This window comes from Eulemur rufifrons, chromosome 2, assembly GCF_041146395.1.
Source record: "Eulemur rufifrons isolate Redbay chromosome 2, OSU_ERuf_1, whole genome shotgun sequence".
In the NCBI taxonomy this organism is placed as follows: Eukaryota; Metazoa; Chordata; class Mammalia; order Primates; family Lemuridae; genus Eulemur; species Eulemur rufifrons.
Genome location: NC_090984.1, coordinates 20,260,259 through 20,763,714, shown reverse-complemented (window position 1 = coordinate 20,763,714; position 503,456 = coordinate 20,260,259). Strand labels below are relative to the sequence as shown.

The 503,456-nt window shown below is 38.1% G+C and overlaps 3 protein-coding genes and 1 pseudogene across 5 annotated transcripts; 2 read left to right on the top strand and 2 right to left on the bottom strand.

Moving 5' to 3' along the window:
* Nucleotides 1-23,703: 23,703 nt before the first annotated feature.
* On the bottom strand, nt 23,704-38,229 carry RCN2 (reticulocalbin 2). 2 transcript variants are annotated; one of them, XM_069457059.1, is made up of 7 exons: nt 37,860-38,229; nt 37,376-37,481; nt 34,718-34,914; nt 29,296-29,409; nt 25,883-25,979; nt 24,835-24,977; nt 23,704-24,313 (listed from the first exon to the last, which is right to left on the bottom strand). In XM_069457059.1, exons 1-7 carry the CDS (start codon nt 38,001-38,003, stop codon nt 24,161-24,163), a joined length of 954 nt encoding a protein of 317 aa, XP_069313160.1. In that variant the 5' UTR covers nt 38,004-38,229; the 3' UTR covers nt 23,704-24,160. The 2 variants fall into 2 exon arrangements, with proteins under 2 accessions (XP_069313160.1, XP_069313169.1); XM_069457068.1 differs by having other exon boundaries at nt 29,296-29,397.
* Nucleotides 38,230-65,298: 27,069 nt separating this feature from the next.
* Nucleotides 65,299-480,583, top strand: SCAPER (S-phase cyclin A associated protein in the ER). 2 transcript variants are annotated; one of them, XM_069481584.1, is made up of 32 exons: nt 65,299-65,340; nt 76,198-76,264; nt 89,445-89,562; nt 92,701-92,771; nt 103,261-103,458; nt 128,713-128,813; nt 133,270-133,380; nt 137,810-137,970; nt 157,109-157,371; nt 160,925-161,137; nt 165,450-165,620; nt 166,447-166,522; nt 166,717-166,834; nt 167,099-167,210; nt 177,505-177,645; nt 188,007-188,162; nt 193,292-193,434; nt 202,549-202,630; nt 204,460-204,612; nt 205,176-205,283; nt 231,564-231,700; nt 248,375-248,440; nt 269,520-269,646; nt 337,866-337,981; nt 366,833-366,956; nt 409,159-409,391; nt 427,621-427,776; nt 445,014-445,251; nt 450,508-450,657; nt 474,422-474,613; nt 477,219-477,270; nt 479,699-480,583. In XM_069481584.1, the coding sequence occupies exons 2-32, from the start codon at nt 76,259-76,261 to the stop codon at nt 479,800-479,802; spliced, it is 4,197 nt and encodes a 1,398-aa protein (XP_069337685.1). In that variant the 5' UTR covers nt 65,299-65,340; nt 76,198-76,258; the 3' UTR covers nt 479,803-480,583. The 2 variants fall into 2 exon arrangements, with proteins under 2 accessions (XP_069337685.1, XP_069337676.1); XM_069481575.1 differs by having other exon boundaries at nt 65,306-65,340; nt 160,925-161,155; nt 479,699-480,059.
* On the top strand, nt 131,186-131,418 carry LOC138374318 (cyclin-dependent kinases regulatory subunit 2 pseudogene; annotated as a pseudogene).
* A 5,552-nt stretch (nt 480,584-486,135) lies between the features above and the next one.
* ISL2 (ISL LIM homeobox 2) lies at nt 486,136-490,923 on the bottom strand. Its single transcript, XM_069457035.1, has 6 exons — nt 490,866-490,923; nt 489,870-490,059; nt 489,335-489,597; nt 487,378-487,661; nt 486,648-486,815; nt 486,136-486,252 (listed from the first exon to the last, which is right to left on the bottom strand). The coding sequence occupies exons 1-6, from the start codon at nt 490,921-490,923 to the stop codon at nt 486,136-486,138; spliced, it is 1,080 nt and encodes a 359-aa protein (XP_069313136.1).
* Nucleotides 490,924-503,456: the final 12,533 nt, after the last annotated feature.

Sequence of the window (503,456 nt, the reverse complement as noted above, 5' to 3'; positions counted from 1 at the left end):
TGAGTTGAAGTTATCCTCCTGCCTTGGCCTCCCAGAGCGCTAGGATTACAGGCATGAGCCACTGCACCAGGCCAAGAACGATTTTCTAGTCTTCGTTCAGGCACAGTGTAAGCGGAAGCCCTATGACTCTCCTTGCCCCTGCCCTGGGGCTCCCTACCTGGTACTTCCCCCTCTGTACTCCCCCCACCTCTGCTCCCTCTGCCATCCCCTGTGCATTCTGCTCTGGCTGTGGTCACTCTGTCTCAGCAAGGCCCTTCCCTCTGAATTTTGTTCCAGTAATCCTGCAGAAAAGGCTTCTCATCGTTCCAAGAGACTTAACCAAACCAGCATTGGTCTCCCGTTTCCGGCAGAGAAACTATCTGGGTAGATATTTAAGCTTACTCTGAGGGCCAGATGGGAGGTCATTCATCTCTGCAGGACATTGCCAGGCCAGAGGGTCCCTGTGATGGAAGGACACCCGAGGACTTCTGCAGGCGAGTACACCAGTGCCCAGCATGGTGAGGCTCTTGTCCAGGGTCCCGCAGTGAGCTAGTCACAGAACCAGGTGCTGGGCGGCCAGTCAGAGTCCCCTGGCACCCACCGCTGCCCTCAGGCCAGCAGCTGGCCACTGGTCGCTGGATTCACCCTGTGTCCTGGCACTGAACCAACCCTTCCCTTTGGATCTCATCCCCTGGCCTTGACCTCTCCTGTGCCCACCCCCTCCCCATCAGCCTTCTCTTGTCCCTCTCCTTCCAAGTCCCCTTCTTTTTTCCTCTTCCAGCGGCCTGGCAATCTCTTCCCCACTCCGTTCTGCCCACACAGCCCTTTGTTTGCCACCTCTGGCCCCGGGCCTTGGTCTTGGCTTTGGCCTTCTGCCCCACTGTCTGCAGGGCTCCTGGCTGGGTCTGCGTAGGGACACACGTGCCTGGGTTGGTGCCGATTGCTGAGGCCTCACCCTGCTGAATGGGAGAAAAATACTTGCAAACTATTCACCTGACAGGCATTAATATCCAGAATATACAAGGAACTCAAACAACAGCAAAAAACCCCCACAAATAATCTGATTTTAAAATATGCAAATGAGCTGAATAGACATCTCTCAAAAGAAGATGTACAAATGGCCAACAGGTATATGAAAAAATGCCCAACATCACTGATCATCAGGAAAATGCAAACCAAAACCATAATGAAATACCGTCCCACCCATTAGAACGGCTGCTATCAAAAAGACAAAAATAACAAATGCTGGTAAGGATGGGGAGGGAGGGAGCCCTTGTGTGCTGTTGGTGGGAATGTAAATTAGTACAGCCATTAAGGAAAACAGTATAGAGCTTCCTCAAAAAACTAGAAATGGAATTACCATGTGATTCAACAATCCCACGGCTGGGGATAGATTTAAAAGAAACGAAATCAGTATGTCAAAGAGACATCCGCACTCTTGTGTTTACTGCAAACTATCACAATAGCCGAGACACAGAATCAACCCAAGCGTCCATCAGCAGATGAGTAGGCAAGGAAAATGTGGTGCACACACAATGGAACACGATTCAGCCATAAGAAGGAATGAAATCCCGTCATTTGCAACATTGAGCCCGGAGGACGTAACGTTAGGTGAAATAAGCCAGGCACAGAAAGACAAATGCCGCATGTTCTCACTCACGTGGGAACTGAAACAGTTGCTCTCAGAGAGGGAGAGTAGCGGTTACTAGGGGTGGGGAAGGGGTGAGGGAGAGTGAGAGGTTAGTTAATAAATATGAAATTACAACTAGGCAGGGGGAATACATTCTAGCATTCTACAACACTGTAGGGTGATTATCATTAACACCAATTTATTGCATATTTTCAAATAGCTAGAAGAGCAGCGTTTGAATGTTCCAGACACAAAGAAATGATAAATGTTAGAGGTGATGGGTACGCTGATGACCCTGACTTGATCAGTATACCTTGTGTACATGTATCAAAATATCACCTGTGTGTATATATATGTACAATTATTATGTGTTAATTAAAAATAATAATAAAAGCAAAACCCCGCAGGTTATAAAATCATACGTACAGGTAGGTCTCAACCACGAAAACATGCTCTGCCATTTAATAAGCGAGGAGCTGTGAGTCTTCAGCAGCTCCGCTTCCTGCACACAACTGCAAGGGCCACTTGCACCCCAGTAGTGTCTCTCTGCTCCCTCTCCCCACTGGACTGTGAGCATTTAGGTGGGGGCCACGGGGTCTCAGTTCTCTTGGTGGAGCCGCACCCAAGACAGACTGTGGCCCTGAGTGGTTGCTCAATCCACATCTGTGGAAGGAAGGAGAAAAACAAAAGGAATGAACCGGAAGGTTGGGACCAGGCCCCCAACCACTCTCTTCCTTGGAATCAGAGCCGCCCACATCCTGCCCCAGGCCCAAAGCCAACTCCGTTCTCTCCACCCCCCCCTCCCCAGGAGTCTCTGAAAAGCCTTTGGGAGCTTTGTCACCTGAGCAGTTCAGGATGTCTCGGAGTACCCAGGGACATGGGGCTGGTGCCTTCACAGCCATTCAGGAAGGAACAGGCTCTTTACACACATCATTTCCTCTAATCCTCACGGCAGTAAAATATTAGAATTGTAATTCCCCATTAACGTCTGCAGAAACTAAGCCTTGGGGGCTGTAATTTGCTCGAGCTCTTACGGCTAGTAAGTGGCAGAGCTGGAATTCAAACCTCCCTGTCTGCAAAATCCATACTCTTGTCTTAGAGACTAGACTGCAGCAGTGACCTCGGCAAGTCCCTTCTCCTGTGTGAGCCTTGGTTTCCTCTCTGGGTGGGGAGGCTGCTGGTCCTTTGAGGGCTCAGCTATGCATCTCCACCCAGTCCGCAACGATGAAACATCCCAACGCATGCCGCCCCCTGCCTCCCAGAGTCACAGTAGGCAGCCTGGAACCACGGGGAACGTAGGACTGCAAGCTGGCCACGTGAGGCCATGTCCACTCAACCCCTTGCAGGTGGCCACAGGCTGCAGAAGAGCTCCTGCCCTCCTTGACGCTGGCAGAAAGCTCAGGGCATAAGAGCACCTCACCCCCACCTCCATAGTCATGTGTACGTGGGATTACTCAGCCATTGCCCCCACGCCCCACCTCAACCCCCTGGGCTGGTATCTGAGGGTCACGTAGGAGCCTCACGCTGGCTGTGCTCAGCTCTTACGGCTAAGAGGCTCCAAGAAACACAATATCTCCCCCTGCCCGCAACACACAGCTGCCCGCAGGGAAAGCCACCACAACAGTAGCCCACACCCGCGTAGTCCCCCAACTTAGCCCAGCAAGGTAGGCAGGACAAAGATGGTAGCCCTGTTTTATGGGTGGGGATCCTGAGGCCCAGAGCAAGACAGTAACTTTCCACAGACTACCCAGAGGTTAAGTGGCCGAACTGGGACTAAGTTCCAGCCCTCCGAGCCAGTATTACCAGTTTCCTCCCAGAGACCGTGTTTGTCCCAGTCATGTGACACATTCATTGGCCCCTGCCCCAGGCAGGGCATCACGGGGCCTGGGAATGAGCACGACGCAGCCGCTGCCCTTGAAGGGCTACAGTTCAGAGGGGCAGGGGAAGAAGGATAAGGTCTCGAGCAGGAGTTAATACACGAGGGTGACCGAGATCGCAATACAAATGGACGGGCTGCCAGAGCCCGGGCAGGGCCAGAGGAGCTTCCTGGGAATGGCGGACACAGAGTGAGCTGCCCGTAGGACCCGCTGGATGCAAGGCTGAGGGAGGGAGCTGTTTTATTAATCAGATGGAGAGGGGAGGGCAGGGGTGGCCGAGAGACAGCCTGAGCAGAGGCGTGGCGGAGGGACGAGTGCCACAGCTTGACACACATGCGGGATGCACGTCTGAGAGAAAGGAGAAATAAAGCTGACAAAGTTGAGTGGGCCACATTTTTGAACCGCTTTAAATGCCAGGCCGAGAAGTTTCAAAGATCCTCTGTAGAATGAACGTTGCCATTATAAAACGCGGTTTAGCACCATGGATTTGGCAGCAAAACAGTGCACAGTCAGGGAAGGGACGGCAGCCCTGGTGGGCAGGTGGGCGGGGTAAGACCGGAGGCAGGGAGGAGGCAAGGACGAGGACGCTGGGTCAGGCTAGGACGATGAGAAGGGAAGGACTAACGGAGGGGAGGGGTGAGGGCCGCCTCCTGACACTGCTTCCCTCTGCTCCCACAGCCAGTCGGGGCTTCCTGCTGGCCAGCCTCAGCCTCACCCCCACCCCAGGGGGCAGAGTCCTGACTCGAGGAGGAAGGATAAGAAGGTTCCAGTAGCAGGTCTCACAAGCTCTGGCTGGCAGTCGCCTTCCTCTCTGGATGAAGCACATTAACGCGGTTATGTGCCTGGCGTGGCACCTGGCACACAGGAGCACTCAGTCCTTAGAGCCTGGCCTATACTTTGGGATCCCATAATTGCCACTTCCTCTGGATGTGGGACTTTGTCCTGCCACCGGCCTTCCAGAGCTAGAGTTGGGACCCGGACCCCAGGCCAAGCTACTTATAGCCCTGATGCCAGGAGCCACCTGGCCGTCCAAGTGGGCCTACACCTGCCCCCACTCCCCATGTTGGCCCTGCCTGCTGGACCGCACCACCCCTGGGCTGGGACTCCAGCCTCACCAAAGGATGGGGTAGTAGAAAGAGGGAGGGAGACAGGAAGCCATATGAACTTGGGTGTGACCTCAGCTCTGTCTCTGCCCAGCTGTGTGTTCTTGGTAAGTTATTTAACCTCTCTGAACCTCATGTTCCTCATTTGTAGGAAGGGGCCAGCCCACCAAGGAATGCCTCCGCTCCCTGCTAGAGGGGAAAGGAGGCAGGAAATAGAACTTCAGGACCGGGCAGGGAAGGGGGAGAGCTCAGTCTTTCTTGTCCTGCATTTGGAAGGACCTAGATGAATAGGAAGAACTTCTGAAGCTAGGGCAGAAGGATGGTGTTATTGGAGCAAGGCGGGAGAGAGCCCAGCCCTACCCCAAAGGAGTTGTCCAGGTTTGGGTTCTGCCTGAGCCAATTTCCCTTAATTCTTCCTCAAGCTTTTTTATCTGAGTCCTGACCATCCCCACCAGCCCGCAGAGCTGTCGCCTGGGAGCTGCCCCTGGTTCTGGCTCAGATCCTTAGATGTTGGGGGAACAGTGCCCCCTGGAGGCCAGCGAAGGGGGGCGGCACAAATCAGCAAGAATCCCACCTCTCAGGGCTTGAGGAGCCTGAATCAACTTGGGCACTTCCGAATTTTATTTAGTGCAAGAAGCCCGAGCTTCCTATGGGGGCTTCTGTCCATGTTAGTGAAGCTGCTCCTCACAGACCCTCCCCAGGTGCAGGTGTAGGTGCAGGTGCAGAGATCAAGGAGGCGCCGCCTGATCCCAGGGTGTCCGTGCTCTAGTCTTCTGCGTGCCCTGCCCTGCCCTGCCCTGCCCTGCTCTGCCCTGCTGCCCCAGCCCTCCTCCCCCTCGGGATAAGAGGGGGCTGCCCCTACCCTGAGTGTGCAGAAGAGGCAAGCTTAGTCTTCAGGGTATTCAAGCAAGTCCTTTGGAGATGTTGGGCCTCTTCACTGGCCCCAGGATGACCTTTCCCACAGCAGAGCAGTGGGGACCGGCCGCTCTTCAACTCTAAACTTCCTACCCCAAATCCTGCCGTTCTGAGAGCTGAGCCTGGAGCTTCGGGGAGGATGGGAGGCGTTACTGCTCTTCAAACTTCCGGAATGTCTCTTTCAGGCACAGGAAAGAGATTTTGGCATCTGCTGTGCTAGCAGGTTTCCAGACTAAAACCTCCATATCGGCCTTGTGACTCAGAGATTCTGTTCTGTGCCTACGATGGGGCAGCGAGAGGCCGCCCTGAGAGCCCATGGGCTGGGGAGCAGGTGAGCGACATGGCCAGTGCGTGCACACCCACGCAGCAACATGGTGCATCTTGAAGTCCAAGTGCTTAGTGCAAAAAGTAGGAAACCAGATGAGATGTTATAACATAATACCATTTCTGTACCTTAAAAATACATGCATAGATGTGTGCTTATTTTTAGCATTGTTATTGCCCCTGGTGTTAATAAAATGAACACACGACTCCCAGGCACCTGTATGTAAGACTTAAAATACTTCGCTTACATTTAGGATACTAGGGGAACATATTTTTATCTAAAATCTGGACATTAACTTCATAGACCAGCATGATTACATAACATCTCTCCTATGTTAAGTACTTTTTAATTTGCAACTTTGGCATATTCACATAGTTGGAAGGTATTTCGGTGGCATTTTCAATAATTCAGTACTCTTTTTCAAATGTACTTGAACGTTTTATAAATTGACCCAGGAATTGTATACGTAAGTAGGAATGAACATATATGCTAGTCACAGTGTATTTTGCCCCCAAATTATTTTGTATCTTCACATTTCCTTGGCCTTGAGTTTGGAATAACAAGCTCATTCTAAGCAGAGAGGAGATTGGTGAAGGAGGAGAATTTTGAAGACAGTTTTGAGAAATGCTGATGTTTCTCCTCCTTTCCAAACTCTGGGGGAGGGAGGGGAAACCTTAACCACATCACACCTAAACCAATTAACAATACTTTTAATATCATCAGATACTCAGCCACTGTTTAAATTTCCAGTTGTCTTTTATATGTCATAACATTTTTTATTTTTATTTTTTTGATTGTTCGACGTGAGTAAGTTCCATAGGTTGTGATTGGTGGTATGTCTCTTAGGTTTCTTTTAACTATCTGTTTCCTTTACATCTCTCTTTTCTTCCTTTGCAATTTATTTGCTTAAGAAACTAGATCATTTATCCTGTAGAGGTTCCCACTTCAGTAAGTGCAGAGGTTACTGATTCCATTCCCATGGTACCCTTTAATATTTTCCTTCTGTCCCCGGTATTTCCTGTAAATTGTCATCTGAATCTAGAAATAGGTTGAATTTTTTGGCAAGAATACTTCATAAGAGGTCTGTGGTTTACCCTTCTGTTGCTTGTCTGTTTATAAATATAAGCAGAAACATTTATATGTTTATATATTTTTATGCCTTCCTTCCTTAGATAAATATTACACACACGTTCCTTTTTCTTACTTAATAATATATCATCTATAGAGATATTCCTCATTCCTTTTTGCAGCTGCCTAGTACTTCTTTGCATGTGGTACCATAGTTTATTTGACTATGGTACGACTACTGATAGACATTTGGGTTGTTCCCCATTACAAATAGTCCTGCAATGAATTGCCTTTTGTATTCTGGTCTGAGTTTATTTGGATGCAAATCCTAGACATTGTCATCATTTCACAGAGGAGTCTTTCTACAGTACTGTTGTGGTCACGACTCTCCCTCCTTAAAACCCATCAGTGGCTCCTGATCACTGGTCGGATAAAGTCCAAACTCCTTAGCTCAGTGGACAGTTTCCCACCAGACCCTGCCCTGCCCATGCATCGGTGCACCTCTTGTGCCCCTCCGCACCCAGGAGGACAGCACCACACCTCCCTGACTCTGTGCCTCCGGTACAATGCTCCACTCTCTGCGGGGAAGGCTTTGCGTCCTTCTTTTCTTGACTATGCTACCCATGTAGCAGCCTGTTTAAACCAATCGTTGTCAACTCATGGATGCCTGAACTGTGGGTTTTTTACATCCATTTTGACCTCAACCGATGCACCTCCAGAACTGGGGCTGACTTAATATCCCCAATGCCAGCATGCCAGAGGGAGCGCAGAAGCTCTTTGTGCTCAGCAAATGTTTGTTGAATGAATAATTGTCTTTCCTTTTAAATAAACAAAAACAGCTTCAGGTTACAGCCATGCCTCTTGCCAACCAGAGAAGCAGCTGCACTGTAATGAAATCTCCTTGGTGTTATTCTTTGTGTTATCCTTCCAAAGGGAAAACATTTCCTCCAGTTAGATGTTTATGAGAGAGATGAGAGCTATCATCACTATGGGGAAAAAAAAAAAAAAGACTATATAATCCAGAAACTCAAGTAGTCCAAGAATTTTGTGATGAAAACTCTGGTTCTATTGGAAAAAAACAGACTCAGCCCCACCAAGTGCTGGGCAGAGAAGGGAGGGCTGTAGCTGGCAGCCCTCCGCGGCGGGTCTGTGGGCCTTCTCACATTTGGACCTTTTAGAGTTGCGGAGGGCCCCTTGTTCACTTCTGAGACCCCACCAGGGCAGACTCAGGCAGGCTTCTAGGCTACCCTCAAGATGGGTTTCCCACAGCATGGCCAAACCAATCCTACCATGCCCGCCTATTGGCTCAGGCTTTGGGGCCTGCCTGCCTTTTGCCCTGTCTGCCCCAAAGGTGGCGAAAGGCTGGCACATCCTGCCTAGGTCAGCTCAGATCTGCTGTCTGCTGCCACTGTGCTCCTTGACTTCCGCATGGAAAGCCCTCAGTGTGCGCAGTCCCTGGAGAGGGGCATGCGAGGCGTGTGGCTGCAGCAGGTCACACACTTGGGTTTTTCCCATCCCCTTAAACATGGCCCCTTAAAGCATGAGACCACATCCAAGAAAGCTCGTGAGCAGCTCAGAGGAAGTCTGGGGAGGAGAGAGAGTAGAAGTTCTGGTTTGAAAAGTTGTCAAAGAACCACAGACTCAGGGAAGCTCATGTTGGGAAGGACTTCAGTACTCACCCAGGATATTCCAAAGGGGTGTCCTGGGGATAAGGGAGAGGCCATATGGGTGTGCTCCAAGATCCCTATCCCAGGGATATCTAAAAGGTCCAGACCTGTTAGAACCGGTTCCCCTCAGCCCCAGGAACAGAGAGACAGAGTCACCGAGGCTGCAAAAAGGCAAAGGAGTTTATTGACTAACTCGAGCTAGGGTCCAAGTCCCAGAGCACCAACGCAGTGGCCTCTTCACGAACTAGGACCCCGCCCTGGGGTAAAGGTTAAGCTTTTATACTTTTCTGTATGCTAGTTTTCACACGACACGTTAGTCTGCACACGACATACTGGTCTGCACACGGCATACTGGTCTGCACTCCATCCTCCTTTAGTTTATTTGTTCTTTTAGAAGTGGCTGATCGCGTTGGCTCCTGATTGGTTGACTCTAAGCTTCGGGCTTTTCGCACTGGCGCCAGTTGTAGTTAATGTCATTTAGGGGAAGAGGAGGGTCTCCGACGGGGAAGGGGGGCTGTTGTTGCATACCTTCTAGTTTTTGGTTACAAGTGATACTGGGAACACACGCCCTGCACAAGCCGTTCATGCACTGATCATGTCTTGCCCTTCTTATCTACTTGGTTGGAGGGCCCCTGGACTCTCCAGCCCTTTATCAGGAAGTAACTTGTGGTTACCTCCCTGGGGCCTTATTTTCCTTAACTTTAGTGAAGCCTGCCATGGCTCCATTTAAGCTAAGCACCAAGCCAGCAAGCCATATATACAGAAGCAGAACTAGGCTGTTAGCTTCTCACATCCAGGAAGCCTAGCCTATCATGGAGTTACCCTTGCTCTTATACCTGTTTTTCATTCTGATTAACTATATTTATCAAACAACTAAAAGCAAGCACAGTCACAGAAGCAAATAGCATCAGTTAGAATCAAAGAGAGCATACATTTTCCTACTATCAATTCCTGTTCTTCAGACCCACTTTGATTATTTTATAAATTAAGGTACTGTAGTATATTATCTCGCTTGAAGAAAGAGTTCTGCTTAGGTCGGGCGCAGTGGCTCATACCTGTAATCCTAGCACTCTGGGAGGCCGAAGAGGGAGGATCGCTTGAGCTCAGGAGTTTGAGACCAGCCTGAGCAAGAGTGAGACCCTGTCTCTACTAAAAGCAGAAGAAATTAGCCAGGCATGGTGGCGAGCACCTGTAGTCCCAGCTACTCGGGAGGCTGAGGCAGGAGGATCGCTTGAACCCAGGAGTTTGAGGTTGCTGTGAGCTGGGCTGACACCATGGCACTGTAGCCCAGGCAACAGAGCTCTCAAAAAAAAAAAAAAAAAAAAAAAAGTTCTGCTTAAACAATTTTTTTTGAAGACTGCAAAATATTGACCGTAGTACAGTTTCGTGCCTGATACAAGAATTGCCTTTACTATGGCTTCTCTGTCACATGGCCATCCAAACTTACATACTTCCAGTGCCAGGAGGCTCCCTATCACCCTCGAGAGGCCGTCCCATTGTTGGGCAGCTCTGCTTATCAAAAGGATCCCCCAAATGCCTCTTCCGGGTTCTCTGCCTTGGTCTGGCCCTGGTCCTCTTCGCCACGACAGGGCTGCAGCCAACAGAGACAGCCTCATCCTTCCCACCCCACCCCTTCCTCACGCTAAATGTCTTCAGGACCTTGGTCTGCTCCTTTGATGTTTAACAGACTGTTACCTGCCCTGAAGGGATTCTCTCGACAGAAGTAAAAATGTTGTAGGGCTGTCATCTCAGTTTGCTCTGCTGCTGCTTCAAAATGGCAGTTGTTTTCTCTCTATGGTAAAATTTACAGTAAATGGGGTTTCCCTCCCCCCACCCCAGTTGTGAGTTCTTACCGTTTTTTAAAGGTGTGAAGATTCAGGGCAGGCCCAGCAGGTTTGAGATTTCTCGCCGGCTCCTGCGGCTGGCTCTCCTCCACCCTCCCCTGCTGTCTCCGAGCTGTTGCTGACGGGTCACAGCTGCCTTCCAAGGAAGGAATAAAGACTAAATCCAGCTGATGGAAACAGACATTAAAATAGATGGTTCTGACCGTGTGTGCGAATCACCTGGACTTGTTAAAAACACAGATTTCGGGGCTCACTCTGGAGTTTCTGATTCAGGGGTCTGGGCTGGGGCCTGAGGATTTGCATTTCTACTCCAGTCCCCAGAGATGCTGATGCTGATGCTGCTGGTCTTGGGACCACACTTTGAGAACCACTGGACTGAATGACCATGGAGAAACACCCCCCAGAAAGCAAGGCCTCCCAGAGCGGAAGTGTTTCTAAGTGCTGGGGCTGCCACGCCACTGCTGGCTAAGCTGCTTCTCCCCACAAATGCAGGCTCACGGGGCTGGAAGCCCAGGGCATGACACGTAACAGCCCTGCCCTGCTAACATTTGATGTCAAAGAGCGAAGGCAGCTCTGGGTCTCCTCTGGACCCAATTTTGGCCACTAAGAAAGAATTGACAAGAAAACAGCCATTTCATCTCGGAGGTGGCAGCATTTAAAACACACGTGTGCTAAGTGTCTGCAGACGTGAGCTGGGGACCTTAAAACGGCAAATTTCAAAATCCTGAGAACCATTGTTCCCGGGAGATGCGGCTTCCAGTGGATGAGAACTAGTCTAAAGGAACAACACCCACCGGTTCTGGAGCTCCAGGGAGGGAGAGGAGCCAGAGCTGGGCTGCCCGGGCAAAGAGGTGTTAGAATGTGGGGAGTTTTGTTGGTTTAGAAATATTTACCACCACCTGAGCATCAAAGACTGACAGCACACTGTGAAATTTCCTGGACCAAGAGGGAAGGCAATTCAGCTGAAGGGGCGGAGCTGTCAATTGGTGGCCAATATATGTAGAAAAGGAGCCTTCATCTCTGGCGTCTTAACTCCAGCCGCCCGAGTTCCTCTCGCTTGGCAGGTTATCAAAGGCTTGCTCTTTTGTTGCTTAGAAAGTCTCTTTACTGAGATCTTGAAATGCCAACATTTTCAAACTATTATCAGCTCCTATCAGAAATGAGAAGGGCTTTGATCAGAATGTGTGTATTTTCTGTTTTAACCTTTAAGGGAAACTGAGACAGGACCTACTGATGTTCCATGAGAACTCTTCTAATGACAGTGGGTTCCAGAGCCCTCCTGCACGTTGCATTTTGGCCGTGCTTGCTTCATCTCTCTCTTATTACCTAGCAAGGAAAGAATTTCCTTCTGTTTTGTTTTTCTAGTTGAAACATTCTCCCAGAAGAAAAACAGTCTGCTTCTCCCTTGAATAATAAGCCGAAAGAGCCTGTTGATAAAAATTAAAGTTTACTTAGAAATTAATGGTTAGGTAAGAATCAACATAATTCATATTAATCATATTTCTGCTAGCTGATAGAGCAGAAAAAGTAGATTGGCTTCCTGAGCTTGCTTTGAAGGAGCCGATGTGGGGTTTGCTTTTTAATGATCCATGGCAGACTAGTCCTGTTGGTGATTCTGCCACCAGAACGTCTCCACCATCTGTTCCCACCCAAGTGCCCTCCCGAAGGCTCACCGTTCCCTTCCGGATGAGCCTACACCCTCCTGACTGATCTCCCTGCCTCCCCTCTCCCTTCTGATCTTGCTAATAATCCGTTTCACACACTTCTCAAAACCCAGACCTGCACAGCGGCTCCTCTCCCGTAGGCCACAGGATCGAGTCCACGCTCCTCCTCAGGGGGGCGCCGCAGAGCCTCCCTTCCCCGTCTGACCTGCCTTTCCCGCTTCGCCTCACCGGGCTCAGGGTTCAGCCCTCTCCTGTCTCCTGGCCTCAGGCAGGCAGCCAGGAGCCCATTAGATCATTAGGTTGTTCTCTCAGCACACCTGTAAGCCCCTATTCTGGCCCTGGGTGACAGTTTTAAAAACAACAATAATGGAGCCAGTCATTCCCTTGTAGTCCCAGCCACTCAGGAGGCTGAGGTGGGAGGGTCGCCTAAGGCCAGGAGTTTGAGGCCAGCCTGGGCAACCTAGCTAGATAGACCTTTCTCTAAAAACAAACAAACAAACAATAACAACAGCTGACTTTAACAAGGACTTTGTGTGCCAGGCACTGTTCTTCAGATAAGAATTGTCTAATCCACACAATGGCCCTATTAGGTAAATGACTCCCTTCAACAATAACAGACTGGGAAGCTGAGCAGCTTGCCCAAGGTCGGGCCTCACAGTTTTGGAGAGAGATAGAAGATGGAGCGAGTGAGTGTTGGGATAGACGTGTGGAACTGCAGGGGGAGGCCAGGAGGCTTCACCCGTTCACTCATTCATCCAGCCATTCATTCAACAGGTGTTTTGGGAGCACTTGTTATGTTCCAGTCACTGTTCCAGGTGCCTGGAAAACATGAAAGGAGAAAACAAAGAACTCTGCCCTCTTGGATCTTCTACATCCAAGTGGAGGGAAACATAAGTAAATGAAATAGTGTGTTTGAAGGTGATATGTACAATATGAAGGTGATATGTACAATATGGGAGGTCAGAATGTAGGTGGTGGGTTGCAGTGTTTCATAGGGTGGGCCAGGGCAGCTACATGAAGACGGCAACCCGTTACCAAGGGCTGCAGGATGTGCAGGAGTTACCCCATGGCTAGCTGAGGAAGAGCATCCTCGGGAGAGGGAACAGCTGGTGCAAAAGTCCTGAGGCAGGAGCGTGCCTGGTGTGTTTGAGGAACTATACCAGTGTCCAGTGTAGAGGGAAAGGAGTAAAGAAGGGGAAATGGTAGGAGACGACCCCGTAGGACCTTGTAGCTGTTATAAGGACTTTGGCTTTTACTCTGAGTGAAAGGGGGAGCAGGGAGGACACTCTATCCTCTAGTGCCCTGTAGAGAATGGATAATGGAGCAGGAGGTGGAGTGTGGGGGAGAGGCCATCGCATTAATGTGGGCAACAGATGACCCAGGCAGGACTGCACAGGTGGTGAAAGTGGCTGGGTGGAAACAAAATAAGAGAAGAGTCAGGGATTCCAGGTTTCTGGTGGGGAGAGTGAGGACGGCTTCCCTGGGACAACTTGGAGGTGTACGGGGCTTTTCCCTGCCTCCTTTACTGGTAGTTGTATGCAGGTCTGTGCTTCTGATTTGATTTTGTATCCTGGTGCAGGGCCAGGCACAGCGCCAGGGTGCCCTAGTCACAGAGTCACCGATAGGCAATGCGGCTGCCCTGTCATAATGTTGCACCCATGCAGAGCTCGGTAAATGATGCTGGAAGGAAGGAAGGACAGAGGGAAGGAAGGAGGGGAGAAGGGCAGGCAGTCGGGCATTTCTTTGGGTGACCATAGATTCATTTGAAATCACACAACCCACACTGGAAATTATTCGTTTAAGTTCGCTCAATACTAGCATTACGCTTTTTAAAATAACATCTACATTTTAAAATTCCTACGGACTTCTTTTTGTCTTTGAAAGTTAAATTGTTAAATCCATCATCTCCATTTACAAATTCCTCTCATAAAAAGGCAGTGTTCCTTCCTGTCTGTTTAAATCATATTCCATGCTGAAGTGGGTTATGTAACTTAGGAATGGAAACAATGTCGTGCCTTACTTTTAGTTTGGCCCCCGGGAGGATGGGGCATGGGGTGCCCTTACGAGAAACTTACTGGGGTGGAGGTGGAAGTAGAGAATCAATAAAGTCACAACCATAAAGCAATGTATTAACGTATTCTTAATTCACTGGGAAACTTAAAATTCTTTTCAATAAATTTATCAAATATAAAATATGCTCCAATTCCAACTGGTTGCTAGTGGAAAGCGGGCAAGGACAAAATGTCAGAGCTGGAAGGAAATTAGGATCCGCTAGTTTGATCTCTTCCTTAACAGACTCAGGGAAGGTGAGAGAGCTGCCTGGGATCGTCCAGCGATGGGAGGGCCCAAGGCGGTGGTCAGAACTTCCGACATCAGACATCAGCCTAGTGCTTTTCCCAGATGCTGTTCTGCAGCTTCCCGTGAGAGCAGACACAGAAAACAAGGTTACGGGCTCTCAAAACCAGGCTTTTAAAACAACTCAGAGCAACTAGACCAATGGTTCTAAAGAGGGACATTTAGGCAATGTCTGGAGACATTTTCGTCACAACTTGAGGGGGAAGATCTACTGGCATCTCATGCGCAGAGGCCAGGAATGCTGCTAAGCATCCAACTATGCACGAGAGAGCCCCACCCACAAGTAATTATTCAGCCCCAAATAATTCTGAGGGGGATATAAAGACGTTAATAACACAGTCCCTGCCTCTGGGAGCTCACAGTATGCATGAGAAACAAACCAAGAAAAACTATCATTTATTGTGGTGAGCTAGGCAACAAGTGCAGAGTAAGAGTAGGAGGTGCAGTGGGAACGAGGGATGACAGATGACAGCTGTGAGACGTGAGGGGACTCCTGTGGTCATTGCCAAAGCCAGGCCTGCTGGCGGACCCTGCTTCATTCATTTTGCGTTTTACTTCTAGGACCAGAAAAAGAATTATTTTTTCAGTCTGCTAGAACTGGATTAGGCTCTTAAGATATGTTATCCTTCTCCCAAAACTATAATTGTACATGATTTAATAATATTAAATATGGTGTATGTGTATTGGTCAGTCCAGACTGTTTTACTGTTTCTTAACATTATACAAGATATTCTGTGTAACTGATGCATTAAGAACTAATTGTCCCCAACAGCGATTAGGTTAAACCCATCTTTCCCACTGGGAGGTGGGTTCCTTAAGGATATCTTGGTCAGATTCCTTAATCTGCCTGTCATTTTTGTGGCTACAGCTCCCTTACTTTATTGACTAGGGCAGCGGTCACCAACATTTTTGGCACCAGGGACCAGTTTCATGGAAGACGATTTTTCCAGGGACCGCAGGGTGGGAGGGATGGTTTCAGGATGATTCAAGCACTTTACATTTATTGTGCAGTCACATCTCTGCTAATGATAATCTGTATCTGCAGCCGCTCCCCAGCACTAGCATCACTGCCTCAGCTCCACCTCAGATCATCAGGCATTAGATCCTCATAAGGAGTGTGCAACCTAGATCCCTCACATGTGCAGTTCACAGTAGGGTTCGTTCTCCTATGAGAGGCTAATGCTGCCGCTGATTTTACAAGATGTGGAGATCAGGCTGTGATGCCAACGATGGGGAGCGGCTGTAAATACAGATGAAGCTTCGCTGGCCCATCTGCTGTTCACCTCCTGCTGTGTGGCCCGGTTCCTAACAGGTCATGGACTGGTACCAGTCTGTGGCCCGAGGTGGGGAGGGTTGAGGACAGCAGAATTAAGGCATAGTATTTAAGACACAGTCTTTTTATTTTTAACTAATCTCTATTCAAAACCTATTTCCCTTCCTTCCTAGAGGCACTGGTGGTTCTAGGCAGTGATTTTTAATCCCAAATAGATCCAATGCTTCCTTGTTATAAAAATTATGTTGTAACATTGGCTCTACTATCCTGGAATGGAATTCATAGGTAGTGTAACTTACCTACATATAAAATTTTTAACAGGTCAACATATACTGATTGCCTCCCTTCCCCCATCTATTCCCTACCCTCCTATGGCCTGGCCTGCTCTGGACCCAGAGAGGCTTACTGCACAGGTGGCACCACCTGGCCTCCCTGGCTCTCTGGCTGACTATTGCATTTAGGCCAGTGGGACACACTGATGGGAGATGCAACAGCAGGAGGAAAGAGATGAGGGTGCCCCTGCCCCACTGAGATACCTACTGTACTGGCATATCTCTATGGTCACAGCACAAGGGGGCGGGGCCGGGCCTCACCAACACCATACCTGTCCCAGGCCTCTTCAGGTCAAGGGGCAATACAGCCTTTCTGCTGTTGTTTGGCCCAAGGTGTGTCACCAGCCCCACTGGGTTCCCTTAAACCTGCCCTCACTTCTGCACATAGAGCACCACTTGTTTCCTGGGGGGGTCTTGACTGATACACAGTATAATGCTCCAACTGGAATAGGAAGGATAAATAAAAGGAAAGTAATTTTTATTAAAGGAGTATTATTTCAGTATATAAACACTTGGGCATGACTATACCAGAAGACATATTGAAGTACTGTAGTCAGATGTTTGCACCGTGAATGCCCGGAACAAGCGCAGAAGGCCGAGACAACATCATTTGTGACCTGGTTTTCTGAATGGTGAACAACTCTTGGAAAAGCTCTAAATAAAATAAAGCATCCTTTTCCTTTATTTTACATAGTACCTGAATTTCTAGAAATGCTGTGTACATTAAAACTATATAAAAATAGTTTAAAATAGAGTTTGATTCTAGGCTCAGATGATCATAAGCAGGTGTTTCATCTACATGAATGTCCACTCGGAGCATTCTAAAACCATTCAGGACAAAGGACAATTATTTTTTGTGCCGAATTGTCTCATAAATTGCAGCATGCCTTGGATCCCTGATCCTGCTCTTTAAATGCTCTCAAAATGTCCCCAGAGAGCTGCCACTGAGTGCTGACTTTCAGAGGCTTGCAGTGGGGGTGGGGTAGTTATGTAATCTTCTGGTCATAGACGGGGAAGTGATGGGGCAGGGTGGTGACCTGGTGACCATTTTTTGTGAGGATGCACTCGTCTCTCAGGCGGTTGTCATTATTATTGACTCACACTGACCATTTAGTGAGGCTTTCTGTGGAGCAGCTCTCAGCGGGGAGGTCATATGAGTTATGTTTTCCTTTTTAAAATGGGCTTATTATAATTCACATACCATGAAATTCACCCATTTAAAGTGTACAGTTCAATAGTTTTTAGTATAGTTGAAGAGTTGTGCAACTATCACCACGATCTAATTTTAGAACATTTTCATCACCCTAAAAGGAAATCAGGTACTTACTAGCCAACGCTATCCCTACCCCTAACCCCAGACCTAGGGAAAAACTAATCTACTTTCTGTCTCTACATTTCACATGAATGTAATTATACAAAATATAGTCTTTTGTGACTGGCTGCTTTCACTTAGCATGATGTTTTTAAGATTCATTCATGTTGTATCACGTATCAGTCTTCATTCCTTTTTTATGGCCAAGTACCATTTCATTGTATGGATATATGCCATATTTTATTTTATCCATTTATCATTTGATGAACATTTAGTCTGGTTCCAATTTTTGTGGCTATTACAGATAGTGTTGCTATGAATATCCTTGAACAAGTTTTTGTGTGGATATGTTTTCATTTCACCTGGGTACACACCTGGGAGTGGAATTGCTTGGTCATGTGTAACTCCATGCTTAACCTTTTGAGGAACCACCAGAATGTGTTTTCCAAACTGGCTGTCCTGTTTTATATTCCCACCATCCATGTTTGAGGGTTCCAGTTTCTCCATATCCTCTCCAACATTTGTTATTGTCTGCCTTTTGATTATACATACACTTAATGGGGCTGATCTGGTATTTCATTGTGGTTTTGATTTGTGTTTCCCTAATGAGCATCTTTTCATGTGTTTATTGGCCTTTTGTACATCATCTCAGATAAATGTCTATTCAGATAATTTACTCATATTTTAATTGGGTGATTTGTTGTTTTGCTTTTTAATTATTGAGCTGTAAGAATACTTTATATAGTCTAGATACATCAATATAAATAACCTATAAGGTATATGGTTTGCAAATATTTTCTCTCATTCTGTGGGTTGTCTTTTCACTTTCTTGATTGTGTCTTTGATGCACAGAAGTTTTTAATTTTGACGAAGTCTAGTCTATGTATTTTTTTGTTTTGTCACTTATGCTTTTGGTGTCCTATCTAAGAAGGCTTTGCCAAACCCAAGGTCACAAAGGTTTGCTCCAGTATTTTCTTCTATGAGTTTTGTAGTTTTAGGTCTCACATTTTGGCCTACGATCCCTTTTGAGTAAATGTTTGTATACAGTTTGAAGAAGTGGTCCAACTTTATGCTTTTACATGTAGCTATCCAGTTGTCTCAGCACTATTTGTTGAAGAGACTAACCTTTCCCCATTGAATTGTCTTGATACCCTTGTCTATAAATGTGACAATTTATTTCTGGACTCTCAATTCTGTTCCATTGATCTATATGCCTATTCTTATGCCAGTACCACATTGTCTTGACTACTGTACTGATATACGTTCCTAAATGGTCTTTACAAGGGCCTCTCCCACGTCATACTTCCCCTGCTGTGGGGGACCCAGCTCCTGCTCAACCTGTCCAGGACTGATAAAACCCACAGGGCTTAACACAGAGGCAAGCTGGAAGTCACACTATATAGGGACACTTCCACAACCTTGGACACGTCCAACTCCCATGAAAACAACTCACTAAGAGGCAGTCAAAATTTGTAAACTACATGAGGGAGAGTCAGTGGACTAACAAATGGCACCACTGCTAGAATTAACAGAATAATCTCAAAGACACTTTAAAATAAATATATTTAAATACCCAAAGAGATAAAGAATATACAAACCACAAGGCAAGAACAGGCTAAGAGATATCAAAAAATACAGTCACTGAAATAAACTAATGTCATGTCAGCTTTCTCTCATCTTGTATCATTTCCACCAATAGTGTAATTCATTCGAGATCTAATGTGTCCTAATCACATATGGGGCACTGGAGATACAATGGTGAAGAAGAAATAGCTGTAGCCCTCAAGGAACTTATATTTATTTTTTTCTTATTTTAATGTAGGACAATACTGATTTCTAGATGAACTTCTTTTTCTTTTTGCCACATGAAATTTTATAAATAAATTAGATGTTTCTCAGATCTTTAAATTTAGCAGAAGGTAGCAAACATCAAAGCAAATCATTCTTCTCTCTTTCCTTCTCTAAGCTCACAGTAATTGCTGTTTTGCTTTGGTGAGTTGTTTGGGAGTTTAGGAAAGTTTTGCTTAGTTGTTGGGGATTATAAAGTGGAAGGGCTGAAGGAGCAGGGACTGAAGACTAATTGCTATATGACAGTAAGGTAAAATAACTGTAAATAGCTTAGTCATACCTCTGCCTCAGCCTAGCCTAGCTTCCCTTCCCTACCACCATGAAGGCAGTCCATAATTAACTTTAATCAAGTTTTTTTTATTACAGAGTACGCGTACAAAATAAATTACTTGGATGATATCATTTGTTGTAGATGGAACTACAAAGCATTAATTCAGACAGGCCAGCAGCTGGCACAGAAAGATCTTAGTTTATGCTTTTAGTGTATCATTGTAATGGGGTGGTCTCTTTACTTTTGTTACCAACCATGGCTAATGGTACAATCATGAAGCAAAGTAGCCATGCCTTCCACTCACTGGAACCTGGTGTCAGAAGAGAAGAAAAATATCTCTATGGAACAGAAAACCAAAAAAAAATTTATTTTTTAAAATTTGTAGTTGCCCAAATAGTCTTAGTTCAATTTCTTTTCTAAAAAATTATTATTATTATTTTTAGTGATGGGGTCCCATTATGTTGCCCAGGCTGGTCTTGAACTCCTGGGCTCAGGGGATCCTCCTGCCTCAGCCTCCCGAATAGCTGGGACTACTGGTGTATACCCCCCAAATGTTTTTTTTTTTTTTTTTTTTTTTAAAGTAAAAACCATGATTAAGCTATGGTATTTTAAAAAATCCCTTAAGTTATTTAAAAATAGTTTTATAAACTCAAATGGTATCCTTTTTACAGTTCATGAACTGTCTAGTTAATTTGAAATAAAGATAGGGCAAACTCTAGGTATCTTATGGTCTTTGTTTTCTCTGTGCTTGTATTGAGTCTTTTTTCCCCCCAAATAAAAGAAACATTTTAGCAGCTGCACTGGAGACCCTTAGGTAGTTGAGCTACTGATTATAAAAAACTTTATATTAATAACAGCCAGGAAATCTGGCCAAATATTTGGCAAAAATTCAATGTGAAAATGAGGCAAATGAGTTGTTATACTTCTTCAAAAACTTTGACTCTAAGTGGCTTTCCTAAACTATTTTCCAAAGTCAAAAAGATCTCATAAGCTTAGGTAGAAATATTTCACTTAAAAGGAGATATTGTAATACAAAAACCTTTGAGAAACAATAGCATAAATTTATACTCACATTTAAAATTGCAAAGAAATGATATTCTGGAAAATGCAAAACTACAGAAAAAGAATCATTAGGGAAATGCAAACCAAAGCCACAATAAAATACCATCTCACACCCATTAGGATGGCTACTACTAAAAAACTAGAAAATAGGACCAGACACTGTGCCATATGCCTGTAATCCCAGTATTTTGGGAGACCAAGGTGGGAGGATCATTTGAGTGCAGGAGAGTTCAAGGCCAGCCTAGGCAAAATAGCAAGCCCACTCCATCTCCACATACACTCACACAAATTAGCCAGGAGTGAGGGCACATACCTCTAGTCCCAGGTACTCAGTAGGCTGAGGCAGGAGGATCCCTTGAGCCCAGGAGTTCAAGGCTGCAATAAGCCATGATCATGCCACTGCACTCCAGCCTGGGTGACAGAACAAGACTCTATCTCTAAAAAAATAAATAAATAAAAATAAATTTAAGTCCCCTCTTCTGAAAATAACAAGTGTTGGTGAGAATGTGGAGAAACTGGAACTCTTGCACATTATTGGTGGAAATGTAAAATGGTATAGCCACTGTGGAAAACACTAAAGGGTTCTTCAAAATATTACCATATGTCCAGCAATTCCACGTCTATGTACGTACCTGAAAGAATTGAAAGCAGGATCTCAAGAAGGTATTTGTACACCCATGTGCATAGCAGCACTATTCACAATAATAGCAGCAACCCGACTGTCCATCAATGGATGAATGGATAAGCAAAATGTGATAATACATACAATGAAATATTATTCAGCATTAAAAAAGAAGAAAATTCTGCAATGTGTTACAACATGGGTGAACCTTGAGGACACTACGCTAAGTGAAGTAAACCAGTCACAAAAAGACGAATGCTTTATGATTCTACTTAGATGAAGTACTTAGAGTGGTCAAATTCACAGGGATAGAAACTAGAATGGTGGTTGCTAGGTGCTGCAGGGAAGAGGGAATGGGACTTACTGTTTAATGGATATACTTTCAGTTTTACAAAATGAAAGAGTTTATGGAGATAGATGGTGGTGATGGTTGCACATTAAAACTGTATTTAATACCACTGAATTGTACAATTAAAAAACGGTCAATATGATAAATTTTATGTGTATCTTACCATAATAAAACATTACAACACCCAATCAGAACCACGTATGAGCTGATTTGTGCAAATTCCATCAACTTTCCATTTTGAAGTTGTACCTGAAGTCAAATAATGGAAGTGATTAAGTCCTTCAGGCAAGATCAGCCAATAATTCATAAAGCTTCAAACTATTTTGATTCTTCTGCTCAAGAATAAAGTCAAACTATCCTAATTCAATTAACATGAAAATAAAAACTGTATTTTTAAAGAGGCTTATTTAAAATGAAGATACAAATAAAAGCCTTAAAAATAAAGTTTTCTGTTTTGACAGAAGATATGGAAGATATGGAATCTCTGTTGAAGCAGATGATTCTTTTTCTCTGCAAGTTTGTAAAAAGCCAATTACTTAATGCTAAATCTTCAGTGAGAAGAGGCTGGGCTCTGCTGTAGTTAAAAACAAAAAAAGTACATCCGAATCTCAGTGGTTTAACACAATAAAAATTTACTTTTTGATCATATAAAGTCCACTGTGGATCCAGCTGACCCCTATGTTGTAACTCAGCAATCAAGGCCACTTTGATATTGTAGCTCCACCATTTCAGCGGAGGCCACCTCTACAATGACGTGGCAGAGGAAAAGGGTTTGTCACTGACCTAGTCTGGAGTTGACACACACTACTTCCACTCTTGTTTAGCTGGTCAGAACTAGCCACTGTTAACCTACAAGAAGGATGGGAGGTGCAGTTTTCCTTATGCTAGAAAAGAAAGTAGTACAGATATTGGTAAACGCTAATAACGTCACCAAAATTTTTGTGTCTGCATATCAAGGCTGAATGTAGAATGCTAACTTTTAAATCACAGCAGAATTTCTGGTAAGAATTGAAATAAAATCTGTAACTGATGATCTAACAATTCTAGCATAGATTTTGGAGAATCCAGTGAGAAAAAACAAATAGTTAACATGCTCATTAAACTGGTTATTCCAAATATACCAACTTCAGTGACGCTGACAAGTGACAGATGAGCAATAACACTTTAAGTCTTAAACTGCTGTAGCCAATGAAAACCATGTACTTTAGATGCCACAGTAAGCAAGCTCTCATTAAAGGTGTGAAAGTCTGCAATTTGCAATCACACCTCACACATCAGCAGAGATGGAGCAGTAGAAATGTAGGTGCAGGCAATTCTATCAGTAAAGAGCTTCAGGGCTTCTCAAATACTGCTAGGTATTTGTTTAGCCCCTCGTATGCTGTGTGTGCTATATGTGAGACAACTTTAGTCTGGATAATGATTAACAGAATGCACAGCTGACCCACAAATAGAAGTAGTTAGAAAACAAAAAGCAAGAAAAACTATATGTGGGTCATAACTAAAAAAAAATTAATTCCTTACCTCACTTTTCCCTACCCCAACCCCACCAAAGGTGATTAGTTGATCTCCATTGAATGAGGTTAAAACTGCCCATTTAGGTATGGAGAAATGCTTATCAAGTATGATTTTCAGTATAATTGATATTGATCTCTACTGCTGATAACTAACCAGCTCTAATGGTAATTCCAAACTGCATAACTCTTAAGATTATTTCTAGCCCCAAACAGCAAAACCACATTTGCTACAAGAGCAATTAAAATGTGTCAGGTGTACATTCAATTATAACATGATTTTTATTTTTATTTTTTTAAAAAAAGCAAAATAAGAATATGCAGCAAGAATAATTTAACAGTCTTGAGAACATTCACTACCCAAATAAACAAGTGGATGAGGCAAGATAATGTACAATACAACAAAATGTGCTAAATCCAAGGTTTATCTGGAGCATTAAAGAAAGGCAAACATATAAAAAGATAGGACATTTCATTTTTAATTAGTCAAAAATGAAAAGGGTTCTGGACAATGTCAAATTCCACTCACCATAATGCTATTACATTATGCTATACATTAAATATAATTACTATCTATACATATGCAAAAATATAAAGTTCTATTTCATACAATAAAACCTTTTATAGAAACCATTTTAAAATTAAGCAGAACTTCTCAGCATTAATATGTGAGATATAAGTTCTTCTAAAGTTTCCTTTAAAGGTTTTCAAAGAAAATGCTAAACCTAAAATCACTGTTCTTTCTGTCAGTTCCCAAATTAAATCTACTTAGAACAAAGACAAAAATTGATAGCTCAGTCACATACTACTTAAATAATATTATTCAGGCATCTCTAAAATCCTCCATTTTTTCAAGTGTGGAAATAGAACTCAAATATTTCACAATACAGTACTAAACAGATGGAGTATTTATAAAAGATTCTGTTGTCACATGGCACAATATTAACGTTTTATTTCTTCAATACGTTTTGAAATAAATATCATGTTTTTGTTGTTTTTCTTCTAAAAGGCCAAAATTATAATCTACATTAAGATAATTCTGACTGTGGTAAGACTTAAGAGTGTAAAATACAACATCAATATTTTATCACAAAAGTAAAGCTGGTAACAAATTATAAAAGGGTCCAGTACTCTACTCAGACATACTCAGGGATTAAAGCTCATCATGATAGAAATAGTCATCATGGAGCTGTCTGCCATAATCTGTGGCTTCACTGGTAAGAAACAAGTCCTGGTTTTCCAGAATCTCTTCTTCAGAGAGCTTTTTGTCACCATCCAAATCCATTTCATCAATTAGATGAAGAGCCTTTAAAACAAAATAAAAAGGTGTCAAGTGTAATAAGCATTTTCAGCAAGACATTCACAATTTAATGTGATTTGACTTGTCAAAACCATCCAGGTGTGCAAGTACTATCATTGTCTAAGTATCTAAAAATATTACACATTGTTACTGGTTCTGTCTACTGCTCTTCTCATTAGCTCCTTTCTTAATTTCTACAGGGTTCTGCCTCCTCTTCGATCAAATCCATTCCAGGATATATTAAGGTAAAGCAAAATTATTATAACCCACTTGGAGCTCCTATAGGTAAATACAAATTATTATTCTATTCACTGTACTATCAAATTAATACACGATACAATCTTAATCTCCTGATCTCCCTGACAACTAAAACAGTTCATAAATTCAAAACATAGCAGTGCATCAGTACTAAATAACTCCATTATTTCTTTCTGTGGCTTAAGATTTTGAACTTCTTTTCCTATCAACAGCACCAAATTTCAGGGGGGGAAGGGATTGGGAAGAAATAGCCATTCTATAACACTCACCTCTTCCTGTGCAATACCCTGATTATTGGGTACTACCCAAGATAACAGCTCTTGGGGATCAAGCCTGCCATCGTTATCTTTGTCATAATCATTCACGAATCTGTCTTTCTCAACAAGTATCCATTCTGGATCTTCATTTGCAGCTTAATATAAAAAAACACAAATATACATACACAAGAATATCATATGTATCCAATAAGAAGTTTGGTATATCCCTAGAATAAAGGAAGTGAATTTAAAGTTTACTACAAAAAGGAAGCCCAGTGAAACAGAATTACTTAACTGAAAAATCCTGAAAATAAGTACAAATATATGGTAATTTTCAAAAGTGACACTTAAGTCTAAACAACTCATAGTTTTAAAATCATTGCATATTATCACAAACTAGTAATTTTGTTAACTGCTGCTACTTGTTCTGATATCTAGTTTTCCCAAATGTGAGTTGGGTAACATTTTTATGTACATCATGTGACTACAAAAATCGTCCTACATGTTCTCACAAAGTAAACTGATGTGTAATTTTAAAGTGATATTCACAATATGTAAAACTGGTGACCCATTTTAAAATGGCCTTGTTTTAAGCAACAACAATTAAAAAAAAAAAAAAAACTAGCTGCTTATAGAAAGGCAAACTCCTAATTTCAAATAATGTTTCATCTTCTACAGTTTACACCAGTATAGTATTTTGTGTTCCTTTCTCTTTTACAATCTATATGTGAAGGTACAGAATTCTGTTTAAAAATATCAACCATTACCTCCTTCCTCATTTGAATTGATAATTATATTACATTTGTTTGAAAATGAGAAAAAATGTTTGAATCTAGACATGAAAGTGTAAGTAAACAAGACAGTATTCTCAGGTAAGCTACAAATCTATTTGTTGAACTCGTATTACGTTTAACTTAGCAGAACAAGGAGAAATCTCGCACAATTCCTCTTGCTACATTTTCCTGTCAATGAGAGCTCTCAGTGAGCAAGGCTGTCTTTCAATTTCTTTCTTCTTTAATTCCATTTTTTTCCTCTTTCCACATTCCCCCAGGTGACTTACTTGGATCCCGCCTGTAATCACCAAGAAATTCTTCCAAACTAACAAATCCATCACCATTTTTGTCATGTTCTTCTAAAGCCTCTTGAATGACAAATTCCTATTGCATGTTCATTAAAAAAAAAAAAAAAAAATTAGTCACAAAATTTGGAATCCCACCACCATCTGATTCAACCTTACTACAGAACTTTTTTAGGAATAATCATTTCAGTTGTCCATACTTTCAGGACAATCTTTCTAAACACTGGAATTTAGAAGGAAGAATAAAACTCCAAGAATTATACTACGTAGCTTTAAATTCAACATCCTTAAGCTTCTGATTTGTGAAGAACTCCACTTTCACTCTCCTAAACCACCTCGGCATCAAACTCATGCTCCTATTTTCTGCACATACCCCTCCTTCTTAAGAATGACATGTCTTACTACAACTCCATTTGCCCTCCAATCCATTAACAACCCTAAAAGAACACTTACCTTAGGTCACTTTGCACAGAACTGTTGCCCTGTCTCCAGATCTGCAATGTGACAACCCTCCAAAAGACCTCAACCTCCTTTGCTTCCCCTTCTACCAAACCTACCCCATCCATCCCAAACTGCCCCCAAATCTGTTCCTCACTCTTATCAAGGCTTCTTACCAAACAACCAGTCCTTTTCCCTGACCACAAGAGTAGACGCTTTCTAGCTTGATGACCTGTTGGGCTGCTTCAGTACTCCCTCACTACCTTCTTATCTCCTCTTGTGCCTTTTTCTTATGTCAATCCCCATCCTGTATATCAGACCCACATCACTTTCTCCTTCTTTCTTCCAGAACCATAAAGTCTAAAAAGGAAGACACAAAAATATAAACTTCATACTTATAAATTAATTTTTGCCATTTCAGTAGGCCCTCACTGCAGCTTAGAAGTCTGCCTCTGCCTCAGTTTCCTTAACATGCTCTCTACAGCTGTTTTTTGAAATCTCCGCCTCTACTTTCTTGGAACCTCACTGCAACCCTCCCCAACAGACTCTTGCAAAGACCCTCCTATTTTTCCAAACATAATACAAGTCTTCTGAAATGCCTCCTTGTTTACCAGCATTGCATCCTCCACTCTTAGTTGCCTCTGTGTTTAAGCCTATTCCTCTCACCCTTCTCTTCAACCTCAGGAGTTAAAGCTATCTTTCCTCTAGAGCAAAGCCCTTAGCTGTCTTCCTCCATCCCAAACTGTACCACTTTCCCAGTGCTTTCTTTCACTCTTAGCTCCTGCCTCTGTCTGGCCTTCAATCTCTTCCCCTTCAGCTCCTTCTTCTACTGCCTTTAAGCATATTCCAGTCCCCAGGACTTTGGGGCACTCTTTAACTACAATCCTGGTTCTTTTCTTCTTCCCTGACTCCCATAGGTTACACCTACTATTCTAATTTCCTCACTACCCACTGCCTCTCTCACAAGACCTTTCAATTCAGATTCTAGCATCACAATGTAATGAAAATATATTCTCAAAAGTCTCTGATTCTAGACAAATCCAGGGGCTTTATCTATACTGGTATGAAATAGCACTTAAATACAAGTTTTTTTTTTTTTTTTTTTAATACAGAGCTAACGTCTCTTCCGATTTTTTTTCTATTTTCTTTTCAAGTTGGTTTTTAAATCCAATATTACAGATCTTATATACAGAAATTGGGATCCTAGCCTAGGGATCCAAAGATTAGTTTTAGAGGGAGTATCTGGGAATTCTCTAGATTTATAATTCAATATTTTATGTGTAATTTTTCTGGGAAAGAGTCCATAGTTTCTACCATGCTCTTAAGGGAGTCTGTGATCCAGTGAAAGTTAAGAACCAGGGATCAAAATTATTCCTCCATTCAAATAATCCTCTTGGGAAACAATAGACTTATTTCAATAATGCTTCCATGATTAAATGAATTTTCAGAACTACATAAGTGAAAATATCAAGTTAAATTCTGACTTTTAATGCACAGTAGAATCACTAAGATGATCTTGTACTCTTGCCTTTTCCTATAACAAATATATCCTTCAAAGGGAAAAAGGTACACAAAAACAATTAAGGTAAATAGGACTTAAGGAAGCAGCTCTGAATGAAACACCACTTTATGGTCACACATCTTACAGGCTGCCATCAACTTGAACACAGCACACAAAGCACAATCAAGTAGAGCCATCCTGACATACCCCATTCTGTCAAAGGCACTACCTTCATCATTGTTACACAAGCTCAAAACCTCAGGGTCATCTCCGACCCCTCTCTTCCCTTCCCTTAATACTTCTTTAGTAAGTCAACATTCCTGTTTATGCTTTCTTCAAAATGTTGCTCAAATCTGTTTCATTTCATTGCCATTTTGTACTCCAGGGCCATATCACATGATGCCTAAATTATTTCATTGCTTTTTCTGGTCATTCCCTTCTTTGGTGTTCAAGTATTCCCTATTCTCCAGAGAATCTAGATCTAGCATACTCTGCCTGCCATCCTAGGGCTCAATTAGCTTGTCCCAACTTAATTTTGGCACGAAATCATGCCCAGCACTGTTCTTAAACTAGGCCATGTATTTTGTGCCAAGTGAGAAATAAGAAGCTTCACAATGGCAAGAGAATGGCAGCATCTTGCCACTGAGCTATGGAGAAAAATGTTTCTGCAGCCTTGTTATTCAAGGCAGCACGTCCCAACCATGACCCAATAAACAAAGAGCTACATCTTCCCTTCCTAAAATACCCAGGGAACCAAGCCACACAGCTGGAGCCTGAGGCCATGCAACAGATCTCCATAGAAATGTTTCGTCTCTCTTTTGCTGTTACATTAATCTTTACTCCCCAGTGTGACTGTTGCTGCACTGAAGAAGATTGCCAAATCATAGTAGGGACTCAGTCAATGTTGAGTTAAACTTAGAATTCAACAAAAGTTTTGAAGAGTTTGTATGTCTTTTAAGTACTAAAGGGTAAGAGGACTCATGTCTAAACTTGCAAAAACTTCAGTTATTAGCAGCTGCATACCCCCACCACCCTATGAAGAGTGATCCAAACATGATGTGTTTTTCCACACCAAAAGCTTTCATAAGCGATACCATAAATTAAACAGAAGTTCTAGTGTTACTAACATTGAAAAACTGGAGAAAGTCTGAAAGTTACAAAAGGATAAGGCAGTAAAGGTAATGCGGTTATGAGGAAATAGCCAGAGGAAGTCGTTCATATATAGTACAGAAATGAAAAAACTCAGTCCTTCACCTTTTCCTTCCCAATAAACAACCTTGCCACCACCAGAAACCCTCCTGGCCACTCCTAATCTTAAGTGAGGATTATTTTGGATCCTTTTGAATCTTCCTGTCTCTCAAAATTCTGGTTGTTATGTAATTCATTTTAATGACTTAGTAAACAGATTTTGAAGGTTTAGTTACTCAATAATTCTCTTTAAGATTTTCTTCCTTACCGTCATATAATAAACTTCTTCAGGATGCTCAAAAGCAATAAATTCTTCAAGATTTAAAGCAGGATCTGCATCTTGGTTAGCTTTTTCAAATCGCTTCTTGTCCTTTAAATGAAGCTTTGAAAATTAAAAAATTTTGAACATGTTCAAAGGTATCATTATTGCCATAATATCACTTAAAACACTGAAAAATACAAACTGTGAATTTTGAAGTACATTCTCATACGTTATCTCATTTATCTTCAAATTATCCCTTTGAAGGTAGGTTGAGCAAATAATAACAAATGTTATTTTTGTTACTATTTGAGGAGTACAGAGACACAAGCTCTAGAGTCATACAGACCCAGATCTGAATTCCAGCAATGCCACTTACTAGCTGTGGTACTCAGGGAAAACTGCTTAACCTCTCTGTTTTCCTCATTTATAAAACTGGGATAAAAAAACTTCTATTAAAGCAATTGGGATGACAATCCCTATCCCACAATTAGTAAACATTAAGTATTTAATAAGTGATATATATTACCACTATTAAGAAAAACTGAGATTAAATGATTTGATAAAAAGTCAGAAATATAGCTTAAAAAAAAAATACTGAATTCGGGTCCTCCCTGTTCTTTCTACAGTACTATTCAGTCTTCCTTAATAATTAATCTCAATACTTTTCTGAATGACCAAAAAGCAATAAATTCAGACCATGTCTTAAACCTTGACAGGGCTTTTAATATTTGTTGCCGAGGCCAGCACAGTGTCTTATGCCTGTAATACAAGCACTTTGGGAGGCTGAGGCTTGAGCCCAGGAGTTTGAGGTTGCGGTGAGCTATGACGACACCCTGCACTCTAGGCTGGGCAACAGAGTGAGCTTTTGTCTTAAAAAAAAGAAATGTTTCTGGTCTTCTAAATGACTTTTCAAAAGTACATTGTTATGTTTCAGAAAAATAGTCCTCTTATGTTGAGAAAGAATCTCATACTATTAGTATATGTATCTAATAATTGGAAGCCTATTCTGAGTAGGCTCTTTATAGTGCTAATTCTGTATGTTCAGACATATACCCACATCAAAAGTTTAAATGGATCCCATTATAAGGCCAAATAAATACACACCCTTTTCTACTTTCTCTCTCATCATCTTCTCCTTTTTTTAAGTATGCTCAAGTAGTAAAATGATTCAGGAGCTATTAGGGACAAGGCTGCTTTTGATAAAATTTTCAAAGGTAATTCTGTAACCAAGATCCTTGGAAGCCAATAGAGCTATATTGCTAGTCCTGCATAATTTCTATTTTTGAGAGTTTCTGGGAATAGCTTTCCTCTCTATAAACTGATGTATATTAAATTGCACATTTTTTTAAAAGCACAATTTAAAATATTTTAGAAGCTTTTAATTTATGTGTTTCAATGTTGAATAGAAATGCTCTTTTCAGTTTCTTAGAATGATAGAGAGTAGGTAACAGTCATTTACCTAAACACTAGTTGTTTTACAATTATTGATTTACAGTGGAGAAGCTCATCTCTTCCCCCAAAGAATTTGTCTTATAAACATCTAGACTTCACAAGCCAGTTATACTCACCCAATCATGACAGAAGTGAAAAAATAATAACTTATTTCCAAATAGCTGCTTTTAACTTAATGTTTCATAATTCTAAGTAACTAGACCACATAATTTGCATTTTATGTTCAGGTTTAACCTGGGGGGAAAGCAGACAAGAATTTGAGGTACTTTGTTGAGTCAATCAAGTTCTTTTTGAATGAACCACTGTTCTAAGTACCAAGTGCTTAGATTTCCTTATGAAAGAACCCTTCAATTTAGAGCAAAAAGGTCCATGTTTCAACAGAGGGAGCTAAATTTGGCCAAATTTGCCTAAGGAAAGAAAGGATCTCTTTCAACAAGCTGAGATTTCTTTAAAAAAAAAGTTTTTTTTCTGGTTCACAATTTCATAGTTATTTGAAGAACACAATTTAATAGTAGCTCATATTAAATTAAAAAAAGCCAAAAACAGAAGACTGTTTTTTCAAAGTAGCAAATTCCTAAAAACTAACAAAAAGATGGTCAGTTTCATAAAGCCTCAACACTCTTTGTTTCCTTCTGTATAAAAACCTTATATTCTAATCAAGGGTAGAAAGTGTTACGCATAGTAATGAAAAGAAACCACCATAATCATTTTTATATTGTAACAGAAACTTATGAGGAACAAAACTGCCATCTTTTGGTAGACTAACGATTTTACATGAGGAAATACATAATCTGTGATACTAGAACAAAAATCTAGGTCTCAAAAATTCCGATGCGCCACATGCAAGGTTATATATCTTACATAAATAAATACTGCTTATACATGTACATTCAGCAGCTGACTTCTGAAGTTAAGAGCACTTGACCTTTTGCCAGATAGGTCCCCAAACTTTAATTATCCTGCTTAAAGGTGCTGACTATAATTGTTCATCATATCATAAAGAAATACTTTTTCAGGGATTTCAAAGTCTGAAAGGGTCAGGTTGTTTCTATTCTCTACAAGGAAACTTATTAAATATAAGATAAAATTCAGTTATCAGGTTGACTTCTGTTCTTTAACAGACCTCCATATGAAAAATTTAACTTTATTCAGACATCATTACTTTTATGATTATTTTATTTATGGTATACTGTTTGGTCTGTAACTTTGAGACTGATTCATTCCTCTCCATTATTTTTTATTTTTTTTAAATTTTCATTTTTAATTATTTTGGATACACAATAGTTGTACATATTTTGGGCATACATGTTATATTTTGGTACAAGCATACAATATTTAATGACTGAATCAGGGTAACTGGGGTATCCATAACCTGAAGCATTTATCATTTCTTTGTGTTAGAACACTCCTATTACAACTACTCTTTATTTTTTATTTTGAAGAACAATGTACATTGTTTCTGGATTCATCTTTACATTCCATATCAATTTTTAGGAGATTATTTTATTTTCTTTAGAGGTAAGGTATCACTATGTTGCCCAGGCTGGCCTTGAACTCCTGGGCTTCGGGATCCTCCCATCTCAGCCTCCTGAGCAGCTGGGACTACAGGCCCATGCAGAAAGTTACTTTATCAAATTCTAAAAAAGTATGATTAGAACTTCACGAAGATAGAGACATATTCCTAGATGGTCAAAGAATAACCAAGACTCCCATTGAAAAATGTTCATTTTAGGGATCCATCAATTCCTTTAGGTTATTAAGATTCATCTAACTCATTCTTTTAAAAGTAGAGTCTGATAATCAACAAGTACTAACCAGAGAACATAGCATTAAAACCAGACACCTTTTAAAAGAATTATTCATAGTTAATATTAATGAATCATGTATCTCTTCAAAGTGAAGATTTTCTTCTCAACACCATCATCTATTATATCACCGCCTCCCAAGAATACAGACTTCTTATTTTTTGATGGGATAGTAGTTAAATCTTTTGGGTGATGGAAAAAAAATAAAAAACTTACTGAGAATCTAATTCTAGTAAGTGTTTAAATGCATTTCATTTCTCTGTTGCTCCCTGGTAGGGAAGTCGTATCATACCATGGTTTGGTTTAAGACAAGAACTCCAGTGATGCTTTTAAAGTAAGTTCATTCCTATAGTAAATTGTTTAAAATTACCTTCAAAATACAAAAGTATTTGAAATAGCAACTTCTCAAGCTTATAGTCATTTGTGTTGATATACTTTCAGTTTAACAGACTTCACAGAAATCTTGAAAAGTTCCTACTAATTCCTAAATAAAAATTGTCTTCCTCAGCTCTGCTTAATTAAGAAGCATTTATTTCAACAAATTAAACCATGGGAAACAATAAATAAAACTCACAGTGATACTAAATCTTCAAAAATGAGTTATTTTAAATAGTGTGGCCACTATGGAAAACAGTACTGTGGTTTCCCAAAAAATTAAAAATAGAATTATCATATGATCCAGCAATCCCACTTCTGGGTATATAACCAAAAGAACTGAAAGCAGGATCGCAAAGAGATTTGCACACCATGTTCATAACAGCATTGTTCACAATAGCCGAAAGGCTGAAGCAACCCAGTATCCATCAACAGAAGAATGGATAAACAAAATTTGGTATAAACAGGTTGAGTATACCTTATCCTAAATGCTTGGGAGCAGAGTGATTTAGACTTCAGGTTTTTTTGAATTTTGGAATATTTGCATTATAACTACTGCCTGAGTATCACTAATCCAAAAACCAAAATCCAAAATGCTCCAATGAGCACTTGCTTTGAGTGTCGTGTCAGTGCTCACGAAGTTTTGGATTTTGGTACATTTTAGACTACGGATTTTTGGATTGTATGTACTCAACCTGTACATATAATAGAATATTATTCAGCCTTGAAAAGATAGGAAATTCTGATACATGCTACAACATGGACAAACCTAAGGACACTATATTAAGCAAAATAAGCCAGTCACAAAAAAACAAATGCTGTATGATTCTACTTAGATAAGGTACCTAGAGTAGTAGAATTCATAGAGAATTCAGAAAGAAAAGCGGTTGCCTGGAGCTGGTGGGAGGAGGGGATGGGAGTTATTGTTTAAGAAGTATGGATTTTCAGTTTTGCAAGATGAAAAGAGCTTGGGAGGTGGAATGCACAACAATGTGAATGTACTTAAAAATACTGAACCGTATATTTTAATATAGTTAAAATGGTAAATCTGTTATACAGTCCTCCCTCAATATCTATGAGGACTGGTTTCAAGACTTTCTATGGACAGTAAGATCCAAGGATGCTCAAGTCCCTGATATAAAATGGCATAGTAAACCCACACACACCCTCCCACATACCTTAAATCATCTCTAGATTACTTATAATACCAATTACAATTTAAATCCTAAGTAATTATTTGTTATACTATACTGTTTAAGGAATAATGAAAAAAGAATGTACATACTGAGTACAGATGCAATTTTTTTCTAAATATTTTTGATCTGTGTTGGTTGAACACACAGATTTGGAGCCCATAGATACAGAGGGCTGACTGTATGTATTTTACCACTATTAACATTTTTTTAAAGTGAGTTATATAAAAGTTATATATTTAAAAATGGGAATGGACCACTATAGACTTTTTTGTAAATATGACATAAAACTGTTCAATGACATTAAAAATAAATTATTGAGATACATATTCAAAATACACAAAAAAGCAACTCTGAAAATAAGGACAAATAAATCATGCAGCTGAGAAAAACAGATGCAAGTGTAATTTAGGCAATCCAGAATAAGAGTCCTAAATCTGGCTAGAAAGGAAACTATCAAAATGACCACTGAAGTGGAACAGGTGATTGTCTAGAAAACAAGGCAATCCAGTCTATGACCTCAGGCCCTCTTGTGCTCATTTATGCAGGAGGGTAAAGTGAACTGATATGATCAAAAGGAACAGCTTGTGCACCTGTACTCACCTGCCTAAATGACTCCTCTTCTGCATCATCCAGAGCAGTGTTCTCATCAAAGTCAATCACATGATCATACATCTGAATATTGTATTCATCCCATGTCACACTACCATCATTGTTTTTATCATATTCAACAAACTGTTGTTTCGCTTCTTGCATAGCATAATGCTTAAAAGACATCTGAATCCATGAACTGAGTTCACCTATGAGAATTTCCCAGAACAAAATGAATGTGACAGTAATTCTTACTTGTGAAAGAGTGAAGATTTCTAAACCTTTTCTCAAAGAAGACAAAATCTTCAGTGTTTGCAAATACTGAGTGAGAATTGGCCTAGTAGTATCAATAGAAATAGGGGTAGGAGGTGGGGAGAGCTGTTTGGAGTCTAAGAATATTATAACATGTGATCTAAATAGAATGTGAGTTCCATTAAGTACAGAGAGTTTGGGTCTGTTTTGGTCACTGATGTACACCAAATGCCTACAAAGTGCCTGGCTCCATAAGTATTTGTTGAATGAATTACCAATTGGCCAAAATAACACTTTACTTTTTTAACATTATCCAAAACATTGCAGATAACTTTGGCTAACTACTACAGATCTCTCAGGACACACAAATATTTGAATAACTACTACCTATTTATTTTAAGATATATTAGAAAAAATAATGTTTTTCATTTATGAAGGTAATAGAAAATTTTCCTTTAAAATAGATTTTATGTGAGTTGAATCAAAACTATATTAAGGAAATAACAGATGGTAAGTAGATACGGTCTAAATTGTGAAAAGGTATTCAAGCTACTGAAGTTTGAGAACTTATAGTATATTTCCTTTAAAGATGTCATAAAACATCTGGAGAAAACTTTAACAAAGTTAGGAGTAGCAATTTATGCCTTTCTTATAATAGCTGTCTGCCTAAACTTGATTCATGAAGACATGGGGAAAAAGTTTCTAAATCTCAAATGTCCACTTTGGGATCAACTTTATACTCTTGGTTTAAAGATAATATACCATTTGGTTTAAAGAGTGGTACTCCTCTATTGATTTAGGAGCAATCAGGTGAATAAAAAAGCAAAAACAGGGCAGAATAATAACTATCATGGCAACCATGTATTGATCAATTCCTACATCATCAGGTCCTCCAAATACATTGTCTCTAATTTTCAAAACAAGGCAATTATAATCATCACTATTTTACACTTGAGGAATTTAAAGTTCAGAAAGGTCCAAGGCTTCACAGCTAATAAGTAGAGTCCAGATTCAAACACATTAGGCTTCAAAGCCTAAACTCCTACTGAATTTTGCTATCTCTTAAGAAACTCTCAGCCCAGTCCTCGCCCTCAAAGTGCAAATTACCAAAATTCTCTTACGGGTCCTCAAGGAGAATGAGGGCTTCTTTAAGAACCACATGTCTTTCTTCTGGTTTATTTAAAGAGATCATTGTGGCATAGTAGAAAACAAAATGGAACAGGGATTGGAAATGGGGGTTCACACTTCAGCTTTCCCATCAGGGAGTACTTTACCATCTCAAGCTTTTTTCTCATCTGTAAAACAAAGATTTGGACTGATTTCTTCCTAACTTTAAATTTTTTAAAAAGCTTACTATTAACTTTTTTTTCCAACTTGTCTAGGCCCTGACAAACAGGTACTAGATAGTCTTCCAAATCAACTTGTTCTGTATGTATCCTAATGTAACCAAAAATGGACCTATTCTTATGTTGGATAACTGGATTCCAAAGGTATTGTTGTCATTATTGTTTCAGTAGAAGAAAAAAACTTTTAACATTCCTGAGGGCACCAATGTGAACACTTCATTGATAGCACATTTTAAACTTACCAGTTTGCAATTCTCTCCAACAACATCATTCCTTGGATGCTGAGCAGCATTTAAATGAGAGTTATAGCAAAATAGCTAACTTATAGTCACAGTAATAACCTTCTGAATTCTTTTTGAAGATCAACTTGGAATGTTGACAGGGTTCATCACTTGAATTAAACAATGGGGAGAGACAGTTGCACAGCAATTTATTTAGAACATTCTTTTAATAGCCTGTGCATTTCATTTCTGACTGGAGAACCTACCTAAAACCACTCACATGTTTTTTAAACTTAAAGATATTAAAAACTAAATTAAAAGCAGGATTCTAGTCCTGGTTTTGCCACTTACTTGTAAAAGACACTTACCCCTGTGGGCTTCATTTCTTCATCTCTACAAAGAAGTGGGCAAGATTATTCTAAGGCTCCAAGCAGCTCTAACATTTTATTATAATGTTATAATAAATATATTCGACATGCAACAGGTCTTTTTCTACTAGCTTATAAAAAGAAGCAAATTCTTCAAATTCTAATGAAGCAGAAATCAAAAGAGCAATAAATCATTTAATGCCTTAAGGTTTGGGGACATATTTCTCTAAAATGAATCATATTGTTGACATTGACAAAAGTCACATGAGGAAGAGGGTATGACTGCACATACCCTACAGGGTCAAAGATGTTTATATATAACTGGAGAAAGCACTAAGTTGTACTTGGTATTCCACGTCTAAAGATTTCCAGGTATAAAATCTACTCTCCATGTCCTTTTTTCCCCTCACAGTAGTTACTAACTTGTTGGAACACTCCTACAAAAGGATTTCTCCATTGTTAGTTGTGTAGGACAGTCCTTACTTTCAGTGAGAAAGCCATCTGAGTCCAAGTCAATTTTCTTTATGATCGACCGCAGTCTTTTTTCCTGTTCTTCGTGGCTGAGTTTAACATATTCATCAACTTCTTCCTTCGTGGGGGGAAACGAAACACAGGAGTCAAGCATTACTATCAGTGGGACAAAATGGTGGAGAAAAATAGGCTACTAGAAGCCTCCTTTGCCGAGAGGTTTTGGGGGGACCCACACCTGCTATCCAGGCCCTACACCCCCTCAAAGATCCCGCCCAGTGTCGGGAGAGTAGAAGGGATCCAGCTTTCGGCTGCGCTATATCCTCAGGCTTTATAGGCCCCGGGGTGCCCCAGAGAGCGAGCGCTGTCCCGCCTGGCCCCCATTGTCAGGCAGCCCCGGCCAGGCCTCGATCGGCCGCCCCGCTTTGTCCCGGGACAAAGCCCACGGCGTCAGCGGTGCGAGGCCAGGCCCTCCCAGCCCCCAGCCTGGCCGCCTCACCTGGACGCCTAGCAGCGTGTCGCGGTCGTAGTCGCTGCGGTGCTCGCCCTGCGGGTAGTGCAGCTCCTCGGCCTTGCCGGCGCCGGCCGCCGCGGCGCACAGCAGTAGCAGCCCCAGCGCCGCGGGCCCCGGGCCTAGCCGCATCGCTCCGGCCAGCAGAGGACACCGAGAGACGAGAGCAGGGAGGCGGCCGGGGGCCCAGGCCGGTTGTGGCGCTTCGAGGGCGACTACACAGAGGCGGCGCGGCGTACGTGAGGTGGGGTAGACGGAACGCCGAGAGGACGGCGGAAGGGGCAGCGGAGGGGGCGGTGGACTGGGAAACAGCGGCCACAGCGGCTGCGACTCCTGCTGCTGCAGCCCCAAACCTCACAGCCAGAAACCCGGACCACTGCGGTGCGGAGGCGCGCCGGGCCTAAGTATATATGGCCGCGGCAGAGGGGGCGGAGCGCCATGTCACGCCGCTGATTGGACAGCGCGGCGCTGGGGGCGGGCCGCCTTGATGTGGCGGTCCGCAGCAGGCCCCAGAGCTCCGGGAGGCAGGCTGGGGCCAAGGAGAGGGGGGGAGCCGCGGAGAGGGGCGGGGCCGCGGGGAGGGGCGGGGCCTCGGTGAGGGGCGGGGCCGCGGAGAGGGGAGGGCACCCCTCGCGCATTCACCCTGCCGAAGCCCGCACCCTTCGAAAAACACACTTCCATCTCATCCCCGGCCTGCCTCTTCCTGTCAGCCTTGTACCTACCAGAAACTTCCTCACCACTCACAGAGTCCCTCCTGGCTTCCATCAATGAGAGAGGCTGGAAATTTCGGTGAAAACAATACAATATCTAGAAAAATCTTTGCCTGAGAAACCGACCAACAGTATATACTTCCCAGTCTTCAGTGTATCTGTACTTAGTTATTTTTCCAGAGTAGGACGTTCAAACCCAGGAAGGACAGTCAGATGTTTGTATCTGATGCTCAATTTCGCAATTTACAAGTGATGTGACTTTAGCCAAGTTTCTCAGCCCCTTAAAACTTGTTGGCTCATTTATAAAATGGGCATAGTAATGAGACCACCTTAAAGCGTTGTTATGAGGATTAAATTAAATAATGTAATGCGTTTAGAGCAGTAGCTGGCACATGTGGTGAAGTGTTCAATAAATGCAAGCGTTCACCCAGGCAGGTAGAAAAGCAAAAGATGATTGCGCAGAAGGAATAGCTAGCAAGTACCTAGCGAAAACTTTATGGGTAAAATGCATGTACACGTGACTTCTGTGCCATGTCTATTCTCAGGTCTGTGTAATGTCTCCACCTCATCCTGAGCACATTAAACCCTAAGAAAATTGTAGGCTGCCGCTTGAACCCTTTTCTTTATTAATTGCTCTACTTAGGATCAGGGCTTTCACACAGAAGAAAAGGCTTTCTGGGTCCTCTTTAACTTTTCACATTCTCTATTTGGACTGGGAGCAAGAATCTTATTCCAAACTGAAAAACTGAGTGGGCACATGTTGCACAAATTTTCTGGGTCAGGTTGGAATTTTATTGTTTGGTCAGGGACCATTAAAAGGCTTACAGAACAAAGAATAAATTCAATCTTTTTTTTTTTTTTTTTTTTTTTTGCGAGGGCACGGGAGACAGAGTCTTGCTGTGTCGCCCTGGCTAGAGCGCAGTGGCATCATCATAGCTCACTGCAGCCTCAAACTCCTGGGCTAAGCAAGCTTCCTTCTTCAGCCTCCCGAGTAGCTGGCTGCATGCCACCACATCCAACTAATATTTTCTATTTTTAGTAGAGACAGTCTGGCTCTTGCTCAGGCTGATCTCGAACTCTTGACCTCAAATGATTCTCCTGCCTCGGCCTCCCATAATGCTAGGATTACAGGCATGAGCCACCATGCCCAGCCTCAATCTTTCTAATGTTATAAAGATTAATGAAGAACAAAGTTTTAAATTTCAGAGTGTAAATATAGTCAATAATTTAGAGTTGATTTCATTAAAACAAAGAAACTGAAAAGGAAGGAAAACACTTCATCACTGGATTGTTTTAATTTTAACTTCAGTTCTGGGTTTTGAGGTATTCTAAGGAAAAATAAAAAGAGATAAATGCCTCCATTTAATGTAATGAACTCAGCTTTGTACCTGTTGTTCCCCAATAAGTAAAAGGTAAACTTTGACTAGCTTCTGCTATGACTCCAATTAAAAGGGTAGGATGCAAGGTAGTATGGAAGTTCTAAACTCAGGGGCTCCGTAGATGGAGGTTTTGGGACAGAGGGAATCTAATGGTATCTAAAGAAGCAATGGAGTAAACAGCATAAATGTCTGAGCATCAGAAGGCCTGAGTTCTGTCTTCCTTGGGTCCCTAAACAGGCTATTTTCCCTTTATTTCATCTGAGGAAAAGGATTGGGTAACCTCTAGGGAATCTTAATTTGAGATGTTTGGGCTCCTAAGTGGGTCCCTGCATGGGTTTCAGAGGTGTGTTAAGCCAAAATGCTTGGGCATATGTACATTTCTCGGGAGGAGGTCTATAGCTTTGCTTTCATCAGAGTTTCAAAAGGATCCATGTGGCAGAAGAAGTTAAGAGCCTCTGAAGAAGTCTCTAAGCAACTTTTCATCTCTTAAAATCCACAATTTTATTAGTTAGAATTATTTGGAAGCAGATTACAGTAAAGACCTATGCTCAAGAGAGGCATGACTGATCCAGTGTCATTACTTGTAATTAATCCATTGTACTCGGGGGAAAAATAAGTATATAAAATAAGTAGCCTGTCAAAAAAAGCGTTATGAGAATCCAGGGCCCGCTTGGTGGCTATCGCCTGTAATCCTAGCACTCAGGGCGGCCGAGGTGGGAGGATTGCTTGAGGTCAGGAGTTTGAGACCAGCCTCAGCAAGAGTGAGACCCCCATCTCTACTAAAAATAGAAAGAAATTAGCCGGGCAACTAAAATAGAAAAAATTAGCTGGGCATGGAGTTGCACACCTGTAGTCCCAGCTCCTCGGGGGGGCTGAGGCAGGAAGATCACTTGATCCCAGGAGTTTGAGGTTGCTGTGAGCTAGGCTGACGCCACTGCACTCCAGCCTGGGCAACAGAGCGAGACTCTGTCTCAAAAAAAAAAAAAAAAAAAAAAAAGAACAACCTAGAGATTAATTTTCTTGATCTACAAAAGCCAACTGCATGTAGCAAATTTGGTTTTATTTACATTTTTATTGAGGTATAATTTACATACAGTAAAGTGCACAAATGTTAAATGTACAGTTCAATGATTTTTCTTAGAATTGTTTGTCAGTATTACTACAAGGCTGTGGGAGCCTTGAGATCAGGAACTGTGTGATTACTTCTAGTGCCCCTATTAATACAAGGAATTTAATGAATTTTTGTGGAATGAATGAATTCAGCTATACTGGCATTCTTCTAGAAGTATGTTTTATAGGTAGTAGAGTTAACTGTGAAACTATTCAAAGAAGGAATCTGTAGAGTTCTTACTTTTTGAGTTCGATAAGATGCGTGTGAACAGTTGCTTAAAGAACAAAGCAATACCCACTTAACACATGGTGTGGACACTTGGGTTACAGGCTGATTTCCACCGGAATGAATAAGATTTGGCACAATAAACAACTTAAGTGGAAAAGCCAACAAACTCAATGAGTTTGCAGCTTTGCTCAGATGAAAAACACAAGACAAAGGAATAGACTATACAGCAGTGAATGGGAGAACAACTTAGACTGAATGATCATGCAATTAGGGGGATTTTGTTGGTTGTTTAATCTTTTGTCAGTCTTTTGAGGGGAGAAGGAAATGTGAGAATTTCAGAGTTATGGTGGAGTCTTAGAGGATGACAGAAAATATGTAGGGGGGTGGGTATATCACAATGCCTAGAAAATGTTTTTATTTCTAAGGAGTATCCAAAAGTAAGTAGTCATAAAATCTTAATAACTTATTAGAAGTACTTCCAGGAAATTCAATGTAACTATTTGTCACTGAATGAGATTTCCCTAAATTAAAGATGAATCTGTCCCAGTGATCAAATGTAATGATAGCTCTATCCTCAAATAGAAGCCATCCTCTACTTCCGGCAATTCACATTTATGGCCCTTGGCCAGTTACGCTGGTTCATCTCTTGCCCTAAAGGCAGCCCAAGTGGACAGACAGTCAGAGTGCCTTCCCTGACTTGTTCCCTATACCCATAGGGTTACCATACATCCTAGTTGACCTGGCATGATTATTAATCATGCTCCTTTCACACTTGAAAGTATCCCAGAATGGGGTGATAAATTATATGGTCACCTTATCTTTGAGCCCCACATTCAAACTGTCTAGCCCCCTCTCTGTACCCTTCCCCACGTCCCAGGCTTTATTATGCCTCAGAACCCTTTCCCACACTCTTTTCACCAGGTTTTCAACAATAGGTCCTTGAAGTCTTAGTCAAACACAATAGCAGTAAAAATAAAGAACACTAAGAAAGAGGGGTGATACTTAGCTAAAAGAAGGCAATCAAAGAAGGATCAAAAAGAGGAGAGAGACTGTGGCTTATGCAAGAGTTTCTCATGAGTGATGATGAAATCGATTTACTTTGACATTACTAAACCAACTCTGAAGACAGTTTCATGAAAGGAAATACAAAATTGACGCAAGCAGAGCAACTTTGAAAGACAGCACTCCTTGAAGTTATAAGTTCTGGGGTGTTTGTAGGGAAAAAGAAAACAACAACAAAAAACCTCAGTCATTGCTTTATAGTCACACCATGCATTGCATGTTCAACAATCCAACTGACAAAGAGAAAATGCAGTTGCTCTGATGGCAACTCCATCACAAGATGGTGTTCAGGGACCTGTGAATGATTTGGGTTTTTTTTTTTTTTTTGGATTCAAGATCAAACTCAGTTCTGTGAGTTTTTGAGGTTGGTTTCTGTTTAAAATAAACAAATAAAAAGGTTTGTACTGCATTGTAGTGCAGAAACAAGGAGTTACACAAGTTACATTTACTTGTTTATTTTAGGAAAATCAGTATATACAAACAAGCAAAAAGGAAAAAAAATCACAAACGTCATTCTCATATATAGCTACTATTAACATTGGTGTTGTACACTCCAGAGTTTTTCTATGTACAGTATATATACTTTTAAAGGTAGGGTCTTAGTCTATTTGTGCTGCTATAACAAAATACCTGAGACTGGGTCATTTATAAAGATCAGAAATGTATTTTTTACAGCTCTGGAGGCTAGGCAGTCCAAGATCAAAGCATGGGTTGGATTGGTGTCTGGTGAGGGCTGCTTTCTGCTTCCATGACAGCACCTTGTTGCTGCATCCTCTGGAAGGGAGGAACACTGTGTCCTCACACTACAGAAGGGATGGAAGCCCTTCTATAAGGGCATCTCATCCCATTCAGGATAGCAGAGCCCTCATAACTCATTCACCTCTTAAAGGCCGCACCTCTTAATACTGGTGCATTAGAGATTGTTTCAGCATGAATTTTTTTTCAGTGTCCCATTTTTATTGTTTTGCAGCAGAATGCCCAAGATAGAACATAATTGCAAACATTCAGCTATGCAAAAAAGGAGCTAACGCTTAAGTACAATGGGAGACATGATTCTTTTGTTTTAAATACTTAAACACAACGCGGGTCCTACGAGTATCTGGATTTTGGATCTGAGTGGCCCACATGATGTCATGAGTCCCTCTCCCCTGTAATCAGTATACGGAATCAGCTGCCAATGGTCATTGCAATCACAATGAGCCCCTTTTCTAGAGCCTTCCACAGCCCTCTACAGATAGGATCTGGCCAGGACAGTTGATTGGAATTTCTCCACGGTGGATGCTCTGTGACAGTTAAGTATTCTACATGACTCTGCTGGTCCCACTCTCCTGTCAGGGGACAGATGCATTTAGACCATTTTCTTTAGCTGGTGGTACAGGACCAGCACGAAGGGCCTCCTCCATCCCCCTGAGGACGTTGGAACATGTGCCCTTGCAGAAGGCTTTGTCTTTGTCTTTGAAGATCTTCCTCCAACAATCGAGGGTGCCCTTGTACATGATGTCAGCTCCTTGCGTCCTGAATGCATCATCATCTGCTGCCCCACAATGTGGAAGGGGGAGGAACCCACGCCAGCCACAGCCATCACGGACTGGGCTATCACCCAGCTCCCCACCGTGTGGGTGTTCTTGGGGCCAGGGAGCATGCCTTTAGCTGCGTTGTACACGCCAAAGTGGGTTGCCGGCGATGATAATGCCCTGCGCCCAGACGTCGAAGCCCTGATACAGGTCCTGAGTCCCACTGAACTTGGTGATCTTCACCAGGGAGTCTCCCACACAGCCCATGGAACTCTCACTCCTTGGCCGACTTCCCAACGTCGACGACCGAGTGGGTTCTGGCGAAATCCAGCGGGTGCAGGAAGCAGAAGGAGGTGGCCCCAGCTGCCACTCCGGAGGCCAGGTTGCCTGCAAAATACCTCCAGAATTGTGTGCTTGTCCACCCCACCTGCCCCGCTCCCCCAAGACCGGCTTGTATTTATCCATGAAGGCGAAGATGAGGGCTTGAGTGGAGAAGTAGCGGACGACGTTGGCTAAATTGTCCCTCCAGGAGGATAACACGCCCTGCTCCTTGGGGATGCGCACGATGCAGCCCCGGATGCCTTGTACTGCTTGTGGGCAATGATCTGCTTGCTAGAAAGTTGTACCTGTGGCAGCAGGTTGACCCGCTAGATCCGGGCCACGGCCTCTTTGGAGACTGCCGCAGCGATGTCTCCAGCCAGGAAGTCTTTGGCCGGAGGAGATGGCCTGTTCTTTCCTGGTGGCGGAGAGGGGGCGTGGAGAGCGGAGGAGTGGCACCGCTGGCTCAGCCCAGCAGCCAGGATCCAAAGGCTGAACAGGAATTTTGGAGACGAAAACATTCGAGCCATAGCAGGCAGATATGCCTTATGTGGAAACGGTATACAAAGGAAGCTACTACTATAAATGAAATAGCAAAAATAAATAAACAAATAAATAAATAAAATTTAAAAAAGCAGAGAAACATAGTTCAGAATGACTGAGAAGGCCTGGGAATCCCCTAAAAATCCTCAGCAAATATCCACATTCCATCTCAGGAGTTTTTCTGTATCAATTCACTTTTGCCTGGTATGCTTTTCCTCCCTGGTTGCATGTCCCTACCTCCCACCCTAAATACTGCTTCGTTTGGATTCATGTGACCTCTGGGAAAAATATAGTCTATTTTGGAATTGAGTATAACAAGCTAAACCTTTGAGACCTCTCCAAAATATAACTCTTGGTCTCTGCTCTTAAATTCTACTCATTCCCAAAGTGAGAGGTATCCCACATGCTCCGGCTGAAGAAACTCCCACCTGGCCCTTACTTAATAGTGGAATTAGAACGCAAGTGTATAGAGCTGGCATGGAAAAACACATTATTGTGTCTATATTTGTTTTACTTCCCTTCTTTGAAAGAGTTCCCACTCATGTGCAACGGGGAAAAAAATCTGTATTCTGAAGTTGTTGTTTGCAATTTTCTATATATGTCAATTAGTAACATTTGTTAATTGTGTAGTGCAGATCTTTTATATCTATACTGATATTTTGTCTACTTGTTATTATCAGTTACGTAGACATATGTTTCATAATCTCTCACTGTGGTTGTTTATTTCTCTACAAGTTTTGTCAATTTTTGTCATATATTTTGAGACTGTTATTCAGGACATACAACTTTATGATTGCTATATCTTCCTAGTAGGCTGAGGTTTTATCATTTTAAAGTATTTTCTTTATCTGTAACAGAGCTTTATGTCATAAAACCTACCTTGTCTGATGTTATTATTACCCACAAGATATTATTTTCATACAACCAATATTAATTTAGAATTTCTGACATATTTACCCTTTTTATTGCTTTTCATTTTTACCTGCATGTCTGTGTTTCCATCTGGAATCTTTTTCTCTGCCTAAAGAAATCCCTTTAGTATTTCCTTTAGAGTGGGTCTGTTGCAGATTAATTGTCTCCATTTTTTTTGTGTGAAGTGTCTTTGTATCAACTTTATATGGAAGTATATTTACACTGGGTATCAACTTGTAGGTTGGCAGTTATTTGCTTTCAATGCTTTCTTAACCTGAAAACAAATATCCACAAGACCATTATACCTAAACGTAAAATATTAAAAGCTTCCCCATTAGGACTACTAAAGAGACAAGGGTGCTCACTATTTCTACTTCTATTCAATATTGTATTAAAGGCACAATTCTTGCTGGTGCAAGAAGGCAATAAGGGGAAATAAAAGTTGTAAGTATTGGAAAGGAAGAAAACTGTTAGTATTTGCAAATGCCATTATTTTGTATGCAGAAAATCCAAAGAAATCTATAGATAATCTATTATAATTAAATAAGTAAAATAGTCTTTCCAGTAAATGTTACTGGGTCAGTTAGATAACCATATGCACAAGGAATAACTGATACCTACTTCACACAAATAAATTCCAGGTGGGTTGTAAATGTTAGAATAATAAAACATTATCAGAGAACAGAAGTCAACATAGAAAAACATCTTTATGGCCTTTCATCTTTATGAAACAAGACACAAAGCACTAACATAAAGAAAAAGATTCACAAACTAAAAATATTAAAGTGAGGAATGTTTAGCCAGGCGTGGTATAGTCCCAGATACTTGGGAGGCTGAGGCAGGAAGATCTCTTAAGCCCAGGGATTAGAGGCTGTAGTGTGCTATGATCTTGCCTATGAATAGCCATTGCACCCAGCCTGGGCAACATAGTAAGACTCCATCTGTTAAAAAAAATTAAGAATGTCTATGTCAAAACACACTATTAAGAGTGCAAAAAGGTGGCCAAGGAGTAGGAGAACATATTTGCAATATATATGATTGACAAAAGAGTCAGAATATATGTTGAACTCCCACAAATCAATAAGAAAAGAAAAACATCCTTCAGGAAAAGAGGACACTCATATGTCCAATAAGCATATGAAAAGGTCTTCAGCCTCAGTCAAAAGGAAAATGCAAATTAAAGGTAAAATGATATAATACTACATACTCACCAGAATGGCTAACCTTTAAAAAACCAAACTATTAAATGAATTAGAGCAACAAGAACTCTCATACATGCTTATGAAGAGGAGCAGAAATTAGTGTCACCTTTAAAGATTTAAAGGACACAGGGGTCATTGTCCCTATTACCCACACTCTTCACTTACTATTTTGGCTCCTATTAAAGTCCACTGGATCTACAATAATCAAGACAACATGACACTGGGATAAGAACAGATATACAGATCAATTGACTAGAATAGAGAGTCCAGAAATAAGTCATACATCTATGGTCAATTGATTTTTTGACAAGGGTGCCGAGACCACTTACTGGGGAAAGGATAGTCTTTTCAACAAACAGTGCTGGCACAGGTACATAGGCACATGAATGAATCCACCTAAAAGAATGAATTTTGGCCGGGCGCGGTGGCTCACGCCTGTAATCCTAGCACTCTGGGAGGCCGAGGCGGGTGGATTGCTCAAGGTCAGGAGTTCGAGACCAGCCTGAGCGAGACCCCGTCTCTACTAAAAATAGAAAGACGTTATATGAACAACTAAAAATCTATATAGAAAAAAATTAGCCGGGCATAGTGGCGCATGCCTGTAGTCCCAGCTACTCGGGAGGCTGAGGCAGTAGTTTCGCTTAAGCCGAGGAGTCTGAGGTTGCTGTGAGCTAAGCTGACGCCACGGCACTCACTCTAGCCTGGGCAACAAAGTGAGACTCTGTCTCAACAAAAAAAAAAAAAAAATAAAAAAAAAAATAAAAGAATGAATTTGGATCCTTAGCTCATACCATATACAAAAATTAACTCAAAATGAATCAAATATCTAAATGTAAGAGCTAAATCTATAAGACTCTAAAAAAAAAAAAAAAAAACCACAGGTGAAATCTTTGTGACCTTGGATTAGGCAACAGTTACTTAGATATGGCACCCAAAAGAAAGAACTCCTACAACTCGACGACAAAGAAATCCAAACAACCCAATTCAAAAATGAACAGAGGACTCAAGTAGACATTTCTCCAAAGAAGACATACAAATGGCCAATAAGCATGTGAAAAGATGCTCAACATCATTACTAATCATTAGCGAAATTCAAACCAAACCACAACATGATACAAGTTCACACTCAGTGGGATGGTTATTATCACAAAAATAGAAAATAACAAGTGTTGGTAAGGATGTGGACAAATTGGAACCCTTTTGCATTGCTGGTGGGAATGTAAAATATTGCCACCACTATGGAAAATAGTTTGGTGGTTCCTAAAAAAAGTTAAACATGGAGTTGCCATAATATGATCCAGCAATTCCACTTCTATGCCCAAAAGAATTAAAATCAGGGCGCTAAACAAATACTTGTACACAAATGTTCACAGCAGCATTATTCATAATAGCCCAAAGTGGAAACAATCCAAATGTCCATCAACAGATGAATATATAAATAAAATGTGGTATATACATAAAATGGAATATTATTCAGCCTTGAAAAGAAATAAAAATCTGATACATGCTACAACATGGATGATTTTTTTTATTTCAGAATATTATAGGAGTAAAAATATTTTGGTTACATATAATGCCTTTGCTTCACCTAAGCCAGGGCTACAAGCTTGCCCTTCCCCCATATAGTGCGCTCCGCATCCATTAGTTGTGAGTTTACCCACCCCCACCAACCCCTCCCACCTGAGCGGCACCCAGTGAATATTACTTCCACATGAGCACCTTAGTGTGAATCAGTTAGTAACAATTTGATGGCGAGTACACGTGGTGCATATTTTTCCATCCTTGTGATACCTCACTTTGAAGGATGGGTTCAAGCTCTATCCATGATAATATAAGAGGGCTAGTTCACCATTGTTTTTTGTAGCTGAGTAGTATTCCATGGTATACATATACCACATTTTATTAATCCACTCATGTATTCATGAGTACTTGGGTTGTTTCCATATGTTTGCAATTGTGAATTGTACTGCCATAAACATTGGAGTTCAGATATCTTTATTACAGAATGTCTTTTTTTCCTTTGGGTAGATGCCTAGCAGTGGGATTGCTGGATCAAATGGTATGTCTATTTTTAGCTCTTTGAGGTCTCTCCAAATTACTTTCCCCAGGGGTTGTACTAACTTGCAGTCCCACCAGCAAGCAGTGTGAGAGTGTTGCTGTCTCTCCATATCCATGCCAGCATTTGTTGTTTTGGGACTTTTTGATAAGGGCCATTCTCACTGGAGTTGGGTGATATCTCATTGTGGTTTTGATTTGTATTTCCCTAATTTTTAGAGATTGTTGAGCACTTTTTTATACATTTGCTGGCCATTATTCTGTCTTCGTTTGAAACATTTCAGTTCCTATCTTTTGCCCACTTTTTGATGGGGTTGTTTGATTTTTTTCTTGTTAATTTTCTTATAAAGTTCTACATAGATCCTTGTTATCAGCCCTTTATCGGATGTATAGCAAGCAAATATTTTCTCTCAGTCTGTAGGTTGTCTATTTGCTCTAATGATAGTTTCCTTGGCTGTGCAGAAGCTTTTTAATTTGATCAGGTCCCATTTATTTATTTTTCTTGCTCTGATTGCTTTGGGGGTCTTCTTCATAAATTCTTTGCCTAGGCTGATGTCCCAACATTTTCTTCTAGAATTCTAAGGTTTCACACCTTTGGTTTAAGTCTGTTATCCATCAGGGGTTGATTTTTGTGAGAGGTGAGAGGTGGGGATCCAGTTTCAGTCTTCTGCTGTGCTTATACAGTTTTCCCAGCACCATTTATTGAATAGAAATTCTTTTCCCCAATCTATATTTTTGTGTGCTTTTTCAGAGATTACATGACAATATGAAGATGGTTTTATATCTGAGTTCTCAGTCCTGTTCCAAAGGTCTATGTCTCTGTTCTTGTGCCAGTACCATGCTGTTTTGGTTACTATAGCCTTGTAGTAAAGCTTGAAGTCTGGTAGACTGATGCTTCTCAATTTGTTCTTTTTGCTTAAGATTGCTTTTGCTATACAAGGTCTTCTCCAGTTCCATATGAAGTGTAGAATTATTTTTTTCTAGATCTGTAAAGAATGAGGATGGTATTTTAATAGGGATTGCATTAATTTTGTAGATCACTTTAGGTAGTATGGGCACTTTAACAATATTGATTCTGCCAACCCATGAGCACGTAGGGGGTTCCCTCTGTTTATATCTTCTACAATTTCTCTTTTTAGTGTTTCATAGTTCCCTCTATATAGGTCTCCAACCTCTTTCATTAAATATATTCCTAAATATTTAATTTTCTTTGATGCTATTGTGAAAGGTGTTGTGTCTTTGATTTGATTTTCAACTTAACTGTTATTGGTATATATGAATGCCACTGATCTGTGTACATTGATTTTGTATCCTGAGACTTTACTGAATTCATTTATTAATTTCAGGGTCTCTTGGTTGAATCCTTGGGATTTTCTAGATATAATATCATATCATCAGCAAAGAGTGAGAATTTGACCTCTTCTGCCCCCATTTGGACACCCTTAATTCCCCTTCTTGTCTGATTGCTCTGACAAGGACTTCCAGCACTATGTTGAATAGAAATGGAGATAGTGGGTGACCTGGTCTGGTTCCAGTTCTAAGTGGGAATGCTTTCAATTTTTCCCTGTTCAGTATGATATTGGCTGTGGGTTTATCATGTATGGCTTTAATAATTTTAAGGTATGTCCCCTCTATGCCTATTTCATCAAGAATTTTTCTCATAAAAGTGTGCTGATTTTGTCAAATGCTTTTTCTGCATTTATTGAGAGAATCACATGGTCTTTGTTCTTGCTTTTATTTATGTGGTGAATTGCATTTATAGATTTGCGTATGTTGAACCATCCTTGCATCTCTGGGATGAAGCCCACCTGGTCATGATGAATTATTTTTTTGATGTGCTATTGGATTTGGTTTGCTAAGATTTTGTTAAGGATTTTTGCATCTATATTCATAAGGGATATTGGTCTGTAGTTTTCTTTTTTTGTTGTGTCCTTTCCTGGCTTTGGTATCAAGGTAATATTGGCTTTGTAGAATGAGTTGGGGAGGATACCATCCTTCTCAATGTTGTGGAATAATTTCTGCAGTATAGGTATAAGTTCTTCTTTGGAAGTTTGGTAAAATTCAGGTGTGAATCCATCTGGTCTGGGACTTGTTTTTGTTGGAAGATTTTAATTTCTGCTTCAATTTCTGCACTTGATATTGGTCTGTTCAGGAATTCTATTTCTTCCTGATTGAGCCTAAGGAGGTTGTGTGTTTCTAACAATTTGTCCATTTCTTCCATGTTTTGTAGTTTGGGGGCATATAGATTTTTATAGTATTCAAAGATAATTTTTTCTTTTTTTTTTTTTTTGAGACAGAGTCTCACTCTGTTGCCCAGGCTAGAGTGAGTGCCATGGCATCAGCCTAGCTCACAGCAACCTCAAACTCCTGGGCTTAAGCAATCCTTCTGCCTCAGCCTCCCAAGTAGCTGGGACTACAGGCATGCGCCACCATGCCCGGCTAATTTTTTTTCTATATAAATTTTTAGCTGTCCAAATCATTTCTTTCTATTTTTAGTAGAGATGGGATCTCACTCTTGCTCAGGCTGGCCTCGAACTCCTGACCTTGAGGGATCCACCCACCTCAGCCCCCCAGAGTGCTAGGATTACAGGCGTGAGCCACCACGCCTAGCCCAAAGATAATGTTTTGTATTTCCATGGTGTCTGTAGTGACCTCTCCTTTTTCATTTCTAATTGAGCTTATTAGTGTCCTCTCCTTTCTAGCTTTTGCCAATCTAGCAAGAAGGCTGCCAGTTTTGTTTATCTTTTTGAAAAACCAACTTTTGGTTTTATTATTCTTCTGTACAGTTCTTTTATTTTCAACTTCATTTAGTTGTGCTCTGATCTTAGTTATTTCTTTTCTTCTGCTTGGTTTAGGATTGATTTGCTCTTCCTTTTCCAGTTCCTTGAGATGGTTTATTAGTTTGCTGATTTGTGAATTTTCTGTCTTTTGGATGTGAGCATGTAATGCTGTTAGTTTTTCTCTCAGGAATGCTTTTGCTGTATCCCACAGAATTTTGATAACTTGTGTCCAATTATCATTTAGTTCAAAGAATCTTATGATTTCCATCTGGATCTCTTCCTTTACCCAATAGTCATTCAGCAATAGATTGATTAATTTCCATGACTTTGTGGTGAGTGTTTCTGTTGGAATTGATCTCTAATTCTATACCATTGTGGTCTGAGAAGTACATGGTATAATTTCTATTTTTTAAAATTTGGTGGCATCTGATTTGTGGCCTAGGATGTGATTGATTTTAGAGAATGTTCCATGAGCTAATGGGAAGAATGTATGTTCAGCTTTATTTGGGTGGAATGTTCTGTAGATGTCTGTTAGACCCATTTGTTCTAGAGCTCTGTTTAAGTCTATTGTTTCTTTGCTTATTTTCTGCTTGGAGGATCTGTCCAGTTCAGTCAGTGGAATATTGAAATCCCCAGCTACTATGGCATTACTGTTTATCATGCTATTTAGATCAAATAGGATTTGCTTTATATATCTAGGCACTCCTGTGAAGGGTGCATAAATATTAATAATTGTTAAGTCTTGTTGTATTTCTCCCTCCACCATTATATAGTGACCATCTTTGTCTTTCTTTACTTTTGCTGTTTTAAAGATTATGTTATCTGGTATAAGAATAGCTACCCCAGCTTTCTTTTGGTTTCCATTTGCCTGGAAGTTTATTTTCCAACCCTTCACCTTGAGTCTGAAAGCATCTTTGTGGGTTAGCTGCATTTCCTGGAGACAGAAGATACTTGGCTTGTGTTTTTTTTTATCCACTCAGCAGTCTATGTCCCTTCAGTGGGCAATTCAAACCATTCACATTTATTGAGAGAACTGACATTTGGGGTAAATTTCTGTTCATACTGTTGAATATATTCTTATTGTTTAGTTTTACCTCTTGAGCCGTTGTGGAATCAAGGTTCTGGACTTTAACGCTTGAGTGATTTTACTTTGGTGGGTGTTTATTGTGCTGTTCAGTGTATAATGCAGGTCTGAGTACTTCCTGCAGCCATGTCTGGTCTCCACAAATTCCATCAATGATTGTTTGTCTGGGAAAGTCTTTATTTCTCCCTCATAAATGAAGCTTAGTTTCACCAAGTAAAGAATTCTAGGTTGGCCATTATTCTGTTTTAGAAGATTGAGGATGGGTCCCCAGATCCTTCTGGTTTGTAAGGTTTCAGTTTAGAAGTCTGCAGTTATTCTGATAGGTTTTCCTTTGTAGATTATCTGCTGTTTTCATCTCAGTGTGTGAACAATTGCCTCTTTTGTGTTTACTTTGGCCAGCCTAATAACTATGTGACGTGGTGATTGCCTTTTCACATTGAGTCTCCCAGGAGTTCTGTGTGCTTCTTGTACCTGGCTATCCAGATTTCTGGCCAGGCCAGGTAAGTTTTCCTACATTATTCCAAGAAATAGATTTTCCAGGCCTTGTGTATTTTCTTCTTCTCTCTCCGGAATGCCTATAATTCTTATGTTTGGTTTATTTACATAATCCCACATTTCTTGTATGTTTTGTTCATGTATCTTGCTTCTGTGTTCTTTTTCTTCATCTGATTTGTTTAGCACATAGGCATTATCTTCAAGCTCTGAGATTCTTTCCTCTGTGTGATCCACCCTATTCTCAAGGCTTTCCACTGTGTTTTGTAGTTCCTTGAATGCCTCTTTCATTTTCAGTATTTTTGTTTGGTTCTTTCATAAAACTTCAATTTATTTAGAGAATTTTTCATTCATTTCCTGTATTGTTCTTGTGGCTTCTTTGTGTTGGGTTTCTATTTTCTCTTCAATTCCACTGAGTTTTCTTACAATCCATATTCAGAATTCTTGCTCTGTCATTTTCATAATTTTGTTTAAGTTGGTATCTGCTGCTTAGGATCTAGTGATTTCTTTTGCGGGCTTACTTTTCTATCTGATCTTTCATGTTTCTTGCATTCTTTTACTGATTCTTTCTCATCAGGCTAGTTGGTCGAGAACTGGGGGTGCTAGGACCGGATGGCCCTATCTCGAAGTCCCCAGGGCTCATTCCTTGACAGTGCTGGAGAGAGACATGCTGGTCCAGTATTGCCTTAGGGGTATTTAGCAAGTTCGGTTACCTCTGACCTGGCGGCTTCACTTCTTGCCAAGGGAGTTTGGTCCACTGCACTCTAATAGCTTGAGATGGAAGGCACCGTGTTAAGCTATGGGGTTACCCTGTCTGTCATTGATTATAGTTCACAGGGAGGAGCCAGTTATCAAGGTAATCTGATGTCTCCGTGGTAGGCTCTAGTATCTGGATGGGGTATACAAATGCCTTGATCTTTGGAAGGGGCCTTGCCACTCCCAAGGGTTACTTCAACCCTGTTCCCCATTAAGGTGGGGATAAGGGGAATATAGATCATAGCTGCTGCCTGCAAGCCTAGGCATATGTGCTTCTATGGTTGCTTGATCTGCCCTTATGGAGAGCTGCTAATATATTGCTCAGAGCTCTTTCATCACACTTGGAGGGCTGCTCCTGATGGGTGGGGTCAATTGGTGCAATTGTTGAGGTCTCTGGCCAGATTTTTCCTTCCCTGTCCACAATCCCCAATGCTGGCAGTTGCTTAGACCCAGAGAGCAAGCCCTGGAGTTATGTTCTTATTAGATATTAGATGACCTAAGCTGGTCCAGCGGCCTAATCAACAGGCCACTGGCTATTTTTCAGCACCAAAGACCTGCAGATTCATGCCAGCCACACAGATAAATTGGCTTTTCTTGTTTCTCCCCACCTCCAAGGGCGGAGCCCACCGCACCCTGTGTGAAAGTCCCTGGACTGGGGAGGGGTGTTGTCCCAAACCACTGCACACTGCAGGGTCTCCAGGCTGGGAACCCCAAAATGGCAGCTGCCTGCACCTGGAGAACTAGCGTAGGGGGTGACCACTCAGGAGTTGGCAGATGCTGCTGTGAGGACCTGAATCAGCAGGCTGCCAGATGTCACCTCTGTGTCACAGTCCCGCAGTCTCACTTCTGCCTAGCAGAGGGTCCTGCTCTTTCTGTCCTGCCCTGAGCAGGCCATATCATCAGCGGTTTCCAGGAGCAGAGCCCCCTTTTCGGCATTTCACCTCCTGTACTCTGGTCCCGCTGACCACCAGAGGCGAGGTGCCTGTCTCCAAACTCCCTCCCAGGAAATAACCACTCAGACCAGTCCCTCCCCCGCCCAGTGCGGTCCCAGCACAGAGCACCAGAGAGTTCAAATGTTCAAAATGTTTCCCGCTATTGTCTCCTCTCCATAGAGTCTGTCGTCCAGTGCCACGACTTTGCACCCACTTCAGGTGCGCCCCTGTCTGAGTGGGTGTGGAGGTCTGCGGGAGAGCCGGGCATCCTCCTGTGGGTCAGATAGCACTAAGCTGGTTAGCAGGTAGGGCCCGGCCCTCTCACGGTCCATTCCCTATCTTATATCTCTCACTCTCCAGTCTTTGCAAAGGTACCTCCCTTTCACCTTTTTTTTTTTTTTTTTTCCTGCGCTGCGTCTCTCATGCTGTTTCTCTGCAGATTCACAACACTGTTCTTGGCGGGGAGTGAGCCACTCGTGTGTAGCTGTCCGAGTTCTTCACCTCCTTCTCTGGGAGCAGTAAGCCGGGAGGCCACCACTAATTGGCCATTTTCCCTCCTTGATGTCATGTTTTTTGAAGACATTACACCAAGTAAAATAAGTCAGACACAAAAAGACAAACATTGTATGGGTCCACTTATATGAAGTACCTAGAATAGTCAAATTGATAGAAAGAGAAAGTAAAAATAAAGAATATATGTAGAATAGGGCTGGGGGAGGGAAGTGGGTAGTTATTGTTTAATGGCTACAGAGTTTCTGTGTGGAATGATGAAAAGTTTTGGAAATGGATAGTGGTGATGTAGCATAACAACATGGATGTGCTTAATGATACCAAATTGCACAATTAAAAATAGTTAAAATGGTAAATTTTATGTTATATATATTTTACCACAATAATAAAAACAAATCAAATTTTTGTTAAATTTAAAAATGGTGAATTTTATGGTCTGCAAACTATATCTCACCAAAAAAAATTTTTTTTGAGGCTGGGTCTTGCTTTGTTGCCGGGCTAGAATAAAGTACAGATCATAGCTCACTACAACCTCAAACTCCTGGGTTCAAGCAATCCTCTCACCTTCGCCTTCCGAACTGCTAGGATTAGAGGTATGAGCCACTGTGCCTGGCCAAAAATAATTTTTTTTACACTCAATGGATCATAGTGGATGACAGTGGACTCCTGCAAACTTAATGAAGTAGTAGTCCCAATTGTAGATAATGTGCTAGATCTGCTATATTTGCTAGAACAAATGAATATGGCTGCTGGTATATGATATGAAGATATTGATTTGGTGAGTTCATTATTTTAACCACCCATCAGGAATTAGAACCAGAAGCAGTTTGCTTTCACATAGAAGGGACAACAGTACACACTCACAGTCTTGCTCCAATCCAGAGAGACCCAAGTCATACAGACATTCCATGGACCATCATGTCAAACTACTATATTGATGAGATAGTGTTAACCACACTTGATGATAAGAAATGGCATCTACTTTGGATATCTTGGTAGGACAATGCAGTCCAGAGTGTGGAAGATAAATCCTACAAAAATACAGGAGCCATGAAGTTTTGAGGAGTGTAGTGGCTTTGGGCGTGTCAGGCAGTCCATCCTAGGTAAAAGATAGGTAAAAGATAAGTTATTGTATCTTGTACCATCTACCACTAAGAAAGATACTCAGATAAAGAAAGAATAAACACAAACACAATTCTTGGTAGGCCTTTTCAGGTTTTGGAGGCAGCATATTCTACACTTGGGAATACTGCTCCAACACATTTATCAGAAGATGCAGAAAGCTGTTAGTTTTGAGTGGGGTCTAAAACCAGAAAGGGTTCTATAGCAGATTCGCCCGTGGTACAAACAGTCCTGCAATTAGGAACATATGTCCTGGAAGATCCTACAGTATTAGAGTTATTTATAATAGAAAAAATGCCATCTGGAATATCTGGCAAGTCCCAGTAGGAGAGTCACAGCACACACCACTTGGGTTGTACAGCAAGGTCGTGAGGTCTGTAGCAGAGAACTCTATACCATTTGAAAAGCATCTCCTGACATGCTATTTTGCCTTGGTAGAGAATTTTGTGAGGATGGGTTTCTACCCTTTATCTTTAAACCAAGTCATTGTATGGTGCTGTGTTTCCATGAATTGGAATTGGTGGGTATATGCTTTCCTTTCTCATCCTCCCAAAGGACAATTATAAAGCTTGTTTCACACTGTTTTTCAGAGGGTTCTCGGTGAGATTGAGCTTCAGTTGCACACAGTGGTCACCTGCTCATCATGACACACTTTATTGGCTCTTCTCCCTTCTCTGACTCACTTTCCTCTTTTCTCACTTGTGCTTACTGGGATCACCTCTCAGATAAGCTATCTGCACCCAAGACCTTGTCTTAGGACAAGAACACAAACTAAGACAGGAACAGAGAGACCTGTAAACCAGAAGAGTCTAAGGTTGTGGAGAAAGGAAACTCAATTTTGTCAGTGGGTCATTAGGTGTAACAGTTTCCAGAACCTGGTTATTTTGGCTGTAGGAGAAACAGCACCATCTGTTGGTCACTGGTTCAAAGCACACACTCCATCCTATAGGACAGCACTTGATCTCACAGGGCGTTTGTTGTCTCACAGGTGGTGCTTTAATTATGGCTTCTGTAGGCCACTCCGCCAATCTACCAGGCCACCTGTTCTCAGATGGTGGGCTATGTGATACGTTTAGTGAATTCCAAAGCATGTTCCCACCATTTCTCTTGCTTTCAAATGAGATCTTTGGCGACAAGAAACCTTGTATGCAATATCATGATAATGAATCAGCATCATGACATTCCATAAGTCCACAGATGTTGATGCTGGCAGAACCATTTTGGATAGGGAAAGGGGAAAAAAGTGTCTATTCTAGTGAATACAAATCTCTGCTCCTCCATGATGGAAGAGATCCAACATAGACAACATATCCCCAGAGTTCCAAGGAGTGGTCCCATATTAGGGGCTCAGTGTTGGCCTCTGTTGTTGGCAGGCTGGGCTTTCTACCTTGGAGAAGGAAGTCCATGTTGTTGGTCCTGTGGATAGCCTTGTCCCTGTTGCCATGGCTGGCAATACATGGGCTCACCGGACAAGGACTGTCCTTGCTGAATAAAGAAGCTGATCAGGATCCACAGAGTGGACACTGTCTACTCTGACTCATCTTTTCCACCTAACTATTCAGAGCTTCCTACTCAGAGATACCCTTTGGCAAGCATTCACATGGATCACAAAAACCCTCATACTATTCATCAGTTTTGAGAAGTCCATCCATATACTTATTCCTCAGATTTCCTCATTACCAATATTTTAATATTATTCTTTCCAAGTCTCTGAGCAATAGGTAAAACCATTAGCCACTGCCCATGAGCCACAGTAGATCTGTACCTCAGGCAATATCTCCCTGTATATTGTATGCTCAGAGTTTTCCCCACTGGGAGGATTGCCTTTCACCATGTTCCTTTGGAGCCACTTCTAAACAGAACGGTAATATTGCAGCAGTTCAATTCCAGCCTATGCCAACATATTGTGCAGACCCATCTTTTGTTGCTGTTTTTTTTTTTTTTTTTTTTTTTTTTTTGAGACAGCATCTCGCTCTGTTGCCCAGACTAGGGTGCATTGGCATCATCATAGCTCACTGCAACCTCAAACTCCTGGGCTGAAGCAATCCTTCTACCTCAGCCTCCTGAGTAGATGGGACTACAGGTGTGCGTCACTGTGCCTCCCTAATTTTTCTATTTTTTGTAGAGATGGGGTCTCGCTCTTGCTCAGGCTGGTCTAGAACTCCCGGCCTCAAAAGATTCTCCTGCCTTGGCCTCCCAAAGTGCTAAGATTACAGGTGTGAGCCACTGGGCCTGGCTGAGACCCATCCTTAAACCAGGCATAAGTTTTTTTTCCTGTAACAACTGTGTTACAGGGAATTCCTTATGCGGCCCTAGATTCTGAGCCACCTGCCTATGGAACTTACTTGTGTCCTCTTGACCTGTTCAAGCCTGACCTTTTTATCATGGCAGTTCACGATGGGCAGGTCGGATCATATCAATCTTGATGTTGTCAAGATCCAGCCTCTACTAGAATCCAGTGCTCTTTCAGCAGAAGAGAGCATGGCACTGTGCCAAAACCCTGGGATTTTTGTGCTTTAGATCTCTGCTGGGGTTTGCCAAAGGATCCATACAGCATCCTTACTTGCCACAGAGACTTAGGATCGTCTGAATTTTTAGGCTTCAGTGACAAGAGAGCTTGCACAGCATCCTGGACCTGCTGCAGAGCCTTCTCATTTTCTGGGAACATAGGCTTCTCAGCAAATTGGTCAGAGAAATATACCCAAGTGGGTGGGTGTATGTATATATGTGCCTCTTCTTAGTGTTAGGATGTACAAGGTGCAGAAACTTGCCTTTCACTATAAGTTATAGCAGGAATTCTCTACCTCAATCTTGATATTATGGGCTTGATAATTCTTGGTTGTGGGGAGCTGTCCTGTGCATTGTAGGATGTCTATCCTAGCGTCCTTGGCGTCTGCCTGTTAGATGCCAGTACCCACTAACTTGCTCGCCCCCAGGTGTGATGACCAAAAATGTTTCTAGAGACTGCCTGCCAAATGTCCCCTAAAGGACAAAATCACCTTTGAGTCTGAACCACTGCTATCCAGGGGTATGTCAACATTCCTCTCACTGAATTTTTTTGTCTCTGGCAGGTGTGTGCCTTACTTAAGGTATCTAGAATATTTGCTACTTCCTGTTCACCAAACCAATCAGCATGATATTATCAATGTAGTAGATCAGAGTGATGTTCTATGGGATGTCCAGATGATCAAGGTCTCTGTGGACCTAACAATGACAGAGTTTGAGAGTAGACATGGCCCTGAAATAAGACTGCTAAGGTGTATTGCTGTTCCTGACAAGTAAAAATTTGCTGCTTCTGATTTTCCTTGCTAATTGATATGAGGCGAAAATGATTTTCTAGATCAATAGCTGCATACTAGATGGAAGGACTATGCTGATTTGCTGCAGCAAAGATACCATATCCGGATCAGAAACTGCAAGTGGATCAGAAACTGCATATCTATCTAGTTTTGCCACTGGCCAAACACAGGAATTAGCAGAAGTACATCTATCAAATCTTTGAGGGTAGCGCTAATTAATCTCTGCCATTCCCACAGGCATATGGTATTGTTTTTAGCTTACGATTTTTTTTTTTTTTTTTTGAGACTCACTCTGTTCCCCAGGCTAGAGTGCTGTGGCATCATCATAGCTCACAGCAACCTCAAACTCCTGGGCTCAAGTGATCCTCCCGCCTTCTAAGTAGCTGGGACTAGAGGTGTGTGTCACCACACCCAGCTAATTTTTCTATTTTTAGTAGAGATGGGGTCTTGCTCTTGCTTAGGCTGATCTGGAACTCCTGAGCTCAAGCAATCCTCCCACCTTGGCCTCCCATAGTGGTAGAATTACAGGCGTGAGCCACTATACCCGGTCTGGCTTATGATTTTGTTACAGAAGGGAAGTTCCAGGAGCTTCTACTTGTCTCTACCTATCATAAGAGTCCTCTCTCCATGGGTCAGGGAGCTAGTGCAGGGATTTTACCAGCTGACAAACACAGTCAGTAGGTGAGCATGTCTAGTCCAAATATGTATTTTAGGGCCTGGGGAAATAAACTCAGAATGGGTCTATAGCACCCATTGAGCATTTTGTGTGATGGACTTGGATGCAAATTTCATTTATTACCTGACCACCCAAAGCACTAGATCTACCCAGGGGTTCCCAAGGATTAGCATTAATTCAGAGCAGTGTGTAATAATCCCCTTAAAAATCTAAATGTCCTTTTCTTTTTTTTTTTTTTTTTTTTTGAGACAGAGTCTCACTCTGTTGCCCGGGCTAGAGTGAGTGCCATGGCGTCAGTCTAGCTCACAGCAACCTCAAACTCCTGGGCTTAAGCGATCCTACTGCCTCAGCCTCCCGAGTAGCTGGGACTACAGGCATGCGCCACCATGCCCGGCTAATTTTTTGTATATATGTATTTTAGTTGTCCATATAATTTCTTTCTATTTTTAGTAGAGACGGGGTCTCACTCTTGCTCAGGCTGGTCTCGAACTCCTGACCTCGAGCGATCCACCCGCCTCGGCCTCCCAGAGTGCTAAATGTCCTTTTCCTCAGTCACACTTATCCTGCTAATAGCCACAGTTCCTTTAGGGAAAGGCTTGGAGTATACAATTGTGACAATGTTTCAGTGTCCTTCCTCAAGAGGACTCAACTTCTGCTTCAATCTCTGGACCCTGGGTATGTGAAGCAATTTAAGTCTGGGAACTAAATGAGAGTCTATGACTTCCTTTTGTGCTGCACATCTATTTCATTCCTAGGGACCCTATTATCAATCATTTAGCACTCCCACAGATCCCTGAGGGTCAAGACATTCTGAGTGCCTGCTGCCCATTATGGTAATTGTGCCCCTTTGTTAGTTGAGTGAGTTCTTTTTTTTTGCTTTCAAAGCAGTCTAACGATAAAAGTCTGTACAAAGTGCTTTGGAAGCCCATTGCGGGGAGCAGCCAAGCCAGCTGCTGAAGTTCAGGAAGGAGTATCTGAGGCAGGTTCTAGAGGTGAGTGGGAATTTTCCAGGTAGTGAAAAGGAGTAGACGCATTCTGGAGGGACTCATGTGTCAGCAGCCAAGAAGTGGGTAAAGACAAGGCAGCTGAAGGACAGAGGACAGTTACATAGGACTGTCTACCTCATACATTTGCTGTGAGGTTAGATGACAAAAGAAACATTATAGCTGGTGTAATCTGAGCTCTCTCCATATGCTAAGCTGTTCTAAGTGCTTTCTACAAATTGATTCATTTAATATTCACAAAAACCTTGAAGGTATATTTCATTGCTCCATTTTACAGATGACGAATATGGAGTTTAGAGGGGTTTAGTAATTTGCTCAATGTCACACATTATATGTTATCTAACTCCAAAGTCAGAGTCTTAAACTGCTGTGGAATACCACTATTCTATACTTCTATGCATGTAATTTGTTTACATGCATTTACTATAATTCATGCAAAGTACTTTAGCACAATTTCTGCCACATACTAAATGCTCAATAACATTTAACTACTATCCTTTATTATAACATAATTACTCAAAGAAGGGCTCTGGAGTGAAATAGACCTAGGTTCAAATTCTGGCTCTACCTCTTGCTAACTCCAAGAAAAATAAATCTAGGGCCTTTGTTGATTTGTAAAATGGGATCATGAGATTTATTATCTAATTCTCAGGGTTGTTGCCAGACAAAATGAGATTGTGTGTGTGTGTGTGTGTGTGTGTGTCTAGAGAGAGAGAAAGAGAGGAAGAAGTGAATTCCAGGACCTGAATATATTTTATTTTGTCTGGAGCACAGGGTGGTTGAGGGAATGGTCTAGAAATGAGGCTGTATTGGTCAACAAACCTTAACTTTAGGGCCTTGTAGGCCATATCAAGGAAACTGGAGGAATGGTGGCGCCAGTCCAATAGCACATAGGACAGGTGTGTCCTGTAGGACAGGCTAGGTTATGCTGCAGTAACAAATGTCCGCAAGCATTGGAGTGGCTTACCAAAACAGCTTCTCTCCGAAACAAATTGCTTGTGGCAGACAGAAAAGAGAAATGTTGAACCCACAAGCTGACTCTTAAAGCTTCTGCTTGGAATTGACATTCCTGCTTATGTTTTATTGGCCAAAGCAAGTCACATGGTCAAGTCTGCCATCAATGGGGCCAAGCAAAGGTACATCATGGAGGGGCACCAGAATATTTGGCAGATCAATAAGATGAACAGATTCTGTGGCAAAATAAAATGAGTGGTAACTCGACTAAAAAATGGGGAAACGATTTGAATAGACATTTCTCCAAGACAATACAACAATAGCCAATAAACACATGAAAATTCACTATCAGGGAAGTGCAAATCAAAACTACAATAAGATACCACTTCATACCCGGTAAGATAATAAGTAATAAAAAAGGCAGAGAATAACAAATGTTGAGTGTGGAAAAACTGGGACCTCATATACTGCTGGTGGGAATGTATAATGGTGCAGCTGGTTTGGTAAATCACCTGACAGTTTCTGAAAAAGTTAAACATAAGTTACCATCTAGCCCAGCAATTCCACTTCCAGATATATACCCAACAGAAATGAAAACATATGTCCCCACAAAAACTTATAAGCAGCATTATTCATAATAGTCAAAAAGTGTAAATAACCTAAATGTGTTTCAATAGATAAACGAATAAATAAAACGTGGTATATGGTCCATACAATGGAATATTATTCAGCTATAAAAAGGAATGAAATATAAATATGTGCTACAATGTACCTTGAAAATATGAAAGTGAAAAAAGCCAGTTACGAAATACTACATTTCATGATTCCCTTTATATGACTTGTCCAGAATAGGCAAATCTATGCATACGGAAAGTAGATTAGTGGTTTCCTGTGGTTGTGGGGGTTGAGGAAAAATGGGAGAATAACTGTAAATGAGTACACAGGATTTCTTTTTGTGGTGATGAAAATATTTTAAAATTGATTGTAGTGGTGGTTGCACAACTCTGTGAATATACTAAAAATCATTGTTTTGTATGCTTTAAGTGGGTGAATTGTATGGTATGTAAATTGTATCTTAATAAAACTGTTATACATGTATATAAGAAACATGAGTGGTTTTTATTTATGTCATTGATTTTGAGAGATTCCAGTGGAGATGACCAAGAGCATAACAATGTTATTAAGAGCATATCAAGAGCATAACAATGTTAAGTTATATAAAAGGCAGCAATCACATACGGAGAGTATGTCCAGTGGAAAAGGAAAAAGAGTGAGGGCTTTCACCTATCTCTGAGGGATACTAGCATTTAAGGGATGGAAGAAATAAGGGGAGATGTCAAAAGAGATGGAGAGGGAATGGTTAGAGATGGAGAAGTGAGATCAAGAGAGGAAAAATGGAAGGCAAGGAAAGAGTTTCCAGAAGGAAAGAGTGCCATGCAGAGATATTGAGTTATGTCATGATGATAATGCCCACAGGATCTGCAGTAGGGAAACCTCTACTGATTTTGGAAAGAATGGCTTCCATGGGATGGTAGGCCTGAAACCAGAGTGCAGTAAGTCCAGACAAGAGTAATAGTTGGGGAATTGGAGGCACCCTTCTTTAGATAATTGGAGAAATGTAGCTGTGAGGGGCAGGTCTGCAAGGAGGAGAAAGAAAGCAGAGGTTCAAGTGGAGTCTGGTGGGTTGGGTGGGTGATTTTAAGATGGGAGAGACCTGAGGTTGCTTTTATGCTTATGGGAATGAAAGGAAGAGGAGATAATTGATAAGACTAAGGCCTTGACCACCTTTCATGAAACTGTAGTATGGTCCCTACTCCATGCCCTTTATCCTGTTCATTTTGTTTTACTGTAGTGTTTATCAGCTTATCATATAATTTACTTATTAGGTTTACTATTTATTGTCTGTCTCCACCTTGCTCCAAGAAGGCAGAGACTTTTGTTTATTTTGTTCATTTACTAACTCCAAGCATCTACAATAGCATCTGACATATGGCAGGTGCTCAATAAGAATCTGTGGAATAAATGAATGAAAGAGCTAATTTTCTCAGAAGGCAAGAGGGGAGAGGAGCCAGAACACAGCCAACAATATGGTCCCTACCTTCACAGCGCTTATGTCCAACTGTGGGGCAGGCTCCATTGGATTCCATGACTTCCTGCTACTGCGGGTAACGAGGGAGAGGAAGGGTAAAGAGTCTGCTTTCCAGCGGAATGAAAAATGATGGGGAATATTTGATAATTATGGCCTGCGTCGAGTCTGTTTTGTTCAGAACTGCGACCTAAATATCGATAAAGCGTTTGGTTGGTCACGCGTTTACGCTGTTTCTGAAGTATTTTAAACATTATTAGATCTTTGCACCTCCTCCCTGGAAGCCCGGCACACTTGAGGGGCGCGATAGGCTCTGCCGGCGGCTCAGCGCGCTTTCTCGCGGGCCTCGGGTCCTCAATCTGTGCGGCGACTGTGATGATAAGCAGGCAAGGGGAAGAGACTGATTCCAAGAGCGGGGCCTGTTGTGGCCAGAAGCGGCAGTGCCAGCGCTGCCCAGAGAACGAACAGCTTCGGGGATACAGCGCGCCCACAAACGGAACCAAACTCGCGCCCTTACCTCCCGCCTCAGCAGCCCAACAGCGCCAGCCCGGCTGCGCCTGCGCGCGAGCAGCCTGCGCCGGGAGCCGGGACCCGGGAGCGCTGCGGCCGCCGCGGCCGCCGGTAGGAGTCACGTGGCGAGCCGGACACCGCCCCGCCCCTCCGAGGCCGCCCCGCCCCGCCCCGCCCCGCGTCCTGGCGGGACGCTCTGAGCCGCGCCGAACTGCGCAGGGCGGCTGGGGGTGAGTGTCCGCGAGGGGCGCGCATTGCGCACACCCGGGCGGGTTCGGGCCGGGGCGCGGGCCGCCTAAGTGTGTTGCGGGGGCCAAGGGGACAAAATGGCGGCGAAGTACGCCCTTTCACCTCCTTTCCCTCACCTGGGAGTGCGGGCGGAGTGGGCAGGGATCGTTGCTGGGGGAGGGGAGCCGCGATCGCTCGGGAGGGCCCTGGGGTCGGTTGAGGAGGTCTTCAGGGTGGAGGCGAGAAGGCTCCGGGCCTGTCCTGGAGGCCGGCTGCCTGCCCTTCGGTCTCAGCTGGGGTGTGAGGGACGTGGGACACGGCGTGTGGGTGTGGGGGCCCCCCGGCCGCGCGTGACGAGGCTTCTGGAATGTCAGCACTGCAAGGGACCTCCAGAGGAGCCTCCCTCCCTTCCTTTCATTTGACAGGTGATCGCCATCGCCATCTCTCACTCTCAGCTGGGTTCACCGTGCTTTCCCTGCAGGCGAATCTGGTCTTATCTCTGCCTGGGAATCTGGGCGGGAATGGTCTCCATCTAACAAATGCATACGCTGAGGCCTGGAGGGGCCAAGGGTTTAACCAAGACCTTACACCTGGGAGTAGTCGGGTCCAGCGTCCTGCTTCTGTTAGTGCTCTTTTCTCAGCAGCTGCTTCACGCCTTTCCGTCATACTGTTTTCCAGTCCGTTCCAGCCTGGAACCAGGCTAGAGTCACAGGCTCCAGTGAGTGACAGGATTGTTAGAGAGCAGGCAGAAAATTGGTCCTCCAAGCGCACCTGCTGCTGTCGAGGGGCTCTCGGTGAGATGGGGCCGCCTGCCCCAAGAGCAGGTTCCTGGTGCTGGTGGACTGGGTTTCTCATTCTATTTGTGCCAGGTTATTTTCCATGAAAATAGCTATTCACTATAGTCAACTTACTGAATAAATGCTAATTCCTTATGTGTATTGCAGTTTGTTTTAGTTAAAGATTGATTTCATCAACATGAACTTTTCATCCTCATAAACAATCTGAGGTAGATGGAGGAGAGATGGGACAGGCGTTATGCTCATTCTATGAATGAGGAAACTGAGGCTCACAAAGGTTATTACTTGTTCTAGATCACCAGCTGATGAGCGGTAGATCTGGGATTAAGCTGCCTGACCACTGACCTACTCTGGCCTATATTGGTGCTCTGTCCGTTGTATTTTTTTGACTTTTCTTCAAAACTCATTGGGTGCAGATTGATTTATGGCACATACGGAAATGATTTGAATAATATCCACTAAGGAATTAATATTTTTAATTAAAGAGTCAATTTTTAACATGATTTGCAAAGTTGTCTTTGTGGGAGGAAGTATGATCTGATGGCTTTGAAGGCAGACTGATCAAAGTTTGAATCCCAGCTCCACCACTTGTCCTTTCGCCAGTTAATTTTTCTGAGCCTTCATTTTCTTATCTATATAAAGGAGTAATTTCCATTTCATAAATGTACTGATAGCGATAAATGAGGTATCTGTAAGCATTTAGAACCGTTCCTGACCCATGGTAAGCCCTCAACAAATGTTTGCTCCTTTCCTTCTTTCTCCCCACTCCCTTGAGCTTCATTTTAAAAATTCTGTATATGTCTTAGTACACTTGGGCTTCTATAACAAAATACCTTAGACTGGGTGGCTTATAAACAACAGAAATTTATTTCTCACAGTTCTGGTGGGTGAGAAGTCCAAGATCAGCATGTCAGCAGAATCAGTGTTTAGTGATGGCTTGCTTTCTGGTTAACATATGGCACCTTGTAGCTGTGTCCTCACATGGTGGAAAGGGTGAGGGGGGTCTCTCTCTGGCCTCTTTTATAAAGGCATTAATCCCATTCATGAGGGCCTTGCCCTTATAATCTGATATCTCCCAAAGGCCCCACCTCCTAATACTATCACCTTGAGAGCTAGGATTTCGACATATGAATTTTGGGGAACACAAACATTCAGATCATAGTACTATGGTTACCCCCCTGGTCATTCGGGTAAACAATCACGGAAGCATAATCAATGTTACTATACCAGTGTGTTTATAAATGAATAATTTTGGTGACGAGGGTCCAAAGGATATATTGTTTTAAAGACAGACAAATGTTTGTTCTTTACAGGTATTTAACACATTGACTACCACACTAGAAAAAAAAGTTTTCCCGGGTGCCGTGATGTTTTATTAAAACTAAATGATCCTTCCTAATTTGTTATTTTTTATTATTTTCTGTGCCTGAGTTATATGCAACGCAATCCATGTTTTTAGAATTAAATTGTCAATATTAATTGTAACAATGAGAACGTCAAGTAAGATTTTCACAAACCAATTGCTGGATTTTGCTTTACGAGGCCCCGGGGTCAAAACTAGCCTGAGTTAAATACAACTCACATGGCAGTCAGTGTGTTAAGAACCACTAAAAGGTTGATTTGCTATCAAAACTTAATGCCTTCATTTACCTACAGGAATGTTCTAAAGATAAATAAGATGAAGAGACTTGAGATTCTGTCTTTTCTTTCCCCTTCACATCAACCACAACCCAACCTAGTTTATTTATTTATTTTTTTAGAGACTCCAATTTTTGTTTAAAAACTAGTAGGTAAATCAAATTTCAAAATGTGGAAAAGATAATTACTAAGCATCAACATTTTCCCCTTTTTCCATGTTTATGGAATCTTCTTAGATTTAACGTGTCAATGTATACTGCGCAAAGGGATGAATCATCATTTGTCTAAACTTGTCATGACATTCCTATTATTTCCAGGTTTTTATCTCTAAGTGTCCTTGTAGATCTGGTGTCCATGGTTCTAAGTATGGCCAAAGGAACGAGGTTTTTTTTGACAATATTTTGCTTTATGGATAAAAGGACCAAGATTTTTGTAACCGAAAAATGGCCTTTTGTCCCTGTTTCTTTCTTCTGCTAGGAATATTGGTCAAGGTCCTGGTGGTTGGATTTAATGCAGCCTATTTGTGAGTTTAAGCCTCAGGTTTAAGCCTGAAGCCTTAAGTTTAAAGTATGAGAATGAAAAGGTAATATGTTGAAGATGGTGGGGTAGTAAAATTTACAGATTCTGGGCCCCTAATAACACTGTTTAGCCACTGCATGAAACCTGGAAATACCTACTTCCAGCCTCCTGTTCTATGAAATAATTAAATGGCTTTATTGTCAAGTCATCCCTAGTTAGGTTTTTATGACTTGAAACTGATTGATGCAAATGAGGAGATGTCCAGATAGTCAAACTAGGGTTTATGAGGGACTGAATGTTCTAAGCAGAATTGTCTGTTTATGCCAGGATATAAAGGTATATGACAGGGTGTATTAAGGAATGCGCTTGTGATATGGTGTTGATGATGATAGTAATGACTAGCATATGAGTTCTTGCATTTTTACGGTGCACAACTATCTGTGCATTGTAAAAGATTACTGTGGTGAAAGTAGCTTTGGAATAGGGGAAGTGCATCTATTAACAGAAGTACAGAGACTAGTCAGTGGGCAAATGCAGCAGCAATTCAATTGTATTAGCAGAATATTGTCCTCATTGCATGTGTAGTTTGAGTACAGATTCCAAACTTGTCCCCGAGTTTCTTCTAGTATGATCAAAAGTTTGTTTTTTCTTTGCTCTGAATAAAGCTGAGGGGTGGGCTGGGCGCGGTGGCTCACGTCTGTAATCCTAGCACTCTGGGAGGCCGAGGTGGGTGGATCGCTCGAGGTCAGGAGTTCGAGACCAGCCTGAGCAACAGCGAGACCCTGTCTCTACTAAAAATAGAAAGAAATTATCTGGCCAACTAAAAAATATATATAGAAAAAATTAGCCGGGCATGGTGGCGCATGCCTGTAGTCCCAGCTACTGGGGAGGCTGAGGCAGTAGGATCGCTTGAGCCCAGGAGTTTGAGGTTGCTGTGAGCTGGGCTGACGCCACGGCACTCACTCTAGCCCGGGCAACAGAGTGAGACTGTGTCTCAAAAAACAAAAACAAAAACAAAAACAAACAAACAAACAAACAAACAAACCGAAGGGTGGATTCTCTATAGAGAACAAAAAAATAGATACATTACGGCATTAACAGAAGTGTTGAATGCAAGTGGGCATAATGAAATGCATAGGTGATATTTGATATATAAATATTTGTTTCATACATGAGCAGAATTTATTTATAAAATATTAATTGGGTTGGTGATGAAGATGATATAGGAAAGGGAATAATGAAATAAGTTTCCCAGATTTGTGATTTAAGTACTTGCATGGATAATGGTAAGATTGGTTAAAGCAGGTATATGAGAAGGAGAATAGGCTTACCTTTTTGTGTGATCCTACACATTTTGGTTATCTAATTCCCATAATATTTGTCAGTAGTTACCCCATATTGATTACTTGGCAGTTTATACTAAAAGATCTCTTTGGTTATTAGGTATTAAATTATCTGTTCATCTATGAAATTGGTAAGTTCTGCTAAAAATTGACCCCCCCCCAAAAAAACCAAAAACCAAAAACAAAACAGTCCAAAGCTTGGTTCAATAAGTAAAAATTTCACCCTATTTTTACCATCTATAAATCAAAACTCTATAAAAATTAGATTACTTACAAAAGGAAAAAACTGTCTAAGGACAGAACTCTTCCATGTTTTTTTACGAGTGTTAATAAACTATACTTATTAGTATAGAGATCATTTGTGTGACTCATTTTTTAAAATTGTTTACATGCATGCAACAGAGTTGACTAAATTCACGTCCACACTATTGCCTATAAATTGGCCAGAACTTGGATATAGTACTTTTTTTTAATTTCAAAATATTACGAGGGTACAAATGTTTTTGGTTACATGGGTCACTTTTGTAACTCTTGAATCAGGGCTATAAGTGTGCCCATTACCCACATAGTGTTCATCGTAACTGTCCAACCTAGGTTTAAAAGAGAAACAAAAATTCTTTGGGAAGCTCATGTGAACATTCTTTAAACACTTAGAAAGCTGTAGTGAGAAGTTTAACAGAATTCTCTGTAATGATGCAATCTGATATCCATTGTGGAGTTGGTATTTCTGAAATTGTAGAAGTGAAAACTGCAAATGGCTTGTATAACAAAAATTAAATCATTAATAAAATTTTGTTAGCAGTTTTCTGCTGGAGGGTAACCTTTTGCACAAACATGTTTGGCTTTCACTGATTGGCTGTGGGTCTTGTGGGATACAAACAGTGAAAAGATCTGTAGTCCAGTGGTGAAGCCAGCCTTAAAAAATTATTAGGAGGAATTGATTTATGGAAAGACTTTTTCTCATGTGACATGAAACACTAAAGATTTAATAAGGTTTTGCTAAAATAATTACTACTTTTTAAAAAATTTTGTTTTGTTTTATTTTAGAGACAGGATCTTGCTCTGTTGCCCAGGCTGGAGTGCAGTGCTGCAATCATAGCTTCCCGTAATCTCATACTCTTGGGCTCAAGCCATCCTCCCACCTCAGCCTCCCTACTTTTTATTGATAACTTCTTAAAGTAGTAAGTTCATCATATGTTGTTTTAAAAACATGCGAAAGTAGAGAGAATAGTATAGTAAACTGCTATGTACCAATCTATTTTAACAGTGACCTGTACATGGACAGTCTTATCCCATAAAAGCTATCCCCCAACCAAATTGTTTTGAAGCAAATTTCAGACATCACTGTGTGTTAGGCCTGCTTTTGATATAGCATTGGAAAAGAGATAGTTTTGATATTTTCAACAGGGCATGCCACAGTCATTGTAGAAAATAAATCCCTCTTGGTTGATGTATTCATGGCAGTATATACAGAAGTAATCAGAATTGAAAACCTCATTAAACAACCTGGGATTATAAAATGTCTATGTTGCTCTTCAAAATACTTGATTTTACCATAATATACTTATTTTCTACGTAGCAAAGATGTGAAAAATTACTGATAATTTTTGAGTATGCCTACAACATTGTTTTAGTACCAGACTCAGGCAAATGTTCAGATTTTCTTAAACTTCAGAAAAGGCAAAAATCATGGGTGATAGATTTTGTGAACATTGGAGAGAGACTGTGATTGCAAACATCAAGTTTTCTACAACTTACTGGTAAATATGTGGTCAATTCATAGATGTACTGTCCTGGCTACAGCTAGGTAGGCTTGTGTATTTTAGAGTAGTGCCACTAGCAGGCTTCTCGCTACTTTGAGTCTGTAATTTACTCCTTGCCCTTTTACAACCTGTGTACCCAAGCTCAGATAAAGAGAGGTATACCTTTCCTGGCACTTGAGCCAGTCTTCATGTTTCCATCTCTAGGACTCTCAGGTGTCTTCACAGATGTTCTGGGACTGCAGGGCAGAATAAGACAAGTAAGACTCCAGTTCATTACAGACAGCAGCTTATTTAGACACGTGGGGCTCAGTCAGTCCTAGTGTTCATTCTCTGCTTGGTTTTTTTTTTTTTTTTTTTTGTGCTCCATTTTCTGCTTGGCCATTGTTTTTCTGCAGCCCAGAGTTTCTCAAATTTCCTTTATTTGAGTACCACTGTCAATATTTTACCATATCCATATTTATTTTATATTAACTGATTTTACATTTGTGATAGTGTTATAAATTTTATTTGAGTAAAAATGTTCTGTTTAAAAAAGTTATATAAATAATAGTATGTGTTATGGCAAATATCCTGAAAGTAGTAACTGAATGATTGAAATTTTGGAAATTCTGGGTTAGGACATAGCTTGCTTTCTTCTTTTAACAGCTTTACTGAGGTATATTTTACATACCATTAAATCCACTCATTTAAAATGTACACTTCAGTGGTTTTTAATGTATTTATGGAGTTGTGCATCCATTACCACAATCAATTCTAGCACATTTTCAATACCTCAGTATGAAACCCCATAACTGTTAGCAGTCATTTCCCATTCTGGCCTCCCAGATGCAGTCCCATTCATCTGTTTTTGCTTTTGTTGCCTGTGCTTTTGGGGTCATAGACAAAAAACATTGCCCAGACCAATGTGAAGAAGCTTTTCCCCTATATTTTCTTGTAGCAGTCTTACAGTTTCAGGTCTGATGTTTAAGTCTTTACTCCATTTTGAGTTCATTCTTGTATATGGTGTGAGATAAGGGTCCAATTTCATTCTTCTGCATATGGATATCCAGTTTTCCCAGCACCATTTATTGAAGAGACTGTTTTTCCCCTATTATGTGTTCTTGGCAGCTTTGTTGTAGATGAGTTGACTGTAAGTGCATGTATTTATTTCTGGGCTTTCTGTTCTATTGGTCTCTTTGTTTTAATGCCAGTGCGATATTGTTTTGATTACCATAACTTTGTAGTATATCTTGAAATCAGGTAGTGTGCTGCCTCCCGTTTTGTGCTTTTTGGTTAAGGTTCTTTGGCTATTCTGGGTCTTTTGTGCCTCCATACAAATTTTAGGTTTGTTTTTTCTTTTTCTGTGAAAAACATTGTTGGAATTTTGATAGGGATTACATTGACTCTGTAGATCTCTTTGGGCAGTATGGATAGTTTAACAGTGTAAATTCTTCCAGTCTGTGAACATGGAATATCTTCCCATTTATTTGTGTTGTCTTCAGTTTCTTTCATCAATGTTTTATAGTTTTCAGTGTGCAGATCTTTCACCTCCTTGATTAGATTTTTTCCGAAGTACTTTATTGTTTTTGATGCTATTGAAAATAGGATTGTTTTCTTGATTTCTTTTTCAGATAACTTGTTAGTATATAGATATGCTACTGGTTTTTGTATGTTGATTTTTGTATCCTGCAACTTTACTGAATTTATTTATTAGTTCTAAAAGTTTTTTGGTAGTGTTTACTGCATATGAGATCACATCGTCTGCAGAGACAATTTTACTTCTTTTTCTGTATAATTTTGATGCTTTTTATTTTGTTTTCTTGACTATTTGCTCTTGCTAGGACTTCCAATATCATAGTGAATAGAATTGATGAGAGTGGGCTTCTTTGCCTTGTTCCTAATCTTAGAAGAATGGCTTTAGCTTTTCACTGTTGAGTATGATGTTACCTGTGGGCTTGTTACATATGACCTTTATTATACAGAGGTATGTTCCTTATATACCTAATTTGTTTAGAGTTTTTATCATGAAGGACGTTGAATTTTGTTAGATGCCTTTTTTGTATCTATTGAGATGATATGATTTTATACTTTATTCTGTTAATGTGGTGTATCACATTTTATTGACTTGCATATGTTGAACATTCTTGCATCCCAGGGATAATTCCTACTTGATCATAGTATATGATCCTTTTAATATGCCATTGAATTTGGTTTGCTAGTATTTTGTTGAGGATTTTTTTTAGTCTATGTTCATCAGGGATTTTGGCCTGTAACTTTCTTTTCTTGTAGTGTCCTTGTCTGACTTTGGTATTAGGGCAATGCTGGCTTTGTAGAATGAGTTTGGAAAGATTCCCTCCTCTTCAATTTTTGGGAAGAGTTTGGGAAGGATTGGCATTAATTCTTCTTTAAATGTTTGGTAGAATTCACTAGTGAAGCCATAGTGTTTTGAGCTCTTTGTTGAGAGTTTTTTGATTACTAATTCAGTCATCTTGCTTTTTCTTGATCTGATCATATTTCCTATTTCTTTATGATTCAGTGTTGGTAGGTTGTATGTTTCTAGGAATTTATCGGTTTTTTCCTAAGTTATTTAATTTGTTAGCATATAATTGTTCATATTAGTCTTTTATGATTGTATTTCTGTGGCATCACTTGTAATGTTTCCTTTTTCATTTATAATTTTGTTTATTAGAGTCATCTCTTTTTTCTTAGTCTAGCTACAGGTTATTCAGTTTGAAATTATTTTTTTGAAAAACTAACTCTTAGATTCATTGATCTTTGCTGTTTTTTTTCCTAGTCTCCATTTCATTGATTTCTGCTCTATTCTTTATAATTTCCTTCCTTCTGCTGACTTTGGGTTTAGTTTGTTTTTTTCTTGTTCCTTGAGGTGTAAAGTTAGGTTGTTTATTCAAAGTCTTTTTCCTCTTTTCTTTCTTTCATACTTTTTTCTTCTTTTTTTAAGTGATGAGGTCTTGCTACATTGCCTAGGCTGGAGTGCAGTGGCTATACACAGGTGCGATTATAACACACTTCAACCTTGAACTCCTGGGCTCCTGCCTCAGCCTTCCTGATAGCTAGAACTACAGGAACATGGCACTACACCGGGCTGAGGTTTTTCTTCTTTCTTAATGTAGGCTTTTATCACTATAAACTTCCCTCTTAGAACTGCATTTGCTGTATCTTATAAGTTTTGCTATGTTGTGTTTCCATTTTCATTTGTCTCAAGATACTTTTTGGTTTCTGTTTTGATTTTTTCTTTGGCCCAGAGTGTGTTGTTTAATTTCCATACATTTGTGAATTTTCCAGTTTTATTCCTGTTATTGATACCTAATTTCATACCATTATGGTCAGAAAAGATACTTGATATCATTTAAATTTTCTTGAATTTAAGGCTTGTTTTGTGGCCTACTATATGATCTATCCTAGAGAATGTTCTATGTGTGTTTGAAAATAATGTATATTCTACTGCTGTTGGATGCAATGTTCTGCATGTTTTTTAGGTCCATTTGGTCTATAGTAATGTTCAAGTCCACTATTTCCTTGTTGATTTTCTGTGTGGATAATCTATCCCTTGTTGAAAGTTGGGTATTGAAATCTCCTACAATTGTATTGCTGTCTATTTTTCCCTTCATTGCCGTTAATATTCTGTATATTTAGGTGTGTCACTATTAGGTGTATTTGTATTTACAATTGTTATATCCTCTTGATGTATTGCCCCTTTATCATTATATAATGACCTTCTTTGTTGTGATAGTTGTTATTTATTTTTTTAAAGAGATAGGTCTTGTTATGTTGGCCTCAAACTCCTGGGCTCAAAGGATCCCGTCTCCTCAACCTCCTTAGTAGCTATGACTATGAGCACATTTCACCATGCCTGGCTTGTTGTGACAGTTTTTGACTTAAAGTCTACTTTGTCTGATAACAGTATAGCCATACACAGTTTTGCCTACTATGAATAATGCTGCTGTGAACATTTATGTATGCGTTTTTGTATGGACATATGTTTAGATTTGAGGTGCTACATTTTAAAGGAATAAATTTACTTGACTAAGGATAAATGACCAAAGTTCTTGTCCCTGAAGGAGATTTGGTTACCGTTGCTGCTTTCTTTTCTATGTTTGTTGCCTCTTCTTACAGGATTAGGTCACTTTTTTTCTAGCAATTTCCCTGTCCCTTTGTGTTTATCTAGTTTCTCTGCTTTGGATTTCTTTGAGTAGAAGTTTGGCCACATTAAATAGGTTCCCCAAAATATAGGATCAGTTTTATGTAGAGCCTTATGTAATTGGTAATTAAGATATTATGATAAAAATCTCAGTTTATGAAAATTCTTAAGTTACACAGTGTTTTCCATACTGAGTTGGGACTCACTAGTGAGTCAATTCAGTGAAAACAACATTTAAAAATGAAATAGAAGAGAGAAGGAAATATTAGAGTATATCTCACACAATAGGGATAAATACTACTTTATGAAACTTTTGTTTCAGTTAAATATGTGTGTGAACTGGTTTAAGATAAAAAATGTGTGTATGTGTGTGTTTATGGAGTGTATTAAAAAAAGTTTGAAGCCTCTGGATTAGGATATCCTAGACGTTTCATGTAATTAACACTGTTTCTCTTCCATTTTATTTTTTGAAGGGCATTGAGGTATTATTCAGCATGGAGTATTTAAATCAAACTGTATCATATACAGACAGGCAACATATAAAAGCAAATTTTGTTGTTGTTTAATGTAAACATGTGGGGATGAGATTTGTATCTTTTTATGAAGAAATATGATTTTCTGATAATGTTATGATTAAGAGTATATATATTTTTTATTATAGGAGTCACACCCCATGGAATTATGTGGTAAATGATCTTCTTGGCACAGAAGAGAATTAAAGAATGATGGTAAGTGATCAAGCTACCTTAAAGGTAAACTTTAGGTTTTTGGCCTCCCTCTTTTCTTCTTTCCTTCTATTTTTCATTAATTTAGAGATAGGGTCTTTCTCTGTTGCCTAGGCTGGAGTACAGTGGCGCCATCATAGCTCACTGTAACCTCCAACTTGTGGGCTCAAGTAATCCTCCCACCTCAGCCTCCCTAGTAGCTGGGACTATAGGCGTGTGCCACCATTCCTGGCTAATTTTTTAAAATTTTTATTAAGAGACAGAGTTTTACTCTGTTACCCAGGCTGGAATGCAGTGGTGCACTGCAACCTTGACCTCTTGGGCTCAAGCAGTCTTCTTGCCTCAGCCTCCGAAGTAGCTGGGACTATGGGCCTGTGCCACCATGCCCGGCTAATTAAAAAAAGTTTTTTGTAGAGATAGGGTCTTGCTATGTTGCCCAGGTCTTGAACTCCCGTCCTTAACCTATCCTCCTGCTTTGGCCTCTCAAAATGCTTGGGTTATAGGCGTGAGCCACTGTGCCTGGCCTTCGTTTATTTTTGAATATAATATTTGTTTCATATGAGATACTCTATGGAGCACATTGTTGTAAAGCCCAGTAATAAAAAGAACAGCTATTCACCCTTAGAGCCCAGGAATCCTTCCTGCTTCCCATGTTTCCCCTTAATACTTAACGGTACCTAGAACTGGAATACAAATGGAAGCCAGAGTTTTAAATGTCGTAATATTAAATGGTTATGAAATAGTCTCTGCCAACAGCCTGACTTGCTTTCCTTCTTAGGACCTGGACAGCTTTTAAAGGAGTCATGGTCTTTCTGAGCCATGCAAGGTGGAAGTTGGGCTGGGGTAGTTCCTGAATCTGGGATGGGGAGTGATGTAGTGAAAATCCCTAGAGAGCCAGGACAAACAGGTTCCTGTTTCCCACACTTTACTCTTCTAACTCAAGATTTTCAGGCAATTCTAAGTATCTTCTTAAACTGTTCAAACTGAAGAGGGAATGTAGTTATATGGGAAACCCAATCTGCCTAGACACATCCTTTGGGATATTTGGAGTGGCCAATCTTAAAAAAAGTAGATATTCTTCCTTTGGTTCTCCCAGCACAGAGGCTGTGATTTGTCCCCTTCCTTTGCCTCCCCTCATTGTGAGCTTGGGGGAACATAGTTCAGTTTGTGAGTCTCTCTGCCCTAATTCTTGTTCACTCAATTAGTTACTGATTATCTTTGGGTTTTGGTGTTTTTGCTAGGTACCATCCTTCTGAAGTGTGGGGCTTAGGAAAGAGCTCCCTCTTCTGGGTGTAAGGGCAGGAGAACATCTATCTATGTGTTCTTTTCTTATCTCATCCCTCCCCACTTTATACTCCCCTCAGTTCTAAGGTTTTAATTTTTCATGTCTGTCATTTAGGGTCATTTGGCTTTTGCCTGCTATATTCTGAGCATTTCCTACAATGGGGGGGGGGGCGGATCTTTTGGTTGTAAACTCTGCTTTGTTTGTCAGAAAATGTCTTTTTTTTTTTTTTCTACACTAATTTTGAAAGATGGTTTTGCTGGGCATAGAAGTCTAGCTTGACAGATTTTCTTTTTCCCTCTCAGTATCTTTAAAAAAATTATTCCACTGTCTTTAGCTTCTTTTTGATTATTGGATATATCTTTTTCTAAAATTTAATTTTATCCTAATATTATATACAACATTTACATGGTTCAGAATTCAAACTACAGAGCAGTATTCATTTAGAGAAATTTAACTTTCTTCTTTCGTACTAGAAAATTTCCTTTAGGATTTCTTTTAGTGCAATTGATTTGGTAACAAATTTTCCTAGAGTTTGTGTGTCTGAGAATATTTTTATTTTGCCTTCATTTTTGTAGGATATTTTGCCAGGTAAATAATCTAGGTTTGCAGGCAGTCATTTTCTTTCAATATTTAAAGATATTCCACTATTTATTGGTGTTTATCGTTTCTGTTGAAAAATCAGCTGAGAGTTTTATTGTCACTCCTTTAAAGGTAATGAGTTTCTATCCCTTCTGTACGTTCTTAAGATTTTTTTCTTTGTTTCAGGTTTTCATCAGTTTTTCTATGATGTGCTTAAGTGTGGTTTTCTTTGTATTTATCCTGCTTGGGGGTTTGTAGGGCTTCTGGGAGAATTTCGCTAATATCTTTAGTCAGTTTTAAAGCCATTTCCTTTCAAATATTTTTTCTGTTTCTCTGTTCTTTTCTTCAAGGTTGCCAATTATGCTTTTTTGGACTTTTTCACTGTGTCCCATATGTGTCTTGTTTTCTATTTTGTGTATTTCTTATTTTCCTCTGTACTTTCATGCAGATATTTTCTGCTGTTATATTTTCCAGTTCACTAATCCTTTCTTCTTCTGTGTCTAATATTTATTGAGCTCATAACTTCAGTAATATTTTATCTCTTGTAGAATATCCATAAGAATAAGAATCTCATTTTTTGTTTTTGCCTTTTATTTTTAATTTTTAAAATATGAATTTTTAATGAAAAAATGCATTTTATAGCTTTTAAGGCTAATATCTCCTTGGATTTGGTGATTAATCACTAATCCCCATCTCCATCCTATATTCCCCCATCCCCCAGGTAACTATGTTGTCAGTGTTTGTTTTGGTTGTCTTTATTTTTTATTTGTTTTTAAATGAATATTTTCACATATTTCTATGTGGCAGTTATTTACTTTTAGCACTTTGAAGATATTATTTTATTGAGTTCTTACATTGATTATTTCTGATAGGAAATCACTTGTCAGTTTTATTGTTACTGCTGTGAAGGTACTTGGGACTACTTGTAAGGTTTTGTTTTTTGGTTATCAGTAGTTTTTACCCTAACATGTCTAATATTTGTCTTTTTATTTTACCTTCTTTAAAATTTTTTTTCTAAAAAATTTAAAATTTTGAAAAATGTAAAAATTTTATTCATAGTGCCTCTTGATTCTGTGGTATAATCTCCTTTTGTTAGCTTTGGAACGTTTTTAGCCTTTATATGCTCTACTCTCATTTTTGTTTTTCTTTTCATCAGGCTTCAGTTTTTGCTCCTGTGTTTGACCTTTTATTTCTTATACCTTTTGTATTCTTTTCTATTTTTTATTTTCTGTTTTCATTCTGGATATTTTAATCTAATCTAATTTGCCGATTTCTTATTAAACTCATTCATTGAGTTCTTTTTAACATTTATTAAGCTTTTCTTTTCTTTTTTTTTTTTTTGAGACAGAGTCTCGCTTTGTTGCCCGGGCTAGAGTGAGTGCCGTGGCGTCAGCCTAGCTCACAGCAACCTCAAACTCCTGGGCTTAAGCAATCCTCCTGCCTCAGCCTCCCGAGTAGCTGGGACTACAGGCATGCGCCACCATGCCCAGCTAATTTTTTTCTATATATATTTTAGTTGGCCCAGTTTTTTTATTTTTTATTTTCCAATTTTATGATTTCTATTTGATTCTTTTTAGCTTTCTAGTTCTGCAGAAAATTTTAATCTTTTCATTTTCTAGGTCATATTAGAGTTACCTTAAAATCTTTGATAATTCTATTATTTTGATCATGTGTGAGTGTAGACCTATTTTCTATAATTTTTCTTGGTTTTTAGTCATTTGGCTTGTTTTCTAGTAAGCCTGGTAATTTTTGATTGGGTGTAGGACCTTATATGCGAATGATAATTGAACAGATAATTTTATGCCTAAAATGATAATATCTTCCCTAGAAGATTTACCTTTGTTTCTGGCAGGTGGCTAGGGGTACCAGCAGTTGCAGTTTATTCTAATCCAATCAGGGACTGAGAGAATTCAAAATTGGCTCCATTGTTTGTTAGGGCTCATCTGTTTCTGGTTCACCCTGACTCCTGGGATGATGCTTTTCTGGGTCCTAACCTAAAGCCTGGGGTGCCCTTGGACAAATTTTGTCTCCATACTTTTTTGTCTGTCAAATTTTACTCAGCTTCTCTGCCTTGGGTACCTCTCTTGGAATTTTCAGGTGTCTTTCAGGGAAAAGCAGCCCTGATTGTTGGAGTCACCTCTCTAGGTTTTTATTTTTCCCCAGTGTTGGCCTTGTAATTGGTTACTTCTTCCAATTTTTTCTGGTGCTCCTAAAATATTAAAAACAAATTTTTGTTCAGCTTTTAAAATTTTTCTCAGTTGAATGGTTGGTCTGAATTACCTAGTCCTTCATAATCAGAAGGGGAACCAACAGATTAGAAGTGTATTTCCTGTTCACTTAATAGTACAGTGCAGGTATTCAGCATGTGACCTTCTGCTTTGTGATTCTGGGAACAAATCTACTTCCATCTTTTGATTTCATCAATCTATAGAGAGTCTTGTGCTTGCTGGATCCTCTGCATCTGGCCAGCAAGTGGGGGAAATGGAAGAGAGAAAGCATAGATGATGATACAGGAGACTTTAAAAATTTTTTTTAAATAAGCCCATTTTCCCCTGTAACTTAGTCACATGGCCATCTACCTGCAAGAAGACTGGGAAGTGTTGTCTAGCTTTGTGACAGGAGAAAAAGTGGTTTTGGTGTACATATGGTAGTCTTTGTCACAGAGCCTGTTCTAGTAATTTAGACTTCAGATGATGATGGCTCAGACTAGGGTGGTGGTAGTGAATTTATGTTTTTGGGGTATATTTAGGAGATAGAATTGGTAAAATGCAATGTATTATTTAGAGTGTAGGCTTGTTAGCTATAATAGAGACTCTAAAACAGAGTAGTTCATATAAGATAGAAGTTAATTTTTTTCCCTTTATAATAGTTTAGCCAGCCTTAGTTCATCTATGGTTTTAAGGTGTAAAATATCAGTAAGAACTGACAAGGTTATCATAAATTACTGAACAGGATTCCAGCTCATCATTCTGTAATGTTAGAGAAATTGTACCAGTTACATGATTTCTCAGGTAAGTTTCATGGTTTATAAAAAAATATGCAAATGTTACCATTTTAGAATTTTAATGTATTTACTGATTGGTAATCTTGTCTTCATACTTCCCAAAATATGAAGGGCTTTAGTAGTGGAAATTTAAGAGGAAGGTTCTTTATTGAATTATCCAGAAAGCTGAAAAAACATTCATTTTTTTTTTTTTTTTTTTGAGACAGAGTCTCACTCTGTTGCCCAGGCTAGAGTGAGTGCCATGGCGTCAGCCTAGCTCACAGCAACCTCAAACTCCTGGGCTCAAGCAATCCTCCTGTCTCAGCCTCCCGAGTAGCTGGGACTACAGGCATGCACCACCATGCCCGGCTAATTTTTTCTATATATATTTTTAGCTGTCCATATAATTTCTTTTCTATTTTTAGTAGAGATGGGGTCTCGCTCTTGCTCAGGCTGGTCTCGAACTCCTGAGCTCAAACGATCCGCCCACCTCGGCCTCCCAGAGAGCTAGGATTACAGGTGTGAGCCACCGCGCCCGGCCTTGAAAAAACATTTAAAAAAAGATATGGGAATTTCATTTTATGGGCAAGCAGTAGTACTATATGAATGGATTTTGAAGAACTTGTGTAAAGGAGAAAGTTTTATGGAGGCACAAACAAAAATTTAATAAATAATACTTATAACCATTTCAAGCTTCTGGGAAAAGTTGTTAAAAAAGAAGTTATTTAGATTTTTTTTTTTTTAACCTAAGAGAGAGAACTTTCTTTTCCTAATCTGAGAGCAAGTCTTAAAATACCTAGCCTCTTTGGTGAACATTCTGAACATTTGCTTTCTTAGATTATATATCGTAAGATTTGAACATAAAAAAACTTTCACTCAGACTGACCTTTATGCTTTGAATTGAAACATGAAGTATTTGAGCAAGCCTCTGTAAAATCTCCATACAGCACTAGATGGCACACTGTGACTTTGGATGTAAATACACATATTTTGTTGAAGACTCCTATAAGAAAAGAATTTATGTAAAGATAGTATTTGAAAAAGATATCTAAAATGTTATGAAGTATCTCAGAATCATATATTGCATTTTGAACCCTGATACTTAGATTAAAATACTTAAAGCTATTTTTTTAAGTTATTACTGACATTTTTGTAAGAATTAGATTACTAAAAATGATTAGAACTTATGGGTTTTTACTGAAAGGAGTCCATTCAGCTTATATTACAGAAAGCATCTGTGCTTTAAAACGAAAAATGTTTTTCAGTCAAATGTTGTAGTACTATGAGTAGTTATAATGTTTTTGCATATAAAGTATTAGAACTAAGAATAAAAACAAAAGTCTTGAGCTGGTGGCTTTTTCTTTGAATATGTGTCTATGTATGTTTACCAAGTACAAAAGAACTAACTTGATAAAATTTATGGTAGAACTGAAATGTTTATAGAAATAAAGAATATTGGATTTGAATTTATCTAGCATTACTACAATTTTGCTATCTTGCGACTATCCATTTTAGTTCTTGGAAACTCATTACTTTATGAAGACTCTGGATTTTCTATGATTGCATAAGGGAATTATCTCAAATAGAGCTGAAAGTAGGCTATCTATTTAAACGTGTTCATTTAGTCTGGGAGAAATAGTGACACTCTTGGTTGAAACAATGCTTAGGTAACCTAAATGGTAGATGTCAGTGTAAGTTAGAATTGACTAATACTGATTGGGAGATGTGCTTAAGCTAAAGGAAGAGGTTTTATGGTGTTATATTAATTAGAAAGTATTGGAATGAATAGAGAAGAGATGATTCAAGAATTTTGCAAATTTAGAGGGCACCGATTGGAGCTAGGATGGTGGTCACAGACTAATGAGTTTCAGTGAAAGCTTAATTAGTCAGGTAAGTAGATGCCACGTGGATATCCCAGGTTAAAGTCAGAGGAATGAAGAAATATAAGTACAGGTGTTTATGTTAAAGTTAGAAGTTCCTGAACAGACCAATATCAAGTACTGAAATTGAAACAGCAATAAAAAACCTTCCTAAAAAGAAAAGTCCTGGACCAGATGGTTTCACATTTTTCTGAATTTTACCAGACCTACAAAGAAGAACTGGTGCCTATCCTGCAGAAATTATTCCACAGCATTGAGAAGAAGGAATCCTCCCCAACACATTTTATGAAGCCAACATCTGAAGCCAAAACCTGGAAAGGATGCAACAAAAAAAGAAAACTACAGACCAATATCCCTTATAAATATAGATGGAAAAATTCTCAACAAAATCCTAGCAAACCAAAATCAGGTGCTTATCAAAAAAATAATCCATCACGACCAAGTGGGCTTCATCCCAGAGATACAGGGATGGTTCAACACACGCAATTTTGTAAATGTAATTCACCACATAAATAGAAGCCAAAACAAAGATCATATGATCCTCTCAATAGATGCCGAAAAAGCATTTGACAAAATTCAGTACCCTTTTATGATAAGAACGCTTAACAAAATAGACATAGACAGGCCACATCTAAAAATGGTACAAGCCATATATGACAAACTGACAGCCAACATCATACTGAAGGGGGTAAAATTGAAAGCATTCCCACTTAGAACTGGAACCAGACAAGGTTGCCCTTTATCACCACTTCTATTCAACATAGTGCTGGAAGTCCTAGCCAGAGCAATCAGACAAGAGAAGCAAATCAAGGGCATCCAAATGGGGACAAAAGAGGTCAAACTATCGCTCGTTCCTGATGATATGATCTTATATCTAGAAAACCCCAAAGAGTCTGCCATGAGACTATTGGAATTGATAAACAAATTCAGCAAAGTCTCAGGTTACAAAATCAATGTGCAGAAATTAGTAGCATTCCTATACGCCAACAACAGTCAAACCGAGAACCAAATCAAAGTCTCAATACCCTTCACAATAGCAACAAAGAAAATAAAATACCTAGGATTATATTTAACTAAGGAGGTAAAAGACCTCTACAGGGAGAACTCCAAAACACTGAGGAAGGAAATAACAGAGGACATAGACAGGTGGAAAACCATACCATGCTCATGGGTCAGCAGAATCAACATTGTTGTTTTTTTTTTTTTTTAAACAGAGTTTCACTTCTTGCCTGGGCTAGAGTGCCGTGGCATCAGCTTCTCATGTTTGAGCTCACAGCAACCTCAAACTCCTGGGCTCAAGCGATCCTCCTGCCTAGCCTCCCAAGTAGCTGGGACTACAGGCACGCGCCACAATGCCTGTAATTTTTTCTATTTTTTTAAGTTGTTTGGCTAATTTCTTTCTCTTTTTAGTAGAGACAGAATCTCGCTCTTGCTCAGGCTGGTCTTGAACTCCTGAGCTCAAGCAATCCTCTCACCTTGGCCTCCCAGAGTGCTAGGATTACAGGCATAAAAGCAACCGTGCTCGGCCAACATTGTTAAAATGTCTATGCTACCCAAAGTGATCTACAGATTCAATGCAATCCCTATTAAAATACCAACATCATTTTTCACAGATCTAGAAAAATAATTCTATGCTTCGTGTGGAACCAGAGAAGACCCTGTATAGCAAAAGCAATCTTAAGCAAAAAGAACAAATTGAGAGGCATCAATTTACCAGACTTCAAGCTATACTACAAGGCTATAGTAACTAAAACAGCATGGTACTGGTACAAGAACAGAGACGTACACCAATGGAATGGAACTGAGAACCCAGATATAAAACCATCCTCATATTGCCATGTGATCTTTGACAAAGCAGACAAAAACATACACTGGGGAAAAGAATCCTTCAATAAATGGTGCTGGGAAAACTAGATAGCCACATGTAGAAGACTGAAACAGGATCCACACCTTTCACCTCTCACAAAAATCAACTTATGGTGGATAACAGATTTAAACCCAAGGTGTGAAACTATAAGAACTCTAGAAGAAAATGTTAGAAAAACTCTTACAGACATTGGCCTAGGCAAAGAATTTATGAAGAAGACCCCAAAGGCAATCATAGCAACAATAAAAATAAATAAATGGGACCTGATCAAATTAAAAAGTTTCTGCACAGCCAAGGAAACTATCATAAGAGCAAACAGACAACCTACAGAATGGGAGAAAATGTTTGCATGTTACACATCCGATAAAGGGCTGATAACTAGAATCTATTTAGAACTCAGGAAAATCAGCAAGAAAAAATCAAACAGCCCTATCAAAAAGTGGGCAAAGGACATGAACAGAAACTTTTCAAAAGAAGATAGACTAACGGCTAACAAACATGAAAAAATGCTCAACATCTCTGATCATCAGGGAAATGCAAATCAAAACCACAATGAGATATCACTTATCTCCAGTGAGAATGGCCTTTATCAAAAAGTCCCAAAATAATAAATGTTGGCTTGGATTCAGAGAGATAGGAACACTCCTACACTGCTGGTGGGACTGCAAACTAGTACAACCCCCATGGAAAGCAATATGGAGATACCTCAAAGAACTACAGGTAGAACTACCATTTGATCCAGCAGTCCCATTACTGGGCATCTACCCAAAAGAACAAAAGACATTCTGTAAAAAAGACATTTGCACTCAAATGTTTATAGCAGCACAATTCACAATTGCAAAGATGTAGAAACAACCCAAGTGTCCATCAGTACATGAGTGAATTAATAAAATGTGATATATGTATACCATGAAGTACTACTCAGCCATAAAAAACAATGGTGATATAGCACCTCTTGTATTATCCTGGATAGAGCTGGAACCCATTCTAGTAAGTGAAGTATCCCAAGATCAGAAATACAAGCACCACATGTACTCACCATCAAATTGGTATTAACTGATCAACACTTAAGTGTATATATAGTAATAACGTTCATTGGGTGTCAGGCAGATGGGAGGGGGGAGGAAGGGAATGGGTATATTCACACCTAATGGGTGAGTGTGCACCGTCTGGGGGATGGACACGCTTGAAGTTCTGACTCAGGTCGGGCAAGGGCAATATATGTAACCTAAACATTTGTACTCCTATGATATGCTGAAATAAAAAAAAAATTTTTTAAAAGGTAAAAACCAGAAAAAAAAAAATAAGATAAAACAAGCGGCTTAAGTCGCAAAAAAAAAAAAAAAAAAAGTTAAGTTCTGGAGACAAAATAGTGGGTTAGCCTCTCAATACAGAGTATTAGAGTAGGAGAGAGCAGTCTTTGTTTTCGTAGTAGTTTTGATTGGTTGGTTAGTTCATTCATTTGTGTATGGAAACCTAATTCCTGTCACTCATGGATTTAGCACCTATGATTATTCTCACTTTTCCAGCATGACACAATTTCTTTCTCTACTGTATCATTCTGATCAGCATGAAAATATGATATACTGTCACTCATCTTAAAAATCCCTTCTGTTCATTTCTTTCTTTCTTCTCCTTTATGACAAAACTCAAAATAAGTTTTTTTTTTAATACTCACTATCTCCGTTTTCTTAGCATTTTCTTTTGAACCCTTTTTGGTCAGGATTTTGACCCTACTATTCAACTGAATAGGCAATAAGTTATTGATTTATTAGAGTTTATGATTATTAGACTTCACCACTTCTTGGACAATGCAAGGCTGGCAGTCTTATTGCTGCTCCTTTAAAGGTAATGATTTTTTTTCCTTCTGTATGCTCTTAAGATTTTTCTCCTTGTTTCTGATTATCATCAGTATTTCTGTGACGTGCTTAGTTCTAGTTTTCTTTGTATTTATCCTGTTTGGAGTTTGGAGAGCTTCTGGGAAAACTGGACTTGTATCTTTTATCAACTTTATTTTATACTGCTAAAGGCATTAGTGGGGCAGTTGGTGAAATTTTGCTGTAATTTAGATAATAATTCTGTACCAGTGATAATTTCCTGCTTTTGATAGTTATAGTATAGTTATATAGGAGAGTATCTTTGCTTATAGAAAACACACGTTGAAGTATTTACTGGCAAGAGGTATCATAACTGCAGTTTATTCTCAGATGTTTCAGGAAGAAAACGTGAGTGTATTTTAGGTATTCTTTGTGCTAATTTGTATCTTTTCTGTAATTTGAATTTATTTCTAAATAAAAAGTAATATATATTTATTTACCTCATAATTAGCTTCTTACCACACAGCCACCCCTATTTGTGTACATATTGACTGTGGATGCTTCACATAAAATGGCAGAATTGAGTAGTTGTCACAGAGACTGTATGGCTTGCAAAACCTAAAATAAAAAATATTATCTGGTCCTTTGTAGAAAAAGTTTGGTGACCCCTGCTCTAGAGTGTACTGTAGTGACTTTTCCCTTCCCCTGTAGTCATACTACTCAAGTTCCTTCATTTGAGAATAATGTGTTGCTTTTTATTCACATATTCCCCAAATAAACAAGCAATTAAAATCAACCAGTAGGTGGAGAGAACCCAAAACAGAAAGCAGTAATTACATATTCCAGGGTGAGGATGAGAACTAATTTAATGCTTTTCACAAACAGTACTTAGTGTAAGGCTAAAGACAAGAATTGCAGAGAAATGCTGTAATCTAGTAAGTAAATGTGTTTCTCACAGGGATATGGCTTAGCAATTTCTAAACCACTTTATGTATGCATAAGAATTTAACAAATAAGTAAACATATTGTAGGTAATGAGAGCTGGGTTTCTTACTGTTGGAGAAAGAAGCTTCAAATAAGGAAAGTGGAAGGCTAACATGAACCCCGTGGTGTATGATTGAAATCAGAGGTATCAGTATAAACTCGTGTTTTTTTAATATCTCTATACAAATAGATCCAGATGTGTGTATTGTGGATTAAAGTGCATACATAGAGTTCCTATGATCTCATTCTGTGAGTTGATTGGGTAGTTCTTGTGATGTGGTATCGGCTGGGGTGCTGCTGTAGTAGCAGTTATCTGGGGGCTCAGCTGGGCTGGACTGTCCAAAATGGCTCGCGTACACAGTGGGCAGAGGATGCTGTCTGTCCTGTGGGGCTGTCAGTCAGAATGCTGCCTATGTGTGGTCTCTCTGCTTGTGGCTTGGGCTTCTCATGACATGACAGTCGGATTTTAAGAGTGACTGTCCCAGGAAACCCAGGTGGAAGCTGCAAATCTTCTTGTGACTGAGTCTCAAAAGTTGTGCTGTGTTCCTTCCACCTCATTTTATTGGTCAAAAAGCAAGTCACAGAGCCAAATTCAAGGGGAATGGATTAAACAAGGGCATGAACGCCAGCAGGTGTGGTTTACTGAGGGAGAAGACGAACATCTTTGGAGACTAGCTGTCATACTGGTTAATAAATGTATTATTTTTTGCTCTTAGATGTTTGGTTCATTTGTTTAGATTATCTCTTTGAGGATAAGTACAATACCTTATATTTCTTTATGTTCTCCTCAGTGTGTTACACAGTGCTTTACACATACTGTTTAATAAATTACCTAGTAAATGTATTGTTGCCTTAGGAATCCAGGAATGCTAAAAGCCTAGGCTGGCAAGAACTAGAAGAGGGCATGAAAGCACCCAATGATTGGACTTGGATTTTGGGCTGGGCCTAGTGGTGAACTTGTTTCAGAAAGTGGCATATTGCCCACATGGAGTTAAGGGTTAAGTAAGGAAGCTGCATCCTCATGCTCACATGGGTGCTTTAGGACCCTTTTCTTCTCGTGGATAGTTGGCTTATAAAAACAGGCTATTTTCATATAGCATTATTAGTGGGGAAGCAATTTCCTTTATTTTACTGGACTTGGCTTGCAACTGACCCAGGGTCTTTGTGGGGCTGACCCTGTTTAGTCTAGTGTTATTTCCAACACTAGCTTGGTGGGGTTAGAGTAGGCAAAAAATTACACACATTGTATGTAGTAATTTGAGTTTTAAAATTTGCAGTTTAAATGTCTGTTATAGGAATTGTTATCTAAATCCCAATAACTTGGAGGTAAAATTGTGCAACTAATGAAGAGAAGATTTACTTGAGTGCTATCTTTAGGGAATGAAAATAGGATTTTCCAAAACATTTTATGCTACAGAGAACTTTCAGTGGAAATATATAGCATGTCTGTAAAAAATAACCTGTTTTACACTTGGACCTGTTGATAACGTAAGGAAGGGGTGGAGCTGATAGATATTTGTACTCTTTAGGATACTTTTTCAAACCTTACATTGTATTTATTCTTAAAATAATTTGTTTATTGTTAAAGTTGTAAAATTCATTCTTTTTAGACTTAAAAAAGACTTACGGCTTTCTTTTCTCTGTTTAATCATCTTTTAAATCCCAAATTAGTTTTAAGTGTTTCCTTTCTGAGAAAATGTGAGAAATAATGACTTTGTCAAATATATTCTATATGTTAACTAATCAAATATCTAATAATCTAATAAATATTCTCTTTTCCATACATAGGCTTCATTCCAGCGCTCCAATAGTCATGACAAAGTAAGGAGAATAGTTGCAGAGGAAGGTCGTACGGCAAGAAACCTGATAGCTTGGAGTGTTCCACTAGAAAGCAAAGATGATGATGGTATGTATTAAAAAAGTTAGTTTAATATTCCTGTTGTAAATTAGAAAGATATATTTAGTCCTAAATATTAATAGTAGATAGACTGAAAACTGTTTACAATTAGAAGTCTTGGACAAATTAGTATATATTAAATAAATAATTTTTATTCCTTTGTTTATACACAAATGGTTCTATAAAAGTTAGTTTTGCTATTTCAGATAGTAATGAAATTGGGTTTGCTATGTTATTATGACTGGCACATTAGTTTTTTTTAAGTTATAAGAGATTTAGATAGTTTCTTTTAATTCTTGTAAAAATAAAAAAAATAGGTTTTAAAAATTCATGCTATTTGCTATGATTAGGTATAATTAAATGTAATGTTTTAGAAAATAAAAGGTACTTCTTTAGTTCTCGTTATTATTATTTGAACTAGGAAAAAAATATCTTCTCTCTTAAGTCCTCTTCCTTTAATGACTAAGGGCAGTATGAGGCCATTGTTTCTGGGGATATAGAAGATTGGATGGGGATATAGAAGACTGGATATGGATACACAAAACAGGAGGTTGGAGTGTGCTAACTTAGACCTCACTTTGAAATTTTCTGAGACCTTGTGCAGTATTCCTCACAATTGGGTTTGTCCGATATCTTTTTACGGTTAGATTCAAGTATGTATTTTTGGTAGGAATTCTATAGAAATGAGGTTGTGTCCTTTTCAGTGTATCACAGGCAGCTGATGATATCTATTTATCTCATTATTAGCAATGTTAACTTTAATCATTTGGTTAAGGTGGTGTCTGCCAAGTTTCTCTACTGTAAAGTAACTAATGTTTTTCTCTGTAATATGAGTAATTTGTGTTAAGATAGTTTGAGGCTATATAGATATTGTTTCTGTTGAAACAGTACACCCACAACTTTTAGCTTCCATTGATAATTCATGGCTTATTATTACTCTAGTAGTTGCAAAATGGTGATTTGCTAACTCCATCATTCCTTCCACATTTATTAATTGGCCTTAAAATATAGTAAAGAGCCTTCTCTTCTCCCCTTTACTTTTATGTATGTATATGTATATTTATAAATATAAATTTATGTGGACTCATGGCTTCTTATGGTATTTGAGGGATTATAATCCACTACTCTATTTTTATGCTTAAATTGTTTTAGATTTGTCTAAATGGGAGACCTTTTCTTTAAGTTGGCTCCTATTTCCTTTGGACATGTTCTTATCATTCTTTGAGAATATCCTCATACAACAAGATGTTTCAAGCTAAACAAGAATTCACTAATTTTTTTTTATTTATTTTATTTTTACATTTAATTTTATTTAAAATTTTGTTTTTTAATCTTTATTTTATATTTTTTACAATTAGATCTCTGATCCATTTGTAATTCATTCTTACATATAGTGTGCAGCATGGATCTAATTTTATCTTTTTCCTTACAGCTAGCAGTTGTCCCAGCATCACTACTGTAAAGTCCATCTTTGCCTCAGTTATTTGAGATTCCACCTTTTCTGTAGATTGAATTTCCATATGGGCTTATATTCTATTCCACTAGCCTGTTTATCTAATTCATGTGTGAGTACCACACTATTTTAATTTTAGAGACATTTTAGCATTTTAAAATATCTGCTTGAACGAATCCTCCCCTGTAGCTTTTTTTCTTAGTCTTTGTAGCTATTTTTAAAGAGGAGTTATTTTGAATCACAAAATCTGTCAAATAGAGGGAGAAATTGAATTTATCTTTTGAAATTCAGCTGCTTACTATTTATTTCTTTGATAGAAATACATATCAACATTCTTTACTACAAAAGTAAAAACATAAAAATGTTTTATGGTTACCGTGAATTATAAATATTTTTATACAAAATTTTATTTTCCCATTTTCCATGGGTTATTCACAACACAAAATAGTCCAAAGATGTTTTTATTAACATGACTTCTATTCAAAAAACATAAAAGGAAAGAACACACAATAAATCACACATCTATACATAAGCTGATTTTTCATAGAAGTATATAAATAATTGACCAGAACAATTTTAAAGCTTTATATGTGCTTATTGCAAAATAATAAAACTATAAGCACAGAGAATTAGAACTTTCTGAATATCTATAATAATGATGACAAAAGAAGAAAGTTAACATTTATGAGTTTTGATAAGGATTATTTTATACTCTTAAAATTTTGCCACTTGTGTGTTTATTTTTTTAACAGCAGCTTGTTCTTGTTTTATGACTACAATATATACTGAAATGTTTCTGAGGATAATAATTCCATTTTAAAAAAGTTCTCTTCTTTGTGTTATTTCTGTTTCTAAGCTGGTTTTTCTGCTGGATATTCAAAAAAATCTGCTGGTACCATCGTTCCATATAATAAAAGGGTGAATGAAGGGCTATGTAGGTTATTGTAGAGTTCTCTGCCTTTGTCCCTGGTAGAGCAGTGAGGGAATCCCACTTATGTCAGATAAGTTGTTAGTAGGTACGTATGTGTTATGGCTCACTTCACTTATGCTGCTTCAGGGGACCTAGTCCTAAAATTATTTTGTAGAAAGGAAAATTATTCTTTTATACAATATAGAATTCTTGTTTTGAATTATTGTCAAGAATAGTATTTATAAAACAGTGGTTAGTCTGTCTTATAAAAAGGAACAAGTGAGTAAAATCTATCTGACTGCAAAAATATGAAGAACTGAAAACTTCCCTTTTCAAAATGAAACTCTATATTTCATAAATCAGATAAACTAATTAAAGTTTTATATGGTAAAAAATAGTCTTATTTTTATTGTTGAAATGAAATTCAAATTCAGAGAAGTTTTTCCAGACTTGTATATAAGTTGAGGAGTACCAGTAACTGGACCTTGTTTTTAAATTGTTGGAGTATCTGACTTCTTTAAGAAGTTGATTTAATCCTGTTCTGAGACAGCCATTCAGTAAAAGCAGTGTCTGAGACTTTGGAAATTTGATTTTTTTTACATGGGTTCATATTGACCGTGAATAGACTGTACTGTTCTGTGTTCTCTGGAAAGAGGTTATGTGTTAGTATGCCTGAATGATTTGTATAGTTCAGTTTTATATTATCTAATTGCCTATAGTTCTATTTTATATTATCTGTCATTCTGTATATGTACCTATTTATTTATTTTTTGTTGTCTTGAAGGAAAACCGAAATGTCAAACTGGTGGAAAATCTAAAAGGACAGTTCAAGGCACTCATAAAACTACTAAACAGGTACAGCATATATAACTTTTTAGTTATTTACTTTCAGTTCCTGAATATATTATAAATTATGAAAGTCTAATTTTTCAGTTTTTTAACATTGTATATTTTATCTAAATGTAAAAATTTAATGTAACATTTTATATTTAACACATTTGTATATAGTAATCACTGTGTGCCTGGCTTGTACTGAATACTTCACAAATATTAATTTATTTGGTTCTCATAACAAACCTTTGATATAGGCATCGTGAGTATTCTCACTTACAAAAATGAAATTTTATTACAAAAAGAAGCTGAGGCAGAGAGAAGTTACATAACTTACCAGTAAGTGACACAGCCAGGATTTGAACCCAGGCTGTCAGTTTCTACAGTTTATGCTCTTAACCCCTCTACTACATATTTTTGTAAGTTTCTTTATGATTTTCTTCCTTGGTGTTAATGAGGCCTTTAGTTTGTAGGATAGTAAAGGTATATTGACTCTAAAAAAATTTCAAATTGCTCTCCTAAATTTTGGAGAACACAAGCCTACCTTATTATTATTATTATTTTTATTTTTTTAAATTAATTTTTAAAAACTTTTGTAAAGACAGAGTCTCACTGTGTTGCCGAGGCTAGTTTTGGACTCCTGGCCTCCCAAAGTGCTGGGATTATAGGCATCAGCCACTGTGCCCAGCTCACCTTATTTTTTGAAAGTGTTTAGCATAATTATAGTTAGCTTTTTAACCTATAGTTATTTTCTCCGAATTTTTCACGTTATTTTAGTTTGATATTGTTAAATATACTAGTATGTGCTATGTAAGCCAAAATCTTCATATGAGAAAAACATGGACTTCTAATGAAGATACCATTGTGAGTTCACAAAAAATCCTCCCTCCCCAAACACAGAGGCATCAATAATGAAATATTTTTTTGTAAAACAAAAAATATAAAGGATATTTTCAAAATTAAACATCTGTGGATCAGAAAGAAAGAAAACTATACATTGACAGGTAAGTGGAATTGGGGACATGAACTAAATAGGCAGAAGCATCTAGAAGGTCAGTTCATAAGGGAGGCTGAAACGCCCTGTTTGTGGTGGTGAAACAGATCCAGACTTTCGGTGTGAAACCTGCAGGGATCTGCACTAGGAGACAATAAAAGCTGCAGCCTGCATGGGTTTGTGGCCCATGATAGCTGACATCAGAAGGCAGTTGAGACAGCCACTCAGGAGTGGCCCTCTGGTTCAGGACTAGATCTGCATATTCTTTTTTTTCTTTTTTTGCTTTTATTATTATTTTTAATTGGCACATAATAATTGGATATATTTATGGGATATAGTGTGATGTTTTGATATGTGTACACAATGTGTACTGATCTCAGGGTAATTAACATGTGCATCACTTTACTTCAGACATTGATTACTTTTTTGTGTTGGGAACATTCAAAATCTGCTCTTCTAGCTATTTGAAAATAGAGTAAATTGTTAATTATAGTCCTCCAACAGTGCTTAGAACACTAAAATTTATTATTCCTGTCTAGCTGTAATTTTGTATCTATTAAGCAACCTCTCTCATTATCCCCCTCCCTTCTACCCTCCAGTGTCTCTAGTAACCACTATTCTACTCTCTACTTCTATGAGATCAACTTTTTTAGCTTCCATATGTGAGTGAAAACATGCAGTATTTATCTTTCTGTGCCTGGCTTCTCTTAGCATAATGTCCTCCAGGCTCATCCATGTTGTTGCAAATGATGGGATTTCATTCTTTTTTATGGCTGAATAGTATTCTGTTGAGTATATGTATACCATATTTTCTTTATCCATTCTTCTGTTGATGGACACTTATGTGAATTCTACATCTTGGCTATTATGAATAGTGCTGAAATAAACATGTAAGTGTGGATCTGTCTCCAATATGCTGATTTCCTTTCCTGCGGATAAATAACCAGCAGTGCGATTGCTGGATCAAATGATAGCTCTTTTTTAGTTTTTTGAGGGGCCTCCATATTGTTTTTCATGATGGCTATACTAATTTACATTCCCACCAACAGTGTATGAGGGTTCCCCTTTCTCTACATCCTCTTCAGCATTCGTTATTGCCTGTCTTTTGGATAAAAGCCTTTTTAACTGGGGTGAGATGATACCTCATTGTAGTTTTGATTTCCATTTTCCTGATGATTAGTGATGCTGAGCATTTGTTCATATACTTGTTGGCCATTTGCATGTCTTCTTTTGAGAGATACCTATTCAGCTTATTTGCCCATTTTTAAATCAGGTTATTTGTTTTTTTGCTGTTGAGTTACATATATATTCTGGATATTAATGCCTTGTTGGATGAATAGTTGGCAAATATTTTCTCCTGTTCTGTTGGTTGTCTCTTCACTCTGTTGATTGTTTCCTTTGTTGTGTGTTTTTGAGGTCCTATCTATAAAACTTTTGCTCAGACCAATGTCCTGAAGGGTTTCTCTTATGTTTTCTTCTAGTAGTTTCCTAGTTTCAGGTCTTACATTTAATTCTTTAATCCAGTTTCGAATGATTTCTGTATATGCTGAAAATAGGGGACTTAGTTTCATTCTTTTCCATGTGACTATCTGGTTTTCCCAACACCATTTATTGAAGAGACTGTTCTTACCCCTATGGATGTTCTTGGTGCCTTTGTCGAAATCAGTTGGCTGTAAATACGTGGATTTATTTCTGGGTTGTTCATTCTGTTCCATTGGTCTATGTGTCTGGTTGGTTGGTTGGTTTTTTTTTTTTTTTTTTTACCAGTACCATGCTGTGTTGGTAACTATATATACTTTGTAGTATATTTTGAAGTCAGATAGTGTGATGCCTTCAGCTTTGTTCTTTTTGCTCAGAATTGTTTTTGCTATTCTGGCTTTTTTGTGGTTCCATATGAATTTTGGGATTGTTTTTAATATTCCTGTGATGAATGTCATTGTTATTTTGATAGAGTTTGCATTGACTTTGTAGATCACTTTTGGTAGTATGGTCATTTTCACAATATTAATTCTTCCAATCTATGAATGTGGGATGTCTTTCTATTTGTTTGTGTTCTCTTCAATTTCTTTCATTAGTGTTTTGTGGTTTTCTTTGTAGAGGTCTTTTGCCTTCTTGATAAATTTATTCTTAGGCTTTTTTTTTTTTTTTTTGGTAGTTAATGTAAATAGGATTGTTTTCTTGATTTTTTTTCAGCCAGTTTCTTATTGTGTATAGAATTACTACTGATTTTTGTTTGGTGATTTTGTATCCTGCAACTTCACTGAATTGGTTTATCAGTTCTAAGGGTTTTTTGGTAGAGCTTTTAGTGCTATGTATATATAAGATCATGACATCTGCTAATGGGGACAGTATGACCTCCTCCTTTCTAATTTGGATGCCCTTTATTTTTTTTCTGTTACCTAATTGCTCTGGCTAGGACTTCCAGTACTATACTGAATAAGAGTGGTGAGAGTGGGCATCCTTGTCTTGTTCTAGTTCTTAGAGGAAAAGCATTAAGCTTGTCCCTGTTCAGTATGATGTTAACTGTGGGTTTGTCATATATAGTCTTTATTGTGTTGAGGTACATTCCTTCTATACTTAATTTATTGAGAGTTTTACCATGAAAGGATGTTGAATTTCATCAAATACTTTTTCTGTGTCTGTTGACATGATCATGTGGTTTTTGTGCTTCATTCTGTTGATGTGATGTATCATGTTTATTGATTTGTGTATGTTAAAACTTTCTTACATAGCTGGGATAAATCCTACTTCATCATGGTGAGTGATCTTTTTAATGTGCTGTTAGATTTGGTTTGTTAGTATTTATTTTGTTGAGGATTTTTGCCTCTATGTTCATCAGGGATGTTGGCCTATGTTTTCGTTTTCTTTTTTTGTTGTATCCTTGTCTGGTATTTACAATTATTATAGCCTTCTTACTGAATTTATCCCTTTATCATTATCTTTGTTTCTTTTTATAGTTTTTTACTTAAAGTCTTTTTTATTTCATATAAGTATAGCTGTTCTTGCTGGCTTTTCGTTTCCATTTGTGTGGGAGTTCTTTTTCCATCTTTTCACTTTTAGTCTATGTTTGTCTTTACAAGTGAAGTGAGTTTCTTGTAGGCAGTATAAAATTGGGTCTTGTGTTTTTATCAGTTTAGCCAGCCTATATCTTTCAGTTGGGGAATTTAATCCATTGACACTCAAGGTTATTATTGATAGGTGAAGATTATCGAAGAGTGAGAGCTTTATGGCCCGCAAAAAAGACCTCAGGAAGTGGGACCATAGTGGGCTAGATGAAGGTAACCATAGAACTAGTAAACATGGCACAAGCTATGGAAAATAAAACTGAAAACTAAAATACAAGAAACTCAAACTCAAAATAAGTTTGCAAAGTAAAATATTAAAGTACATGAGGAAAATGATGTTTTAAAATAATAGACCACATATTCCACAAATGAGAGAATTTACTTCTGAGGTAAGGAAAAAAAAATAAGGCATTTTTCTAAAAAGGACTTTCAAATAAATGAATTTAAATTCCCTAAAGGAAAGAATAGCTATAAAGCAAAAAGGAGAAATTATGAAATAAAATAGGCAAATATTAATTTTGGACATTTATAGATAAAAATGAACCAATTAGAAATCTTAGAAATGAATATGTTGTCAAAGAAATTTTGAAAACCTGCAATTAATGCAATAAATGATATATTGGACAAAGAGATTAGCGAAATCAGGAATTCGTAAGTCAAAGATAATACTGAGGATGATTTAGAACATAGCTCAGGGAACTAACAAAATGAAAAATATGAAAGAGAATTTAAGAGTGAGAACTTCTCATATATATCTTCTAAGACTTCTGAAATTAGAGAATAAATACTGCTCGTGTTGAAAATTTTCCTCACTTTCTGAGTACTCGAGCTTCAGAGCATAAACTGTGGAGCTGAGCAGGAAAGATATAAATAGATTCATACCTAGATACATTCTAGAGACCTGCAAAATGTCAAGGTTAAGAAAAAAACATTTAAAATTATCAGGAATTAAAACAAAGAATGACAGCTTTAATATCAGCTTTAGTATCAACAAAAGAATGATGGAGCAATATCTTCAAAGTTATGAGGCAAAATAACTTTTAACCTAAAATTCTATTCCCAGCCAAATGATCATTCAAGTGCAAGAGTGAAATAAAGCCATTTTTTAGATACACAAAGATTAAATGTTTGCCGTCTACAGACCCTTACTGAAAGAACTATTAAAGATGTACTTCAGCAAGAAGAAAAGGAAACCTGGAATAAGCTTAATAAAAAGATATCTGTAAAATATGTTAATAAACCTCATGAACCATTGATGGATTTTAAAAAGACAAATTTAGAAAGGTGGTATTACAATTTTAGATAATACTACCGTGGAAGATGGATTGCAGGGAGTGCTGTAGACTGAATGTTTATGTTTCCTCAAAACTCATGTTGAAATTCTAACCTCCAATGTGATGGTATTAGAGGGTAGAGCCTTTGGGAGGCAGAGGCCTCATGAATGTAATTAGTGTCCTTATAAAAGAGACCAGGGAGAGCTCCCTTGTTCTTTTGTCATGTGAGAACACAGTGAGAAGCTGGTCATCTATGAACCAGGAAGTGGGTCCTTAACCAGAAAGAATGAATCTACCAGTGCCTTGACGTTGGACCTCCCAGCCTCCAGATTTCTATTGTGTATAAGCCACCCAATTTATGGTATTTTGTTATAGCAGTCTGAACAGACTAAGACAGGAAGGTAGGAGGGGAGTTGGAATGATAAAATCCTTATCTTATTTGGGAAGAAGTCTTTGTTACAAAAATATGAATGTAAATATATAAAAGTTTAAGGCTAGTCACCAAAAGAATAAAAATACCAGCCATAATTTCCAAGCAATCAGAAGAAAAGAGAAAGAATGAACAACAAAAACTTTGAATTAAATTAAAGAGAAGGAAAATAGAAGCCAGAAAAATGCTAAGTAAAAAACCCAAAAGATTGTGATAGATGTAAGTATATCAGCAAACGTAATACATATAAACTGATTAGAGTTTTTGTTACCTCAGAAAGAGTGGACACCAAAAGAAATCCTCATTTTTGTACTGAAGATAATTTCAAATACCTACAAAATGTAGGGAGAGAGCTGCTTAATCTGAGGTTGGAGGTGGGGGTCTGTGAACATCAACAAAATACATGTTCAATCTTATGTGCATGTGCATTTTTCTGGGGATAAGTGCCATAGATTTCTTCAGATTCTCAGGAGAGTCAGCAAGCCCCTCATAGAGGGATGAGGCAGAAATCTCAATTTCTTCCTCTCTTCTTTCCCTTTCCTTCCCTTTCTTTTTTTTTCTTTCTGTCCTTTCTAAAAGTAATTGATTAAAGCACTATTATTTCATGGAATTCAGTTGCGTCTTACTTTTCCCGTAAGTTTAGATTGCTTTACCTTCTATTAAGTGTGTTGGGAAACATTTAGGCACAGTAAGTCATAGCAGTGGGATAAGAATCCTGGCTTTGTCACTTAACTAGTGTGAAACCTTGGAGTCTTAATTTAGTTAAACCTCAGTTTCCCCCTCTGTAAAATTGATATAGTAGTACATATGATATAAAATTGCTTCAAAGATTAAATGAAGTGTAAGTGTATGTGAAGTACTTGGTGTGGTGATTAGCACATACAGGTATGTCATGAATGTTAGATGCTGCTGCTGCTGCTGCAGTTAATATTATTGCTGCTATTATGTTTTTATCAGTAGTAGGTAGAGCCCTGTACTTTGGAACTCCCTACTGGTTTATCAGCCTCTACGATTTGATGTGCCTCTTCTATCTTCCTTCACAAATTTGGCAATTATTGCCATTAGTTTATTCACAGTTTTTCTACAAGCATATTTCTTCTCCTTGTTGTCTTTCCCACGATAATCGTACCTAACATTATTTGGGCACTTGTGTGCTAGAAGCCATGCCAAATGCTTTATGAACATTGGAGCAGAAATTGAAAGACAAGAGTTCTAGTTTCAGTTCTGTCATTCAGTCTTTTGACTTCGTTAAGAAATTCATCTTTCTGAGCCTCAGTTTTGTCATCTACAAAACAGGAATAGTAGTATTTTTCCTATCTTCACAAGTTGTTGTGATGATTAAATGATATTGTTTTCAAAAGCCCTTTATAAAATATAAGTAAGCATGCAAATATAAAGTATTACTTTTTGTCAAATGTCAATTTTTTTTTTTTTTGAGACAGGGTTTTGCTCTATTGCCTGGGCTAGAGTACAGTGGTACTATCATAGCTCACTGCAACCTCAAACTCCTGGGCGCAAGCAATCTACCAGCCTCAACCTCCTATAGGCATGGGTGAATACACCCAGCTAATTTTTCTATTTTTTGTAGAGACGGGGTCTTGCTATGTTGCACAGGCTGGTCTTGAACTCCTGGCCTCAAGAGATCCTCCCACCTTGGCTTCCCAAAGTGCTAGCATTACAGGCGTGAGCCACTGCACCCAGCCTAAATGTCATATTTGCATAGCACATTGCTTTTTGGATGGAATTACTTAGCTGTAGCTTCTACCCTTCTGGAATCTTTGTAAATAAAAGCCTCAGATAGTGTTACCAAATGCTCAGCGATTGTCCACGAAGCCAAATCAGAAGAACGAGGACAAGTGTCTTTGGGGAGTAGGAAAGAGATTTATTACCTTTGCTGGCAAAGGGAGGAAAAAGACAGACTATTGTTTCAGAATCCAAATTTTTCCTAAACATAGGCAGAAATACAGAGCTTTAAAAGGGAGACTTCTCAGCTTCAGGCAGTTACTTGGTTAACTATTCTAATTGTCCTATCTGTGCCAAAGACAAAGCCTGTGAACTCCTCCAGCCGCTCACCTGGGAGGCTGGTGCCACCTGGGATAAGGACAAAAGGCCTTCTCCCTGCTCTTCCCTACCACTGGCCTGAGGCAGGGATGCAGATTTCACTTCTCCAAAGAGACAGAAAATATTTTTGCTTTTTTTTTTTTTTTTTTTTTCCCAGGCCATTCCCTCTGTTACATATTCCTCACTCTCAATATTTCCCTTCCATATCTGTGGGAAGAGGGGCGACTACTCTGTTACAATAGAGCAATTATAACTAACGGAAACATCTTAACCCTAAAGCAGTATTGCCCAGTCTACATTATAAGAAAGGATGATAAAGTATTTGAATCCTATACACATTTTATTGATACATAACAGGGTAAATCCATAAATAGGTGAAGGTGAGTGACAGTATTTTTAAGAATTCCACAAGATTAGAGTCTGGATTTAGGGGAAGCTACTAGTCCTTTGCTTATCAATGTAGAAAAATTTTTTGAAGGGGGTATAATTAAGGAAATTTCACAAGTTAATTTTAACTTTGGATAGTGTATAGAAAGAGAAAAGAGGTGGTCTGGAACATCTGATAAAGAGCTGTCAGCACTGGGTCTTGGCCAGCAGTGTAATGAGAAGCCAGAGCACCTGGAAGATGGTCTCTTGTGGCTATATGACCTTGAACAAATCACATAGCCTCTGAACCTCAGTTTTCTACTTTGTAAAGTGGAGCTGTTAATACATGCTTTAAAAGTGTGTGAAGGGAGTCAGGAGATGATGTGAAGTTGACCTGTGATGTACAGTTGTTCCTTATTATCTCTGGGGAACTGGTTCCAGGATCTTTCATGGATAACAACGTCCTTGTATACTCTAGTCTCTTATGTAAAATGGTGTAGTATTAGTACATAGTATTGTTAGTACATAATATAGTATTATTGGTATTACCCTTCCATATACTCATCTCTAGATTACTTATAATACCTAACACAATGTAAATGCTATGTAAGTACTTGTTATACTGTGTTAGGGAATAATGGCAGGAAAAAAAAAGTTTACATGTTTGGTACAGATGCTTTTTTCCCCCTGAATATTTTTGAGAATCCATGGATTGAGAACCCATGGATAGGGAGGCCACCTGTATAAACTGTTAATTATTATTATTTTTTCTTTTTAAATAGCTTTATTGTGTTGTAATTCACATTCCATACAAAATATCCACTCATTGTAAACTGTTAATTATTACTGTCATAGAGTAATAGAAATAATAGTAGATAGAGTAATAGAAGAAAGCTTTGCTCTGGGGCAGATGCTAGTTGAATGGGAATTTCAGTTTGGGTTAGCCCGAGGATGGAATATTTCCATAGCAGTTAAATCATTTACCATTTAGGGCTGGAAAGAACTTGGAGAGCAATTGAGACAGGTTTTGTGGTGGATTGTTGGAAATTACTTTAAAGTTTATTGCTTGAATGTTGGCAAAGAGATGGCTTTTTCCCATCTTCATTGAGATTTGGGCCTAGACAAGTGCTGTCAGAGAAAATATTTGTTATTTTTTATTTGTTAATTCTGGATGATAATCTGGGTGAGGGGATATCAAGAGAGGATGAGCAGCTTCATCTAGACCTCTTGAGAGAAAGAGAGAAACTGTGTGTGTGTGTGTGTGTGTGTGTGTGGTTTGTTTGCTTGCTTTTTGGTAGTGATGGTGCTATATAAAGCAAAGATTGGCTATAAAAGATTTATGAAATGTAGGAATCACTGTTATATTGAAGGCAATGCCTAAAACAAAACAGTGAGGGTATTAGCCACTATTTCAGATGTTCTTCACTTTGGGGCTCTTCTATTAAAAAGGAAAAACAAATAACAATGAAGAAAAAGAAACAAATAAGTATGGGATTCTTTGTTGCTCTAGCTGTAGGAGTAGGCAATTTTTTTTTTTTTAAAGTTTAAGTAGCTGTGTAGTGATAAGTATTAATAATTCCTTTGTATTTCTAGTGAGAAGCTTCAGGTTGTGTTTTAACTTTAGGTCTTAATATTAGTAAACTGTATGCTCATGTTTTTGGAGGAATGATTCTGTGGTGCAGTCTGTAAAACTATAGATTATAATTATTCAGTTCGTACTTTCAAAGTCTACATGAGCAACTGAAGAAAGAATGGATCATGTGAACACTAAAATTACTTTATTTGGTGAGTCTGCTGTGGCTGTAGCTGGTGCTTGGTTTTCTTCTTTCAGTTTTCTAGTAAATTATTTCCTATTTTTATGTTAAATTTTAATTTTAGTGGAAAAATAGTTTAAGATAAAATTAAGTAACTGAGCATAGGTATAGTATATGGCATTTCTAAATAAAAAGAATATATGCAAGCAATTTTAAAATGTTGAAATAGCTATTTATTATTTGTGAATATATATAAATGTGCCATACATGTGTTCTAGTAAATCAGGAATAACTTTAGTGCTCCTTTTTGCTAATGGTCTATTCACTGTTAAAATTATCCTAATCTTCAATAAATCATGTCTGAAATAAAAATTGACTTTATGAATCTGCCTCTTGTTTAAGGTGAGAAACTTGTTTTGATGAACTCAAGTGTGATATAAGTGGAAAAGAAGAATGTCTTATTTTTAAGTATAATATATATCTATTGAAAAATGTACTTTATACAAAAATCCAATCCACGGAAGCCTTTTTTATTTATTTATTGTTCATGTTCCATTTTATTTCTCCAGAGCACTGCAGTAGACTGCAAAATAACATCATCTACAACTGGAGATAAACACTTTGATAAAAGTCCCACTAAAACAAGGCACCCTCGGAAGATTGATCTAAGAGCTCGATACTGGGCGTTTCTTTTTGACAATCTTCGCCGGGCAGTAGATGAAATCTATGTAACTTGTGAATCAGATCAGAGTGTGGTGGAATGTAAGGTAAGGTTTGCTTTGAGGCTTTGTAATCCATTTGAAGTTAGACTCTCTAATTTTTGCTACATCTGACTTCACCTTTACCTCACTTTGTCTAGTTTTAATAAATTCTATATGCTTTTCATTTCATTACCTCTTGTGAGAAATTATTTTTTTGATCTGTATACTAAAATCAGCATTATGCTTTGGATTTTCTTGATTTTGAAGAGTGGTTTTTTTTTGCATTATCTAATTATGTTTTATATTCTTTGAAAGACTTGGTGGAAAGCTGTCTTGATACATAGTCCTGGGCAAGGCATCAAAGGGTTGCCTACACAGATACAGACACACACACGATTATTTTAAAAATCTTTATCATCTGCATCCTCTGTTGGTACTGTAGGTGGCACTAGTGATATGTGCACATTCTTTGGTTTCATGTTTAATGTCTTTAATTGGACATTGCTCACTTTCCGTTGAGATACTTATCACTCTCCTAATTCACTTTGGTCAGGGAAAAGTGAGATCGATGGCTACCCGTAAACAATCCGGGGTGGGATGGGGATGTCATTGTAAGGTGTGTTTTCTAATTTTAGATAACCTTGTGTATGTAATAGGATATTAAACAGACACATAGTGTAGGTTGTCTCTAAAAATTCACTGAAAAGCCTGGCCTTTTAGTAAATACAAACTAGGTACTATTTACTTTTTATTGAATAAAATTATTTTGAGACAAACCAGAATGGTGCATCGTCATAGAAATATTAAAGAGGTAACCTCTGTTTTTATGGGGAACGTGGTTGAAAACCATGGAATTCATTATTTAGCCTTTGAAATATATGAAGGGTCAAAGAAAAGTTACATGTTGAGACAGCAGCTGTGTTTCCTCTTAAATTGGAAACAGCCAAAATACGTTTTAGACTAGTTTAAAAAATAAGATTTATCAAAAGCAGTTTTCAAGATGAACAGTAGTTGAAACTATCCAAACGTGTGGTTGTTACAATTAATATTGTTACTATCAGCACATAAAAGCTTTTTATGGTTTAAGAAAAATATTTCAAAGTAAAATCATATCCTTTGAGTCTAATGAGTCAGTCCGTTGTGGTAGAAAACACTACTAGACTTAGTTTTGGGTTATGTAGTTTATTCTGAGCATGTAGGCCTAGATAACCTCTAGACTAGCCCTAGAGATCAATCACATCAGCAGATTCTTTGGTTTTGTGATTAAAAATAACAAAAGGCTGATTGAAGAAATCAAATTTGTTTGTAAAATGTGTACTTCTTTAAGCAGTGAGATTGCTCAATTACAGTCTCATCTTTTTCTGATGAGTGGAAACTCTTTAACACCTGTTTCTGATACCAAGGTGTTTGAGGAAGCTAGAATCAGCAGTAAGAAAGTATGGCTTTTATTTCTGGTTCTGTCACTCATTCATCCAAAGCTTTGTGAAAGCTTAATAGCAATAGAAATTTGTTGTTTGAGTTGTAGATTAAAAGGATGGAGAAGGTTTTGACAAAGTGAGAGGAATAGAGATGTATTCTCCTTTCTTTATATTGTGCCAAGATGCTCAAAGGCTTATGCTGAGAAATAAAATGCGGGAGTTTAAGAGGTATTAATATTTTCAGGATAGGTACAGTGACTCATGCCTGTAATCCTAGAACTGTGGGAGTCCAGTGCAGAAAGATTGCTTGAGGCCAGGAGTTCAAGACCAGCCTGGGCAACATAGTGAGACCTCATCTCTACAAAACAAATTTAAAAAAAAATTAGCTGGGTGTGGTGGTTCACACCTGTAGTCCTAGCTACTCAAGAGGCTGAGGCAGGAGGATCCCATGAGCCTAGGAGTTCAAGGCTGCAATGAGCTGTGACTATGCCACCGTACTCCATCCAGCCTGGGTGACAGAGTGAGACCCCATCTCAAAAAAAATTATTTTCATACTCCACTCCTCATAATTTCCCATCCAGGACTTGCAGGTGGGATGTAAAAAGATACAGTTTAATATTTGGTCTGAACACATGTTGTATATGTAATAACTAGTGTTCCTTTTTGTTTTTGTTTTGCTTTATTTGCATTGTCAAGGCACTGCCACCCACTTCTCTCATTCTCCACTGCTGCCATCCTAGTCCAAGCTGCCATTATATTATAAAATGCTTGGATTACAACTGAAGCCTTCTAACAGGACTCCCTACATCCTTCCAATCCATTCTCCAAACTACAGACAGAATGACATTTTAAAAATCACAAATATGACTCTCACATTCCTTTGATTATAGGTCTTCAAAAGCTTTCCTTTACTCTGAGTATCAAAATCCTTAACATGATCCTCAGATCTTGAGTGGCTTGATCCATGCATAACTTATTTCACACCATTTTTCTCTCCCCCCTCGCCTCATTTAAATCCACTTTCTTTCAGTTATTCAAAGTACCATGTGCTGGCATGTTTCCAGTCTTTTCCATGTTTTAATTTTTCTGCCCATAACACTCTTCTCTCTTTCTTCTTGCTCAAGATCTCCTCACCTCCGTCATTCCTTTTACCTAACTCCTATTCATAATTTAGATTTCAGCTTAAGGGTCACTTTCTTGGGGGGAGCCTAACTGATGTTTCAGACTATAATATGCTCTCATAATATATACTTCTCCTTAGAAACACTTAGCACAGTTGAAAATAAATAACTGTATATTTAGTTGTTTAAAAACTATCTCCTTTACTAGATGCTGAGCTCCATCAGGACAGAAATCCCATTGTCTTATTTACCCCTCCATATTCGGAGCTTACTGTTGGAAATGGAACATAGTAAAAGCTCAGTAACTACATGTTGAAAGGCTGTGTGAATCCATGGGACTGCATACACAGTTGCAGTGACACCAGTCTTTGCAATTATGTGATTCCCCTCTCCTCCTAGTGATCCTTAGCAGCCAGTCACATGTTAAAAATGTAGAAAGATTGTGGGTGGATGGATTAATCTTGGGTTGGTATTCTTCAGGCAGATGCATTGGAATTTCAGTGGAATGAAGGAGTTGAAGACGGTAAGAGAGTAGTAGTTGAAATAATGGACAATGGAACCTAGGCTGATGGGGAAGAAAAGGACTATAGGAGAAGCCTGTGTTTAAAAATATTCCTTGGAGGCCGGGCGCGGTGGCTCACGCCTGTAATCCTAGCACTCTGGGAGGCCGAGGCAGGTGGATCGCTCGAGGTCAGGAGTTCAAGACCAGCCTGAGCAAGAGTGAGACCCCGTCTCTACTAAAAATAGAAAAATTATATGGACAACTAAAATATATATATATACAAAAAATTAGCCGGGCATGGTGGCGCATGCCTGTAGTCCCAGCTACTCGGGAGGCTGAGGCAGTAGGATCGCTTGAGCCCAGGAGTTTGAGGTTGCTGTGAGCTAGACTGACGCCACGGCACTCACTCTAGCCCGGGCAACAGAGTGAGACTCTGTCTCAAAAAAAATAAAAAATAAAAAAAAAAAATAAAAATATTCCTTGGATATGGAGGGAGTAGGTAAGGTGCATTCTCTGTAGATGGAAAATGGTAGGTTTATATTTATCTTTTTAAAGTTGTTATTTAGATCCTCCAAATACTTACTAGTTTTCTTATCTCCTCGATACGTCAGATACTGAGGTATTTTAAAGTCTCCCATAATGCTGGTTTCTTCAGCATCTCTTTGAATTTCTAAGCATTTTTTGTCTTGTACATTTTGCTGCCTTGTTATTAGTTGTATAAAGGATCATATGAATTATATTTTCATTGTGAGTTTAACATTTTCTCAGTATAAAAATGACCATTTTGGCCTTTAATTCTTTTCATTGTGAATTCTATTTTGTCTGATATTAATGTTATAATCTCTTGTTTTTTGGTTTGATTTGGCTGTTAATACCCTTATCCCAGGTGTTGAAATCTGTTCTAGAGAACATGAGATTCAGTTCAGGCATAGTAGGCTAAGAGTTCACCTATGCATTTATGGGAGTAGATTTCTGTTACCTCACCACTGACTTACATAAACAGCTAAATTTTCTTCTGTCTATATCTACATAATCTGGTCTTTCTAGCCTTATTTTAGCTGTGTTTCATGCATCGTAGCTTGTGTCATGCTTACAGTAACATTTTGCTGTTTCATTAAAGAATTAATTTCTCCCATGTATGTAACATTTCCTAAAACATTCTTTTATAAGTGTTTAAGTAGTAGAGATAGATGAGTTGCCATTTTTCAGCCTATTTAACATGACACTTAACTGATGATCTTCGGATTGACAAATCTTTATTCTATATACCTGATTTTCATATACAGCATCATGGATATGATAGGGTGTAGATTTTTTTCTTTTGAAACACTTGAAAACTTAAGACTACCATTTCTATGTTATAACTACTGTGGGGTTAGTCAAACTTATCTGGTTGTCTTAGTTTTCTGTTGCTTATAATAGAACACTTGAAACTGGGTGATTTATAAAGAAAAGGAATTTATTTCTTACAGCAATGGAAGCTTAGAAGTCCAAGGTTGAAGGGCCGTATCTGGTTTGGGCCTTCTTGCCGGATAGGACTCTGTGGAGTCCCGAGGCAGCGTGGGGCATCACATGGCAAGGGGGCTGAGCATGCTAGCTCAGATCTCTCTTCCCCTTCTTATACAGTCACCAAACCCACCCCCATGGTAATCCATTAATCAAATAACAAACCCATTAACCCATGAATGGATCAATCACTTCTTAAAGGCCCCACCTCTCAATATTGCCAAATTGGGGATTAAATTTCAACATGAATTTTGGAGAGGACAAATATTCAAATCATAGCTCTAGGCTAAGTTCCTAGTTATGATAGCCTAATTCCTAGGAGTAGCCATCATACCATTTTGTGGTATACTTTCGCTTTTAAACTATTTCTTCCTGATTTCTTTTTTTTTTTTTTTTTTACAGAATCAAAGAGCTTCCTGATTTCTTTATTTCTGTTGATGAAGCCACCATTTTCCTTGTCACCTGTGTTCACTTCTTTGTTGACTGCAAAGTTCTGTTCATTCATTTTTTGCATTGTTTTTTCCAATCACAAACCCCTTCCCTCTCTCCTACTGTGTATACATTGCCTTTTGTGTATTTTTTGTAGTTATAATCTGCTTTATTGTTTCACATGGGTCAAGACTTGCTTTGTGTATCGCCACTTATGCATCATGTCATTATTGTTGAAGCCTTCCATCCCATTCTAACCACACATTATTGAACCATGCTTTAGTGTTGCTCGTTTTGTTCATTTTCAAACAAAGCTGAGATGAAAACACTTTCATGCTCACACTGTAACAATTCTTGATGATATATCATGAAAGATACACAGAATAAAGGGCAGTGATTTGTTGTGCTAAGGTTTCTGACACTTAGGCCAAGTGTCTCCAGTGAGTGACCAGGCAGAGCTGAGGACACTGGGCATCTGTGAATTTCCCCCAAAGTGGGTCAGGAGGGGCCTTGGCTGAAGGGAGACTCCAGATGTCTCAGGGAAGGGAGGCTCTGCCTTTTTAAGACCCTTTTACTCTCTGGTGAACTATCTTCTTGTCCTTTTGGTATGTTCCCCTCTAGTTTTTTTCCTTTTTATGGTCCTTCTTAAATGACAGTCTTGCTAAAGTAAGTTCTAAGCGTAATACTCTCCTGCTGTAAAACTATTAGTGGTTCTATCTCCATAGCCTTCTGAGTCAAGAATACTCATCATTTTGACTCTTAAACCTCCTACTATATAGTCTTAGTTGACTTTTCTGTGCTTGGTATAAGCTGCCTGTGTACTCATTACAGAAGAGTTTGGGAAAGCCAAGTCCTCAGAACCCAAACCCCAGTTCTAGTACTGCCTAGTTATTTGGGAGGCTTTGGGATTCCAACTGGAGACTTATTTATTAAAAAATGACTTAGTATCTCTCATTTGGGTACTGGGATAAGGCAACAGTATGAAATAACCTCTGCTCTGAGACTTTGTTGGACTCAATCTCAGTGGCAGCCATCTGTAGCTTTCAGACAAAGAGAGGAAATGGAAAGAGAGGAAGTGGTATGTTGGGAGGTGGATGTTTGTTGAAGTCAATTTTGTGTAAGAATAGTAGCTAGAGGGTGAAATTCAGTGCCACCCTCTTTCTTTTTTTTTAAATTGATTGGGTGCATAATTGTATTTTGGCTATACCTTTCTACCCATTTCATTCTTAGACCTGAGTTTTGGATGAAATCTAGAAAGATATATGTTAATTTGGATGTTATTGTCCTAAGGATTTGAATATCTTCATATTGGGATTAGATAACTGTGGATCAGAGGAACCTGTCATTTCAGTTTCCTGAAAACTCTCTTTTGATTTGAATTTCCTGTTATGGGAACAACTATTGTTTGGGATTTCTAACAAATATGGTTTTTAGGCATGGCCATGTTATAACACCTGTTTCTGGAGTGTAGGTGTTTTGTCCTATTGATGGGATATGTATTTAAGGCTTCTAAGAGGCTTCTGACAAGAAAATATGGGAAAAAATAGATACTAGGATTGAAAAAAGAATTTAAATAGTATCCTTTTTACACAGCCTCTAGATTAGAATTTTTAATCTGGGGTTTTGTAGCCTTGTGTATGAATAATCTGATGATACTGCAAAAAAAATTATTTTGTTCATGTATATTATTTTGAGTGGAGGTTCTATAACTTTCATCACATTCTTAAAGATGATTGTGACCTGAAAAAGATAAAATCACAGATCCTACTTTAACCTCTATTCCACTTAAACCCTGCTGTCTTAACGTGGATGAGAAAGGATCATGGAAGCATGATGATACAGAGTTGGAAATTTAACCTCCTCCCTGAAGAGTTAGAAGGGCCATCCCAGAAAAGACTTAGTCCACCAGTCTCCTGTCAAGGTGATGAGGCCCATTAGAAATGCCTCCCTCTGCTTTTGTCTCTGTTGTTTTTTTACCAGGCTTCACTCAATGGTGCCAGTAATCTGGTCACAATTCTTGATTGTGGAAAGGTGTCAGACCTCCAGATCCGTGTTGTGTTTCTAACCATGCTTATGGCTTCAGCCTGTCTGGAGACTGCCTCATCTTGAATCCTGTTCACCTGATACAACTCCCTCCATGAACTCTCTCAAGGCTTTGCCTGATCCCTGTTGCCAGCTGTTCTGTGTCTTCCAGCAGCAGGCCTCAGCTCCTATTAGCCTGCTCGGTTACAGCTCAGACTCAAGCCGCTTATTGAGGTGACTCCTGCCACAATTGAAGTAGGCACCTTTTTTATCTTTCTGTGTTTCCCATAAAACATTAACTATATTACATAAAGTAGGGTAACCAAATAAAACAAAGCAAAAAGATTAAAAAAGTACATATTGAATTCATAACGTTTACTGAGTGACAAATTTTGATATTTGGGTGAAAACTATGTAAAAGGGATTTATAAGTGCCCTGGGAGCAAATCAAGGAGTTTGAGCTGATATTCTTGGGGAACAGAGAGAGGTAGAAATCTTAGGAAGTGGATTTTCAAAAAGGATTGCATCCCAGGAATGCCCTTGGGACATTCATTGCCCAGTGTTCTTAGGCAAGAGGCCTTTTACTTTCTGCTTTAGGAGAGGATGAGACAATTTAGGTGAGCTCCAGCTACAGTGTCATGTAGTTGTACTGCATTCCTCCTGCCTCAGCTCACTATTTTCTTTAGTATTTAATAGAGACCTAGTCATTTAAGTGATGCTTTGCAAAGATAAACCATGAAGATGTCCTGCCACTGAGATTGGATTACAAAGTGCATTGGTAATAATGATAATATCAGAAATAATAATTTCCTCTTACTGCTCATTTGTGCAGTCCTCTCATTATATACACTAATGTCTCAGGCAAACATTCTTTTAAGCTATTCTTTCAGTTTAGTTGGAATGCTGTAATTACTGATTATGGCATTGAGGTCTTTATATTGGTTTGTCAGTAATTGATAAGTGATAGTGCAGATATGACCTAAGAAGCATAATTTACTTATTAGATATCCTACAATAAAATAATAATTAAATAGGTGAATTGAACAACTTGAGGAATTTAAAGATATAATAGTTCCTAGTCATGTACAAGTAAGATAATTTTTACAGTAATATATTTGTTTGCAGATTCATGTTATCTTCTGCAGTATTCTTCCTTGAAGAGTATTTGCATAGAAATTTAGTCAATTTGTTTATTGTATAGACCTGTTTAGTGGTTTGTGTTTTCAATAAAATTGGAAGCATCTTTAGTGAAGACCATGTCATTTGCTTTTTTTGTTTCTGCCACGCTTGTGCATACATGTTATAAAAACATAATAAATGGATCTTAAAGCCTAGTTTGTGGTACTGTAGTAAAAATTTAAGAACCCCCCCAAATATATGATAGCATTGCTAGAATCTTTCCTTGGTAATTAGTTTATTTTTACTGTATCATTTTTATCATTATTTAGCTCTAGCTGCAATGATTTTTTTATTAGTGGTGTTTTTGTTTTAAAATTATTTGCCTTAGATGGGACCTTTTTGATAGTTACAGGATTAAAAAAACTTTAAAAACTTATACTTAAATATTCTAATAGCCACACTAGTGTTGACCCCACAATGCAGCTCTGTTTCACTATAGAGTAAAATTTTGTGTAGGATTTATCATGAAATTATTTAAGGAAGTTGAGTCTTTGAAATATCAAAAGGACCCTGAGAGATAGAGAAGTTCCCATAAAAGGTACAATTCTTGTTTCCTGTTTATAATTAAAGAGTATTTTTTTTAAAGCTTCTCATTAAAAAACTAGGTAGATAGAAGTAAACGAATTATAATTTAGCTTTGTCAGAAAGAAGAATGAAAAACATGCGTGTGATTGGCAATAGAAACAAAATGAAGCAGAATGTGAAATAGAATCATAAATCATGAGATCTGAATGTGATCTTTAGAAATCATAGAATTCAGCCCTCTTATTTTACTGATGGGAAACTGTAAAACTAAGTGACGTGCTTGAAATTACATGATGAATTAGCATCAGAGTTAAGGACTAGAACTCAAATGCATTTATCTTTTATTCAACAACATTTATTAAATGTATATTACAACAGGCACTGTTTTGGGTGCTGTTTATGAACCTGAGAAAGGTATTAAGTATAACAAAAATGCTTTAGATCAAACATGCCATGTTGATTTAAATGCCAAAGTTTTTAAAATTTATTATTATTTTTTTAATTTAAAGGTTTTCTTTTAGGAGAGAACAACCATACTACTCCTTCTGTGGATTTCATCTTGGATTATTTACACTGTTTACTGAGAGAGTATATTAATTTAAAAAATTATTTTTTACTATTAATTTGAAATGATAGAAATTTACCAGATGATTGACTGCAACATAGAAAACATCTTGGTGCCCAGACCACTAGGTGTAGTAGCAAAGATTATCATTCTATTATATTGTTATTCTGGGTTATTGAAGGGATTTGAGATTTGATTGCTGTGGAGAAAAGATAGTCAATTTATGTCTTTGGAGTAAATTTTGCTCCTCCATGCATGGTGCCTCAATGAAGGTAACGATTTTAAGAAAAACATGGTTGTTTTTGGACCAATAACTTAGAAAGTGAGATGTGCTATTACAAATATATATGGTTTGAAGGAGAAAGGACTTTAATTTGTATAGCATTTGTGAGCTTTGAATATGCGTTGACATTAGTCATTTCACTTAATAATGCTCATAGGAAGAGAGGTGACTTCTGGCTGTAGGATTGTAGAAGTTATGCATATGGTATTTGTGCTTGGCCCTTGAAGGGGTGAGTAGGAAATCTCAGGGAACTATTCTCTGTTGGGACTGTTACAGTTATTCCCGTTCCTCTAAGCTAGTTGTGTGATTTTGGAAAAAATCACCAAACCTTATTCAATCTTATGTTTATAAATGAAGAGGTTGGACTAGATGAGGGCTGAGGACCTTTCAGCCTGAATATAAGCATATAATTTGCTACTGGGAGAATATTCCAGGCAAAAGAATGCCTAAGCAGTTGCTTGGAGGTAACCATGCCAGGGAATTTGAATTTGAGTATGTTGATTTTGAGCCTTATAACTTAGCATCTTTGTCTACTTATTCTTTCTTAGTGGCAGTATGTATCTTATTTTTCTTAGTATAAAATATTGTAAGAGAAAAGCATCTAGCTAAGTCAATTTGTGAATGAGTTGAGGTAAAAATTAGTTAGCAATTACAATAAAATATTTGTTTGACTACCAAGGAAACTGCAAATTTTATTTACCCACAGAAATTCTGGTAAGAATTAAATTATAAAAGAGAATGGCCTTTTTTTTTTTTTTTTTTTTTTCTTAGCAGATTTTCATTTGTAGATTTTTGGTTGGTGAATATATTATAAATATTTTTCCCAGGTAGATTATATTGAAAATTTAGAAGAGATGTTTAAAAGAAATGAGTGATTGAGGATTCAAGGTGATTGTGCATGATATTATTAGTTGGACAGTTTTGAAAATGGTTTACTTGATATTTTGCTTTCAGATGGTTGCCCTGTTGAACTATTTATTCAGTAGGAGCTTTTAAAAAAAACAGATAAGGTGTTGAAAAATAGTGATTTTTAAAACTTATTTGCATTGTGGTAAAGCTCATTTTTTCGTAAAGGTTCCCTTTTGTCACTGCTGTCTTGTGTGATGCATGTTTCTATCCCTACATTACGACAGGAGTACTCCACTGTGCACATGAATTGGAGGGTGTTATTGATGTCCTGGGCCCCAGGGCCTGTGCACTAGTATTGTGTGTCAGGAGGACAAAGGGATGGCGCCAACCTTCCTGCTCTGTGCGCCAGTAACTAGAATTAATTACAAACCAATCGAATCTGTTGCAGCCAATTGGTAAACTAATTGGTAATTTTAGCTGTACGTCTATATGGAGTTATCTCGATGCCTATAACATTACTTTCAGAGCCACTTTTGTTCTGTTTCATCCTGCTTGACAAAATGGCCTTCATAGCTTTAGGGAGAAAGATGTGCATCAGTGACTATGAGGTTGCTCCAGCTACTTGTCTTGTTTGTATTCCCTTGTTCGTAAAACATGACTCAGATTACGGCTGCATGGTACCACTCTGATCATTTTTGTTAACGTTGAGCTAAACATTCTATAAAATAGGCTGTTTAAGCCACCAATTGTACTTTCTCTTTGCCAACTACTATCAGAAATATAGCTGCTTATATTCTTGCTCTTTAGAGGTTTTTTTTTTTAGTGAAAATAGAAATCAATAGAAAACTTCTAAAATAAGTTATTTCGAATTAAATCTTTGTGCCCTAATATAGGTGATTTAAGTCAAATTAATTTAATTAAAGAATTTAAGTTATATTAGTAGAATTGAGAGAAGAAAGCCAACTAAATTTTTTGATTTGTCCTTTTCTTGATTGTAGAAGACTTTTATTACCAGTGATTTGGCACTAAGGATTACCTTTGAAAGGAAATAAACAATACTTCTTTGTTCAAAAGACTCTTTTAAAGTAGAATATAACTTTTATGACTAAAATAAGCACAGTACTATATTTCATTTGTGAATAATTTGGCATCCATTTATTATTAGTCTTGGGTCTGATTTCCAAAGAGTATCTGTATCTTTAAAGACACTTAGAAGTGAAAAGTGTTTTTGAGTGAGGTTGATACTACAAAGTTGATCTAAGACTTAGCTTTGGAAAAGTAATATATTTATAGTACAAATGATCATTTTTATAGTGGTTAGCATTTTCTTATGGTCATTTTCTCAGAGTATTAGAACATCTTTATAGTAAGGTGAGACCGCTATGTCTTTATGGTGAGGTGAGAATGGCATGAGACTGACTAACTTTAAAGTGTATAAAGTGAATACACTTTAAAGTTCTTTGTCTTATGCATTTAAATGACACCTTTGGCTGATGTACCAATACATGCACACACAGTCACACTTTATCAATTTCTTCTTCCTGAAAAATGGAGTAGATCTCAATGGCCTGTGCTTTTTTACACTCTTTTCTTACATAAAATTTAAATTTCCCTTTAGAAACATACCTAGTTAGTGCCATACAGTTATCTTTGCTAGATGTGTAGAATGAACTGTTACAATAATATAATTTCGGATTATCTAAAGAAAAAAATTAGAATGCAGTAATGGTAATCATCATGAATGTGTACAGTGGGCACAGATGGTACGTTTGTCCTAATAAGCTCATTTGAAAATGACTCTCTGTCAAATCCAGTCAATTTAAAGTTTATCTTTGGAAGTTTAGTGTCAGTGGAAATGTTGCATTTGATAACAGAGGCAAATAACCCATCATGTTACCGAAAAGTGATTTTAAATCATGCAGAGTTGCCCTTGACATATTTAGCTTTGTATCAGCTGCATAAGAAATGTTGGTGACTTTTAAAGCATTAACTTTTCCAAACATGTTTTTTTTTTTTTAAATGACTTTATTTTTTTTAGAGCAGTTTTAGATCCACAGCAAAATTGAGAGGAAAGTAGAGACTTCCCGTGTATTCCCTACCACCACACATGTGTAGACTCCTGCATTATCAATATCCACTAGCAGAGTGGTACAGTTGTTACAGTTGATGAATCTACATTGATACATCATTATCACCCAAAGTCCATAGTTTACATTTGGACTCTTGTTCCGTCTTAGCCTTATATATCCTATGATTTTGGACAAACGTATAATGGTATGTATCTACCATTATAATATCATACAGAGTATTTTTACTGCAATAAAAATCCTGTGTTCAACCTGTTCATCCCTACCCAGTCCCCCACCCTCAAACCCTGGCAACCACCGATCTTTTGATTCTGTCCATAGTTTTGCCTTTTCCAGAATGTCATATAGTTGGAATCATACAGTATGTAGCCTGTTCAGATTGCCTTCTTTCACTTAGTAATATGCTTTTAAAGTTCCTCCTTGTCTTTTCAGGACTTGATAGCTCAGTCCTTTTTAGCAGTGAATGATATGCCATTATCTGGATGTACCAGAACTTGTTTATCCATTCATCTACTGAAGAACATCTTAGTGGCTTCTAGGTTTTGGTAATTATGAATAAAGCTGCTTTACACATCTGTATGTAGGTTTTTGTGTGGATCTAAGTTTTTATTTTCTTTGAGTAAATACCTAGGAGTATAGTTACTGGATCATATGGCAAGAGTATGTTTAATTTTGTAGGAAACTACTAGACTGTCTTCTAAAGTGGCTGTACCATTGTGTATCTCATCAGCAATAAATGAGTGTTCCTGTTGCTCTACATCCTCATTAGCATTTGTTATTGTCAGTTTTCTGGATTTTGGTCATTCTAATAGTTAAGTGTGTAATGGTATATCATTGTTTTAATTTGCATTTTTGATGACTTACATGGAGCATCTTTTCATATGCTTGTTTGCCATCTGTATATCTTCTTTGGTGAAGTATCTGTAAAGACTTCGGCCCATTTTTTAATTGGGTTGTTCTTTTTCTTGTTGAATTTTAGGAATTTTTTGGGCCGGGCGCGGTGGCTCATGCCTGTAATCCTAGCACTCTGGGAGGCCAAGGCGGGCAGATTGTTTGAGCTCAGGAGTTCGAGACCAGCCTGAGCAAGAGCGAGACCCCATCTCTACTAAAAATAGAAAGAAATTATATGGACAGCTAAAAATATGTATAGAAAAATTAGCCGGGCATGGTGGTGCATGCCTGTAGTCTCAGCTACTCGAGTGGCTGAGGCAGAAGGATCACTTGAGCCCAGGAGTTTGAGGTTGCTGTGAGCTAGGCTGGCGCCATGGCACTCTAGCCTGGGCAACAGAGTGAGACTGTCTCAAAAAAAAAAAAAAAAAAAATTTTTTTGTATATTTTGGATAACAGTCTCTCATATGTCTTTTGCAGATGTTTTCTCCCAGTTTGTGGGTTGTCCTTTCATTGTCTTGATATTGTCTTTTGCAGAGCAGAAGTTTTTAATTTTAACGAAGTCCAGCTTATCAGTTTTTTCTTTCATGGATCATGCCTTTGGTGCTGTATCTAACAAGTCATTGCTGTACCCAACCAAGGTCATCTAGGTTTTTTCCTATGGGTTATCTTTTAGGAGTTTTATAATTTTGCATTTTAAATTAGGACTATGATCCATTTTGAGTTAATTTTGTGAAGGCTGTAACGTGTGTGTCTAGATTTTTTTTTTTTGCATGTGGATGTGCAGGTGTTCCAGCAACATTTGTTGAAAAGACTGTTTTTGCTCCATTGTATGCCTTTGCTCCTTTGTCAAAGATCAGTTGACTATAGTTACGTGGGTCTATTTCTGGATTCTCTATTGTTCCATTGATCCATTTGTCTCTTCTTTCCCTAGTACCACTTGTCTTGATTACTATAGCATGGTATATCTTGAAGTTGGGTACTGTCAGTCCACCAGCTTTGTTCCTATCTTCAATATTGTATTGGCTGTTCTGGGTCTTTTGCTTCTGCATATAAACTTTAGAATCAATTTGTTGATAGCCACAAATTAACTTTCTGAGATTTTGATTGAGATTCTATTGAATCTATATATCAAGTTGGGAAGAACTGACATCTTGACAATATTGAGTCTTCATATCCATGAACAAGAACTATTTCTCCACTTACATAGTTCTTTGATTTCTTTCATCAGAGTTTTGTAGTCTTCTTCATATAGGTCTTATACATATTTTGTTAGATTCATACCTAAGTACTTTTTATTTTGGGGTGTTAATGTAAATGGTATTATTTGCTTCTTTATGTATGTATCTATTATATATGTTAAAGATATACAACATATATACATACATGTAGTGAAATGATTACTACAGTCAAGCAAATGAATGTGTCTATCACCTCACCGTTAACTTTTTGTGTGTGTATGGTAAGAGTACCAAACTCTACTCTCTTAGCTAATTTTTAGTATATAATGTATTATTATTAACTATAGTATTCAGGCTGTACATTAGATCTCTAGACTTTCCCCGCTGTATACTTTTGTCTGCTTTATCGGTGATCAGTTGGTTGTATTAATAGGTATTTGGCTTTATTTCTGGGTTCTCTATTCTGTTCCATTGGTCTATGTGTCTACTTTCATTAACGTACCATGCTATTGTGGCTACTATTGCCATGTAGTATAATTGGAAGTTGGGTAATGTAATGCTTCCAGATTTGTTCTTTTTGCTTAGGATTGCTTTGGCTAGTCTGGTTCTTATTTGGTGTTGTATAAATTTTAGAGTTGTTTTTTCTAATCCTATGAAAAATGACAATGGTATTTTGATAGGAATTGCATTGAATCTATAGATTATTTGGGCATTGTGGGCATTTGGATAATATTGGTTCTTCCAGTGCATGCACAATGGAATGCATTTCCATTTGTTTGTGTCATCTGTGATTTCTTTCATCAGTGTTTTGTAGTTTTCCTTGTAAAGGTCTTTCACCAAAGGAATATAATTGGTTAAATATACTTGGTTAAGTATATTCCTAGGTAGTTTATTTTCTTTACAGATATTTTAAATGGTATTGAGTTCTTGATGTGACTCTCAGCTTGACTGTTATTAGTATATAGACATGCTTTTGAGTTGTGTACACTTATTTATTTTTTTTTTTTTACTGGAGACTTTACAGAATTTATTAATTCTAGGTGTCTTTTGGAGGAATCTTTAGTGTTTTCCAGATATAAGATCATATCATCAACAAACAGTAGTTCAACTTCCTTTTTTTCTGATTTGGATGCCCTTTATTTCTTTCTCTTGCCTAATTGCTATGGCTAGGACTTCCAGCACTATGTTGAATAGAAATGGTGATGGAGGGCATCCTTGTCTTTGTTTCAGTTCTTAAGGAGAATGCTTTCAACTTTTCCCCATTCAGTATGATGTTGGGTGTAGGTTTGTCATATATGGCTTTTATTATTTTGGGATATTTTCCTTCTATGCCCACTTTGTTGAGGATTTTTATCCTGAAGGGTGCTGGATTTTATCAAATGCTTTTTCTGCGTCTATTGAGATGATCATCTGGGTTTTGTTTTTAATTCTCTTTATGTGGTGAATCACACTTATTGACTTGTGTATATGGAAATGAGGTGAAACTCACTTGATCATGGTGAATTATTTTTTTTATCTGCTAATGGATTCGACTTGCTAGCATTTTGTTGAGGATTTTTGCATCTATGTTCACGAGGGGTATTGATCTATAGTTTTCTTTTTTTGTTGTGTAATTTTCTGGCTTTGGTTTCAGGGTGATACTGGCTTTGTAGAATGAGTTAGGGAGGATTCCTTCCTTCTCTGTGTTATGGAATAGTTTCAGTAGGATAGGTACCAGTTCGTCTATGGAAGCCTGGTAGAATTTGGCTGTGAATCTGTTTGGCCTGGGCATTTTTTGGGGGGTGAGGGAAGTTTTTTTTATTACTGATTCAATCTTGCTAGTCATTATTGTTCTGTTCAGAATTTCTATTTCTTCCTGAGTCAAGCTTGGGAGGTTGGTGTTTTCAAAAATGTATCTATTTCCTCTAGATTTTCTAGTTTGTGTGCATAGAGATGTTCATGCACATACAAGTAGTCTCATATGATCTTTTGTATTTTGTGGTATCAGGTGTCATGCCATCTTTTTCATTCCTGATTGAGCTTAATTGAATTCTCTCTCTTCTTGGTTAATCTAGCCAGTGGTCTGTCAATTTTGTTTATCTTTTCAAAGAACCAACTTTTTGTTTTGTTGTTCCTTTATTTTTTTCAATTTTGGTTAGTTCTGCTCTGATCTTTATTATTTCTTATCTTTTTCTAGCTTTGGGTTTGGTTTATTCTTGTTTTTCTAGTTCCTTGAGGTGTGATATTAGGTTGTTAATTTGTGATCTTTCCTGTCTTTTTAATGTAGGCATTTAGTACTATGAACTCCCTCTTCGCACTATTTTGCTGTATCCCAGAGATTTTGGTAGCTTGTGTAGCCATTATCATTCAATTCAAAAATTTTTAATTTCCATCTTGATTTCATTGTTGACCCAAAGATCATTCAACAGCAGGTTGTTTACCTTCTATGTATTTGTTTAGTTTTGATAGTTCCTCTTGGAATTGATTTCTAGTTTTATTTCACGGGGGGGGCCAAGAAGACACATAGTATGATTTTGATTTTTTAAAAATTTGCTGATACTTGTTTTGTGGCCTGACATATGTTCTATCTTGGGAAATGTTCCCTGTGCTGATATCAATGTATATTCTGCAGTTTGGGAGTAGAATGTTCTATAAATGTCTGTTAGGTCCATTTGTTCTAGAGTTCCATTTAAGTCCAATGTTTCTTTGTTGATTTTTCTGACTCAATGATCTGTCTAGTTTCGTTAGTGGAGTGTTGAAGTCCCCCACTATTATTACTTTGCTGTTTATTTCTAAGGTCTAGTAGGATTTGTTTTATAAATCTGGGCACTCTGGTATTAGGTTTATTAGGTAACAAATATATTAGGTAATATTTTTAGGATTACTGTATTTTCTTGTTGAACTGATTTCTTTATCATTATTTAATGAATATCTTTGACTTTGGTTTTACTGTTGTTGATTTAACGTTTATTTTATCTGGTATGAGAATAGCTACTCCTGCTTGCTTTTGGTTTTCATTTTTGTGGAACATTTTTTTCCACCCCTTTACCTTAAGTCTGTGTGACTCTTTATGAGTTAAATGTGTTTCTTGGAGTTTTCAGATATTTGGCTTGTGTTTTTTTTTTTTTTTTTATCCATTCCATCAATCTGTATCTTTTATGTGAGGCATTTAGACCATTTACATTCAGTGTTAATATTGATGAGTGAGATATTGTCCCAGTTGTCGTTGATTGTTACCTAGTTGCTTTGTATTCTTCCCTGTGTTACACTTTATAAGAGCTGTGAGTTTTTACTTTACGGTGTTTTTATACTAATGAATATAGACTGTTCTTTTTGGTATTTAGAACACCTTTAAGCATTTCTTATTGGGCTGGCCTAGTGGTGACAAATTCCCTTAGTGTTTGCTTGTCTGAGGAGACTTTATTTCGCCTTCATTTATGAAACTTAGTTTTGCAGGATACAAAATTCTTGGCTGACAGTTTTTCTGTTTAAGAAGACTAAAGATGGGACCTCAATCTCTTCTGGCTTTTGAGGTTTCTGTTTAGAGAAATCTGCTGTTAGTCTGATGGGTTTAACTTTGTAAATTACTTGATGCTTTTGTTTCACTACTTGTAGGATTTTCTCCTTCATTTTGGCTTCAGCCAGCCTGATGAGTGTGTGCTTCAGTGATGTCCTGTTTGCAATGAATCTTCCAAGAGTTTGTTGACTTTCTTGTATCTGAATGTCTAAATCTCTAGCAAGACCAGGGAAGTTCTCCTTCATTATTCTGTGAAATAGGTTTTCCATGCTTTTTGCTTTTTCTTTTTCTCTCTTAGGGATACATGCAATTCTTATGTTTTGATGCTTTACATAATCCCATATTTCTTAGAGATTTTGTTCTTTTCTTTTGATTCTTTTTTTTTTTTTTGCTTTCATTTTGACTGACTGGGTTAATTTGAAAGCCTTGTCTTTAAGCTCTGAAATTCATTTGTTTGGTTCAGTTTCTTGTTAAGACTTTCCACTGTATTTTGAAATTCCCTAAATGACTCTTTCATTTCTAGAAGTTCTGTTATTTTTTAAAATTATCTTATTATTGATTTTTTCATTCATGTTCTGAATTATTCTTTTGGTTTCTTCATGTTGGCTTTTAACTTTCTCATCAGTCTCATATAGCTTACTTGTGATCCATATTTTGAATTCCATATCTGACATTTCAAAAATTTCCTTTTGGTTGGAGTCCATTGCTGGAGAGTTAGTATGATCCTTTGAGGGTGTTGAGAGAGCCTGTTTTTCAGATTACCAGAGTTCTTATGCTGGTTCCTTCTCATCTGGAACCTCTTCCCTCAGCTCAAAACAAATAGTTTTACGATTCAACTGTTCTTCTCGGCTGGGACCTCTGCTGCTCAGTGTAGAGAGGGAGAGGTACACTGCCTTTTAGCTCTGTGCAGGTAGGTAACCACTGTGGTATTGCTGGCAGTTTGGGTCAGTTGGACCTCAGACCCCTGGGAGAGTGTTTAAGTGCCAGCAGTTGTGGACTAGGTTAGGTAAGCCCTATATTCTAGGTTCCTGGATGATGTGTTTGAGTCTTGGGGTGACCAGGTTGACACCTTGCTCTCAAGCCTCCCTGAGTTCAGGCCCTGGCTGTGATAATGAGGGGTAGGGTGATCTGCTCCAGAAGAATGCTCAGCCAAGAGAACAGCGGATGTACTGTGAGCCTGCAGCAGGAAGGGCGGGCCCCTCTTGACAGGATAACAGAGGTAAGTAGCTATGGGATGCACATGTTGCTTACACTTCCCTCTCTTGGCAATGACAGTGGTCTGTGTCCTTCGCAGGCACAAAAGCACCCAGATTCCCAGCTCCAAGCTGACCCAGCTGCAGCAGAGGTAGTGGGGGCAGCTCAGTCCGCTGTGTGCAGGGCCATCAGACTGGCTGTGGGCTGTGGGCTGTGGCTGAAATGCTTCTGCAAGGGAGGTGTGGTTGTGCCAGGGGCTTGTTTCCAGGAATGGTAGGCTCCTCTGAGAAGAGACAGGCAGCTTGGTGAGAGGACTGGTAGCCCCACCCTACCTCAGGGGCAGCAGTAGCTTAAGCTGTTAGGGAACATGAAAGCACTTGCTGTGGCTTTTTAGAGGGGATGGGAGTTTTTAGAGGGATGAGAGTGCTCCCCAAGCTCTGTGGAATCCTAAGTGTGGTAGGTGCTCTGTCAGAGGTGGGGCAGCTGCTCCCAAGTGCCCTGGCTTAATCTTTCCCTGTGGAACCCTCACCAGTCCCAAGAGGAAACAGCCACAGCTGCCTTGGCAGCAGTCAATGGAGGAGGGGAGGAGGGGGAGAAGGCCAGGAATGTTGGGGACCAGGTGCCCTGTTCCCCTTTGGCCTAAGGGGCTCTCTGACATGCTATACTCTACTCTCTGCTAGAAGCAGCCCACCCCGAATGCCCAAGCTCTGGGAGACCCACATTTCTCCCGGGACCTACCAGTACCCCAAGGATGCTGTGGTCTGAGTAACTGCTAGGGAGCATCGGTTGTGGATCTAGCGATGTAGAGACCCATGGGCTGCCTGACTGTGAAGGGAGGGAAATGAGCTGCACCCTCTTTGCAGAACTGGGCACAATGAGCAGAGTACTATTGGGGGAGTATCACTCCCTGCAAGCCGAGAACTGGTTGTCCCACAGGTCACCCGCACCAAAATCTCATGCTTGAGAGCAGAGGTGGCTACATCTGCAGCATTGTGTGGTTGAAGGAGGGAAAGTTCCTATCTCCATGTCCCTTCCTGGGCTGTCCAGCTTTAAATTCCCAAAATGGTGCCTTAGGCCTGTGACGAGAGATGGTAGAGTCTCTTCCAGGAAAACAGTGTGGGCAAGATGCTGGGTAGAGTGCCACCTGCTTACGTTTTAGTCTCACAGTGACTTGTAGCAGGGCAGTGGGAATTGTCCTAGGAGTAGCTAGGAGAGCTTAGACTCCCCTCCCCCTCCTCAGCTGGGTGGGTCTGCAGCTACATCAAGCCCAAACTCAGCCTGAGGTTGGGGCGCCTCCCAGAGTCAAACACAAAATGGTGCCTTGGACCTGTGACCAGAAAGGCTGGGGACACCCACCAAAGCAGGCAGCATGGGCGAGAAACTGTTGAAAATGCTGTCTGCAAACATCTGTCTCACCTGTAGTCTACAGCCAGACAGTGGAGACCTTCCCATGGGTACATGGGAGCACCTGGGCTCCTTTATCTCTCCTTGGAACTGTGCAGTGGTTGCAGGTATGCCCATATTTCCCTGGTATCTAGGCTCTCAGGATGGCACCAGGCTGAAGCTGCTCTAGGTTTGGATGACTGTGGCATTCCATGTGAGTTCCCTTTCTGGAACAATGTCTCTGTGCAGTCTCCAAGCAGCTCCTTATGTTAGCCCCATGACCTGCATGGGTCAGTTCTCTTGTAGTCAAGGTTGTTAAAGTTCATCTTGGAGAGTAGAGCCTGGGGCTTCTCTCTTACTGTTTCCCCAAGTCCAGGAGCTTCTCCTGGCTATCAGCTCGCTCCCGGCTGGGCAAGTTGCCCTGATCCCTCTCCTTACTCACTTTTGGTGCCTTCTGTCACTTCCCTGCTGAATCCTCATGTTCTCTCCTAGATGATCATTTCAAAATGTGAGAGTCTGCTTACTATTCTGGTTCCTCTCTGTGGACCAGGAACACACTACCTGTGTCTAGTTGGCCATCTTCCACAAGTTCTTGAACGTAGAAAAAGAGAGAATTTTTTCCAACTTACCTTATTAGCCAGTGTAACCTTGATAACCAAAGTGTTTATGAGAAAGGAAAATATAGATCAGTTAGGAGTACAGATGCCAAAGTCCTAAACCAAGTATTAATATGTTGAATCTAGTGATTAAAAAATAGGACAGTTCATCACAATTAAGTTCATTTCAGTACTACAGTGTTAGTTTAACATTTGAATATCAGATTAATGTTGTTACCAAATTAGTTGAATAACGATGAAAAATCATATGAGTCTCAATATCTCTAGGAGAAATATGTTATGAAATTCAACAGCCAGGCATGATAAAACTTTAGTAAACTGGGAATAAAAGGGAACTTTCTTTTCAGTATACGTATTCTTTCAGAAAACTTAGAGTAAGCATCATACTTAATGATGAAATGTTGAGAGCTTTATTTCTGAAAGTTAGGAAGAGACAGGAAAGCCTATTTATTATTCGTATTCAACATTGTACTTAGTATCTTAGCCAGCATAGAACAAGAACGATACATCAAAAGTGTAAAGATTAGAAAGGCAGAAACATATATGTCATTATTCACAGATAGTGTATGTGTATATATTTTAAAAATCCAGAAGAATCTAAAGAGAAATTATTAGAAGCATTGAGTTAAAGTTTCTGCATCCAAGTTCAAAGTACAAAAATTACAGTAACAAAAAATGAAAAGACATTTTATAACTAGTATTTATTCTCACTATTAAATATAATAAAAGATGTGAAGACCTCTATGCAGAAAACTGTAGTACACTATTGAGAGATATTGAACAAGATATAAATATATGGAGGTATGTATCTCTTCATGGACCAAAAGAATAAATACTATAAAGATGTCAGTTTTCAGGCCGGGCGCGGTGGCTCACGCCTGTAATCCTAGCACTCTGGGAGGCCGAGGCGGGTGGATCGCTCGAGGTCAGGAGTTCGAGACCAGCCTGAGCAAGAGTGAGACCCCGTCTCTACTAAAAATAGAAAGAAATTATATGGACAACTAAAATATATATATATACAAAAAATTAGCCGGGCATGGTGGCGCATGCCTGTAGTCCCAGCTACTCGGGAGGCTGAGGCAGTAGGATCGCTTGAGCCCAGGAGTTTGAGGTTGCTGTGAGCTAGACTGACGCCACGGCACTCACTCTAGCCCGGGCAACAGAGTGAGACTCTGTCTCAAAAAAAAAAAAAAAAAAAAAAAAAAGATGTCAGTTTTCTTCCAGTTACTCTGTAGAAACAATGCAATTGCAATACAAATTTCAACTTTTTCTTGGGAAATGACAAGCTGATTCTAACATTTATAGGGAGATGCAAATGGGCTGGGATTAGCTAGATAACCTTGAGGTCAAAGATATAGTTGGACAATTTACTTCAGTGGGTTTTAAGGTTTATTTTAAAGCTATAGCATGTAAAATAGTTTGGTATTGGTACAAGAATAGGTAAACAGATAAATGTAACATAGGAGAGACTCTAGAAACAGACTCGTGCTTATAGATATTTGTTTTATGGCAAAAAGTGACACTGCAGAGTAGTGGGAAAAGATTTAAGTTTTCAATAACTTGTGCTGGGACAATTGGATATCTGTATCCAAGGGAGAAAAACTTTTTTTTTTTTTGAGACAGAGTCTTTCTCTGTCACCTGGGCTGGAGTACCCTGGCATTAGCCCAGCTCACAGCAACCTCAAAGTCCTGGGTTCAAGCGATCCTCCTGCCTCGGCCTCCTGAGTAGCTGGGACTATAGGCACATGCCACCACACCCAGCTAATTTTTTCGAATTTTACTTATTTAAAAATTTTTTTTTTTAAATTTCAGCATGTTACGGGGGTACAAATGTTTAGGTTACGTATATTGCCCTTGCCCCACCCAAGTCAGAGCTTCAAGCCTGTCCATCCCCCAAATGGTATGCACCACACCCATTAGGTGTGTATATACCCATCCCCTTCTCCCCCCTCCCATCTGCCCGATACCAGATGAATGTTATTACTATATATGCACTTAAGTGTTGATCAGTTAATACCAATTTGATGGTGAGTATATGTGGTGCTTCTTTTTCTATTCTTGGGATACTTCACTTAGTAGGATGACAAACCTACAGTGAACATCATACTGAATGGGGAAAACCTGAAAGCATTCCCACTTAGAACTGGAACCAGACAAGGTTGCCCTTTATCACCACTTCTATTCAACATAGTGCTGGAAGTCCTAGCCAGAGCAATCAGACAACTCTCCCTCCTGCCACTATTCATCATCTCTAAACTACCCTGCTACAACTCAACAAATTCAGCAAAGTCTGAGGTTACAAAATCAATGTACAGAAATTAGTAGCATTCCTATACACCAACAGTCAAACTGAGAACCAAATCAGCTTTTTCTATTTTTAGTAGAGACGCGGGTCTCACTCTTGCTCAGGCTGGTCTCGAATTCCTGACCTCAAGTGATCCTCCCACCTCAGCCTCCTAGAGTGCTAGGATTACAAGTGTGAGCCACTGCGACCAGCCCAAGGGAAAAAAACTTGATCCCTGTTTTACATCATACTCAGAAATCAATTCCATGAAGATTATAGTTCTAAATGAAAAAGCTATAATGATAAAGTTCTAAAAGATAATGTTAGAGAATATCTTCCTAACATGTGGTAGGGAAAGATTGTTTAAAAATGACACAAATAGCATGAGCCTTAAGGTAAAAGAGTCATTATTTAGACTACATTAAAATTAGAAATTTCTGTTCCTCAAAAGATTCCATTCCATTAGGAGAGTCAAAAGACAAATATGTATGTGTAATACATACAACCAACAAAAGGTCTATATCTAAAAGATATAAAGAACGCCTACATATCAATAAGATAAGGTCAGTTGACTCTATAGAAAAATAGACAAGAGTCTTGGACAAGAGTCTTGGACAAGAGTCTTGGACAAGAGTCTTGAACAAGCACTTCACAAAAAGAGGATATCCAAATGGCCACTCAGCTTATGAAATGGTGCTCAAAATCATTAGTAATCAGAGAGGTACACATTAAAACCATAATGAAGTAGGATTACACACCCACTAACAAGAATGACTCAGGTTAAAAACAAACAAAACCCTGAAAATGGATAGTACCAAGAACAGGCAAGGATGTGGGGCAATGAGAACTCACATATACTGCTGGTGGGAGTGGCAACCACTTTGGAAAACAGTTTGACCTTCTGTACTGAAATGGAACATACTCTTACCCTGTGACTCAGCAGTTTCCCTCATGGGCTTATACTCACCAGAAATTCATACATAGGAGCAGAAGACATATGTATGGATAATAAATAGTATATAGGCTATACTTTCCAAAAGTTGGAAATCACGCAAATGTTCATCAACAGCAGATTGAATAAGTAAATATTAAAATGCACAAATACAAATATCAATCAGTAAAATTGTTAAACAGTAGATTGGAAGAATCAATCAGCAATAGAATACAATTCAGCATTGACCTTAGATAATGACAAGAAATGATTACAGATATATTCTTCAATATTGATAAACCTAGTAAACAGAGGTAAAAAAGAAGCCACAAAATAGTAGATACTGTATGACTTCATTTATATGCATTTCAAAATCTGGCAAAATTAAACAATTAGAAGGCAAGGCAGTATTTGGGATGGGGTAGTGACTGGTTGTGGATGCCAAGGAACTTGTAGACTGGCATTGTTATATTTTTTATCATAGGTAGTGGTCACATGGGTCTTTGCTTTGCAATAACTTATCTGTAGATTTAAGTTTTATGCACTTTTTTTTGTATATTAAACTTCACAATAAAAAAGGGTGAAAGGATGGCTATGAGGAAGTCCTGAGAAGGAATATCAATACCATTTCTTGGTCTTTAGACTCTTAGCTTTACATATTTCTTCTTATCTTACCAAACATTGAAAATGAAAAAAAAAACCTTAAACAACAAAAACTAGATCAGTAGGTTATGCAGCTTCTTCAGTAAGGAGTATAATGTAAAAATTATTAATTCATAAGTCCTTCATTCTAATGCAGGTTTTTCTGGAAACTTTATATTCTCAGAATGTAATGTAATTTTTTTGTTTGTTTAAATTAGGAAGTGCTAATGATGCTGGATAATTACGTGAGAGATTTCAAAGCACTGATTGACTGGATTCAGCTTCAAGAAAAGCTAGAGAAGGCAGATGCTCAAAGCAGGTAATGAACTCTGGTGTTAATATTTATAGCAGCCAGCAGTAATAATCATTGACATTGATAATGGACTTAACCTCAGATTGACTTGAAATTTGTAAAAATCTAAATATTGGGTGCTGCATTTCTCATTTAGTTTAATAACAAATATTTATTGGGTATTTATCAGTGAGTATTATTTCGTGTTATCACTTTATTCAGTACAGAAATTTAATTGCTGAATATGACACATTTACTACTCTCATGGAATTTGTATTCTAAGGATGTATTAAAATAAAACTTACTGGTACAAAAAACTAATGGTTGTTAAGAGAAGAGCATCTCTTTTAGAGGATAGATCAGGAAAGAGTTCATCGAGGATGCAGAAGTTGTTTTTAAAGGATGTGAGGGATGTTACCAAGTGGTTAGCCTTTCGGATGGGGGAATAAATTACACAGCTATGAAAACGTAAGGCATGTGTGAAGTGAAAGTAATGTAGAGAAAGGTATAGTATTTTTTCTTAATGTAATAGGCAATGAGGAAAGTTGACGATTTTTGATTAGGAGAATAATAAGAGATCAGGGTTCCTGTAGAAAGAGTCATGTGGAAGCAGCACACAATATCTGACTGCTATGTGCCAGGCTCTGTTGTGGTGAGGAGGACAACACAGTCCCTGTCCTTACGAAGTGCACAGTGCATGCTGTGGTTGGAATGTGTCTCTCCAAAATTCCTATGTTAAACTTAATAACCAATGTGATAGTATTAAGAGGTGAGGCCTTCAGGAGGTGATAAAGTTGTGAGGGTGGAACCCTTATGATGGGATTAGTGACCTTATAAAAAGAGATGGGAGCTGTTTTCCTTTTCCACCATGTGAGGATGCAGCTAGAAGGTGCTGTCCGTGAGGAATGGGGCCTTCAGTAGACATTGAATCTGCTGGTGCTTTGATGTTGATCTTCTCAGCCTTCAGAGCTGTAAGAAATAAATTTGTCACTTACAAATTACCAGGTTGAAGGTATCTTGTTACAGCAACCTGAATGTACTAAGTGCATTTCTAGCAGGAAAAATGGATATTAAATAAGTGTAAGCGTGCAAAATGTCACTAAGAAGAAATACTGTTTACTCTGGGAATATAAGAAAAAGCACCATCAACCAGTTGCTAAGTCAAGGAAAGCGTCCCTGAAGAAGTGACATTGAAATTGAGATAGAATTGGCAAGTAGGAGTTAGCTAGCCAAAGAGAAAAGAGCAATTCTAAAAAGAGATAACAGTTTGATGTCCTGGAGGTAGAAGAGAACACAAGGTAGTCAAGGAATTTAGAGTTTAGCAGGACAGGAGTGAAAAGAACAAGGGAAAGAGAAGCATGAGATGAGCCTAGCGAGGGTAGACTAGGAACACGTTACATAGAGCTCTGTAGACATGATAAAGAATTTAGAGTTTATTTTGAGCCGATAAAGTATTTTAAAGTAAGGAAGTGACGTATCAGATTTGTGTTTTTAAAAGGTCATTTTGGTTGCAGTGTGGGAAGGTTGAGTTGCAGCAGGGTAGTTTAGAGATGATGAATAGTGGCAGTAGGGAGAGTTGAGAAATATTCCAGAGATAGATAATCGGTTGGACTTAGTATTACTTTGGTCATGTACAAAGGCAAAAGAAGTTTGTTGCTTAGTTTAGTTTAGACTCATAAGTAATACCTGAACCCTTGTGAACTGCGTCAGGTCACATAGAGCTACAAAGATGCATTTTTTACCCAGAAAGAACAGGCCTATGCTGCCTCTTTTCCTTGGATTTAACCTTGGTTCAATCTTAGTGGGTGAAACTATCCAGTAGAGAAGGCATCTTTTGTTTAATACTAATGTGTCAGCCCTGTGGGGGAACAGAGGGTGAAGAAAATGCAAGAGACAAATCCAGGAGGGCTCCATTCCTAGGAAACCAAATCTAGGGAAACTATTATGATATGTTGACCTTTTTAACATTTTTGTTTCTCACAATGAAAATTTTGATTTAATTTTTTTTTTTTTTTTGGTGCCTGCATCATCCACAGTCCCTGGGTGAGTCAGGTCTAAATATCTTTGTGCCAAGCAATTTCACTCCTACCTCTTGGTAATAGGTGACTGGATCTGTGGGTGCTTTCTTTCATTGGGTTGAACTAAGCTAAGAGCTCATCATGCTGGTTTGGAACTTGTGGCCATGTTGCCCTTGTGAAGATAAGTAGAGGAAAACAGGTTGAAAAAAAAAAAAAAGAATATATTTACAGAGAGAAACAGAGATGAGGGAAATCATGTGGTCTTTGAGAGCTTAACGGTGTTGCTTTAGTCGAGTCGTTTCCTTGGCCGGATATGGACGTGCTGTTCGTTGTGCCCTCTCTTTGAGCTCTTGTTTTCCTGCTCTGCTGCGCGCCAGCAGGATGGCCCACCAGCAGATCTACTACTCGGACAAGTACTGGACGAGTACTAACAGTACCGGCATGTCATGTTACCCAGAGAACTTTCCAAACAAGTACCCAAAACTCATCTGATGTCTGAAGAGGAGTGGAGGAGACTCGGTGTCCAACAGAGTCTAGGCTGGGTTCATTACATGATTCATGAACCAGAACTGCATATTCTTCTCTTTAGACAAACTCTTCTAAAAGATCAATAAAAATGAAGTATTCCTGGGATAGTCAATTAAATCTTTTTCAAATTTAATGTATATGTATACATAAGGTAGTATTCAGTGAATACTTGAAAAATGTACAAATCATTCATCCATATGTGTGCATGAGCTGTATTCTTCACAGCAACAGAGCTCAGTTAAATGCAACTGCAAGCAGGTTATTGTAGGGTGTTTAACATAAAATTTCTTCCAGTCAGTTTTTCTCTTAATATATGTGCCTGTTTGACTTTACCTGTTACTTTTGTGAAATAAAGTTTGCATGTTGCATTAAAAAAAAAGTGGTGTTGCTTTAAAGCCTATACCAGGTCTGATCTTCAAGAGCCTTGATTCTAGTCTCCTAGTCTCCCCTCAACCCTTTGGATGTCCTTGACTTTGCACAGTTTATATCCTTACAATAAATCTTTATTTTCTTTTTCTTTTCATTTTTTATTTAACTTGACTGAGTTTCTGTTTCTTATATCCCAAAAGGGTATATAATGTAAACACCAATGGATAAAAAAGGTAACTAGATTTTTTTTTCATGCTTGCAAAAACCAGTCTGTGAGTGGTTGGTGGCTGCGTTGAGGATTGTATTAAGAAAGATTCAGAGGCCAAATCCAAGCTTAACAGAGTAGTTACCATCCTTGTCCTGGCACCCTGGTTCAAAAAGATACTTGAGGAATCTCTTTTTACTTTAACCGATTATTAGCATTTCTCCTCTTTGCCTCATGAGGCAGCTCCCAGATATGGAAAGCAACCTTCAATGTTCTGAGATGGTATTATCTATCTTACATTCTTCAAATCATGCATCAAAATTCATTTCAACTAGACTTGATTTAAATGTAAAACTGAAATTGTACATTTTATAGAAAAAAATATATATTTATATTGCAGATAAGGACTCTGTAAGACAAAGAAAAATACCACAAAGGAAAAATATTGATATTCTTGGTTTAGTAGAAAGAAAATAAGCCTTTCTGTATAAAAAATAAAAGTTAAATTAAAAGCAAAATAGTTGCATCACCAGTGCCAATGGATTTATATCCATAATAGTACTAAAAATAGTGGTATTAATAGTAAACTATTGCAAATGAATCAGAAACTGATGCAAATTCTAGTGGAAAAAAATGGGCCAAAGATAACAACATGCAAATCCCAAAGGAAGAAATTCAAATGGCTGATAAAAAAAAGTTCAGTCTCACTGGTAATGATAATAAACATATATAATTTTAAAAACAAAGATGATGAAATACCATTTTGCCAATGAAAATTTTAAGAGAAGATACCAGCTGTTGGCAAAGTTGAAGAGAAATGGGAGAATAAGATGCAGGAAAACCCAGGGGAGTGATGGGGCCCTGTCAGCTGATTGGCTGTGGGGCCAGTTGAGAAGGAATAGAAGTTATATTGCTTAGCTTTCCTGGCAAAGATCAATGAAATCTTTACATATCTTCTCTTACAGGTGATTAAGTGTTAGAGGAAGGCAACTTGATGTTTTCCCATGTATTGTTTCACAAACTTTTCTAGAACATTAGACACAGGAGCTTGAATTAGTATTAATGTTTTTTAGCTGGGCACGTGTAGGCTTGTAAATCATAAGCAGTTTATCTCATGTCTCTGTCACCCCATACCCTTCTGAGATAAGTAGAGTTCTGTTGCTGTATTGCTTTGTGTAGAAAACCCTTGGCCGTGCTTCATCTGTGAGTTCTCACTGGTAGGACGGTAACTTTTTGGTAAGCAATGCGGTGGGAAGAAGTTGTCACCTGATTACGTTTTCACCCTCTAACAACCAAGACAAAATATTAGTTCCTCCCTTCCCTTCTCTGTTAGTTTAATTCGGTATATGTCTTGAATTGACAGACCAACATCATTGGCATGGGAAGTAAAGAAGATGTCTCCAGGACGTCATGTGATTCCAAGTCCATCAACAGATAGAGTAACATCAAATGCTCGACGAAGCTTAAATTTTGGGTGAGATGAACTCAAAAAAGCCTACTAAGGCTTGCATTACAGTACATTGTTTTCTGTGGGTAATATAGTAGTATAAAACTGATATTCCACTATAAAAATATACATGTATATTTTTGTATGTTAAGCCACATACTGTGCACAGGTAGCAACCCCTGGGAGGGGAGCAGTGTGCATTGTTTAGCAATCTCAGGGGAGGACTCTAAACACTTTGCCAATGTCTGCTAAGGTTCCTAGATCTTGTGAAAGGTTTTGCGTAAACCCAGTTCCCAGAGCCTGAGTCTGATGAGACATACTCTGACTTGTACAACAAGCCACGTAAAGCAGTGTTATTGCTGCTCACAAATAGGCAGCAAGAATCAATAGAAGCCTAGAATCCATGGTAGACTTCTCCCCCAAGATTCAGGAAAGCTAATCAGGTGAATAGAGTCTTGTTTTTTTGTGCCCCACTTCTCAAGGTAGCTGAAAGACCCCCGAAACACTCTGCTCTGGGTTTTATATGCTAGATGTCATTTAGATTTCTGAGTTCAGGTGTTACAGGACATTCTGTTCTAGGGGTATGAGGACAAAGCCCAGGCTATTCTGGACAGTTCCTTCTTATCTTAAGATGTAGCATTCTTGGTATATTCTGCCTGACAGTTACAAGCTAGAGGGGGAAGAGATGGGTTGTGTAGTTACATTTTCTAGTTCTTTGCTGGTGCTGTTTATTTTTTCATGGGGATTCAAGTTACTGTCTACAGTCCTCTCATTTCAGCCTGAAGGACTCCCTTTAGAATTTCTTGTTAGGCAGGTCTGCTAGTGACAGATTTTCTCAGTTTTTGTTTATCTGGAAAATTTTAATTTATTCTTTATTTAAATTATTTTCTTTCATCACTTTGAATATGTTACTTCACTATCTTCTCGCTTCTGTGGTTTCTGATGAGAAATCAGATGTTACTGAGGATCCTTGGATGTGATTCCTCACTTTTCCATTGATGGTTTCAAGATTCTCTGTGTTTGGCTTTCAATTGTTTGACTATGATGTATCTAGGTGTGAATGTGAATATATCTTACTTGGAGTTCGTTGAGTCTCTTAGAACTGTAGATTAGTATTTTCCATCAAATTTGGAAAGTTTTTGCCCGTTATTTCTTTGAATATTCTTTATGCCCTTTCTCTTCTCTTCTCTGAAAATCCTACTATACATATGTTGGTACTCTTGATGGTGCCCCACAGGTTTTTTTCTGTTCATTTTTCTTCATTCTGTTTTCTTTTTTTTTGAGACAGAGTCTCACTCTGTTGCCCAGGCTAGAGTGCTGTGGCGTCAGCCCGGCTCACAGCAACCTCAAACTCCTGGGTTCAAGCAATCCTTCTGCCTCAGCCTCCCGAGTAGCTGGGACTACAGGCATGTGCCACCATGCCCGGCTAATTTTTTTCTATATATATTTTTAGCTGTCCACATAATTTCTTTCTATTTTTAGTAGAGACAGGGTCTTGCTCTTGCTCAGGCTGGTCTCGAACTCCTGACTTCCAGTGATCCTCCCGCCTCGGCCTCCCAGAGTGCTAGGATTACAGGTGTGAGCCACTGTGCCAGACCCATTCTTTTTTCTTTCTCTTCTACAGACCAGATGATCTCAATTGACCTTTCTTTAAGTTTACTGATACTTTATTCTGCTACCTCAAATCTGTTGATTAGCACTATTGGTGATTTTTTTATTTCAGTTATTGTACTTTTCAACTCCAGAACGTCTATGTGGTTCTTTAAATTTACTTTCTCTTTATTGCTGTTCTGTATTTGGTGAAACTTTGTTCTCATACTTTTTTTTTTTGTTGTTCTTTTGACATGGTTTCCTTTTCTTTGATGTTCTTTAAAGTCATTATAATAGCTGATTTAAAGTCTTTGTCTAGTAAATCCCATGTCAGGCTTCTTGTTACTGCTCTTTTTCTGGTAAATGAGCTATACTTTCCTATTTATTTTTACATCTTGTGATTTTTTTGTTGTTGAAAAGTACACATTTTAAATAACAAAATATGACAACTCTGGAGATGAGATGGCTACTCTCTCCAGGATTGTTATTGTGACTGTTTCTTGTTGTTACTTTAGTTTAATGGCTTCTTGAACTATTTTTGTGAAGTCTGTATTTTGTCCTATGTAGCTACTAAATTCTATGCATAATCATCAACCTCAACTAATGATTTGACAGAGGTTTCTTTAAATGCCTTGAGCCAATAAATCTCTTAATTCTTGCCTAGTTCTATGTGGCTGGTTGGGGCATACTTTCAATGCTCTGGTGGTTTAGAACTCTGCCTCTGTTTGCACTTCTGCTTTCTCAGAGCCTCAAGGCCAGTCAGAGGTGAGAGATTAGGGTCTTCTCAGGTCTTTCCTGGATATGTACATAACTTGCAGATGTATGTGTCCTTCATGATTTCCAGGAATATGTTGGAGCTTTTCAAAATTCCCCGTGGACATCTCATTCTCCAACTTTTTAAGTTTTGTGGTCAGCCCTTTGCTTCAGATGTTATTGCCACCTCTGATAATTGTAATATTAAGGGGAAAAATGATCACATTTGTTTTCCACAAACATCCCTGGGGAAATTTGTTCTTATGATAAAATTTGGACTCTAATTCTTGAGTTAGACTTAACATTTGATATGTAAAGGAAAGGTTGTTAAAGAGGTCGCTTGGTCAATTTTCTTTCTTCTGTTAAAACCTGACCTTTCTTGACTGATTCTCATTCCCTTTTCCCCATGTCAGAGTTAACAGCTTTCACCTCTTGTTACTCCTAAACCTTGGATGTAGTTTTATTATTACATTTGCAATGTTTTTTTTTTTTTTTTTAATGTCCATTTTCTTGCACTTATACTAGGACCTTCTTTGAGGCAAGATCTTTGCCATATCTTTGTATTCTGAGTGGCTGGCACTTCATAAAAGCTTATTAAGTATTTATTCAATAGAATCAAGCTTTTGCTTTCAAGTTCATTTATGTAGTTATTAGTAGTATTGCCTTTGGTTAAGGTTGATACGCTTTCAGACCATATAATAATTGTACCACAGTGGATTGATAAAAAGATATATATGCAAAGACAAATATATATATATTCAAGCACCATTTTAAGGGAACTTGCTCTGTAATGCATTCCATTGGTCTGTGGTTCAGAATAGTGTATAGAGCATGGTTTATTTTAACGCTGGAAGCCTTAAATGTATGTGTACTGAAAGTTCTCATACTGATCTCCATGTAACCATCTTATTAGGTTAATTGACAATCTTCATTATCATTGTAAAACACACTGTTTCTTTCAGCTTGCTGAACAGTTGTGGATCTTAAGCTACTTTTAGTACATCTATTCAGTTATGCTGTTGCTGGTTGAGTTACATGTTTACTCCCAGTGTGTTGTTAGTCTTCAAACTTGGCTTATGCAAGTTGTTTTCATTATTTTAACTCACAATTTAAATGTTAAGTTAAACCAGTGAAATATTAATGCAAAAAGGGTCATCATTCCTATGAAAACTTAAATTTTGGGGAAACTTTGATAAATATGAACTGTTAAAGTTGCTGTCCAATGAGTGGATAGGATAACTATGAAAGTTTGGGGAAAATATTATTAAAATTGAGGAGAATTGTGCATTAAATTGTTTTGTAGGTGTCACTGAATTTGCATCGCACTTTAAAGGAACCAAAATTAGATATTGTCAATGAGGCATCATACTTGTGGTTCATGTAAGCCATGTGTACAGGCCAGTCAAGGAGGCTCATGCCTATAACCCCAGCAGTTTGGGAGGCTGAGATGGGAGGATTGCTTGAAGCTGAATTCGACACCAGTGTGGTCAATAGCAAGACCTTGTCTCTACAGAAAAATTAGCCAGGTGTGCTGGCATGCCGATTTATTCCCATCTACTCGGGAGGCTGAGGCAGGAAGATTGCTTGAGCCCAAGAGTTTGAGGTTGCAGTGAGCTGTGATGATATCACTGCATTCTAGCTCGGGTAACAGAGTAAGGCCCTGTCTCAAAAAAAAAAAAAAAGAAATATGCACAAAGAAAAAAAAGCCTGTTTTAATAGTACCTATATCAAGATTGACAAATTAATGCACATTTATTAAACACATGAGGGAAGCTAAAAACTTTATGGTACCTATGCATAATTTTTTAAAGGATTCCCAATTTAAGTGAATTTTTCTTTTAAACAATTAACAAGAGTGCCTGTATTATCCTTATTCATTTTCTTTATTCCCATACATGTTTGTTATAGTATTAATGTATAAAATTAATGAAGTATTAGATCAAGATAAATTTATGAATATAGTTGCCTTTAAATTGCCATGACAGTGTATTATTCTGTATATGTGGATACATACACACAATTAATTTAAAATTTACATATTTAACATATTTAGTATATTGAAAATTATTACTTTCATGTTTAATTTATTTAACGTACTTGGCTTTCTTCATAGGGGTTCACCTGGCACAGTGGCAACTCCTCACCTGGCTCCCACAGGTGTCAGTTGGGCTGACAAGGTGAAGGCTCATCATACAGGCTCTACTGCTTCTTCAGATGGAGCACCTGCCCAGTCTTGCCCACCGATGATAGTGCAGAAGCCTTCGCGCAGAAATGGCAAGTGACTTTGAATTAGCCTTTTTGTGTTGCAGATGAGTGGATATATAGAGATATTTATTTATTTATTTTTTAAAAATTGGTCCTAATCGAGTTATATAGTCATTATTTTGTGCCATCTTTGTGATATTAATTTACCATGGTTAAAACTATAAAATAATCTTAAAGGCTGAGTATAATTACTTTTCAGCACAGAATGATAGCTTATGGAGATCATTATAGTTTCAGATTTGCCCTTCGTAAACTTTAAGAAGAATGTCTTTTGTCAATTAGTTGATAAGATTCCTTAGAATTCTTTTGACTTAAAGTAGAAAAAAATAGGCTAGTCCATTCTCTAGGCAGAATACACTTTTAAGTAGCATGTTACTACTTTAGCTATTTAATATTTGATTATTATTTTGATACTGCAAAATAATCTGTGTTTACCTTTGCTAACACATCCATTTTCTATACTATCAGAATGATTAAGGAAAACAAATAAATAGAAGGGATATTATTTTGAGGACCTGCCTTGAAGAATTTATCCCATAAGAATTTCGTTCATAAAATCTTTTTATACATCTATAGAGGCTGAGATTTTAGAATGGTAATAAATAATATAGCGTTTACGTTATGCATTTAGGAAAACTTCAGAAACTGCTTTCTGTTCTTCAGTGGATGATCCCATTGGAGCTTTTTGGTTCAGAAAGAAGCATTTTATTGTACATAACAAAGATATTGCTATCTTTGCATTATGGATGTGTTTTATTTTGTTTTTCTATTTTTGTGTCAGTAAGTTGAGTTTGCTTACTTCAGATAACATTCCTTACTTTTCCCCCTGTTTTCTTCATACACACTGAGCAGCAGAAACTTGACAGTAGGCAAGAGTTTTTCTCCTAGGAAAATGTAGGAAAATATGGAATCATAAAGCTTAGTTTCTGTATTTTGAAAAAATCTGAGAGAAATGTGTTGTAAAATCAAAATTGTAAAATAAAGGAATCATAGTATTAGCACATATCCTTATTTTGTTTAAAGCATTACTCTCAAGTTATTCATGAAAAACCCATTTAGTTGAGATGAAATGATAGATCTTGATTATAACAATGGTTAAAGAAACACTTATTAATGTATTGGGAAATTTTGTTTTGGACCACTCTGGTCTTCAGTTTTAAGGTTTCAGTACATGGGTATGCACAGTGAATTGTGGTGTTCTTTGGAAAAAATAAACTGTTTTTCCTTTGCTCTCACATCACAACAGTTAACACAAATTTTTGTGACATCTGGTCACCAAGAAGTGTATGGGAATTTCTCCCTACCAACAACCAGTCAGTCAATTCTGCAGCAGACATCAGCTTGTTGTCCTCTAATTCAATTCAATTCTGGCAGTATTGACCTAGAGACAGCATCAAATCCCACAGGTTGAGGGCTCAGTCCCGCAAGAATGCCTCCCACTTCTGATGCCAGTTGCAAACCCCAGATTGTTTTACCTGTCTGACTGACCAGCTATAAATCAGGGTTCCCATCACTCCCTCCTTGAGGTTCATTAATTTGCTGGAGTGGCTCACAGCACTTAGGGGGATACATTTACCAGTTTATAAAGGATACTGCAAAGCTACAGATGCAGATAGGCATAGGGCAAGGCATGTGGGAAGGGTGCAGAGAGCTTCCATGCCCTCTCCAGACATGCTACCCTCCAGGAACCTCCAAGTGTTCAGCTATCTGGAAGCTCCCTGATTCTTGCCTTTTTGGGTGGGTTTTTATAGAAGCTTCACTACCTAGACATGATTGATTAAACTATTGAAGATCAACCTAACTTTTGGCCCCTCCCCACCCTTTGCTCCATGTAGGTGGGGATGGGATGGGGCTGAAAGTCCCAACCTTCTAATACTTCCTTGGTCTTTCCAGTGACCAGGCATCATCCTGAAGCTACCTTAGGGCGCCAGCCACAGTAAACTTATTAGTATACAGAAAAATACTTATCATTTTAGAGATTTCAAGGGTTTTAGGAGTTGTATGCCAGGAAACTGGGATATTTCACAGTATCAAAGTTTGTAATTATGTATTATAAAAAATATTTGTAGTTAAAGCTGACAGAATGACCATATGCCTTTAATGTGCTCTTCACCAAACCCTGCTAAAAATGGTATAAAAGAGTTCAAAAGTTGGACTTAAGGAAAAAGAGGAGAAAAGATGATATGAACAAATTTTGAAGTTGGAAAGGAGAATGATCAATGATAACTGAAAAAATTTGAGTAAGCTGGCTGAATCCTAAGCTAAAAAGAGGGGACAAAACTGAAAAGCAATCCAGTTTGTTTCATGAAACTCCTATAAAGTTCAAAAATTGATGGGAGCAGGTATCTCTGGAAGTGAGCACAAAGGTAGGGGTGGTACTTTAAGAAGAATTCAGTCTCCTGAATCCTCCCATCTCCCTCTTCCTCAGCTCTGAACAGTAGTATGGCTGTATCTCCCTCAATACAGGAGAATATTAGAGGTTTATTCTCTAGAGAAGGTTAAAAAAAAATGGCATCCAAGCTGAGGTCTGCCAGCCACATTGAAAGATGGGAGTAGTGTATTGAAAACATGGGATTAAGTAAAATAATCTATAATGTTGAGGTCATCCACCTCCAGCCTTTTCTCCTACTGAGCTTCCGGGTTTCCAGTTCAAGAAAATCCATACTCAAGGAACACGTTCAGAGCTGATGTAGATCATGAGGTACTGGTCTTCAAGGCTAATACAATTAGTCATTGGCAGTCTTAGGAGACTTTGGCATTTTGAAGCCAGATTGTGGACCCTGGTAGATTTTCTGCAAAGTTGGGTACCAAGAAATTTCTCCCATCCCAGTGCTTGCATGCCACTGCCATTGTCAAGTAGTGGAGTCTATTACTCTCCCTTTCAGTGTCTGGTTGGTCCTATGACTTCATATTATCTGTTGAATATGACAAGAGTGATGTTCTATAATTTTCCAGCTGAGGCCTTAAGAAGGCTTGCAGCTTCCATTTTCTCCTTGTTAGAAGCCCCATGGCATTTAAAAAAGCCTAGGATAGACCACTGAGTAATGAGAGACCATGTGAAGAGAAAGAGGCCATAAGAAGGAGAGGCTAGGTATCTCAGCCAAAAGCCAGTACCAAGCCTTCAGTTATGTGATGAAGTCATCATGGATACTCTTTGACTTCAGTTGAACTATTCTAGCTGACACTGTGGAGAAGAGATGAGCCACTCCACTGAGCACTGCTCAGATTTCTAACTCGAAGTGTGTGGACATAAAATGGTTACTGTTTTAAGTTGCTAAGTTTTGGACCCAATATTTGGATAACATAAATTAAAGAATGAGATATAAAACAATGGCTCATGCCTGTAATCCCAGCACTCTGGGAAGCTGCAGTGGGAGGATTGTATAAAGCCAGCAGTTCGAGACCGGTGTGGACAACATAGTGAGTCTGTCCCTATAAAAAAAAAAGGTATGGTGGTGTGCACCTGTAGTTCTAACTACATGGGAGGCTGAGGCAGGAGTATCGCTTGAGCCCAGGAGTTCAAAGTTACAGTGCACTATGATTGTGCCACTGTACTGTAGCCTGGGTGACAGAGTGAGACCCTGTCCCTAAACAGAAAACAGGAAAAAAAAAAAAAAAAAGGGAAATCATGAAAGAGATAACTAATTAAAGGAAACTTCTTATAACCGAAGGACATAAGCTTCTAGACCAAATGGACCTATCAAGCGCCCAATACCAATGGATGAAAATAGAGTGACACTAAAATATGTTGGGAAATTTCTGAATACTATAGAAGATGAGATACTTTAAATTATTAGAGAGAATTTTTGTATACAAATGACGAAGAATCAGAATGGCACCTGATTTTGTAAAAATACCACTAAGAGCCATAAGAAAATTGTGCAGTCTCCAAAATTCCGAAGGGAAATAATTTCTAGTCTAAAATTCTGTGTCCAACCAAATTATCATTAAAAGTGAAAGTAGATTAAAGATACTTTCAAATATGCAAGGTCTCAAAAATTTTTACCTCTCATAGACCCGATCATTATTGGTGAGAACCATCACAGAAGAGAAGAAAAGGTAAAAACTCTGTGATGGTGATCCCAGGATGATAGCTGTGACAGGTCTAGAAAACAACCAGTATAGTGTTTTCTTGTTTTTGTTTTTTTGAGGCAGGGTCTTGCTCTGATGCCCAGGCTGGAGTGCAGTGGTGTGATTGTAGCTCACTATAACCTCCCAACTCCTAGGCTCAAGCAATCTTCCTACCTCAGCCTTCTGAGTAGGTGGGACTACAGGTGCAGTGCCACACTCAGTCCAGATTTTTGATGATCACAGTGCTCTGGAACAGAAGAATCCAGGAAGATGAATGAATTTCTTAAAACATGTATTGCACATATTAAGAGATTTAAATTTTAGAAGAGTTGGGGGTTGAATTAATTCTGAAGATAGTAGAAAACACTGAAGCTAAATTACAGAGAGAAAAGAGGAAGGTGCAGAGAAGAATATAGGAGGCACTCTTGTAAATGGAGTTGATGGAAGAGTGGAATGAATGGTGCAAAAGCAAAATTGGATGTGATGATCACTGAGAATTTCCTCAAACTATTGAAAATCATCAAGTCTTAGATTCAAGATGCACTCTAAACCCCAAGAAGGAAAAATACAAAACAAATCTCATCTAGATAAAATATAATAAAACTACTGAAGATTAAAGAAAGAAAATCTTTACCAGTAGTTAGAGAGGAAAAAAAAGATGCCATTTTCAAAGGAGCAAGAGCAACCTGATAGCTGACTTCACAAAAGAAACTATGGGAGCCAGTTGTTAGTGGAATGACATCTTTAAGGTGCTAAAAGAAAGGAACTGACAAGCTGGACTTCAATATCCAACAAAAATATGCTTAAAAATGAAGGTGAATTAAAGATAGTTCCAGAGAAATAAAAATTGAGAAAATTTGTAGTCAGTATACCTGCACTGAAGGAAGTACTACAGAGAGTTTTTCAGGTGGAAGGAAAATGATCCCAAATGGAAACCCAAAAATGTACGAAGGAATGAAGAACACCAGAAGGAGAAACACTTGGGTAACATTAAATGCATATTGACTGTGTGAAACAGTGTCTGCTGGCTCTTGAAATATTTGTATATTGAAAATTTATGACAATAATAGAAAAGATAGGAGAGGAATAAATGGAATTTATGTTTTCTAGGGTCCTATTGTCTGGGAGTTTACAAAAGTATTAGTTTGTATTTGATTGTATTAAATCAAGGATGCATGTTGTAAACTCTTAGGAAACCACTAAGAAGAGCAAAAGTATGTGGAACTAGTAACTTCACAGAGGGGAAAATAGAATAATAAAATTATTTGATTAATCCAAAAGAAGACAAGAAAGGACAAAAGAGAAACATAAAACAGATGAGACAAATGAAAAATAAATTATAAGATGGAAGAAGTAAATCCAAATGTATCAATCCCTATATTATATGTAAATTATCTAAATATTCAATATAAAGTCAAAGATTATAAGACTGCATTAAAAGCAGAGCCCAACTATATTTGCATATAAGAGATACACTTTCAATATGAAGACATAGAAAAGTCAAAAAGATGGGAAAAGATATTCTATGTATACCCACCCTATTCAAGTCAATGCTGGGAGACTGGATACAGTGGCTCACTCCTGTAATCCCAGAACTTTGGAAGGCTGAGGCAGGAGGATCACTTGAGGCCAAGAGTTGAAGATGGCTAGGACTAGCCTGGGTAACATGGTGAGTCTCGATCTTTACGAAAAAATAATGAAAAAATTAGCTGAGCATGGTAGCATGCACCTGTACAGGTGCTTGGAAGGCTGAGGAGGAGGATCACATGAGCCAAGGAGTTCAGGGTTACAGTGAGCTATGCTTGGGCCACTGCACTCCAGCTTGGGTGACAGAGCGAGACCTTGTCTCTTAAAAAAAAAAATCAAAACTGAGTGTGCTTTAATATTAGACAAAATAGACAAAGTAAACGAGAAACATTTTAAAAGAAGATATTTCTTAATGATTAAAGGTTCAATCAATGGGAAAAAATTTATAAAATATCAGTTCAATAGAAAGATATAATAATTCTAAATTTATGTGTATCTAACATAACTTCAAAATATATAAAGCTAAAATTTATAGAACAGAAGGGAAATACTGAGACATCTATACTCATACTGGGAAACTTTAACATAATTGTCTCAACAAATGACAGTACAAGTAGATAAAATTCTGTAAAAATGTAGAATATTTGAACAATCTTATCAATGAACTTGACATAATTGACATGTCTAACAAATAATGCATATTCTTTTTTATTTTTCTTTTAATGCTTTGATCTGGATATTTTTACTAATATGTATTCTGGTCTACTAATCCTCTGTTTTGTATGTCTAATCTGCTATTAAGGAAGTCTATTAAATTTATAATTTCCATTATTTATCATTTCTGGAATGTCCATTTGATCATTAAAATATAGCTTCCAATATCTGCTGGTAATCTCTATCTTTCCATATTTATCATAGCTATTTTAAAACATCTATGCCTGATAAATAAAGTATCTGAAATACCTGTGGGTTTACTTTAAAAACATTTTTGAGAGGTTTTCAGTTATTTGACCTTGTTTTTTATTTTTAGCATGCCTCACAATCTAACACTGTGGGTTAAAGATTATAAATCTCCTTCTAAGGGGACTGTTTTTTCTGTCTGGCAAGATGATAGAGAACAAACAGATCATCCTAATCTTCTCAAGGTTTGGTCTGAGATTTTATTAAGGTTGGTGTGTTTTATTTTGTCCTTGTTCCTTCCAAGGTCTCAAATGAAAAGCTGGGGTATTTGCCAAGGCCACTACATTCCTGAATTTTAACTTTTGTTTCCTCAGCACTGTACAGTTGCTGCAGTATCTGTTTAGCTCATTAGCTTTCCAACTGCTCCTTTTTACTAGTTTTCTTGGAGTCCTGCCCTGTATATGCAAAGCTTAGCAGTTGTCAGACTTCTTAAGGATAGATTGAATGCAGATTTTTTGGCTCACTTCCGTGCAGTCCCTTCCCATCCCCATCCAAGATTTTTGTTCCTGAACTCCCAGTTGCTTTAGATTCCCTGAACTCCTATACCTGTTTCAGCTTTTTGGGAGTCCTGGTTTCTGCTAGGACTAACTTACCTTGCACTCTGAATTCCACATATCTTCAGGGAATATGCTAGGGGGAATTGGATCTAAAGTTGTTCCCTTTCTCAGGAATTGTAGTTCCTCAAAACTTGACCATGTTGGTTGTTTTCCAATGCTGTTAAACAGTTCATTTATATATTTTGTCTAGTTTTATAGTTATTTTTGGCAGGAAGAGTGCCTATTTTGATACAAGCTACTTTGTCATGGCTGGAACAGTAAGTCCAAAGACATATTTAAGCTCATATGGACAACATTTACCAAAATTGAAACATGCTGGGCCATTAGATGTGTCTCAGAAAATTTCAGGTGATTAAAATGATTCTCTCTGTCACTGATCACAGTGGGATTAAGTTAGAAATCAATTATAAAGATATAGCTATATAATTCCCAAATTTTTGGAATTTTGGAAAATACTTCTGAATAACCCATGGAATCAGAGAAGACATCATGATGAAAATTAGAAAACTTGAATGAAAATGAATATCGTGAGATTAAGGTAAAGCTGTGCTTTGAGGAAAATTTCTAGCTTCAATTGTACATATTAGAAAAGAAAAGCCACTCTGTGTACAACTTACCAAGTTAGAAAAGAAGAGCAAGGTAAACCCAGGGAACATAGAAGGAAATAAAATATATAGTTGAGAACAGAGAAAATTAACAGAGCCAAAAAGTGGTTGTTCAAATAGATTAATAAAATGAGCAGACCTCTAGTTATAAAGTAATGATCAAGTACAAGAAGACACAAGTTGTAATACCAGGAATTAAATTGAAGATGTTGCTAGAGATCTCACAGATATTAAAAAGATAAGATTTTATAAGCAATATTATACACTAAATTTAGAAACAGAAGAAATTGACAAATTTCTTGAAAAACACAACTTAAGATTTGCATTGCAAGAATTAGAAAAACTTGAAGGAAGTTATGTAAGTATTTTTTTAAATGTGAATTTGTAATTAAAAATCTTTTTACAAAGAAAATTCTAGGTCAAGAATTCACCTATGAGCTCTTCCAAACATTTAAGATAAAAAAAAAAAAAATCTTAAAGAAACTCTTCCTGAGGACAAAAATCATCTTGTTGTATGATGCTAACATAACCTTAGTTTCAAAACTTTACAAGAAAATTACAGTAAAACAATATTATCTCTCGAGAATTAATGAAAATATAAGTGGATTAAATAGTGATAAAAATGATAATATTTTACAGTCAGGTTGGGATTATTCTAGGTGCTCTTCAATTATTGGTTGTACTACCTTGAATTTAAAGCAAAGGTATTAATGGCATTTGTAAAGTTTAAAAAAAGTACAAGTGTAAAAACTATGAAGTGAAATATAATTTCAGTTTTGTACACTTCTAACGTTATTCTAAGTATGTAGAAGTTCTCCAATGGTTTAATTGCTTGATTTGCTGTTCTTAAACATTCTTTATTATGGGAATAATTTTTCAATATAGTTTTTACTGAAGGTTTATTAAAAATGTAATTTGTATTATATATAACTAATTTCTCAGTGTCTGAGAGACCTAATTATAGTTTCTATTTTGATACACTCCTCTTTTGACTTGCTTCAGACATTATTTCAGTTTTTAAAATTATAAGATAATGTTTGTGTTGTCCCTTTTATTGGTTAATGGATTAGGTCCAAGTTTTAAGCAGTATTTCTTTTCATAAGGAAATTTTCAAAGAGGTGTGTTTTTCTTTCCTTTCAAAAGTAAAGTGATCAATCATAGTGGTCCTAAGGGTGAGCCAGGTAAATTAACTGGAAACTAAAATCTTTTGTTAAACTTTCTTAATTTTATAATTTAGTTTTTTTCTCTTGGTATGTGTGATTTTTATAAGATTCATCTCATGATTTCTCTTTAAATTTGCATTATATATTTAAAGGATGAAGAAGAAATGTATAATATTATGAACTAAGTTTTAATAAAGTTAAACATGGATGAAAATTGAACACATACAGGATAATACATGACTTAAGGCATTTTTATTTTATTGAGTATCATAATGGTATTGTTATATATTTTTTTAATTTCTATCAAGTTACATACTGAATATTTACTGGAGAAATAGGTTTAGGATTTTCTTTAAATTATTTCATAAAAAACAATGGGAAGGGGAAATTGATGAAAAAAGAGTGACAGAAGCCAGGTGTGGTGGCTGTCCATGTAGTCCCAGCTATTTAGGAGGCTGAGGCTGGAGGTTTGCTTGAACCTAGGAGTTTTAGTCCAGCCTGGGCAATACAGCAAGACCCTGTCTCTGGTTAAAAAAAAAAATGGCGGAATCTTGATTATTATTGAAGCTGGATGATTGGAACATGTGATTTATTATACTGTTTCTCTGTGTTTTGTATTTGAGAACTTTCATAATAAAAAGTTTTTAAAAACTACAGATTTAAGCATACTTTTCTTAGAGATTTCAAAGTCCAGACCCATGAAGTAAAGGATTACAGTTTCTGTCTAATAATCTTTAAGATAAATACAATATACAGTCTATGAATATACAGTATTATATTTTAAAAAATAGGAAAATGGGGTAGTATGTCAGTTACAGGAATAAGCATTTTGTATTTTTTTCCTTGAAGTAAAATTTTCAATCTTTAGTGAGTCATGTGGTGGTATGACACACTAGTCTAAGACACACAGAAAGTATTTACCTTTCATAGTAACATAGATTTTCAGTTTCACAAAAATAAACTTCAGAAATTGGCTTATTTTTTTCCTGTTAATTTTCTATACCAGCTTTATTGAGCTACAATTCACATAACATAAAATCCACCCATTTAAAGTATACAATTCATTGGTTTTTACTATATTCACAGGTGTGTATAACCATCACCACAATTTTAGAGCAATTTTTTAATGTCAAAAAGAAATTTTTTATCCTTTTACCTATTACCCTTTTAACCCAGCATCCTCCACACACCTTACTGACATGTGGTGTTATCACAATATTTTAGCCATTTTGATAAATGCATTATTGTTTTAATTTGCATTTCCCTAATGGCTAATAATGTTGAACATTATGGGCTTATTTGCAATTTGTATATCCTCTTCAGTGAAATGTTTTCTGCTTGGATTTTTTGTAATATTACTGTTGAGTTTTGAGAGTTCTCTGTATATTCTAAACTAGTCCTTTTGCTGGATGCTTTCTACCAGTCTGCTGTTTTTCTTTTTCTTCACAGGGTCTTTTGCTCAGCAAAAGTTTGCAATTTTAATGAAGTACAATTGATTAGATCTTTTTTCTTTTATGGATCAGGCTTTGTTTCCAACTCATTCCTAGCCATAGGTTCTGAGGGGTTTTCTCCAGTGTTTCCTAAAAGTTTTATCACTTTACATTTTACAACTAAATCTGTGATCCATTTTGAGTTAATTTTTGTATACAGTGTGAGTTTTAGGTCAAGGTTTATTTTTTTGCCTATGGATGTCCACTTGGTCTACCACCATTTGTTGAAAATTCTTGAAATCGAAACAGCAATAAAAAACCTTCCCAAAAAGAAAAGCCCTGGTCCAGATGGGTTCACACCTGAATTTTACCATACATACAAAGAAGAACTGGTGCCCATCCTACATAAACTATTCTCCAATATTGAGAAGGATGGAGTTCTCCCCAACACGTTCTACCAAGCCAATATAACATTAATACCAAAACCTGGAAAGGACACAACAAAAATAGAGAACTACAGACCAATTTCCCTCATGAATATAGATGCAAAAATTTTCAATAAAATACTAGCAAATCGAATCCAAGTACTTATCAAAAAAGTAATCCACCACGACCAAGTGGGCTTCATCCCCGAGATGCAGGGGTGGTTCAACATACGTAAATCTATAAATGTAATTCACCACATAAACAGAAGCAAAAACAAAAACCATATGATACTCTCATTAGATGCAGAAAAAGCATTTGACAAAATTCAACACCCTTTTATGATAAAAACGCTTAACAAAATAGGCATTGATGGAACATACCTAAAAATGATACAAGCCATATATGACAAACCCACAGCCAACATCATACTGAATGGGGAAAAACTGAAAGCACTCCCACTTAGAACTGGAACCAGACAGGGCTGCCCATTGTCTCCATTACTTTTCAACATAGTATTGGAAGTCCTTGCGAGAGCTATCAGGCAAGAGAGCAGAATCAAGGGAGTCCAAATAGGGAAGGAAGAGATCAAACTCTCACTTTTTGCTGATGATATGATGTTATATCTGGAAAACCCCCAGGATTCAACCAAGAGACTCCTGGAATTGATTAACGAATACAGCAAAGTCTCAGGCTACAAAATTAATATACACAAATCAGAGGCATTTATATATGCCAATAACAGGCAATCGGAAAACCAAATTAAAGACTCAATACCCTTCAAAATAGCAACAAAGAAAATAAAATATCTAGGTATATATCTAACTAAAGAGGTAAAGGACCTCTATAAGGAAAACTATGAAACACTGAGAAAAGAAATAGCAGAACTTGCAAATAGATGGAAAAATATACCATGCTCGTGGATCGGAAGAATCAACATTGTTAAAATGTCTATACTACCCAAAGTGATCTACAGATTCAATGCAATCCCTATTAAATTACCAACATCATTCTTTACAGACATAGAGAAAATAATTATACACTTTGTATGGAATCAAAGAAGACCCCGTATAGCAAAAGCAATTTTAAGCAACAAAAACAAAATGGGAGGTATTAATTTGCCAGACCTCAAACTATACTACAAGGCCGTGGTTCTTAAAACAGCCTGGTATTGGCACAAGTGCAGGGACACAGACCAGTGGAACACAACAGAAAATCCAAATATAGAACCATCCTCATATAGTCACCTAATTTTCGACAAAGCGGGAAAGAATATACTCTGGGGACAAGAATCCCTATTCAACAAATGGTGCTGGGAGAATTGGTTAGCCACTTGTAGAAGACTGAAACAGGACCCACAGCTTTCACCTCTCACAAAAATCAAATCACGGTGGATAACAGACTTAAACCTTAGGCGTGATACAATCAGAATTCTAGAAGAAAATGTAGGAAAGACTCTTACAGACATTGGCCTAGGCAAAGAATTTATGAAGAAGACCCCCAAGGCAATCACAGCAGCAACAAAAATTAATGAATGGGACATGATTAAATTAAAAAGCTTCTGCACAGCCAAAGAAACAGTCCAGAGAATAAACAGACCACCTACAGAATGGGAAAAAATTTTTGCATACTACACATCAGATAAAGGACTGATAACAAGAATCTATTTAGAACTCAGGAAAATCAGCAAGAAAAAATCAAGCAACCCTATCAAAAAGTGGGCAAAGGACATGAATAGAAATTTTTCAAAAGAAGATATAAAAATGGCTAACAAACATATGAAAAAGTGTTCAACATCTCTAATCATCAGGGAAATGCAAATCAAAACCACAATGAGATATCACTTAACCCCAGTGAGAATGGCCTTTATCAAAAAAACCCAAAACAACACATGTTGGCGTGGGTGTGGAGAGACAGGAACACTAATACACTGCTGGTGGGACTGCAAACTAGTGCAACCTCTGTGGAAAGCATTATGGAGGTATCTTAAACAGATTCAAGTAGACCTGCCATTTGACCCAGCAATCCCATTACTGGGCATATACCCAAAGGAAAAAAGGTCATTCTGTAACAAAGGCACGTGTACCCAAATGTTTATAGCAGCACAATTCACAATAGCAAAGATGTGGAAACAACCCAAATGCCCATCAATACATGATTGGATTAGTAAACTGTGGTATATGTATACCATGGAATACTACTCAGCTATAAGGAATGATGAAGATACAACATCTCTATGGTTCTCCTGCAGAGAGTTGGAACCCATTATATTAAGTGAAGTATCCCAAGAATGGAAAAACAAGCATCACATGTACTCACCAGAAAATTGGTTTCCTTGATCATCACCTAAATACAAACTTGGGAACGACACCAATTGGACATCAGACTGAGGTGGGGGGTGGGGGAGGGGATGGGGGTATGCCTACACAATGAGTGCATTGCGCACCGTTTGGGGAGTGGTAACACTTGAAGGTGCTGACTCGGGAAAGGGGGGGTGGGGGAAAAAAATATGAAACTATTGTTTTTAACTTGCACTGTTCACTTAATAATTTATCATGAATATTTCCCATATTATTTCATATCATTGTACAAGAAATAATGTATACATTATGAGGACATACTGTATCTAACAAGATATACTGTTAGACTCTTTGATTCTGTAAAATAAAAAAAAAAAAAAAAAAAAAGAAAATTCTTTTCTTTCTCTATTGAATTGCTTTTGTAATTTTGTAAAAATTCAGCTGGTCATACATATAAGGGTATATTTCTGGGTTCTGTATTCTATTTCATTGACTATATATCCCATCAATTCTACAGTGTCTTGATTACTCTGACTGTGGTAAGCCTTAACATTGGGTAGAGTGATTGCTTTCACTTTATTTTTCTTTTTCAAAATTGTTTTAGCTGTTTTAGGTCCTGTGTTTCTGTATAAATTTTGGAATAAGCTTATCCACATCAAAAAATGTTGCTTGGATTTTTATAGAGCATATACCAGATTTGGCATCTTTATGCTGAATCTTCCGATTTATGAACATGGTATATCTCTCCATTTGTTTAGGTCTTCTTCTATTTCTTTCATCAGCCTTTTGTAATTTTCAGGTTACACATTCTACATGTTTTTGTTAGACTTGTATCTATTTCATTTTCTTTGATGCAATTGTAAGTTGTTTTTGGTTTTAGTTTCCACGTGTTTATTTTTAGTATATAGAAATGTGGTGGACTTTTTGAGGGTTGGTCTTGTATTCTGCAACTTTACTGAACTAATACAATAATTCTTGGAATTTTAATGTATATTGCTTGCGATTTTCTAATAGGTAAGCATGTCGTCTGAAAATAGGGAAAATTTTATTTCTGCCTTTCCTATCTGTTTGTCTTTTTTCTTTTCTTTTTTTTTCCCCCCTACACTCTTTCTAGAACTTTCAGTAGTGTATTGAATAAGCATGGTGAGAGGGGAGATACCCTTGCCTTGTTCCAGATCTAGGGGAAAGCATTCAGGCTTGCACTATTAAGTATGATGTTAGCTGTAGATGTTTTGTGGATGTCTTTACAAAATTGGGTAAGTTCCCTCTCTTTTATAGTTTAGTGAGAGTTTTTATTGTGAGTGGATGTTGGATTTTGTGAAATACTCTTTCTATATCAATTGATAAGATCATATGAGTTTTCTTGTTTAGGCTGTTGACAGTGGTGGATTACATTGATTGATTTTTGAATGGTAAACTGGGCTTGCATAACTGAAATAAATTTCCCTTGGTCATAGTTTATAATTACTTTTTTTCATTGCTATATTTGATATGCTAATATTTTGTTGAAGATTTTTGCCTTTAAGTTCATGAGAGATTTTGATATTTAGTTTTATTTTTTATACTGTATTTGTGTGATTTAAAATTTAATTTTTATTTCACCCCTATATCTTAATGCACAGCAATGTGATTTTTGTTTTTTTTAATCAGGATGATACTAGCTTAGGATAACTTGGGATGTGTAACTTCCTTTTCTGTTTTCTGGAAGAGTGTTCATGAAATTGGCATTAATCCTTTTTTTTTTTTTTTTTTTTTTGAGATAGGGTCTTATTCTGTTTCCTGGGCAGAGTGCAGTGGCATTGTAGCTCACTGCAACCTCAAACTCCTGGCTTCAAGTGATCTTCTTGCATCAGCTCCCGAGTAGCTGGGATTACAGTTTTTTCTGTTTTTTCTTGTAAAGATGGTGTCTTGCTCTTGCTCAGGCTAGACTCCTGGCCTCAAATAGTCCTCTCACCTTGGCCTCCCGAAGTGCTAGGATTATAGGCATGAGCCACCATCCCTGCCCCTGGTATTAATCCTTTTAAAAATATTTAGTAGAATTGGCCAGAGAAACCATCTGGACTTAGAGAGCTCTCTTTGGGAAGCTTTTAATTTTTATATACAGTTTCTTTACCAGTTACAGGGCTATTCAGATTGTCTTTTTCATCTTGGTTGAGTTTTGGTAGCTTGTGCTTTTTGTAGAATTGATCCATTTATTACATGTTGAATTTACTTGCATAAAGCTATTTGAAGTATTCCTTTCTCATACTTTTTATGGCTTCATGATCTGCAGTGATGTTCCTGTTTTATTCCTGTTGTGATTTGTGCCTTTTCTCTTTTTATCTTTGCCAGTCTTGGGAAACTTTTGAGAACTATAGTTAATTACACAGATGGTCCCAACTTAGTGATTTTTCAACTTAATGATGGTGGGAAAATGATATGCATACAATAGAAAATGTACTTTGAGTACCCATATGACCGTACCCATATAATTGGAAGTGTTTTTCACTGTCAGCACAGTATTCAATAAATTACATGAGATATTCAGTACTTTGTTATAAAATAGGCTTTGTTGTATTAGGTAATTTGTCCAACTGTAAGCTAATGTAAGTATTCTGAGCACATTTAAGGTAGGCTAGAGTAAGCTGTGATGTTTGGTAGGTTAGATTTTTAAATACATTTTTGATTTACAATGTTTTCAACTTAAAATGAATTTATTGGGATGTAACCTGATTGTAAGTTGAGGAGCATTTGTATTTACCTCTGTTTTTACCCATTCTGGTATTCTTTCCTTTTTGACATTTCAAACCTCCTTCTTGTATTATTTCATTTTTCTTTTAGGAACTTCTTTAGCCTTTTTTTTTTTTTTTTGAGACAGAGTCTCACTCTGTTGCCCGGGCTAGAGTGAGTGCCGTGGCATCAGCCTAGCTCACAGCAACCTCAAACTCCTGGGCTCAAGTGATCCTACTGCCTCAGCCTCCTGAGTAGCTGGGACTACAGGCACGTGCCACCATGCCCGGCTAATTTTTTCTATATATATTTTTAGTTGGCCAGATAATTTCTTTCTATTTTTAGTAGAGACGGGGTCTCGCTCTTGCTCAGGCTGGTCTTGAACTCCTGACCTCCAGCTCTCCACCCGCCTCGGCCTCCCAGAGTGCTAGGATTACAGGCGTGAGCCACCGCGCCCGGCCTTTAGCCATTTTTTGAGGGTAGTTTTGCTACTGATATATTCTGTTAGTTTTCCTTTATCTGAGAATGCTTTTATTTCCCTTTCATTCTGAATGGTATTTGCACTGGATAAAAAATTCACGATTGATGGTTCTTTCAGTCCTTTATAAATATGCCACTTCCTCTTGGCCTTTATTGTTTCAGATGGAAAATCTGCTGTGATTAGAATTGATGTTTTTTTGGCTGCGTGTGGTGGCTCACACCTGAAATCCTAGCACGTTGCGGGGTCGAGGTGGGAGGATTGCTTGAGGCCAGGAGTTTGATTCGAGAACAGCCTGAGTAAGAGCAAAACCCTGTCTGTACAAAAAAAAAAAAAGAAAAGAAAAATTAGCTGGGCATGGTGGTGCACGCGTGTAGTCTCAGCTACTTGGGAGGATGAGGCAGGAGAATCAGTTGAACCCAGGAATTTGAGGTTGTAGTGAGCTATGATGACACCCACTGCTCTCTAGCCTAGATGACAGAGGGAGACCCTGCCCGCCCCCCCGTCCCCCCCCAAAAAGGATTGATGTTTCTCTATAGGTAATAAGTCTTTTTTCTCCAACTAATTTCAAGATTTTTTTTGTGTTTAGTTTTAAGAGGTTTAATAATGATTTTTTTTCTTTGTCTTTAGTTTTGAGAGACTTAATTATGATATGTCTTAACATGCACTTTTTTTGGTTTATCCTATTTAGAATTCACTTAGTTTCATGAATCTAGTTTTCTCTCTTTCACTAAATTTGGGAAGTTTTCAGCCATTAATTTTTCAAATACATTTTCAGTCCTCTGCTCTCCTGGAGGTCTGGTGACACAAATGTTAGCTCTTTTATTATTGTCTCACTGGTCCCTGAGACTGTTCTTAATCTGCATGACACCTTTCTAGCGGAAGTGCCAAACCAACTTGCCATCACCTCCCTGGCTCGTATTGGTGTGTATGCACAGCCGCCTGCGTGGCCTCAGTAACTAAGAGGGGGAGAAGTGGAAGAACTAACTCATGTCACCTTGCTGCTATAGGTTGGGGTGGGATCTTAGCTGACATCTGGGGTAAGGAAAAGAGGGATCCCAGTGTCATAATACCTGCCTCCTGCTATTTTTTTTGCCCCATTGATGCTAGTTGTGGCAGAAGCTCAGCTTTCTACAGGACCCTGCTGACGTTGAGTGTAAGTGAGAGCAGAATGCTGACTAGTTCTATCTCACACTGTGCTGTTGATGCCTAAGGTGAGAGGAGGCTCTGCTTAGGATTGATCCCTGCTGACGCTACTTTAGTAGGGGAATCAGAGTACCACGTGTTTCTGCAAACTGAGAGATAGAAGTTAAGCTCCCAGTTCACTCCTACTGAAACTGTGGGGAACAGGGGTTCCACTGGTGTTTGGCTGGAGTACAGTGGTTATTGCCTAAAAGATTTTCTGTTTTGGGCCACCCTTTTCTCTGTCCATTGGCATGGCAAACAGGCTTTTCTTGGTGCTTATTTTGTCTATGCCTGTTGATGTTTCTGGGTTGGCGGCTTTTACAGCATTCTGATTGGAATATATAGGAGGCAATAAAGAAACCCAGGGAATTCACCACTGTGCTACTTTTCAGTCCCAAGGCACTCTGTCATCTTTTTTCCGTCTCTCAAAATGTTCCCATGTTTGTTTGATGTGTTTTGTCCAGGGTTTTTAGTTGTAAGAAGGAAGAGCTGGAGATGAAAGTGGGGTTACTTCATCTTGGCCAGAACTGGAAGTCTTTGTATTAGTTTTCACTACAGTTAGCCAATAAAGTTTTCAAACGGAGGCTATAAACACCACTATACACACATATACCTCATGTTGTGACATTTTGAAATGTTTTCCAAGAGGATTCTTATTTAATTTAGGGTACTTTGCTGTGTGACTTTGGACATAGGCCCTCAGTTTCCATGTATACGTGGTGAAATATTGGATTAGATCCTGTAGAGTTCCTTCAATTAATTCTATTAATTCTATAATGTTATGATCATTGAAATAATTTATTTAAGTCAAGATATGTTATTAATTCTGGGATAGAGGAAAGAGTATGGACTTTGGAGGTAGGTCTATGTTTGGATTCTGAAAGATGGAGAGATAGTTTTTACGCAGCAGTTAGGAGTGTAGGCACCGGAACCAATGTGCCTGGACTTGCATCTTGGCTTTATCTTTACTAGGTGTGTGATATTAAGGCAAATTACTTAACTTCTCTTTGTTTCAATTTAGTTATTTATAAAATGGAGACAGTAGTACTGATCTTCTGGGTTGTCGTGAAAATTGAAAGAGTTATTATACATAAGGAGCTTAGAACCATGTTTGCACATAGTATGCTATTTAAATGTTAATATTACTGACTGTATAGCCTTAAGTCAGTCTTAATCTGAATTTCAGTTTTGTCATTTGTAAAATAGCCATAATTCTACATACATGTATTTTTTTTTTTTTTTTTTTTTGAGACAGAGTCTCACTCTGTTGCCCAGGCTAGAGTGAGTGCCGTGGCGTCAGCCTAGCTCACAGCAACCTCAAACTCCTGAGCTCAAGCGATCCTCCTGTCTCAGCCTCCCGAGTAGCTGGGACTACAGGCATGCGCCACCATGTCCGGCTAATTTTTTCTATATATATTTTTAGCTGTCCATATAATTTCTTTCTATTTTTAGTAGAGGTGGGGTCTCGCTCTTGCTCAGGCTGGTCTCGAACTCCTGAGCTCAAACGATCCGCCCACCTCGGCCTCCCAGAGTGCTAGGATTACAGGCGTGAGCCACCGCGCCCGGCCATGTATTTTAAGTATATATAAAAATACATCTTGCATAATACCTAATGTTATGTGTTTATATTTGTTACATTTAATAGGAATTAAATTGGAAAATGTTTTTATTATATAGGTTTGCAAATATTTTTATCATCTAATGAAATCTTGATTTATTTTCTTTCTATAATTGCATAGAATGGAAAGATGCTGAAGGATGGGAGACTGTTCAGAGAGGAAGGCCTGTTCGTTCTAGATCAACAGCAGTGACACCAAAAATTTCATTAGCAACAGAAGCCTTAAGGTCAAAGGATGACAGCGATAAGGAAAATGTATGTCTTTTACCTGATGACAGCATACAGAAAGGTGAATTTGTTGGAGATGGACCATCTAATACTATAGAATCTCGTCCCAAAGACTCATTACACTCCTGTGACCATCCTCTTACTGAAAGAACCCAGGTAGTACATTCTGAAAATCCTTTCACTGCCTTTTTAAAGGGATGTGTATATGTTGGAATGTCTTATTTTTCTATTTCATTTTAAACTTTTTACTGTGAAAAATTAAGATTTGTCACATTTTTTCTTTTCTCTTGCTACATGTCACACGCACATGTTACGTGCTAACCATTTGAGAGTAATATGGAAACATCATAACCACTAGAGCATGTATCAAGAACAAAGAAATTCTTTTCCCAACCACCTTATAATTATAAAATTTGGGGAATTTGATATTTATATAATATTATTTCATTTATTTATATTCAAAATTTTCTAGTTTTTCCATTAATTTCTTCATAGGATTTTTTCTCTTGATACAGGATCCAATCCAGAATTACACAGTAAATTTCGTTTTGTTTCTTTAATATCTTTCACTGGAGACAGTTCCTCAGCCTATCTTTGTCTTCCATGACATCAATAGTTTTGAAGAATACATTGCAGGATTTTTTTGATACATTGTCCTTTATTCATAATTCAGTTTAACTTATGGATTTTTGACAAGACTAAAGTGATTGTCTTTAGTCTTAGTGTCTTAGTGTCGCTTCTAGAGGCATATGATATCAATTTGCCCAGATTTATTGTTAACCTTGATTATTTGGTTTAAGTGGGTGTCTTCCTGCTTCATTTGGAGTATTATTATAATAAAAATGGCAATGAAATTTTGAAATGTTCTACTTTTACTTCCTATAAACTGAGTATAGAGTATTTGCTGGTAGTTCATATAATTATTTAAAGTTAATGTTCCCAATATTTCTTCTGTTAGTGTAGTTGAAGTTTATTTTGCTTATTTGGTGAACTAATATATCCTTTTAGATATTCATTCATATAAAGGTTCATGTTTAGTTAGTATAATTTTATGTAACATGACTAATGAATTATAGGAGATATTTTGATACAGTACAGGTGCTAAATAAATCAATTATAAAATAATTGCAATATTTTCTGTCTAGAATAATATCTCCTTTTTAAAAGTCTCTTTTTTTACCTGTAGGATTTTTTCCCCTACTTGAAATGCTCCACAATTTCCTTGTCTTCCTTCTTAATTGTTGATAATGGCTCTAAATCCTACATTGTTTCTGATGTTCTATAACTCTTTAATATGTATTTTATGCCCATGTGAGATTGGAAGCTCCTTGTGGGAAGTATTTTGTGTTGCTTTTTAATTTCCCACAATATGGAACAGATTTCTAGGCACATAGGAAGTAATTACTAATAGTATTACTAATGTATTTCTTGGATGTAACTTTAAGAAACTCTTTAATGTAGGTAAGCTACATTAAAGATACTTAGTGAAGAAATAACTTTTTATATCACTTAAACATCTAGCATTTTTGCTAATGTGTTTTAGCTAAAAAATATAACTTAATATGAAAATTGTGCTGGTTTTGTGTAGTGAATAAATTTATATGATATTAGGATTTCAGCAATAAACCATGCATATACCTTTTTAATAATTATACTATTGCTAAACTGTTTCAGTATAAAAGTTCACTGCAGATGGTATCCAAGCTGATGATATTATAATATTTGTTTTCTCCACTGTCATTCTAAAAATGAATTAGCATATTTATATCTTTTCTCAACATTACTTTATAGTTTAGCTTTGATTTTGTTATATAAATGATACTGAGTTTTTAATAAACAAGGTTGACTATATCATACACATCAGTAATGCTAATATAAATATTGCCAAGAAGATTATAAACCATGGTGACTGACATATAAATAATGTTGATAGCAATGTAAATAATGTGATACAATTTAAATAATGCTTATGGTAAAATCAACACTTTGGGACACTTTTAAGTTTTGACCAATGGTAGAATTTTTAAAGTAGTTTATAAGACTTGGCCAAGTTTAATATTTGTGTAAATAATTAATCAAACTGGGGTTTTATGGCCACTGCAATGTTTATTTAAGAAGGGATGTGAGTTTTAAATTCACAATCTTAGATTTTAGTTTTTTGACTTGAAGTATAATTGGAAAATGCAGCACCATTCTTTCTCTACTCTGTTAGTGAAAATAAAGGCTTGGTTCTATTTACTAAATTAGAACATTTAAAAAAAAATGAATATGTGTTTAGCCTAAGCCAATGTTTGTTTGTTTATCTATCTATCTATTTATTTATTTATTTTTATTCAGGACATCATGGGTGTACAAACATTTTGTACATGTAATGCATTTGCTCCACCCAAGCCCGGGCTATAAGTGTGTCCCTCCCCCATACAGTGTATTCTGCTTCCATTAGTTGTGGGTTTATAGTCCCCCCCATTCTGTCCAGCCGGCACCCAGTGAGTATTACTACCATGTGAACACCTTAATGTTGGTCAGTACCAATTTGAGGGTGAGTACATGTGGGGCATGTTTTTCTATCCTTGTGATACCTCACTTCGAAGGATGGGCTCAATCTCTACCCAGGATAACATAAGAGACGCTAGATCACCATTGGTTTTTGTAGTTGAGTAGTATTCCATGGTATACATATACCACATTTTATTAATTCACTCACACATTGATGGGCACTTGGGTTGTTTCCACACCTTTGCAATTGTGAATTGCACTGCTATAAACATTCGAGTGCAGATGTCTTTATTATAGAATGTCTTTTTTTCCTTTAGATAGATGCCTAGTAATGGGATTGCTGGATCAAATGGTATTTCTATTTTTAGCTCATTGAGGTATCTCCAGATTACTTTCCACAGAGGTTGTACTAGTTTGCAGTCCCACCCGCAGTGTAAGAGTGTTCCTGTCTCCACATCCACACGAACATTTGTTTGTTTTTTTAGAATGTTTTCACATTTCTCTTGGTTATGTGTTCCCTGTTTCTCAAAGGGGATAGGGAGAATATCTAAATCTAAAGTATAGCTGTCACATAATGAGACACTGTATGCTATAGATCTGCACACTTAGATTATGTTTTTCTCTTTTAGATCTGAGCATTGATATCATATACCATATTAATCTTTATTAAAGATACTTTGAGATCATGTTAATATTATCTGAAGAAAACAACTTTTATATTTTTGAGGAAAATGCCCTCAAAATATATTTTGGTAAAAAATGATTTGAGGATGTTTTTGAAAATGCCGAATATCCTCATTTGATATTAGATAGTCTTTGCAAAAGATCATGTGAAATACCTTTAGTTACATGAGTCTAATACAAAGTATCATATTTGTGACTAGATTTCTTTTGTGAGGAGTATAAAATACTCATCAGGAATTGGCCTACTGAAAGAAAATATAACTACAATATATATTGCTTAATTTTTTAGAATACTTCAGGCAATTCCCAGTACATAGTAAGTAAGCATGCAAATAAAATTTGTGCTGCTTAATGGTTTCTTTCCTTTTGTTACCCTCGAAACATACAAAAAAGATGAGTGAAGTATCTGTCATCCAGTTAAGTACTGCTTCACTGTTGGTAGTTTAATCAGAATCAGCTCTTCTAGAGTGGAATAGTTGGTGTGTGTTTTTTATTATCTCTGATTGATTCTATAAATATGTTTTGTTAGTTTGCAGTGAGTACATTGGATGATGTCAAGAATTCTGGCAGTAGTCAAGGCAATTCTGTGCGAACTTCTGAAGTACTTGCTCTTCACATTGATACAGAGTGTGTTTCAATTACTCAGCAAGCTGTCACACCTCCTATGCAAATAAATGAAGACACATTTCCAGTAGAGAAAGCAAGGATAGAAAATGAAATGGACCCTTCAGATATTTCAAATGTGAGTGCTGCTAACTTGGTAAGAACAACTTATCAGAATTCTGAGTAAATATATTTAAGAAGCATGAACCCCAGTAATAATAACTTGTATTATTTATTACTTTTTACTTTACAAAGCATTTTATGTATGTTATTTTATTTTAACAGTTTATTCTTATGGCAATCTTTTGAAATAGTTAAGATTCTTCTTGTTTTATAGAAGAAGAAAGTGAGACTGTGAGAGTTAAAAACTTGTTCACAGTCATTCAGTTTGTATGTGATTTGATCGAATGCTCTTTAGTTCAGCATTAAGAATCTAAACTAATGCAACATCTAGTAGGGATGGGAAATAGTGTCTGCTAGATTTAGTTTTAAAAACTCTGTTAACAGAGTACTCTGGATAGCTACTGTCATTTGCTTGAAGTTAGTCTCTAAGATGAGATTAATTTACCATACCTATTCAAGAATCTCTTAAGAATGAATTACTTTGTGATTATTTATAGGTTTATGTTTTTGGATGACTACTTGTTTCTGCCCATCTCTTCCTATTGCTCATTTTAGTATTAAGATACTTGACCTGGGGATAATCCAGAATAGATCATGCTAACTTTGTTTAAAAAGTAACTTTGGAAAGAAATAGGCACATATTAAAAGTTGAGAAAAATTATTTACATTTTGTTTTTTAAAATGCCATTGTATACTATAATTTTTTCTACAACATAATGCCTTATGCTGAAAGATGCTGTCAGTAGATGATATTAGGCAAAATTATACATCTCACAGAGATAGTAACAATAGATAATAGATGAAATTTGATGTGGATTGTTTAAGGGAAAATACAGGTTATAGTAATTAGGAAAACAAATACTTAGATTCCTTTACTAAGGTAGGACAATTTGTTCTTCATCTTGTGTCTTTAATGATGAAAATTTTTAAAGCTTGAACATAATTATGGTCAAATAAATAATGAGTTTAATGTCTGGGATAGAAGTTGGTCATTTTTATATTTTTTGTTTTCATAGCTACATATATTAAATTGTTTATTTTGCAATTTGATTCCTCTAAAAAAAGAGGAAAATGGTCCCATAGTTAAATAAGCATGAGGCAATTACTTAAAAATTCTTGCTTCATTTTCATTTTGATCACATATATAATAAGCTTGTAGAATCATTAAATCTTTTGGTTATTTTGAAGGTCAGATTTATGTAATCAAAAGAGAATAAATTCTGCTGCAGATATGAGTATTAGTGTATTTGTGGAATTTTAACTAAACCAAGATTAAAAAAAATTTTTTTTTGGTTTGTTTTAGCAGAGACACTTATAGGTTGCTCTAGATAAGTACCTTATTGTTTAGCTTCCAAGTGGAGAATTATAGAGAATTCCTATAGTGATAAGAGAACTGTTATTTTATTTTTCATTACAGTGTTATCACATAGCTGCTTAAAGTTCAAAACTATTATCTGCACTTATTTAATAGAAACTTTGGCAAAAAATGACTGTCAGAACTTTTTGAGGTCAACTTTTGCCAACATTAGAAAAATATGTTATAAAACCCAGCTTCCATTGAACTAATATTTTAGGCTTACTAACATTTTCAATTTTTAGTGAAAAATTTGGAAATGTTCAAAATGATGTATGCAGTTATTTATTTGCATTTCACTGTGTGAAATAGCAAAACTTTTATAAGGTTGATTGAATCACTGTTTCATCTATGAAGCTCTACTATTGGGTTAGAATCTTTTCAGGTCTTCAGATAGTAGTAGAAATGTTACATTCTGGAGAAGATAAAATTGAGAGAGGAAGTAGAGAAGGTGTGCATGAGAGCTTACTTTCTTCTGTGAACTTAAACATATTAAACTTTAATATTTAGATTTTATTAATAATTATTGTTATACTGTTTTGTGGTACATTAATAACAGTTAATTTCTATAGTGTTTTTGGATTTATAGAGAAGAGCTTATGATACACAGAAATAGTCTCTCCTTTAAACTTCTTCACCCCATTCTGTTCCCCAGGGACAACCATTGTGTGTTGTGGGATAGAGGGTATGTTTGCAGAGGGAAAGCTTTGCAGAAATGCCAATGCTCAGGCTCTACTCCAGAGCACTTATCTAAAGTGGGGCTCAAGTATTTATAGTTTTTAGTACCTTTTTGAAGTTATAGTTGGTTTTCAGTAAACATTACATATTTAAAGTGTACAAATTGATAAATTTTGACCTGTGTTTACATTTATGAAACCATCATTATAATCAAGATAATAAACATATTGATTGCCCCCAAAAGATTTCCTCTTACCCTTTTTAATCCCTCCTTCCTGCCCTTCCCTGTACTCACTTCTCAGGTAAACACTGTTCTGCTTTATTTCACTGTATATTAGTTCGCATTTTCAGAATTTTATATAAATTGAATTGTGTAATCTTTGCTTGGCTTCTTTCACTCAGCATACTTATTTTGAGATTCCTCCATGTTGATGTTAATAGTTCGTTCTTTTCACTGTCTTTAGTATTCTGTTGTATGCATGTAACACAATATGTTTATTCATTTAATTGCCTACAGACATTTGAGTTGCTTCTAGTTTTTTTGCTATGAATAAAAGTGCCATGAATATTTGTGTACACATATTTGTGTGAACATGTTTTCATTTCTGGATCTATTTCGTTTTTAAAAAAATAATTTCATTTAGATATAATTTGCATATAATACAATTCATCCATTTAAAGTTTACTAGTAAATGCTTTTTAGTTCAGAGAGTTGTGCAACCATCAGCATAATCAGTTTTAGAACACTTTCATTACTCCAAAGAGAAACCCAGTGCCCGTTAGTAGTCACTCCCTTTCACCCACCCCCACCCTTCCAGCTCTAGACGATCACTAATCTGCTTTCTGTTTGTATAGTTTTGCCTATTTTGGACATTTCATAGAAATGGAATAAAATATGTGGTCATTTGTGACTGGCTTCTTTCACTTAGTGTGTTTTAAGGTTTATCCAGGTTTTAGCTTGTTGTACTTCAATCCTTTTTGTGGCCATGTAGTATTCCACCCTATAGATCTATCATGTTCTATTTATCCAATCATCAGTTGATGGACATTTAGGTTGTTCCCACTGTTTGGCTGTTATGAATAATGCTGCTTTAAATATTTGCGTACAAGTTTTTGTATGGACACATGTTTTTCGTTCTCTTGAATATATATCTAGGAGTGGAATTGCTAGGTCATGTAAACTCTATGTTTTACCTTTTGAGGAACTGTCAGACTGTTTTCCAAAGTGCTCACACCATTTTACATTCTCATTGTGTTTATTTTCTTTTGCAATTCTATCAGTTTTTGCTTCATATCTTTTGAAGCTTTGTTAGGTCCATAAATGTTTAGGATTGCTTTGTGTTCTTAATGAATTGACCCTTTTACTATTATGAAATGACCTGCTTTATATCTGGTGATATTTTTTGCTCTGAAATTTGTGTCTCATGTTAACACTTCAACTTTCTTTTGATAAACGTAAATCTTTTACTTGTAATCTGTTTGTATTCTTATATTTACATTAGATTTCTCATGAGCATCATGTGGTCGGTCATGTTTTTGATCCAATTTGATAATCTCTGCCAATTAATTGGGTGTTTAGACTATTTACATGTAATGTGATTATTGATATGGTTTGTTTAAATCTACCATCTTACTATATGTTTTCTCTTTCAACTATGTGCTCTTCATTCCCTCTTTTGTTATTTATAATTTCATTCTATCTCTTTTTTTGTCTCATTAACCATAACTCTTTGTTATTTCATTGTTTAATTTGGGATTTATAGTATACATATTTAGCTTCTCATGGGGGTTTATTAATGATTCTCATGCATATTTTTTGTATTACTTCTAATGCATATTAAGTTAGGTACATATATGTTCAGAAAATGTCACCATTACAGCATATATTCTTTCCATCTTCCCATTATAGAATACTATTTTTGTTTGATATTTAGTGAACATATTTGCTCTGTAATGTCTTGGATTTTGGCACTCAAATGAAATTCATACTTTATCATTAATAATACCTGTTATTTATATAACTTCGCAGTTTCTCATACACAGCAGTCTGGTAAAGAAGGTAAGTCATGGATTATTGTTCCATTTTATGGACTACCAAATAGGTTCTTGGTTTTAAGAAATTTCTAAATCACACAGCTAGTAAGTGGTTGTGCCTTTATTGGACCCCAGGTTTTATGATTCTAGATCAATGCTATTTTAAGTGTACCATTGAGTTCATGTTTAGAGCATAAGAAATGATTATTTAACTTTCTAGTCCAGTGATGATTTTTCTTATTATTTGTTTTTAACTTTATAGTCCATGGCAGAAGTTCTTGCTAAAAAAGAAGAGCTAGCAGATCGTCTAGAAAAGGCCAATGAAGAAGCCATTGCCAGTGCTATTGCTGAAGAAGAACAGTTAACTAGAGAAATTGAAGCTGAAGAAAACAATGATATTAACATTGAAACTGACAACGACAGTGATTTTTCTGTGAGCCTTTAGAATTTTTGACATAATTGTTTAAAAATTTTATTTAGAAATGAAATTATTAGGGCCAGAAAGACTTAGAATCCCATTTAGTCCTATTTGAAATTATTTATTTAAAAACCATTCTCTATGATTATTATTATTATTTTCAGAGTGATTTAGACTTACACGATAAACAATACCAAATCTTTGTTTTTAGCACTTTGCTATTACTAAGTATTTTCATATATGATGCAATTGACAAGTTGGGAGTTGTTATTGTCATTTTACCAGTCAAGAAATTGAGTCTCACAGAAAGTAAGAGCTCAACATTACTCAGATTATAATTTGTAGAGACTAAAGAAGAATCTAAGGTATTTTACTTTTTGTATTTCACTAACAAAAAGAAAATGATACACTTCTTTCTGTTACTGTGTGCTTAGGATACATATGTTCATCATGGGAATTTGTTAAAGAATAAAAGTAACTGTAAATGTTTTACATATTGTTCTATTAAACTTTAATGCCCCCAAAATAATGTTGATCTCTTTAATATGTGCTTTGTATGTGTTAATGTTTATGTAGTAATAGTATAAGTCCAGTATATTTCTTTTTATGTTTGCTCCATTTGTTTTAACTATTAATGGCTAGTAGGCTATTAATATGCATAGGCTGTGATATTTTAACTTCGTAATTTTGTGATTATACAAGATATGTAGCTTTTTTCTGGTTTCCAACTGTTGATTAAATGATATTTATTAACAGGTATGAAAATTTCATGTATAGTTCATTTTTAAGGTTATAATTGTATTCAGAGATTTAGTTTTCCATTTCCCTTATTACATTTTAGGCCAGCATGGGCAGTGGGAGTGTATCTTTCTGTGGTATGTCTATGGACTGGAACGATGTCCTTGCAGATTATGAAGGTATTGTGTGTGTGTGTATGTATTTGGCATGTGGGTACAATGGGATAAAATACATTATCTTGTTTCATAGAGTTTCTGGTGTAAAATAAATAATTTGTAGTGAGAATGCTGTTGCCTTTTACAAGTTTGTTCTTAAATGGTTTTATATATCTATGTGGTTAAACAATAACAGTGGTTTTCTTTTATTTGAATAGCTCGTGAATCTTGGCGCCAAAATACATCCTGGGGAGATATTGTGGAAGAAGAACCTGCTAGACCTCCAGGGCATGGAATTCACATGCACGAAAAACTTTCTTCACCATCTCGTAAAAGGTCTGGCCTTTGAAAATTAATTTGAAATGTTTTACAGGAGGGAAACCAGCCATTCTTGACTATTAAGTAGAATTGTTACGTGACCTGTTTAGGCACATTACTTCAGGACAGTTTCAGATTCACTGAAAAGTGACAATGCTTTCCTGAAATGTGAGGCCAAAATTAGTTTTGTATGTTTTAAGAATTTTGAAATCTAAAGAAAACTGTTTTTGGCCTAATCATGTAAACATTTTGTGTCTCTTGTTGATTTGTTTATATTAACAGAACAATTGCAGAATCTAAGAAGAAACATGAAGAAAAACAAATGAAAGCACAGCAGCTAAGGGAAAAGTTACGTGAAGAGAAAACATTAAAGCTTCAGAAATTATTAGAAAGGGTGAGTTTTTCTTTCTTTTTTTTTTTTTTTTTAATTATGATAGTCTTCAATTGTAGGCTTATTTTCAAGTAGACTTTTTCGTCTGGTCTGAGAGAAGCTAAAACAACATAAAATTAAATTTGCTAGGAAATAAGACATTTCTATCTATTGAATTGCAGAATTAACTGTAAAAAAATAATCTTTCCTGCCCAAATTATCTAGTAAATTGATATTTTACAGGGTTGGCATGAATTATTGAAGCTGTACTTTGTGTTTTGCCATTTTTGTCGGAGGATTTCCTTTGGGAGGCTTGTCTAAAGTGTAGAATGAAATGGTAGGATGGTTTTGAGCTTAAGATTATCAGGTTTGTGGTATGTGTCTGCCTGTGGCCAACTCTGGTCCTTGGTGTCAGTTCTGGTTTTTAATACAGTACGTGTGCCTGTGGCCAGTGTGTGTCTCTGGCAGGGGTGCAAGCTACTGCTCTGGCCCATAGTTGTTGTTAATACATGTCCACATACTGCCAGCCCAATGGTAATGTGAGCACAAAGCTACAATTTGTGCTAGCCTCTGTTGCCACATGCGTGCCCGCAGCCAAACTTCACCTAGCCCCTGCTACCACATGCCTCAGCTCCCTCCTATCCAAGTGTGCTCACTCTTCAACAGAGAGGCACTGCCGAGGATCCTAGCAGGCTTCACAGCCATTGCAGAAACCAGGCAGCTTTTGTAGGCAAGGACCACACAGTTACTGATTTTGTCAATCCCAGCTCTCTGAGTTGCCATGCCACTGCACACCTTCAGACTTGAAACTGTCACACTTCCCTGCACTTGGCACTGTGTGTGCCACTAGGCCTAGTGCAACAATATACTGTTTCTGCATTCCCCCCAAGTTGGTGCCCCCATCCAAGTGACTGCTTTTCCTTACTGAAGCCAGTCTGTACAAAGTGACTCCTTCCTCAAATATGTAGACAGCAATGCAAAGATACAAGAAACAAGAAAAATCAGGAAAATGCAAAACCACCTAGGTAACAAAATATATTTCCAGTAAGCAACCCAAACAAATGGAGATCCATGCATTGCTTGAGAACTATTCAAAACAACCTGTTCAATAGAAGGTCAGTGAGGTATGAGAGAACACAGATAAGATAATTTAGCAAAATCAAGAAAACAGTATAATAACCAAATGTGACGTTCAAGAAAGAGAAGCCATAGAAAAGAAGAAAACAAATTCTAAAGCTGAAGAATACAATAAATAAACTAAAAAATGTAATAGCTTTCAACGGCAGACTCAGTCAAGCAAAAGAAAGAATCAGAGAATCCAAAGACAGATTGAAAGGGGCTTAAAGCTTTTTTAAAGAAATAATAACCAAAAACTTCTCAAATCTGGAGAGGGAAATAGATATCCAGACCCAACCTCATAGAACTCCAAAAAATAGGTTGAAGATAAAGAAGTCTACGTGAAGGCTGGGCACGGTGGCTCACACCTGTGTTCCTAGCACTTTGGGAAGCCAAGGCAGGAGGATTGCTTGAGGTCAGGAATTCAAGACCAGCCTGAGCAAGAGCGAGACCCCCATCTCTAAAAAAAATAGAAAAATTAGCTGTGCATTGTGGCACATGCCTGTAGTCCCAGATACTCCGGAAGCTGAGGCAGAAGGATTGCTTGAGCCCATGAGTTTGAGGTTGCAGTGAGCTGTGATGACGCCACTGCACTTCAGCCTGGGCACCAGAGCAAGACCCTGCCTCAAAAAAAAAAAAAAAAAAAAATCTAGACTGGTTGTTCTCTAAACTTAGTCACAGATAACATCCTGGGATCACCAGGGATGGAAAAAAGGTATTCTAAGCAAGTAGAAACCAAAAGTGAGCAGAAGTAGCTATTCTCACATCAGGTAGAATATACTTTAAATCAACAATGGTAAAAAAATACAAAGATGGTCATTATATAATGATAAAGGGAGCAATTCAGCAAGAAGATGTAACAATCCTAAATTTATATGCATCTAACAAATAGCTCCCAGATTCACAAAACACATTCTACTAGTTCTAAACAAAGAAATACTAGCCGGGGACTTCAGTACTCCACTGACAGAACTGGACAGATCATTGAGGTAGAACATATGAAAAAAGGCGCAGCACCAACCAGTAATTATTAGGGAAATGCAAATTAAAACCACAATGAGATACCACCTTACTCCTGTCAGAATGGCCATTATTAAAAAGTCAAAAAACAATAGATGTTGGTGTGGGTGCAATGAAAAGGGAATGCTTACCCACTGTTGGTGGGAATGTAAACTAGTAAAACTACTGTGGATAACAGTATGGAGATTCCTGAAAGAACTAAGAGTAGACCCACCATTTGATCCAGCAGTCCCACTACTGAGTGTCTACCCAAGGGAAAAGAAGTCATTATACCAAAAAGGTACCTGCACCTGAATGTTTGTTGCAGCACAATTCACAATTTGAAAGATATGGAAACAACCTAAGGTGCCCATCAACTGATGAGTAGATAAGGAAAATGTGAGATATCTGTGTGTGTATGTACACACACACCATGGAGTACTACTCAGCCACAAAAAAGAATGAAATAATGTCTTTTGTGGTAACTTGAATGGAACTGGAGACTATTATCCTAAGTGAAGTATTTCAGGAATGGAAAAACAAATACCGCTTGTTCTCACTTATAAGTGGGAGCTAAATGAGGGATATATATGGTCATAAAGAGATGTAATGGACATTGGAAACTAAGAATGGGGGAGGATGTGAGGGCAGGAGGGATAAAAATCTGCCTATCAGGTACAATATACACTATTTGGTGATGAGTACACTGAAAGCCCTGACTTTAGCATATTACAATTCATTTATGTAACAAAAAACACTTGTACTCCCTATATTTTTTGAAATTAAAAAAATAGATGATCCTAACCACAAAGGCAAAATCTATTGTAGATACACAAAAGGTAAAAGGAAAGAAGTCAGATCAAACCATTACCAATAAAAAAATCAGTCAAATAACAAAAGAAGATAGTAGTAAAGGAATAGAGGAACAAAAATCTATCAAAACAGAAAATACATAACAAAATGACAATAGTAAGTCCTTTACCTATCAATAATTACTTTAAGTGTAAATGTATTAAACTCTATGCCCAATAAAAAGACATAGAGTGGCCAAATTAATAAAAGGAACTATATGCCGCCATTTGCTGTCTGTAAGAGACTTATGTAGGCTAAATGTGAAGGAATGGAAAAAGATATTCCATGGAAATTGTAACCAAAAGAAAGCAGAGGTGGCTATACTCTTATCAGACAAAATAGATTTTAAGTCCAAAACTGTCCCTAGAGAGAAAGAAGGTCATTAAATAATGATAAAAGTGTCAATTCAATAGCAAGATATAACAATTGTAAATATATTTGCATCTCTCAGTAGAGCACCTAAATATATAAAACAAATACTGGCAGATCTGAAGGGAGTAATTGATAGCAATACAATAACTGTAGGAGACTTCAGTATCCCACTTTCAATAATGGAGAGAACATCTAGGTAGAAAATCAATAAGGAAACAATCGACTTGAACAACCAGCATCCATCCTGAAGATATCCAGGAAACCATGAAAAAGCCTCATTAGAATAGTAGATACTCCTCTCACCCAGAAAATTATAAGGAATTTAGTAGCTCTTTGTCAGACACTCTTATCAATCAAGAAATTACAAAGATCTTAGAAGCTCTGTGTCAGAAACTGGAGTTAAAGACCAAATATTAAACAAAAGATTCTCATAGTGCTTCTATCTAAAGAGTTTTAAGAGCTCTATCAGAAGCCAGGGGAAGAGACCCATACACACACATACACACACACACACACACATATGTAAGTATATATATATATTCCTTATTATTTCATAAAATGAAGTGGTTGAGTTGATCATCTTTTCCATCTGGCTGTTAGTTTGTATCCTTTAAAATTTCTTTTGTAATAAATCAGCAATAGTAAGTAAAGTGTTTCCTTGAGTTCTGTTGGCCACTCTAACAAATTAAGCAAATTTGAGGAGGGAGTTGTGGGACCTCCTAGTTTATAGCCAGTTTGTCATAAGTACAGGTCAGAACCTGGGACTTGTGATTGGTATCTGAACTGCGGGGGCAGTCTTTTGAGACTGAGCCCTTAACCTGCAAGACCAGGTAGATAATGTCAGAATTGAATTATAGAACAGCCAGCTGGTGTCAGAGAAATGGTCAGTGTGGGAAAAACCTCACACACATTTTGGTTATCAGAATTGTTACTGTGTTGTGTGTAAGAGTAGAAAAAATAATGGGTTTTTAAAAAAAAATCTCTTACAACTTCCAAACTGGTATTATGAGGCCAGCATCACCCTGATTCCTAATCCAGACAAAGGCAACACAAGAAAAGAAAACTACAGCCAGTATTCCTGATGAATATAATTGTAAAAGTATTTACTAGAATACTAGCAAACCAAACTCAACAATGCATCAACAGGATCATACACCATGATCAAGTGGAATTTATCCCTGAAATCCAATTATGATTAAACATATGAAAAATCAATAAATATGATATATCACATTAATATAATGAAAGACAAAAACCACATGATTATCTCAATAGAGGCAGAAAAACACTTGACAAAGTTTAACATTGTTTCATGAAAAAAAAAACACCCTAAACATAGTAAGTATAGAAGGAACTTCTTTAAACACAATAAAGGGCATTGCTATGGTTTTAATGTTTGTCTCTTCCAAAACACATTTTGAAATTTAATTTCTGGTGGGACCTTTAAGAGGTAATTACGCCATGAGGGGCTCTGCCCTCATGAATAGATTAATACCATTATTATGGGAGTGAGTTCCTTATAAAAGTATGAGTTCAGCTCCCTTTTACATCCCCTGCCCTCCCTTTTTTTCCTCTCTTACCCTATCACTATTGCCTATGGGATGGTACGGCAAGATGCTGACATCTAGGTATTGATTGGACTTTCAGTCTCCAGAACTATTATAAATAAATTAATTTTCTTTATTACCAAGTGTCCAGTATTTTGTTACAGCAACACAAACCAGACTAAGACAGCCCTATATGAAAAACTCACAGCTAATTTCATAATTAATAGGCAAAAACTACAAGTTTTTCCTCTAAGGTTTGGTAAAAGGCAAAGATACCCACTTTCATCACTTCTTTCCAACACAATACTAGAAGGACAAGCAAAAGCAGTCAGGTAAGGCCGGGCGCGGTGGCTCACGCCTGTAATCCTATCACTCTGGGAGGCCGAGGCAGGTGGATCACTCGAGGTCAGGAGTTCAAGACCAGCCTCAGCAAGAGTGAGACCTTGTCTCTACTAAAAATAGAAAGAAATTATCTGGCTAACTAAAATATATATATATAGAAAAAATTAGCCGGGCATGGTAGCACATGCCTGTAGTCCCAGCTACTCGGGAGGCTGAGGCAGTAGGATCGCTTAAGCCCAGGAGTTTGAGGTTGCTGTGAGCTAGGCCGACGCCACGGCACTCACTCTAGCCTGGGCAAGAGAGCGAGACTCTGTCTCAAAAAAAAAGAAAAAAAAAAAAAAAAGCACTCAGGTAAGAAGAAGAAATAAAATGCGTTTAAATCGTAAGGGAAGAATTAAAATTATCTCTGTTTGCAAATAACATGATCATATATGTAAAAAAAAACCTTAAAGACTCTATAGAAAGAACTGTTGGAAAGATATATAAATTTAGTAAAGTTTCAAGATACAAAATCAACATGCAGAAATGAGGGGGTTTCTATACACTAACTGTGAACTATCTGAAAGGGAAGTTAAGAAAATTTTATTTATATGAGCACGAAAAAAATTAAATAGGAATTAACTAGAGAGGTGAAATACTTGTACACTGAAAATTATAAAATATTGATGAAAGAAAATAAAAAGGACAAGTAAATGGAAAGACATCCCATGTTTATGGACTGGAATGTTCATGGATTAACAATATTGTTACAATGTCCATACTACCCTAAGTGATCTACAGATTCACTTAGTACAGTCCCTATCAAAATACCAATGGCTTTTTTTTTACAGAAATAGAAAAACAATCCTAAAATTCATGGAAGACCCTGAAGAGCCCAAGTAATCTTGAACAAGAAGAACAAAGGGTAGAGGCACCACACTTTCTAACTTCAAATTTTATTACAAAGGTATGGTAATCAAAACAGTCTGGCACTGGCACAAAAACATACACACAGACCAATGAAACTTAACAGAGAACCCAGAAATAAATCTATGGAATTTATGGGCAACTGATTTTGACAAGACTGCCAAGAACATACAATGGGAAAAGCATGGCCTTTTAAACAAATGCTATTGGGAAAGTGGGATATGCGCATGCAAAAGAATTAAATTGGACCCCTATCTCATATCATACACAAAAGTCAACTCAAAGTGGGTTAAGGATTTAACCATAAGACCTGAAACCATAAAACTTTTAGGACAATACATAGGGAAAACCCTTTTTGACATTGGCCTTGGTGATAGTTTTTTACATATAACAACAAAAGCACAGGCAAAAATAAACAAACAGGACTATATCAAATTAAAAACCTTCTGCCACAGCAAATGAAAAAAATCAACAGCATGGAAAGACCGCTATGGAATGGGAAAAGTATTTGTAAAACATCTATCAGATAAGGTGTTAATATAAAAAATATTTAAAGAACTCAGCTCAGGAGCAAGAAAACAACTTGATTCAAAAATGGGCAAAGGACCTAAGGAGACGCTTATCAAAAGGAGAAATTCAAATGGCTAATAGGCATATGGAAAGAGGCTCAGCATTTGTAATCATCAGGAAAATGCAAAACAAAAGTGCGGTGAAATAGTACCTCATACCTGTTAGGATAGCTATTATCAAAATGACAAAAGGCAAGTGTTGGGGAGGATGTGAAGAAAAGGGAATCCTTGTATGCTGCTGGTGGGAATTTAAATTAGTACAACTGTTATGGTAAGAAATATGGAGTTTCCTCAAGCAATTTAAATAGAATCTACATATGATCCAGCAACCCAAAGAAATTGAAATCAGGGTTATGTAGAGATATCTGTACTTCCACTGTAGCATCACTCACAATAATCAAAATATGGAAACAATTTAACACATTGACTGCCACACTAGGAAAAAAAAAAGTTTTCCTTGGGGCCATGGTGTTTTATGATGAAAATAGAATAAACACTTTGAAAACAAAATTATCCTTTATAATTTAATGAAAAATGTTATTTTTTATTGTTTTTTTATGTGTGAGTTATATGCAACTTGAAAAATAGTTCACAAGACATGTAAGTTACATATGTTTCAAGAGGTCCCGGGCTCAAAACTAATGTGAGTTAAATACAGCTCACATGACAGTTCATGTGTTAAGAGTCCGCTGATGGACAAATGGATAAAGAAAATGTGATATAAATGTGAATGTGTATTTATATATACATATATATAATGAAATGTTATCCAGCCTTAAAAAGAATGAAATTCTGCCATGTGGGACAACATGGGTAGAGCTAAAGAATATTAAGCTAAGAGAAATAATCAAGACACCCAGAGAGAAATACAAACTACATGGTCCCACTTATATGCGGAATCTAAAATAATCAGATTCACAGAAGCAGAGAGTAGAATAATGGATGCCAGGGACTAGGAGAGAAGGAGGTGGAGTGATATTGGTCACAGGGTAAAAAGTTTGAGTTATGCATGGTGAATAATTTCTGTTGATTGAATATACAGCATCATGACTATAGTTAACAAAAAACAAAAAAACCCCAAAACACCATAGGTAAAGTTGGGTATATTCTTTAAATTTGAAGGTCTTTTTCACTAGAAAATCTATTAACGTAATGGGATATAAACTGATTAAAAAAGAAAAAAACATTATTTTAAACAAAATTTTAGTATTTTTAACAATGAAAAAAGATTATCAGGTTTGAATAAGGGGGGTTCTAATTATATTTACAGAAGAGAGTCTTTGTGTATTTAGAGCAGTGTAACTATTGATCAGTGTGGTAGTTCACATCCTGATTTTATCATATAACAAGCTATGATATGCTGGGTAAGTTATGTAACAGTATTACATTTCAGTTTCTTTATCTGAAAAATGGCAATTATAATTATTAACCTATTGTTATGCATAAATAAGGCAGGTATATAAAACAGTAGCATAGTGCTAAGATGGATGTTGCTCAATATATGGTCACTTATGTTACTTTCACACGGCAGTCATAGGTGAGTACTATGTTAGTTATCTATGCGGCATTACAAATGACTTCAAAACTTAAGCTTAAAAGAGCAAACACCAGCTCACAATTTCTGTGGGAAAGGAAATGAAGAGTGGCTTCCCTAGTGATTCTGGGTCTCTGATGAAGTTTTAGTCAAGCTATCAGTCTGGGTAATAGTCATCTGGGGCTGGAGGGTCCACTTCCAAACTCCCTTGTGCAGTTATTTGCAGGCCTCAGTTCCTCTTTGGCTGTTGGCTAGAAACCTCAGTTCCTTGCCAAGTGTGCCCTTCTACAACTCAAGTGTCTTCATGACATGGCCAGTGGTTTCCCCATAGAAAATAATCAGAGAGAGGGAGTGAGAGAGAGAGAGTGAATAAGAGAGTTGACAAAATGGAAGCTACACTGTCTTTTACATTATCTCTTTTGTGGTATTCTTTTGATCACAATCCTGACACTATGGGAGGACATTACACAAGGACCTGAACACCAGGTGGCTTAGATCATTGGGCACCATCTCTGCGGCGGCATACTGCAAGCATCTAACACAATGTGACAAAAGATGTGGACTTTTTTGTTAACTTCTGGTACTAGAAAGGAACATGAATATGCATAGGTTAAGCATATTACTTACATTACTTTTAATGTGTGGTTTAAGTTTGGGAGAGATAGTTGGGCCAAGTAATCTGAATATTTGTGAAAATGAGTTAGGTAGCACAAAATTCTCTTTAGTAAAATAGGAAAGTTCACTGGAACTGGAAGAAATTCTATGATTTTTTCATATTACCTGAATCTCAAGAATTTGTTATTTAGAATGAATAGATTAGATATGAAGAGCAATCTGTATGTTGTGGGGTTCTACAAGAGTTAATGTGTTTAATTTTTAGCTTAAGAGAAATGCTCTAATGCAACCACATTTCTTACTGTGTTTTTTAATACAAATAAAATTACATAATATATTTTCTTATTATATAATATGATCTCCAAGTATTTATGCAAATAAATCATAGATTTTGAAAGTATACAAGACTTTAGATGTTCTCTGGTTATATTTCTCATCAATGTAGGTATCCCTTCAATTAATTTTAATGGTAAAATTCCACTTTCCATTGTTTGTTGGGTAATTACTTGCATATACGACCTCATCTGATCACCACAGTAACTCTGTGAGGTACATAGGGCAGGTTTTGATTCCCATTTTACAGATGTGGAGACAATTTAGGAGAGACAGAGTGTTGTTTTCAGTGTCACACAACCAATAATTTGCAGATCTTAGGCTTTAAGGACCTGTCCTCTGGCTGCTAATGCAGTGCTGTTTCTGCATTATCCTTTTTTTCAATGGTTCAGCACATAATTTTTTAGATAAAATTCAACTTAATGGTTTTTTTCTATTCATGTTGATCCAACTTCTGATTTTCTATAATTTATTTTCATTGGTGCTGAGTCTTATTTCCTGGAGCACAGAACAAGTCTTTTACTTTTTCTGTTTGCTATTGTTTTAATGATTTAAAGGCAGTTATTATTTCTATCTATATTCTGTAGGCGATACCCTCTCTGTAACTTCAGAGAATGTTTCTTGTGCAAATAATGTGATTTTTTCATTTTCCAGTTTCTAGAATAAAATTACTTGTTCTTCTTGAATGTGGGTAATATTATAGAGACATTAAGGTTTATAAGGATAAGAAATATACACTATGTTCATTTTAAGTGTACTCACAGTGCAGTACAGTGATGATAAATATTTCTATAGAGCCATGTCTAATCTATTCTAAGAGTTTTACATGGATTAACTCAATCTTCAAAATAATTCTATGAGTTAGATACTATTCTTATTATTCACTGTTTATAGATAGGGAAACGGAGACATAAGCTTAAAAAGTTGTCTAGATTACACAGCTAGTAAGTGGCTAATGTAGAATATGAATTCAGGTAGTCTGGTTTTATAGTTCATGTCCTTAATCATTCGTCATGCTCCTGTAGATCTTTCCAGGCTTAGACTTTATATTTCATAAGCCATTTACTTATTTGTACTTCTGTTAAATGATTATGTTTGTTGAAATTAATGATGTGATAACTCACTGTGCATAGGAGAAGGATGTCCGGAAGTGGAAGGAAGAATTACTAGATCAACGACGTAGGATGATGGAAGAGAAATTACTTCATGCTGAATTTAAACGAGAGGTGCAATTACAAGCAATTGTGAAAAAAGCACAAGAGGAAGAAGCTAAGGTATATTATAGGTGCTTTAAACATTGAATTAATTACCTATGTACTTTTTTAAATTGTTACATAATAGTAATAGAGGGTAATGTTTATCAAGTTCCAGAATAACAGCATTTTACAGGCTCATTTAAAACTTACCAGGTGCAATATTTTACTTTATTTCAATAACAATCCTGAGCCATACATTATTTCTTTTACAACTCTATTGAAGTATAATTGATGGAGAATAAGCAGCACATATGTAAACTATTCAATTTGATGAGTTTTGACGTGTGTATATATATTCCTGAAACTATTAGTACAATGAACATAATAAACAATTCCTCTTTGTAACTCATTTCTTCTTCCAGGTCTGTTACCATGCAATTGCCGATCTGCTTTGTATCACTGTAGATGTTTGCATTTTCTAGAACTTTATATGCATGGAATCATACTGTATATACTCTTTCCTCTGGCTTCTTTCACTCTGCATAATTATTTTGGATTTCATTTATCCTGTTGTGTGTATCAGTAATTCCCCCCTTTTCATTGCTGAGAGGTATATCATTGTATGGAAATACTGTATTTTGTTAATTTAGTCACTTGTTGATGGACATTTGTTTTCTTTCCAGTTTTTGTGTGTTATAGCTTCTATGGCAATTCGTGTATTTAATACAAGTCTTTGTTCCTTCCTTTTTCTTCTGTAAATACGTAGGAGTGGAGTGGCAGAGTCTTATGATAGTTCATGTTTAAATTTTAGAAAAACAGTTTTTCAAACTGGTTAAAGTATTTTACGTAACCCCCAGGAGTGAATGAGAGTTCTAGTTATGTCATATTCTGACCAACACCTGACACAGTTGGACATTTAAATTTTAGTCATTTCATTTTAGTATATGCATAGTGTCTCATGGTTTTTTCCCAATTTTTTTATTGTGGGAAAAATACATATAACATAAAGTTTACCATCTGAACCATTAGTAAGTATACAGTTCATGGTATTAAATGCATTCATAATGTTATGCAGCCATCACCATCTATATCCATAACTCTTTTCATCTTATAAAACTGAAAGTCTATACCTATTAAGTAATAACTCCACATTTCCCCTCTCCACCCAGCCTTGGCAACTACCATTCTACTTTGTAGTTCTATGATTTTGACTACTCTAAGTACCTCATGTAAGTGGAATCGTGGTATTTGTCTTTCTGTGACTGGCTTACTTCACTTAGCATAATGTCTTCAAGGACCTCAATGTTGTAGCATATGTCAGAATTTCCTTCCTTTTGCAGGTGGACTAATCTTCCATTGTATCTGTGTACCACATTTTGCTTATCCATTCATTCATCAGGGGACACTTGAGTTGCTACCACATTTTAGTTGTTGTGAACAATGCTGCAGTAAACATGGGTGCACAAATATCCTTTCAAGTCCCTGCTTTTAATTCTTTTGGATATATACTCAGAAGTGGAATGGCTGGATCAAGTGGTAATTCTATTTCTAATTTTTTGAGGAATGATTATGCTGTTTTCCTCAGCAGCTGCATGATTTTTCATTCCCGCCAACAATGCACAAGGTTTTCAATGACTCCATATCCAACTCTTGTTGTTTTCTGGGTTTCTTTGATAGTAGCCATCCTAATGTGCTACTAATGTGTAGTTTTGATTTGCATTTCTCTATCAATTTGTAATGTTGAGCATTTTCGTGTGCTTATTGGTCATTTGTGTATCTTCTTTGGAGCAATGTCTATTCAAGTCCTTTGCCCATTTTTGAATTGGGCTTTTTGGTTTTTGTTGTTGAGTTTTAGGAGTTTTCTATATATTCTGTATATCAATGTCTTGTCAAATGTATGATTTACAAATATTTTGTCCCATTTTGTGAATTGCCTTTTTACTTTGTTGATAGTATCTTTGGATGCGCAAAATGTTCAAATTTTCATGAAGTCCAGTTAGTCTATTTTTTCTTTTGTTGCCAGTACCTTTGTTGTCATATCCAAGAAATCATTGCAAAATCCAGTGTTATGACACTTTCCTCCTATGTTTTCTTCTAAGAGTTTATAGCTTTTTAGCTCTTGCATGTGGGTCTTTGATTCAGTTTGAGTCAATTTTTGTATAGGGTGTTAGGTAAGTGTTCTGCTTCATTCTTTTGCGTGTAGCTATTGAATTTTTCCATTACCATTTTTTGAAAAGACTGTCCTTTCCCCATTGAATGGTCTTGGCACTCTTGTTGAAAATCATTTGACCATATCTATGAGGGTTTATTTCTAGGCGCTATATTCTATTCCATTGGTCTCTGTCTCTGTTTTTATGTTAGTACTATACAGTTTTGATTACTATAGTTTTATAGTAAGTTTTCGAAATCAGGAAGTGTGGGTCTTCCAACTTTGTTGTTGTTTTTCAAAATTGATTTGGTTATTCAGGGTCTCTTGAGATTCCATGTGAATTTTAGGATGGGTTTTTCTATTTCTGCAAAATCTTCCTTGGGATTTTGATAGGTACTGCATTGAATCTGTAGGTCAATTTGTATGTTATTGATGTTTTAACAATATTAGGTCTTCCAATCTGTGACCATGGGGTAATTTTTCATTTATTTATGTCTTCTTTAATTTTTTCAAAAATATTTTGTAGCTTATTTGTGTGTATGTCTAAGGACTGAAATGATATCTTTGCTGATTATGAAGGTATTGTATGTGTGTGTGTGCGTGTATTTGGCACACAAAAACAAAAAAATTGCATTAACTCTGATTATCACAGGCTTTTCCTCTATTAATAATTTGGGGTTTTACCATGTTTATTCCATTCCATGCATTTTCTAATTTAATTAATTATGTGATGGTGTTACTCTTTTTTGTTTTTTTTTAGATAAGTTTTCGCTCTGTTACCCAGGCTGGAGTGCAGTAGCACCATCATAGTTCACTGCAACCTTAAATTCCTGGGCTCAAGTGATCCTCCTGCCTCAGCCTCTCAAGTAGCTGGGACTATAGGTGCACACCACTGTACTCAGCTAAGTTTTTTATTTTTAGTAGAGACGGGGTGTTGCTCTTGCTCAGGCTGGTTTCGAACTCCTGAGCTCAAGTGATCCTCCCACCTCAGCCTCCCAGAGTTCTAGGATTACAGGCGTGAGCCACCACACCAGGCTGATAGTGTTACTTTTGTCCTGTTTGTTTCTTTAGGACTCTAATAACCCTTTATTTTATCATTACAATAGCTCTCCTTTATTCACAATTTCACTTTTTGAGGTTTCAGTTACGGTCAACCACAGTCTGAAAATATTAATAAATGGAAAAATCCAGAAACAAACTATTCATAAATTTTAAATTGCACACTGTTCTGAGTAGTGTGATGAATTCTCATGCAGTCCCATCCAGGATGTGAATCATTCTTTCCTTTGTCCAGCATATCCAGGCTGTATGCACTACCTACCTGTTAGTTGGTTAAGTAACTCTTTTGGTTATCAGATTGACATTTGTATCACAGTGCTTGTGTTCAAGTAACCCTTATTTTACTTAATAATGGCCTCAAAGCAGAAGAAGAGTGATGCTAACAATTTGGAAATGCCAAAGAGAAGCTACAGCGTGCCTCCTTTAAGGGGAAAGGTGAAAGTTCTTGACTTAATAAGGAACAAAAAGAAATTTTATGTTGAGTTTTCTAAGATCTATAGTAAGAATGAGTCTTCTATCTGTGAAATTGTGCAGAAGGAAAAAGAAATTTGTGCAATATATGTATAGTCATCTGCCAGTTATCTGTGGAGGATTGGTTCCAGGACCCTCTGCAGATAACCAAGATCCACGGATACTCAAGTCCCTTATATAAAATGATATGATATCTGCATATAACCCATGCACATCCTCCTGTACACTTTAAATCATCTCTAGGTTACTTATAGTACTTAATATAATGTAAATGCTTTGCCATAGTTATTGTACTGTATTGTTTAGGGAATAATTACAAGAAAAAAGATCTGTACAGGTAGACCTCATTTTATTGCGCTCCACTTTATTTTGCCTCACAGATAGTGTGTTTTTTATAAATGAAAGGTTTGTAGCAACCCTGTGTTGAGCAAGTTTATTGGCACCATTTTTCCAACTCTGTGTGCTCACCTCATGTCTCCGTGTTACGTTTTTGTTATTCTCATAATATTTCAAATGTTTAAATCGTATCTATTATGGTGATCTGTGATCAGTAATCTTTGATGTTGCTAATAATATTTAATTGTTTTGAGGCACTACAAACCATGCTCATATAAGACAATGAACTTAATAAATGTTTTGTGTATTCTGACTGCTCCACTGACCCAGCCATTACCCTGTCTCCTTCTCCCCAGGCCTCCTTATTCCCTGAGACACGACAATATTGAAATTAGGCCAGTTAATAATGCTACAGAGGCCTCTAAATGTTGACGTGAAAGAATCGGACACATCTCTCACTTTAAATCAAAAGCTAGAAATGGTAAGCTTAGTGAGGACGGCATGTTGGAAGCCAAGATAGCCTGAAAGCCAAGTTGTAAAGGCAAAGGAAAAGTTCTTGAAGAAGATTAAAAGTGCTACTGCAGTGAATACACAAATGATAAGAAAGCAGAACAGCCTTATTGCTTATATGAACAAAGTTTTGGTAGTCTAGATAGAAGATCACACCACCCATAACATTCCCTTGAGCCAAAGCCTAATTCAGAGCAAGACACTAACTCTCTTCAATTCTATGAAGGCTGAGAGAGGTAAGGAAGCTGCAGAAGAAAAGTTGGAACCTAGCAGAGTTTGGTTCATGTGATTTAATAAAAGAAGCTATATCTCTCTATAACATAAATGTGCAAGGTGAGGCAAGTGCTGTTTTAGAAGCTGCAGCAAGTTACCTAGAAGATCTAGCTAAGATAATTGATGAAGGTGACCATACTAAACAACAGATTTTCAATTTAGATGAAACAGCCTTCTATTGGAAGAAGATGCCATCTAAAAATTTTCTAGCTAGATAGGAGAAGTCATTGCCTGGCTTCAAAGCTTCAAAGGACAGGCTGACTCTCTTGTTAGGAGATAATGCAACTAGTGACTTTAGGTTGAAGCCAATGCTCATTTATTTTTCTGAAAGTCCTAGGACCCTTAAGAATAATGCTAAATCTACTCTGTCCTCTATAAATGGATCGACAAAGCCTGGACGACAGCATATCTGTTTACAGCATGGTTTACTGAATGTTTTGAGCCTGCTGTTGAGACCTACTGCTCAATAAAAAGCACTGCTTTCAAAATGTTTGAGAACTGACAATGCACCTGGTCACCCAAGAGCTCTGATGGAGATATACAAGGAAATTAATGTTCTTTTCATGCCTGCTAACACAACATTAATTCTGTAGCCCATGGATCAAGGAGTAATTTCAACTTTCGAGTCTTATTTATTTTAGAAATACATTTCATAGATAGTGATTCTTCTGATTGGTCTGGGCAAAGTAAGTTGAAAACCTTCTGGGAAGGATTCACCATTCTAGATGCCATTAAGGACATTTGTAATTCATGGGAGGAGGTTAAAATAGCAATGTTAACAGAAGTTTGGAAGAAGTTGATTTCAGCCCTCACTGATGAATTTGAGGGGTTCAAGTGTTCAGTTGAAGATGTAACTGCAGATATAGTGGAAATAGCAAGAGAATTACAATTAGAAGTGGAGCCTGAAGATGTGACTGAATTGCTGTAATCTCATGACTAAACATTAATGGATGAGAAGTTGCTTCTTACAAATGAGCAAAGAAAGTGGTTTATTTTTTTTAATTTTTATTTTTTTAATTTCAGTGTATTACGGGAGTACAAATGCTTTGGTTACATAAATTATCTTTGCACTACCTGAATCAGAGCTACAAGTGTGACCATCCCCCAGACAGCACGCACCGCATCCATTAGATGTGGATTTACCCATCCCCTCCTCCCCTGCAATACCTGCCCAACACCCTATGAATGCTACTTCCCATATGTGCACGTTAGTCTTGATCAATTAGTAGCAATTTAATGGTAAGTACATGTGATATTTGTTTTTCCATTCTTGTGATACTTCACTTAGAAGAATGGGCTCCAGCTCCATCCAGGATAATACAAAAAGATACTTCATCATTTTCTTTTAAGGGCTGAGTAGTACTCCGTGGTTTATATGTACCATATTTTATTAAGCCACTCATGTATTGATGGACACTTGGGTTGTTTCCACACATTTGCAATTGTGCATTGTGCTGCTATAAACATTTGAGTACAGATGTCTTTTTTATAGGCCCTTTTTTTTTCTTTGAGTAGATACCCAGTAGTGGGATTACTGGATCAAATGGTAGTTCTACTTTTAGTTCTTTGAGGTATCTCCATACCACTTTCCATAAAGGTTGTACTAGTTTGCAGTACCACAAATAGTATATGAGTGTTCCTATCTCTCTGCATCCACACCAGCATTTGTTGTTTTGGGACTTTTTGATAAAAGCTGTTCTCACTGGAGTAAGTGATATCTCATTGTGGTTTTGATTTGCATTTCCCTGATAATTAGGGATGTTAAGCATTTTTTCGTGTTTATTGGCCATTAGTCTATCTTCTTTGGATGTCAAACTGTCACTCTTTTCTGATGACATGATCTTATATCTAGAAAACCCCAAAGATTCTGCCAACAGACTACTGGAATTGATAGATAAGTTCAGCAAAGTCTCAGGTTGCAAAATCAATGTTCATAAATCAGTAGCATTCATACACGCCAACAATAGTCAAACTGAGAACCAAATCAAAGACTCAATACCTTTCATAATAGCAACAAGGAAAATAAAATACCTAGGAATATATTTAACTAAGGAGGATAAAAGCTTCTACAGGAAGAACTATGAAACACTGAGGAAGGAAATAGCAGAGGACGTAAACAGATGGAAAATCATACTATGCTCATGGATCGGCAGAATCAGCATTGTTAAAATGTCTATACTACCCAAAGTGATCTACAGATTCAATGCAGTCCCTATTAAAATACTAATATTATTTTTCTCAGATCTAGAAAAAATTATTCTACGCTTCATATGGAATCAGAGAAGACCCTGTATAGCTAAAGCAACCTTAAGCAAAAAGAACAATTTGGGAGATGTCAATTTACCAGACTTCAAGCTATACTACAAGGCTATAGTAACTAAAACAGCATGGTACTGGCACTAGAACAGAGACATAGACCAATGGAACAGAACTGAGAACTCAGATATAAAACCATCCTAATATAGCCATGTGATCTTTGACAAAGCAGACAAAAGTATATGCTGGGGAAAAGAATCCTTATTCAATAAATGGTGCTGGGAAAACTGGATAGCCACATGTAGAAGACTGAAACTAGATTCCCACCTCTCACCTCTCACACAAATCAACTCACGATGGATAACAGACTTAAACCTAAGGCATGAAACCATAAGAATTCTAGAAGAAAACGTTGGAAAAACTCTTACAGACATCGGCCTAGGCAAAGAATTTATGAAGAAAACCCCAAAAGCAATCACAGCAACAACAAAAATAAATAAATGGGACCTGATCAAATTAAAAAGCTTCTGTATAGCCAAAGAAACTATCACGACAGGAAACAGACAGCCTACAGAATGGGAGAAAATATTTGCATCCTACACATCCAATAAAGGGCTGATAACTAGAATCTATATAGAACTCAGGAAAATCAACAAGAAAAAACCAAACAATCCCATTAAAAAGTGGGTAAAGGACATGAACAGAAACTTTTCAAAAGAAAGTGATTTCTTGAGAGAGAATCTGTTCTTGGTGAAGATGCTGTTAACATTTTTGAAATGACAATAAGGATTTAGAATATTGCATAAATTTAGTCCATAAAACATCAGCGTGATTTGAGAGGATTGACTCCAGTTTTGAAAGAAGTTCTACTGTGGTTAAAATACTATCAAACAGCATTGCATGCTGTATGCCTCCTTTCGTGAAAGAGTCAATTGATGCAGCAAACTTCGTTGTAGTCTTATTTTAAGAAATGACCACAGCCACCCTAAGCTTCAGCAACCATCACTTGATTAGTCAGCAGGCACATCATCAAGGCAAGACCCTCCATCAGCAAAATCATTAAGACTCACTGAAGGCTCAGATTTTTGTTAGCATTTTTTAGCAATAAAGTAATTTCTATTAAGGTATGCACATTTTTTAGATATAACACTGTTGCATACTTAATAGACTACAGTATAATTAATGTAAACGTAACTTATTTTTTACCATTTTGTAATTTTTTTTTAATTTCAGCGTATTATGGGGGTACAAATGTTTAGGTTACATGTATTGCCCTTGCCCTCCCCCACCCAAGTCAGAGCTTCAAGCGTGTCCATCCCCCAGACAGTGCGCATCACACTCATTATGTATGTATACACCCATCCCCTGCTGCCCCTTCCCATCTGCCCGACGCCTGATGAATGTTATTCCTGTATGTGCGCTTAGGTGTTGATCAGTTAAAACCAATTTGATGGTGAGTACATGTGATGCTTATTTTTCCATTCTTGGGATACTTCACTTAGTAGAATGGGTTCCAGCTCTATCCAGGATAGTACAAGAGGTGCTGTATCACCATTGTTTCTTGTAGCTGAATAGTACTCTGTGGTATACATGTACCACATTTTATTAATCCACTCATGTATTGGTGGAAACTTGGGTTGTTTCCACATGTTTGCAGTTGTGAATTGTGCTGCTATAAACATTTGAGTGCAAATGTCTTTTTTATAGAATATCTTTTATTTTTTGGGTAGATGCCCAGTAATGGGATTGCTGGATCAAATGGTAGATCTACTTGTATCTCTTTAAAGTATCTCCATATTGCTTTCCACAGAAGTTGCACTAGTTTGCAGTCCCACCAGCAGTGTATGAGTGTTCCTATCTCTCTACATCCATGCCAACATTTATTGTTTTGGGTGAACATAACTTTTATACGCATTGGAAAACCTAAAACTTTGTGTGATTCATTTAATTGCTGTATTTGCTTTACTACGGTGGTCTGGAACTGACTTCATAATATCTTTGACCTGCACGTGTTAAGTACAGACAAAACCACCCATTTTTTAAAAAATTATTTTTGATCCATGGCTGCTTGAATCCATGGGTAAAGAACTCAGGGATATGTAGGATTGACTGTTTAGATTTCAGTACTATGTATGATTTCAGGCATCCATTATGGGCCTTAGAACGTATCCCCTGTGGATAAGGGGGTACTGAATGTTGTCTTACCATCTTTCCTTTGCTCCTTTAAATTCATGTTATTGTTAAATTCGTCAGTGTTATTAAGTTTGCCTAGGGAATTTTCTGCCGTTTCTTAGGTTATGTTTTCTGCCAGATTGGCTTCTTTTTTGTTTGTTTTTTTGCCAAACATTTGCTTTAATCGCTTTTATAACTTATCCCACAGATTGGCTTTTTAAATAAATCTAACTTTTGCATACTCTTTCTAAATTTTATTTTATTTTATTTAGTTTTCTTAATGCATTAGGTCCCATTGGTTTTCTTTCATTTTGATTATGCTTAACATAGGGGTCCTGATACATAGTCTGAATAAATTTTCCTTGAAAATACTTGTTTTTCTTGTACTTTCATTTCAGTATAGTCTGAAAGACAGTTATATGATTAATCTATATATTGAGAGAGTTTAGTTAGAATTATTTTCAAACTTTTTCGTCTGAGATTTATAAAAGATTTTGAGATGGGTTTTATTCCATTCATCACAGATTCCTGGAGTCTCTGCTTCTGTCCAAGGGAGTCAGCTCTAGTGTTAATTTCCCTATTTCACTCTGCCATTTTCACTGTAGCATACTCTCCTTCTGGCTTTCATGAATGAGAGATTTGATCCAAACTGATTTTTTGACCTTCATCTTTAGCTATACTTTACTCATTGTACTCTCTAGCTAAACTTGGCTGTTAAGAACCAATACATGTGAAGTGGAGAATGCAGTGTAGAGTTCAGTACCTTGTTCCTAATTGTCACTCATTCGGTATGTTAAAGAAAAATGAATTGTTTACTTTCAGTTTTGTCCTCTCAAACTCATTAGAATAACATGAACATCCCTTTTTAAATATTTGTGTAATTTGTATAGTTGTAAATTACAGCGGTATTAAGTAGAACTTTATAAGATGATCTCTATAAGAATCTTAAATTGTTTCTTAAAAATACATTTAATGTCAGACCTCTAAATCGCTTCTTACAACGGCCTCTGGATTTGTTATATGTACTGGATTATTATCCAATTTGCAGTAAGTATTGAAAGAAAAGACCCATAAGTCATTCATTTTTTTTTTGTTCTGTGCCATACCGCTGATTTATGTTTTTATATAATGACTATTGGTAAATTTCTTATTTTTGTGATGTGCCCCAGAATTAACTTGACTTGAACCTGAGTTTCTTTGTTTTTTATTAAAGGTAAATGAAATTGCCTTTATTAATACCCTTGAAGCCCAGAATAAACGCCATGATGTTTTATCAAAATTGAAGGAGTATGAACAGAGGCTTAATGAATTACAGGAAGAGCGTCAGAGAAGACAGGAAGAAAAGCAAGCACGTGATGAAGCTGTGCAGGTAGGATTTTATTCAGTAAGCATTTATTGAGCACCTATCATAGTTTAGGCTCTGATCTAGATGCTGAGGACTTAAAAGGGAGTAAAACCTAGTCTTTGTTTCTGAAGGTACATGGTTTAATATAGCAGTCTTTGGAAACATCAGGTCTGATTGCCAAAAGATAGTGTGTACTCCTTTAAGGTAATCAGTTCTTTTGTCAGTAGAGTGCAGTTATAGAAATAGAATCTCTAGCCTTACCCAGGTGAATGATTAAACTGCTCTGGACAGATTATTATTTATTCTTTTCTAATTGGATTGTGCAAGAATATGCTTCTCTCCTTGCAATAAAAAAACTTGTTTTTTGAATCAGTATGTACAGCCTTAAAGAACTGGGCAATCTTTATGCTTATGATAAGGAGTACCTGTAATTTTTGGAGCAGTATCATCAGATACCTTAGGTATTTGGATTTTTAACCTCTGCAGCAAACCCTAAGTTAGCTAGCATTTTCAGGATGGAGAGAAGGGTTAAGGCATAAACTGTACTACTGTTTAAATCCATTTTAGATCTCCCTTAGTAAAATGCCTGACTTGACCTTTTGGTTTAGAGAATAAATTTTGCAGTATTCAAAATAAATGCATACATACTATGTTTATTATGACTAATATTTATTCTTTCATTCAATGATCATTTTACTCAGTTAGTACAAGTTGTATGCTGTGCAAGGCTCAAGGCTATGAAAAATATTCAATGGGGAGACGTATCTGCACATGAACAAATCTTATCCCATTAGGATAAATGCTACAGTAAAGCCACTTTTCAGTAGCACAAAAGAGAACACTTTCCTTAACACAGAGAGTGCAGAGGACATGAGGAAGTCAGGAAACGTTTCCTAGAGGAGATGATACTTTAAGTTTTAAAAAATGAAAGAGATGCAAATGATAATGTGGGAGGGCATTTCATGCAGAAGGAGTTATAAGGGAGCATTGCATGTAGAGTTAGGGAGCAGATCATGAAAAGCTTTGTTGTGTTAAAAATTAGGGATGTTATTAGTATTTCATGATTCTTTATGTCACTAGTGTTAGTAAATTAAAATATCAATACAGTTTTAAGTTTATTGATTACTTTTTGCTATTTGTGGGCGTTAGAAAGCATTCCCATTTTTATCCCTGATCTCCATTTGATTTGAGTCCAATGTATTATTTTAATGAGTGCTAATCTAATTTATATTTAAAAATACAGAATGCTCCTATTAGAGAAACTATAGCTTTCCCTCTCCAAGGAGCCCAAGATTTTTATTTTTATCATTTATAAGTTAATTCTTTATTAACTTATATGCTTTAAATGAGTAAATGATATGATATTTGAATTTTTAATTTGAATCTTCAGTATTATTTCTGTTTGTTTCTATACATCAGGGCCATTTTATAAAAATAATTATAGTTTTACATTATGTGTTACTTTTCAGCCATCATTAGGCATTAATAATTTGGAGATAAATAAGACATGAGCCTTGCCTTTACAGTAAATAAAAATTAAAGTTTAATATGAAAGAATGTAATTAAAGTATGTACAAATTGCAACAGTACCACAGAGGAGGGAATAATTAGCTCTATTGTTTGGAGGAGAATTTCAGGGAAAATTCTCTGGAAAAGGTGACTTCTTAGCTGGGACTTGGGGAGAAATATATAAGTAGTATTGTATTTTTTTTTTTTTTTTTTTTTTTTTTGAGACAGAGTCTCACTCTGTTGCCCAGGCTAGAGTGAGTGCCGTGGCTTCAGCCTAGCTCACAGCAACCTCAAACTCCTGAGCTCAAGTGATCCTCCTGTCTCAGCCTCCTGAGTAGCTGGGACTACAGGCATGCGCCACCATGCCCGGCTAATTTTTTCTATATATATTTTTAGCTGTCCATATAATTTCTTTCTATTTTTAGTAGAGGTGGGGTCTCGCTCTTGCTCAGGCTGGTCTCGAACTCCTGAGCTCAAACGATCCGCCCACCTCGGCCTCCCAGAGAGCTAGGATTACAGGCGTGAGCCACCGCGCCCGGCCAGTATTGTATATTTTTAAGTGGACATCTTTGATTCCTTCTTTGCAATTAGCAGATTTGAGTATTTGAAATATAGTAGTTATCTTTAGTTTAAAAATGATGACTCTCTGCAGTTTGGAACATTCATTAAAACTTAAAGAAAAGCTGAAAGTAGTAAGGAATTTCTCATACTAATCAGGACTTTAAAAATTGTTTTGGCCCTTCAAAATTATTTTCCTTTTCAAAAATGTAGAAATATCTTATGGATTTAATTTTCAATGAAAAATTTTGAACATTATCTACTTATAGTTCAATTGAGATATATTGCCATTGTTAGAAAAATCTACTGGTAGTACATCTCTAATATATATAATTAAAAATTTTTAAATATGTGTGGTCATTATTAGATGTATAAGTCATGGAAACCAAGCATTCTATAAATACAAGAACAATAGTAAGATCCTAACCTAATACAGAATTTCAAAGACCCTCCATCTACTTTAATTTTTTACTTGAGACATTCCTGTAAACTGTTTTTTGGGTTTTTTTTGGTTTTTCTGGTTGTTTTTTTGAGACAAAGTCTCACTCTGTCACCCGGACTAGAGTACAGTGGCATCATTATAGCTCACTGCAACCTCAAACTCCTGGACTCAAGTGATCCTCCTGCCTCAGCCTCCCGAGTAGCTGGGACTACAGGCGCACCATGATGCCTGGCTAATTTTTCTTTTCTTTTTTTTTTTTAAGTAGAGATAGGATCTCACTCTTGCTCAGGTTGATCTCGAACTCCTGAGCTCAAGCGATCCTCCCACCTCAGCCTCCCAGAGTTCTAGGATTACAGGCATGAGCCGCTGAACTGGCCCATTCCTATAAACTGTTAAAGGGAGTTATGATCCTTATTCCTTTTAGGTAAAATAATGAGTACTGCTGTTGTATATCTCAGTTTGCCATTATTGTTGTGTATAGTCATGATTGGTTAATTTTAAGCTCAATTTTTAAAGATAATTCTTTTTTGTTCTTCTGCCCCAATCATTTGAATTGTGTGTGTCAAGAGAAGGTTGCAGAATCCTTTCTTAGGCTGCCATAAATACATCCCTGGTTTTGGGAAACAGAGGTTCTTCTGAAGGTTTAAGATTTAGTTATAGTTGTAATTACTTTGATGTATATTTTTATTCTTTACTTATAGGCATATAGATTTATAATACATGTTATTTTGCAAAGTCATACTTCACTTATTAAAGATATTTAGGAAACTCCATCCTCTGCAAGGTGATTTGTGGGACGCAAAGTTTCCTTTTTTTTGTTTAGGGAACTTGAAGTTTAGATCAGGAAATGCTAGCTGAATTAAATATGTTACTCATTAGCTGTATGATTACTAATTTTCTAGTTATTAAAAGCAGAAATTAAGAGGTTGGGTAATTGTTGAAGTCCATCTCTCTATTAGTGCAGTGTTGGACTAGGTCTTATATTCATGAAAACAAGTGCAAGTTGATGTTATGTTTATGAGTCAACAGTTTGGCTGTATTGCATATACATAAAGTAATTTTTATATAATATTAGCATATGTCCTTTATAAGATCAATTTATAATTTTTAGAATATGTTCTCAAACTTTTGTTTTTATAAAATATGAAATGACAAATTCTGTTTTAATTCTTTATATTTAATGCCTAAGCCTTTTACATTTCATTGTGAAACATGTTTTCAGACATAATACAGATTCTTTTTAACTTTAAGTAAATTTGAGTATAAGAGAAAATATTTTTGTTCATATTTTCTTTAATGGAGAAAATTTTCTATACCAGATTTGATTATTTTCAATCTTAAAAGTTTTTGAGATCTTCTATAGCTAAGCACGTTTCCACATACTATTCTTGATTAGTAATGAGAAATAGCTACAACCAGTTCATGAATAGTATGCTAGACATTAAAAGAATATATTTAAAACTTAACTGTATGACTCCAGCAGTCTGTGCTCTCTCAGATATGCCCTCCTGAAATCTGTGTATTCCCTCCAATTCCCAGTCTACCCTCCTCCTTCTCCATCCACACCCCCTTAGACCCCATGGAAAAAAGAAAAAAGGAGGGATCCTTTTGGCTTACTACTTTTAAAAGGTTTTCTTTCTCTGGGGTAGATAGAACTTGTTGTGGAGATGAAGTTACCATTGCGAGCTCAGTTAACTATTAGAAATGTTCAAATCTCTCTTCAGTGTTCTTGGAACAGAAACTGCTTTGTCAATTTTTTTCTGCTGTCTCTTATTGAGCCGTTACTTTGGCTAAACACTATACTGAGTGCTTATCTATATTACTAATTTAGATCTCACAGTACACTGAGACTCTTTAAGGTGAAGCAGCTTGCCCAAGGCTGTATAGATCAGCATATTCCATTAATCATGGGAGGGGCCAGGGAGAGGTTTTGGGAGCTACCTGGGGAATGGGGATGTATTGAAAGACATGTATCGATTACATGATGAACATGTTAGTAACATGGTGAAAATTAGCAGAGTACTGCTACTAACAAATATCATAGGACACTATATTTCATGTTGTAGTTTACCCTATTTTAATATCTTCTGGCTTAATGGTGATGACGATGATAACTCATATTGAGAATTTTCTATATGCCAGGCCCTGTGGTAAGTGCTTTCTGTATATTATCTAATCTGTTCTTTAAAACATCCTAAGAAATACATACTATTATCTTCCAGAAAACTAAGGCACAAAGAATGTAACTAACTAGACCAGGGTCACCTAGCTAGTAAATAATGGGGCCAGGAAACAAAACTCTGCTGTATTGTATTACCTGTTTCTCCTTCCCACAAGCATTCTTTGTTTGAATCTATTATGAAAGCTTAGTTCAGAAATAAATCTTAACTATGTTTTTTTTCCATCATGTTTAGGTGTTTCTGTGACCAAAAGGCTTTAGAAGTGATTAATCAGGAAATACATATTAAGTTCCCACAGAAGTATAACTTAGTGTTTGCTTAAAATTCTAAGCAGCAGTTTACCTAGAGTTAGGCTAGGTATCTACTTGGCTTAAATATATAAGTTTGTGTCAAAGCTTTGTCACCTTTAATCATTTTTATTTTATGCATAATTCTAATATTTTAAAAAATATTTCTAACATTAGGAGCGCAAAAGAGCTCTTGAGGCAGAACGGCAGGCCCGTGTAGAAGAATTGTTGATGAAGAGAAAAGAACAAGAAGCCCGAATTGAACAACAGAGGCAAGAAAAGGAAAAAGCCCGGGAGGATGCAGCCCGGGAAAGAGCTAGGTACCTCATTCGCTATCTTGGTTTTGATCCTGATGAACATTTTGCGCTGAGTGAATATTCAAGTCAGGTCTTAAGGTCATTCATTTACTGTCATGTAGATTTTTTTTAGAAATAGTCACAAGTAATGTTGTACTAAATTTTGATTTTCAGGAATTGTTGACATTGTACTCAAAATGGAAATATTTTGAAATTTTCTATTAGATGAGAAACTTGATATTTCAAGATTTCCTGGTTGAAAAAATAGAATTCCTTTTTTTTTTTTTTTTTTTAAGATGGAGTCTTGTTATGTTGCTCAGGTTAGTCTCAAACTCCTGGGCTTAAGAGATCCTCCTGTCTCAGCCTCCCAAGTAGGTGGGACTACAGGTGTGCACCACCACATCTGGCTCAAAGAAATAGAATTTGGTTCTGCCTAGCTTAAGCAATAGGGAAGTTTGGGGAAGATATTGGGGGCATAAGTGATAGGAGCTTAGAGGGATCAGACTTGGAAGTGGCCAGCCATCAAAGGCTAGGTCATGAGAGCCGCAGCAGTGGTTTTTTGATGGAAATAGTCTGGTCAGAATATTACCACTCTGATTATGATGATGACTTTTAGCTATCCCTACAGTTTTAATCACTTGTTTTAGATTCAAAGACACAGGAAAAAAACATCCTCTGCCTCAATTATCAAAGCTTTATAGTAATTGTTGTTGTCTGATACTGTCACTCACCTTATTTTTTTTTATTAGGACTGTCTTGGCCCTTTTTCACATCTATTTTAGTTTTAGGATCAGCTTGCTCCATTCTACATTAAAAAAGAAACTGTAAATTTTTTTATTGGAATTTCATTGAATCTATAAATTCAGATGGGGAGTTTGAATTTTTTTATATTGAATAGTCCCATTTGTGAGCATGCTGCTAAATGTTTTTCTTCACATAAGGTGTATAACTTTTTTCCATAAAAGGTTTTTGAATGCATTTCTTTTTACTGTGGTAACGTATGTGTATTACAAACTTGACCATTTTAATCATTTTTAAGTTTACAGTTCAGTGGCATTAAGCGCATTAATTTCTGTGCAATCATCACCCTATAAAGAAGGGAATTAAGGGTGTCCGAATGGGGGCAGAAGAGGTCAAACGCTCACTCTTTGCTGATGATATGCTATTATACCTAGAAAATCCCAAGGATTCAGCCAAGAGATTCCTGGAATTGATAAACGAATTCAGTAAAGTCTCAGGATACAAAATTAATGCATACAAATCAGTGGCATTCATATACGCCAATAACAAGTCAAGCTGAAAATCAATCAAAGATGCAACACCTTTCACAATGGCATCAAAGCAAATTAAATATTTAGGAATATATTTAGTGAAGGAGGTGAGAGAAATTTATAGGGAGAACTACGAAACACTGAGAAAAGAAATTGTAGATGATGTGCACAGATGGAAATCCCTACCATGCTCATGGATTGGTAGAATCAATATTGTTAAAATGTCCATTCTACCTAAAGTTATCTACAGAATTAATGCAGTCCCTATCAAAATTCTACCGTCATTCTTTACAGATTTAGAAAAAAGAATTCTACACTTTGTCTGGAACCAGAGAAGATGTCATATAGCCAAAGCAATCTTAAGCAAAAAGAAAAAAACTGGGAGGCATCAGTCTACCAGACTTCAGTCTTTACTACAAGGCTATAGTAAACAAAACAGTATTTTATTTTTTTGATGTTACTGTAAATGGAATTCTTTTCTTGAATTTTTTCAGTTAGATCATTATTTGTATATACAAATGTTGCTGAGTTTTATGTGTTGATTTTGTGTCCTGCAACTTTACTGAATTTATTAGTTCCAACAGTTTTTTTTCTTTTTTCTTTTTAATTATTATGGGTACATAATAATTGTATATCTTTATAGGCTACAAGTGATGTTTTGATACAGGCATAGAATGTGATTTAATCAAATCAGAGTGATTGGGGTATCCATCACCCCAGGCATTTGTTGTTTTTTTGTGTTAGGAACATTCCATTTCTACTCTTAGTTATTTTAAAGTACACCTTTAGTGTACTTTAAAGTACAACTTACTATAGATTATAATCACTTTGTTGTGCTATCAAATATTGTTCATTCTATCTAACTATCTAACTACATTTTTACACCCATTAACCACCCCCACTTTTTCCCCTGCTCCCCTTGCCAGTGTCTGGTAACCATAATTCTATTCTCTGTCTCCATGAGATCAATTGTTTTTAATATTTAGCTCCCACATAAGAATGAGAGCATGTGATATTTGTCTTTCTGTGCTTGGCTTATTTCTTTCACTTCACCTAATGTTCTCCAGTTCCATCCACATTGTTGCAAATGGCCAGACTTCATTCTTTCTTGTGGCTATGTAATAATCCATCATGTATATGTACCACAATTTCTTTATCCATTCATCTGTTGATGGACACTTAAGTTGATTCCAAATCTTGGCTATTGTGAATAGTGTTGCAATAAGTATGGTAGTGCAGGTATCTTTTTCATATACTGATTTCCTCTCCTTTGGATATATAACCAGCAGTGGGATTGCTGGGTCATATGGTAGTTCTATTTTTAGTTTTTTGAGGAACCTCCATACTGTTTTCCATAGTGGTTGTGCTAATTTACATTCTAATGAACAGTGTATGAGGGTTCCCCTTTCTCTACACCCTCGCCAGCAGTCATTATTGCCTTTTTAATAAAAGCCATTTTAACTAGGGTAAGATGATAGCTCATTGTAGTTTTGATTTGCATTTCCCTGATGACTAATGATGTTGAGCATTTTTTCATATGCCTGCTGGCCATTTGTATGTCTTCTTTTGTAAAATGTCTATTCAGATCCTTTGTGCATTTTTTAAATCAGCTTATTTGAATTTTTCCTATTGAGTTGTTGGAGTTCCTTATAAATTCTAGTTATTAATCCCTTGTCAGATGGGTAGTTTGAAAATATTTTCTCCCATTATGTGAGTTGTCTCTTCCTTTTGTTGACTGTTTCCTTTGCTGTGAAGAAGCTTTGTAGCTTGATGTGATTCTATTTGTGCAATTTTGCTTTGGTTGCTTGTGCTGTAAGGGTATTACTCAAGAAATCATTGCTCAGATCAATGTCCTGAAGCGTTTCTTCAATGTTTTGTTTTAGTAATTTCATAATTTCAGGTCTTAGATTTAAGTCTTTAATCCATTTTGGTTTGATTTTTGTATATGGCAAGAGATAAGGGTCAGCTTTCATTTCAGGTATGATTGGTGTTAGTTCTTCTTAGAATGCTTGGTAGAATTCAGCAGTAAAACCATTGGGTCCTAGACCTTTCCTTGATGGGAGACTTTTTTTTACTGCTTCTGTCTCATTACTTGTTATTGGTTTATTCAGGTTTTGGATTTCTTCCTAGTTCAATCTTGGTAGGTTGTATGTGTCTAGGAATTTATACCATGAGGCTTGCAAAAAACATTTTATTAGGTCATTAAATATGAAACATCTGATTTCGAATCAAAACTGTAGTTTATTATATCTCAAACAAGAAGGAGTACAATTAATCAAAATATGTGCCTAAACTATTGACACAATTTTGCCATCTTAACGATAGCTTGTTTATGCCAGCAGCAAAGAAGCCTGGAGTGTGAGTGGTAATGAAATCATGAAAGGCGTTTTCCACACCTTGTTGAGAATTGAATATTTTTCCTTGCAAGAAGTGTTCCAAAGCCTAGGAGAAGTGGTAGTCAGTTGGTGCAAGGTGGACTTGGTGGTGAAAAGGGTGGACGACAGAGAGTTTCCAAGTCCAGCTTCTGTAGTTTCAGCAGCATTGTTTGTGCAACATGTGGTCAAGCATTGTCTTGCAAGAGAATTAGCCCATCTCTGTTGACCAGTCTTGGCTGCTTAATCACAAGCATCCTCATCATTTCGTCCAGTTGATTGCAGTAGACATCTACTGTAATTGATTGACCAGGTTTCATGAAGCTGTAGATAGTATCAGCGCTGGACCACCAAACAGACACCATTAGCTTTTTTTGATGAATATTTGGTTTTGGAGTGTGTTTTGGCACTTTATCTTTATCTACCCATTGTGCTGAATGCTTGTGATTGTCAAAAAGAATCCATTTTTCATCACACGTAACAATACGGTGTAGAAATGGTTCACCTTTCTGTCGTGACAATGAAGAAAGGCAAGCTTTAAGACGATTTCTCTTGTGATGCTCGTTTAATTCATGCGATACCCATCTATCCAGCGTCTTTACCTTGCAGATTTGTTTCAAATGGTCCAATATTGTTGGAATAGTAATATCAAACCTTGCTGCCAATTCATGCATAGGTTGAGATGGATTCGCTTCTACTACAGCCTTTTAGCTCGTCATTATCCACGTTGGTCTCAGGTTACCAACGTGGCTCATTTTCAAGATTCAAATCACCAGAATGGAACTTATCACACCATTTATGTACTGTGTGTTGATGCTAGCCATGTCCCTCCCAAACACTTTGCTGATATTTTGAGCTGTCTGTGCTGCATTTTCAAGCATGTGATTTTTAATCTATGGCTTATCTTTTCTTTTTTAAATAATTTCTTTGAAGAACAAAAGTTTAAAATTTTGAAGTTCAGTATATCAAATTTTTATTTTCTGTATATTGCATTTTATGTCATATTGAAGAAATCTTTGTTTAACCCAAAATCACAAAGAGTTTCTCCTATGTTTTCTTCAAGAAATATGTTAGTTTGAGCACTTACATTTAGGTGTGTGATTCCTTTTAACTTTTGTACATTGTATGAGACAAAGATCTGAATTTATTTGCTTACATATAGATAGCCAATTATCATAGCACTATTTGCTGAAAAGTCTGTCCTTTTGCCATTTAATTGCTTTGCCAGCTGTTAAAGATCAACTGACCATAGAATCTAGACTCTGTTCTTTATATTGATATCTATATGTCTGTTCTTGTGTCAGTACCACACAGTTTTAATTATTGTAGCTTTATAAGCATATTTTGAAGTCAGTGTAAGTTCTCCAACTTTGTTGATCTTTTTCAAAATTGTGTTTCCATATAAATTTTAGGGTCAGCTTGCCAGTTTCTGCAAGAAGGCCTGCAGGGATTTTAATAGGAATTGCTTTTAATCTATAGATCAGTCTAGGGAGAATTGCCATCTTTACAATATTGTGTATTATAATCCATTAATAAGATGTTTCTCTCTGTTTGTTTAGATCTCCTTTTATTTCTGACATTTTGTAGTTTTTTCAAATATAGGTCTTACACTTCTTTTCTTAAATTTATTCCTAAGTATTTTTTTGAAGCTATTGTGAATGGAATTGTTTTCTTTGTTTCATTTTAGGATTTTTCTTGGCAGTATATAGAAATATAGTAGATTATTTTATATATTTCATTTTACAATCTTGACTTAAGATGGGTTTATATCCCAATATGCTCATCGTAAAGTCAAAAAATTGTAAGTTGTAAGGGATCATCTATATTAGTTTGGTAGGGTTTTTCTTGGTTGGGGGGTGCTCCTTAGTATCTTTTACATAAAGGCTCATGGCATCTTTGAATTAAATTTAATTCTTACTTTTTGATGTGGATACCATTATTTTTTTTTTCTTGTCCTATTGCACTGTCTAGATCCATATTCATCTTGTTTTTTGTTGTTGTTGTTGTTGTTGTTGTGTTCCAGCTGTAGGTAGGATCAGCCAGTTTTTTTAAGGAGTTCTGGTTCTTTGTATTGGAAAGGGATTGTCATTGTTGTTGTTTTAACTGTTTCTGTTTCTCTGTTGAGGTTCCCTGTTTGAGTCATCGTCATAATATTTTTCTTTTCTAATTATTTTGGCGTACTTTCTTTTAATTCTCTAAACATATTTATAATGGCTGTTCAGCCATGTAGTAATCTTTGTGTGTTAAATTCAATATATGGTTTCATTCAGAGATAGTTTCAATTGATTGCTTTTTTCCCTAAGCATGGCTATACTTCTTTGTATGTCTCATCATTTTTTATTGACAGATGGACATTTTAGATTATATATTTTAGCAATTCTGCAGTTTTTCATTAAGAAAATCCTTCTAAATTTGTTGTTTGTCTTTGGTTGATTTTCAGAGTCTTGAAATACTTGTTTTTAACAATTTTGTCCTGTTTTATATTTCCTTTTTTGGAAGAGGATTCACTGATGTCTCTTCTACTCCATAGCTAAAAGCCCTACCCCTACTGTTTTCCTCAAATTAAAAACATTCTTATCAAAACAAAATTTGTGTAATTTACAAAGCCAAATAGTATGTTACTGTTATAATAAAGAATAGCATTCCCTGGCCCCATATTTCTCTACCTTCCGTTACTATTTTCGTGGGGCAAACTACTTCAGCTTTATTAAGCTAAAGACATCTGTCTTTAAGCTGTCTGATATTCACTTCCATGTTTCTGAATAATATACATATATTATATCTCTTGAATTTTCAGTTCTAGAAATTATGTGTTTCCTACAAAGAAAGATGAGGTTTTATTAATAGTATTACCTCTCATATCCCTACTTTATACTCAAGTTCCCCTTCCCCCATCTTCGATTTGGTTAAATCGTTATTCTGTCACTCTCTGTTACTTACACCTGAGCTGCTTAATATACGATAATCTGATTACATTTCCCTTTGTTGTTTAGCTTTCTGTTGTCTCTGAGTTAATAATTGCCTTGTGTTTTAATTTGATTGGTTTCCTATGCAGCAGTCACCGAATCCTTCTCAATCACTGAAAGAGAACTAAAAATTCTGAACATTTTAAAACATCATTCTGTCAATTTAATTTTCTTCTTGGAGACATCCCTTTGAATTCTCCTGTCCTTTGGCTTCAGTCTGGGTTGATTAATCTTTAGGTGTGTTGCAGAGCTGTTATCCTAGAACTTCTTTTCACCTCTCTTCTGTGTTGAAGTGTTTGTTCTGGTTTTACATTTCTTCCTTTTTCTGAATAAATTCTTAGTTTGCTAGAACATATTCTTGAGTAGCTTGCAGAGAAACCATTCATGAGAGCTAATTTTTTTTTTTTTTGATATAGTGTAAATGATCTGAAAACGGTTTATTCTGCCTCCCAGTTGATCAGGAATGGAATACTAGATTGAAAATCATTTCCCTCATAATTTTGAAGACATTCTTTGTCTTCTAGCTCTTAGTGTTGCTACTGAGAAGTCCATTTTCCTAATTTTTGTTTCTTTATGTATGACTTGTTTTTAATCCTCAGAAACCTCTATACCAGGTGATTTGGAATTTCAATTTCAAGATGATGTACTTTATGTTTATGTTCATTGTGACAGTGTGCTCTTTCAGTCTGGAAACTCATGCGCCTTGGTGTTGAGAAGTATTTTTAATTTTTTAAATATTTGATTTCCTCCACCCTATTTTTCTCTTTTTTTTTCTGAAATCCCTTATTAGCAGATTTTGTACTTTCTGAATTTAATCTTTTAATTTCCTTATCCTTTCACCTCTGTTTTCCACTTTCATGAATTTTTATTCTACTTGCTAGAAGACTTTTTTATTTTTATTATTTAATATTTTTAATGATTTTAAAATTTTTTGTCTTTACATATATTTATAAATGCTTCTTTCTGTGATTATTCCTTTCTTAAAAATAGCATTCTGTTCTTGTTTCATGGGTACAACATATTCTCTTATTCACTTGAAGATGTTAATTATAGTTTCTTTTGCTTCTTTTTTTTTTTTCTTTCTTTCTGTGTTTTTTTTTTTTTTGGTTGTTTGTTTTTGAGACAAGGCCTCACTCTGTCACCCAGACTGTAGTGCAGTAATGCTAGCATAGCTCACTGCAACCTCAACCTCCTGGGCTCAAGTGATCCTCCCACCTCAGCCTGGAGTAGCCGGGAATACAGATGTGTGCCACCATACCCAGCTAATTTTTTATTATTTTTTGTAGAGATGGAGTCTTGCTTTGTTGCCCGGGCTGGTCTAGAACTCTTGGCCTCAAGCCATCCTCCCGCCTTGGCCTCCCAAAGTGCTGGGATTACAGGCATGAGCCATGGTGCCCAGACTGTTTTTCTCTTTTCTTTTGCATCACTTTCATGTGTTGGTTTTGGTCTCTGTCTTCACATTAGAAATTTTTTAAAAATATCTGATAATCATTGGCTCTATATTCAATTTAAGAATGAGGCACTCAGAAGCCGTTTGAGAGCTCTAACTTTGTTAGGAGGACTTTCTGAATAATGAGACTAACTCTCAGGTGATCTATAGGGAACTGGCTATTTATTTGGAGGACCACCCCCCCCACCCCCCCACCCCCCCACCCCCCCACCCCCCCACCCCCCGGTCAGCTCCCCGCCCCCGAACTTTCTTTCTGTTGGCCTTTTTCTTGGACTGCTCCAAGAGAGGAATTTTCTTTGGGGGTCCTGGGGGAAGTGATGTATAAACCTGGCCATTTATGTCTCACTATTTCAATATGTAGATTTTCACCTAAACTTCCTATTTTCTGTATATTATCTCACCTCTGATTTGCCTTCTATATTGAATGCAGGGTTGTTCTATTCAGCCCCCCCAGAGAGTAATTTCCCAGCCGTCTGCCAGAGTGGGGAGGTGATTTGGAGACTTGCTAGTCTTTAAAGGCTTTACCAATCTGCTTGTTTTCATCCCCAACCTTTATCCCTTCCTTCATAAGTGAATAGTTTCTCCAGTTTCTGAGCTTTTATGGAATTTTACTAGTAGAATTACCTTGCTTATTAGTTTCTCCCTGAAAGCTTAGATTTCAGCTTTCTCAGGATAGCTTTTCAGTTTCTGAAATTTTGGTGTCCATCTTTTGTGATTATTTCCTCTCCTATTCTCTTTGCCTTTGTGAGTTTGTGCCTTTTCTATTCCTTTCTTGTAGTTTTAGTGGGTTTTTGTAGGGGAACAGAGATAAATGTATGTTTTCAACATATCATATTTAAATGACAATCTCAGAGCTAATATTTAGACCCATTTCATAGCTAATAATTTCTATCGCTTCCCAAACATTTAATGAGCAATATATTTGGAACTTAGTAGATCCTCAGAAAATAAAAATTTTTAAAATATTAGTAGTAGCCCTTTAGAATACATGAGCCTGTGTGTTCTGATTGTTGTTTTAAACTTCATAAGATGTTTTACTTCAGGAAGTTGAGTTTATAATTTTTCCTGTCTTCTCACAGAGACAGGGAAGAACGATTGGCAGCACTCACAGCTGCTCAGCAAGAAGCCATGGAAGAGCTACAGAAAAAAATCCAGCTCAAGGTAGGGATATTATACATTTTTAATTTGACATTTTAGGGTTTACAATGGTGTGTGAGATGAAAATTTTATCTGTAGAACAAAAAATTAATCTGTGTTCTTAATCTTTGGACAACAAGGCTTATATGATTTGGTTTATGATCATTTCTAACTCAACATCTGGAAACCAAATTTACTTTGATAAGGTAGATAGAGCCATTGAGGAAAAAAATTAAAGGAAGTTTAATGTTTCCTATTTTTATTAAGCAGTTCATTAATGACTTAAAGTCATTACTGCTTGGGTTCTGATATTTACAGGTTTTAATCATTTAGAAGTAAACTAAAAGATGTTTCTTCTTTTTCTCACTTGATTTAAATGCTTATCAGTTGCATAATTATAGCTTGGGAGATATGATAAACTGACTTTTTCTTTTTCTTTCTTTTTTTTTTTTTTGAGACAGAGTCTCACTTTGTTGCCCGGGCTAGAATGAGTTCCATGGCATCAGCCCAGCTCACAGCAACCTCAAACTCCTGGGCTTAAGCGATCCTCCTGCCTCAGCCTCCCAAGTAGCTGGGACTACAGGCATGCGCCACCATGCCCGGCTAATTTTTTCTATATATATTTTTAGTTGGCCAGATAATTTCTTTCTGTTTTTAGTAGAGACGGGGTCTCGCTCTTGCTCAGGCTCGTCTCGAACTCCTGACCTCAAGCGATCCACCCACCTCGGCCTCCCAGAGGGCTAGGATTACAGGCGTGAGCCACCATGCCCGGCCAATAAACTGACTTTTTCTAGAAAATTTTTACTATTACAACATATAGGCAGTCCCTAGCAATATGAATATTTCTCATTATATCACAGTTATTTACATGCTGGCTCCTCGTAGGGATAGTGTACCCTCTAGGTAGAGAACCATATTTTACTATTTTTGTAGTCCTAAAAATGTGCCATTGATGTAAATTTAATGCATCAAAATATTTATATAGCTTTGTGGTAGGCAAGGGGATACAGAGATGGGTAAGACATGATTCCAGTTTTCAAGAAACTCATAATCTAGTGTGAGATTGAGATCCTAAGCAGAGAATTTCCATATTACACAGAGGTATACATGGAGTGCTACGTATGGAAGCACAGAGGAGGACACTTAGTCTAACACGAGGGTGTTAGAGGTCAGGGAATTAGTTTTTGAGAACAGTTCCTGAACTGGATCTTGAAAGAAGGATGAGTTGGTTGGGTAGGAGAATGCATAGGTGGGTGGGATGCCACTCCAGCACAAAGGTCTAAAATAGTTTTTCTTTTCCCTTTCTGGGATAGTCACTAGAGTTGTAGAAATGGAGTGGGGGTAGGTATTATTAATAGAAGTCTGTGTCATGATGAACCTTGTCTGCTATGTGGATAAATGTGGGCTTTACCTGTGGCTTAACGTTTTGCTCAGTGTGTTCAAGGAAGTGCTTCTCGAAAGTGTGTTGTGGGCAAATAATTTGTAAAACGCTGCTTATCATAAGCTAGGTTTATTGAGTTGTAGAGCACAGTGACATACTAGCGGCTATATAAAGTTCTATGCTAAAAATCTGTTTGGCTTTAACTTACTATTTTCCAAATTTATTTGTCTATGGAACCTCTTCCACAAAACACTTATTAATATCCCATGGAGTACACTTTAGGAAACATTACTTTGCATGTGGGAGATATTAAAGGGCTTTATGTAAACCCTTTGTCTTCAGTGTGCAAGTTAATATGGAAATAAGACGTTCCCCTATTATTTTAAAAGTTTTAATGGAAATATTAATTTTCCAAGTTCTCAGTATACTTTGAATAATTTTTGAAATTCCTGCTCTTCGACTTCATCTACAGCATGATGAAAGCATTCGAAGGCACATGGAACAGATTGAACAAAGAAAAGAAAAAGCTGCTGAGTTAAGTAGTGGGCGACATGCAAATACTGATTATGCCCCCAAACTGACCCCGTATGAAAGAAAGAAGCAGTGTTCCCTCTGTAATGTCCTGGTAAGTTGTCATTATCAATATTGTGATGATATATTATAACTTATTACTAAAGTTTATGAAACCATGGAAATTTATTCTTCTTGCCTTTTAAAACTCATGCTAAGGCATCTGCTAAGTGCCATGGATTTCTTTTTGCCACAAATGATTTTGAATGAAAAGTAAGTAATAAAAATGATATTAGCATTTAGGAATAGTAGTGCCAAGTGCTAAAGAATGCAGTTGCTACTAAAATGAATGTTTACCTGCTTAATGATAGCCCAAGTCAATATTTTTGGGTATTAGAACTTTAAAAAGGAAAGCAACATTTTCAGTGCTGAGATTTGAACCTTCAAACTCAAGGAAATAATTTTCTTTTAGGCTGCCTGTGATGAATGGCATGCTTTTTTTGACCACGTGTCTTCTAAAGGAGTCTCAGAATTGTTTTCTAAGGAAAATATTTTAAAGACTAATATGTAAACACTAGAGTGATCTAAATTTGCATGTGGTATATAGGATTGAATGTGTAGTATTTAAAATTAGATATAACGTTAGTTAATTACATCGCTTTGATTTTATGCGTTTAGATCTCTTCAGAGGTATATCTTTTTAGCCACATTAAAGGGAAAAAACACCAGCAAGCTGTGAGAGAAAATAGCAGCATCCAAGGGCGAGAACTTTCAGATGAAGAAGTGGTAAGCTTTACTTTTGTTCATTTACAGTTATTTATGGAGTACCTAGTATATGCTCTTTTATTATAAAGAACTCTGTTTTTATATATTATTTCTATGATTATTTAAGACTATATTTAGCACTTAATAACTACTACAATATAGTGTACAAATATTATTTTAGTATACATATTAACTTAAGAAATATAGAAAGAAGAATTTAATGCTGTTATTTATATAATTTCTGTGTAATAAAAGGTTATGGAAAATTGATATTTTAATAATACAGGAAAAGGAATTACACAGTGATATACCAGATTTCTTGGTAAATAGTCAACAATATAAATTTTATATAATAGGATAATTTTAGATCAGTAAACCATTTAGAAATTTTGGGAAAGGAAACCTTATTCACCTATAATTATTGTTTACATGGAATTTAGATTTGTTTAAATATGTTTATAAGATTTTTTTATGTAACTGTTGTTGAGACTTGGATGACATAGCTAGATAATCTATGAATATGTTGGTCCTATTTATAATAGAAAATTTCTAAAGCTACACAAGAAAGGGAAATTCATATTTGTCAATCATCCCTTAAGATGCTCAGGCAAGATTATTATGGGTTCTTTGATGGCAGTACCTGTGTATAGGTGCATGTGTATGTGTAACTTTTTTTTTGAAGTATGGTATACATTAGTACACAAATCTCAGATATATAGCTAATAAATTTTTACATATGTATACACTGATATAAAACCACCTAGATCATGATATAGATCATTTCTTATATCCCAAAGGCTCCACTTATGCCCCTTCCCATTCATGTCCCCAATAGGTAACTACTCTCTGACTTTTCACACCATCTCTTAGTCTTGCCTGTTCTTGAACCTCATATAAATGGTGCTATACAACATGTGTTCTTTCGTGTCTGATGTCTTTCATTCATGTTCAAGTCTGTGAGATTGATCCCTATTGTTTATGTGGAGCTGTAGTTAATTATTTTTCTTAGCTTTTTGTCAATGTCCTCCAGGCAAAGACTATGAGGAACACGTCTATTGTTGAATAAAATTGGGTTTATTGACTTGTTAAGAGAAAATACACACCATGGGGAATTGTGGAGATTTTCAATAAGATAGTATTTGAAAGGACTTACAGAATTTGGTTTGTGCTAGGTGATTTGGGGAAAGGTTCAAGAAGATGAGGCTTTGCTCTGGATTGGATGCCATTAGGAAACAGGTGTAATTTTGTAGTTGGGTTCTTAATCAATTTTATCTAGGCAGAAGGAATGAATATGCTGTTTTCACTGGGTTTCTGGATATGACCAATGCTTGAGGGGAAATTGTGCACCGTTACTTGGGCTCACTTCTCTGTGATTTCTCCCTTTGAGGAATTTTGCCCCTAAAGTTCTAACCACTTTGACAATTCTTAACTTCAAATTCTGTTTCCTCGGCTCACTAAGACTGCCACTTTCAGCTTGCACTATCCTCCCATGCCAGAAATTGGCATAAACCTATAAGGAAGAACCCAGAGTGAATGTGGAGCTCACTTCATGTACTTCCCTTCTTTTAGGGATCATAGTCTTTTAAGTCTTGGCTGTGTTGGCCCTTCTTTAATCCCTTCATATAGTTACTTTGTGTATTTTGTGCAGCTTTTGGAGTTGGAAGATTAGTCCAGTACAAGTTCGTTCAATGTACCTGGAATTGAAAGTCTCCATTGTTTGATTTCTGTACATTCATGTTTGATATAATACTTGACACATGTTGAGGTTTTAATAAATGCCCATTGAGTTGAGTTGAATTGAACTGAAAGGTTATACAGAATGGCTTAAAGGTATCCTTGGAGTCGGCCTCTAAATTGTTTCTTTGTAATATTCGGTACTTTTAATACAAGTGAAATGGAACATGGAACTAATTATTTAGTTTGCCTCAAATAATTTTTTGCCTTTTACTCAAATTGTATGAATATTTTAAGAGAGAGTGGTATAGGACTTTTTTTTTACTTGAATCTTTCTTGATGTACCTACCCCCATATTGTACTTCAGTTTGCTGTTTAGAACTAGAATCACATGTAGGTGTGCTCTACTTTGAAAAAAAATCCTAAATTACCTCAATTAATTATAATGTAATAATTGCCATTATAAAGGAAATTCTTCGGTTTATAAAAATAATTGTAATTAAGTTCTCTTAATAAAAGAACTAAATATATTATTTACTTTACAAAAACATTATTTGAAAATTTTCTGGAGTATGCTATTATGTAAACTGAAATATAAATTTATTTCAATGAGAAATGGTGAGAAATAAATGATATTGGATCCATGCACTTTGGAAGAAAACTGCAATATTATCTAATTTTTGTAGCTATCATAGCACTCTGATGTTTAGCCATTGTGGTTTGAGATATGACTGATGTGTTCATTTTGTATACTGTTTCAGTTCGAATGAATTAAATTTTCTTAAAGTTCTTACTTAATTCATGTAGTTATTCTTGGTTATTGCCCCTTTTTCCTGAAAACAAGTGTGCAATATAGCATATGAATTATGTGATATAGAAAGGCAATTTTCTATTACTCACATGGAAGTTTCATTTTTAATCAATGAAGGTATCTGTGGTAAACATACTTGTTCTACTTAAAGTTATTACTTGTCAACTGTGATGTCTTTATATTATGTACACCTTGTCTGTGACCCTTCTTCTTTGACATATAAGATTTTATTTATATCACCTCTGACCTAATAAAATTGTACCTTTGACCTTATGAACTTCACATCTCAGATAACTTACTCTTGATCTTTGACGTATTTTGTTTTAAGCCTTTTCAACATAATAGGTAGCTGCTGAGTGAGAAAGCTTTATTGTTTTGTGTTTTTATTGTGATTTGACTGGGGAATTTTTCTATTGTTCCTTGGGACTTCACAAAAAGAATAATGTTTGAAGTGTATTGTTTGACTTTTTATCCTCATTCATCATCTTAGAATTCAAATGATCAAAGTATGTGAGTTTTAAAGGTCAAAAAATGGGTACTAGTTTTAAATACATTCTAAAATTTAAATTTTTACATGCATTGCTAGAGAAATAATAAAGTATTAGTTTTAATACTTATTTTCTTTGTGGTCCTATTTTCACACTAAAGAAGTTGATAGCATTTTTTGTGAAAGTTGCATGAAAATACTTAAATCCTATATGAAGAATGAAGTTAAAAAGTTGTGTTTTTGTTCAATTTTGAATACATATATTTGTTTGTGAGACTCCTTGATTTTACAAATATGTAAATTATACAAGCTTTGTTACCTTGCGTATTTAAATATAGAGAAAATAATAGTTAATTTTGATTTGATTCCTAAAAGTTATAAACGGGATCTTCATGAAGGATCTTAAATTAACTATAATTTATTGAATGGTTACAACCAAGTGTGATTTTATAAATAACAAATTAGTATTTTTCCATGGAAAAAATATACTAACTAGGTCACTGAAGAAATAAAGAGAAATTTTGAATTAACAAAAACATAAAAACATCACTGTATTCAATGAAATGTACGCTGACCTCTTTGACCAGGGTGTGCATGGCTTTGAGGTGGAAGAAGTGGCAAGACACTTCCCAGAATTGATGACAGTCTGAGATATAACAGATAATTCCTTATAGACTCGTTTATTTCCTTACCTTGTTTACTTTTGTAGAAGCAGAAGTATTTATTCTCTTTTCATGATCACATTAGAAACATCTTGTTTGCCTTTCAACAGAAAATGAAGTCAAATGAACAAAGTAGAAGTCATTTAGAATAAATCCTCAGTTTTCTTTTCCTCCTAATACCTCAATAGGGTTAGTAAGTTTAAGTCAATTTGAGAAATTATTTTAAAACATCTTAGACTTTTCAGATGTAGCTTCCATTGACTTCATTTTCTCTTTAATGATATGGGAAAATTTTTATAGATGTTTGTGTGTGAAAATGTATATGTATTCAGTATATAATGCACATACATATATAGCTGATTATTAACATTTTAATTCCTTGAGTAAACTTACATTGTAACTAGAATGTGCAGAGAGTATGTAGCTCTGTATCTATGGCTGTTTTAGTTGTCTTCATTAGTTCAACGAAAAATTTTTCAACTTCTGCTTATTGGTTCAAGGAAAAATTTTCAACCAGTTTTTTTTTTTTAAACCTTAGTTAGATCCAATGTTTTAAACAGTTTCTTTAATTAGTACTCAGCCTCTTTTGAATAAAAGTGCTTGGTCTCTGCTATGGACTGAATGTTTATGTCCTCCCAAAATTCGTATGTTGAAACCCTAATTCCAAATGTGATGGTATTCGGAGATGGGCACTTTGGGAGGTAAGTAGGTCATTAGGGTGGAACCCTCATGGTTGGATTAGTGCTCTTATAATGAGATGCCAGAGAGCCTGGTCATCCTCTCTCTTTCCCTGCCCTGTGAGGATATAGCAAGAAGACATCCAGGAAGAGAGCCCTTATCAGAACCCAACCATACTGGCATCCTGATCTCAGACTGCCCAGTCTCCAGAATTGAGAAATAAATGTTTGTTGTTTAAGCCACCCAGTCTATGGTATTCTGTTACAGCAGCCTGAGCTGACTAAGATAGCCCTGTCCCTTGCTTATGTCCTTAAGGTGGCATGTGTGTGTAACAGAGGATGAATATGGCTTATGTGACCCCACCCTGAGAGGAAAAGTTGATATCTTACTACATAATGTCTTTTGTCTTTCCTGATTTCCACTTTTCCCCCCCCATATTTGGAAGGATGGAGTGATTAAAAGTGTGGATGGTGGGACCAGGTGAATAGAACTAAATCTTTATGTTTCATGGTGTGAAGCCAACAGATAATCCTAAAACTAAAACATGAAAAAATAGTCATAAAAATATATATTAAGGAACATAGACAAAAAAGAGAAAATAACCAGCTAAAATTGTTGCCTCTGAATTGGAGAAAAAAGTGAAGAGAGCAGTAGGAAACTATTTTTTAAAAATTCTTGACTGTTTAAATTATTTCAAAAGTAATTTTGATAAAAGCAAAAACATTTTTAAAAAATAAAGAAAGTAATAGAGCAATGGAGATTGTGTCTATGTTGCTCAGGAGTCTTCTTCTTCCTGTCCATTTTTTAAACATCTAGGTTAAAATTAAATAAATAAATGCATCTATAGCATAAAAGGTCATCATGGCAAAGTTGGATAGTTTGGCCAATTGTACCCTTAATTCACTATTCCTTTAAATTGTTGCAGTGTCATTTGATTCTGTGATAAGAGACCAAATACTGGATTCTATTTAGGGCCACTTTGTTGAGATTTGTTCAGGTAGGTGCATATATTCTTAAATTCAAGTTTACTTCTCAGAGTTTTAGAATCGACCCAAAACAGAATTAAGAGATGGATAAGTTGACTCTTAACAGATTTTCAGCTGTGTTAATCAGGCTGTAAAATTTGTAGTTTTGAGTGAGCTTAGATTTACAACAGTAGCTACTTCAGTAACTTGACATATTACACTGAATGAAAGCAAGACTGTTTGTTTTGCCCTGTTTTTTTTCTAATTTGCAGTTTTAATTTAATCAGTTTATGGATTTTTATAGATGTCTTTTATCAAATTAAGGAAGTTCTCTTTTATCCCTAATTTTAGGAGATCTTAAAAAATAAGTTAATTTTTATTGAATTTTTTCCTGCATTTTAGGATTGCTTTTTTTCCCCTTTAATTGCTTTAATTAAAGCAAAAGGTTTTTGGGCAGAATTTAATCACAAAAAGGTTGCTTTTTTCTTTTAATTTGTTTATGTGATATATGACATTAATAGCTTTCCTGATATTAAACTTATTTGGTCATAATTTTAAAAATACATGAATTTGTTTTGTAAATTTCTTATTTAGGATTTTCCCTTCTCAAGATTATATTAGCTTCATATATAAACTGACTAGTTTTTTCTATATTTTTTCTTCCTGGGAACATGTTGTATAAAATAGAAATTATCTCTTCCTTGAGGGTTTTGTTTAATTTGTGTATAAAATTGTATGTTCTTGGTACATGTTTTATGGGAAAAATTTTTTTATTTTATTCGTGGTCAAATACTCATAACTTAAAATTTGCCATCTTAACCATTTTTCCAGCTTTATTGAGATATAATTGACAAATAATTGTATATTTTCAGGATGTACAACATGATGATTTGCTATATGTATGTATACATTGTGTAGTGATTACCACGATCAGTTGTGTTTTTATACAGTAATAATGAACTGCCCAAAAAAGAAATTAAAAAAACAATCTTATTTACAATAGTTTCAAAAAGAATAGACTACTTAGGAATCAGTTTAACCAAGGAAGTGAAAGATCTTTTCACTGAAAACTGTAAGACACTGATGAAAGAAATTGAAGAAGATACAAATAAATGGAAAAATATTCTATATTCATAGATTTGGAAGAATTAATATTGTTGAAGAGTCCATAATACCCAAAGCAATCTACAGATTCAGTGAAATCTCTATCAAAAATGTAATGATATTTTTCACAGAAATAGGAAAAACAATCCTAAAATTTGTGTGGAACTACAAAAGACCCAAAAAAGCCAGAGAAGTCTTGAGAAAGAAGAACAAAGCTAGAGACATCACACTTCCTCATTTCAAACAATAATACAAAGCTATAGTTACCATATTAACCATTTTTATTTTTAAAGTATACAGTTCAGTGGCATTAAGTTCATTCATACTGTTGTGTTGCCATCACCACCATCCATCCACAGAACTCTTTTCATCTTGCACAGCTGAAACTCTGTACCCATTAAACAATAAGTTCCCATTCCTTCCTTCCTCCAGCCCCTGGCAACCACTATTGTAATTTCTGTCTCTATCAAAATCACTCATATAAGTAGAATTATACAGTATTTTTCCTTTTGTGACTGGCTTATTTTATTCAACATGATGCCTCAAGATTCATGTTTTATATGTCAGAATTTCCTTCCATTTTAGGGCTGAATAATATTCCATTGTATTCAGTTGTATTCCATTGTATATACCATATTTTGTTTAAGTGTTCATCTGTCCTTGGATACTTGGGTTGCTTTCACCTTTTGATTACCGGAAATAATGCTGTATGGACAGAAGTATACAAATATTTGAGTGCTTGTTTTCAATTCTTTTGGGTAGATCAGAAGTGGATTTCTGGATCAAATGGTGATTCTATCTTTAATTTTTTGAGGAATGCCATACTATTTTCCACAGCAGCTGCACCATTTTACATTTCTACCAATAGTGCACAAGGGCTCCCTTTTCTCCACATCCTTGCTAACACTTGTTATTTTCTGTTTTTAATAGTAGCTGTCTAAATAGGTTGGGCATATTATAAATTATAATTTATTTCTTTTTGTGTATTTAGATTTTCTATGATTAACTACATTTGTTTTGATAAATTTTCATTTTCTAGGAAATTGTTTTCTTAAGTTTCAAAAGTCTTGGCAAAACAGTTTTCAGACTATTCTTTTAGATTTTTAAAGCAATCTCAATTTAACTGATAATGGTGTCTCCTTTTTCATTTCTAACATTATTTATTCATTTTTTTCTTATTATCAGCAGCTTGTATTTCTAAAAATTTGATTTTTTGTATTGTTGACCCTATTTATTATTGCTTCCTTGTTTTCTGTTTCATTAATGTCAGTTGTTTGTTTCATTATTTCCTTTTTACCTGGTTCTTGGAGTTTATTTTGATATTCTTTTTCTAGCTCCTTAAGGTGAATACTTGGCTTACTAGTTTTCAGTAACTTAATGTAAGTACTTAAAATGTTAATTTCTAAGATACTGTTTGATATAAAGTATTTTCATTATTCATTTTTAAATACTTTCTAATTTCTTTCATAATTTTTTTGACACATGGGTTGTTTAGAAGGCTGGTTTAAAATTTCCAAACATAGGAGTTTTATGTATTGATTTCCAACTTAATTGCAATAAGATCAGAGAATGTGGTCTTTGCAGTCTCACATAACACATGGTGAGGTTTCATAAATGTTCTGTTTCCCCAAAGAGAAAGTATATTCTCCAGTTATTCATTCTATCAAGCATATTAATTATACTATTGCAATATTCTATATCCATGCTGATTTTTGCTGATTCTTTCAATTACTGATTGAGGGGGTTAAAATTTTCCCAGCTTGATGATAAATTTATCTCTTCTTGTAGCTCTGTCAATGTTTGCTTTATTTTTTTGAGGCTGTGTTACTAACAGCATATAACTTTAGAATTGTATATCTTCCTGATGAATTCAGCTATTTACGATGTGAAGTAACTCTTTTTAGCATGAGTAATGTACTAGGTAAATAGTTTTCCATTTTTTGTGAATCTATGTAGTTTTAAAATTATCTATCTAGTGAAAATTAAAACTGTCTAGTTTTCAAATTAAAACTAATCACTTTCAAGTTTTAAAATTAAGCTCATGATAGATTAACAAACTGAATTGGGACATTCTATCTAACTTTGAAAGTTTTCTTAAAGTCTATTTTGTTTGATAGTAATATAGATATACTAGGTTTTGTTTGTTTAGTATCTTTGTGCTATATATCTTTCCTACATTTAAAAGTTTTGATAAAATTCATTATATTACAGAAGAGTGTGTAGGATGTACATATACCATTTGTAGAATAACAATAAAATGAATGTCTTTGTACCCACCATTCAGGCTAGTGAGAATCTCCTAGGGGAGAATTCTGTTTTTGTTTGTCTGAAAATGTGCTTTTATTTGGGAAAAAATATTTTCACTGGGTATAGAACTGTAGCTTGACAATTATTTTCTCCAAGAATTGATAGAGTAATTAGTCACTGTACTTGCTTCCATTCGTAATAGGGTAAGGTCATTCCTCTATATTTTGTTTTCACAATTGCCTTGGCTGTTCTTCTACATTTCAGTTTTTATGTAATTTTTGTGACAAACTTGTTAAGCTAAAAAAATTCATGTTTGGATTTTGATAGAGATTGCTTTAAAATTATAGATTAAATTGGCAAGAGTAGACATCTTTTATTTTATTTCATTTATTTTATTCAGGATATTATGGGGGTACAAACATTTTAGTTACATGTAATGCTGTTTCCCCTGCCCAAGCCAAGGCTACAAGCATGTACCTCCCTCACACAGTGCGTTCCACTTCCATTAGTTATGGGTTTACCCCCGCCCCCGCACCCCACCTAGACTGGAACCCAGTGAGTATTACTATCATGTGAACACCTTAGTGTTGGTCAGTTAGTACCAATTTGAGGATGAGTACATGTCGTGCATGTTTTTCCATCCTTGTGATACCTCATTTTGAAGGATGGGCTCAGACTTGTAGAGCTAGATCACCATTGTTTTTTGTAGTTGAGTAGTATTCCATGGTATACATATACCACATTTTATTAATCCACTGAGGTATTGATGGGCAGGTTGTTTCCACATCTTTGCAGTTGTGAATTGTGCTGCCATAAACATTTGAGTGCAGATGTCTTTATTATAGAATGCCTTTTCTTCCTTTGGATAGATGCCTAGTAGTGGGATTGCTGAATCAAATGGTTTTTCTATTTTTAGCTCTTTGAGGTATCTCCAAATTACTTTCTCCAGGGGTTGTACTAATTTGCAGTCCCACCAGCAGTGTAAGAGTGTTCCTGTCTCTCCACACCCACACCAGCATTTGTTATTTTGGGACTTTTTGATAAAGGCCATTCTCAGTGGAGTTAGGTGATACCTCATTGTGGTTTTGATTTGCATTTCCCTAATGATTAGAGATGTTGAGCACATTTTTTATATGTTTGCTGGCTGTTATTCTGTCTTCTTTTGAAAAGTTTCTGTTCCTGTCCTTTGCCCATTTATTGATGGGGTTATTTGATTTTTTCTTATCGATTTTCCTAAGTTCTATATAGATTCTTGTTATCAGCCCTTTATCAGATGTGTAGAAAGCAAATATTTTTTCCCATTCTGTAGGTTGTCTATTCGCTCTAAATATAGTTTCCTTGGCTGTGCATAAGCTTTTTAATTTGATCAGGTCCCTTTTTTTTTTTTTTTTGTTGCTGCTGTGATTGCTTTGGGGGTCTTCTTCATAAATTCTTTGCCTAGGCTGATGTCTAAAAGAGTCTCCCCAACATTTTCTTCAAGAATTCTTAAGGTTTTACACCTTAGGTTTAAGTCTGTTATCCATTGTGATTTATTGCTGAATGACTACTGGGTCAAAGAAGAGATCCAGATGGAAATAAAAAAATTCTTTGAATTAAATGATAATAGGGACACAAGTTATCAAAATCCATGGGATACAGCAAAAGCATTTCTGAGAGGAAAACTAATAGCATTAAATGCTCACATCCAAAAGACAGAAAGCTCACAAATTAACAAACTCACAAACCATTTCAAGGAATTGGAAAAGGAAGACCAAATTAATTCTAAACCTAGCAGAAGAAAGGAAATAACTAAGATCATATGAGAACTAAATGAAATTCAGAATAAAATAACTACACAGAAGATCAATAAAACCAAAAGCTGGTTTTTTGAATAGACAAACAAAATTGATAGCCCTCTTGCTAGATTGACAAGAACTAGAAAGGAAAGTACTTTAATAAACTCAGTCAGAAATGAAAAAGGAGAGATCACTACAGATATCACAGAAATACAAAACGTTATCTTTGAATACTATAAAAATCTGTATACCCCAAATCTACAAAATGTGGAGGAAATGGACAAAAACTTGGAAACACACAGCCTCCCTAAGCTCAATCAAGAAGAAATAGAATTCTTGAACAGGCCAATATCAAGTGCAGAAATTGGAGCAGCAATGAAAAAATCTTCCCCAAAAAAAAAAAAAAAAAAAAAAGTCCTGGACCAGATGGGTTCACACCTGAATTTTACCAAACCTGCAAAGAAGAACTCATACTTATACTGCAGAAATTATTCCACAACATTGAGAAGGATGGTATCCTCCTCAACTCATTCTACAAAGCCAGTATCACCTTGATACCAAAGCCAGGAAAGGATGCAACAAAAAAAGAAAACTACAGACCAATATCCCTCGTGAATATAGATGCAAAAATCCTCAACAAAATCTTAGCAAACCGAATCCAACAGCACATCAAATAAATAATTCATCATGACCAGGTGGGCTTCATCCCAGAGATGCAAGGCTGGTTCAACATACACAAATTTATAACTGCAATTCACCACATAAATAAAAGCAAGAACAAAGACCATACGATTCTCTCAATAGATGCAGAAAAAAACATTGGATAAAAGCCAGCACGCTTTTATGATGAATATGCTGTATTATTCCATTTTATTTAGGTCTTTAAGAATATTTGTTAATAAGTAAGGTTTTATAATTTCCCCTAGTGGTATTTTTATCTACTTTCTGATTTGCTGCTGTTCTATTGAAATGCAAGTGATTTCGCACATGAGGCTCATATTCAGGCATCTTGCTAAACTTATCATTTCTAATAACTTGTCTATAAATTATTTTCAGGAGTTTCTATGTAAATAATCATGTTACCTGCGAATAATAAAGTTGTATTGCCTCCTTCTGTTACTTATACCTCAAATTTCTTTTTCTTTTCTTACCACACTAGGTCACATCTGCAGTACAATGTTGAATACATATAGTGATAGTGAGCACTTTGTCTCTTTTTTTATTTTAAAGGGTATGATTCTAATGTTTTCTGATTTAAAATGATATTTATAATGGAAAAATAAGCACCATATGTACTCACCATCACATTGGTTTCACTGATCATCACCTAAGAGCACATTTAGGAATAACATTGATCAGGTGTCGGGCAGATGTGGGGGGGGGAGGGGATGTGGGGGGGAGGGGATGGGTGTATACATACATAATGAGTGTGATGCGCACTGTCTAGGGGATGGACACGTTTGAAGCTCTGACTCGGGGGTGGGGGGGCAAGGGCAATATACGTAACCTAAACTTTTGTACGCCCACAATATGCTGAAATAAGAATAAAAAATAAAATAAAATAAAATAAAATGATATTTATTCTAGATGGTTAATAAATAGTCTTTTCTGGTTAATGAAGTTCTTTCTATTTCTAATTTGGCAAGTATGTTTGTTATTTATGTTATTTTAATATTTTAGTATAGTGAATTATATTTATTTATTTTCTAATATTGAATATTTATTTTCTAATATTGGCAAGCTGGAGTAACCCTTATTTGTTAGTAGCATATTGTCATTTTTTTACACTGTTTACTAATATTTTGTTCACTATTGTCACATCTAAATTCATGAATGACATGGTTTTATGATTTTCCTTTTTTGTATTATCTTTGCCTGGTTTTGATATCAGAATTATGCTTATACAGTATGTTAGGGACTTTTTTTTCTTATAGTTTTTGGAATATTTCTACAACACTAGGATTGTGTTTTCTTTGAAATTTTGGAAGAACTTGCTTATAAAACTTATCTGGCCTTGATCTTTTCTCTCTGGGAAGGTTTTTAAACAACACATCAGTTTCATTACGAATTACTAGACTGTTAACATGTTTTATTTCTCCTTGAGTCTCTTCTGCTTAGAGTTTTCTAGAAATTTATTTTTTGACTATTTTCAAATCAGTTTCATATATCATTGATAGTATTTTTGTGTCTTTTAATTCTCTGCTTCATTCGTAGCTAAGCTATACCTCTCTTTTAGTCATAATATTACTTGTGATCTCTTTATTTTTATCCTCCCTATGATTTTAGATGGGTCTCTTATAGACTGCTTGTGGCTGGATTTTGTTCGTTTAAACTACTAGTCTTACAGCATCTTTCAGTTGATTTTTTTTGCATAGACAGTATTTTATAGTATTGTAATATATTACACATTGTTGTTATTTTTTTTTACAGTGTGTGTCTTACTGTAAAAAACTTGAAAATTGGATAACTTCTTTCATTTCTGTGGTTAGTAGTAGCTTTTTTGGAAATTTGTTATTTTTTATGAACTTTGAGGTATGACTGTCATGAATTTATTGCACTTATTTTTAAGTATATAATTTAATAAAATTTTGGATACACACATGAAACTATCACCATGATCAAGATAGTGAACATATCCATTCCTCAAAAGTTTCCTCATCTACTGCATCCTTGCAGATTTTCCGTCTTCTTGTTCTATCAATTTTTGAGAGAGGGATATTGAAATCTCTGATTGTAATAGTAGATTTTTCTGTTTCTTTTGGCAATTTTATTATATTTTTCTTTGTATAGCTTAAAGCTATGTTATTAGATATGTAAATGCTAAGGATTATTATGTTCTCTTGATTAATCTCTTTATTATTATGAAATGACCTTTGTCCCTTGTCATATTCTTTGCTGTGAAATCTACGTTTTCTTATTTTAATATAGCCCTCTCTAGCTTTCTTTTCTTTAGTGTTAGGTTGGCATATCTTTTTCTGTCTTTTTACTTTTAACCTGTGTATTATATTTTTGCATGTATTCTTTTCTTAAACATTTATTAGTTAGTAGATTTACAGAGACTGCGTACTCTAGTGCTGTTGAGTCATATGTGAAACTGCTGACTCCTGCAATCCCTTGTCACCCATGGCTGTGGAAGCCACTCAAAACTAAGGATTTCTGGCTTTGAGCATTATCTTCCCTTTGATCTTGGATTGAAACAGTGATGTTATTTGTGATGTATGGTATTATTGTTACTCTATTATTGAAATGATTTCTAAGGATGAAGACTGATAGTAATCCAAGTTGCTGTATTTGAAATCTGAGAATTCTGAGAAAACACCTTTCATTACAAGGCTTGGTTCAATACAACTGAACAATTCCTTGTTGCAGAATTGAGCTCAGACCTTTCTCTGTCTTCGCAGCATGATAAATTAATAAGCTTGTTGAACTCTAGACTTTTCTTTGAGTCATCTGTTAAACCTCAGATTAGATCAGAAAAGAACATCAGAATCTACAAAAGAAGGCTTTGCCTCATTCATCATCTCCACCTACCAGAAAACTGATGGAGTATTTGTAATTGTCACTGAGTGGCAGGGGGACAGATGGTAGACTATCATCCTTATCAGAAGATGGCTTTTTTCTCTGTTACATGGTGTCTGTTTCACAGTATTTCATTAGCTTCATTTTTCTCATCTGTCACTTCAAACAATATAATACATAGATTGCAATTGATAAAAAACATAAGTGTATCCTACATCTGTAGAAAGGGACCTTAGCAGAGTTGAATCTTTTGGATAATTAAAATGGCCTATCTAGTTTCAGAAGTTGTCATTGCCATATATGTTTAATTTATCAAAATGTTGCTGTCATAAAGGCCATCATTTTAATACAGGGCATTGCATTTCAGATTTCCTCAAATTTACTGTAGGACAAAATTTTAAGCTTTCTTTTAATATAATGGAAGTCTCAACCTCTTTAATTTTTTAAGCATTTCTTGAGCACTTGTTTGTATACTCTGCCAGACATCAGGGAAGCATAGGTAAATGATGTCCTGTGAGCTTACCTTTGATAAATTTCACAGCTTCTTGAATCTTTAAATACTCTCATTTTAATATGAATTAACTAATTTTTCTACATGGTGTTTTCATTTTTGAAAAGTGTTTGGATAATATTTATAAATACTTTTTGATATAGCTAATGCCATCTAGGAAATCAGTAATTATAAATTAGCTTTGAAGAGTTCCTCTGAACTCTCTCTGGAGGATAATCTGCTGGAATAGCTTTATTGAAGAGTGATATCTATCAAAAGAATAGTTTACTACAGATTCTTTTGGTCTTATTCTGAGTAAAACTCTGATACCCAGAAAATCGTTGCTTTTTAACTTAGGGAGTTAGCATAAGCTTTTGACATATAGTAGGTGTTGAATTAAATGTTAGTGAATTGAGCGAAAATGCTTACTTACTATTTTCATTGTGATGTATCTATTAGTTTGCTATTCAAAATATATGGTAAGTGCTGTCTAAAAATGCCATGTTGTTTTTACGTAAGTATTCCTTCATTTCTCCTTTCTTTCATCTGCTTCCATCTTGTTCTCCTAGTTTTTCTTCTTCCTCTCCTTTCCTTCCCAGGCATCTTCATCTCTTTCCTGCTCTCTCACATCTTCCTCACCTCTCACTTTTGTCACCCTTATCATGATCCAGAGAAACTGAAACATGAGTTCCACCCCTCAGTCCTCTACTCCTCTACCGCTTCCCAGTTTTGGTAGAAGGCAGCAAGGAAGTATTATTTATAAAATGGCTCCATTTTATCTTACTTGTTGTGCCAGGCAGGCTTAAAAGAATGGAATACCTAATAATATTTTTAAGAATTTAAGGAAAAAAATTGATTCTTCAGTAAACTAAAATCATTGAATTTTAGATTCTACAGTCAACTGAGAAAGTACAGAATGAGATTGAGAGAAAAATGATTTTCCAAACAAAATGTGAAAATCCTTACATTAATTTCTTATATATTTAGATTTATAACTTGTTGTCTACCCTGGTCTTGAAAATAAACTTTTAACTTGAGAGAAATAAGCCTCTGAAGCAAGACATTGGATTTCTAGGAAAAAAAAAAAAAAAACACTTTTGATTTTCAAATAAAATAAAAATACATTTATGTTATTGTAATGATACTTTTGTCCCCTTTTTCAAAACAGATACTTAAATCCTTTTGATCTAGGAAGAATAACATCCTTGAAAATTCTAAGTTCTATATTATAGTATTTTAAAGTATTGGAAGCAGATATTTGCTTCATACCACATTTTATGAAATATATTTATTCTGAGGCAATACTTAAGAGAACTCTAAAATTGGCAGTTTAATAAAATCCTATATTGTATCATTTATATTTTTTTGCTTATCCTATTTTTAGAACTTTTACATTCTTTCCCAAAGATCATGAACCTATCTATAGTTCAATTTTTTTATGTCTCTTTTTAAAAATAAGGAAATATGGGAACCTTTAGAAGGAATCTGATAGAATATCAAGGTCATAAACTTCAGTATGAATTATTTCATTTAATATAATAAATTATGTTAGAAAGGCCAGAGTTTGGTTTAGTATGCCATAAAAGGTAATTAAAAGATTAAGAAGGGTATAAACTTTGATGAGATCATGTCTGCATAGCTATTAGTTTCCTTATATACATTATTGGTATTTCATATTATAGCATGTTGTTTAAATAAGAATTCAGAGTTGTGACTTAAAACCTAGATTTAAATTTTATTGTATGTGTATGGAATTAGCCCTCCTTAATTAGCTTTTAGGCTTGTTACATTGATTTTTAGAATATTCGAGAAAGGGGGCTTTAGAATTAATTGTCCAATCCCTTTATTTTGCTAGTTAGGAAACTAAGGCCCAGAGAAGTCACTCAGTCATGAGTTGTAGACTTTATTGTGTATGGATCTTGGGACTCACAGTTCAGTGCTGTTTCTGCCGCATCAACCTTCTTTTCTTATACCTAAAGGAAAAGCAGTGTATCCCGTTACTGCTTACTTAGAATTAATGTTATCAAATGTGGCCAACTAAGATTGACTAATGAGTTTGTTAGTAGGACAGTAGGACTTGCACTGTGCTTCAGTGAGGCTAGAAATTGTATTTTAAAAATTATATTAGGAAGGAAGGAGGTCCAAGGACCTTTTGGAATGATTTTTGGTCCTGATTGATTCACAGTTTGAAAATAAGTAAATGACAGGTACTGTGTCTCAAAGAGTTTAACTTTGCTTTTACTTGTGCCTGTGGCGTAATAATTAGAATTGTGAGTAGGTACAAAAAGATGAGGATATTTTTACTCAGTGATGCTCATTTTACAGAACAAATAATCCTGCAGCAACTATAATCTTATGCACATTGACCCTCTTTTCTTTAAAGAGCTTGCTTTTCCTTGCATTTCCTTACTAGCATTAATTTTACAATAATTAAAATACATATTAATATATATTCATTGTAGAAAATTTCAGAAACAGAAAAACAAAGTACTGCCTACTGTTAACATTTTGATCTAATTGTTTTCACTCTATATACAAATATATAAATCTTACATACTTATATATAAACTGCATTGCATAGATTAAATCCTGAATTTTTAATTTAACATAGAATGAAAATATTAATATAATTAATATTTAAAATTAATCAAATCTGTGTAGTATCATCTTGATGCATGTGTCATAATATGTAATATGTAATCAATTCCCCACTGCTGATATTTTGTTGTAAATCTCACTGCAGTGAATATCTTTATAGAGAAATCTTTTTATACCTCTCTATTTCCTTATGGTAATTTTACAGATGTAAAATTATTTAAAGTACCTTTTTTACTGAGAATTTATTAAATATTAAGTAGAATGGGATATTAGACTAATTGATTGTTTAGCAAGGTAGACTGTTATGGAATGTGACTATTTAGAACAGAGACAGGGATATCAGTATCCAAAGAGCCCATCTTTTTGATGGCTAGAACCATAGATGACTTGAAGCAAGAGGAGGTAAGATTGCTGTGTTTTTCTGATCCTAATAGTATAGGGTGGGAAAGGGGTTGGGGGTATTAAGAAATGATCCCATCAAGGATCCAAACCCAAAGGTTGGGTTCTAGGATTCAGGACAGAGCTCAGATCATAGCAAGAATCTAGAACAGTGAGTAGGGAGGAAAAAATCATTAAGAAACCCAATTTTATTAAATGGACTACCTACCCCTGAGGACTGATTAGAGTGAAGAGTGCTGCATGCCTGGGTACATGGGTGCCCAAGCATTGGTTAAGTATACTGAATTCTGGACCTAGAGCAACAAGAGCAATTTCAGAATCTACCAGATAGTGGATGGTTGTGTACTGCTGGTGTACTTCCTATCATGACAAATTTAGCTGTGGAATGAGGTGAAGGGCATTAGAATTTTCATCTCAGACTAGTTCCAGAAAGCAGAGCCTCTCTCTTTTTTGTCAGCAGTGTTACTTAGAAGGTTCAGGTTATGCATCACTCTGCAATTGCCAGTTAACTTTTGCCCTGTTGCGTAGCCTCAGACATAAGAGAACCAGGCATGGAAGGTGACTGGATCAAATACATCACTACTTCTTTCAGTTAAGTACCTCATTATTATTTTTACTTTTCTACAGAGGATTGTTTTCTTCTATCCTGATAAGTTTCAAACTTCATACATGCTTTCACCACCAGAATGGTGTACAAATGTGCTAATTTCATTTTAAGTTCAGTTCTTAGATGCTTGAAAAATAGAAATATTATAATTTGCTTCTTTTGGCAAACCAGACATGGAATTTTTAGATTCATGTGTACATATTACTTTTCCTTACAAAATGACTATTTTTCAAACTGGCTATTAAGGTGAATTAAAAGGATACATAATAGTAGACAGAATAGTACGATGAAACTTTATGTACTCATCACCCAAGCCTACAATGACAAAATCCTGCCTCATTGACATTCCATCCACTCTCTGTAAATACTATTTTGAAGTTAATTCCTGATATTTCATGATGGCTATTTTCATAGAGATTTTCTTTCTGCTTATGAAAGTGATACATGCTTATTATAAAGGAGGAAATTTAAAACCTGTCATAATCATCTAGTGAAAAATCTTAATATTTTGCCTTAGTTTCTTATAGTTACTCCTTCCATACAAATATATACACAAAGATATATTTATTATATATATAAAATTTGCATAATTGCATTAATTAGGGAAAAGACTAAGCTGCTATAATAAAGGGACCAAAAAATACAGTGGTTTTAAAAACATGGAAGTTTATTTCTTATAGTACAGTTCTGAGGTAAACAGCCCAGAATATCAAGGTGGCTTTCTCATGTGGTTTTTCAGCAACCCATCTTCCGTATTTCTCATCCCCTCAAGTATGCCCTCCCCTTCAAGATCAGAGCTGTGTTACCAGCTCTTTTGTGTTCCAGTTTGTAGAAGGGGAAGAGAGTGAATGGACCTTAAAACACTTAAAACACAATGAGCATGCATTGATTTTCCATTGATGAACACTCACTCACATGGCCACCTCTGGCTACAAGGAGGACTGGGAAATTCAGTCCCTAGTGGAGGAATTACTGACTTGCTGAAGCTCTTTCACTGTGGAGTCTGGCGCAGTGCAGTGTGTCTCTGTCCTCTCTTTTTCCTCCCTATGGACAGGTGAATCCAGGGGCTTGATCAGACTCAGGTTTGATCCATTTGGTAAAACTATAATTGACATTGAGTTCTTTCATCAGCATGAACATGACTGATTGTCTTTCTTTTTGTGGTATTGATATATCAGCTATTAATGCTCAGTGCCTAAATCCATTAATTTGTAGATAAGGGGATATTTCAATTCTACATTTCATTTTCATTTACTATTTAGAATACATTTATAAAGAGTTGGTTTCCTCATCTACTGTTTGGTTACTGAGTATGGTTTGTATAGGAAAGGCAGAATATATTTTTTATTATTTACCAGTTTTCAAGATGATGACTTGGTTTCCTATTATCCTTCAAAGGTGTCTGATTAGTTGAGGTATATATATATATGTATATATATAATTTGTATATATAAATTATGAACTAATGGATTTAAACACTTTTAATAGGTTTTAATCATATGCATTGTTCCTTTTTGAAGCTCAAATTATGCCATCTTTTGATCAGTGGGAGTCTTTTAAACTTTGTTTCCAAGTTCTTTGATGTGAGTCTAGTCAAATTTGATAGTTTCCAACCTACTCAGTATGGAAAGATGTTAGACTTATGATCAGCCATTTTGGTAAGAAGCCCTGGTTGCTTTCACCAATAAATGAGATTTCAAGACCATAATCAGGAAAGCTTATTGCTACTGGATTGTTCATTGTGAATGGAACTAGGAAATTAAGAAAGGAAATGTATATATCTATGTATGTGTATATACACACATTCAGATATACCCATATATGTGTTTGTATACATTTATTTTTTAAAATTTATTTTAAAATAATTGCCTTTTAAATTTTTATAATTTAAATTCCGGACTATGGGGGTTTTACTGAATCTCTTCTGTATTGCATATTATATCTCTTTTCTTCCCTACCAACCATTCAGGTTCTCAAGGACACCGGAGATGACAGAATTATAGCTACCTAATATAGTAACTATATAATAGTTTGCATAGGAAAGGCAAGATACATTTTTTATTTTGAAACCTCATTTACTTTATTCCACATAACACACACAACAGTCTTAGAATAACACTACTATTATTACCATCACCAGTATAATTAGTGAGAACAGTTTAACAATTTTTTCTTGTTTTCCCCTTCTCCTCATCTTTTTAAAATAGTAATACTGTGAAAAATCTTAGATACAGGTATTATATGCTATATTCTTTAGCTTTGTATCTCCAATTTAGTCTTAGTGATTTGTGTTGTTCTCTCATGCCTTATACCATTTTCTTTATGTATTTTAGCTTATTTTGAAATAGAAGGTTACATTTTGATCTGTGCATACTTTTTGGTGCTTTTTTTGTTTGTAGCATTGCTATTCTATTTATTCTTTTCTTTTAAAAACTGGCATTTGACCTTGATACTTGTCTGTTTATTTCTTACACGGAATTAGTCTTACAAAACTTTTAGAAAGAGATGGTACATAAGTATCACTAGTACTCATGTCCGTGCCTCTCTAGTCATTTTGGTTTTCTGAAGCATGTTCTTTAGTAGATTCCTCAGGAAGGGCTTATGAGAATAATATTCTCTGAGAATTTATGTTAATAAAGTTTATTTGTGCTCTTTGTACTTGAAAGTTAATTTTACTACATAGAAAATCCTTAGCTCATATTTCTTTCTTTGAAAATACTGAATACATTACTACATCTTCTTCTGGCATAAAATGTTGCTATCAGAAAGGTTGATGATGATCTGATTTTTTCCTTGTAAGTCACTTGCTTTTTTCCCCCAAATGACCAAAGAATTTTTCTTTTTTCACGAAAGTCCAGAAATTTTAATAGGATATGTCTTAGTAATAGCTACTATGGGTTAGTGTTTTCAGGCATATGTTGTACTGTTTCAGTATTATATTCTTTTCATGAAAGTTTTCTTGAATTAAAGCTTTTAATATTTGGTCTGTTCTCTTTGGTTTTCTTTTTCTGGGATTCCTATTATCTGTTTATTGCATCTTTGCCTATCTTCAGCATTTCCACTTATATCATTTGTGTTGCTTTTATTTGTAAATTTTCTCCTTTTCATTCACATTTTATTTATTTGAGGCATTATTTGTTGTATTTATTTACTCTTACATGTATTCTATTTTGTTTTTATTTCCTAAATGATTTTTTTTTCATTTGTAATGTTCCTTGCGTTTTATGACATAATTTTTTAGTTTTTAAGATTGTGATTTGTATTGTTCTCTCATGCTTTATACCATTTTCTTTATGTATTTTGGCTTATTTTGTAATGGAAAGTTACATTTTGATCTATGCATACTTTTTTGGTGCCTTTTTTGTTTGTAGGGTTATTCTTTTAAAAACTGGCATTTGACCTTGATATTTTTCTGTTTTTTCACATGGAATTAGTCTTATGAAACTTTTAGAAAGAGATGTGATTTAGAGTAGTTATTCTAACTCCATAGAGATCCCCGTTATATTTTTTTGTGAAAAATATAGTGGATTTCTGAAATTTTCTGGTTGTGTTTCCCTGTTCTTTTATGTAGACATTTTTTCCGTTTGTCTCTGTTTTCCCTAGTTTGCATGATTTAAATTCCTGTTCCAGTAGTTTCTTCTGTGAGGAAGAAAACTGTGAGCAGTTTCCCTGTCCTGAAAGGAAGCCCTGGTGACTCGGTTTCCAGAGTTTTCTGGACTGCCCTCCATTAGCCTGTTTAGGCCTTAATGAAGGCACCATTCACTCACCTGCTATTGAAGTGGTCAGAACTGCTCTTGTTTTTAGATAGTGTTCTCAAATTGGCCTGTTGAACTCTCCAGTGAATAACTGTTCCTTTTTTAGGTTTCTTTTGGTCTTATATTCATTATTTACCCTGTTGTTTCCCTCTGCTTTCTCCTGCAAAGACACTGATCTACTGGTAGTTTGTCCACACTCACTGGTATTTGGGGATTATAAGAATATCTTGTCACCTAGTTTTGTTGTAAATATTTTTCATAGGTTTTGTTTTCCTATCTTAATTGCTCTTTATGTTTTTATATGGGGATTTAGAGAGAGACTAAAACTCTGCTACCACCGTCTCCTCAGAATCCTCTTTTGTAAGGATTTTAATGACTAATACTTCCTCATAGAAATATAACATAATTTACTCAACTACTCCTTCAATGTTGAAAACCTTTGGTTTTATACGCTTTCCATCTTTAGAAACCATGTCAAAACCTTCTTCCTATATAAAGCCTTTACACTTTTAATGGAAGTGTGACTGTTAATTATCCTGTCACACCCATCAACATATCTCTTTTGTCATCACAAGGTGATCTCTGTCTTAGAAAAAGCAAAAGCATAATATAAACCATTAGAAGCAAATATATAAAAACTTGAAATGTGTTTATAGAAAGCTGGACAAAAGATACATTCTGAGTCACATAAAACAAAATATAAACAGATGGCCAAATATACTGATATTAGTTTTTCAGTTAACAAATTGACAGATTTACAAACAAAACAGAAATACTAGGTATTGCAGACCACTTCTGGGGACATAAATTAATTCCCATTCTGGTGGTTCAATTTGGGAATATTTATCAAAAGCCTTAAAATATGTATAATCTGTGACCCAGGCTTTGCATTTCTATGATTTGATCATAAGGGAATAATTGACTTTGTGTTTAAAATTTTAACTATAGGAGTATTTGTTGCACTATTATTTATTATATTGAAAAAATTAAAAATTATTCAGATGTTTAATAATAACGCATTAGTAAAACTAAGTGTATTCATGAAATAGAATACCTTACATCCACTACATTATGTTATAGAATGTTATTTAATGGCAAGAATATATATTTATAATAGTAAATTAAAAAACAGGTTATAAAATATTGTAAATGCTGTAATTCATTTTAATAAAACTATATATGCAAAGGAAAAATGTCTAGAAGAGTGTACACCAAAATATTAGTAATTTTTTTCTAGGCGTTAGAGTTATAGGAGATTTTAGTCTTAATTTTATCTATATTTTCTATAATTAACGTGTACTGATTTTGTAATTAAGAAAAAAGTTACTATCAAGTCAAACAAAAATATATTATTTGTTTTTAGTTTTGAGATATTTAAAAAGTTAACATTAATGTAAGTGCACAAGTCTACTCTCCACCCCTCCTCTTGTATAGTATACAGCCAGCCTCGCTTATCAAAGAAAATAAGAGCTTCTACTTGTGAGAGATGAGAAGATATTTTTTTCCTTTGACTGTGGGTTTTTTTTCCCCCCTTTGGTAGGCTGATGATTTGAAAAGTGAGCACAATTCTATAGCCTAAACCCATTTCTAGTCATATCTCTAAGGTAGTAGTCAAGAGTGTAGACTCTCTAATTATACTGTCTGGGTTTAAATTTGGGCTCTGTCACTTTACTATCTGCAAAGGCACTCAGTCTTGATTTTAACCTTCTAACTTTGGACAAGTTATTTGACTCCATTTCATTTTTCTCATAGTTAAGATGTGGATAATAAAAATACATACCTTCTAAGTATGTTCTAAGTATAGTTCTGAGGACAAAATAAGTGGTTTTATATAAAGTACTTAGCTCATTGTATGTTGCATAATAAGCCCTCATAAATACTATTATTAGCTACTATTACATCACCTCATTTTCATTCATTCATCTAACACACGCTTATCAAGTGCTTGTCATATAGCACGCGCAGTTCTAGACACAGAAACACCAGTGGAAAAAAACAAAGTCATTACCCTTGTGAGACTTATATTCTGGTGAAGGAAGTTGCAAATGAATATATGATGTTAGACAAGTCCTGTGAATAAAAATGAACAATGAGATAGCAAATAATAGAGAGTGTTTTTTAAGGTAGAGGTTCATTTTGTCTGAAATCTTGCAAATATATGGGAAAATATTCTTGCCTAGGGGAGCAACATATATAGAGTTCTCAGGCAGTTTTTCTGATGAATGTGAGGAACAACAAGCGGACCACTGTGGTGTACTTTTAGTTAAGAAAAGGGAGAGTAGCAGTAAATGAGGTCAGAGAGATCAATGATGTAGGGCTTTGCAGGCCATGGCAAGGTAAGGCCTTTGGATTTTACCCTAACTGTGATGAGAAGGGCAAGTTTTGATAAGAGGAGTGATATCATTTGATTTATGTTTTGAAAAATAACTAGCTGTTTTTATAGAGAAATGACCTAGGGGTCAAATTAGAAACTGGAAGACCAATGGAGGGGCTGTTGCAGTAATAGAAATGAGAGCTGATAGTGACTTAGATAGACCAGGTGATGATGGTAGGGAGAAGTGGTTGAGTTTGGGATGAATTTGGGATAAATTTGAAAAGAGAACTAATAGAATTTTTGATGTATTGGATGTAAGCAATTATGCAAATGATGGTACTATTTACTGTAACAGAGAACAATCTGGGAAGAGCAACTTTATGCATATTGAGAGCAAAGAATTTTGTTATGGACATGTTATTTTGGAAATGCTAATTGTGGAAATGCTCTACCTAAGTGGAGATTTTGAGGAGACATTTTTATGTAGATGAGTGGAGGTCAAGCCTATAGATAAAAATTTGAGAATCGTCTGTGTAAAAATAATATTTTAAGTTACTGCATATTAATGAGAGAGTTTGGCTAGAGTGGAGGAAAGTCCCGAGGATAGCTCTGGGGTGCTCCAACATTTGGAGGTCAAGAAGAGGAAAAGGATCCAGCAAATAAGACTTAGAAGGAGCAGGCAGTGGGTTAGGAAAACAATGTGATGTCTGGAAGCCTAGTGAAGAAACAGTCTCAGGGAGGAGGAATCGTGATCTATAGGACTAAGGTTGCAAGAAACAGATAAAAACTGAGAGTTGGCCACTGGTGTTGGTGACCTTGACAAGGACAGTTTTTATAGTGGTAAGGGTGTTCTGGGAAAAAACTGGGCTAGAATGAGTTCAAGAGAGAATGAAAGTTAAGGAAGTAGAGACAGAGAAGATATATTTTCTTTCAATAAATTTTGGTACAGAAGGGTAGTAGCTGGAGGGGGACAAACAAGGATTCTTTTGAGATGGTTTAAGTAGAAAGGAGTTAAGTGATTTAAGTAGAAAGGGAAAAATTGATAATGCAGAAAAGAGAAGAAATAACTATATAAATGGGAGAGAAGAAAGGGGATCCAGTGTACATTTGGAGGACTTGGCCCTATGTATAAATATGAGTGTTCATATATTACAACAGGAGGGAAGAAAGTATATGGGCACAGTGCAGATTGGTTGGTAAACTTGGCTGTGGGAGTGTGTGGAAATTCTCTTCTGAATAATGCTGTTTTCCTCAGTGAAATACAAACATAGTCATGAACTGAGAGATGGGGGTAGGGGAAGAAGGGGTGTTGGAGATTTTAGGAGATGGTCTAAAATAATTTCTAGGAAGGTGAATATGTGGATTAACTACTACAGAGTCGCTTGACTACCTGGCAATAATAGAGCCCACTTGAGGTGTGATGTCGTAAATTTAAAGCGGGAGTAGGCAACATGGTTTGTAATTATAGCCACATTAATCTCCTCCAGATACAAGTACAGAATAGGAAGAGAGTTGGATTTAGGATTGGAATTGTGCCATGCAACTATGAAGGAACAGAGGGGCAAGGGAGATGGGTGCATGCAACAGAGTGATTATAGTGATGGGTCATAAAATCTAAGATGGATAATATATGTGCTCCAGCCAAACCAAACCTCTGTTGCTAGTACCTACATTCCATTTTATTAGCTCTGGGATGTGTTTTCTGAGATAACCTTCTTTTTCTTTCCTGTACCCCTACCCTACTCACAACCCAAACACACACACACTATACCCAGTATCCCTATGTTCAAATTCTGTCTATCCTTCAAGGGATAGCAGACATGGTACTTCCTTCTTGAAGTCTTCCCTCCTCACCCACAGTGAACAGTGATCTTGTTTTCCCTTTTGAGCTCCTGTAGCACTCTAAATTTCTCACTTGCTAATTATTTGGTATTATAGTTTTGTGTATGTATTTTACCGGGGATTATGTCCTTGTATCCATAGCATTTAGCACAATTGATGTGCAGCAAAAGGAAGTCAGTGATGTGATGTGAATGAAAATTTCCAAGTAAAACAACTACTCCACAACATTTTCCAAAGCAGTTGTGGAAACCAGTGCTTCATAGAAATTACTTTTAGTTTCATCATCTTTTATACTCACTGCAGTCTGTAGCAAACCTACATTATTTTTAAATCATCATATTTATTTATTATTATTTTATTTATTTATCTTGCAGGAGCATCTTTCCTTGAAGAAGTATATTATTGATATTGTGGTTGAAAGTGCAGCTCTACCAGAGCCTTCAAAAGATGGAGAAGAGCGGCAAAAAAATAAAAAAAAAGCCAAAAAGATAAAAGCTCGGATGAACTCCAGGTACCTCCAATATCCTTAAAAACAAAACAAAAGAAAAACTCTTATTGATATATCTTTTCATGTAAATCCAAGGAAGACCAAAAAAAAAAAAAAAAAAAGTTCAAAGTTGTTTGCTACAAGAAAGCCCTGGAAATAACACTGATGAGCCTAATTTATAGCCACTTTCCTTGATTGAGAAAGAAAACTGCATATCGATCTAAAGCCCTTGCTTTCACCTGTTAAGAGCTCTTCTTATAATTGGATGCCAAAGCCCTGCCAAACTTGTGCCTCCTCCAGCATACAATAGTATGTTTAAGTATGTGTAAACCAAGCCTATTTTTCTTTCCAAGTATTGATTTTTAAATGAAGTATCAAAGAAAATCAATAGCAATCAACAAATAGAAATCTACTGGCTGTAGTGTCAAATCCCATGACTAGGTTTAATCAATTTGGTTGCCTGTCACAATAAGAAAAAGTTCAAGAAATATCTTAAAATGGAAAGTGAGTTGTCAGACCTGTAGTTTATCATCAGCCTCCACAGTGTCATCTGAAGATCAGACAGCTGTGTAGTACATCATTACCTCACAAGTTTTGAGTGTCATCTAATGACTGATGAGTCTTGTTCGAGGGCACAAAGATAGTTCTTCCTTAGTAAATAATCCTTTGCCGTTTGAGGGAAACTATTCTGAATGTGTTCTTATACTTTTATTCTCAAATGTCTCAAAGATGGAGAAGCTTGATCCATGGGATTATAGAAATACAGGACTGGAATAATGTGAATGGCGCATAGTTTCTGTGTTCAGATTGTGATCAATCTAGGTGTCGATTTCATCTTATAGAATCACGGATAACTTCAGAGTGCTTATGTAAGCAGAAAATAGAAAGACTTTTTTGATTTTAGTTTTTGAAGTCAGTCCAAGTTTCTAAGAATAGTTTCACAATATACTTGAGGACATTACTGACCTTCATTTCTAGTTTATCCTAAGGACTTGCTGACCTCCTGACACTTAAATGCTTTAGAGCCTTTTCTTTGGACCTCCTCTTCTTTACATATGCCATTCCCTTGGTGAGTTCACCCAGTCCTGTGGTTATAAATACCTCTACTTGCCAATGACTACCAATTTTTTTTTCTACAATTTTACTCTAACTTATTATGTCCTAAAGAAACCTGATTTCTCCTCTCCCCCCTAAAAACCTACCTCATCTCATAGTCTTCTCTGTATCAGGAAATGGATACTCTATTCTAGTTGCTCAGGCCAAAACTCTTGAAGTCATCCTTGACCTCTTTTTTTCTCCTATACCTCACATCCAATCTAATTGCAAAAGTGAGCTTTGCTTTAAAATATATTCATAATTTGACTGTCACTAACTTCACTGTGTTCCTTGCTCCTGGTCCAAGCTTCTATAATTTCTCACCTGGATTGTCATAGTAGCCCTCTGACTAGTCCCCTGTCTATTCTAGACAGTCCAGCCAGAGTGAGTCTTGTTAAAATGCAAGTCAGAGCATGGTACTTCTCTTCTCAAAACCTTAAGGCTTTTACAATAGGAAGGTTTCTCTTCCTAGAAGGTTCTTCTCCCATATATCCATATAGCTGGCCTCCTCATCTCCTTTAGGTCTGTAATCAAATATCACTTTTTCAACAAAGTCTCGAGAGCTTCATTTTTTTTTATATAAATAATACTTGTTTATTAAAGAAAATCTTAAAAGTACAAGTAACCATAGGAAAAAATACCTATAATTCTGCTACTAATATTTTGGCACATCTATATATCTGCTTTTATGCATATATGACTATATCTATTGGGCTTTTTTATTGTATGATTTATTAAAGTGAAATGTGAAGATACTAAGTGTATAGTCTGTTGAATTTTGACAAATCTAGATACTCATGTAATCTACACCCCATCAAAATTTACAATATTTCCATTGCCCCACAAAATTGTTTGTGCCTCTTTACAGTCAGTATCCAACCACTAATCTGCTTTCTGTCATTATAGATTACTTTTTTCTGTTCTAGAAATGTATACAAATGAAATCACTGCCCTTTGCGGCTAGCTTTTGCCAAGTGTACTGTTTTTGAGATTTATCTGTGTTGTGTGTGTGTAATTTGTTCCCTTTTTATTGCTGAACATATCTATTGTGTGGATATACCACAATTTTTTGTCAAATCATATGTTGATAGACATTGAAGTTTCCAGTTTGAGACGTTTATTAAAAAAACCTCCTATCAAGCCTTTTGGTGAACTTGTTTTCATTTCTCTTAGGTAAATACCTAGAAGTGGAATTGCCAAACTGTTTTCCATAGTGGTTGTACCATTTTATACTCCCATCAGCAATCTGTGAGAATTCCAGTTGCTCCACAATCTTGCCAATACTTGGTATTGTTACTTTTTTAGCCTAGTTCTAGTAGGAATGAAGTAGTATCTCATTATGGTTCTAACTTGCATTTCCCTTATGACTAATGTTATATATTGAGCATCTTTTCATGTGCTTTTAAACCATTCAGTATCTTCCTTTATAAAGTGTCTCTTGAAGGTTTTTTGCCCATTTAAAAAATTGGGTTGTCATTTTATTTTTGAGTTGTTTACATATCCTGACTATAAATTCTTTGTTAGATATGTGTATTGAGAATTTTTTCCTCTCAGTCTGGAGCTTACTTATACATTTTCTTAATGATAACTTTTGATAAGAAAAAGTTTTTAATTTTCATGATTTCTATTTTATCAATATTTTCTTTTTATGTCTAGTGTTCTCTGGATTATAGCTAAGAGATCTTTGCCTGTCCAGAGGTCAAAAGATACCCTCTCTCAGGCTGGATGTGGTGGCTCACGCCTGTAATCCCAGCACTTTGGGAGGCCAAGGTGGGAGGATCCCTTGAGGCCAAGAGTTTGAGACCAGCCTGGGCAACATAGCAGGACCCTGTCTCTACAAAAAAATTAAAAAATTAGCCAGGTGTGGTGGTACATGCCGGTAGTCCCAGTTCCTTGGGAGGCTGAGGCAGGAGGATTACTTGAGCCCAGGAGTTGGAGGTTATAGTGAGCTGTGATTGGGCTACTGTACTACAGCCTGGATGAGAGTGTCTCTTTAAAAAAACAAAACAAACAACAACAACAAAAAAACGAAGATACCTCTCATATTTTTTTCTAGAAGCTTTGTAATTTTAGCTTTTGCATTCAGGCTTATGAGCCATCTTAACTAAATAAAAGGATATGATATAAAGTATAGATCCAGGTTTATTTTTTTTTCATAGAGATATCCTGTTGTTGCAGCACTATTTGTTGAAAAGGTTGTCGTTTTTCATTATACTATTAAATATTTTAGTGCCTGGGTAAAAAAAAAAAAAAAAACTACCCTATGTGCATGTGTCTTCCCTGGACTGTATTCTATTCTATTGATCTCCAATTTTCTGTTTTGAAACCTGGATTTAAAAAATGTAAATCAGTCTTATTAGGGTGAATATATTTCCAGACTCTCAGTTCAGTTCTATTCCATTGTAAATTTATCTTCATACTCTCTTGATTACCTTGGCTTTATAGAAAGTCTTGAAATAAAGTTGTAGAAGTCCTCCAACTTTGTTTTTCTATTTCGAGAATGTTTTGGTTATCTAAGGACTTTTGCATTTTCACATAAATATTAGGATCAGTTTTTAATTTCTAAAATAAAAAAGTATTTTGGTTAGCATTATGTTGAATCTATAGATCAGCCTGGAAGGAACTGACATCCTGATAGTATTGGGTGTTCCAATCCATAAATTATGATATATCTCTGCATTTTTTAGAACTTCTTTATAAAATTTCTCTCGGTAATGTTTTGTGACTTTCAGTGTATAAGTTTTACAAATGGAGTGATTTTCATTTTTTATATGTTTCTTGCTAGTATGTTCTTGCTAGTATATTCAGAAATAATGACAAGGAAAAACAAGTATGTGTATGTGCAATACGGACACAACCATCCATTTTTCCCCCAGATATTTTTGATCCTTGGTTGGTTGATTCCACAGATGTGGACCCATGGATACAGTGGGCCGACTGTATGGAGTACCTAAAACTACTGCTAAAAATTCACACTGTACATAGAGAAAAAGACTAAAAGAAAACACAGAAGCATGGTTGTATGTGTGGTGGTGGTATGTTTGGCAATGGAAATAGGAAAACTTTTTTCTTCTGTTTACATATTTGCATATTTTGCTTAATGGAGCTGTGTTACTTCTGTAACAAAAAAATAAAGCGGAGCAGACAAGGAGTGGTGGCTCACATCTATATCCTAGTACTTTTCACACAGGAAAGTGACTCCCCATGCTGGGAGCCACTTGAAGTCCAAGTGGGTTCTTGTCTTTGTGTAAGAAAGAATTCAGGAGCAAGCCAACAGTATTAAGTGAAAGCGAGATTTATTTAGAAACTATGAGAAGTCTGCTCCACAGACAGAACAGAGGCAAGTTCTCCCTGCAGAAGAGAATGGTTCCTGTTGCCTTTCTGTTTAAGCTAAGGCTTAACTAACAAGGGAAGGAATATTCACGGAAAAGGTATTGTTTTCTTGCAATCAAGGTGACACCCTCTATTCCTCCACCACCTTGGTTCTAACTGGTTGGACCTTGCCCTGCCTCCATCCTGTTCTGATCTGGGCAATTCCAAACTTTGTTTTGAGATTTCCTGACTCAGGTATTGCTGCAGCAATGCCCAATGCAATGCCCAAGGCATCACCTGCAGTAATGCCATACACAAAGCAGTACCTGTCAGTTCCCTGTATCACTTTGGGAGGTGGAGACAGGAGGATCACTTGAGGCCAGGAGTTGAGCAACAGCGATACCCTGTTTCTACAAAAAGTAGAAAAATTAGCCAGGCGTGGTGGCATGGGCCTATAGTCCCAGCTATCCTGGAAGCTGAGGCAGGAGGATCAGTTGAGCCCTGGAGTTTGAAGTTGTGGTGAGCTGTGATGACACCACTGCACTCTAGCCAGGGCAACAGGTAAGACCCAGTCTAAAAAGTAAATATAGTAAATAAATTAAGTAACGTGGAACAAGGCATTTATAAAAATTTTAAAGTAAGAATGTCCTCAGATGCCAGTAAATAGTTCAGGTTTTACACTGGGGACTATGAAGAATCACTGAAATTTTGGGGGACAGGAAATGATAGGCTCTGAAAACAGTAAAGCGATTCTCAAAGACTTTTTTTGTTTTTATAGTCATAAAAATTACTGAGGATTCCAAAGTGTACTATATCTACAAAAGCGTGTTCTCAGACTTTTTGGTTTTTACACTTGTAAAAATTACTGAGGACTCAAAATTGCCTTTGTTGTCTGGATATGTTTACTAATATTTATCATGTTAGAAATGAGAAATTCTTTTGAAAATATATTAAATTGTTTAGAAATAATAAAACCATTGCTTATTCACATGAAGAACATATTTTTATAAAAAATAACTTGAAAATAAAAAGCATTAGTGAGTAGTCACATTTTTTACATGTTTGCAAATTTCTTTAATTTCTGGCTTAATAAAGCTGATTTTTCACATCAGCTTCTGTATTCAGTCTATTTTGAAACTACATATCATGTGGTCTCAACTCCACTGTGTGCTTATAAGTGAATGGGAATGAAAAGGTTTTGTTCTTGTATACCTTTGAAAGACTCTCCAGTCTCCAGGGCCAGATCATATTCTAAAGACTGATGGCTTAGTACGTAAGAAAAAAACTCAAAGAATAACTATTATTATATTGCTGTATTAATATGAATGAAATCATGAAACATTACAGTGATTTTCAAACTGTAGTCCTTAGAACACCTGTGTCAAAATCACCTGGGATCCTTTTTACAATGTAGGTTGCTGGGCTTCAGCCTGTTGATTCTGATTCACTTGGTTTTAGGTGAGGAAGCTACAGTACCTAACAACTTGATATACCCACAAATTTATAGGAATTTAGAATCATGGAATCTTAGAGCTAGAAAAGGCATAAGAATTTAGCTAGTTTTTATTTCCTCATCTTACAAATGAGGAAAACATGGGCTAATGAAGGACAATAACTTTCTAAAAGGCCCACACTTTAAAAAACTTCCTCACAACGAAATAATTGGACAGTAGTTCAGTAGTGATCAAAATTAAAGGCTGACACGTTTGGCACAGGCAGGTGTTACAGCAGATGGGCTGGAGAAACCAATCTGAAATAGATTGTGTGAGTGTCCTGATGTGAGATGGGAGACAAGGAGAAACTGATGGTGACCCTGACGCTAGAGCATGTATGTAGCTTATCTGCTGATGTCCTTGACTAAAATAGGGGGCACAGACAGAGAAGATGTAGCTGAGGCTACGGTGAATCACTTTGAGTTCTCCAAGGGATATTCCAGAGGACCTTACAGATAGTGTGTCCATTTGTAAACCTGTTCAGTGTCTACTTACCTTTTTTAATGGAAATTTAATTTGTTCCTAACATCGAAAGAAATAATTTCCTTCTAACCTTGCCATTTGAGTACGTGTTGGTATTAAGCAAGCTCTTCTGCCCCCTGGCGGCAGTGTCCTCACTGGTGAAAATTCCTCAAAAAAATTTTTAGGAAAGAAAAAAATTAAAAATGTGTCAAAACTGGAGTCTGCAAATCCAAACTTACATAATGTAGATGATAATGTCAAAGAATGTAAAGTTCAATAAGTAGAACAGGGTTAAATTATAGAGAGCTTTGAATGCTAGTTAGCTAGTTACCAGATGACTTGGAAAAGAATCACTATAGATAACCATGGGAATAACATCAGGAAATTGATGATTTGGGAAGATTTATCATCTGTGCTTTGCTGGTAAGATTAGAAGGTTAAGGATGTGGGTGAATAGGAGGTTGTTCTAATTCAGGCATAAAGTGATGAAAGCTTACATTGTAATGTACTGTAGGAAGAATAATGAGGAAAGAAAGTAATCAAGATACATTTTAACGTAGTATTAATAGTTTTGATATATTGATTATTTGAAAAAATAAAATGAAGGATCAAAAGTAATTTTATAATGTTAGTCTAAAGTACTGTTGACGAATATAGTGGAGTGGATATAGAATGGTAAAAGAAAGTTTGGTTTAAAGATATGGGGAAAAAGGTGGGGTTTGAAATTTCAAAGTGAAGCACTTGAAGAGTTTGAAATTTGGACTGAAAGCTATAATTACGTATTTAGGATTCATTATTGTAATATTAAAATTGCAACAGTGAGGATAGATAACAATTATTAAATGCAAATCAAAGAAGCAGAAGACTTGGAAAAGGAAATGATAGCTCTAAAATATAGTGGAAGAAAGGTCAAAGCAAATGAATACAGAGGACAAAACCATTGTGTTTGGCACTGATGGAGATTATCAGTGACTTTCAAGACAGCATTTTTCATGGAGTAGCATGATTATGTAATAAGCATGTTTCTATACCTGTTCCTCCTTTGCAGCCTTTCTGTCTCTTTAATATACTTCATTGTGTTTGTACTTGATATTCCCTCTACCTAATCTGAGCTTCCCCCAGATTTCCCCAGGACCTGACCTTTACTTCATTCAGGAGTCTGCCAGAAGGCTTGCTTGCTTCTCAGGGACCTTCCTTCATTACAATCTCTGAACTCTCCCATTACAGATAATATGAAACATGCAGATTTGGCATTTTCCTTAAAGCTTTAAGTTTAATGGAACTCAGGATTTACTTTTGAAAAGGAGAGGGGGGAAAAAAAGCTGATTATTAGCTCAGGCCTTGAGATCTTGCAAGGAAAATGGCAAATCTTCATGTTTCAGTTGTACTTTTAACTTTCTACTAGTTTTAAATTGCTGAATAATCCTTCCCATTTGTCAAATATTATCTGTAATGAAGCTACCTTGAAGTGTGTAGAAAAAGCAGTATCAGTAAGCTTTTAAAATAATCATTATTAAAAGTCAAAAATGTAAAGTGTAGGAAATTTAGGGCACATTAGAAGATAGATACTTTGTGAAAAAATGTGAATAATCAAGGTATTGAGTATAATTCTCTTTGCATGATTGCTTATACATTTATGTGTGAATACAGATTGCATTTGGGTCTTTATAAGATTTCAGCGGTGGTTGGGTTTGTTTTTTTTTTTTGGTTCTTCTATGGATAACATATGTTCCTACCATTTTCTCATTGATTCCTTTTCATAATTCTGGGAAGTTAATATCATCCTGCTTATTTTAGAATAACCTAAGGCTTCATAGCTATTCATAAAGTCAAATTCAAGTCTCTCTGTCTCTAATGTCTATGTTCAATGAGACCATCTTATTCAGACAAAGTAATTTAAAAAGTAATGATGATGATCAACTCAGAAAAGGCTGTCCATTTCCCTTTCTTTCTTACCTGACTCTCTAGTTTTATCATGCTGTATCGTTGTCTTGTTCCAGTTGTTACGGAAAAGCAAATGTTGTTTTGCTGGGAGATAATTACTTCCACTCCCAAAGCCTTCTTTCCCTGTTTCTGCTGGGTGACAAAGTAGCCAAGTTCCTGTTATGTTGATAGAGTGTTTAGTTAAGCAAGAATTTGAAAGGAAAATGTATCTTTAGATAATGTGGGTTTAGGTTTGACTCCAGTCTGTTAAAAGTAGAATTCCAGTATGTGATCAGTCTCTGTTAGCATATAAAATGTTTCTCTCTGGCAGAAGACACCTGTTTTTCTTCCTATTTGCTGTTTCTTTCTGTTTTCAAAAACAAGACAAGTATTTTCTATTAGACTCTAGATCTAAATAGACTGAGGTTTAATCCATCTTTGTCATGTAACCTTGAGCAAGCTTCTTAACCTATCAGTGCCTGTTTCCTCATCTGTAAAATGATTACCTAACTCACAGGTTTATTATGAGGATTAACTCAATTAATTCATGTAAAGGGCTCATCACTCAGTAAATGTTGTGTAAGAATTTAGAACTGCAGTAGGAATAGTTTTAAAGGATATAGCCAAATACATAAATGTCCCTATTTTAAAAATATACCAATAACTTACATTTTGTCATTCTTAACATAGTTCATATCCTTGAAGACAATCCCATTTTGTGTTTATTAGAACATAAGATTGGTTGACTATCTGAAAATAAATCAGGATAATTCACCACATTAATAGAATAAGAATAAAAATCCTAAATCAGAAAAAGCAATACATCTGTTCAAGAGAAAAACTCAGCAGAATAAGATTTTTGAGGGAAACTTCCTGAATCTGATAAAAAGTATCAACTAAAGCCTTAGAGACCACATCATGCTTAGTGATGAACTATTGAAAACATTCCTTTTTAAGATAAGACAAAGGTCTATCTTCCTCTTCTATGTTGTGTTAAACTGGATATTGTCACCAATTCAGTAAAGTTAGGGGGAGTATAAGGATAAGAAAGGGATAAAAACTGTTATTATTTATGGTTCTTATGATTGTGAACTCTTAGTTGAGAGCAACTTACTTAAAAATAAAAGCATAGAACATTTGGTCAATAAATGAAATTATAGAAAATGAAAAAGGAGACCTTAACAAAAATTGTAAAATGGTAAGCAACAAAAGAACAAAGATAAGCTGGATTAAATCAAAATTAAAATTGTTGTGCTGCAAAAGATACCATCAAGAAACTGAAAAGATAACCTACAGAATAGGAGAAGCTGTTTGTAAATGATATTGCTGATAAAAAAAACTTATATCTAGAATATATAAAGAATTCTTACAGCTCAAAAAGAAAAAGACAACTCAATAATAAATGAGCAAAGGATCTAAATAGACATTTCTCCAAAGAAGATATATAAATGGGCAATATGTTCATAAAAAGTTGCTCAACATAATTAGTCATCAGGGAAATTCAAGTCAAATCCATAATGAGACTTTGCTGTATTCGTTAATCAATTCCAGGAGTCTCTTGGTTGAATCCTGGGGGTTTTCCAGATATAACATCATATCATCAGCAAAAAGTGAGAGTTTGATCTCTTCCTTCCCTATTTGGACTCCCTTGATTTTGCTCTCTTGCCTGATAGCTCTCGCAAGGACTTCCAATACTATGTTGAAAAGTAATGGAGACAATGGGCAGCCCTGTCTGGTTCCAGTTCTAAGTGGGAGTGCTTTCAGTTTTTCCCCATTCAGTATGATGTTGGCTGTGGGTTTGTCATATATGGCTTGTATCATTTTTAGGTAGGTTCCATCAATGCCTATTTTGTTAAGCGTTTTTATCATAAAAGGGTGTTGAATTTTGTCAAATGCTTTTTCTGCATCTAATGAGAGTATCATATGATTTTTGTTTTTGCTTCTATTTATGTGGTGAATTACATTTATAGATTTACGTATGTTGAACCACCCCTGCATCTCGGGGATGAAGCCCACTTGGTCGTGGTGGATTACTTTTTTGATAAGTACTTGGATTCGATTTGCTAGTATTTTATTGAAAATTTTTGCATCTATATTCATGAGGGAAATTGGTCTGTAGTTCTCTATTTTTGTTGAGTCCTTTCCAGGCTTTGGTATTAATGTTATATTGGCTTGGTAGAACGTGTTGGGGAGAACTCCATCCTTCTCAATATTGGAGAATAGTTTATGTAGGATGGGCACCAGTTCTTCTTTGTATGTATGGTTAAATTCAGGTGTGAACCCATCTGGACCAGGGCTTTTCTTTTTGGGAAGGTTTTTTATTGCTGTTTCGATTTCAGTTCTTGATATTGGTCTGTTCAGGTACTCTATTTCTTCCTGGTTGAGCCTGGGACTCTACACCAACTAAGATGACTATATTTAAAATGACAGGAAGAAGAAACATATGAAGAAATTGGAATCTTAATATGTTGATAGTAGAAATGTAAAATGGTGCATCTGCTTGGAAAGCAGTATGGTAGTTCCCCAAAAAGTTAAACATAGAATTACCGTATGAACTACTAATTCCACTCACAGATATATACCCTAGAGAATTAAAAGCATCATTCAAATGATGTATAAGGTTGTACTTTGTAATAATAAACACTAAAGGGTGACAGAGCTATATGGGAACAAAGTTTTTATATACTACTGAAACTAAGTTGGTATTAATTCTAACTGAATTGTTAGGATGTTAATTATAATCTCCAGGACAACTGCTAAGAAAATAACTGAAATATCTGTACTAGAAGAAATAAGAAGGGAATGAACATGGTTCACTAGAAAATATCTATTTAATACAAAAGAAAGGAATAATGGAGGAATTGAGGGACAAAAGTGTTATATAGAAAAAAATAGCAAAATGGCAGAAGTAAATTCTTCTTTATCAATAATTATATTAAAATATGCCAGTAAAATGCATGTATTTCCAAAATAAATTTTAAAAATATATCATCTATCTATATGATGTCTACCAGAGACTCACTTCAGATATAAAGACTTAAAGATGTTTAATGTGAAAGGATGGAAACAGATATTCCATGCAAAGAGTACCCCTGAAAAAAGTAACATGGGCGTAGTGGCTATATAGTAATATCACACAACACAGACATTAAGATAAAAATTGTTACAATATACAAAGAAAGACATTAGGTTATGATAAAAAGGTGAATCCATTAAGAAGAAATAACAGTTATGAACATGTATGTTCCTAACAGGACCCCCAAAATATATGAAGCAAAAACTGACAGAATTAAAGGGAGAAACAGACATCTCAACAGTAATAGTTGGAGACATCAATACCCCATTTTTAATTGTGGAATAGGACAACTAGATTGAAGATTAAGAAAATAAATGATTTGAACAACACCATAAGCCAACTGTGTTTAACAGATATACATACAATAGTCTACCCCCAAAGTAGCAAAATACACATTCTTGTCAACTGCACATTGAATATTCTCCAGTGTAGACTTTTTTTTTTTTTTGAGACAGAGTCTCACTTTGTTTCCTGGGCTAGAGTGCCGTGGTGTGGTGTCAGCCTAGCTCATAGCAACCTCAAACTCCTGGACTCAAGCAATCCTTCTGCCTCAGCCTCCCGAGTAGCTAGGACTACAGGCATGCACCACCATGCCCAGCTAATTTTTTTCTATATATTTTTAGTTGTCCAGCTAATTTCTTTCTATTTTTAGTAGAGACGGGGTCTCACTCTTGCTCAGGCTGGTCTCAAACTCCTGAGCTCAAACGATCCACCCACCTTGGCCTCCGGCTTTATGCTAAATGAATTAATACAGACATAATACAGAATGTGTGATTCTAGTCATTTAATATTCTAGAAAGTGATAGTGGTAGAAAGCAGATGGATGGTTGCTAGGAGCAAGAGGGTGGGAGAAGAGATTGACTACCAAGAGACATAAGAGAACTATGTGAAGTGGTGGAAATATCTCATATCATGATTGTGGCTTTGATCATATTAGGGTATATAGTTGTGAAAAGTCATTAAATTATAGACTTAAAATTGAAATTTTTTATTATATGGAAATTATACCTCAATAAAGCTGACCAAAAAGTAGGAACCCATTATAAAGACAAAAAAAATTATAAGTCTTTGGAATCAAGGGTGACAAAAAAAAATTTGGAAATAAGAGTTTTTTGGGAATAAATCAAAATGGAAACTAAGGATTATTTGAAATTTGTGACAGCATGGAACTTATAGGATGTGGCCAAAGCTTTGCTCAGAATGAAATTTTAGCTTTAAATGATTTTGTAACCAATTGAACTTGAGCTACTCAAGGAGCTAGAACAACATTCAGATCACTTCCATGGAAAATAAGATAAATGTATTTACTTATTTAACAAATACACATATGGCATTTACAATGTATTGTTATCTTTAAAAAGATAAAAACAAATTAAATAGAGATCTAATTCTATGAGAAGATTGGTAAAATAGCCAATGAAAAGGATAACAAAAAATAAATGGAGCAAACAAATATCCTGCATTATGACTGAGAAGTATGACCAAGATGAGATGGAGATTAAAAATGGGGGATGCAGTGGACAACACTATACTAATAAAATTTAAAATCTTACCAAAGTGGATAATTATCTATAAAACAAATCATCAAGTTTTTGATTATGATAGAATATCTGGAAGGATTCTTTCAGCCTTATATCTCACTAATCCTATATTTTAATCTTTTGCACCAGCCAAGTAGGTCTATGCAATGTTGCCTAAGCATAACTTGTATTTTTCCTCATGTTTAGCATTGAAGAAGTGGTTTTATCCCAGGGATGCAAGGATGGTTCAACATATACAAATCATTAAACGTGTTATATCACGTCAGCACAATGAAGGACAAAACCCATGTGATCATCTCAATAGACACAGAAGAAGCATTTGATAAAATTCAACATCCCTTCATGATAAAAACACTCAAGAAAGTAGGCATTGAAGGAACATACCTCAACATAATAAAGGCCAAATATAACCAAAAAACCCCTAAAGACTATACCAAAAAAATGCTTGTATCTGATAAGGAATTCAGTAAAGTTGCTGGATACAAAAACAACATACAAAAAATCAGCAGCGGTTCTATACACCTACAGTGAACTAGTTGAGAAGGAAATCAAGAAGGCAATACCATTTATAAAAGCTACAAAAAGATACATACCTAGGAATAAATTTATCCCGGGTGAAAGACCTATACAATGAAAACACAAAACACAGATGAAAGAAATTGAAGTATACACAAACAAATGGAAAGACATCTCATGTTCATTGATCAGAAGAATTAATATCATCAAGATGACCATTCTCACCAAAGCAATCAACAGAGCCAATGCAATCCGTATCAAAATACCAATATCATCTTTCACAGAAATAGAACAATCCCAAAATTTATATGGAACCATAAAAATAAAGAGCCAGAATAGCAAGAGCAATCCTGTATGAAAAGAACAAAGCAGGAGATATCACACTACCTGACTTCAAAATATTTTACAAGGCTATAGTAACCCAAACAGCATGGTATTAGTATTATATAAAAATAGGCACATAGACCAATGGCATAGAAATAAATCCACATATTTCTGATTTTCAACAAAGGTACCAACACACAGAGGGGAAAGGGCACCCTCTTCAATAAATGGTGCTGAAAGAATTGGATCTCTTTATGTGAAGAATAAAACTGGACTGTCTCTCACTATATACAAAAATAAAGTCAAGATGGATTGAAGACCTAAATATGAGACCTGAAATTTTAAAACTACTAGAAGCAAATGGAGAAACACTATGGGACATTGTTCTAGGAAAAGATTTTAGGGCTAAGGCCTCAAAAGCACAGACCACAAAAACAAACAAACAGACAAATGAGACTGTATTAAACTAAGACACTTCTGCATTGCAAAGGAAGCAGTCAACAGAGGGAAAAGACAACCTGTTGAGTGGGAAAAAATATTTGTGAGCTATTCATCTGACAAGGAACTAATATCCAGAATATACAATGAACTCAACAGTAAAAAAACAAATAATTCCATTGAAAAGTGGGAAATAGGCATGAATAGAGATTTCTCAAAAGAAGACATACAAATGGCCAACAGGTATATGAAAAAATGCTTAACATCATTAATCATCAGGGAAATGCACGTCAAAACCACAATGAGATATCATCTTGTCTCAGAATGACTATTATTAAAAAGATGAAAAAGTAACAGATACTGGCAAGGATGTGGAGAAAAGGGAACTCTTGAACTCTTTTGATGGGAATATAAGTTGGTACAGCCACTATGGAAAACAGTCTGGAGATTTTTCCAAAAAGTACAAATAGAACTACCATATGATCCAGCAATGCCACTACTGGTTATCTAGCCATAGGGAAAAAAAATTAGCATATCAAAGGGGTACGTGCACTCATGTGTTTATTGCAATACTATTCACAATAGCCAAGATATGGAATCAGTCTAAGAGTCCATCAGTGGAGGAATGGATAAAGAAAATGTGGTATATATACATAATGGAATACTATTTAGCCATAAAAAATGAATTCCTTTAATTTCCAGCAACATGGATGGAACTGGATATCGTTATGCTAAGTGAAGTAAGCCAGGCACAGAAAAACAAATGTCACATGTTCTCCCTTATATGTGGGAGCTAAAAAAGTTTATGTCATGAAGTTAGAGAATAGAATGATAGATATTGGAAGCTGGGAATGGTGGGAGGGGACAGATGGAGGTTGATTTATAGGTATAAATGTATAGTTGATAGAGTACATTAAGTTCTAGTGCTCTATAGCAGAGTAGGATGACTATAGTTCACAACAACGTATTGCATATCAAAATAGCTAGAAGAGAGGACTTGAGATGTTCCCAATACATTGAAATGATAACTACTGAAGGTGATGGATCTCCAAAATACTCTGACTTAACCATTGCAGTCTATGCATGTAACAAAATATTACATGCACCCCATAAATATATATAAGTATTTGTATCAATAGAAAAAACTTTTACAAAAAGTGAATTATGACAAGACTCATGTTAGAAAAAAGTGGTTAATTACTACTGCAGGAAAAGTTAGAATTTTTTGGATGATAAATTTCTAGTTATGTGTGCCTGAATGAGAGAATGGATTCAGTCTCTCCTACCTGTGTATGTTTTAATGTAACAGGCATCTTCCTAAGCCTCAACGTCGTCTTTGAAAAATGAGGATGATACCACATAGAGGGTTTTAGGTACATGTGAGATAACGGAATATGTGTCACCTGGTACAATGCTTGGAACATATTCAGTTCTGCATAAATGGTTACTTTTCCTACCTTTCAGATGAGATTACAATTACTTGCAACTACCAGGTAGTTATTTCTCCATTTTGATATACCTTAATGTTTTAGCTGATAGCAATGAACATACTGAGGTTGAAACAATACATAATTTCATGCTTTATTCTATTTTTGATATTTCTTTGTTCCTAAGCATAACCTTTGGTAGTTTACTTTTTCCTCATTAGGTCTGTTATAATTTGCATCTTTCATGGTTTTTATGAAGCAGTGTTTATTTTTCACCTATCATTGCTGTCTAGATTGATACATGTTGTGGCTAATTTTTTCATAGGTGACTGGACTAATTCTTTGAGACTAGAACCCTTTAGATGAGCAATTAATATTTAAATTAGCATTTTCCTCTTTTATTCCTCCAAGAAGGAAAATGGACAAATTAAGTTAATATTAATGGATTACTGTAGCGAGAGCTATCTTAGATTGGTGACCTGCTGATGACTATCACCTACTAGTTTAAGCAAATTAAAACCTAGTTACACAGTGGCAGAGACAATGTTAGCTTGGATTTTTCTGGACCTTTGGTATTTAATTACTATAAACAACAAAAACAAATCAAATTTTTGAGAGTCTTGTCATGGTATTTCCACTGTCTTTTAAATTATTTCTAAAATTAAATGACAGTTCTCTTTCTTGTATTATTCTTTACCTTTATTTATTTTTGCATTATATACCTCTTGAGGTACGTAGGTAGTCAGCCACCTCAACTACCTTTAGAAATTTAGTAGCCTTATGATTTTTACATTTCTGAAAAATATCAACAATTCTGAACATGTCTCTAAATGCAGAAGTATTTTTATGAATCTGCTCTACATGTTGTGATGAAATATGTATTTTCCAGCCTTTCATAGTAGCATTTATAGTAATTTTAAAGAAGCAATTTCAGAAATCAAAATGTTAAAATTAATACAATAATGTTCCTGATTTGTCACTTTAACAGCATGATTTTATCCTGGGACAGGAAAAATACAACCAAGGTTTGTGGCTTTTTTTATAAAAATTAGTGGCAAAATAACTAACTGTGATAAAATTTTTCTCTTCAGGGCTAAGGAGTATGAGAGTTTAACAGAAACCAAAAATTCTGGCTGTGATTCACCTTATAAAGCAAAGTGAGTATTTTATCCCACATGTTAATTTACCTTTTCTTTGGTTTCTGTCTGTAATAAAAGTGTATCTGAACCATCATATTATGTCTATGATCAGGGACTTTGTTTCCTATCCCTAGAACATCATTCTCTTAACATAGTTTTATCCAGCTGCAAGTGATTTTGCCAGTTTGGCCATGTCTGGACAGAGTTCTCATAAGCAAAACTTGGGGAGAAGATGCTACTTGCAGCAAGTGGGTACAGGCCAGGGATTCTGCTAAACATTCTTCAGTGTACAAGACGGCCTCCTACAGCAAAGAATCATTTCATCCAAAATGTTAATAGTGCCATGGTTGAGAAACCCTGTTCTAACAGATCAGGTTCTGGCAATCAAGGCTTTGCTGGTGCTTGTTCTAAGGAGCTCTCTTTAAGAGAGAGCCAATCCTTAAAGAGAATTAGAATTCTTTAATGATGATTGTGATGAGATTTTCAATGAGATTGAAGATTTTAGATGAGAATTTAGACTCCACCACTGGGGTATAATGTAATTAAATAATAGTTAGATAAACAAAAACATCATTTTGCTTCTCTCAAGAATACTGGCAGTAGAGGTACAGTGAGAAAAGTATGTCCATACACTATGGGAGTACAGATTAGAGTAGTCTTGTTGAAAGGTAGTGTGCATTAGCATTTTAGGAAGTCCATTTCCTACTTAAGGCTGCTCAGTGAAATAATGCAAAATGTGCCCAAATATTTATACCCAGAGATGAATGTCTCACTTTATTTTTAATAGCAAAAATGCCAAAAAACAACTTAAATGCTCCAAATTAAGGAATATCTGTAACCAGTTATTTATGTGGATATGCTACAGAATGTTAATACAGGCATTATTTACATTTACAGTGGAAATATTCTTACCTGTCATAAATAACATATCCATCAGATAACTACTTTTATTTATTATTGTTCTGAAAATATTAGCCATTGCAATTAAAAAGAAATATAAAAAATTAAAGAAATAAGAAAATTATCAAGATTATGATGATACTATATATCACAAAGCCCAAGATAATCAAGTGAAAAACTAGTAAAAAACAAGAGAAATCGATTCAGTAGGATGGCTGGTTACCAAATTAATATGATAATATTAGTAATAGGTAACATTTACTGAGCCATTACCTTAGGCCAGACTCTACGGGTGCTGTCTCATTCCTCACAACTCTGTGAGGTTAATTAGAGAAACTAAGCTCTACAGAGAGTCACTTGCCTGAAATTATACAATAGAATATCCAGGATACAAAAATTAATGGCTTTTCTTTGTGATAACCAGTTAGAAAATAGAAATATTACTTACAATAGCAATAAAGAAGTAAAATATTTAAGAATAAACTCAAGAAGAAATGTAAAGGATCTATAAAAAAGTCAAAATGCTAATAAGGGATATAAAAGAAGACTTGTATAAAGGGATGGATAAATCATACTCTTGGATAGAAGATACAGGATAGGAAATTCTTTATAGATATTCCTATAAATTTAATCCCTCTAAAAGAGCAAACTTTCTTTCATAGAGCTAAAATCATTCTAAAGAACATACAGAAAAGAAATCTGAGAATTTCTAGGAAAAATTTTTGAAAGAAGGAAAATGAAGGAGGATTGAGCTAACATATTTAATAAAATTTTAAAGGTACCCTGGCACACAAATAAAAATACAAATGGTTGGAAGAGATTTTTTAAAAACAGTCTAGCAATAAATCTAAATACTTGAGGAAATTTAGTGTATGACTGTGGTACAGTGTTTGCAAAGATGGCTAGAAGAAGTTGAGCCTTTCCTGGAGGCATACCTCTTGGCAGCATAACTTTGCCACTTTGCCTATCAAGGGATGGACTCTATTTCCCTTCTTACTGAAACTGTTCTGGCCCTGTGACTTGTTTTGACCCATAGAAAGCCATAGATGTGATATGTGACTTCCAAGCCTTAGCCTCACAGGTCTTACAGTTTCTTTTCTCACTTTCACTTTCTGAATCCTCTCTGACTGCCATGTAAGGAAGCCAGGGTCAGCCCTCTTGCAGGTGAGAGATCGCATGAAGGGACAGGCTCAGTTGTCCTGGTTATCACTTCTGAGCACCCCAGGCAAGAGGCCATCCAAGACTAGTCAGCACCTAGCCGATCTGTCAAGTGACTGCACCCACCACATAGGTTATCTTAGGTGAGAACGGAATTACCTAGCTGACTTCAGATCAAACTACAGGGAGCAAATAGATAGAGGTTGTCTGAAGACACTAAGTTTTGAGGTAGTTTGTTTCACAGCAACAGATTACTGATATAATGACAAAGGTGAAATTCAAATCATTAGGGAAAGGTTAGATTAGCCAACAAATGTTAATTATCCTCTTTTCACTCCTTACTCTGAAATAAATTGATACTGAATCAAGGATATAAAGCTAAAGTCATGAAATTTTAATAGCACTAGAAGAAAACACAGAAGAAATGTCAAAGTCTCTTCTAAATAAAACTTCTCCACATAGGAGTTAGAGAAGAAAAGATTGATGAATTTGACTATATAGGTATAAAAACTTTATGCTTGGGCACAATATCATAAGGAAAAAAGAGTGGAAATATTTACAAAAAATGATAAAGAGCTAACATTTTATATAAACACATCTTATAAATTAAATTGAAAATGAGCAAATTAACAATCAGTAGGAAAAAATATTGGATGTGATCAGATAATAAAAGAAAAATTAAAAGTGCCCAATTTCTTGTTTCATTCTTGAAATTCAAAACTACATAATTGAATTTTTAAAAATTATGTTTACAGAGACTTCTCAATGCTGTGAGGGAATGTTTATGATTATTGAAAAATTATTAATGCTCATACAGTAAGAGTTTTATACATTAAAATAAAAGCCCCGAAGGGTAATAGTGACAACCTAATTTCAAATCTGCATACATCTTCTTACAGACTATATTTATCGACAAGGAAAGCAAATTAAATCATCAATAGCTCTATACTATATTAGGGTACACAGATGCTATCAACTTCAGTTTAATTTTTTTTTCTAATTTTTAAAAATTATGGTAAAATACACATCACATAAAATTTACCATCTTACCCATTATCAATACAGTTCAGTGATATTAAGTACACTCATATTGTTGTGCAGCTATTGACATCAGCCATCTCTAGAATTCTTCATCTTGCAAAACTGAAACTATACCCATTAAACAATAATTACCCATTCTTCCTCTCCCTGGCGATAGGTAACAACCATTCTACTTTCTATTATTATGATTTTGACTATTCTAGATAACTCATATAAATATAATCACAGAGTATTTGTCTATTTATGATTGGTTTATTTCACTTGCAAGATGTACTCAAGTTTTATCCATGCAGCATGTGTCAGAATTTCCTTCCTTTTTAAGGCTTAATAATATTTATTTTACGTGTGTGTGTTTATATATATATGTAATATTTTGCTTGGACATTTGGATTGCTTCTACATTTTAGCGGTTGTGAATAATGCTGCTGTGAACATGTGTGTACAAATATCTCTTTGAGGCCCTGCTTTTTAATTTTTTCAGTAAATACCCAGCAGTGGAATTGCTGGATCACATGCCAAATTTAGTAACTGTACTTTTTACATTCTCATTAACTGTGCACAAGAGTTCCAGTTTCTCCACATCCTTACCATCACTAGTTTTCTTTTGCTTTTTTGATAGTAGCCATCCAAATGAGTATAAAGTGATGTCTCATTTTATTTTTGATTTACATTTCCATAATTATTAGTGATGGTGAGCATCTGTCTTTTTCATGAGACTTTTGGACGTTTCTATATGTTCTTTGGAGAAACGTCTATTTAAGTCCTTTGCCAATTTTTGAGTGGTTTTTTTTTTTTTATTGTTAAATTAGGAATTTTCTGTATATACTTTCTATATTAACCCTTTATCAGATATATTATTTGGAAACATTTTCTCCCATTCCATGGGTTGCCTTTTTACTTTGTTCAAAGTGTCTGGTGGTGTACAAAATTTTTAAATGTTTATGGAGTCCAATTTGTGTATTTTTTCTTTTGTTGCCCGTGCCTTCAGTGTCATATCCAAGAAATCATTGTCAAATCCATTCTTATGAAGCTTTTGCCTTATGTTTTCATTTGAGTTTTGTAGCTTTAGGTCTTACATTTAAGTCTTTGATCGATTTTGAGTTAATTTTTTTATATGGTATTAAGTAAGGGTCCAACTGCATTCTTCTGTGTGTGGATAATCCATTTTCCCATCACCATTTGTTGAAAAGACTACCCTTTCTCCGTTTAGTGGTCTTGGCAGTCTTCTAGAAAGTCATTTGACCATATATGCAAGGTTTTATTTCTGGGTACTGTATTCTGTTTCATAGGTCTATATATGTCTGTCTTTATGCCAGTCCCATACTGTTTTATGGTAGCTTTATAGTAAGTTTTGAAATCAGGAAGTGTGAGTCCCCAAGCTTTGTTCTTTTTCAAGATTGTTTTGACTATTCAGTGAACCCTTGAGATTCCATATGAACTTTTGGATGGATTTTTTTTTTTTTCCTGCAGAAAACATCATTGGAATGTTTATAGGGATTGTATTGAATGTATAGATCACTTTGGGTAGCATGGACATTTTAACAATATTAAGTCTTCAATCCATGAACATAGGGTGTGTTTCCATTTATTTATGTCTTTTTTAATTTCTTTCAGCAATTTTTTTAGTTTTCATTGTAAGTCTGTCACTTCCTTGATTAAGTTAAAGTATTTTATTCCTTTTGATGCTATTGTTAATAGAGTTGTTTTCTTAATTTCCTTTTCAGATTGTTCATTGTTAGTGTATATAAATGCAGCTGATTTTGTGCATTGACTCTGTATCCTGCTACTTTGCTGAGTTTGTTCTTTAGTTATCACAGTTTTTTTCTGTGTGGAATCTTTAGCATTTTCTACATATAAGATTATATTATCTGTGAACAGAGATAATGTTACTTCTTCCTTTCAAATTTAGATGCTTTTAATTTTTTTTCTTGCCTAATTGCTCTGGCTAGTATTTCTATTACTATGTTGAATAGAAGTGGTGAAAGCAGGTATCATTGCCTTGTTCCGATCTTAGAGGAAAAGCTTTCAGTCACCACTGAGTATGATATTCATTGTGAGTTTTTCGTACATGGCTTTCATTATGTTGAGGTAGTTTCTTTCTGTTCTTACTTTGTGGAGTGTTTTTTATCATGAAATGGTGTTGAATTTTGTTAAATGCTTTTTCTGCATCAATTGATACAATCCTGAGAGGTTTTTTTTCCTTAATTCTGTTAGTGTGATGATGTATTACATTCATTGAGTTTCATATATTTGAACCATCCTTACATTCCAGAAATAAATCCCACTTGGTCATGGTATATAATCCTTTTAATACGTTGTTGTGTTCTGTCAGTATTTTGTTGAGGACTTCCACATCAGTATTCATAAGAGATATTGGTCTGTAGATTTCTTGAAATTTTGAATAGCTTTGATAATGCTGGTCTCATAAAATAAGTTAGGAAGTGTTCCCTTCTCTTTGATTTTTTAGAAAAGTTAGGTAATGATTGGTATTAGGTTTCCTTTAAATGTTTCATAGAATTTACCAGTGAAACCATCAGAGTCCAGGGCTTTTTTTGATGAGAGATCTTGATTACTAATTTTATCTACTTAGTTGTTGTAGGTCTATTAGATTTTCTATTTCCTCATGATTAGGTTTTGGCATATTTTATGTTTCTGGAAAGTAGTCCATTATGTGTAGGTTATCTGATTTGTTGGCATACAGTTACTCATAGTGCTCTCTTTGAATCCTTTTTATTTATGTAGACTCAGTAGTAATGTCCCCACTTTCATTTTCAATTTTAGCAATTAGGATTTTTTCATAATCAATCTAGCTAAAGGTTTGTCAGCTTTGTTTATCTTTTAGAAGAACCATGTGTTGGTTTCATTGATTTTTCTCTAGTAATTTTTTATTTTATGTTTCATTTATCTCTGCTCTAATTTTTATTTTTCCTTCAGAAGGAAATAATAAAGCTTTGAGTTTAGCTCTAGCTTTAGATTATTATTCTTTTTCTACTTCCTTAAGTTGTAAAGTTAGGTTGTTGATGTCAGATATTTCTTATTCTTTAATGTATTTATCAATGTCCTCCTCAGCTCAGCTTTTATGGTATCTTGTAAGATTTGATATGTTGTGTTTCTATTTTCATTTGTCCCTAAGTGTATTTTCTAATTTTCTTTGAGATTTCTTCCATGATCCATTGGTTGTTTCAAAATGTGTTAATTTCCACAAATTTGTGAATTTTCCAGGGTTTTTTTTTTCTTTTTTTCTTTTTTTAAATAAGCATTGTATTTATGTCACATCTGCAATCCGAACATTAATATTATTATAAACACTCCTCTCTGGGTATGTTTCATAAATGTTAGTAGTGAACAATAATGAAAAGGAGAGAAAGCATATAAGTTAAGGGATGTGTGAGAAAACAGTTGTAGAGACATGTACCACATGAGACTGAGAACCACACTTTAATAACCTGGTCTAAACTGTAAAGTTTAGTGTGAAATAAGTGCTTTGGATTGACGTTTGCTGACTAATAATGTCAAGGTCACAGTAGTATTTCACAACAATCAAGGCAGCAATTTTTTCCCTCTTTTGGCAGCCTAAGGATGCAACAACCAGGTCCAAATGTTAGCAAATCTTTCACTTTAATAAATAGTCAAAGCAGGACTGGCTTGTTGGTGAGAGACCTTGACCTCCTCAGGATAGTCCAGGACATTCACCTGGGAACCTCTTGCTGACTCCGAGATAGGCTGTTGCTGTTCTTCAATTAGACAAACTGTCAACTCGTCCCAGATTACCCCAGGAGGCTGCCTTTCATATGCCCAAGCAAGATAATCTGTTATAATATCATTAAAATATAGCTAGATTGATTGAAATAGGCTCTGGAGAAAAATAATAGTCCTTTTTTTAATTTCAGCATATTACAAGGATACAAATGTTTACTTTACATATATTGCCTTTGCCCCACCCAAGTCAAAGCCTCAAGCAAGTCCATTCCCCGGATGGTGTGCACCACACCCATAGATGTTAATATACCCATCCCCTCATCCCCCTCCCACCTGCCTGACACCCAGTGAATGTTACTACTCTGTGTGCACATAAGGTGTTGATCAGTTAGTACCAATTTGATGTTGAGTACATGTGGTGCTTGTTTTTCCATTCTTGTGATACTTCACTTAGCAGAATGGGCTTCAGCTCTATCCAGGATAATACTAGAGGTTCTAGATCACCATTGTTTTTTGTGGCTGAATAGAATTCCCTGGTATCCATAATACCACAATTTATTATATCCACTCATGTATTGATGGGTGCTTGGGTTGTTTCCACATCTTTGCAAGTGTGAATCATGCTGCTACAAACATTCTAGTGCAGATGTCTTTTTTATAGAATGTCTTTTGTTCTTTTGGGTAAATGCCCAGTAATGGGATTGCTGGATCAAATGGTAGTTTTACTTATAGCTCTTTGAGGTATCTCCATATTACTTTCCACAGAGGTTGTACTAGTTTGTAGTTCCACCAGCAATGTATGAGTGTTCGTATGTCTCAGCATCCATGCCAACATTTATTGTTTTGGGACTTTTGGATAAAAGCCATTCTTACTGCAGTTAAGTGATATCTCATTGTGGTTTTGATTTGCATTTCCCTGATGATTAGAGATGTTGAGCGTTTTTTCATATGTTTGTTGGACATTAGTCTATCTTCTTTTGAAAAGTTTCTGTTCATGTCTTTGCCCACTTTTTAATAGGGTTGTTTGATTTTTTTTCTTGCTGATTTTCCTGAGTTCTGTATAGATTAGTTATGAGCCCTTTATAGAATGTGTAACATGGGAATATTTTCTCCCATTCTGTAGGTTGTCTGTTTGCTCTCATAATAGTTTCCTTAGCTGTACAGAGCTTTTTAATTTGATCAGGTCCCATTTATTTATTTTTGTTGTTGCTGTGATTGCCTTTGGGATCTTCATCATAAATTATTTGCCTAGGCCAATGTCTATAAGAGGTTTTCCAATATTTTCTTCTAGAATTCCATAGTTTCACACCTTAGGTTTAAGTTTAAGTCTTTTATCCACCGTGAGTTCATTTTTGTGAGAGGGGAAAGGTGCTGATCCTGTTTTAGCCGTCTGCATATGGCTATCCAGTTTTCCCAGCACCATTTATTGAATAAGGATTCTTTCCCCCAGTGTATGTTTTTGTCTGCTTTGTCAAAGATTAGATGGCTATATGAAGATGGTTTTATATCTGGGTTCTCAGTTCTGTCCCATGGCTCTATGTGTCTGTTCTTGTGCCAGTACCATGCTGTTTTAGTTACTATAGCCTTGTAGGATAGCTTGAAGTCTGGTAAATTGATGCCTCCCAGTTTGTTCTTTTTGCTTAAGATTGCTTTTGCTATATGTAGTCTTTTCTGGTTCTGTCTGAAGCATAGAATTATTTTTTCTAGATCTGAGAAAAATGATGTTGCCATTTTAATAGGGATTACATTGACTCTGTAGATCACTTGGGGTAGTATAGACATTTTAACAATGTTGATTCTGCCGACTCATGAGCATGGTATGATTTTCCACTTGTTTATGTCCTCTGCTATTTTCTTCCTCAGTGTTTCGGAGTGCTCCCCGTAGAGGTCTTTTACCTCTTTAGTTAAATATGTTCCTAGATATTTTATTTTCTTTGTTGCTATCGTGAAGGGTATTGAGTCTTTGATTTGTTTCTCAGTTGGACTGTTGTCAGTGCATAGGAATGCTAGTGATTTCTGTCCATTGATTTTGTAACCTGAGACTTTGCTGAATTTTTTTATCAGTTCCAGTAATCTCATGGCAGAATCTTTGGGGTTTTCTAGATATAGAGCATATCATCAGCAAAGAGCGATAGTTTGACCTCTTCTGCCCCTATTTTGATGCCCTTAGTTTCCTTCTTGTGTCTGATTGCTCTGGCTAGGATTTCCAGAACTATGTTAAATAGAAGCAGTGATAGAGGGCGACCTTGTCTGGCTCCAGTTGTAAGCAGGAATGCTTTCAATTTTTCCCTGTTCAGTATGATGTTGTTGGCTGTGGGTTTGTTATATATGGCTTTTATCATTTTTCTATCTATGCCTATTTTGTTAACCATTCTTATCATAAAAGAGTGATGAATTTGGCAAATGATTTGTCTGCATTTATTGAGAGGTTCATGTGGTCTTTTTTCTTGCTTCTATTTATGTGGTGAATTATATTTGCAGGATTGTGTATGTTGAACCATCCCTGCATCTCTGGCATGAAGCCCACTTAGTCGTGATGGATTATTTTTTTGATAAGAACCTGAATTTGGTTTGCTAGGATTTTATTGAGAATTTTTCTATCTATATTCATAAGGGATATTGGTCTGTAGTTTTCTTTTTTTGTTGATTCCTTTCCTGGTTTTGGTATCAGGGTGATGTTGGCTTTATAAAATGTGTTGGGGAGGATTCCTTCCTTCTCAGTATTCAGGATAGGCACAAGTTCTTCTTTGTAGGTTTGCTAAAATTTGGGTGTGAAACCATCTGGTCCAGGATTTTTCTTTTTAGGAAAGGTTTTTATTCCTGCTTCAATTTTGGTACTTGATATTGGTCTGTTCAGAAATTCTATTTCTTTCTGATTGAGCCTAAGGAGGCTGCGTGTTTCTAAGAATTTGATCATTTCCTCCACATTTTCAAGTTTATGTGCATATAGGTTTTTATAGTGTTCACACATGATGTTTTGTATTTGCATGGTATCAGTTGTAATTTCTCCTTTTTCATTCCCAATTGAGTTTATTAGAGTCCTTTCTTTTCTGCTTCTCATTTTTCTAGCAAGAGGCATTTCAATTTTGTTTAGTTTTTCAAAGAACCAAGTTTTTGTTTTATTAATGTTCCGTATAGTTTTTTCTTATCGATTTCATTTAGTTCTGCTCTGATCTTTGTTATTTCTTTTCTTCTGCTGGGTTTGGGGTTGGTTTGTTCATCTCAAAAGATGATTCATTAGCTTGTTTATTTGTGAATGTTCCGTCTTTTGGATGTAGGCATTTATGGTTATAAATTTTCCTCTCAGGACTGCTTTAGCTCTGTCCCACAGATTTCGATAACTTGTGTCTCCTTTATCATTTTGTTCAAAGAATCTTTTGATTTTTGTCTGAATTTTCTCCTTCACACAATAATCATTTAGCAGAAGGTTGTTTAGTTTCCATCACTTTGTATAGAGATGAGAGTTTCTGTTGGAGTTGATTTCGAATTTTATTCCACTGTGGTCTGAGAAGATGCATGGTATAATTTCTATTTTTTGAAATTTGTTGAGACATGCTTTGTGGCCTAGCATATGGCCTAGGATATGGTCAATCTTAGAGAATGTCCCATGAGCTGATGAGAAAAACATATATTCAGTCGTTTCTGGGTAGCATGTTCTATAAATGTCAGGCCCATTTATTATAGAGTTCTATATAAGTCCATTGTTTCTTTGTTTATTTTCTGTTTGGGGGATCTGTCCTGTTCTGTCAGAGGGGAGTTGAAGTCCCTGGCTATTACGGTATTGCTGTTTATCATTTTGTTTAAATCAAGTTAGGTTTTGCTTTATGAATCTGGGTGCGCCTGAGTTAGGTGCACAAATATTTAGAATTTTTATGTCTTCTTGTTGAATTGTACCCTTCACGATTATATAGCGATCATCTTTGTCTTTCATTACTTCTGTTGATTTTAAGACTAAGTTATCTGAAATCAGAACTGCTACACCAGCTTTCTTTTGGCTTCTGTTTGCATGAAATATTATTTTCTGTCCCTTCACCTTGAGTCTAAATGGGTTAGATGTGTTAGACCTTGTGGGTTAGATATGTTTCCTGAACACAGGAGATACTTGGCTTGTGTATATTTATCCATTCAGCCAGCCTAGGTCTCTTTAGTGTTTAGTTCAAGCCATTCACATTTATTGAAAGAATTGATAAGTGAGGCAGATTTCTGTTCATCCTGTTGAGTCGAACTTTGTTGCTTTGTTTTCTCCCTTGAGCCATTGTGGTATCTGCCCTTTGACCTTTAGCTTTTGGATGATTTTACACTGATGAGTATTTATTGTGCTGATCCATGTGTAACACTATTCTGAGTACTTCCTGGAGGGCAGGTTTTATCTTAATGAATTCCCTAAGTCTTTGCTTATCTGAGAAGGTCTTTATTTCTCTTTCATATGTGAAACTTAGTTTTGCAAGGTATAAGATTCTAGGCTGGGCATTATTCTGTTTGAGAAGAGTGAGAATGGGGCTCCAGTCTCTTCTAACTTGTAAGGTCTCAGTTGAGAAGTCTGCAGTTAGTCTGATAGGTTTTCCTTTGTAGGTTACCTGCTGTCTTCACCTTATAGCTCATAGGAGGGCCTCTTTCATGTTCATTTTGGCCAGGCTGATGACTATGTGTTGTGGTGTCTTCCTGTTTGCAGTGAATCTCCCAGGAGTCCTTTCAGCTTCTTGTACCTGGATATCTAGATTTTTAGCAAGGCCAGGGAAATTTTCCTCCATTATATCCTCAAATAGTTTATCCTACCCTTGTGTATTTTCTTCTTCACCCTCAGGGATGCCCAGGGTTTTTTTTTTGTTGTTTTTTTTTTTTTTTCTGTTAACTGATTTTTAACTTCATCCTGTTGTGTCAGAGAAGACATTTGTGTGGTATCTATTGTCTTAAATCTATTAAGACTTAATTTATAACCTAATATATGGTCTGTCCTGGAAAATGTCCCATGTGTACTTGAGAAGAATATATATTCCGTTATCATCAGGGTAGAATGTCCTGTATACGTCTGTTGGAGTTAGTTGGATTACTGTGTTGTTCAAGTACTTTATTACCTTACTTATCATCTGTCTGGTTGTTCTACCCATTATTGAGAGTGGAGTATTGAAGTCTCCAATTATTATTTAGAAATTTTTTGCTTCATATCTTTTGATGGTCTGTCACTTGACATGTAAATGTTTATAATTATTATATCATCTTATTGTATTGAACTTTTTATTAATATATAATGTCCTTTGCCTCTTCTAAATTTTTTTATTTTAAGTCTATTATGTCTGATATTAGTATGCCAATTCCTCCTCTCTTTTGGTTACTATTTGCATGGAACATCCTCTTCCATCTTTCACCTTCAGTATGTTTGTGTCTTCCAATCTAAAGTGAGTCTCTTTGAACAGCATATAGTTGGATCATGATTTTATATCCATTCTGCCAATCTCTATCTTTTGATCAGAACATTTAATCCATTTATGTTTAGCTAATTACTAAGCCAGGCGTGGTGACTTGCGCCTGTAATCTTAGCAACGTGGGAGGCTGAGACGGGAGGATTGCTTGAGGCCAGGAGTTTGAGACCAGCTTAGGCAAACATGGCAAGACCTTGTTTCTAAAAAAATGAAAAAAAAGAAAATAGCTGGTAGCTGGGCATGGTGGCTCATGCATGTGCCTGTAGTCCCAGCTACTCAGGAATCTGAGGTAGGAGCATCCCTTTAGCCCAGGAGTCTGAGGCTGCAGTGAGCTATGATCGTGTCACTGCACTCCAGCCTAGGTGACAGAGTGAGACCCTGTCTCAAAAAAAAAACAACAAAAAACCAACTCTCTGCTGTTTACAAAAACCCACTTTAAACATAAAGACACATACAGATTAAAAGTAAAGAGAGAAAGATAAGTCATGCTAATACTAATCAAAAGAAAGCAAGAGTTGCTATAATAATTTCAGACACAGCATACTTCAGACCAAGGAAAGTTATCAGGGATAAAGCGGGGTATTACATAATGATAAAGGGGTCAATTCTTCAGGAAGGAATAGCAATCCTTAACACGAATGCATCTAACAACCAATTGTCAAAATATGTGAGGCAAAAATTGATAGAAATACAATGAAAAATAGATGAATCCACTATTACAGTTGGAGACTTGAACATCCCTTTATCAGAAATGGGTAGATTTACTAGGCAGAGAATCAGTAAGGACATAGTTGAACGCAACAACACCATCAATCAACTGGATGTAATTGACATCTGTAGACTACTTTATCCAACAGCGGCAGATTGCACATTTTTCTCAAGTTTACATGGAATAGTCTCCAATCGCATTCTAGACTGTCTCAAATTTAAAAGGGTATAAATCACACAATGTCTATTCTTGAACCACAGTGGAATTATACTAGAAATAAGTAACAGAAAGATAGTGAAAAATCCCTAAATACTTGGAAATTAAATAACACACTTCTAAATAACACATGGCTCAAAGACAAATCTGAAGAGAAATTTTAAAATATTTTAAATTAAATGAAAATTAAAATACTGTTTATCAAAATTTGTGGGATGCAGTGAAACACTTGCCTAGAGGAAAATTGATACCATTGAATGTGTATATTAGAAAACAAAAATATTTCAAATCAATAATCTAAGCTTCCATCTTAGGAAACTAGAAAAAGAAGAGCAAATTAAATCCACAGTAAGCAGAATAAAAGAAATAACTAAACATTAGAGTACAATTAATGATACTGCAAATAGGAAATCAGTATAGAAAATCAACAAAACCAAAATCTGACACTTTGAAAAGATCGATAAACCTCTAGCTCATTTAAGATGAAATAAAAGAAGACAAAAATTACTAATATCAGAAAGAAAAGAGAGGACAACACTACAGATCCCATGGATATTAAAGGGATAATAAAGCAGTATTATGAATGACTCTTTGCCCACAAATTTTATAACCTGCATCAGTGGTCTCCAACCTTTTTGGCACTAGGGACTAGTTTCATAGAAGACAGTTTTTCCACAAACTGGGGATGGGTGATGGGGGTAGCGGGGGTGATGTGGGTGTGGTGCAGAGCTCAGGCAGTGATACGCGGCCCATTTCCTAACAGGCCACCAACCGGTAATGGGCTGCAGCCTGGGGGTTGGGGACCGCAGGTAGATGAATCAATTCCTTGAAGGACACAATCTGCCAAAACTCATGTGAGAATAAAATAGACAATCTGAATAGGACTATCTCTATTAAAGAAATTTCATCAACAATTAATAACTTTCCAAAACAGAAAGTATCAGGCCCACATCTGTTTGTTCACTGGTTATTTCTACCACATATTTAGGGACGAGATAGTATCAGTTTTCTATAATCTCTTTTAGAAGATAGAAGCAGAGGGAATATTGCCTAACTGATTCTATGTGGCCAGCATTACCCAAATTCCAAAACAAGACAGAGACATTAGAAGAAAATTATAGACCGATATCTTTAATGAACATAGATGCAAAAATCCCCAACAATATACTGTGTTAGAAACTGAATCCAACAGTATATAAAAAGAATTATACACCATGATCATGTGGGAATTATGCCAGGTCCGCAAGGCTGGTTCAACATTCTGAAATCAGTTAATGTAATGTATCACATAACTAAGCTAAAGAAGAAAATCACATGATCATATTAGTAGATGGAGAAAAAGTATTTGACAGCGTCCATCACTCATTCTTTATAGAACACCATTATTCTTGTTTAGAATATTTTCTACTGTTCTGACTCTGTTCCCTTTTCTAAAAAAAGTTTAATTTTTAGTCAGTATTGTTTATATCTTCATACAGATATTGTATTTTATTTTCTTTAATTCTTAATGCATTTTTCTTTAGTTTTTGTTACAGTATTGGAAATTTTTTCCATTTTTTTGTTTTTTGAATAAGCTTTTCAGAGATTGTTTTTATTGGTTCTTTCCAAAACTTGCTTTAAAGTCTATTGATTAGATCTCTTTTTTTTTCTATTTTATTAATTTTCACTTTGACTTCATTAATTTTTCCATTCCTCTTATATATTTTCATGTAGAGTATTTTGTTTTCATGTATCTCTGCATAATTGATTCCAATTTTATTTTTAACCCAAGAATTATTTAGAAATATTTTTACAAATACTTTCCAAGTCCATTTTTTCTTTTAGTTTTGATCAAATTTATTATATATTGTTCAGTGATTTCTGACTTTGGAAATTTGGTTTTCTTGCTTGCTTAATACAATTAGTATTGTTACTATTTCTTGTTTTTTGAAAAGCATATTATTATCTGTTTGGTACAAAGTGGTGTGTGATATAATCATAATGATGGGATATCTCTCTTTTTTTTTTTTTTTGAGACAGAGTCTCACTCTGTTGCCCAGGCTAGAGTGAGTGCCGTGGCATCAGCCTAGCTCACAGCAACCTCAAACTCCTGAGCTCAAGCGATCCTTCTGCCTCTGCCTCCCGAGTAGCTGGGACTACAGGCATGCACCACCATGCCCGGCTAATTTTTTCTATATATATTTTTAGCTGTCCATATAATTTCTTTCTATTTTTAGTAGAGATGGGGTCTCGCTCTTGCTCAGGCTGGTCTCGAACTCCTGAGCTCAAACGATCCGCCCACCTCGGCCTCCCAGAGTGCTAGGATTACAGGCGTGAGCCACCGCGCCCGGCCGGGATATCTCTTTATATTTTTCCAGCATTTTATTATGAAACATTTCAAAAATTCAAAAAAGTTTGAAAGAATTTTACAGTGGAAACGTATATACCCACTATATATATTCTGTAATTGACTATTTACTATACTTAGTTTATGATATTTATCCATCTTTACATCCCTTTATCCATTATCAATCCATCAGATTTTTGTCACATCAAATAAATTGCATACATCATTGTACTCCCCGTCCGGTACCTCAGTGTACATGCTATTAACCTGAGTTCATTATTTGGTTACCATTGTTTTGTTTTGAGGTAAAATTTAAGTGCAATAATATGCACAGATCTTAAGGGTACCAGTTTATGAATTTTGACAAATGAATACACTTGAGTAACCCAAACCCCTCTCAAAGTTCAGAAGATTATCATCACCCCAGAGAGTTCTTGTATGTCTTTCCCTGTCAGTTTCCTCACTCCCCCGCAAAAGGCACCCACTATTGTTCTTCTTTCACTGTAGCTTAGAATCACCCATTGTGGAGCTTTAGATAATAAATGTAATAAAATAGTATGTACGCTGTTATATAAGCCTTCTTTCATTCAACATGTTTTTGTGATTCATCCATGTTGTGCTCGTTCCTTTTTATTGCTGAGCAGTGTTCCCTTGAGTGAATGTAGCCTCCATTTGTTTATCCCTTCTCCTACTGATGGACACTTAGGCTGTTTGCAGTTTTCGGAAATAAATTTCAAATATAAGTTTTCATTTCTCTTGGGTAAATACCTGGGTCTGGATGTGCAGGTTCCTATGATAGGTGCATGTTTAGGTTCACGAGAAACCACAGGACCTTTTTATCAAAATACTATTACCATTTTACATTCCTACCAATAATACACGAGAGTTCCCAAGTTGCTTCACATCCTTGATAATATTTGATGTTGTCAGTCTTTTTAATTTTAGACATCGAGGTAGGTGTGTAGTGATATTTTGTGACTTTATTTAGAATTTCCGTGATGACTAATGATATCGAGTGTTGTTTCATGTACTTATAGGCCATTCATATATCTTCCTATGGCAAATGTCTTTTCAGATATTTTGCCATTTTTAGTGAATTGATTGTGTTGTTATTATTGAAGTGCAGATCTCTATATACTTGGGAGTTGTTTTTATTTTTTATTTGAAAAGCAACCTTCTATGGAAGGGGATCTGGGCAGGGTCTGTCAGAGCCCACGTGAAGGGGGAACCTAGCAAAGGATGTCAAAACTGAAGTAGGGTGAGGAATGTGAAAGAGTCCATAAAGGAGAGCCAGAGTCTGAGCAGGGAGATAACAGTATACATACAGAAACAAAGATGGGTGATATCTTATGGAGGGAGATTGGTCAAATAAGTAAATATATTAAGGGGCATGAAAGGCAGGTTGCTCACTGCTGCTGAAGAGTGTTAAAAATACAGCCAGGGAGAGTAGGAGAACCCTGTGGTGATGAATTGGAAATATTAGAGTTAACATGTATTTTCCAATATGTATAGATAAATATAGACGTGTGTGTGTATGTATATGCACACATTCCCGAGCCCTTTCCACTGAGAGTGAGGGCCTCGGAGCAGGACACCTGGTAACATCAAGTGCATCTGGCATGCCCATCTAAGTTCAGGGATGGAGTCATTTCCTAAAAGGGAAAGCTGGGGTCTTTTTCCACAAGAAGGGATACTAGCAGGCAAAAACAAAAGGTATCTGCTATAGGAGACGATATATGTATATTGATTTTTTTTTTAATCTTATAGAGGGAACATCAAAAAGTTCTATTTGATTTCTTAAGAATTTATATTTAGAAATATAGGCTTAAGCATATTATTTAAAAACAGAAAGGGAACCCCTAGCCCTAAATTTAGACTAGGTATCTTCCAAATAGGGAAGATGAAAGAAAAGAAAAAAGTTAATGTATTTATATTTTTCTATCTGTCACAGTAAAGAACAATATTAGTTACTAAAGTAGACCCAATCTCCTTTCTTAAACTTTTACAAAACTTCCAAATGATCCTAGTGGACCCCCCACCAAGTAATCTTGACTATGATAAACGTTATGGCTCCTTGGAGAGACACTTTTGCATTTCACATTTACCAGTGACAAACTTGAGCTTAGACTTGTTGGAATGTGTTCAAGTTTTAAAATGAAAATATCTAATCTTACAGCATTCTCCACAAAGCCATTTACCTGACAGATAACTTTTCATGTTCTAGGTTAGGAGTTACGAAGCCTCCACTTTTTCTCTTCATGCTAGAAAAATTATCTGCCAGAAGTAACCAAATTAACAATTTTTTATATAGTTTCAAATAGCTGGAAGGAGGATGTTGAATGTTCCCAACACAAAGAAATGACAAATGTTTGAGATGATGGCTATGCCATATTACTCTAATTTTATCACTGTACATTATATGTATTGAAGCATCACTGTGTACCCCATAAATATGTACAATTGTATGTCTATTTTTTAAATGTTAAATTTTTTTTAAAAAACTGCACTTGGTAGGCAGTTCAAATATAGCTTTCAGAGCTTGACTTCTGTGACATTCTATAATTATTTACAGTGTAAATCAAAAGCTGGTACTTCTTTTCTTGAGAGGGACTGTATTATTTGTGGTACTTCTGTGGAGGCAGGGAATGAGGTGGAGGTGTAGCTCATGTTACCAAAGCATCCCTTCCTTGATTTGGCATTCTTCCTTGGAAGGGTGGGTTCATATGAATCCCAGATTCGATTTACCTCAGGGTGAAATACAAGCCTCTTGTATTGTGTGATTAAAATGGTCCTTGTGCTTCCCTAAGTACTCCTGGTTTTCAGTGGAATGTGAACATTCTTGGTAAGAATACTGCTAGATTCATATGCATCCATTGCTATGGCTGGATATTTAGTTACATGGTGTGCAGACTTTGGCCAAGAGCTGAAGTGGCTACTTAATCTATCATAATGAAGTTCACTGCCAATATGTTTCTGCATGATAAGGTCAGTAACTTTAATCAGATGGGACTCTAGCCCATATTTGATTAGAAGGGAAAAGAAATATGTTGCTATAATATTATTCTGTTTTTATATTTTTTATATGCCCTTTTTCCTTTTGTTAGATTAAGACCTTCTGTCAATGCATGGTAATAATAGTTGACTATTTATCAAATGTCTAGTGCATGGTGTAAGATATATTACTTTACTTATTTCTAATCTTAAAAAGCTCTGAAAGGAAAAAGAAATATATCATCCCATCTTTTAAGATAAAGAAACTGAGATTCAGAGAAGTTAAATAACCTACCCAGGATTTATACACATTGTATGTGTTAGAGCCAGAATTCAAGCATAGGTACTTCTGGTTTTAGAGTTCCTATTTGTTCTTTGACTTATCAAAGTCAACTTCATATAAATAGCTTAGCCTTACAATAGAGTTCACTAGTACCTTTTGAGCTGCATCTGCTGTTCTATTCTTTGAGAAATTTTTAATAAATTTTTAGATGAAATTGTATGCTAGAAAATTATTCATTTGTGAATAAAATTTCCTTATTTAAATTGACTTGTATGAAGACTAAAGTATGAGATTTGAAGATCAAAGGCTTAGATTTTGATCTTCAAATCTTGGTTTTTTCATTTTTCAAATAGGGATAATACTAAGAGATTATGTTCTTAAGAGGATTAAATATGATAATGTACATGAAAGTATTTTGTAACCTACAAGGTTATAGATATTGTTAATGTAAAGAAGAAATTTCTTCTGTAGACCGTTTGTTCATTAAATATCTATGGAGTGCACGTCTGTATAAATGGCATGTTAGGTGGTAAGGATAAAGCAGTACATGGGTAGACAAGGGCCCTCTCTCAGGAAATTAATACTCTGCTTCTGCACTGTCCAGTACGATAGCTTGTAGCCACCTGTGACCATTGAAATTTAAATTATTGAAATTAAATACAATTTAAAATTCAGTTCCTCAGTCAGTGTGATTATATTTTAAGTGCTCAGTAGCCACATGTGGCCAGCAGCTACCATGTTGTACAGTGTAAATATAGAACACTTCCATCATTGCAGAAAGTTCTGTTATAAAGCTCTGCGTGGGAGAAGCACACATTAAACAACTAGTTAGTTTAGTATTTGATTCACTTGTGGTGAGTACTTTGATGGAATAGTCAGTCAAATTAGAGAAAGTAATGTTTATGCTAAGAACTAAGGGATAAATAAGAATATTCTAGGTAATGCGGGAGTGTGGGAAGGAAGGAATGAAGAATATTTGCAAAGATACTGATGCAGGAAGGAGAGAGGGACTGAGATCTGGAAAGGCCTCGTGTATACAGAGCCTGTGTGGCCAGATCAGCTGTACTTGGGAGGAATGGTCCTTCCTCGATTGTAATAAGAGAAACAAAGGAGAGGATGGGTGAACTGCAGGTAGGCTTGTAGATTTTGTGGCAGAAAGTGTAGGTTTTTTTGTTCCAGTAGCTTCCATGTTCTCCATGAAGTATAAGATCTTCCTATGAAAGCAAGAGAGAAAAAGGAAAGGGTGGAATTTTGAAGAGAGTGGGGAATATATGAAGGAAGTCTTTATGGAGAGTGAGAGAACGAACAGACTAGATAGATTTAGTAAGATTTTGAATCAGTAGTCATACAGTCTTTTGCTTGGTATGACTTTTTCTTGGGTTCAGGAATGGAAAAGCTTGGCAGTTGTTTTCATTAATCTGGCTAAATAAATTAATGAATGCAAGGTACTGAGAATGGTATCTCACTCATAATAAGAGCTAAACAAACATTATTACCACTGCTGGAGTTTGTCTAATAGGAATAACACACAGAAAACAACAGACAAAGAATGTATTATAGGATGTTTGCAAGAAAATGACTATACTGATGTCCTGTGGAATCTAATATAGATAAAAATGGAAATAAGACAACAGGTGGATATTATATAGGGGGAAAATGGAGAGATCTGGTGAGTAACTATAGGTGTATGCTCATGCAAATAAGTGGAAAGGAAAGAAGGATTGCTCAGAAAGTGAGGTGCATGAAACTGAAGTAATGGCTGCATAGAAGTGTTACACACAGTCCTCTAACTGAAGAACCTTACAGTCTAGGCAATATATGCCATTTCTTGGTGGAAAGCAAATAAGTGCTCTATTGTCTAGTGACATCGGCACTGGAAGGCAATCCCCAGACTGCCTGTAAACTAGAACACAGGGAGTTCAACATTCTGAGAGTTTACAATGCTTGTAATATCCAAGCCTACCTTGAAGATTTAAATCAAAATGTGAGAACCTGTTCAGATTCTTGTACTCGTTTTCTCTGCCATCATCCTCTCACCTCCCTATCTCCAATTCTTTTCTAATTTAAGGGTCACACAGAAACTGATGGTATCAGTTGCTCTGGCAAATCCTGTGGATGGGTCATGCTGTCCCCTAGTTCTATTTTGTGCCATGAGGAGTAGATTGGTGGTAGTGAACATGACGTATAATACTACTAGCCTTGGGAGTTGTCTGTTTTTAATCTCTCCTCAGGTGCTCTATGAAGCATCTTCATATACTATACTGAAAGTAACTTGTGTTTCAGAATGTTTAGGAAAATGAAATATTATAGTCTAACTCATTAATGTCATTCTGTCCTTTCATTTCAAACTAAAGGCTTCAGCGATTAACCAAAGATCTTCTAAAACAACTACAAGTACAAGACAGTGGCTCATGGGCAAACAATAAGGTTTCTGCTTTAGATCGGACTCTAGGTGAGATCGCTAGAATATTGGAAAAAGAGGTATGTAATTAATCTCTGACTTTTGAACCTTAATCTTTGTGGCCCTTTCTCACTATGACAAAAGTAGGACTATAAGCCAGAATTTCAGTATATGCTTTTCTTTGTTTTCAAAAGCCAGTCAACAATGGATGGATGTTTTTTACTTTTGTTCCTTTGTTTTCAGTTGTTTAATAAAAACTGTTTTCAGTTTTTTTAATTAAAGTCCTCTTTAGGTCATGGTTTTCTCAGTCATGTTTTCCCCCACACAAACAAAATGAAATTCTTTAATCAGGAATCACAATAATAAAGATATATGATTTTATGGCAGAATATTTAAAACTTTCAATTAAATAGCTTATAAATCACAACCAGATTTCTACAAAACACCGATTTCCCTGTCCAAGGGATTTGGCAGTTTTCTTTAATGACTTAGGGCCATTAAATGTCTCAATTACAGTTAAAAAATCTTAATGATTTTAAAAGTATTTATTATTCACAATAGAAAAATCTTACTTGAACAGAGAAGAAATAAAACTCTGTAAAATCAACTATTAACATTTTATTGTATTTTCTTCTAATCCTTTTACTGTACATTTTTTGTATTATTTTTTCTGGCTAATTTTACCATAAATATTTCTCATGTCTTTAAAAATTCTTTGGAACTGAATAAACATATCATAATTTACATAATTTATAACAATTCAGTAGTTTCTAATTTTCTATATAAGGTAATGGCCATTTTGTTTATTAGCTGCATTTTTTGTTTTTTGTTTTCTGGGTTTAAAATTTATTATGTAAAAATATTTGATTTATTCAAAAGAATATGGTAATAAAAATAGTATAAATACAATGAACAGCTGTGAACTCACCACCCAATAAGAGTTAGACTGTTACCAGTGCATTTATGGTTCCCAGGGTGATCCTTTCTTGCCCCATCCCTGCCCCCTCTGAGGTGAATGCATTGCAGAATTAAAGGTATATCATTTCTTTGTTTTTTAAAAAAGGCTTTATTGCTTTATCACATAAATGTATTGTTAAATAGTTATTTAGTTTTGCTTATTTTTGACCTTTATAAAATATTATATCATAGACTTCTATTTTTTTAGTCAAAATTATGGTTATGAATTTTATTTAACCTTATAGAGCTATTTTTCATTCCTTTTCTCTATTGTATAGTTAGTACTAAACATATTACACTTTTTTTATCCATTTCCCAACAATGGACTTTTCAGGGTATGTGTGGGGGGGGGCGGTGTGAGAGAGACAGAATGAGAATGTGTGAGCATATCCACAAACTTTCTTGTATCACAGTAAATGAACAAGAATTTCTTTAAAGCAGGGAGTCTCAGACTTTAGTTTGTGTCAGAGTCGCCTAAACACAGATTGCTGGGCCCCACCCTGGATTTCTGATTAGGTTTAGGGTGGGTCCCAAGAATTTTTATTTTCAACAAGTTCCCAAGTGATGCTCTTTCTGCTGGTCCAAGGACCGTATTTTGAAAATCACTGCTGTAGTCTAGGACATGTGCCTCGGGCATGGAATGGCTAGGTTCTCGGGCAGATGAATGGCCAGCTTTACAAGGTAGTGCTTGGCTGCATTTTGGCATCAGACAGTACAGTCCTCTGTAGGAATCAAGAGCAGCATATGCAGTGTGTCACCGTGGCAGAGTTCTAAGGAGTCAGTCAGTTCTCCTCTATAACACATTCCTTTCAGGGTGTCAGAGATTTAGAAACTTGTAGTTTTCAGACATTTGTCAGATGGAGTATTTAGAGGTTTGACGTGCCTTGGGAAAAATCTCTAATCTTTATCAAAATTAGTATATGCTGATTATTTTTATAAAGTATAGAGGGCACTTATACTTTGAATTAAAAGGCAATTGCTTAAGGATACCACTACGCACACCTTATGTCATTAGTACTGTTTTAGATTGAAATAATCACAGAATTTTTCAGGAAAAAGTAGAATGATCTATATAAGAAGGGTATTCAGTATGAAAATCTAAGTTAAGTTATTTCATTCACAAAGGGACAATTTACTGGACTACCACTGATTCCTTATAATTTCAGGGAGAAAAATGTTGTCTGGCTCCCAGTCTAAATGGTCTGTGTCAGGAACCTTGCTATAAAGCTGTCCTCAGAGTATACACTGCAGGACCACCTAAGAGTTTAAACTTACCTACAATAAGATCTTTTTTGCCACTTTTATAACTAAAATCCTTTTTACCTAGCCAAAACACACTCATTTTATGAAGACTTCTGTAGAGTCATACTGACATTTCAGTGTAATTCAGCTGATGATATTTATGATTTTAGTCTAGGAATTACAAATAACCATTGCTTTTTGTTTGGAAAACTGCCTGGAGTAACAAAATCATTAGAGCCAAAGCCAAGTACCCAGTGAAGGATTTGAAGACAGCCTAGAAGTGACAAGGGTGGGACCAGTGGAACTTGGGCAAGCACTCACGGGGGAATGGTGACAGATGAGTCTTGAGGTCTTTATTAACATAATTTAGACCTCAAAACACTGATACTTTTTCTTATTGCTTTGACACAATTTTTCCTTAGATAATTTTTCTAAAGTTCTGAGAACTACTTTAGAGCTAACAGGTTAAACTTACGCTGTACAGAAATGCTCTTGTAATGGAGAGATCAGGAAACTGAGGAGACCTGGGTTTTGTACTTACCGTGTGTCTCGGGTACCTTCCGGCTTTTTAGGTTCTCTTATTCCATTCAGAATAAAAAGTTTGTAAGCTTTGTTGCATATGTTATGCTTTTTAAAATCTTTAGCCACTTCTATTTACAGATGTATCTTGACCTAGAGTACTTGCACCAACTCTCCCAACAAAAACATCTGAAAATGCTGGGGGTGGGGTGAGGAAAGCAATTTTCTTAAAAGCATCCAAGAGCTAAGAAGAAATTAAACAATTACCAGGCCAAAGGAAGAAAAGCCAGAATTTAGGAAGTTGTACTTATAACTGAATTTTCCCAAAAGTATTTGCCAGACTGGCAAATGTGGGTTACGATTTGCAAGGTTCGTGGGGTAAAGGGACAAAAGTAAAATCCTAAGGGATGCCTAGAGTATGAGGTCTAATAGGAGATTTTCCTGATTTCCCTTCCGTAAAGATAAGACCACAACATCCTATTCCCTCACATAACCATGAACCCTCTCATCCCACCCCCAGAATTATGACGAAAGAATCTTGGCACGGTGAAATCCAGCCCTGGCATAGATTTACAGCTCAAATTCACATCATCTGTATTATTTCAAATGATGAATTGAGTTTAAAGTGGTCTCAGGTTGATTAGTGGTGTCCTTAGGAACCTGGCATAAGGGAATGCAAATACTCATTGGAAAAAACCACCTTCATCCTAAGGCCTCAGATAATTTCTGTTAAATAATTTCACAAGGACATGTAGCCATAGTCAAAAAAAAAAAAAAAAAAAAAAGCACAAAAGTAAATAAGTCATGGTGAATAAGAACAAGCAGAAACTAAAACTGCAAGGCTTTGTAATTACTAGTCACAGATTATAAAGCTATGCTTGCTTTCTTTAAAAGTAAAAGGCAAGCTTGAAAATATCTACAGGAATGGACTTAGGAGTAGAGATGAGGAGGTACCTCAGAACTGTCCTCCCACTGTTGACAATAAAACTTGAAACATAAAACTGGAACTGAATTATTAGCAACGTAGTGAATAATTACTGAGCCAAGATCTAGGAATTTGACATTTTGGTCTGAGTACCATGGGTGATCCAAAAGAGGTAGATGACAAGCTAAGTAGTACTTTTGACATTGTTGGAGAACTGGTGAGCAAAAATATTTGCCTCTAGGACTATCAACCACAGGGGCTATGGCAAAAGAAACTCGTATTTTGGTTTGAAATCTTAAAGGACTGTACAAGGAGAGAGGGTGACAGGAAGTACACCAGTCATTGCACAGATAGCAACTCAGGGTCAAATCATCCGGGTAACTGGGAAAATCTAAGTCACTGTAAAAAGATTAAAATGTTCTTGAATTGCTAGTACTCTAGGTGCCTAACAAAAGCAAATAGAAAGTTTACTCTGGAGAAAGACAATAGCAACCGAAGTCTCAAAGTATTTCAACAAAATGATTTTCAAATGCAATGTTTGCCACAGTAAGGTAATTAGGCATACAAAGGGGCAAGACTACATGAGTAAAAACAGACCTACAGAGGCTCCAGAACTACGCTTCCCACGTTCAAGGGTATAAGTATTATTTTTTAAAAGGCATGTAGCACATTTGAGAGAAAATAAAAATTTGAGAACTGAATATTTTAATAATCAAAATTAAGAAAACTATAGATGAGGAAACAGCAGAATAAACCAGCTAAAGAGAGAATCACCAGAGAGACACACAGGACATTAGAAACCAAGAAGGGGGAAAGGTGGAAGGGGACGCATGGAATAAAAACTTACCTGTTGGGTACAATGAATACTATTCTGGCGACAGACATGCCAAAAGCCCTGAGTTAAGCATTATACAAGGTATCCATGTAACAAAAACTTTTGTACCCCATTAATATTTTGGAAAGAAAAAAAGAGAATCAGTGTACTGAAAGATACATCATAAGAAAGAATCCAGATGGAGCATGGAGAGAAAAGGATATGGAAAATACAGAAAAGAATGTAAAAGATATATAGCATGTAGTGAAAATGTCTAACTTATGTATAATTAGAGAGCCCAGAGGAGAGAAGAGAATGGGACAGAAATGGTATTTGAAGTGATTATCACGTAGAAGTTTTCAAAACTTATAAATCAGTCTACAAATTTAAGAAATCCAATGAAGCTCAAGCAGAGTAAATAAAAAGAAATATACATCTACAGACATCATAGTGGAACTAAAGAAAATCAAATTATAAGTCAATCTCATTTATGAACTTGGATTCAGAATCCCTAAACAAAATTTTAGCAAACAAAATCCTGCAATATGTAATAAGATTAATATCTTGACAAAGTTGGACTTATCCAAGATATTCAAATTTGGTTTAAAATTAAAGAGTCATGTCTGTCATATCTGAATAAAAGAAAAAATGTGATCATCTAAAAGGTACAGCAAAAGCATTTGGTAAGTTTAGCATTAATTAATGATAAAGATTCATTGTAAACCAGGAATAGAATGAAATTTCCTTCATCTGACAAATTGAATCTACAAAAAAGAAAAAGTATTGCAAAATCATACTTACTGGTGAAATATTGAAAACTTTCCTTTTGGAATTGGGAACAAAAGGAGAATGCCTGTTGTCACAACTTCTGCTTAAAATTGAGATTCTAACGAGTGGTAAAAAATAAATAAAAGCAATAAGATTTTGAGAGAAAAAGTGAAACAGTCATTATTAGCAAATGATTTAAATTAATGTAGAAAATCCAAAATAATTTACCAATAAATATTAGAACTAATAAGTAAGTTTAACAAGGCTACTTGATAAAAGGACACCATATGAAAATCAATTATATTTATAATAGCAAAATATTAAATATCTAGGAATAAATCTATCATGTTTATGGACTGGATAACTCACTATAGTATATTTTTCTTTTCTCTCCAAACTTATTTGTAGATTCAGTGAAATCCCAATTAAAATTCTAACACTGTATTTTGTGGAAGTTGAAGTTTCTAAAATTAAAATATGGAATTTCATGGAATTTCAAAGAATAATGGCTAAAACACTGTAGAAAAAGAGTAATATGGGAGGATTTGCTCTACCAGGTATCAAAACTTTTAAGAAAGCTATAGTAATTAAGATAATGTGCAGTTGGAACAAAGATGGAGAAAGAAAATAATGGAACATAACTGAATCTATAAACAGCCCCATTCATCTATATCTGTAACTATATCTATCTCTATGTCTAGATAAAGGCTTGATCCATGACATATGAGGCACTTATTTATGCATATGTGAGAAAAAGAGGTACCACAAAACATTATGGGAAAGTATATTCTATTTAGCAAATGATGCTGTAATTATTGAATATCCTTGTTTTTAAAAAATGAAACTTGACCTCTATTTCACATCATAAAAAATTAATTTTGGGTGAGACTAAATATAAAAAGAAAAACCAAACTTTTAAGAGATAATATAGACTATTCTCTTCTTGACCCTGGGGTTTTACCTGAACGAGAAAAGGACATAAAAGACATTAGCAATAAAGGGAAAGCTGATAAATTTGGCTACATTAAAAATAAGAACTTTTGTTCATCAGAAGAACTTAGAGTAAACAGACAAGCAACAGAAGGGGAGAATATTTTTATATGTATAATCAACAAAGAAGTGGCATCCAGAGTATGTAAGAAATTTCTTCAAATTAGTGAGGGAAAAACACAAACTCAGTAGCAAAATGGTCAAGAGAATAGGCCTTCCAAAAAAGAAATCCAAATAGCTAATAAATAAATGTGAAGGTATTTAATAATACCTCTTTAATAATCGGGATAATTCAACCTCTTTAATAATCAGGATAATTCAGATTAAAAACTTGTGACACATCTGGGAACGATACCAATCGGATATCAGACTGAGGTGGGGGATAGGGGGAGGGGATGGGTGTATGCCTACATGATGAGTGCGTTGCGCACCATCTGGGGAATGGGCACGCTTGACGGTGCTGACTCGGGGAGGCGGGGTGCGAGGAGGGGATGGGTGTATACCTACATGATGAGTGCAATGCGCACTGTCTGGGGAATGGACGCGCCTGGAGCTCTGACTTGGGGGGATAGGCGGTACATGGGCAACGTATGTAACCTGAACTTTTGTACCCCCCATAATAAGCTGAAATAAAAGAAAAAAGAAAGGGGAAAAATGCCAAAAAAAACAAAAAAAACAAAAAAACTTGTGACAGTGTGATTCAGCTATCAAAATGACAAAAATTAAAAAGACTGAAAACAGCAAATATTGGCAAAGATCTAGAGCCATAGGAATGCCCATATACTGTGATAACATGAGTTGGTTCTACCACATAGAAAACTGCTATTATCAACTAAAGTTGCAGACATGCATATCATGTTTCACTTCTAGGTATATACCCTATAGAAAACAATGCATATATGCACCAAGAGACATGCATACAGATGTTCAGTAGCAACATTTGTATACATTTATAATCACCAAATATGGAAAATAGCCCAAATATCCATCAACAGCTGGATATACAAATTGTGGTATCCTCATATAACGGAATATTATTTAACAGTGAAAATGAATGAACCACAGCTGTGGGTAACAACATGGATGCATCTCACAAACAGTGCCTAGTGAGAGAAACAAATCACCAAAAATACACATATACTATTACAATTCCACTTATATAAAGTTCAAGAAAAGAAAAAAGTACCTATGTTATTTTGAAATGTAAACATAGGTGGTAAAAATAAAGAAAATCAAGAAAATTTTTCTCTCAAAAATTAGGGTAGCGATTACTCAGAGAGGAGGGTGGGATGGGTGATCAGGAAGAGTCACCTAGCTGGCTTCTTGACTGCTTCTACTCTTTTTCTTGACTGGATAGTGGTTACACAATATTCAAATTATTCTTTAAATTGTACCTACACATTTTCCAATTTTTCTGAATGTTCTGTATATTTATGTTTCATAATAAAATTACTTTTAAAAAATCAAGGTAAAATAAATTTTTCCAAGCAAAAGATCCTGTTGTTGCAGAAATGTTTAATTATTTCAAATCAGAGCTTCTAATACATTCTTGGATGTGCAAAGGCATTTTCCTTATTCTGACCATTGTATTAAATTTGGTCCAAGTGAGCGCGTGATTTGTATTTGCATTGACTTTTCTCATTACCCTGTGATGATGAACATTACATTTAAGTTTGGATAGTAACGGCATCCCAGAAGCTTTCTGTGGTTTATCAGTAACATGAGACATTTGTATGCTGTTACTATAAGTAAACAGTTTAAGCAGATGGATTGGACATGGAGTTTGTCCAGTTGCCTTTCCTGTCTTTATAGAATCCTGCCAAATTTAAATAGAGATTCAGCTGTGACTTTCTTGAACCTGAATAAGCAAACCACATTGCTGGCAGCATTTGTGATTTGAGCTGAATTGAGAGTTGTCAGATTACAGTTTACTTTGTAATACCTATAGCAAACCCTGCCATGCTTTGATGTTTTCAAAATTCATCTTGTAAAATTCCACCAACACGTACCTACGGAAGATAGAAAGATAGAAACTCCTTCCAGCCTTTTTTCCTCTTTTTTCCAACTGTTGTAGCTATTTAACACATACCTAGGCTGAGAGAGAATAAATCACTAATCTTTAATACCTTTTTCAACCTAATTTTATTCAGAAAGTTGTGTTCAGGTCCCGCTAGACACTGCTTATCCTCCAAACCCCATGGTTTTATTTTTGTTTGGTTTTGCTTCCCTTATTTTCAGCTGGAATTCTTCAGCTGAGAGGAACTGGAAAGCATTCAATACTAGGAATCTCTTCTTTTGATCCCCTCGCTATGTTCTCAACATATATGGTTGTTTCCTTATAGCAGCTGATAAATAACCTAATATAGCTTGTATGAAACACCTATGCTTTGTCAGAGGGGGACAAGTATATCATTTAGCCCAAAGTAAAATAAAAATGTTTCTCAGACCTTCAGCTAGCTTGCCTTAGGAGACTAGTATAAGGAAAAATGGAATTAATTGTTATTTCAAGAATCTGACAGCGATTTAATTTATATATGGTTTGTTTTTTTTTTAAAAGAAACAATGAAAAGAAGGGAAGTGATGGGGGGGGACGAAAATTTGCTAAATAGTTTTCCAAAGAAATTGTAGTAATTTGCATTCCTGTCAACAGTATATATAAAGCTCCTGTTGCTTCCTTCCTTTCCAGAACATGATATTATGAGACTTTTTAGTTTTTGCTAATCTTGTGGGTATATAGTGATATCTTGCTGTAGTTTTAATGTGCATTTCTCTATTAGCAGATAGATTTGGGCATCTTTTCATATTTACTGCCCATTTGAATTTCTTCTTTTATGACATGCCTGTTCAAATCTTTTGCACAGTTTTCTACTGATTTGTAGGAATTCTTTTTATGTTCTGGATACCAGTTCTAGATTGTTCAGATGTATTAAAAATATCTACTCCTTGGCCAGGCACAATGGCTCACACCTGTAATCCTAGCACTTTGAGAGTCCTAGGCGGGAGGATCCCTTGAGGCCAGGAGTTCGAGACCAGCCTGGGCAGTGTAGCAAGACCCTATCTCTACAAAAAATAGAAAAATTAACTGGGTGTGGTGACATGCACCTGTAGTCCCAGCTAGTTGGGAGGCTGAGGCAGGAGGATGGCTTGAGCCCAGGAGTTTGAGGTTGCAGTGAGCTATGATGATGCCACTGCACTCTAGCCCGAGCAACTGAGCAAGACCTTGTCTCAAAAAAAAAAAAAAAAAAAAAATCTCCTATTTTTCAGCTTTTTACTCTCTGGTTCTTTTAATGAACAGAAGTTCTTAATTTTAGCATGTCATATTTATCAATCTTGTCCTTTATGGTTAATAGTTTTTGTTTTTCTTTTAAAATATTGTACCTCCTCAAAGTCAAAAAGATATTTCCTTATATTCTTCAGGTTTTATGGTTTTTCTTTACTTTTAGTCTGTTGTCCATCTGGAATTAATTTTTCTTTTTAATGTGAGGCAGAGATTTCATTTCTTTTTTTCCCCATCTAGAGGCTTAATTTTTTTTGAACACCATTTGTTGAAAAGACCAGTTTTCCTCACTGTTTTCCAGTGTCTCCTCTATCATAAATCAAAGGTTTGTAAAACATAGGTTTGTCCTAGTTTCTCTTTTCTTTCCATTTGTACTGTTTTCATTTCCTTTAGCCTATACTTACACCCTTATTTTCTAAGTGTTACAACTTTATACTAAGTCCTAACCACCTCTAGTTTATTCTCTCCAGTTGTCCCTAATATACTCTTAAAACAATCCATTTAATTCTTTTTAACTCTTAATTTTCCATGTCTAGAAAGGCTGTTTGTTCTTTTTTCAGTCTGCTATAGCAGCAGTCCCCAACCTTTTGGGCACCAGGGACCGGTTTAATGGAAGACAATTTTTCCACAGACAGGGTTGGGGGGATGGTTTTGGGATGATTCAAGCACATTACATTTATTGTGCAATCAAATCTCTGCTAATGATAATCTGTATTTGCAGCCACTCCCCAGTGCTAGCATCACCACCTCAGCTCCACCTCAGATCATCAGGCATTAGATTCTCATAAGGAGCGCGCAACCTAGATTCCTCGCATGTGCGGTTTACAGTAGGATTCATGCTCCTGTGAGAATCTAATGTTACTGTTGATCTGACAGGCAACAGAGCTCAGGCGATGATGCCAGTGATAGGGAGCGGCTGTAAATACAGATGAAGCTTCACTTGTCCGCTGCTCACCTCCTGCTGTGTGGCCTGGTTCCTAATAGGCCAGGAACCAGTACTGGTCTGCGGCCTGGGGATTGGAGACTGCATTGCTATAGCTTGTTTTATAATTTCTTGTTCTTTACAGATATTTTCAAGCTTATCTTTTATTTATTTGTACTCAGAAAATACAATTATTTTGTCTGTGTTTGGTAATTCCAGTATCACATGTCTTTGAGTATGTGTTTACGCTGTCTTTTATTTTTATAAGTTCTCTCTTATGGTATCTTGTTTTCTTTTTAACCTGTTGTGTTAGTCCGTTTAGTGCTACTATAAAGAAATGCCCGAGGCTGGGTAATTTATATAAAGGAAAGAGATTTGTTTGGCTCACAGTTCTGCAGGCTGTTCAAGAAGTGTTGGCCAGCATCTGCTTCTGGTGAGGGTTTCAGGGAGCTTCCAGTCAAGGTGGAAGGCAAAGGGGGAGCAGATATGGTACACAGGGAGAGGGGGAGCAAAGAGAGAAAGAGGAACTGGTGCCAGGCTCCTTTAAACAACCAGCTCTCACATGAACTAATAAAGCAAGAACTCACTCTTTATCACAGGAGGGCACCAAGCCATTCACGAGGTATCTGCCCCCATGACCCAAACACCTCCCACCAGGCCCCACATTCAACACCGGGGATCAAATTTCAGTATGTGATTTGGGGGGGCCAAACAGCCAAACCATATCACTTGTTAATTTTTTTTACTTCATGCTGATTATTGTTATTTATTGAGATACTGTATCTATACTCATAAGGGGTACTGGTCTTTAATTTTCTTGTCTGACTTTAGTATCAGGATAATGCTGGCCTTGTAAAATGAGTTAGGAAGTATTCCCTCTTCTTCTATTTTTTGGAAGAGTTTGAGAAGGTTTTGTGTTTATTATTCTTTAAATATTTAGTAGAATTCACCTGTGAAAACCATCTAGTCCTGGAATTTTATTTGCTGGGAGGTTTTTGATTACTGATTCAATCTCTTGTTATAAATCTATTCAGGTTTTCTATTTCTTCTTAAGTCAATTTTAGTAGCTTGCATGTTTCTAGGAATTTGTTCATTTCATCTAGTTTGTTTAATTTGAATTTCTGTAAGATTAGTAGGACTATCTCTACTTTCATTTCTGATATTAGTAATTTTAATCCTCTCTTTTTTCCTTAGTCATTCTACCTAAAGCTTTGTTAATTGTTAATTTTGTTGATCCTTGAAAGAACTAACTTTTTGTTTCATTGATTTTCTGTATTGTTTTCTATTCTCTATTTTGTCTATCTTTAGTACTATTTCCTTCTTTTGCTAGCTTTAGGTTTAGTTTGCTCTTCTTTTTCTAATTCCTTAAGGTGTAAAATTAAGTTACTGATTTGAGGTCTTTCCTCTTTTTAATGCAGGTGTTTATAGGCATAAATTTCCCTCTGAGCACTGCTTTTGCTGCATCCCATAAGTTTTGTTATATTGTGCTTTCATTTTCTTTAATTTCATTTTCTTCAATTTCTTTAATTTTCCTTTTGATTTCTTTGACCCATGGGTTGTTTAAGAGTGTGTTGTTTTACTTCCATGTATTTGTGAATTTTCCAGATTTCCTTGTGTTATTAATTTCTAATTTTATTCAATGTGGTCAAAGAAGATACTTTGTATGATTTTAGTCTTTTAAAAATTTAGTGAGAATTGTTTTGTGATTACTGTGTTTGAACAATTTTTAGGAATAATTTGAGACTTAATATGATTTTGCCTTCTTTTGGAAATATTTTCTTTCACTTTTGGTAGGTACTAAGACTGCTACTATTTCTGGAACCATCTTAATCCAAGTTCAAGGCCTAGGATTCCCTAGAACTCAGGTGTTCTGAATACAGGCTGCAAGTATGTAGACTGGCTCACTTACTTCCATTTCAGGCTTATCATGAGTGTGAAACTTTCGGAGTCTTGGTGGGAGTGGTTTACCTTGAATCATTTTTGTAAATGTTTCTCATGGCTCAGCAAAAGCAGCTTTAAAGGCTGTGTGTCTGTCTCTGGTTTTTCACTTTCTCCTGGATTTTTGACTTGCAATTCTTCTCTATCTAATAGCTTTAATTCTTTTAAGGAATATTAGAAAGATATTTTATTCAGCTTTTTTATTATAGTTGTTTTCAGCAGGAAGCTTATGTGGATTTCCTTATTTGTCATTTTTGAATGAGAAAGTCCTACTAGTGTCATTTTAAATTATGTTTTCAAAATAAAATACATAACAAGATGAAAGAATATTAGTCTGTAACATCACAGTTTTAGGAAATGGCTGTTCCTATTAAGTTAGCCATTAGTGTAACTGAGAATCAACCTGTTTCATATGAAGCCATGTTGCTAGTCTTAGAAAACAGCGTATATCATACTTATAAAGTATCACACATATAGAGGATTTAGTTGAAAAGAGAATGCAGTCTGTCTTTACCAACTCACCCTGGTGGGCCCTCATTCAGAAAAGAATCCTCATTGACTAGAACTGTAGACCATTAAACTAGAGTTGACTTAGTAACTAAATTTCAGCCACACTCATTTTTTGTTTGTGGTTATTTATTTATTTCTTCCTAGAAGCAGAGAGATTATGGCATGCTTAGATAATCTAGACATGATATATGAAAATCATGTTCACTACTCATCTAGCTAGGTGAATGCCTATACACTGTGATTAACCGGCTTTCCCTAAGACAGTGCTAAGGGAGGTTACTCAAAGCTATTTGATAAAATAACACACACACTTCACTCAAGTATCAGTTTTTTAAAACATTTCAAGGAAACCAAATTAAAGAATTTTTTATACTCCTAATTTTTTGTCCATACTTGTGCAAAAAATTTTTTAAATATCTATTGAAGAAAGGTAATTTATAAAATACTTTGTGGTAAAATAATTTTTGAAGATTTTTCACAAGGCATCAATTATTACATTAGGCAAGTAGTGTCATGAAAATGATTGAGAGCCAGAAGTAGGACAATGAATTATTTAATTTTAATTTTAAATAAACAAATACTACTATATAAGAGACATTTTCAGCCCCACGTGTGACATTAAGTGGTTCCATTTCTCAGTAAGGAGATGTGCTTATTGAAGTTTCTGTCCATAGCAGTCTGACAATATTCCATCATACTACCTCTCTGGCTGTATTCTGCTCTTGGACTCACCTTAGTGATTAATTGCCTCGTGCAATGAGTAAACACTTACTGTTTTTAACCACATTTATATAAGTCTGGGTTCTCGGAAATAGTGACACTAAAAAACGAGAAATTGCCTGTATGGAACTTGATGCTAGCTATCTTCAGTTCAGCTGAGCTCTTTTAAATTAGTAGACTCCATGGCAAATACTTCATATATTAACTAAAGCAAGTAGAAAACTCTTTCCTCCTCAACAATATATTTTACAAAACATTATTTTCTGGTTAAAATAGACATAGATCATATGGAAAAGGATGCAAATGTTTTGTATTTTTAAAATAAGATACTCACCAAACATTAAAGATATTTCTTTGTGTTGCTAGGTGTATAATCCCACCCCCTTCAATCTCTGGAAATTCAGTTTTCTTTGGCATTACATATTTTTAAAAGGACAGTTGGAGAAACTGTAGCTTAGAATAAATTAAATCATCTAGCTTGTCTTCTATTCTACTACCAGGAACTAGGAAGAAACAGGATTGTTGAAAATTGTGATGTGGGTTGGATTTGGACCATCATTGAGAAGGTAGTTAAGAAAGCAGATAAGAACAATGTTGAAAGCATGGATCTAGAACTGCTATTTCATTATTGTGTGACCCTGGACAAGTTAATGAATCTCTCTGGGCTTCAATTTCCTTATCAGTAAAATGTAAGATGTTGATACAATACATCCCAAAGACTTCTGTGACTATTAAATTAAATATTACACGTTAAACTCCTAGTAAACAATAGCCAGCCAGCAGATGTTGAAACAATATAATGCTGCTGTTAAAAGCACAGGTTTTGTAGTTACGGGTCAGAATTCAAATTCTAAATCAGCCATGCAGTAGCTCTGTTGAGTTCAGCCAGGTTAGTAACCTTTGTAAGTTTCAGTTTTCTCCTTTGAGAAAAAGGATAGTATTACATATATAACTCATTGAATTGTTATAATTAATTAAAAGTTAGTAACAACATGATGAAGTAGTATTATCACAGGAATGAAAAGATGATAAAATATCTAAAAATAAATTAATATAAATTATTTTTAAAAATTTAGGGAGAAAACTATATGATCAAATCTATATGAAGCAGAAAAGGCATAAATTATAATACTCATTCCTAATTTTTAACAATTTTGAAGATTTAATTTTAAGAAGAATCTAGTAAAGGGTAGTCACCAAAAACGTTATATTTAATAATGAAACATTGATGCACATCCTAGAGGTCCTGGCCAGCTCAATATAACAAGAAAAAGAATTGTCTGGCATGTACCAGGGCAGCTGTGGTGTTGTATTTTCCTCTAATTTGGTCTTGCAGTCTCTCTGGAGAGTGTAAATTCTAGCCCCGCCCTGACAGGACTTCAGGAGGGGTGATCAGGAATGTTTGTAGTGTATCTTTCACAGCATACTTCTAAAACCTAGTGGTAAGCCTAATGTCTAAGTGTTCAACCCATGACCAGATGTCCCTTTCACAGGAAACTTGTTTATACTGGCAGATGCTCTTGTGGCACTTGTCTAACCTGTGTCTAGCTTATTCCTTCCAAGATAACCACACCATAGGCGTGCCCTGCCCAGGAGACTTAGGTTTGGGTGTGTCAGTCAGGTGGGATGTAGAGGAGGCAACACAACAAAACGCATGAAATAATAGAAGCAGTATATTACTTACAGATCCCAGAGAAAAGAGAGCAGCACACCTCACCAGGCCAATGTGAAAAGGTGGAGCCATCCATGACATGCTCAACTAGAAGTTGGGGGGCTGGGGGAGAGAGAGAAGGACCTGTGGGCCAAAGCCATTTTTGTTTGTTTTGTTTTGTTTTATTTTGTTTTTGAGACAGTCTCGCTCTGTTGTCCAGGCTAGAGTGCAGTGGCATCAGCCTAGCTCACAGGAACTGCAGACTCCTGCCTCAGCCTCCGAAGTAGCTGGGACTACAGGCACGTGCCTCTGTGCCCAGCTGTTTTTCTATTTTTAGTAGAGATGGGGTCTCGCTCTCGCTCAGGCTGGTCTCAAACTCCTGAGCTCAAGTGATCCGCCTGCCTTGGCCTCCCAGAGTGCTAGGATAATAGGTGTGGGCCACTGTGTCTAGACTAGGGCCAAAGCCTTTACTGGGTCCAGGGCGTTACCCAAGCAGGTATCCCACAGGGAGTACTTATTGGTGGGTTTGCAACAAGCAGGTACAAGTTCCTTGGAGTCATGCTGTGACTGAGGGATGGTCACTGTGGCATATCTGTGCAGTCCATGAAGGATGTGGGGGTCAGTGAGGTGAATCAAGTAGGTTATCTAGCTGTCCTATAGGAAAGTGGTCACCAGAAGGCAGTTGTATAAGGCAGATATCGTGATCAATCACATTAACAACCTGGGAAGAGATGGACAGCTAGAAACTGAGTCAACAGTGACTAAGGCCTGCTTCTGGTATCAGAAAGTTAAACCTATATTCAGAATGGATGCTGAGGCAACATAAAATTATAGAAAGTCACTATATATATGTGAATCATTTAAAGCCAGTGCTTCATCCTGATTGGTTGTTAATCTGTTAGGTATGTTTGCTAAGTATTTTTGAACAACATGCTTGAATAAAAGATAAGAAAGAAAGTTGATTATATTTGCTGATAATGTGCTTGTCTATATGGAAAATTCAAGACAATCCACAAACTCTTAAAACCAAAAAGAGAACAAAGCTAAATTCCTAGTTAACAGGATCCATTTATTGAAATAAATTGTGTTTGTTCCAAGACACCAGTGGCCAATGATTAGAAATGTACAAAAGAAAAAATTTAATGTCATTCTTTTTTTAAGGTTTTAGTCTATTTTTAATTGACATATATAATACTTGTTCATATTTATGGGGTACATTGTGATGTTTTGATACATGTATATGTTGTACAGCAATCAAATCAGGGTATTTAGCATGTCTGTCATCTCCAATATTTGCCATTTCTTTGTGAGAAGAACATTCCTCTCTTCTAGTAATTTTGAAATATAGAATATTGTAAACTTATAGTCACCCTACTGTGCAATAAAACACCAGAACTTATTCCTTCTACCTAACTGTAATTTTGTACCCATTGTCCAATCTCTCCTTATCTCCCCAGCCCTCCCTAGCTTTTGATTAACCACTATTCTACTCTGTACATCTGTGAAATCATCTTTTTTAGTTTCCACAAATGAGTGAGATCATGTGATATTTGTCTTTCTATGCCTAGCTTATTTCACTTAACGTAATGTTTGCCAGGTTTATCCATTTTGTTACAAATGACAGGATTTCATTCTTTTTTATGGCTGAATAGCATTCTATTGTGTATGGAATATACCTCATTTTCTTTATCCCTCCATCTGTTGATGGATACTTAGGTTGATTCCATATTTTGGCTATTGTGAATACTGCTGCAGTTACCACGGGAGTGCAGGTATCTCTTCAACATACTGATTTCATTTCCTTTGGATAAATACCCAGTAGTGGAATTCCTGGATCATATGGAATTATATTTTAATTTTTGAGGAATCTTCATACTGATTTCCATCAAGTCGGTACTAATTTACATTCCCACCAACAGTGTATAAGAGTTCCCATGTCTCTCCATCTGTGCCACCATTTGTTATTTTTTGTCTTTTTGGTAATAGCCATTCTAATTGGAGCAAGGCAGTATCTCATTGTAGTTTTGATTTGCATTTCCCGGATCATTAGTGATGTTGAGCATTTGTATGTCATCTTTTAAGAAATTCAGATATTTTCCCATTTTTAAATCAGATTGTTTGGGTTTTTTGCTGTTGAGTTCCTTATATATTCTGGATATTAGCACCTTGTCAGATGCATAGTTTGTAAATGTTTTCTTTTGTTGTGTAGGTCGTCACTTCACTCTCTTGTTTTTTTTTTTTTGTTGTTGTTGTTGTTGTTGTGTAGAAGCTTTTTAGTTTTATGTAATACCATTTGTCTATTTTTTTCTTTTGTTACCTGTGTTTTTGAGTTCTTATCCAAAAAAAATTCTTGTTTAGATCAATATCATGAAGTGTTTCCCCCATGCTTTCTTCTAGAAATTTTGTAGTTTCAAGTCTTACATTCAAGTCTTTAATCCATTTTGAGTTCATTTTTTTGTATGTGATGTGAGATAGGGATCGAGTTTCTTTAATGTCATTCTTAATAGCAACAACAGCTATTACATGTCTAGGAATGAATGTTTTTAAAAAATAAACATTACTTTTATGAATACAATTATAAAAATTTATTGAAAGGAAAAACAAATGGAGGTACATGGTGTTCATGATTGGATAGACTCAGTACCATAAAGATGTCAAATCTTCACAAATTAAACCATAAGTAAAATTCAACCAAAACTGCAATAGCCTTTTTCATGGACTCTTACAAAAAAGATCCTAAAAGTTTAGAAAAACGAATGTCTGAAATGACCAAACCAATTTTAAAGAAGAAGAAATGAGCAAGACATTTTTTAAAAAGCTATAGTAATTAAAAGTGTTAGTACAAAATAGACAAATAGATCAGTAGAAAATATTAGCTCAGAAAGAGTTTTACACACACACACATACACATATATATAACGTATACATGTCCACATACCTACATATAGAGACAGGAGACATAAGTTGTATATTAATATTTAATAGTGGAGAAAGGATGGATTCTTCCGCAAATGGAAGTGGGACAATTATTTATCCATATCAATTAATCAGTGAGTGGATATATGAGTAGACTAAGTAAATAAGTGAGTGAGTGAATAAATAGCCACACCATACACAAAAGTTAATTCCAGATTAAAGACTCATATGTGAAAAAGCAGAACTTTTAAAACTTAGAGGAAATATAGTATATCTTTATGACATCAGGTAGAAAAGAATTTAAGGTTCCAGGAGACAGCAGATACTTGGCTTATATTTTTTTATCCATTCAACCACCCTATGTCTCTTCAGTGGGCAGTACAAGCCCTTCACATTTATTGTAAGAATTGATAAGTGGGGTGGATTTCTTTTTTTTTTTTCTTTTTTTAAATTTCAGCATATTTTGGGGATACAAATGTTTAGGTTCCATATATTGCCTTTGCCCCACCTGAATCAGAGTTTCAAGCATGTCCATCTCCCACACGGTGCACACTGCACCCATTACATGTGTATATAACCATTCCCTCCTCCCCCCTCCCACCTGCCTGACACACAATGAATGTTACTACTGTATGTGCACTTAAGTGTTGATCAGTTAATACCAATTTGATGGTGAGTACATGTGGTGCTTATTTTTCCATTCTTGGGATACTTCACTTATTAGAATGGGCTCCAGCTCTATCCAGGATAATACAAGAGGTGCTAGATCATGACTGTTTTTTGTAGTTGAGTAGTACTCCATGGTATACATATACCACATTTTATTAATGCACTCATGTATTGATGGGCACTTGGATTGTTTCCACATCTTTGCAATTGTGAATTGTGCTGCTATGAACATTCTAGTGCAGATGTCTTTTTTATAGAATGTGTTTTGTTCCTTTGAGCAGATGCCCAGTAATGGGATTGCTGGATCAAATGGTAGTTCTACTTGTAGCTCTTTGAGGTATCTCCATATTACTTTCCACAGAGGTTGTACACATCCGATAAAGGGCTGATAACTAGAATCTATATAGAACTCAGGAAAATCAGCAAGAAAAAATCAAACAACCCTATCAAAAAGTGGGCAAAGGACATGAACAGAAACTTTTCAGAAGAAGATAGACTAATGGCCAACAAACATATGAAAAAATGCTCAACATCTCTAATCATCAGGGAAATGCAAATCAAAACCACAGTGAGATATCACTTACCTCCAGTGAGAATGGCCTTTATCAAAAAGTCCCAAAACAATAAATGTTGGCATGCATGGGGAGAGATAGCAGCACTCATACGCTGCTGGTAGGACTGCAAACTAGTGGGGTGGATTTCTGTTTATCCTGTTGAGTAGAACTTTGTTGCTTTGTTTTATCTCTTGATCCATTGTGGTATCTGTGCTTTGACCTTTAGCTTTTAGTTGATTGTACTTAAAACTTACGTGTTTTTCTGTATGTACACTTAAAACATTTACTTTAAAAACCAGTAGACACAACTGTGAACAAAAAGATCAAATTGCAGAAGTCTATATAGAGTGTGCTGCCATTTTTGTAACATTTTAAAATACCAAAAGAAATGCTATACTACTTGGCGGGGGAGAGTGTGTGTGTTTTAGGTAAAAGTATTAAAACATAACAGATAAAAATACCAATTCAGGATAGTTACTACTCTGAGAAGGATAGGAGATTGGAATGGGTGGGAGGGTTAACCCTATTTATTTTGTTTTGTTTCTCTTTTAAAACAAATATAGCACGGTTGAAACAGTAACATTTGTTAAATGTAGACAGTAAGTACATAGATTTTGGTTATATTATTCTCTACGTTTTTGTGTGTATTTGAAATATTTCAAAATTAATATTTTTAATTTAAAAATGAATGGCAGTTAGTAACATGAACTATCTTGGTCTTTCTTATATTTTCATTATTTGTGCTTTACAGTCCTATTAGCCTGGAGTGGCAGTAGATCTTGGTGTGGAGATTTTCCTGGAAAGAGTCCTAAACCTGCACTCTACCATTTAGGGACTTATTTTGGAAATTTACTCTAGGCCTAGTTTAGTCCTACTACCAAGGTGTAGCCCTTTTTGGATTTCTTTTGTGTGTACTGAATGTTGAGCTAGGAATATACCCTGGCTGGTCAGGACTCCAGTTTCTCCCTGGCTTGTTTGAGCTCAAGGAATTTGTTGTTTTGCCTCATCTTGTGGAGTTTCATCCACTCATGCATGGCTTAGTATTCAGCAGTAGAGTTAACAGGAACCCATGCAAATTTCTGAAGCTAATTTCTCTATATTGCTCCTTCCTTTTTGGTATTCTGTCCCCCATATTCCATCCAACTCCACCTTCCTGGACTCTTATTTCTGTCTCCTCAATTTAGTGACACCATCATGCTTTGCTTAGCATCTGTTTCCCTTCACCATAGTCTGCAAAGAGCCAAGGTGATTACGGGGCTCACATCATTTATTTCCCTTCTCCTAGACATCATAGTCCTGAGGTACCTATTGTCTTACTGTTTGCAAATAGTTGTTTCATAGACTTTATTTGGTGTTCTCATTTACATCAGGAGGCTTAGCCTGGTCCCAGTTACTCTATCAATGGCCAGAAGCAAAATTGATGATGTCTTTTTTCTCCTTAAAGAAAAATGTCTGTTTTCTAACCCCGAATAATATAGAACCATTGAAGATATCTTTATAAGGCATCTTAGTAGTAATGAGCCCCATATTGTCCCCAAATATCATTCTTTTCTTAAAAAAAAAAATCAAGGTTATTGGAAAAATAGCTGCATTTCTAGCACAAAACATTCAAGATGAGTCTGAGATATTTTCTTGTGTTAGTAAGAAATCTGTCAAATGCTGAGTTCTTATCAAAAGAATATAAGATCTACCCTAAAGGAGTTGCCATTGCCCACAATGACCATTAGAGCATCAAAAAGAATAATGACTGTAGTTGTATATCAAACACATTAGATACATAAAAATCCATGAATTCTGTAAGAGACTTAGACATTGGCCTAGGCAAAGAATTTATGAAGAAGACCCCCAAGGCAATCACAGCAGCAACAAAAATAAATGAATGGGACATGATTAAATTAAAAAGCTTCTGCACAGCCAAAGAAACAGTCAAGAGAATAAACAGACCACCTACAGAATGGAAAAAAATTTTTGCATACTACACATCAGATAAAGGACTGATAACAAGAATCTATTTAGAATTCAGGAAAATCAGCAAGAAAAAATCAAGCAACCCTATCAAAAAGTGGGCAAATGACATGAATAGAAACTTCTCGAAAGAAGATATAAGAATGGCTAACAAACATATGAAAAAATGCTCAACATCCCTAATCATCAGAGAAATGCAAATCAAAACCACAATGAGATATCACTTAACTCCAATGAGAATGGCCTTTATCAAAAAAACCCAAAACAACACATGTTGGCGTGGGTGTGGAGAGACAGGAACACTAATACACTGCTGGTGGGACTGCAAACTAGTGCAACCCCTGTGGAAAGCATTATGGAGGTATCTTAAACAGATTCAAGTAGACCTGCCATTTGACCCAGCAATCCCATTACTGGGCATATACCCAAAGGAAAAAAGGTCATTCTTTAACAAAGACACATGTACCCGAATGTTTATAGCAGCACAATTCACAATAGCAAAGATGTGGAAACAACCCAAATGCCCATCAATACATGATTGGATTAGTAAGCTGTGGTATATGTATACCATGGAATATTACTCAGCTATAAGGAATGATGAAGATATGACATCTCTATGGTTCTCCTGGAGAGAGTTGGAACCCATTATATTAAGTGAAGTATCCCAAGAATGGAAAAACAAGCATCACATGTACTCACCAGAAAATTGGTTTCCCTGATCATCACCTAAATACAAATCTGGGAAGGACACCAATTGGATATCAGACTGAGGTGGGGGGTGGGGGAGGGGATGGAGGTATGCCTACACAATGAGTGCATTGCGCACCGTTTGGGGAGTGGTAACACTTGAAGGTGCTGACTCGGGAAGGGGGGGTGGGGAAGGGAGGGATATATACCTCATGATGGGTGCAATGCGCATGACCTGGGGAACAGACACGCCTGGAGCTCTGACTTGGGGGGAAAGGCGGTACAGGAGCAACATATGTAACCTGCAATTCTGTATCCCCCATAACAAGATAAAATAAAAAAAATAATAATAAAATAAATAAATAAATAAATAAATCCATGAATTCATAATGATAATGTAAGAGGAACATCTCATTGGACGTTTTTGAGGGTTAGTAGGTCACTGACTCGTTATTCTGAAAATTGATAAATTGAGGGAAGAAACCAAATATTTATCCTGCCTTTTCTTCCTCTCTTCTCCTCTCTTCTCTCTTTTCCTCTCTTCTCCTCTCTTCTCTTCTCTTCCTTGTTTCTTCCTTTCCTTTCTCTCTTTCTCTCTCTCTCTCTTTTTTTCTTTCTTTCTTTCCTTCCTTCCTTCTTTTTTTTTTTTTTTTTTTGAGACAGGGTCTCACTGTCGCCCTGGCTACAGTGCAGTGGTGTGATCACAGCTTACTGCAACTTCCAACTCCTGGGCTCAAGTGATCTTTCAGCTTTAGCTTCAGCTTCCTAAGTGGCTAGGACTGCAGGTGCATGCCACCCTGCCTGGCTAATTTTTTTTTTTTTTTTTTTAGTAGCGTCAAGGTGTCATTATGTCACCCAGGCTGGTCTCAAGCAGTTCTCTTACCTCAGGCTTCCCAAAGTGCTAGGATTATAGGCATGGGCCACTGTGCCCAGCCTATCCTGCCTCTTTAATATAAGTAGTATCTCAGGGTAGCCAAGAAATTGATATTAATAAATTCAGAAAGAATGATAAAGATAGAAACTCATTATTTTGTAAATCTCCCTAACCTCCCCATCCTGGGCAACCACTAATCTACTTTCTGTCTACATATATATTTGCCTATTCTGGACATTTCATATAATTGGAATCATTCATTATGTCGTTTTTTGTGACTGGCTTCTTTTACTTAGCATAAATTTCAACGTTCATCTATATTGTAGCATGTATCAGTACTCTGTTCCCTTTTTATTGCCAAATAATAGTCCATGGTATGTTGTAATATTGTGAAATATGTATTTGGTCTTTGACTCCCTCCCATTTCCTGGCATGCAATTCCTAAAATCCTTAGCAACTCCAAAGTGTTGTCTTTTTATATGCTAATGGTCGACTGATGGCTGGCCCCTGGGTAGCTTCAAGATGGGGCTGGTCATAGGAAAGACTAGTACATGGTTAGAGGGCTGGGAAGGGAGAAGGGCTGAGAGTTAAGTTGATCACTAGTGGCCAGTGGTGTAATCAATCATGCCTATGTAATGAAGCCTCCATAAAACCCAAAAGGACAGGACATGGAGAGCTGATGGATAACGCAGTACATGGAGGTTCCTGGAGGCTGAGGCACCCAGCAAGGGCATGGAAGTTCTGCGCCCCTTGTCCCCTACCTCATCCTATGTATCTCTTCGTCTGTATGCTATGTAATAGCCTTTATAATAAACTGGTAAACCTAAGTTCCTAAGTGTTTCCCTGCGTTCTGTGAGCTGCTTCTAGCAAATAGATCCCAAAGAAAGCATCATGGGAACTCCAACTTGAAGCCTGTTACTCAGAAGTTCTAGAGGCCTGGACTTGAGACTGTCGGGAAGGAAGGGACTCAGTCTTGTGGGACTGAGCCCTCAACCTATGGGATCTGTCGCCATCTACAAGTAGAGAGTGTCGGAATTGAATTAGAGCAACCCAGCCGGTGTCTGCTGCAAAATTGCTTGCTTGTTGATGGGGGGAAAGCCCCACACATTTGGTCACAGAAGTCTTCTATGTTGTCTGTTGTTGTGGTATGATAGCAAAGGGAAAACAATTTGACTTTTTCCAAACATATGTATACAGTAGTATTCCATTGTATATCACATTTAGTTGACGAGACATTTGAGTTGTTTCCACTTTTTGTCTTGTTATTAATGTTGCTATAAACATTCATGTACATGTTTTTGTGTGGCCATACCTCTTGTTCAGGGTACATGTCTAAAAGTGAAATTGCTGAGTTGTATGGTAATTCTACATTTAGAATTTGTTTTCAAGAAACGGGCAAACTTTTCCAAACTGGCTGTATCATTTTATGTTCCCATTAGCAATGTATGAAGATTCCAAATTCTCTACATTCTTGTTATCGTCTGTCTTTTTAAATGTAGCTATCCTAGTAGGTGTGAATTGGTATCTCATTGTGGCTTTGATTTCCATTTCCCTAATGACTAATAATATTGAGCATCTTTTCATGTGCATTTTAGCCATTTATCTATCATCTTTGGAGAAACCTCTATTCAAATCTTTTACCTATTTTTAAACTAGGTTTCTTTAAAAACGGAGTTGTAAGTGTCCTTTATATGTTCTAGATGTATAAATCCCTGATAGGGGATTTATATGATCTGCAAATATTTTCTGCCATTCTCTGGTTTGCCTTTTCAGTTTCTTGATGGTATTTTTGAAGCATATAAGTTCTAATTTTGATAAAATTCAATTTATCTGTTTTTTCTTTGATTGTTTATGGTTTTCTTTCATTGCTAAGAATTCATTGCCTAAGCCAAGGTCATGAGATGTAAGTCATAGCATTCATGGCATTAGGGAATTCTCTACCTTCTGAGTACAAGCTTTCCCAAGGTATAATCCAAGAAAACTATTTTTCAGCCTTTCTTGCAGCTGTGGCACAGGTATATGACCTAGGTTCTTCCAGTTAGAACCATCCTTGCCAGATTTTGTATCAGAGTCTAGGAAAGTAAGGAAGGAAGACACTACAAAGAATCCATTCCATTAAGGGTAGCAGATATATCTAGTTTCTAGATTTCAGTATTGGCAGGAATTAGAGGTAACATGCAGTTCCTTCTATCCACAGTGTAAACTACAGTGCTCTGCCCAGCAGTTGCAACCACCATGTGCACACTGAAAATCTCCCTCCGAATGTCAATCATTCATTCCTGAAATGAATCCGTTCTATGTGAGAATGCTAATGGGAGCCTACTTCCTATTATTTTAAATGAGAAAAAAATGCATTACATGTCAACCCTAAACTCCCAACCAATTTCTTAAACTGTACTAAAACACAGTAAAATGTATATATAAGTAACAGATATGCATATGAGGATGTAAAATGCTTAAAACATCAAAATAACTAGTAAGGTGGTTAATATTTTGCTTTCTATGCAATAACATATTGTATATCCCATTTGTTGACATTTCGTGCATTTTTCAAAATGTTTGCATGTGATTCTGACATTCTACAAATTATTTTTGAAATGTAACTTAACATACATACATATTATCATATTTAAAATGTACTGAGTTGGGGTATATATGAGTATATATGTGTGTATATATGTACATATATTTTTTGTATACTTATCAACTGAAAAATTTTGTATTGAGAGATAAGTGTGTTCTCTGAAGTTTGGATATTAAAAACCAACAGGCATTCTACCAGGAAAATGTTAACCATGAAAACATTCTGCCAGATGTATGCCTGTGTTACTTGAGCACCTGTAACATGCCCGGCACCATACACAGGGTGCACATGTCTATAAGCCCGTATTTTAAATAAAACATGGTGTGCTTCATAACCATGTCCTAGGTACACCATGACTTTTATAAAGAGTAAAAGAAACAAACTTCTTCCTTTTTCTTTAACCAGCTAAGCTCTACCTATACCTCTGTCTTTAAGAATGTTGTAAAATCATCTATCCCAGAACCCATCTGGGAGTTCTGGATTCTAATCCTAGCCCTGTTCAGCTATAACCCTAGGCAAGTCACTTCCCTTCCTTATCAATAAGAAGTAGATTGAATTAGAAGATATTCTAGGGCTCTGTCCAATTCTGAAATTATTTGCTGTGCTTTAAAATGTAATCATATAAGCAGAAAATATTCAAAGCATTTCCCTTCTAGAATGTGCAGGTTTTTCCTAAATAGTAACTCTCAGGAAAACCCAGGTATTCCCCCTCATTCAGAAATTATATCCTAATCTTACTGGTTAGGAGGGCAGTGATCAAAATTGTTTTCAAATCAATTTATTTTGTTAATTTAAAAGATGTTAACAGCAGTGTTAAGGAAAGCATGTGAACCACAAAATTGATTATTAACTTTTTATCGTACATGTTTCTAGGTGAATGTCTATAATAGGAAAAGGGCAATAGGAAGATAAATTTGGCAGTGTTAATAGGCAAGCCCTCACTGGAGTATTTTTTTCTTTTTCTAGGCATTACTCTGCCACCAGTGAAGTCTCATTATTTCTAAGTGTCCTAATCAATAAGGTCATGAAAGATTGATTTCAGGAGCTGTCACTGTGTTTATGACAAGAAGCATATAGAGTCATTTATAGAAGTGGGCAGTAATTCTCCTTGTTAACTAGCAAGTCAAGGAATCAGTAAGCACATCTTACATGTCTTTAGGTGGTGAGGAGAATCTTGATGGTGTTCATCACTGACAGAGTAGAAGACTAATATTGTTAATTGAATTTCTCTAAAGAGAATAAAAAAATACCATAGTGTGGGGGGAAGGGTAGAAGGAGTAAATCCATACAAGTCTCCAATACATATGAGTTGGTTGCATTGATTTTTCCTCTGCTAATTCCCTGGGATGGATACCGAATTGTCCTCAGAAAATATAAGGTTGATTACAGCAGCTTCTTTCCACTTAAGACTTTTAAAATTGCAACTACAACTATTTTAAGATGTGTGTATATTTCAATATGCATAATTTAAAAGTAAAACATTTTACTTTTATTCTTTTAATGTGTGTTGTACAATATCTAACATGCAAACATTTCCTCATTATTACTCACAAATGTGATGTTAAGGACCACATAATATTCTTTCATATAAGGGTACTATAATTTATTTGGCTAATCCTCTGTTTTGGGAATACTTAGGTTTACAAGGCCTTTTTAAAAGAAAAATAATCTTTATTACCATAATACATGCTCATTATAAAAAAAATTAAGCAATACAGAAGTATATAAATAGAATAAATGAAAATCCTCTCATTTTCCTCTCCTAACCCCTCTTCTCAGACATAACAACTGTTTTGCAGCATATTCTTCTAGATTTTCTTCTATGCATATTTCTGTACATACACATACACACTCATATAATAATTTTTCTCATTAAAAAATCAAAATATAAATATATATATAGTTCTTTTTATTAAGCAGCATATTATAAACATTATTTCATGTCAACACATGAAGCTTTACCCAATTATTTTTTAATTTGCTGGATTTATTTTTTAATGTTTAAAAATTGCTATACATGGTTAAAAAAAATTAAACCATCCAAAAGGAATGCAACGAAGAAATTCCTTTTACTTTACCCTGGGAATTATTTCTAAAGACTGCATGGCACTCCAAGGAACAGTTATATCAATAACTTATTTAACCATTTCTGTATTGATGGACATTTGTTTGAATTGTTTTAGAGATTTTGCTTTTTCAAACAATGTTTTAATGGGCATCCCTGTACGTATAACATTATGGACTTGGGCTTATTTTCCAGGATAGATTTACTAGATGTGACATTAAAATTTTGATTTAAAAAAAAAAAAGCCAGATTATCCTTCTGAAATGTTAAAAAGAAATAACCTTCTTAGCCAATATAATTGGGATCAGTAGATGATTGGGTAAGCCCAAAAGTCAAGCCCTCCTAAGACTCTATGACTACTGAGACCAGAACTCAGGTCTCTTGACTCCTCCATTATACTTGTCTTGAGATGATTCATAAACTGATGGTCCCTCTGTAAGCAACTGATCTATTCTTAACAAGACCCCTGCGTCCCATGCAGGCTCTGCAGAGCCTAGAGCCTGAATGAAAAGTAGATCTCGGTAATGAAATCTTGGTGCCTTTCTACAGCCCAGCAATACTTGTAGATTAGGGACTAGTCCAGGTAAAATAAGTTTTCCTTAACTGTTTGTGGAATATGTGAATGAACTGTGCTGATTCTTTAAATCTGTAAAGGCCTTAACGGTATAGGTTAACATTGGAATTTCCTATACTCTTAGCAGAGGATGATCATATGGTCATGTCATGGGCATCATAAACTAATCAGTCTATAATCATAAATGTTAAATTCATTTCTGTAGACCCACGGAGTGTGTCTGACTCCAGCGTGTTTTCATGCACCAAGTTAAGACCTATGTTTTTCTTGACATTGAGCTATACATTTTGTTATAGGTAGTATCCAAATGTAGATCAGGAAGACAGAGACACATACCAAGTTTCACGGCCATAGTTTCTGAAAAATGTTTTATTTGATAACCTTATAATTACGAGTTAGCTTGAATTCTCACATACCCCCATTCCCAAGATGATGTTTTTGATATTGCAGTTCCAGAGGAAGAAAAGCTATTCTTGATTTTACCTTATGTTCCTAATCTTTTTCTAAAGGAAAAATATTAGTATTAATAAATGGCAAGGTTGATTGAATGAAACTGTGATTTACAAATCTTACTGGGTACTTGTGTGGGTATTTCTGCAGGACATATTTCTAGAAGTGGAATTATACCAAAACATATTGCAGTACTCCAGCCTTTTGTGAGAGACTCTTATTCTTTCCTTGTCTTTGGAGATCTCCAGGTTAGGGTAAAACCCTAATGTATATACAGTGCTGTTCAGCTGAGCAGAGAAAGAGAGGGCTGTAGTCCCCTCTCTGCTGGGAATCCTAGCCAAGCCACGAAAAGGAAGACTTCAGGAAAAGGGGGGCTTATAGCAGTGATAATGGTGAGCTTGGAGTACTCATGGTAGATCTCCATTTTTCTGATTGGAAGCCTCTATAGCAAAATAAACAATTGGAAATTCCATTATTAAAAGACCAGCATGTGTCATCCTCTGGAAGCCTTCCCTAATAGGCCGTCCCTTCTGTGCCTGTACATTCACACACACCCTATCTGTCATCACTCCGGGGAAGCTGCCCTTCCTTTGCAATCCTATCCATTCGTGTTTACTACCTTTCTCTCAGCACTTACCATTAGTGTATTGTAGTAGTTCTCAACTCTGTGCTTCAGAATTACTTTGGAATTTTTTTTTTTTTTTTTTTTTTTTGAAACAGTGTCTCGCTTTGTTGCCCTGGGTAGAGTGCAGTGGCATCATAGCTCACTGCAACCTCATAATCCGAGGCTCAAGTAATCCTCTTGCCTCAGCCTCCCAAGTAGCTGGGACTACAGACACATACCATGATGCCCAGCTAATTTTTCTATTTTTAGTAGAGATGGGATCTTGCTCTTTCTCAGGCTGGTCTCAAACTCCTGTGCTCAAGCAATGCTCCTACCTCAGCCACTCAGAGGGCTAGGATTACAGGCATGAGCCACTGCACCCAGTCCTACTTTGGAATTTTTAAACAGTAAATACAGATCACTGAGTGATTCTCTCCTTTTTCGTTGTATTGGAATTTTTTTAATCATAAAATTAAAAAGAAAAAGATGCTTTGGGGCCTCCACAGACCAACTAAATAAAAATCTGCACCAGTAATTCTGAGATGAGATTCATCTCAGGATTGAGAATCATTGCTATACCAGAAGAGTTACTTTGCTTGTTTGTCTTCTTATAGGATTGTTGCGTCCTTGAGGATCCTTCTGTCTCTTTGTCCCTAGAACCTAGTCCAGTGCCTGACACATTACTAGGTACTCAATAAAAACTTGTAACCAAACCACAAAATTAATGCATGGATGATATTATTCATCAAACTATGAAAAGATTAAGGAGAAGAAAAAACTAATGGCGTTTGTGTATATAAAAGTTTTTGTAAAAAGACCTGATACGCTGTTTCAATTTCTTTGAGGATAGAGTGAGAAATAGGCCAAAATGTACAACTTCATAGACTGTACATTAGAAAAACTTTCTTGCCAATAATATTATTAAGCTATATCAATAGAGAGATGATTTATGAAAGGTATGAACTTGCCTTTATGTCATGAATAGTATAAGGATTTGTTTCCTATACATTGGGGATTTAAGCCAAATCACTTTATAATGTGCATTTCTACAGTTTGAAGCCAGGACACACTTGAAGGAAGAAAGTACAATAATATGGTCCCAGGGTGAACCAAACTGGGAAACAAAGTACTTACCTGAGACTATTCTAGCATAACCTAGGTCTTAAATGGAAAAATGGGGCTAAGCATCTTGACCAATACAAAGAGCAAAGGAAAGGAAGTAACAGAAGAAAAAGCTACAAGGCTGTACCTGGAAAGAACAGAAGCAGATGGAAACTGGCATGCAGATTTGGTCTCTTACTTTTAATAGATTTGTTACCATGTCTTTAAGTGACTTCCATTCCATTTTTAAACACTTTTTATATGTTTAGAAATAAAAAATTTAATATATTTCTTCTTCATGTTAAAAGTCATCATTAAGCTGTAAATATATGTCACTCAGGAATAAAGATGTAGAAATTGTAAACATTTATAGACTAACATAAAAATTCAGCCAGCAGTATTCTAACCTTATAATTTATAAATTTAATTTAACCTTATGATTTATAATTATAAAATAATAGAATTTGGTAGTACCATCTTAAATTAAAAGATAAATTCTTCAAAAGAATTGTTCATCTCATTGGACTTGCATAACTTTGCAGGAAAACTATGCAAAGGACTAATAGCAGTTATCTATCATAGAATTGAGGAAATGAAAGAATTTCATTAAATTTTATAGAAAGTGAGTTACAAATTTTATTCCATGCTTTTTCACTTAAAATCATTGAAAAATCAGAAATCAAGGTTAACAGATTTTTTAATTCTGCTCTAACTTTAAACTATCCTTAAAGAAAAACATTTACCCCTTTTCTACTGGCTTTAAACCTTTTGTCTCTCATATTACTTATTCTTGCCTCAACTAAGTTGCAGCAATATCTTTGGTGCGTATTTTTTTAAGACTGATGACAACACTTATGACCTCCCAAAGCTGCTCCCTTGGTGACCACTAATGGTTTATCTAGTGTCAAACAAGATCTTTGTTTTCTTGATTTTAGATAAATTTGCAGCCCACTGCTTCACCAGTCATGATGTCAGTTGTTTACATTTCAGCAAAATGTTTGTCGTAACTTTCAAATACAGGGGAACTGTAGACAGACGGTGTTTATCATGTTGTAGAGACTGTCAGAAATGGTTGGCCTCAACATAACTGAGTCAAGCCCAGTGTTTACATTCTAATCTGCAAACTGTCAGGCCTGCTCAGCTATAGTGACCAATTGCAGCATGAGAAGATAGATGAATAGCACAGAATTTTTATATTAGTTGCTATATATTGCTCTGAATTAGTCTTTTCCCAAAAAAAAATGTATTTTACAGTGATGATGGCTCAAGGAGAAGAAGCCATTCCAGTAGTAGAAGTGGTAATATTACTGTTTTGGTTAATAACCCTCTTCCAAAAGTGAAATGTAAAAACTCTCATGTTTTTTGTGGTGATATTCTTTCCTACCATCTTCTAACAAAGTTAGATCTGAAAAATGTGCTGACAGCTTGCCAGAGGAGGAGTTCTTACAGAGGAGGAGGGGCTCTTTGCTCGCACAGTGATCATGTCAGCTGCTACAGCAAGTTAAAGACTGTTTCTCAATCTCAGGCATTTACTCAATTATTTATTGAGCAGGGATGAGAAAAATATTTAAACAAATTTGATAATACTTACGGTATGTCCATAGATCATATATATGTACACTCATGCATTGCTTAATAATGGAAATATGTCCTGAGAAATGTGTCCTTAGGCTATTTCGTCCTTGTGTAAACATCAGTGTGAATTTACATAGACCTAGATAGTATAACCTACTACACGCCTAGGCTATATGGTATAGCCTGTTGTTCTTAGGCTATAAACTTGTAAGTCCTGTTACTATACTGAATACTATAGGTAACTGTAACACAATGGTAAGTATTTGTGTATCTAAACATATCTAAACATTGTAAAGGTCTATGGTAAAAATACAGTATCATAATCTTATGGGATCACCATTGTTTATGCAGTCAGTTATAGGCTGAAATGTCATTATGCAGCACATGACTGTATATAAATATTGATATATAATTTTTATTAATTTTTTATTTTTTTGAGACAGTCTCATTGTGTCACCTTGGCTAGAATGCTGTGGTGTCAGCTTATCTCACAGCAACCTCAAACTCCTGGGCACAAGCAATCCTCTTGCCTCAGCCTCCTGAGTAGCTGGGACTACAGGTGTGCACTACCACACCTGGCTAATTTTTACTAGTTTTTAGTAGAGACAGGGTCTCACTGTTGCTCAGGCTGGTCTCAAACTCCTGAGCTCGAGGAATCTTCCTGCCTTAGCCTCCCAGAATGCTAGGACTACAGGCGTGAGCCACCGTGCCTGGACAATATAATTGAATTTTTAACAGCACACTTTCTTTCTTACTGCCTGTGTGCCCTTTCCTCCTCTGAAACACCCACTCCCCAAAGCCAGCCCCTACTTATTCTTCAAAACCAATCTCAGTAATCTCTATCTTTAGGAACCCTTCCCCAAATTCACCATTTGATTTAACATTCTTGCCCAGCTATGTCATAACTGTATAATGTAATTTGTCATTTCTACTGCATAATGTAATTACTGATTTTCTTGTTTGTTTCACCTACTAAACTGTAAGTTTTTACAAGGTAAGGACTGTTTTATTTAACCTTGTCTCACTAGTGCCAAACAAAGTGTTTTGTATACAGTAGGGCTAACTAAATGAATAATTTAGGACATCATTCTCCTGCTGTAGAACCCTAGCATTTATGGCCCACCCTTCCTTGTTCTTTCATTTCCCACCTCCCCAAAGGCATCAGCACTTGCTGATCAAAGCAGCAGCGTCTGCATTGTGCCTATACTGTCCATCCTTTTTATATTTCTTTGTGATGTTGCTTCTATAATAGGCCCCCATTTTCTCTACTTATCTGTATATGCTCTTTTCAAGACCATATTCAAGATGCATTTTCTTCAGAAAAATCTATGATTAATTTAATCCTTAATGGTATAGAGACTGTGGTAAGTGGTATAGGTCCTCAGAATACTTTATGAAGAAATGAAGGAGTGATAGAGAAATTGACAATTGAAAAGTCAGTATTAGCCTATAGACTTGAAAGAGAAAAACTATGGTAATAGAGGAAAGTAAATGATGGAAAAATAATCTTAACAGAGCTTGAATATTAGTCATATATTTGATCTTACTGTCCATATAGTCATCTCTGTGATGAGGGAGAGTATGGCCACAGAAGTGATGAGCCTCAGCTTCCTGTCCCAGACGTCCCATCACCCAGATGTGTACCCTGGGAAGTGACAAAGCTGTTCAGCCTCACTTTCATTACCTCTGAAGCAGTAGTTCTCAGGGTTCTTCAGCACTCTAATCTGGGACTCCTACAGATAGGTGAGAGTAGCAAAACTGATTTATTGGTGGAACTATCTGGGAGGCTGATTTAAATTTAATTAGTGTGGTTTTTTTTTTTGTGGTGGTCTCTGGAATCACACTGTGGAAGTGCCTTCCTTGCTGAAAGAGTTGTACAGTCATGGCAGATGGGGAGTTTTAAGTTATTATTTTACTAAAGATGAGAAAGAGGCATTGAGGATTTCAAGCAGTGCTTACATCATTGGAGCAGAATTTAATGGTTTTTTTTCTCCCTTTGATTACCTCAAAGCACAATTATAGAAAAGTAGACTATGGGTTAAAAAGTTTTCATCAATTAGAGTTAGAAGTTGGTAGAATCACAGAGTAGATGCTCTAATTCTCCCACCCCATAGTATTAATAATACTAATGCTTATGTTTGCAGAATTTATCATAGTTTCCAAAGAATCTTTTTTACCCCATTTCTCATATGAGCAGATCCTCTTAGAGAAGTTAGATGAAGCTCATGGGCCAGTAAGAGTTGGGATGAGGACAAGGAAACCAACAGTACCTGTTGTGGGTGGGAGAGACCTTATATTCTGATCTATTCCATCAATGAGAAAACATGTATTGTTGGTGGGGGAGGAATTTGATGATCTGCGCTTCTTTGCCATGCCCTGATACCAAAGGGACAAGGAATCTGCTGAGTGAAAGAGCATGGGCACAACTCAGTCATTCAACTTATTAGCTTTACTATATACTGGTATATAGACCACTAGCTCTACCGTGGGATCCTGAAGGCTACCTTTACTCAGAGCCAGAAGACACTGGGAAATAAATGAAAACATCTCTGAGCAATTTCATTAATTAGGTGCAGGCTAATAATCATAGAGTACCATTCTAAGTTTTTAAGATGATATTAACACATTTAATCTTCACACCGTCCATGTTGCTTTTATTATCCTCATTTTGCAAATGAGGAAACTGAGGTACTTGTCCAAGGTCCCACAGCAAATTAGTGGTGAACTATGATTTGAAAACAGACAGCTTGTCACCAGAGTCCATAGATGATTACTATGATGTACTGACTAAAGCAAGTTGGTATTTTATCTTGCTGCCTCTTGCTTGAGCATGCATCTGGATGTGACTGTCTCCAGTTTCCTCATCAGAGAGTGCTGGGACTGTCTTCCCACATTCTCATAAGCCACAATTGTAAGAGTCATGTTTCAGTCTCAGATATTGAGTGTTATTGCAGCCTAGTAAGGAAAACAAGCATCTTTTCCCAAGTGGTTTGATCTTACAGTTTCCTCTACCAACTTCAGTAGATTTTTCTAGCAGGTTTTATTCCAAGATCTATATTCCCTCAACTTTTGCTAATATATTCATGAGAAGTATTCTTGGAGGTTAATGTATTTATAATTAATTTTTTATTCTGAGATTTACAAACAATTCAATTAAATAATTCCTTTTATCTATATAGTCCGAAAATGATTTTTAATCTCTTGTGGTTTGGATTAAAAATACACATGTACACTTAACTTTAAAGTTCTTTGACTATAAGAAATATGTCTTCTGTATTTTTTTCCCATCTCTATATACCTCCCTTCCTCTGTCACTCCCTTTCTTCCCTCCTCTGCTCTTTTTCCTTCCCCAGCACTGTAAATTGTTCTGTGGTACTATATATAATTAACATATGATGGTGGTGATTTCCAGAGACGGAACCCATTTACAGGAAACAGGTGCTCTCTAATTTCCCTGGTGCGAACTTAGAAACCATGTGCAGGTACACACTCATCAAATTCAGTTGTCTGTGAAAACCATAGGAAGTGTAAGATCCTCCTAAGTATCACCACATAGGGATTCATACATTTGCCATAGTGCCTTTGAACAGATATTCAGGACAATAGAAGGCAATACATGATGCCTTTAAATTTTTCTGATTCTCAGATCACATTTAGATAATTTGAGCTTGAAAAGTTCATAACATGAGTTAAAAGGTAACAATGCCTACTGCTCTTTCAAAAGTATGCAATGACCAAAAAGTAAATTGGAATGCCTGAGCGCAGGATTTGTTTGCTCATTGAAACCCAAGGAATCACATGGTCATTAAAACATAAAGATAAGTTATAGCATGTAGATAATTTAGTTGATGGATGAAGACTTTATTGTGATGTATCCTGCCTGTTACTTTGGAAGGATATTTCATCTCTCCACTAAGAGGCCTAACAATCTTTATTATGCAACATGTTCTTATTAGAACATGTTCCTGCATTCCTGAAAACCGTATTCAAAACAGATCCTAAGGAAGTAGATCATTCTTTCAGCAATATGAACGAATTTCTAAACTATGTGTCAGACCCTACTCATAAGACACTTCAGTCTAATAGCTGAATTTAGACAAGAGGCAGTTAAAACACAATATAATAAACTGTGTAATAACAGGTCATCTTCTATTCTTGCTACTTTCAGTCTGCTCTCTGTATAACACCCAAGTGATCCATAGTCACATTATTTCACTTCCCCACTGACAACTCTCCAATGGCTCCTTAATATATTTGGAGTAAAAGCTGAAGTACTTAACCATGGTCTAGAATGCTCAAGATTTGTACTACTCTTTACATCTCTGACTTCATCTCTCACTACTTTTTTTCCTCATTCTCTCTGCTCCAGCCTCATGGGCCTTGTTATTCCTCAAATATGTCAGCACTCTTCTACCTTAGAACTTTGCCCTTACTCATCTCTCTGCCTGAAAACTGTTCCTCCAATAGCTGCATGGCTTATTCCTTACTTCCTTTAGGTCTTTACTCAAATGTCATCTTCCCAGGAGGCCTTCTCTTATTACCCTATTTAAAATTACAACTCTTTCTGCCTCCGCAGCCAAAAGACCCTCTTCTCTATTTTATTTTTCTCTGTAGTCTTTATCACCATCTAACAACACACTCATTTATATTGTTAATGACTTTCTACCCCAACTAGAATGTAACTTTCACAGAAGTAGGGACTTTTGTCTGTGCTTAGTAAGTATTTGTTGAATCAATGAATGAATGAAAGTTAAATGCAAGGTGCTATGAGAGCACCTAATCCAGTAATGAATATCAAAGAACACTTTTGAGTTACAGTGAAGCTAAAATTTGGCCAATACAAGTAAGAAGTTTTTAGCAGAGTGTTTCAGGCAGAGAGAACAGCACTTGCAAAGCCCCAGAGAAGCACAGAAGAAAAGTGTGATACTTTAGTTGTTCGTAATGGCTGGAGCATAGCAAGTATGGGGAGTGGGAAGCAGTGAGACTGGAGAGATAACCAGGGACCTGAGAATGAAGGGTCAGATAAAGACAGTGGAAATCCAGTGAAAGATTTCAAGGAAGAAATGAAGTGATAAGTTTGCATTTTGGAAAGATCTTTCAGGCTGCACTGTGGTGAGCAAACTGGAGGGCAACCCTACAGCAGAAAGGCTGTAAGGAGCTATCTTGAATATTTAAGCAAAATGTTGGCAGCCTGAAGCAAGATGACAGTGGTAGGGATGAGAAATATATGCGTTTGAAAAGTATTTAGGGGATAGAATCAATTTTGGCTATGAGGAGTACAGGGAAAGGAAGATGCTAAACATGAAGTACGGATGGTGGTGCCATTCAGGATCAGGTTTCTAAGACAGAAAAATAACAAATTCTGCTTTAGACATGTTGATGTGCTTGTGGAACTTGCAAATGGTGCTGAGATACTGAGTAGAAAGTTATCTATAAAAGTGTGGGGTTTAGGAGAGGAGCTTGGGCTGGAGATATAGATTTGGGATCATCAGCTTATTAATAAAGGAAACAGCAGAAATGGATGATAATCTGTAGAGTGAAGAAGATAAGAAAAAGGAGCAAAAACCTGAAAAATATTATTATTTAAGTCAGAGATTGGCAAACTATGGCTCGTGCGTACTAAAATGGTGCTAAATGCCCCATACACAGACATGTTCACAGCCTAACGTCAGAGCTTGGGTATTTTCCACTCATGAAAGGAAGTTGAACAAAAACTGCTGCTCTTTACAACAGCTGATAGGAAGCTTCAAGCCTAAGGAAGAAAAGAGCGCATAGCTTCACAACCAAGAATTGAACCAAGCCACCTGCTGGCTCAGTAACTAAATGTGCACTATCTCCAGCACCACTGCTGGAATTCCATCCCCTGAATTGCCATTTATGTGACTTGGAGCCCTGGCTGTCCAGGGAAGGCAACTATGAAGCTATTGGTGAGTACAGGAAGAGAGAATACATTAATAACAAAAAACCTCTCAGTCAAAATGTGCCCACAAACCAAAATTATAAACATGAAGAAATCAAATGTTAAGAAAGATAGCCGTGAAATTATTTTCAGAACTGGAATAAGAATTTAATACAGATGGAATTAATTTTAAAGAACTATCTGAAAAAAATGTGTAAAGAAATATGTTTAATATGCTCAGACAAATGAAAGCATCCATTTAAAAACAATAGGAAAGTATGAAAAATAGGCAGAAATGAAATCATTGGTAATATGAAAAAGAACTTAAATATAGGAAATAAAAATATAGTTTTTGAAATTAAAAATAAACTCAACAGGATAAAATCTAGACTGGAAGTAGACAGAATTGATAGCTTGGGCAATAGTAGTAAGGAATACATCTAAAATATAGGAGAAGAACACATAAAAAGTATGAAAGAGTAGTTAAGAGTACTGGAGTGTAGACTTTGGGGCTCCATAGATATTAATGTTTATTTGGAGTTCCAGAAAGAGAGAATGGGGAGAAAAGTGGAGTTAGCAATATTCAACATGTAACACCTGAGAATTTCCAAGAATTGAAGAAAGACACGAATTCACATGATAGTGAAACTGCAGAAAATCAAAGATAAGAAGAAAATATTTCAAACTACAAGAGACACATTATCTGAAAAATACAGTTAGACCAATAGCAAACTTCTCAGCAATAAGAAGTACCAAAAAACAGTAGAGCAATAGATTCAACATGCATAACTATCATCTAGAACTTTATGCCCAGTAAAACATACTTGAAGAATGAAGACAAACCCTGTCTCTACAAAAAATTAGCTGAGTGTAGTGGCACACACCTATAGTCCCAGCTACTCAGGAGGCTGAGGCAGGAGGATCGCTTGAGCCCAGGAGTTTGAGGCTGCACTGAGCTATGATGATGCAAACCATACTCCAGCCTGGGCAATGGAGCGAGACCCTATCTAAAGAAAAAAAAAAGTAGAGTTGATGGTAAATGAAGACATTCAAAGACAAAGAAATCGAAGTACCACAGGCCCTCACTAAAAAAGCAATTAAAAGACAAACTTAAGCAAGAAAAAAATGCATTCAGAGGGAAGGCATGAAATATGTAAAAATGGTAAGCCTAGAAGTTATAAAAATATATCATTGTATTTAATTAACCCTTGACAATGTTTAAAAAGAACTACTTTCTTATTTTAAAAAAAATGGAAGAAAAATTAACCCTTTAGTCCACAATAAGCTAGAAGGATGGTATGTAACTGAGAGTTAAAGTATGCTAACGGCCTTATGATAGACATGGTAAGATAAGAGTTTTGGAGAGTGAAGATTTTTAATAGGTTACTGTTCCTATGAATCAAAATTTCTACACAGGAATAATTTCATAATTATAAATTTATATTTAGACTAAGGATTCAAAATCACATAAATCATAGATGAGGCCAATGATATCATAAAGGCAAAGACAAAATCACTTGGTCTACTCTTAAAAACTATTAACAGTAAAATTCTAATAGTGGCTAATTAAAATAGGCACCTAGACAAAGAATGCCTATATTTTTTAAGTATACATGTAGAAAATCTAACTTTAACAAAAAATAAATTATACCTAACAGTCATATATTAGCTTAGTCAATATGATCAGTAATTTTGTTTAGTTTCTCACAGTTTAAAGGGCGTATGATGGGTTATTTGAACGGTCCAAGTTACTTAGGTTTTACTTCTATGTAAACTTATATTTAGTTAGCATTGATATTTATTCCTGAGATCTTTCAAAATCAGCTTGCAATTCTTGTTTAATTTCATAGACAATTATGTATTAGTAAGTCTTTACGTGAATGGTTAAAAAAAACCTCCAGAAATTGTAACAGCTGTCTTAAATATCCCAAAAAGCACAGAATGAACTTTTCTAAGGAGAATTTGGGACTGCCCTTATTTTCTATTTTTGAGTACCATAAAAACACAGAGGCAAAAGTAACTATGCAGTAAGATGTAAATAATAAGTGAATAATATTTTTAAATAGTCACTTGATATATGTTGATCTTGTTTCTAGTGAAATCATCCATAAATGCCTAGTAATACAAATGAAACTGTCTTCCCAGGACTAATGATCTTACTATTCCATGAACTCTAAAACACTTTGTACCTCTCTTCAGAAAAGTATGAAATTTTACCTTAGCTTATAGGCATTTATCCCTTTTATCTCCTCTTACAGACACTGGTCTTCTCAATGTCTTGTACTACGGTTCTCTGTCCTCCACAGAGTAGACTAGCACCATCTGTACACAACAGACAAATGTTACATGAATGGCTGACACATATATCTGAGTTGTTTTCACTATGACAGCAAAGCATTTTATAGTATGTTACTGCATGTTTTGCAAAGCTATGAAACATTTACAAATTTGCTGGTAAAGTAAGTAAAGTATTTGAGTAATTGGGCCATTAAGACAAGGAAGATTTGTGTGAAGCTGATTGTATTGATGTTTTGAAGGAACTTCAAACCATAGTTTAACATGAAAGAGTCTTAATTTAGTACTGACAGTCATTTCAGTCTTACGAGAGTCAGGAATTGATGGCTTATGTGAGGAAGCTAAGATGGGAAAGATTAAGTGAATTCACCGAGGTTACATACAACAATTGGGATTTTTGATAGTTGATTTATGCACCTTTTTTTTTTTTTACTAAGACACTGAACTGGAAAGTATCTCATCCTCTCTAGCATACATGACAACATGCTGCAATAGTTATTTTTCAAATATAAAACATATATTTTCTTTAAAAAAATACACAGTAATTACTCCTCTTCCGTGCTCTCAGAGCACTCTGATTGTACTTCTTTTACAGAATCTACCATGGAATTATGTTTAGTTGTTTAACTGTTTTCCTGATACAGATTTACCTCAATATCTGGCATTGAGTGGATGCCCAAAAATGTTTGTCAAACAAATGAATGATTCCTTGAATGTAGTGTAGTGGCCTTTTGAATTCCGGTCCTTAAGGCTGTCTATATTATCACATTTTCCTGAAATACATAGATTCTGAATCTCTTTGTTGATTATTAGTTGTTTCTATCAAATTTTCATAAAGGACAATCATTAGCTGACCTGAGATCCAGTAGCTCAGTACTTCTACGGCCACGATATTGGAAATGTATTGGCTGTTCTGAGAAAGAAAAACATGTCCATCCATTTCCAAACCTAGAATCAGGGACTTCTGTCTGATTCCAGGTTTTCCTCATTTTGTGCAAATATATATTTCTGATCTATTACTTAAGACTTTATAACTTCAGTTAGGTTAACTGAGTGTGAATCCTTTTGTAAAGTGGAAAATATTTTTATAAAATAGTATTCTTCTAATTTGAATTTTAAGTATCATGTTTACTCAAAGCAGTGTGCCACTTTTATTAAAGACATTGATACTGCATGAGATTTAAGGTAGCCAATCTTTTGGAGTTGTGGGAGGAATATGTAGGAAACCAGTATTTCAATAAGTTGTGTTTTTTAATTATACCATTTTGTAAACATTTTTAACAGCTTTATTTAAATGTAATTTTACACCATACAACTCACCCATTTAAAGTGTACAATTCAGTGGCTTTTTAGTACATTCACAGAGTTGTGCAACCATCACTGCAATCAATTTTAGAACATTTCGTTACCCCAAAAAGAAATTTCACACCCCTTAGTTGTCATTCCCCTTTTACTCCCGTCCCCACAGCATTTTGTTAACATTTATACTTATGGTTGAAATACTTACTTCCTAACCTGTCTTAGTATAAAAATCTTAAGTTTCCATTGTGCGCATGCATATGTGTGTGTTTTAACCATCTGTTTCTCTGTATAGTGCATATTTTGACATCTTGCTACAAGCTATATGTGCAGACAAGCTCCAGAATTAGTCATTTGAACATTATCATTTTACTCTTTTTTTTTTTTTTTTTTTTTTTTGAGATAGAGTAGAGACGTTGTGTCACCCTGGATAGAGTGCAATGGCATCATCCTAGCTCACTACAACCTCAAACTCCTGGGCTTAAGCAATCCTCCTGCCTCAGCCTCCCACGTAGCTGGGACTACAGGCACATGCCATGACGCCTGGCTCATTTTTCTATTTTTAGTAGAGACGAGGTCTCACTCTTGCTCAGGATGGTCTAGAGCTCCTAAGCTGAAGCAATCCTCCCACCACAGCCTCCCCGAGTGCAAGGATTACAGGCGTGAGCCACCATGCCAGGCCTTACTCTTTTTTTTTTTCTCAAAACTTAAAAATTAGTGTATTGCTTGAAGAGGAACCATTGCTTTATTGGAAATCTTGTAACTGACTTGCTACCAGTTAATCAGTTATCATACAGTGATTAATGAGGTATCTCTCCACCAAATTCAAATTGGAATAAATCATACTGGGTGAATCTCTCTTTCTCTTGTGATTTGGATTAGGTATACTCAATTCTTCTTAATATCAATTGTTCTTTTTCATAAATTTTAAAAAAATTTTTTAAATTTCAGCATATTACAGGGGTACAAATGTTTAGGTTACAAATATTGCCTTTGCCTCACTTGAGTCAGAGCTTCAAGCATGTCCATTCCCTACACTGTGCACATTGCACCCATTAGGTGTATATATACACATCTCCTCTTCCCCCCTCCCATCTGCCCGACACCCGATGAGTGTTATTACTATATGTGAACTTAAGTGTTGATTACTTAATACCAGTTAATACCAGCTTGATGGTGATCAGTTAATATCAGTTAATACCAATTTGATGGTGAGTACATGTGGTGCTTGTTTTCCATTCTTATGATACTTCACTTAGTAGAATAGGTTTCAGCTCTATCCAGGATAATAGAAGAGGTGCTTTATCACCATTGTTTTTGTGGCTGAGTAGAACTCCATGGTATACATATACCACATTTTGTTAATCCACTCATGTATTGATGGGCACTTGGGTTGTTTCCACATCTTTGCAATTGTGAATCATGCTGCTATAAACATTCTAGTGCAGATGTCTTTTTTATAGAATGCCTTTTGTTCTTTTGGGTAGATGCCCAGTAATGGGATTGCTGTATCAAATGGTAGTTTTACTTGTAGTTCTTTGAGATATCTCCATATTACTTTCCACAGAGGTTGTACTAGTTTGCAGTCCCACTAGCAGTGTTTGGTTGTTCCTAACTCTCTACATCCATGCCAACATTTATTGTTTTGGAACTTTTGGATAAAGGCCATTCTCACTGGAGATAAGCGATATCTCATTGTGGTTTTGACTTGCATTTCCCTGATAATTAGAGATGTTGAGCATTTTTTCATATGTTTGTTGGCCATTATTCTATCTTCTTTTGAAGTTTCTGTTCATGTCCTTTGCCCACTTTTTGATAGGGTTGTTTGATTTTTTTATTGCTGATTTTCCTGAGTTCTAAATAGATTCTGGTTATCAGCCCTTTATCGGATGTGTAACATGGGAATATTTTCTCCCATTCTGTAGGTTGTCTGTTTGCTCTCATGATAGTTTCCTTTGGCTGTGCAGAGCTTTTTAATTTGATCAGGTCCCATTTATTTATTTTTGTTGTTGCTGTGATTGCCTTTGGCGTCTTCTTCATAAATTATTTGCCTAGGCCAATGTCTATAAGAGGTTTTCCTTTTCTTCTAGAATTCTAATAGTTTCACGCCTTAGGTTTAAGTCTATTATCCACCATGAGTTCATTTTTGTGAGAGGGGAAAGGTGCAGATCCTGTTTCAGTCTTTTACATGTGGCTATCCAGTTTTCTCCCAGCACCATTTATTGAATAAGGATTCTTTCCCCCAGTGTATGTTTTTGTCTGCTTTGTCAAAGATGTAGATGGCCATATGAGGATGGTTTTATATCTGGATTCTCAGTCTGTTCCATTGGTCTATGTCTCTGCTCTTATGCCAGTACCATGCTGTTTTAGTTACTATAGTCTTGTAGTATAGCTTAAAATCTGGTAAATTGATGCCTCTCAATTTGTTCTTTTTGCTTAAGATTGCTTTTGCTATACAGGGTCTTCTCTGGTTCCATACGAAGCATAGAGTTATTTTTTCTAGATCTGTGAAAAATGATATTGGTATTTTCATAGGGATTGCATTGAATCTTTAGATCACTTTGGTTAGTATAGACATTTTAACAATGTTTCTGGCAACCCTTGAGCATGGTATGGTTTTCCACCTGTTTACATCCTCTGTTGTTTCCTTCCTTAGTGTTTCATAGTTCTGCCTGCAAAGGTCTTTTACCTCCTTAGTTAAATATATTCCTAGATATTTATTTTCTTTGTTGCTATTGTGAAGGGTATTGAGTCTTTGATTTAGTTCTCAGTTTGACTGTTGTTGGTGTATAGGAATGCTGCTGATTTCTGTTCATTGCTTTTATAACCTGAGACTTTGCTGAATTTGTTTTTCAATTCCAGTAGTCTCATGGTAGAATCTTTGGGATTTTTTAGATATAAGATCATATCATCAGCAACGAGCCATAGTTTGACCTCTTCTGCACCCACCCGCCAGCCCTCCCAGGTGCTGCTTCCCTGGTGACTATAGGAGAGTTGGGAAAATCCCAAGGTGGAGAGACATCAATCCAGGATGATTTGAGACCAGCACTCGTCTCCCTGGCAGGATCAGGGATTGATCTCCAGGGCCCAGGGGACAGGCCTGCAGACCAGATCCATGCACCTAGGTCTGGAATGCATTGCCCCGGGGCACAGAAGGTATATTTGTGACAGAGCCTACTGAGGTATGTGTGCTTTTGGAGGCAGATCAGCATGCTTGAGGGGCAGCCATCCTCCCAGGGGAGGGCCATGTGCCCAGCTGAGGGTGCGATCCTAGGTAGGGAGCCTCCCAGCCTGCATCACAGCCAGAGGAGATCCACTGGCTTGCGGTCCTGCCTGCCGGCAGAGGCTGGGGAGAAACTGCGGAATAGGGGAGGGTGGAAAGGAGAGACTTGCTCCAGACTGCAGATCTCAGACAGCCTCACCCCCGCACACAGACTTTTCGGATGAGTGGGACCACTTCAGCCCCTCCCTGGCAGCTTTGCCCAGAAGCAGAGAGCAGACCTTTGACACCTGCTAACAGCATTTGTGAAGCTTGAGGGAAGGCTCACCCAACCCAGCTCCACCCAGACTCACTCCCCGGGTTCCCCCACTGAGGTGGAGAATAAGGACACACCTGGAAGTCCCAGGGCCCCACCTACCACCTGAGGTACTATAGTGCCTCTCCAGAGGAACAAGAGCTGGCTACAGGACCCCAAAACAGCACTGCAGCCTGTTCCTCCCAGCAAGTGCCACCTACTGACAGGGAGGTTATTCTGCACACCCTTTTACTACATCTTACCCATACATTTAGATAGTTATAAGAAAAGTAAAGTTAGTCACAGTGCATTTGGGATTTTTTAGAATAGAAAACCCCATGTAAATGACAAGTAATCTAATAAATGGATTCTGTTTTGATGAATAGAAATGTTAAATAAATCACTTGTCAGAAACACATTATATGATTTTTTGTGTGTATAATTTACACTAAATTCTTTTTGGCACAAAGCATTCTCTGAATTAAATTCTTTGCACACAAGTAATAAAATGTATAATGTACTTGTGAATAATGCAATAACAGCCTTATAGTCAAGATAAATGATACACAAATTGGTAACCTAGTGTCTAGGGACACAGTGCAGTTAGACTACTGAGTCCATTTTATAGAAGATTTTATAGGCTTGTTTACTACTTTCACGTCAAGTGTCATAGAAACAAATTTAGATTTGTTATCTAATTCAAATGGGGACTTAGATAAATCTGTGATGAGTCTATACAGCTTCTCTGAGATAGTCTTTGTATACCCTTTGTGTAACCTCTGTATATCCCTGCATACACTTTGGGTAACATGTATCATTTATGTGTTTTTGTGATACCTAATTGTAACATCCAGGGCAAATGGATTACCGAACTACAGCTATGAAGGGCTGATTCTTCTTACCGCTTTAATTTATTAACTAATGAAAATTACTTTTTATGATTTGATTAACTTAAAGAAATAAGTTTTAGTTTAGAGGTCTTTTCTGATAAAGCATTCAAATTAAAGAATTCAGTAGTATTTTATTATGTTGCTTTCACTGAGTTTATAATCGTTACATATTCATAAATAGAAGCTAATTATACCAGACCAGAATGCTAGATGGTAGACTCCATGACGGTATGGACATGTCTGTTTTATCTGTCCCCAGCACCTAACATGAGAACATAATGGTCACTTGATAAACGCTTGTTGAGTGAACGGATGAAAATGTTAAGCAACAGTGGGAAGTAAGACAGCAGGTACTAAAGTAGGGACTCGGGGGATAATTAGTGTCCTAGACAGCGTTCAGTCAGGAAAATGGTAACTATTCTAGGTGTTTCAAAAAGATGGGTATTTAAAATAGGGATTTCATTACAAAAATTATTGGATGGACTGGAGGAGCATAAAGAAGAGGTGATTGTACCTAGAGATTACTAACTGTGGGCAGCTGTTCCCACCCACCACCACCACCACCACTCCACCAGAGCTGGAGGAGTAAAAATGAAAATGTGGTATTATCTAAAGCCTGTCAATCCACACAGAGACACTGACAATGCTGGAACTCTACTGCCTTTTAAAAAATAATATTTCTGGGTAGTTATAATGCATGCATTGTATATATGTTATACCTTGCAACTTTAAATTCTGGTATCATGTTTATTGGGCAGAACAATCTGTATAGAATATGGTTCTCCTAAGTAACATGTGCATTTTGGCATTTAATGTATTTAGAGTCTGTAACTGTCTGATTCCTTTGTAGACTGAAAGATATTTAATTAGTAAAAAGATCATTTATTAATTCAATATATTTTTAATTAACAGCCTACTTAGTGGCAGACATTATGTTAGATATTAGGATTGTGAGGATGAATAAGGAACGGTTTCTTCCCTCACATTTGTGGAAGGAAATCTAATCAGCCAAAACAAATCAAATTTTATGGGGAAAATATAAATTTAATTTTTTTAAGTGCAACTTATAATAGATAAGTAAATTTACCTGATTTTCACTCAGGTCTTCATATAAATATATTCTAATTATATGGTATCTAAGTTTGTATAGGAATTTTTAACTTAACAGCTTTGACTCTCCAGTTTACCTTGAAATAGCCCTAGTTCTTTCTATCAAGTTGTATTATTCTTTACAAAAAAAAAAAAAAGCAGAGGGGAGCAACACAACTGTGTATCTGCTGCAGTCTACTTACTGTTACACAGTGCCACTCACAGGCCATCTGAAACTTCTTAGCTATATTTCTTGGCAGATTAAAGATGACTGGTCAGAAGAAGATTTCCTTAATTAGTTAATAAAATGCACATTCTGAGAAAGGACATAGTCATCTCTGCGGGTAGGTAGTAGTTTATAGAGCTTAAATATGTGCTGCCTCTGAGTTTATGGATGCTCTGTAGCATTTGGAAAACATGAACATGTAGCCATCCAACGGTCATTATTAAATTCCAGCCTCCTCTTTGAACTGTTTCAGGTACTTGGTACAGTTCATAGTGGCCTATGATGTAGCCCCTGCTGCAGTGTTAATAGAAGAAATACCAAATCAATATCTACAAAACCCTTACAGAGCAATGGCACCTATAGGGTGATGTCACAGAAGTCCTTGTAAGTTCAAATTAAGGAGAAATTAAAGTACGCTTTTTGTTTGGAGTACATGGCAACCAATATATGACATCCATTGAAAGGAAAGTTACCCTTCCTACAGAAAAACAGTATATCTTCTGTTTCTTCCTTCCTCCACTTCATATTTTACTCCTTTATCTTTTTCATGGAATCAATATTACTGAACAGTGACAGCTAATTAATGACAAATACAGTATAATCTGTCCAAATTTTAGTCCTAGGTAGAAATATCCTGTAGTCACTGTTCTACTTACCAAGGTCATACATTAAGATTAAAATGTTTTAAAAGTGTTTTTAATTTGGCATTGTAAACAGGAGGATTTAGAGCTCTCTCTTTTCTGCCCTGCTGGAGCCCTGGGTACTATGACTGCCATATACTCATTAGCACTTAGACATTACCTTGAAAATTATTAAAATCTTTTTATGCCCATTTACCAAACTGAACTCTAAGGTCTTTCTTTTCTTTCTTTGTATGTGTGTGTGTGTGTGTGTGTGTGTGTGTGTGTGTGTGGTTAATTGTTAATTAATATTTTGATGATGATACTTACTTTTTCTAGAAGTTTTATTATTTTTTTCTTATCTTGGTTGAGTTTTCTTTTTTTTCTAAGCACTTTCAAGGAGGAGATTTTGAACCTATACAAGACTAGTTTGTATCCTTTAAACCTTACACATAAAAGATGGTAAATCAACTCTTCTTTCTCCCTTGCTCCCATCAGTAGCCAATCCTGTTTCTTTTACTTGTAAATACAGCCTTCCTCTCTACGCTCACTTGAGTCATTTGATGCTTAACAGTGGGGATACAGTCTGAGAAATGCATCCTCAGACAATTTTCTGTGGGAGCATCACAGCATGTACTTACACAAACCTAGATGGTATGGCCTACTCTTAGTACACATTAGACTTTATGGGATGGCCTATTGCTCCTAGGTTACAAACCTAAATAGGATGTTACTGTACCGAATACTGCAGGCAATTGTAACACAATGGTAAGTATTTGTGTATCTAAACCTAGAAAAGTTATAATTAAAAAATACAGTACAAAGATAAAAAATGGTACACATTTATAGAGCACTTAACCAAGAATGTAGCTTGCAGGACCGGAAGTTGCTTTGGGTGGGTCAGTGAGTAAGTAAGGAGTGCATGTGAAGGCCTAGGACATTATTGTACACTACTGTAGACTTTATAAACACTGTACTTTTAGGCTACACTAAATTTACTTGAATTTTTTTGCTTTCTTCAATAATAAATTAACTTACTGTAACTTTTTTACCTTATAAACTTTTTTTTTTTTTTTTTTTTTTTTTTTGTTGAGACAGAGTCTCACTTTGTTGCCCAGGCTAGAGTGAGTGCCGTGGCGTCAGCTTAGCTCACAGCAACCTCAGACTCCTGAGCTCAAGCGATCCTCCTGTCTCAGCCTCCCGAGTAGCTGGGACTACAGGCATGCACCACCATGCCCGGCTAATTTTTTCTATATAGATTTTTAGGTGTCCATATAATGTCTTTCTATTTTTAGTAGAGACGGGGTCTCGCTCAGGCTGGTCTCGAACTCCTGACCTTGAGCAATCCACCCGCCTCGGCCTCCCAGAGTGCTAGGATTACAGGCGTGAGCCACCGCGCCCGGCCCCTTATAAACTTTTTAACTTTTTTTTTAACTTTTTGAGTCTATTGTAATAACAATTAGCTTAAAACACAAACACACTGTACAGCTGTACAAAAATGTTTTATTTCTTTATATCCTTCTTCTCCAAGCTTTTTTCTATTTAAAAAATTTTTATTTTTTATTTTTTGAACTTTTTTGTTAAAAATGAGGACATAAACACACACATTAGCCTAGGCCTACACAAGGTCAGGATCATTAATATCACTGTCTTCCATCTCCACATCTAGTCCCACGGGAAGGTCTTTAAGGGCAGTGATACAGGGAGCTGTCATCTCCTATGATAACATTGCTTTCTTTTGCAAAACCTTCCGAAGGATCTGTCTGAAGCTATTTTACAGTTAACTTTTATTTTTAATAAGTAGGAGTACACTCTAAAGTAATGATAAAAAGTATGGTATAGTAAATCCATAAACTAGTAACATAGTCATTTATTATCATTATTGAGTGTTATGTACTATACATAATTGTATGTGCAATACTTTTATATGACTGGCAGGGCAGCATGTTTGTTTACAGCAGCATCGCCACAAATACATGAGTAATGCATTACTCCATGACATTGTGATGGGTACAGCATCACTAGGAGGTAGGAATTTTTCAGTTCCAGTACAATTTTATGGGACTGTCAGTTCCATTTTATCACTGTCATGTATATGGTGTGTCACTGACCGAATGTCATTGTATAGTACATGACTATACTTGAATTGTCACTGCTGGTGTTGAGCCCCTAACCATTTCTCCACTGTAATACAATAACCACCTGTTTGGATTCTTTGTTTTCGTTCTTTACCCTCTGCAGTCTCTCTTCCATATAGCTTCCAGAACTTATTTTCAAAAACAAAAATCTAGGTTTGTCAATCCCTGTTTTAAAACCTTTTGCCAGGTATGGTGGTATGCACAGGTAGTCCTAGCTACTCAGGAGGCTGAGGCAGGAGGATGGCTTGAGGCCAGGAGTTCGAGGCTGCAGTGAGCTAGGATTGTGCCACAGCACTCCAGCATGACAGATAGAGCAAGACCCTGTCTCTTAAAAACAACAATAGCAGGAACAACAAAAAACCTTTTGATGGCTCTCTGTCATTTTATAATTAGATTCAAACTCTATCTTTGCATACAAGGTCCCCTGCAAAATCTGTTCTCTACCTGTCCCTCTAGCATCATCTCTCAGCATTCCCCACTCACATGTCACACTGTAACCATTTTCAATGTCTTATAGCCTCTTGAATGGGCCCTGCACCCTCTTTATCTGTGTTCCATACTCCTCGACCCCTAGAAACCTAGCTCTCTCCCATCTAATCTGTTTTCCTTCTCCTGCTCTCCCCCCACCAGCACACATACATCTTTACCACATAAACAAAGACTTTTACTTGGATGGTTTCTTGTCTTTTGAGGCTCAACTTTTGTGGCCCCTGCTCCAGGAAGTGTTCCCTGTCATTCCTCAGATCTTCACTCAGCCATTTTAGGGACCTCCTATATAAGCCTAAGGTATACCCTATATCTCCATCACACATAGGACTTATTACATTATGTTGCACTGATCAGGTTTCAAATCTTTCTTTCTCAGTAGAATGTGAGGTCCTTGAGGGCAAGTGCTGGTCCTGTGTGTTTCTGTTTTTCTACCATTTAACAAGCACCAGACACATAGTTGGCAGGCAATAAATATTTGTTAAAATCAACTGAATGGGTTTTTTGGCTTGTCTCATAGTCCATTCCCTGCCTTACGGCAAGCAAATGCCTACACACTCAAAACAAATGCTTGTCTGGGCCAAATAGCTTACTTTACATGAGTGGCCAGCTTGGCAGATTTGGCGATACCAGAAAGAAAGAGTTGGTTCTGGGGATTACATCACAAAGTTAGGCTATTCAGAGGGAGAGGTTGCTGTTGTGCTGAAGTGTTATGATATTAACGGTGACTCACTGTTTCATTGTGTTTGCTTTCACTTACATTTCCCAAGTTTATGGTGCTTATATCAAGGACCAGAGGAACTGGAAAGTAGAAGATTTTTCATCTCAAAAAAGCCTGTAATTTATATCATTTATTTCTTGAATACAGAATCCAAAGTAGTAGATTTTAGTTATGGTGGGTATTTTTACTGTCCTTAGATTTGATCTTCTAAAGCACCAACTACTTATTCGTTATATAATCTAGGTACTAGATAGATTGTTTGCTGAATTGATGTAATAACAAGCCTGGTCATATATGAACCCGAGACAATGAGTTAGAAAATACACTACAAAAATCTAATAAGACTACAGATCATATGCATTTGCCAAACTACCCCAAATGGACACTTTAATATATTCTATGGCATATTTTTGTCTCATATAGTAGTATTTAACTTTCATAAGGGAATTAGATCATTTTCAAGTTCCTTTTTAGTCTAAAATTCTTAGATTCTATAATTCTTTTCTGTCTTTTACCATTTATTCTTAGCTACTTGAAAAATAGCCCTTTTCAAAGCTTCAGTAGCCTTTCTCTTAGGAATAATATAGAGCCATACCAATCTAGAAGTTTTTAGTTTATTATGTCCATAGTGTTATCATCTATCTAGGAAAACTTCCCAACACTGACTATTTATATAGTAACATTCACCTTACAGACATTTTCGTTCAATTAAACAATTTTATTTTTCAGTGCATACTATGCAGATGGGCAATACAGTATTGTGTTTAGAAGCTCAGCTTCTAGAGTCAGACATTTCTGGGTTTGACTCTCAGATCAGCACTTACTATTTTATATAATCATAAGCAAGTTATTTACCTTCTCTGAGCTTTAGTTTCCCCTGTAAATGGGAATAGTAATTGTATCAACCTCACACATTTGTGGTATTTTATTAATATAAGATAGTTCTTGCAAAGCAGCACTTAGGAGTGTATCTGGGAGGAGGTTCTGTGTGTGTGCCTGTGTCTGTGTGTCTGTGAGCTCAACAAGAGTTGGTGATTTTTTTATGTGCCAAGCACATGGACAACAGCGGTGAATAAGACAGCTATAAGCTCTGCCCTTCTAGACAATTAAGCAATTACAATAAAAAGTGATGATTATTATGATTGAGGAAATAGTTATTTATTCATGAATGTATTAATAGTAGGAAGACTGAACACAGTGTAGAGGTCAGAGAAGGCCCCTTTGAGGAAGTAACATGAAGCTGAGACTGATAGGATAAGTAGGTAGACTCTTAGCTAAAACATAGGTGTTTATGAGAGAAATCATACTGTAGCACCATTTTGAGAGATCACGAAGATCCCAGATATGTCCCTCAAGAACATTAAGAGTCTATACTGTTATGGGTTTCACTTAGCATTGAAGAAAATAAAAGTGAAATGTGAAGCTTAGAAAAAGAAAGAACCCTCTGAGGTAGGAACTAATATTTATTTGATGACAGTAGATTAGGCACATGCTTAGCTGGAGAAGTGGGGGTGAGTGGGTGGGTACATGAAGAAGATGACGATCACTGACATTTATGCAGATTATTTGGTCTTCTAAACAACCACTTGAGATGGGAATTATGAGCCCTGTTTTATGAATAAGAACACTGAGGCATTAAGAGGTTAAGTAACTTTCCTAGTGTTACGTGGCTATTAAGTAGAAGAGTTAAGATCCAAACTCCGGCAGAATTATTCCACAAGCCATGCTCTTGGCCTCTGTGCTAACACCCTCTGAACAATGAGTCAGACACAGTCCACGCCCATAAAGAGCTCAAAGTCCAGAGGAGGGTAATTGTCCTGGAGTACGACTGCTGGGGCAGGGCTTACTTTGCAGTCCCTCATTTCACAAAGTTAGCAACCCTAACTGGTCTTTTTACCTGATTCCCCACATACAGTATATAATTTCTGCCTATCTTCTCAGATCCCTACCCCCCTCTGTCCCTGCTAAAAAAGGCCTCCTGGTATTGTGTGCCATTATGTTTACAAATGAATATTTTCAGAGGCACAGGTCTTTTTTAAGGATCTTTACATTTCTTTTCCATATAACTTCATTTCCCCATATTATGAGGATATGAACTTGCATGCTGACTTAAAGCTAGGATCTATTTTAGACTCCACATTAAAAGCTTTGTGTAAATATAAATTGATTATCAAATTTTCCCTCAAATGAACTTAAGAATGTTCCTTGCAAAGGGAAAGGGATTTATATAGCCTTTTAATAAAGAAATAAGATTCTGTAATGGCCTGGTGTTCTCCAGGCTTAATGACTTGAGTTTTGTTTACCTTAAATAAGCAGAATTTTAAACATTTTAGTTCACCTTTAGAAAGGTCTTATTGTCACTAACTAAAAGTAGTAGCATAGAGTAGCTCTCATGTTAGAATTCAGTGGGACAGCATTAATGCTTCAGTAAACATTTGATCACGTTTGCCCTAGCAAAATCAAAAAGAAAAGCCAGATAGTCTGAAAAAGCCCTTCACAGTTTTCTTCACGTAAGAAGGTATTGTTTGCAACATAATAGTGGAGAACAGAAGCTCAGCATTATTAAACAGTTTTAATCCATGACCAAAATATAGGGTAACGTAGGTACTCTGAAGTCCCCAAAATCTGAAGGGCTGCGCATTTTTGCCTTCTTTCTTGCCACATTTTGTATCAGATAGTCTCATAGTAACATATTTTGCAATGTTTTTGCCTCCGATGTTTCTCCCGTATACCTTTCAAATGCTAGAGAACAGCAGGGCCTACACCAGAGAGCAGGCTACAGATAATCCATCTGAGAAAAGTCTGGCATCGCCCATCACTAACCATTTCCCTCTCTTCATTTCCTCTAGACTAAATTAAGCAGACCCAGTGCTTGCTAGCAGGATCATTTCTAAAATCAGCTGTGCTTGACTTTCCTTGTGCCTCATCAAACGGCTTTTAACCCAGCTGCTTCTTGAAAAAAAAAAAAAAATCTTGCAATAAATATCATAGGCACAAATGGAGAAGGCTTACACTAAAGACTGTGAAGTAGTATCTGTGCTGAAGTTGAAAGCAGAGCCTATGGAGGTGAGCTCCAGTTCTCTGACATCCAAGAAGGAAAGGGTTTTGAAAGATGCCCTAGGTGAGAAAGCACTGAAGGCCTATTGGGGCTGGAGCTGCAGGGAGCCTGTCCTAGGCCACCTGGAGTCTCTTCTAACACTGCTTACCTAAGGCCTGCTTCCCTCCTGCTGTGTGCACATTTCTTTCCATTTCCTGAAAGTCTCAAGGACTGCACCACCAGTTAAAAGAACAACTTATGTTTCAGTCCCTTAGAATCTAGTTAGCTCTTTCATTTCCTTTTTTATTTACTTGTGATGGGCAAACTTACATTCCTTTTCATTCTCTGAGTCTGGATTATTTCAAGAATTTTTTTTTTCTTTTAGCTACTAGTGAATGCTAACATAAGAGAGCTCAGGATCCCTCCTCTAATGCTAAAAATAACCTTACTTTGTCTTCAGAATAGTATTGAGCTAAATGCAACATGGTATTCTAGATTCAATCCTATAATAGTAAAAGGTCATAAATGGAAAAACTGGGAAGATCCAAATAAAGACTGTATGCTAGCTAAGAGTGTAGTACTAATGTAATTTCTTAGTTTTGATGAAGTACCATGTTTATGTATGATGTTAACATGAAGGAAAGTTGGATAAAGGCATATAGGAACTCTCAATTATCCTTGAAACTCTTCTATAAATCCAAAACTATTTCAAAATAAAAAGTTAAAAAAATTTTTCTAATAGTATTGATTCTAAGATTTTACAAATTTGGGATATTTAGTATAAGTGTACTGAAAGCCAAACACATACTATGGCTATACACTAGGTTTTCCTACCACATTCTTGGTGTAAACCCATCACGCACTCAGAAGTCAGATAAACCCAGACTCAGTCCCCAGATCTGCCACCTCTAGCTGTGTAAACTTGAACAAGTAACTGATTGCTCCAAGACTGGTTCTTATCTGTATAATGGGGATGATGAGTCCTACTTCATAGGAGTCTTGGGAAGATTTGGATAAGAGAATAGCCCAGGGCCTGCCACGTGGTAAGCCCTCCAAATGTCGCTCTCAATAGCCCTCCAGGATGGTACTTTGAGAAAAGCAAAATTTGGGTTCCTATTCCCTCCTTAAGTTTGCTTTCACTCCTTAAAATTGCTTCCCCCCTCCCCCTAAGGGTATAGAAAGGTCACTACTTTCCTTGAGAGCAGGGCAAAAAAAACAGATTCCAAAATGAGTAGGGAAGGATATAAGTAAAGATGGTTGGCCTTCCCATCTCTGGCCTGTCCTTCCCGGGCTTGTCCCCTTCAGACAGGCCTAAGACCATGGCCTGCCTTTCCTGTCAGCGCAAACAAGTACCAGTCGCCTCTTCACAGTTCCTAGCTTGCTTATACGCTTGCCTTGACTTTCCTGAGCAGATGGGTAATTCTAAGCCTTTTCCTTCTCATTGTGGATTGATGAGCTTTCTCTCCTCTTAAGGAAATTTCTATTGTCAGAGCCACAGAAATTAAACTGTGCCTTTAGTCTTTGATTCAGCAAGTATTTACTAAATACCTACTATTTGCTTGACCCAATATAAACATAATCCCAGCTGTTAGAGAACTCACAGTCTAGTTTGCAATAAAGTAAATAGATACTGTAATCAGTATGATCTACATTACAATTAAATAAATAGAAAAATTAGTAAAGAAGGATAAGTGTTATGATGGAGTGAAATCAGAGTACCATAGGAACATTCCTCTCCTTTCTTTGCGCTCTCAGAGAAGAGCCTCTGAGCTCTAAGGTCCTGCCTCCTGGGAGCTGCTAGGCCCAGAAGTTTGTCCATGTTACTGGCTCTTGTCCATATAACCCTCCTGCCCAAAGTAAACTCTCTTTGGTCTCATAATCCCAAATTTCATTTGCCTTCAAAATTTAAAACATCCAGGACACTTGAGGTGCAGGGACAAGGAAAGAAGGAAACCGCTGTGGTAAGACTCCTCCGGTCCTGCTATAAACCAGCAGGTAGACCTGGAAGTTGGGAGAGGTGGGAGTGAAGGAGTTGCACACGGAACCTCACATATACATCCTTGACTTGGGTCCTCTGTCTTTTAATTTGAGAGCATGATAGCTCAGAAAACTGCATTGACACCAGTTGTGCCCTAAAGAACTAGTGAAGGGAATCATTTCTCCTATGCGCATGTAGCTCTTAATACATCCCCTCCTCATAACGTTTGTCTCACTGCATTGCATTTATCTATTTTTAAGTCTGTCTCTCACTAGACTATGAATGCTGAGCCTGGGCCAGTGCCTGTTACTTGGCAGCTTTTGAGAGCTTGAGAATAAAGAAGATCAAAATAACTTTACTGTGAGTTGTGTTAGATTGTAGCAATGAATTCTACACACTAATCTTTGGGCATCTATCTCATAACAGCTTAAAAAGAAAGAAAAAAACACTCAGGTTTTACATGTACCCGAATGTTTATAGCAGCACAATTCACAATAGCAAAGATGTGGAAACAACCCAAATGCCCATCAATACATGATTGGATTAGTAAGCTGTGGTATATGTATACCATGGAATATTACTCAGCTATAAGGAATGATGAAGATATGACATCTCTATGGTTCTCCTGGAGAGAGTTGGAACCCATTATATTAAGTGAAGTATCCCAAGAATGGAAAAACAAGCATCACATGTACTCACCAGAAAATTGGTTTCCCTGATCATCACCTAAATACAAATCTGGGAAGGACACCAATCGGATATCAGACTGAGGTGGGGGGTGGGGGAGGGGATGGGTGTATGCCTACACAATGAGTGCATTGCGCACCGTTTGGGGAGTGGTAACACTTGAAGGTGCTGACTCGGGAAGGGGGGGGGTGGGGAAGGGAGGGACATATACCTACATGATGGGTGCAATACGCACGACCTGGGGAACAGACACGCCTGGAGCTCTGACTTGGGGGGAAAGGCGGTACAGGAGCAACGTATGTAACCTGCAATTCTGTATCCCCCATAACAAGATGAAATAAAAAAAAAAAAAAGAAATTAAAAAAAAAAAAACACTCAGGTCTTGAGTCCTGCTTCTACCCTTCAGTTGCTGTACCACCTCTCGCTCACCCTGCTCCCTCCTCCCTTCATCCAATGGGTCAGAAATGGCACAGTTCAGCTCCCTCTGGGAGAGCCTTCCAAAGGGTCCGAGTTCTAATTAGCATCACAAAGGAATTGTTCCTCTGATCTTGAGAAAGCTTTTCCAGCCTCAGCCCCACTTACTGTATTACCTAAGCTTTCAAACTATCGCTTATGATTTCACTCTTTTTGGCACCATAGTCCCATAAGTTTATAATTTTGCTTTTGTGATGTCCTTGACCCCAGAACCTGAGTCCTGACAGTGTTAGTGCCTACAGCTTAGAGCTGAGCATAGATATTTATATAGATATGGGAATATGGAGAAACTAGCAGTTAGGAAGCTTATAAAGGAACAAACATAGAACAAGGTATATAGCAGCTCATTATACTTGCTGCTTTTAAACTAACATTAATAAGTGATGATAGTAGAAGAGTGGAAATGATGGCCTTTAAGTGTTAGGAAAGTTTTGCATATGGGGAAAAAACAACCATAAAAAATTTCACTCCAGGATCTTCTCATTTCTATAAATTGGGCTACTAAGTTCTAAATTTATAGACTTGCCAAAACTACTTGTATTATCTCTAAACATGTCTTAAGGTGCCACAGATGCTCAGAACAAATCTAGCCTATATTGCTAATGAACATGCAAATAGTTTTCCCCATCTGCCACCTCTGTCTAAAAGGCCAGGAAGGCTTCCTCCCTGATCACAAAGAACACAATTACTGTCTACAGAGAAGTCAAGTACAAAGGCCACCAGCCTTTGCAGGCCACCAGAGATTAACAGCTGCTGCTTCTTTGATTGGGAGAGGTAATAACAGTTACTTTAGTTAATAATTGGATGGATTCCCTGACCATGTGATTCAGGATTGAGGCTGTCATTTTTTGCTGACCTTTAACTAAGCTGGGTTATTAGAATGGAGCCAATAATCCTATTAGTCAGTTGTCAGTCTCGCAGTGGGAGAGAGCAGGGAAGGCAGAGCCATTAAGGTGTTTTGCTAGGTATATAAGGAAAGCCACACATTTCATCTTTAGAGATATTTTTTTTCTTTATCAAATCAGAATTATAAAGCTGTTTATGAAAGCTTTTTCCAGTTTTACATATCTGAAATCAGAGTATTTGGGAAAAGAGTAAAAGAGCTAAGGAAAGTTACCTAACTGATCTTTCTAGAATGAGATAGTTTCAGTCACTGAAAAAACTTTGCTTGGTACCTACAGTGTATGCACCCTGGCTTAACCCTGGTTAGGAACACGGAGAAAGGAACGTTTAAGTTTTACAATCTAGTACGTGGACACAAATAACTTTAGGTAAAGTAGAAAGTGATAAGGGCCACAAATGAAAGAAAGCTTTGACTTTAGTTGAGGGGATCAGAAAGGCTTAATGGAAGAAGCAACATTTGATCTTGGTCTTAAAGGATTGAGAGAGAGCATTTGAACATTATGAATTGAGAAGGTGGAAGTTTGGATGGAGAGAATAATTATGGTTAAGCATTTTTAGTGTACTTGCTTTTTCTGGATGCTGAGAGAGGTAGGGACAAGTATAAGATGGTGTATTTGAAGAGCAGCCAGTGTGTGTGTGTCTGAACAGTCACAATTTATTTTCTAACAGAGACAACATCAGCAGATACAACTACAGGGTTTCTCCCTAGATCATACATTCACAAGAATTATTGCCTGAACAGTGAGAAAGCCACTGGTGTGTTCTGTGTAACAATATCCCCTTCACAGTGTAAACAGATCTATTACTGCGTTCACTTACAGTTCCAGAGGGAAAGGCAGACCTTTGCAAAAAAAAACTTTGGGTAACAGTCTTGATCTACATTTCAATAAAAGCCTTTCACATAGAGCAGAAAGAGTTCTATACCCAGAAGTTAGGGTCTTGCTTTCTGTGTCCTTGTTAAACCATTAAGGTTCTAAGGTTGAAAGAATTTTGTAATTCTACAACCTTAGTTTTTTGGGTTTTAAAAAAAAGTACATTCAAAAAACAAAACAAAGAAAATGATGGGTATAGGGTTGGAGTGGCATATAAAACAGGTCCCTAAGTGGATGGCAGACCTTGAATATTTGCCCACAAACAGTTACCATGAAAATGTACAGTAGTTGTTTCCCCAATTAGTCTAAGTAGTTGTCTTTTCCACTGTGGTTCAATAAGTTCCAACTGTTCCACCTTGAAATAGGTGACAGTCTTTGGAAATAATCATTTCAGGTTGTACAAATTTTCTGTGTATAAAATGTTTCATAAGTAATAAAGTTACTTTCAAGACCCGCTTCTTTTCAGAATTAAAAAAAAAATCCTAGTACGTATTTGTTTTGGCATAATTTTTTTATTTTTTGCAAAGCAGCATAGCAATGATTGTGATTGTATGACTGCTTAAGGCTGACGTTCTAACCATAAATATAATTTGTATATCAGTAAGAAAAAAGAAAACAGGAGGAGGAAATGTGTTCTTAAAGGGGGAAAAAACTACCACAGATTTTAGATGTTTCACTTTGTCTCCATTTCTCCTTCCACGCAAGTTCCCCTTTAGCTTAGTCACATAGTAAACCTCTAGGTATAGGACAGAAAGATTTTCATCAAAATGGAGATCTGATTGCTCCTTGGCAAGCCAAAATCAGTCCACATATGGGTTTGGTTCTACCCAAACAGTGTTTTAACATACTTTATATTTAGAAATTCAATTTCATATATAAGAAATCTAGATAACCGCTCTCTTAAAAAAAAAAAAATCAAATGATCTGGCTGTATCTGGCCAATATTCTGGCCTAAAGCAACCAAGGTAGGGCTTATACTCTCCAACTGTCTTTGCCCTACTGTTCACGTGTGCACTTATGTGAACACCTACTATGTGCCAGGCATTGTTCCAGGTGCTAGAGTTAAAATTTTTTTAATTTTTTTATTTGTGTAAATATATGGGGTAAGAGTGTAATTTTGCTACATACGCATATTGTGTAGTGGTAAAGTCAGGGCTTTTAGTGTATCCATCACCTGAATAAGATATATTTTACCCATTAAGTAATTTCTCATCATCCAGCCCCCCAACCCATCCACCCTTCAAAGTCTCCATTGTCTATCATTCTACACTCTATGTCCACGTGTACACAATATTTAACTCCCACTTATAAGCAAGAACATGCGATATTTGTCTTTCTGTGTCTGAATTGTTTCACTTAAGGTAATAGCATCCAGTTACATTATTTTCTGGCGGCAAGAGACATGACTCCATTCTTTTTTATGGCTGAATAGTATTCCATTGTGTATATACAGCACATGTTGTTTATTCAGTCACCCATGGATGAACACTTACATTGATTCCATATCTTTGCTATTGTGAATAGTGCTGCAGTAAACATATGAGTACAGATACCTTTTGATATAATGATTTGTTTCCTTTGGGTAGATACCCAGTAATGGGATTGCTGGATCAAATAGTAGTTCAGTTTATAGTTCTTTGAGAAATACCCATATGGTTTTCCGTAGCAGTTGTACTAATTTACATTCCCACCAACAGTGCATAAGTGGTCCTTTTTCTCCATGTCCTCATCGGCATCTGTTATTTTTTGTCTTTTTAGTAATAGCCATTCTGACTGGTATAAGGTGATATCTCATTGTAGTTTCAATTTGCATTTCTTTGATGATTAATGATGTTGAGCGTTTTTTCATATGCTTGTTGGCCATTTGTATTTCTTCTTTTGAAAAATGTCTGTTCATGTCCTTTGCTTACTTTTTAATGTAGCATCTAGTCTTGTGGCATCAAGGCATCCAGAAATGGAAAGAGAGCAGAGTAGGGGAGGTGCCAGATGATTGGCACAGGAAGTTACTGTGGTAGGAATAGAGAAGAACATGGGATGGGAAGGCTTCTGCTTCCTTTAAGTCTACCTGGATTGTTGTGTGAAAATTATTTCCTTTTTTTGATTTGCATATACAGTGTTTAATGCCAGATGCTTAAGAAGGGTTTTTTTTTTCCCCTTAATTTTAACATTTGGATGGTTCATCATTGAGCCAGCTTGATTTTTCCTTCACCATGAGAAGAAGTCGTCTAATATCTAACAGGATTGTTGCATCCATCTTTATGTGTAGAGAGGGGGGAAGCTGTTCCTCTGTGCTGTCAGGGAATAGGATCTAGTGAGCCATGTTCCTCCTTGTGGTACTCACGTGCCTCTGTCTTGTATTAATCTTTGTCATGTCTCACAGGACAATTTTGCTGCCTGAAATCCTTTCATTTGTTCATGCTTTTGTTTATTCGCTCATTCCTCAGATATTTACCATTCCTATTCTGTTCCAGGAGTGGGGCTGCAAAGATATTGCTCTTGAGGAGCATACAGATAAGAGAGAAGGTAGGGCAGAGATGATGGGATGAGTAGCAGTTGCTACATGACATGGAAGAAGTTAGGAGGATACTGAGCAGTATTTCCATCTGGTCATGTCTATAGAGGAGAGTCTGGAGGTGGCTTGTTGCATTTCTAATCCAGAAGCACATGCAACCGGAACCTTCCTTAATTTCAGGGGGAGATGTGTGAGACTTTTTTATTTCACAGTTGGCTTTGCTTTATTTTTCTCAAAAGCTATAAATGATAAATTAAAACTTTAAAACTTCAATTTTCAATAGTACATTAGAAAAAATTAGTTTTGAATGACCTTTATCTTCTGGAAATTGGCTTATTTTGTCCTGTTTAATGTCTATTAGAGCCTTTGTCTTCAGTTTTTCAAGAGGTCACATCCATGTAGTTGGCACTGCATAAAAGGCTTTGAGGATTTTTTCCAAAGACATAAATGTATACATTAAAATGGTCTGCTTTTACTCAGTCCTTTTCCCCTCCACTTCTGCAGTGTTGACCCAGTTCCCTCCCATCGTGAAAAGGTCTACAGGAACAGCAGTGGTGCTGCTCTGTTTCCCTGTGGACAGGTTGATCAATTGTTGCATCTCCTTGGCTTGAGGTATTAATATGAAATGTCCAACTTCAAATCAAAAGTGTAGTTTATTATATCTTTTTAAAAAAGCAGTACAATTAAGCACAGTATGCGCCTAAACTATTAACACAGTTTTGCCATCTTAATGGTAGCTTGTTTCTACCAGTAGCAAAGAAGCCTGGAGAGGGAGTGGCGATGAAATCACAAAAGGCGTTTTCAACAGCTTGTTGAGAATTAATATTTCTCCTTGCAAGAAGTGGTCCAAAGCCTAGAAGAAGTGGTAGTCAGTCGGTGCAAGGTCTGGTGAATATGGTGGATGACAGTTTCCAAGTCCACCTTCTATAGTTTGAGCAGTGTTGTTTGTGCAACATGTTGTGGAGTGTTGTCTTGCAAGAGGATTGGCCTGTCTCTATTGACCAGTCTTGGCTGCTTAATCGCAAACATCCTCATCATTTCATCTGATTGGTTGCAGTAGACGGATGTCTACTAGGTTTCATGAAACTGTAGTGGGTAGAGAAGACCAGTGCTGGACCACCAGACACCATTAGATTTTTTGATGAATATTCTGTTTTATACTGTGTTTCAGCACTTCATCTTTATCTAACCATTGTGCCAAATGCTTGCAATTGTCAAAAAGAATCCATTTTTCATCACACAAAACATTACAGTGTAGAAATGGTTTGTGCCATTATGTCGTGACAGCAGAGAAAGGCAAGCTTCAAGATGATTTCTCTCCTAGCACTTGTTTAATTCATGCAGTACCCATCTGTCCAGCTTCTTTACCTTGCCAATTTGATTCAAATGGTCCAATATTGTTGGAATAGTAATGTCAAACCTTGCCACTAATTCATGCCTAGGTTGAGATGGATTCGTTTCCACTACAGCTTTCAGCTCATCATTATCCTACTTGGTCTCAGGTCGCCCACGTGGCTCATTTTCAAGATTAAAATCACCTGGAACTGTCGACATACTGTGTGTTCATTAGCCACATTCTTCCCAAACATTTAGTTGATTTTTGGAGCTGTCTGCACTGCATTGGTTCCACAACAGAACTCATATTTAAAAATAACATGAATTTTTGACTTATCCATGGTTTCACAAGAATTGCTCTAAAAAAAGATGTGAAACAATTGCAAAGATGTGGAAACAACCCAAGTGCCCATCAATACATGAGTGGATTAATAAAATGTGGTATGTGGATACCATGGAGTATTACTCAGCTATAAGAAATAATGGGGATATAGAATCTCTTATGTTCTCCCGGATAGAGTTGGAACCTATTCTAATAAGTGACATATCCCAAGAATGGAAAAATAAGCACCACATGTACTCACCATCAAATTGGTTTCACTGATCATCACCTAAGAGCACATTCAGGAATAATATTAATCGGGTGTTGGGCAGAATGGGGGGGTAGGGGATGAGGGTATACATACATAATGAGTGCGATGCGCACCATCTAGGGGATGGAGTACTCGTTTGAAGCTCTGACTCGGGGAGTGGGGGGGCAAAGTCAATATACGTAACCTAAACTTTTGTACCTGCACAATATGCTGAAAGAATAATAATAATAATAAAAAAGGAAAAGAAAAACATTTTGAAGACATATTAAAAAAAAGATGTGAAAGATAATCACAAACCACAATGTGCATTTGTAAGACTGAGGATATGCCTTCACAATAAAAATAAAACAAGAAGTGTCAACGTGAAATGTCAGAGATATCAACTGTCAAACTTAGTACTTAAGGAAATTGGACATTTCATATTTAATGACCTAAATATTCTATAACTTGTTTTTGAATTGAGAGATGTCAATACGTAAAGGCTTTACAGTAATATGGAATAGAAGAGGAGAGTTTAGTTCCTCATTTGGTGGTTGTGAAGGAAGTTCAAGATGGACATGTCCTTCAGTCTTGAAAAACTGAATCTCATTCTTTGGTCATGAAGCTCAATTTCAGTGAAGAACTATCCTGTGAGGCAAACACAATAACAAGAATGGAGGATTTCATCCTTGGATCATGCCAGAGAAATTATTGGCTATTCGCATTTTCACAGTTAAAACCACGTAAAAGTATCGTCGTTAGTCTTCCTTCTCAAACTGTCATTGAGCAACTATTGACTGAGCACAAGCACTTTCTGAGTGCAGTCCTTTGTGCTAAGTGTTGGATGAGGTGATGATGAAGCACACATGGTCTCAGATGTCAGCAAGCTCAGAGTTTAGTGGGGATACAAAGATGAAAATCTAGAGGATCATCTCTTCTGGAAAGAAACAGTATATGCAAAAACACAGAGACATGAAAAAATAGGGATCATATAGGAATTTGGTTGAGCGAAAGAGGAGCATATGAGAGGGAGAAGAAGCTATTAAAGGGAGATCAGATTCTGAAGAATTGTTCTAAGGTAGCAGTCCCCAACCTTTTTTGGCACCAGGGACTGGTTTCATGGAAGACATTTTTCCATGGGGTCGGGGGACGTGGGGATCTGCAGCCTCGTCCCTAACAAGGTAGACTGGCCCACGGGGTGGGGACCACAGTTCTAAAGTGTTTGGATCTCATTCTGTAGACAGTGAGGAAGCAGTCATTGGAGTGTTTTAAACAAAGATTGGCGTGATCATATTTACTCTTTAGAATATTTCCTCATTGCATATGTAAGCATCCAGGGCAGGACTACTCAAATGGAATCCACCGGCCAGCGCTAGGCCACTGTTACCAGAACATAATGAGATAAATACACAAATCAAGAGTAAGTTTTAGCAAATTGGCAGAGTAATTTTATGTCTGTTACATGTAATATTTTAAAATGTGGGCTCCAATTTAGCACATCTTTTATTTTCCATTTGTTCAGTACTTCATTTATATGGTATTTCATAAATGTATCAGTCTATAATGGAGTAAAAGTTTTAAAAACAAAAAATTGGCTTTTACCTGGAGAGTTTGGGGAGCAATGCTCTAGATAACATACTGGTTGGGGTAAACCGGAACCCAGAGATACGAATTAGGAGGTTGCTGTAATACCTCAAGTAAGAAAGCATGAGCACTTGAACTGACATGGTAACAGTAGACATGGATAGAAGAGGCAAGAGTCCAGAGCTATAACAGAAGTAGAATTATCAGAACTTGGAGACTAAATCAACATGAAAACTTAGGAAAAGGGAGGAGTCTAGAAGAACAAATGTTCTTTTGAGACTCTATTAAAAGTTGGACCCTTACCTTATGCATTACTATGAGCTTCTCCATCCCTGTTTCACAGAGATGTTTCATTTATTTTTTAATGTGGTTATACATTTTTAATATTTTTAAATATTTTATCCTTAATTGCTGTTTTGCATATAAGAGGAAAGGAGAGGTATAATATGTTTTTTTCCCCATCCTGATCCAGATTCCCTCCATTGTTTTCCCTGAGCTTCAGATGTTTCCATGGTTCCCCAGGCCTGGCATTGGTAAAACTACTGGTGGGATAACCAGTCACTACCAAATTAAATGCAGAAAATGTTCATACATACTGTGTGATCTCATTTATATGAAATTCTACAATACACAAAACTAACTACGGTACTATAAATCAAATCAATGGTTGCTTCAGGGAGGAGGGATTGACTGCAAAAGGATCATGAGGAAATTTCCTGGGGTGATGGAAATAGTTGAGCCTAGACAAGCATTTGTCAAATTTAATTGAACAACGTACTTAAGATCTGAGTCTTTCACCCAACTGTAACTTTACCTCAATAAAAAAAAAAATTTTGTTAATTAGAAATAGCCAATAAACATAAGATGTTTAACTTCCCTTGTCATTAGGAAATGGCAAATAAAAACCTCAATATGCCAGTACACACCCATTCGAATGACTAAAGTGAAAACCAAGTTTTGGTGAGAATGTAAAATAACTGAAATTAGCACTGTACTGCAATGTGTACACAGATTGTTCCAAATATTTTAGAAAGCTGCTTGGCCAGAGCTGCTGAAACTGAACCTATGCACACTCTGTGACCCCGCAGTTCCACTCCTAAGCATGTGCCCAACACGACTGCATAGCACACCTGCCATGTATCTACAAAAATGTTTAAAGCAGTGTTGTCCAGAGTTTCAAAGCGGAAACAACCCAAATGTCAATCAGCAGTGAAACATTTAAATAAATGAATGTAGAGGATCAGATATAGGAATAATACGCAGCAAGGAAAATGAATGAAATACTGCTACGGGCAGCAAAACATGGTGAATTTAGAAATAAACATTTGAGCAAGAGAAGGTAGATACAATGGGATATATAAAATGATTCTATTTTCATAGGTTTGAAAAGAAGGCCAAATGAATTAATGATTCTAAAAGTCAAGATAGCCTTTACATTTTGAGAAGAGGGAGAGGTAGTGAGTAGGATGGGCACCAGGGATACTATGACGTACTATAAAGCTTTATTTTTTAATTTTGGAGTTGTTGCAAAATGTGTTCAATTTGCTAGAACTCATCTAGCTATACAATTATGATTAATATAATTTTCTCTGTGTATACTATATCAGAGGTTATTATTATTTTCTAATTATATTGACATCCTAGCATAAGAAGAAGGAATGGTAACAGCATTACATTTTTAAATAAATTACTGAGCACTTGGGTTTTGCAATTTTCTGATTGTTTTATTGCAAAGAAACATTTTTCCATTAACAGAATTATTTTAATCTTGAGTATGATTTCTTGTCTAGCTTTCACAATGAACTTATTATAGTCACAAAGTATATTTTATTGTGTACAAAAGAGGGAACAATTGAATAAGATATGCACATGATAATACTGCCAAACTCCAGACATGTATTGGAGCCAATAATTGATAATTGCTCAGAACATTAGAAGAATCAGACAGATATGTTTGAGAGAGTCTGTGTATACTCACATCTTAACCCCCTACCCCAAGGGGGGAAAAAAACTCCTTCATATTTCAAAGAAGTTTCAAGGCTCGGTGAACTGTAGGATGCTAGCAGAAATGTAAAGTAGTGTTGTAATGGAGGGGGTGTGTTACTTTGCTTGAGGCTGCCATAACAAAGTACAGCAGACTGGATTATTTAAACAACAGAATTGTAGTTTCCCACAGTTTTAGAAGCTAGAACTCCAAGATCAAGCTGTCAGCAGGTTTGGTTTTTCCTCAGGCCTCTCTCCGTGGCTCATAGATGGCCTCCTCTCACCGGCCCTCTCATGGCTTCTTTACTGTGCAGGCATGTGCCTGGTGTCTCTTTCTCCTCTTATGAGATACCCCCAGCCATACTAGACTAAGACCCTACCCTAACAGCCTCGCTTCACTGTAACTTAACCACCTCTTTAAAGGTTTCATCTCTAAATACAGCTACATTCTGAGGTACTGGGGGTTGGGACTTTCACATATGAACTTTGGTAAAACACAATTCAGGCCATAATAGGTTGTTTTCCTATTTTTCATATATTTAATACAGTGATTCTGCCTATGTGTAAAAACTAAGATAATGTACCATAGAATCACTCTTCCTCTGCCCATGCAGAGGAGTGCAGAGAACTTGGAGAAGTACCTTCACACAAGAATTGTATACAATTCAGAAATTGTATAGAAATAATCATAGGTTTAGTTCTAAAATGGTTACTTAATATTCTCACAAAAATACCTGAAGTGTTTTTAAAAAAGATACAGTTAAAGTGGTTATCTTATATTGCTAAAGTAAAACATTCTAGTAGAAGACATCTTTGTGAAAGTCAATTTATCTTATTAGGTGGTAATTAAGATTACAAAATGATGTGGTTTTTATAAGTATTGCTAACATTTTCTATATATAATGGTTTTTCCCTTTGCCTGAAGTGCCTCTTCCTTTCCCCCTTTCTCTTGCCTGTCTGAAAACCTCAGCTTTCTCAGAGAAGCATATCCTGACCTTTTGCCAATATATATTAATATTTAATAGTTGGTTCCCCCATTCTCATAGAGAACCTTTTCTTTATCTTCAAGGTATTTGTCATAATTAAAATCATCTTATTTATAATTATCTGATTACTGTTGGTCCCATGCACTAAATTTTAAGCTTCATGGGGGAGAGCAACTATGTCTTTCATGTTCACCCTGTTGACTTACATTTCCTAGCACTAAGTATTCGACAAATATTTATAGAATAATTGGACCAACACAATGTTTCAGTCTGTAACTAAATATTTCATTGGGTTATAATTTTATGTCTGGGAAACTGGGCTAACTTCTGTTTGTATTTCTGCCTAGAATGTAGCAGATCAGATTGCATTTCAAGTTGCTGGTGGATTAACAGCCCTTGAACACATCCTTCAAGTAATGGTCCCAGCCACGAATGTGAACACAGTTTCACGGATTCCTCCTAAGTGAGTATAGTTTCTTAATCTGTCTTTTACGTTTCATTTGTGGGTCATTTCTGCCCTATGGTTTCCATATGGGGGACCACAAGAAAATTGTATGTGTGTTCAGGCTTGAATAGCAAAAGCTTACACTCCCCATTAGGGAGAAAAACAGAGGTGCTCAACGTCACTTACAAAACTCAAATTGAGCCTAAAAAGCCTTAAAAAGGAAATCTCTTTGGTCTACGACCTGCTGTAATCCTAAATCAAGAAGAATTGATGAACTTCTGGGCAGTTCTAACTGCTTCCAAAAATTGAATGGAAATAAATTGTAGTAACAGAAAGCCAACACTTTGTGTTGCATGTAAAAAAGAGGTGAGTAAGTACGTTAACAAAGGCCTGAGCTGTGAAATTTGAAGAAGTCTCTAACATACAGGAAGAGCAGTCAGAAGCCAAGACTGCCATAGTCTGGAGTCCCAGCCAAATTGCTGGGAACCAAATTGCACTTTAGTCTCTAACTATAAATTACTCTTTGTCACAAGGGTCTTGTGAAGCGTTAGACCCAATATCTGCTTCCCTAGTCTCTTAAGTCACCCTTTAGTCCCTGGCCACCTGGCATATAGCAATAGACAGTGTTATTTAGGAAGTGTTGTGTTCCTAGGTTGTAACATGCACAATTTCTGGATGTTTTGTGGAGACTTTTATTTATAGACTTTAAATGAGAAGTTTTAATAAAAGTTAATTTATACCACTGAGAAAACTTTTTAATATTTAGCCCAGTAAAAGTGAATGCTTCATTTGTCCATTGGATACAACAGGAAAAAAATTTCAAGAATATGTTATCTTTTTCCCAAAGAGACATTGTGTTAAAATAGAAATAGCATTGGCTTTGGAGTCTGACAAACCTGGGTTCCAGTTTTACCTCTGCCAGTTACTGGCTGGGAGAATTTGGGCAAATGCCTTAATCTCATTGCATCTCTTTCCTCGTTTGGAAGAATACAAATAATCATATTCACATCACAGTACTACTGTGGGTATCAGTTGAAATAATGTGTGTGAGAGCTCTTTGGAAACTGTAGGGTTTTATAAATGTTTAAGTGGAAGTTTTTAAGTAGTAGTCTTGCCTGGTTTAAGACAGTGTTGTCTACTTGACATGAGATATTTCTAAGTACAAAGTTTTTGACACTTAAGGTAATTTGGGTTCCTTTGCTCTACTGACAAAGTAGAGATTAATGAAGGAAGGCATAGATATTCTTTACGTCACAGTATCTTCCTGTGCAGCAGAAAGCTCCACATTAGGCTGGGTGCAGTGGCTCAATGCCTTTAATCCTAGCACTCTGGGAGGCTGAGGTGGGAGGATCACTTGAGCTCAGGAGTTCAAGACCAGCCTGAGCAAGAGTGAGACCCCATCTCTACTAAAAACAGAAAAATTAGCCAGGTGTGGTGGTGTACATCTACTTTGGAGGCTGAGGCAGGAGGATCCCTTGAGCCCAGGAGTTTGAGGTTGCCGTGAGCTATGATGACGCTACCGCACTCTAGCCCCAGTGACAGAGTGAGACCTGTCTCAAAAAAAGAAAACAAAGAAAAAGAAAGCTGCACATTGGGCAGTTATAACATGCATAGAGGTTTTTCTAACCCAGAAGAGTTGGCATTCTTTAGCAAAATGGACTTCATTTTCAGGGTGTTACTAGGTATGTTGTCATCACTCATTGTGTGTTGATTGGCAGAGAGGGAAGAAGGAAGGAATGAAACACATAATAAATATTTGAGATAAGAAAGGAAATGGTATTTGGTTCTTTGGGGTGGTGCTTTGATAACTTTTAAAAATTCATATTGTTATCTTAAATGCACCTAGAATTTTTGTACTGTTTCTTTTTTGGCTGTTTATTTGTTTGTTTTCTGGTAGGCTTCGACATGCATGACATGAGTTCTCTGACTGGTAACCTAGATTAAATGCATGTTTTCCAAAAGCTATTTTTGTCATTGTGGCAAACACCATGTTGTTCTTATGCTTATCTGTGCATCTCCTTTAGGAAAGGGAAGAGGTTTCCACAGTTCCTAAAAAGACCTAAGCAGGAATTAGCACACTCCCTTTGGAAAGGAGCACTGGAATCCTGAGAGTCCCCCAGTGCCCCTCATCTGGTCAGCACCAACTAACCATGGGGCCAGGACTGAGAGTTTATTCCTTCATCTCACCTTAGGCTGAACCTTCATCTCACCTTAGGTACTGCTTGCTCAATGAGGCCAGCACCCAGGGCTGTGGGTATCTAGCATTGACTCTAAGATTCCTGTTTTTTGAGCATAGCCTCAAGATCATAACTGTACTTTCTAAGCCAGCCTCACTTCTCAGCACTAACGGATTAAAGCAGTGAGAGTGTTATGCTGTTTATTCAGAGATGGGCAAGAGGAATTTCGTGACTATTTCAGATTTAGATGTAGAATCAGAGCATAGTATCACTGTTGGGCATGAATCAGTGACTTAATTCAAAAAATACTCTTTCTCATTTTCCTTCCAACACAAATTCCCTGGCCTTGGGCTCTCCATAGTCCCGGGGCATTCCCTTTGCTCTTAACCTGTCCAGATCCTCCCTTTCCATCCCTAATGAGTTCTCATCCCTCAACTTCACAAACCTTCTGTATCTTAGCTCATGCTGTTTCCTACCTCTTGTGGCATTTCATAGTTCTTACCTAGAAAGGCTGTTTAAAATATCCTATTTAGGCCGGGCGCGGTGGCTTACACCTGTAATCCTAGCACTCTGGGAGGCCGAGGCGGGTGGATCACCCAAGGTCAGGAGTTCGAGACCAGCCTGAGTAAGAGTGAGACCCCGTCTCTACTAAAAATAGAAAGAAATTAGCTAGACAACTAAAATTATATAGAAAAAAATTAGCCGGGCATGGTGGCACATGCCTGTAGTCCCAGCTACACAGGAGGCTGAGGCAGAAGAATTGCTTGAGCCCAGGAGTTTGAGGTTGCTGTGAGCTAGGCAGATGCCTCGGCACTCTAGCCCAGGCAACAAAGTGAGACTCTGTCAAAAAAAAAAAAAAAAAAAAAAATCCCATTTAATTTTTCTGAGTGATAAACAGCAAAGGATTTGAGAAGTTGAAGCCACTGTCTAATAACAGTTGCTGTGTTGAAACTTGGAATCCTATGATGTGTCACTGCCTCTGCAGCCCTCAGCTCTATGTGAGTAGATAAACCAGCCCCTGCTCCCCTTTTTCTCACCATCCTGCCCTTACCTCTTTTCACTCCATTTATTACCTCAGTACTTGTATGTCTTGCTTTGTCATATAATTATTGCTAGGTAACTTCCTTTAATGAATATTTGCTTCTAGCAGCTTTTTTTAAAAAGTGAAATTGAGAATTGTGCCTGTTTCTGGAAATGGAACTTTTTGAAACCTTTCCAAATCTTCAGTGAGTTGTATTGCTTTTGTCAGAACCAGGAAAAGCCCATAAAAGTGCTTTAATCCTTTTCAAGTTATCATTGAGAGGGCTTAGTCAGGATATGGTGTTCCAAAATCTACCATCTTAACAAATTTGTTCCAATAAAATTGTTTTCTGTGCCAAGAAAGATCACCCTGAAAGAAGGTAATGCGCATTTTATGTTGTATCTACTTTTAGCAAGACCCACGTTATTCTGCCTCCAAACTTTTAATTGCAGAAAATGAGTACAAAAGAATGAATGACATATTGTAGCCTTTTTAAAATTTGAGCTAATAATAGTTTATCATAGCTTTTAATATTTGAAAATAAATGGAAGCTTGTCATTTTCTTTGGGCATAAAGAATGCCCCAAGCTATGTAAATAAGATGGACCTGCTATGACTAAAAGCTGTGGCCAAAACTTTGTGTTGTGTTTTTATAGTGTATTTACATAGTAGCAATGATAATAAAAGTGAGAGGTGTACTCACTGGCTCACCACATCTCCGAGCCCTTTCCAGGCAGCAGTAGATGTTCATAATTCACAAGGAAGCCAGCAAACCTCTTGAGCCACCAAAAAGGGCCACTGGGCCGAGTCTTCCCCAGGTTGCCTTTTACTTCCTTGGCATTCCTAATTCCTGAGAGATACTCAAGGACAATAAAGGGGCCAGATAGTAAACTCCCTAATCTACTTTAGATTGTTCTACTGGGGAACTAACCAGGTGCCTATTTCTTCTCTGTCAGCCTTGCTTATCCTTCATTGTCCCTGTAGACACAGTTTTTTATATAGAAGTAGACTCATTAACATGAAGCAAAGCAGACAGCATGGTATAGTGGAAACTGTATCAGCTCTAGAGTCAGATCCAGGCTTAAATCTATGCTTTTCACTTATTAGCTATATGACTTGGGCCAAATTACATGTTAAATGGTAAGACTAATACCTACCTTACAGAACTGTTAGGAGGATTTAAAGTGCATGTGTTTACGTGCCTACACAAAGAAAGCACTTAATTATTATCAATGGGGTTTTTTTGTGATTATTGTTTTGATTCCATATCATAGTGCTTAATTACTGAGTTTTAAATCCCTACATCTTCGTTACTTTGGCTTCTAAGAACCTATAATCTATTATTTACATGGACATTTGTTTTTTCATCCTAAATTCAAACTTCATCCTGGTAAATTTTAGCCCCATCTATCAAGATTCTTTTTGGATCCTGATTTGACCTGTAATTTAGTTTCATTTTCTTTAACTTAGTGCCAACCCTAAAGTTGATCTGTAGAACATATGTGTCTTCATCTAGACATTGAAAAATATCAAACAGGTTAGAGAATAGTTTGGTTTAGCACTTTATTATGCATTATCTTGCCAAGCACTCCATGTGTTGTACTATCATCTCCCCAACTAGATTGTAATTCCTTGGGATCAAAGACATAGTAAATACATTATTTGTAAATCATATGACATAGTCAATATTGTTTGAAAACACGAATGAATTCTTTCTCCGAGGGATTAAAGTAAAGCAGTGAAAGAGCACACTGCAGCAAATACTTGACCCTGTGGACTTACGGTATGATTAGTCCTTAACCAAATACAGCCCTTCACTCTGTTGATATGATGTATCACATTTATTGATTTGCATATATTGAGCCATCCTTGCATCCCTGGGATGAATCTCACTTGATCATGATAAATGATCTTTTTAATGTGTTGTTGAACTCTGTTTGCTGTTAATAGTATTTTGTTGAGGATTTTTGCATCTGTATTCATCAGAGATATTGGCCTGTAGTTTTATTTTTTTTGTTGTGTCTTTGATTTTGGTATTAGGATAAAAATGACCTCATAGAATGAATTTGGAAGTATTCCCTCCTCCTCTATTCTTTGGAATAGTTTGAGTAGGATTGGTTTAAGTCATTCTTTAAGTGTTTGGTATAATTCAGCAGTGAAGCCATGAGGTCCTGGGCCTTTCTTTGGTGGGAGACATTTTATTGCTGCTTATGTTTTGTTGCTTGTTATTGGTCTATTCAGGTTTTGGATATCTTCGTGGTTTAATCTTGTCAGGTTGGATTTATTTAGGAATTTTTCCATTTCTTCTAGGTTTTCCAATTTATTGAGATATAGTTGCTCATAATGGTCTCTAATGATCCTTTGAATTTCTGTATTATCAGTTATAATTTCTCCTTTTTCATCTTTGATTTCATTTATTTGGTACTTCTCTCTTTTTTTCTTGGTCTGGCTAAAAGTTTGTCAATTTTTTTTTTTAAGCCAACTTTTCACGTCATTGATCTTTTGTATTTTTATGTAGTCTCAATATCCTTTATTTCTGCCCTGATCTTTATTATTTCTTTTTTGGCGCTAATTTTGGGTTTGGTTTGTTCTTGCAATTTCTATTTCTTTAAGATGCACTGTTAGGTTGTTTATTTGAAGTTTTTCTACTTTTTTGATATAGGTGTTTATTGCTACAAACTTCCTTCTGAGTATTGCTTTTGTTATATCCCGTAGGTTTTCATATGTTGTGTTTCCATTTTAATTCGTTTCAAGAAATTCTTTCATTTCCTTCTTAATTTCTTCATTGACCCAGTAGTCATTCAGGAACATACTGTTTAATTTTCATATGTTTGTATAGTTTCCAAAGTTCTTATTATTGATTTCTAGTTTTATTCCATGTGGTCAGAAAAGATACTTGATATGATTTCCATTTTTGGAACTTTCTGAGACTTGTTCCATATCCTAACTAGAACTGTATTCTTGGTTGTTGTCCTTATCACGGTTTTAGAATTAGAGCACACTAGTAGGTATGAGATTGCCCCCATTTTAATCTGTGAGGAAAAATAGGTCTGCCCTATTGCTATGGCTTTAATAAAGTATACCTATTTATTCATATCAAACAAATCAGTAAAGTTACTTTTTTACAGTTTTTATAGTATATGCATTTACCTGCCTATAGTAAATTTGTCCTACTCATGTAAAGCAATAGTGATTGAATATAATAATAAACTAAATTTAGAATGATGTGAAATGGAGCTTTTCTCACTAGGGATATCATTTACGACAAGATATCACAAATTTATTTTTTATTTACTTGATCCTTTGAGTTGGTAAGGAGGCAGAAACTAATGTTTATTGTGTCCTCAGTGCCAAGAACAGTGCTAGATGCTCTGAGCATTATTACCTTATTTATTTCTCACAATCACCGTCAACCATATATGTGGCCCACTGCAAGCTGAGTGTTGGGAGCAATCACATTTGGGTATGACTACAACCTGAGAGGGCTGATATCCCTTTTGAAAGAATGAATGTTCAGAATTTCTCTCTTGTGATTATTGAAATTTTGTTCCCAAAGGCTTCTGTTTCCTTTTCTTGGTCTTGTGCAGAGGCTGACGTAGTTCATCTTATAATAGAAAAGAGATATCCCCTTGTGTTCCAGAAATAGATAAATAATCTGGAGCTTCCGGTCCTGATGCCTAGGGAAACTGTTTTCTAGCATTTCCCTAACTGGGATCAGTTGTGGGCATGGGATTGGGATTGTCACACTTAGGAACCATTTGAAATAGATCCTGTCCTCGGGGAATTTACAGTCATGGAAAATGGGATGTATTAAATTATAAGTATTATTGGTAGTAGCCTACTATATTACCTTTGTGGAACAGTCACCCTGGTAGTATACACAAGACTTTTCATAAAAAGGAATGTTTTATTACACATCAGATGTCTATAAACTTAGTTTCCTGAGATGCCTGGTCTCAAGCGCTTGCTGCTTAATTCTCTTGACTCACTTGGCTGTTCTCTTTGGGGTTCATCTACTATTAAGTCTTTGCCTTTATCTTCAATTTGCAACACAATCCAGGCTCTCATAGTATTCACTATGAGCTTCCTTTCCTGTTATCTTTTCTTCTCTCTTCTTGGCTTGCCATAATCACCTCAGCTCACTTCCTATTTGTTGTGTCCTTTTTTTCCAGTTATTATAAATACTCCTTGTTCTAAGCTTTGCATCCATGCCTAATCAGCTTCTTTCAATGGCCACAGCTGATTAAACTCTAAAGAGAGGATGTTTGACTCAAGTTCAACCAATCTATAAAAATAGCCAGCAATATAGGATTTATAATCTAGTAGAAAAAGTTAACCTGGGCCAATCGAATTTCTCTCTCAGGAATTTGCAGTTGGGAAATTGCAAAACTTCAAGTCTTTTTTCCTGAGATATTTGAATTTGAAAAATCATGCACAGTCACTTCTGGGATGGCCGTTACAGGGCTCTGTGCACTCCAAGTTTAACAGGACTAAGGAAGGCCATCTGGGGAGGAGTGGGGGGAAGAGCCGACCAGAACTGCTTCATGGGAGAGAAAGGGGCTGGAAATGAAAGTGGGTCTAGTCGACAGAGCCGGTATTGTTCCTGTCCTCCTGAGGTATGGTTATTCATTTTCTCCTGGATTCATGTGAAAGTTCCCAATAGCTTTACAATAAATGACTCTTTTTACTTGAAATATTTTGAGTGAATTTCTGTTCCTTCCAACCAAATGAGGCTGATACTTTTAAATACAAATAATAAAGATTCTTTTAACATTAGATTGTGTTGAAAATAGTTGACTGTGCTATAGAGCCTTCCTGCTGACCTCATAGTTTTTTCAAAATTCTTTTATATCAAGAAAGAATGAATGAATGCCCACCATTTAAAGTAGGAATGAAGAAAGGAAGTATGCTCTATGAGTTCTCTAGGGTATAGTTCTTTATACACATTAAATGCTTGTTCCTACAAGCTGGAACTGGCTGAATTTTTTTTTTCTACTAACCTCAGTTTAGAGACTCTATATAAGAAAATGAAGTATATTAAACTTGCTGCCCCTAGATCCTAAAGTAAACATGCTTAAAAGTAACGTATCTAGAGTGAAGAACTTATCTTTGGAATCAAAGATAAGAAAATATATTTAGTTCTTTAAGAAAAATGTGTAAGTTCTATGATAACAAATAACAGCACTACTCATATTGCTTACAGCTCTCAAATGTACTACTTTATTGGGGGCCTTTGAGTCTCAGATTGGTTACCTCATCATTAACTTTATAATTAGGATTTCTCTTGAAACCCAGGAGCATTGTCTTGTATTAGGTCATTAAGTACAAAATGTCCGATTCCCTTAAGTGCTAAGTTTGACAGTTGGTATCTCTGACATTTCCACTTTGACACTTCTTGTTTTATTTTTATTGTGAAGGTACATCCTCAGTCTTTCAAATGCATGGTTTTTGACTTGCGATTATCTTTCAAAATTTTTTTAGAGCAACCTTTGTGAAAACATGGATAAGTCAAAAATTTGTGTTATTTTTGAATATGAGTTCCATGATGGAACCAATGCTGCTCAGGCAGCTCAAAATATCAGTGAAGTGTTTGGGAAGGATGTGGCTAATGAACACATAGTTAAGTCAAAGGTTCCAGAAGTTCTGATGATTTTAATCTTGAAAATGAGCCATGTGGGGAACCTGAGACCAAGGTGGATAATGATGAGCTGAAAGCTGTAGTGGAAACAAGTGCATCTCAGCCTGTGCGTGAATTAGCAGCAAGGTTTGATGTTACTATTATGACAGTATTGGACTATTTGAAACAAATCAGGAAGGTAAAGAAGCTGGATAGAAGGGTTCATGAGAAGAAAAATTATCTCGAAGCTTGCCTTTCTTTGCTGTCATGACATAAAGGCATACCATTTCTACACTATATTTTTATGTGTGACAAAAAATGGATTCTTTCTGACAATCACAAGTGTTCAGCACATTAGTTGGATAAAGACAAAGTGCTGAAACACAGTCTAAGACCAAATATTCATCAAAAAAAGCTAATGGTGTCTGTTTGGTGGTCCAGCACTGGTATTCTCCACTACAGCTTCATGAAACTTGGTCAGTCAATGACAGTGGATGTCAACTGCAACCAACTGGATGAAATGATGAGGATGCTTGTGATTAAGCAGCAAGATTAGTCAATAGAGACAGGTCAATCCTCTTGCAAGACCACATGTTGTAAAAAACAACTCTGCTCAAACTACAGAGGCTGGCCTTGTAAACTCCCTGTCATCCATGGTATTCACTAGACCTTGCTCCAGCTAACTAGCATTTCTTGCAGGCTTTGGACCACTTCTTGCAAGGAAAATTATTCAGTTCTCAACAGGCTGTGGAAAACATGTGATTTCATCGCCACTTACTCTCCAGGCTTCTTCGCTGCTCATGTAAACAAGCTACCGTTAAGATGGCAAAACTGTGTTGATAGTTTAGGCTCATACTTTGATTAATTATACTGCTTCTTGTTTGAGATATAATAAACTAAACTTTTGATTCAAAATTGAACATTTCATATTTAATGATCTAATATTTACAACCAACTGAAACGTGTATTTCTTCAGACTCTGGTCTCTCAGACTTGAGCATAATGGACCATAGTGTAACTTCTTAATAAAAAAATATTTGTTCATGAGGAACTTAATCTTTTCACCAATTATTTTTCTGAAATTAGAAGCCATTTGCCTATTTTGAAGGTGAGGTTAAGATGTTTAGGAGATGAGATTTTAAGAGCAGTATCCACATATACTTCTCTTTCTCCTTCCTTCTCTCCTTCTCTTCCTCTCTCGCCCTTCCTTCCTCTTTTGTCCTTCCTCCCCCAATCCTGGCTGCATGTTGCAGCTCAGAACTTTAACCCTACAGCTATAAGATAAAGCTTTCCGTTGCTTAAGCATTATATAAGGTATCCATGTAACAAAAACATTTATACTCCCTTAATATTTTGAAATAGAAAATAATAAATTTTAAAAATTTTAAAAGACAAAACTTTTATTATATTACGCTTTTATTATTAGATTTAACAGTGCAGTTTCAACTGCTAGAAGAAAAAGACAAATGGTCATTTGTAAAAGACAAATAATCCTTGATTAGTGAAGTCATTTTGTAGCACTTAAAAGAATGAAGAAATCATTGGTTTATATCATTTCCAAGCAAGCTTTTTTGAAATTGCAGTTTTGTTCCTCTCAGGGAAACCAAGAAGTATGTCCATATTATCCATCTACAAAGCATGACATACTCTCAAGTACCAGATGCACGTTTTCAGAGCATCGCATCATCTCTTATTCTTCTCTCTCGCTGGTGAGAAACGCAAAACTTAATTCCAAATCAAGTTGGTGTTTTACCTGTGGTGCCAATACTGCTACTAAAGAGTGAACTTATGCTTGTTAAGGAAAAACTGCACTGGTAGATGTTGAGTTCATACTTTCTGATAAAAGCAACAGCATTGAGACTTTTTTAATTTACAGTTTAATTTACTCAGTTTACATTAAGGCTTTTGATTTCCATGTAGAGCTATCAAGTATATTACATTTATTTAACAATCATAGTTTTTGGCATTTCACCACATTATCACATTTATATAAATGAAGAAACTAAGATTTAAAGGTATGAAATGATTTGCCCTCCTCATCAGTTTATCTGAGCTAAAACTGAGCATCCTATTCTGGTGTTCTTCCTTCTGCACCTTATTGCCCACATGGTATCATCAAACAGAGGTATTATCAATCTCCAAGTATTTGTTGAATTTCTTCTGTGCTGAGATATGTATGATTTTTGTCTTCAGAGAGCTTACATCACAGTTGGGAAGATAAGATCAATCAATAAGGTATTTTATGCTACACAACAAAACAAAATTAAATTATTTAAGCCATAAGCAGAAAGTACTATTTAGTTCAAAGTTTGATCCTTGACTGGATTTCTTACAAAGTTGATATTTACAGGATGATGATGGCTATACTTTTGTTTCTGATTTGTGAACATAAAACTTTAACTAATTTAATAAAAGTAAAATATCATTTCATTGATATAAAAAAATACTGTCATCATTCCTGTGAGTTGCTGGGGTTTCTTGTTGTTTTGTTTTTACATTTTGGTGGAGGAGATATTATTTGGTTGATTGGTTTGGGGTTTTTGATTTAGGGTTTTTTGTACTGGTTTATTGGTGTAGGTATAGGAAATGATCTGTGGAATCATTTTTCCCACCTAGCAGGCTAGGGACCAAAGAGGAACTGACCAAAGAGGAACAGAAATTGGGAAAGATGAACCAAAAATCACTTGTAGCTATTTGTATGTATGAGACAAAATTTTCAGGAAAGATCCAGCAATGAAGTCTAAAAAAGAAATGCAACATTTCTGTGTACTCACCCTTTTCAAAACTCAAATCAGGCAGCAAATATGGAGTAAACTTATCATAGGATTTCCTTCCCATAAGTAACAGATAAAGATACGGAATTGGAACCCATGTACCACTTCATGTGTTCACCACATCATAGGCCCTCAGTAAAAACTAATCAAATATTATTTGTCTCTGGGGTGAAATTTAGAATACAATTCATTATTAATAAATAATTTCTTCTTTCTAGTCAGGATTATTTTGATATAATTTTAAATATCTATTTTTAGATCAAGGTTTACTGAAAAGTGAATAACTTTCCCCAGGAGACGATAAAAGTAAAAAAATCATTTTGCAAGCTAATTAACCATAGTGATTGATAAATATTCTTCTCCATTTGACATATTGAGGCATTTTGTTTATGTCTCAAAGGCTTTACAGAGATGGTTACAGTTGACAGCTGTTGTACCACTAATAAGATTAAAGTAAAGAAATTAGTTGTGTCAACGTTAATCTGCTGTTTAACACTGCAAACCACCTGGGGTCTTCTCCAGAGCCAACATGTTTAATTGTGAATTTAAAATTACATAACCAGATCCTACTTAAGAACATATCTAAAGACTTGCTAATCATAGCTGTCTTGTTATTAACAAATTTATGTTAACAGTAAAAATAATGCTATAGCACTAGAGTTTAAAATTAATGTACTAATTTGATTCTCACCCTGCATTTTTCAATGTATTGTTGTAATCTTTGAAACACAACACTTTTTCAGTTGGAGGTTAATTTGAGGAAATTCAGAAAGTCTAATTAGGTTGGTGCTTAAAATATATATGGTTTCCCATCTAAAATTAGAGTATGTCTCTGTGCAGCAATTAAATTGCCTATTCTATTTGTACCCAATTCACCAGTGAAACAAAAAGCCTTTAAATAACACGATTCAAGATTTCTTACTCCTTACTCTGAGACATCATTATAATTCAGAAAATAGTTTAATTTTAAAATTAATTTAGGTTTTATTAAAATGTTACATTTTATGATATGATATGCAATGTAATAATCATTTGTGATTGTTATATTGAGTTTTGATCCAAACTCAAATGTAGGATGCATATATTTAACATCCCCACAGTGAAGATTGTTTGGTCTGAAAGCATTGTTAGCATCCCTAAAACGCCCTGTCTTAAGCTGCTTTGCTATTCCAGTATGTTGACTCACCCCCTGTCCCCACCCACTCTAAGTGTTCTAGCATCAGAAAAGACAAAGTGGGGAGACAGGGAAAGCAGTGTGGGTTTATGCTTGTCATCACAGTGCCAGTGCGAGAAATATTTCTCCTTCATCCACAACTCACACTCTGATCTAAATTGTCTACTGCAAAAAAATAACCCTCTCAAATTGTGTCTGTGGTGACAACAGTGTCAAAACTGAAAAATCTCTTCATTTTTAAAGAGATTTTAAAACTTTCTTTAAATTTTAAAATTTTCTGCATCATTATTCTGTCCCCAAGTTTCTTGCTGAGAAGACTTTTTCTTATTAATCAAGACTTGTTTATCTAATTGTACTATTTTAATATCTTTTAATTTTATCAATAAAACAGTAACATTAAAAATACTTCCATATATGCAAGACCACCTATAAGACTTCTTACAGATGCATTTTTCATGTCAAATACTATTTTTCTCTACTTCTATTTAATGTATTTTGTTCTTGTCAGTATGATACATTTATATATTTTTTTTAATTTAGTTTTAAATTTTAGAATATTAAGGAGGTACAAACATTTTGGTTACATATATTGCTTTTGTTGCTTTTGTACCACCAGAGTCAGAGCTATAAGCATGGCCATCCCCCTAGACAGTGCTCACTGCACCCATTAGGTGTGAATTTACCCATCGACTCCTCCCCACCCCACCCAATATCCAATGAATGTTATTTCCATATGTGCACATGTGTTTATCAGTTAGTACTCACCACATGAGTACATGTGATGCTTGTTTTTCTGTTCTTGTGATGGTTCACCTTGACGAATGGGCTCCAGCTCCATCCAGGATGATACGAGAGGTATTAATTTACCATTGTTTTTTATGGGAGACTAGTACTCCATGGTATGCACATACCACATTTTATTAATCCACTCATGTATTGATGGGCACTTGGGTTATTTCCACATCTTTGCAATTGTGAATTGTGTTGCTATAAATATTCGAGTGCACATGTCTTCATTATAGAATGTCTTTTTTGGCTTTGGGTAAATAACCAGTAGTGGTATTGCTGGATCAAATGGTAGTTCTACTTTTAGTTCTTTGAGGTATCTTCATATTACTTTCCATAGAGGTTGTACTAATTTGCAGTCCCACCAGCAGTGTATGAGTGTTCCTATCTCTCTGCATCCACACCAACATTTGTTGTTTTGGGACTTTTTGATAAAAGCCAGTCTCACTGGAGTTAAGTGATATTTCATTGTGGTTTTGATTTGCATTTCCCTGATGATTAGAGATGGTGAGCATTTTTTCATGTTTCTTGGCCATTATTCTGTCTTCTTTTGAAAAGTTTCTCTTCATATCCTTTTCCCACTTTTTAATGGGGTGTTTTGATTTTTTTGTGTTGATTTTCCTAATTTCTATATAGATCCTAGTTATCAGCCCTTTATCAGATGTGTAGCATGCAAATATTTTCTCCCATTCTATAGGTTGTCTGTTTGCTCCAATGATAGTTTCCTTGGCTGTGCAGAAGCTTTTTAATTTGATCAGGTCCCATTTATTTATTTTTCTTGTTGCTATGATTGCCTTTGGGGTCTTCTTCATAAATTATTTGTCTAGGCCGATATCTATAAGAGTTTTCCCAACGTTTTCTTCTAGAATTCTTATGGTTTCATGTCTTAGGTTTAAATCTGTTATCTACCATGAGTTGATTTTTGTGAGAGGTGAGATGTGCAGATCGTGTTTCAGTCTTCTACGTGTGGCTATCCAGTTTTCCCAGCACCATTTATTGCATAGGGTTTCTTTTTCCCAGTGTATGTTTTTGTCTGCTTTGATAAAGATCAGATGACAGTGTGAGGATGGTCTTATATCTGGGTTCTCAGTCCTGTGCCATTGGTGTATGTCTCTGTTCTTGTGCCGGTAACGTGCTGTTTTGGTTACTATAGCCTTGTAGTATAGCTTAAAGTCTGGTAGACTGATGCCTCCCAATTTGTTCTCTTTGCCTAAGATTGCTTTAGTAATCTCTGGTCTTCTCTGGTTTCATATGAAGCATGGAATTATTTTTTCTAGATCCATGAAAAATGATGTTGGTGTTTTCATAGGGATTGCATTGAATCTGTAGATCACTTTGGGTAGTATAGACATTTTAACAATGTTGATCCTACAGATCCATGAGCATGGTAGTGTTTTCTGTTTGTTTACATCCTCTGCAACTTCTTTTCTCAGTGTTTCGTAGTTCTCCCTATGTAAGTCTCTCACCTCCTTAGTTAAATATATTCCTAAATATTTAATTTTCTTTGATGCTATTGTGAAAGGTATTGCTTCTTTGATTTGATTCTCAACTTGGCTGTTATTGGTGTACATGAGAGCTACTGATTTGTGTGCATAGATTTTGTATCCTGAGACTTTGCTGAGTTCATTTATCAATTCCAGGAGTCTCTTGGTTGACTCTTCAGGTTTTTTAGATGTATTGTCAGCAAGGACCATAGTTTGATCTCTTCTGCCCCCATTTGGATACGCTTGATTCCCTTCCCTTGTCTGATTGCTCTGGAAAGGACTTCTGGCACTATGTTGAATAGAAGTGGGCATAGTGGGCAACCTTGTCTGGTTCCAGTTGTAAGCGGGAATGCTTTCAGTTTTTCCCCATTCAGTATGATGTTGGCTGTGGGTTTGTCATATATGGCTTTAGTAATTTTTAGGTATGACCTGTCTATGCCTATTTTGTTAAGAGTTCTTATCATAAAAGGGTACTAAATTTTGTCAAAAGCCTTCTGTGTGTCTATGTAGAGGATCATATGGTGTTTGTTATTGCTTTTATTTATATGGTGAATTACATTTATAGATTTGCATACATTGAACCATCTTTGCATCTCTGGGATGAAGCCTACCTGGTCATGATGAATTATTTTTTTGATGTGCAATTGAATTCAGTTTGCTAAGATTTTATTGAGAATTTTTGCATCTATATTCATAAGGGATATTGGTCTGTAGTTTTCTTTTCTTTTTTTTTCTTTTCTTTCTTTTTTTTTTTTTTTTTTTGTTGTTGTTGTTGTGTCCTGTCCTGGCTTTGGTTTCAAGGTGATACTGACTTCATAGAATGAGTTGGGGAGGATTTCATCCTTCTCAATGTTGTGGAGTAATTTCTGCAGTATAGGTACCAGTTCTTTGTAGGTTTGGTAAAATTCAGGTGTTAACTTGTCTGCTCCAGGATTTTTTTTTATTGGAAGATTTGGAAGGTGATAGAACTGCTCTATCTTTATTGTGATGGTGGTTTCACAACTGAATGCATGTGTCCAAACATTGTACATTAAAAAAAAGGTAAATGTTAACTGTCCATAAATTGTATTTCATCTTTAAGAATTAGATACCAAAAGAGCACATGTTTTATAAGGAAAAGAAAATTAATTTAACATCAGACTTTTCAATAGCAATATTTTATTTCAGAAGAAAATGGGGTATCATTTTTAATATACTCTACAAAAGAAGCAATGTGCCAGGGACTTTATATCCAACAGAACTGACCTTCCTTGTCAAAGACACAGACACATTTGTATCAGGATATGACATGTAAGAACTCAGGGAATATTGTTCCCACAAGCCCTTCCTAATGAATCTACTGGAGAACAATCTTCAGACAAACAAATGACTACAGATACATTGACATAAGGACTGATAGTGAACATAAAATATATAATTATTTATAGTACTAATGCTAAGGAAGATTAAGAGGGAGAGAGTATAGTAAGCAATGACTGGCCAGGCGCGGTGGCTCACGCCTGTAATCCTAGCACTTAGGAGGCCAAGGCGGGTGGATCAGGAGTTTGAGACCAGCCTGAGCAAGAGCGAGACCCCGTCTCTACTAAAAAAATAGAAAGAAATTAGCTGGACAACTAAAAATATATAGAAAAAATTAGCCAGGCATGGTGGCGCATGCCTGTAGTCCCAGCTACTCAGGAGGCTGAGGCAGAAGGGTTGCTTGAGCCCAGGAGTTTGAGGTTGCTGTGAGCTAGGCTGATGCCACGGCACTCTAGCCCGGGCAATAGAGCTAGACTGTCTCAAAAAAATAAAATAAAATAAAATAAAATAATTAAAAAATAAGAAATTACTATATGTTCTGACAATGTAGCTAGTATAATGATAACAAATTAGGAGTGGAGAATGAGTATGATAAATGCCAAAACATTTTCAGCTGTTTTCAGTAATCTTAATTGGTGGTGGTATTATTAATATTGTTATCCTGAAACTGTTGTGTGTAGTAATGTAGCATAAAGCAAATAAGTAATTATAGATACTCTAATTCTATCATCCTCTGTGCCCTTGAGCACCAAGATTCTCCATGTGAAAGAAAGGAGAGAGAGCTGTTATATAAAAGATATTAAAGAAAAAAATCCCTTAGTCCAGAATTTGAATCTGAAATATCATTATGAATTCATAGCTATTTTATCTTGGGCATGGGAGAGTAGAAATGGGAAGAGGTTCCTCTATCCATTCATGCTAAAGGTCTAGAAACAGTGACCACCCTGGTAGCACTGAGAATCCCAAAGGCCATATTATGAGTTTGAAGTATTATTTCCTATTAAAATAAACCAGTGCTCTTTGGATTACAGGCTGGTTCCAAGTCTGGGGTAGGAAATGAGCCTGAAACCTCTGTCATCCTAGATAGAGTGAAGTTCTCAAATATTACTACGATCTAGTCAAAGGATCAGGAGCCCAAGAGACAAAGATGGCACAAATTGAGCTTTGATATGAATACGAATTGCAATGGATTAAAACCCATCAGATATGTCTAAATCCATGAGTTTTTTAATTAATGAATTTTATTAGAATGGTTTTAGATTTATAGAAAAATTGAGCAGAAAGTACAGAGTTCCCATATATTCCTTCTTCCCACCCTGCCCTCAGTTTCTCCTATTCTTAGTGTCTTACATCGATGTGGTATTTTTACAATTGATAAACCAATATTGATGCATTGTTATAAGCTAAAGTCCATAGTTATATTAGGGTTCACTCCTCGTATTGTACAGTTCTTTGTATATTTTAGATATAAGTCCTTTATCAGATATATATTTTGATGGTTCCATGGGTTTTGACAAATGCATAATGTTGTGTATCTACCATTGTAGTGTTATACAGAATAGTTCCATTGCCCAAAAAATGTCCTCATGCTTCACATATTCATACCTCCCCCCAGCCCTACCCCCAACAGCCACCCATATTTTTATTGTCTATATAGTTTTGCCTTCTCCAGAATGTCATGCAGGTGGACTTACACAGTATATAGTCTTTCCAGACTGATTTGTTTCACTTAGCAAAATGCATTTAAGGTTCCTCCATGTCCTTCTGTGGCTTGCTATTAATAGCTCATTTCTTTTTATTGCTGAATAATATTCCATTGTATGAATGTGTACAGTTTATCTATTCACCTACTAAAGGACATCTTAGCTGCTTCTAAGTTTTGGCAATTATGAATAAGGCTGCTATGAACATTCATGTGCAGATTTTTATGTGGACATAAATTTTCATCCCATTTGAGTACATACATTGGAGTGTGATTCTGGATCACATGGTATGACTATGTTTAGCTTCATAAGAAATTGCCAAACTCTTTTTCCTAAATGACTGTATCAATTTACATTCCCACTAGTAATGAATTTGAATTCCTGTTTCTCCATAGAGCTTTACCTACATTTGTTGATGTCAAGTATTTTCGATTTTAGCTATTCTAATAAATGTATAGTGGTATCTTGTTTTAATTTCTAATCTCTCAATAACATGTAACATTGAGTATCTTTTGATAGGATTATTTGTGATGTATATACTGTATCTTCTATTGATGATGCATCTATTAGACGTTTTACCCACTTTTTAATTAGGTTCTTTATATTCTTATTTTTGAATTGTAACAGTTCTTTGTGTATTTTAGAGATCAGTCCTTTATCAGATATATATTTTTCATTTTCTCCTAGTCTGTGGCTTGTCTTTTCATTCTCTTAACAGTGCCTTTCACAGAGCAGAGTTTTTAATTTTAATGAATTGCAACTTACCAATTTTTTCTTTCATGGATTATTCTTTTGGTGTTATGTCTAAAAGCTCATTGTCAAACCCAAGGTCACTTAGATTTTCGCCTTTGTTATCTTCTGGAAGTTTTATAGTTTTGTGTTTTACGTGTAGGTGTGTGACCGTTTTCAGTTGACTTTTTTGAAAACTATAGAGTCATTGTCTAGGTTGACTTTTTTGTTTTTTTGCATGTGAATGTCCGGTTGTTCCAGCACCATTTGTTGAAAAAACTATACTTTCTCCATTGGATTGCCTTTCCTCCTGTGTCAAAGATCAGTTAACTGTATTTGTGTGGGTCTAATTCTCGGCTCTCAGTTCTGTTCCATTGATCTGTTTGTCTGTTTTTTCACCAATACCACATTCTTTTGACTGATACAACTTTATCTTATGACTTGAAGTCAGGTAGTGTCAGTCTTCCAACTTTTTTGTTCTTCTTCAATATTGGGTTGGCTACTCTGGGTCTTTTGCCTTTCTGTATAAACTTTAGAATCAATTTATCAGTATCCATAGGGTAACTTGCTTGTATTTTGATTGAGATTGCATTGAATCCATAGACCAAGTTGAAAGAATGGACATCTTAACATTATTGAGTCTTTCTATCCAGGAGTATATTATAGAATGTCTTTCCATTATTTCAGTCTTTGATTTCTTGTGTCTGAGTTTTACAGTTTTCCTCATTCACATTTGTTGGATTTATGCCTAAGTACTTCTTTTTTGGTTGGGTCCTAATATAAATGGTATTGTGTTTTTTATTTCAAATTCCAATTAGTCATTGTTGGTATATAGGAAAGCAGTGGACTTTGGTCAAGGTTGTATCCTGCAACATTGCTGTAATCGCTTATTAGTTCTAGGAGGCTGTTTTATCAATTCTTTGGTATTTTCTACATAGCTAATCATGCCATCTTCAAACAATAAAGTTTTACTTCTCCCTTCCCAATCTATCACCTATTATTTCTTTTTCTTGTCTTACTGCACTAGATAGAACTTGTAGTACTATGTTGAATAAGAGTACTGAGAGAGGACATACCTCATTCCTGGTATTGGGGGAAAGGATCTAGTTTCTCACCATTAAATATGTTAGTTGTGATTTCTTGTAGATATTTTTTAACAATCCATGAGTTTTTGATGATATTTAAAAATAAACCTAATTGGTCACTTTCTGAGCATTACAGAGCCAATTAAGTTGAAAACTGAATAAATAAAAGGAAAGTCAAAAACGTTCATATAGATCTGTACCACTAGGCAATAAAATATACAACAGAAAGTGTCTCCTTATAAATTTACTTCATCTAATAAATGAAAGCAAATAGTGACACTCAGACTTTATGTGCCTCCTGATTAAAGAACTCCACCACCTGTGGTCTTGCCAAAAAGGGTCAAACTTGAATCTAATCAAGCCTCTGGATCCAACTGCCAAATTTTCAGGAAATACTAAGGAAAAAGGAACATGTTGAACTTCACCATGTATATGTAGTCACAAAACTACAAGGAAAAGAGAAGGATTAAGGGGAAATGTACTGATTGAAAGATGTGTCAAGACAGTTTTTAAAGACATAGTAAAAAGTAGGTAAGACTCAGCTATGGATGCACACTTAGGTGATAAAAGCATAATAAGGAAAGAAGTGATCACTATGAATGTCAGAATCGTGGCTACTTTGGGAGGAAGGAGAGGTGGGATGAGAAAAAGTGGGGGGGAGCTTCTCGGAAGCAAAATTCTGGACCTGAGTGTTGGTTTTAAGGGTGTTTTCCTTATAATAGTTAACTATATATTCATGTGGTTTTCCGTATCTGTGTTTTATTTCATAATAAAGGTTTTTTAACAACAAAATATTCTATATGCATATATTCATCTTGAAGTCAGAACTGGTATCTAATTTTTTTTCATTGTTGCCTATTGCACTTAGCATGGTACCTAGACATAAGTGGTGCCCAACAAATAGTAGTTGAATGAACGATCATATAATACCATTATAATTCAGCTCTTTTTTACACAGAATCAGTAAATTAAGTTTTATGTCCTTTCAAAACTGCTTATAGTGAAAAGCGTAATATAATAACTTTTGTAAGTATTAATCTTGTCTTCAAGCATAATTTGTAAAGCAATTTCATCACAATTTAATTTTTAAAGTTCTAAAATAATTTTCTTGCTTTATAAATCCACTTCAGAACTTTTAGATACTTCAAAATTTTCTCTTTTAGGTCTGGAAGTTATTCCTGACAGCTACGAAAAATAAGACATTTTGTTGGTGCAGAGAATAAGCCAAATTGGCTGAGAATAAATGTTCATGAACAAATTCAAATGAGCATTTTAAAAGTGAACGAATGTGGTTAATTAATGTATTAAGACAGTCAACAGTTGCACATTCTTGAATATTCTATTTGAAACAAGGGAGATAGTTGGCCCTTCATTAGACATCTCTGTGATACACATTATGAGAGTCCATAAGGGATGAACCAGATGAGGATCTTGCCTAGAACTACCTTAGTCTAGTTAGGTAACAGAATATAGTTCTTAGTGGTTTGACCCAAGTTTTCAGCCTCTAGAACTGGCACATGCAGCTTTCAGGTAGGCCACTCCTGCGGGGCCAGGCCTAGATTGCAGGTCTCATTCTGTGAGTGGGCCACTCGCTTGGTGGGTTCATTTAAGGCAATAGAATTCTAAGTTGGATCTTCCTGGCTTTAGATCATTCTTTTTAGTAACATCTAAAGAATTTATTTTAGTTTGGAGCTTTATAAAGCAAAGTATAATTGAGAATGGTTTAATGCATATAAACTGTATACCATTTATTAAATCCTTAATGCAAATCAAAGGTATTCAGTAAACTATAGTATGCACTGGGGCTCTGGTTTTAACATTCATTCCTTCCCTAAAGAATTGGTAATACTCCAGGTCTGGTTATTCTGGTCCATTCTAGATAATCTTTCCTCACACTAATTCTACATCAATTCCTAATTATCCTCTGTGTTTTGTAAGAATCTATCCTTTTACTACACTTACCCACATCAGGCCTACCCATTTCTCTTTGCAACTGTATTTATGTGATTCTAGTACTTGCTGTCCCTACTTGGCACGGAATTTTGCTGTGCAAAACTTAAAGCCATTCACTGTCCCCTACATACATTTTGTGAAATTGCCCTTGGCAGTTGTTTATGGCTGCTCTCCTGACACTGGTGTAAAACAGTGGATTTTGGTGCAGTGTTTTCTGAAAAGTCTTAGCCACTGCAAAATGCTTAAGAATATAAACTATGTGCTTTCATATTATTAAACTCTCCTAGGTGGCAACCACCTGGAGCTTTTCCACTTAACTATTTCATGATGTCTTAGGTGTGTACTACACTTACATTCTATTACTGTCCTTTTTGTATGTTAATATGTTTCTGTACTTACTGCCAAAAGACTCGGTTTTATGATGCTTTTTCTATCCTCTGTTTTTCAGAGGGAATATTCTCAGTGAGAAGACTTGACTAACACAAAAATTCACTCGTGTCTTCATGATATTTTGGAGCACAAAATCTTTATCTCTAACCCCTCAACCACAGTGTACTTTTGACAGAATGGACAGTGAGATTTTAATGTCTTCTCAGGACATACTTTCAAAATACTTAGTATTTGATGTTAAAAAGTGCTTCTAGTCATTTGACTTTACAATTACAGGGAAAACAGCTTGGATAGACCACCCAGGCTGGGTTCAAACAAGTGATCTTTCTAAGACAGGTGCTCTTCAAATAGGGGTTGTCTTTCAAACAGGTTTTACTGAGTGGACAAGTTTTTCCTGACCCTGAGATTTTTGGTTCCCTTGATTTTTTTTTTTCTCATCAGAAGTGGTTTCTTTGTGAAAGTGTCTTGGGAGACTTTTGTGAGCATAAGAGTATAGAAATGCACATTCCACACTCTACCAATAAATGAGGGGTTTTTTTGATGAAAAGCACAAAAGGGCATTAGGACCTAATCCCATGCCACATGTTGTTTGCTTTTTTATGTGTATATTTATTTATGCCTCATGATAATCCACAAAAGATTTGAAACAAGTAGTAGAAATTCTATTGAATAAAACAGAAAAATGGAAATAAAAATCAAGACCAAAAAAAATAGATCAAAACTAAAGGGAAAATAGGATATAATTAAAGAGCTATAATGTTCTATATATTATTCTCAATGTAATACCCCCATATATATATTTTTAAAGCCTTTAGGGATCTACAGTTTTATATAGTAACTCTACTATAAAGCTATTATGCACAAAACAATGTAAAATTGACACAAAGATAGACAGAGTTATCAGTTAGACTAGGAAACCAGGAAATGTGCTTTGCATATAGTTATGATAAAAGTGGCATTTCAAACCAGTGGACAAAAGATGGATTATTCAATAACCTCTTCCGGGGAAAACTAAATTGAGGTTCCTATATCACACCACACATCAAAATAAATTCTAAATGAATTGATAGTAAATTATAAAATCACAAAATTATCACACACAGTGATAATTCAAGAAAAAATAAAAATAAATGGCTAGAAGATGAAACAAATGAATAGTTACCTCATCTCATAGTGAGAGTGAGAAAGAACTTTTAAAGCATAAGAAGAACATCAGAAAAAAAAAAAAAACCACAAATAGAAGTTATTAGGCTACCTGAAATTGTTTAGCCTCAATATACATAAAATCCCTTTAAAATAGCATAAACAAAATAAAAGATGGAAGGTAAATGGCAAAAAATATTAACAATATGCATTAAGTCTTTGTCATATTTATAATGAAGGAATCTTTGTAAATTATTTTAAAAAGATGAAAACCTCCAATAAAAATCTTAAAATAGTGAAATAGAAAAATTAACAAAAGATAGGTATAAATAACAACTTTATTTTGGGAGAAAAAAACTGTAAATCTCTACTTTGTACCTTATCCCAAAATCAATTTTATATTGTGGATTTGAATGCAAAATTTATGAAAGTACCAGAAATAATTTAAAAGAATAGTTTTATAATCTTGAAGTAAAATGACCCTTCCAAATCTAACATAAAACCCAGATGTCCTGAAGGAAAAGTTTGGCAGATTGTATCGAATAAAAATTAAAAAATTCTTTATGATCAAAAAAACTTGAAAAGAAATTTAGATAGCAACAAACTGGAAATGTTATTTACAAAATATGATCAAAGAGTTAACATCTGTATTATCAGTAAAGAGCTTTACAAATCAACGAGAAAAACACAGATACTCCAATAGAAAAATGAGTAAAAGGTACACAGTGATAATGTAAGAAAATATAAATAGACATGGCAAATAAACACTGAAAAAAATCTTTAATCATACTACTAATAAAAGAAATACAATCTTTAAAAATACTGTTTTTATTTAGCTGTCAAAGTGGTAAAGATTTGTCCTAATGAGATGGTCCAATATTGGTAAAAGCATGGAGAAAATCTCTTTCTGGAAGTATAAATTGATATAAATTGTTTTTTCCTGGAGGGAAGTTTGAGTTTCTCAGTTATCTATTAAAAGCTTTAAAAATGGCCAGGGTGTGGTGGCTCATGCCTATAATCCCAGCACTTTGGGAGGCCAACGTGGGAGGATTGCTTGAGGCCAGGAGTTTAAGACCAGCCTAGGCAACATAGGGAGACCCCCATCTATACAAAAAATTTTAAAAGTGAGCTGGACATAGTGGCAGGCTCCTGTAGTCCTAGCTACTCAGGAGGCTAAGGCAGGAGGATTGCTTGAGCCAATGAGTTCGTGGTTGCAGTCAGCTATGATTGCACCACTGCACTCCAGCCTGGGCAATAGACCAAGACCCTGTCTTTGGGAAAAAAAAAAAAAATCTTAAAAATGTTCAGACTCTTTTATCCAAATTATCATTACTGGCAATTTATTCTAAGGAAACGGGCAAAGTGGTACAGAATGATTTGTTTTGCAGCTGTTATAAACATGGGTTGTGCTATTAAGCTGTACAGCATCTCAACCACCATCCTATGTTTGCAGACTTCCAAGCATATGAGATAGCTCTCCAACTGTAGAACCTGAGAATGCCAGATATTTATTTACCATTCTTCATTGTGTCTAGGATGTAGGCATGTGACCACGGCACAACATATCCACTGCACACTTTTACTCTGAAACTAATGCAGTAAAAAGCAAGGATATCCTCAACTCTGTTTTTTGAGAGTTGGAAGCAGCTGTATCTATACAAAGTGACAGTTCAGACTGTGACACATGGTGCCCAGTGGTTTTCTTTCAGCAGACCAGTTCAGTGGTGTGTGCTTTGGGTGTTAGTCCTAGAAGTATAACTCCTACGCCTGAGTTTTCCAAATTCTATAATATATACCCAATAACCTGTAAATTAATTTCCTTTCTATACAAATAAACCAGAGTTTTTTCCCCTCGTATGGCTTGCAACTAAGAATTCTGACTGTGTTCAAACAGCTTTATTTTTAACATTAAAAATTGGACACAACAATAGTAAGAGATCAGTTGAAGTAAATTTTATATCACATAGGATGACACTATTCAGCCTTTAAAAATCATGCATTATTTCTCAGTTTGAATATTTTAATCAGAAAACAAATTTAGAATAAAACATTAGGTACTTAGAGAAAATTATTGGAAGAAGACTTCTGGATTGACTCCAAAAACAATACCAAACAGATCCACGGGGGGTGCTGCTTGCTCCCTCTGAGGCCAACACAGGAAGGAAATAAGCTAATGCCACACACACAACTGTCTCTCACACCGAGGAAGCCACAGAGTGGGGACCTGCAGCTACAGCTCAGAGGCTGGCACAGTTTACCCCAGTGGTTCTTGAGAGCCAGGAAGCTGGAAAATGAACCTTGGACTGCTGTTACAGAAAAGCCTTATATTTCCAAACCCTGCTTAGTAGCAGCAACAGCCGAGAACCATGGGAAGATAGATGTCTTTGACTCTATTTCAACCTCCAAATCTTGTACGATACTGTGTGCATAGTGGGGGAATAAAAAGCTTGCATGTGCAGACTATCCCTGGAAGGGAGTGTAAACCAGTAATCGTGGTGATTTCTAAGGAGCCTGGAAGTAAGAGGGAGATGCTTTTCGTCATATATCCTTTTTTAACATGTACTGTGGTCATCATCAGCTATTCAAAAAGTTACCAAGTTAAATTTTAGTTGTATCTTAGCTCAGTAGTTTTCATGTTTTCCAAGGGAACACACCTCCAGGCCTCTGAGGAAGCCTTCAAGGCTCCTTGAGAGAAAAGAACAGGGTAGTGCCCGAGATCCCCCACTTCTCCTTCAGCCAGAGCAACTCTGATTTTATCTGTTATATGGTTTAAGCTTCTGAGTAAGATTTTATTTGAAGAAAAAATTCTGCTGCTCTTCTGAAAAATTAAAAACCAGTATTGTGTGAGACTATCAGATATCATGGAGAACTGTTCATTATTATAATATATATTTATTAAGAAATGGAAAAATGGGGCCGGGCGTGGTGGCTCACGCCTGTAATCCTAGCACTCTGGGAGGCCAAGGCGGGTGGATCGCTCAAGGTCAGGAGTTCGAGACCAGCCTGAGCAAGAGTGAGACCCCGTCTCTACTAAAAATAGAAAAAAATTATATGGACAACTAAAAATATATATATAGAAAAATTAGCCGGGCATAGTGGCGCATGCCTGTAGTCCCAGCTACTCGGGAGGCTGAGGCAGGAGGATCGCTTGAGCCCAGGAGTTTGAGGTTGCTGTGAGCTAGGCTGACGCCACGGCACTCACTCTAGCCTGGGCAACAAAGTGAGACTCTGTCTCAAAAAAAAAAAAAAAAAGAAATGGAAAAATGGGATAAAAATATACATTTATAAGAAAAGGAAAAAGACTGGAAGTACAAATAGCAGATTTCTCTTAATAGTATTTTACGATTTCTTTGTGCTTCTCTTTCCAAGTTTTATTACAATTATTTTTAAAATTCTTATAATCATAAATACATGTTATTCTTTAAAATAAATAGAAAAGCACTCTTTTGAAAATTTAGACGTGTTATCAAATAAATGAAATGGTGCTGATTTACATTTGTGAAAGATTTGCTAGATAAAGCCTCCAACCAATGTGTCATAAATATATTACATGTGGGCCATTTTCCTGTTCCATCCTCAGGGAGATTGGGTGAAGCTGGGAACAGGTGAGTCTCCTGGCTTCTACCAACTTAGAGAGTCCTTTTATCATTTATGCCAGTATACCATGAAAAAATTTGAGAAGCACTATGCTTTATTGTCCTGGAAATATGCATCTGTAGCATGCTTTAATTGGATTTAATTTTTTTCAACATTTCATTTGTATCTTATTCATTAAGAATAATAAGATTGATAGCCCTAACTACCACTTATTAAGTACTAAACCATGTGCCAGCCACTGTCCTAATTACTTTACATCTGTTATCTCAGGTAATTCTCATGACAACCATATTCTAAAGCTTAGGCATTATTAATCTGGTTTTATATTAATAGATGAGAGAATGCATGCTACAATGTTATATAAGTAATTGGCTAAAATCTTGAATGGCAGAACTGGGATTCTAACCTAGGTATCATCTCATTCCAGTATCTCTATTCTTAACCAGTATACTGTCCTTTGTCCATTTTTCAGGAGCCTATCAATTATGTAAAGCAAGTATTTCTGTAGTCATCAGGGAAATGATTGCAGATAATTACAAGTAGAACAGGGGCTCTCTTCACCGTCTCTCTCCCATTAGAGCATCATTTCCAAGACAGAGAGCTTATCTGTCTTACCCACCTAACACAGTGCTTGGAACGTCGTAGGAACTCAGATATTTGTTGCAAGAGTGAATACTGACGTGGTGATTCTTAGACCTGTGGTTCTCAACTCTGGCTGCACATCAGAATTGCCCATAGAGCTTTTAACACATTCAGATGTTAGGAGCCTACTAGCTAGCATTGTCAGGGGAGGAATCCCAGCTAGCATCGTCAGGGGAGGAACCCAAGCAAGCATATTTATTTTAAAGATCTATAGGTGATTCTAATGCTTAGTCAAGATACAGAACCTCTGTCATTGTCAAGTAAGCAGCCACTGCTCTCTTACTTGAACATGCATTAGAATTACCTGCAGAACTTGTTAAAACACAGGATGCTTAAACACAGGATGTTAAAACCCCACCGCCAGAGTTTCTATTTACTTAGGTCTGAGGTAGAGCTTGAGAATTTGCATTTCTAACAAGTTCCTGGGTGATATTGATGCTGCTGGTCTGTGGATCACACTCTTAAGCTATCCTAGAGGATTGGTTGTAAGAGACCAAACTAAAACATTTTTACTTAGGACTTAAGCAGGAGCTTTAGTCAGGCCAAAATAAACATTGATCACTCAGGCAACACAGGTTTTAGTCACAGTCTTCAAAACACCCAGGAGAGTGCCATAACCATTGAGTGTGTTGCTCCAAAAGTTTCTTTGAACAATAGCATATCATTTTTTTAATCCCTTAGTGAAAAACATTTCTTTGGTCCATTTGACCTTAAACTGTTTGGGCCCACACAGACCACTTTGTACCTTGTAGGAAAGCTGTCCTCACCTGCTCAGGCACTCTGGCTCCATGTCCACACAGCCTCCAAGCAGGTATGGTGTTCACTCCCCAGAACTCTGGGTCTTGTCTCACAGGGAAAGCCTCCGTTTTCTGCTCATGAATGCTGTCTTCCTCAGTGATCTGCCTGTGTCCTGGACCAGGAGATCCAGCAACAGGAGCTTTAATAGAGTCTTTTTTGGGGGTGCTATTTAAAGAACCAAAGTTCCTGGATGATATCTAGTTTTAGAGCATAAAGAAATTATCAGATAGACTGATAAGTATGTTCCCATTATCTGCAGCTGCAACTAATAGAAATTAATGCGAGGTATTAGGTACCAGTGAACAACAAGCTTTGGATGAAAATTACAAGCTTTTATATCTAGCCGATGGGCCTTGCACCTAGTAGTATTTGGCTTGGTTTTTTAGAGTCACTTCCAGTCCATGCCTGTTGCTTTTGTACCATTCATTTTATGTATTTTTAATTGTTTGGAGAAGAGCTGCTCAGGTTTTACAAATGGAGTTTTTCTCTTTCTTTTAGGTCTCTCTGCAATGCAATCAATGTTTACAACCTCACCTGCAACAACTGTTCGGAAAACTGCACTGATGTTCTGTTTAGTAACAAGATTACCTTTTTAATGGACCTCCTGATAGACCACTTGGCGGTACGTAATATTATTGTTTTGAGTTAGAAGCAGTTATGGTTTGAGAAATAGTCCCTATGGAAAAAACTAAAAGAATTCAGCTTATTTACTCTCCATATTTAGGAAAAAAAAAAAGTGAAGATAGTTGGGAGAGTCAAATAGGGACTGGCAGAGAAACTTGATAATTTGAAAATTTTATATCGGATTCTCCTAAGTTCGAATCTTTAATGCATGATACACTTGTAACACTTGCTAAGATCACAAATTTACATGGTTAGACTGGGGCTTTGGAATCATTTGGACCCAAAGCCAAACCTCTAAAGCCACAGGAATGAGAGCTGTAGAAGGGAAGAAAGTTGGGAAAGCCCCAGAATGTCTCTTGCCAGGTTAAGTGAAAAGGGTCAATTTAAAAAGGACTTTTTGATGGCTATTTAGATTTTAAAAAAAAAAGTAAACTCCCCTGTCAGAAAGGGGCAAACCTGTTATACTTTTGAAATGGGAACAAGCAGCCAATTGTCGCCTTAAATTTTACTTGATTTCACAGATGTTGAAAGAAGTAAGCTCAGTATAATAGCCAAAGGTTTAGGTCTGTCAACTGTAGTCGCCAGAAGTTTCCTGGTGAAATTTCTGAGCCCCTGAGGTATTGGCACAAAATCACTCTCAAGCTGCAAGTTTATAACACAGGAGATTTATTTTTCAGAACCCATTTACTTTTACTCAGCACACAGATCTAATAGCTCTTCCTTAAACTACATGCCTTTTGCTGTCTTTCCTCCTCCAACCGGTTAATACACACGTTTGCAGACCTTAACTGAGGCATATTGGTACCTTCTTCATGAAATCTTCCCCAACCTGACTCTTTCTCCAAGTCCAGGTTAAGTATACTTCTATATTATCCTAGGCATTATATCTCTCATAGAATTGATCACACTGAATTGTTTAACTATTTATGTGTCCATTTGCCCCACTTAGCCATAAAATTGATGAGGAAAAAAAGTAACTTTCACTCTCCAAGATTGTAACACAGGACCTGGCACTTAGTAGCTTCAGTACATAACTGAATGAATATATGAGTGAATACATGAATTTATCCACACAACAAGCTGAAAATCAGAAACTGGATGATGAAGCCCTTACAGGCAGACATACTGACATTGAGAGGGGACAGCAGTGAGGGAAAACAAACAAAAATACAGACCTAGACCTGTTACACAGTACAACAATGGCTGTTTATAGTGATGTCAGTGAGTCATCAATCAGAGGCTAAATTATATATGGTTTTATCTACAAAAGAAGGCACTAAAATATGCATAAGACATTTTAGCAAAAAATTCTATCACAAAGACTTAACATTGGTTGTATGGCCTTGTAGCCCAGGTATTTTAATATTAACATTTAATTTTCAAACAGCCTCTTAATGTTATTATTCCATTTCACATATGAAGAAACTTGAGTCCTAGAGAGGTTAACTTACCCAAGGCTACACAGATGTAAGTCACAGAACCAGGAATCAAACTTAGGTCTGTCAGACCCAAATTGAGGGACATTTTACATAATAATCTACTGACACTTTTCAAAAATTTCAGTGTCATAAAAGACAAGAAAAAAGTGAGGAACTGTCATAGAATGGAGGAGACTAAGAAGACATGACAGTTAAGTGTAATGTGGGATCCTAGACCAGAAAAAGGACATTAGTGGGAAAACTGGGAAATTCAAGTAAGGTATATAGAATAATCAATTTTATTGATTCAATGTTAATTTCCTCCTTTCAATAATTATAGTATGATTTTATAAGATGTTAACAGTAGGGGGCACTGGGTGAAGGGAACTCTCAATTTTTGTAACATATTTGTTGATTTAAAATTATTTCAAAGTTGAGAATGAAAAAAATCAAACCCCATGCTCTCTCACCATTCTATACTGCATCATCTGGAAGAGTTTACTCTGTGAAACTTATTCTAATGTTGATAATGGCAGAAGAGACATTACTTTCAACAGAATAAGTAATGAAAGAGAAGGACATTTGAAATATGAAAAAATGAACAAGAAGACTTACAGAAAAGAATCTTGGCTGCTCACTCTTTTCTAGTCAAAAACTATTTCTATTGAGAGAAATCGTATGGGGCAGTTCATTTATTCTCTCACTTAATAATGATTAGGAACCTGCTATTTCCAATTCCAGAGAAGCATAGGATATGATTCCAGCCTCTCGGGAAATCCCTGGATAGGAGTAGGAACAGACATATAGATGACCTGTTATCTTAGTTTGAGCTGCTATAACATAATACCATAGACCAGGTGGCCTATAAACAACAGAAAATTATGATTTCTCGCAGTTCTCAAGGCTAGAAGTTTAAGATAAGGATGCTCTCATGGTCAGATTCTGGTGAGGGCTCCCTTCCAGGTTGCAGACTGCTGACTTTTCATTGTATCCTCACATGGTGAAAAGAGAGTAAGCTAGTTCCCTTGCCTCTTTTTATAAGGGCACTAATCCCATAAATGAGGGCTCAACCCTTATGACCTAATTACCTCCCACAGGCCCCATCTCCAGATATCATCACATTAGGGATTAGATTTCAACATATAAATTTTGAGGGGAACACAAGCATTCAGTCTCTCACCGTGCAGTAAATGGTATGATGGCAGCCTGTATAGGGTGTTGTGGGAGCACAGGGGAAGGTATTCGGTAATCCTGCCTGGGACATCACAAAGGAGGGACATTTGAACTAATTCTTAGCTTTTCATCATAGGGATCATTTATAAAGTGCCAGTCGCCTGTAAGCACCTTGATCATTTCCCTTTTCTTTGAAAGCACTAGTTGCCTTTGAATAATGTCCCCTTGCTTGTGACCTCAAGGTTTCTTGACACTCAGAAAAGCTTTTATTTTTTTTTATTTTTTATTTTTTTTTGAGACAGAGTCTCACTCTGTTGCCCGGGCTAGAGTGAGTGCCGTGGCGTCAGCCTAGCTCACAGCAACCTCAAACTCCTGGGCTCAAGCGATCCTCCTGCCTCAGCCTCCCGAGTAGCTGGGACTACAGGCATGCACCACTATGCCCGGCTAATTTTTTCTCTATATATTTTTAGCTGTCCATATAATTTCTTTCTATTTTTAGTAGAGATGGGGTCTCGCTCTTGCTCAGGCTGGTCTCGAACTCCTGAGCTCAAACGATCCGCCCACCTCGGCCTCCCAGAGTGCTAGGATCAGAAAAGCTTTTAATCTTTCAATCGATGGATTAGACCACACTCTGTGTTTATTCTGCTCTGTGACTCTTGCTCAGTTTGGAACTGGGATCCTGGGACATTTGTTTGCCATACATTTTATCCCTCCTTTCCTTTTTTTTTTTTTTTTTTTTTTGAGACAGAGTCTCGCTGTGTTCCCTGGGCTAGAGTGCCGTGGCGTCAGCCTAGCTCACAGCAACCTCAAACTCCCGGGCTCAAGCAATCCTTCTGTCTCAGCCTCCCGAGTAGCTGGGACTACAGGCATGCGCCACCATGCCCGGCTAATTTTTTTCTATATATATAATTTTAGCTGTCCAGATCATTTCTTTCTATTTTTTGTAGAGATGGGGTCTCGCTCTTGCTCAGGCTGGTCTCGAACTCCTGAGCTCAAACGATCCGCCCACCTCGGCCTCCCAGAGTGCTAGGATTACAGGCGTGAGCCACCACGCCCGGCCCCCTCCTTTCCTTATATGTGACATGTCCTGGTTTTTTTCAGTTCCTTTTGGGCTTTTTATTTTACTGATTTCAGTTCTAATGTTGCTGTTGTGACTCAGTTTGTGGCAGTGAGTAGAAGAGGATGTGCTTCCTGGTTTTCAGTAGTTTGGTGATGGTGATTTTTATGTTTCTCGAAATCACTTAAGTGCATTTATTTGTATTTCCATTTTTCTTGCTAACTGGTTGTAATATATGTGTAACTAAAATATGGACCACTAACTTGTTAGTATCCATTAAATATAGGATTAAAAAATAGTCATTGACACATTTTCCAGTAGGAATAGAAAAAAGCATAAAAGAAGCTAATTAATTGTGATCTGGTATTATTTATAAGACACCTGATTATCAGATACTTGAGCATTTCTTGTTCTTTAGCAAACCCAGATGGTTTAGAAGACATTTTTCTTCCAATCCAGCTGCTTGGAGTTTGTTTTAGCACTCTTGTATTTCATTTTAATTACTATTTGCAAAGCACTGTACAAATGCCAGGGTTACAGAGGTGAATTGGCCACAGGTCCTTCACTCTAGAAGTGCACAGTTAAGAAGGGAAGAAATTGCATACATAAACATTTAAGACTATGAGAAGCTATGAGAAGTTTTATAACATCATCAGAGCTACAGAGTACCCCAGGCAACCTAGTGGAGTACCTAGCACATAATAGGTGCTTCTTAAATGTTTGATGAATGAGTAAATTCTAACTTGAGGAATTGGGGAAGCTTTTGAGAAGAAGTTGGTTTTGCTTATACCTTCAATGTGAGCAGAACTTCTACAATACTGGGTTTATAATTTTCATAAAAGATAAATTAGTGATATGACACTATAAAAGTACATGCTTTTTTCCCCTTGAAGTATACATGCAAAGTAGGATTTTTTAGGGTAAGCTCTTGGGAAGTTTATTTGCAACCCTGAAAAACCAGTTCATTTAGGCAGGTTTCCCTGGGAATGAAAGCTAACACAGATATATTATCTTCCATAAAGCATGAAAGCTTTAAAATATGTTAACAATAATTTATTACATCATTCAGTAAGTGATTGTTAAGCATCTGTTCTGTGCATCATTCCCGTGCACAGAATAGTGTGCCTTTAGCCTCAAGACCAGACACACATATTGGAAAGCAATAAAAAGACCAGTGAAAAGAGCAAGAATAGGACTTCCCAGCCCTTGTTCCCCCACAGAGACACTGACTCAACAACAATATAAGGACCAAAATACCTTTATGAGAACTCCATAAACCAGTTAAGAAGTTGCAGTACCCTGGGCAATCTCAAAGCCAAGAAAAGTCACATTGAAATGGGTAAGAAGAACTATTTCATTTTATCTATAATTACCCCTCCTCTAAGTCAGCACAGCTTAGTGCCAAGAGAGAATGCCTTAGCTCGCAGTTTCTCCTTGGGTGGGGGTTGGGGGGCGATGGAACACACATCCAACATTCCAACTTTTCAGAAGGTTGCCTGTGGGACTGATTTCTATCTCACCTGATTCAAAGCTCTGATAGAACCAGCATAGTTTGCATTCCTGGTGGTTACTGAGTCCAAACAACAGAGGAGCAGCTTGCTGTAGCACCAAAGGGCCTACAGTACCACAGATGGCAGCCAGTGTAGCTTGGCGTGATCAGGAGAAGGCACCAAACTCTCAGCTTCTTTTCTGGGAGGGAGGGAGAAGACCGGAGAGTGTGTCCAATGTTCTAGCTTTTTGGAGGGCTGCCTGAGAGATTGCTGTATGTCTTGTCTGACTTGAGGTGCTGATAGGAGGCCAGCATACTTTTGATGAAGCTGAAAACAGAGAGCAGGGAGGCCTGCTGCTGTAGAACATGATGTACTACAGACAGACACCAGAGGGAGCAAGAGATTATGATCTCTTGAAAAAGAAAGTGGTAAGCATTTCTAATTGAGAAGTTGCATACATAAGTCTAGAGAAGTTGCATCCCCCTACAAGGTTTTAGAGGCCCCCAGAATCTCTAGCCAGATTGATTGGTGAGGGTTTTCTACTGTATGAAGACAATCCATAAAAACTGGGAGAGGTGACTGTTTTCTCAAGTGTACAGATCCCAAAAAAAGTTTCAAAATACACAAAGAAACAGGGAAACATGGCCCAAACAACAGAACAAGATAAATCTTCAGAAACCAATCCTAAAGAAACAAACGTACATGAATTACCTGACAAAGAATTCAAAATAACAATCATAGAGGTGCTCTATAAGTTCAAGGTAACAATGCATGAGCAAAATGAGAATATCAACAAAAAGATAGAACGTATAAAAAAGAACCAATGTTAGAACTGAAGAATACAGAGCTACACTGAAAATTTCATAACAGGAGTTCAACAACACAGATTTGACTACACGGATCCACGTATATACAGATTTTTTTCAACTAAACATGGATCTAAAATATAATATTCACAGAATGTGAACCTATATGGAGGGCATACTTTTTGTATATGTAGTTCTGCAGGGTTGGCTGTGAGACTTGAGTATGCGCATATTTGGGTATTGCAAATAGTCCTGGAATGAATCCCCTGTGTATACTGAGGGATTTCCGTACATACAATGGAATATTATTCATCCTTTAAAAAGAAGGAAATCCTATCATGTGTTACAATGTGAATGAACCTTGATGATGTTATGCTAAATGAAATAAGCCAATTACAAAAAGAGAAATACTATATGATTCTACTTATATAAAGTGTCTAATATAATCAAACGCATAGAAACAGAAGGTAGAATGGTGATTGTCAGGGAATGAGGGGTGAGGGAAACAGGGAGTTGTTTAGTAGGTAGGGAGTTTTAGTCACTGAGATGAAAAAATTCTAGAGATCCATTTCACAACAATGTGCATATAGTTAACAATACTATAATATATACCTAAAAAGTGATGAGAAAACATTTATATGTTTTATACCATTAAAAAAATCAGTGAAATTACTAATGAGTGCTTTGAAAATAGATTGATAGGCTTTTAATGTTACACACAATCTAAATAGTCTAATATACTACTGAGCAAATAGTCCAATGTAATGGTGGAAAAGGAATCACATAGCTGCCTAGTGGCAAAACCGCGACCTAGACCCTGGTCTCCTGAGTCCCTTTCCAAGACTTCCCTTCCTATAAGCTAAAGTGATGTGTCCTCACCTTATTAAGTTGACAAATGAAATAAAGCAATATTTTTGTGACTTCAATTTTATATACATTTAATATTATTACTCAGGTAGGATATACTGAAAAAGCATTTAATTAAAAAATTTATAATTTCTTGATGTTTCATTGCATTTTGAAAGCATTAAATATTTTATTAGGAGTCTTATTTTTAATGCATAGTGACATGTTCTTTATGAAACATTTAAAGAATAGGCTAAGTTTTATGTGTGTATTTTCTGCCCACGGAGATTGTTAATTGAAAAGTTGTGTACAAACCTTAAATAATTGATATGATACTGTTGAATCAAAGAGGCTGTTGGGGAGCTCTTCAGAAGGTGACAAGCCCTGGATACAAACAAAGGAAATCTAAGTGCAACCTTACAGCAAGGAGATCGTTTTTCACTTAGTCATGTGCAGAGCCATCCAGGTGCCTGTTTGATTTTCATTATAGCAGCAAGGCCTGGAACTCTCTATTCACCACATTATTTTCTTTATACTGAGGAATCAGAACATGGACTCCATAGTTAATTACATGCGAGCAAAAATCTTTCAACACTACAGGTGACAGTACTCTTTCTGATGCCAACTACATCTTGTTTCCTTCTTTCCTCACTATGTGCCACTTGCTCAGCCTCTCTAGTACATCTTCCCTTTTCCTTGATCAAAAATGTGAACTGTTCATGCCTGTCATGCCACATATTTTATTGACACACAGTATTTCAGAACTGGAAAGGAGACCTTCATAGTATCTGGTCTATTTCAGTCCACTCATTTTACAGATAAGGACAATGGACCTCAAAAGAGGAGAGATATAAGATACTTGCCAAAGTTCCACAGTCTGTTACCAGTATAACTGGAATGAAAGTTCAGGTCACCCAAAATCCCAACCTAGCATATTACTTTCTGTACTGCTGATTTAAATTTGGTAATAACAGTTAAGGGACATTGTGTGTATGCAGCTTTACTAACAAAGCTACATTCAGAATTCAGCTAGTAAAAGAATATGGGTCAGGTTATAATGCTAATTGCCTTTCTACTAGAGTCATATGAAGTATTAATAGTATCAGCACCATCATTATCATTATCACCTAAAATCATTAATTGACCACTTGAGGGAGGAATTGACATATCTTCCATCATAGTGGAGATTTTATCATAGTACTTTCAAATATTGATTGGTAAAGCAAACAAAATTATTAAAGATGTAAAAAGTTTCAGTGAAACAATAAACAAGCTTGGTTTTATGCACATAAAATCCTATGCCCAACATTAGGGAATATACATTCTTTATAAGCACATATTGAAAATTTACAAGAATTAATTATATGCTAGGGCATGAAGCAAGTCTTACCAAATTTTAAAGAATCATTATAGTCCTTGCCAGAGCAATTAGAAAACAGAGGGGAATTAAGGGCATCCAAATGGGGGCAGAAGAGATCAAACTCTCACTCTTTGCCAATGATATGATATTGTATCTAGAAAACCCCAAGGATTCAACCAAGAGACTCCTGGAATTGATATATGAATTCAGTAAAGTCTCAAGATACAAAATCAATACACACAAACCAGTGGCATTCATATATGCCAATAACAATTAAGCCAAAAATCAAATTAAAAACGCAGCACCTTTCACAATAGCTTCAAAGAAAATTAAATATCTAGGAATATATTTAACAAAGGAGGCGAAAGACATATATAGGGAGACCTACGAAACACTGAGAAAAATTGTAGATGAGGTAAACAGATGGAAAAATCTACCATGCTCATGGAATGGCAGAATCAATATTGTTAGAATGTCCATACTACCTAAAGTGATCTACAGAATTATTGCAATCCCTATCAAAGTACCATCATCATTCTTTACAGATCTAAAAAAAATAATTCTGTGCTTTGTGTGGAACCAGAAAAGACCATGTATAGCCAAAGCATCTTAAGCAAAGAGAACAAACTGGGAGGCATCAGTCTACCAGACTTCAAGCTTTACTACAAGGCTATAGTAACCAAAACAGCATGGTACTGGCACAAGAACAGAGATATAGACCTTTGGAACAGGACTGAGAACCCAGATATGAAACCATCCTCATATTGTCATCTAATCTTTGACACAGCAGACAAAAATCTACACTGGGGAAAAGAATCGCTACTCAATAAATGGTGCTGGAAAAACTGTATAACCACATGCAGAAGATTGAAACTGGATCCCCACCTCTCACCTCTCACAAAAATTAATTCATGATGGATAACAGACTTAAACCTAAGGCATGAAACCTTAAGAATTCTAGAAGAAAATGTTGGTAAAACTCTTTTAGACATTGGTCTAGGCAAAGAATTTATGAAGAAGACCCACAAAGCAATCACAGCAGCAACAAAAATAAATAAATGGGACCTGATCCAATTAAAAAGCTTCTTCTGCACAGCTAAGGAAACTATCATTAGAGCAAATAGACAATCTACATAATGGGAGAAAGTATTTGCTTTCTACACATCCAATAAAGGGCCGATAACAAGAATCTATATAGAACTTAAAAAAATCAACAAGAAAAACTCAAATGACGCCATCAATAAATGGGCAAAGGACAGGAACAGAAACTTTTCAAAAGAAGACAAAATAACGGCCAGCAAACATATAAAAATGTGCCCAACATCTCTAATCATTAGGGAAATGCAAATCAAAAGCACAATGAGATATCACCTAACCCCAGTGAGTATGGCCTTTATCAAAAAGTCACAAAACAACGAATGCTGGTGTGGATGTGGAGAGACAGGAATACTCTTACACTGCTGGTGGGACTGCAAATTAGTACAACCCCTGTGGAAAATAATTTGAAGATACCTCAAAGAGCTAAAAATAGAAATACCATTTGATCCAGCAATCCCACTACCAGGCATCTACCCAAAGGAACAAAAGACATTCTATAATAAAGACATCTGCACTCAAATGTTTATGGCAGCACAATTCACTGTTGCAAGGATGTGGAAACAACCCAAGTGCCCATCAATACATGAGCAGATTAATAAAATTATCCTAGCTAGAGCTTAAGCCCATCCTTCAAAGTGAGGCATCACAAGAATGGAAAAATAAACACCGCATGTTCTTGCCATTAAATTGGTACTATAACTGATCAACACTAAGGTGTTCACATGGTAGTAATATTCATTGGGTTTTGGTCAGGTGGGGGATGGGAGTGGGTAAACTCACAACTAATGGATTCGGAGTGCACTGTATGGGGAAAGGGCAAGCTTGTAGCCCTGGCTTGGGTGAGGCAAAGCCATTACTTGTAATCAAAATGTTTGTATTCACATAATATCCTGAAATAAAAAGAAAGGAATCATTATAAAAAGATGACCCAGTTCTGCTTCAGATATGGCTGAATAATTTCCTATCAGATTGACCCTACTGAAGATAACAAACATAAACTCTTGAGTAAGGTATGTAAAAACAAATACCTAAAGGTATTACAGACCAGTGAAAAGTAGACAGATTCTGATGGGAATAGATACTTGGAAGAAGGGAACAGTTTTGGGTGAGTTTCCTGGTTTTATGGCTTTTAGCCTGAAAGCAGGCTACAGCTGGTGCCACATGGGTTGGCTAGTATTCCAGTAGAAAATCCACAGTCTTTCTGACCTGAAGAACCAGAGGACAGAATTCAGGGCAAAAATAGCTGCTAGAATGTGAGGAGTATATTCAGAATGAGGCAGCAAGAAAGGGTTATCCCCTAATTATTTATAAATATCTGAATGATCCTGAATATACCAAACATGTGAGGGACAGACTCCACATACTTCAGTTAAAGACAAAATAACTGTAGTGAGATTTGAGCTGCTCTTCACTAGTAGAGTTTTGCAGTCCAAAAAAGTCAAATACCACTTAAAAAAAAAACCCAACACTTGTCAGAGAAATAGAATTCATATTCTCCACAATATAATATTCACAGTGTTCAGGATTGCTCAACATACAAAGAAAAAGAAAATATGATTTATTCTCAAGAGTTAAGACAATTAATAGAAGCCAACCCTGAGATGACACAGATGTTAGAATTAGGATATTAACACAATTTTATAACTCAGCTCAGTGACATAAAGGACAATATGCTGATAATGAATGAAAGATGTGAAATATCAGAGAAGAAACATAAAGAACCAAATGGAAACTCTAGAACTAAAAAATATAATAATTGAAGTTAAAAATGTACGAATTAATAAATGAGAAGGAGTGGCAAAAAATAGAAAAATCACCATTAGACAAAAACCAAAATGATAAATATTGCAGGAGAGAACCATCAGTCGGTGCAAAAATTAGTGGGCAAATATATGATGAGAAACAGAAAATTTGCATAATCTCAGAACAGTTCCCCACTAGATACTTTTTTTTACAAAAGGGGAAAATAGTAAATTTACAGTGAAGAAACTTGGTAAACACTGCTTTGATAACCAAGTTATAAAAACTAACATCACCAGTAACAGAACATGTCAACATAATCTACCCTCTGATAATACATGCGTGGAAGCTCACAACATCACTCCTGTGGTATTCTTGCCAAAAATGCATAACCATCATCTAATTATGAGAAAACATCAGACAAATCCAAATTGAAGGACATTTTACAAAATAATTGACGAAAACTACTCAAAATACAAAGACTGAAAAATAGAGGAGACTAAAAAGGTACAACAACTAAATTCAATGTGTGGTCCTGAATTGGATCCTGGGCCCAAAAAGAAAATGTTAATGGGAAACTGGCCAGATTTTTGTAAGGTCTGTAGATCAGTTCCATTGTTTCCTATCAATGTTAACTTTCTGATTTTGTTAATTGTACTATAGTTCTGTAGGATGTTAAAATTAGGGAAAGCTGAGAAAGTCTAAAATTATGAAAAAGGTTTAAATTTTTTTAAACCAATTCACTAGATGGGTTTAATAGCCAATTGGAGGTGACATAGGAATGGGTCATTGAACTTGAAGTTATATCAGTAGAAATTAACCCAGTCTAAATAACAGAGAGAGAGAATTTAAAAAGGAACAGAGCCTCAGGGACTGGTAAGACAATATCAAACAATGTAACATACATGTCACTGGATATCCAAAAGAAGAAGAGAGGCAGAATGAGGTATAAAAAAAATTTTGAAAAAATAATGGCTAAAATTTTTCCACATTTGGCAGAAGACGTAAATATATAGATTCAAAAAGCTCAGAAGAGGAAGTCAAATTGCCCATCTTTGCAGATGACATAATCTTATATTTAGAAAAACCTAAAGGCTCCACCAAAAAACTCTGATGAAAGATCTTATAAATGAATTCAGTGAAGTTTCAGGATACAAAATCAATACAAAAAGCGTTTCTATACCCCAGTAATGAAATAGCTGAAAAAGAAATCAAGAAGATAATTTCATTTATAATAGCTACAAAAACAAAATAGAATACCTAGAAATAAATTTAACCAAGGAGGTAAAAGACTTCTACAAGGAAAATACAAAATACCAATGGAAGACATTGAAGAGAGCACAAGCAAATGGAAACACATTCCATGCTCATGGACCAGAAAAATTCATATTGTTAAAATGGCCATACAACCCAAAGCAATCTACAGATTCAGTGTAATTTCTATCAAAATACCGATGTCATTTTTCACAGAATTAGAAAAAGCAATCCTAAAATTTATATGGAACCAAAAAAAGATCCCAAACAGTCAAAGCAATCCTGAACAAAAAGAACAAAGCTGGAGGCATTACACTACCTGACTTCAAAATATATTACAAAGCTATAGTAACCAAAACATCATGGTATTGGTATAAAAACAGGCACATAGATGAGTGGAACAGAATAGCTACAAAAAAAGTTTAACCCAATATAAATCCGCATATTCATAGCCAACCAATTTTTAACGAAGGCACCAAGCACATACATTGAGGAATGAATACCCTCTTCAATAGATGGTCTGAGAAAACTGGATATCCATATGCAGAAGAATGAAACTAGACCCCTGCCACTCACCATATATAAAAATCAACTCAAAATGGCTTAAAGACCTACACATAGGACCTAGAGCTATAAAATTATAGAAGAAATATAGGGGAAACATTATCGGACATTGGTCTAGGCAAAGATTTTATGGCTAAGACCTCAAAAGCGTAAGCAACAAAAACAAAAATAGATAAATGGGACTGTATTAAACTGAAAGGCTTCTGCACAGCAAAGGAACCAATTGACAACATGAAGAGACAACGTGTTGAATGGGAGAAAATATTTGCAAGCTATTCGTCTGACAAGGGACTAAGATCCAGAATATACAAGGAACTCAATAGTAAAAATAATAATAACAATAATCCCATTGAAAAGCAGGAAAAGGTCATGAATAGACATTTCTGAAAAGAAGACGTGCAAATGGCCAACAAGTATATGAAGAAAAAATGCTAAACATCACTAATCATCAGGGAAATGCAAATCAAAACCATAATGAGATATCATCTTACCTCAATAAGAATGGCTACATTTTTAAAAAAACAAAAAACTCAGATGCTGACGAGGATGCAGAGAAAGGGGAATTCGTTTTTTGTTGTTGTTGTTGTTGTTGTTGTTGAATGACAGAAGGTTTATATAAAGTATTAGTATACATTCTTAAGAATAAGGCCGGGCGCGGTGGCTCACGCCTGTAATCCTAGCACTCTGGGAGGCCAAGGCAGGTGGATCGCTCGAGGTCAGGAGTTCGAGACCAGCCTGAGCAAGAGTGAGACCCCGTCTCTACTAAAAATAGGAATAAATTATCTGGCCAACTAAAATATATATAGAAAAAAATTAGCCGGGCATGGTGGCGCATGCCTGTAGTCCCAGCTACTCGGGAGGTTGAGGCAGTAGGATTGCTTAAGCCCAGGAGTTTGAGGTTGCTGTGAGCTAGGCTGCCGCCACGGCACTCACTCTAGCCAGGGCAACAAAGCAGCACTCTGTCTCAAAAAAAAAAAAAAAAAAGAATAAAGCTCAGTATCAGATTTACATACAAAATGCATTTATATATTAAGTTCCCCTCAGTTGGTATGTAATAGGAGAAAGAAGTTGAAAATATAAGAACATGGGTTTAGGAATTAATCAATTTGAGAATCAAATTTTATCTTCACAAATTTTTAGCCATGTCATGGTGAGCAAGTTAATTATATTTCTGATCCTCTAATTCCTCATTTGCAATATAGAATAATGGTACTTTCTGGATGGAGTATCATAAAGTTTCAATAAAAATATGAAGACTCCCTAGTATAGTATGTATAATAAATTTCTTATACACTGTTGGTAAGAATGTAAATTAGTATAGCCACTATGGGAAACAGTATGGATTTTTTTTTTTAAACTATAACTAGAACTACCATGTGATCTAGCAATCACACTACGGAGTATCTATCCAAAGGAAAAGAAATCAGTATATCAAAGGGAGGATACCTGCACCTCATGTTTATTGCAGTGCTATTCACAATGGCAAAGTCACACAATCAATCTAAGTGTCCATCAATGGATGAATGTATAAAGAAAATGTCGTATATGGCCGGGCGTGGTGGCTCACGCCTGTAATCCTAGCACTCTGGGAGGCCGAGGTGGGCGGATCGTTTGAGCTCAGGAGTTCGAGACCAGCCTGAGCAAGAGCGAGACCCCATCTCTACTAAAAATAGAGAGAAATTATATGGACAGCTAAAAAATATATATATAGAAAAAATTAGCCGGGCATGGTGGTGCATGCCTGTAGTCCCAGCTACTTGGGAGGCTGAGACAGGAGGATCCCTTGAGCTCAGGAGTTTGAGGTTGCTGTGAGCTAGGCTGACGCCACAGCACTCACTCTAGCCTGGGCAACAAAGTGAGACTCTGTCTCAAAAAAAAAAAAAAAAAAGAAAATGTCGTATATATACACAGAAATACTACTCAACCATAAAAGAGAATGAAATCCTGTCATTTGCTGCAGCATGGATGGAACTGGAGATCATTATGTTAAGTAAAATAAGCCAGGCACACAAAGACAAATATCACATGTTCTTACTCATATGTGGCAGCTAAAAACGTTAATCTCCTGGAAGTAGAGAGTAGAATGATAGTTATCAGGGGCTGAGAAGAGTGTCAAGGGGGTGGATAAAGAGAAGTTGGTTAATGGGTACAAACATACAGTTAAATAGAAGGAATAAGTTCCAATGTTTGATAGCAGAGTAGGCTAACTATAGTTAACAATAATGTATATTTCAAAATTGCTACAAGACAAGACTTGAAATGTTCTCAACACATAGAAATGACAAATACTTAAGGTGTTGGATACCCTGACTTGATCATTACACAATATATGCTTGTAACAAAATACCATATGTACCCCATAAAAATGTACAAATATTATATGTCAATAAAAAAGAACCAGAAACAACAACAAAAGCAGTTCAGAAAACCCCAAGAAGGCTAAATACAAAGTAAATCATGCCTAGGTAAATCATAGTCAAACTGCTGAAGAAAACATTATATATATATATATATATATACACACACACACACATATATATATATATATAAAATAATAAAATAATTGAAAGCCACATTCCATACAGGCAAATAATGATTCAAATAATGTCACGCTTCTCATATCAGAGGCCAGAAGACAGTGACCATCTCTAAAATGCTGAAAGAAGACAAAACCATCAATCTGGAATTCTATATCCAGCAAAAATATCCTTTAAGAATAAATGTGAAATAAATACATTTTCATATTAAATATAAACACCTCAAAGAATTTGTTGACAACAGACCTGCACTGCTAGAAATGCTAAAGGAGATTCTTTAGGTTGAAGGAAAATGATACCCGGTGAAAATTCTTATCCTCAGGAAAGAATAAAGAGCAGTAGAAATGCAAATTTCTTCCTCTGTTTTTTAATTGTAAAAAATACATGTGATGGTTTAAAGCAAAAATTCTAACATTGTCTTATAAGGTTATAACATGTATATAACATATGTAAGATATACTGTATATGATAACTATAGTATAAAGGATTGGGAAAACAGAAAATGAACCCATAAGGTTACAGACTTTCTACATTTTACAGACTCTGTGATGTTAAGATTATATATTGTAATCACTTTGAGAAACCACTAGCAAAATAGCTTAGAAGCTAATAGGTAAATTCAAATAGGATTCTAAAATATATCCAAATATTCCAAAAGAAGGAAGAAAAGAAGGAATTGGAGAATAAAACACAGAAAGGACAAATAGAAAAGAAATAATAAAACAATAGACCTAAAATCAATATATCAATAATCACATTAAATGAAATGTATAAAACTCTCTGGTTACAAAGCAGAAATTGTTGGAATGGATAAAAAGAAAGACCTAATCCTATGCTATCTGCATGAGATTCATTTAAAATATAAAGACACAACTTTTATAAACATAGTTTAAAAGTAAATGGATACAAAAAGACATATATAGCAAGCATAAGACTGGAGCAGCTATATTAATATCAAATGAAGTAGAATTTAATATCATTGTATTAGATATAGACATTGCATATTGATAAAAGATGAAATCAAGAGGAAGATGTAACAATCTTAAATGTGTATACATCTAATAACAGAGGTGCATAATTCATGAAGCAAAAATTGATAGAACCAAAGGAAGAAATAAACAGTTTCCAAATGGGAATTTCTCATACATGGATAGCTTAACAGCCCTCCTTGCCAAGTAATAAAATAACTAAACCAACAAAACCAGTAAAGATATAGATGACATGAACAATAACACTGTCAACCACCTTGACCTAATATTTATAGATCATTACACCCAACAACTGTAGAATACACAGACTCTTTTCCAGCATACATATGATGTTCAAAATAGACTATATACTGGGCCATAAAACAAATCTTAATAAATTTAAAGAGCTTGAAATCATGCAAAATATATTCTCAGAGCACAGTGGGATAAAATTAGAACTCAATAATGTATCCACAAAATCACAAAAGAAATTAGGAAATATTTTGAACTGAACAATAATGAAAATTGTTCATATTTTTAAAAAGCAGTGCTTACAGGGAAATTTGTAGCTTTAAGTAGAAATACCATACAATCAGTGTGTTCTGAATATAATGCAGTTAAGGTAAAAATCAATAACAAAAAGATAAAAAATCCATATACATTCAGAAATTTAGAGACATTTATAATAACTCAGTAGTACTAGAATAATTCACAAATTTTTAAAGCTTAAAATGGAACAATAATGAAATAAAAACATCAAATTGTACACATTAAATATATAGCATTTTAATTTGCCAATTATACCCCAGTAAAGTTGGGGGGAGAACATTAATGAAAATACTGCATATCAAAATGTTTGGGATGCAGTTAAAGCAAAACCATTAAGAAAATATAATCTTTAATACTTACATTGGAATTAATCAAGAAAATTGGATAAATTGATCAAGAAAAAAGAAGAGGCACAAATAATATAAGGAATGAAAGGGAGATTTACACTTTGAGGAATTAAAAACTTTAAGAGAATACTTAGAACAACTTTTTACTAATACATTTGAAAGTGTAAATGTATTTAATCAAATTCCGAGAAAAGTGTCACTAAACCAACTCAAGAAGAAATAGAAAGCCTGAATACTTCTTTAACCATTAAAGAGATTGAATTAGTTATTTAAAACCTGTCTATAAAAAAAAAAAAAAAACGCAAACCCTAGAGGATTTTCTAGCCAACTTCTAGCAAACATTTTAGGAATCGATCATTTCAGTCTTAAACTATTCCAGAGGAAGAAAACGTATGATTGCTTCAGAGAGCATTCTTTCAGACCAGTATAATCTTGATAGCAAAATCTAACAAAGATGGTACAAGAAAAAAAGAAATTACAGGTTAATCTTTTTGAATCAAGATACCAAAGTTCCAAAAAGTAAATAAAATTCAGTGTAATGTAAAAGCAAGCAAAATTAAACATTATATTATTTAAGGACACATATATATGTGATAAAAAAAAACTTTTTTTTTTTTTTTTTTTTTTTTTTTTTGAGACAGAGTCTCACTCTGTTGCCCAGGCTAGAGTGAGTGCCGTGGCGTCAGCCTAGCTCACAGCAACCTCAAACTCCTGAGCTCAAGCGATCCTCCTGTCTCAGCCTCCCGAGTAGCTGGGACTACAGGCATGCACCACCATGCCCGGCTAATTTTTTCTATATATATTTTTAGCTGTCCATATAATTTCTTTCTATTTTTAGTAGAGATGGGGTCTCGGTCTTGCTCAGGCTGGTCTGGAACTCCTGAGCTCAAACGATCCGCCCACCTCGGCCTCCCAGAGTGCTAGGATTACAGGCGTGAGCCACCGCGCCCGGCCTAAAAAAAACTTTTTAAAGCAAGGGAATGATAAACAAAATTCATGATAGTGGTTACTTAGGTTGGGAGGCGAGGAATGACACAGCAGAAGAATCAAAACTTGATAAAATGTATTGGTATTGTTCTAGTTAAATTTTTAATTTTTTAATTAAAAAAGTAAAGCCACTGTTTTCAGTCTTCTTGGAATTTATAGTCTGGTGGATAGCTCATACAAGCAGACAAATGCAATGTATATTAAGATGAGTCAAGACAGAGTGCTGATTTTCAGGGGTCAGAGAAAAGTTCTAGAAAATACCTAAACTGAGACCTGAAAGATAAGTAATGTAATCATCCAGGGAAAAGGTGAGAGAAAAAATCGGCCTTAGCAAAGCTTACAGCCTAGGTAAAAGGAAAGGGAAGTGCGGTGTGTGCTCAGTGGTGAGAGCTGTGGCTAGGGACAGAAGTAGGGATTAGTTCGTGAAGGATACTAAGTTAATGGTGAGATAACATAGCCTTAGCTTTTACACTACAGATGCCTGCTTATCCCTCAGGTTTCAAATATGGGAGAAGAATATACTTACATTCTGGAAAATGATGGCCTGTATTTCAAATAGATACAAATGGTCATTGATCTGTCAGTTTAAGTAGGAAGACCTGTATCTCAAATCCTTCTCCAAGTATCATTCTGCCATTTTTCACCAGTGAAAGAGAAATACTTATTTTGTTTAAGAAATGCTTATGCCATACCCATTTCCCAAGAAAAATGAAAGTTTGATGAGAAACTGAATATTTACCTAGTTTCAAAATACAGTATATCCCTACAAAATTGTTATTAATTACAAAGTGAAAGAGTAACTTTCTAGTGAAAAAAACTGGCACACATCACCTTACCAAGTGATCAAAGTAAACGTCATCAGTAACACACAAATCAGGACTGTCTGCCGCCTGACAGGATGGAATGAAAAGAACACAGCATCACTTCTGTGATTTTCTGCCATAGATATATAATCTGAATCTAATCATGAGGAAACATCCAACATACCCAAATTGTGGGACATTGTTCAAAATAACCTGTAATCTTCAAAAGTCTAAAAATCATGAAAGCAAGGAGTATGGAAGATGGCTGACTAGAGACATTGCTTGTTGTGCATCCCAGTGGGAAGGCAGGATATTGGATAGAGGAGAGGAGAGAAGAGCTGTAGCTCAGATATGGAACACAGAGATGACAGAGATGGTTGGGGACCCCATGGAGAAAAATTGTGAAAGTGTAAGGGGGATTCCCCACCCCCTCTTAGATGCCTTTGGTGATCAGCAGGACACTAAGGTTACTGAAGGCTTTTCCACCCTCCACGAGCCCAGGCATGACAGCAAATAAGGAATAGTGGGGTGAACTAGCGAGTCCCAGGAGTTTGAGCAGTCTCTGAGGGGCTCCCCCCAGGACAGTGCCATGAGAGGCTGGAGTGCCAGCTTTCTCCCATCCAGACGTTTTGTCCTCTGCACTTCCCCTATCCACTGAGAAAGCCATCTGAGTTTGGGCTGACCAGGAGCTGCAGCCTATCCCCCACCCATTAAAACCATGAGTGTAGTTTGAGCTCAGAAGTTTGCAAACAGCTCTCCAGTGGGCATCCATCCCAGGCTGAGGTCTTCACAGAGAGTGGGGCCCACTCCTTTTCCCTTGAGGACTTGTGGTGGAACAGGTGTACAATTTAGGAATATCCTACCTGCTGGTGTTTCACAGGGTTGCGTGCTGGTGGCTCAGATAAGCAAGCCGGTTCCAGTCTGGGAGCTTGACTTGGGTGGCAAGGAAGTCCACATGGACATATCCAAAAGGAGAGTGTGGTGGGGTGCTGAGGAACGGAGATCTGGGAGTGTGCCCATGCCCCCCCCAACCCCGCCGCAACCACCATATTGGATAAGGGAGTGGCATTCAGGGAGGAATTGCATAGCCCCTGGTTTCATGGCAACCAAACACCTCGCCTAGCACCGGCCAGGTGCTGTGGCCCCTCCCCCGACTCATTACAACAGGGAGAGCAGTTTGAGCTGAGAAGTTTCCCTCCAGCAGGTATGTGCTCCAGGCTGAGGTCTCCACAGACAGTGGGGCCCACACCTCTTCTTTTAAGGACTTGTAGTGGAACAGGGGTGCACAACCTCTGAATTGCCTGCCTGCCAGCATTTTGCAGAGACACATGCTAGTGGGTCAAACCTACAGACCAGGGGGAGGTTTGAGAGCTGGACCTGAGTCTTGAGGGACAGCATGTGGACTGAACTGACAGGAGTGTGCTGCGGGGGTCCAAGGATTTGGGGGAGCATCCACCCCTCCCCACAGAGAAAACTGTGCTACTGGATAAGGGCAGAAAGATCCCAGCCCAGGACCTTAGCACTCAAGTGTTTAGGCTCCTCTCCCATGAACAACCCTCCCAGTTTGGAGAGCTTGTCCTGACCCTCCTACCAGCAGCTCCTTCTAGTGGCCAGAAAAGAAACTTCTGAGCCCAGCCAAGGCTTTGCAAAGGCTTTCAGGCTCCTGCAACCTAGCCATGAACTGCCTTGCTCCTCCCCGCTTCTTCATTAGTAGTGGAGATCAAGTAACTCCCTGGGAACTACGGGGTCCCTCCTAAAGCTTGGACCACTCAAGTACTCCACCTGGGGGACCAGAGTCTATCACGGGCACAAAGAACATCTTGGCAGCTGGCTCTTTTACACAAACATCAACCAATGACAGGGAGAACAACTCTACAGCTCATGATAGTGTCTTCCAACCCAAGCAAACAGGCCTTGAGTGATTCTTACTCACAAGTACCGCCCACCATATTGGAGATTAAACTGGGGGACCCAACACAATTCACACTGCTGGGAAGAGGTGAAGACAGCAGGACAGAGGCAACCCAAGGGGATCATCAAACCTGCTTGAACAACCCATAGGTAACTTGGGAGCAGCACTCTTCTCCCCGGCATGGTCAGGGATTGATCTTCGGAGACCCAGGCCCAGTACTCCCAGGACTCAGTTGAGAGGCCAGATGAGAGGGAATCAGTGAAAGAACTCCAGAAGTATGAAAAATCAGAGCAAAAGGACACCCCCAAAAGGAAACAACAACTTTTTACCAATGAATACCAACCAAAATGAAAATATCGAAGTGACAGATATAGAAGTCACCACTTCTATTCAACATGGTGCAGGAAGTCCTAGCGAGAGCAATCAGGCAAGAGAAGGAAATTAAGGGTATCCGAATGGGGAAAGAGGAGGTCAAACTATCGCTCTTTGCTGATGATATGATCCTACATCTAGAAAACCCCAATGACTACACCAAGAGACTCCTGGAATTCATAAATAAATTCAGCAAAGTCTCAGTCTACAAAATCAATGTACACAAATCAATAGCATTCTTATACACCAACAGTGTATAAGAAAGAGCTGTAGAAAGAGAACTATGAATCACTGAGGAAGGAAATTGCAGATGATGTAAACAAATGGAAAAAACATATCATGCTTATGGATTGGCAGAATCAACATTGTTAAAATGTCCATACTGCCTAAAGTGATCTATTGATTCAATGCAATCCCTATGAAAATACCAACATCATTTTTCACAAATCAAGAAAAAATAATTCTGTGCTTCATTTGGAACCAGAAAAGAGCCCGAATAGCCAAAGCAACCTTAAGCAAAAGGAACGCATCTGGAAGCATCACTCTACCTGACTTTAAGCTAGACTACAAGGCTATAGTAACCAAACAGCACAGTACTGGCACAAAATAGAGGCATAGACCAATGGAACAGAACTGAGAACCTAGATATAAAACCATCCTCATATAGCCATGTAATTTTTGACAAAGCAGATAACAATATACATTGGGGAAAAGAGTCCCTATTCAATAAATAATGCTGAGAAAATTGGACAGCCACATGCACAAGATTGAAACAGGATCTATATCTCTCACTACTCATTGAAATTAATTCAAGATAAATAACAGACTGAAACCTAAGACATGAAACCATAAGAATTCTAGAAGACAATGTTAGAAAAGCTTCTAGATATTCGCCTCAGCAAAGAATTTATGAAGAAGATCCCAATGGCAATCACAGCAACAACAAAAAATAAATAAATGGGACTTGAGTAAATTAAAATCTTCTGCGCAACCAAGGAAACAATCACTAGAGTGAATAGACAACCTACAGAATTGGAGAAAATATTTGCATGCTATACATCCGATAAAGGACTAATAAGCAGAATCTACAAAGAATTTAAGCAAACTAGCAAGGAAAAAATCAACCGCATTAAAAAGTAGGGAAAAGACATGAAAAGAAACTTTTCAAAAGAAGATAGACTAATGGCCAATAAACATATGAAAAATGCTCAATATCACTAATCATCAGGGAAATGCAAATCAAAACCACAATGATATATCACCTAACCCCAGTGAGAATAGCTTTTATCAAAAAGTCCCAAAACAATAGATGCTGGCATGGATACGAAGAGAAGGGAACACTCATACACTGCTGGTGGGACTGCAAATTACTATAACCTGTATGGAAAATAGTGTGAAGATTCCTCAAAGAACTAAAAGTAGACCTACCATTTGATCCAGCAATCCCACTACTGGGGATTTACCCAAGGGAAAAAGTCATTTTATGGAAAAGACATTTGATTTGAATTTTTATTGCAGCACAATTCACAATCACAGAGATGTGGAATCAACCCAAATGCCCATCAGTTCATGAGTGGATTAATAAAATGTGGCATATGTATATCATAGAGTATTACTCAGCCATAAAGAAAACGAATTAATACCTTTTGTAAAAATCTGATGGAACTGGAGACCATTCTCCTCAATGAAGTATTGTAAGAATGGAAAAACAAACACCACATGTACTCACTATTAAGTTGTAACTAACCAAACAGCACTCATGTGCACAGATGGAAGTAAAACTCAAGGGAAATCAAGTGGGTGGGAGGGGTGTGGCAGAGATGCGTGAAATCATACCTAACAGGTAAAATGTACACTATCTGGGTGATGGGCACACTTATAACTTCATCTTAAGCAGTATAAAAGCAATCCATGTAACCCAAACATTTGTACCCCCATAATATTCTGAAATGAAATAAATAAAAATAAAAATCATGAAAGTTCAAGGAGTCACTGAGGAATTTTCTAGACCGGTAGTAATAAAATGTATGACAACTAGATGCAGCATGATTCTGAACTGGATCCTTTTGCTATAAAAGGCAGTCATGGGACAACTGGTGAATTTTGAATGGGTTCTGAGGTTTAGGTGGTGATAAAGAATCAGTGTTCATTTCTTGATTTTGTTGAATGTATTGTAATGTAGGAGGATGTCCATTTGCTGGAATTATACAAAAGTATTCAGTGGTGATGGGGCATCATGTGAATAATATATTCTCACAGGTTCAGGAAAAAAAGTTCTTTGAACTATACTTGAAATTATTCTAAAATTTGAGGTTAAACACACACAAATACAGATATTTTAAACTGGTACAGAAATAAAAGTTCTAAAATTCTGGAATGAGGTGATAAGAGTTTTGTGATTTCCATCAGCTATGCACATTGACCTCAGTAGCTGAAACACTGGGAATAATTTAAATTACAGGGTTTATTTCTTAGGGCTTCAATATGACCTTGAAATGGAAAAAGTTTCCTTATTGGAGAAATGATTGTTCTTATGAAGGGAAAGGGAAACTTTCATAGTAGACTACGTATCTATACCTACATAATTGAAATACATTTAAAATCTTTGCAGAGGAATTTTTAAAACTCTAACTCATACTCAGAAAATTCCTCAAAGGGGATGACAGCTATTCAATATACATTTTGTGCCAATTTGAACATAATACCAATGTTATTTAGGAAAGAGATTCAGAGAAATGGGCAATCCCAATACCCAGGTGGGAAATCTGTAGTATCCCAGGTGTGCTGTGGCAGGATGTTCAGAGTCCAGCTGCAGGAAAAAGATCACTGCAACTGAAAGGCACAGAGGTCATAGTCAACAATGCAACAGAATAGTTCTGTTCCTTTATGTCTAACAAGTCTGGAGATACAAGGCTTGGTAACTGCTATTTGGGAGGAGGAAAGACTAGGAACAGAAGCCTAAATCTAGCAAGGGTAAGAGTCATACACATGGACACATGTACACATACTCAGAAAACGGAGAGATGAGAGAAAATGGAAGACTGATTCTAAATGGAAGACAAGAGCAGGACCCAGGAGAAGAATGAGACAGAGAGAAGAGGGGGATTCAGGATAGAGACAAAATGGAGAGGAAAAGAAAATACACATAACTCAGGTGTGAGGGATAGAAATTGGCATGGTAAATACAGAGAAACTGGTTAGGCCTTTCCCATGACTCGATAATAATCCATTCTCTGCCTGCCTTCCTAAAGCTTACATCCCAGTGTTGTTATGTTTGTATTTAGACATAACAAGGCATCAAGCAACAGGCCTTCTGGCTTTTCCAGTAAATGAAAGAAAAATAGTAACACCAGACATTAAAACAGTCATACACACAGCTCAGTTCCTGTTTCTGTGCACTTTCCCACTCCTCTTCAGGTTTTATGAGATGTGGGAAATGAACTAAAAGCGTTCTTTATGGTTTGCCTCTGCTCTTGCTCAGTTCATTCCTACCTGTTAAAGCCGTATGTTTAGAGAGGAAAAAGCAGCAATATTAGGTCTCATTAACACCTCTGACTGTGGCAAAAGTCTTAACATAGACCATACTTTGATATGTAGTTGTATTCCTTGAATAATAACTTGCTTTCTCTTGAACCTTCACAATATAGTTTAACAAATTCCTATGTTTTAAAAAAGTGTTTTAAGTTTTGCAGTTTCTTATAAATTTCCACTTATCCTGTATTCCAGCAATCCCACACCTAGCTATTTATCCAAGAAAAATGAAAATATTTCTCCACAAAATGACTTGTATAGGAATGATCTTAGCAGCCACGTTCTTAAATTACTAAAATCCCTGAACGACTCACATGTCCATGAACAGGTGAATGGATAAATTGAGTTATATTCATACAATGGAATAATACTTAGCAATAAAAAGAAATGAACTATTGATACACTTAACAACATGGATGAATTATTCCAAATTCATGGAAAAATTATTTAGAGTAAAAAAAGCCAGATTCAAAAGTCTGCCTACTGTATGATTCCAGTTATTTGAAATTCTAGAAAATGCAGTCATCTATACTGACACAGAGCAGATCAGTGATTGCCCATGGCCCCAGGGTGAAGGGGAACATTGACTTCAAAGGGGCACAAGCAAACTTAGGGGGATAATGAAAGTGTTCTGTATCTTGATCACAATGGTTCTTACATAGCTGCACACATTTGTCAAAATTCATCAAAGTGTGCACTTCACATGGGTGCATTTTATAATAAAATTTATTTTTAAAATGTGCTCTTGCATAAGTGGCAAAATGTTATCAATTAGTGCATCTAGGTAAGGATATACTTCATAGTATACTTCATCACCCTGGATGTAGAAAGGAAAAAAAAAAACTCACTCCAAAAGGCAGCAATGTAATGACAATGATGGAATTATTCAGGGGAGTTAAGGACTACACTATCTTCACAGGATTTTATATCTATTTTTTAAAGCAACGCTGCAACCTTCCTAACTCGATGTCTTGATGTGAATAATATCAAGAAAAGGACTATTGATTTTCTTTCCTTATATTTTAAGTGAACATAATTTATTCAGTTTTGAGTGCCTTCTTCAGGCAAAAATATGCTATACTAGGCATCACAAGGAACACGGAGATAATACAGTATTTAGCTTGCTCTCAAGAAACTTATAGTTTAGCACAAGGGTTAGCAAACTGGGACCCACAGGCCAAACCATCCCCTGTTTGTAAATAGTTTTATTGGAATGCAGCATTTGCTTATGTGTGTTTGCTTTCTCCCTACAACAGTAGAGTTGAATAGTTGTGATAGAGACTGTATGACCTGCAAAGCATAAAATATTTACGATCTGGCTCTTTACAGAAAAAAGTTTGCCAACTTCTTGTCTAGCAGAATAAATAAGACATGGATGTTAAAGCAGAAAGTGTCATAAGCAAAGTAAAGATCAGGTGTTCTGAGAGGCCAAAGGAGGGAAAGATTCCTTTAATAGGAAGGTTGGAGAAAGCGTCATTAAAGAAGTGGTGGTGGAAGCCAAACCTAAGTTGAAATTAGACAGAGGGAGATTTGAGAGAACAGGGTAGTAAGTACAAGAGCAAGAGGTGTGGAAGAAAAACTTTCCACGTGCTCTTGAAAATCACTAAACAAAGGGAAAAGAAGGGGGTTAATTCAGCAACCTTGGAACCACTTGCCATAGAATGAGAGAATATCAACAGATGTAAAGGACTTTAAAGGTTCTCTCATACAGTCCTTTCAAGCTACAGTTGAGGGAGCCAGACTCAAGGAGGTTACGTCATTCATACAAGTCTACATACAAAGTTAGTGGAGGAGCCACAACATAACCCATTGCTTTTGCCTCCACACACTGTGTGGGCACAGTGAGGCACCGAAACCAGTATTTACTGAACTGAACTGCCTTCCTAGAGTGGGTTTCTAGGTCAAAGACTCTGTCTAAGGTGTGGAATACAGATCAAAATCTGCAGCACACTTTTTTTGCGGATCACACATGCTCGCTCCTCCTTTCAGATTTACCACGGGCAGTAAGAAATGTCACATACAGGGATATGTTCCCCAAATGAATATTATGGAAGAGGAAGACCAAACTTTTTCTAAAATCATACATTTCACATACAGTTTAATAGGTATTTGATAGGTCTTTTTAGAAAAACAAATAAATGACCTAATGTTGAAAACTACTTATTGCCGCCTATAAATATCTTGGTAAGTCTGGCTTCTATGTTAGGGCAGATTACCCATCCCAAGACTAGCACTTTCATATATTTCTCTCTGGTAGTTTCATTCCTGCACATGTTTTTGTCCAAATTTTGCCAGAAGTTAAGCTATCACTTGTGAAGTGCCAGCATCATCAAGCTTTGTTGTGTTACTATCTCCAGGTGCTATCCAGTAGAAGAAAATGACAGCTCACTGGCTTCTGGTCATACTTATCACCCCTTCCTGTCACAGGCGTCTTAAACAGCTGTCTGCACTCATTCTTTTTACTTGCACTCTACTCATGCACTGTCCACCCACTCTAGTCTGGCTTTTTCTTCCACCATTCCACTCAAAGTACTTCCACCAAGGTCACCAGTGGTTCCCAAGTTGAAAGTCTCTCTTCCTTTGGTTTGTAGAAAATCTGCCTCTGGACTTTTCCTCCGATTTTGCAAATGCTGATATTTCCCAGGATTCCCTTTTGAGTTTTCCTCTCTCTCCCCAACCCCCACCAAACTGTATAGTCTTCATAGACAGTTTTATGTTTGGTTTCAACTGTTGCCCTTACACTGAGGATTCCAAGTCAGCATCTTCATACCCAGCATGTGTAACTTACCATGCCTAGAACTGGGTGTATTTTCCCCTCAAAATTGCCTTCTTTTCCTATATTTCCCATCCTGGTAAAGAACTCTACCATCTAAGCCAGAAACCTAGGAATTATTTTAAAAGCATCCCTCCTCTCACTCCTCTTCCTCTCCATCCCCCAAATACGCAATTAATTAGATGATTCTCCATTCCCCATTATCTTTCAATTGTCGCAGTACTATAGCCTCCTTCCCTGCCTTCAGCTGTAACCCCTTTCATAACAGCCTACATGTTATGATGAGTCATCTTTCAAAAATGAAAACTACTCATGTCACCCCTTGCTTAAAATCCTTCGTTGGCTTAGCCCTCGTGTTCAGAATTGAGAGCCACACCCCATAGTGAAGCATACCAGGCTCTGTGTGATCTAACAGTCTTGCTTCCCACCTTTCTGGCTTCCTGCAGTTTCCTCAATGTCCACACTCTCTCATGCCGTCTGTTTCTTCTTGTGTCCTCTCCACTGCCCCGCACCACCACACCCTGGCGAACTAAGTTTTTCCTGTGAGACTCAGGTCATGGGTTACCTCCTCCAGGCACTGTTCCTTGCACCAGGTCTGACAGGGCCATGAGTTTATTTATCACCTGACATGCTAATTACAGTTTACTTACCTATGAACTCTGGAGAGCAAGACTGTGTCTTACATCTTCACCCTTTGAATTTATCACAGAGCCTAGGACATAGTATTCAAAAAATGTTTGATGAAAATCAACTCAATGTCAGTTAAAGACTTAAATGTAAGACCTGAAACTATAAGAATCCTAAGAAGAAAACCTATGAAAAACTCTTCTGGACATTTGTGTAGGCAAAGAACTCATGACTGAAGCCCCAAAAGCACAAGCAACAAAAATAAAAATACACAGATGGGACTTAATTAAACTAAAAATCTTCTGCACAGCAAAAGAAATAATCAACTGAGTAAACAGACAACCTAAAGAATGGGAGAAAATATTTGCAAAGTATGCAACCAACAGGGGACTAATATCCAGAATTTATAAGGAGCTCAAACAAAAACAACAACAATAAAAATAACCCCATTAAAAAGTGGGCAAAGGACATGAATAGACATTTCTCAAAAGAAGACATACAATTAGCCAACAAGCATATGAAAAAATACTCAACATCACTAATCATCAGAGAAATGCAAATTGAAACCACAGTGATCTGGGAAGCCAAGACAGGAGGATTGCTTGAAGTTAGGAGTTCAAGACCAGCCTGAGCAAGAGCGAGACCCAGTCTCAACTAAAAATAGAAAAATTAACTGGGCCTGGTGACACACACCTGTGGTCCCTGCTACTCAGGAGGCTGAGGCAGGAGGATTGCATGAGCCCAGGAATTGGAGGTTGCAGGGAGCTGTGATGACATCACTGCACTCTACCCAGGGCAACAGAGCAAGACTCTGTCTCAAAAAAAACCCCACAAAACCACAATGAGCTATCATCTTACACCAGTCGGAATGGCTGTTATTAAAAAATAAATAACAGATGTTGATGAGGTTGTGGAGAAAAGGGACCACTTATACACTGTTGGTGGGAATGTAAATTAGTACTTCCTCTATGGAAAAGAGTTTGGTGTTTGGGGATTTCTCAAAGAACTAAAAATAGAAATACCATTCGATCAAGCAATCCCACTACTGGGTATCTACCCAAAGGAAAAGAAATCATATTAAAAAGATACCTGCACTCATATATTTATTGCAGTGCTAGTCACAATAACAAAGATACAGAATCAAGCTAAGTGTCCATCAATGGATGATTAAAGAAAATTTGATATATACATACACACACACACACACACACACACGCGATGGAATTCAGCCATAAAAAAGAATGAAATCATGTCTTTTGCAGCAACATGGATGGAACCGGAGGCTATTATCTTTAAGTGAAACAACTCAGAAACAATCAAATATCACGTTCCCACTTCTAAATGAGAGCTATTAATAAATGTGTACACATGGACATAGAAGGGGAAATAATAAACACTGGACACTCAGAAGGGCGGGGAGGGGGTGGGTGTTGAGAAATTACTTAATGGGTACAATGTACATTATTCAGGTGATGGACACACTAAAAATCCAAACTTCTCCACTAAGCAATATATGCATGTAACAAAATTGCACTTGTACCCCATAAATTTATACAAGTTAACAAAAAGATGTTTGATGAATGAAAGAAATTGTTGTAAGCCAATGTGTTTTGTGGTTCAGAGAATTATATTGTCATTTCAAAATAAGTGTTTGATAATATGGGAATAATAAACTCATTTTCTCCTGTACTCTCAGAACACAAAATAATTCTGTGACCTCGGATGTTGGGGGCAGGCTTTCCCCACACACCAGGCAAATAGTCCTTCAGCAGCAGACACCAGCTGAGTGTCCTCCAATTCAATTCTAACACAATCTGCATGGAGTTAGCGTGTCAGATCCCACAGGTTGAGGATTCATTTCCACAAGACTGTCTCCCACTTCAGATGCCAATCGCAAGCCCCAGGTTGTTTTACCTGTGTTTCTGACTGACCAGCTATAAATTGGAGTTCCCACAACCCCTTCCTTGGATTCGATTAATTTTCTAGAGCAGCTCATGGAACTCAGGGAAACACTTATATTTACTGGTTTATTAAAGGATATTACAAAAGATGCAGATGAAGAGATGCATAGGGTGAGGTATGGGGGAAGGGGCATGGAGCTTCCATGCCCTTCCTGGGTGCACCACCTTCCAGGAACCTCCACCTGCTTCCCGATGTGGGAGCTCTCCGAACCCTGACCTATTGGTTTTTATGGAGGCTTTATTGCATAGGCAAGATCGATTAAATCATTGGCCATTGGTGATCGACTTAACCTTTGGTCCTTAATACACCTAACCTAAGGAACATCATAGCCTAGCCTAGCCATAAATGTGGTGAGGACACAGATTAGCCTGTAGATGGGAAAAATCTAACACAAAGCCTATTTTATAATGAGGTGTTAACTATCTCATGTAATTTATTGACTACTGTACTGAAAGTGAAAAAAATAGTTGTTGTATAGGCAAGTGAAGTATGGTTTCTACTGAAAGCAATCCTTTTCACACTGTCATAAAGCTGTCAACTTATGAAAAATCATAAGTTGAACCATAGTAAGTTGGGGACTGTATGTATTCCACAGTGTCACAAAGTGAAATGTGGATGACAGACATTTTCTTTTTCATATGAATTTATCTACTTTTGATATGCATGTAACCACTTCTTTAAACTGAAAGAGTTCTTCCAGAATATTAGTCTGTTCTGTAAAGTAGATAGCATAGCTCAGTGATTATGCATAACACATCTTTCCTCATGGGTTTCTACTTAATTTGCCAAAAGAGATTAAAGGAAAATTCACCTCCCTATATGTGTAAAATGTAAAACAACCTGTGAGAAAATAACATTTACTTGTATTTCCCTAAAGAACTTCAGAGATTCTTTTACAGCTTTTACTGAGTATGAAACATCAAATTTTGGGTAGCTATTACAATGGGAAACAATGTTTAAGTTTAAGTAATTCATTAGCACTGAACGAAGCCTTGGTTTTCTTTATTTCTTTCTTTTCTTTTTGTTTCTTTTAGAGACAGAGTCGCCCTCTGTCATCCAGGCTGGAGGGCAGTGGCACAATCATAGCTACAGCCTCAAACTGCAGTCCTCCGCCTCCGCCTCCCAAGTAACTAGGACTGCAGGCACACACCACCATACCCAGATAATTTTTTTATTTTTTGTAAAGACAAGATCTCACTCTGTTGCCCAGCCTGGCCTTGAACTCCTGGCCTCAAGTAATTCTCCCACCTCAGCCTCCCAAAGCACTGGGATTACAGGCGTGAGCCACCATGCCTGGCCCTGTATTTTCATTTACCTAATCATGGTCACTCGTTGAAGTGCTCTGGAAAGTGGTAATAAAAATTCCCTCACATGTTTAAAGTTTTATAATTTTTGAGAACTTTCACATGTCATCTTGATTAATTTTCACTACCATATAGTATAATAGTTAAAAACTCAGGCTCAGGAGTGAGACTGCTTAGATTGAAATCCTTTCACTGCTATAATTTAACCTTTGTGAACCCTAGTTTTCTTGTTTAAAAATAGGAATAACAATACTACTGCTCTTTGGGCATGTTTTGGTGGTTGAGATGATCTGGATGAAGCTATTAGCATGGAATGTCACATTAAGTACTCACTAAATGTTAGCTGCTAGTATTATTATCACTACTGCCTCTTTTATCACTACCATTTCTACAACATGAAAAATTCCTCTGTAGTAAGAGTGGGTCTTACTCTCTGGAAGAGTCAGAGGTCTTAAGAAGGGGTTAAGCACTCATGAAATGCCCCTCCCTCTACACCATGGTGGTGTCAGAGAAAGTCCAGTGGGAAATTGATATTTTAATCCTCACCCAGCACTAATGAGGCCCCCCTCTCCCTAGGGTCAGTGGAGACCATATTGGAAGCCTGAATTTCTACCCCTACCCAGAGATGGTGAAACTCTACTCCCTTCCTCACTGGGATAGTGTCAGAAGGGGCCAAGAGAGATGCCAAGACTTACTGCCTTACTGTGGTAACAAGCCTCATCTCCCTCCTGTGGAGGCCATGTGAGGAGCAGTAACATGCCACCTTTATGTGGGCTGTCAGTGGAGAACTAAGTCAGAAGCCTAATTTCCTACCCTCACCCAACAATAATGAGGCACCCTTCACCCCTACCTGATAGTAATAGGTAGCACTCCCTGCCTCCCATCAGCACAGTGTCATAGGAGGCCTTCTAAAACACAAGACTTAAATAATAGATTGTTTAATTTCCATGACTTTGTGAAGTGGTGAGTGTTTCTGTTGGAATTGATCTCTAATTTTATACTAGTGGTCTGAGAATATATGTGGTATAATTTCTGTTTGTTTTTGTTTTTGTTTTTTTTAATTTTTTGAGATCTGATTTGTGGCCTAGAGTGTGATCGATTTTAGAGAAAGTTCCATGAGCTAATGAGAAGAATGTATATTCAGCTTCATTTGGGTGGAATGTTCTGTATCTACATGATCTGTTTGTTAGACCCATTTGTTCTAGAGCTCTGTTTAAGTGCATTGTTTCTTTACTTATTTTCTGCTTGGAGCATCTCTCCAGTTCAGTCAGTGGGGTGTTGAAATCCCCAGCTACTAAATGGGCATTACTGTTTATCATGTTATTTAATCAAAAGATTCTTCGAACTAAATGATAACAGGGACACAAGTTATCAAAATCTGTGGGATACAGCAAAAGCATTCCTGAGAGGCAAACTAATAGCATTAAATGCTCACATCCAAAAGACAGAAAGTTCACAAATCAACAAACTAATAAACCATCTCAAGGAATTGGAAAAGGAAGAGCAAATCAGTCCTAAACCTAGCAGAACAAAGGAAATAACTAAGATCAGAGGAGAACTAGATGAAATTGAGAATAAAAGAACTATACAGAAGATTAATAAAACCAAAAGTTGGTTTTTTAAAAAGATAAGCAAAATTGACAGCCTTCTTGCTAGATTGACAAAAACTAGAAAGGAAAGGACTCTAATAAGCTCAATCAGAAATGAAAAAGGAGAGGTCACTACAGACATCATGGAAATACAAAACATTATCTTTGAATACTATAAAAATCTGTATGCCCACAAACTACAAAACGTGGAGGAAATAGACAAATTCTTACACACACATAACCTTCCTAGGCTCAATCAGTAAGAAATAGAATTCCTGAACAGACCAATATCAAGCCCAGAAATTGACGCAGTAATTAAAAATCTTCCAAAGAAAAAAAGTCCTGGACCAGATGGGTTCACACCTGAATTTTACCAAACTTCCAAAGAAGAACTCATACCTATACTGCAGAAATTATTCCACAACATTGAGAAGGATGGTATCCTCCCCAACTCATTCTACAAAGCCAATATCACCTTGATACCAAAGCCAGGAAAGGACACAACAGAAAAAGAAAACGATGGACCAATATCCCTCATGAATATAGATGCAAAAATCCTCAAGAAAATCTTAGCAAACCGAATCCAACAACAGATCAAAAAAATAATTCATCATGACCAGGTGGGCTTTATCCCAGAGACGCAAGGATGGTTCAACATATGCAAATCTATAAATGCAATTTACCACATAATTAAAAGTGAGAACAAAGACCACATGATTCTCTCAATAGACACAGAAAAAGCACTTGACAAAATCCACCACACTTTTATGATAAAAACTCTTAACAATATAGGCATAGATGGGACATAACTTAAAATTATTAAAGCCATATATAATAAACCCACAGCCAATATCATACTGAACAGGGAAAAATTGAAAGCATTCCCACTTAGAACTGGAACCAGACAAGATTGCCCACTGTCTCCACTTCTATTCAACATAGTACTGTAAGTCCTTGCCAGAGCAGTCAGACAAGAAAGGAGAATTAAGGGTGTCCAAATGGGGCAGAAGAGGTCAAACTCTCACTCTTTGCTGATGGCATTATATCTAGAAAATCCCAAAGATTCAACCAAGAGACTCCTGGAATTGATAAATGAATTCAGTGAAGTCTCAGGATACAAAATAAAGGCACAGAATCAGTGGCATTCATATACACCAATAACAGTCAAGCTGAAAATCAAATCAAAGACACAACACCTTTCACAATAGCATCAAAGAAAATTAAATATTTAGGAATATACTTAACGAAGGAGGTGAGAGACCTATATAGGGAGAACTACAAAACACTGAGAAAAGAAATTGTAGAAGATGTAAACAGATGGAAAACCCTACCATGCTCATGGATTGGCAGAATCAATATTGTTAAAATGTTCATAGACCTAAAGTGATCTACAGAATTAATGCAATCCCTATCAAAATACCATCATCATTCTTTACAGATCGAGAAAAAATAATTCTATGCTTCGTATGGAACCAGAGAAGACCTTGGATAGCCAAAGCAATCTTAAACAAAAAGAACAAATTGGGAGTCATCAGTCTGCCAGATTTCAATCTTTACCACAAGGCTCTGGTAACCAAAACAGCATGGTACTGGCAGAAGAACAGAGATACAGACCTTTGTTTTGGAATAGAACTAAGAACCCAGATATAAGACCATCCTCATATTGTCATCTTTGACAAAGCAGACAAAAATCTACATTGGGGAAAAGAATCTCTATTCAATAAATGGTGCTGGGAAAACTGGATAACCACATGCAGAAGATTGAAACTGGATTCCTACTTCTCGCCTCTCATAAAAATCAACTCACAGTGGATAACAGACTTAAACCTCAGGCGTGAAACCTTAAGAATTTTTGAAGAAAATGTTGGGAAAACTCTTATAGACATTGACCTAGGCAAAGAATTTATGAAGAAGACCCCCAAAGCCATCACAGCAGCAACAAAGATAAATAAATGGGACCTGATCATATTAAAAAGCTTCTGCACAGCCAAGGAAACTATCATTAGAGCAACAGACAACCTACAGAATGGGAGAAAATAGTTGCATGCTACACATCCGATAAAGGGCTTCCATTTTACAAATGGCATGGTTTGCATTTCTAAAAGAGAATGAAGGCTGTTTTGGTCAGTTATGCCCCAGTGTGGGTTCAGTGGTTGGCTGTGTGCATTCAGAGCCTTTGAGCTTAAGCCCTGTGTTCATAGAAATCTGGCTATGAGAGGCATAGAAGACAGGCATATCAAATTTGAATAAAATTGTGAGAGATAGGCTATTTTTGGAGTGATAGAATTACGACTGGTAATGATCTCAGTTGGCTGGTATTTAAGTCGAAAGAATAGCTGCGGGGTGTGGTGGTAACTAGCTTTTCTGTTGCATCAGTGGAAAAGACTCAGGGCCAGAGGGTCTTTACCTAGAGGTTTTAGATGACTGTGAACTCAGTATGTCAGGAGTGTGACATGACTTCTGAAAAAATCTAAAGTCATATCATGTAGTTAAATGATGTTCAGAACAAGAGGATGATAGTCCCCCTGTAGAATAGAGAGTAGCCTGGAGGGTAAACAGATTGGAAACCATGCCATGTATGAAACAAATGATGAAACTGGGACTCCGTGTGCATGAGAGCTGTTTTGAAATTCTGAACAGTTCTCCTCGGGAAAGGGAAACAATTGTGTTCTAGTTGCCGAAGAGGAAAGAATAGGCCAATGACCACTGGATTGGCAGGGGTCTATAGGACTAGAAGCCGTAAAAGACATTGACTTAAGCATAATAAACAATCAGAATTCCTTAAAGTTGGAAAGGCCTGCCTTGGTGGACAATTGGTGAGCACTCTGTGGCTGGGGATATCAGGCCAACATTAAGGAACCCCTGCATTTTTGGGGAGGATGAACTAGATAATGACCACAACGGGGCTTTTCAACTCTGAGAGTCTCTGATGTTCTCAGTTCTTCAAGGTCCTCCCTCTAGTATAGGAGTGGTGCTATTCTTTTTTTAACTCCATCCTTCACTGCTTAATTATTTTCTCACTGGTGTCAATATACCCGCTTCTACCTCCTTTTTCATTGGTTTTTATTATTTCCTTGTTTTTGCCTATAATCCAGATAGAGGTTCCTGGGATAATTTCATGATCGTAAATAAATACCTATAGAATTTGAGAATTAAAAGAGGTCTCAGAGATTAACGAGTTCAGCCTCATGCCAGGAAAGATACAACAGTGTTGGGGGCGAATCACCAAACATGGAGTCAGATGTCCTGACTTCACGATATTGTGTAAGGTGCTTAACCTTTCTCAGCCTCTGTCTCTCTATTTGCACAATGGGGTTAATAATAGATATATTAGAGGGCTTCTATAAACATTTAACAAAATAAATGTATATAGAGGCACCTAGCTCACCATCTTACTCAACTAGACTCAATAAATATTAGCGAAAGCCAAGTGCCCATTTTGTAGATGAGGAACTGGAGACACTCAGGTCATGCTGGTACTAGTGGCTGAGCTAGAAGGGGACCCAGGCTTCTCAGCTCCCTGGACAGTGCTCCTGGCACACAAAGCTGCTTTGTCAATGCCTCTAGAAGCTACTCATTCTTTCATTGGACAAATATTTAGGCTCTGGAATTACAGAGACAAATTGTAGCTCACAATCTAGTAGGAAAGACAGACAAGAGATATTTAAAATGTCATGTGATATACGCTACAATAAACAGGAATGATATGATTCAAGATTTGTAACAAAGAGTATTCTAAGCATCATGGCCGTTAAGGCATACACCATAAAGTTTGCTGACGTTTTACGTTGTTAGGATTTTGGCTACATAAAATATATGAATAGAGACTTGTAGACATAAATATGTTAGAAAGGGCAATGATATTTAGGATAAATTGTAATGTCTTTAGTATTGTCATAATACTGTTTGTGGGATAAAAAGAAGGGGAAAATTTAAGAAAAGATAATGTTGAAAAACGATTAGCCCTTCCTTTGTAATTTCCTTTTATATTTTCAGGCCAAGTAAATCATTGAGGTAAATACCTTTCAGCAGTTCTATTTTTAATGCATAATATAACATGGGCATAGATGTTTTATAAAATATCAGTGGCAAAAAGAGTGTTGTATGTTTAATGCCAGTGTAGCTATAGGAAATAAAATGATGCCAACAGTGTAGGAATCTGTATCTGCTACTGGAGCCCTTGCACATTTTTTGCCTTCTTTTGTTCTATACTCTGGCACTGTCTTGACAGGAGTTTTCTAAATCTCCCATTGGTTCTCAGTGAACTTAATTCATATTCTGACCATTGTGAACACACTGCACAGCTTGGAAAATACATAAACCCAGCTATAGAATACTAAAAGTTAGTTGTGTAGAATTACCACTGATTGCCAATTTAATTTTCTCTCTCATAGAATCCTGTCACAGAACAATAGGTTTATGCTACTAATACAAGCATCTTTCTTTATTGCAAACAAGAATGTAGCAAGTATCTGAAACCATTTTGTGATGGGAAGTAGTGGGGAAAAAACAGTAGGAGTCTGGCTTTTAAAAGTGATAATGACTTTTAATTTAATTTTGCTAAGAACATTTTGCCTCTGGGCTTGGTCCTATAAATATTGGGTTTCTTTTTGGAGTAGGTTTAGAGAATCAGCACCAGTACTTACTCCAGCCCTGATGGTTTCTATATCCTCAGCAAAGTCCCCTCCTCCTCTGGACCTTGATTTTCCCAAAGGGAAAATGAAAAGATTTGATTATAAGGGTCTTTCTATATCTAAAACTATCCACAAATTTTAAGAAGGCCAAATATCTTTGAGGGGAAGGGGAAAATTTGCAGTAAGATTATGTACATGAAATCACCTTATAATTTCCTGCTGTTATAAGAATAAGGTAATGACCCCACTAGTACATTCTAAAGAAATATACTAAAGGAAATACCTTTCATCCATTTGAAAAGAGGGTATGGTTTTAGATTTCTGCCTCAGGGAGACAGATTGAGAAGGGCCAAAAGCTACATAGCTCTGTCTTTTCCCAGGCCAGGCTTGGTATACACCAGCAGGTGGTAGTTACAAGCACTGCTGCATACAAGGAAAGTAACCTTCCCTGGCCCTCCACAGACCACCCACCCCAGTATGGAATGTGTTGCGGGCTCAGGTAAGCCAAGTGTACAATAGAACAGGGCAGGGGGGATGGGAGAACGTTGCTTACACACCTTTCCTAAAGGACAGGCCCGTCAGCTTACAATGTGCCTTTAGCTCAACAGCCTGCTTGAATTAAGTTAAGTTCAAACTCAAATGTTGGTCTATGAGCAGATACCAGAAGTCATGTAACTGTGTATCCCACCAATAAAAATTGCCCCAAAAGAGCAAGTTGCTCACAAGTTATTTTACCTCTGGCAAGTAACAGTGATATCCGAGTAGATGAAAGACAGCAATGGGTGTACTGCTTTGAACAGAGTATCCTTTGCAGTATAGACACCTTCTCCTTAAAGTTTCTTTTTATGCGATCTCATTTTTAAGACTAGAAAGAGCCTTTTTGTCTCACTGAAGATTAGCCCCTCCTTACCTTAATTGTGGCAATTTTGAAATTCTTTCCTAGATGAAACATTGGTTTCTGTTAAAACATTGCTGATGGGCAGGCTTGTAGCTCTGGCTTAGGTGATGCAAAGGCAATATTTGTAACCAAAATATTTGTAGCCCCATAATATTCTGAAATTCTAAAAACAAAAATAAATGAATAAATTTTAAGAAATAAAAAATAATTTAAACCCAGCAAAAGAAAAATCTATACAAAGGGATAAGCAGAATTTCTGGGACCATTTGAATAAAATAATGTCCTGTGAAGACAGGCCAAAAAACACTCTACCAAAGGTTGCAAGCAAAAGAACGCTATTGTCTGTGGTAAAGGGGCCAACACTAAATGAGGGAATTAGAGAGAAAAAACAAAATTTTCTATGAAAATGTTTTCTGTGAAAACGATGATGAGGTGATTAAATTGGATGTAAGGCTCACTGAGACTATTAGAGAAAAAGGAGATCGTGAAAAGACTGTCCACTATAGTAAAGGCTTGTAGACCTAGGTCTGAGATCCCAGTATTCATCCCAGCAAGCCTAACAAGGGAGGCTTGGCTCCTGCAGGGCCACAAGGATTCTTTGTATAACTGCTACATTGTTATAGAGGTTTTCCAATTTGTGTTTACTTTATGAGAAACTGACAAAATGGTGTTTATAAAATTAAGCAAAGCCCCAGTGAAAGCTGGGCAAGGTGGCTCATCCCTGTAATCCCAGCACTTTGGGAGGCTGAGGCAAAGGAATCACTTGAAGCCAAGAGTTTGAGACCAGCTTGAGCAGCATAGCAAGACCCCATCTCTACAAAAACAAACAAAAAAATAGCTAGGCATGGTGCAGTTCCAACTACTCAGGAGTCTGAGGCAGGAGGATCACTAAAGTCCAGGAGTTTGAGGTTGCAGTGAGCTGTGATCCCACCACTGCACCCCAGCCTGGGTGACAGAGCAAGACCCAGTCTCTTAAATAAATAAATAAAAAGGCCCAATGAGATAGAAAACCAAAAGTTGTTACCTACAGGCAGAAAATATAAGAATAGTGTGAACATATGTATCTGACTTACTTTCATTGAGCTGATTTTCTAAGGGTGGATTAAGAAGAAGTGGCATTTGGTCCCCAACCACATTTATAGTTCCTGAATAATAAGAGTAGTATATTTCACCCAGAATTATCCCAACAGCCCTTAAATATTTTCTTACTCTTTTGGCCAAGAATAAAGCTCTTGTTTTTTAATGAAAGAGATATCAATGAGGCAGTGTTTGGCCCATGACCAATTTTCACTTCCTCCACCAGAGACAAAGTTTCTCCAGAATCTTCAGTAAAAGAGATACCCAGTGGGAGGGAGTCAGTGTGGGGTCGGGAAAGCACATGGGATTTAGAGTCTTTAACAGACCAGGTTCAAGTCTTCCATAACTAGCTGTGAAACTTAGTCATGTTGCTTGGTATCTCCAAACTTTGATTTCTTAGTCTGTAAAAATCAAATAAGATGATATAAAAAAATGCTTAAGAATCTGGCATAGTAGAAAAACCCAATAAACACTTGTTTTTATTCTTCCCTCCCTCCCCCCATAAGTGTGGCTCATAATTTAACCTATGCTTGACATCTGAAGGTTGTCATTTTGAGAATTCACAGTTATTATAACACTGATTTGTAATAAAAAATAATTTCATAGGAACTAAAGATGAGTGAATCTAACTGTCCCCACATTGCAGTGCCTTGTGCATTCTCATAGCTGTCTCGTCTTGTGCTTCCAGAATTGGTGTCACATTTCGTTACTGCCTACCTCTGAAATGGTCAGCACTTTTCCCAGAAGTGAAACATATGACTTTCAAACTGAAAAGACCACTGTTTTTGTGCAATAAATGAAGGAAGACCTTAGACCAAGGCACAAGAAATCAGTGATAATAAGTTCCTAAGTTTCTAGGGAGGAATGTACAGGGCATGTACGAAAACAGCAGGAATTAGAGTGGACTTCTCAACAGCAGTGTTTGAACTAGAAAACAATGAAGCAGTCCTTTAAAACTAAAGGAAAATGGGTTCCAACCAAGAATCCAACCATACTAATCAGTCAAGTGTAAGAATAGAATAAAGATATTTTCAGACACACAAGATCTCAAAATGTTTCTTCCCAAGCACTCTTTCTCAAGAAGTTGCTAGAATATATCCAACAACAAAATAAGAGAATTATATGGGAAGGAAAGGAAGACATTGGATCTGAGAAATAAGGGCATCTAACCCAGAGGAGAGATGAATGGGATCCTTGGGATAAAGATGAAGGGCGGTCTCAACGTGAGAGCCGTGTAGCAGGCCTAGGGAGCAGCCGGTCCAGAGTAGAGCAGGAGGATAACAGATTTCAGGAAGAATCTCTCCACTGGGGGAAGAAAAAGAATCAACAATCCCTGACGTGTTTAAACTTGAGAGGAAACTGCATTTTAACCGGAAAGCTTGACAATGAATTAATGATACATAACTAGGAAATTCAAGTATGAAAAAAAAATGGTTATCTGAGTGAAACTATAAATTTGGACAAGAAAGTAAATATAATCATTTGTTAAATAGATTAGCTGTGAATATTTGCGTAGTCATAGTGGAGAAAACAGTATTACTATGCAGTCAGTAGTGTTGTGTACGGAATATTCTGATTCTCTCTCTCTTCCCAAGTACGTAATAGGATGGCATTTCCTGAATCCTTTGTGGTTGAGTTGAACTGTGTAACTAGTTCTGGCCAATAAGTTGCTTGTGTTTATAAAGATCCTCCTTTTGGATCCAAGTAACCATTTATTCCTCTATTTTTGATAGAATTAGTATGGGTAAAGAGTGAAAATGAGGCAAAGGCTGGTTGTCACTAAATAAGTCTGTTTGTGGAATGTAATAGTTTACTAAATATTTTCCCATTCATCTTCTTATTTGAACTTCACAGTAGTCCTGGGAGGTAGGGAGATACAGAAAGCAAGGAATTTGTCTCAGCTCATATAGCTGCAGAGCCAGAATCCAAGCCCAGGTTCTGGCTCCAAGCCCCAGCTTTTAATGACCACATTACTTCCTGTAAACTGTACACAAAGAGAGCTGAATGTAACCATATGTACTAGGAAAAGACCATTCTGCCATTTTTTAATAAGAAATGCAAATTTAACCCAAATAGAGGAATTTAGGTTAGATATTTTTAAAATTCACTCTAACAAGAAACAATGCTGTCAGTTTATCAATTGGTTTGTTTTCTGAGTTCATATAATTTTTAATATAATTTATTCAATTAAATAAATATTGAATATATGCTACATGCCTATGCATATACTGAGAATTTGATGTGCATTAACTCATTTAATCCTCGTAAGAACTCTACCACATAGGTACTATCATTATCCATCTTATTAGGGTTTAGAAGGGTTGACCTTCTCCAAGGTCACCCAGGTAGTGAGGGCAAAGCTGAGATTTGAACTAGCAATCTGACTTCAACGCCAACACTCTTGAACATTTTAGATTGTCACCTACAGAATTTCAAAGTTATTTATGATTCCAGAAATGTTCTAAATCTTCTCGGGTTTTGGTGGTTTTATTAAAACACATTTACTGTACTTTTTTTCATCTAGGTTTATGTTCCAGATAAAAATAATGCTATTTTGGGAAGAAATACAAATAAACAAGTTTTTGAAGGCTTAACAACTGGACTTCTCAAAGTCAGCGCTGTGGTTTTTAGCTGCCTGATTGCCAATCGACCAGATGGAAACAGCCGGCCAGCTACACCAAAAATATCAACACAGGAAATGAAAAACAAACCCTCACAAGGTGATGCTTTTAACAGTCGAGTTCAGGACCTTATCAGGTAAAACTGCTAGATTTCTGAAAACTTTATTCTTTTGTTTAAAAAATTATCTTACAATAATTTAAATCTCAGAGCCCATATGATGACAGGGGTTCTTGCAACACTATCCACAAATTCCCAGTAGAGAATTTTGAATACCTTGTAAATTTTTCTCAGATTCGTCACCTTCACTCCACTGCCACTTCCTTACCTCAGTTGCTCAGGCTCTCCGGCAGTAGCAGATGGCGTGTCTGTCTGTCTCTTTTCCACCTCTTTAAAATAAGTTCATTTTCCTAATGATAAAAATAATATGTGCTCAATGACAAGAACAATTTAGAAAACACAGAAGGGGACAATGGATTTTTTAAAAACATATTTTGTACAGAAGGAAAATTCTCTTCATGAAGAGCAATATAGTTAGAGCAGCTGTCATTCTTGATATTTAAATATGTGATTAGAATATGTAACGTTGGAGCTTTTACAGCTTCCTTGATATCGACTCTTTCCAACTCAGGGAAGTTCTGAGAATTCCCCTATCTCAGTTCACCTCTGATTATAAATTTGGTTCAGACTTAAAACAACAATAATAGCTACCATTTACAGAGTTGCCATTACATGTGAGTTATTGTAGTAGAGGCTTTGCAGCCCCATAAATGTAGGATTTCTAATTCAGACTTTGTAGGTGAGGAAATTGCTCAGAGAGGTTAAGTGCTTTGCCCAAGGTTGTATAATAAATAAAGTAAAAATTAGATAGGAGATCTGAGACTGGAACTCACGTCTATCTCGACTCCCAACACCTGTATTCTTTCTACTACACAAATGCAGCAATTTCTGACACCTGTTAAAGGTCAGCCCTGCTTCCTTCTAAGGTCACCTTTTCTCCAGGGAAATTTACTCCTACTTTGGCATCTGAACTCATTTTCCCTCATGAATTTTGAATCAGGTAGGACATTTAATTTCCCAACAGGGTTCCATCTGGTGTTAATCAGTTACCTGTTCCACCTATCAGCAACTCTTCTGTGGTCTGCATTAATCTCTGGCTCCCAAAACCCATGCAATTTATGCTCTCTGAAGCTTATGGTAGGTTAATAGGAGAGGGAGAATGCCCTTCTCTGCATTTGCTTCTTTTGCAGTTCATAAATTTCTTTTGCTTTCTTGTAGCACTTTCTTGGGAGCAGTTGTTTCATTCAGTATCTTTCTTACCCTTGATTACTCTGTTCGCTTATCCCTTCCATCTGCCTGCCCTCTTTCCCCAAGTATATTTATTGCCAGAGAGCACCAGGCCCTTTGGGTCTACAACCATTTATCTTACAGCACTTGACTTTTGGCCTCCCTGGCCTTTCTCTCAGTTGCTTGATCCCATTCAATTCCCCATGTCCTTTGGTCATTGTAGAACTTAGCCTTCTCTGCTGATGAATGCCATTCTGTCCCAGCATTCTCCCTTGGGCCACCCTGTGATGTAGCAACCCTGCATTCTTGTCGTCCAGACAACTTAGCCACATGCCTCAGCTGTGATGAGGCGGAAGACCCAGCCAAATGCTTCATTGCAATTCCAGTGGGCCTTCCAGGGTAAAATACCTACATTTTCACATATATTATTACAGTTACCAAATCCTTCTTTAAGAAAGAAATTATTGGGGTGAAAAATTGCAGTGGTAATCTGCCAAACCAAATAACTCATGTGACTTAAAAAGGATGATTGACAACCATAGTACTTCAGAACAAACCCATGCCAATCTTTCTCTGATTTGAACCACACTGGTGGTGAATATTTTCTTATAGATAATGCATTGTTAGTTGTCTTGATGATGCCTGTGTATGGAATCACAAACCGTATCTCCTATCTGCCTAGTGTAGCAAACAGAACATATTTAATCATTTCAATACTTGCTTTCTCACCTTCCCAGATATGAACTGACAAGAAATCTCACTCCACTCCCTGTTACCCCCTGGACACTTTTGTCAGCTGTGAATTTGAGTGGAAAGGGTTCCAGTAGAGTCTTTGGAGTTGTTCTCTGGCCTCTATCCTTGATGTAGAACAGGAGCAGACCCTGACAGCTGTCCCTTCCTTCTCATCTGGCATAGAGAGGTAGGAAGGTATCTAAGAGAGATAAGATAGTTACAGTATTTATTCTTATTATTCTGCATGGTTTAGTCAAGTTTCTACATCTAAGGGATTCTTGGAAAATATATTTATTTATTTATTTATTTACTTTTAAGAGGTAGGGTCTCACTCTGTCACCTGGGCTGGAACTCCTGGGCTCCAGTGATCTTCCCACCTCAGCCTCTCGAGTAGCTAGGACTACAGGAGCGTACCACCATGCCTGGATAATTTTTTATTTGTTTTGTAGAGTAGGGTCTTGCTATGTTGTCCAGGCTGATCTCGAACTCCTGGCCTCAAGTGATCCTCTCCAAGTGCTGGGATTACAGGCATGAGCCACCGTGCCCGGCCAGAAGTATTTTTCAAAGTATGATCACTTGTACTCATTTTGTGCCAGACACTACACAAGGTCCTGGCACAATAAAAAACAAATAAAAAGGCCTTTCACAGTATATCCAACCAATATCATTTGGCCATCAAAGATCCAAAGTTTTTAATTTTTTTTTAATTGACACATTGTAATTGTACATACTTATGAGGTATAATTTGATGTTTCAATATATATGTTGTATAATGATCTAATCAGGGTAGTTAGTATATCTGTAACCTCATGCATTTGTCATTTCTTGTGGTAAGAACATTCAAATGCCTCTCTTCTAGCTATTTTGTAATATACAATACTTTATTGTCAACCATAGTCACCCTACAATGCAATAGAACACCAAAACTTATTCCTCTTGTCTAATTGTAACTTTGTACCCATTGATCAAGTTCTCCTCATCCTTCCTTCTTCCCACCCATCCCCTGTCTCTGATAACCACTGTTCTACTCTCTGCTTCTATGATACCAACTTTTTTTTTTTAGATTCCACATATGAATGAGATCATGCCGTATTTGTCTTTGTTGAACTCCTGGCCTCAAGCAATCCTCCTGCCTCAGCCTCCCAAAGTGCTGGGATTACAGGCATGAGCCACCACCCCTGGCCCATCTCTATTTGTCTTTCTGTGCCTAGAATACTTCAGTTAACATAATGACCTCCAGGTCCATCCGTGTTGCCACAAATAATGGGATTTTACTCTTTTTATGGCTGAATAGTATTCCATTATGTATGTATACCACATTTTCTTTATCCATTCATCCATAGTTGGATACTTAGGTTGATTCCATATTTTGGCTATTGCTGCAGCAAACATGAGAGTACAGATATCTTTTCTTTCTTTTTTTTTTTTTTTTTTTTGAGACAGTCTTAACTCTGTTGCTTCAGGTAGAGCTTGAGACCCTGCGTCATCTAAGCTCACTGCAACCTCAAACTCCTAGGCTCAAGCAATCCTCTTGCCTCAGCCTCCCAAGTAGTTGGGACTACTGGCACACACCACAGCACCCGGCTAATTTTTCTATTTTTAGTAGAGACAGGGTCTCGCTCTTGCTCAAGCTGGTCTGGAACTCCTGAGTTCAAGTGATCTTGCCACCTCAGCCTCCCAGAGTGCTAGAATTACAGGCATGAGCCACTGAGCCCAGCCTATCTCCTTGACATACTGATTTCATTTTCTTTCAATATATATACCCAGTAGTGGGATTACTAGATCACATGGTAATTCTATTTTTAGATTTTTGAGGAACTCCCATACTGTTTTCCATAATGACAATACTGGTTTATAATCACACAACCGTAAGTGTTCCCTTTTCTCCACATCCTCACCCACACTGTTTTCTTTTGTCTTTTTGATAATAGCCATTCTAACTGGAGTAAGCCAGTATCTCATTGTGGTTTTGATTTGCATTTTCTTGTTGATTAATGATGTTGAGCATTTTTTCTCGTACTTTTTGGCCATTTGTATGTCTTCTTCTGAAAGGTGTCTATTAAGATCTTTTAGCCAGGCACAGTAGCACATGCCTTTAGTCCTAGCTACTCAGAAGGCAGATACAGGTGGATTGCTCTAGCCCAGGAGCTCAGAGCTGCAGTGAGCTATGATCATACCTGTGAATGGCCACTCCACTCCACCCTAGGAGACATAGTGAAACCCTGTCTCTAAAAATAAGTAAATAATCTTTTGTTCATTTTAAAATTGAGTTATTTGGTTTTTTGCTCCTCAATTATTTAAGTTTCTTATATATTCTGGATATTAACCCTTTGTCAGATGTATCGTTTGCAGATTATTTTCTCCTACTCTGTAAGTTATCTCTTAACTCTGTTAATAGTTTCTTTTGCTGTGCAAAAGCTTTCTATTTTGATGTAATTCCATTTGTCTAGTTTTGCTTTGTTGCCTATGCTTTTGAGGTCTTACTTTAAAAAAGCTTTGCCCAGCCCAATGTCATGAAGCATTTCTCCTATGTTTTCTTCTATTAATAATAGTTTCATAGTTTTAGGTATTAAGTCTTTGATCCATTTTGTGTTTATTTTTGTATATGGTAAGAGGCAAGGGTCTAGTCTCATTCTTCTTAATACGGATATCCAATTTGCCCAGCACCATTTATTGAAGAGACTGTCCTTTCCCCATTGTGCGTTCTTGTCATCTTTGTCAAAAATCTGTTGGCTGTAGGCATTATTACATGAATTTATTTCTGGGCTCTCTATTCTGTTCTATTGGTCTATGTGTCTGTTTTTATACCAGTACCATGCTGTTTTGGTAACTATAGCTTTGTAGTATATTTTGAAGTCAAGTGATGTGATGCCTCCAGCTATTTTGCACAGTATTGCTTTGGCTATTGGGGGAATTTTTTGCTTTTATGTGAATTTTAGAATTATTTTTTCTATTTCTGTGAAGAATGTCGTTGGTGTTTTAATAGAGATTGCATTAAATCTGTAGATCGCTTTGGGTAGTTGATCATTTTACCAATATTAATTTTTCCAACACAAGATATCTTTCCATTTATGTGTGTCCTCTTCAATTTCTTTCATCAAAGTTTTATAGTTTACATTGTAGAAACTTTTCACTTGATTGGTTAAGTTTATTCCTGGGTATCTTATTTTTATTATTGCTATTGTTAATGGAATTTTTTCATGATTTCTTTTTCAGGTTGTTCACTACTAGTGCATAGAAACACTACCAATTTTTGTGTTTTGATTTTGTATCCTGCTAATTTACTGAGTTCATTAGTTCTAACAGCTCTTTGGTAAACCTTTAGGGTTTTCTGTTTTTCTTTTTTCTTTTTTTTAGATAAAATTTTTATTCCTCTTTTTACAAACCTTTGTGACCTGGGCTGACTTTCAGTAGGTTGCAACCCGGAACTGCTTGCAGGTTGTCTGCGAATGGTTTAACACCAAGGTTCTCCACGTGCGTCGCATGCCAGGTTTAACACCAAGGTTCTCCACGTGCGTCGCATGCCAGGCGAGGGGGCGGCCGCCTTTCCAGCTGCACCTCATTTTCCAAGACAGGGGCGCTCCACCCCGGAGAGTTCCGGCGGCACAGTGGGGTGTGCAGGCAGGGACGGCGGGGGACCGGCTAACAGGGCTGTACGAGGCCAACCTAGGGGAACCGAGGGCAACTGTGGCCCCACCGTGCTGCCGTGTTGTTCCTCCTGGGTGGGAGTCTGACTTATAGGCGTTCAGTCATAATCCCACAGATGGTGTCTTCGCCCCACTGGCTCCTCAGCCAGGGTTTTCTGGATGTACGATTATGTCATCTTCAACAGGGATAATCTGACTTCCTACTTTCCAATCTGGATGCCTTTTGTTTCTTTTTCTTTTCTAATTATTATGGCTAGGACTTCAAGTACTATGTTGAATAGCAGCAGTGTGGTGAAAGTGTCTTGTTTCTCATCTTAGAGAAAAAGTTGTCGGTTTTTCCCTGTTCAGTAATGGTGTTAGCTGTGAGTTTGTCATATATGGCCTATATTGTGTTGAAGTACATACCTTTTGTACCTAACTTGTTTTTATCATGAAGGAATGTTGAATGTGATCAAATGCTTTTTCTGCATCTATTGAAATGATCATACAATTTTTTCTTTCTGTTAATGTGGTGTATCACATTTATTGATTTGTGTATGTTAAACCATCCTTACATCCCTAGGATGGATCCCACTTGATCATAATGACCTTTATGATATGCTGTTGAATTTGGTTTGCTAGTATCTTGTGTTACATCTGTGTTCATCAAGTATATTGGCCTGTAGTTTTCTTTTTTTGTTGTGTTCTTCTCCAATTTGGGAATCAGGGTAATATTGGCCTTATAAATGACTTTGGAAGTATTTCCTCTTCAATTTTCTGGAATACTTTGAGAATTGGTATTAGTTCTTCTTCAACTGTTTGGTAGAATTCAGCAGTGAAACCATCAGGTCCTGGGCTTTTCTTTGCTGAAAAACGTTTTATTACTGATTCAATTTCCTCACTTGTTATTAGTCTATTGAGATTTTCTATTTCTTCATAACTTAACCTTATGTTGTATGTGTTTAGGAATTTATTTATATCTTCTGTGTTATCACATTTGTTGGTGTATAGTTGTTGATAATAGTCTCTTATGACCTTTGTATTGCTGTGGTGTCAATTATAATGTCTCCTTTTTCATTTCCAATTTTATTTGAGTCTTCTCTTTTTTCTACGTTAGTGTAGCTGACAGTTTGTCCATTTTGTTTATCGTTTCAAAAAATCAACTCTTCATTTTCTTGATCTTTTGAATTCTTTTTAGTCTCTATTTCATTAGTTTCTGCTCTGAGCTTTTATTATTTCCTTCCTTCTACCAATTTTGGATTTAGTTTGTTCTTGGGGGGTTGTTTGTTTGTTTGTCTGTTTTTTAGTTGCTTGAGGTATATCATTAGAATATTAGAAGTCTGTCTTCTTTTTTAATGTAGGTGTTTATTGCTATAAACTTCCCTCTTAGGACTGCTTTTGCTTTGTCCCATAGGTTTTGGTATTATGTGTTTCCATTCTCGGTAGTCTCAAGGAATTTTTTAATTTCCCTTTTAATTTATTCTTTTTGGGGTTTTTTTGTTTGCTTGTTTTTGTTTTTTTATCTTTTTTTTAAATTTCAGAATATTACAGGGGTACAAATGTTTAGGTTACATATATTGCCTTTGCCCCACCCGAGCCAGAGCTACAAGTGTGTCCATCCCCCAGACAGTGCGGACTGCACCATTAGGTGTGAATATACCCATCTCCTCCAACCCCCCACCTGCCTGACACCTGATGAATGTTACTACCATATGTGCACATAAGTGTTGATCAATTAGTACCAATCTGATGGTGAGTATATGTGGTGCTTGTTTTTCTATTCTTGTGATACTTCACTTAGTAGAATGGGCTCCAGCTCCATCCAGGATAATACAAGAGGTGCTAGTACACCACTGTTTTTCCCCTTTTAATTTCTTCATTGACCCATTGGTTGGTCAAGGAACATGTTATTCAATTTCCATATATTGTAGTTTCCAAAGTTTTTCTTGTTGATTTCCAGTTTTATACCATTGTGGTCAGAAAAGATACTTGATATGATCTCTGTCTTCTTAAATTTGTTAAGACTTGTTTTGTGGCCCAATATATGACCTGTCCTGTACAGGTCAACCTGTACAGTTGAGAAGAGTGTATATTCTGCAGCTCTTAAATGGAATGTTCTGTAAATGTCTGCGCCATTTGGTCTATGGTGCAGTTTAAGTCTGATGTTTCTTTGTTGATTTCCTGTCTAGATGATCTATCCATTGCTGAAAGTGAGGTGTTGAAGTTGCCTACTATATTGTATTGCCTCCCTTTAGGTTTAATATTTTTTGCTTTATATATCTGGGTGCTTCAGTGTAGAGTGCATATATAGTTACAATTTTTAATATCTTCTTGTTCAATTGATCCCTTTATCATTATATAATAACCTTTGTCTCTTTTTAATGCTTTTATTTAAAGTCTATTTTATCTGATACATGTATAGCTATTCCTGCTGGCTTTGGATTTTTATTTGCATGGAATATCTAAGAACACTGCAAAACTGAAGAACAACTATATCTATCAAAATCAAGAGCTGCTGTATCTATCAAAATCAAGAATTGTGCTGAACCATTTGTGCTATTCAGTCTAGTAGCTCAGTGCCTTAGCTTGAGCCAGGGATCAGGAAGGTACCACTACCACAGATGTGGGCTCCAGAATCACACTATAGCAACTAGATCTATGCCCCCCCAAAAACAGATGCCCCAAATCCTATCTCTCAGTCTCCAAAATACTTTCATAAACCAAATGTCTTTATGACTACACCTTACAAATGGAAAAATACACAAGTGTGGCTCCCACTTCATTTTTACCTTCTAAATTTAACTTTTTAATTTAAATCTTAAATAAACACACATAGCCAGTGGCTACTGTACTGGACAACATAATTCTATATTCTTAATTTTTTCTAGTCCTAATAGTTACTAAAAGAGGTGTGTTAAAAATCTCCACCTATGATTGTGGATGTGTCTCCATTTAATTAGTCAGGTTTTGCTTTGTGCATTTTGAAGCTCTGTTATTAGATACACATTTAGAACTATTGCATCTTTCAGATGAAATGGCCTTTTAGCATTATTTCTCTTTGTTTTAAGTGCTCCTTGTTTTAAAGTCTAGTTTGTTTAATATTCTTAATATGCCACACCCAATTTCTTACATTCACTCTTTGGTTTTTTTCCATCCTTGACAGATCTTTTTCCTTTAAGCACCTTAAAGATATCATTCCTTTGTCTTCTGGCTTCTATTATTTCTCATGGGAAATCAGCTTTTATTCATGTCATCCGTTTCCTATAGTTTATATGTCCTTTTTCCTTGAGCTGCTATCAAGGTTTTTCTTTATGTTTGAATTTCAGCAATTTGACAATAATCTACTTAAGGATAGTTCCCTTTGTATTTATTCTGCTTGAGGTTAGCTGAGCTGTTTGAATCTGGAAGTTGTTTTTCCACCAAAACAGAAATCTATTTTAAAAATATATTTCTATAAAGAAAACTTAAGGAAAGATGGCTTTACCAGTAAATTCTATGAAAGATCTAAGTAGAAATAATGCTAATCACAAACAGACTCTCTCAAAGGAAAAGAGAGAATACTTGCCAGCTTGTATATTTTTTAAAAAGCTTACTATAAAAGGATAATATATCACAACCAAGTGAGTTTATTTTAGGAAGGCAAGGTTAGTTTTTAACATTTAGAAATTACCATATTAACTGGCTAAGAACCATAAAAGGTCAGAGATTTCACCCTTCTTGCATGCTAACAAGTTAGCCTGCCAGTTTCATGGATGCTAGCAAGAGACACAAGGCTCCTGGGTCAGAGACAAAGGACCTTATTACTCATAGATAGCAAGCAGTTTGAGCCTTATGTTCTCATCAGTTTAGTTTTCTTGTCCCCAAGTCCCACAGGAACAACACAGGGTGGGCCCAGATAGATGCTACATGCAGTGAGTTTGTATCACAGCTGAGGAGACCCCACACATTTAGAAAACCCCAGTCTTTTCTAATGGGCTAAAAGCAGACCTGCTCAACCTTTGCCCAGAAGGTAGACATTATCTTTATTATACTGGGCAGCCAACAAACCTTCTCTTTGCTCTAAGACCATTCCCTGCCCAAACATTTTAGAAAAGGTTTTCCAGAACAAAAGCTGTCAGTTTATCTGCTCACAAGGTATGCAAAAATGTGAGACCCTTGGAGGATTATCTCTTGACACTGACCCCCCAAAAAGGAAACTATATGATTATCTCATTAGATGCAGAAAAAGCATCTGACAAAATATAACACCCATTCATGATATTAGAAAATAACTCATCAAATTAGGAATAGATGGGAAAAACTTATAGCTAAGTAATATGTAGTGATAAAAGGTTGAACATTTTTCCTTTAGGATTAGGAATACACAAGGACTATTTACTTTCGCTACTTCTATTCAGCATTGTACTAAAAGCTTTAGCTAGTTCAATAAGAAAGGAAAAAAAGAAATAAAATCATAAAGTTTGTAGAGAAAAAAATAAAACTATTGTTATTTTCAGTGTCATGATTGCATATATAAAAAACTGTGTAATCTACCAAGGAAAAAAACTATCATACTAGAACTAATAAGTAAGGTTTTAGCAAAGTTGGAATATACAAATGCAACTTATGCAAAAAATCAATTGTATTGGTATAAATAACAACAAATAAGTAGAAATTAAAAGTTAAAAAACAATGCCATTTATAAAAGCATCAGGAAATATCAAACATCTCCAAGAAATCTCATGAAAGAGATGCAACAACTCTACAAAACAGTATTGGGAGAAATTTAAAAAGGCCTACATAAATGGAGATATATCTATACATCAGAATTCTGTTCAATGTTGTTAAAATATTATTTCTCCCCAAATTGATTTATATATTCAATGCAATCCTGAGCAAAATCCCAGTAGGCTTTTAAAGGAAATTTATAAATCAGTTCTAAAATTTATATGGAAATGTTAAAAATCTAGAAAAGCCAAAACAATTTTGTAAAAGAATAATAAAGTCAAGAGGACTTGCCTGATTTTGAGACTTACTATAGTAGAATTACCCTAATCAACACAGTGTGGTATTGGTTTAAGAACAGACCAATAGGTCAAAAGAAAATTGAGAGCCCAGAAATACATAGTCCAGACATATATAGTCAAGTAATTTCTTTTTGGCTGATCAAGCTTTCTTTTAAAAATAGATTATTTTTATAGCAGTTTTAAAAGTTCACAGCAAAATTTTGAGTAGAAAGTACAGAATGTTTCCATAAACCCCCTGCCCATACATACATACAACCTCCCCCACCATCAACAACCCACATTAGAGTGGTACATTTGTTACAATCAATGAAGTTACATTGATGTCATTATGACCCCAAAGTCCATAGTTTGCATTAGGATTCATCCTTGGTTTTATACGTTCTATGGATTTTGACAAAGGTATAATGGCATGTATTCATCATTGTAGTATCATATAGCTCCACCTGTTTATCCTTCCCTTCTCCCCAACTCCTGGCAACCTCTTGACAATTGATTTTTGATCAAGGGATCAAATTAATTCTGTGGAGAAAGGAAAGTCTTTTTAATAAATGGTGCTGGAACAACTGGATATCCATATGGAAGAAAACTAGCCTCTCACCATACACAAAATTAATATGAGATAGATTATAGATCTAAACACAAAAGCTGTGCCCATAAGACCTCTAGCAGAAAATAGGAGTACATCTTTGTCATCATGGGATGGGGAAAGATTTTTTTGGATACAAATACTTCACAAAAGAAAATGTGCAAATAGCCAATTAGCATATAGAAAAATGTTCACTATATTAGTTATCAGGGAACTGCAAAATCAAATGACACCAAGATAGTCTTTCAAATCCAATAAAGTGGCTAAAATAAAAAAGATTGGTAATACCAAATGTTGGTGAAGATATGGAACAATTGGAGGTCTGAAACATTACTGCTGGGAGTATAAAATGGAACAACCACTTTGGAGAACTGTTTAGCAATTTGTAAAGTTTAAACATATCTATCCTATGACTCAGTAATTCTACTCCTAGGTGTTTACCCAAGAGAAATGAAAATATGCTCACAAAAAGACTTGCCCATGAATTTTAATAGCAGTCTTATTCATAATAGCCCAAAACTTTAAATGGCCCATACATCCATCAACAGAAGAAGAGATAAACAAAACATGACATACAGGTTGAGTATCCCTTATCTGAAATACTTGGGACCATAGTCTTTTATATTTGTTGCTTTGTTAAATTTTGGAATATTTGTATTATACCTGCTGGTTGAGCATCCCAAATCTCAAAATCCAAAATCTGAAATGCTCCAATGAGAATTTCCTGTGAGCATCATGTCAGCACTCAAAAAGTCTGGGATTGGCCGGGCGCGGTGGCTCACGCCTGTAATCCTAGCACTCTGGGAGGCCGAGGTGGGCGGATCGTTCGAGCTCAGGAGTTCGAGACCAGCCTGAGCAAGAGCGAGACCCCACCTCTACTAAAAATAGAAAGAAATTATATAGACAGCTAAAAATATATATAGAAAAAATTAGCCGGGCATGGTGGTGCATGCCTGTAGTCCCAGCTACTCAGGAGGCTGAGACAGGAGGATTGCTTGAGCTCAGGAGTTTGAGGTTGCTGTGAGCTAGGCTGACGCCACGGCACTCACTTTAGCCTGGGCAACAGAGAGAGACTCTGTCTCAAAAAAAAAAAAAAAAAAAAAAAAAGTCTGGGATTAACCTCGGCAATAGTGAGACCCCATATCTACAAAAATAAAAAAAAATTAGCCAAGCACAGTGGTGCACACCTCTAGTCCCAGCTACTCAGAAGGCTGAGTCAGGAGGATCGCTTGAGCTCAGGAGTTGGAGGCTGCTATGATGATGAGATATGATGATGCCACCATACTGTAGTCCTGGCAACAGAGCAAGACCCTGTCTCAAAAAAAAAAGTTTGAGATTTTGGAGGATTTCAAATTTTCAGGTTTGGAATGCTCAACCTGTATTTATACAAAGGAATACTAATCAACAATAAAAAGAAGGAAATTACTGTCACATCTGTGACGTGCACCAATATGAATAAATCTCAAAAACATTAAGCTTGGCAGAAGGAGACAGATATAAAGGAGAGAACTTTATGAATGATTTTATTTGTGTGGAGGTGGGAAGGGATTGACTAGAAAGCAAGGGAACTTCTGGGATTATACGTATGTTCTGTATCTTGTTTTGATTCATGATGACATGGGTTCATATAGTTGTCAAAACTTGTCAAACCAAACATGTAAGGTTCATGCATTTATTATTTGTAGTTTATATCTCAGTAGAAAGCAATGTGTTGAAAAAAATCACAAAAATAGCAGAGAGAAATGACAAAGATTATCACAAATGTGATTAGCAAGAAGACAAGAGATGTGGAAGAGAGAATTAAAATGTTGAATACTTGGTCTGACCAAATAAGGAAACAAGAGAAATGCAACAGAGAAAATACAAAGAAAGGATAGAAAAAAACCCTTCTATGATGAAGGAGAACATGAATTAGCCATGTATGAAGGGACCGACTTCACTGTGTGAGGTAGGTATCATCATCCCTATTTCAGAGATAAGGAGGCTGACACTCAAACAGGTCAGGCCACTTTTGTAAAATCACACAGTAACTTAGCTTGAGAAGACACGACCTTGGCTGAACTACAGCAGTAACAGTTGGGATGGAAGAAAAAAAGATTCAGGACTATTTTATAGGTAGAAATAACCTCTGTCTACCTCAACCTTGGACCTTGTCTGTCGGGGAATTCATTTACACATCTTAAGATGCCACCTCTTCTGAGAAGCTATCCATGACCCATCAAGCCCAAATTAGGCCCTCCTGCTATACTGTCGTAATGCTTTGAACATACTTCTATTACAGAATTAATTATAAAGTATAGAAATTTTGTGTCAGCCTCTGTGTTAAGAGGATCCTGAAGATTAGTGTCAGCATCATACTTAGAAATCACTGAAGGGATGAATGCATGATTACAAATAGTTATTCCCAAATTTCTTACATCACTGTGAGATGAATGGTGACATTCACTTGGACAAGAATATTGGGAGGAGGAGATTTCAGAAGAGATAATGAGGTTTTATTTGAACTTATTGCTATGGGGGTACTTTGGGACTCCCAAAAAGAAATACTCATAAACTAGAACTTCAGGTAAGAAGTTCAGAAAAGAAGTAGGCCTGGGGACAGAATTGGGAATTAGTAGCATATCAAGGATAGTTGAAACCATAGAATTGCATGAGTTCACTAAACCTCGTTCAAGGATAGAAATCTGGTAAGCAGTTATTTCAGCTGTGGTGTGAGGGTGGGTGGGTAGCTGGACAAGGGTGGACAAAGAAGAAGCAATAACTCTTTATATATAACATACATAAATATCCCCTTCAGTTTATAAATTCCAGTGGCAGAAAGCTACAAAAGGACTAATTTTAAATCTCAAATGGTAAAGGAAATGGAGAGGCTCGTTTACGGGACCGTTCATAGCAGCATGTTTCCCAGGATGCATGTTCCAAAAAGACTAGGAGGTTTTCTATATTAAAGCTTTTCATCCTGGATCTGGTTTAAGAGTCTCAACATTATAACTTCAACCTAACAGTTGCAATGTGAAAGATATGCTGCGCTTGATCTCAGTATCCATTAGAAGATTCCACGTTCTTCCTCAAAGCCATGAAGTTGGCAAAACGAATTTCTCCGCACTGACCTTTAGAGCCATTTAGTTTAAGCATCTTCTTAAGCAGTCATTTAAAGATTGACCGTGCAGTGATTGAAGACCCATGCAGTTTAGAAAAACATGAGTCTGACTCATTAGTAGGCACCATAGATGGCCCAGTAACCAAAGGAGACCACACTCAGAAAGGACCACCTACTCAACAGTGGTTGTTGTGGTTTGCTTTGCTTTTTCTGTATTTTTTATCTCTTCACTATTTGGAGTCTTTCCTCCTTCCTGGCTATTTCAAGGCCAGTACAGGAAACCCATTTAAGCCGTTTAATCCTTACTGGGTAGTTTTGAACCTTTGTGTGATCACTATTAGTCTCAGAGTGGTCTCAGAAATAATTTTACATCCTTGTTTTTAAAATTTAGACTTCAATAAGGACCCAAAAAAATGCTGCAGAGAGGTAGCATATTTAGGGGAAAGGACACTTTTATCAGGAGTCAGAAGATCTTAGTTCCAGCTCTCTTGCTTAGGCTAGTGCTTTGGCCTCCTTGAGCCTCGGTTGCCCTGTCTATCAAATGGGGATGGTAATACCAATCCCCACATCCTAAATCAGGTTTTCTCATACCCTGCTTCAATGTTTGTGGAATGTAGTATGGCGATCCATATCAAGAATCCTAAAAATATACATACCCTTTGACTGAGAAATTCTACTTCTGGAAAGTAATCTGAAATCTGTCAAGGATTTCCAGACAAAATGTTCAGCACAACATGGTTTATGATAGTGAATATTGAAAACAACCAAAAGTTCCAAAAATATTGCATTAGTAGAATATTCAACCATTAAAAAAACGATGCTTATGCATCCAGTCAAACTTCTAGAACCTAGATCATTTTGCCGGAAATACATAGTTCAGAAAAAAGATTATGTGACACCACAGGGGTATAATCAGCAAAAATCAGTGTCTAGGACAGGGTGTGAAATAAACAACCAGGTTTCATCAACAAATTTCAAGGGAGGTTAAAAAAAAAAAGAAAAAGAAAAAGAAATAGAGGGGTAACTTATAGATTAAGAACAGACATAATACATATTAACCAGTCACAATGTGTATTCCTATTTGGATTCTAATTTTTTAACAAAACTATTAAAAATGTTGAGACATTTATGGTATATTTGGAAATTTGAACACTAGTTATTTGATATTAAGAAATTATTGTGATTTTAGATATAATGGTATTGTGGTTGTGTTTCTTAAGCTTATTTGTTAGAGATACAAACTGAAACATTTAAAAATGAAATAATTCGATGCCTTGAATTTGCTTAAACATGCAAAATGGGTGTGGATGGGGGTGGGGTTGGCCATGGGTTGATGGTGGTTAGGGCTGTGTGATAAATGCACGGGGGTTTGTTATCCTAGTCTGTCTATTTTTGGTTTATGTTAAAACTATTAATAATATAATTTTTAAAGATTTAAAATATAATGTTTACAAAGATATTATGACACAGAAAGGGCTTAAAATAGTAAGTTGAATGAAATTCAGTATGTCAATCATGTGGAGAAAGAATCAAATAGAAACACATGTAAGGAAATCTATCAAACTGTGGTTGTCTTTAAAAGGTGAAATTACAGCCAATTTTTTCCACTTATTTTTCTCCTTTTGCTTACTATTTAAATTTCTATAATGAGCCTACATTACTTTTATAATCAGAAAAAACAATTTTCCACTTTCTATGGTTAGAACCCTTTTAGAAAACTAACTTGAAATAACGTAAGTAAAAATAGTGAAATGGCTTGTGTACCTGGGAAGGTCAAGGTTTGGAGCTAGATACCAAGGGTCTAAATACAATCATGTGGTGCATAATGACTTTTTCATCAATGACAGACCACATACACAACAATAGTCCCATGAGATTATAATACTATATTTTTTCTATATCTTTTCTATGTTTAGATGTACAAATACTTGCCATTGCGTTACAGTTGCTTACAGTATTTGGTACAGTAACATGCTGTACAGGCTTGTCGCCTAGGAGGAATAGGCTCTCCCATATAGCCTAAGTGTGTAGTAGGCTGTACCATTTAGGTTTGTGTAAGTACACTCTACACAACAAAAAATCACCTAGTGATGCATTTTTCAGAACACATCCCTGCATTAAGCAGCACATGACTGTATGCCATTAGGGCTTTGTCTGTTTCTCTCGGTTCTACTCATCTCTACTTGGCTTTATTCTATAAGCTTGTTCTCCATATAACAGGTTGGCTACCAGCAAATCCCCAGGGTCGTATCTCTTGGTTTAGGTAGCCCCAGTGGAAAGAGATTTTTCTTATGTCATATATTAATCCCACAGAAGGTGCTAATTGGTCCTCCTTAGGTCATGTACCCATCCTGGAACTAGTCATTATGACCAAGACGATGAGCACTTTGACTATTCTGGAGCAGATGCTCACTCCTGCTTTAGCAGGATGGTACTATATTTGACATGCCCCCGCCCCCCTGACCACATAGAATAGCAAAGAATGTTCTGGGAAGACAAAAACCAAAGCTTTCACAGTCTGCTCCTTCATGGTGTTCTTGGGATAATTCATTGGGATAATTAAGGTAAAAACACTTTTTTAATTGAAAAGTTCTGTGCAAACATAAAAGCCAATTTTAAAAAGTCTAATTCTATTAAATCAGATTATAAGAAGATCCTCAGTGTATACATGTATCAATCTACCCATTTCCTTCACTAAAAGAGATGAGGGCTGGTGGTCATCATTTCATACTTTCCAATTTCAAAACTGTAGGAGGTGCTCAATAGCCCGGGTAGACACATTTCCTAATGTAAAAGGAGAAACGGGGCATTATTTTGCACCTTCTCAGTAGTAAACTTGGAGATGGCTCCAAACGTGAATTATTCATGAGATTCTCCTTCGTTTTACAAAAAGGTGTGTTGGTAAATGAATAGCGTTGGGAATTACAGTACACTTACAAACAGAAATCTCAATTCCTCTGTACATGTCTCTGAATGTTAATGTGTTGATTTGCAGAACTGCTGTATTTGCAGTCTTACCCTTCTCATACATGTAAATGCGGTAGCATTGAATCTGTGTAAAATCTCTAAGCTAAGGTGGGTTTATCCACAGGGTCCTTTATAGTCTTAAAATATTCTTTTCAATGATTGCTGCTTTGTGGACTAATGAAAGAGTTACTATTGTCAGCCCAGTTTAATAAACAGCTCTAAAAAACTGTTTATGGTATTAAAAAGATGAAAGTGATCTCTTAAATGTTATTTATTGTCAGCCCTTAGGACTGGTACTTTTCATAACAGAAAGCAATTAGATTCTCACTATTTGTTATGCTCTTAATGGTGATGGGGTTTTTAAAAAATAGAGAACCTACAGTTGGCATTAGCAGTTTAGTTGTTAAAAGAGGGCCTGGGTTGAATCATAGTACTGTATCTTCTAATTCCTTGCATTCTCGTGAGTTTGGGCTCCCTAGTATTTTTTTATTCTTTATTATGGGTACATAATGTTAATAGTTGTATATCTTTATAGGGTACATGTGATGTTTAGATACAGGCATACAGTGTGAATTAATCAAATCAGGGTAATTGAGGTAGTCATCACCTCAGGTATTTATCATTTCTTTGTATTAGGAACATTCCATTTCCACTCTTTTAATTATTTTAAAGTATACCCTAACTTATTGTTGATGATAGTCACTTTGCTGTGCTAGCAAATATTGTTCATTCTATCTAACTGGTTTTTAAGTGCATAAAGGTCATTATAAATCACGTTATCTATTGTCAGACTCTTTGGACCAGTAAAAATGATCAAATAATCATTTTTATTCATTTTTCTTGAAATGTAATATCAGAATAACTAAGAGAGAGAAGAGAGAAAAAAATTCTTACAGAAATAGTTGATTATTCAAGACTAAATCTAAGGAAATTATTACTTGAGATGCTTTACTTAAACCTATGTTGAGGGGGTCCAGGCCCATGTATGGTAACATTTATCACTGAAGGTGAAGATGTTGAGGTCTATGCAGACTGATGACATAGATTTCTCCCCCACATCTAGCTACGTGGTGAACATAGGTCTGATCGACAAACTGTGTGCCTGCTTCCTCTCGGTGCAAGGCCCAGTGGACGAGAATCCCAAGATGGCGGTGTTTCTGCAGCATGCCACGAGACTCTTACATGGAATGTGCACGCTGTGCTTGGCTGTCACCGGAAGGTAAGGCCTTTACTCGATCTCAGCCTAAACTCAACTTTCAGAACATCTCTTGAATTTTGCCCATCATAGGGTCATTTCATAGGGCTGCAAGTGGTCATCTTGGCCCCCTTTCCTCCGTGTTCTTACTCTGTCATTGGCTTTCCATATTGAGATGTATATTCTATTTCTCTTTTCCTCGGCCACATGTTCCTGCCAGAATCTATACTTCCTGTTAGCGTCATAAACCTGACTATCTCTGCTGGAAGAGACCTAAGAAGTCATTCAGTCCTTCTTCTCCTGAGACCCAAAGGACTCAGATGACTCTCCTTGAGTCAGCGAATCAGTGACAAAACTAGACCAGATCAAGCCAGGCCCCGGGCACGACACAACACAGCCTCACAGTGCTCATGACCATCGTTCACGTGCTTTCAGTTATTGTCTTCTAGGTTCATTTATTTTCCTGCTGTCCTGTCTTCCAAAGCACTTCCACGAAGGGAAGAGAGCCATCCAAATACAGTAGCTCCCTGAAGTCACGCATGACCCATGGGCATGATTAAAGCCAGTGTGCCAGGGACTGCTACTGGCCTGGCTGGGCTAATTAGACCCCCACATCCCCCCACCCCATCACACTCTGTGCACTGTCATCAAAAACAATAATTCTCTGGGAAAGACAAGGGAACCCCCATGTGTTCTTTTCTTTCTCTCCTCCCCACCAAATCAGAATCATTTATAGTAGTGACTCGGTGTTTCTGATAGGTATATGACATAGGGGGCATATCGAGGATGTTCAGTAAAATAATTTTCCTACAATTAAATTCTAAACAGCACTTGTATGTATTATGTATTTTTTAGGGATTTTTCTAGAAGAAAACTAATTATTTGAGACTTCTGAAGTCTACCTTCTTAAAGAAGTATTATGTATATATATTCAATGTACACAGAATACCAGTGACTATATTTGGAACATTTTAAGAGAGGGGCCAGGTGTGGTGGCTCACACCTATAATCCTAGCTCTCTGGGAGGCCAAGGTGGGAGGATTGCCTAAGCAAGAACAAGACCCATCTCTACAAAAAATAGAAAAATATACCAGGCATGGTGGCATTGCCTATGATGATGCCACTGCACTCTAGCCAGGGCAACAGAGCAAGATTCTGGCTTAAAAAAAAAAGGAATTTGTTTTCTAAAATAAACATCCTTAACATTTTTTAGTTTGTTATACATAGGATCCCTAAACCCCCCTAATTCTTTCTTACTCTTACCCAGTCCCTCACCATCAGTCACATTTCTGGTAAGGTTAAGACTGAGATGTCAGGTAAGCCAAGCATGGCCAGTATTCAGTGTTCCAAATTTGTCTGTTCCCATCAAGAAATGCAGGCCGGGCGTGGTGGCTCACGCCTGTAATCCTAGCACTCTGGGAGGCTGAGGCGGGTGGATCGCTAGAGGTCAGGAGTTCGAGACCAGCCTGAGCAAGAGCGAGACCCCGTTTCTACTAAAAATAGAAAGAAATTATCTGGCCAACTAAAAATCTATATAGAAAAAATTAGCCGGGCATGGTGGCGCATGCCTGTAGTCCCAGCTACTCGGGAGGCTGAGGCAGGAGGATTGCTTGAGCCCAGGAGTTTGAGGTTGCTGTGAGCTAGGCTGACGCCACAGCACTCACTCTAGCCTAGGCAACAAAGTGAGACTTTGTCTCAAAAAAAATAAAAATAAAAATAAATGCAGACAAAGCCTACCTTCCAGGGATTACATGAGAACTCAGGAAGTGACTATTTGTGAGTCTGTGACCTAAGTAGGATCAGGTGGCACCATACTACACAGAGGCTGGCAACAGTAACAGAGCTCCGTCCAGTGCAGTGGCACGTGCCAGCTTGGAAGCCATTGTTCTGCCCACCTAGTTCCCGTGCAATGGCCAGGCCCCTCCCTGGAGGTATCCTCTCACTCAGGAGACCCTTTTGGTCCTGGCTCTTTTTGTATACACAGCATTACAAACCTGCCAGTATCTCCAATTTGCATCAACTGTACTTTTTTTCTTGAATCCATGAAATTTGTCACAAATATAGGTATTTCTACATGTGGTTGTTGTACAGTTTGTGGACTTCAGCTTTCATTTACACGCAGATTCAGTCACTTCAAATCTGTGGAACTTGAAAGAAACCTAAAGGTCATTCATATTCACTCATTTTTATAAGGAAAGCAATGGACTTGAATTGGGACCCAAGATTTCTAGCTTGGTGTTCCTACACTTTATATTATCCAAAATGTAGGAACACAGATTTCATTTCTTTGAAAATTTTCTGTTATAGTACATACATAGAAAACAGGGCCCTCTTTTCTTTAACACACACAGTCATGCTCTCGTCCTGAAGACACTCACTGAGCATCTGCCTGATGCCAGACACCAAGCTAAGTGCGGAAGACACTGCCCTCAGGGAGCCCAGAGCCTCCTGTGGGGTGAGACTTGTAACAGTGCCAACATGATGGCTACAGCAGAAGAGAGCGTGCACAGCAGAGGAAGTGAGGCACTCCCAGGGGAGGTCAAAAAAGGCTTCAAGAGGCAGAATTAAAAGGATCCAGGACAAGTGGAGGGAAAAATTAGTTGAGAAAAGGGGCATAATATATGCATTGTATGGGGTAACAGATGTTAGTGGTGCCTTTGGTTCACCTGGAGGTCACCTGCCAATGGCTTCCTGTATTTCTCTACCTAAGGATATTCTCTGGCCAAGAAACTATTTGCCAGAGTACAAGGGAGTTAATACCTCCAGTATTGAACCTCAAATAATAAATTGGGGGAAAATACCCCAGCTTTCCTAACCCTCGGTGGGACAATTCTGAGGTGTGCTCTATAGTCTCTCAGAGAGCCCCAGCAGTACCGTGTTCATTAACACATCCTTCATCCGCTTTTCTCCTCCCCGTCTCCCCACTCTACTTCCTTACAAATAGTCTGTCTGCATCCGTGTTGTTGTTTCAGGATCGCTTTGGGGCAACCCAAACCAAGAGATAGGGACACACAAGACTTCGTATCACGTTCAGTTTGATGTGCAGTAGGGTTACTGTAGAGAGTGGCAGGAGATGAGGTATTAAACGAGCTCCCTAAATGTTAGTTCTCCGGAGCCTCAAACGGATAAAAGAGCTAGACTGGCGCTGTGGAAGGCCACTGAAGTCATTGAAGAGGGAGTGACAGGATCAAATTTCTGCTATAGAACCATCACTCTTGAAAAGTGTAGGGATGACTGGAGTGGCACATGCCTGGAGGCAGACGGATTATAACGAGGCTCTTGCATGATCCAAATGAGAAATGCTGGGATCTGTAGGGTCAAGGCAAACAGAGGAAGTGGAATAAATGTAAGGGAGGTAATATAGGGCTTGATGATGTGGGAGGTGAAAGGGAGGGAAGGATCTGGAGTGACCCCAGGTTTCTGAAAATTTTCAGGGCTAGACAGTAAAGTCTCCAAATTAGGGCATGTAAGCAGTTTTTCATGGTGGAAATATTATTGTCCATGATATAGGATTATCATATACATATGTGTATGGACGTTGGTCTAGTTGGATAATCCTTAAGCATGTCTATCTTATATTTATTATATATTTTATACATATAGGAAATTTCATATAAAAATTTAAAACAAAATTTTATATATTATATAGGAACTATAATTGTTTCTATATAAATATATGGATTTTAAATAAATCAGTGATTTGCTCTTGGTTGTTTTTAACAATTCTTAATCCATTTTTCCCCAATATAATTTCCTTCTCAAACTTCAGTTGCTCAGCAAATTTCTATTAGTAGGACTTGTTTTAAAAAAAAAAAAAAAAAGATTATTTTAGAAAAAAGGTCCAAGTTGTTCCTGGCTTAATTTACCTAGGAATTCTCATCCTTCAGTGTCCCAACATTCCCAGAACTCCACCAGACCACAGGAATATAGAGAGTTTGTTCTACCTCTCCAGATTTGTTTACCTCCGACATTTACAGATCATTTCGTACTGCTTCCCATTTCTTCATGGAAATTATATTTCTAAACTATAAACTACAGTGACCTGCTCAAGCATTTTGTTATATGTATTAAATAGAGTTCTGCTCTGGGTCATAGCCGTGTCTAAGAAGAAAGGTAGTGTGGTTTTTGCTTTATTGGAGTAATTCACATAATGCCTATTTTGGCTACCAGAAGCCAGCCAGAGCCAGAGAGTCAAAGAAGGCTTGTCCTCAAAGCCCTTTTGTGACTAGCAGGAATGAAAGAGAAAGAGGAGCCAGAGAGGCCTTCAAAAATTGCATCGTACTGGCAGACCCTGAGATAATTAAGCAGACTAATTGATAGCATGAGACTCTGAGTAAACACTCTGCAGTCTGCCGGTGGCCTGGCCTTTGTGATGGTGATTACCGCAGGTCTGCCTTTGCTCTGCTCTCCTTTTGTGCACTTAATCTTCTAATTTTTACCTAGGTTTTCCAAAAGACAATTTGGGTGTCAGAATTTGTGCTGTTAATCTTTGCTTCAATGCAGGGGAGAAAAGTGCCAGCCAATGACTTTTGTACCAGGCTTGGTTTTGAACAATGAACTTGTATTTCTTTAAGTAAAAATTGAAATTGTGATCCTCTGGTGAAAAGATTGATTTTATGTTAGGACTGCTCCAGAATTTTATATATGGGAATTGTTCACAAACTGTAATTCTTAATCACTTAAGCAAAATGCAACAGTTTGTAATAGGACTTTCAGAAATGCCTATTTCTTTGGCTTTTACTATTATCAGTTTTCTGTTCTTGATCCTACAAAAAGTAAAGAGAAAAGGATGGTTTTCAAATCTCAGGGCAGCAACTCAACTGCCATAATTGGATGAGGCTTATTGAGTTCCCCTTAAGGTGCCTGCTCCTTAGCACAACTAATAGGATCAGAACAGTAATGAGTGATTATAAACTGCAACCAACGCAGCCCATTAACTTAGCAATCATTTACTGTATTCATAACTGTGTTAGAACAATGACAAGAGGGCTGGGAGGCAGTGGACCCACAGTAAAAGCGTTTACAATCCTTACAACTATACTGAAGAGAGGAGTTTGTAAAACCTGGCTCATTCTGACTGGTTGGAGAAGAGTACTCTGAATTCTAGAATATTTTTACACAAAAAGAAGTTTGTTGTTTTATGTATTTGTGTTTATCATTTTCACGCCCATAAACTACACTAACAAAATGTGTTCTAGCCAAAGTCCTGGAAACCTGTGCCATGAAAAGATAAGAATGATTTGTGATTTAGTCCATTAATTATGCCGTTATAAATGAGTGCTTCTCAAGTGTTTAAGGATGCTTGAAAACCATTTGTTCAAGCAAAGGTAAACTTTAACTCTGCCTGCCTGCCTGCCTGTTCATTCATTCACTGAACAAATATTTATGTAGCACTTGCTCTGTGCCAGGCCCTGTGCTAGGCTTGGGGGAAAGCAGAAATGACTCAGATATCAATTGTGTTCTCAAGGACCTTGTAGGCTAGTAGGGGAAAGAAGATGCATATACCGATATTGGTGGCACAAGGCAGAGAGTGATAAAGAGGATAGAAGTATCAAAAGCACTTAGCATGCTGCCTGGTACATAATTAATGCTTAACAAATGTTGGCTACTATTATCATCTTCATCCTTGATGGAGTTCATAGAAGGGAGACATCAATCTTCGTTGTTTGTAGGGATTTGCTGTTTTCCAGAACAGCTAAAATTTAACCTGGGCCTTGAAAGATGGAAAGGATAGGAGCATTTAGAGTTGTGAAAAAGGTGGACCAAGAAAATAGCATAAGCAAAGACATCAAAGCAGAAAAATATAAGAATGGATAGAGTACTTCAGCTGAAATTGAGATGTATGTGGTGGTAATTTTAATGTCTCCCAGATTGTTATGAGGTTCAAATGAGACAGTAAATGTAAAAAGACTTTGTGAACTACATAAAAGATTTGCTGAGATGTGGTGTTGGCAGTAGTGTCATTAAATGCCTTTGAGCAGGGAATCGGGCCTGCCAAGTACAGTATTTTGGGAGTATTAGCCAGGTATCACGTGAAGAGTGTGTTAGAGAGGAGGCAGAAAGTGAGGGGCCAGTACCAGTTGTCTAGGCCAGAGACAAAAGGAATGGAAAGAAGGATGTCTTGAAAAATCCTCTTATAGGCGTTCTTTTTGTATGTATCACCCGTCTCCTCAGGCATCAAACTCTAACTTCATCATCTCTGTCTAATGTCTCCTCCTTGTACCCCAGATCTAATCTGCTGTCACGCTCTGTGACTGAAAGGAAACTTAAAGTCACCTAGCCAGTCTTTCATTCAGGTTTGCATCTTTTCAATACTCTGTCAGTCTCTATTTAAATATCTCCAGTGACAGGACACTTGTTACTTACAAAGGAGTCTGTTCTGTCACTGATGAGTTTTGATGCTTAAAAGTCTCTCCTTACACCTAGCTAAAATCTATCTCCCTACTGCTACCGATCAGTACTAGGTCTACTTGCTCCTTGGCAATATACAGACTAATATAAGCCCACTCTTCTCCCTGAACCTCCCCCTAGTCTCACCCTACTTCAGATTTTCCTTTGCTTTTCTTCCAGTTACTATGTCTGTGTAACAAATTATCCTAAAACTTTTTTTTTTTTTTTTTTTTTGAGACAGACCCTTGCTCTGTTGCCCAGGCTAGAGTGCCATGACTTCAGCCTAGCTCACAGCAACCTCCAACTCCTGGGCTCAAGCGATCCTCCTGCCTCAGCCTCCCAAGTAGCTGGGACTACAGGGTCACGCCACCACACCTGGCTAATTTTTCTATTTTCAGTAGAGACGGGGTCTCCCTCTTGCTAAGGCTGGTCTCGAACTCTTGAGCTCAAGTGATCCTCCCACCTTGGCCTCCCAGAGTGCTAGGATTACAGGTGTGAGCCACCGCGCCCGGCCAAATTGCCCTAAAACTTAATGGCATAAAACAACCATCTATTAATCTCACAGATTCTGCGGGTCAGGGATTCTGTCAAGGTACAGAGAGGATGGGTTATCTTTGTTCTGTAATGTCTGGGCCTTATTTAGAAGACTTGAAGGCTGGAGGTTGGAATCATCTGAGTGCTTGTTCATGCATGTCTATAGTCGATGCTTACTGCTAGCCGGGAGCCTTTTGATATGGTGTGTCTTCATGTGTTAATTTGGGCTTCCTCACAGTACGGTGGCTGGGTTCCAAGAACAAGCATCCTGGCAGTGAGAGAGCTGGTGGAAACTTACCACCTTTTATGACTTAGCCTCAGAAGTCACACAGCATTACTTGCACTGCACTCTATTCGCAAGTCATGAAGTCCACCTGACTTTGCCTCTTGATGAGGAATATGAAGGTTCTAGAAGAGCATGTGGGACCAGAAATATTGCTGTGGTTATGTTTTAAAAATATAGTCTGCCACTTTTCAACCTCCCCTAAAAATAAAAGAGTCCCCAGTCTCCTGTTCTCAGCTGTCTTCCATTCTCTCTGCAGTCTCTTGTTAGGCACTGTTAGCCTACTCCTAAATCTTTTGTTGTCATTAGTCACTGTCCTTGAACAAAAGGCTTGCTGGTATTGAGAGATAGGCAATGAAGAGAACATAACAGGACTAGGCAAGTAGAATTAAGGTAAGTAACATTTGCTGAGAACCTTTTGTGTGTCCTGGGCCAAGTGTTCCATGTGGGCTGTCTCCCCACAAGCATTCTGCAGTCCTGCTCGCACCTTCCAGGGAGTGGCCTGACAGAGGAGCGACTGTCCCTATCCTCCAGATCTGGACAGTGAGAGGAATGAAGAAGCAGGAACTTCTGCGCTGTCTCTGTACTCACAACTGGGCAAGTGCTAGTATAAAGACTTCTGAAAGATCCATACCAGCTGACAGAAAGTGCTAGTTGACTCAAAGGACAGAAAAATGACTACTTCGTTGGTGCAGTTCAAATCAAGTGCTCACCATGTGCTAGGCATTATGCCAGAGAATGGCCCACAGGACCAGAGTTTAGGGGCAGCCTGCACTGCCTTGCCATTTTCATAAGGGATAGCGGATGATGAAGGAAGACCATCAGTACTCGTACAGGCTCACTAGGCTTAGGGCAGCAGAATATGTCCAGGACACACTTGTGGTTGGACTCCCATTGGCTCTAGGAGTTTGAGGAGGGTAGGATCCCAAAAGGAAGATCCACATGTAGGGTTATGTTGAAGAGCACAGGTTGGGGAATCAGAAAGATGTGAGTTCAGTTTCTGCTCTCCCCATTTTATGACCTGTGGCAAGTTCTTTAGCTTTTCAAAGCCTATTTGCTCACATTAAAAAAGTGAATTTGATAATTCTTCCCTTACCGGGTTAGACAAGGCAGGGGCAAATGAAGGCTAACATATCTGTCACTCTGACCTCTTGCCCAAGGTGCTCCTTTTTATATATGTTTCGATTTGTTATATCCTACCTTGTTCCAAAAAGATTTGCGATTGCTTACAGAAGTATATACATTTTCATTCTTTTAAAAAATGATAAAATTACAACAAAAGAAAATAGGTAGGAAAAAGTAAATCAAGCCAGAGCAAGTAAGATTAAGGCACAAACCATATTCCTAACAAGGCCCTGATAGACATTTCCACTTGGAATTCCTACCAGGAACTTGGACATCATATTCAGATCCTGAGCTCACTGGCTTTCACCCAAGTTGGCTGCTCTTCCTGACTACCTTGTTCTGCTCAGGATTCCGGTCATCTGACCAGATTCAAGACCCAAACCTTAGTCATCTTTGACTTCTCTCTCCCAGAATCCAATCCGGCCCCATCTGATTCAGCCCAAGCGAGGTTTGCCTCAGAAATGTGAGATGGAACATACTATTTTTACCTCTTTCTTGATACTTGTCTATTTCTGCTAGGTTTCAGTCTGAAACCGTGGGTTCTTGGCGCACCCATGGCCGAAGAATGACCAGATGCGCCAAAGTTAGGCAAGCATGAAAATGAGGTTTATTGAGGAGAGAAAGATAGGATTATAGGGCAAGAGCAAGTTATAGGTTTACAGAGCATTGTACATACGCCATGGATGATGACCAGACCCGTTGTTGCAGCAGGGCAGGCAAAAGGAAGGGCAAAAAGAGAGAGCTTGGCTGTGGTCTGCGTCTTATTTTATAGTGTCCAGATAGGGACCTCCCTTGTGGTTCAGAAGTCACCTTGGAACCACTTTGATTAAACAGTTGGGAGTCACATGACCTGAGCCTTAACTACACGTAGGTTCTAGGTCACTTTCCAGACTTTATGGTAACCGTGTGGCTTGGCCCATGAGCCAGAGAGTCCTCTGCATTCTTTTGCAGCTGGTGTGCCAAGTTTTGATTGGCAGATTCATAGAGTATTTCCTCCTACCCCAGGTATGGAAAATTAGGGTTGGGCAGGACCAAGGTGGGGGCAACAGCACCCACTTTCTCCCTAGGAGACCCGAATCCCTCCTTATCTACCTAACATTTCCAGTTCATTAGTTCTCTTGCCCCATGTACATAGTTTTTAAAAGATTCCCTTAGGGAAAGAAACTATCCTAGCAGCTCCCCTTCAGGCACCTAGCACCTGAAACAAAACAAAATTAGAACTCAGGGAATAGCTGTTAATTGGCAGTGCTAGCAAATACCAGTGTGCACCATTGGCCTATGCCAGGACCCCATTTCCTGGGCCTATTCTGAACACAGGAGGAAGGGCTGTCCACATCTCATGTTCTTCTTTCTCTAAGAAGGAGACATTCAAGGCCCTCATTTCTTTGGCATGTCTTGCTAAGATCAATTCTCCCTTACTTCCTTCCATTTCTTTGGCAAATATTTACTCATCACTGTTTTTTGAGTATGTGCTGTATGCCAGACACTTGCCAAGGCTTTGAGGCTTGATTGGTGAACAAGACAAGACTCTTATGGAGCTTATAGTTTAACAGGAGAAGAAAAACAATAAACAAATAAGATCATTTTAGCTAGTGCCAAGTGACATTAGAAAATAAAGCATGGTGATACAACGGGGTTCTGTGGATGGAGTGGTCAGGGAAAGCCGCTCTGGGGAGAGGACACTGAAGCTGAGAAGGAGCTAGCCATGGAGAGACCCAAGGGAAGGGTGTTCTAGCTGAGAGGAATGGCAAGGTCCTGAGGTGGGTATGTTCTAGAAACCGAAGGTGACATACTAGAAAGTGAGACTTAAGAAAGACAGTGGTAGGAGATGAAGTCAGAGAAGGGCCAGGAAGTGAGGACAGGAAGATTAGAAATCTGAGTTCTACTCTAAGTGTGATGGGACGCCATTGGACGATTTTAAACAGAAGAGTGGCTTAAAAAGTAAACAGAGCATCTGTTTACTCTGTGAAGAATAGATTAGAGAGGCAAGGATGTAGCCAGAAAGATCATTTAGGAGGATACCAGAGTCATCATGTAGCCCCTGATATGACAGTTTTTTTCTCCCAGTTACTCACCCAGAAGAAGCAATTTCCTTTACTTGACAACACAGCGTAGCCTCTGGCAGAGCCCCTTCAGTCTAACTTCCAAACCCTAAAGATAAGAGAGGCCTAAAGTATCAACTAGACTAGCGAAAACCAGTATGTCAGCACAGGGCCCTTTGCTGTTCACAGTCTGAGAAAACCGAAGCTAGAAAGGGGAGAAGTGTCCCATCTGAGAGGTGACATTGGACAAGCCTAGCCTGCAGTTCCAAGATCTGGGAGCGTGTCCTGTTGTCCGTCCCCCAGAGCTGCCTGCTTCTCCCCTCGTAGGCCCCTCCCTGCTCCGTGATCCATTCAGCCTTAGTTTTCCCAAGACTGTCCTGAGCCTGTCACCTCTTTCCCTTTCCCACCGTCCTGGGTCTCCATTCAGAACGTTGCCAGAGCCCAGAGTTTCTTCTTAGTGGCCTCACCCTTCACCCGCCATTCCCGCTGTGTCTTCTCGCTCTTGCTCTTTCTCCAGCCTCCTCCAGGTTGTTGATCCCAAACAACAACAACGTCCATGCTGATCTCATCCTCTGTCACTTCCCTTCTCAGGAAGGTTCCCTCTCAAAAATTCCTCTTTGAGTTCAACTGAAATCCATAATCGAGTAATTGGAAATTTTCCCAGGAATCTGGGCCTATCTCGTGTTCTCACTTTTTAATTGTCCCTGTGATTTTCCTCTTCTCTAACCAAATGTCCCGACTGTCTTATAGTGCTTACACATACACGTATCCACCTTGACTTTTCTCTTGCCCCCACTGCTCCACTGGCATCCCCATGTCCTTCAATAGGGAAATTTCCTTCAACAGCTACAAATTATTAATAAATCTGCGTTAAACAACCCATTTGCTGCAGCTACTGTATATATATTAATAACATAAAGGTTTGCAGTGGAGGAGAGGGTGGTGTGCTCTGTATGTGTGTGGAGTGTGTGTGTGTGTGTGTGAGAGAGAGAGAGAGAGAGAGACTATAACCTTCAAAGTAGATTTACATCTATTATAACTTCTCAGAATTGAACAGAATCTTAGACAACATCCGCGCTCTCTCCCAGTTGTCCTCTTACTATTTTTCAGTTTCCTTTGCTACTTTCTTCTCATCTCCCCAACTTCTCAACACTGAAGTATCCCAAGGCTCAATCCTCAAACTACTACATATATTTACTCACTAGAATGAGCTTCTCATTTTAAATACATCTATGTATTGATAACTCCCAAATATCTCAAGCCCAGACCACTCCTCTGAATTCAGGCTTATGTATTTATTCAGCCATTCAACAAATATTTATTCAATAGATACTATGTGTCAGATTCTATTCTAAGACCTGGGGATATATCTGTGAAACAAAAGAGACAAAAATCCCTACTCTTGGGAAGCTTATCTTACACAACTTCCAATCCAGTATCTCTGCTTTGACGGCTAATGGGCATCTCAAATTTAACAAGTTCAAAACTGAACTCCTGATTTTTTCCCCCAGACATGCTCTCTTCATGTTCTACCCCCCTTCTATAAATGGCAACCACATTCTTCCAGTTACTCAAGTCCAAAACCATTGAGCCATTTTTTACTCCCATTTCCCACACCCACATCCAAGCTGTCAGGAAATCCCATTGGCTTTCCCTTCTGAATATTTTCAGAATCCAGCCACTGCTCACCACATCTGTGGCTACCATCCTGGTTCCTCCACCATCGTCTCTCACCTGAATAATTAAAAGAGCCTCCTAGTTGGTCTCCCTGCTTCTCCCTTGGCCCTTCTAAAGATTTTTCAACCCAATAGCTATAATGATCATTTTTAAACCTGAGTCAAGATTCCATCACTTCTCTGCTCAGAACCTTCCAGTTGTTTCCCATCTGAACAGCACATACCTTGTAATGGTCTCCAAGGCTCTGCCTTCTCTCCTCTGTTGTTCCCTCTCTGACCTCATCTCCTGTTACTCTTCCACTTACTCAACCTGCTCTAGCCACACTGGCCTTCCTGCTTTTCCTGAACATGTCATGCACACTCCTGGCTTCAAGCCTTGGAATTTGCTGCTCCTCTACCTGAAACACCCTCCCTCCAGACATCCACATGACTTCCTTTCTCGTTTTTTGTAGAATTCTGCTTAAATAATACTTTAGAAAGGGGTTCCCCAACCACCTTCTATAAAGTAGCATCACACATACCCCTATTTCTTCATTTCTTTGCAATGTCCTCTGCTCCCTTGGTTTGTTTCTTATGTCTTCCTGCACTAAAATGTCAGCTTTATGAGTAAAAGGTCATAGATTTTATTGCTGAATCCCAGTGCCTAGAATAGTGCTTGCCATCTAGTAGGCCCTCAATAAACATTGCTGAATGAATGAATAGGCCCACTGCAGTAGGCAGAATAACGCCTTTCTGCTGATATTTATATCCTGATCCCCAGAACCTGTGAATATACCCTGCATGGCAAAGGGCTTTGCAGATATGATTAAGGATTTGAGATCAGATTATCCTGGATTATTCAGGTGGGGCCAATGTAATCACAAGGGTCCTTGTAAGTAAAAGAGGGAAGCAGAAAGTCAGCATTAGGGAGAGATTAGAAGACACTCTGCTTCTGGCTTTCAAGATGGATTAAGGAGTCACAAGCCAAGGAATTCAGGCATACTCTAGAAGCTAGAAAAGGTAAAGAAACCGATTCTCCCCTAAAACCTCCAGAAGAAACACAGGTCTTGTTTGAAGATAGCTCAGTGAGATCTATTTGGATTTCTGGCCTACAGAACTGTAAAATAATAAATTTCTATTTTTTTGGAGCCACTAGCTTATGATAATTCATTCCAGCAGCACTAGGAAACTGGTACACCCACTTGCCCCTACTTAGACCGTAACCTCCTTTAGAACAGGGGCTTGGTCTTCCTTGACCTTGCACATCATGAGTGCTCACTGTTCCTGGAGCACAGGTAATTTGGCTTTTTAAATAGAGCACCTGACAGCATCATGCCTCTCTATGCTCACCACAAAGCCTGATGAATGATGCTGCCGCTGGATGCAGGTTGGCTTTCCTGGAATATCCCAGGACGTAAGAGCTGAAAGCTGGAATACTACTGAGAAGCAATTCATCTCTCCTTAAACAGTGAAGTTCTCCTCCATCCTTGGGAGAGACAATAACTTAATCCCACCCATTCTAATCCCTTTGAGTGCAGGTCTGTGGTTTCAGGGGCTAAAATCAGAGGTTCTCACAAGATGCCTCAGAGATTCCAGAACTAAAGGCATAAACAAAGCCAAACTCCAAGAAGCTGGGAAAGCAGTCTAGATCTCCAGCACTGAAGGAACTCAGAGTGGATGTTACCAGGCCAGGAGTCTGGGGACTCGGGAAGTGAGAGCAAACAAACCAGGAACAAACAGGGAGAAGGGCTTATAGAGTATAGAACTGTCACAGCTACTGTTTTAGGCCAACTAGGGCCTGGTATATAAATGCTTTATAATACCAAAGATGGAGTGGATGGCACTTGATTCGTGCCTACACAAATCACTACTTGTTGTGCCCCGCCACGCTCTTCTTTAAGGCAAAGTGGTGTTTTCAGGCAGTTTCCAAGACTATTGATGGCCCAGTTTTAGTTTTTCCTAATTGAATCTAGCTTTTAATGAACAGAAATGAATATCCCACTAAGATCTCTAGTCCTAGAGACCAAACAAAAACACCTTAAAATCTGGTAAACTTAAGAAGATTGCAGAGTATGGTATATAAAAAAATCTGATTTTTCACATCTTCCCTGTATTTTTAAAGAAAATTTTATAACCCATGCCTGATATGAATAAGGCCTTTTACTTTTTTATTATAAACATTTAGGCTTAAAGTGATTATAACTGACAGTTAAGACCAACAGGAGCCAGTGGCCTGTTCATGGACAAATTATCTGTACTTCAGGCTAACTCAAAAGTAAACATTCTCTAAAGTCTCTTCAGGTCTACATTAGTCCTGAGGAAGCCAACTGCGGCAGACAAACCCTCTCTCTTCTACCCCCGGTACACTGTTTGGGTTCACTTTAAAGTGAATGGTCTTTTCCGTGAAGCAGTATTATTTAATATATGCATTTTGAACCATTTCCACATCTGAGTTCTTGAATGCTTACTTAGTTTATTTTCCTCGGTCAACATTTTGATTTCATTAGGAGAATATTTGCAAAAGACTGGACTGTATTGTTTTATAATCTGTCAGATAATCTATTAAATCTATTAGTGTTTTCCTAAACAGTGATGCAGGGGAGGAGCTGTTCTGTTGACCTTCACTTACTTTTTTTGTTTCTTTTAGATTTTTTGCATTTATTCCTTAGAAGAGGAAATAGCAATGAATTCATGTCATTTAATAAATGCTCAGAAAGATTAAGTATTACGAAGCATTTTAAATGATAAAGCTTTAGTCCTAAAAATCTGTATTAGAATGTACTGATAGTTTAAAAGTAACACAAGCAGTTAGGGGCAAGGCAGCATTCTGAATCACAGAGCAGGAAAACTGTCGTAACCAACAATGATGTCACTCATCCCCAAGGTTCTAAAAGCCTATTAGAAATGAGCTTTAGGGAGAAATGTCTTCTGACTTGTCATTGGTTCTAAAAGGCAGTCAGTGTTAAATAAACACAGGCCCCCTTTTGGAACCTATGTAATAAACTCAGACACATTAATCTCTGCTCACGTCTCTAGTCAGGGCCTGACCCCTAACTCTTTCAGCTTTAATGGAAGGAAGTAAGGACCAACTGACATTAGCTAACAGAAGTTTATGTAAAGGTTCAGATGTACCTGTAAGCAAATAAGTATCTTTTCTTAAACTTTTATTTTTATTGAGTCCTATAAGACAAAAATGTCTCTCCGCAATGATACAAGATTGCATTACAGTCTCTGCATACTTTAGCAGTGTTCAATATCACAAAATTCGGTTTAAGAGAAGGCATAGAGAGAAAAGAAGAGATCACCTCCTATTTGGCCTGGATGTTTTGCTCCTTGGACAAAGCACTAACCTTAAAGAAGTCAAAAGGTCTGGGTAGTACCTTCCTTTCGCCACTAACAAATTTATATGACCTAAAACATCTTACCTTATCTCTATAGGTTTGAATTGCTTCATGTGTACAATGAGAAGAGTAATACCTTCTCTACCAACTATTAATATGAAAAACTGTAATAAGAATGAGAGAAGGTAAAAGATGTGAATGCACTCAGCACATCCTGCCATACAAATGAGATGACAGTATTTTACGAGTGCTTCTTTCTTGAGGAGAGAACAAGGTATATAAGGATGTCATATCACATGGTCGTATTCTTAGCAATATCAGAAACAGTACACATTCAGGACATAAATGTTTCCCACGGTTATGAATAAAACTCTACTTTGATGCGACTAGCAAATAAAAATGATCCCTTTGGAAAAAATAAATTATGAATTGAGAAAACTAGATAAGATACTAGAAACTTGCCCTCCTGCACCTCCCGATTCTTATTTAATTAGTGGCATCTCTTGAGTGCTTCTGGGCAAAATAATGAGGTAAGCATAGATCTTCAACTCCTCTCTCCCATCCCAGGCTCCCACTGAAAGGAATGGCAAACAACAACACACACCCCCCTCAACAAAATAGAAAACTTATATTAGTGTTAAAAACTAGGAAAGGGTATTATCCCATGCCAGAAACATAAACACATTCCTGCTCAATATTGGGCAGATCGTACCAGATTAAAGGAAGATAGTGAGTGGGAATTTGTAACTTCCCTTCCTGAGAAAAGCTGAGTCCCACGAAGAAAGGCCACTGGCCCACTTGCAACGTCACTGAGGGACCTGAGAGTTTGTACAGTGGTTAGAGCAGGTGGCTGTCATCACTCCAGACCTTACATCTTCGCAGATCCAAACCCTGTGGAGGAAAAAGGACTTCTTGCCAAGCATCTCCTTCCATCCCATTCGCTCCCATTGTGGTATGTGCCGTCGCTGAATCATGCTGAACAGCCAGAGAAATAAAATGCACAGCTTACCCTAGGCCTGGGTAACGCTGAGCCAGAGTAAATAGGGAGTGGGCCCCGCCGGAAGCACACTCTCCTGGTTCTAGAAAAAAAAAAGAATAAATGAATGCTTGGCAGCCATGTATACTATAACTGCATGCTCTTGGTCACTAGATGCTTCATGTATATGCAAGTTCAGGAATTTGATTGATTTAGCAAACCCTTGCTGCTTTACTATTGATTTTAGAAATTCATTGGCCACTGCCATTGTCTCTTCGTGTTCATTCATGACATTACCTGCCACAGTTGCTAGGCTGACTTCATGATGATTTGTTATAGACCTAATCCAGCACTTGCTTGTTCTTGAGACTCTGGGCCCCACAACGTGTCCTGCCATTGCTCCTTGGTGTTGGAACAGTGCCTCCAAAAGCTGTTGAAGGGTCTCCCTGTCACGATGTACCAACACATTACTGGGTTTTTGAGGCTTCTTGCTTTTCTGATAGCTGCCTCCCCTAAGAAGATTCCTTTTGTATAACCAGAAAGGAAGCTACCGTGTTTTGGACCTGTGAGTCCCCAAAGCTCTGGTAAGACTGTCCAGTCTGCCCAGATGTAAGCACTGAACAAAGTGGGGCTGCCGAGGCTGCGAAGTGTGGGGAGGGTGGGTGGCAGCCCCACCCTGGCTGCAGAGGGCTCCGTTGCTACTGCTTCCCCAGCCCCCTCACCCAGCGGAAGAGAAGGGAAGCCGAGGCACACTGGTGGGGAAGGCTGCATTTATTCCTTGAGGTTTCTTGTTACCTTATTACACAACTCACATGGTTTGTTTTTAACGGTCTGCTTCTCTTATTCCATTTGACCTATAAAAATGCTAACATCCTTTAAGTACACTTCTCAAAGAACTGAATGTTTCTTTGTCAGGTCATACTGCATATTTGACAATAATCGTCAGGATCCCACAGGGCTGACAGCTGCTCTTCAAGCCACAGACCTGGCTGGAGTTCTGCACATGCTCTACTGTGTCCTCTTCCACGGTACCATCTCGGACCCCAGCACTGCCAGTCCCAAGGAGAGTTACACCCAAAACACGATCCAAGTGGCCATTCAGAGTTTGCGTTTCTTCAACAGCTTTGCAGCTCTTGATCTGCCTGCATTTCAGGTACCCAGCCTTGGTTTGTGTTGATGTTAACCGACCAAAAGTTAATATTTTAGTATAGATATGATGTGAGGTTCTTCTCCTAGATTGGGGCCTAAGAAATAAAGTACAAAAAATGGAATTATAATATACAGACCATTTACTAAGCTACTATCTTCTGGGAACTGTATTAGATGCTCTTCATGTGCTTTCTCCTTTATTCTTGTAACTAGCATGCAAAATATTATTATACCCATTTTACTGATGGAGAAGCTGGCAGTTAAGTATAATAATTTGCCCAAGGTTACATGTCGCTGAGCCAGGACTAGTACCCATGATTCTCTGACCCCAAAGCCTGTGCTCACCCAATGCCACACTACCACTTATAAATCTTTTGTCTTGAGGTTCTTTACAAAAAGGCATTATCATCTCATCAACTTTTAAATATTACGGAAAGTAATGGTTTCTTATATAAACAGAAGCGAAATTAGATAAATTGTTTTGATTGATATGACTTTCTATGGATAATTTAACTGATTTGTGTCCAATGTAAAGTACATGCATAGTTAAATGTGCAGAGCCCTATAAATTACATATTTATAGCTAAAGAAAGAAAAATTCCTTGATGCTATAACACCAGACTGTCAGCTAAGAAACAGATTTTTTTTTTCATATAGGAAATTTAATTTTCAAAAACACTGAACCTTTGGAACAGAGCAAGCACCAAGGAGTAGACTTCCTCTTTCAGTTTATTAACTGTCAAGTGATTTCGTTTAAAAAAGGAACAAACTTGGCAGGTGATGAACCCGTAATTTAGATAAATTGCTTTGCTCAGAGGGAGAAAGGTTAAAGAGATACAAATGTATGAAATAGTTGTCTTTGCCATTCTGAGATGGAAGAAATACTTCTATTTTGTAGCTGATGATAAATGTGCAACTCTTTGATGTCTGCCTGTCATTCTGTTCAAAAAAGGAAATTAGTAAGTTGTACCATTGGATCTAGTATCTTTCAATTTTATACAGTTAGTTTTTCCATCATAAGAACAGAAATCACTTCCTTAGTGTTGTTTGCAAAGCAGTTGAATTAGCCTTAGATAGTAACTAGCTATACAATATGTAGAGTCCTGGGAGTTTGTAGCCACACCAAAATGGGAGATATCTGCTCCAAAAAATGTCAGTGGTTCTTGCATCAGGGTTGAACAAAGCATCTATGTTTTCTGAAGACCCAAGCCCATTGTGTTCTGTCTGGAAGCATCTTGGAAATCAAGGGACCCTAATTTTATGTGCTCAGAATATAGAGTTCTTTGTTTCCATAGATTATGAAAAAGCAAATATCTAAAAACGTCTCTTGGCTTCTCATGTCCTGGGTCTTCTAACCAGGATTTATACTATTGCAGGGTACTCCACATCTAGGTTAACTCAGCCATTCTGTCAGTCACTCTGAGTATTAGGGAGCCCCAGGTCCCTGCTCCCTCCCTTCTCCTGCGAGCTGGTGGCCTTTGTAGCCTCACTCAAAACGGAGCACCACTGAACTTCAACCAGACCTGCTCCCTAGTGGCCTTTAGGCATGGTGGCCAATAATGTTAGAAAAATCGAAAGCTTATTCCTGGAACCCTTCATGCCCAACCAAAGTGAAAACCAAGATTTCTCCTCTCCAGATCTTTGCCCATATGCAGCCCGAAACTATCCCCTACTTGAGCCACTTTTGCCAGAAACAGCAGGAAAAAACACCAGGGTGGCTCAAGAGTGACCAGCTGTTTTCAAATCAAATGCCCTGCCTCTTGAGTGGAATGTCTTTTCTGGGCCAGTTCTCACAATTCTCCAGTACCTTCGTTGCTTTCTTCTCTCTCTCTCTCTCTCTCTCTCTCTCATGCAACTCTATATTTCTTTCTTAATTTTTTCCTGCTTGTTTTTTCTTATTATTTTATCTCCGTTCTGCCTCTTTTATCTTCTTTTATTTTAGTCAGGCTTTCCATGACTCTTTCTCATTCTCTCCCCGGCCACAGTTCCCAGGTACCTTTTACCAGTAACCAGAGCATAGGCCAGGAAAGCCTGCGAAGATCTTTCTCTTCCTCCTGTTCCTTTGACCTTACAAGGTCCTGGCTGCCATCCTTTTGGTGCCCGAGATCCAGCACATGTTTCTCTCTGACTCCTATCAGCATGTGAGAGGACCTAAACGCCCAGAATTAGCCTCAGGGCCTTTAATACACTTACCAATGATTAGCATATTGTTTCCAGTTACTTTCAGGCATTTTAAAACAAATAAACTTAGTGGGGTAAACAAACAACCATTTTATTATGATCATAGATTCTACGAGTATAGAATTCGGACAGGGTCATCACGGTGGAGATGGCTTGTCTCTGCTCCATGATGTCAGGGCTACAGCTGAGAGCTGAAATAATCCGGAAGGCTTCCTCACTCTCATATTTGATGGCTGGGATAACTCAAAGACAAGGTTCACGTAGGAGTATTGGTCAGAGCCTCTGCATACTGCTTCTCTATGTGACATGGTCTTCTCAAAACATCATGGTATCTGGTTTCTGAGTGGGAGTGTCCTAAGAGGAAGCTTCCAGAAAGCAACTGTTCCAAGAGAACCAGACAAAAGCTGTATGGCTTTTTATGACTTAGCCTCAGAAGTCATACAGTTATATATCAGGATAATTAAGCATACTTTATTGATTGAATCAGTCATAAGCCTTCCAGATTCAAGGGGAGAGAGACATAAGCCTCACCAGCTAAAACAAAACATCTGTCTACAAAGTATATGATGCTCAAGTAAATTAAATACACAGTATTTGCACTGTATAGCAATGGATGAGTTTTGGAGACAAATACTGTATTTATGATAGATATGATCGGAGAAACTCCTGGACTGGTTCATCAAGACAATTTATATGTCAAAAGTAAGATTTTAGGAACTATGTATGTAAAGGACAGGAAGAGAGATTTTAGGTGCAAAGAAGGAAAGTGTATATCTCAGCATAGGTGTGACCTCAGAAAAATCTGAGAAATAATGTTTGAATTGCCTGGGAGGCTCAAAGGAACTGAAGAAGAAAACTGAAATGGGATAAATAGCTTGACCTGCTGAAGAATCAGACACAATGATGTCAGACATGCTAATGGTTTGGGTTCTAATGCATCACAAGAATGTGGAGCGATTGGAGAGACGTCCTCATCAGAGCCCTGGATCTGGAATCAGACTGGCCTGACTTTGAGCCATCACGCTACACTTCACATTATGTGATCTTGGACAGGTCATTTGAACCCTTAAGACTCAGTTTCCTTATTTGTAAAATAGAGATTAAAACCACCTACCTCACAAGACTGAGGATCAAATAGGATTATTATATAAAGGTGTGTGCTAGCTAACACATAATAGGCACTCTGGAAATGTGGACCCAGTTTTTGAAGATGAACAATTTACCCAAATCATCTTACAGATGTTGAGTCAGAAATTCAGGAACCAAATGCAGCATTCCCAGTGCTCCTCCACACTGCTTCAAAGCCACAGACCTGTGTGCTTGTTTGTGTGAGAATCCATCATGTAGTAGTAACAAAAGGTTATCCATTAGACTACTTTCTTAACAGGTTCCATTTCATTGTATACGAATCAGGCTGTCAAAATATTTTTCTCCCTTCAGCAAAGAGCCTGATTTCACTCTGAATTCATATTGCCACAGATGGCCTTGAGATCAGGGATATTGTATATTGTATACACTTTGACAGTTTTTACAATTGAAGGTGGTCTCAAGAAACAAATCAATGTACTGACTTGGCAATTAATTCTGGCTAAAAAGGAAATACAGTTTCCTTGAAAAATTGGTTTAATTTTTATATTCAAGCTTACATGTCCTTTGACCTGCTCTTATCAGTGAAGGTTAAACAGAGGGCACTGGGTCATAGCATGCTGGACGCGACTAATTAAATAAGGGCTGAGCTGAGAAGGTGTCACTGCTTGATTTAAAGGAGCAAAGCCCTCCTAAAGTCTCTTTGGGGCTTGAAAAACATTTTTTTATTTTTTTTGTTTCAGGGCTGTAAGACCGACAGAAAGTACTCTTAAAATTTAGCAGTAATTTTGTTTCAGCAATACTCACTAAAAGGACCCTGTTTCACCCACCGTTAGGTAAAGTAAATTCATTAAAACTTCCAAGCTGCAACATATCAGACCGGGTTCAAGCCCACCAAGACTTCACATCAAGAGATGAGTTTAAAATGCTGCCTTTTCCCACAGGCCAGCAGTGGTGCTTCATTCCAGTGTGGGCTGCGAGTGTATTCTGTGGGCTTCGCCTGTCCCCTTTGCCCTCCTGTCGCTCTGTCTGTTTGACATGTTTATTAAATAGAATCTTCAGGCTGCACAGACAGACTCAGACTCTCCTCCTGAGTTGCCCACCGCCGACAGCCCTTTGCCTGTCTGGAGAAAGGATCCCAGAAGCCTCATTGCTGAGGGGCTTCGTAGCTTGGGGGGGATTTTTTGTTTTGTTTTTTCACATTCCTTTGGGAGCCTTTGGTTTATGGAGCTGTTTACTTGAGTAATACCTAGTTATTATGTATATTTCTTTTCTGTTTGAATGTAAATAACTAATTAGAAATATATATTTATCTCTGTGTACAAGAAAATATTTTCTCCTTCAGAAAAAAAAAGAACTATTAGAACTTAGCTAAATAGGCCGGGCACAGTGGCTGTAATCCTAGCCTGTAATCCTAGCACTCTGGGAGGCTGAGGTGGGCAGATCGTTTGAGCTCAGGAGTTCAAGACCGACCAGCCTGAGCAAGAGCAAGACCCTGTCTCTACTAAAAAAATAGAAAGAATTAGCTGGACGACTAAAAATATATAGAAAAATTTAGCCGGGCATAGTGGCGCATGCCTGTAGTCCCAGCTACTCGAGAGGCTGAGGCAGGAGGATCACTTGAGCCCAGGAGTTGGAGGTTACAGTGAGCTGTGATGACACCACTGCACTCTACTCTGGGGAACAGAGCAAGACACTGTCACCAAAAGTAAATAAATAACTATGCTTTAGGTAGATAATGTTTTGATCCATATGGTACAGGAATTTGGTCTGCTGTGCTCAATTCTCTGTCCCCTTCAGGTTAAACATTGCATTTATTATGGTCATTTATTAGAGCAAGAACCCCTGAACTGAACTGTTAAGCATAGTACTGTAGAAATGTCATATGTTTTTCCAGCACCGTGGCAGAAAGGGCACAGGGCCCAGTCTTTGTGATTTGCAGTCATGGCTCTCCCTGGGGTGGGGAGTTCTAACTGCCCCTTGTCTTTGTCAGTCTATTGTAGGGGCAGAGGGCTTGTCCCTTGCATTCCGGCACATGGCCAGCTCCCTGCTGGGTCACTGCAGCCAAGTCTCCTGTGAAAGCCTCCTTCATGAGGTCATCGTCTGTGTGGGCTACTTCACTGTCAACCACCCGGATAATCAGGTAAGAGGCCCTGGCGAGTTCCTTAGACCGCTCCCCCAGCGCTGAGAGTGTGAGGTATCGGAGTGAGAAAAGGCAGGCTGGCCTGCTGGAACCCATCTGTCCTGAGTGAAGCCCTTTAACCAGGCTCCACGGATATGTCTCTAGCGTCTTCTCTCCAAAGAGATTTGATCAGCACTAGATTAGTACTAGGGCCTATTCTTAGAGCTTTAAAAATAAAATACTTCTAATAAAATATTCTTAAACCATACAGAAGCCTCTGTTGCCTTACCACATAGATTCTGCTGCTCTAGGCATCAGTCTTTTTGTTTTGATAAGGTGGCTTGCGTCTTTCAACTTGGGTCACTTTGCAAATGGTATTACAGTCTGGTGCTCTATGAAACTGTTCTCTTGGCTTCTGCCTACATGCTTAGAGGCTTCTAGGTGGTGTTGGATGAGAGGCTGAGAGAACAGGACTTGGCCTCTACTCCCTGAATCACTCAAGTAATTTTGCTTTTAATTGCTTTGATTATCTGATGTCTTGGCAAGATTGCATTTGTAAAGAGGGCTCTACTGCTTTAAGAAGTTGGAAAATCTGTTACAGAGTTTGTAAACAATAATAATAGTAAAGTACTTTGTTTCTCCTTATTTTTATAACCAGAGTCATGGCATAACTAACATATCGAATAATTCCTGACAGCCTCATTTCTCCAAAGCCCCCTACTCAGCAACCTTAATTGTATAGATTGTAGCTAAGAAAAAGGCCTCTGAAAAACCCCTTAACCCTCACTCTCAGCTTACTAATATTTTAGACGAATCTCTAACCAGTATGTTGACTAGGTTTATCGGCCTGCAGCAAACTAGGCCAGGGCAGGCGGAGGAGATGGTTGTGGTGCCAGAGGTGAGAAGCCGCACACTGAGAGCTGGCGTTGCTGGCCTGCCAGGGAGAAACAGTACAGGCCCAAGAACTTAGCAATCACAGCCATCTGTGTTCAAAAGCACACTAAGCCCTGTTTTTCACTTCCCAGATGATTGTTGATGTCTCTAATGCTGAACCTGAGTGAGCACAGAGGCAAAGTGTATGTTCAGTGCATTCCCTTTAAGAAGGCTGAGGGATAAGCAATCTATTTTAGAAAGATTTCCATGGTTAGCGTACAGAAAATCTCCACCCCACCAGTATAAGTATCATACACAGAAAAGTTCCTCCTGTGCAGACTCTGTTGACAGGAGAATGGAAGGCAGCTTTTTCCCCTCCCACCGCAGCAGCACTCGGGCCGTGTCCTTCCCCTCCGAGTGCCTCCACCAGGGCGCCTTGTCCTTTCTGGGGACCAGGCCCATCAGGCGCAGGAGTCTCTCACAAGCTTCTCAGGGAAGGAGAGTTGGGGGAATCTTCTGTGTGGACTTTTTTCTTCACAGGCATCCATTCAACCTACCAAATTGCGTTTTATTTTCTTTGAAAAGTTTTTTATTTTTCTAATGAAAAAAATGGTCCTTATTTATTGTGAAAAAGACAGGGCCAGTATAAAGAACAAAACGGAATCAGAGTTATCCTGCTCTCCCCATCTGAAGCAGCCACTGTTAGTTAACCTTTTGGCAGGTTCCCTTCCAGTCCCTTTTCTACGAGTAATTTTACATAGCTGAGGTCATACCGTACAAAGGCTCTTGTCCTCTCACTTAACATTATATCAGAATCACTCTTTGTGAAATTTTTTCATCACCTTGTCTTTGTCAGGCATGTGAATATTTTTAATGGCTATAGGGCTTTATCTTGTATGGACGTTCATGGTTTACCTAGCAGTTTCCTGTTTCATACTTAAATTGTTTACTGTAGTTCGTGACACTGTCTACTGCATTTGAAAGAGGTGCGTAATCTGTGTATGTGGTAATATTTTGCTGTGTGCAGTTCTATAACAAGAAGTTGGGTTCTTCCAGTGCATCCCCTGTTAGTGATGGTTTGAAACTTTGTGCTTAAACCAACTCTGTTACGATAAACTTACTACTAAACTCAGAACTTTGTGGGATTTCAGAGAGTTTTTCTGCAGATTCTGGATCACAGACTAATCCTCTCCTTTAGAAGAACACACACTTTTGGTACCTTTGGGCTCACCAGGGTGAATGGGAACTAGGGGACTTGTTTCTGGAGAGGGCATGTAAGACCTGACTTCGACCCGGTGGAAAGGTGATGGCTTGGGCTTGCAGGGGCGAGAAAAGAGCAGATGAAGTGAGTGGAGGGAGCACTAGGCAACACGAGGAGGCGGACGAGGAGCCTGAGACCCTGTCACTTGTCAGTCAGGGAAGGAGAGGACGCAGTGAGGTTTGGAGATCACTGCCGAGAGGTGAGCTCACTCTGAGGAAGAAATCAGAAAAGTGAAAAAAGCCAGACCGTGTGTTTCAGCACCTTGCCTGAAGGATTGAATCTCAGAAGGATTCAATGTTAAACTCGACATCCACTTCTGATTTGGGAGAAGATCAGAGAAGTCATTTCATCTCTGGGGCAGTTGCTGAAATGGAGCAATCTATGAGAAGAAAGAATATGATTTTTAAAAAGTAGAGAAAGAATAAGAAACTAACAGAAAAGATAGTGACCGGAAGAGGCTGAGACACGGTACCTTGTGGAGATGCTGTTTCTGAGCACAACCGCTTATATCTGTAGGGTTCTTGCTGCTGTTCTTCCCGCCTGCTGTCTCTTGAACCTCATCAGCACGTCAGTGAGGCTGCAAGCACAGGTGAGGAACTGGGGCTCTGAGAGGTAGGAAGCTCCCTGCAATTACACAGACAGTCACTGGAGAGCAGGGCTAGAATCCAGGGCTTGCAAAGCCCAACTCAGCGCACTTTTCAGATCACCTTACATTGCTTAAGAAAGTCAGATGTCATAGGCACTGTCCACTGCGATGGAGCCTGTTCACCAGACAGCACATCGAGAAGCTGCCATTCTGCCCCTCCGGATGCTGACTTGGAAGCTGTGTGCCTTTCTGGGGGACTCATAAAGATCCTGGGAAGGTATAAATGGACATGTTTTATGAGCACAAATGGACCACAATTTAACAAGTAGAAGGCCTGCCTTCTAACCTCAGCTCTGCCACTAGCTAGGTGATCTTAGATAAATCCTTTCCCTTCTTGAGGCTTGAGCTTCTCTGACTATACAAAGAAGAAGGTTGGTTCTGGAAGTGGATGGTGGTGATAGCTGCACGATGTTGTAAATGAACTTACTGCCACTGAATCATAGGGATAAAAATGGCTGAAATGGTAAATTACATGTCATGTATAGTTTACACAATAAAATAAAGTAAATAAAAAAGAAGTGGATTGTACTAGATGATTTCCCCTGTGAGCCCCATGAGTATGTGACATTTTAAAGGCTGAGACTGGAACCACAGGCAGACCAGCATGATCTCATGGGAACTCCAAGACATTTTGTGGTTTTTTGGATCTTCCTCACCCTGCTCCAGATTCTGTCAGCAGCAGACAGCTTAATGAGCTGCCTGCCCACTACGTGGCAGCTTATCTTTACAAGCTCGATATGCTTCGGCTCCCCCAACGTTAATAGAGGGGATCCACTGACAGACACTCCTAAGCAGAGACTTCTTACAGGTGAGGTGTCAGGGACTGGCTCTGTGATGCCTTCACCAGCACCGTCGTCTCACCAGCAGCAGAAGGCCGTGCTCAGCAGCGCATGCTGGGCTCCAGGCCAGTCCTTCTGCAGGGCGAGGGCAGGTATGGGAACAGCCTCAGCTTGCTGAGGTGATAACTGCTCCTACCCCAGCAGAGCTGGGAAGTTTTCTGTAACTGAAAAGCTACCTGTTTGTTTTCATTTTAAAAACTAGTTCTCTTAAATTCCCTTCCTACTTCCCCTACCAAAACCCAGTAATTTGCTAAGTGAGCATTTGCTAAGGGGCTGTGGTAAGTACAGTTTTAAGCACTCACCCCAGCTTCAATCACAGATTCATGGGGCCTTCATCCTGGACAGGCTCTGGGAGATTTCTAGTCCAGCTCCCTCATATCGTAGGTGGAGAAACTGAGGCTCAGAGAAGGAAAAGGAACTACCAAGCAAAAACTGGCAGAGCCCAGCCTCACCACTGGCAGTCCAGTGAGTTTACAGCTCACTTCTATTCTTATGAAAGTGAATTTATTTTGCCTGATTCCACTTTCTCTAAATCAGAGGAATTTCATAAAAATTATGATGCCTAATTCATTTAAAGTTTGCATATCATTAGTCATAAGTCATGTTCATTTGCAGAGCCCGTTTGTCCACTGGGGAGCATTGTTTTCCCACTGGGGAAACAGCTGGTGTCTTTATAAGACAGGGGACCCTGAAATCCTGCTGTTGTAAGGTTATTTGATTAGGTAACTGCTTTGCATAAAGGATTGGCACTTTCTATTTGTTACCATTTAGTCTATTAACTGGAAAGATTGAGCCCCATGACACCAAGGATGACTTCAGAAGAAAAACCTGGATAATAAAAGTAATGCCCCATCCTTGATGGAACGAATCATCTGTTTCCTATAGGGTTGAAGTTTCTAATTAAAATGTTGTTGTTTTAATCAAAAGCTTCCCTGTATTTTATGGCACTTTCATGACTCTCTTTAAATTCCTTCCCATTTAATTATTATAATGAACATAATTAGTATGTGCTGTCAGCCCTTCACTTTATTTACATTTTGTATTGGATAATTAAATGTGGTCTGATAATTAAATTAACTCGAATGACAGATGATTTGACTGCCTGCATATTACCATATTGGGAATAAGCACCTTTGCATATTCATTTTAGTTAGCAACTGACTTTTTCATTTGGAAATGCCTCATCTATTCCAGCTATCAGAGATGGAGTCTCTTGTGATAGCTGAAAGGAAGGGTCCCTTTGTCCCCTCCCCCATCTGGCTCCTCTGTAGTGAAGTCCGTGAAGATCATGCAGCTGTCTGCTCCACACCACACGTGCCAAAGGCTCCTGAGCGCCTCCGAGTAGATAAGAACAAGCAAGCAGGCTGTGCAGTGAGGCTCCTGGAACTGGGTTCTGCCTTAGCTATGTGGCATGCATTTTCCAGGCCTTTGGTAATTTGATGACTTAGTAAGAAACCTTAAACATTAATTTGACTAAGGGTTCCTAAAATGAATCTGTTGTACTCACCTCAGGCGTTTCCCTGCACACAGAAACAGGAGCCATTTCCTAGCTGCATCCCATCCACGGGTGAAGGAGACACAGTTGTGTGTTAAGAATGGCAGTTTTCCAGAATCCCATTCCAGCTTTTTGAACTTTCAAAGGTGACCTAATTCCTGCTCAAACATTCTTGTTTTACTCATTGTCTTTCTCAAAGGCCGATGGTCCTAGGCCACACCCACTTGGTAAACTCCCCAGCCCCATCCCAGTCCATGACTGGTCTCAGAGTGGACACTCCAGCACTCAAGGCCTTTCTGTTCTCCCGGGGTTGGCAGCTCATTCTTCAGCTGTCACACAAGCATTCAGCTTTCTGTATTTTCTTTCTTTGTGTGATAGCTACCAGTCCTTTCATAAAATAGAAATGCATCATGTCTACGGAAGAGCCTAAGAATTTCAACAGTGTAAACCATTTTGGAACCAAGCCACTCTTAATATTACAGCACCTAAGAAAAAATATGGGATTTTTTTCCCAAAAAGTAGAACAAAAAATTCCTAATTAAAAATAACTTCTGGGCTGGGCATGGTGGCTCAATGCCTGTAATCCTAGCACTCTGGGAGGCCGAGGCGGGAGGATCGTTTGAGCTCAGGAGTTCAAGACCAGCCTGAGCAAGAGCGAGACCCCATCTCTACTAAAAATAGAAAGAAATTATATGGACAGCTAAAATACATATAGAAAAATTAGCTGGGCATGGTAGTGCATGCCTGTAGTTCCAGCTACTCGGGAGGCTGAGGCAGTAGGATCGCTTGAGCCCAGGAGTTTGAGGTTGCTGTGAGCTAGGCTGACGCCACGGCACTCTAGCCCCGGCAACAGAGGGAGACTCTGTCTCAAAAAAAAAAAAAAAAAAAACTTCTGCCTAAACATTTATTTTAAGACTTCCAGTAAGTGACGTGGCTAGTGCTAGAATAGAGAAATCTGCTGGTTAGCAATTTCAGCCAGCTGCATTAAAAGTCACCAACTTCACAGAATCAAAATATTATAATAAAAGATGGCATTTGTTTCCCTTATCATTTTGGTGAATTTTCCTACACAAAGCTAGTTCGAAGTGCCACATGTTCATACCAGGTACATGTTCTAGTCCACACACCACCTGAGAGTTCATAAAGGACTCCTGGCTTGCCCAAGTGGCCGCATTGCCAGGATATCAACTGGAGCAGATAGCAGCCAGCCCAGACACCCGGCACTGAGCCCTCAAGACTGCATACTTAAGACTGCGACCTTAGGACTGTGGCACTCAACTCAGAAAGGACCATTCTTCCCCCTTTGCAGGGGATCACTTCCTCATTTGTGACTGACTAATTTCCACAGATCCTCCTGCTTGTGGTGGATGCAGTAGTATCGCTAGTTAAGGAAGCACCTGAATGGACTCACCTTGAATGAGTCTGCAGTTGAGGTGTTGGACCTGATCCTGATGGTACAGAAAGTCAAATGTCACAGTGGTTAAGAGCATAGGCTCTGAAGTCAGCTGGCTTTGAAATCCCTGCTCTGCTCTTTCCTAGCACTGTGACCTTGGGAAAGTCACTCAACACCGAACTTTAATTTCCTCATCTGTGAAATGAAGGTCATGATACCCGTCTTCCCAGGTCGTTACGTGAATCAGTGACACAACATAGGGCCTGACTCATAGTAAATGCTCGAGAAAGGCAGCTGTTGCCACCCTGCTTGCCTGTTATCACCATCTTCCTGGCGCTGGGTAATACTTCTGATTACCTGGACATCTTAACAATAGGCTGAACTCATAATTATGGCCTAGGGATCTGAAAAGAAACAGGATTATACAGATAAAGTATCCTCCCCTTACCAGTCTTCTCAGTTTCTCATCTTCAGGGAACTCAGATTCAAAACACACCAATAAAATAAGTGTCATGAAATCTAACATCACAAAAGATAGCCATAGCTTCATCTCGGTTGAACTATAAAAAGCTGGGATATACAAATGGCTAACAAACATATTTTAAAATGCTCAATGTCATTAATCATCAGGGAAATGCAAAATAAAACCACAATGGGATACCACCTTATCCCCATCAGAATGGCCATTATTAAAAAGTCAAAAAACAATAGATGTTGGCATGGATCCAGTGAAAAGGGAATGCTTATACACTGTTAGTGGGGATGTAAATTAGTACAACCTCTATGGAAAACAGTTTGGAAATTCCTCAAAGAACTAAAAGTAGACCTGTCATTCAATCCAGCAGTCCCACTACTGGGTATCTACCCAAAAGAAAAGAAGTCATATCAAAAAGACAACTGCACTCACATGTTTCTCGCACAGCACAGTTCACGATTACAAATTTATGGGACCAACCTAAGTGCCAATCAACTTATGAATGGATAAAGGAAATGTGATATTTAGATACCATGGAATACTACTCAGCCATAAAGAAAAATAAAGTAATGTCTTTTGCAGCAACTGGAAGCCATTATCCTAAGTGAAGTATCAGAGAAATGGAACAACAAATACCCCATGTACTCACATACAAGTGGGAGCTAAACAATAGGCATACACAGTCATACAGAGTGGTGTAATGGACTTTGAAGACTCAGAAGCGGGGGAGAAGGAGGGAGTGAAGGATGAAAAATTACCTGCTGGGTACAGTGTACACTCTTCGGATGATGGTATGCTAAAAGCCCTGACTTCACCACTATACAATTCCTCCATGTAACAAAAAACCACTCGTACCCTGTAAATCTATTGAAATCAAATAAAAAATAAAGTCTCTGAGAAGTCTTGCAGTAGAATAAATAAATAACAAAATAAAATAAAAGGTTGGGAATCCACCAAGCTCCTTCAGCAGTGCCATGAGATCAGGAGGTTGAGTAGGGTCATTGTGAGGGCTTAGTTTAGCCACAGGGTGTCCTGAAGTTAATCATCCCCTCCTGAGCTCCATCCCAGGACCGGGTCCCGCTTCAGAGCAGCAGCAGATGCACAAAGGGAAGCCAAGCAACAGACCCTCAGCACCCTCTTCCCAGGATACCCAAATCCAGACTCTGAACAAGCTTCAGAGACAAAAGCTGCTGCCAGGTCAGCTGAATGCACAAAACTCTGTTACCCTTTGCTCATGTGAAAATCTTCTACTGGGGCATCGAATATACAGAAGAAAATGAGGCCAGAAAGAATCTTTTATCAAAGTTTAACTCATGACCAATGATAAATATCATTTTTCTGGGCTTGTGTTGGCCTTCAGTCATGGATGGGGCCTTTATAATAAATTATTCTGAGATAAACAGTACAGACTTAGCTTGTAACCACAGAGAAAATACCTCTCTTGAAAGAGGAAATTTTATATAAGACCCTCATCAGTCACAGAAAGCCCATCACCATGGAAGAAACACTGGTGCAGTCGTCAGGATTACTAGATCCTTTTACAGCTTTGCAGCTGTGTGACTCTGGACAAATCACTGCCCTTCTCTGAGATTTAGTTTCCTGTTTGTAAAAAGAGTTAGGTTGGGTGCTCCGAAGGGCCCTTCCAGTTCTGATAGAGGATAAATATATAATTCTAAGTTGAATTGGGAAGTCATGGCCAGACCACCATTTAGATAAATTTAATCATTTTCGTTTCTAACTACAGTAATCACAAGTGCTCCATTCTGGCCACACTGGCCTTAGACGCACCTTGCATCTCTCTCACCTCATGCCTTTGTCTTTGCTGCTACTACCTGGAACATTTTCCTTCAGAAGTCAACATGGTTTGAGGGGCTCACTTCCAAAGGAGTCTTCTCAGAAGTCATGTTATTAGAGAAGCCTTCCCTGACCCTGGTATGATATCTACAATAAGGAATCAGCCCCATGGTCACCGTTTTCCCTTTGCCCTGCTTAATTTTTCTTCATGCATTTATTACACCCTGACATTTATTTATTTTGCCTGTTTTATTTATTTTGTTTGTCTTTCTACCCCGCTAAAATGTAAGTACCTTGAGAGCAAGGTCTTTGTCACCAGTGCCTGCCACAGCCTGGTACCTAGCAGTTACCTAATAAATATGTGTCGAATGAATGATTAGATGCTGAGATAATATAAGTCTCTCCTTATGTATACTGCTACAGAAAAGGTTAAAATGGCCCCAGATTTTGAAAGATACAGCACTTTTATTTTACTGACCAAATCTCCTAAACTGACTTTTGGCTAAAAATTTAAGAGCCATTCCTTTAACACTATAATTTATTTATTTTTGAACCTTTTCTGAAACCTTTGCTGGAGCCAGTAGCTTTGAGATCCAAAGGAAACTACTGCGTTTAAGGTTTGGCAAATCCTGTATTTGAGAAAACAGCAATGTGTGAGGGAAAGTTTTAGAGGCAGACTCAGGTTCAAATGCCAGCCCCTCCTTTCACTCAGGTGGTATCTGGCCTTCGGTAGGTTGTGCATAACATAGAGACAAGCGTTCTCATTCTTAAAGTTGTTGTGAAGATTAAATGTAATCCTTATTACTCAGGTCCTGACTTTATTTGACTCTTGCTATGAGAGTGGATGCCTTGGGGTCTTTGCTCACCAAATTGGTGGCATTATCACAATAAATCTCTGACTTATTATGAGTTGATTTTTTTAAAAGGTTAATTTCAAAATATTAAGGCGTACAAGTGTTTTTGTTACATGGGTGAATTGTATAATGCTGAAGTCAGGGCTTTTAGTGTGCCCATCACCAGAGTGGTGTTCATTGTACCTAATAGGTAAGTTTTCACCCCTTATCCCCCTCCTGTCCAAAAAAGCTTTTTGACAGATACGTCCCACTCTAAGTAAGTACACAATGGGAAAATCTATGTTTGAAGATACAAAATCACCATATCATTCATTTTAATAGCAAGTTTCCTAAGGGCATTTTAGAATATTCTTAAATCTCTTCACATGTAGTTCCTTTGGGAACGTGCGCCTTGTAGTCCAGCGTCAGATGCACACACCCCGTCAGAGAGCCCGGGGTGCTGGGGCCCCGTGCAGACAGCGCTGCCCCGGCAGCTCTCTGCTTCAAGGCTTTGGCAGTGCGCTTTGCAGTTGGCTGAGGGGAGCGTGGGCTCTGGAGTGCTGGTCCCACTGTACCAATCAGTTCCTCTGTGATCCTGGACAGACCACCTACCTTCCTGGTGCCTATTGCCCCATCTATAAAATAAGAGTTACATTAATAACACCTCATGGGGTTGTGCACATTAAATTAGATCGTTCACACCTAGTGATGAGCATATCCCCTGGCCCAGAACAAATGTTAACTCATGATACTATTGCTGAAATTATCATTGTCTGCCTCCAGATTCCCTGCTCTTAATGGGAAAATCCCTGGAGTCTCCACTCCAGTCAGCTCTGACACTTAATATCACCTTAAATAAGCCATCTCTGCTGTCAGAACGCGTGTCCCCATCTGTTGAGAAACTGGAGAAAGCTCGGGGGTCCTCCTATCTCAGGGTCTTTGGGCTGCCACTCAACACACTGTTCTGACACAGCCACCAAGGGGACTTGGGAGGGTCACTCTGGCTCTGGTCAGCTGCCAGCTCCCCTTCCCCAGAAGCGTGCCTGGTTCAGCCAGACACACCTGACAGGTGATAAACAGATGCTCGTCTGGAAGGCAGTGAAGGAGAATCTCCACTCACCACTTGGGGCTGTAGATGCAGGAGGGGGAAGACCTCACACCCAAATAATTCTCTGCCATAGAGGCAACCGCTAAACTGAAAACACACCATAGAGATAACTCAGAGGTGCACTGAGATTGTGTTAGAGAAAGAAACTGGAAAATGGCTCCCATGAATCAATGTGAACATTTAATGGGCCTTAATTGGAACCGTATCCTACTATACTTAGAGCAGAGAGATGAAAGCAGAAGAAATCTGAGAGACCATTTATTTCACTTGAGAAAGCAGTAAACTGAAACTACAAAAAGATTTGATGACTATTATATTTTTATGATTAAATAAAATTGTCATGGACTAGTGCTGGCGAGCCCATAAATGTTCCATGGAATGTATCCATGCTCTCTGGCTGCTGTTAGGTTATGACTAGAAAACCTATCAGCCTGTGTTCTGCATTTATTAACCCTGCTCTTCTCATACCACCCAAAAGCTCCATGGTGAGAAAGTTTGTCCCCAGTTCTCCTCACAGGAAATGTCCAAAACCCACGTGGAATATTTGCGTTTTAAGGCATTATTAAATGCTGTCCACCCACCTCCCTGTCCCCCCAACACACACATCTCCTGTTAGTACGTAATGGACGTCATCTTTCTAGTGCTCTGTGTGGTGCGTGTGAGAGCGATCAGTTCTCTTTGCCTAGAATATCAGAATAGGTACTTGTTGAGAATTTTGGGGTGGCATATCTTATTTGATGACTTTTTTCATTTGTTCTTAAGGGGAAAAAAAGCTCCTTCTCTTTTACCATATTTAAGTGTAGAACCTGGCTGGTATGGGCAGCGTAGGGTGCGTGTATATGTACAACTGCTCATAGCGTAGGATTATATTATGTCTGCAAGTTCACGGCCTTGCAACTCCCCTCATTGCCAGAGAGGAGGAGGACTCGTTCTAGGCCCCTATACATCACCCACAGCTTTCTGTGACCAGCTATCCTCCTACCCCCGCCCCCAGTGGAAAATGGGACGCCGATAATGCAAATACACAGAAAATCCAAAATAAAGTAGTGTCTCAAATTTGTGACGATGTGGTGAGTCTATAGAATCTCCAAGGTCAGTGCTCTATAGACAGGGTTCCTTCTCAAGTGTAAATTAAAGTGGAAACAGCACTTTTGGGTATTGTCCCTGACTTAATTATAGAACCTGGGGGCCGGGCGCGGTGGCTCACGCCTGTAATCCTAGCTCTCTGGGAGGCCGAGGTGGGCGGATCGTTTGAGCTCAGGAGTTCGAGACCAGCCTGAGCAAGAGCGAGACCCCATCTCTACTAAAAATAGAAAGAAATTATATGGACAGCTAAAAATATATATAGAAAAAATTAGCCGGGCATGGTGGTGCATGCCTGTAGTCCCAGCTACTCGGGAGGCTGAGACAGGAGGATCGCTTGAGCCCAGGAGTTTGAGGTTGCTGTGAGCTAGGCTGACGCCACGGCACTCACTCTAGCCCGGGCAACAGAGTGAGACTCTGTCTCAAAAAAAAAAAAAAAAAAAAAAAGAACCTGGGAATTTTAGGGTTAGCCAAGCCTTTGAGAAAATCTAGCCCAACCTTCTTGTGCTGTAAGATGTATTTGAACAGAATTTAAAACATGCTTCATTTAAAAGGTAACTCTTCTCACAGAATAGACAATATGAAGGAAGGAAAAAGAGGCTTTAACATAGAACAGAAAGCTGAAGGGTGACTTATTCTTGGGGAAATGCCAGTATCATGAGCTTTGTGTCCGTGTGAGCATTCATCACTCATTCTTTGTCTCATTTATCAACTTTTACTAACTGCCCACCCTGTGTCAAGCCATGTGCTGGGACAGGCAGAAACGAATACAACCCAGACCTGGTCCTGGTGAAGTCCACAGCCGGGGGGCAATGCTGTCAGTGCTGAGACTCATTCCTTCCTTCAACAAACGTGTAATGCCTGCCGGGTGCTGTTCCAGATGCCCAGGATACAGTGGGAAGCAAAATAGACAAAGTCCCTGCCCTCACATTGCTGATGCTCTGTGGGCTGAGGGAGACGCTAAACAACCCTGGATCTGTGCTAAAGGGTTTCCCAGTGGGGGTGGTCCTTGAACTGATACCTGAAAGTGGAATACTTGCTGGGTAGCAAGGTAGGAAGGCCATTCCAGGTGTGGGAAAGAACATGAACAAGGACTGAGGTGTAAAATGGCCTGGAACGTCCAGGGAGCTGCAAGCTGTTCATTCTGACTGGAGCTCAGGATACAGGAGAAAGAACAAGAGCCAAGATTGCAGGGGCAGGCATGGCCCATGTAGTGAGTGACCTGTGTGCTGGCCAAGAACTTGAAAGTTGATGCTGTAGGAGACGAGGAGCCCCTAACTGTTAGGAGCAGGAGAAGGATATGCCAAACCCAGAGTCCACTCCAGCATATGGAGAGTGGGTAGGTGGGCATCGGACGTCCACACCGGAGCTCCAGGGCTGTGAGCAAGTGCCGCTGGTTCTGAAGCGTTATTCTCCCTGCAGAAGAAGAATGACATTTGAGGACGGGACCTGCCTAGAAGGCTCTTTTTCATCTCTCTGCTAATGGCACCCGTTACACAGCCTGCTGAGGCAGAGAGGAGCTGATCAGCTGCCTTCTCATGTGGTTCCCCTGGAAGACAGCAACTTGCCCCCACTGTGAGGAAAGCCCTTGTTTCACTGGGATCACCTGGTTTCCAAGCCCCCAGCTTGGCATTAGTTTCTCCTGGTGACTCTGGCTGCTTTCTTCCCCCCTTCCCTTCTTCTCTCTCTCTCTCATCCTCCTCATTTTGCTGGTGCTAAAGAGCACTGAATCCCTGGGACCACCAGGAAGAAGGCTAGTGCTTCAAGGGCCTGCTGCCAAGATCTCTGCGTTTAATCTCAGCCTAGAAATCATCTTATGGGAGAAACAAGTTTGGGAGGATAAGAATTTGTTTGCACCGCTGGCCAAGGGAATCTTGTGTTTCTCTGCCCTGATTGATTTGATTATATATGTCGACAGACTCTTCAGATGTTTCTCCTGAGATATTAAAGCCACTTATACATCCTTCCTACCTATCCCTGAGGCATCAGATTAAAGAAACAATTTGTGTTTGGGGCATGCCATATTCTTTATATGATATGTAGAGGTCACTGGCCTCAAGGACCCTCTTGTCGTATTGCTCCTGGGCCTGAGCTCCAGGTGTGATGAACTTGGCAGGAGCAATGTGGGCAGAGATACTTGGCCTGTGCACTGGCCTAGTCTGGCCACGCAGCTGCAGGGCCAGTTTTGCAGAAAGGACTGCAACAACTATTATACTTTGTTTCTGCTCTGCTAGAAAAAATATTCTTTGTTCCATGATTTACAGACTCTCTCGGTTGTCTCTTGTAATGAATTTAGATGTCTAGACACCTATTTTTGCCCTTCTGTTGAGGACATCTTGTCTCTGACAAGGAAAAAAAAAAAAACACAGGAATTCTTAGGCGTTAAGAATTTGCCCTGCTGAGATTAACTCTGTGTGTACATCTTTGTCTGATTCCATGACCCATGCACCCCACCACACTGACCAACAGAGCTGGTTTGGCCTGAGGTTTGACAGACCAGCTCACAAGGCTGGTTGAAAGAAGCTGCCCCTGCTCCGCCTGCCCCTCATCTCTGCACCTTTGTGCCAAGAGGCTGTTGGATCAGATAGGGTGTAGGCCAAAGTACCTAGTCAGCTGTTCTTACAGGTTCAAAGACAGTATTATCTGAGGACCTCGAAGGCCCTAGGATGAGTAGGCCCAGAGCTCTGGTGTGACATGTGCAGGACCCCCGGAGTAAGGTTTGGGAACCAAAGCTCAGTCCTCATTCATTCGTTCCCCAGATATTAATGAACACCTGTATACCAGGCACGTGCTAGGCACCATGCCACGTCCTGGGGGTAGAGCAACGAACAAAAGCCCTGTCCCCACGGAGCACACAACCTTACGACTGTTGAAAACTGGGATTCGCATCAGGCTATCTTCCCCTAAACAACTGCTCCTTGACAGTGGGACCATGTGTGTAATTTAGACACTTGCCAGGAGGCCTTATGGAAGAAAAAAAACACACAACTGATAAAAATAACACAAAATGGAGAGCTTTCTAAAACCACGATGGAGTCCTTTTTTTGTTTGTTTGTTTGAGTTTTTTTTGTTTTTTGGTGTTTTTTTTTTTTTTTTTTTGAGACAGAGTCTCGCTCTGTTGCCCGGGCTAGAATGCTGTGGTGTCAAGCTCACAGCAACCTCAAACTCCTGGGCTTAAGCAATCCTTCTGCCTCAGCCTCCCGAGTAGCTGGGACTATAGGCATGTGCCACCATGCCTGGCTAATTTTTTTTTTCTACATATATTTTTAGCTGTCCAGATCATTTCTTTCTATTTTTGGTAGAGACGGGGGTCTCACTCTTGCTCAGGCTGGTCTCGAACTCCTGAGCTCAAATGATCCACCCACCTCGGCCTCCCAGAGTGCTAGGATTACAGGCGTGAGCCACCGCGCCCAGCCTGGAGTCCTTCTTAATAAGGGGAGAATTCAGGCTCACTCTTAGATCTTACTAAAATCAGCAGATTCACAGAATATCAGTAGGTTAAAACAGAACCTGACCATTCCCTATTTCATTTCCTTGAATGTGAGTTCTAGAGACCTGGAAATTTTACTATAGGACACGATGGTCATATCTGTTATATATGTAGATTACTGGAAAATGTATATATTTTTTACTTGATATATATTTTTGCAGATGACCACATTTACCTTTAAAACACAATATGTGTTTAACAACTATTTCTGATCATGTTTATAATATTACACAGTTTTTTGACTTCTTACATATTTTTTGATGCCTTAAAAAATGAGTTCCTACTACTATGTTAAGGCACATGAGGATTATCGTGTATATGGAAGCAAATTTTTTAAAGTGTAGCATACTAAGTAAAGGTAATTGGTTATAATTAATAAGATATTTTACTACAATATAGTAATGCTCTTAAGACCAACCAAAAAAGGTGGAGATACTTACTCTTATGCCAAATGGTTCTGGGCAACTTTTTCAATTCTCATTTCTGCTTGAAATAATTTTAATTCCCACCCCTTCACTTATTAGTGTCAGCCGATGCTTCTTCCTCCTGTCAGTTTATCTAATTCCGCAGTCTTTCTAACTTGCTGATTCCGATCTACTATAAGCAAGAAAGCCCACTTTTATTAGACTTGCATCTGAAATGTGAGTTGGCACTGAGTTGGAGCTTGCAGAACTCTCCTGTGCGTGACTGGTGTGGATTTTGTGGAAAGTCTGGGCACTGTGTGAGGGCAGGGACGTCTGAGACTTGGTCAGTGTTCCATTCCCAGTGCCTCACCCATGCTTGGCCGGAGTGGGTGCTCAGCATGTATTTGACGAATGCACCAATCTCTCTGCTCAGAGGCCTGCTTGCTCCTTTCCTGGTGGTTGGCTACATTCCAGGAGGCCACAGTTGGAGGAAAGGATCCCTCTGGGTGAGAAGAATCAGGACGTTTTACATTTATATAACACAGTAGACTCTCCCTGGAATCCCATGGAGTGAATGTGACAGTTATCATTTCATAGATGTGAGATGTGCACACTGCCCCCAGGCCTATTGCATTTTTAAACCAGACTTGTGACCACTCAGTACTCTATCTCCACTTTTTGTTTGTTTGAAACTTAACTTTTGGGTAAAACTATACAGAGCATACCAAGTATTCATATTACAAATATATTTTACATGATAGTATTTGTTTCAAAAATATAAGACCAGGTTTGCAAGGCACTCAAAACCCATCAAGGCTGCTGCGGAAGGCAGCCAACTACACGGCCACAGTAAGAGGGTGCTCATTTTGGAGTCACATGTTCCAACAGTTCATTCCTGAGAGTCTATCCCCAGCTTCAACCCTTCCTCTCTTTCAAGTTCTTACATCTGATAATTTGAGACAAACCCTTGGCACAGCCCGGCACCTAGCCAAGAACTGGTTATTTGATACCAAGCCAAGAACAGTATAGGTTTTTGAAGAAAGGCCTTTTGTGTTAGTTTAATCTCTGTGTGTCGGTTGGTTTAGTCTGTTTAGAGTGGCAGTATGTCATCCTCATCTTCATCTGGGCTGGCAAAGTCATGCAAGAAGCTGACTGGTGGCCAGTTGTGGGAGTGAGCTTAGGCCTGGCAACAGAGAGCCCCTCTGCCCAGGAAGGGGTGGCCTCAGGAGTCTTACAGCCCTGGATGGGTCTGGGAGGTGAGAAAGAAGCCAGCACTCAAGGTCGTGGAAATTTTCTAAGCCAGCTCTACCAATGACCAGGTAGGGGACCTGGGACAAGTCTCTCGAACTTTTTGAGCATAGTTTCCCCATTATATATCCCTGTCTACCCACCTCGGAGTTTAGAGACTCAGATAACATGGGTAGAAGGGCTCTGCAGCCCATCGCGTACTGTCTCTGCCACTGACAGGCTTGCTGCTGTGCTGGGTGTTGCTGAGGTCTGGCGACGCAGCGTCCCGGCACACCTTGAGTTCCTCCATATTAAGTGAGACGCCAGTGTTGCCCACACCCACAAGGGGGAGGATCTTTTCCAGACCCCTCCTTGTAACCAGGCCAGGGATCTCGGAGTTGGTACCTAGGACTGTTGGGATCCCAATCCCAACTTCCTTCCAGGATAGGAAACAGCTTATCACAAAATCCACTGGTTAGGTACTGGATATGCAGACCTAAGGCAAAGTGATGTAAACACCACTGAGGCCTCAAATTCAGAAAATGGCATCTATACTTCATGAGAAGAGATGTGGTATGATTTTTTCCCCAAGGCCACCAATGAGTTTGTTAACTAGGAGCCCTCTGTCACATTGTTTCATTCATTCCAGTAACTTTGAAGACTTCCTCTGTGCCTAGCCCTCCATCAGAGCAATGGAAGACACAAGAGGGAAAGACACAGTTCCTGCCCTTCTGGAACTGGAAATGAAGCTACATACGCTTGGATATATGATAGCTGCTGCCATGTCTTTGGGTTGAAAAGGAAAGACTGTGTTTGGCTGTGCTGCCTGCGAAAACTTCCTGGGCTTAAGGATTTCCTTAAGTGTTTCAAGAGAAACTCATCCTGGGTCTGAATCAGGAGCCCACAACACCAGCCTATTAGCTTTGACTCTTCCTGCTCTATTTTCAGGTTAACAAGCCTAGCACAACAGCCTCGCAACGCACATACACACAATACGCTAAGCCTGTTTCTCAGTACCACTTACCTGTGTTTCTTGGATCATGCTTGTGCTGGGATTTTCTTTTCAGAGTTGTCAGAATGCATTTCCTACTCCACACCACAAGGTCCTGGCTGGCAGCCCCGGCACTGTTTGCATAGCTCTCTCCTGTGCAGACAGGGCCAGGGAGAGACCGCAGCGATGGCTTCCCCGGTGACATGAAGCTTGCTGGTGAGTCTCAGCCAGAGAGCAGGGCCTACCTCTACCAGTCCCTCTGTTCTGAAGAGTAGCCCTTACGGAGACGTGGGGGAAGGAGGATGGAAGGCATTCACTGGGCCTCACAGTGGGAGGGGCTTCTGGTCCTGCCCGTGTGTGGAGGTCTCATCCAGCAGGAAGCTTGGAGCAGCAGAACTGCTGAGCTAACCAAACTCGTAGCTAACACTGCTTTATACTTTATGGTCTCAGACAATGTCTCATTGGATCCTCATCCAAACCCTGAAGGCTGCCACCTACCCCCATTTTATAGAAAGACCCTAAGGCTCAAATTAGTTAAGTGACCATAGCAGATCAAAGGCAGACCCAGACCTAGGGCCCAGGGCTACCTAACACCAGCCCTCTTGTGCCGACTCCATGACTTAATGGCCACTGAGAGATGACTGGCCCAAAAGAGCCACTCAACTCTGAAACCGATTAGCAATAGTAGTAGCCTTTCTAATGGAACATGATTCCGGCCGAGGGCGATGAGGAATGAGTAAGGGTTACGCTGTGGACTGAATTGTGTTCTCTCAAAATTCTTATGTTAAAGCCCTAACACCCAATATGATTGTACTTGGAGATAGGGTTTTTAAGAGGTAATTAAGGTTAAATGGGACCTAATCCAATAGGACTGGTGGCCTTATAACAAAAAGAGAGAGAGCTCTCTCTATAGAAATGCACTCACCAGGGAAAGACCATTTGAGCACGTGGTGAGAAGGTGGCCATCTGCAAACCAGAAAGAAAGTCCTCACCTGAACCTGACCACACTGGTACCCCCATCTCAGACTTGCAGCCCCCAGAACTGTGGGAAATAAATTTCTGTTGTTTAAGCCACCCAGTCTATGGTATTTTGTTATACCAAGCCAACTAAGACAATCTGGTATTGAATCTATGAGCTGCTTCCTTCCACCAAAAATTCCTCCACCTACAATTTCCAGGTACCCCCATCCGATCCAGCCTTCTAGGTCCAACCCACCCGCTCAGTGCAGCCTTCCACATACACCAAGCGAGCAGCAATCTCTCCTTCCCATGGGGTCCTCTAGCACCGTGTCTTTCCCAGGCTCCTTTGTACTATCGTTATCTTTGTGTATACTTCCTCTCCCTGAAAGCTAAAGCGTGATCCCTCCCCGGCATGTTGAATCTTCTCTTATGTGTTGAGGGAAGAGACTGACTTTATACTCTTTGTGTCCCTAGCGTATTGCGTATTAATATGGCACTTGGCACAGGAGGCACTCATTAAACGTCTGCTAAAGTTGGAGCTCGCTTCTGACGCTCTCTGGGTGCACCCAACTTGTATTTCACTTGGTAGGAAGCACGAAGGTCGCAGCCGGCCAGGTGCGGTGGCTCACACCTGTAATCCTAGCACTCTGGGAGGCTGAGGCAGGAGGATCACTCAAGGTCAGGAGTACAAGACCAGCCTGAGCAAGAGTGAGACCCCGTCTCTACTAAAAAATAGAAAGAAATTATCTGGCCAACTAAAAATATGTATAGAAAAAATTAGCCGGGCATGGTGGCGCATGCAGGTAGTCCCAGCTACTCGGGAGGCTGAGGCAGAAGGATTGCTTGAGCCCAGGAGTTTGAGGTTGCTGTGAGCTAGGCTGATGCCACAGCACTCTAGCCAGGAAAAAAGAGCGAAACTCTGTCTCCAAAAAACAAAAACAAAGGTCGCAGCCATGAACCTAATGGGTGGCCAGGTGTCAGTGGAGGCGAAAGGGTCAGCGTGTCCACTCCTCTACTCCACACTCCTTTTTATCCCCAGCATCCAGATCCTCCTGGCCTGTCTTTCCACCACGCTGTAGCACCCATTGCCAGCATGAAGTTTTCCTTTTTTAAAAAATTAATTTTATTTACAATTGACACATAATTGTACATATTTATGGAGTACCGTGTGATGTTTCAGTGCATGAAAACATTGTATAATGATCAAATTGGGGTAATTGCCACATCCATCACTTTAAACAGTTATCATTTCTTTGTGGCAACTTTATTTTTTCTAAAGCCACTATTTCCAGAACCACTGATAGTTCCAAAAAGAAAAGGGAGTAGTCACAGGGTCTGTCTTTCCCTCTCTCCCTTCCCCAGCCCCTCACCAGCGACACTAAAGAAAAAAGTGGTGGGTCACCGGGGCATTTGGGTGAAAGACGGCCTTCTTCGTGGATTGTGGAGTTATGTCCACCAGCCTCTGCTTAGAAGACCAAAAGAGGAGCCAGTGTGCCATGATCTGCCCAGAGAATGGTCAGGAATGGTTCCAAGGAAGCCTTGAAGGACTTTCTCTGGTGTTCTATATAGTCAAAGAGCTTCCATATAATTTGTCGCAAATTCAAAATGTGGGAGTCTAACTTTCAGTGAGAAAGAATATATTTAAAGCTCCAGCGTGCTTGGTCATGTTCTCTTTCTTTATTTGGGTACTTGGTGGCACTGTTACATTCACTTCGTGAAAATTGAGCCATTCACCTAAGAGGGATGGGTGGGTAGCTGTGGGTGTGTGCGAATATGTGCATTATACTTCAATAAAAAGTTTACTTTGTAAAAAATTCACTACCTTAAAACCCAGAGCAATTGAGCAATTTGTCCAGGGTCACACAGCTAGTTGGCAAATAAAATAAAGGCAGGAACCCAGATCTCCTACAGCACCTATTTTAGAATCACATCCAAGAACAAGGTTCAATTTCAATGTCTTTGGATCTGAATGTTACCAGAAATTCCCTTGGAGCCCTACTCTGCATGTGCAGGTGGACATCCCATTTGAAAGGCTGTTTCTTACTATTATTGAGGCCACATGTGCTCAATAGCTGATGTGCTGTGCTCTCTCTGGCCGATGACTATGGCCACCAAAGAAATGTACAGCTAGGCCACTCCCTCTCCTGGTTCAGCGCTCTGGAAGGAGACTCTGGGAAAGCCCTTTATGTTTGTGTTGGCCTGTGCACCCTGAAAGGTGGGACTGGTGGCCTGGCCAGACTCAGGGTGGTGTACGCCTTAGGACTTAAGGGACATCCCTTTGTCTGGACAAAAGTAACAGACCAACATTTTTGTTATTTTTTTGAGACAGGGTCTCGCTCTGTCACCCAAGCTGGAGTGCAGTGGCTCCATCATAGCTCACTGCAGCCTCAAACTCCTGGGCTCAAGTGATCCTCCTGCCTCAGCCTCCCAAGTAGCTAGGGCTACAGCACTTATTGACTTAGTTATAGTGCCATAAGGAAGGCAAACAGAGAGAGCTCCATATTGTAAATCTGAGATGTCCTTCAATTATGCACATTTTGTTTATTCAGCAAGACTCTCATGTCCCATGATGACTCTACTAACTTTGTATAGTTTCAGCAGTCCCAGGTGACATTTTACCACCTAAGGCCTAGGAGCGAATGGCTGGATGAAATAAAACTGAGCCCTGCCATCATCCCCCCAACTGTCAAAAAGCCCTTCAGACAACTCTCTCCTGGTACTCAAGGCTCCGAGCATTAAGGCCAGGCTGTTTGCGTTCCCAGCCTTGTTTCCCTACCCCAAAGGGAAGTGCTTAGTCTAATTGCAGACTGTTCGCTGTGCTCATGACATCAGGCTGCCACCCTTCTGGGTCACGAACCCACCTGAATTAGCCCATCAAGTCTTAGTGTTACAGATTGGCCCCTTCCTGCACCTCCTGAGCCCATCTCCCCACAATGTCTGAAATGTGGTTTGAAGGACAGTGTGGACTGGATGCCCCATTCTTGCTCAGAACCACACCACTGGTGGGAGGCGGAGGTCTCACCAGCCCTCATAGACTCCTTACCTGTAACCTGGTTAAGTCTTGTCAGGTGGTCCTATGGGTAGAACTCCTTAGCCCAAGGTAATCAAACTGCCTACATCCATTTGCATCTTCTGCAGGCCATTACATTAAAAGTAATGGCCTCTGGCATGTCATCTCACTACACTGTTGGTGATCTCTGTAAATTCACTCTGTAAACAGGCAACTGATAACCAGCTCTGTTCCTGGAGGGGACCAAGAGGTCCTTAAGGGGCTCTGCTTCACCCCAGTGAGGTTTAGGAGTCCAAATAGAGTAAGCTCCGCTTCGCCTCTAATGTTCTGTGCTAATTTACCAGGAACCAGGAGTTGTCTTTGAGCTAACATTGTGCCTGTGCCAACTAGACTGGCCAGTTTAATACCTTTTCAATTAGCAAATCTTCCAATAATAGCACTTTAACAATGAAGTTTCAAAGAAAAAACTTGTTCTTAATTTTTGTCCCAAGAGGGAAAAAAAAGACTTCTAATAATGGTATCATCATAAATTCTAAACTGGTGACCATTTGGCTGTGTTTCAAAATTTGTAGCTAATAATTAAAATAAAGATTTAAGTAAATGCTTTATCAATAAAGTAAATGGTAGGGCATATTCTCAGCCAGTGTCAGCAATGGCAGCACATAGCCATGTGTAGAATTGTCACACAGTGTGAGTCTTTAAAATTCCTCCTGGATTTGGAGGTATTAACAAGTCCCTATCAACATTCTCTAAAGGTTTTTGATGTCATTTTAGCTATTGAACGAAAATATGTGAACTATTACTTTGTTGATTTTGTTCTTAAACCAAACTGCATTATCATCTGAGAGTGTGTTCTTAAAGTATTGTTAAAAGTACTTTGAAAACTTGTAAATCCCTGTAATTTATGTTTCTCCTGCCTCTGCTGTTTCATTCTGTCCTTCTGGTTTTAATTTGAATGCAGTCCTGTCTGGGTGTGTACCTGTAAAATTGTGTTTTTCCAAGTACAATTTACAGTCTTGACCCTAGGTTTTACAGTGTTCCTAACCTTCTAGGAGCTTCCTCCTGGACCATGAAGTGGGCTTTGGGTCCCCCAGCTCTTTCATATTAGAACTGTCTAATCAAAGTTACTTGAAACAGATCTGATTTTGACATGTCTTAGTTTATCATGTAGGCCTCGGGAGTGAATTAGGAGGGCTTCCCTGCAAGCCCATTAATTGCGTTGCCCTATTTCTTTAAATGTACACAGTTGTAAACCTAGACTGCTTCAAGACAACAGTCTCATTTATCTAAACAATTCTCCTTTTAGACTCAGTGGCACTGATGGAAACAAAGATAAGGAGTAGGGATCGGAGAAAGGATCTTTTGGAGCCTGAACTTGCTGAAACTGTCCCACACCCCTTACAATTCCCTTTGCTTTCTAGGACTTGCCTACACACCCAATAGACCTGCATTCAGTATATCCCGGGAGCCAGGTTAAGGGAGGACTGCGTGGACAGGGCCGTAGGAGAGAGGATCTGACTTTGTTGTGAGTGAGCGCTTTGCAGGTTTAAGGAATGTGCCTACCCTGCTTCAAGGGGGCGGGAGGAGCGTTGTCAAGGCAGTGCCTATTCTGAGTCCCTTCCACAGGCATCCTCTCCGTGGCAGCCGCACCCTTCCTCGTGGGTTACAGTAAGTTTTTAAATGGCTACAGAACTTGCAGAATCCTTTCCTTAAGTTGAGAAATGAGATTTTGTTGATGTCTGCTCTTTTCACATGTCACTTAAAGTGAGGTCTGGTAAGAAGTTAGGAGTGTTCTTCCGTACGCTCCTGCAGCATGTTCTCCACGGTTCCGAGCGGCCTGTGCTGGAGGGTGAGGGGCAGGCGGGCTTCTTGGCAGTTGACCTGGGCTCCTCCTCTGCTCCAGGTGATCGTGCAGTCCGGCCGCCACCCCACCGTGCTGCAGAAGCTCTGCCAGCTGCCCTTCCAGTATTTCAGTGACCCGCGGCTGATCAAAGTGCTGTTCCCTTCGCTAATCGCTGCTTGTTACAACAACCGTCAGAACAAGATCATTCTGGAGCAAGAGATGAGCTGTGTTTTACTGGCCACTTTCATCCAGGTACCTTCTACTTTATGCCTAATTCTCTGGCTTTGTGTAAACTAATGCGACTAAAAAGTACAAGCGAGCCAGCTGTTCATTTTCGCCTCCCACACTACCTTTTAAACACTTCACGAATTTCTGTGCTTAAGAATTAATTTCCAAAATATCGGGATAGTTTCTGAAATATCATTGATAGAACCGGGGTTGAGAGTTGAATAATTTTTACTTGGAAGATTCCAAAGAAAGGATATTTTTCCAGTTAGGGGAATGGTAACCTGCACTCGGGAAATGTTTTTAAAGGACGGCCAGACTTCTTTAAGGCTTTAACTGTGTGTTTATCTTGCTTTTATTCTAGCTATAGGAAAAAGATAATAATTGCTGAAGAAAGATGAATTAAAACCAGTTTATTTGTAAATTTTTAAATAAATATGATTCTTATTTATATGGACATGTGTGTAAAATTAAAACCTTATATTGCTTTTTTAAAAAACCTAAAACTTTCAAGCACAGCCTTATATTTTTCTGATCCAGTTAAATTCTGTAGGACTATAATCAGAATTGGTGCCATAGCAAAGTAATATTTCCACATCTAAATTAACTCAGTCGACTGACAATAGAAAAATCAAGTCGACTATTTTTTAACATTTACTAATGACTAATCATGTGACTTTTTTCCTGTCGTCATTGTAGATCATTATTTGCTGAAAATCTCCCATTTTCTTTCAAATGTTCCACCATAAAATCAATGTTTTTTTGCTCTATGACACACATGTGATTAGTACACGATGCTTTCTGGTCTTCTTAATAGCGTATTACTGTTGTTCCGAGTTCTGGCTAATATATTTAATACATCTGTCACTGTCAAAAGGGTAGCACGGTACCCAGAACTACAGACGATGGCTCAAGTTCCCTAAGCCTTCTTCACCTTAGACAATAATTAGTAGTTTACATTTTTTAAACTATCCTCTATTAGATAGTTAATAAACACAACTAGATCAATCATGTTTAGAAAAGTTTTATTTTCAGCTTAATTGTTCTGTTTGAGTCTGGGTTCCATTTTCTGGAAAACTTTTCAAGTTAGATATTCAGATCTACGAGTATGGATTTTGAAAAACTGTCTCATAGTTAAATTAAAATGCTAATAAAGTCTTACAGCATATAAACATCATATCAGCACTTAGGGTTCTTCATATATTCTTAGAGCCTTAGGACTAAATTAAATAGAAAATACATTATGGATCATTTTAAGACAATCTTTTTAAATTCCCATTATTCATTCTTTTACTCAGCAGGGGGAATGTCTGAGTGTGTAAGGTATGCTGGGCTCGGCTCTAGGCACTGGGAATACAGCAATGCATAAAACAGATAAAAATTCCTGCCTTCGCAGATCTTTCATTAAAATGAGGAGTCGTCAAACAAACAAACAAAACAGTAAAACAAATAGCATGTCAGCGAGGATAAGTGCTGTGCAGAAAAGTGGGGCGGGCAAGCGGGCTGGGACTGCAGGGAGATGGTGTGCAGCTTTCCATGGCCCAAGTAGGGAGGCCTCGGCAAGGACGGTGATATCTGAGCAAAAACAATTTTATATCTGTACCAACTTAGTTCCTTACGTTCTCAACTGCTCATAAAACAATTTATAAAGCTACAAATGATATCATAATCTAAAGTAAGGATTTATGATTTTAAAAATCCATATTTAACACAAATTTTGTAAATGCTATAGAAATTTCTTATGTTACTTATTTGGGATAGCGTGTTAGACTAGTAGAGTTAAATCAAGTTTTTTTTCTACAAATAATTGTGCTCAAGGGAATGAATATACATTGGACTTTAGTTTATAAAATGGTTCTTTTCAGGCTGGGCAAGGTGGCTCATGCTTGTAATCCTAGCACTTTGAGAGGCCGAGGTGGGAGGATCACTTGAGCCCAGGAGTTTGAGACCAGCCTAGGCAATGACGAGATCCTGTCTCTACAAAAAATTTTTTTAAAAATTAGCTGGGTGTGGTGGTACACTCTTGTCATCCCAGCTACTGGGGAGGCTGAGGCAGGAGGGTCACTTAAGCCCAGGAGTTTGAGGTTGCTGTGAACTAGGCTGACGCCACTGCATGCTAGCCCGAGCAACAGAGCAAGACCCTGCCTCAAAAAAAAAAAAAAAAAAAAAAAAGGAGCTGATGGTTTATCATAGGTTTCTGAAGGTTTACATATTATATACTACATTTTTCACTTTCCGTCTAAAGTAAAATCACCAGACTTTAAGACTTAGGTACAGAATACATAAGGGCTTTTATATTTGTACTTTATAAAATGTTAAAAATCTATTCATATTTTATGATAGTAAATTTAGCTTAAAATTTTAGTTTATTAGATATAAAATAAAGTTGTAGTTTCCATAGTAGGCAGCAACCTGGCCCCTGGTGATATTTAGCAAAATTTAAGTCATCACTATTTGGTTTAAATGTATGGGAACCCTGATTATGTACATCAGTTTCCACTGCTTTTATATTTGGGCTCCAAATTGTTCATGCAAAAGTGGTTGCATGAATCAGAGGTGTATTTAAAGCCACCTTTAGTGAAATTCTCTGTTCATGTCATTGGTATAAAAACACTTTTCTCTTCTCACACAGGATTTTGCACAGACTCCAGGTCAGGCAGATAACCAGTCTTACCAGCTCAAAGGTATGTCTCTATTGAAATTGTTTCATGTGTTTGTTAGCCAAATGGATATATTTCCCATCCTTTCCTCTGGAACTTTTAGAGAAATTAATTTAGTACATCACCTAAAATATTTCAGAGTCAGATACCAAGTATATTTCAGTAAGTAAACTGATTTTGTCATGAAGCATTAATGCGTAAGACTATACAGAGAAATCTATAAAAAAGAAAAGCACAAAACATCTTTGTGTAATTATTCTCACCTCATACAAGATCATTAAATGGTGAATACAAAAGAGTGTCTTTATAATACAGGAGACAATCAGATTGTTAATATTGGCCTACATTACTCACATAAAGGCTGAAATCACGTGGGTTTGGTTCCTTACCCATGTTCAGAATAGTTATCAATGATAGTAGTCCATATTTTCCCCCTAAATTCAAATACTTGAACTTTTTTATTCAAAATAATTGTTTTATATGGAGAAAAAGCCATCAAATTAGCAAGGTCCAGAGGCCAGATTTACAAATTTTTTCCATATAGTGTTCCTGCTGAGGTCTTTCCTGTGATCAGAATTGGAGATTTAGAATTTTAAACTGCATTTTTACTTTTATAAATATTCTGCTACCCAGACTGTAATTGAGAAGTACATGTTGCTTTGTCTGGCTATCCTGATAGTGTCCCTGATTAATGAGACCCTAATCCAGATTTTCCCCAATTCTTCCATTAGTTTGATAATCTTTAAAGTGGCCATTCAGAGGCCCACTCCCAGCAGGACCCTTTGGGACACCAACCAAGAAGCCCTTATTTAGAGGGGGGCTTACATTGGACTCCGTCTCTCTCTCTCACACACACACACACACACCGCCCCCCCCCAGTCATCTATAGTGGGCAGGCACGTGTTGAAAATTACACAGAAGAAAATATAACTAAAGCTGTTACAATATCATGAAAAAAAATGTCATGTTTTATTGACTCAAGTACTCAGAAAAGTAAACAGAAAGCTATGCAACTTTTCAGAAACTCCAGTCAACAGCATAGTCAATAGCATTTGTCTAAGCCAGAATTAGCGTGCAAGTTCAGTTCTGCCCTGACTCAGTCACAGCCCTGTTTTTTCCTTAAAGCTATTGGCGGATACTTGGGAGAAATCAGCATAATGTGTTACTATTTCTTACAAAACAATTTTTAAAGTCTTGGATACATGAAAATACTTAGAAAAATCTTCTAATGTATTTATTTTTTAATTGTGCAGCACTGTGGTTTTTGTTTTTGGAGGGTTTTTTTGCCAGTAAGAAGTATAGACATTCTTTCTTCTGACTCTTTCTCCTGACTACAAATATGAGTCACCATTTGCTGCACACCTGGAGACGCAGTCTCAGGAGCTGCCCGTCTGCCTGGTGGGCTGAGGCCTGTGGAAGTCCCGACCTTCTTTCTTGCCCAAGGGACCATCCTCTCTGATTTTCATGCTGACCCCAGTTACAGGTTTACACCACAGAATAGCAAATGGGGAGGTGGTCTCTGCTTTGCGCAGAAAGGGTCATCACTATGTTAATGACAGTTCATAACATGCTTGCTTTTTGTTTTAAACGATGCCTCACTAAGTTGCCAGTCTGCACCTTGGACATCTGCTCCCCTTTTGCTTAGATGAAGCCCTCATAAAAGGTCTCAAGACATTTTTAGTTCATTGCCCAGGTAAACCTCTAAGTATAAAAGTGGCACCACATTCTTACTGCTGAGGAGGAATCTGGGTTTTCAGACACCCACTACTGGCTGTCCAGCTGTGAGCTTGTTCGTCTTGCCTTTACCACCGGCAGGGAAAGCTCCTTATGGTTCCCTCTTGCTTTGTCAGAGAGGCAACTGAATGCCACACTGGAACAACTGTAAAGCTAAATGAAATTCATGTTTTCAATTAAATAGACTATTTCAGAAAATAAATGTCATTTGTTGATGAGGATAACAAATGTCACGGCTAACATGGCTAACTTAAGGATAGAAATATGTGACTGTTATTTTATTTTGTTCACCGTGTATTTTTTTTTTTAAGAGATGGAGTCTCGATCTGTTGCCCAGGCTGGAGTGCAGTGGCCATTCACAGGCTCAATCATAGCTCACTGCAGCCCTGAACTCCTGGGCTCAAGAGATCCTCCTGCCTCAGCCTCCCGAGTAGCTGGGACTACAGGCATGCGCCATCATGCTGGCTTCTGCTTATTTTCTTATTCTGGGGTCCAAAAAGAAATTTTTTTCATAATGTTTTATGTAGGGGTTAATGTCTGAATATGTTAGAAGCACAAACTGGATACTATAGATAGATCACCTTATTTACCTAAAATGTAGCATGGTTTATTTGAAGTATATATGTCCATTTTGTACTCAGATATCAAAATAAATTTCTTAAACTTCAATGAAAGAATTTAATTCTTTTAAACTTTTTTCTACTTTTTTTTCCCTCAGGGAAATGTCCTGGTTCCCAAGACTATCTTGAGCTGGCTAACAGATTTCCTCAGCAGGCCTGGGAAGAAGCTCGACAGTTTTTCTTGAAAAAAGAGAAAAAATAAATGTTTTGGTTGTTTTTGTATTTGAGTACCCTTGTTAATATCTTAAATTGTTCAAAAAAAATGTTCTAACTGTTCCTTAAACTCATTTTCACATGTTTATACTCTCCCCCTGCACTGTAGATATGGTATATACTTTGCACTATTTATAATGACTGTAGATACTTTAATGTTCCACTTTCTAATTTTGCAAGCTGAGTTTATTCCATTTATGCACAATATCTTGGAGTTTGGTAACTTCCATCCTGTGGTAATACATACTTTGCATTTGTAATATGGGTGAAATTAGATATAAAATTAGCAAGTCTGTTTTGTTCTTGTAATAAAATAACTTATCCTGTTTTCAATGTTGACTTTTCATGTTAAGGCAATATAAATCTGAAAGAAAAATGTTAATTCCAACTCCTGAAATATCTTAATTAAAGACTGAATTAAAGTTCATCTGCTCTAAAGTTCCCTTTTTAAGGTTTGGAGTAAAGACGTTTTTAACACTTTCCATTCTCTTTACACACTGTGTTTGGGGGACTATTTGAAATCAATTTAGAGCGTTGTAGTCATTGCTCTGCTGAATTTCCCAGCGGATGACACTGAGGACTTCCCTTCGCATTGCTGAACTGAAATTATCCTCCTGAACAAGGATTAGTGTTCTGAAAAGATCAGAGTGAATCAACCTCGAGTATTTTCTCAAATAACTGTGAAATGCAGCAACGCAGAAGGAAGCGTTAAGCAGAAGGTCACAGCGGCCCTGAGTAGAGCTGTCAGCCGCTCCTGCGCAGCGCTCCGGGGCCCGCCGGGCGCGCTGACCTTCCCCGTCTCGTCCTCGCCGTGTCTCCGCCGCCGCTGACGGTCACTGCTGAGCCGGTCAGTGAGTGACATCGGTAGTAATTCCTGTCAGAGGACGATCAAACATTACCAGGAAAAAAGATCGGGTTGGAAAAAACGATCTGATAATGTATTAGACTCCAGACTATTGGAGGGGGAGGACTGGAAAATAGGGAAGTTTTACCTGTTTTTTTTAAAAGCAAACTTACCTAATGTTCAGGACACTTCGTTTTGGAGCCTCACAGAGCTGCTGGGTTATGTATATGCTGATTTTTATTTCTTTGCAAATCGAGAGAAAATAAAAAGATCCTCTTTAAAAAAAAAAAAAGTCAAACTCCCGGTGCGCCCGGCGTCTTCCCCGCTCTGCCCGCCTCGCGTGGCCACCGGCGCCGAGCGGACCCGGACGCCCGCGGGCGCAGACACGGGGGCAGGTGGCGGCCGCGCGGGGGCAGGTGGCGGCGCGGGCGGCTTCCCCGGCCACCCGGGGGGGCCTGCGCTCCCGGGGCGTGGGCGCGGGACCCTCGTAGCTGAAAGGAATCTTCAAATATTTGTAAGATTTCCTGCGAGGCGCTTCACAATAGAATATACTTCTTATCTGGTGGGAAATTTGCCAAAAAGCCATCAATAATTGAGACAGCTGTGATTAACCTCCCAGAAACCATACCGGGATTCGCAATTAAACATTTAAGCGAATAGTCTCACGGCCCCCTCGTCCCGGAGGGAGGGGACTCTCAAACCACCAACCCGGAGCCCGCGAGGGTCGGGCCCGGGGGCGCGTCGGGGCCGGGAGACCTGCGCGCGTTCCGGAGGTCTCAGTTTCCCTTTTTCGGTGCCCGCCGGTGCTGGCCCAGCGTGATTCAAACTCCGACTCCGCTGGGTTTTACGACTTCTAAACTCTCAGGGGATGGGGAGAGCGCAACGCCCAGGTGAGCGCCAGCACATCTGGTTCCAATCTGCGGGGACACCGTGTTCCCCTGGGACCGGGGCGCATCCCGGCTCTCCCAGGCTCAGGGGCCGCGGGAGGACCGCGCTGGGCGGAGGCGACAGGCCTCCCCTGGGTCCAGTCTGTGAAGCTGGCGGTGCGACTGGGCACAGCCGGAGAAAAAGCAACAATTTCGCCCGGGTTTTAGGGCCCAGAATTTGAGTCAAATGGGGAAAAAAATTGCCCGAGGACCGGGAGCAAGGACGTTGGTAAGCCCAAGGCCGTTGCCCAAGGGAATTTCCTGCACCAGGAGCTGTCCTGGCTGCGCCGCCCCCCGCCCCCCATGCCCAGCAGGAGGTCTGAGCCCGGTTCCAGACTCGCCGGCCCTCTGGCAGGGGTGGGTGCTGTGACCTCGAACCCTGAACCTGTGCCCCGTTGAGCCTAGGTCTGGACCTCGGCCTCCCTAACACCTCTTCCCTCTTTCCCCAGCGCAACTGGGAAAACCACCTGAGTTATTTCTTCCTGGGCTCCTAGCCACGCTCTCGAAATCTCGAGAACCTGGGAAGAAATTCCTCCTCATCATCCCTATTCTTCCACGTCCCTCTCCCCGCTCATCCCCGCCCCCTGCGCCCAAACCCTGAGATCTCCACTGCTCGATACTCAAACCGTACCGAACCGAAACATCCCGTTTCCCCGTGGGGAAGCTCTCGGCCTTCCGCGCTCCTGCCCTCGCCTGGGCTCACTCCTTGGGCCGCTCTCCCGCCAGCGGCTGCCCTTCTCGACCTAGGTTACGGAGGCACCGGGGCCGAGGGCTGGACTCACCTAGGACTCCCGCCCCTCCAGCGGGATTGCTGCTGGGGCCCCCACCATGCTCTATACTTGGAGCCACTCCCTACCCCACTCTGCCTCCGCATTGCCCTGTGCCCTTTCTTGCGCTCATTACCACCTTCGACCTGGCTCTGTTTATCCGCGTGCTCCATGCACAGTCTCCACAGACAAGGTGCTAGTCTGTGATTGGTCAGCAATCCCCATTAGTGCACTGAATCCTAGTATTTTCCACAAAGTTTACTTTCACATCAATCAGACTCATTTAAAAGCCTCCAATCTAACTCACATCAGCTTAATAAACTCTCTGAATTTCCTGCTTTTATCACAATTCCACTGGGAACTTTTCTGCAAATAGTTTCTCGTCTATTGTTTCTTCCCTTCAGTATGCTGCCATTCCGCTAGTTCTCTGGCCCTCTCTGGTGAGCAGTCATGAGGAGGAAGCACAGCTAACTAACTGTGTGCCAGTCCATGCCCTCCCCTAGGCAGCAGTGGCAGAGTCTCAAATTTTCTAGGGAACAATCTTAGACAATGTCTCGTTTAAACCCAGTTATTTGCAACTCTGACAAAATTGAACTTTAAGTTATTCCATATTCAAAAAAGAAAGGCTGATTTCTGTTCCACAACCCATTAAATATTAAAGTTTGTTGGGAATACTGCCACGGGGACTCAGAATTTCCCAGAATTATGCAGTCTTTCAATATGGATTAAATTTTGTGGTACAACAGCCATAAACATTCCCATCTCTGGGAATCCCGTTCCTGCCTCAGTTACATGGAGCTATCCAAATTATTAGATATGTCTTCTGAGAAAATCTTATTCTAAAGTGAATCTTGCTAAATAACGCCCATTTTCCATCTATGGCAATTCGTCTTTTATTGAATTGAGTTTTTACTACACAACTGGATATCTCATGTTAAAAGTTCAGTAAGCATAAGATACAACACTTGTGATTGCTCCAGTAATTTAATTTACAGGAAAATCCCTACTGTATTACAGAAGATGTTTAAAGATGACTTGGGAACCAGTAAAACTGATATGTATTAATGTAACTAACCAACTATAGATCTGACACCTCACTAGGGACCATTGTAATTTGGCTTCAGAGTTAAACCCTTTCCCTGGAAACCCCTTTAGGTGGCTGGCAACTACAGGACAGAAAAGCTTGTAATATTTTACACATTAATACAGAGAGAGGCAGGCATCTTAACACACAATAACCACTTTTATGTGGGTAATTTCCCAATATTAAAAAAGATACACACACATAAATATCCAAAAAAGGAATTAGATTTTTGATCTATGGATAATGAGGAAAGAGATAATTAGAAAAGCAGATGTTTCCGTCCTAGCATAAAAATACTGTAGTCCGTCAAAAGCAAAAATTCAGAGCTAATTAACAACCATTAATGAAATCCTTTATTCAAGAACCTGGCATTTCCTTTTTAATAAAAAAATGAGAAAACTGAATATTCCGGATAAATCAAAAGTTTTTGAAAGAAAGATTTATCGGAAGTTTAGTCCTCTGTCCAACGGCCAGCCAAGAAGGTAAAAGGAGAAATCTGTATTTCTTTTTGGAAAGGAATGGTCTAAGTTAAGGGAATGAAGCCTCAAAGAATCCAGAGCTGATTACTAAAGCCGTTTCTGGGCACTTGAGAGGTAAACCTGGTCCTCATTAACCCTGCGTATCTCTTCCCTTATCTCTGAGTTTGCAGCACCGTTTCCTAAATCTTCAAGAAAGGGAATGCTCCCTTTAATATTTGTGCTAGCATCACCTTAACTTTCAGGAAGTAAGATATAAACGTGGCTCAATTTTCCCACCTCCTCCCATTTTCTTCCAATAATTGCCAGCAAGCTTTCCATCACGATTGGGGGCGGGGTGTGGAGGAACACTGCCGCAGGCTTGCCGATCACACACCGTGGCCTCCGGCCACGAGAGCAGCAAGGCTTTCTAACAGAGGGCACCTACTCCTCCATCCAGCGGCCGCAGCTGCCCCTCGAACACGTTTTCCTCAATAGCCTCTTCCTAAGCTAAGACAGCAACTATCCCCTGCCCTTCAACAGCCTCTACCTAAGCTAAGACAGCAACTATCCCCTGCCCAGGCGTTGCCCTCTTTCAAAATGAACCCTGGACAAAGGATACACTGTGGGTCATTTAACTCGAGGGACAAGGAAACGGAAACTCGACGCCAGAGACTCTTCCAGCAGTGGTGGACTGCCTGTCGTCTGGTGGCTCCTCAAGCCCACCAAGTGACGGCTGGTCCTGGAAAAGAACCCTCCCGGGCTGCCAAAGGGTTAAATATCTGCAAAGGGTAAACCTGAGCCTCGCGTTTCTCGCGCTTGCCCGGGGGCCTGCTGAGATTCAGTATCTCTCGGTTATTTCCTGCGAGCACTAAAGCCAGTTTTCAAGAAAACAAGTCGCAGGGGTTTGAAATGTCACACCAAGTGACCTGGGCACGGCATATCCAGGGGCCATTCCCAGCCCCCTCCCACCGGGCCGCCCCCCGCCCCTCCATTTCAGGTCTGGAAAGAAAATAAACCAAGGACACGCCAGACTGGTTCTGGGTGGACTGACTCTCCCGGCAGCCCCGGCCCTGGCGGGGGCTCGCGGTGACTCCTTCAGTGTATCGCTTGCAGGTGATGCCAAACGCAGATAAGCAGCCGCCGCCCGCCTCCTCCTCCGTCTAGACGGGGGAATAAATGCCACGAGATTGATCACGTCGCGCACCCACTCTGGGGACGGCGCGCGGGGCGAGCCAGGGCCCCAGGTGGCCTCGGGACCGACGGCAACCGCAGCGCGGGGAGCCGAGCGAGGCGCAAGGCCCAGGCGGGGTGCCGGGCTAGTGCGGGCTCCGGAGCGGGGCTCAGGGCGCGGCGAGGAGGAGAGGGGCAGAGACTCGCGCTCTCGAGCCTGACGCAGGCCGAGGTCCGCCGCGCAGCCGCCACCGGAGCTGCGGGTTTCCCGCGCAAACGCAGTCGCCCCGCCCGCCCGCAGGCCTCGGCCCGGAGGCGCAGTTGTCACGGGCCCCGCCCCGCAGCGCGAGCACGCGGGTCGGCCGCGCGCAGGGAGCGGGCACGGGCGGTGGCGCGGGGCCCCACGCAGAGCGCGGTCCGCTGGGTCCCGCGGCGGCTGCCGTCGTTGACACGCCGGGGCCGGCCGCGGCGTCGCGCACCCTCCCGCACGCCGCGCGCGCAGCACATAGCGTCATCGCACCGGTTATTACTTTTTATTAAGATCAAAATATCCGTCCCACTATGAACTGGCTGTTCTCACAATAAATAACAATAACTTACGTTTGTTCGGCAAAGGCTCACACACTGTCCTCCGTCGAATGATAATTTAAAACATTTTCAAGGAAAGTCTCGTTCTACCTTTTCCCAGCAACCATGCGCTTTGGGGAGTCGCGTCTGCTCCTCGGGTCGTCCCTCCATGTCCCCGCCAGCGCCGGGGAGGCCGCGGGAGCACCGCCGGGCAGGAGCCCGAGTGGGCGGCGGGAAGGGAGGACAGGCAGAGCTAACCCTAGCAAATCCCAACTTCTGGTTTTGAAAAAATAAAAGTCCTCGGAGCAGGGGTCTCCAGTACGGTGACAGCAGCTTGCGTCCTGGGGCGTTGGCTGTCCTGACCGTTTCCCGGGGTCCTCTCTCTTTAAATAACAATAATAACAATTACATAGGCGAGAGAGTTCCCGGAGCTGGAATGGCCTGAGCGTGGGTGAGTCTCATGCAGGGAGCATGCGAGGTCCGCGGGCTGGCAGGGAGGGGTCCCCTCACGTCTCCACGGGACTCGGCACCATACTGTTGGGGGTGTCTGGGAGCTGCGAGGACAGGGAGGTCACGTCGCTGCCGGAGGAGTTGCCTAGGGAGCCAGACTCGGAGAAGGAGACCTGGGGCGGCGGAGACACCAGGAAGGGGCGGGTGAAGACGCACCCGAGTAGTGTTCAGGGCCGCGTGCTGCAAGTTGGGGAGTGTCCCTCGGGGACCTGCTACCAGGTGGGAGCAAGCCCTGCAGAGAAGGAGGCTAGGTCCCGAGGCGCACGCAGGAGGATTAGAGCGGGGGTGCGGCTGCTTAATCCCACGACCTCTCCCGTGCTCAGTTTAATGCAGGGAGACCTTGGTTTAGGGTGAGGTTGCAGGCCCTGCCACTCTCCCCCTCCCCCATTGCCCAGGGCTGTCCCCTGCGCTCACCTCAAGCAAACCCCCCTCCTTCCCGCCTCGGCTAAGAGGCTAAATCCTCAACCTCCACAGCCCCGAGGTCGGAGCGGGTAGGGCAGGGCCTCACCAGCTGCTGGAAGGCGGGTTGGTCCAGGTCACTCTGGAGGGCGAACTCGCTAAGCGCTTTCCACGGTGGCTGGTACGTCTGTACCTCGACTGCGCTGCCCTGCACGGCGCTCTCATGGCGAATGGGGCTTCCTGCCACCAGGGGCGTCCCGGTCAGTCCCTGGAGGCTCTGTGGGGCAAGCAGAAGGCGGCGGGCGCTCGAGTTAGTTGAGTTAGGTCTAGCCTTTCCTGCCACCTTTGAGACTGGGGCTCCAGGCACTGGAATACGATTTGGGGCCTGTATTGGTTTGGGGGGGAGGTGCACACTCGGAAGAGCCCTCCTCCGCCACTGAGGATCTGTTGGGGTCTGCAAACCGCACCACGGGCCAGCCTCAGTGCTGGGAGCCAACTACTCAGCAAGGGGAGGCAAGGCCCACGCTCCCCTTCCTGGCCAGGTATGCTAAGAGGACACAACCTGCCAGCCCGACTTGCGGACACTGCACACGACCATCTGCCCTGGGCTCCTCCTGTGCTGCACCCCCAACTTGGGGCCGATACTCGGATGAGGAGAGGACCCGGCATTATACGAAATAATTAGGAAGCCTTAAAGCTCGAGGCAAGCCTTGCTCTGAAGGTAAAAACACAAGCTATTTGGAGAGTCCAGTCAGCCTTGATGTCCCCAGAACGCGCCCAGAAAACGACGTGCAGATACCGCAGGCGGAACCCACGGCCCCACCCGACCAGCTCCTCACCGTCTTGTCATTGTGCTGCTGCTGCTGCAGCTGCTTCATGAGAATGGATTTCTTCTTGTCCTTGCAGCGCTTGTTCTGGAACCAGACGCGGATGACCCGCGGGCTCAGGCCGGTCATCTCCACCAGCTGTTCCTTCATGAGCGCGTCCGGCCGCGGGTTGGCGGCGTAGCAGGTCCGCAGCGTGTGCAGCTGCTTCTCGTTCAGCACGGTCCGCACGCGGGTCGTCTTCTCCGCCTGCTTGTGCACGTGCGGCCGCAGCGAGGGCTGCCGGGCCGCCCCGGGGTCTGCGAGGACAGGGTGGGGCGAGGGGGGAGCTCAGGCCACCGCCCGCCTGCCCGGCGCCCAGCCCGGCGCGGCCGAGCCCTCCCGGGCCCGATTTCGTTTCTCTTCTATCTGGCTTATTTCGTTTTATTGTTCGTCTCTTTCTCCATTCGTTCGCCTCACTCGGAGGGAGCTGTGCATTTCGTCCTTTCGACCGCCGCAGGGCCCGGCTGCCCGCAGCGACCTCCCTGGAGCTCAGGCAGGGCTCGGGAGCTCCGCGACAGGCCGCTGCGGAACAGGGGCGGCCGCTCGGGCCGGCGCGGCGAGCGGAGCCCTCCGGAAGAAGTCCAAGTTTCGGAGGAAGAGGAAGGAGGCGCGCCCCGGACTCTGGGCGGTGAAGACGCCGATGCGGACCCGGGGCGCGGCGCGGCGGGGCACCGGGGACCTACAGCCCGCTCCCGGGGCCCGCGAGGGCCCTCCCCCTTCATTCAGAGCCCGCTCCGACAGTGCCGAGCCCTGTGTCGGGGAGACGCGCTCCGGGGCACGGACCGGCCTTCAGGGCCCGGAACGGCTCCTTCCCAACCGCCCTCGGGCCTCGCCCCGGGTCTCCAGGCCCCTCAAGGCTCCAGGCTTCCCAGTCCAGGAGCCGCACTCTCCTCCCCTGACCTCGGGTTCTCTCCACCCCTGGGGAACAGCGCGTGATCCCTACAGCCCACAGGCGGCAACAAGGGGAGCCCCTCTGAGGTCCGAGACTGGGGTGCATTCACTACCTCCTCCATCCTGTTTCACAACCCCACCCAAACCTGGTCTGCACACTTGCAGATATATGCTGAGCTGTCTGGACTTCTGTCTCCCTGCAGGCAACCCTAGGTCTGGACAAATATTTACAAATAGCCCATCCAGCCCAATTTCCTCATTCTACGGGAGGAAACGGAGAGCCAGGGAAGGGAGGAGGCGGCAAGGCCACGCCGCACCCAGAGGCACAGCTTGGTCTCCACATCTGTGCTGCAGGCCGTGGCTGCCTGGGGGACCTGCAGGCCTGGCGCTGAGGTACCTGTTTCTCACCACCCCCACCTGCCTGTGGCTACACATTTCAGACCCCATCTTGGTACAACTCCTGGTCAGGACACAGAACATCCTAATGAGGTGTTTTCAATGACACCAAAGTCCACCATGCCTTTACATTTCACTCCCCAGGAGAATCTGGCTAGGCTGTTCACCAACCTGGGCAACAACAGACAGCCCTCTTTGCTGGGCTGTGGGCTTTCACAGCCATTTTCGCCGCTGGCTGAGCCCCCGCCCGGCTCCCAGTCGGGAGCAGTTACTCATGTACATGCCCCCGGGCAAACCTACCTTTCTCTGTTACAATAACACACACTCACCGAAGAAATTCTGAATGCATGCCCCCAGACAAGCACCACTTAAGATTTCCTGTTGTCATTCACCCTGCTGCTCCCAGCGCGGCGTCCCACAGATTCCCCGGCACGAAGAACACAACTGTGCACGGTTCCCCGAGCTCACACTCACACGCTCACAATTTGTTCCCCGCACACGCGAGCACACAGCTGCCTCCTTAGCACACAGTTCACTCAAACGGAAAACCACTATCCCAGAAGACGGACCGCACACAAGTGACAACTTCTTAGGAACACAAGCACCCTCCACGCACGCACACACCGCTCCCGGGGTGGCTTACCTGGCAGATGCAGGCCGCGGGCTCCAGGGAGCGGGCCAGGACTGCGCGGGCTGCCGGCTGCGGCGCGCTCGAGCAGGAGGCCGTGGTCGGCGCGGCAGAGCAGCTCGTGCTCCCGCAGCGAGAACTCGTCCCCGGGCAGCAGCTGGCGGCTGCACACGGAACATCGGAAGCACTCGATGTGGTACACGCTGTCCCGCGCCCGCATCACCAGGTCGCTGCTGCTGAAGCCCACCTGGCACTTGGCGCACTTGATGCCGAACAACCTGCGGGCCCAAGGCGCGGGAGGCGTCAGCGCGGGCCTGCGGCCGCACTCGCCCAACCGCTGCTGGCGCGCGCTCGCAGGACGCTTTGTGGCCCCCTTGGAGGCAGCGGTGGCCCGCCCGCGGCGGCTTCCCAGGCCAGGAGGCCCGCCGCGGCACGCGTCTGGGTGCAGGCGGCCGTCTCCCGGCCGGGCAGAGGAGCGCGGACGAGCCGAAGGGCCCGAGCCCCGGCCCCGTGGGTGGGAGGCGGCCAGCCCGATTCCCGCCGGCCTCACCTGACGTAGTCCCGCTTGCAGTAGGTCTTCCCGTCTCTCACGAAGCACGTGCACGTCTCGTCCAGGTACTGGCTGCACTCGGCGCACTTGAGGCAGGCAGCGTGCCACTCGAGGTCGGGCGACACCCGCAGGATGAACTGGTCGTGGATCTGACTCCCGCAGCCCACGCACATGGCCGTCCCGGGCTTTTCTGCCGGGGAAGGGCGCAGGGCCGCGTGAGGCCTGGAGGCCCGGCCCGGCCGGCCCCGGCCCTCCAACCCCAGCCCAGCCCGCTCGCTCGCTCTTCCAGGAATTGCCACCGCAAGGGAAGGAGACGAGCCTTCCAAAGGCCCAGGCAATTGAAAACGAAAAAGACAAAATCTCCTGAATTTGTCAAGGCTGTCTCTTGCGCCCGCCCCCAAATATCTTCGCTATTACATTCACTGAACACAGTCACTTTACGGACGTGTCCTGTAACTAAACGCAACGTGAAGGTGAGAGGAAGCAAGTCCTCAGCCGGCGCTGCGGAGCCTGGGCACCGACACAGAACGGGGCCGTCCGGCGTCGCCGCCCGCACACTCCCACTCAGCGACTGCCCACGCCAACACGGACACACTAGCTTTCGGCAGAGTCTGGCTCATCCTCCACGACACTTCTTAGCTTAACCATCCCAGACCAGGCTGGAGAAACCGTCCTAGCTTTCAAAGACCAAAAGACAAGCAAACAAAAACCCCACACCCCTAAATCAAACCTAATTGCCTTTGCGCAAAACAGAGGCAGATTTCGTAGCCTGAAGTCAGCCGAGCCGGCTTGAGAAATAGTGTTTACTTATAAAATAAAACAATGGCATTCCAAAGGATAAGCAGCCCTGCAGGAGAAATGCATTCGTTTTATTTTTTCTCTTCTAAAGTATCCTGTCAAATAGAAGCCACTTGTAGAATCCGCTAAACATTCTTCTGCATTAGAGATTTCGCATATTAAGCACACGCACACACACCCACACGCAGGAAGACTTACTCTTGGAATGATCCCCCATAGCACCCAGAAAAGGATAATGAAAAATAATATCCACCATGCAGAAAGGAGAGGTGCGCAAAGCGTGCGGAGGGCAGCAGGACGAGGGGCGCGCGCCCAGCCTCCGCTCGTTGCTAACTAACTCCGGCCCCGCCGACTTGGAGCAGCGATTCCGCACCGGCCCGCACGCAGCATGACGTCAGCACGCACTCGCAGGGCCGGAGCTGGGGGCGGGACCTGTGGCGTCACGGAGCTGCCCCAGCACCGCGGGGGACGCGGGGGCGGTGCGGGGCCTGGGGGCGCATGGGCGGGGTGGCTCGCAGGGAGGCGGGGGTGAAGGGGGATTGGCTGGAAGGAAGCGGGCAGACCCTGATTGGCCCGGAGTGAACAATGGAGCGCAGCCCCCTCCCCCGAAATCTACAAGGATCTGCGCCAAGCGGGGTCCGGCAGTACCGGCTGGACCTGGCGTCTCCGCCGAGCTGCGCCTTGGACTTGCGGAGCGGTTTTCCCTGGCGCGCTGGAGCAGGGTGATGGGTGCTTGGGGGCGGGGGTGGCTCTCCTTTAAAAGCTCCCTTCTTTTGTAAATAAAAAATTAAAAATCCACTCTCGGGACCAGTGAGCTGGGGGAAAAGGAGATCCGTTTGGACGTGACCATCGTCGTCCAGCCGGTCACCTTCTTCCCTCGTTCCTTTGTTCTTAGGGTCCAAGCTGGAGAGAGAGGTCCGAGAATGACCACCCAGCTTTAAATAAGCTCCTTTCACACTTCTCACCCCGCTGCCGGTGGAAACGCAAGTTGGAGCGTCGGGTGGGTGGCGCCAGGACAAGAGTCCAAAAACGCTCCCCGGGACGATCCCGATTCAGTCCTCGCTGCTGCTGCGGCTGCTCCTTCGTGCCCGTTCCCCTTTCTTCTTTTTCTTCTTGTTTTATTATTATTACTATTATTATTTTATTTAATTTGACAAGGACTCCCCCATCCTTTTCCCACCCAAACAGCATAGCTCCTTCTGCGAATGCTGCTGGGGCCGAATACGTGTCTCACGTCTAGAATGAAAGATTTTTACGGACTCTCGGGCTTCCTTTCGCAAACCAACTGCAACGCAAATAGTCGGAAACGAACGTGCCGCGCCGGTAACTTACGGCACTGTCTGTGCAGCGGCTCCTCGGTCCTTACAAGACCCGCGACTTGTGAGCGGAGTCCGGGCGATCTTTCCTTCAAAGAAATCGCTGTGGGTTTTGTTTGAAAGGGTTCAATGACCGGCCCATGAATTATAAATAACGTTTATCCGCCCCTGGTGTCTGCTGTTGTTTCCCATTAAAAGGCATACCAAGAACTCGGTGCGCGCCCGGGTGGGCTGGGGCAGCGGGGCGCCTGGGGGCAAAGTGTCTCCGCGGGAATTCCGGAGCCCGGCCCGGATCCGCGGCCGCCGGCGTGAGCCCTTCTGCAGACGCCCTGCGGCCGGGCGGCCTCCAGCTGCGGGCTGCTCGCCGGGAAGTGGGCGCCGCCGAGGGCGCCGCGAGCAGCTCTGCGGAAGGCGGGGGCCAGGCCCCGAGTGCAGACCGAGACCAGCGCTCGCGGTGGTCACCCCGCAGCCGGCGACTGTTGTCACCCGCCACGCGCCGCGCTGAGCGCTTTGCACCGCGGTCCGCTAGCGAAAGGCTTTGACCACCTCCTCCACCTTTGGAACGTGTAGTCTCCTCACTGGTCCGGCTCTTTGTCACAGCTTACCAACCCCTCGGCCAACAGGCCATCTCTTGCGTCTTTGGCCGCTGATGCCCCAAACAGCGCTCCCCCTGAGTGTGTGCGGGTCTGGATTGGGGAGCACGCTGCGTCTCAGTGAATCTATCTATGTAAATAAATGGCGGGGGGCGAGGAGCGAGGGGCGGGTATCTGCATGTGTCTGCACCAGGTCACTTGTGTGACCTCAGGCATCTTATTTTAATTCTCCTTCCCTCGGTTTTCTCATCCGTAAAATGGGGCTAATAACAGTAGCTGTCTAATTAAATAAAAAGTTCTCTGGGAAAGGCTTAGAACAATACCTGGCACATAGTAAGTGCTCAGTAGGTGTTAATTATGAAAATTATCATCACGGCTGTATCTTTGTGTAGGGAGCCTCTACGCACACTGTGCCTGAGTGTGGCTGTGGGGGGGGTCTAATTCTATCTCTGTGTCATCTGATAATTTCGTCGTTTATTTCGATATGCACTTGCTCTGTGTGTTTCTGCTGTGCTGATGGGGTTTGGAAATGTGTGGTCTGGGCATAGACTTTGTGCACAGGTAATGCCTGTCAATGTGATTGCTCATTCTCAGAATTGGGAGAAGACACATGGCGTGCATGCTCCAGTGTGAAGCCGGTAGGCACACCCAGCCCGCTGGCCTTCCTCTCGGGAAGATCCTGGGCCAGGCCTGGCTCCCAGCACCCTCTAGGTTCTGTGCCAGGCCAGGAGCCAGCAAATGAATAATTCAGGGGTGCAGGCCGCTGGCTAGAAGGGGGTAGCTCCAGACTGGAATCCCAGGCCCAACCTTTAATCGTTTCCTGCTCAGAGAAAATCCTCCTTCCTGCACAGAAAAACCAGTTTTCTTTGAAACTGTCCTAGGGAGGAAGGGGTAGGAGATGATTGCCTCTCCTAGGATGTCAGGAAGTCAGGTCAAGAACAAATATTTGTTCAGTGCCATCATGTGTAAAGCCCCTGTTGTTAGCCTATTAGGTCTTTATTGCAGTGCTATGTGGTAGGTAGTGTTAGACCCATTCAATCCCCTAGGAAACTGAGGCTCAGAGAGGAGAAATTATTGCCTCAGGTTACAGGGTAAGTCAGAGCTGGCTTTGAACCCAGGTCTGTCTGGCTTCCTCTCCCCTGTTTTTTTCACTGTGCCATTGAAGACCCACCACCCATCCGCTTCTCTCCCCTCTGGAGCTGGAAAACCAGGGACCTGTTTCAAGGTCCCTCCATGTGTGTCTTCTGGTCATAACCACCCCTGGGAGACCAGCGCTGAGATGGGAGAAGAGGATATCTGCCTGGCACAGCCATAGGCCCCCACTGATCTGGCCCTGCCCTGGCTCTCTGCCTCCTGGCTGCTCCCAGGGTCCCCTTGTGGGGGAGGTGGGGGCCACAGGCTCTCCAAACCCCAGGATACAGCACACTGGAGACCTAGGTGCCTCCCCTCCGGGGCTTTAGAGCACTCTCTTCTTCCTGGGAACAGCAGCTCAAGCTCCATAGCTCTGCAGTACCCCATACACTGAGCCCCTCCTCCTGGGGAGATCTCAGAAGGACAGAGAAGTCTCCCTGATTCTTTGTCCCTAAAATCTCCTCCACCACATCACTGCTGCTTAAAACTCTGCTCACAATTCTCCTAAAAGATAGGGTTACTGTGAAAAGGCCCCTGAGAAAGAAAAGAACAGGTGGTCACTCTCACTATGGTGATGGAATGCCTACCCTGAGGACAGGACTTGAGAAAGTTCAGGCTGAACATTTAGCAGGTGCTGCCTCTAAAGAGACGGTCACCACACTTACGGCCGGGATTTTGTGCTCAATAGTTCAGAGGTCCTCAGGCAGGCAACAGACTGTGACAGATTGGACTCACCACAAATTTGCCAAGTCAAGGATTCCAAACAAAGGTCTCAGCCTTCACCCACAGATCAGGGAAACTAGGTTTGGATCCACAGAGCCCTCACAAACTGCATATTGCTACAAGAACAAAAAGCACAAAAAGATGCCCATATTAGGAAGAAAGACATAATAAATATGCTCGGATTAGAAAAAGCATGTACCCTTTCAGTTCACAAGAATATCCCTTCAGTGAATGCAAAACTAAAAGTGGTTAAACATTTGATAAGCATCAAGGCCATGAAGTTGCTGCAAGGACTTCCAAGAGAGGAGGACTGTCTAACATGTCCCTTGGGAGCCTGAGTCAGTAGTGCCGTGGCACAGGAAACCTATGGAGCAGAAAGCAGTTAAGTCCCAATGCCAGAGCAGCTTCAGATTTGAAAATGCAAATTGTTTTTATTTAAAGATGGTGAGGCTAGGCGCGGTGGCTCACGCTTGTAATCCTAGCACTCTGGGAGGCCGAGGCGGGAGGATCACTTGAGCCCAGGAGTTTCGGGTTGCAGTGAGCTAGGCTGACTGCAGCCAGGGTGTCAGAGTGAGACCCTGTCTGAAAAAAATGAATAAATAAAGATGGTGAGAATGTGTTTTCATTAAAATATATTTTAAATACCAAGACCCAAACCAAACCAAAAAAAAAAAAAACATCTGAGGGGAAGAGCAGGGAAGCACTAGGCTGGGAACCGGGGGCTGGGAGCAGACAGCCAAAATGCGCCAGGTCACCAAAAACAAACTGACCTTTATTATTTTATACTTTTGCTTAATCAATCCTCCCCATCCTTCCTTTTTTTCTTCTTTTCTCCTAGAACTCTAGAAGTAGAAGGCTGGGAGAGCCTTGGGAGACTCTCTTTCCAGAACTTTGTTGGACAGATAAGAAGCTGCAGCCCAGGGAGGTGTCACACTCCCCCTGCCTGGCGGTGCAGAGGGGCACATGCAAGCTCAGACCCCCGTGGGAGCCCAGGCAGCTTCTCCAGGCCACACACGCACTTAACCTTCCCCAAGGCGACTGCCTTCTGGTGCTTACCCGGCCGGAGGTCTTCGCAGGGACAGAGATACTTTGTCCCCTGTTTTGCATGGACTCCCGGCAGGGAGGACTGCCCACCTGGCCTCCACCCGCACTGGCGCCAATCATGCTGGGAGCACGCTGCACTCTGACTTGTGGCCACGCACCCCATGTACACTGCTGCCCTCATCCTCACAACGTCCCAAGAAGGAGTTGCTGTCATTAAAACTATCTCTACTTCACAGATAAGGAAACGGCATGGAGAGGTGAAGTAGCTTGTCCTGGCTTACACAGCTGGTGGAGCTGGATTGGAAAAAGGCACTCTGCCTCCAGGCCTGGTGGAATGGTCACACCATACTGCTTCCCACTCACTCACAAAGCACACCATCCACCCAGCACAGGGGACGTGTTGCTGGTGGGAAGAGTATCAGAAAGGAAACAGAGGCTGGGTGACCTGTTACCCAGCATGTAAGTGACAGAGATGGAGCTGGAAGCCAGGTCCCCAGACCTCAGCCGGGGCTTTTCCTGCTGGAGTCCCTGGGGATGGGATTCTGCCATTGTCAGGGGCTAAGAGCCCACCGTCCTTCTTGAGCCACTGGACCAGGCCTCCCCTCTTGCTCCTCCCTCCGTCCCGCCACTCCCTCCACCCCATTTCCACGGGCAGTTGGAGATGTTGCAGAGAGCAGACCAGAGAGGGACTTAGCATTCCCATCTTCACCCGCCATAGGCTCCTGGGGTGGGGACTGGGGCACCGTGATTCAAAGAAGCAAGTGAGGCCTGGGGAGAGGAAGGAACTTGGCAAGTCAGGGTCAGGGGCCAGGCCTCCCAATATCCAAGCCCTGTGCTCTCTGCCCCCTGCCCCAGGCTCCCCTGGAGCAAACAGGTGCCCACTGGCACTGATGGCCCCTCTCCCTCCTCCCTGAGCTTCTTTCTCTCTTCCCTGTTGGTTACTGAGCACTTGCTGCTGGTTGGGCCCTGGGCTAAGAAATCACATAAGGTCTCATTGTGAGTGTCCAGCGACCTCCTGAGCAGGATTGGCCACACGGTCTGCAGATCCCAGTGCAAAATGAAAATGCGGGGCTCCTTGCTCAAAAACAATTAAGACTTTCCAGACAGCGACGGCAGAGCGTCAAACCAAGCGTGGTCCTGTATGACCACACAGGTTGCATTTCCACGAAGCCAGTCCTGCTTCTGAGCACTGAGACAGGTCCTGATATCATCTTTCAGCATCTGAGAAATAAATAAACCGATAACCTTCACAAGTTAATATGAGTAAAGAGGTGGGACTGAGACTGAGACTCAAACCCACAGCCCACACCAGTCCGTGAGACTAATCATGAACTTGTGTCACTCAAGTCTGTCCAGATGGGAACGGTTTTGTTTATTTGTTACTTTGCTCACAGTGGATGTGTGCCAAGGTCATTCTGCATTAAAACAAACAAACAAACCCGCCATATATAGCACTCTGTCCTTGGGGAATGGTGGGGGTGTGGAAGCCTATGGGAGGCAGATAAAATGACCATATGGGGTCATTCTAGAAGGAAGAAAACAATGAACCCCTTTCTAAAAATAAAATGGGAAAAGCTGTGTGTGGTGCTGTAGGCACCTGTAGTCCCAACTCCTCAGGAGGCTGAGGCAGGAGGATGGCTTGAGCCCAAGAGTTCAGGTTCAGCCTGGGCAACATAATAAGACCTCATCTGTGAGTATGCACACACACACACACACACACACACACACAAATATATAGGAGCTTTTGTTTCTTTTCAGACCATATCCTGAAGGTAGCCCCAGGGATAACCTGCTAAGCCCAGAGCTCAGAGGGGGAAGAGAGATGCCTGGTGGCTTCTGGGAAAGTTGCATTTTCCCCGTCTTTCCAGAAGGGGGAACCTGGGCTGGCTAGTGTGGCCGGGAGTGGCTCTGAGCCCTACGGCCCAGGACACTGGCATCCCTGCCTGGTTTCTGTCAGCTGCAGCCTCGCGGGGCCTGCCTTCTAGTGTCCAATTTTCTTCTAGAAATACCTCTCCTCTTGCTGAGACCCACGTACTGGGCGAAGTGAGAAAGAAAGGGAAGGAAGGAAGGAGGAGAAACTGAGCTCCAGCGGGAGCCAGGACCAGGCGGTTGTTTGGCAGAGAAGCCAACTCCTAGCCAGTGGGCCAGGTTTCGGGCTATGGCCTTCACGGAGACAGGCAGCGCAGCAGGGAGGGAAAGACGAGGGCAGGGACGGTGGGCTTTGGTGCCACAGTGAGCAATGACCTGGGGCTACAATAGGAAACAAAGGAGGGAGCACAGAGTTAAGGGTTGGAAAGGCTTCCTGGAGCCTGTGGCATGCAAGCCCTGCAGGATGAGTGTGATTCCTCCAGGCAGAAAAGGAGCAGGAAGGTTTGCTAGGAGCAGGGAACAACCTGGCAGACCAAGGGAGGAGGCGTGAGGGTCAAGTGCATTGGGGGAGGGGAATGGGAGCAGCAAGGAGAGGCTGGAGTCGGGGATGGACGTGGCAGTGGCAGCCAAGCCACAGGGGAGGACCCCACAGCCAAGGCAGGCCCATGGGGCTGGACAAGCACAAAAGACTGAGAGAAAGTTGGGTGAGAGTTGGGGAGGCCAGAGTGCCAGGCTGAGGAGTTCCGAGGGGATTCTCTGGGCACAGGGAACCTGCTGTACGGCTGAAGAGATTTAGAGGGGAAGATGGCAGGAACATGGCTATGGTAGGGAAAGGTTAGCGCATGAATGAGTCAAGCAAGGCCAGAGGGAACAAGGACACAGTGTAGAGGGTAGGGGACGTGGCAGGAGGACAGAGTGCACGTGACCTCTGCTTGGCGCCTCCCTCCTCCCTAGAAATGGGCAGGTCAGGAGGAAGCCTGGCTTGGGAGAGGGGTGGGTGGATGATCAATTACTCTCAACCATATACATAGGGTGAGGGGAAGATTTCTATTTTCTATTTGTAATCCCGAGGAAAGAGGAAAAGAATTATCTTTCACTTTTAACTCACCATTAAAGATACTGAAAAATACATGTGGGTTGAGGGAGAGATGTCACCACTGCAGGGAGAATCCTGCTTTGTGCATTGTATCATCCTGGGCTGGGGGTGACTGTGGAGTCAGTGACCATGAGCCCGGAGTCAGAATTGCCATGACTCCTGAGGTCCTTGCAGTTCCCTTAGCAGATTCTACTTTCTGGATTCCAATTAGAGGAACTTTCAGCTGTCAGAATACAATTTGACTTGAACATTGATGATGTCCGTTTTCTTTATTTTTCCAGCAGGAAAACTGAATATTGTAGTAAGCGTCTCTGTCCTGCATAGATGTGTATGGGTTTACATTCTGCAGACTTTGGGGCCCATTTACCAATCACAGACGCTTGCCTTTAGGGTCCTAAAACAAACGAAAAACAATTGATCATATATTCTCACTCATGAGACCATCTCTTGGTAAAATTATTACTGTCCTTTGAAAGATTTATAAGGATGTCCTTTATTCTTTCCAACATGCATAAGGAGCTAAATATGTGGGATTTTTTTTCTCATAACGAGGACCACAGATTCTTGTCCTACTTTGTTCATCACTTGCAACAAACTAGGGAAGCTAAAACCACACCGATTGGGTAGCTCTAGCCAAAGCCCTACCAAGCAACAATTTCTTAAAAGAACCTACAGTAGATCCCCTTTCACTGGAAAACATCTCCTGGAGGTTAGAGTTATCAGTAAACTCCAAAAATAGATAATAAATGAGATAATATTAAGTAGAATCTGGGTTGTCACCTCTTGTCCAGTGGGATTATCTGGTGTCTAATCACGGACAGATTGTGATTAATGTGATTGTGGACGGGCCACTAATCGGGTTCAGAAGGGAATGCAGTCAGATTTTCATCTGCTCTGATTGTGCAATGGCTTTGGAGGCAGCAGAAAAGCAGCTTGTACCAGATTTTGCCGCATCACCGTGATGAGGTCTATTTTGATCAGCTTGAGTTATGGACAATATAAATTATTTATAGCTGCTTTAGACATGCCTTACGCTTGTAAAGATCTTCAGAACAAAATAATAATGCTGCACTTGCTGTTGTAGGCATCTTACTCAGCTACATGCCTGCACCCACAGCTTATAAAAGCAAGAGGGAGGAGAGATGAAGAGCCTGTAGGTCCATCACCAAACCGGCTGAACATTACAAGAGTCAAGGGGTTGATCGAGGCCCAGAGGAGCAGGCTGACTGCTGTAGGAAGAATGGCCTTGGCCCTCAAGGGGTGGAGTGGATGCAACCCAGAGTCAGGAAAGCATAGGCAGCCACAGAAGGCAACACGTGGCGAGGGATGGGCTGAGCACGGAGAATTCCCTGGGAGCTGGACAGGCTTCAGAAAGCAGGTGGGATTTGAGCTGGGTCTTAAAGGGTTAGAAAGGTTCAAGTGTGGCCTGTGAGTGAGGAGGGAGAGTGCTGGGGGCAAGGGCTGGGATGCAGGCCTGCTCTGGACACAAAGCAGGACCCCGGGTTAAAGAAAAGGCGCTGTCATTTACAGCAACTGCTGTGTGCTGGGAGCCCGCTGGCAGTGATAGGTCTCATGCAGCCCCTGTATATCAGCAGAGTGCTTTGGGCTAAAAGAAAGCCCAGCTAAACGTGGGTGGCGTGAGGAGGAAATGGGCTGGCTCATTGGGACCCTGTGCCTCAGCAATGTCATCAGCAGGTTCTTTCCATTTCCCTGCTGTACTGTCCACAGACTCAGCTGCATCCAAGCATGATTCTTACTATCACAAAATGGCCGCCCAAATACCCAGGACCGGATGCCTCCTTGGAGAAGCTGCAGAATCCCCCAGAAAACCTCCTTTCTGTTCCATTGTCCTAAACTGGCTTGAATCTGTCGTTCCTGCACCAATCGCTTGCAAGGAATTTGCGATTCCCTTATTGAACTTAGACCAATCAGCACAAGCACATGCACTTCCCCAGTGGGTGCTGACAAACGTTTCAGGACTAACTGGTTCTCAGCCACGTGTGGTGGCTCACACCTGTGATCCCAGGGGGTTTGGGAGGCCAAGGTGGGAGGATCCTTGAGCCCAAGAGTTAGAGACCAGCCTGGCAGGCATAGTGAGATGAGACCTCATCTACAAAAAACAAAAACATTAGCTGGGGGTGGTGGCAGGCACCTGTAGTCTCAGCTACTCAGGAGGCTGAGGCAGGAGGTTCACCGTGACCTCAGGAATTCACGGCTGAAGTGAGCTATGATTGTGCCACTGCACTCCAGCCCAGGCAACAGAGCTAGACACTGTTTAAAAAAAAAAAAAAATTCAAATGTAATGATAAAACCACAAAGGTACCAGCTAAAATTATATGTGACCCTCTCTATGGCCTCAGAATGAGAATGGACCTTCCAAGTTGCACAACGAAAGCAGACTTCGGATGAGAAAGGTACACACACGGATTGGACCACATAAAAATGCAATGCCTGTTTATTATTTTGACAGATAAAGGAGTTGATACTCTTGCAAAAAGCCTTAATGTCTTAAGAACTCAAATATCCATAAGAAAATGATGAATCCTCACAGAAAAATGGGCTGTAAAGAAGAAAAAAATATGATCAATAATACATAGAAAAATCATGGTTTTGTTAGTTGTATTAGTTATTTATGCTGCATGACAAATGACCACGAACTCAGTGGCTTAAAACAGCAGTCACCCACTCTGTCACAGTTTCTGCAAGTCAGAACACGGGGTGTGGCTGAAGTGGCTTCTCTGCTCAGGGCATTACAAGGCTGGGGTCAACGTGTCCGCCAGGCTACGTCCTTGCATGGAGGCTTAACTAGGGAAGGGTTTGCTTCTAGGCTCCTGCAGATGTGTGGCAGAATTCATGTCCTTGCAGCTTCATTCCGTGACAGCCTGCGCCTTCAAAGCCAGCAGCAGAGAGAGAGAGAGTTTCCTCTGCTATGAGTTTCTAACTTCAAGCAGTCCTTTGAGAGGGCTTACTTGATTAGGTAAGGCCCACGTAGGATTATCTCCCTTTTGATTAAATCAAAGTCAACTGATTAGGGACTTTAATTACATCTGCAAAATCTTTTCACTTTTGCCATATTCTATTCTTGTTCTAACAAGATATAGGCTTTCAAGGGGGGGGTATTGGGCAAGGTGTGACTCACTGGGGGTCACCACTAATGTGTTTACCACATTAGTAATTAAAGAAAAGCAATTAAAATAGCATGAATTGCCATTTTTGGTCTCACACAATGGCAAAGATTTAAAAAAAAACAAAAACAAAAACCCTGAAAATTCCCAGTGTTGGCAAAGTGTGTGAAAACTGGCCCTCTCCTAGCCTGTCAGAAGGAGTGTCAAATGGTATAACATTCTGAAAAGCAGTTTGCGAAATTTGTCAGAGCCTTAAAACTCTAATCTCTTTGACACAGCAAACTTTCTGCTAGAAATTATCCTAAGGATGCCATCAAGTTATCAAAGAGCTTGTACAAAATTTTTGTGAAATATAACTCCAATTTTGTTAAAAAGTTAAATGATAAATTCAGGAAATGGAATAAGAGGCCATCTCACAGACTGTTAGGTTTATTTTCTCTGAGAGTGGGGCCATAGGGAATGTTTACTTTCTTTTCTGCAGGTCTTTAAAATTTACCAATTATCCTACACTATGTAGGACTTCAGGGTGAAAATACCCTAAATGACATGTTTTTAAAGAAAGGAATAGTGAGCCCTGAGCGATTGCAGAAGGCCTCGCGAATGAGGTGGGGATCGAACTGCTCTTGTACGACAGTGGTTGTCAGACATTTGGAATTCAAAGACCAAGAAAAACCAATGGGGATGGAAAGATATGTGTGCTTTGTTAAGCTCCGACTTAGACTTCAATATTTACATATAAATCTCAAGCCTTGCTTCGGCACTGTGGAGGCTGGCGAGATGCAAGGCTAATGTGATAATGTAAGCAAACTCCTTTGCCACTAATTCCATGAATCATGTGTCTCCTCTAAGAGCCTGAAGTATGAATATTTTAGCACAAGTAAAATATCAATAAAGGAAAATTCTCACTATTTGGGACAACCAAGAGGAGTCAGAATACATTACAGATGATTTTAAACTCAAGGCCACCTTTTTAATACAGTACATGCATGTCTATACGTACAATGCATTGAACTCCAACAAAATTTACAAAGTGTATGCGTCATCGCCAAACAGAGTTCTCACTTCAGTTGCTTCCACACAGAGAGAAGGAGCCCAGGAATTTAGAAGCTTAGCTGTTACTGTGCCTACAGATGCAGCAAAGGTCGGAAAGAACAGTTTTGGAAAACAAGTAGAACCACCCTTGCATGACTGTAAACACCGTCAGCTTACTTGGTATATCTTTTCTCATGGACGATTATAATGGTTGTCTTCATTTCAGCTGGGATCCTCAATGTAAATTCTCAGCTTCTAAACTAAAAACACCAGAGTCCTCCAACTTGTAATTGTCATATTTTGGGGCATGGGGAGATTCCCTACTTCCCCCAGTGGGAATTATTTAGATTTATGGCTATGCCTTTAATTAGCAAGGACTCCTTTTGTGAAGTTTTTGTTTTCTTTCTCATAGGGAGAAAACTTATGTTTCTCCAGGACCTATATAACCTTCTAGAATGCAAGGCTTTAGGGCAAGTACTATGTCTACACTCCAGGCGAGATGAGGGCGCACTCATAGTAAGTGGTCAGTGAATGGCTATTGAATTAATGGTTCCAGGTGTCCCTCCTGGGTACTTTCTATCATACATAGGTGCTAGCCAGCCTCCAAGACGGCCCCCAGTGATCCCTGGCTCCTGATATTTTCACCCTTGGGTAGTCATCTCCCACCTGTGCCAGTGTTGATCAGTGTGACCAGTAAAACATGGTAGTCACGAAGGCAGGTCACTGCTGGGCCTAGGTTATAAACGACTGTAGCTTACATCGTGGATTCTCCACCCCACTCCCTCTGTCTATCTGTCTCTATCTCTGTGTATCTCTCTGATAGAAGCCACATGGAGAGTTCCCCATGGTAAAGAACTGAA

Bases quoted from the DNA above. Each gene is read 5' to 3' on its own strand.
- RCN2 (XM_069457059.1), bottom strand. From the start codon at position 38,003: ATGCGGCTAGGCCCGGGGCCCGCGGCGCTGGGGCTGCTACTGCTGTGC. The intron at 29,410-34,717 runs GTGAGTACAGGT...TAATTTTCAAAG, and splicing joins AAGAGGAGTCATTTAGGCAG to CTTCATTTAAAGGACAAGAA. The intron at 24,314-24,834 runs GTGAGTGTTATA...TTTGTTTTAAAG, and splicing joins AGGGTATTGCACAGGAAGAG to GCTCTTCATCTAATTGATGA.
- SCAPER (XM_069481575.1), top strand. The intron at 202,631-204,459 runs GTAGGGATATTA...CTTCATCTACAG, and splicing joins AGAAAAAAATCCAGCTCAAG to CATGATGAAAGCATTCGAAG. The intron at 337,982-366,832 runs GTGAGTATAGTT...TCTTTCTTTTAG, and splicing joins GTTTCACGGATTCCTCCTAA to GTCTCTCTGCAATGCAATCA.
- ISL2 (XM_069457035.1), bottom strand. From the start codon at position 490,923: ATGGTGGATATTATTTTTCATTATCCTTTTCTGGGTGCTATGGGGGAT. The intron at 490,060-490,865 runs GTAAGTCTTCCT...CTTCCCCGGCAG, and splicing joins TATGGGGGATCATTCCAAGA to AAAAGCCCGGGACGGCCATG. The intron at 486,816-487,377 runs GTGAGGAGCTGG...CTTGCCCCACAG, and splicing joins AGCAGCACAATGACAAGACG to AGCCTCCAGGGACTGACCGG.